General features: G+C 48.9%; 135 protein-coding genes and 3 non-coding genes across 138 annotated transcripts; 64 read left to right on the top strand and 74 right to left on the bottom strand.

Annotated features, from left to right (window-relative positions):
* Window positions 1–22,104: 22,104 nt before the first annotated feature.
* LRP88_04343 (uncharacterized protein) lies at window positions 22,105–27,648 on the bottom strand (the record flags this gene model as incomplete). Its single annotated transcript, XM_083240917.1, has 9 exons — window positions 22,105–22,526; window positions 22,578–23,129; window positions 23,579–24,541; window positions 24,951–25,252; window positions 25,319–26,544; window positions 26,604–26,789; window positions 27,007–27,342; window positions 27,392–27,446; window positions 27,497–27,648. 9 exons carry the CDS (start codon window positions 27,646–27,648, stop codon window positions 22,105–22,107), a joined length of 4,194 nt encoding a protein of 1,397 aa, XP_083103447.1.
* A 2,781-nt stretch (window positions 27,649–30,429) lies between these two features.
* On the bottom strand, window positions 30,430–31,745 carry LRP88_04342 (uncharacterized protein; the record flags this gene model as incomplete). The annotated part of the gene is made up of 2 exons (XM_083240916.1): window positions 30,430–31,213; window positions 31,264–31,745. The coding sequence occupies 2 exons, from the start codon at window positions 31,743–31,745 to the stop codon at window positions 30,430–30,432; spliced, it is 1,266 nt and encodes a 421-aa protein (XP_083103446.1).
* A 1,469-nt stretch (window positions 31,746–33,214) lies between these two features.
* LRP88_04341 (uncharacterized protein) lies at window positions 33,215–34,349 on the bottom strand (the record flags this gene model as incomplete). Its single annotated transcript, XM_083240915.1, has 4 exons — window positions 33,215–33,719; window positions 33,772–33,965; window positions 34,020–34,138; window positions 34,202–34,349. 4 exons carry the CDS (start codon window positions 34,347–34,349, stop codon window positions 33,215–33,217), a joined length of 966 nt encoding a protein of 321 aa, XP_083103445.1.
* A 1,908-nt stretch (window positions 34,350–36,257) lies between these two features.
* Window positions 36,258–37,691, top strand: LRP88_04340 (DUF1593 domain-containing protein; the record flags this gene model as incomplete). The annotated part of the gene is made up of 1 exon (XM_083240914.1): window positions 36,258–37,691. The coding sequence occupies one exon, from the start codon at window positions 36,258–36,260 to the stop codon at window positions 37,689–37,691; it is 1,434 nt and encodes a 477-aa protein (XP_083103444.1).
* A 913-nt stretch (window positions 37,692–38,604) lies between these two features.
* Window positions 38,605–39,402, top strand: LRP88_04339 (uncharacterized protein; the record flags this gene model as incomplete). The annotated part of the gene is made up of 1 exon (XM_083240913.1): window positions 38,605–39,402. The coding sequence occupies one exon, from the start codon at window positions 38,605–38,607 to the stop codon at window positions 39,400–39,402; it is 798 nt and encodes a 265-aa protein (XP_083103443.1).
* Window positions 39,403–42,357: 2,955 nt separating this feature from the next.
* LRP88_04338 (NAD(P)/FAD-dependent oxidoreductase) lies at window positions 42,358–44,492 on the bottom strand (the record flags this gene model as incomplete). Its single annotated transcript, XM_083240912.1, has 12 exons — window positions 42,358–42,398; window positions 42,455–42,599; window positions 42,651–42,687; window positions 42,747–42,805; window positions 42,937–43,072; window positions 43,121–43,158; window positions 43,226–43,295; window positions 43,350–43,515; window positions 43,565–43,739; window positions 43,807–43,944; window positions 43,998–44,229; window positions 44,281–44,492. The coding sequence occupies 12 exons, from the start codon at window positions 44,490–44,492 to the stop codon at window positions 42,358–42,360; spliced, it is 1,449 nt and encodes a 482-aa protein (XP_083103442.1).
* Window positions 44,493–45,072: 580 nt separating this feature from the next.
* On the top strand, window positions 45,073–46,711 carry LRP88_04337 (serine/threonine kinase 16; the record flags this gene model as incomplete). Its single annotated transcript, XM_083240911.1, has 2 exons — window positions 45,073–46,530; window positions 46,586–46,711. The coding sequence occupies 2 exons, from the start codon at window positions 45,073–45,075 to the stop codon at window positions 46,709–46,711; spliced, it is 1,584 nt and encodes a 527-aa protein (XP_083103441.1).
* A 639-nt stretch (window positions 46,712–47,350) lies between these two features.
* On the bottom strand, window positions 47,351–49,780 carry LRP88_04336 (beta-glucosidase; the record flags this gene model as incomplete). The annotated part of the gene is made up of 3 exons (XM_083240910.1): window positions 47,351–47,412; window positions 47,462–47,968; window positions 48,028–49,780. The coding sequence occupies 3 exons, from the start codon at window positions 49,778–49,780 to the stop codon at window positions 47,351–47,353; spliced, it is 2,322 nt and encodes a 773-aa protein (XP_083103440.1).
* A 568-nt stretch (window positions 49,781–50,348) lies between these two features.
* On the top strand, window positions 50,349–52,140 carry LRP88_04335 (uncharacterized protein; the record flags this gene model as incomplete). Its single annotated transcript, XM_083240909.1, has 4 exons — window positions 50,349–50,826; window positions 50,880–50,983; window positions 51,040–51,128; window positions 51,195–52,140. 4 exons carry the CDS (start codon window positions 50,349–50,351, stop codon window positions 52,138–52,140), a joined length of 1,617 nt encoding a protein of 538 aa, XP_083103439.1.
* A 27,020-nt stretch (window positions 52,141–79,160) lies between these two features.
* LRP88_04334 (flavin-containing monooxygenase) lies at window positions 79,161–81,145 on the bottom strand (the record flags this gene model as incomplete). Its single annotated transcript, XM_083240908.1, has 8 exons — window positions 79,161–79,450; window positions 79,499–79,537; window positions 79,599–79,667; window positions 79,756–79,852; window positions 79,917–80,087; window positions 80,147–80,250; window positions 80,309–80,329; window positions 80,407–81,145. The coding sequence occupies 8 exons, from the start codon at window positions 81,143–81,145 to the stop codon at window positions 79,161–79,163; spliced, it is 1,530 nt and encodes a 509-aa protein (XP_083103438.1).
* A 2,015-nt stretch (window positions 81,146–83,160) lies between these two features.
* On the bottom strand, window positions 83,161–88,348 carry LRP88_04333 (uncharacterized protein; the record flags this gene model as incomplete). The annotated part of the gene is made up of 10 exons (XM_083240907.1): window positions 83,161–84,195; window positions 84,266–84,544; window positions 84,607–84,768; window positions 84,819–85,380; window positions 86,576–86,878; window positions 86,954–87,035; window positions 87,089–87,800; window positions 87,863–87,959; window positions 88,026–88,118; window positions 88,170–88,348. The coding sequence occupies 10 exons, from the start codon at window positions 88,346–88,348 to the stop codon at window positions 83,161–83,163; spliced, it is 3,504 nt and encodes a 1,167-aa protein (XP_083103437.1).
* An 831-nt stretch (window positions 88,349–89,179) lies between these two features.
* Window positions 89,180–90,748, bottom strand: LRP88_04332 (FAD-binding oxidoreductase; the record flags this gene model as incomplete). The annotated part of the gene is made up of 3 exons (XM_083240906.1): window positions 89,180–89,301; window positions 89,360–90,506; window positions 90,620–90,748. The coding sequence occupies 3 exons, from the start codon at window positions 90,746–90,748 to the stop codon at window positions 89,180–89,182; spliced, it is 1,398 nt and encodes a 465-aa protein (XP_083103436.1).
* A 430-nt stretch (window positions 90,749–91,178) lies between these two features.
* Window positions 91,179–92,278, top strand: LRP88_04331 (uncharacterized protein; the record flags this gene model as incomplete). Its single annotated transcript, XM_083240905.1, has 3 exons — window positions 91,179–91,290; window positions 91,422–91,654; window positions 91,733–92,278. 3 exons carry the CDS (start codon window positions 91,179–91,181, stop codon window positions 92,276–92,278), a joined length of 891 nt encoding a protein of 296 aa, XP_083103435.1.
* A 692-nt stretch (window positions 92,279–92,970) lies between these two features.
* LRP88_04330 (uncharacterized protein) lies at window positions 92,971–94,706 on the top strand (the record flags this gene model as incomplete). The annotated part of the gene is made up of 4 exons (XM_083240904.1): window positions 92,971–93,237; window positions 93,298–93,617; window positions 93,678–94,399; window positions 94,471–94,706. The coding sequence occupies 4 exons, from the start codon at window positions 92,971–92,973 to the stop codon at window positions 94,704–94,706; spliced, it is 1,545 nt and encodes a 514-aa protein (XP_083103434.1).
* A 4,191-nt stretch (window positions 94,707–98,897) lies between these two features.
* Window positions 98,898–101,108, bottom strand: LRP88_04329 (ankyrin repeat domain-containing protein; the record flags this gene model as incomplete). The annotated part of the gene is made up of 1 exon (XM_083240903.1): window positions 98,898–101,108. The coding sequence occupies one exon, from the start codon at window positions 101,106–101,108 to the stop codon at window positions 98,898–98,900; it is 2,211 nt and encodes a 736-aa protein (XP_083103433.1).
* A 3,588-nt stretch (window positions 101,109–104,696) lies between these two features.
* LRP88_04328 (Alpha/Beta hydrolase protein) lies at window positions 104,697–106,383 on the top strand (the record flags this gene model as incomplete). The annotated part of the gene is made up of 4 exons (XM_083240902.1): window positions 104,697–104,811; window positions 104,861–105,004; window positions 105,114–105,210; window positions 105,258–106,383. 4 exons carry the CDS (start codon window positions 104,697–104,699, stop codon window positions 106,381–106,383), a joined length of 1,482 nt encoding a protein of 493 aa, XP_083103432.1.
* Window positions 106,384–110,811: 4,428 nt separating this feature from the next.
* LRP88_04327 (uncharacterized protein) lies at window positions 110,812–113,530 on the bottom strand (the record flags this gene model as incomplete). Its single annotated transcript, XM_083240901.1, has 4 exons — window positions 110,812–110,841; window positions 110,914–111,568; window positions 112,067–112,848; window positions 112,907–113,530. 4 exons carry the CDS (start codon window positions 113,528–113,530, stop codon window positions 110,812–110,814), a joined length of 2,091 nt encoding a protein of 696 aa, XP_083103431.1.
* A 996-nt stretch (window positions 113,531–114,526) lies between these two features.
* Window positions 114,527–115,441, bottom strand: LRP88_04326 (uncharacterized protein; the record flags this gene model as incomplete). The annotated part of the gene is made up of 2 exons (XM_083240900.1): window positions 114,527–115,020; window positions 115,078–115,441. 2 exons carry the CDS (start codon window positions 115,439–115,441, stop codon window positions 114,527–114,529), a joined length of 858 nt encoding a protein of 285 aa, XP_083103430.1.
* A 2,412-nt stretch (window positions 115,442–117,853) lies between these two features.
* LRP88_04325 (fungal specific transcription factor domain-containing protein) lies at window positions 117,854–119,404 on the top strand (the record flags this gene model as incomplete). Its single annotated transcript, XM_083240899.1, has 3 exons — window positions 117,854–119,018; window positions 119,172–119,301; window positions 119,359–119,404. The coding sequence occupies 3 exons, from the start codon at window positions 117,854–117,856 to the stop codon at window positions 119,402–119,404; spliced, it is 1,341 nt and encodes a 446-aa protein (XP_083103429.1).
* A 1,525-nt stretch (window positions 119,405–120,929) lies between these two features.
* On the bottom strand, window positions 120,930–122,049 carry LRP88_04324 (NAD(P)H-dependent flavin oxidoreductase; the record flags this gene model as incomplete). The annotated part of the gene is made up of 3 exons (XM_083240898.1): window positions 120,930–121,067; window positions 121,124–121,935; window positions 122,007–122,049. The coding sequence occupies 3 exons, from the start codon at window positions 122,047–122,049 to the stop codon at window positions 120,930–120,932; spliced, it is 993 nt and encodes a 330-aa protein (XP_083103428.1).
* A 3,862-nt stretch (window positions 122,050–125,911) lies between these two features.
* LRP88_04323 (fasciclin domain-containing protein) lies at window positions 125,912–128,305 on the top strand (the record flags this gene model as incomplete). Its single annotated transcript, XM_083240897.1, has 4 exons — window positions 125,912–126,345; window positions 126,863–127,415; window positions 127,466–127,926; window positions 127,981–128,305. The coding sequence occupies 4 exons, from the start codon at window positions 125,912–125,914 to the stop codon at window positions 128,303–128,305; spliced, it is 1,773 nt and encodes a 590-aa protein (XP_083103427.1).
* Window positions 128,306–129,335: 1,030 nt separating this feature from the next.
* On the top strand, window positions 129,336–129,419 carry LRP88_04322. Its single transcript has one exon. It is a non-coding gene; the product is annotated as a tRNA-Asn (tRNA).
* A 5,621-nt stretch (window positions 129,420–135,040) lies between these two features.
* On the top strand, window positions 135,041–136,015 carry LRP88_04321 (uncharacterized protein; the record flags this gene model as incomplete). Its single annotated transcript, XM_083240896.1, has 1 exon — window positions 135,041–136,015. The coding sequence occupies one exon, from the start codon at window positions 135,041–135,043 to the stop codon at window positions 136,013–136,015; it is 975 nt and encodes a 324-aa protein (XP_083103426.1).
* Window positions 136,016–137,139: 1,124 nt separating this feature from the next.
* LRP88_04320 (uncharacterized protein) lies at window positions 137,140–138,657 on the top strand (the record flags this gene model as incomplete). Its single annotated transcript, XM_083240895.1, has 1 exon — window positions 137,140–138,657. The coding sequence occupies one exon, from the start codon at window positions 137,140–137,142 to the stop codon at window positions 138,655–138,657; it is 1,518 nt and encodes a 505-aa protein (XP_083103425.1).
* A 2,122-nt stretch (window positions 138,658–140,779) lies between these two features.
* LRP88_04319 (uncharacterized protein) lies at window positions 140,780–141,714 on the top strand (the record flags this gene model as incomplete). Its single annotated transcript, XM_083240894.1, has 2 exons — window positions 140,780–141,121; window positions 141,196–141,714. The coding sequence occupies 2 exons, from the start codon at window positions 140,780–140,782 to the stop codon at window positions 141,712–141,714; spliced, it is 861 nt and encodes a 286-aa protein (XP_083103424.1).
* Window positions 141,715–147,721: 6,007 nt separating this feature from the next.
* On the bottom strand, window positions 147,722–149,113 carry LRP88_04318 (glutaminase; the record flags this gene model as incomplete). Its single annotated transcript, XM_083240893.1, has 1 exon — window positions 147,722–149,113. One exon carries the CDS (start codon window positions 149,111–149,113, stop codon window positions 147,722–147,724), a length of 1,392 nt encoding a protein of 463 aa, XP_083103423.1.
* Window positions 149,114–153,451: 4,338 nt separating this feature from the next.
* LRP88_04317 (phosphotransferase family protein) lies at window positions 153,452–154,759 on the top strand (the record flags this gene model as incomplete). Its single annotated transcript, XM_083240892.1, has 1 exon — window positions 153,452–154,759. The coding sequence occupies one exon, from the start codon at window positions 153,452–153,454 to the stop codon at window positions 154,757–154,759; it is 1,308 nt and encodes a 435-aa protein (XP_083103422.1).
* Window positions 154,760–157,950: 3,191 nt separating this feature from the next.
* On the bottom strand, window positions 157,951–159,420 carry LRP88_04316 (FAD-dependent oxidoreductase; the record flags this gene model as incomplete). The annotated part of the gene is made up of 2 exons (XM_083240891.1): window positions 157,951–159,220; window positions 159,269–159,420. 2 exons carry the CDS (start codon window positions 159,418–159,420, stop codon window positions 157,951–157,953), a joined length of 1,422 nt encoding a protein of 473 aa, XP_083103421.1.
* A 338-nt stretch (window positions 159,421–159,758) lies between these two features.
* LRP88_04315 (sugar phosphate isomerase/epimerase family protein) lies at window positions 159,759–160,868 on the top strand (the record flags this gene model as incomplete). The annotated part of the gene is made up of 1 exon (XM_083240890.1): window positions 159,759–160,868. The coding sequence occupies one exon, from the start codon at window positions 159,759–159,761 to the stop codon at window positions 160,866–160,868; it is 1,110 nt and encodes a 369-aa protein (XP_083103420.1).
* A 1,114-nt stretch (window positions 160,869–161,982) lies between these two features.
* On the top strand, window positions 161,983–162,494 carry LRP88_04314 (uncharacterized protein; the record flags this gene model as incomplete). The annotated part of the gene is made up of 2 exons (XM_083240889.1): window positions 161,983–162,383; window positions 162,455–162,494. The coding sequence occupies 2 exons, from the start codon at window positions 161,983–161,985 to the stop codon at window positions 162,492–162,494; spliced, it is 441 nt and encodes a 146-aa protein (XP_083103419.1).
* A 793-nt stretch (window positions 162,495–163,287) lies between these two features.
* On the bottom strand, window positions 163,288–165,177 carry LRP88_04313 (sulfuric ester hydrolase; the record flags this gene model as incomplete). Its single annotated transcript, XM_083240888.1, has 1 exon — window positions 163,288–165,177. One exon carries the CDS (start codon window positions 165,175–165,177, stop codon window positions 163,288–163,290), a length of 1,890 nt encoding a protein of 629 aa, XP_083103418.1.
* A 1,246-nt stretch (window positions 165,178–166,423) lies between these two features.
* On the bottom strand, window positions 166,424–168,050 carry LRP88_04312 (MFS transporter; the record flags this gene model as incomplete). The annotated part of the gene is made up of 4 exons (XM_083240887.1): window positions 166,424–166,509; window positions 166,571–167,294; window positions 167,356–167,812; window positions 167,863–168,050. 4 exons carry the CDS (start codon window positions 168,048–168,050, stop codon window positions 166,424–166,426), a joined length of 1,455 nt encoding a protein of 484 aa, XP_083103417.1.
* A 2,571-nt stretch (window positions 168,051–170,621) lies between these two features.
* LRP88_04311 (uncharacterized protein) lies at window positions 170,622–171,874 on the bottom strand (the record flags this gene model as incomplete). Its single annotated transcript, XM_083240886.1, has 2 exons — window positions 170,622–171,462; window positions 171,516–171,874. The coding sequence occupies 2 exons, from the start codon at window positions 171,872–171,874 to the stop codon at window positions 170,622–170,624; spliced, it is 1,200 nt and encodes a 399-aa protein (XP_083103416.1).
* Window positions 171,875–172,713: 839 nt separating this feature from the next.
* LRP88_04310 (uncharacterized protein) lies at window positions 172,714–173,452 on the bottom strand (the record flags this gene model as incomplete). Its single annotated transcript, XM_083240885.1, has 2 exons — window positions 172,714–173,034; window positions 173,090–173,452. The coding sequence occupies 2 exons, from the start codon at window positions 173,450–173,452 to the stop codon at window positions 172,714–172,716; spliced, it is 684 nt and encodes a 227-aa protein (XP_083103415.1).
* Window positions 173,453–176,523: 3,071 nt separating this feature from the next.
* On the top strand, window positions 176,524–177,055 carry LRP88_04309 (uncharacterized protein; the record flags this gene model as incomplete). The annotated part of the gene is made up of 4 exons (XM_083240884.1): window positions 176,524–176,732; window positions 176,787–176,854; window positions 176,917–176,964; window positions 177,033–177,055. The coding sequence occupies 4 exons, from the start codon at window positions 176,524–176,526 to the stop codon at window positions 177,053–177,055; spliced, it is 348 nt and encodes a 115-aa protein (XP_083103414.1).
* A 446-nt stretch (window positions 177,056–177,501) lies between these two features.
* On the bottom strand, window positions 177,502–177,993 carry LRP88_04308 (uncharacterized protein; the record flags this gene model as incomplete). The annotated part of the gene is made up of 1 exon (XM_083240883.1): window positions 177,502–177,993. The coding sequence occupies one exon, from the start codon at window positions 177,991–177,993 to the stop codon at window positions 177,502–177,504; it is 492 nt and encodes a 163-aa protein (XP_083103413.1).
* A 7,716-nt stretch (window positions 177,994–185,709) lies between these two features.
* On the bottom strand, window positions 185,710–186,528 carry LRP88_04307 (class I SAM-dependent methyltransferase; the record flags this gene model as incomplete). The annotated part of the gene is made up of 5 exons (XM_083240882.1): window positions 185,710–185,832; window positions 185,891–186,317; window positions 186,370–186,382; window positions 186,437–186,460; window positions 186,510–186,528. 5 exons carry the CDS (start codon window positions 186,526–186,528, stop codon window positions 185,710–185,712), a joined length of 606 nt encoding a protein of 201 aa, XP_083103412.1.
* A 2,439-nt stretch (window positions 186,529–188,967) lies between these two features.
* LRP88_04306 (uncharacterized protein) lies at window positions 188,968–189,656 on the bottom strand (the record flags this gene model as incomplete). Its single annotated transcript, XM_083240881.1, has 2 exons — window positions 188,968–189,294; window positions 189,345–189,656. The coding sequence occupies 2 exons, from the start codon at window positions 189,654–189,656 to the stop codon at window positions 188,968–188,970; spliced, it is 639 nt and encodes a 212-aa protein (XP_083103411.1).
* A 30-nt stretch (window positions 189,657–189,686) lies between these two features.
* On the bottom strand, window positions 189,687–190,793 carry LRP88_04305 (uncharacterized protein; the record flags this gene model as incomplete). The annotated part of the gene is made up of 3 exons (XM_083240880.1): window positions 189,687–190,112; window positions 190,160–190,427; window positions 190,480–190,793. The coding sequence occupies 3 exons, from the start codon at window positions 190,791–190,793 to the stop codon at window positions 189,687–189,689; spliced, it is 1,008 nt and encodes a 335-aa protein (XP_083103410.1).
* Window positions 190,794–191,267: 474 nt separating this feature from the next.
* On the bottom strand, window positions 191,268–192,527 carry LRP88_04304 (uncharacterized protein; the record flags this gene model as incomplete). Its single annotated transcript, XM_083240879.1, has 1 exon — window positions 191,268–192,527. One exon carries the CDS (start codon window positions 192,525–192,527, stop codon window positions 191,268–191,270), a length of 1,260 nt encoding a protein of 419 aa, XP_083103409.1.
* Window positions 192,528–194,555: 2,028 nt separating this feature from the next.
* Window positions 194,556–198,333, top strand: LRP88_04303 (uncharacterized protein; the record flags this gene model as incomplete). Its single annotated transcript, XM_083240878.1, has 2 exons — window positions 194,556–196,360; window positions 197,373–198,333. The coding sequence occupies 2 exons, from the start codon at window positions 194,556–194,558 to the stop codon at window positions 198,331–198,333; spliced, it is 2,766 nt and encodes a 921-aa protein (XP_083103408.1).
* Window positions 198,334–199,805: 1,472 nt separating this feature from the next.
* On the bottom strand, window positions 199,806–200,222 carry LRP88_04302 (bulb-type lectin domain-containing protein; the record flags this gene model as incomplete). Its single annotated transcript, XM_083240877.1, has 2 exons — window positions 199,806–199,959; window positions 200,017–200,222. 2 exons carry the CDS (start codon window positions 200,220–200,222, stop codon window positions 199,806–199,808), a joined length of 360 nt encoding a protein of 119 aa, XP_083103407.1.
* A 5,483-nt stretch (window positions 200,223–205,705) lies between these two features.
* On the top strand, window positions 205,706–206,186 carry LRP88_04301 (uncharacterized protein; the record flags this gene model as incomplete). Its single annotated transcript, XM_083240876.1, has 3 exons — window positions 205,706–205,772; window positions 205,821–205,967; window positions 206,020–206,186. 3 exons carry the CDS (start codon window positions 205,706–205,708, stop codon window positions 206,184–206,186), a joined length of 381 nt encoding a protein of 126 aa, XP_083103406.1.
* A 4,433-nt stretch (window positions 206,187–210,619) lies between these two features.
* LRP88_04300 (NAD(P)/FAD-dependent oxidoreductase) lies at window positions 210,620–211,759 on the top strand (the record flags this gene model as incomplete). The annotated part of the gene is made up of 1 exon (XM_083240875.1): window positions 210,620–211,759. The coding sequence occupies one exon, from the start codon at window positions 210,620–210,622 to the stop codon at window positions 211,757–211,759; it is 1,140 nt and encodes a 379-aa protein (XP_083103405.1).
* Window positions 211,760–224,199: 12,440 nt separating this feature from the next.
* On the top strand, window positions 224,200–224,925 carry LRP88_04299 (uncharacterized protein; the record flags this gene model as incomplete). Its single annotated transcript, XM_083240874.1, has 1 exon — window positions 224,200–224,925. One exon carries the CDS (start codon window positions 224,200–224,202, stop codon window positions 224,923–224,925), a length of 726 nt encoding a protein of 241 aa, XP_083103404.1.
* Window positions 224,926–225,495: 570 nt separating this feature from the next.
* LRP88_04298 (SGNH hydrolase-type esterase domain-containing protein) lies at window positions 225,496–226,626 on the bottom strand (the record flags this gene model as incomplete). The annotated part of the gene is made up of 2 exons (XM_083240873.1): window positions 225,496–226,482; window positions 226,543–226,626. 2 exons carry the CDS (start codon window positions 226,624–226,626, stop codon window positions 225,496–225,498), a joined length of 1,071 nt encoding a protein of 356 aa, XP_083103403.1.
* Window positions 226,627–228,187: 1,561 nt separating this feature from the next.
* On the bottom strand, window positions 228,188–230,956 carry LRP88_04297 (beta-glucosidase; the record flags this gene model as incomplete). Its single annotated transcript, XM_083240872.1, has 5 exons — window positions 228,188–229,581; window positions 229,634–230,061; window positions 230,117–230,326; window positions 230,380–230,762; window positions 230,819–230,956. The coding sequence occupies 5 exons, from the start codon at window positions 230,954–230,956 to the stop codon at window positions 228,188–228,190; spliced, it is 2,553 nt and encodes an 850-aa protein (XP_083103402.1).
* Window positions 230,957–231,530: 574 nt separating this feature from the next.
* Window positions 231,531–233,468, top strand: LRP88_04296 (sugar porter family MFS transporter; the record flags this gene model as incomplete). The annotated part of the gene is made up of 6 exons (XM_083240871.1): window positions 231,531–231,696; window positions 231,761–231,925; window positions 231,997–232,157; window positions 232,222–232,723; window positions 232,780–233,025; window positions 233,083–233,468. 6 exons carry the CDS (start codon window positions 231,531–231,533, stop codon window positions 233,466–233,468), a joined length of 1,626 nt encoding a protein of 541 aa, XP_083103401.1.
* Window positions 233,469–236,113: 2,645 nt separating this feature from the next.
* Window positions 236,114–238,228, bottom strand: LRP88_04295 (major facilitator superfamily domain-containing protein; the record flags this gene model as incomplete). Its single annotated transcript, XM_083240870.1, has 9 exons — window positions 236,114–236,144; window positions 236,264–236,475; window positions 236,527–236,631; window positions 236,685–237,395; window positions 237,451–237,522; window positions 237,571–237,862; window positions 237,912–237,982; window positions 238,077–238,105; window positions 238,159–238,228. 9 exons carry the CDS (start codon window positions 238,226–238,228, stop codon window positions 236,114–236,116), a joined length of 1,593 nt encoding a protein of 530 aa, XP_083103400.1.
* Window positions 238,229–239,095: 867 nt separating this feature from the next.
* Window positions 239,096–240,628, bottom strand: LRP88_04294 (uncharacterized protein; the record flags this gene model as incomplete). The annotated part of the gene is made up of 1 exon (XM_083240869.1): window positions 239,096–240,628. The coding sequence occupies one exon, from the start codon at window positions 240,626–240,628 to the stop codon at window positions 239,096–239,098; it is 1,533 nt and encodes a 510-aa protein (XP_083103399.1).
* Window positions 240,629–245,193: 4,565 nt separating this feature from the next.
* On the bottom strand, window positions 245,194–246,973 carry LRP88_04293 (Alpha/Beta hydrolase protein; the record flags this gene model as incomplete). Its single annotated transcript, XM_083240868.1, has 2 exons — window positions 245,194–246,724; window positions 246,780–246,973. 2 exons carry the CDS (start codon window positions 246,971–246,973, stop codon window positions 245,194–245,196), a joined length of 1,725 nt encoding a protein of 574 aa, XP_083103398.1.
* Window positions 246,974–247,783: 810 nt separating this feature from the next.
* Window positions 247,784–249,089, bottom strand: LRP88_04292 (NAD(P)/FAD-dependent oxidoreductase; the record flags this gene model as incomplete). Its single annotated transcript, XM_083240867.1, has 2 exons — window positions 247,784–248,683; window positions 248,742–249,089. 2 exons carry the CDS (start codon window positions 249,087–249,089, stop codon window positions 247,784–247,786), a joined length of 1,248 nt encoding a protein of 415 aa, XP_083103397.1.
* A 1,673-nt stretch (window positions 249,090–250,762) lies between these two features.
* On the top strand, window positions 250,763–251,307 carry LRP88_04291 (ester cyclase; the record flags this gene model as incomplete). The annotated part of the gene is made up of 2 exons (XM_083240866.1): window positions 250,763–250,948; window positions 251,002–251,307. The coding sequence occupies 2 exons, from the start codon at window positions 250,763–250,765 to the stop codon at window positions 251,305–251,307; spliced, it is 492 nt and encodes a 163-aa protein (XP_083103396.1).
* Window positions 251,308–252,228: 921 nt separating this feature from the next.
* On the bottom strand, window positions 252,229–253,233 carry LRP88_04290 (endonuclease/exonuclease/phosphatase family protein; the record flags this gene model as incomplete). The annotated part of the gene is made up of 3 exons (XM_083240865.1): window positions 252,229–252,367; window positions 252,422–252,700; window positions 252,758–253,233. 3 exons carry the CDS (start codon window positions 253,231–253,233, stop codon window positions 252,229–252,231), a joined length of 894 nt encoding a protein of 297 aa, XP_083103395.1.
* Window positions 253,234–255,564: 2,331 nt separating this feature from the next.
* Window positions 255,565–257,679, top strand: LRP88_04289 (HET domain-containing protein; the record flags this gene model as incomplete). Its single annotated transcript, XM_083240864.1, has 1 exon — window positions 255,565–257,679. The coding sequence occupies one exon, from the start codon at window positions 255,565–255,567 to the stop codon at window positions 257,677–257,679; it is 2,115 nt and encodes a 704-aa protein (XP_083103394.1).
* Window positions 257,680–262,359: 4,680 nt separating this feature from the next.
* LRP88_04288 (uncharacterized protein) lies at window positions 262,360–263,799 on the top strand (the record flags this gene model as incomplete). The annotated part of the gene is made up of 4 exons (XM_083240863.1): window positions 262,360–262,509; window positions 262,565–262,662; window positions 263,034–263,297; window positions 263,361–263,799. 4 exons carry the CDS (start codon window positions 262,360–262,362, stop codon window positions 263,797–263,799), a joined length of 951 nt encoding a protein of 316 aa, XP_083103393.1.
* A 3,106-nt stretch (window positions 263,800–266,905) lies between these two features.
* On the top strand, window positions 266,906–268,704 carry LRP88_04287 (general substrate transporter; the record flags this gene model as incomplete). Its single annotated transcript, XM_083240862.1, has 4 exons — window positions 266,906–267,442; window positions 267,505–267,906; window positions 267,974–268,282; window positions 268,345–268,704. The coding sequence occupies 4 exons, from the start codon at window positions 266,906–266,908 to the stop codon at window positions 268,702–268,704; spliced, it is 1,608 nt and encodes a 535-aa protein (XP_083103392.1).
* Window positions 268,705–271,250: 2,546 nt separating this feature from the next.
* LRP88_04286 (ATP-binding protein) lies at window positions 271,251–274,102 on the top strand (the record flags this gene model as incomplete). The annotated part of the gene is made up of 2 exons (XM_083240861.1): window positions 271,251–271,753; window positions 271,816–274,102. The coding sequence occupies 2 exons, from the start codon at window positions 271,251–271,253 to the stop codon at window positions 274,100–274,102; spliced, it is 2,790 nt and encodes a 929-aa protein (XP_083103391.1).
* A 2,866-nt stretch (window positions 274,103–276,968) lies between these two features.
* LRP88_04285 (uncharacterized protein) lies at window positions 276,969–280,274 on the top strand (the record flags this gene model as incomplete). Its single annotated transcript, XM_083240860.1, has 12 exons — window positions 276,969–277,067; window positions 277,128–277,186; window positions 277,249–277,436; window positions 277,631–277,900; window positions 277,950–277,978; window positions 278,039–278,143; window positions 278,193–278,935; window positions 278,996–279,087; window positions 279,138–279,524; window positions 279,587–279,697; window positions 279,771–280,166; window positions 280,258–280,274. 12 exons carry the CDS (start codon window positions 276,969–276,971, stop codon window positions 280,272–280,274), a joined length of 2,496 nt encoding a protein of 831 aa, XP_083103390.1.
* Window positions 280,275–280,385: 111 nt separating this feature from the next.
* On the bottom strand, window positions 280,386–283,113 carry LRP88_04284 (OPT oligopeptide transporter protein-domain-containing protein; the record flags this gene model as incomplete). Its single annotated transcript, XM_083240859.1, has 8 exons — window positions 280,386–280,724; window positions 280,773–281,062; window positions 281,113–281,290; window positions 281,351–281,614; window positions 281,666–281,947; window positions 282,000–282,116; window positions 282,173–282,733; window positions 282,796–283,113. The coding sequence occupies 8 exons, from the start codon at window positions 283,111–283,113 to the stop codon at window positions 280,386–280,388; spliced, it is 2,349 nt and encodes a 782-aa protein (XP_083103389.1).
* Window positions 283,114–284,563: 1,450 nt separating this feature from the next.
* Window positions 284,564–286,156, bottom strand: LRP88_04283 (LLM class flavin-dependent oxidoreductase; the record flags this gene model as incomplete). The annotated part of the gene is made up of 3 exons (XM_083240858.1): window positions 284,564–285,406; window positions 285,533–285,856; window positions 285,944–286,156. 3 exons carry the CDS (start codon window positions 286,154–286,156, stop codon window positions 284,564–284,566), a joined length of 1,380 nt encoding a protein of 459 aa, XP_083103388.1.
* Window positions 286,157–287,390: 1,234 nt separating this feature from the next.
* LRP88_04282 (uncharacterized protein) lies at window positions 287,391–288,634 on the top strand (the record flags this gene model as incomplete). Its single annotated transcript, XM_083240857.1, has 5 exons — window positions 287,391–287,513; window positions 287,572–287,644; window positions 287,705–288,323; window positions 288,383–288,578; window positions 288,626–288,634. The coding sequence occupies 5 exons, from the start codon at window positions 287,391–287,393 to the stop codon at window positions 288,632–288,634; spliced, it is 1,020 nt and encodes a 339-aa protein (XP_083103387.1).
* An 8,215-nt stretch (window positions 288,635–296,849) lies between these two features.
* LRP88_04281 (uncharacterized protein) lies at window positions 296,850–299,293 on the bottom strand (the record flags this gene model as incomplete). The annotated part of the gene is made up of 6 exons (XM_083240856.1): window positions 296,850–297,781; window positions 297,837–298,028; window positions 298,087–298,281; window positions 298,331–298,586; window positions 298,652–298,924; window positions 299,081–299,293. 6 exons carry the CDS (start codon window positions 299,291–299,293, stop codon window positions 296,850–296,852), a joined length of 2,061 nt encoding a protein of 686 aa, XP_083103386.1.
* Window positions 299,294–300,355: 1,062 nt separating this feature from the next.
* Window positions 300,356–302,244, top strand: LRP88_04280 (uncharacterized protein; the record flags this gene model as incomplete). The annotated part of the gene is made up of 5 exons (XM_083240855.1): window positions 300,356–300,507; window positions 300,574–300,999; window positions 301,055–301,803; window positions 301,854–301,967; window positions 302,027–302,244. 5 exons carry the CDS (start codon window positions 300,356–300,358, stop codon window positions 302,242–302,244), a joined length of 1,659 nt encoding a protein of 552 aa, XP_083103385.1.
* Window positions 302,245–302,680: 436 nt separating this feature from the next.
* LRP88_04279 (SDR family NAD(P)-dependent oxidoreductase) lies at window positions 302,681–303,487 on the bottom strand (the record flags this gene model as incomplete). The annotated part of the gene is made up of 1 exon (XM_083240854.1): window positions 302,681–303,487. The coding sequence occupies one exon, from the start codon at window positions 303,485–303,487 to the stop codon at window positions 302,681–302,683; it is 807 nt and encodes a 268-aa protein (XP_083103384.1).
* A 302-nt stretch (window positions 303,488–303,789) lies between these two features.
* LRP88_04278 (FAD-binding oxidoreductase) lies at window positions 303,790–305,437 on the top strand (the record flags this gene model as incomplete). The annotated part of the gene is made up of 5 exons (XM_083240853.1): window positions 303,790–303,851; window positions 303,933–304,326; window positions 304,379–304,502; window positions 304,563–304,684; window positions 304,739–305,437. 5 exons carry the CDS (start codon window positions 303,790–303,792, stop codon window positions 305,435–305,437), a joined length of 1,401 nt encoding a protein of 466 aa, XP_083103383.1.
* Window positions 305,438–306,657: 1,220 nt separating this feature from the next.
* On the top strand, window positions 306,658–308,739 carry LRP88_04277 (uncharacterized protein; the record flags this gene model as incomplete). The annotated part of the gene is made up of 2 exons (XM_083240852.1): window positions 306,658–307,533; window positions 307,591–308,739. 2 exons carry the CDS (start codon window positions 306,658–306,660, stop codon window positions 308,737–308,739), a joined length of 2,025 nt encoding a protein of 674 aa, XP_083103382.1.
* A 921-nt stretch (window positions 308,740–309,660) lies between these two features.
* Window positions 309,661–310,221, bottom strand: LRP88_04276 (cupin domain-containing protein; the record flags this gene model as incomplete). Its single annotated transcript, XM_083240851.1, has 1 exon — window positions 309,661–310,221. One exon carries the CDS (start codon window positions 310,219–310,221, stop codon window positions 309,661–309,663), a length of 561 nt encoding a protein of 186 aa, XP_083103381.1.
* Window positions 310,222–310,945: 724 nt separating this feature from the next.
* LRP88_04275 (histidinol dehydrogenase-domain-containing protein) lies at window positions 310,946–312,388 on the bottom strand (the record flags this gene model as incomplete). Its single annotated transcript, XM_083240850.1, has 3 exons — window positions 310,946–311,188; window positions 311,254–311,953; window positions 312,015–312,388. The coding sequence occupies 3 exons, from the start codon at window positions 312,386–312,388 to the stop codon at window positions 310,946–310,948; spliced, it is 1,317 nt and encodes a 438-aa protein (XP_083103380.1).
* A 3,207-nt stretch (window positions 312,389–315,595) lies between these two features.
* LRP88_04274 (uncharacterized protein) lies at window positions 315,596–316,651 on the top strand (the record flags this gene model as incomplete). Its single annotated transcript, XM_083240849.1, has 2 exons — window positions 315,596–315,957; window positions 316,156–316,651. 2 exons carry the CDS (start codon window positions 315,596–315,598, stop codon window positions 316,649–316,651), a joined length of 858 nt encoding a protein of 285 aa, XP_083103379.1.
* A 2,792-nt stretch (window positions 316,652–319,443) lies between these two features.
* Window positions 319,444–320,307, bottom strand: LRP88_04273 (uncharacterized protein; the record flags this gene model as incomplete). The annotated part of the gene is made up of 1 exon (XM_083240848.1): window positions 319,444–320,307. The coding sequence occupies one exon, from the start codon at window positions 320,305–320,307 to the stop codon at window positions 319,444–319,446; it is 864 nt and encodes a 287-aa protein (XP_083103378.1).
* A 4,653-nt stretch (window positions 320,308–324,960) lies between these two features.
* LRP88_04272 (uncharacterized protein) lies at window positions 324,961–326,433 on the bottom strand (the record flags this gene model as incomplete). Its single annotated transcript, XM_083240847.1, has 1 exon — window positions 324,961–326,433. One exon carries the CDS (start codon window positions 326,431–326,433, stop codon window positions 324,961–324,963), a length of 1,473 nt encoding a protein of 490 aa, XP_083103377.1.
* A 902-nt stretch (window positions 326,434–327,335) lies between these two features.
* Window positions 327,336–328,863, top strand: LRP88_04271 (Zn(II)2Cys6 transcription factor; the record flags this gene model as incomplete). The annotated part of the gene is made up of 4 exons (XM_083240846.1): window positions 327,336–327,389; window positions 327,447–327,545; window positions 327,599–327,708; window positions 327,762–328,863. The coding sequence occupies 4 exons, from the start codon at window positions 327,336–327,338 to the stop codon at window positions 328,861–328,863; spliced, it is 1,365 nt and encodes a 454-aa protein (XP_083103376.1).
* A 755-nt stretch (window positions 328,864–329,618) lies between these two features.
* Window positions 329,619–330,803, bottom strand: LRP88_04270 (NADP-dependent oxidoreductase domain-containing protein; the record flags this gene model as incomplete). The annotated part of the gene is made up of 4 exons (XM_083240845.1): window positions 329,619–329,980; window positions 330,037–330,285; window positions 330,336–330,730; window positions 330,790–330,803. 4 exons carry the CDS (start codon window positions 330,801–330,803, stop codon window positions 329,619–329,621), a joined length of 1,020 nt encoding a protein of 339 aa, XP_083103375.1.
* A 468-nt stretch (window positions 330,804–331,271) lies between these two features.
* LRP88_04269 (BNR repeat-like domain-containing protein) lies at window positions 331,272–332,411 on the top strand (the record flags this gene model as incomplete). Its single annotated transcript, XM_083240844.1, has 1 exon — window positions 331,272–332,411. One exon carries the CDS (start codon window positions 331,272–331,274, stop codon window positions 332,409–332,411), a length of 1,140 nt encoding a protein of 379 aa, XP_083103374.1.
* A 623-nt stretch (window positions 332,412–333,034) lies between these two features.
* On the top strand, window positions 333,035–333,994 carry LRP88_04268 (uncharacterized protein; the record flags this gene model as incomplete). Its single annotated transcript, XM_083240843.1, has 1 exon — window positions 333,035–333,994. The coding sequence occupies one exon, from the start codon at window positions 333,035–333,037 to the stop codon at window positions 333,992–333,994; it is 960 nt and encodes a 319-aa protein (XP_083103373.1).
* A 274-nt stretch (window positions 333,995–334,268) lies between these two features.
* On the bottom strand, window positions 334,269–335,999 carry LRP88_04267 (FMN-dependent dehydrogenase-domain-containing protein; the record flags this gene model as incomplete). The annotated part of the gene is made up of 5 exons (XM_083240842.1): window positions 334,269–334,420; window positions 334,475–334,683; window positions 334,736–335,199; window positions 335,266–335,804; window positions 335,855–335,999. 5 exons carry the CDS (start codon window positions 335,997–335,999, stop codon window positions 334,269–334,271), a joined length of 1,509 nt encoding a protein of 502 aa, XP_083103372.1.
* Window positions 336,000–336,464: 465 nt separating this feature from the next.
* On the top strand, window positions 336,465–337,445 carry LRP88_04266 (dihydrodipicolinate synthase family protein; the record flags this gene model as incomplete). The annotated part of the gene is made up of 1 exon (XM_083240841.1): window positions 336,465–337,445. The coding sequence occupies one exon, from the start codon at window positions 336,465–336,467 to the stop codon at window positions 337,443–337,445; it is 981 nt and encodes a 326-aa protein (XP_083103371.1).
* Window positions 337,446–337,980: 535 nt separating this feature from the next.
* LRP88_04265 (major facilitator superfamily domain-containing protein) lies at window positions 337,981–339,696 on the bottom strand (the record flags this gene model as incomplete). Its single annotated transcript, XM_083240840.1, has 4 exons — window positions 337,981–339,034; window positions 339,091–339,256; window positions 339,313–339,463; window positions 339,526–339,696. The coding sequence occupies 4 exons, from the start codon at window positions 339,694–339,696 to the stop codon at window positions 337,981–337,983; spliced, it is 1,542 nt and encodes a 513-aa protein (XP_083103370.1).
* A 2,667-nt stretch (window positions 339,697–342,363) lies between these two features.
* On the top strand, window positions 342,364–342,922 carry LRP88_04264 (uncharacterized protein; the record flags this gene model as incomplete). The annotated part of the gene is made up of 3 exons (XM_083240839.1): window positions 342,364–342,420; window positions 342,478–342,624; window positions 342,677–342,922. The coding sequence occupies 3 exons, from the start codon at window positions 342,364–342,366 to the stop codon at window positions 342,920–342,922; spliced, it is 450 nt and encodes a 149-aa protein (XP_083103369.1).
* Window positions 342,923–344,938: 2,016 nt separating this feature from the next.
* LRP88_04263 (flavin-containing monooxygenase) lies at window positions 344,939–346,503 on the top strand (the record flags this gene model as incomplete). Its single annotated transcript, XM_083240838.1, has 3 exons — window positions 344,939–345,158; window positions 345,211–345,431; window positions 345,484–346,503. The coding sequence occupies 3 exons, from the start codon at window positions 344,939–344,941 to the stop codon at window positions 346,501–346,503; spliced, it is 1,461 nt and encodes a 486-aa protein (XP_083103368.1).
* A 2,514-nt stretch (window positions 346,504–349,017) lies between these two features.
* LRP88_04262 (uncharacterized protein) lies at window positions 349,018–350,175 on the bottom strand (the record flags this gene model as incomplete). Its single annotated transcript, XM_083240837.1, has 1 exon — window positions 349,018–350,175. One exon carries the CDS (start codon window positions 350,173–350,175, stop codon window positions 349,018–349,020), a length of 1,158 nt encoding a protein of 385 aa, XP_083103367.1.
* A 5,176-nt stretch (window positions 350,176–355,351) lies between these two features.
* LRP88_04261 (uncharacterized protein) lies at window positions 355,352–357,644 on the top strand (the record flags this gene model as incomplete). Its single annotated transcript, XM_083240836.1, has 5 exons — window positions 355,352–355,361; window positions 355,422–355,547; window positions 355,595–355,821; window positions 356,205–357,265; window positions 357,620–357,644. 5 exons carry the CDS (start codon window positions 355,352–355,354, stop codon window positions 357,642–357,644), a joined length of 1,449 nt encoding a protein of 482 aa, XP_083103366.1.
* A 1,500-nt stretch (window positions 357,645–359,144) lies between these two features.
* LRP88_04260 (fungal specific transcription factor domain-containing protein) lies at window positions 359,145–360,143 on the top strand (the record flags this gene model as incomplete). The annotated part of the gene is made up of 1 exon (XM_083240835.1): window positions 359,145–360,143. One exon carries the CDS (start codon window positions 359,145–359,147, stop codon window positions 360,141–360,143), a length of 999 nt encoding a protein of 332 aa, XP_083103365.1.
* A 1,267-nt stretch (window positions 360,144–361,410) lies between these two features.
* Window positions 361,411–362,364, bottom strand: LRP88_04259 (uncharacterized protein; the record flags this gene model as incomplete). The annotated part of the gene is made up of 4 exons (XM_083240834.1): window positions 361,411–361,730; window positions 361,783–361,949; window positions 362,011–362,198; window positions 362,254–362,364. 4 exons carry the CDS (start codon window positions 362,362–362,364, stop codon window positions 361,411–361,413), a joined length of 786 nt encoding a protein of 261 aa, XP_083103364.1.
* Window positions 362,365–363,194: 830 nt separating this feature from the next.
* On the bottom strand, window positions 363,195–364,363 carry LRP88_04258 (2,4,5-trihydroxytoluene oxygenase; the record flags this gene model as incomplete). The annotated part of the gene is made up of 3 exons (XM_083240833.1): window positions 363,195–363,396; window positions 363,463–363,638; window positions 363,692–364,363. 3 exons carry the CDS (start codon window positions 364,361–364,363, stop codon window positions 363,195–363,197), a joined length of 1,050 nt encoding a protein of 349 aa, XP_083103363.1.
* Window positions 364,364–365,082: 719 nt separating this feature from the next.
* LRP88_04257 (fumarylacetoacetate hydrolase family protein) lies at window positions 365,083–365,676 on the top strand (the record flags this gene model as incomplete). Its single annotated transcript, XM_083240832.1, has 1 exon — window positions 365,083–365,676. The coding sequence occupies one exon, from the start codon at window positions 365,083–365,085 to the stop codon at window positions 365,674–365,676; it is 594 nt and encodes a 197-aa protein (XP_083103362.1).
* Window positions 365,677–366,407: 731 nt separating this feature from the next.
* On the top strand, window positions 366,408–368,927 carry LRP88_04256 (uncharacterized protein; the record flags this gene model as incomplete). The annotated part of the gene is made up of 9 exons (XM_083240831.1): window positions 366,408–366,891; window positions 366,956–367,241; window positions 367,304–367,393; window positions 367,471–367,496; window positions 367,562–367,662; window positions 367,723–367,847; window positions 367,904–368,113; window positions 368,168–368,475; window positions 368,536–368,927. 9 exons carry the CDS (start codon window positions 366,408–366,410, stop codon window positions 368,925–368,927), a joined length of 2,022 nt encoding a protein of 673 aa, XP_083103361.1.
* A 623-nt stretch (window positions 368,928–369,550) lies between these two features.
* On the bottom strand, window positions 369,551–370,256 carry LRP88_04255 (fungal specific transcription factor domain-containing protein; the record flags this gene model as incomplete). Its single annotated transcript, XM_083240830.1, has 2 exons — window positions 369,551–369,611; window positions 369,670–370,256. The coding sequence occupies 2 exons, from the start codon at window positions 370,254–370,256 to the stop codon at window positions 369,551–369,553; spliced, it is 648 nt and encodes a 215-aa protein (XP_083103360.1).
* Window positions 370,257–372,325: 2,069 nt separating this feature from the next.
* Window positions 372,326–374,381, top strand: LRP88_04254 (uncharacterized protein; the record flags this gene model as incomplete). Its single annotated transcript, XM_083240829.1, has 4 exons — window positions 372,326–372,569; window positions 372,637–372,713; window positions 372,783–373,105; window positions 373,175–374,381. The coding sequence occupies 4 exons, from the start codon at window positions 372,326–372,328 to the stop codon at window positions 374,379–374,381; spliced, it is 1,851 nt and encodes a 616-aa protein (XP_083103359.1).
* A 582-nt stretch (window positions 374,382–374,963) lies between these two features.
* LRP88_04253 (uncharacterized protein) lies at window positions 374,964–378,258 on the bottom strand (the record flags this gene model as incomplete). The annotated part of the gene is made up of 6 exons (XM_083240828.1): window positions 374,964–374,990; window positions 375,044–375,252; window positions 375,340–376,038; window positions 376,104–376,440; window positions 376,491–376,711; window positions 377,325–378,258. 6 exons carry the CDS (start codon window positions 378,256–378,258, stop codon window positions 374,964–374,966), a joined length of 2,427 nt encoding a protein of 808 aa, XP_083103358.1.
* Window positions 378,259–379,951: 1,693 nt separating this feature from the next.
* Window positions 379,952–381,407, top strand: LRP88_04252 (class I SAM-dependent methyltransferase; the record flags this gene model as incomplete). Its single annotated transcript, XM_083240827.1, has 6 exons — window positions 379,952–380,047; window positions 380,100–380,137; window positions 380,358–380,382; window positions 380,449–380,606; window positions 380,767–381,121; window positions 381,171–381,407. 6 exons carry the CDS (start codon window positions 379,952–379,954, stop codon window positions 381,405–381,407), a joined length of 909 nt encoding a protein of 302 aa, XP_083103357.1.
* Window positions 381,408–381,832: 425 nt separating this feature from the next.
* Window positions 381,833–383,489, bottom strand: LRP88_04251 (uncharacterized protein; the record flags this gene model as incomplete). Its single annotated transcript, XM_083240826.1, has 3 exons — window positions 381,833–383,124; window positions 383,175–383,302; window positions 383,359–383,489. The coding sequence occupies 3 exons, from the start codon at window positions 383,487–383,489 to the stop codon at window positions 381,833–381,835; spliced, it is 1,551 nt and encodes a 516-aa protein (XP_083103356.1).
* An 877-nt stretch (window positions 383,490–384,366) lies between these two features.
* LRP88_04250 (Alpha/Beta hydrolase protein) lies at window positions 384,367–385,401 on the bottom strand (the record flags this gene model as incomplete). The annotated part of the gene is made up of 1 exon (XM_083240825.1): window positions 384,367–385,401. One exon carries the CDS (start codon window positions 385,399–385,401, stop codon window positions 384,367–384,369), a length of 1,035 nt encoding a protein of 344 aa, XP_083103355.1.
* Window positions 385,402–387,674: 2,273 nt separating this feature from the next.
* LRP88_04249 (uncharacterized protein) lies at window positions 387,675–388,655 on the top strand (the record flags this gene model as incomplete). The annotated part of the gene is made up of 1 exon (XM_083240824.1): window positions 387,675–388,655. The coding sequence occupies one exon, from the start codon at window positions 387,675–387,677 to the stop codon at window positions 388,653–388,655; it is 981 nt and encodes a 326-aa protein (XP_083103354.1).
* A 1,123-nt stretch (window positions 388,656–389,778) lies between these two features.
* On the top strand, window positions 389,779–391,728 carry LRP88_04248 (HET domain-containing protein; the record flags this gene model as incomplete). Its single annotated transcript, XM_083240823.1, has 1 exon — window positions 389,779–391,728. One exon carries the CDS (start codon window positions 389,779–389,781, stop codon window positions 391,726–391,728), a length of 1,950 nt encoding a protein of 649 aa, XP_083103353.1.
* Window positions 391,729–394,031: 2,303 nt separating this feature from the next.
* On the bottom strand, window positions 394,032–395,945 carry LRP88_04247 (FAD binding domain-containing protein; the record flags this gene model as incomplete). The annotated part of the gene is made up of 4 exons (XM_083240822.1): window positions 394,032–394,225; window positions 394,281–394,446; window positions 394,497–395,378; window positions 395,433–395,945. 4 exons carry the CDS (start codon window positions 395,943–395,945, stop codon window positions 394,032–394,034), a joined length of 1,755 nt encoding a protein of 584 aa, XP_083103352.1.
* Window positions 395,946–396,549: 604 nt separating this feature from the next.
* On the top strand, window positions 396,550–398,033 carry LRP88_04246 (NAD(P)-binding protein; the record flags this gene model as incomplete). Its single annotated transcript, XM_083240821.1, has 2 exons — window positions 396,550–396,741; window positions 396,792–398,033. The coding sequence occupies 2 exons, from the start codon at window positions 396,550–396,552 to the stop codon at window positions 398,031–398,033; spliced, it is 1,434 nt and encodes a 477-aa protein (XP_083103351.1).
* A 631-nt stretch (window positions 398,034–398,664) lies between these two features.
* LRP88_04245 (protein kinase family protein) lies at window positions 398,665–401,738 on the bottom strand (the record flags this gene model as incomplete). The annotated part of the gene is made up of 6 exons (XM_083240820.1): window positions 398,665–398,906; window positions 398,958–399,235; window positions 399,293–399,924; window positions 399,974–400,765; window positions 400,818–400,930; window positions 400,988–401,738. 6 exons carry the CDS (start codon window positions 401,736–401,738, stop codon window positions 398,665–398,667), a joined length of 2,808 nt encoding a protein of 935 aa, XP_083103350.1.
* Window positions 401,739–403,773: 2,035 nt separating this feature from the next.
* On the top strand, window positions 403,774–405,848 carry LRP88_04244 (FAD-binding oxidoreductase; the record flags this gene model as incomplete). The annotated part of the gene is made up of 4 exons (XM_083240819.1): window positions 403,774–403,888; window positions 403,941–404,304; window positions 404,354–404,534; window positions 404,637–405,848. The coding sequence occupies 4 exons, from the start codon at window positions 403,774–403,776 to the stop codon at window positions 405,846–405,848; spliced, it is 1,872 nt and encodes a 623-aa protein (XP_083103349.1).
* Window positions 405,849–406,971: 1,123 nt separating this feature from the next.
* On the top strand, window positions 406,972–408,368 carry LRP88_04243 (uncharacterized protein; the record flags this gene model as incomplete). The annotated part of the gene is made up of 6 exons (XM_083240818.1): window positions 406,972–407,001; window positions 407,060–407,305; window positions 407,358–407,560; window positions 407,608–407,705; window positions 407,756–407,923; window positions 407,977–408,368. The coding sequence occupies 6 exons, from the start codon at window positions 406,972–406,974 to the stop codon at window positions 408,366–408,368; spliced, it is 1,137 nt and encodes a 378-aa protein (XP_083103348.1).
* A 527-nt stretch (window positions 408,369–408,895) lies between these two features.
* Window positions 408,896–410,854, bottom strand: LRP88_04242 (HET domain-containing protein; the record flags this gene model as incomplete). The annotated part of the gene is made up of 1 exon (XM_083240817.1): window positions 408,896–410,854. The coding sequence occupies one exon, from the start codon at window positions 410,852–410,854 to the stop codon at window positions 408,896–408,898; it is 1,959 nt and encodes a 652-aa protein (XP_083103347.1).
* Window positions 410,855–414,726: 3,872 nt separating this feature from the next.
* Window positions 414,727–415,676, bottom strand: LRP88_04241 (zinc metalloprotease; the record flags this gene model as incomplete). The annotated part of the gene is made up of 2 exons (XM_083240816.1): window positions 414,727–414,799; window positions 414,859–415,676. The coding sequence occupies 2 exons, from the start codon at window positions 415,674–415,676 to the stop codon at window positions 414,727–414,729; spliced, it is 891 nt and encodes a 296-aa protein (XP_083103346.1).
* Window positions 415,677–416,249: 573 nt separating this feature from the next.
* LRP88_04240 (uncharacterized protein) lies at window positions 416,250–416,756 on the bottom strand (the record flags this gene model as incomplete). Its single annotated transcript, XM_083240815.1, has 1 exon — window positions 416,250–416,756. The coding sequence occupies one exon, from the start codon at window positions 416,754–416,756 to the stop codon at window positions 416,250–416,252; it is 507 nt and encodes a 168-aa protein (XP_083103345.1).
* Window positions 416,757–417,012: 256 nt separating this feature from the next.
* On the bottom strand, window positions 417,013–417,396 carry LRP88_04239 (uncharacterized protein; the record flags this gene model as incomplete). The annotated part of the gene is made up of 1 exon (XM_083240814.1): window positions 417,013–417,396. One exon carries the CDS (start codon window positions 417,394–417,396, stop codon window positions 417,013–417,015), a length of 384 nt encoding a protein of 127 aa, XP_083103344.1.
* A 4,671-nt stretch (window positions 417,397–422,067) lies between these two features.
* LRP88_04238 (class I SAM-dependent methyltransferase) lies at window positions 422,068–423,386 on the bottom strand (the record flags this gene model as incomplete). The annotated part of the gene is made up of 5 exons (XM_083240813.1): window positions 422,068–422,692; window positions 422,760–423,027; window positions 423,076–423,155; window positions 423,208–423,233; window positions 423,294–423,386. The coding sequence occupies 5 exons, from the start codon at window positions 423,384–423,386 to the stop codon at window positions 422,068–422,070; spliced, it is 1,092 nt and encodes a 363-aa protein (XP_083103343.1).
* Window positions 423,387–424,293: 907 nt separating this feature from the next.
* LRP88_04237 (uncharacterized protein) lies at window positions 424,294–432,267 on the bottom strand (the record flags this gene model as incomplete). Its single annotated transcript, XM_083240812.1, has 9 exons — window positions 424,294–425,211; window positions 425,263–425,731; window positions 425,787–429,633; window positions 429,685–430,134; window positions 430,190–430,679; window positions 430,733–430,845; window positions 430,904–431,092; window positions 431,158–431,582; window positions 431,642–432,267. 9 exons carry the CDS (start codon window positions 432,265–432,267, stop codon window positions 424,294–424,296), a joined length of 7,527 nt encoding a protein of 2,508 aa, XP_083103342.1.
* A 1,326-nt stretch (window positions 432,268–433,593) lies between these two features.
* On the bottom strand, window positions 433,594–434,426 carry LRP88_04236 (class I SAM-dependent methyltransferase; the record flags this gene model as incomplete). Its single annotated transcript, XM_083240811.1, has 2 exons — window positions 433,594–433,619; window positions 433,727–434,426. The coding sequence occupies 2 exons, from the start codon at window positions 434,424–434,426 to the stop codon at window positions 433,594–433,596; spliced, it is 726 nt and encodes a 241-aa protein (XP_083103341.1).
* A 3,186-nt stretch (window positions 434,427–437,612) lies between these two features.
* LRP88_04235 (uncharacterized protein) lies at window positions 437,613–439,305 on the bottom strand (the record flags this gene model as incomplete). Its single annotated transcript, XM_083240810.1, has 3 exons — window positions 437,613–437,630; window positions 437,689–437,861; window positions 437,910–439,305. The coding sequence occupies 3 exons, from the start codon at window positions 439,303–439,305 to the stop codon at window positions 437,613–437,615; spliced, it is 1,587 nt and encodes a 528-aa protein (XP_083103340.1).
* A 2,191-nt stretch (window positions 439,306–441,496) lies between these two features.
* LRP88_04234 (proline racemase family) lies at window positions 441,497–442,507 on the top strand (the record flags this gene model as incomplete). Its single annotated transcript, XM_083240809.1, has 1 exon — window positions 441,497–442,507. The coding sequence occupies one exon, from the start codon at window positions 441,497–441,499 to the stop codon at window positions 442,505–442,507; it is 1,011 nt and encodes a 336-aa protein (XP_083103339.1).
* Window positions 442,508–442,910: 403 nt separating this feature from the next.
* On the bottom strand, window positions 442,911–444,163 carry LRP88_04233 (FAD dependent oxidoreductase; the record flags this gene model as incomplete). The annotated part of the gene is made up of 4 exons (XM_083240808.1): window positions 442,911–443,737; window positions 443,797–443,894; window positions 443,949–444,086; window positions 444,138–444,163. The coding sequence occupies 4 exons, from the start codon at window positions 444,161–444,163 to the stop codon at window positions 442,911–442,913; spliced, it is 1,089 nt and encodes a 362-aa protein (XP_083103338.1).
* Window positions 444,164–444,980: 817 nt separating this feature from the next.
* LRP88_04232 lies at window positions 444,981–445,078 on the bottom strand. Its single transcript, XR_014475172.1, has one exon. It is a non-coding gene; the product is annotated as a 5S ribosomal RNA (ribosomal RNA).
* Window positions 445,079–449,267: 4,189 nt separating this feature from the next.
* Window positions 449,268–453,431, bottom strand: LRP88_04231 (uncharacterized protein; the record flags this gene model as incomplete). Its single annotated transcript, XM_083240807.1, has 3 exons — window positions 449,268–451,509; window positions 451,567–452,398; window positions 452,447–453,431. 3 exons carry the CDS (start codon window positions 453,429–453,431, stop codon window positions 449,268–449,270), a joined length of 4,059 nt encoding a protein of 1,352 aa, XP_083103337.1.
* A 4,302-nt stretch (window positions 453,432–457,733) lies between these two features.
* On the bottom strand, window positions 457,734–458,437 carry LRP88_04230 (uncharacterized protein; the record flags this gene model as incomplete). The annotated part of the gene is made up of 2 exons (XM_083240806.1): window positions 457,734–457,833; window positions 457,887–458,437. The coding sequence occupies 2 exons, from the start codon at window positions 458,435–458,437 to the stop codon at window positions 457,734–457,736; spliced, it is 651 nt and encodes a 216-aa protein (XP_083103336.1).
* Window positions 458,438–469,386: 10,949 nt separating this feature from the next.
* Window positions 469,387–470,043, bottom strand: LRP88_04229 (uncharacterized protein; the record flags this gene model as incomplete). The annotated part of the gene is made up of 2 exons (XM_083240805.1): window positions 469,387–469,841; window positions 469,902–470,043. The coding sequence occupies 2 exons, from the start codon at window positions 470,041–470,043 to the stop codon at window positions 469,387–469,389; spliced, it is 597 nt and encodes a 198-aa protein (XP_083103335.1).
* Window positions 470,044–473,740: 3,697 nt separating this feature from the next.
* Window positions 473,741–474,412, top strand: LRP88_04228 (ankyrin repeat domain-containing protein; the record flags this gene model as incomplete). The annotated part of the gene is made up of 1 exon (XM_083240804.1): window positions 473,741–474,412. One exon carries the CDS (start codon window positions 473,741–473,743, stop codon window positions 474,410–474,412), a length of 672 nt encoding a protein of 223 aa, XP_083103334.1.
* A 10,646-nt stretch (window positions 474,413–485,058) lies between these two features.
* Window positions 485,059–486,405, bottom strand: LRP88_04227 (uncharacterized protein; the record flags this gene model as incomplete). The annotated part of the gene is made up of 1 exon (XM_083240803.1): window positions 485,059–486,405. The coding sequence occupies one exon, from the start codon at window positions 486,403–486,405 to the stop codon at window positions 485,059–485,061; it is 1,347 nt and encodes a 448-aa protein (XP_083103333.1).
* Window positions 486,406–487,511: 1,106 nt separating this feature from the next.
* Window positions 487,512–488,420, top strand: LRP88_04226 (uncharacterized protein; the record flags this gene model as incomplete). Its single annotated transcript, XM_083240802.1, has 1 exon — window positions 487,512–488,420. The coding sequence occupies one exon, from the start codon at window positions 487,512–487,514 to the stop codon at window positions 488,418–488,420; it is 909 nt and encodes a 302-aa protein (XP_083103332.1).
* A 197-nt stretch (window positions 488,421–488,617) lies between these two features.
* Window positions 488,618–494,076, bottom strand: LRP88_04225 (uncharacterized protein; the record flags this gene model as incomplete). The annotated part of the gene is made up of 5 exons (XM_083240801.1): window positions 488,618–489,103; window positions 489,160–489,497; window positions 489,571–492,122; window positions 492,179–492,483; window positions 492,550–494,076. 5 exons carry the CDS (start codon window positions 494,074–494,076, stop codon window positions 488,618–488,620), a joined length of 5,208 nt encoding a protein of 1,735 aa, XP_083103331.1.
* Window positions 494,077–494,966: 890 nt separating this feature from the next.
* On the top strand, window positions 494,967–497,801 carry LRP88_04224 (muramidase family protein; the record flags this gene model as incomplete). Its single annotated transcript, XM_083240800.1, has 5 exons — window positions 494,967–495,396; window positions 495,457–495,625; window positions 495,684–495,958; window positions 496,078–496,642; window positions 496,700–497,801. 5 exons carry the CDS (start codon window positions 494,967–494,969, stop codon window positions 497,799–497,801), a joined length of 2,541 nt encoding a protein of 846 aa, XP_083103330.1.
* Window positions 497,802–499,071: 1,270 nt separating this feature from the next.
* Window positions 499,072–500,313, bottom strand: LRP88_04223 (uncharacterized protein; the record flags this gene model as incomplete). Its single annotated transcript, XM_083240799.1, has 2 exons — window positions 499,072–500,069; window positions 500,124–500,313. 2 exons carry the CDS (start codon window positions 500,311–500,313, stop codon window positions 499,072–499,074), a joined length of 1,188 nt encoding a protein of 395 aa, XP_083103329.1.
* Window positions 500,314–503,005: 2,692 nt separating this feature from the next.
* On the top strand, window positions 503,006–503,458 carry LRP88_04222 (uncharacterized protein; the record flags this gene model as incomplete). Its single annotated transcript, XM_083240798.1, has 1 exon — window positions 503,006–503,458. The coding sequence occupies one exon, from the start codon at window positions 503,006–503,008 to the stop codon at window positions 503,456–503,458; it is 453 nt and encodes a 150-aa protein (XP_083103328.1).
* A 2,866-nt stretch (window positions 503,459–506,324) lies between these two features.
* On the top strand, window positions 506,325–506,424 carry LRP88_04221. The gene has a single exon. It is a non-coding gene; the product is annotated as a tRNA-Ile (tRNA).
* Window positions 506,425–507,277: 853 nt separating this feature from the next.
* On the bottom strand, window positions 507,278–508,288 carry LRP88_04220 (uncharacterized protein; the record flags this gene model as incomplete). Its single annotated transcript, XM_083240797.1, has 1 exon — window positions 507,278–508,288. One exon carries the CDS (start codon window positions 508,286–508,288, stop codon window positions 507,278–507,280), a length of 1,011 nt encoding a protein of 336 aa, XP_083103327.1.
* A 4,350-nt stretch (window positions 508,289–512,638) lies between these two features.
* On the top strand, window positions 512,639–513,010 carry LRP88_04219 (SAP domain-containing protein; the record flags this gene model as incomplete). Its single annotated transcript, XM_083240796.1, has 1 exon — window positions 512,639–513,010. The coding sequence occupies one exon, from the start codon at window positions 512,639–512,641 to the stop codon at window positions 513,008–513,010; it is 372 nt and encodes a 123-aa protein (XP_083103326.1).
* A 734-nt stretch (window positions 513,011–513,744) lies between these two features.
* On the top strand, window positions 513,745–519,969 carry LRP88_04218 (uncharacterized protein; the record flags this gene model as incomplete). Its single annotated transcript, XM_083240795.1, has 10 exons — window positions 513,745–514,094; window positions 514,535–515,073; window positions 515,667–515,713; window positions 515,778–516,560; window positions 516,614–516,931; window positions 516,985–517,151; window positions 517,203–517,331; window positions 518,109–518,534; window positions 518,595–519,492; window positions 519,550–519,969. 10 exons carry the CDS (start codon window positions 513,745–513,747, stop codon window positions 519,967–519,969), a joined length of 4,077 nt encoding a protein of 1,358 aa, XP_083103325.1.
* A 1,069-nt stretch (window positions 519,970–521,038) lies between these two features.
* On the bottom strand, window positions 521,039–522,188 carry LRP88_04217 (aromatic alcohol reductase; the record flags this gene model as incomplete). Its single annotated transcript, XM_083240794.1, has 4 exons — window positions 521,039–521,314; window positions 521,380–521,706; window positions 521,758–522,042; window positions 522,096–522,188. The coding sequence occupies 4 exons, from the start codon at window positions 522,186–522,188 to the stop codon at window positions 521,039–521,041; spliced, it is 981 nt and encodes a 326-aa protein (XP_083103324.1).
* Window positions 522,189–522,655: 467 nt separating this feature from the next.
* On the bottom strand, window positions 522,656–525,521 carry LRP88_04216 (uncharacterized protein; the record flags this gene model as incomplete). Its single annotated transcript, XM_083240793.1, has 4 exons — window positions 522,656–523,974; window positions 524,034–524,446; window positions 524,503–525,314; window positions 525,369–525,521. The coding sequence occupies 4 exons, from the start codon at window positions 525,519–525,521 to the stop codon at window positions 522,656–522,658; spliced, it is 2,697 nt and encodes an 898-aa protein (XP_083103323.1).
* A 536-nt stretch (window positions 525,522–526,057) lies between these two features.
* Window positions 526,058–527,488, top strand: LRP88_04215 (acyl-CoA dehydrogenase/oxidase; the record flags this gene model as incomplete). Its single annotated transcript, XM_083240792.1, has 3 exons — window positions 526,058–526,638; window positions 526,689–526,872; window positions 526,961–527,488. 3 exons carry the CDS (start codon window positions 526,058–526,060, stop codon window positions 527,486–527,488), a joined length of 1,293 nt encoding a protein of 430 aa, XP_083103322.1.
* A 554-nt stretch (window positions 527,489–528,042) lies between these two features.
* On the bottom strand, window positions 528,043–529,008 carry LRP88_04214 (Alpha/Beta hydrolase protein; the record flags this gene model as incomplete). Its single annotated transcript, XM_083240791.1, has 1 exon — window positions 528,043–529,008. One exon carries the CDS (start codon window positions 529,006–529,008, stop codon window positions 528,043–528,045), a length of 966 nt encoding a protein of 321 aa, XP_083103321.1.
* A 598-nt stretch (window positions 529,009–529,606) lies between these two features.
* Window positions 529,607–530,329, bottom strand: LRP88_04213 (Alpha/Beta hydrolase protein; the record flags this gene model as incomplete). Its single annotated transcript, XM_083240790.1, has 1 exon — window positions 529,607–530,329. One exon carries the CDS (start codon window positions 530,327–530,329, stop codon window positions 529,607–529,609), a length of 723 nt encoding a protein of 240 aa, XP_083103320.1.
* A 645-nt stretch (window positions 530,330–530,974) lies between these two features.
* Window positions 530,975–532,333, bottom strand: LRP88_04212 (acyl-CoA dehydrogenase/oxidase; the record flags this gene model as incomplete). Its single annotated transcript, XM_083240789.1, has 1 exon — window positions 530,975–532,333. One exon carries the CDS (start codon window positions 532,331–532,333, stop codon window positions 530,975–530,977), a length of 1,359 nt encoding a protein of 452 aa, XP_083103319.1.
* A 454-nt stretch (window positions 532,334–532,787) lies between these two features.
* LRP88_04211 (kinase-like domain-containing protein) lies at window positions 532,788–534,158 on the top strand (the record flags this gene model as incomplete). The annotated part of the gene is made up of 5 exons (XM_083240788.1): window positions 532,788–532,939; window positions 533,007–533,181; window positions 533,232–533,308; window positions 533,361–533,637; window positions 533,700–534,158. The coding sequence occupies 5 exons, from the start codon at window positions 532,788–532,790 to the stop codon at window positions 534,156–534,158; spliced, it is 1,140 nt and encodes a 379-aa protein (XP_083103318.1).
* Window positions 534,159–534,873: 715 nt separating this feature from the next.
* LRP88_04210 (thiolase-like protein) lies at window positions 534,874–536,310 on the top strand (the record flags this gene model as incomplete). The annotated part of the gene is made up of 2 exons (XM_083240787.1): window positions 534,874–535,373; window positions 535,428–536,310. The coding sequence occupies 2 exons, from the start codon at window positions 534,874–534,876 to the stop codon at window positions 536,308–536,310; spliced, it is 1,383 nt and encodes a 460-aa protein (XP_083103317.1).
* Window positions 536,311–536,944: 634 nt separating this feature from the next.
* Window positions 536,945–537,500, bottom strand: LRP88_04209 (uncharacterized protein; the record flags this gene model as incomplete). Its single annotated transcript, XM_083240786.1, has 3 exons — window positions 536,945–536,980; window positions 537,032–537,258; window positions 537,308–537,500. The coding sequence occupies 3 exons, from the start codon at window positions 537,498–537,500 to the stop codon at window positions 536,945–536,947; spliced, it is 456 nt and encodes a 151-aa protein (XP_083103316.1).
* A 644-nt stretch (window positions 537,501–538,144) lies between these two features.
* On the top strand, window positions 538,145–539,755 carry LRP88_04208 (FAD-dependent oxidoreductase; the record flags this gene model as incomplete). Its single annotated transcript, XM_083240785.1, has 1 exon — window positions 538,145–539,755. One exon carries the CDS (start codon window positions 538,145–538,147, stop codon window positions 539,753–539,755), a length of 1,611 nt encoding a protein of 536 aa, XP_083103315.1.
* A 681-nt stretch (window positions 539,756–540,436) lies between these two features.
* Window positions 540,437–540,982, top strand: LRP88_04207 (Gfo/Idh/MocA family protein; the record flags this gene model as incomplete). Its single annotated transcript, XM_083240784.1, has 3 exons — window positions 540,437–540,737; window positions 540,792–540,898; window positions 540,950–540,982. 3 exons carry the CDS (start codon window positions 540,437–540,439, stop codon window positions 540,980–540,982), a joined length of 441 nt encoding a protein of 146 aa, XP_083103314.1.
* A 31-nt stretch (window positions 540,983–541,013) lies between these two features.
* On the top strand, window positions 541,014–541,800 carry LRP88_04206 (uncharacterized protein; the record flags this gene model as incomplete). Its single annotated transcript, XM_083240783.1, has 3 exons — window positions 541,014–541,113; window positions 541,170–541,402; window positions 541,459–541,800. 3 exons carry the CDS (start codon window positions 541,014–541,016, stop codon window positions 541,798–541,800), a joined length of 675 nt encoding a protein of 224 aa, XP_083103313.1.
* Window positions 541,801–552,417: the final 10,617 nt, after the last annotated feature.

The following is a 552,417-nucleotide window of genomic DNA, read 5'->3' as shown; positions in this document are numbered from 1 at the left end:
CACTGGCAGAGATTGTTCAAATAACGCCGACTTGTTAGATTCAATGTATCATCAAGACTCAGGGCGATCCCTGCGACTGGTGCGGGAGCCAGGGCGTGGCCTGTACCTTTGACAGAGTCATTCAAAAAGACCCAAACAAGAGGTAAGCTTTCTTCGAATGGCTTTGGTGATTGCCGAGATAGCACAGTTTGGAAGCCTGACGCAAGACCTCAGAACCACATCCGATGTTGTCCAAGAACTCTCCCGACGAGTAGAAACGCTCGAAGAAGCCCTCCAGTCTGCACTATGTACGAATAGGCCCATTGGAGGCGCTTCGCCTTGGCCAGAAAGGCCATTTCCCGAGAGGCCATTTGCCGAACCATCGAACAACCGCCTGAGAGCATCTCCCGTCGCTACGATCCTCGGCCAACCGTCCCCCATAAGCCCTTCCGACCTTACTGCGAATACCGCACTGGCCCAGACAACTCTGCCCAAGCCTACCTCCAAATTGTCGCGATGTCAAATCGGTAACAATTGGTACTTCAAAGGGATAGGGATTCTGTCTGAGCGTGGTCGGCAGTGGATCTCAGATGGTGCAGGAGAGCGTGTGTTTCTAGAGAAGTTTGACTTATTCTGCAACCCGTTGGGGACTGCACCACCGCTTGGCCCTACTACATTTCCGGAACGGCCGAGAATGCTACCCTCAAAAGCTACCTGTAGGCATCTCGCTGAGGGCTTCTTCAAATCCAAGACCTCTATCGTCTTTGCTATCCTGGAGAGAAGCCTCTTTGAAGGAACAATTGCCAGAGCGTACGGTGATGAAGGGGCTGATCTGGGACGCCGGACATCAGCTGAGGCCTGTCTCTGGGCCATGATTGCACTCGTCGTACGCACTACAGATGCTCGGCAATTAGGTCTCACCGTCGAGCCAAACGATTGCGTTCATGAGGCCAACCGCTTGTTAACCATCATCAATGGCAATACGAACTTGGACAGCTTGCAGGGCACCCTTCTTCTGGTAAGAAAACGTAGAACCACCAAGTATTGTCACTGAGGCTTACGGCTGACTTCCAAATAGTGGGCATGTCAAAAAATGAGAGGACAATGCCGAGAGGCTTCCGTCACCTTCAGAGGCGCATGTCGCATGGTATGTGACCTTGGCGGCCATTTCCCGCTGCCACGACTGGCTATCCTTCCGCAACATATTCCCACATTCGACGACCAAACAAAGCTACACATCCGAAGGTTGTTCTGGATGTGCTACTGCTATGACAAGGATATCTCTCTGCGTACCGACGAGCCGCCACTACTTACTTCGGATCACTGCGATGTGACCGAGTCCGAGGAATTTAGCAACCAGTCACGGGATACAAACCTCGCAAAGATTAAAGAAAACGCAATTCGACTACTCTGCTCGCCCCGAGCTTTTAAATACGCCGAGAGTGAGCTTCTTGCGCACGTTCGACAACTTGACGACGAGCTTGAGGAATGGCGATTGTCAGTTGAACCACCCTATCGTCCTAGATTGTCCATTCTATCAGATTCGTCCTTCTCATTGCCCTCAGCCATGAGCCTAGAGAACCGCACGTATTTCATCAATCTGCAGCTCGACTACCTTTTTACTATCATCAATATTCACACGTTGGTCCGAAAGTGTGGAGACCTGGAAGAGAATCTGGCCGATGACCTACACAGCGTCGTGCACTCGAGCGCCGATCTATCGATAGAGGCCAGTCGCTCCATTTTCCGCATCTTGGACACTGTCGTCGACTTCTGGAAAGAGGATTCAGCATGGGTCGTGTCCCACTATGCGCCGATGGCTGCCATGCCACTCTTTATGAACATTCTTATACACCCTCTTGGCCATACAGCGGATAGCGACTTGCACATCTTGTCATCGATAAGCAGCATCACGCGCAGAATTCCAGCAGAGAGGCTTTCGATAGAGGAGATAGAGCATATCCGAGAGATAAGCGAGTTCGTGATGGAGCTCGTCCGACTTAGTCATAGTGCAGCCTGGAAAGTCAAAAGGGGAGAGAGGAAGGATGACCTTGATATTATCCATGAATAGGAAATGTGACGATCGTAGAAGGTTCCTAAGGGATAAACCGGTCGTGCTAGGTTTATATGAGCAGAAGTACGGTGTTTTATAGCATTGGGTTTTAATGCTGTTATGTGTTTAACAATGTGTTTTTTTATATTTGTGAAGGACTTCCATAAGAAAGGTCTTTTATAAATAATTCTAGGGAATTTAGCTTATAAAATATAAGTCTAATAACTTGCTACCCTATAGTATATTATTGGCGCTATTTAATAGTATGCTTACCTAAGCTATAACTGCTTAGATTAGCGAGATATTGCGGAGTTACATAAACTTTCCTCCTAAGTAATTCCAGACATATAGGGTAAGTCACGTGACCCGGACTTAGGGCTTTATTTAAAGCCCGATAACTCCATTAAAGCCGGTCTTCTTGTATGGGTATTTTCTATCTGGTTTCTAATACCTCGAATATAAAACCTTATAGGTTTTATCTTCCTTATGCAATAGCCCGGCTATTAGCTATCTGATTGATATATACTATATATGGTTAGAAGGCCTCGGAAAGGAGCTATCCGACGGTATAACCTTTATCCGAATCGGGCTAATAGATTCCGAGCTATTAGTTATAAAAAAATAGCTTTCTCTTAAAATAGTTTTACTTCCTTAGATCTTTACATAGTTATTTATAACTAGTTTCGCCTTGTGGGAAATATAATCGCAAAGTATAGCATCTAATTAGATAATCTCTATAACTTTGATGAGATTGGCTTTCTTATGGGCATAATTGCAAGCGGAATAGTTATTATAGGTTTAGAAAGGCATTTAAAGCTGAAATTAGTATAGCCTGGAAACCGGGAATGGATTATAGTTATCTAGGCGATTAATGCGGAAGGCCAGGCGATCTAGCTGTTTATTATTAGCGTAGGCGAATATTACCTCGCTAATTGGTACTAAGATAGTAACCTCCCGGGCGATTAGGCTATTGCAATGACCCAAAATGGCTGGACTGATAACGAGACTGGTCTCGAGTGGCTTAAGCACTTTGACCGGTGTATAGCTAAGCAATCAAATAGTCGCTATCGTCTCCTGATCCTCGATGGCCATGAAAGTCACTAGTCTATTGAATTCGAGAGATATTACGAGGAGAAAAAGATTATCCGGCTTTGTATGCCATCTTATTCCTCTCACCTGCTAGGGTCGGACCGGAGCTTATGCAGCTAAGGTGAACTGGTTGATTGAATATCTAAGACTAAGGAAGGGAGAGAAAAGGAAAAGAACTAGCTGTGACCTCGCAGCGGGATTTGTGCAGGGCTCGCAGCGGGGCTACAGAGAAGGATTTCTCCGGTCTTGGTTTTTCTAGGGGGAAACAACCTTCCTCACGGGTTCGCCCGTAACATCACCTACTTTAGCCACTTGATGTCGGGTGCTTTGGGCTACTAAAGAAGGCTTATAGTTTAGAAATAGAGCATCTAATTAGATACTCTATTACCTATGTTTTAAAGACCGAGTTCTTTCTGGCCTTCTATGTAGCACACGAGGCCATTATGACAGAAAGAAATATCAGGGGGGCTTTTAAAGGAGCCGGCCTTATTCCCCTTGACCCAGAAACTATGGTCTTAAAGCTTGATATGTAGCTATGGACTCCAACGCCTGCCGAGGAAGGGGTTGAACCCTTTACCCCTTGGGTCTTAAAGACCCCAAAGACCGTGCTTAAGGCTAGATCTTAGTCTAAATACCTTGAAAGATGAATTATAAGGCATTATAGTAGCTCCCTAGAGTTAATTATAGAGGCTATGAAGTCTCTTATGAAGGCAATAAAGGGAAATATATATGAGATTATATTATTAAGGGCTGAGGTTAAAGACCTTCGAGAGGCGAATAAGATACTAAGCCGGCGCCGGAGGGCAAAAAGAACTAGATTGTAGTAAAGAGGAGTAATAATAGTAGAGGAAGGAAGGCAGGTAATTGATTAAATGGATATAGATGCTTAGGTGGTGGCAGAATCGTCGAGGAGTAGTAGTTAAGGAAGGTTAGCGCGACCGGGCGTTCGGTGTTATAGTATCTATAATAAGCCCGGGCATAATATAAGGACCTATTAGGTAGTGATTAAGACGTCTAGGGAAGAGTATAGTTAATAGTTTTAATTAATTAAATAGTTTATAGTAACATATATAATAAGCATGCTAGATAAACAAGTATGCCAGATAAAAATCTTAACCTATAAGATAGAAATCGCTATAAAAACACTATAAACTATTTAATTAATTAAAACTACTTACTATACTCTTCCCCAGATATCTCAATCACTACCTAACATGTCACAACCTGACAAAACACCCGTCACGTGACTAGGAAGGCCCCACTAGGGAACCACTAATCAGAGCGTGATCACTTATAACACTATGAGTGATTACGGTGATCACCCCGTGGTTACTAGTGATCACCTTCGCGATTACTGTGATCATAGTATTAGATATAGTGATTACACGAGGAATAGCCTAAGTATATAGAACCCGCTTATTATACTTCCTTATATACTAGCTACCTTAGCTATTAATATAACTTGGTTATACTTAATACCTTTGAGTATATTACTAGACGTGACTTATTACCTATTGCTTAGACTACGCCTAGCACTCTCTGCTAATATAAACCCAGTATGACCGGTTTATCCCTTGGGAAATATATGATCGTCATATATTGATAGCTCTTATTTAGTAGTGCACTGTATACTCTGAGTAATATTATTACTATGGCACCTAATACTGGATCTCCTTTTACCCCTCGCAGTAAGCTGCCTATTACCCCCTAATAGGGATAGCCCGCGACCTAACCAGAGGAACCTAATATCCCGATGGATACTAATGACGATGGCGAAGAATATATCGCCCCGGCCTCATACGAGGATAAGGTCCATAAGCTTAGAAATAGGTATAACCACCTAAGCACCTAGCATAATAACCTCCTAAACGGCGCATATAATAACGCTAGGATCACTTAGGAGCAATTAGCCAGCATGGAGGCCTCTATGAGCGAGATGTAGGAACGTTTCTGATAAGCTATGGAATAGCAATAGCAGCAATACCAGCAGACAATCAACGAATAATAGAACCGGATCGACTGACTCATTACGCTCTAAGCTCAGTAAAATGACCTAGCATAACAGCAGGTTTACGATCTCGGCAACCTAACGTTCGAGCACATCGCCGCCGGTACCACCCATAAAGACATCGGCGAGATTATTAAACCTAAGGACCTAGAGCTATTTAATAGGTAGGCTACCTACGTTAGGATATTCCTTATGTCTCTTAGAGTATACTAATAGTATTTTCCTACTAGGATGGCTAGTGCTAAAAGTAAGGTCTTATATGCTAGTAGATACCTCATGGGTAATATACTTACTTGGTTTAAACCTAAGCTATATGACTTTCTCGGGAATAAACCCACCGAGGAAATATAACTCTTTTTCGCTAAGTATAAGAACTTTAAAGATATAATTAGATATAACGTACATGATAAGCGAGCGCCGCAGACAAGCGAGCGCCGCACTTTTCCCTCCTACACCTAACTTTTCATTTAATCAATTAATTATTAACCACCAAATATATCAGACCCAAATACTAAGGCTAGAACGCTTCTTGCCCTTCAAGCCCTTCAAAATAACCCAAAACTAAGCATCCAAAGCGCTGCAGGGATATATAAGATTGATGAGCGGCGGCTACGTCGCCGCCAGCAGGGCATTTAATCCCGACGCGATACTATCCCAAATTCACGCCGACTATCTGATCTAGAGGAACAGATCATAGTTCAATTCATTCTCGACCTAGATGCGCGAGGTTTTCCCCCGCGACTGCGTGCTATTAAAGTAATAGCTAATTGACTGCTTGCCGACCGCGACGCGCCACCCGTCGGCAAGCGCTGGGCTTCTAACTTCGTTAGGCGATAAGAAAAGCTAAAGACGCGTTTTTTTCATAAATATGACTACTAGAGGGCTAAGTGCGAAGATCTAGAGGAAATCCAGAAGTAGTTTCGGCTCGTAGCGAATATAATCGCGAAGTATGGCATCCGATCAGATGATATCTAGAACTTTGATGAGATTAGCTTCCTTATGGGTATGATTGCAAGCGGAATAGTTATTACTGGCGCAGAAAGGCGTGGTCGACCAAAATCAATACAGCCTAGAAGCCGGGAATAGATTACAGTGATTCAGGCGATCAATGCAGAGGGCCAAGCGATTCAGCCGTTCATCATAGGTACGGGCCAATATCACCTCGCCAACTAATACAGAGAAAGCAACCTCCCGGGCGATTAGACTATTGTAACCTCCCAAAATGGCTAGACCGATAACGAGACCGGTCTCGAGTGGCTAAAGCACTTTGACCGGTGTACAATCAAGCGATTAAATAGTCGCTATCGTCTTCTAGTCCTTAATGGCCACGAAAGTCACCACTCCGTCGACTTCGAGAGATATTGCGAGGAGAATAAGATTATTACGCTTTGTATGCCGCCTCATTCGTCTCATCTACTTTAGCCTCTTAACGTCGGGTACTTTAGCCTGCTTAAAAAGGCTTATGGTCGAGAAATAGAGCATCTGATCAGATGCTTTATTACCCATGTTTCTAAGACCGAGTTCTTCCCGGCCTTCTATGCCGCTTATCAAGCTACTATGACGGAACAAAATATCAGGTCTGCTTTTAGAGGGGCTGGACTTATCCCTCTTGACCCGGAAAGTGTGGTCTCAAAGCTTGATGTGCAGCTACGGACTCCAACGCCGGTTGAGGAGGAGGCCGGGCCCTTAACCCCTTGGGCTTCAAAGACCCCAAGGACAGTGCTTAAGGCCGAATCTCAGTCTAAATACCTTAAAAGATGAATCAGAAGACATCAAAGTAGCTCCCCAGAGTTAATTCTTAAGGCATTAAAGTATCTTTCTAAGGGAACAAAGGCAGTTATATATGAGATGACATTATTAAGGGCTAAGGTATAGGATCTTCGACAGGCGAATGAGATACTAAGCCGGCGCCGGAGGGCAAAAAGAACCCAGCTATAGAAGAGAGGGGTAATGACGGTAGAGGAAGGAAGGTAAGCAATTAATTAGATGGATATTAATGCGCAGGTAGTAGCTAAATCGTCGAGAAGTGGTGGTCAAGGAAGGTCGGCGCGACCGGGAGTTCGGCACTATAGAGTATGCGGCAAGCCCGGTTATAATGCTAGAACATGTCAAGTAGTGATTGAGACCTCCGGGGAAGAGTATAGCGAGTAGTTTCAATTAATTAATTAATTTATTATGTTTTTATTGTGATCTTACTAAAGAGGGTTAAGAAAAGTGCGGCGCTCGCTTGTCTGCGGCGCTCGCTTATTATGTACGTTAACTTTAGAACTATTAATAAAGAATAATAAGCTACGTAAAAACTTAAGAACCTATAATAGATAAAGGCCACTTTGACCTATATAGCTAAGTTTATATAAATTACTTTATTCCTTAATTAAGGGATAAGTACCTTTTAGATTACTTTCTATAAAGGACTTAAAGATAAGGTTAAGGATAAACTCTATAAAATAGAAAAACCTAATAACTTCTAGGACTATATTAATATAACTATTAAGATTAATAACTAATAGTTTAAATAATGCATAGAGAAATCTAATAAAGGATAAATTTAAGGCAATAAGAATAATACTAATTAATCTTAAAGGCGAGAATAAACTAGGGGTAATACCTCCTATAGGACCTATATAGGACCTATGGAACTTAGAGTAGCCTAAAAAGATAGTAAGGATATTAAATATTACTATTACTATAAGAAGGGCTATAAGGTAAATAAATATTAAAAGAAGTAGCGAGATATAAAGGAAGGGCGCTATTAACCTAAGCTATAATAGCCCCTCCTAGAAGGTAAGAAATAGGTAAGATCTACCTAGGTAGATATTAAACCTTAGATAGCTATTTATACCGTTAAAATACTTAGAATAGCTCGATAAGGATATAATAAAACCGGCATTTAACTAGATAAGCTAGATATGCTATATAGCTAAGTATACCTCTTAGAAAAATAGGCGGAAGGCAACTATATAATTAATAATATCATAAAGGAATGACTCTATAAACTAGTTAAACCTTAGAAAACTAGCCGCTCGCATATTATAGAACATATGGGATAGAAACCGCTCCTAGAACCTAATAAGGGAAGATAATAACTAGGCAACCTAATGCCATAGCGTATTATCGCCGTAACTAGACGCGCCGAACTTAAAACCGAAGAACCTATAATATCCCCTTTAGCATAATAACCCTTGAGTAAATAAACTGACTTCTAAGAGGCCGCCGCAGAAGGATTTAACTATAAGAAATGGATTATAAGATATAAAGAAAAGGAATAACTTTTAGTGCCCGCCATAGTCCACTAAAGGGACTGCTAATAAGATAACCCCGCGCGGTATAACCATACCTTATGCCCTTAATACTAGATTAAGGCATTATAGGAGTATAATAAAATCTATAAATAATAAAAAATAGACCGATATAGTAAATTACTATGTAATAATTAGATCGCTAAAATAAGTAGTAGTAATATTAATTAAACTAAGTTTAAGTATAAGGCTTAGAAATTATAGAAAGAACTATACTAGGAGCGCTCTAAGAAGCCCCGGAAAAGTAATAAAGAACTATAGGAAGAAAAAGATTATCCCTAACTATATAATAAAAATAATAATAAGTACTAGAATAGCCTAAGGGAAAGATATATCTAGACCGCATGAGAATATATAGAAATAGCGGATAAGTAAGAAATCTATATTTAAGCCTACCACTGGGAATTAGCTAAAAACCCTTAATATCTAGAAGTACCTTTTAATCCATAAGATAATATAAGGATATACCTAATATACTAAGAGTATACTAATATCTCTTAGATATTATATTAATATTACTAGTATAAAACCTACTAAGAGGAAAAGTAAGGATAAGATTACTTCTCTATCTTATTATTATATTAACTAAATAATAAACCTTACTTATAGTATAAAACGGAAGGGTATAAGGTAGTATATTAATATAAATCTATCGGCGTTATAAATGCGTGATACTCTTTAAAATTTTACTATGCTACTTAGGAGAAGAAATAAATCACTTATAAGATCGAGGATTAGTAAAAAATAGTTAGCTAGGGAAATAAAGAAGACCTAGGAGCTAAATAAGAATAGTAGTACTAGGACTAGCTATATAGCTAGGACGATATATATAACTATGATGCCTATGTAAATAGTAAGTATGAATTTAATTATATTAACTACGCTCTAGTAATATTAAAAAACTAGATACCCTATCTAATATAGGGCGATAGGTAGATAAATAAGGGAATATATTACCCTAAAAGGCTCTCTACTTTACTACTAGAGTATATAAGTAATAATACCTAGAACTAGAAGTATAAGTTAAAGGAGAATAGTTAAATACTTTAGTAGATAATAGAGCTAAGTAGAACTACTTTAACCTAATAACAGCGAATAGACTTAGGCTGCTATAGAGGTATAAATAGATGCCTTACTTGGTTATTAACCTAGAAGGAACCCCTTTTGACTATAATAATGGTATTATTAATAGCGAGATTAATTACCTTAAAGTTTTTATTAAAGGAAAGAACTAAGAGATATTATTTAATATTATACTAAATAAGTAATATAATCTTATACTTAGGTACCTATAGTTATAACGATTTAATTTATATTTTAATTAAAAGACTAGCTAAGTATTTTCTTTTAATAATAAGATACCTTTTATAATAAATAACGACTTAGAATATAATATAAGATCTTAAACTTTTACTAAAGGAACTAGAGAAGTTAGGTAGAGATAAATATAAGATACCTCTTTACCTATAGGGATAAAATATAAATATTAAAAAGGATAAAAGTAATAGCGATAAAGGATAATCACACGAGTTATATAATAGTTTTATAAACTTAAGAAAGACCTAGCTCTATAAAAGAAACTATAAGATAACCTAGAAGAAGAAGAGCGACTTAAGAATATCCTATAGTAATATTATATCTATAAGAAACTCTTCGCGGAAGAACTCAAAATAGGCCTACCTAAGTATATATACTATGACCTAGAAATTAAGTTTATTAATAAGAAGTAACCTAGCTTTAGTAAACTTTACTTATTTAATAAAGTATAATTATTAATATTAAAGGAATATATTAAAGATATAATATAGAAAGGATATATTAGGGAAAGTAAGTTATTTATTAGATACCCCGTTATGTTTATCTTAAAGAAGAATAAAAAGCTCTAACTTTATATCGACTTTAGAATACTTAATGCTATTATAGTCAAAGATCGCATACCGCTACCTCTTATTAGTAAGTTAAAGGACTGACTTTTTGGCATGAAGTACTTCATAGCACTTAACCTTAAAGGAGCCTATAACCTTATTTAGATTAAGGAAGGATATGAATAGAAAACCGCTTTTTATACTAAGTACGGGCTATTTAAGTACCTTATTATGCCCTTTGGACTCATTAATGCACCTACTATATTTTAATAAATAATTAATAATATACTATAAGAATACCTAGATATATTTATTATATATTACTTAGATAATATTTTTATCTTTTTTAAAATAGAAAAAGAATATATAGAATATGTCTATAAGGTACTATAAATACTATAAGACGCTAAGTTATTAATAGAACCTAAGAAAAGTAAATTCTATGCCTTAGAAGTAGAATTCCTTGGATATATTATCTCTTATAATAAGATATGCATAGATCTTAAGAAGGTCTTAGCGGTGAAAGACTAGAAAGAACCTATTAATATTAAGGAAGTATAAGCCTTCCTTAGATTTACTAATTACTACCATAAATTCCTTAAAGCTTTTAGGCAAATAGCTATATTATTAATAGAACTCACGAAGAAAGATAAAACCTTTATATTTAGGAATAAAGCTAAAGACGCCTTTAATAAAATCAAGGAACTCATCCTAAGCGAACCAGTGCTTAAGATATTTGACCTATCTCGACTAATTAAACTTAAAACCGATGCCTTAGACTTCGCCCTAGGCGCCTAAATTAGGCAACGAGATAATAAAGGACTCTTATACCCTATTGTATTCTATTCCTATAAGCTATATAGAGTAGAACTAAACTACCCTATCTATAATAAAGAATTCCTCGCAATTATTAATGCCTTTAAAGAATTTAAGTATTATTTTCTAAGAAGCTAATATTAGATTAAGGTATATATGGACTATAAGAATATTACTTACTTCGCAAAAATATAAGAACTTAGCGGATAATAACTCTAATATACTAAATACCTCTTAGAATTTAACTATATTATTATCCACGTTAAAGGAATAGAGAATAGCAAAGCCGATGCTATTAGCCGACGCCCCGACCTAGATATAAGAAGAACTAAGATAAAGAAACAACTCTTATAATTTATATAGAAAGGGAACCTTATATAATAAATTATTACAATAACCTATATAGTAAAATAAGGTAATTTACTACTTATGGAAATCCTAGAATATAATAAATACCTCCTAGATAGCGAGAAAATAGATAAATAATAAGTATTATAGGAATTATAATATGACCTTATATATGAAATATATAAATACCTATTATATAGGCACTAAGGAATTAATAAAACCTTAGAATAAGTTAAAATAATATTTACTTTTCTTAATATAAAGAAAATTATTTTAATTATCGCTAATTAATGCGACTTTTGCGTAAAAACTAAGGCACGACGCTATAAACTATATAGAAAACTATAACTACTCTTAGTTTTATAATAACTATAGGACTTAATTACTATAGACTTTATCACTAAACTACTACTATCTAAAGAACTAGCTACTAGAAACTTCTATAATAGTATTCTTATTATCATGGATAGACTTATGAAATTTTCCTATTTTATACCCTATAGAGAATTAATAATAGCTAAAGAATTCGCCTATCTCTTTTATTTTTATATTACTAAAACATATGGGCTACTACTTAAGATTATTATAGATAAAGGACCGCTATTTATATTAAAATTCTAGTAAAGCCTTATAGAATACTTAGGAATTAATTATAAACTCTCTACTATATACTATAAGGAGATAGATAGATAAACAGAACGAATAAACTAAATACTAGAATAATACCTTCGTTGCTATATTAATTATAAATAAACTAATTAGGTTAAAAAGCTACTAGCTGCTTAGCTAGCCTATAATATAGTAACTAATAAAAGCACTAAGGTTATACTAATATATACTAATTTTAGATTTATATTAGATATCTACTAATAATCCCGAGATGCTATTATTAACCCTAAGGCAATCCTTACTAGCGATTAATTATGGAATTTATATAAAGAAATAAAAATAAAACTTAAATTTATTAGAAATAGAATAATAATATAATATATATAATAAGCGAGTGCACTAGACAAGCGAGTGCACTAAAAATCCCTTATCTAATATTATTACTATTTAATTAATTAATTCCTCATAACTAGAGATATCTTAATTAAATAAAGAAGCTAGATTACTTCTTATACTTTAGGCCCTTTAAAATAACCTAGATTTAAAACTATGATAAACTATAAGGCTCTATTAGGTTAACTATTATGCCTTATGTCATCGGTATAATAGCATATAATCTTAACGCGATATTATCCTAAAATTACGTAAACTATTAGATCTAGAGGAATAGATTATTATTTAGTTTATTCTTAACTTAGATTTATGAGGATTTCCCCCCTAGCTATATAGTATGAAAGAAATAGCTAATTAATTGCTTATTAACCGCGACGCGTTATTAGTTAGCGTGCGCTAGGCTTTAAACTTTATTAAGCGATACCTAGACCTTAAGACGCGTTTTTTTCGCAAATATAACTACTAGAGAGCTAAGTGCGAAGATCTAACTATTATCCGCGATTAGTTTTAGCTTATAGCGAATATAATCGCGAAGTATGGTATCTAATTAGATGATATCTATAACGTTGACGAGACTGGCTTTCTTATGGGCATGATTATAAGCGGAATAGTCGTCATAGGCATAGAAAGGCGTGAAAAGCTAAAAGCAGTGCAGCCTGGAAACCGAGAATAGATTACGGTCATTCAGGCGATCAATGCGGAAGGCTGGCCGATCCCGCCGTTTATCATTAGTGCGGGCCAATATTATCTCGCTAACTAGTACCGAGAAAGCAACCTCCCGGGCGATTGGGCTATTGCGATGACCCAAAATGGCTAGACCGATAACGAGACCGGTCTCGAGTGGCTTAAGCACTTTAACCAGTGCATAACTAATCGATTAATTAGTATCTATTATCTCTTAATCCTCGATAGCCACGAAAGTCACTACTCTATTGAATTCAAGAGATATTATAAGGAGAATAAGATTATTAGGCTTTATATGCTACCTTATTCCTCTTATCTACTTTAGCCCCTTGACGTTAGGTACTTTAGCGTGCTTAAGAGTACTTATAGTTAAGAAATAAAGTATCTAATTAGATGCTTTATAACCTATGTTTCAAAGACCGAGTTCTTTCTAGCCTTCTACGCCGCATTTTAAGCTACTATAATAGAATGAAATATTAAGGGGGCTTTTAGAGGAGCTAGGCTTATTCCTCTTAATGCGGAAAATATAATCTCAAAGCTTGATATGCAGCTACGTACGCCAACGCCGGTTAAGGAGGCAGCTGAACCGTTGACCCCTTGGGCCTTAAGGACCCCAAAGACCGTGCTTAAGGCTGGATCTTAGTCTGAATACCTCGAAAGACGAATTAGAAGGCATTAAAGTAGCTCCCCAGAGTCAATTTTAGAAGCTCTATAGTCTCTTGTAAAGGGGATAAAGGTAGTTATGCATTGGGTAGCCTTATTGACCGCTAAGAATAAAGACCTTTAAGAGGCAAATGAGATACTAAGCTAGCGCCGGAGGGCAAAAAGAACCTAACTATAAAAAAGAGGGGTAATAATAATAGAGGAAGGAAGGTAAGTAATTAATTAGATAGATATTGATGCGTAGGTAGTGGCTAAATCGTTGAGAAGTGGTGGTTAAGGGAGGTTAGCGCGACCGGGTGTTCGGCGTTATAATATCTACGGTAAGCCCGGCTATAATATAAGGACCTATTAGGTAGTGATTAAGATATTAGGGGAAGAGTATAGCGAGTAGTTTTAATTAATTAAATAATTTATAGTATTTTTATAGTAATTTCTATCTTTAAGGTAGAGATTTTTAATGCACTTACTTATTTAGTATACTTGCTTATTATATATATTATACTAATAAGAAAAGAATTAAGGGACTAATCTTCTCGGAGGGAGATATAATTTACCTTATAATAAAAAATATTAAAATAAAATAATAAAATAAAAAACTTAATTATAAATATATTAAACTAATATATATAATAAGCAAGTATACTAGATAAGTAAGTGTATTAAAAATCTCTACCTTAAAGATAGAAATTACTATAAAAATACTATAAACTATTTAATTAATTAAAACTACTTACTATACTCTTCCCTTAATATCTTAATTACTACCTAATAGGTCTTTGCATTATAGCTAGGCTTACTATAGATATTATAACGCCGAATACCCGGTCGCATTGACCTCCCTTGACCACTACTTCTTAACGATTCGGCCACTACCTACGCATTAATATCTATCTAATTAATTACTTGCCTTCCTTCTTCTACTATTATTACCCCTCTTTTCTATAGTTAGGTTCTTTTTGCCCTCTGGCGCTGGCTTAGTATCTTATTTGCCTCTCGAAGGTCTTTATTCTTAGCGGTTAATAAGGCTACCTGATATATAACTGCCTTTATCCCCTTTATAAGAGACTATAGAGCTTCTAAAATTGACTCTAGGGAGCTACTCTGATGCCTTCTAATTCGTCTTTCGAGGTATTTAGACTGAGATCCAGCCTCAAGCACGGTCTTTGGGGTCCTTGAGGCCCAAGGGGTCGACGGTTTAGCTGCCTCCTCAACCGGCGTTGGCGTACATAGCTGCATATCAAGCTTTGAGATTATATTTTCTGCATTAAGAGGAATAAGCCTAGCTCCTCTAAAAGCCCCCTTAATATTTTATTTTATTATAGTGGCTTAAAATGCGGCATAGAAGGCTAGAAAGAACTTAGTCTTTAAAACGTGGGTTATAAAGTATTTAATTAGATGCTTTATTTCTTAATTATAAGCACTCTTAAGCACGCTAAAGCACCTAATATTAAGGGGCTAAAGTAAATAAGAGGAATAAAGTAGTATATAAAGCCTAATAATCTTATTCTCCTTATAATATCTCTTAAATTTAATAAAGTAGTGACTTTTATAGCCATTGAGGATTAAGAGACGATAGATACTAATTAATCGATTGGTTATGCACCGGTTAAAGTGCTTAAGCTACTCGAGACCGGTCTCGTTATCAGTCCAGCCATTTTAGGTCATCGCAATAGCCTAATCGCCCGGGAGGTTGCTTTCTCGGTACTAGTTGGCGAGATGATATTGGCCCGCACCGATGATAAACGGCGGGATTGGCTAGCCTTCCGCATTAATCGCCTAAATGACCGTAATCCATTCTTAGTTTCTAGGCTGCACTGCTTTTGGCTTTTTATGCCTTTCTATGCCTATGACGACCATTCCGCTTATAATCATGCCCATAAGAAAGCCAGTCTCGTTAACGTTATAGATATTATCTGATTAGATGCTATACTTCGCGATTATATTCGCCATAAGCCGAAACTAATCGCGGATAATAGTTAGATCTTCGCACTTAGCTCTCTAGTAGTTATATTTATGAAAAAAATATATCTTAAGGTCTAGGTATTACTTAATAAAGTTTAAAGCTTAGCGCATGCTAACTAGTAATATATCGCGGTCGGCAAGCAATTAATTAGCTATTTCTTTTATACCATATAGCCAGGGGGGAAATCCTTGTGAATCTAGGTTAAGAATAAACTAAATAATAATCTATTCTTCTAGATCTAATAGTTTGTGTGATTTCGGGATAGTATCGCGTTAAGATTATATGCTATTGTGCCGATGATATAAGGCATAGTAGTTAACCTAGTAGAGCCTTGTAGTTTATTGTAGTTTTAAATCTAGGTTATTTTAAAGGGCCTGAAGTGCAAGAAGTAATCTAGCTTCTTTATTTAATTGAGATATCTCTAGTTATGAGGAATTAATTAATTAAATGGTGATGATATTAGATAAGGGATTTTTGGTATACTCGCTTGTCTGGTGCACTCGCTTATTATGTATATTATATAAGATTAAGCAGAAAATCTTAAAATATAACTATGAACTAGACTTATTACTTAAGGTTAAGCTCTATTTAATTTTTTATATTTTATTACTTAAATTTATATAAGGCATTATTTAGGTAAAAATAAATAAAGAACTAGATATAGAAGTTAACGGACTAGAAGAATATATTATAGAAGCCATCCTTGATATAAATAAAACTAATAGTAAAATAATATATTTCATTAAATAGAAGGACTACCCCGATTTAGAAAACATATAGGAACCCCTAGAATACCTCACTGGTGCATAATGCCTCCTGCGGGATTTTTATTAATAATAGCGAAAGATAAACTAATATCTAAGTTAAGAATAATTAACTAGTTAATAATATTAATTGCCCTAAAAGACTAGGCCTTGACCATAGCCTTTGCCTCCCGGCGATCTAACTCCTCTAACTCGTCTAGAGAGTTTAGACCCCGTCGTATTATTTTAATACCCCGCTTATAAATCTGCTTCTTTTAACGACGGAGATATATTAATTAAGAAAGCCTTTTATTTATTTATTGCTATAAAGTAATTAGTTCCTTCTCGGCTTTTTCCTCCTTAAACTCTAGATAGTATTTCTTAGCTATGAGGTAAGATACTAATAGAAAGTTAGTAAAATAAGAAGGTAAGGACGAAAAACCATATAGACTAATAGAAACTAATACCCCTAAACTATTATAAGAATAACCCCGGTGAATATACTTAGAGTAATAAGATATACCCTTAAGTATTTTATATTATAATTACTTTTGAGTATAATGCGAATAAGGTATGACTTTAAAACCTATCTTTTTAATAAGTTTAAATAAATAATAATAATGTATAGCGGACTATGATTTTACTTTTGGTATATTATTAGCACTATGGGAATATTTAAGGAAGAAGGTTTAATAAACTACGAGAAATTTAGAAAGGCTAACTTTAAAGGCCTTGGGGATAAGACCAATAGAGGAGGGATATCGTGTTATAACCTGATAAAATACCCGTTATGTAACTAAGAAGGCCCCACTAGGGAACCACTAATCAGAGCGTGATTACTTATAATACCATAAGTAATCACGGTGATTACCCCGTGGTTACTAGTGATTACCTTCGTGATTACTATAATCATAGTATTAGACATAGTGATCATATAAGGAATAGCCTAAGTATATAGAACCCGCTTATTATACTTCCTTATATATTAGCTACCTTAGCTATTAATATAACTTAGTTATACTTAATACCTTTGAGTATATTACTAGACGTGACTTACCACTTATTGCTTAGACTATGCCTAGCACTCTCTGCTAATATAAACCCAGCATGACTGGTTTATCCCTTGGGAAACACACGATCGTCACATAACAGGTCCTTGCATTATGGCCGGGCTTGCCGCAGACACCACAATGCCGAACCCCCGGTCGCGCCGACCTCCCTTAACCACCACTCCGCGACGATTCGGCCACTACCTGCGCATCAACATCCATTTGATCAATTGCCTGCCTTCCTTCCTCTACCGTCATAACCCCTCTTTTCTATAGCCGGGTTCTTTTTGCCCTCCGGCGCCGACTAAGTATCTCATTTGCCTCCCGAAGGTCTTTATTCTCAGCAGCTAGTAAGGCAACCTAATGCATAACTGCCTTTGTCCCCTTCTCAAGAGACCTCAGGGCTTTAAGGATTAACTCTGGGGAGCTGCTTTGATGCCTTCTAATTCGTCTTTTAAGATATTTAGACTAAGATCCGGCCTTAAGCACGGTCTTTGGGGTCCTTAAGACCCAATGGGTAGAGGGTTCAGCCCCCTCCTTAACCGGCGTTAGCGTCCATAGCTATATATTAAGCTTCGAGATAATACTTTCTGGGTCAAGAGGAATAAGCCCGGCTCCTCTAAAGGCTACCTTAATATTCTTTTTTATTATTATGGCCTAAAATATAGCATAAAAGGCCAGAAAGAACTTAGTCTTTGAAACGTGGGTTATAGAGCATCTGATTAGATACTTTATTTCTTAACCGTAAGCGTTCTTAAGCAGCCTAAAGCACCTGACGTTAAGGGGCTAAAGTAGATAAGACGAATAAGGCGGCATATAAAGCCAGATGATCTTATTCTCCTCGCAATATCTCTTAAATTCGATAGAGTAGTGACTTTCGTGGCTATCAAGGATTAGAAGACGATAGCGACTATTTAATCGCTTGGCTATATACCGATCAAAGTACTTAAGCCACTCGAGACCGATCTCGTTATTGGTCCAGCCATTTTAGGTCATCGCAATAGCCTAATCACCCGGGAGGTTGCTTTCTCGGTACTAGTTAGCGAGGTAATATTAGCCCGCACCGATGATAAATAGCGGGATCGCTTAGCTATCCGCATTAATCGCCTAAATGACCATAATCCATTCTTAGTTTCTAGGCTACACTGATTTTAGCTTTCCACGCTTATCTATGCCTATGATAACCATTCTGCTCTAAATTATACCTATTATAAAGCTAGTCTTATTAATATTATAGATATTATCTAATTAGATACTATACTTTGCGATTATATTTGCCATAAGTATAAACTAGTTATATATAATAATTAGGTCTTCGCACTTAGCTCTCTAGTAATTATATCTCTAAAAAAAATACATCTTAAGCTCTAGGTATTGCTTAACGAAGTTTAAAGCCCAGCGCACGCCGACTAGTAGTGCGTCGCGGTCGGCAAGCAATTAATCAGCTATTTCTTTTATACCACGCAGCCGGGGGGGAAATCCTCGCGAATCTAGGTCGAGAATGAACTAAATAATGATCTATTCCTCTAGATCGGATAGCTTGCGTGACTTAGGGATCCAATCACAGCGCGCAGTAATGCCATTCTCTCAATCAAAGAGAGTACTATGATAGACTTTATAGAGCTCTACAGCACGTCGGAGACTTTTTTTGGGTTATTTCGATAGGCTTAAAGGGCAAGAAGGATTCTAGCCTTATTATTTGCCTATGACATACTGGGTAGTTAAGAATTAATTAATTAAATAGAGAGGATATAGGATAAGGGATTTTTATCTGGCATACTTGTCTGTCCGGCATGCTTATCATGTACGTTATTTTTATTATAATAACGTATATAATAAGCATGCGCCGCAGGCAAGTATGCGCCGCACTTTTACCCTATAGTATAAATCCTACTAAAATAGAAAATTCCTTTAAAAATTCTAAGAAATTTAAATTAAGCTTAAACTAGATATAATTTTAAAGTTAGGCTATTTTTTATAAAGAAATCTATTTTTATTTTTATAGATTTTTAAAAAAATTACTTACTATATAACGTATATAATAAGCTTATGTCCCAGATAAGTATATGTCCCAAAAATCCCTTAATCTCTCTCTCTTCTATTTAATCAATTAATTCTTAACCACTAAATATGTCTAAATTTAATAGCGAGGGTAATATACTTCTTGCCCTTTAAGCGCTTTAAAATAACCCAAAATTACGTATCCGATGCGCTGCATTAATCTATAATATCTACCCTAAAAAGCTAGGTCGCCGCCAGAAAGGCATGTAATCTCGACGCGATTGGATTCCTAAATCATATAAACTATCTGATCTAGAGGAATAGATTATTATTTAGTTTATTCTTAACCTAGATTCGCGAGGATTTCCCCTGCGACTATGTGGTATTAAAGAAATAGCTAATTGATTGCTCGCCGACCGCGATGCACTACCCGTCGGTAAGCGCTGGGCTTCTAACTTTATTAAGCGGCACTTAGACCTTAAGACGCGTTTTTTTCGGAAATATAACTACTAGAGAGCTAAGTGCGAAGATCTAGCTATTATCTATAATTAGTTTACGCTTATGGCGAATATAATCGCGAAGTATAATATCTAATTAGAAGATATCTATAACTTTGATAAGACTGGCTTTATAATGGGTATAATTCAAAGCGGAATGGTCGTCATAGGCATAGATAGGCATAGAAAGCCAAAATTAATGCAGCCTAGAAACCGGGAATGGATTATAGTTATCTAAGTGATTAATATAGAAGGCTAGGCAATCCCGCCGTTTATTATCGGTGCGGGCTAATATCACCTCGCTAACTAGTACCGAGAAAGTAACCTCCTGGGCGATTGGGCTATTACGACGACCCAAAATGGCTAGATAGATAATGAGACTAGTCTAAAGTGGCTAAAGCACTTTGACTAGTATATAACCAATCGATTAATTAGTTCTTATTATCTCTTAATCCTTGATGGCTATGAAAGTTATTATTTTATTAATTTTGAGAGATATTGCTAGGATAATAATATCATTACGCTCTATATGCCGCCTTATTTATCTTATCTACTTTAGCCCCTTGATGTCAGGTGCTTTAGCGTGCTTAAAAGCGCTTATGGTTAAGAAATAAAGCATCTAATTAGATGCTCTATAACCTATGTTTTAAAGACTAAGTTCTTTCTGGCCTTCTATGCCGCATTTTAGGCTACTATAACGGAAAAAAATATTAAGTTAGCCTTTAGAGGAGCTAGGCTTATTCCTCTTGACCCAGAAAGTGTGGTCTCGAAGCTTAATATATAGCTACGGACTCCAATGCCTACCGAGGAGGTGGCTGAACCCTTGACCCCTTGGGTCTTAAAGACCCCAAAGACCGTGCTTAAGGCTCAATCTCAGTTAGAATACCTCGAGACACAAGTTAAAAGGCATAAAAGTAGCTCCCTAGAGTCAATTCTAAAAGCTATACGGTCTTCTTCTAAGGGAACAAAGATAGTTATACATAAGGTTGCCTTACTCGAGGCCAGGGTCAAAGATCTTAAATAGGCAAATGAGATACTAAGCCGGCGCCGGAGGGCAAAAAGGACTAGACTATAGAAAAGAGGGGTAATAACAGTAGAGGAAGGAAGGCAGGCAATTGATCAAATGGATATTGATGCGCAGGTAGTGGCCGAATCGTCGCGGAGTGGTAGTCAAGGGAGGTTAGCGCGACCGGGGGTTTGGCATTATAGTGTCTGTGGTAAGCCTAGTCATAATATAAGAACCTGTCAGGTAGTGATTAAGACGTCTAGGGAAGAGTATAGTGAGTAGTTTTAATTAATTGAATGGTTTATGGTGTTTTTATAGCGATTTCTAATATAAAGGGTAAAGATTTTTGAGACACATACTTGTCTGGGACATAAGCTTATTATGTACGTTAAGTAAGAAAAAGTATATTTGCACTATGTATTTAGCTATTTCTCTATAAAGGGGATTTTTTTAAAAATTTAAAAAAATTATATATAATTTATTTATAAGTTAAATAGCTAAAAACTTACTTTTTAGATTTCTAGCTATTTTAATGCGGTTTTTATTAAGGTTAAAATTTTTAGATTTTAGTGCACAGTTTAGGTGCGGCGCTTACATGCCTGCGGCGCATGCTTATCATATACGTTATATTATAAAGAGGTAAGGAAAAATGCGACGCTCGCTTATCATGTACGTTATACCTATTTTGTAGCAGTTTTTAAAATTTGAGATTTAATGATTTTTAGTTACCCGTTGGCTCATGTGGGGCTATCGCCCCAGGCGAGCCAACCTAGCAAGCTAGGTTGGCCCGAAAACTGCGGGACAGGCTGAAAACCCCGGGACATCGGAGAAGCCCGATTTTAGCCGTGATTTGCGCCCTTTCCGATCTTTTGATGTTCACAAGGCGTCCAAAGTGATATTTGAAGCCCCAAGAGAAGCAGAAGTGATGCCTTTTGCGATGCTGAAGGGAATGACGTTCCTGAAGACTAAGATTGAGCTATAGAGGCCGCTGTTGCGGCACCCAGGCCCTGCCGCCTTGAGGGACGGCTCTTCACGTATTTTAAGGTGTATCAACGTCAATTGAACGCGGCAGACTGGCTGATTGAACCTCTCTTTCCCTCCTGATGATCTCAAGGATCTGATCCAATGCTGAAGTGTGTGGTTGAGGTCGTGAAGGGCACGGTGTTGAAGCCTCTTCCGGCGGGGGCGATGACTCGTATGAGGGGGTCATCGGCGGCGAAGATCGCTGCCAACGGGGGGTTGCTCGCTCTTCGTGAAGAGTAGTGATCTCGATCAAGGGAAGGTCTTCTTCTTCTTCTTCATCGTCTTCATCATCTTCTTCGGCCTGCCGTGGCGGCTCGAGGTTGAAGGTGACCGTATCGTCGCTGCCGGGGAGGGCGGTCCAGTCCATCGCGCTAAGGGGCTTCGCGGCGTGCGTTGCTTCACGGATCGAGTCTCTGACTTCTTGCGGCAACTCTGTATCTATCATAAACCCGTCAGTCTTTTCATTGAGAAGTTGAGTCATCTGAGAACGTTGTGTATCTATAGATAGATAGTCCTTATTCTTCCCTGTGTGTTTAAGCCACTTCTTGAACTGTAGCTTCTTCTTCACGCCGTCAACGACGACTTCCTTATTATCTCGCCACTCTTCCTTGAGCCTCTCGATCTCCCTGAGGAGTACGGAGCGCACAGAGCGAATCTGCCGCCGATTCTCCTTCTCACGGTCTGCGGCGATGACTTCTGCTTGCTGGTCACGGAGATCCTGCAGACTGACACTGTGAGTGAAGTCACCGACGGGCTTGGCCCTCTTTCCCCTCTTCATCTGGTTGTATCTCTTCTCGATGCGACTTCGCCGGTCATCCACATATATAGTTACTGTCTCCTCGAGAAGAACGGCTTCTATGACGACCTTGCGGACTTCCTGCAGCCCCGCACGCGTTGGGGAGGAAAAGATATCGAGATACTCCTCTGTGACGCGTTTTGCGGTATCAGAGGCGCGTTGGAAACATGTATCTAACGGAAGAAGGGAAGCAAAGGCAGGGTTAACTGCTTTCTTTGCCTTCATCTGCTGCCTAAGGAGGAAGGCTACCGCGGGGTCAGGGTTAGGGGGAAAGATGCCAGATTTCTCGAATCCTAATATAATATTCTTTCTAGTAAATCCTTCATCGATTATCTCCTAAAGTCACGCCTCAATTAGCAGGTCTTCCCGTCAGATACTAACTGACTTGCCTATAGTCCTTTCACGAAGTTAAGGCGCGAGAAGGTGATATTGCCTTTGCGCAAAGCTCGGCAGAGAATCTTCTGATATGTATTCTTCATCGGCTAGAAGACTCCTATATCTATTGGCTAAAGAAAATGCGTAGAATGAGGAGGCAAAGGAATCACGAGAATCTAGAATTTGAGGCAATACTCGCGGAAGGGAAAGAGGCCATATCCCATGAATCCATCAAGGATAAGAAGTCGCTAGATCTCTTCACCTAGATCATGAGAAGTAGGAGGAATATTATATTAAATATACTGCCTTATGGGATCACGAAGGAATTCATCGCAACCAAACCACTCTACGAAAGGCTTCCCGCGGCTCTGCACCCTCGTAGACTTCTCCCAGCTGTGTCGGTTGAACGCCTGCGCCCACTCGAAGGTAATCTCGCCGTTAGAGAAGGCAGTCTCTGACTTAGCAAAGCATATCTGCGGATCGGCATCGACATAGGCGTAATCTAGTGTAGGGAACGTCTTGAAGATAGCCCATGGTGGCACCGTGTCGCCCACCGCGTTTCCCGTACCGATAAGAGAGCAGGTCTCGCGGTTTGACGGGTCGAGCACCTGGGTACGTGTCTTCTTCCTTGTGCGGACGACGAGGCACTGTATCCGCTCACGCAAGCAGCCAACTCGGATCCCGGCCTGGTCGGCATTCCAGCATTCAGAGGCATGGATATTGAATCTCCTGATGGCCTCAGTAAGTCGTTTAAACCATTCCTTTAGGTCGGTGATGCCGCCTGCTTCCCAAGACTCACGAGACTTGTCGACGGCCTTTAGGAAGGTCTTCTGGAGCTCCGGATGATCCTCACGGAAGGTTACGTACCATGACTTGCCCATAGGCTTCGCTTCTGGGTCCCTACGGCGGCGAAGGGTATTGGCGGCGTCCTCAATCTCAGCCTTGGAGGCAGGAAAGCCGGCTTTTTCCATCCAGGTGACGAAGGCGACAATGGCATCTTCTTCCTCGCTCGTCAGGAGGCGCGGGCGGCCCGGCGGCCTCACAGAATCAGGGTTCTCGAGCTTCTTGATGAGGCGATCAACTGCAGAAGAAGAAGAAGCCTTATGCTTAGCCGTGGCGGCCCTGACAGAGATTGGCTTGGTGACGCCGGCAGCAACGCGATGTGGCCGGTTGGCGAATCTAGCACGTGATGCGATCACTTCCCTCGCAGCCTTGAGGTTATTTGCGGCACTCATAATGAAGATGGACGCGAATGCACTGGATTGCACTGTCTTGTGTTGCTCTTTTTGGTGTTTTCAGGTATGAAGTTCATATAAATTCGGATGCGTCACGGTGAGGGGCTGTCCCGGGGTTTTCGGCCTGTCCCGCAGTTTTCGGGCCAACCTAGCTTGCTAGGTTGGCTCGCCTGGGGCGATAGCCCCACATGAGCCAACGGGTACACAGTTTAGTGCGGCGCTTGCTTGACTGCGGCGCTTGCTTATCAAGTACGTTAAGTAAATGGCTCTGAAAATTATTAATAATATGCTTCCGGCCAGTGCGGATGACTGTTGCTTCCTTCACTTATTATTCTACTAATAACTACAAACCACTCCCAGCTGCTTCCGCAAACAAGATATCAACAAATGTCACAGTGTTAGACATGTTCCCATCCACCTTTCCAGTATCCTGCGACCCAATATGAGCATCCGTACCTATATTGGTCATCGGTTGTAGCTCGATGCTTGACATTGATGCTGTGTGAAGCCCATCTGACGTCTCAATAACCATCGTATCATGACTTTTTCCATCTTCACGGCCTCCTTCACTCTTGTCAATGTTGACTGTCACCTCCTTGAATACCAGGATACCTCCATAAGATGGTGGTGCCGTTCGCCAGTCATCCTGGGACTTGGGCTTGTTGAGTTCATCCACTGTGTCAACTGATCTCGGTCGGTTGGTGCCGTTAGGTGGGCATAGATTGACGGTTGAGCTAGATCGTGCCGACACTGGTAAGCTTGGGCTTTTCGTCAGTACCATCATCGGGTTTCTCTTCACATGTTTGTTTGAAGAAGTTTTCAACGATGCAAACGGCCAGAAGTTGAATGCCCGCGATCGACGGCCCTGTTCACTGGTATTCGCACGAGATTGGACCAGAGACCCGAACTCGCGGTGCACGCCTCGGGTAAACTCTTGATGCCAGCCATCGGAGGCCTGGTGCATCTTCAAGATGCTCAGAGGCACAAATTCGCAGTCGTGGCTCGATAGGACCGAGTGAATAGGAACCACCAGTCGCAAAGTTATCATGGCCGCCTCGGCCTGGCTTTCCTGGCCTGGTAGGTGCACGACTGTCGGGGAGAGCACTGCCTGCTCAAATAAGGGATCTTTGATGGACTTGCGTAGAGATTTAATGGTTTCCCCCATTTGTCTGGCAAAGGCCTTTTCATTCGAGGATGCAGGAGCCACGTCGTCGTCAAAGAGCCTGGGGACAAGACTTGAAACTGGCATCCCTTGAAATTGTCTCAAGAAATCCACTTGCCACTTGTCGATACTTCCCATGTGCAGACGCTCGGAGGGGAGGACATGCCTAGCCCCCTTGTGAACTAGCACCTGAAAGCCACGAGAATCCACCCGGGCGCGGATGGCAAACAACCCGATGTACGATCCAGAGGACTGTCGTTTGTCCTGGCCGGCGTACGTTGCCAGACCCCGTAGTGTTTTCTCAAAGTCCCTAGACTGGATCTGCATGCTGGCTTGGATCAAGTTGCTCACTTGATGCAGTTCGGCGAACCGGAAACCGGCCGATGTTAACCTGTCGGCGTCACGGCCTGTATGAACCTGACGCACCAAGAGCATCAGTGATCCGCGCCCACATTCTGTTTGGTAACCCTGAAACCCCTTTTCGGCCGCATCGACACCGGCCTGGTCTTCTTCCTTGGCCGTACTTTCGCTGTCTGAGATGGGACTCCGTGGTCGTCTGAGTCTTGGCATAACTCTCGCCCGGTATGCTCCAGTAGACAGGACGTCATCCCAGAGAACTCCCATTGACGTGATGTGCTCACCCAACTGCTCGGAGAGGGTCAGAGCAGCAACGCAGAAAAGTTCGCGGAAGATAGCGTCGTAATCTTTGATCATCTCGCCGTGCTCGTTGATCAATTGAATGCCACTCTTTTCACCACCAGAGTGCGGTAGCTGGAGAAGATGGTGCTTCATGCCGTCCAAGAGAGTGGAAATCCCGCTCCAGTTTCGTGAGGCCTGAAAAAGCCAGTGGAAAACGGGATGTGTGTTGCTGAAACCCTCCCTACTATTCTGTACCTCTCGTGTTAGACAAACTGCCGGTGGTGGAAATGATCCAAAGAGTCCCATACCTTCTCCAAGAACGAGTCTGTGATGGCCACACTAGGCATAATACCATCAGGATCAACCAGAATCCTCCCATGCTTATCAAAGATTGCAGTGCCCAATGTGATTTGCTGAGCTCGGAGGGCCGACTTCTTCATCTTCCGGGCACGAAGAACGGCGGAGCCGGCAAGGATGAGACAAGCACCAAGTGACTAAAGAGATTAGCCACATTTTGCCCTTGAGCTTGGACACACTTACCAGACAGATGACGACAATGACAGTTGCAATCCTCGAGGGTTCGTTATTCTTGGTCTGTATATTGACAAGCCGGTATCGGGTCCCGACGACGGCGCACCAATGCATTCCTGACACTGCTCCGGCGAGAATAAAGGCTGACAAGGATCGCTTCCACCACGAATGAGCCCATACTCCTCGGAATACGAAGAACAGAGACAGGGCAATAATGCTAGCGAACACGGCGATGATAGCCGCGCCAATGATGAATGCTGGCCGATATATACATGTGTAATTCTTGATGGACGAGTTCCCGAGGTAGTGCATGCCACAGATAGCAGCACCACAGAGAATACTCCCGATCGTGATTCTCCACCAGGAGATATAATTATTCGCGCCAATAGCGACAAAGGCGGTCAGGAGAACGATAATCGGGACGAAAAAGGAGACGGCAGTAAAGCCACTGGAGTATGCTACTTGCAAGTCGCGTTCGTGGTTCGCTAGGTCAATGGCCCGGTTGCCGATAAAATGCTACGGATTGTTAGTACATAGGAAGCCACAATAGTGATAAGTCACTCACCATGCACCAGATCGATATACCGCCCATGGTGATGGCTGAACTGGCCAAGAGCAAGCTAATCGCATCAGCATCCTAGCACCAAAGTATTCCCGCATGTTGACATACTGGTTGAAGAGCCCTCTCGATCCGGTCCGGCGGTTGATCAGCTCGAGTGTCGATGCCGCCCCGACAAGGCTGACCAGGTAACTGAGAGCTATGAATCCAGCATTGTAGCTCTGAGGGACAACATGCCCTAGGTATTGGTCAACGGATGACATCATGAAGGATGTCTCTTGGCCCAGCAAACAAAAGAGCTGTCCTTGATGTCATCAGGTCCAGAAAGCACGGTCGAGGTATGAGCGTCTCTTATTACTCCCGTTTACCCCTAGTGAGGAGGGTCCACGTGCCTTTTGGGGTACACGTCGTCGGTTTTTTGGTAATCAACAAGTGACCGATCTCGCACCCTCACCCACCCTCCGTGTAGACGCACGTGTAGACGGTTCACAGCAAGCCTTAGTTTGACGCAGGGAGCAGCGCCCTGGCATAACCGTGTTACTAGTCATATGTCAATCGCGATTGACAGGCTTTTGGCAAGCCACTAGCCGAGAAAAGCCAAGCGAGCTGATGAGGCTTGCGTACAATGAAGGTTTGGTGCTAAGGTGCGGAACTACCGCAACAAGGGTGGGCCCGAATCCATGGCCGGCTGAAACATCACGCAGTTGATCTGTTCTAGATCAAGGTGTTAGGATATAGCGAAGGGGTGAATCTCAGGTGTAATTCTTTCCATGTCATCCAAACAATAAGTGATCGTAGAGGGATATGCTCCAGTATCTACATAATCCAAACGAGTCACAGAGTGTCTGGGAAACCGTCTCCGGCGTTCCCGGTAGTTGAATCTCGGAGCCGAGGCCGCGGGGCATGGTTGCCAAGTCGTTCAGCTCGCGTACCCCAGCTAAATCTGATAAGCGAGGCTCATGAAAGGGAATCTTGACGCCACGAGGCCCCACGTTCGCGCTCTGACCTTCCGGCATTTGCTTTGGAGTTGCCTCGCTTATGATGGCCCCTGGCCGAGTGGAACACCGGGCGATTCATTTCATCGACGCCACCTTCTCGCTCGGCCACAGCGTGTTAGTTCCACTGTATTTCTCTTTCCCATGATTTGATCTTGCACACATTCATCTGTGTGAGAGGGGAAATTTAAATCATGGGAGGCAAACTCGATTTATCCATATGTGACGCAGCTAGTGTCTTTCCCTTCCTCACCAGCGACCAAGATTACCACAACAAAAGTCATTATGCTCTTCCAGTTGTACGGACCCCGCCCTGGGATTGCCGCCGACGCCTTGGTCGGGACGGTTCGGTGGTAGTGCCGACACCTGAACAACTTGGCGCACTATTTTCAACGTCTTGGAAACTTGGTGTTGGCCTGGGTAAGTGAAGAGTTGTTGGAGCTCATGCTTAGGTCAGAAAAGTCATTGCGAAGTGTGTTTGTGTACTCTTGAAATGTCTGAGCACCGTGATCCCGGTGCTAATGACATTTGATAGTGTAGCTACTCAGCCGCCTGAGGGTCGTGGGCTTTCAAACTTGATAAATGAGGGAGAGTTAGGACAAGTACCCACTTGCTCTCGCTAATCACAGCTATATTGTGCCGTTATGTGGTGACGATCTGGATCACACATCCGGAGAAGAGCAAGGGTGGTTGGGTGGGGGGGTGAAACAAGTTGTTGCCCTGCCTTGACGAGCGCTCTGTCCTTGTTTAACGTAACCCTTGGGACTTGAGTGGTCATCCCGGATGGCCGAGGTAAGAGATGTCCCAGTACTAGCGACCCATTCTAAAGGGAGGTTCATCAGGATCGCCCCACCAGCTCACCGGTCATATACACCGGCCGTGCTTATCTTGACCGTTGAAGGATGTAGATGAAGGATACGGAAGATGGGATCATCAGATATTCGAGACAGCCAAGTGCTTCCGCCGTATGGCCATCAAACGCCATGCTCCGTTTCGATCTGAAGCTCGGCTTCACGAGTTTACAGCCCCTAGCTGATCATATTCAACATAAGGCATTATAGGGGAAACAAGACTCTCAATGTTTTTGTTGAAAGAGGTCTGTATCGCGGCTGCGGCACCGCAACGAACCACCGTTTCTACTTTCCCCATTCAGCTCCAGTTGTCTCATGCTTTGGAGGGGCCGGCGTTACCGTTGAAACGTGGCCTTTGCTCTAGATGCTTGGCAAACAGAATTGCCTCCACGCGGCCATAGCCGATTAACTGGGCCTCTGCCCCATTAGTGGGCAACCCAGCCACGTGGGAAAGGAGATGCTCTAGCTTCAGGAAAGGGAAACTGGGTGTGCACGAATAATAATGCTGACTTTTCTTGAGTTAGCTTTTACCTTTAGAGGAGACCGTAAGTCTTATAATGAATACTGCTGAGATCCATTGACATCTTGTTGATGAGCAACATCGACTCGGGAGAATACTGTTATCAAGCAGAATTACGCCCCCGGCTCGCCGACAGTATCATGGTTGGCTAGGCTATCCCGAATAACCGGTACCGAACTTTGACAAATTCATCTAGGCCATCCTTGGCTTAGGCACCGCAGCCTTCCACATCGCGGCGTGCACGAAGCGTACCGAACCCAGACGAGGCGGCCCTGATTCCAAGGAAGGATAACCGCCGCCAAGCCCCACGACGGGCCGAGGACCATGTGCGATGCATGTCATCTTCTGACTGTCCGGCAACCACTCGACGAATGCAAGTTACTCCGTGTTTAACAACCGCGAGTATTTCCAAGACAAAGCCAAACCTCACGCAGTTGCGGCAAGAATCTGATGCCGAGATTACAAAACAGCATGATTGGTTTAGTGCAGTGATGGATGACCGAACATTTTGATCATCCATTGAAGCCAGCTTCGAAAGATGCTGGCCCTATTTTCCTAGCCTCTTGCCTCTTCATCCGAAAATAATCAAGATGTCTCACATTTATTAAGATTAATGCCCAGATAAATGCATAAGCGCAGTGGTAGTGTCATGGGAATCATTATACGTAATTTGCATTATTATACTTGCGCCGAAGCCAGGAGATTTTCCATTGCCCAGGGTCGAAACGTGGTCTGCACCCAAAGCCCCAATTGCCTCAACACCGACACCAACTTGTACGACCCAACCAGGGACTTGGTGTTTCCTACAGAAAGTGTCTCGATGACCTCAACACCGCTAATACCGTCTTTCACAAACAGCAAGGTCCAATCCCCGCCAGTAATAGACAGCGCAGGAAGCGTTATGCCGACAGCATGCGATGTGTTGGCCGAGGACTTGCCCGCCAGAGACCGCAACCTCTTGAGATGAGCGCTTGCCCAGATGGAGAGTTGTGCTTTGGCCTCTTGACTCGATCCTTCAAGCGTTTTGGTCTCGATGCTAATGGCAATGGGGCGATCGCGGATTGGCTGGTAAGACCTGTGGTTGATCGAGTTGGAATCGCTGGCGGTTTTGAGGCGGCGTTGGGATGCAGTGATAATGTCGTCTCCAGCAAGACAGATACAAAAGTCCACCATCTTGGACTGCATGTCTACCCCGGAGATATGACGTGATAGGTATGGCTTGTTGATTGGGGCGCGTGTGACATCGAAATGCCGTATCGATCCAGCAAAGCACTCAAGGACAAAGTCCAGAATTGGCTCATGTATGCGAGCGTTCCACGCTGCTTCAGACCAATTCTCCAACTCGCATTCCTGTGTGCGCGTGCCTGTCCTGCTCAACAACTCCAGCTCCTTAGATGCATCCATAGCTCCAATCCGTGCGAGCGCGCCCACTCTTTCGCGTCGTAGAAACTTGAATCCGAGACTAGATCATCGACTATGGTCATACGTGACTGTGATTGCTGCTCGACCTACCTAGGGATGATGTTGGAACCCTGACGGATGGCGCGCGCGAGTGTGACCAAGCCCACAACATCAGATGGGAGCTGATCGGGTCTTTGCAAGATGGTAAGCACAACTGGTCTGTCAGCGAGACGCAAGTCAGACATGTTCTTGACAGGGCTTCGCTTGCGCCTCAGTCTGCTACTCCCACCCGTCGTATCCGTCCGTGTCGACCCCGTAACAGAGCTCGCGCTGAGAGAAGGTGTGTCGTGGTCGGCAATCGACTCATGGTGAAAACTCGCTGACGGTGAGTCAATCCTTGGGCGCTCCGACGGTGATTTTGCCCTTGGAGTTGCTTCTACATCGCTACGCAGGTCTTCGGTCGGAGGAGGCGAGGACATGCCGATGGCTGCGGTGTCGTCGGCGAATTTGCGTTTGGGCGGTTGTAAGGCGATCTGGGGGCTGATGAGAGAGTTGGTATGTGCTATCCAATCCTCAATACGCTCGAAACCCATTGCGCACACATGGGAAGAAAGAGAAGCTGTCGGGATAGAGTTGTCGGCAGGTCAATTAACGATCAAGAGGCATCTAGGTAGGCAAATGGCTTGCGGTCGCGCGCGTTCTGACGTTATCGTAGTATTACATAAGCCGAGCCGGGCCGTTGGCCCAACAACGTTATTGTATTGCGATAAGCTCTAGGGTAATGACGCTGTCTGATCATCCCAAGTTGTTCTGGCGAAATGCAAAAGACATGGTATTTTCTAATCGATTTATTTTACAGCTTGCGATAGGTTGGTTACCTTTCCTCTTAATAATCCATATTTAATTGGGATTGATCAAAGCTGTGACGTGAAGAGAAGCCCGATACGGATAAAGCTCAGTCTCCCTAATGCCACTTGAGAACCAAAAAGCTTGCCCATGGAACAGTGAACTTGATAAGGCAAACACATGTTGTTGACAGCTTGTAATTTACGGGATGATCTTTGCGATGGGGTCTTCACAAATGGGCTATCACTCACTATGATACTGACAAGTATCTCCAACATTGCCAATTTCATCGGCTCTCTCAAGCTTGGGCAGAAGAGCCTGTGGAGGCATCTGCTGCTAAGGGGTACATGGATCTACGTGGTGGCTCCGTGCAAACTTTAGTACCCTTAAACTAGCGCGTACAGGATCCGGCCCCAATGCTCCTTGACTGCCCAGGGGATCTCCGATCCACTTTCCGGGCCAATGACAGACAGGGCAGTGCCAAGACGCGTTTCAGACATCTTCCAACGAGTGTGGGTGATTGTCAAGGGGCTAAGTTGAGGAACATCGGAAACATCGGCTGAGATACGTGATTCCGATGAAGCCGGCACGGAGGGAGTCAACCTGGTTTACTATGCAAATTCCGGTAAAGACCCTCTAGCTAGCTCACACACACCCTTTAAAGGGTGCCCCCACCAGGGCCTGATGTACCTAATGAAGTATCCTTCGTTCATCTACATGAGTTACACCATGGCCTCGTCAGTGATCTATTCTACAGCCGGTCTGGTGGGATTTGGCCCTGCAACCTGCCCATGTAAACTCAGCAGACCATCTGGGTATACCAGTTCTACTGTATAAAGCATCACACTTTTCGGAACGCGCCTGGTTGCGAGGGTTACCTACCATAGCCAACGCCCTCGACGCCAGCCTGCCCTCGCAGTTGAGGTGTTTATCTTGAACACCGCGTTTAAGATCTTCTTCTCTGAGCAAGTTAATTTATCCTCATTTAGAGTACTTTGAAAGTCCACATATCAGTCATCTCGAATGGGGAAATATGCACGCTTCGGAACGCAGTCTTTGAAGCCGATCGTCAAACCGGTTGCTATCGTCTCAGAGCACCAACATCCGGTGCTCCAGAATTCGAGCGCTCGATAGAAGTTCGGTTGACTATCTGCCTAATTCTAATACTAAGGAACGGTGGAAGAGCATCATACTAGCATGGACCCTCGGCCGTCACTCAAGCAGCCGATATCACGGACGCCACCCTCTTCATAATAGACTGTGTGTATGAAGTACTAGGGGCAGTGTGGTCAACGGTGTAAAGTGACACTGAGGCCCCACCATTCTCGACAATATAGGTCTCGCCCGGCAGCGAGCAGTTGCCGTTGATGCAAGCGTTCACACCGGCAGCATATGGTTTGATATTCGCCCAGGTGAAGGTTCCCTTTTTGGGATCAAGCACGGCCTCATTGACGTGCGCGTTTCCAGTAAACCTAGTTTGTACAAACTCTGGGTCATGGTCGTCGTCGGTTAAGAGGGGAAGATTGAGGTTGACACCATAACCAATGGGCAGCAGGGGGCCGCGTTTAGGTGCTGTGTCAATGAACTTTTCAACGAACTTTGCAGAGACTTCGGCAGCCCAGGTAGCGGGGTTCGTGCGGTTAGTTAGCTCGAAATATGGAATCTCCTGGTTGCTCGCGGATATGGCAATGGCAGGGATTCCGCGGTGGGTGGCAGCGTATCTATAAATGTCTTGTCAGAACTCTCGAATGAAATTGGACCAAGAATACTCACGCAGCACCAGCAGTGCCCGACAGGGTCCACACAAAACCACCCAGATTGGTTCCAAAGTTAGGGCCCGTGACGACTAGGTCAGGAACCTTGAAATCGGCATAACGTGGGAGTACATAGTCAAGCGCAACGAAAGTGCAGGCCGCAGGTGTACCGTTGTAGTACCAGATCTGGCTGTCCTTGGGATCACTTCCAACCTAACAAAAGCATGTTAGAAACTAATTCTCAAAACGGTTTCTGAGATAACGGACAGAGGGGGCTCCCGCAGGGATCAAGTCGTAATGTGATGGTCCAGTCAGGTTTCCCTCGGTCGTGAACTCAGAGGTTCCGCCCTTGCCACTTTGCTTTGTCGCGGGGGCAACAACCCAGACTGGAAGGTAGTCATGTTATTAGTCTTGATCTCAAGCAGGCATGGGACTGGGTTGTCAGTTACCGTTGTGATCCTGTTCCTTGAGGATCCGATAGAGCTCGCGCAAGTTTCCCGAGCCAAATCCATCATCATTGTTCAGCAGGATATTGAGCGCCTGTGACGAGGAGGCAAAGAGCAAAGCCGTTGCGGCGAGAACTGATGGAAGACGCATTGTGGACTTGTCACTGCCTGGTTGAAGGTTGAAGCCAAAAGGTCAAGCAAGACTGGACGAGCAAAGGGAGGGAAAAGCAACATCAATTATTTGCGCGATCATGGCCATCTTTTATGGACACCGAGGATTGGGATTCCCGTTATCTCCTTGCCAAGAAAACAAAAGTTCGAGCAATCGGCGGCTTATCGCCTTCTGCTCGCGTGCCCTCCTTCCGGAAGTAGACAAAGCCAGATCGAACCAATAAATCTGCGCATCTGATTTGTGGATTTCGCACTTGTACCCATGTTGACTCCTTTCATAGTCGCATTGCTGCTCAGCAAGGGACGGAGTTACTAGCTGCATTTAGCTAATTAACTAGATTCTTATCTAAAACCATGGGGACTGGTTTTGATTGATAGGCTAGTTTGCGGAATATAACTGCGACGGAACTTCACAGGGAAAAGAACCAATGTCAGAGCCCAGATTTTGGCAACACTGGCCATGACTTTATGGATACCTTCGTTGGGTTCAGGCTCTATCTCGTCAAACTGGTCCATCTTGTCGTATATTTTGATGACACTCAGGATGTGCTCAAGAACTCCAAGGAGCTCGTCAAGCTGCTAGCGATAGTTGATCAACTTCTCTTGTGTGTTGTTGACGTCACTGGTGGCGTTCTTAGTTTAACCACATCCCCACACAGCCACAGCAACCACAAGAGGTGCGGGCGGTGACAGTTAGACTTGGAAAAGACAAGCCTCATTATGCCCAAGCAAAACCACGTCCTTTTCAGTGCCGAACGGGATAGACAAGGCATTGAGGCATAGACTCCCCGGCCAGCCAAGGACCTGTCGTCCTTTGATGCACCTCAGTACCCTAATACAATTTTTCTTTTCTTTTTCGGTGGCCGATTGCTCCTTTTCCCCAGCTAGCGCTCGGTTTCTCTCCATCTCCCTGATACAGTCGTCCGTGGTCCTTGGAGGGCGAAGCTTGGCGTCCTTTCCGGTTTGTTCATCGAACCTTGCAGCAGCGGGATATGCATCTTCCAATCAGTCACAATAGGACGCAGCCAGGAAGCCTCACCATTGCCTCAAGATGTCAGCTAGACTCTCAGGAGACAGCATGTGTAGCCCCCACAATAGCGCGTGTCATCCAGATCTCGCGATCAACCTCGATGTGGCCTTCTTGGGGTGCTTAAATTATGTACGATGTCCCGGTAAGAATGGAGTATATTCCAAGACGTGCTTCAATTCGGGTTGGCAGAACCATCCGTTTACAATTTGTTGTGATGGAAGCCCGGCGGCGCCATAGGTAGAGATGTTGAGCAGTCTCTGTGGAGATAGGTAACTAGGTAGGTAGATGAAGATCAAGAGTACTACTACAACGCCAGGGCATCTTGATCTAGCTAGGTCACGACGCGTACCATCACCAGCATCAAGCATGAGGGTCAGCTGATCTCGTGATTCAAAACCCTGTAAGTATTAGCAATGAGGTCTGACACAACGCCTCTAACGGAGGTTGGCTCGGCGAATTCGGTAGCAATAAAATCTCTTCCATCTCTAATAGGAAGTTTTAAACACCGGCCCAATCCCCCACAATCGAGGTTACCCCGCCTTCTCTCCGCATTGAGCAGTGATATTCATGGCTCCTCTTTATAGTTGTAGTTTTGCGGGGGGAAACATGTCATAGTAATGAGAGCTTTTGGCGAACATGGTTCGTCTGGGCAGATCCATCCACCTGGCCCAGGCAATCCTGGTTTTCTGGAAATGCGGTCATGACAGTCAATTACTCTATCAGGAAGTCTCATCCACTGACCATGTCAAAGAGATGCTGAGATTGTTGTGAGTCGATCAAGTATAAAGGCAGGCAGGCCACTCAGCGGAAGCAATCGCGGTGCGCACTACCAAGTACCTCATTCACGACGCAAGCAAAATGTCGGTCAACTTCTTTTCGCGGGTTATCTGGTGCTTTGTTTTCGCCTTCGTCTTCCCCGCCTTGTCACGGTCTCCTAATGAGGACAAATGTCAAACCTCTCGGTACGAGCACAAGCATCGCCTGTTTGTGCTTACAGACATCAGCAATGAACCGGATGACCAAATGAGTCTCGTTCGTCTGTTGACCTATGCCAATGAGTTGGATATTCAAGGCATTGCTGCGACTACATCTACATGGCTGCCAAACAAGATTGACCACGAGACCATCATCGAAGTGCTTGATGCATATCGCAAGGTCGTCGATAACCTCAACGCCAATGTACCGTCCTCTGCCGCTTACCCCTCAGCCGACGACCTGGTCGACCGAGTTTTCAAGGGTCATGCTGTATACGGAAGGGCTTCCCTCAACCGGACCCTGAGCCAAGCAGCCAGGGAGCTGGTCAAGGCGGCCGATGGCTCCAGCGTGAACAACCCTCTCTGGGTTGCTGTCTGGGGTGGAGCGGCCGTCCTCGCTGAGGCTCTCCAACATGTCTCGCAGACTCGAGCTGATAACGCCGTAGCCTCATTCGTCGAGAAACTACGCGTGTACTCTATTTCGGATCAGGACGACACAGGGGTCTGGATTCGTCAACGTTATCCGCAGCTCTCCTTCGTCGTCTCACTCCATGGCTGGAATGAGTATACAGATGCAGCATGGAATGGTATCTCGGGAGAAGAGTACCGCCACTTCGACCAGGGTGGCCCTGACAGCAGCATCGTTTCCAATGAGTGGTTGCAGGAGCATATTCGAATAGGGCCCCTTGGCTCACACTACCTGAACTGGTCCTTCATCATGGAGGGAGATACCCCGTCATTTCTTCCACTGATCCAGAACGGACTGGGCCACATTGAGCACCCAGACTGGGGCTCCTGGGGTGGAAGATTCACCTTGCTTGATCAATCAAACCAGTCACGCGTCTATGCAGATGCCACGGATTATGTTCAAGGCTTGAACGGACAGGGTTTTATCAGCAAGTGGGCGACGATCTGGCGATGGCGCCAGGACTACCAGTACGACTTTGCTGCTCGGATGCAGTGGACCGTCGAGTCAAGCTTTTCCAAGAACAACCATGCGCCTGTCGCCATTGTCAACGGCTCTTGTGGTCCTGCGCCCCTGGAACTGCGATACAAGCCCGGAGACAAGGTCATATTGGATGCATCCCAGAGCTGGGACCCAGATGATGATCAGCTGAGTTTCGGTTGGTTTCATTATCGTGAAGCTGGGGGGAGAGGTCTCGAGGGATTCACCAATGGGAAAGAAGCTTTTCCGAGGTCCAAGCTGACGCTGGTGAGCCAATCTGTCAACATCACCAACGCCCAACCCGATGGGAGTGTTGTCCTACTGCAGACAAGCGATTCTGTCAACAATGTGAGTGTGTCAACCCCTTCCTGAAGGCGCCAAGAACTAATAACCGCAATAGACGATGCATATCATCTTGACAGTGCGTGATAGCCATACATTGCCGATAGCTACGTATAGGAGAGTGATCCTGCGCCCCCATGAAGCCTAGGGTAGTTTAAAGAATGTTCATATGAAGCAATAGACGACGGAATTGTCTCGTTCCTCTGGCGGTTATACCATTTCAATCTACCATTTACTCCCCCAAATAACTCTAAGACTTTCTTTGGAAGGAGATAGATGTTTCCGTGCCCGAGCATGACACTCTGGGGCCCTATTCCACTCTCAAAAATGGATTGGTGCTAAGATGGCGCCTCAACGATGCTGTTGTCTAGTCATGGCGTATTACTTCTTGTTTCGACAAGACAGGGATCACTGTACCTCAAAAGAACTGATTGTCATGGACGACCCGCAACTCGCCAATGAGACACCTAACACCAGAGGTATGTGAAGCTGGTGCATGAAATAGCTGCTGCGGGAATACCACTTGTCAAGGATACACCTAGGAAGGAAGGATTGCTGCTCGTCAAGCCTACCACAAATAATTTCCTTGTCTAATAAATACCCTATACAAAAAAAAGAAGCGCGGGGAACCCGGGCCGGTCTGGAAGCCCATCAAATCATGCGACTGATGGTATGCCAAGATCTTACCGAAGGCAACCGAGCGAATTGTGGATGAGGTTCCCTACAGAGTAAACGCCGAAATTACCAGGGGAGAACCCCTGCCGACTTAAATTTCCTTCCTTCGCTAGGCAGCCGTTCAGTTTTAAATTCTCATGCCATCCTTTCATTCCTCACATTATCTTGCACCCACCACACGCTTCCTTTCACAACAATCGTTACAACACATTGCCATTCATTAAGACCCTAATCACTAATACCACCACCCTCCTTCATCACCCACGCAATGCGTCCCTCATCATACCTCGCGGCCCTCGTCGCCCTGGCTGACTTCTCTTCGGCGAACCCCAACGGCTGGTCCAAGACCAAAGAGGCGGTGGACAGTCCCACGAAGCTCGATGACTGCGGGTGCTGGCCCATCTATCAGGCTATGCTGCGGTGCCAAAAGCTGAAAGGCCCCAATGCCGACACCAGGGAGTGCGTGTGCATCCCCAACCCGGACGGCTGGTATCCGTCGATGGATGGCTGCCGCATGTGCCTGTCGTCTGGGTCGGACCATGAATTCTTCGACAACATGGCTCGCCTCGTCACGCAGTTGTTTGTCTCGTGCACTAACGCGGGCGGTGGCGTCACCAGTGATGGTGTGAGCATCTGCGCCAGCAACTACTACCGCGAGGCGTGCGTATCTCTTGGCACGGGTGGCCGCGCCAGCTGGGCCAGCTTTGAGGAGTTTGAGTCAGACACCAAGGGAAATTCGTCGTATGTGCTGGATATTGACGAGTATGGCGCCGATGAGGACACGTCTACTTCGACAAAGAGTACGACTGCAAAGACAACGGCCGCAGAGACGGCTACTGATTCCGTCAGCAGTACGGAGACCTCGAGCACTGTGACGCGCACTCCCACGAGTGCTGGGGAGCCTTCTTCTACTGGCAGCTCCACGACGGAGGACGCCTCGGGAACAGAGTCAGGTGTTGCATCGGCTACGACGGCCCCGTCCTCAGCTATCAAGGTTGCGGATGCTAGGATAGTAGCAGTTATTGGGGGGATAATGGCTGTGGCATTCGGAACTGTGTTATTTTAATTAATGCCGTATAATATCTAGTTTATGGTACTTCCTCTTAGGCTGGCTTACGGTTCTCGGCTTTCAAGGCTTATGGCCTCTGGTAAGGGACATCAGGGAGAGCAATGATGATAAATCGTATAAGCCATACTCTAATTACCTAGTTGAAAGGGAGGACTAGGTATGGCGTTCCGCCTCGTCCTGAGGCTCGACATCCGTGATTAATTCAGTTAACAAATCATCCACCGCCTCAGACATTCCCAAGCTCGAGATGTTGGCCATCCATTCCGCAAACCTTTCCGTTTCAGCAGAGCTCGGCTCCATCGATGGCGGCAATGATGGCTGTTGGCTGCCCCGATTTGCCATCATCGAGGTCGTGCGGCTGCAGAAGGCCTCAAAAACGTCTCTGTAAGGGGCAGCCTTCTTCCACCGCTCGGCTATTACTACCAGAAGCATGGTGCAGCTCGTGAGAATAGCGCTCATATCAGTGATGCTGGTCTCTTGACGCAATTGAGCCGAGGCCCAAAGACAGTGTAGGTACGTCAGGCCAGCCGAGAAAATAACGTGTAGGGTGCTCCAGGTATAGTTAACTGCACGTCCGATATATTGTCGTCGATACCCAAGACATATGCTCGCGGCGGCTTTAGCACACTCTAGAAGCACTTCCTCATTTATGTCGCCGTCTTTCCCGGTAATCTGGCACCTGTAAAGCATGACAATTGTCTCGTTGTAGTTGAGGTCATACCAGTCTTGTGTTGCGAAGATGGACAAGGCGGGACCAGTACGGGTCGGGATTGGAGGAACAGAGCCAAGCCAATCATCGATTTGAGCACGAAACATGATGATTTTGTGGTCTCTGGTAGCCTGGTCAATTCCACCGTTGACGTCGGAATAGAGGGATCCATGCATTTGGGCCCAAATTTGACGAAGACGGAACACATGCAGTGCGGTTGACGTTGTTGTGCATGCCTCGCTTGAGGGATTCCGTGGACTGGCCAGAAGCCCAGTTTCGGTTACGTTGGCGTCATCGATGTCCATCGGCAACTGGAAAGTTAGCACACAAGCCTCAGCGTCCAGCACTTGTGGATAGGCGATCACTTACCTCAGCATCAACCTCTTGCAGAGGAATGCCCAAGGGACGTCCCAACGTCAGAGCAGCTACACAGTCGATGCCAAAGGCACACCAAAAGACCCTCTTTTGCAATTCAAGCCGGAGAGGGTCTGAGACTGAGCCAAACCGCTTGGAGCTGCGGTGATATCCAAGTTCAATACATTGGCGTAATGCGAGACCTGATAGTTTCCTACTTGACCTTAATTTGCGTCACATCTTATCTGCTGCATGACCTACCAGACAGAAGGGCCTACGGAGCTTCTCAAGGAGTACATGGTATAGGACAGAATGGCCTGTATTGTCTCAAGGTTATTGCGAGACAAGATGTTGTCGATATATACTTGAGCTGACGCATACAATTGCTAAAATTATTTTAGTCATTACTATCAACTTTTTGGCGTAACGGCTGCGTACTTACCTGCGATAGGGACTTCGAGTTCTCTAGAAGCAAAGCCCCGATGGCATATGTCTACGGTGATGGGTTATAGGACCGAAAAACAAGAGGAGATATGGGGGGGGTGGGGGGTAGCCTACCATGTAGACGAAAAACGTGGCCACGGGATCAAAGCTTAGGTCCTCCACGAGTCCAATAGGCCCTATGAGTGATCTTTCCCATCTCCTAAATGTGGGTTCATGCAAGAAAGGATATTGGGGGTGAGTGTTCTCAAAGTACGCATTGCTCAGAGACATGGCTACCTCATAGTCGGGGAGACAGCACGGAGACGGCTCCACTGTATCTCGTAGGTGGAAATCGAGGGGCTTTGGGTCGCCTTGCACCAAGGACTGGCGAAGAGAGGAATGTATAAGGCGTGAAAAGGAAAAGGCAGATGACGAGCCTAGATAATGAGGTTCTTCTCCATCCACTAACAGGCCAAGCCTTCCGACTTGGTTGGAGAGATCACTGGAGCGCTCGTCTGCCTCAACTGTCTGGTCCCTCGGCGTGCGGGAGCAAGTAGGCGAGTTCTCAATCCTCCGGGTTTCATCAAGGGGGGTATAAGCAGCCCCTACTGATCGTCGTAACTGTTCTTCGAGAAACCCAACCCTTGCTTCCAAAGTTTCGACGTAATTACGGGGCTGGTGCCGTCCCGTCACGGGATCTTCGACGAAGCAAGCTGGAAAGCCATGAGAAATGACAACAGATACTGGACCCAGCTGGCAGGGCTTACCGAGACTAAAGCGTTGGCAATTTGCGCATGACGGTACTTGATTATCACACTAAGGTTCTGTTAAAAGACAGGAATGCACGATATGTAACGGAGAACTCACCTTTTGCTTTCTTGTCTTGCAGTTAATACATGCTAGTTGTGCTCTTGGACCAACACGCACTTTTCGAGCCCCTCGAAGGGTAGACTTTTGCCCAGGGCTATGCATTCTGGGGGTCAAGAATCAAGGGAATGAAGGAAATTCTTGTCCAACCTTTTCCAACAAGGCTCAGGTTAATATCTCTGAGAGCGATGCAAGATGATTGCGGGGTACACGACTCGATCTCACCAGGGTTTCCTAGTGTTACCGAGTACATAGATAACCGTATTATGGGAGTGCGACGTTCAGTATCTTTCTAACAGACGCTTATCCAGCATTTCTCTATTTTCATTGGCTACCGCAATTTTCCGGGGACTAGTCAACTGTGCGTCGATCGCTCATCGGAAGAATGCGATGAGCTTTTGATTGGCTACGGATGGGCACGAAGTGCAAGCGTCAAATCTTGGGTGTTGAATGGTGTAAACAGATGGACATTTAATCTTGAACATGAGCCGTAATGTGTTCTATGTTACAGTTCAAGCCCAGCCTTCGATGGGATAACTGAGCCGGAAGACTGATCTCCCTTGGCATGCGTCTCTTCAGATTCCATCCGCCACACTAACCTAGAGTCTAGATGCCACCTTTTGCATGGCAAAATCGAGGGCTAGAGAATGACGGCTGTTAGCAGCTAGCTCGGAAGCGAGAAATAAGAAAACCCACGCGCAGCAAGTCGAAGACGAGACATCTCCCGCGGGCCGCTCTCGCCTTCAGAGAGGCCATTGTTATCCTTGCCGGCCTCGGCAACCCGCCATTTCCACAGGCTGGTGAACTGGTCTTGAACGCCTTCAAGCTGGTTTTTGATATGCTGAAATCCACACATTAGCCAGAAAATCAATCGAGAGACAGCGAGACTTACCCTGCCAAGAATCGGGAGAAACTTGAACGCGTGACCGCTGCATGTTCCCATGTCAGTGATTGTCAAGACTGTTGATGGCGAATGGGTGAAGCTTACCAGCCACCTGTACAGAGAAAAAGAGACTTGGAGTATCCAGGAACATAGTCAACCACATACTGTTCGTGTTAGTAGAAGCCGACAGAAAACCTGACCAACTCACGTCTTCATCAATGGTGTCGGTGTACCAACACAGCTTCCCGCGGTCAGCTGATCCATGTCTATCAGGGGGGAGCTTGGGCAAGCCTACTCGACTGTCGGTGAAACCAAACTCTACAAGTTCTGGAAACGCTTCCGAAACGACCTTTTTCATCTTTGACAAACCGTAGAGCGGGACTGTGTGGATGGGGTCCTTGGTATACTTGGTCCTGGGTATGGAGATTCGGCTATAACAGTGTCAGAAATCTCCAACCTTCTTTCTGTCATGAACCTACAGGTTTGGCTCCGTTGGATGATCCTGAAAGTTGGTGAACTGTGAAAAGAGAGGTTAGTACAACAGATGTGGTTGTTGCATCACACATTGATGAACCTGGACGTACCTTGAGTCCCCGAAAGCTGAACTTCAGGCGACCGCCCTTGGAGATGGGATATCCGCCCCCAGAATACGACCTGTCCAAGGTATGAGTACATAAAAGCTAGCTTTGCTTATCGCATTCAACTTACTCCTCACCTTCCCCAGCACGATAAGACCAGACCGGGTAGTTGTCGGGGTGAAACTTCGCCCTCAGATCTTGTCGATGCGGCGGAATATCAATGAACATGACTGTGCCTGCAGTGGCCTCGACGGTTCTGTGAGCCTCTGGAACGATTGAGGAGCTCCAACTGCCGGCTTCAAGGGCGTTAGTTAACAAGTCGACATGTGACAGGAACTAACTTACCAGCAACAATCACAAGATCTCCAAAGTGCCTCTTGCCGTCAGAGGTCCTGATGCCTGCGACCCTCTTGGCTCTGCCATTGTTCTCGATGATCAAAGTCTCAAATTTGCCTTGGGGTTCGCCAAGCACAAACTTGACACTAGCTTGGAGGCATAAGAATCGTGCATAGACGCACGCCTACATCCACGGATATTCAGAACTGAAACGAAAGAATGAAAGTCAATGCCTTTTTTCGATTGCTCACCTTGTCTGCAATTGTGATGCCAGCGTTGATATCCAGGAAACCATGGGTGTTGCCGCCGTTGATCCTGTCAATGATGTGGTATTTGCTCACCAACTTAGGGTCAATCTCCCGAAGACGCTCTTCATCACCAGGGTCGTTCTTTCAAATGTTAGGTATAGTAAGACACCACTAGTGAAGACATGTCATCTTACCTTGACAAATTGCATCTTTCGAAAGTCGGGTGCCGTTTTAGCCATTGTGTCGAGGCTGGCGGCATTCTCTCCTTGTAGTTCGCGTCCTTGACTGATAAAGTAGCACCCGCATACGTAGAGAAGTTGATCTTCTGGGCTAAGGCCTGGAGGAAGCTCAGAGGGAGTGCTCTCCTTGATAGCCTTGTTCCATGCAAGCCACATGTCTCGTGCCTCAATGGCCAAGGTTTGATAGCTGGACGGAAGTAAGCCATCGCTGCAATGAAAAGAAGGTTAGTGGCCATACTCATTCTTGTCTCCGTAAGCCATGCGGAAAATCTTGTTCAAATCGGAGGATGCCCCATCACAGCCATTTGCAGGATCGTAGTAGTTGGAATCGAAGGGACATCGATCAAAGACGGTGATGTCCTTGTAGCCGCCACGGCCCAGCCAAAGAGCGGTAGTGAGGCCGAACACACCAGCACCGACGATGATGATCTTGGAATCGGAAGAGGGCATCTTGAAAGCTTTCGCGTTTGTTTCTTATCGAGTTATGGCGTGACAGATTCTGAAGGGTCCCTGATTCTCTGCTTATATGTAGAAATGAAACAAGACTAGAAGGTAAATCCCGTCGGATATTACTCTCTGGTGCCATTCTTCCCCAGAATCCAGCGGACCCTGGAGTATGCGAGCGGACGGAAGAATCCGTCACAAAGACCGCCTCTTCATAGACTGGGAGGCTCGACAACGGCCTCGCCCTTGTTTTGATCCGTAACATTCAAACCTGGCACCAAGTGCGCCTATCCTCCCTTGCTCCGTTGCCGTGTTTCCGCCTATCTCAGGAGGTTGTTTCCGCGTATCATTATGGGGCGGATTCTTCCGCCTGGGTTTAGCGGATTCTACCGACTAGCGCAAGACAGCCACCAGTCGGCGCTCACCTCTTCAGATGTTCAATTACTTAATGGAAAGAGTATCATGATGTTCGAAACTCTTCTCGACATCCTTTCTCGTTATACACCCTCTCGAGTCTTTCTTTGACCATCGTCAACACACCTCCCTATCTGCATCTCCCCCTGCAGCCCCAGCCTGTTTCCTCGTCATGGGAAATCCACTTCAAGATTCCACCGACGTCAAGTCGGCATCTGGTCCTGCTACCGACATGGGCGTTGGTAGCACCGTCATGTTTCCCCCTGGCACTGTACGTCTGGAAAACGAAGGCGCCTCGGCTCATGACGGCATTATTCTCCAACCACGGCCTACTGAGGATCCAAACAACCCTTTGAACTGGCCCAACTGGCGCAAGTACCTCAACTTTGCTATTGTTGGCTCCTATGTGCTGTTGGTGTCTGAGTTTGTCAACTCTGCTACGCCAACCTGGGGTCCTATGCAGAGAGAGCTGGGCTTCAGTGATCAAGTCTTGACCGCCAGCTACGCCATTGGATGCGCTTTTCTCGCGATTGGAGCTGTCATCCTGGTTCCTTTTGCCCTCAAGTTCGGCCGTCGGCCGCTTTACATCTTCAGCTCTCTTGTTCAATGCGGCGTCAGCATCTGGTCCGCAAAGCTGCAGAATGTGGCGGACCTCTTCCTGGTTAACGTTCTCTGTACTGGGTTCGGAGCTCTGGCCGAGGTTATTGTCCAAATGACGATTGCAGACATGTTCTTCGTCCATCAGCGAGGAACATTCAACAGCATCTACATCTGGCTCTGGCAGGTCGCAGTTTCGCTTGGTCCTTTCATTGCTGGCTTCATCACTGTGGGCCAAGGCTGGAGATGGGTCTGGTGGTGGAATGCTGTCTTCTTTGGCGCCTTCTTCCTCGTGGCCTGCTTCTGTTATGAAGACACCAAGTTTTGCCCCGAGTCGAGCGCATCTCCCACCCAGGCCGAGTCGACAGGAGCCCCGAGACACGAAACCGAATCTATTCCCTCAAACCCGGCTACGGAGGGGAGAGAAAATACTCGGCCAGTTTCGGAACAAGGCTCACCACATGACCTATATGCTGTTAGAATCAACCATGACATACCGCCCAAGACTTATTGGCAACGCTTGGCTATCACTACCCCCTCATCTTCTGGTGGAGGTATCATGTCATTCTTTGGACACATGTACCAGCCTCTAGTTCTTCTTGGTACTGTTCCTGCCATCGCGTACACTGCGCTTGCATATGGCATCTTGATCGCGCTGCAGGATGTCATGTCAACCTCTTTTTCGCTCTATATGACTCGGCCTCCCTACGATTTCGCCCCGAACCAAATCGGACTCATGAACTTGTCCAAGCTGGTTGGGAGCACGATTGGGTCCCTGATTGTCGGACCCGTCAGTGACGCCCTGATTATCTGGCTCGCTCGTCGAAACAACGGTATCTATGAACCCGAGTCCAGGCTGTGGAGTCTCATCCCTTTCATCCCTTTCATTCCTGCTGGGGCGTTGATGGTGGGATTTGGTCTGCAGAACGGTCTGCCGTGGCCTGTCATCGCTGTTGGCCTTGCATTCTACAAGCTTGGCATCGCGCCAGTGAACAGCATAACCATCACCTATCTCACCGACTCCTACAAAGACGTAAGTTCAAGTTCATTGTTTTTGCTCCTGATGGACCCTTACTGACCCTCAGCAGATCATTGGTGACGCACTTGTTGGTGTCACTCTCGTTCGAAACACGTTTAGTACCATTTTCATCTTCGCCGTCGATCCATGGGTCCATGCTGTGGGAATCAATGGGTCATCATCACGATTGTTCTGATTACTACTGGAATTCTCTCTCTGACGGCTGTATTTATCAAATATGGCAAGACGTTCCGGGCAAGAACTGCTCAGAGATATCAGCGTTATGCCCTCCTTCAGTACAAGGAGAGATGAGTTATCCAACGCACGGATAGCGCATGACATCTCGGTACGTCAAGGCAGCTAGATCGGTGCCACTGACTCAATGGCACCGCTACATGGGGCACAGAGGATGCTGCTTTTTGCGAAAGTTCTCAAAGTTGTGGGGTCGAAGTTCCTGCGCCGTTCACACGAAAACTCCAAGGCCAGGAGTGGCGGTAGCATATGGGATTTGGGCAGCCCCGCCCTCACGAGCACCAAATTTAACAGTAATAGAATTGATATACGTGCAGGGAATGTTGCGTTTGTTTGACATCCATTTCCCCATATGTTGATGAACTTAACCTTTGGCTGAAACTCAATCAGGGAGTGAGAAGCAAGCGACGTGCTTCCTGAAGAACCTAGTAGACGATGTCTTTCTCAACACCCACTGTCTGCTGCCCGAAAATACTAATAGAAGAGTTTCCTGCAAGAAGCTGATAGTCCCCTTTGACTATTCTCCACATGGAGCAATCCTCATCCCAAGTGGCGGCGGAATCAAAGTTCACTTCTATGTCCACTATGACCACTTGATTCGGTTCCAGTCTGACTTTAGCGAAACCTCCCAAAGACTTTGGAGGCCTAGGTATCAAAGACTCTGGGGGAGCGATATAGACCTGCACAATCTCACTGCCCGTGACTTTTCCAATGTTCTTGAATTCCACTTGGATCACAGACTTTCTGCCATCTTGCAAGATTTGGCGTCTTGGGTTCTTGAGACTCAGTCCAAATTTCGTGTAGGAGAGCCCAAAGCCGAAGGGGAAGAGTGCTCTGTCTGGATGCTGGTCGTAGTATCGGTACCCAACAAACACACCCTCTTCGTACCTAACCTCGAGCTTCTCAAGGTCTCCCGGAAAGTTGCCGTAGCAAGGTGTATCCGCGAAGGACCTTGGCATTGTCACAGGTAGCTTGCCGCCGGGGTTCACCATACCAAATAAAACGTCGGCGATAGAATTTCCAGCTTCCATACCTGGATACCAGGCTTGGATCACAGCCGAAACGGACGACAGCCAGGGCATTTCTATGGGGACGCCAGTGCAGTTCACGACTACGACGTTAGGATTGACCTTTGCAACGGCAGAAATCAACCGGTCTTGGGATCCTCTGGCCGGAAGAGACATGCTGCTCAAGTCTTGGCCTACGGTGGTACAGAAAGAACGATTAATCTTGGCATGAGATAAAAGGGATGTGTCTTACCTTCAGTTTCCCACTCTGTCGTGTTCCCTACGAAGACAATGGCGACCTCGGATGACGAGGCTGCCTCAACCGCCTCAGGCAGTATGTCTTCCTCATAGACTGGCTGCGGCATGAACCCAACACGGGTAGTCAAGAGCCCGTCAAAGAAAGAATTTGGAGTCAGGCGGTGAGGATCCGTCAGGCGCGCAAGAGACTCCACACGAATACGGTAACTCTGCCCTTGGATAAAGTCGTACTGGCAGGTTTCCTCTTTGTCGGCACCAAGTATGCAGGCAACAGGATCAAAGCTGTTGCCACAGTCGAGCACGAGTTTATCATCAACAAAGAGCTTGGATTCCCCCATGGCTGAAAAGCTCAAGTAATGGCGACCCGTGGTTGAGGGCCTGTACGTCCCATCAAGCGTAACAGAAGCTTGAACTTGCCTGCTCTCTGAATGTTGAAGGTTGGGCAGGTAAATTGCCGCCGTGACATTTCTCTTCTCGGCAGGCTCGCCAGCCAAGTCACGGTTTCTGTATCGCGACAGGGTCATGCCGGGTTTCCCGTCCAAGTCAAACAAATCGTCCTTCATGGGTTGAAGGTTGCGGAAGGTTTGGGCGCCCTTGGCGTAGCGAATGTCAACACCCTGGTCGGAGAGAAGTCGCTCGATCGCCTCGTAAGGCGTGACCTTATAGTGACAGTTGACCTTGGCAGAGCCTCCCCCAAAGGCGAGGCATTCTTTTGCTAGCCCCAGCAAAGCCACCGACGTCATTCTATCTGGGTTGAGCGGTAGAAGGCTGTCTTCGTTTCGCAGTAAAACGATGCCTTCTGCCCCTGCCTCCCGAATCAGGTCTGAGTGACGGGGGTCCAGAATAGCCCGCTCAGGTGGTGTATCCGGGTTCTCAAACTTGCCAGTCTTCTTGACAAACTCGAGGACTCTCAGCGCGGACGAATCGATATCCTCGATAGGCAATTCGCCGTTGTCGATTGCTGCCCGGACGTCTTCGTACTTGCGCTTCGCAGTTGGGCCAGGCATTTCTAGGTCAACGCCGGCGTGAATAGACTCAACCGTAGAGTTGGTGCCGCCCCAATCGCTCACGACGAGGCCCTTATAACCCCACTGATCCCGTAGTACGTGACGAAGCAGATACTCGCTCATGTCTGCATGATGTCCGTTGACGAGATTGTAGCTTGTCATGAAAGCCCAGGGTTTTGCCGCCTTGGCCACAATCTCGAATGGCTTCAGGTAGATCTCTCGCAGAGCCTTCTCGCTGATGATGACGTTGATCATGCGCCTCATGGTTTCCTGTTCGTTTGCGGCAAAGTGTTTGACCACGGCTGCAACACCGTTGGTCTGCAGGCCGTCGACGTACCGAGAGGCCAGCGTTCCAGCCAAGTAAGGGTCTTCAGAGAAGGACTCAAAGTTTCGGCCCCCGAGTGGTGATCTGTGAGGGCAAATCGTCGGGCCAAGCACACCGACAGCGCTCTTCATCTTGGCATCGTCTGCAAGAGCGGACGCGACACGGTAGACGAGGTCCCTGTCCCAGGTAGCGGCCAGGGAGACCGATGCTGGGAAGCAGGCGGCCTTGGGTCCATCGGTCATAGTGGCTCCGCGAGCTCCATTGGGGCCATCGGTGAACTTGGCTGAAGGTATTCCCAGACGCGGAATTGAAGTCGTTTCGAAGAAGCTCTGTCCGGCGAGTAGCGAGATCTTTTCCCGCGTGGTGAGTTGCTCCAACAGCGTTTGGGGATCGGATTCGGTGCGAGAGGTAACCATTTTCGCTTCTAGCTCCTGTTCACATTAGCCAGACTGGACCTCAACTGTCTGTGGCAATACAGTGTTGCCTTGAAGTACTTACCGAATATGCCCCAACCGCAGAAGTCAAGGCACCAGGGAGAATAATACAGCTCAAGGTACCACGCTCTACCTTAGTTGGCTTTATAAACGTCTTCCAGGCTGCGAGACCCCCGCCCTCGGCCATTCATCAACATCCGCCAACATCCATCAACGTCCGCTAACATCCATCAGCGCCGTGTCGGATCCGCGATAACCCGTGGAATCCCATCATATCCCGTCACGCCGCTAATTACCGTGAGATCCCGATTTCGTCAAACATGGTTCGGTTCTCCGCAGCTCCCCCGGTAAGGTGGGTTCCCAATGCACTCCACACACTTCCCCAGATTCCCCCACACCCCGCTCCGCCCTGCTAGAATTGTATATATATATACTCAGTGAATCGAACCCATTTCCAAGCAAAGATCTAATCACCACTACCCTCAGTCATCACCTTTCACCTTCCACAACCATCCTATCTATCCCGCCCTTCCCAAGAATCTTGTAGACGATGGCTTCTCCAGCCACTGACGAAAAAAACCCAACTAATGCGGCGCACCAACTGGAAGAAGAGTTCGTGGAACACGCCCAAGACACCCACGATGTCGACCGCGACCTGAAGTTTCTCGACGCTATAAAGGCCTACCCGAAGGCGGTTGGTTGGAGCGTCTTGCTCTCCACGGCCATCGTCATGGAAGGCTATGACCTCAAGTTGATTCCTCAGATGTTTGCTCAGCCTGCGTTTACCAGATCGTACGGTCGTCAGCTTGAGGATGGAAAGTATGAGATCTCTGCCCAGTGGCAGGCCGGCTTGTCCAATGGCGCCATTGTTGGCTCGTTGTTTGGACTATTGTTGGGCGGTTGGGTCGTGGAACGTGTTGGGTTTCGCAAGACAATGTTAGGGGCTCTCAGTGCCGTTACGGGTTTAATTTTCCTCCAGTTCTTTGCCCAGAATCTGGAGATGCTACAGGCTGCTCAGATACTCATTGGTGGGTGTTGTCTTGGGAGTTATTGCCCACTGCTAATCTTTGCCGAAATTTAGGACTTCCGATGGGCATTTTCCAGTCCATCACGACACATTACGCGGTTGAGATTACGCCTACCTGCCTCAGAGCATACCTGACGACTTATGTTAACCTATGCTGGGTACCAAACCCTCCCTGACGATTCATTTCCACTGGCATTGACTTTCTCTCCGCTAGGTCCTGGGCCAAATGTGTTCTTCGGGTGTCATGCGCGGGTTTGTACAACGCAGTGACCAGTGGGCTTTCCGAATCCCCTTCGCCATACAGTGAGTCTCAACCATCTACACCATGTACCTAGATGAACAACGTGTTTACTAATACAATGAAAACAGATGGATGTGGCCCCTACTGCTTGTGGTTGGAATCTTCTTTGCCCCAGAATCGCCGTGGTGGCTGGTGCGTCATGGAAAAATCGACGAAGCAAAGGCAGTCCTCCATCAACTTCAGTCTAGAAAACGGACCGACTTTGACGTTGACAATCGCATTGCATTGATGATAGCAACAACACAACACGAGCACGAGGTCAACACTGGAACAACATACGCGGCCTGCTTCAGGGGCACCAACTGCAGGAGAACCATCATCGCCATGGGTTGCTCCTTGGCCCAGGGCTTGTGTGGCGCTGGGTTCCGCAACTATTCAACATACTTCTATCTCCAAGCCGGACTACCCGCCGTGCAAGCTTTTAACATGACAATTGTTCAGTATGCGCTGGCTGTCATTGGCGCTTTTGCGGCATGGTTTCTCCTCCCATTCTTGGGTCGCCGCCAGCTCTATATTTGGGGTCTCGTGTCGATCGTGCTCTGTCATACAGCTACAGGTGGTATTGGAATTGCCTACCACAAACGTCAATCAACTGGGCTAGCATGGGCTTCTGGGTCTATGTTGCTGCTCTTCACTCTGATCTACGATATCACTATTGGTCCTGTCGCCTACGCCCTAGTATCCGAGATTCCCTCGGTGCTCCTCCGAGGCAAGACCATTGTTATCGCACGCATGTCCTACGTCATGTTCAGCATTGTAAGCAACACCATCACGCCATACATGCTGAATCCCTCACAGTGGGATTGGGGAGCTCGAGCCGGCTTCTTCTGGGCGGGTACAGCCTTGGTCATGCTCACGTTCGCATACTTCATGATCCCAGAGACAAAGGATAGGACGTTCTATGAGCTGGATAAGTTGTTTGAACAGGGTGTTTCAGCGAGACAGTTCTCTAAGACTGAGGTTGAGCCTATGGACGCAGTTCCCGTTGCTAAGAATGATAATTTTGATGCCTAAGTGTTATATGCGAAACTAGTATAACGTACATGATAAGCGAGTTAGCCAGGCAAGCGAGTTGGCCAAAAATCCCTCACCTAACATCTTCTCGATTTGATCAATTGATTCTTAACCACCTAGCATATCATCTACGAATTATAAGGCTAGAATGCTTCTTACCCTTTAGGCTTATTAAAATTAACTAAAACTTAGCTTCCAATAAGCTACAAAGATCTATAAGGTTAATTATAATACTCTTATTAATCGCTATAAAGGGATCTAATCTCAATGCGATACTATTAATAAATCGCGTTAACTATCTAATCTAGAGGAATAAATTATTATTTAATTTATTCTTAACTTAGATTTATAAGGATTTCCCTCTTAGCTTTATAATATTAAAGAAATAATTAATTAATTACTTATTAACTGCGATGCGCTACTAATTAGCATATATTAAGCTTTAAACTTTATTAAGTAATACCTAGAGATTAAGATCTATTTTTTTTATAAATATAACTACTAAAGAGCTAAGTATAAAGATTTAATTATTATTTATAATTAATATAATATAATATATATAATAAGTATATATTATATATAAATATATATTATACTTTTTTTATACCTTTAAGATAGAAATTATAATAAAAATACTATAAATTATTTTATTAATTAAAATTACTTATTATACTCTTTCTTAGATATCTTAATTACTACCTAATATATTCTTAAATTATAACTAGGCTTACTATAGATACTATAATGCTAAACTCTCGGTCGCATTAACCTCCCTTAACTATTACTCCTCGATAATTTAGCCATTACCTACGCATTAATATCTATTTAATTAATTACTTACCTTCCTTCCTTTATTATTATTACCCCTCTTTTCTATAATTAGGTCCTTTTTACCCTCTAGCGCTAGCTTAGTATCTTATTTACCTATTTAAGTTCTTTAACCCTAGCCTTAAGTAAGGCAACCTTATATATAATTATCTTTATTCCCTTAGAAGAAAACTATATAACTTCTAGAATTAACTCTAGGGAGCTACTTTTATACCTTTTTATTTACCTCTTAAGGTAATTTAACTAAGATTAAGCCTTAAGCATAGTCTTTAGGGTCTTTAAGACCCAAGGGGTTAATAGTTTAGCTACCTCCTTAGGCGGCGTTAGAGTCTATAGCTATATATTAAGCTTTAAGACTATACTTTCTAGGTTAAGAGAAATAAGCCTAGCTCCTTTAAAGACTAACTTAATATTTTTTTCTATTATAATAGCCTAAAATATAGCATAAAAGGCTAAAAAGAACTTAGTCTTTAAAATATAAGTTATAAAATATCTAATTAGAAGCTTTATTTCTTAATTATAAGTATTCTTAAGTATATTAAAGTACTTAATATTAAGTAATTAAAGTAAATAAGATAAATAAAGTAATATATAAAGCCTAATAATCTTATTCTCCTTATAATATCTCTTAAATTTAATAAAGTAGTAACTTTTATAGCTATTAAGGATTAGAAGATAATAGTAACTATTTAATCGCTTAGCTATGCACCGATTAAAGTGCTTAAGCCACTTAAGACTAGTCTCGTTATCGGTCTAGCTATTTTAGGTTATCGCAATAGCCTAATCGCCCGGGAGGTTACTTTCTTAGTATTAGTTAGCGAGGTAATATTAGCCCGCACTAATAATAAATGGCGGGATCGCTTAGTTATCTGCATTAATCGCCTAGATAGCTATAATCTATTCTTAGTTTCTAGGCTATACCGATTTTAGCTTTCTATGCCTTTCTATGCCTATAATAACCATTCTGCTCTAAATTATACCTATTATAAAGCTAGTCTTATTAATATTATAAATATTATCTAATTAGATGCTATACTTCGTGATTATATTTGCTATAAGCATAAATTAGTTATAGATAATAGCTAGATCTTTGTATTTAGCTCTCTAGTAGTTATATTTCTAAAAAAAACGCATTTTAAGCTCTAGGTATTATTTAATAAAGTTATAAGCCTAATGCGTACTAATTAGTAATATATTATAGTTAGTAAGTAATTAATTAGTTATTTTTTTTATACTATGCAGTCTAGGGAGAAATCCTTATAAGTCTAGGTCGAGAATAAAGTAAATAATAATTTATTTCTTAAGATTAAATAGTTAATGCGATTAAGGGATCTAATTATATCGCGATTAAATGCTATTCTGCTAGTGATATAGCCTATGCTTAGAGATCTTATAGAGGTTTATAGCGCATTAAATGCTTAGTTTTAAGTTATTTTAAAGTGCTTAAAGAGTAAAAAGAGTTTTAGCCTTAGTATTTAAGTCTAATATATTTAATAGTTAAAAAATTAATTAATTAAATAAAAAGTTAAGTATAAAAAGAAAAAATATAATATATACTTATATATAATATATACTTATTATATATATTATATAATAAGTAAGTAAAATAAATAAATAAGTAAAATATTTTTTTTAATTTTTAAAATAAAAATTATTATAAAAATATAATAAATTATTTAATTAATTAGAACTTATTACTATACTCTTCCCTAGATATCTTAATTATTACCTAATAGGTCTTTATATTATAGCTAGGCTTACCGTAGATACTATAATGCTGAACCCCCGGTCGCGCCGACCTCCCTTAACCACCACTCCGCGACGATTTAGCCACTACCTACGCATTAATATCCATTTGATTAATTACCTGCCTTCCTTCATCTAGAGTTATTTTACCTCTTTTCTATAGGCGGGTCCTTTTTGCCCTCCGCCGCCGGCTTAATATCTCATTCGCCTATCAAAGGTCTTAGACCTTAGACCTTAATAAGGCATTCTTATATATTATTACCTTTATTCCTTTTAAAAGAGACTTTAGGGCTTTTAGAATTAACTCAGGGGAGCTACTTTAATGCCTTCTAATTTATCTTTTAAGGTATTTAGACTAAGACCTAGCCTTAAGGATAGTCTTTAGGGTCTTTAAGACCTAAGGGTTAAAGGGGCTAGCCCCCTCCTTAACTAGTATTAAAATCTATAGCTATATATTAAGCTTTAAGACTATACTTTCTGGGTTAAGAGGAATAAGCTTAGCTCCTTTAAAACCTCTCTTAATATTTCTTTTTATTATAATAACTTAATATATAATATAAAAAGCTAAAAAGAACTTAGTCTTTAAAATATAAGTTATAAAATATCTAATTAGATACTTTATTTCTTAATTATAAGCCTTTTTAAGTAGCCTAAAGTACTTAATATTAAGAGGCTAAAATAAATAAAATAAATAAAGTAATATATAAAGCATAATAATATTATTCTTCTTATAATATATCTTAAAGTTAGCTAAATAATAGCTTTTATGCCTATTAAGGATTAAAAGATAATAGGGACTAGTTAATTAGTTAGTTATATGCTAATTAAATTGCTTTAACTACTTAAGACCTATCTCGTTATCGGTCTAGCTATTTTTAGACGTCGCAATAGCCTAATCGCCTGGGAGGTTACTTTCTTAGTACTAATTAGCGAGGTAATATTAGCCCATAACTACGATAAATAGCTAGATAGCCTAGCCTTCTGCATTAATCGCCTAAATAACTATAACTCATTCCCGGTCTCTAGGCTATATTAATTTTAGTCTTTTATGCCTTTCTAAGCCTATAATAATTATTCTGCTCTGAATTAGGCTTATTATAAAGCTAGTCTTATTAAAGTTATAGATATTACCTAGGGTAATATTATATTTCGCGATTATATTCTCTATAAGCCTAAACTAATCGCAAATAATAATTAGATTTTTATATTTAGCTCTCTAATAGTTATATTTATAAAAAAAATATATCTTAAGCTCTTAATATTACTTAATAAAGTTAGAAGCTTAGCGCTTATTAATAGGTAGTATATTATAGTTAGTAAATAATTAATTAGCTATTTCTTTAATACTATATAGTTATAAGGGAAATCCTTATAAATCTAGGTTAAGAATAGATTAAATAATAATTTATTCCTCTAGATTAAATAATTTCTATAACTTTAATATAATATTATATAGAGAAAAAATACCTTATTACTAGCGCTATAGTATTATAAGACTAACTTTATAGATCTTTGCGGCGTATTAAAGAGATAATTTTAAGTTATTTTAAAGGGCTTAAAAAGTAAGAAGGATATTAGCTTTTTTATTTAATTATAATATATTAAGTAATTAGGAATTAATTAATTAAATAGAGATAATATTAATTAAGGGATTTTTATTTTACTTATTTATTTATTTTACTTACTTATTATATATATTATATTTATAATAAATATAATTATAAAATATAATATCTAATTAAATAATATCTATAATATTAATAAGACTAGCTTTATAATAAGTAATATATATAATAAGTAAGTAAAATAAATAAATAAATAAAATAAAAATTCCTTAATTTATATTATTTTTATTTAATTAATTAATTTCTAACTAATATATATAATAAGCTTATATCCTAGATAAGTATATATCTTAAAAATCTTTACCTTTTATATTAGAAATCGCTATAAAAACACTATAAACCATTTAATTAATTAAAACTACTTACTATACTCTTCCCTAGACGTCTTAATCACTACCTAATAGGTTCTTATATTATGACTAGGCTTACCATAGATACTATAATGCTGAACCCCTGGTCGCGCTGACCTCCCTTAATTACTACTCCGCGACGATTTGGCTACTACCTACGCATTAATATCTATTTAATTAATTGCCTGCCTTCCTTCCTCTACTATTATTACCCCTCTTTTCTATAGTCTAGTCCTTTTTGCCCTCCGGCGCCGGCTTAGTATCTTATTTGCCTGTTTAAGATCTTTGACCCTGGCCTCGAGTAAGGCAACCTTATATATAACTATCTTTGTTCCCTTAGAAGAAGACTATATAGCTTCTAGAATTAACTCTGGGGAGCTACTTTTATGCCTTTTAACTTATATCTCGAGGTATTCTAACTGAGATTGAGCCTTAAGCACGGTCTTTGGGGTCTTTAAGACCCAAGGGGTCAAGGGTTTAGCTACCTCCTCGGCAGGCATTGGAGTCCGTAGCTATATATCAAGCTTTAAGACTATACTTTCTAGATTAAGAGGAATAAGCCTAGCTCCTCTAAAGGCTAACTTAATATTTTTTTCTATTATAGTAGCCTAAAATATAGCATAAAAGGCCAGAAAGAACTCAGTCTTTAAAACATGGGTTATAGAGCATTTAATTAAATGCTTTATTTCTTAACCATAAGCGCTCTTAAGCACGCTAAAGCACCTAATGTCAAGGGGCTAAAGTAGATGAGATAAATGAGGCGGCATATAGAGCGTAATAATATTATTATCTTAGTAATATCTCTTAAAATTAATAAAATAATAACTTTTATAGCTATTAAGGATTAAGAGATAATAAGAACTAATTAATTAATTAGTTATATACCGGTCAAAGTACTTTAGCCACTCTAGATTAGTCTCGTTATTTATCTAGCCATTTTAGGTCATCGCAATAGCCTAATCGCCCGGGAGGTTACTTTCTCGGTACTAGTTAGCGAGGTGATATTAGCCCGCACCGATAATAAACGGCGGGATCGCCTAGCCTTCTATATTAATCGCTTAGATAACTATAATCTATTCCTAGTTTCTAGGCTATACTAATTTTAGCTTTCTATACCTATCTATGCCTATGATAACTATTCTGCTTTAAATTATACCTATTATAAAGCTAGTCTCATTAAAGTTATAGATATCTTCTAATTAGATACTATACTTCGCGATTATATTCGCTATAAGCATAAACTAGTTATAGATAATAGCTAGATCTTCGCACTTAGCTCTCTAGTAGTTATATTTCTAAAAAAAACGCGTCTTAAGGTCTAGGTGCCACTTAATAAAGTTAGAAGCCCAGCGCTTGCCGACGGGTAGCGCATCGCGGTCGGCAAGCAATTAGTTAGCTATTTCTTTAATACCACGTAGTCGCGGGGGAAATCCTCGCGAATCTAGGTCGAGAATAAACTAAATAATAATCTATTCCTCTAGATTAGATAGTTTACGTGATTTAGGAATCTAATCGCGTTAAGATTATATACCTTTTTAGCGGCGACCTAGCTTTTTAGGGCAGATATTATAGATTAATATAGCGCGTCGGATATGTAATTTTGGGTTATTTTAAAGTGCTTAAAGGGCAAGAAGTATATTACCCTCGCTATTAAATTTAGATATGTTTAGTAGTTAAGAATTAATTAATTAAATAGAAGAGAGAGAGATTAAGGGATTTTTAGGATATATACTTATCTAGGATATAAGCTTATTATATATGTTACCTAATATATTATAATTAAATAAAAAAGCTAATATTTTTTTTACTCTTTAAGCCCTTTAAAATAACTTAAAATTATCTCTTTAATATACTATAAAGATTTATAAAGTTAGTCTTATAATGCTATAGTGCTAGTAATAAGGTATTTTTTCTCTATATAATATTATATTAAAGTTATAAAAATTATTTAATCTAAAGAAATAAATTATTATTTAATTTATTTTTAACTTAAATTTATAAGAATTTCCCCCGCGATTATATAATATTAAAGAAATAACTAATTAATTACTTACTAGCCGCAATATATTACCTATTAATAAGTACTAGGCTTCTAACTTTATTAAGTAATATTAAAAGCTTAAGATATATTTTTTTTATAAATATAATTATTAAAGAGCTAAATATAAAAATCTAGCTATTATTTGCGATTAATTTAGGCTTATAGAGAATATAATTATAAAATATAATATTATTTTAAGTAATATTTATAACTTTAATAAAACTAGCTTTATAATAAGCTTAATTTAAATTAAAATAGTTATTATAAGTATAAAAAGATATAAAAGACTAAAATTAATATAGCCTAGAGACTAAGAATAGGTTATAGTTATTTAGGCGATTAATATAAAAGGCTAGGCTATCTAGCTATTTATTATAGTTATAAGCTAATATTACCTCGCTAATTAGTATTAAGAAAGTAACCTCCCGGGTAATTAGGCTATTATGATATCTAAAAATAGCTAGACTGATAATAAGATAGGTCTTAAGTAGCTAAAGCACTTTAATTAGCATATAACTAACCGATTAACTAGTCCCTATCATCTTTTAATCCTCGATAGGCATAAAAGCCACCACTCGGCCGACTTTGAGATATATTACGAGGAGAATAATATTATCACGCTTTATATACCGCCTTATTTGTCTTATTTGCTTTAGCCCCTTAATATTAAGTATTTTAACCTACTTAAGTAGGCTTATAGTTAGGAAATTAAGCATCTAATTAGATGCTCTATAACCCATGTTTTAAAGACTAAGTTCTTCTTAGCCTTTTATGCCATATATTAGGTTATTATATTAAAAATAAATATTAAATTAGTCTTTAAAAGGGCTAGGCTTATTTCTCTTAACCTAAAAAGTATAGTCTTTATAAAAGACTAAAAAATATAAATTATAAGGTCTAAATAAGGTATAGGGTAGGTAATAGAGATAGGAGGTAAATAAGTGGTAGAGTTAGTCCTTATAAAAAGCTAATTAGCTAGGTAAGGAATTATAGAGTAATAAAAGTAAAATAAATAAATAGTAGGGTTAAAATAAAGAAGACTAGCTTCTTATTAGTATTTTTATTATTTAAATTAGTTAAAGATCTAAGGAGTTATCTTAAAGAGAGAATCTATAGCTTATATATCTAATTGCTTGGAATTTATTAGCCCGAATCGGATAAAAGTTATACCGTTGGATAGCCCTAATTCCGGGCTTTAAAACCCTATTAGTTTTGCTAGTTGCGGATAACTAAAAGCCGAGTTATGGCATAATAAAAGTTAAAACCTATAGGATTTTAAACTAGGATATTTAAAACCAGATAGGAAATACCCTTTAAAAGGAAACAGCTTTAATAGAGTTATTAGGTTTATAATAAAGCCCTAAGTCCAAGGTCATATAACCTTCCTAAAAGGAAATAAGCCTAAAAGGGGCAGTATTAACACTCCCTTATATCTTGCTTATCTAAGTAGATATTACTTAGGTAAGCCTTTTATAAAAAAGCGCATAGGTTATAATATAAGGTAATAAAATCCTAAGCTTATATCTTATAAGCTTATTTTTTTAGAATTTTATTTTATAAAAGGCCTTCTTAAAAATAAGGTATTTTATAAAATACTAGCTTAGTAATAGTTTTATAAAAATCTAAAAAAATTTATATAATTTTTTTAAATTAATATAACATACTTAATAAGTATGCAAATTAGATAAGTATATAGATTAAAAATCTTAACCTCTAAGATATAAATCGCAATAAAAACATAATAAACTATTTAATTAATTAAAATTACTTATTATATTTTTCCCTAGATATCTTAATTACTACCTAATATATTCTTATATTATAACCGGGCTTACCGCATATACTATAGCACTAAACCCCCGGTCGCGCTGACCTTCCTTAACTACTACTTCTCGACGATTCGGCCACTACCTATGCATTAATATCTATCTGATTAATTGCTTACCTTCCTTTATCTAGAGTTATCTTCCCTTTTTTCTATAGGCGGGTCCTTTTTGCCCTCTGCCGCCGGCTTAATGCCTTATTTGCCTATCGAAGGTCTTAGATCTTAGCCCTTATTAATGCCATCTCATATATAACCGCCTTTGTTCCCTTAGAAAGAGACTTTAATGCTTCTAGAATTAATTTAGGAGAGCTACTTTTATGCCTTTTAATTCTTCTTTTAAGGTATTTAGACTAAGATTAGGCCTTAAGGATAGTCTTTGGGGTCTTTAAGACCTAAGGGTTAGAGGGGCCAGCCTCCTCCTCGGCAGGCGTTGGAGTCCATAGCTGCATATTAAGCTTCAAGACTATACTTTCTAGGTTAAAAGGAATAAGCCTAGCCCCTTTAAAGGCTGCCTTAATATTTTTCTTTATTATAGTAGCTTAAAATGCGGCGTAGAAGGCCGGGAAGAATTTAGTCTTTGAAACGTGGGTTATAGAGCATCTAATTAGATGCTTTATTTCTCGACTATAAGCCTTCTTAAGTAGCCCAAAGTAACCGACGTCAAGGGGCTAGAGTAGATAAGATGAATAAGGCGGCATATAGAGCGTGATAATATTATTTTCCTCGCAATATATCTCAAAGTCGGCCGAGTGGTGACTTTCGTGGCTATCGAGGATTAAAAGACGATAGGGACTAGTTGATCGGTTGGTTATATGCTGATTAAAGTGCTTTAGCCACTCGAGACCTATCTCGTTATCGGTCTAGCCATTTTGAGACGTCGCAATAGCCCAATCGCCCGGGAGGTTGCTTTCTTAGTACCAATTGGCGAGGTGATATTGGCCCGTAACCACGATAAACGGCTGGATAGCCCGGCCTTCCGCATTGATCGCCTGAATGACTGTAACCCATTCCCGGTCTCCAGGCTGCACTAATTTCGGTCTTCCACGCCTTTCTGCGCCTATGACGACTATCCCGCTTTGAATTAGGCCTATTATAAAGCTAGTCTCATCAAAGTTATAGATATCTTCTAATCAGATGCCATATTTCGCGATTATGTTCTCAACGAGCCTAAACTAATTGCGAATAATAGTTAGATCTTCGCATTTAGCCCTCTAATAGTTATATTTATGAAAAAAACGCGTCTTAAGCTCTAGGTATCACTTAATAAAGTTTCTAGCCTAGCGCTTGCCGATGGGTAGCGCGTTGCGGTCGGCGAGTAATTAGTTAGCTATTTCTTTAATACTACGCAGTCGCGGGGGAAATCCTCGTGAATCTAGGTCGAGAATAAATTAGATAATAATCTGTTCCTCTAGATCAGATAGTTTACGTGATTTAGGGATCTAATCGCAACGCGCAGATATGCCATGCTGTCGGCGATAGAGAGTAGTATAAGAGATTTCATAAACCTTTGCGGCGCATCGGAGACTTAATTTTAGGTCATTTTAATAGGCCTAGAGCGCAAGAAGGATATTAGCCTCTCTATTTAATTGTGGCATATTAGGTAGTTGAGAATTAATTAATTAAATAGAAATGTTATAGGATAAGGGATTTTTAATCTGCATTGTAACGGTCCAGCTGAGTATATTGACAACTAGCTGAACGACTCTAATAAGTATCCTAAAGCTAAGAAAGAAAGGAAAAGAAAGTAAAAAAGGAGAAGCGAAAAGAGCCCCTTTTAGCTGTTGAGCTTATGTGGGTCTTAGTCGAGAGTGCAAGCCGAGACCCCCACGGGCTCAGCCCGTTATAATACCCCCCTCCTCTCCTCTTCCAGGGGGAGGTTTAGATCCTATCCTGCTATGCTGAGCCTCATAGCGTGCTAAAGCTATTATATTAACCATTTGATTAAGTGGTTCCCACGTTGGCTTCACGTAGCCCGTCCATTTCACTAGGGCTTTCTATTACTTGCGTACCTTCTTAACTTATAAGATCTCCTTAACTTTATATTCCTCGCCATCATCCGTTAGTATGGCAGGCGGCTAATAGTCATCAGACCGCTGGGAAGGCAATGGGTCATCCGTAGCTAGCCGTAAGAGGGAAATATAGAACACGTTATGGATCCCTGGGGGGGTATTAAGGCGGCAAGCGTGTGATCTGATAGTCTCAAGGACGGTGTACTTAGCTGAGAGCCAGTCGAACTTCCTAGAGGGTCGGTCTGAATGTATATAACGGAGTCGTAGCCACACCTTATCTCCTGGTTTAAACTGATTAGATGGTTGCCGTCGGGTATTTGCGTTCTCCTCTTGTCGCTCTTGCGCTGAGGCCATCGCGGCCTGCGCCCATTCGGTAGCTTCTTTTAGTCTTTGGATGATAGACTCGGCCCGAGCTACCGGCGACTTCCCATCTGGTCGGAGCCGTTTATTGATCTCGATAGGTTCCAGGTTATAGCCGTGCGTGAGGAAGAATAGACTTAGTCCTGTAGATATTGCTAGACGGTTGTTGATAGCCACTGCTGCTGCAGGCAGGAGTTCGTCCCAGTCATCCTGTGCATAGGTAGCGAAGATATGGATATATCTCTTAACCTCCTGATTGGCCCTCTTTGTAGCTCCATCGGTCTCGGGGTGCCAGGCTATTGATAGCCTCTGTTGGATGCAGAGCAGCTTGCATAGCCTCTTCTACATTCGGCTTATGAATTAGGTCCCTTTATCTATTATAATTCCCCTAGGGATGCCGTGGTGTTAGACGAAGCACTATAATAGGGTCTTAGTAATAGCACTAGTCGTAATCTCCTTTATAGGTTTAAGGATAATGCTCTTTGAGAGACGGTTTATAATAACTATAAGGTTTATAGAATTATTTGATTAAGTAGGTGGGAGGTCTATAATGAAGTCGATAGATATCTCTGACCAGATCTGGTCTGGGATTAGGAGCGGCTTTAAGAGGCCACGGCGTTTCTCTCTCTAGATAGTACTCTAGCTACAAGTATTACAATTCCGTATGAATTGCTATATGTCTAAGTCAAGTCCTAGCTAATAGAACCGTCTGCTAATAAGGGACTTTAGTATATCCCGTCCTGGGTGACTAGTGAGCGCTGAATCGTGCGTGTCTTAGATGATCCTCGTATGGAGCGGCTCGTAGCTCGGGACCTATATCTGCTTACGCTAATAGAGCCGTTCTCCCTCGTCGATTAAGCATTCAGATAGCATAATAGGGAGTCCCTACTATAAAGGTAGCCGCCTTTCGCCTTATTACACGGCCTTATGGATTAGCTAGTATCGGTTATGTTGCTATAATCCTTGGTCCCATAGTTGTTGTAGTTGACTATCGGCAAAAGGGTTCTTAATTTATCTATCTCGGTCTACTTCTTGATCTCCGGGTTGGTCTATATCACCCTTCGAAATATAGCCTGCTTTTCCCCTTATGATTAGATGCTTCTTATCTTTCCTTTCGCTTAGCTATAAGAGCTGTAGGTACCGGCCTCTAATCCGGTCATCCTTGTGATCTTCTGGCATATCCTGCTCTCGTCGTGAGAGGGCATCTAGGACGATAGCCTCTTTGCTAGGTCGGAATTAGATTATAAAGTTAAACTGTGATAATATCTCTACCTAGCGGACCTGCCTTTCGCTAAGCTGCTGCTTCTTCATAAAGTATCGGAGGTTAAGGTAATCCGTGAGGATCAGGAAGGAGGCTATGCTCCTTAATTCCGCGTCTTAGTGTTCTAAATAGCGGATAATTATAAGTAGCTTTTTATCGTGGATTAGATAGTTGCATTTAATAGGTAGGTTCTTCTTTAAGAAGAAAGCTACTAGCCAGAGGACTTTATCCTCTCTTACTTATAAAAGGGCACCCCTAGTGATATATCTAGAAGAGTTAGTCTTAAGGATTGTCTCTCGGTCGGGGTCCTATTAGGCCAATATGGGTGCGCTAATGAGGAGCGCTTTAAGCTCCTTAAAGGCCATTTAGTAACTATTTGACCAAATGAATGTGGCCTCTTTCTTTGTTAGGGCTATGAGAGGTAATGCGATAGAGGAGAACCTCGGGATAAACTACTAATAATAGTTTGTAAAGCCTAAGAACCTTTTAACTTCCTTAACTGAATAGGGCCGCTCTTATAGTTAGATTGCCTTTACTTTCTCTGGGTTAACTTAAATTCCTCGCCTAGCTTTAATAATAAATCTAAGGTATTTAATACTTATGGTCTTAAATTCGCATTTATTAATATTAATCTATAGGCCTGCCTCTTATAACCTCTAGAGGACTAGCTTTACCTTCTTCCTATAGTCGGCTAGGGACCTATCTGAGTAGATAAGGATATTATTAATATAGGCTAAGCAGAACTTATCTAGGTAGTCCCATAGCGTGTAATTAATATATTATTAGAAGGTCGCTAGGGCGCCCATAAGGCTAAATAGTATAACTAGCTATTTATAAAGGCTATACCAGGTATGAAACGCTGTTTTCTACTTGTCTCCCTCTTGCACCCGCACCTTATGAAAGGCAGTGATTATATCTAGCTTAGTTAACCACTTTGCCTTAGATAGGGACCTTAAAGTCTCTTTAATAAGCGGTAGTGGGTATTGGTCCTTCTTAGTGATCGCATTAAGACCTCGGTAGTCTACGCAGAACTATAAGCTGCCCCTTGGCTTCTATATAAAGAGGACGGGGGCTAAGGCAAGGGAACTACTAGCACGTATGAATCCCTTATTAAGTAACTCCGTTAGGGTTCTTCTGAGAATAATTAATTCCTCGCGAGATATTCTATATAGGGGGCCCTAAGGGGGCTCTTTCTCCTTTCTATTAGGCCCTTATTCTAATGGGATCCTATGGTTAGTACCGGGTCGGTATAGTAGTAATTAATTAGTAAGCTTCTAATTAAATGCTCTTAAGAACTCATAGTAGTGCTTAGGGAGCTTTTCCCTTGGATTTAATCTCTTCTTTAGTGCGAGGGCCTTTTTAATATCTAGAAGGCTTATAGAAAATACTCTTAGGCTATTGTATTTTCCCTTTTATTTCTTAGTGTATTAAATTAGACCTATGAAGACTATGCTAGTTAGGCCTAGTAGATTAAGTTATTAGAAGCTCTTAGAGTCTTGCTTGTTTACCTAGTGGTTATATAAGCCTATATATAGTTGTCCTCTTATAGGCTAAATAATAATATCCTCTTCGTCTATCTAGGTTCGTCTAAGGATAACTTTGTCTCCCTGGCCTATTATAATATAGAGGAAGACTTATTTCTTGCGGTAGCTATTAATATCTATATCTATATATATTACGTGCCTAATAGCACCTGGCGAGGATATGTTTACCTGCTCGAGTGTTCGTGGGATGATAGGAATACGCGGCAGGCGTAGCTTGCGGGTAAGGGCATCGGCGATCGTTCTATAGCATAGATATCCACTGTTAATAAGGGCTATTAAGTAATATTCTCGATTGATCCCTATATTAATATAGAAAGGTTAATTATCTATTTAATCCTCTAGCTCCTCCCACTTAGCTTGAGCCTATTAGTGCTCTTAACGGCGATTTTAGTTAGGAGCTACTTATTTTCTAATTCCTCCGCCGAGGCTGCCTCGCTTAGGCTACTGGCTTTGTCTTTATCGCTCAGGTCTTAGTCCCTCTTCTTCCTTGGCTTGCTCCCTATAGCCCTGGTTTTACGCTTAGGCTTCCTTGCCTCTTCTGAGTCTTACCGGCTTCTTTGGTGTTGAGTGCAGTGAGCGATAATATAGCTAACCTCGCCGCATCGGTAGCATTTCCGCCTATCTGGGAGCTTCGATTTATATCTCCTGACCTTCGTGGGTTCCCAATCTATATGATCAGATGCCTCCTTTGACGGCGGTGACCTCTGTCTGGGTTATTCCTGGTTAGGGCTTGGGCCTCGTCGCTGCTCCTACTGGTTGCCTAGCTTCTGGTTATAGAAGCGGAGCTCTTCTAAGTTGGCCCCAAGGCTCTACAGCGCGTTGATAAAGGAGGGATATATCTTCGGCAAACTAAGCTGGCCTGTAAGGTGGGAACAGAGCTCTTGGTTGACTATATGCTTAAGGGCGTTAATCCGCACTGAGTCTACCTAGCTAGCTCCTCTGCTATCTGCGAGCTCCCTCTTGAACTTAGGGAGGAAGGATGCGAAGCTCTCCTTGTCTCCTTATCTTATTATCTCTAGCCGGCTAAGAGCTCGCTGCTTAATATTTAGGTCCCCATAGTAGCTAGCTAAGTATGTCATAAATTCGCTTGGCTTAAATTGCTGGTTTGAGCCTTTTTTTTTAAAGAAGGCTGCTGCTATCGCTTGTGGCGTTTTAGCTAGTCTAGAGTAGATATAGGCGAATTAATCCGATGGTTCGCTAAGGGCAGGGTTATTAACGCGTAGTTTGCTTTATATTTCGAGTTGCTAGGCCCGGAACTTCCGTCGAGTTCCGTTAAATCGTGGGGGGTCTAAGAGGATTGGTTTCCTCTTTATTGATGGTCGTTCCGGCGAGGAGCTTCGTTGAAGTTCGGGTCTGGCTGTATTCAGGGGCTCCAGCGGTTGCGGCGTTAGAGCTAGTGTTATAATCGCCGATTGGATGGCGCGAATCTGATTCCTTGTCTCCTCGCGGTCGGTTTCTCGTTCGGCGCGTAGGGCTCGTAGTTCCTCTGACATTTATGTCATCATTTGCATTATCATCTGGGAGGCTTGGCTGGGGGAGCCCCCGTCTTGGTTGAGAGCTTCCATCGTGGAAGCTGCTTATATCGATCGTTCGTGTCGGTTCGTCTCGTTGGGCAGGGTCGATTGATCAAATGCTTATCCCTTTGGGGGATCTTCCACTAATCGCTCTGGTAGCGAGGTCTTAGGGGGGGGAACTTCTGCTACTCGTGATTTGCACGAGGTCTTCGCAGGGATATACTCAGCTTGACCGCCACACAGGTAGGAGCCTTCTACTACTCGTGATTGGCACGAGGTCTTCGTAGAGGTACACACATAGCTCGACCGCCACATAGGCAGGAGCCTTCTGCTCTTCCGGGCTTAATCACATAGAAAGCCGAGCAGGGACTAGACCAATTAACCTAATTAATTGGTCTTCCTATTGAAGGACGTAGCTTTAGGATAATATAATGGTCCAGCTGAGTATATTAATAACTAGCTGAATGACTCTAACGAGTATCCTAAAGCTAAGAAAGAAAGGAAAAGAAAGTGAAAAAGGAGAAGCGAAAAGAGCCCCTTTTAGCTGTTGAGCTTATGTGGGTCTTGGTCGAGAGTGCAAGCCGAGACCCCCACGGGCTCAGCCCGTTACATGCATGCTTGTCTGATCCGCATGCTTATTAAGTACATTACTTAATAAGTAAGTAACGTACTTGATAAGCATGCGGATCAGACAAGCATGCGGATCAAAAATCCCTCATCTTATAACATTTCCATTTAATTAATTAATTCTCAACCACCCAATATGCCATAGTCAAATAAAGAGGCTAATATCCTTCTTGCGCTCTAGGCCTATTAAAATGACCTAAAATTAAGTCTCCGATGCGCCGCAAAGGTCTATGAAATCTCTTATATTACTCTCTATCGCTGATAGCATAGTATATCTGCGCGTTGCGATTAGATCCCTAAATCACGCAAACTATCTGATCTAGAGGAATAGATCATTATCTAATTTATTCTCGACCTAGATTCACGAGGATTTCCCCCGTGACTGCGTGGTATTGAAGAAATGGCTAACTGATTGCTTGCCGACCGCAACGCGCTACCCATCGGTAAGCGTTAGGCTAGAAACTTCATTAAGCGACACCCAGAGCTTAAGACGCGTTTTTTTCGTAAATATAACTATCAGAGGGCCAAATATAAAGATCTAACTATTATTCGCAATTGGTTTAGGCTCGTTGAGAACATAATCGCGAAATACGGCATCCGATTAGAAGATATCTATAACTTTGATGAGACTGGCTTTATGATAGGCCTGATTCAGAGCGGGATGGTCGTCATAGGCGCAGAAAGGCGTGGAAGACCGAAATTAGTGCAGCCTGGAGACCGGGAATGGGTTATAGTCATTCAGGCGATTAATGCGGAAGGCCGGGCTATCCAGCCGTTCATCGTGGTTACGGGCTAATATCACCTCGCTAATTGGTACCAAGAAAGCAACCTCCCGGGCGATTAGGCTATTGCGACGTCTTAAAATGGCTGGACCGATAACGAGATAGGTCTCGAGTGGCTAAAGCACTTTAATCAGCACATAACCAACCGATCAACTGGTCCCTATCGTCTTCTGATCCTCGATGGCCACGAAAGTCACCACTCGGCCGACTTTGAGATATATTGCGAGGAGAATAATATTATCACGCTCTATATGCCGCCTCATTCATCTCATCTACTCCAGCCCCTTGATATTGGTTGCTTTGGGCTATTTAAGAAGGCTTATGGTCGAGAAATAGAGCATCTAATTAGATGCTCTATAACCCACGTTTCAAAGACTAAATTCTTCCCGGCCTTCTACGCCGCATTTTAAGCTACTATAATAAAGAAAAATATTAAGGCAGCCTTTAAAGGGGCTAGGCTTATTCCTTTTAACCTAGAAAGTATAGTCTCAAAGCTTGATGTGTAGCTATGGACTCTAACGCCTACCGAGGAGGAGGCTGGCCCCTCTAACCCTTGGGTCTCAAAGACCCTAAAGACTATCCTTAAGGCCTAATCTTAGTCTAAATACCTTAAAAGAAGAATTAGAAGGCATAAAAGTAGCTCTCTTGAATTAATTCTGGAAGCATTAAAGTCTCTTTCTAAGGGAACAAAGGCGGTTATGTATGAGATGGCATTAATAAGGGCTAAGATCTAAGACCTTCGATAGGCAAATAAGGCATTAAGCCGGCGGCGGAGGGCAAAAAGGACCCGCTTATAGAAAAGAGGGAAGATAACTCTAGATGAAGGAAGGCAAGCAATTGATTAGATGGATGTTGATGCGTAGGTAGTGGCCGAATCGTCGAGAAGTGGTGGTTAAGGAAGGTCGGCGCGACCGGGGGTTTGGCGCTATGGTATATGCGGTAAGCCCGGTTATAATATAAGAATGTATTAGGTAGTGATTGAGATATCTAGGGAAGAATATAGTAAGTAGTTTTAATTAATTAAATAGTTTATTATGTTTTTATTGCGATTTATATCTTAGAGGTTAAGATTTTTAATTTACATACTTGTCTGATCCGCATGCTTATTAAGTATGTTACTTATTTATTTTACTTACTTATTATATATATTAATTAAAACTACTTATTATATTTTTCCTTAAATATTTTAATTACTACCTAATAAGTCCTTATATTATAATTAGACTTACTATAAATACTATAATATTAAACTCTTACTTATACTAACCTCTTTTAATTACTACTCCGCGATAATTAAGCTACTACCTATATATTAATATCTATTTAATTAATTACTTACCTTCCTTCCTCTATTATTATTATCCCTCTTTTTTATAATTAGGTTTTTTTTGCCCTCTAGCGCCGGCTTAGTATTTTATTTGCCTCTTAAAGGTCTTTATTCTTAGCGGTTAATAAGGCAACCCGATGCATAATTACCTTTATCCCCTTTGTAAGAGACTATAGAGCTTCTAAAATTAACTCTAGGGAGCTGCTTTAATGCCTTCTAATTTGTCTTTTAAGGTATTTAGACTAAGATCTAGCCTTAAGCATAGTCTTTAAGGTCCTTAAGGCCCAAGGGGTTAACGGTTTAGCTGCCTCCTTAACAGGCATTAGTATATATAGCTATATATTAAGCTTTAAGATTATATTTTCCATATTAAGAGGAATAAGCCTAGCTTCTCTAAAAGCCCCCTTAATATTTTATTTTATTATAATAGCTTAAAATATAATATAAAAGGCTAAAAAGAACTTAGTCTTTAAAATATAAGTTATAAAGTATCTAATTAGATACTTTATTTCTTAACTATAAGTACTCTTAAGCACGCTAAAGTACCTAATATTAAGGGGCTAAAATAAATAAGAGGAGTAAGGTAATATATAAAGCCTAATAATTTTATTTTCCTTATAATATCTCTTAAATTTAATAAAGTAATAACTTTTATAGCTATTAAGGATTAAGAGATAATAGATATTAATTAATTAATTAGTTATATACTAGTTAAAGTGCTTAAGCTACTCGAGACTAGTCTCGTTATTAGTCTAGCTATTTTAGGTCATCGTAATAGCCTAATCGCCCGGGAGGTTACTTTCTCGGTACTAGTTAGCGAGATAATATTAGCCCGCACTAATAATAAACGGCGGGATCGACTAGCCTTCCGCATTAATCGCCTAAATAACTATAATCTATTCCTAGTTTCTAGGCTATATTACTTTTAGCTTTTTATGCCTTTCTATGCCTATGATAACTATTTCACTTATAATTATGCCTATAAGAAAGCTAGTCTTATTAATATTATAGATATTATCTAATTAGATGCTATACTTCGTGATTATATTTACTATAAGCTAAAATTAATTATAGATAATAATTAGATCTTTGCACTTAGCTCTCTAATAGTTATATTTATAAAAAAAATATATCTTAAGGTCTAGGTATTACTTAATAAAGTTTAAAGCCTAGCATATATTAATTAGTAATACATCGCGGTTAATAAGTAATTAATTAGTTATTTCTTTTATACTATATAGCTAAGGGGGAAATCCTTATAAATCTAGGTTAAGAATAAACTAAATAATAATTTATTCCTCTAGATCTAATAGTTTATATAATTTTAGGATAATATCGCATTAAGATTATATGCTATTATGCTAATAACGTAAGGCATAGTAATTAACCTAGTAGAGCCTTATAGTTTATTATAGTTTTAAATCTAGGTTATTTTAAAGAGCCTAAAGTATAAGAAGTAATCTAGCTTCTTTATTTAATTAAGATATATCTAGTTATAAGGAATTAATTAATTAAATAGTAATAATATTAGATAAGGGAATTTTAGTATACTTACTTGTTTAGTGCACTCGCTTATTATATATATTATAAAATTTTTTTAGATTTTTATAAAACTATTACTAAGCTAGTATTTAAATAATTAATATTAAAAAAGCCTTTTTTTTAAGTTTATACCTATTTTATAGTAGTTTTTAAGATTTAAGATTTAATAATTTTTAGTTATATAGTTTAGTGCGGCGCTTACTTAACTGCGGCGCTTGCTTATTAAGTATATTATTATAAAATACCTTACTTCTAAGAAGGTTTTTTATAAATAAAATTCTAGAAAAATACGCTTATAATATATAAGCCTAGGATTTTATTACCCTATACTTTGGCTTATGCGCTTTCTTATAAAGTGCTTACCTAAGCAATAGCTGCTTAAGTAAGCAAGATATAAGGGAGTATTAATACTGCCCTTTCTAGGCTTATTTCCCTTTTAGGAAGGTCACGTAACTTCGGACTTAAACCTTTATCATAAGCCCGATAACGCCGTTAAAGCCGTAACCTTCCAAAGGATATTTCCTATCCGGTTTTAAATATCCTAGTTTAAAACCCTATAGGTTTTAGTTTCTATTATGCCATAACTCGGCTTCTAGTTATCCGTTACTAGCAAAACCAACATAGCCTCAAAGCCCGGAATCAGAGCTATCCGACGGTATAACTTTTATCCGAGTCGGGCTAATAGATTCCGAGCAGTTTGCTATATAAGCTAAAGGCCTTCTCTTAGAAATAGCTCCTGAGATTTTTAATCAATTCAGACAATAAGAACACTAATTAGAAGCTGGTCTTCTCTATTTTAACCCTATCTTCTATTTGCCCCACTCTTATTACTCTATGATTCCTTACCTAGCCAATCAGCTTTATATAAGGACTGATTCCACTGCCTATTTACCTCCTATCTCTATTACCTACCCTATAGTCTTTGAAGACTATATTTCCTCTATTTTTCAGTCTTTTATAATTATTTATTATAATTTAACCCTAATATATATGCATAGCTTGCATAACAAATAAGCATGCGTGATAGCATACTATATTACTAAAATCCCACTTACCCTAGACCTCTTAACTTTTTCTATAAAATAGCTAGAAACCTAAAAAGAGTATTTTAATAAACTTAATCTTTTAAAAAATCTTATAATAATTTTTTTAGATTTTTTAAAAAAAGCCCTTTATAGAGAAATAATTAAATATATAATATATATAATAAGCAAGCGCCACAGATAAGTAAGCGCCGCACTTTTCTTAACCCTCTTTAGTAAGATTATAATAAAAACATAATAAATTAATTAATTAATTAAAACTACTTGCTATACTCTTCCCCGGAGGTCTTAATTACTACTTAATATATTCTAGCATTATAACCAGGCTTACCGTATACTCTATAGTGCCAAACTCCCAGTCGCGCCGACCTTCCTTAACCACCACTTCTCGACGATTTAGCTACTACCTACGCATTAATATCCATCTAATTAATTACTTACCTTCCTTCCTCTACCATTATTACCCCTCTCTTCTATAGCTGGGTTCTTTTTGCCCTCTAGCGCCGGCTTAGTATCTTATTTGCCTATTAAAGATCCTATACCTTAGCCCTTAATAATATTATCTTATATATAATTGCCTTTATTCCCTTAGAAAAATACTTTAATGCCTTAAGAATTAACTCTAGGGAGCTACTTTAATATCTTCTAATTTATCTTTTAAGGTATTTAGACTAAGATTTAGCCTTAAGCACTATCCTTAGGGTCTTTAAAGCCTAAGGGGTTAAGGGCCTAGCCTCCTCCTTAACCAGCGTTAGAGTCCATAGCTATATATTAAGCTTTGAGACTATACTTTCCGGGTTAAGAGGGATAAGTCTAGCCCCTCTAAAAGCAGACCTAATATTTTATTCTATTATAATAGCTTAATAAGCGGCATAGAAGGCCAGGAAGAACTTAGTCTTAGAAACATAGGTAATAGAGCATCTAATTAGATGCTTTATTTCTCGACTATAAGTCTTTTTAAGTAGGCTAAAGTACCTGATGTTAAGAGGCTAAAGTAGATAAGACGAATAAGGCGGCATATAAAGCGTAATAATCTTATTCTCCTCGTAATATCTCTCGAAGTCGATGGAGTAGTAACTTTTATAGCTATTAAGGACTAGAAGACGATAGCGACTATTTGATCGCTTGATTATATACCGGTCAAAGTGCTTTAGCCACTCGAGACCGGTCTCGTTATTGGTCTAGCCATTTTGGGAGGTTGCAATAGTCTAATCGCCCGGGAGGTTGCTTTCTCTATACCAGTTGGCGAGGTAATATTGGCCCGCACCTATGATGAATGGCTGAATCGCTTGGCCCTCCGCATTGATCGCCTGAATCACTGTAATCCATTCCCGGCTTCTAGGCTATATTGATTTTAGTCGACTACGCCTTTCTGCGCCAGTAATAACCATTCCGCTTACAATTATACCCATAAGGAAGCCAATCTTATTAAAGTTCTAGATATCATCTGATCGGATGCTATACTTCGCGATTATATTCGCCACGAGCTAAAACTACTTCTAGATTTCCTTTGGATCTTCGCACTTAGCCCTCTAATAGTTATATTTACAAAAAAAACGCATCTTTAGCTTTTCTTATCGCCTAATAAAGTTAGAAGCCTAGCGCTTGCCGATGGGTGGCGCGTCGCGGTCGGTAAGTAGTTGATTAGCCATTGCTTTAATAGCACGCAATCGCGGGGGAAAACCTCGCGCATCTAGGTCGAGAATGAATTGAACTATGATCTGTTCCTCTAGATCAGATAGTCGGCGTGAATTTGGGATAGTATCGCGTCGGGATTAAATGCCCTGCTGGCGGCGACGTAGCCGCCGCTCATTAATCTTATATATCCCTATAGCGCTTCGGATGCTTAGTTTTAGGTTATTTTGAAGGGCTTGAAGGGCAAGAAGCGTTCTAGCCTCAGTATTTGGGTCTGACATATTTGGTGGTTAATAATCAATTGATCAAATGAAAAGTTAGGTGTAGGAGGGAAAAGTGCGGCGCTCGCTTATCTGCGGCGCTCGCTTATTATGTATGTTAATATAAATATATTTTTTTTAATACTACCTTATAAGGAGTATTATAAGATTTTTCTAAAAAATAGATAAAATAATATACTATATAATAAGTCTAATATTAAAACTTTATCTATTTTAAGCTTTACCTTAAATTTTGAGAGCTTTTTTAATTTCTCTTTATAAGGTATAAATACCTATGTCACGCATGCTTGTTTGTCACGCAAGCTATACATGTACGTTAGCCCTAACTTATTATCTTTTAAAATCTTAATTTTACCTTAGACTTTAGATCTTATTATCTCGGCTAGGGAAGCATGTTTGGATCCTCGTTTAGTAGGGTACTGAAGTCTCTCGATGTGCCCACACTGTAGCGCTTCGAACCCTCGGAACTGTTTCAACATGGATTGACCTCTAGGCATTCTCATGTCTAGGGCCTGAGTCAACTTGTACATCTTCTGCCTGTGATGTTAAGCGTCGAGGGTGAGACGGTTTAGTAGAATGATGTCGATCCTGTGCTGCCTGCAACATGACGTTACTGGCTGCCAGAAACGTACACCATCACTGTCAGCTACTGAGGCTTATTGGAGTATTGCTAAATCTGCATGCATCCCAAACCATGAAAATTCCAGGACTCTCTTGGACAGCCCGCCTTGCAGATGTCTCAGCTCAGCTTCTTAAGTCCGGAAGTGGCTTCCATACGCGCGTAGTGGAAAATCAGAAAGGCGCCACCTTCTCTTCGACTGCGTCCACGTACACTTCATCATTCTTGAGATCAGCATTGCCTGTAGCAAAGCACATGTCATAGTTATGCTCCAATCAATGTGATTCGCCGTATACCTTCAGACCCTCTCGAGTGATCAGCTGTTGTCTTGAGGAGCCGCTGATCCGCCCGGACTTACTTCTCCAACGCCCAGCGCTACCCATCACGACAGACTGCCGTCATCTGCGGTTACGAGGCGCTGCCGATAGGTAGTATTGAGGTGGAATGGTCAAACTGGGTACGTACTATCCCATACTTGCTAACAGATATTAAGTATAAAGTAATGCAACTCGCCGCTAGATCCTAGCAATCTGGTCAAGACTCGAGGTCATTCTGCATAGCCTCTACAGAACATTATAACAAATTCATCTTTACACACAAAACTCGGTAGGGACTTGTTAACTGCCAATCGCCCATCGAAAGGCGCTGATCTATTTTCCAGTGCGCCAACATGAAGCTTGCCTTAGAGTTCGCCTGCGTCCTTGCGATTGCATCCAGCGCAATTGCCGGTCCCTGATTCAAGCACGCTCAGGGCGCCCACAAACAGGATTGTGTCGACAAGAACGAGCTGAGGCTGTATGGGTCAGCCTACTGTTCTTCCAACTGGAACAAGATGATGGGTGATTGGATCCATTTTTCCGACTCCAGCGGACGTATGGCGAATGTTGGCAAAGTCCAAAAGTTCGGCTCTAAGTAGGCATGTGAGTAGGCATTTGCACAAATTGTAGATAACTGCTATGACGGATGGGATGGAGGTAGCTGGGCAGCCGACGGGGTCCTCCTGACCATCAACATTTGCAAGTGGGAATCCACATGGGAGCCGTTGTGATTCAGGGCGGAAACTTTCCCTGTGCAGAAAGTAGCTCTGAATGTCCTATATGCTTTAACTCACTTTTCTACTTGTGCTCGTGGAAGAAATACATGGGTATGGTCCAAGTGTCCGATGATACGGAATGGACTATCTTCTGGCGCGGTTATCCTATGGAGGGCAGGGCTTCAAATATAACAAAGAACACATTATCAAGTTATAGAATGAACATGCAAGGTATTTTACATAGCTATCCATGGAAGCTTTTGCTTGGGAAGAGGGTGGAGGCAGGAATAAGACATCTAAGTCAGACTTAATCAGGTAGAAATGATACTCGTTCTCACTGTTGAAACATTCGGGGGCAACTTGTGTCTTGGCCATGGACTGGAATGGGAAAAAGGAATGTCTTTGGATTTCAAACAGCTACGGCAATTCCCCATAGTAGCACAAGGGGAGATCCCCAATCTTATACTGAGGTTACTGTCTTTTGGCTCAGTTATCCCATCAAGGACCGGGCTTCAACTGTCTCAAAAACACAATTGTACTGAGGTTAGAGCCCTGTGATAAATGACTGATCCATCTCCATGTACCATTCAGTTTCCAGCCTCCGAACTGGGACCATGATCGATCTTGTACAGCCGATCTATCCAAGATTCAACCTCCAGAGGGATTGAGGCAAAGTCTACACTTCCTAAACATCATCATGAGTAAATCATATCCTTGTGTAATCATGTCGATGTTGGTCATGTCATACCTTGCCTAACACTCCAACCAATACCAGTTCTCACCATGATCCTGACACTTTTGCTTGAACTTGTCAATGTTATCACCCGAGGGATCGCAGAAGTATTCGACCCAGTGATAACAGTAGCAGTCGTCTTCCCCCAAGTCGTTGCAGATCTGATGGGTCACTCTCCACATCTCTTCGATGGAGGCATCAGGATTCTTGCACCTGTACGCATTGTTGCCGCAGGCGTGCACGATAGGGGCATCAAGTAGAAGAGTTGTGAGGAACTTCGTGATGAAGGCAAGAAAGGGTCGTATTAATGATAAGAAAAGTATTGGTAGTAGTTGATTTTGGTTCTGGTATCTGGGAGTACTGGATCTGAGATGATAAAGGTGGGAACCTACATGAAGTAAAGGCATTTATATAGCCGTTTCTGACAGTAGAGACAAACTATTTCAGATGATTTCAACAAACTACCCTGCTACGTCACTTTCACTTGCTTCTAAATGTGATGACGTGTCAGGAGGGTGAGCTCACAAGGTCGTAGGTACGCTGAGACATGTCGTTTGTGTTCGAGCCTAGTCTCTCGTCTCGGGTTGGATTTACAAGACGGCAAAGGTTGTAAGGAATGACAACATCAAACAGATAAATGACAACGATATCGCTTGTGTTGCTGCCAGAGTCGGGCCCAGGGTGCCAGTACCGTAGCTCTTGGGCAGCAAGCTCCGCGCAGCCCGACAAGTTAGACATGCAGGCTTCTACAGGGTTCAGGCTACATGCAGCTGTTGCTCAAATAAAAGACTTCGATGGCTTTTCAGTTTCAAGGGATAACAAAGCTATCAGAAATCAGGATTTAGCCCGTGACATTGAGACCAGCCACATGCAAGATTGATTGCAAAGAGTAAAGACACCGAGGATGGCGCGGATCGGGTAGAAGAGCTAGTACGTAGTAGCTAGCGGCCAGGCCAAATTATTAGACCCTACGGTAAGACAAGCTACACAACAGGGTACCTCTATTTTGAAATGGTAGTGTATGCTAGACTTGGATGGACAAGTGGCAGACACCGGCACGCTTACCCCTCGTTCTGGTGACAAGACAGTTTTATTTGAGACATGTAGTCCATAGGTAGTCAGGCAACGGCAAAAGACGGCCCGAGGTGCAGGAAACTTGCCGAATGTAGTACGCTTCCAGCCAGCCACCTTCAGAAATGGCTTCCCTGCCGTCGTCAGCAGCCCGACTCCCCAGCTCATCGTTCACTAATCTTGGCAAAAGATAGGCATGGGTTTGATCAACAATGCATTGGCTCGGTGACGGGATGTGATATTGGCTTTCTGACATGTACCATCAAAAAAAGCGCGTTTTCTCCGGATCTTCGGTGACGAGTAGATAGATGACGGGTAGGCTCACATCAAGAGCCAACCCTGTCTGCAACTAGCCTGTGTTTTGCCAAGCTTGTCACTCTGTAGCCGCAGATCTAGTCCCCCTTGAGCAGCAACATCTTTTCACCGACATCCGCGGGTTAATCAGTGCGATTACATGTATGAGTGTTGTGGATCAGTACGGCCAGGCGGTGAAGATCATCATGCGTCTTCTGGAGTGGACAGAAGAGACAGAAGATCGGGCGCTGCCTCTCGTAGCTGAAGCGAGTCTCTCTCACTCGTGATTGACGTGTCATTGTTGTGTGTCGGTCAGTACATCGTAGCATTGAGATGAGACCTTCAAAGTCATAACCCTCTAGTAATATAGAAATCTAAAGTTCTCTTAGAAGTGTTCTTGATTCTCTCTTTTGAGTTTATCACTGGGCATGCCATGATGAAAATGATGTCGGTTTTACATGGCACAATCCTCTGTGCATTATTTGATGCTCGTTGACTTAGTTAACGAGAATATCTCGATAAACCGGCAGCGGCTGGCCAACGTCATCTGCGTTAATGGACAATGCAATGAAACGCGAATAATATCTCGCGTGGCCAAGCGCACCACCTATATACCACATTCCAGGTTCTGTGAAATGGCAAGTCAGTCTCTGTGTACATGTATATGAGCAGGTTCTCCAAAACACTTACGTTCCAATGGCTTGAAAGCTCCGAGAACCTCCCCTTCGCTGTTCAGGCCGAAGCAGTCTCCAGCTCTGTCTGCGACTCTGGGGCCAAATATTTTCTCAACGTGACGGCGAAGATTTCCGACGAAGCCAGTCGCAAGGACGATGACGTCGGCTTTTACTTCGACTCCATCCGAGAACTCCAGTCCATGCTCCGTATATCGCGCTACAGCGGCGTCTGACTTGACCTTGATCTGCTGGGGAGTTAGTCTAGAGCTTTGATCTCAACCGACACATGACTTGCCAATCCTTTTCCAATCTTGGCCGATGTCCCGACATCAATGTAATGGCCACCAAGACGGATGTTGATTGCCTCTTGGATATCTCCAAATGGGTCAACCTTGAAGCCTGCGCGCTCCAGAGCCTCATATCTTTCAGGTTGCGCCCGAGCCATAGCATGGAATGCCTTGGCCGAGAGTAAACGGGCGATCGACACTGGATTGCTGAACATGGCTCGGTCGCTGATCTCAGTTGGGATTTTCTCATTATACACGACTGGACGCGTTAGCCATGTTACTGCTAATGCTATTTAGCTCAACGTACTGTCGTAGCGGTCTTTGATGAACTCGACTGGGAGCACAACTGTTTTCAAGTTAGTTAGACCTGTCTTTGATGGCGTTCTGATGCAGTACTCGAGACCTACAGGTGCGGCTTCTTTGGACCATGGTGACTTGCATGCCTGCCTTCTGCATGTCATCGGCGACGTCGTGTGCTGTTGAAGATGATCAGATATGTGCTTCTTCAGACGTAGAGAGGTAGCCGAGTCGAAAACTCGTAGAAAATCTGTGTCATTCACTCACCTGTGTTAGCAGTGCCAACTACAATACCAGACTTCCCAGCCCAAGCTTGCGCCGACGAGTAGTCGGAAGAGTGCAACAAGATGCCTTGAAAATGATCCTAACCAAGTTGGTCAATATAGTTTCCAGTTACGCGCGGCTTTCAACAGTTGCTTTCCACTCACCCTGTCCGAAATATTGGGCATCACTGGGCTCTGAGATCCTGCACCCGTAGCCATCACAACATGCCGGGCCGTAATCTGGACATGCTGTCCTTGTTTGGTGATATTCAGAGTGTAGAGTTTGGCAGTCTCATCCCAATGGCCGGATCCCACCGTCGTCGATAGCCAAACGTTCTGAGACAAGAACATCATGAGCAACAGTAACAGATATCAGCCGGCGACGGACAACTTACGATGCCATATTTCTCTGCCCACTGCCTATGGCCCTTGGCCAACTCATCTTTGCCCAAGTAATCACTGTATTCAGGCCCAAACGTTCTGTCAAAAGGCAAGTGGGCTATAAATACCCAATGTTAGTCTCGTAGCCTCGATGATATAAGGAAGTTGAGGCTTACAATACTCTCGGACAGTATGCACTACGGCATCATTAGCTCACAGAACTAACAAGAAAGCAGGACCCATCAGATGAAAGATGAGTAGGGGATGAACGTACAACGCGCTGACTCGTATCTCGATTTCCAGGCATCACCAACATTGGCGTTCCTCTCCAGCACAACATATGACACTCCGAGCGCCTGTAGCCGCCCACCAGTGCTAAGGCCGCTCTGTCCGCCGCCAATCACAACAGCCTGGAAATGATTCTGAGCATCGTTGGAGATCCCATTCGTCCCAGAATGACTGCTGGAAAGGTGACGTGAATTCGCATTATTTCGATTGGAGCCATTGGCAAGATCCTGGCAGGGGTAAAGTGAATCCACATTGCCGTAGCCGGTTAGTTGCTCAAGGATTGTCCGCAGAATCCAGATCTTCCACGAGCTATCCTCAGTTCTCACGATGGAGAGAATACCGGAGCATTCTGTTGCGGGTTTTGATGACGTGAAGAGAATTCTGCAATCAATCCACGAGCTTCCAGAGTCGGGACTGACCACTTTCACGGAGCCTGGTACAACAGTTGCAGATGATAGACCGTGGCTCCGGCTGAGGGCATTCCATTCCGCTGCTACCGAGGCCGCGAAATAAAACGTCCGGATAGTTCCAGTGAGTGCGTATGTATCCCTCCATAAAGCATCGTCTGCGAAGTGATGCTCCTGAAACTGCGGGAAATCCCTGAGCACCTTGTCTGCAACCGCGTCCAAGTCTGTGTCAGAGGGTACCTGGGTCGTGGGGAGGCTTCCGGGGAGGAGCTCCAGAAGGCTGGCTCCTACGCCTTTGGGTGTGGTGATTGAACACATCTGAGGAAGCTGATAGATAAAATGAAGATAGTCAAGGATTATGGAAATAGTGTTGGGCAGTTTGGCCTATTTCAACTAGCCTCAGGGAACAAACATGTCACTGTGCCGAGGATGAGGATCATCCGTCGTAGACACATTCATGAGAAGAGCCATGCAGATGATCCATTCGGCAAGACCCAACGGAAATCCATCGACCTTGTTCCCTTTCCATGCCCACCCATTTCGCGTATGGTCGTCGGAGAAGCGGGTGGTTGCAGGCCCACCTCTCCACGCGAACCACACGGAACTCCGGGGCATCCACACAGAACTCCGGCTCGATGTATTGCGCGCGGAGCAATTCAGCTTGGCCGTCAGGAGGCAGACCTACCCTGGTAAGCCATTTCTGGCAGGGGATATGTCAGCTGTGTCGACTCGGAAAAGCAAAGCCTCAACCACTAGCACAACACCCACAGATTTGATCCCGATCCAACCGTCTGGGGAATGCTTTCCCCACACACGGCACGGATACTCGGGTGGAAGGCAAAGCGGCAAGTGGAGCGAGTTTAGGTGCTTGCTCTTGTCCCCTTCCTTGTTTCTTTCATCACGTACCGCTCCAAGAGTCCCCCCCTCCATTATCATCGAAAGACATCCATGATGCCTTCACGCTCTGTCCTCCGCCACACGGGCCTGGGAACGGCCACTATTGAGCAATGTCCCCTGCCACAGCCTCTCTCGGGAGAGGTAAGGGTCAAGGTCGTAGCTGTAGCCTTGAACCCTATCGATTGGAAGATGTTGCACCGCCAGGCCCTTCCGGATCCAACCGTTTTGGGGTGTGACTTTGTGGGCGTTGTCGATTGTCTTGGGGAAGCTGTCGATAGAATCAGACTTGGAGACCGTGTAGCAGGCATGACGCAAGGAGGTAAGTCCTCATGTAACACCTTGATTCCCTCCACTGACATGCAGATGATAGGGAACACCCTGAGTCCAGATGACGGGGCCTTTGCCCAGTATGTAGTCGCGAAGGCCCATGCCTTGATTCACCTCCCCAAAAGCCTTTCGTCGGAGTTGGGTTCGACCCTGCCCACCGCGCTGTTCACAGCAGGGTTCTGTCTATATAGACACCTGTCGTTGCCATGCCCAGGAGAGGGCGAGACCATTCAGTCGACCCAGCCAGTGGTGTTTATATACGGTGGTGGCACTGCCATTGGGTCGATGCAAGTCCAACTAGCGAAGCTGTAAAGTTCCTCATCATCGCCCCTACCGCTAGATCAGTGGCTAACTGATCGTCATGATTAGATCAGGGCTTCGCGTTATATCTGCGTGCTCCTTGGAGAGTTTCGACTTTGTCAAGCAATGCGGCGCAGATGTTGTCGTTGACTATGTGAGCCGAGCCCTTGCGACGGCCCAACGCCGCAACACAGGCCCAAGCCAAGCTAATCCACCATTCCTCATCTTTAGCGCGACCCTTCCTGCGCAAAATCTGTTGTCGAGGCCTCCAAAGGTAGACAGCTAGCCACAGTAGACTGCATCTCCAACGACGCCTCGTCGGCCATCTGTGCCGCCGCCATGGAACCAGCAGGGGGAACCTACATAGCCTGCACCATGCGCGGTCCGGCTATCAACAACCCACAAGTCGTGACGACACGTATCGTGGCATTTACCGTCTTGGGGAAAGAATTCTCCCTGGATGCGCAGAGTCCACCATTCCCCGTCGTTCAGCGTGATGTCGACTTTCTAGAAGCCTTCGTCGTGAGAGCTGAGAGGCTTGTAGAAGAGGGCAAGATTCGGCCTATTCCAGCAGATATTAGAGAAGGAGGGCTGTCCGCCATTGTCGACGGGCTGGTTGATTTGAAGATGGGGAGAGTTAGCAGAGCTCGTCTGGTGTATTCCATATCTTGACACTAAGATGCTTGAAGTGTTCATCTCGAATGACTTGATTTCCTTTCTTCACTATACAGTTACTACTTATATTAGTTATCTGGTTCAACTGTATCTCACACAATCTCCATATTTCGTTCTCATACATTTCCATCTGCTCAATCCTTGGACTCAGCCAGCAACAGCTGTTGCATTACCCCGGAAAAGGCCTTGGACAGTTCCCACGTCCTCATTTTGTGCAATATGTCCAATGTTTCCTGAAGCACCTGAACACGACTCTCCTTGCTGCCCAGATTTGGCACACCGTATACTCGCAATCTAAGTGTGCCGCCTTCACAAATCCATTGCTGGATTTGCTCATTCACGTCCTTGTCCCCCGTATTTGGTTCATCGAGACATAGCGTGGGTAACTCCTCGTAATCGTCATCATCGTCGTTGTCGTCGTTATTGAACGTCTCTGTACAAGAGCTGTTGGAAGGCTCCAACAGAACCGCGGTGCACCACAGCGCAGCACCAGCATAAAAGACATAAAAGGACTCACTGGGTGAGTTGAATGGGAAAGATCGACTGAGGGCCAAGATCTGGGCGCTGTGATAAGCAACCTCGCGCAGTCTCGCCTCATCTTCTCCACCCCATCTGCTCATACGGGCCTTGGCCTCCTTGTGCTGGCCTACAGTGCGGAGCAAGGCTGGGAGCCAGTCCATGAGGTCACCAGCACCGTACAGATGGCATAGGTGGATCGTCAGGGACCTCTGAATAATACGTCGTAGGTTCCCATCATTCTTGATAGTCTTTCCCACATCCGGGCTGGCTCGGAACTGATCGAGTTTCTCGAGAAGGGTTCGTTTGTGTGCCACAAGAGGCCACTGTTCTGGCACGGCATCCATGAGAGGTGATGCCTGGAGTTCCTTAATGGACCACAAGAAGCGAGCCAAAGTGACGGCCACTATATGCAGGTGTTGGTCGTCTGTTGGCTGCGTGTTTTGTGCAACGCTCAGTTCAAAACATCCTCGAGCCATTTTTCGGAAGTCCAGCCTCTCTTCTTGTGGAGGATGCCACGGATGAAGTGCCATCCACGAGTAAGCAGTCGGGGCCTCCCAGCGAGCAGCCTCGTCAGGAAGAGAGAGTACCATATCGCCCATACTGAAAGTTGGTCTCTCGTTGTGAAGGATGCTAGCAGTTGCATCGAGATCCTGCGAGAAGGCCCACATTTAGTCGCTACGTAAACAGGCCGGGTTCTATGTGTGAGGCTTCAGAACTTACGTATATCGCCCAGCCCAGCCTCCTCCGCCTCTCCGCAGCAATCCAAGCCATCCACCTGCTCTCTGGGCTCGTGTCGTCGTCATCGTTGTCGATCGAAGGACAACGTTGTGTTGGCTCCTGAAAGAAACCAGCTTGTCTAGCATTCTGAACCAACATCGACCTCAGATCTCTGCTATGGTTGAACAACTGTCTGTGGCCACTAGCTCGACCACCTATGGCCTGCAGTAGCTGTGCAGTGAGGAAATGCTCTGAGCGCGTGACGCGTGGATCCTGTTCAGTCTGCGAAGGGACGGTTTAGCTCATTGGTACCGTCGTCGGTTTGAATCATCGTTTGCACATACCATGAGTAGGAGTATTCGGCGATTGATTTCAGTGATTGAGTTGGAAAACGACGCTGCCCCAGCCATGTTGCTGAACCGAGCCCCAATAGCGACGATTGCAAGGAGAACCACTTCTGGAACGTTGGCAGGGTTGAAGGTAGGTTGATGGATAAAGCTCACGGGCTGGGAAGCAAATTAGCTAGAGCTGACCGGTGAATGATGGGTCTTCTTACAGGCCGGAAATTAACAAAGAAGAGATCAATGCAGGTGTCCAGCTTTGCCTTGCTTGGAAAGTTGGCCAAAGAAACAGCTTTCCACAGAGGTCTCTCCAGAGCAATTTCGGCAGACCTCATGATACTAGATCTATACGACTCATCCATTCGGGGCACTTGGAAATGTAGCCCGAGCTGTGACGCATTGTCTTTGGTGCCACCAAGACGAGGGATCTTCAATGACTGGGCGTCTGTCGTCTCTGTAGCATCTAGGAGCCAACCATCCTGCTGAGGTCCCTCGTTGGTGTTGTATTTGGCCACGGGTTCTTGAGCATTTCCAGGCGTATGTTGATCACCTGGAGCGAAGGCATTGGCCGAGTTGGTCATACCCAGGAGTTCATAATCGATGGGTAAATCCAAAGTTTCAAGCTGAAAGCAAGGGTCAAACGACGAAAAGATCCAGTCGGGGTCTAGCGCGCCAATATTGACAAAGAAATCATTCTGGTCCGGGTCTGGTGCTAATGGGGGAGGACCGCTGTCGCTGTCGGCCTCGCCCTCCACAGGGGTAAAGGCCGATGGGTACCTCATAGGGTCAGTGGTAGTTATCAAGTCGGATGGCAATGAGGGTAGGTGCTGCGACTCCTGTTGAATGAAAGAGGCTGGTCTTTCTGAGTATTCATCAGGAGGGGTGAAACAATCAGCCCGTGGGCAAAATTCCGAGCCCTGACTGGAGTTATGACCTCGCGGGCTCTCTGGAGCTTTTGGATACTCGCAGGGTACTCCTCTTCGAATGCATGCAGAGCACTGGGGCCTAGTGCCGGAGCATTTGATCTTGGATCTTGGGCCGGAGGTGTTAGCAAGCGTTTGCAGGAGCAACGAAGAATGATTGAGTCCGAACCTCACGCAGTGGTCGCAGGATTTCCTGCGAAGCCTGGGGCTTTTCTCATGCATCTTGACATGTCGCCTCATGCTGTCTCTGTTTTTACTCACTGTTAATATGTATACTTGAGAAATATGATGGGCTGTCCAGAGGCAACGGATGATGGAATGGGGTTGGCAGAGGTGAGGCATGATTTAAAGCGGGGAAGTCATATTGCGTACTTGCGACTGAAGATTTTGCAACAAATAGGACAGGGATTCATAGCGGACGATAAGGCTGGGCTTTGTCTTTGTTTCCGCGAAATGGTCTGAGGGTTAAAATTGGAGAGTCCAGGGCAAGCATGGCATGTTTTGATGAGCCTTTTTAAAATGCTTGCTACGGAGAGCCGGTTAACTAGTCTCCTCCAAAATGCGGGGAAGCTGGCGCTAGTGGCGTTACTGTACTAACTACGGGTAGTTAGGGCGAAGATCAATCACGTCTTGGGAATAGCTTGATGGCTGGTTGCTAGGGCATGCGTCTTCCCCTGAGCCCCCATCGGCTGACAAGCACTTTTAATCCCGTGTCCGGGAGCGAAAACAGGTGTCAGTGGCTATTAAATGGCAAAGAAGTCAATTTGAATGTAGTTGCTTGCCTAAGAATAGCCATGTATAGGTGAAGTGAGTTATGCCCCAGAGTCCTATGTCAAAACACACACCTCCAGCCGGTTGGCGCTGATAGCTAGCATTCCAAATCCCCTCATGGCACTACCCTGTAGCTTGTATTCCGCAGAACCAGGCCTGCTCAGTCCAACCAACTTTCTCCTTGGTGTGCAACCTTTTCTGACCACTCCCGCTCCAGCAGTGTAGCTATTTTCCCACTCCTTGGTCTGAAATCTACTTTGAAATCGGCTCCTGGAGACATGATAAGACCTGTGCTGATGCCAACATCCTCCACTGTCAGTTTTCGCGGCACACCGGTTTCAGGGTCCATGGGCGGAAGAAAGTCAAATGTTTGAAGCATCCGGCTGGTCATGATGAACAGGCTTCGCTCAGCCAAATGAATGCCGGGACAGATGCGCTTGCCACCTCCGTAAGAGTAGTGGTCACGTTGTGTAGCGTCGGCCAGATTGGCAGAGGCTGCCGCCGAGAGCTTGTAATCGATGAAACGGTCTGGGTCAAACTGCTCGGGACTTGAATACTGCGCATCACTATGATGCATACTCCTGGGAACCTGTGAGTCGGGGATACTCAAATGAAGTGGCCCAGGGATAACTAAAGCCGAGGCAGCTTTGACTTACCAGTGATTAATGCGCACCACACAATTCTTAGGGATGTAATATCCGTTGTACACGTCTTCCTTGCTGGTATAGTGGGGGAAGCCTATGATAAAGTTAGGACTTTATTTGCTTGGTGATAGGTAGGAAATCACGTACTTAACGGCGAGATGGACCTCCACCTCTGGTTCTCCTTGATGATGGCTCTGATGTACGGCAAATTGGGCTCATCCTCCCATGTGGGAAAGCGGTCCTGTCCGACAACACGATCAAGCTCTTCGTGGGCCTTCTTGACCACCTCAGGATGCGTCACCAGGGCGAGAATGGTAAAGTGCAGAGTGGTGGCGGTCGTCTCTGAACCGGCGCCCAGGATTTCCATGCAGCTGGTAGAGGCTTGAATCTCGTCTTCCAACCCTGCTTTCTTCATCTCTGCACTTACATCACGCGCTATGCATGGCCTATCAGCATAAATCTCGGACTGACGAATGGCATCTCGGTAGCAACGCAGTGAAAACTCCGTCTCGAGATCTCTAAACTTTTCGAGCTCCGTGATCCACGGTTGCATACAGCGCGGTAGTTTGCGCAAAACCGGCATAACTTCAAAAAGGTACTTTCCCGGCGTCATAGATTGACTGAAGTTCTCCATGATATCTCGTAGTTGAGTGGCAAAGTCGCTCGACCGACTTGTCACACGTTTCCCAAACGCTACGGTTCGGGCCACAGACAGGGCGTATCTGTGAAGCTCATGGACGTAGGTATCGGGCTCATGCAGCATATTGTGTATGGTTGCAATCGATTCTAGTGCCTGAAAGTTGACGTATCCATCACATTTCTTGGAGGTGAGAACGTTTGTGAAGATGCGACGAACCATCTATGTGCCCAGTAAGCTGCCTACTCGTGATTCGTGATGGGTTATCTGTGGTGACTACTCACACGCCATCGAGTGCTATAGGGCATCAAGACACTGCGTCGGCCGCCACTGATCAACTCCCCTACCTCGGATGGTGGTCGAGATGAGTAGATGGATGACCTAGAGTAGACTGATTGTCAGTGCTATGTTTCGCCTGCGATACATCAGAGACAGCGGGAACTGTACCTCTGACCAACAAGTTCTCGATAGACTTTTGCATCACTGATGACTAGAACATGTTGTAGCCCCATCCGAAAGTACATCATGGGACCATACTGTCTGTATCTGTGGGTTAGCACCTAAAATACTCACAATTTTTCAAGGCCATACCTAGCCCACTCGTCAAACTTCTCCCATGGCCGTTCTTTTGGCATATCAAATGTCATGCCCATCAGAGGGTAACGTCCTGTTGGGCCCGGTGGGAGTGGTGGTCGACGCCACGCCCGTGTCCTTCCCCAGAGGACAAGCGATGCGACGAAGAGTCCAAAGAGGACGATTAGAGGAGCCATGCTGGTGAACGAGTATACCACAAGGGGATTGATGTTGTCTGTTGATCTCCAGAGGCAGTTGACTCTGGAATTTATCGATCATTAGCAGACTTAGCTATCTGTGTCAAGCATCCTGCGCTCCCTTGATGATAAGGCTGATCTCTCCGCATTGCACGCGTCTAACACCCCGCCACTTTTAATCCGAACAAGCGTACCCTGTCATAGGCCATCGGACTCGGGTGTGATGTGGTAGATTGTAGTGTGGCACTAGGTTAGCTCGTGTTATTGCCACCACCACCACCAATTCCACAAGGCTGATGCCGATGCTGTGACGGTTGAGATATTGGACATCGGCAATTGTACAATCAATGAAAGGATGGCCTCGGCACTGAGAACAACAGCACATGGCCCTCTCTCATCCACATGTTACATCGCTCTAGTCGTATGGTAAGCTGCATAGTGATGAACAAGTCTTGCTAAACTATTTCTCCTACTCGAAGTAGTACCAACGAGGTACCATGAAGAACCACGATTTAGTCGCAAGCTTTCTCAAGCCATACGTATAACTGGCGCAGTTTTCACACCCTTAATCGGTATAGATTGTGCCTTGAAATTGGGCTAGAATCATCACGACAGAGCATTGTGGGCATGTACCAGGAAAAGGCTGCTAATTCACCTCTCTGTTGAATGACACTCAAGTCTATCCACATGTACCGAACGGCAAAGGGGTTTTCTCGGGATGGCCTCGAGAGGCTGAAAGGCATAGTTGGGATGCAAAAGATCACTATTGTGAATTCCTCAGGCTCTCCTATAGATCTAGATGTTCATCCAATCCTTCTAATTCTTCCCGAGTCATAGAGCAAATTTTCCAGCACCCTTGTCGAAGAGGTTCTTCGGATCATATTGCTTCTTCAGCGCCAAGACCCTTTCGTAGTTCACCCCAAACAGCTCCTGGGCCCGAGACGTAGCAATTCCTGCAAGTTTCCCAAAAGTATTAGTTGATGAATGGTCCCAGATTTTAAAGCGACATACCGTCATAGTTTCCGTACTCCCCAACACCGTCCCCAATCATTTGCTCCTTCAATTCCGCGTTGACCTTGTTTCCCATGGCGCGCGTCCAGTCTCTAGCCGCTGTATCGTTATGAGCACCAACCCAACGAGTGCTGAAGAGGATGTTGTAGTGTTCGCCACGATTGGCAAATGACATGGCTGTCTGCGAGATCTTGTTCACTTCCCTCTGGGAGAAGAATTCCATGAGAACAATAGATTTGATCGCATCGGGTACATCAGTGATGAACTTGGTATAGTCATCTAGCAATGTTCTAGCTAGAGAGGTTGACAGAGGCACCGAGAAGGCTGAGCCCTTCTGCGTCTTCCGGTCGCCGTGGGTCGAGACGGTGTTGAGCATGGCATTGACGTCCCTATAGGGCATCTCCCGGGTCAAGTCGACAATAGGATCCAGGGAGAACAGTGGCGCAAAGTAGTCCCTAGCCTTGACCACATCGCCGTTGTAGAAGATGATGGCTAGGACGCTCACCTTGCGTGCTGGCGCCGGGGCACCGATGCCGACCACCATACCGCTCTGGCCCTCGGTTGTCTTTACCAGCCAGTTTGCAAAGTCCATGACCTTTTCCAAGGCATCGGGCTTAAAGACGAGTAAGCCTCCGTAGACAGCGTTAGCTTGCTCGTAGCCGCGAAACGTGAAGTTGGTAGCGACGCCAAAACTTTGGCCAGCACCTCGCAGCGCCCAGAACAAGTCGGGATTCTCAGTCTCGGATGTTTGCAAGATGCGACCATCAGCGAGCACCACCTCGGCCCCGAGGAGGTTGTCAATGGTCAGCCCGTACTTGCCAGTCAGCCAGCCGTAACCTCCACCGAGGGTGAGGCCGCCGACGCCTGTGTGGTTGACGGTGCCGCCGACCGTAGCCAGTCCGTACTTGGCAGCCGCGTAGTCGACGTCTTCCCAGATGCAGCCGCCGTCAGCCTTGATGGTCTTGTTGGCATAGTCGACTGTGACATTGCGCATCTTGGTAAGATCCACAACCAGTCCACCGTCAGTTGATGACGATCCAGAGGTGGAGTGGCCTCCACCAACCACGGCGACTTCAAGGTGATGCGCTTGAGCGAATAGCAAGGCTGTAGAAACATCCTTGGCAGTGGTGACTTGCACAACGACCCCCTATGTAGTAACCTGCCTTAGCTCCGAATTTCTTAACCGTAGTGTGGCCGAGACCGATAAGGGATAGGGGTAGGCCTGCCTTGGCTGGGCTAAGTGATGGGGAAAATACTTACAGCAGGCTTTTCCGCCGCCTCGGACCACCTCCTGAGACTGTTTTCATATCCGGCATCACCAGGGGTGAAGACTTGAGACGCCGTGAGAGAAGCCCGCAGTTGGCCAACGGGCAGCATTTGAGAAGCCATTATAATGTTTGTATGTGTAGGTATTGGTTTCGGTGTAATCGAAGTAAAGTGACGTTGATTTTGAGAGTATCTTCAACTGAGGGTTTCAGTCAAGCCTGGCGAGGACCAGCATGGCTTTAACATTTACTGGTCTAGCCTTGGCCTGAATGTCCCTTTCCAACCAATAGCTTTGCCCTCTACCCCAATCACGCAGCTCCGTCTCCTCCACCGATGTGCGGGATATTTGGTGGTGTCGGAGTCAGCGGCACACCATCTCCGCCTCCACCTCCACCTCCACCTCCGACTCCGATTCTAAGCCTAATCGCCCAATGCGCTTTGCCATTAGCCGAATGTCTAATCTACAAGTGCCAATCGATCAGACGTATCAAATATTGGCAAGAATCGTTGATTTCTCTTTCTCATTTCCTTTCTGGCGCACTAAAGCTTGACAATGGAAACCAAGGAGTACACATATGCCACCCTTGAAGAGGGCACTCCTCTCACCGCGGATGTCTACTACAAGTCTAGATCGGGCGATGATGGCAAAACTGCCCAGCCAATCGGTAAGCACACCTATAATATCTTTCTTGGTCCACTTGAGGGCGTAAGTGACAAAGCTCATCATGCTTCACTACAGTCATTTTAATTTACGGAGGCGGATTTGTGGCAGGCTCGAAAGCAGCCGTGTCTAAAGCTCGGCTCGAGTCCCTCATCTACGATTTTGGCTTTACTGTTGTTGTGCCAGACTATCGCCACTGTCCAACGGTATCCGTCTTTGACGGACCCGTCACTGACATTCATAATTGCTACTCGTGGACACGCGAGGAGCTTCCTGCACTGCTATCTGGCGACACGGGCGTCTTAATTGATGGCAGTAGAGTCGCAGTCATCGGCTCCTCCGCTGGAGGAACTCTGGCCCTGCATCTGGTAAGTTCTTCGAGGACGGGTTTCAGCTCGTCTTGACACGCTTCCAACATTTGAGAATCGAGCTTACTGTCGTTCTAGGCATCTGCTTCGCCGCCACCCAAGGCCATCGTCTCCTATTTCTCCGCCATGAACTTGAAGGATGAGTTCTGGCATTCGCCTATGGAAGTCTTATCCAAAGTCCCGTCTTTCCCACAGGGCTTCCTACAGGAGGTTATGAACGAGGGAGTTGTTACGGCTACTCCCTCATCATTCAAGAGAGTCCCGGGCAATCCGAAGCCAGTCCCGGACTTCTCAAGGTCCAGGACCGCTTGGCTCTTGAGCAACTTGCGAGGCGGCACTTGGCTTCGCAACGTGGTGCAAGACGATAACTATAAGCGTGTGGATCCAAGCGAGCTCTTCTCGGACAAGTTTCCCCCAACATGCTTTGTTCACGGAAGCGAAGATAAGATGTGCCTTCCGAGGTTCTCAAAAGAGGCACATGAGTTGTTGCTGTCGCTCAATGTAGATACCGAATTGCTGATTGCGGAGGGTGAAGGCCATGATTTTGAATCGGCCATGCCAGCAGACCATCCTAACTTCTCTGTTGTCCGCCAGTCTCACCGTTTTGCGGCAGAAAGAGTCTGATACGACACTTTCAACTACATAGCTAGGTATAAATGAGTTATGAAGAATCCAAGCTCTCTGTGCTGTTGTATTGTAAATTCTGTTTGAAGCAATCTGCTCTCAACTGCATTTAGAACCTTATCTGTTTGTTCAACGCTGCCCAGCAAACGAGATTTGTAAACTGTTCTCTAACGGAAAGATTTATAAAGTACGCTCTGCGTATTGTTGTCCATGTATGGTACCTTCGGCAAGTTAGGCTACTCGAAAGACATTATCCTTTCATGCCCAGTATTAGGGAGCACCACACGTCGCCCGAGCTCCGATGACCCCTCTCCACACAAGTTAGACCCTGCACCTGCATCACATGAGCAAGCTAAGCGTACGTTCTTACCCCAGATTCCACCACACCTTGAACAGCTTGGCGTGGTCGAGACCTTGATAGTGTGCCTCCGGGGATCTTGGCATCGAGGTGGTGTGCTTTAATTCAAGCCACCTCTCGGATATCATGTAAACCGCCCAACACATCAACATACTATGGACCACAACAAGCCCTCCTCTCTTGTCGAACTTGAGTGCTCTGAGGTATACCGCCATCTTTTTGTATGGCTTAGTATATATAACTACCAACATGCCCGTTTCTGCTCCAATCTCTGACCCATAACCAACAGCTTGTTCCTTTCGTTACCATCTAAGCAACATTTACCCTACTCTCCATGGATTCAAAGGAAAAGGCCGATAAGGCTAATCAGAGTCATGTGGAATTTGTGCCATCTCCCGTGACTGAGACCAACAAACTCGACAAAACTGATGTGCTTCATGACAACGAGGCACTCAAGGTCGTCCTCCAGTACCAGGGCGATGCAACGTGGACTCCCCAGGAAGAGGCTAAGCTAGTTAAGAAGATTGACAGGCGACTGCTCGTCATCCTTGTTCTCACCTTTGCCATTCAGTTCTACGACAAATTCTTGTTTTCTCATGCTGTAAGAAACCTCCCCCAACTGTGCATCTCTATAATAGGCCTAACGAATGAACTACTCCAGGCCATCTTTGGTATGAGGACTGACCTTGACCTCCTCATCGGGAACCGATATTCCATGGCCTCCTCCATCTTCTACTTGGGTTACATTGTCGGTACATATCCAGCTACCTTCCTGGCTCAGAGATACCCTATTCACATTGTGGTCTTCGGAATGGTCTTGCTCTGGGGAGTTTGCGTGTTGGCGGGTGGGTTCTGCTCCAACTTTCGTGGGCTCTACGTCCAGAGGTTCTTCCTCGGTCTTCTCGAATCTGGCGTCTCACCCGTCTGGATGATGGTTATCGGCGGTTGGTACAACAAGCTGGAACAGACCTTGCGCATGGGGTAAGCCCCTCCTCTCAATGGCAGTTTATCTCGTTATGCACTCTAACAGCGGCAATACAGAATCTGGTTTGCCGCGGCCCCCATGATGGCCATTCCCGCGCCCCTTATCAACTTTGGTATCGGCCACATTAAGGGATCTCTGTCTCCTTGGAGATACATGTTCATCTTTGCTGGTTGCATCACTATTGTATGGGCATTTATCATCCTACTTTGCATGGATCCAGATCCAATTACGGCCAAGCACCTCGACGAGCGAGAAAAGTTTATTGCTGTCTCTCGACTGCGCGTCAACAATTCTGCGGTCAGGAACACACATTTCAAAAAGGAACAGGTGCTAGATGCCCTCAGAAGTCCTCAATTCTGGCTCCTCTTCTTCATGTCAGCCACCCTGAACACTGTCAATGCAGTCAGCACCACCTTTACACCCCTAATCATCAATGTGTCCATGGGCTTCAGCGGCTTGAACTCGTTGCTCCTTACCGTTCCACTTGGAGCCGTGGGCGTCGTCGTCACGATTGGCTCCTCGTGGATGACGAAACTCTTTTCCAGATACAACCCGAGGATTTGGGCCTTCACTTTTAGCACATCGGTCTTGCTTCTATCTTGCCTCCTGATTTGGAACTGTCCCAACATGGCTGATGGGTTTAAGCTAACCTGCCTGTATCTCCTGGCCTTTCATCCACCGGCTTACGCTGTGCTGATGAACTTGTCAATTGCTAATGCTGCGGGATATACAAAGCAGTCGATGATGTCTGCAGGGCTATATGTTGGGTACTGCGTTGGTAAGTGTCCCAGTTTTAGCCCCTTGGGCGTTCTTTGTCTACTCAGTGTCGGCTTACCGGTTCGCACGCAGGAAACTTTGTAGGACCTCTCGCCTTTCTTCAGTCCGAGATCCCGCGATACACGACTGGGTGGACTACCATTACAGCTTGTCTTGCGTGTGCTATCGTCATGGGTCTCTTGTACCGTCTCATCTGTCAGAGAGCAAACAACAAACGAGATATGGCTGGTGTCGTGGAATCTTTCGACCACGCCTACGAGGATGAGCTGACAGACGTTACGAATCTACATTTCAGGTACATCTACTGAGATAGCTCCATAGATGTGGTGGGAGGACTAGAAGTTTCGACAGTCAAACTAAACATCTTTCGAACGGTGGAATTCTGTAGATATCGGTTGCTTGTAATCACAATAGCAAAGTATAGTCCGTTCAGAGGCCCAACCAATAACAAGGCATACTAGTCTCTTCATCATTTTTTCACGAGTGAAAAATAGTCCTTGGTGTCTTGTCAAAGACAATCGAGGAACGTTAAACTATATTGCTATTGCATTATCTCCAACCACCTCGTAATTCTCACATCCATCATGGCATCTCTTACAACTGCCAACCGGAGGTTGTATTTGTTCATGGATCGACGTATCCCTCGGCATTCAACACATGCTGGTATCGCTCGCGATGTGAATCTCTACACCTCTTAGATACTATCTCCTCATGCACATTTGCATGGGAATGGGATCAGGTCCACGGGTCGTCTCAATTGGTCATCATGCATCCCTCGGAGTTTGCAGTGGGAGTCCGCTACGCTGCATGTGGTTACGTATTCGGACGTTCGGGGTTCCGGTGTGTCCTTCACTCATGCCCCGGTAGCTTCTAGGCCCAAACATGTGCTACCAGGGCCGTTATTTCCTAATATCAGTGCCACTCCTTCACGTCTGAGAATCTCAAAGTGGATCGACGTCCAAATTTGTTTCTGTATCTTTTCTCGACACACGCAACAATTCCACTCACAACATGGACTCCAGTGACACTTCCACCTTCACTGAACTCATGTTCTTTCATCTTCCCGAGGAAGTGAAGCCTGAAGACCCCGATAACTTGAAAGGAAAGGAGTTGTTAGGCCTCTTCCAGCAAGCGAAGCAGCAGGATGGTCACTGTTGGTCTGCTTGGGGCAGAACGGAGGAGAACAAAAGCGCCCTTGTATGGGTTGTTGGTAAGTGCTCATGTTTTTCCCAGCGTCGAACAAATACCAGACAATAATGCAGAAGCTCACACGCTAACATGGTCTCAATTCTCAACTACAGAGTGGTCAGATGACAAGGCAACTGTTTCAACAAGCGGCCTTGAGAGTATGGCTTGTCCGAATCCTGCCATCGTGACGCTCAGGACCAAATTCACACCATCATTGTCCAGTGTCGGGGGCATCACATCGGCTCCTGTCGTGGACATCACCACAATGCCATTTGTGGCTGGAGTGACCGCAGAAGAAGACGCGGAGGTCAGGAAGGCGCTCGAAAATATGAGAGAGGGTGCTTTAACTAAGTTACCGGAGCACCTGACGCCATCGTACTGGATCATGAGTACATGGGATTCGCGCCCCGTTGTGGCCCATTCAGACAGCCGAACAGGGGAGAGTCTTTTGAGCATCCTGATGGTCGGATGGCAGAGCGCTGAGCAACACTACGAGATATGGAAGTGGTCCGATTTTCGGGCCGCGTACATCGGCCCGGTTAAGGCGCATATGTTATCGTATCCGGAGGGCATCGGCATGAAGCATGTCCCATTTACTTTAGTTTAGCGCACATAACGTTTGATGGCATTTCAATAGCCATGTGCATAGCTCTATTCTAAACTATTGAGTGTTTGTTTTAATAGGCTTTCAAACCATTGCGGAAACTAGTTGACTCATGTGCCTTTGTGAGGCAAGGTGAATTGACTAAACAACGAAGTCTACGTCACCCAGCCAACCTTGATCGGACCAAGCAGTGGTTGACCTACATACTGAACGCCGTCTCGGATCGGAGTAGAAGGTGGCTTCTCGGCTTACATTACGCCACTGTGACCAAGACTGGACGGTTCGTTACTTGGATTGCGCCGCCAAGTCTAGTTGAGCCCGCTACGGACTCCGTTGCGGCGATGCCAGCTTACTGACAGGCACTCACCGGTATTGGTTAAAGGTTGAGGTGGCGCTTCCGTAGTGAGAACCTTATAAGACGCCGCTGACAATGTAGACCGCAAACATTCTGATCTGTTGAATCAAGTCAATTCAGAGCCATCCCACAAGACAATCTCGACGCGAATTTCATCATGGCGGATCAAGTGATGCATGTTTTCCCACCCAAATCTCTCTGCTGTAGCACTTTTGTGCAGAACCTGGCTAACATCGTATTTTCAGAATCATAACGGGTGCTGGAAATGGCATTGGCCTTGCAATTGTCCGAAAATTGCTGCTTTCATCCAAAGTATCGCATGTCGTCGCGGTCGACCTCAATGATCAAAAGTTGAAGCCAATCCAAATGGAACATCCCAAACGACTTCATATCGTTATCGGAGACGTCTCTGAGGCAATCACCAACACCAGGGCGGTCGAGGCGGCGATTCGCCATGCAGGGAAGCTTACCACACTGATATTGAATGCGGCCACGTTCAAGCCGATTGGGGCTTTTCCGATACTGACCTTGGAAAGTTGGAAGAAAACTTTTGACATCAACTTCTTTTCCGTGGTTCACATGGTATGTTCTACTATTATTCCCCAGTGCTGGACTTGTGCCAACGCACTCTTCAACTTAGCTTCAAGTTGCCTGGCCGCATCTCCACGAAAGCGGGGGAACCGTTCTGGTGACCTCGACGAGACTGAGCCTGCAGCCCTGTGAGTCGTGGACATGCTATGGATGCACGAAATCACTTGTCAACTATCTTTGCGGCTGTATTCCCTTGGAGAACAGCCGCATTCGATGTGTCGCCATCACGCCAGGAGCTGTGGATACGGATATGCAGACGGAAATGCGTGAGCAAGGTAACAAGCCCCTTGAAGACACAAGATCGCATGTGAGGAGTAGAGAAAAAGAGAAAGAGTCGACATTGGGTTTGGTTAAAGTGCAGTATCTGACTCAGTCATAGGCGAGTTATCTCTGGCGACGCAAAAGTTCCTAAATGCGCTCAAGGATGAAGGCAAGTTATTAAAGCCAGAAGAGCCAGCAGCAGCATTTGTCAAGTTGGTAGAAGCAGGCGTCCCGGATACTTGGAATGGGAAAACTGTAAACTGGGATGTAATTATGAACGGTACAAAGAGTATCTAAGTCAAGTTATCTTAGAGTCAGTATTATACATCAGCCATTGGAGTCATTGGAGTCCCACGAGCTGACTACCTCGGCAACCCGACCTCACAATCATACACAGCGAGCTGCCCCATATACACTCGCTCAAGATTTTGATCTCTTTTTCCAGCAATGGGCTCGCTAATTCTCCATGAGTGCTATGATGTGTAATGATGAAAAAGGAATTCGAGGTGACTCTACAATAAAGCTCAGCGTTGTTGACCGAGAGTAGGTCGACGATAGCCTCATCTCCACGCTACACGGCCCAGGTCAAGGACTAAGACCTCCAAATTCTTCAATGTTGACGTCGGCATGGAGCATAGACAATAGCCGCTCAACTACAGACATATAGCCTATCTAAACCAGGTACGATAGCAGGGTGCGGCCGCGATGGTCTAGATAACCCGTTGAAGGGCGGTTCCGGTTGGGATGCTGATATTCTCTGTAGATTCAACCATAGAGGACTTTGGCAGCATGAACAATCAGCATCTTTGCATTGTCTAGAAATTCCTTCTCTACTGCCAATCCCACCGATCTATACGCATCATCAATCTCCCCATCCAACTCAGATCAGCTCCTTCAGTTAGATACTCGACCACCTCTCGATCTTCTGGCTCAGTTAGCCCATTAAGGGCCGGGTTTCAACTATAACAAATAACACATTGTCAACACGTCATAGCATCATATCCCAATGCTAACACAGTGGCATTTTTTTAACCTTCTGCCACCTGCAGTAGAAGACTTAGTCTAGTATACGTGCGGCTATGTTGGGGGCGCCCAAATCACCATCCGCATGCAAAGGATAGACCTGGGCTCACGATGTGCCTGGAAGGGCGCCGTGCTGGAGGGTGTCCCGAATGCCGCAATCATGATCAGTTGTACCAAGGCGTTGTGGATGCAGGGGGTGGGCGCCAAGACTGCAGTAATGATGTGAAGAATGAAACGTATGGATGCAAAGGGTGCTGAAGCCACTATGCTAACACCGAGCGAGTAGTTACGGGAGAGTCCAGCACTGAATTTGAATAGCATTTTCTTAAACAGAGTATAAAATAATCTCCCGAAGGCTGGTGATATGAAATGCGATAAGAAGCCATTAGGGCCGTTATGTTAAGTAACGTGCTGATTTGAATTATGAGCTAGGAGCTAGATAACTAAATACTATGAAAAATATATTACTCTAGATCCTTAGTCTTCCACTCCCGTCTCGCAACCTATGGGGTAGTCGGGACCGTGACTGGTACATAGGTTCGAGGGGGAGATGGCTCTCTTAGACTTGATCTCTACCTCTTTGTCCAAGTCTCTCAGCTCCTTCGGAATCCATTCCAATATCCGGTTATCCGTGATACCCTCGAAAGCCGTTTTGCCACCCCCATCCTGAGCATACAGATCGACGCCCTGTCTCATAAATAGCTCAACAATGAAGGCAATAATGCGAAGCCGACAGTTCATGTATCGGCCCAGGTGCTTCGGCTTGGGCACACGCGTCCAGCTGCGCGTCGTCGAGGTGAACCTGTCGCTCATCTTTGCGTGCAGCTGGTTGGCCCACTCTCTGGCCATGTCCGTCAGGTCTCCGCCAAAGTCGAGACGGTGTCCGAGGCTGAGTGCCTTTCCCAGAACTGCACGGTCGGGCATGCCTTGGTGGAGGCGGCACACCCGGTGGAGAATCGTCTCGTCTGCCTCGGTTTCCTTCGGAGATATACCCTGGTTGACCAGCTTCTCTGCGATGCGGAGCGTCTGATACAAAGTGCCAAAGGCAAGGTACTTCTCAACTCTTGTGACGCTAAAGAGCCTCCAAAAAGGGCATTCGTCGTCCGAAGGCCGTAGATTCGCGCGATAGGTTGGGAGAAGCATGTCTACCGCCCATTCTAGGTTCGTGTAGTAGAGGTTATCGATGGCCCAGTGGAGATAGTGCCGTCCGTCAGGTGTGTAAAACTCTGGAGGCTCTGTATTAACAAAAAGAGAGGTAAACTTGGCACAGCGTCGATCCCACCAGAATGAGTCGGTAGTAGCCTCAGCCTCGTGGTCATTATGCAGTGGTTGAAAAGTCGCCTGGAGAGAGTTGTTGTGCTCGATGCCATCCCAGTTGAAGTTTGTTGGGGGGGATCCCAGCAGCAGGCACTGAACAACTGAGGTTGGAGGGTACTCAGGAGAAAGTCGACGAACGGCTCCGCGGTCAGCCCCAAGGGCAAGGAGGTCCTGAAAGATCCTGTCCGAAACCATGTCGGAAGCTGCGAACATCAGGGGGGTGAAGCCGCCAGGGCGCAGAGAGGGTTGGTCGACATCAGCGCCGGCGCGCACAAGGGGAATGATGAACTCGTTTTCCAAGTCAGTTGGCCCCGCACATTGACACAGGACCTTCGTTATAGGGCTGACGGTCGAGGCACTGGTGAAGTTTGGATCGGCCCCTCTGTCCAGAAGCATTTGAGCTGCCCGATATCTACCGAGTTGGAGAGTGATGTGCAAGAGAGGCCCGTCATCATCAAGAGACGTGTTCGGGGAAGCGCCAGCATCGAGTAGTACACCAAAAAGCCTGTCACGGTCGATGGGACAGCGATCTCCATAGTCGAAAAGATCACTCGTGCTGACTACCAGGCTAAGGAACTGTCTGTGTTGTGCTGGGCCCATCACATCCGGGGAATGTTCGAGGATGAGCTTGACAATACTCAGATAACCGGTGGCAAGGGCGCCGGTCATACAGCCGGTGTTTCGGTTCACCCGAGCCGTATTGGCCCCATTCTGGAGAAACAGCTCTACGAGCGCATGAAGCTGGGTTTCCGTTAAACTGGGCCGGAGGCTGTTACTGTATATGCTGCAGGAGGAAAGAAGTGTCTCCAGTGGCGTATATCCATCTGCGCCTGTATAGTTGATATGCTTTGCTGCGCCAGCTCCCAGCAACGCCTCTGCCGCCTCAATAGATCGGACATGGCTTATGACGGCCTCGTGCGAGTAGTTTTCGCCTGCCCCCTGGAACCCATGCCACTCGGATAGATGGCGGGTGGGGAAGTCATATGGCTCGGTATCTAGGCGACGTCTCTCGATAACTTTGGCGCCGTAGCTAAGCAGGAGCTTGACCATCTCAACATGATCTCTCCTGGTCGCCAGGCTGAGGGCACTGCAGGATGAGCACTCGGACTGATAGAATAGCGGGATGCGGCCGAGCTTCCTAGTCGGATGAACTGTGACTTCGTAGGAGTAGCCGGTCAAGCCACGCTCGTATGTGTCAGGCCAATTTGGTTTTTTCTGGAAGGGAAGAAGACGCCGGTCCGGATCAAGGAGAAAGGCGGCGTCTGGGGAAGCACCCATCTCCAAACACCGTCTCCCAATGGCCACGTCGCCAAAGTAGCAGGCCAAGGACAAAGAGTTGTATATCCCGTCATCAATGTCTCGCCGCATCATTGTTGACGTCACAGTCGCGGCGAGGTTTCGGCATGTCTGGAGGAGGCATTTGATATCGGCTTGGTCGAGGTCATCAGCGATGAAATTGACAATTTCACAAGGTAAGGAGGTGATTGAACAGGTTGTTTGCTGGGATAGACCACGGAGTTGGTGTGTCATTGCTATTGATCTCTGGTAGACGTTGTTGAAGACTGAGAAAATTGAGCTGAGGTCTACGCCGTCAATAACTACTTCTTAGAGAGATACGGTCTTTTGGTTAATCCCGATTAGCTAAATCTCACGACGTACTTGGTGGATCCACTACTTGGTCCCTGATGACTGAATCTCACTGCATGCTTCGGGCATCTGCCTGATGGTGCCCGATGATATTCGCCGAACCTTGGTCGAATCATGTTTCAGCGCGTAAAATTGAGTCGATCCTATTTAGTGTAAGCATAACACGTTGATTCCACAAGTCAGAATTCTCGCTATTGCTGTGTTTTCCTGCATTGCAACTTGTAATTGGGTGTTCCTGTGTAGATGCGCCAAGAACTACAAGTTTTTTCAACCCCTTCCCAGTTATCTAGACCTCGTAAAGAGTTCTCCTATGAAAGACTAAGGCTGATATTCTTATTCTAATGATTTTAATGACGGTAACATAGAGTGGCGCTGAAATCCTGAGTTGCTGTAAACGCTTGGTGCATCGATTGTGCAGGCAGTTAGAGGGGCATCTGAAGTCAGGAAAACAAGCACGATCTTGTAATGAAAACGGATTCACACTCCAGATTAAATCAGACAGCCTTTAAATAGCAATTTAATGGTTCCCGTACTTGAATATGGATCCCTTGTGAAGATCCTGAGCTCCTTGTGATGGTAGAGGTGAGGCAACAACACCCATCTTTCCGACGAGAAGTCAGAAATCGAGTATCTGGGACTACAAAAACCATCAAAGGAAGACTAAAATAACTATGAAGACAGAGTTAATCACTTGGGGGGCGTGAATATTTAATAAAATAAATTCAACGCTGAAATTCTGGCTTGCAAGTCATGCACTTGTGACTGTAATGTTCGCGCATGACTCAGGACCCCTCCCCATAGGAACCCATGAAACCGCGCAGAACAGCTCTTGCACGGCGTAGGAACAAGTTAAAGAGTTTTCAATTATAGTACAATACTTTCAAGAATTAAATCGACTGGGAACGAAGCGCGCTCTTAATGATTTCATGAGATTATGATTTTCCTTCACCATGGCATAAAATCAGGTCAGGAGAAAGCCTTGGACACCTAAACTCGATCACCCCTAGAATCTTGCGGAATCAATCACCGCTCTGTATATAAACGGAAGGTTTTTGATGAGGTAATAGCGTAACGAGGCTACACAGGTCCATCACATGTAGCGATACCCTGGGCCATTTTGTTATCTTCAATGGCGAGTCCAGAAGAGGTCATCAGCCCCAACAACAAAAGACACAACTATTATTACATGATGAGGTTAAAACAAAATACCGCCACAAACCATAATCCGGACCCCTTCACTCAAACAACCGCCCTCTTGTTGCTAGGCTTTCTTTTATACTGATACGTTGACGACCCGTATAACCAAAAACTCACCCTGACCTACTGCCTGGCAATCCCATACTCAAACCATGTTTCTGTTATCCTGCCGTTGGACCACTTCCCCCATCCAAGGTCAGAGAGATGCTGAACCGATCTCCAATTAAAGTTTGGTTGAGTACATCTTGGCGCGAACATCCATGTGTGCTCAGAGCTGGTTGCTTCTTGCTGTGGTGGCGCTAAGGTACTTTACATGACCTTGTCTGGGTGTCTTGTTTTGTAGCCAGCAAAGACCTCGTTTTAGCGAATGCGACGTAATATCTGACCACCTGATTGTCGGGTCGGTAGTGCACCCGTAATTCGAGCCTCTCGGTTTCGTTCATCCTGATGACTGGTTGTGAAATTTTCTTCTCGCTTGTGGCATGTCTATTGAACCTATGATGTGTTGATACTATGTCCTTTATTATAGTTGAAGCCCGGCCCTTGATGGAATAACTAGGCCAGAAGACCAGACCATGATTATTGTTATACCACATTAGGTATTAGGGTATGCATGAGTGAAACGCCTCTCTCCACGTTAGATAGATCCATCTTGCTGTCAACGTGTCGTGTTTTGCATGATCCAGGCGAGGTAAGGACTCTGCCTGTTCGTTTGGTATAATCTTGATGTCACTTGAATCTGGATCCGCGCTGCTATTTTCATGGCAACAGACGATCTTATAAAATCATGATCAGTGGTTAAGATGGTGAGCTGCTTTGCCGATAGAAAGCATCAAAGGTACGGCAAAGCCTCTTTCACATGCGCATGCATGGAACAGCAGCGTCGTCTTGAATGTGAACAAAGGTCTGATGAGTTCTTCCACTTTTCAAGTCGGAAGCAGAGAAGCCAGTCCCATCACTACCCTTTAGAACTAATCGGTGATTCTCGTCCGGGGTAGTGCATAACAAAAGGCCTTAGGGATACTCGGGTATTGGCTTGTTTTCACCATTGAGGTTGTGAGATTTACGATATTGGGTTCCGATGCCATTTGCTAATAACTTCATATTGGGTGGCCATGGTTGAGGCGTCATTATTCCAGAGCGGATTAAGCGTTTAGCTTCCAAAGAGAGCTAGAGTTAGAGATGTCGAAGGCCCAAAATGATCGACAGGAGATTTAGAAAATCACGAGTATAGGGTGACGGTGAGGATAAGCCCAACCACTTTTTGCTAGTATCAACGTTGTTGCTACCAGCCTCTCAATTGATAACTACACTTCACTATATCGTACTTTTTAGTCCCTTGATTCTTATCCCTTACCTCTTATAGACTGGGCCGCATGTACACGCCGCATGTGCCTCGGGGGGGTTACAGTTCACGATCTATTGCTCAAGAGGATGCACTACCATCACAGGTCTTGAGTCTCTTTCGCGACTCCTCTCGGTGGTTACAGGCATTTCAAGCCTCCAGATAGCCAAGGGCGGGCGTTGATAGTCGATTCCAGGGGACGATCCCGAATAAGCCTCAAGAAATACTAAGGGTGCCAGCCCCAGACGTCCCGTTCGATGATTAATGAGTATTCAAGGGCTCTCTTCAAAACCTCAGGACAATATAGTCAGTCAGCCAATCACCAAGAAGACCATCTAACCCGAAATGATGTCATCCCCGAGCTGTCAAGTTAATCGTCCCGCTCTTTCTTGACCCCGCAACTACTCAATGAGGAAGGCCGCGAACCCTTGCAGATAAGCCCTGTGCCGAACATCCGGTATCAGCATGAGAGTTGTGATTTGCTGTCTTTTGTACGTAGTAGGTGATTGCCGTGTACTTTTGTAGCCTCGTCCGGAACTTGTGCATATCAAAAGTTCCCAGGAGCAAATTACAGGGGCATGTACGAGAAAGTAACGAGATCGCCCGGCTAAGTCGGACGGCCTCATCGTTCGACTTGCAAGAATTAGGAAGTTATGTACGGATATTGAAAGAATGAGGAATATTTTTACGAGCATTGACAACATATAATAGACTCATGGTCGTCCTGCATCTCCAGAGCTTATAGGTCATCGTCGCTTTCCGTTCCCAAGATGCACTGGAAGACAACCCTTTTTACTGTCTTCGGCCTGGCAAGCCTCTGCCAAGGTGCCTCTATTGATCAATACAAACCGGCTCATTCCCAGTACTATAACTCAAAGTCGGCTCGTAAGTTGCATCGCAGTCGATATCACAGTGCCTTGAGCTAATGTTTCAGCCTACTATGTATCTCCCAGCGGCATTCCTGAAGTCTCCTTCGATGTCGGCGAAAGCTACGCTGGCTTGATGCCCGCAAGCCCAAAACTAACAGGCATCAATGACCCAAAATTCTTCTTCTGGTTCTTCCCCACCGTCAATCCCAGTGGCAAGGATGATGTGGTCATTTGGTTCAACGGAGGACCCGGGTGCTCGTCTCTCGAAGGCAGGTCTGCAAGTCTTGTCTGCAACTTGGGTTGACTGACAGCTACCAGGCCTCACGCAAGAGAACGGACCCTTCTCCTGGAAGTATGGAACCTACAAGCCCATGCCCAATGCTTGGTCGTGGCACAAACTAGCCAACGTCATCTGGTACGCCTTCGCATTCACATCAGATCGGACTCTATTTAACTCTTCAGGGTGGAATATCCTATCGGCACAGGCTTTTCAAGTGGTCACGTCACCGCCAAGAACAACGCAGATACTGCAGCTCAATTCCTCACCTTCTGGAAGACGCTGGTTGACACGTTTGGCCTTCATAACAAGAAGATTTACGTCACAGGCGAAAGCTACGCTGGCGTTTACGTACCCTACGTAGGCGCGGCTATGCTGGACAAGAAGGACAAGACGTACTTTGACGTGCACGGCGCTCTGTACTACGACCCTGTAATGCCGTACTCTGACAAGCTGGCCTTCGACCATGCGTCGTTCCCAGGCTTCTTCCGCCATTGGGAAAGTGTCTTTGCCATTCCGGACAAGAATAAGAAGATTCTCGACAAAAACAACAAGGACTGTGGGCTTGATGCGTACTTGGACTCTCATCTAACCTACCCTCCGCCCAAGATGCCCTGGAAGCCCGCAAAAGTCCAGGGATGCGACATCATTGCCAACTTTGACGATATCAAAACCGTCATAAACCCATGTTTCAACGTCTACCATGTCTTGGATACATGCCCCGTACTATGGGATATTCTTGGATTTCCCTCTGTTGAATACAATCCCCCTGGCGCAACGCTATTCTTCAACATTCCTGGTGTCCGCAAGGCCATCCATGCCCCTTCAGCGCCCAAGGAGTGGGCGTCTTGTTCAGGCCCGGTATTTATCGACAACAACGATAACTACGACCCGGTCGAGCATGAGAAGAAGCTTCAGACACTTATAGAGAAGACAGGCAATGTCCTCATCGGATCTGGCGTTGCGGACTATATCATCCAGCCAAACGCGACGGCGCTGGCAGTCCAAGCACTCAAGTGGAACGGCAAACAAGGCTTCCAGAAGCCTCCCAAGGATGAGTTTGTGCTTCCGTCCATCACAAACGATGACAAGAACGTGCCCAATTGGTCAGGCGGTAGTGTTCAGGGCTCAGTTCATTCTGAGAGAGGCTTCACGCTTGCAACGGTCAAGACGAGTGGACACATGGTACCGCAATATGCTCCGGCAGCTGCTTTCAGGCAGTTGGAGTTTATCCTCGGGCGAGCAAAGTCGTTGTCGGAGCCAGAGCCGTTTTCTGTCAATATTTCCACGTCCTTCAACTGGCCGTATTGAGCAGTCAATGGCATTCATTTACAGCTTCTGGAGGATATAGAGAGCTCCAAATACACCATTATTGAACGCTAATCTTCATTTTGTCCATGCATTGCTGTTATGTTCACCCCGTGATGTCTGCTGCCTTGCCAAGCTACAAGGGTCGATGTACCGATTGGTTATAGTATTGTTCTGCGCAGTTCTAGTCCACCATTTGGGTCTAGACATGCCTGTGCTGCTCTTCAGGCCATGGCTCGAATATGACGGTCAGGGTCGCGGCTCAGCTTTATGCGGTTCTCACGTCCTCCCGACCCATCAGTTAGTTCATAGGTCAACTAGCAGAACACCTTTGATTTGGGACTTTCAAGGTTGGTTCTTTGAAGACGTCACCAAGTTCACAAAAAAGGCAAATATGCTGGGCCTTGAAGAGTTGATACAGCCATATCTTGAGACCCAGTCAACCCCGACATCGACAGGTACAGAAAAGACTGACCTAGTTACAATACCAACTATCTCCAGGCGGCGATCTGGAACTCACCGCCTGACGAAGCATCATCTTTGATCCGCAAAGAGCTGCAGGTCATCTTCTTCGAAGAAACGGCCCTCTACCTACACAGTGTCGAGCCTTATGGACTGGGATGGCGTCGAGGTGGACTGTTGACAACTATCAACGAGCCAGGCCTGTCTAAGCAATGGTTCGCGCCAGCAGACACAATCGAATACCTGAACAAACAAATCATGGTTTACTTCGAGCCAACATCAGTCACTAGCGTCGAAGGCGGTAGGCTTGGCCTCTACGTGTACCGCGAATGGCTTCGTTTACATGGCGGACGGCCGCCCTTCCAGCGGCATAGCTTCTTCGCCAAGGCCGTTCAAATTGACGAGAAAAGGTCTCGAAACCTGGAGGAACTCACGGCATTCCACAAGGCTCTCTGTGGAGTGATATTAGCTCACCTGGACGACATGGTCGATTTCTATCCCGAGTTTGGTCAAGAAATGGGAATTAACCCAGTGGCTGAGAGACCGGCACTCTTCGGTCCCAGGCCAAGCCAGCGGGTGCAGTCGTGGCGAAATCACGGCCATACCATGTGTCATCTTTTTCGGGCGCTATATATGGTCGTCGACGATCAGTCTCTGTCAGAGGGTAGAGGGCCATCACGTGCCCGACATGAGCGCGAGAATGTGGCTCGCTACCTTGAAAGGGAGCATGACCGGAGGCTGTCACAATACACAGTGCTTCTAGTCAAAATAAGAGATGAGGTACACCTGCACTCCCCCATTAGCTTCTTGCCTTTATTTGAGGCGGAGCTGGCCCTCGACGGGCGCCGCCACGATCACTACGGTGCTTCTCAGGACCCCCAGGGCTCAAGCCTGGGGGGAGCCCGATTCGCATGTCCTATGATTTTCAAAAGACCATACGCAGACGCCACCGGCGCCGGTAGTTACCTGCCAAGGGCCTCCCAGGCGAGCATGCTAGGCTGTACAAGACAGTGCTTTGTTTGGTGTTGAAGTCTCCTATCCCCCCCTCAGCAGCGATCAGGTAACTGTAGGCTATTGCAGTAGGATTTCTAGACTGTTATTGTCTCTTTTTATCACATGATGCTCCATCTTGATAATAAAATTACTTAGGCAGAACAGAAACTCGGCATTTGTATGGAGACGGACTAAGAAAGATGACACAAAGCAGTCTCACAACTTCTCGTATGGTGGGGTCTTGTTACACCCTGCCCGGATTGCCTTCAACGACAATGGCACATCTTTAGTATTTGCAGCACTGCCGTTCCAAACAGCCATGTACGTGAGCCCTAAATGGATTTTGTTAACACGAGATGCGCGATAATGGTACGTTTTCAGTGAAAGAATACGCACCTGACGGAACATCATGATCCCGACACCAGTCCAGAAAATTCTTGGTTCCTTGGATAGCGAGAGGGCTTTTGCTGGCAATATTTCCTGCCAGCTCGATGGCTTTCTGGATTGCCTCTGCCTTTCCGGGGAGGATCTCGTTAACGAACCCGACCCGCAGTGCTTCCTCAGCTCCAAACGCTCTGGCAGTGTAGCATACTTCCTTCACCCACGCATATGAACCAACAATCTTTGGCAGGCGGGCCAGCGTTGCAACATCGCTTGCCAGCCCAATGTCGACTTCTTTAACGCTGAATTTTGAGTCTGAAGTGCAAATCCTCAGGTCCGTGCAAGTCGCAATGTCGACGGCCAGACCAAAGCAGACTCCGTGCATAACGCAAATAACAGCTGTGGTAACGAAAGTAAGTAGTTGCATGGGAAATAAGTAATGCGGGCACTTGTGTCTAACTTACGCTTTTCGCATCGCTCGATACTCGTGAGACAGTCCTGGAATTGCAACGCCCACCTCCTCACTTTGAATGCACGTCTAGCAGGATCTCCGATGTCCTCTTGTCGAGGGTTGAAAACAGAGCCCTCTTGGGCTGCGTGTTGGAGATCGAGACCACTGCAAAAAGACATATCCCCAGCCCCTGAGAAGACGATGGTGCGTACACATGGGTCGTCGGCGAGGTGATCAAATACCTGCTTCAGTTCAAGCCACATGCTGTCGTCGAGAAATAATTCATGAGCTTTAGTCGTCCATTAATTGCACCAACACAAGAACGCCACTCACGGCTCAATGAAGGCATTGGCCTTTTCGGGTCGGTTGATTTCCACGTGAGCGACATAACCGCGCGGCGTTGTAATTTTGTAGTACTGAAAAGCTTCCTTAGCCATGCTAAATAAAGATGGAATGACAATGGGTTTTGAACAGAGAGTATGAAATTACTGAAAGTCTTGCTGGGAAAATTAGAGGAGTTGGCTGCCTATTAGGTATCTATATATCCCGATGATCTTTCATTGAAGCCGAACCAATCGGCGGCCATGTGGAGAACCGAGGGACCGAGGCTGCGGACTGGAAATGGCCGTCATGTATGCTGAATCGTTCAGCATTGGAGTTTCTTGTGAATAAATAGGACTCTTTCAGCAGTTGGTGGCTCCGAATAATGCTGTCCGAGGTATTTAGAACGGGACCGTGGCCGAGGTAGTCCGGACTTTAAAGGAAGTCTAGAGTTCATGCCCGAGAGCTCCGATGAGTGATGATTTGCTAGGAAACCCCGATTATAAACGCCGGTCGGGAATTGTGGATGCTAGCTGCTTTTGTAGCTGGGTCGAAGAGGCTCGGTTTGTGCCAGATTTGACATTCCGCATGCCAAATTGTTGAGACGCAAGAGTGAGTAAGTGAGTGAGTGTATTTAACGCCCAGGACCACAGCCTCCCAAGGAGCATGGGGCGTGCGAGAGTCTACCTAGCCATACTAGCACTAGATTATGCGAGGCAGATTTAATTCCGGGGGAATAGATCAACGGTTTCCTTTAACGGCATAACTAAGATAAACAGCATACCATTCTGCTGTTCTAGCAACCCCTTTAGACATGAAGGTTGGAAATGCTATATGCTCGTGATAAAAGACAACTCCTTCTATGTTAACATCCATTATAAGATCGACCCATCACAACATCCAAGCTATGCCACCGCAAGATCCATCTAAAGCACAACCTGCCCGTGATTCTGATACGGCATCCATGTCCTCCTCGTCGGAACAAGAGACTTCGCAATCGTCACAAGTCGTCCTCACAGACGATTTCACAGCCAACAACATTCGTCAGCATCCAAAGCCACCAAAATGAAGGGAAAAGCAGCACCACGGACTAGGAAGTTAAATGTCCAGCCCTTTCCCTGAGTCTGTTATACGTTGCCCGTAATGACAATAATCTCGGCTTTGATATACTAGCAGAGTTGAAGTTTGCGTTCCAGCCTATGGTGCCGGCGTTCGAAAATCGGCTCGGTTACAACAATTAGGGCATGATGAAGTTGACCTACCACTACTGGAACCTTTGGGTCAAATGAATTTCCAAGTCGGAACAGGACGGAGATAGCGAAGAAAGTCACAAGAGTGTGTTGGATCCGGAATAACCTTACTTATCCTGGCAGAGAAATATCGGGAGGACCAAACCCCAACCCTCAGAGCAAAACATTTGCTAACTTCAAAGACATCCTTTTTGCTCCCGAATCATTTAATTGAATAGTCCGGTTCAGAAAAGGATTAAATGAAGAACGGTGAACTCGGAGAGTTGGGGCATATCAAGCAAGCTACACAACACTCAACATCTAAAACGACCTCAACACGCAACGCGTTTGATATCGAAGGGGATTAGTTCCCGCTAGTTGGTTAGGTCCAACAAGTCAGACCTCACGCCCCTGAAATATTCCTGTAGCCATGTAGGAAACACCCGAAGTCCAGCTACAATGCCCAAATAACTCGGCAAGATTATCTGCTGGCTCTTCCCCCTCAGAACCAGCCGTGTAATCGCTTCGGCAACAACGTTGGGCTCAAGCAGTATGTCTTTGAGGCTGCCTCTCTTTAGAGCTTCGTCAAACATTTTAGTTCGAGTCCACGTCGGGTGCACCACACTAATGAGCTAATTAGCAGGTCAAGTTCAGTGACCGATAATAACGACCTGGGGTTATTGACCTTGTACGAACATGCTTGGCATTGTACTTGTACTTGAGTTCTTGGGCTAACCCCTCATGAAAGGCCAGCGCTGCGGCCTTGGAGGCGCAATAGTCGACGCCGCTAGCGACAGTGATGTAACTTGCCATGCTGGCAATGGTGATAATATGGCCGTGATCCTGCCGGATCATCCATGGCAGAAACTCCCTTGCGAGCAGAAAGTGGGCAACGACGTTGACATCGAATGTTCGACGGATCTCTTCCTCGGACTCGCCAAGGATAGTCTTCAACGAAGCCACACCAGCGTTATTGATCAGTACGGTTGGCTCGCCAACATCCTGGCGGATAGACTTGGCAATTTGACTAATATCTTGGGACGATGTGACGTCAAGTCGATAGTAGAAGATATTGTCCGGGAAAGGAACCCGGGGAGGTTGAAGGTCGACAGCAACAACCTTGATGCCGTGACTAGCAAGTTTCCGGCAGACAAGCTCCCCTATGCCATTGCAACCGCCCGTAACCATAACAATGTCCTCGCTCCAGTCCCATTGGTGGGTCTTGGAAAGGTTGTTCAGTGCCAGCTGGGTCAGGAGCCTGTTGGTGCCAATGACTAGTGTCAGGGCAGCACCGACGCGAAGGGCTTTTTGGAAGCGCGGTGAGGATGCGAGGCTCCTCGCAAAGTCCAAGCTGAGTGGTTTCGATGATGCATAGCTACTCAAAGCTGTAAAGGAATTCATGATGATGACGGTGATACGAGACAATAGAATAAGGGACACAAGGGTGGCATGTCTCCAAAATGGTAAACGGAAGTAGTAAGCTATATACTGCAGGGACCATACAATCGCAAGCCGATTTACCGAATTTCCCCGCATTTACATGGTAAAATCATGCCATAACGAGAGAGATACGCCTCGGCTCAATAATATGTGTGAAGCAAATCTACTACAATCCGGTCATCTCACCCACGTGGACTAAGAGTGAGTTTGGAGATGCGTCTTTGGCGCTCTCATTCCCAAGCTCCCCGAACATGAATTCATCTTGATCACGGCATAAAGTTCGGCTAATTCTCTCTTAGAATCTACATTAACAGCGAGATTCAATTGCATACTGTGTCTAACGCTACCTCAGATCCCGTCTCGTCGGCTGGTGAACTTTACAACATCTAGGCTAGGAAAAGCTACATACCCCATTGCACGCGCCTTCAGTGCGGCCAGCGCTATGGCAAAGGCTAGGAGGCTTCTCAACACGATCTTTCGCTGCCAGGAAGTCCATCGAGTATCTCTACCGTCCCGATCAAACCAGGCTTTGTCAACTGGTCGAAATGCCTTTGAGAGAGCAATTGCGCTCTTCTCGGTATACGGTGGGAATCTCGGCCTCAAAATGATGTCCATCCACTTTGGAATGTCCACTACCGTCCTCATATGGGTGAATTCCTTGAACCCGTACGGCCCATGATAGGCCCCCATGCCAGAGTACCCTGTACCACCAAAAGGAGCGCCCTCACTAAGTGTGTGCACAATTGCGTCGTTAATACACACACCCCCAGATATTGTTGACCCCAAGACCTTGTCTTTCTCTGCCTGAGAGGTTGTAAATGGGTATACGGCGAGAGGCCGTTCATTATTTGTCGTGTGCGAGATTGCCTGATCCAATGTTGCATCCAGGATGGGGAGAATTGGACCAAACAACTCTTCCGACATCAACGAGTCGGACGGTGAGACATCGACCACAACAGTGGGAGAGAAGCTAAGTGTTTCGGGGTTCCGTTCCCCGCCATAAACGATTTTGCCCGACGTCTGGTCAAGGAGTGCGCTCAAACGGTCAAAGTTGCGCTTGTTGATGATGTGCGAGTAGTAGTCTGGGATTTGAGAACCACCCAGGAACTGCTTGAAGTGTTTGATGAGGGAGGAGATAAATCGCTCCTTGACTATCGGGTCAACAAACACATGGTTCACGCTTAGGCAAACCTGTCCTATTTGTTAGTCTTTTATCAAGTGTCAAATCAAGTAAACCAAAGATTCATACCTGTCCAGCATTCATGAACTTCGCTGCTGCTATTCGCTTTGCAGCAAGGTCAATATCCGCCTTTGCAGACACAAATGCTGGGCCTTGTCCACCGAGCTCCAAAGTGACGCTGGTGAGGTGTCTAGCTGCATTCTCGTAGATGATTTTTCCAACCGTGGCTGAGCCGGTGAAGAAGATGTGATCCCACCTTTTCTGTAGGATATACTTCATTTCCGCCGGTCCTGCAGTCAAGACCTGTATGGCATCCTGATCTAGGTACTGCGGCACGATTTCTTGGATCAGAACTTCAGATGCGGTAGCGAGTTCACTCGGCTTGAGAATGACGCAGCACCCAGCAGCTAAAGCACTAATCATAGGCTCTAGCAGTTCCATGAATGGGTAGTTCCAAGCTGACAGGATGAGGACAACACCTTTTGGCTCTTTGCGGACCCTCGTCCCGCCGAAGAAGTTGAGTGGGTTGAATCGCGAGGGTTTGTCGTCTGAAGCCCATGATTTGAGGTGCTTGAGAGTGTAAACACTTGCAGTTTGTATGCCGCAGACGTCTACAGAGAGAGCCTCGAGCTTGTGCTTGTGGAGATCTTTATAAAGGGCGTCGACAATTCGTTCTTTATTGTCTTCGAGCATCCACCAGACTCTTTGTATCTGATGGATTCGCCACCGAAGTGATTTCGTTTTATGGGATAAGAATGTTGTAGAGACTCGAGCGTACGCCTGTCGGTATCTTGTGAGTAAAGAGGCTGCAGTTTTTCCGAGCGTGAACCGAAAAGGGAGAACTGAAGGGGAGGAGACGTTACCTCGTCAACTTGCGTATCTGTGCTGAAGCCCATGGCTGCGATATTGGAAATTCACTTCGAAAACTCGTGTGTGGGTGGAAAACTTGGTAATGGTCACGTCTGGCTACTGAAGTAGTGATGAATCGGCCAAGGCATTGGAACTCGCCTTCAAGGAAGAGAACTGAACAATTGGGTTCTTTTCTTTTTTAAAAACACTTGTCTTTATATTATGTAGATGTTTGCAAGGCAAATACGTCAATACGTCGGGCCGAGGCCCGATTTACCTCTTCAGCTAGCAATTCGTGTGGCAGACTCCCAAACGAACCATTCATGGAACGTTCGGGGTCCGCGGGACAATACCTATGCCTCGGTAAGGGTCGCTCTTTTCATCATCCAAGACTCTAATTGCAAGATGATCTACGTAATAATCCACCTGGCACGTAAACAGCTTGTTGCCTGAAGCTTATTTGCCAGGAACCTTTCTCTAACTTGGATTATAAGTTTTGGTAGGCTCGCTAGTCTTTTAGCGTACAGCGTCAGGATAGACGAGGCCACTGCAACGTTCTTCGCGTTGTAGCAGGCACCTACTCAAAATACCACCTTTATCGCAGAAATTGATGAGCTGGGGCTAACTGACAGGGTGCTGCAGAATGCTTGTGTTCCTTGAGGGCGTCCGTAACTTGCGGGTGGCACTCAAGCCGCTGGGTCTTTCTAGGACAATCCCTGGAATGGATTCTCTCGTTCTAGCTAAACAAACAAATTTCTCCCCAAAACACTATGTCTACAACTACTCAATCCACTCTCAAAGCAACTCATTCATAACAAGCTAAAAACCAATTCCATCCTCCTACAACTTCTCAAATCTGGGCTTGGTCTTCTCCAGGCCACTCATCAGAGCATGTGAAAAGTCTTCGCTCTGCAGCGCTGCCGCGTTCCACACTCTCGTGTATTGTAGACTGTCCGGGACTGCATGGTCTCGCCCATGGTTAAGCAGCTCCTTGGTTCCTTGAACCGCAACGGGGCTTTTCTCCGCCAGCTTTATGGCCATAGCCACTGCCGACTGCACCGCTTTATCCTTGCCCTCGTGCACCTGGCTCACGAATCCAACCGCCAGCGCCTCCTGCGCCGAGAAATCTCGCGCCGAGAGGCATACATCTTTCACCCACGACGTCGAGCCGACAATCTTAGGCAGACGTGCGAGCGTGCCAATATCAGCCGCTAGGCCAGTATCGACCTCCATGACAGAGAATCGTGTATTGGATGCGCAGATACGAATATCAGCACAACATGCGATGTCAATGGCGAGGCCGTAGGAGATGCCGTGAAGTACACAAATAGCGGCTAGAATTTTCCAGATTTTAGCACTCTAAGACACACTGTCACTAAAATAACACTCACGTTTCTCGCACTTCTCTGCGGAGCTCACACTCTCCTGAAACTCTTCGAGGTGGCTCCTGAGCCCCTTCGCCTTCCTCGCTACATCAATCTCCTGCGCTACCAACGCTGAATCTTGCCCCACGGCTTGCACATCTAGCCCTGCCGTAAAGGCCCTTTCACCAACGCCGCTCAATACCACAACGCGCACATCGTTATCAGCGCTGAGTTGTCTAAAGACACGCCCGAACTCAAGCCATACCGGTCGAGAGAAGGCGTTGAGCTTGCTCGGGCGGTTGATCTCGACGTGTGCTATGAGAGGAGATGGTGAGGTGACCAACAAGTGCCCGTAGGAGGAGTAAGCTGGTAGCGGGGCGGAAGTCGACATGGTGATGCTGTCTGGTTTAGTAGATCCGTCGTATGGTGTAGGGAGAACTTGACTGTACTTGAACAGATGAATCCTCTTGGCTTGGTACTGCTTTAGAAGATATGGCTCAGCTTTATAGGAATGCTAGAGACCGCGAAGTCCTTTATTTGACCCTCAAGTTCGGCCCGAACAGACGCAAGACACGCCTCGGCTTGTTATTTCAGTCACGCCTCGGTTTAGACCACCCGGTTGGCTGCACAAGGCAGCAGCTGATGAATTGATTCGGAGAAAGGATGAAAAGATGTGATTATCGTGACGAAGAGGTTTACTTGAATACCTCAATTGAGCAGCTGCATCACAGATGAATCTCGTGAATGCGGAAGTGTATATTGACAATGCCCATCGATTTCTATGGTCCCTGCTCCCGAAATCAAAAGGCTCCCTCTTTGTCAAATGAAGAAAGGCCCTTATAAATACTATGCACTAGCGGAGTGCTCATGCCCTTTTGCCGTAGCGATATATTAGTGTGGCAGCTTTCTGGATACGGCGTGTCTAAATCCCTACAAAGTCTTGTATACTAAGAATTGTTCATCGAACGAAGCATCTGTCCCAAATATCGCAAAGGCACAATTCTGGATGGATGAGAACTTCCCTAGTGTACTAATGATTTCTCGGATTTCTCATAGCCCCGCTAATCATGCGATTCATCCCGAGTGCTGAGAAATTGTCCGTCGGTAAGATTGACTCGTGCCTCCGCCTGATGTGGTCAAAGTCCGACGGGGATTTACGCCCGCATGACCTTTACCATGTCGAAACCTTGACGGTTACCTCCGTCGGATACCTGTTCCACCGACCTTGCCTCATGCCTCGACCCATGTCCCTCGAGGATCATCTCGGCCTCATAGCGTCTTCCTTCCAGCGCGACGGCCTTGCCCCCACACGACCCTGGTCTCCCCAGATCCTCCTTGCATCCCGTCCCCGCGCCTCCACAAGTTGGGTAGCTCAACCGCTTATCGCCGACGAGCCTCCTGCGTGATCTCGGAGCCGGGACCTGCGGAGCCGCCAGATGCGTATAGTGGAGCAACCTCGGAGAAACGGTGATTAGACTGATTAATGCAGTTTTCGCCATCATCCTATCCCTAGTAGGACACATGTAGAGGTATGGCAGACGCATAAGTACTCTGCTCGGACCGGCAGCGGTCTAGATGAATCTATAATTCCCTCCGAGACCCCGAGTTCCCCCTTGTTCTCAGATCCGCTTCAAAAGAAAAAATAAAAAAACAGCCGCATCGCCAAATGCTGCCAGACCCGAGGGCATTCTCGGGCTGACACGCAATACCATCTTGGTCGCAATCACAACTGCATTCTCTGACCCGGCAGCCGCAAGGGCAGCAACAACTGCCGACCTCCATCAGCCTCGGGCAACCCGCTTGCAGCATCACAACATTGACGTTGATGGGTCATGGCTTCTGCGAGGTAACTAAGGACCATTCACGCCGACTTGGTATTGAGTTAATAAGTGCTAATACTTGTCTTTGGCATCTAGACTAAGAGCGTCACGCGCATGCGAGGTATTTAGCCTCTCCATCATCGATCGCTATACGGCCTATATATATAACCTCATTCCCTGCAACATAATCTGAAGCATGTTTAGACACTCATGTCAAACTTCCATAGATAGAATCTCTATATCCCTGCACTCCTATCTGGACTCTCTTATTACCCCCCTGATTCAACACAAATTGTGAGCTAATATGTGCCCTTTAGACCTGCCACGGACGAAAGGTATCTTATTCAGCTTATACTTCACGTATATCGATCAAGGCTACACTATCTGCCTCTTGCACCCTACTGGACCTGTGTATTCCATGCCGCTTACTGACATTTCACCTTACGTAGGTTAGGTGTGACGCAACCCGTCTCGGGGTGCCTTGTACGAACTGTGCTGCCTTCAATATCGAATGTCGTATCCCAACTCCAAAACCAAAGAAGGCCAAGGGCGTCAGCAACCAGCCCAAGAACGCTAATGGGTATAAGCATGAACACATGCCACTCCTCTCATTGCCTCGTTTTGCACTTTACTAACTATGAACGTATTTACAGCGACCGAAGCAGTTGTGCCGAGAATCTCCCCTCACGCCCAGTAGCTCGATCGCTTTTCCACTCCAACTCGACCCCTTTACTGGTAGGTAGCTATGCCAAAAAAGAATGAGGGGAAAACAGTACCTATGTTGACCTTGTGTGGCGCTCAAGATTACCGACGCTCCAATCACTGCAGCCGGCCGAGTTGCCTATCTTGGCGAATCCTCCAACCTTGCCCTCCTTCGAGACGAACAGAGTTCCGCAAACTCCGGCCACTATCCGTTACCTGAAAACGATCGAATCTCCCAGGCCAGTCTTGACGGGCGCGACGATGCCGAAGTCTACACCATACTGCATCAATCAGGCGCATTTCTGTTGCCCCCTCGATCTCTTTGTGATGAGCTTATCGAGGCCTACTTTGAATGGGTCCATCCTATCATCCCCATTATCAACCGAACCCGCTTTATGCGCCAGTATCGAAATCCTGATGACTCCCCACCCGTACTCCTTCTCCAGTCTATTCTCCTAGCTGGCAGCCGTGCTTGTTGCAGTCCTGAGCTAGTGGATGCTAATGGCTCGACAACTCCCGCCGGATTTGCCTTCTTTAAGCGTGCAAAAGCTCTATATGACGCAAACTACGAGGCTGACCGGGTCACCATCGTACAGTCACTCCTCCTCATGGGCTGGTACTGGGAGGGCCCTGACGATGTAACTAAGAATATCTCTTACTGGAGTCACTTGGCTATTGCAGTCGCTCAGGGGTCGGGCATGCATCGCTCTGTTGAGCAATCACAGCTAAGCCTCTCCGATAAGAGGCTGTGGAAAAGAATCTGGTGGGCCCTGTTTGCCCGTGACCGTTCTGTTGCTCTAGCACTGGGTCGGCCCGTTTCTATCAATCTTGACGATTCCGACGTGGAAGCGTTGACGGAAGAAGACTTTTTAGACGAGGACGAGCAAGATAGAGTCGGTGAGTACCCGCCCGACCCTGTCCATATACAGTTCTTCCTGCAATACGTCAAGCTTTGCGAAATTACGGGACTTGTGCTGTCATTAAAGCATTCAGTCGCCTCTAAAGGCCAGCAACGAATCGCCGTCAACAATGCTCAAGTAGCCTTGGCTGATTGGCTCCATCACTGTCCCACGATCGTATACTGGGCAATACCCCGACACCACTTTTGGTCAGGACTTCTTCACTCTAACTATTACACAATGATTTGTCTCTTGTATCGAGCCCATATGGCAATCAGCGACCCCCCACCGCCCCTTGAGTACTTTCCCTGGCCCAATGTCGCCCTCCGAGCCGCTGCTATGATCACCATGATTATCGAGAACCTTGCGGCTCATGGCCAGCTCCGTTTCTGCCCGCCCTTTATAGTCTACAGCCTCTTCTTGGCCATAATCATGCATATACACGAAATCAAGTCGCCGGTGCCTTCTATCCAGCAGGACGTAACTGAGGAAAGGCTCAGGAGTTCTATGTCGGCCATGAAGGAATTGTCGCGGGTTTGGTGGGTAGGTAAGATGATTTATGCGCTCTTGGAGTCCGTCATTGGGGAAAAGGTGCTGGAGGAGAGATTGAAACAGGCCACCGACAAGCCACATGAGAAAATGTGTCAGCATCTTCCACAGCTGGAACAAAACAATCGACATTCTGATGCTCCGCCCATAGCGGTGTGCGTCGACTCATCGCCAACGGAGGCATACGTATGCCTTGAACACAATGCAAAAGGTTCAGTGTCGCCTGACGATGGCGAGGTGCACAACCAGACTAGCCCATTCACTGATATTGGCGAAGATTGGTAAGTTCTAAACGTAGCCAGAGTGCCATTGGTCGGGACTATAGTTGACAGTATTAGGTTTCAATTCTTTGGTCTCGACGAAATCATCAACTTTGGCGGATAGTCCCTGGAGCGGTTTGGTAGTTTGCAGAGCATGAGAAGGCCTTGGTTCTTAACAGGTCCGCCCCAATGGGAAATAGAGTATAACCATAACCTGTCCGTCTCAATTGAAGCAAAGCTTTGTCGTTTCCCTGACTGTGGGCAACCGAATCGCCCTACTTAGAATCTGGCGGTGGACTCTTCTGGGGTCTTCTACCGAAACGACCATAAGTTGCAGACTGCAGAGATGAGGATCACGCCTCTTTCGTCTAGAAAAAGGCGGGGGATAGCAGCTGGGGGGCAGAATTGTGACCCGAGTCGCTGACAGCGTGTATGCCAACCTTCTTTATCTATCGGCGTAGGAAATCCCGCTGATACCAGCAAGTTCTCTGCCTTTGCTTTGGACAGTATTTCTTTTTGCCCACCTCAGCTTGATCCAGATGGCCTACTTCTCTCTCCTTCATAGCTCTCCACCTCGAACATGGACGAAGTCAATACCGATAAACTGAAGGGCCCCCTCCAATCACTCAGCCCGGGGTTTCTCAAGTGGACGGAGTTAATGCCACTGCAAGAATGTGGAGCTTGTGTACCTCCTCTCAGCTCATACCGCCCCATAGACATTCGTAATGGAGCCTTCCCAAAGGTACCTTCACTATGGTACGAAGGACTAAGTCCGTGGCTCGGAGAGGTCGTATTACGGCCTCCCCACGCCGCCGTCTCGAACACAGCCCGATTTTTCCGTGTTCAGTGTTCAGCCGAAGATGATTAATTACCTCAGTCTTAAACCCCGTTGGACTTTTGAGGCGCCCCTAGCGTTCCTTCTTGCCACAGCGACGCGAGTCAGCAACAAAATGGTGATGCTGAGCTTTAGATAGTGAAGAACACAAACTCCGTCGGACATTTATCATCAACGACAGTAGGCTTATTCGCTAGTGGCAGGATGGAGGCTTGATTGACACGCCACATATCAACTCACGAAACCAATCGGAACCCTCCTCATCCGATCTTAGCAACGAAACGACCCCGCACAATTCCAAAGCACACTCTATCGGGACGAGGATGCCGAGTATGCGGGGAGCTGGCTCCATCAACTGTCCGACGGATCTTGAGTTCGTCCACGACATTTTCAGTGTGGAGACATGCCATTACGTCTAGGTGATAACGCCATCATGTAGCTCCTCGCATTTTATGACGGCCAGGGACGAGGGCTGGCCATGCTCAGCCCCCAAGTGTATGGATCTCAGCATGTCTGAGGAGGTGGGTACTTTGAGTTGTTATGAAACAAGATGCTCTCTCAAGGCTATATCCCTGCCAACAAATAAATCAAGCAAGTTTCACCGAGGGGCATTTAAAAGATTGAGCAACTCAATGAAAATGTTCACGGTCCGAATGCATACCCGGTGCTCTGATATCATAAGCATGTCCAAGTTTATCGTTTATTTGAATGGGGATCCAGTATTTCCAAAAATCAGCTTAGATATCGTACCCTGAGTCTTCTATCAACCAAGATATTCCTAGGTCATAAGAGCAAAATACACAGGGAGAGTGCTCTACATCTTTGACTCCGGCACAAGGAGGGTAAGCCTTTCCTTCAAAGCAATCTCCGCCTCCTTCTCAATCCTCCCGATCAGCTCATCACACGTCGGGATGTCGTGAATGAGTCCCATAACTTGTCCGGTTGTCCATACCTATTCAAAGTGGTCAGTAACTATTAAGGTCGGTTCATATAGATTCCTTGACTTACGCCATAGTCCACATCGCCAGTGACGAACACCTCCTTGCCCCGCTTGCCACTAACAAACGGCGCGATGGCTTCAAACTGACCGGAAGTAGTCGTCTGTTCCACCTTCAGCGCTTCGAGCGCGACCTTGTTCTTGAAGAGCCGGGTTGTGTTTCTCCATCGGCGCAGCAGCAGTGTCGTGTCCGTCTCCTCTGCCTTCACAATGGCATTCTTAACGTTCACATGGATAGGCGCCTCGACTGTGCACATGAAACGCGTACCCATGTTGATGCCAGAGGCGCCAAGGCATAGCGCTGCAGCTAAACCGTAGCCATCAGCAAAGCCACCGCTAGCAATGAACGGCACCTTGAGGGTCTGGCGGGCCTTGCTAAGAAGGATGAAATTGGTGATATCGCTTTCACCGACATGGCCGCCGCACTCGAATCCATCGATGCTAAGGAAGTCAACGCCCAGTTTAACAGCGCTGAGGGCATGTCGGATAGTCGTGCATTTGTGGAGGACCGTCACTCCAGCGTTTTTGAGCTGAGAAATAATAGGGCCAGGAGAATTGCCTGCTGTCTCGACGATGGTAACTCCTTCATCGACGATAGCCTGAGCATAAGCCCCATAGTCGGGTGGCGTAAGCGCAGGCAAGATGGTGATATTAACGCCAAAGGGTTTGCTGGTGAGAGACCGGCAGCGACGGATCTCTTCACGCAGGGCGTCTGGAGTTGGAAATATCAGGGCGGTGATAATGCCAAGCCCTCCAGCGTTAGAAACAGCAGAGGCGAGGTCAGCAGTTCCGACATGCATCATGCCACCCTGGACAACGGGCACTGAACGAAAAGTGAATAGTTAGTACTAGAGCCCAGGATCGCAAGATATAGTGAAAATGAATGGGGCAAACCTCTGATGCCAAGGCGGCGAGTTAGTTCAGTGGTAAACGGCATGGTGTTTGACGAGGACGGAAAGACAACGATTGATCAGTTAAGTTAAGCAAGAGAAGCTACTCTGGTTGGGAAATAGTAGATGAGATTTAACAGAGAAAACGACGTCTTTTATTAACAAAAATGTAACCAAACGGATCTTGTCACTAATGTAACCGAGCACGCCGCGGCACCGAGGCCAACTCGGGCCCGAATCTACACGGCAAGCCTTCAGCTGCATGTGAACTCGAAAGTCTCTGGACCGAGGAAGATGTCGGGCCGGAGGTTACAGAGCTGAGGTTTCAGGACCAACAACGATCTGGAAGGATTGGGTCGTTCCGATGGGTTGCTTATAAAAGATGGCATTTGCTTCATTCGTCTTTCAACTCCCAGACCTTCTTTCTGCATATCCGACCAAGCTGGGCTTTGGATTCCTTTTCCTACGTGAAATCATCTAAACGATATTCGAGCTCATCCCGCAAAATGGTGTTCATACCCCCAGGTTGGGTGCCTCAGCTGCCATTCGGTACGTTCACAGCCGACGATGCCCCTAAGGCCCAGCTCATAGGCCACCTAGATCCCCCCGACTCCATCTCAATCCCAGAATTCGTGAACAATGAAAAATACGGGCGATGTCCCATCGCCAGGTCAAGGAATCCGTTTACTTGCTCTGTAACGGGCAAGAGCTTCACGGCTTCTCAAATGATCGAGCGGGAGGAATATCTAGCGCGCGCGATCGCTCAAAACCTAGGTTATGATCCCCATGAGGGAACTGAATGGGACCGAGTTATCGCGGTGTTCTCGCTAAATACCGTCCGTAACTTGTTCATGTTCTCTCTTCTTCTGCCATTTACTTACGTCTCGTTTCATACTCTAGGTTGACTATATACCTTTGACTCACGCAGTACACCGCTTATCTGGCATTGTTACACCCGCTAGTGCTGCGTACTCGGTGTCAGAACTCGAACATCAGTTAAGGTCGTCCAGAGCTAATGCACTCGTTACGTGCATCCCTCTTCTTGATGTTGCACTCGCCGCGGCCAAGTCGGTTGGAATACTCCATGATCGTATTTTTATACTCTCGGTCCCTGGCTCCGATAAAAAGGCTCCCTTCAAGACGATTGACGACTTAGTGGAAGAGGGGAGGAATCTCCCCAAACTGCAGCCTCTGAACTGGGCTCCCGGCCAAGGCGCCAGGCAGGTTGCATTCCTAAGTTTCTCGAGTGGTACTTCCGGTTTACCAGTGAGTTGTCCTCCTTTCAAAATTTACTCCTTCACTGATGGAATATACAGAAAGCCGTCAAAATCAGTCACCTCAATGTTATATCAAACATCATTCAGATCAGCCAGTACAACTCGGTTGGCCGCCATGCCTCTGGTGTTAGTACCCTGGTTAGCCTGGGCCTCCTTCCGTTCTCGCATATTTATGGTCTTGTGGTGGTTGCTCATTGTGGTAAGCTGCCTTTCGCACCCAGATCATTGAAGGAGAAAGATGTAGTACATTTACATCTAGATCTGACTCCTAATCCTCTCTAGGCCTGTTTAGCGGGGATGAGGTCATTGTCCTCCCTTCCTTTGAGATTCAGTCCTTTCTGTCAGCAATCGAAAGATTCAAGATTGAGGTGATGTCTGTGGTACCTCCAATCCTGATTCAGCTGTTAAACAAACTTGATGATTGTGCAAAGTACGACCTCAGCTCTATCCGAATCGTCTACACTGGTGCTGCTCCATTAGCAAGCGAGACGGCGGAGGATGTCCTAAAGGCGTTCCCCAAGTGGCGCATTTGCCAAGCATATGGTGCATATATATTACTACTCTACACGACGACTTTTCTTTTGCTAATTCATCGTCATAGGTTTAACTGAGACGGCCACAGGCGTTGTAGCAACTAGCGAGCTGGATATCAGCTTTGGCTCTTCTGGCTCCCTTCTCCCAAGTGTTAGAGCTAAAATCGTCGATGCTGCTGGTAAAGAGATCACGGAATATGACACTCCTGGTGAATTACTCGTACAAAGCCCGTCTGTTGCCCTAGGTTATTTGAACAATGAGCAGGCTACAGCCGAAACATTTGTGTTTCATTCTGATGGCCGGTGGATGAAGACGGGTGATGAAGCACTGGTTCGCAAGTCTGCAGAAGGGAATGAGCATTTCGTGATTATAGACCGCATCAAGGAGCTCATCAAGGTGAAGGTACGTCTCCTAGTTTTATTGGTCTTCTTAAAAACTAACCCATCGATCCTCTAACAGGGCCACCAAGTTGCACCTGCGGAATTAGAGGCTCACCTACTCGCACATCCTTTTGTATCCGATTGCGCCGTCATCCAAGTCCCTGATGACCGTGCTGGTGAAGTTCCCAAAGCTTTTATTGTTAAAGCCTCAGAGACTAGCGGCAAACACGATGATGAGGTAGTTGCAAGCATTAATAAACATGTGGAGGAGCAGAAAGCGAAGTATAAGTGGCTAAAGGGCGGGATTGAATTCATTGACGTCATCCCGAAGAGCCCCAGCGGTAAAATTCTTCGGAGGCTATTACGGGATAAGGAAAAGAAGGCGAGAAGGGCTAAAGTAGCAAGACTGTAAAGCACGGAATTAGACATCTCGCACTCATATGTATGTATTCTTTTCCGCATCGCCATTTCACGCTTGCGGCCCACCACTTTCACCTCTCACACCAACAACTCGTAGCTGAGACTGCTCCTAAACCGACTCTCTAGCATCTCATCCGCAGAGCTGTCCATCAGACACTATAAATGGGGAAAAGGCTGCGTGCTTGCGAAGCTTGCCATAACCTCGAGGCCAAATGCGAGCCCTCGATCAACGATCCCAGCGTCTGTGAACGATGCACACGCTCCAGTCTCATTTGTGTCCCTGCGGCTAGACGATGGCAAAGAGATCGAATCGCGGAGCTGGAGGAACAAGTCAAGAACCTACAGGAGATACTGGAGACAGCCGAGTCTTCAACATACAGACTGCCTGGTCATGAAACTCGGTAGTGTCGACGCCTGTCCCATCTGGGCGCACTCGTCTCCCATTTTTAGATGCAAATCTTGATCACGAATCTCAGATTAGATCTCTTGAGGCGTGCTCAATCACTGTTCGATCATTTTGGCCCATCATTCCTACGCTCAGTGGCAGTTCGACAAGATCTTGGCTGGAGTCTTTGAGAACAGAAACGCCTACTAAACTCGCTGCAATGTTTGCTTTCACTCTATCGCCTACCGGCACCACCATCGATTCCCAAACTCAAGATGAATTGCGAACCAGAGTCCTGGAAATCCTCGGCTCAGCAGCAGTCGGTCTCGAGAAACCCTCACACGACTTGATCCAAGCAGCCCTGGTAGCCGGCTCATGGGCAAAACCTTCTCTGGATGGCAACCACGTGAATAGCATCCAGCTTGTTGCACTAGCACACGATCTCGCTGTGGATTTTGGCTTGGGGCGTCCATCCATACAGAGCTCTCCGGCAGCATGGTTCTTCCGTATTCAAGGTCATCCAACGTCAGAGATGCAGCAAACTTGGCTGACCTCCTGGATGGCTTCGACAATGGCAGCCATCGGGCTCAGAAGAGTACATGCCATGGACTGGGGCTTGTCTCACCAAGATGCATTACATGCATTGGAAGAGGATCATTCGGACCCTTTGTTCTTGGAGGTTCTCCATACTGTCAGGCTTCATGCGGAAGTTTCCAATACCCTGGAACTCTGCCATCCCCATTCGTTCTATGGCATAGAATCGGACATTGTGAGGGTTACCCAAGCTGATGTTCGTGGCAAACTGGACCAGCTGGACAGCAGGCCACTCGCACAGCACACGCAGCTTCGCTTTCTGCGCACGTTGGTGATCATTTATGTCAACGAGCCAGTACTACATACTGAAACCAACAAGATGCTCTTTGGAACGCCGTATCTTGCTGAGAGAATCGGTGTTGACGAGTTTGCCCGGCCCCCAGAAGTCACCAGGGCAGCTGAGGTAGCACTACGGTCACTTGTGGAGGCATGTCACGTTGCTATCGAGCTGGTTCTGGCTATGGAACCTGGATTAATCCTTACTCAGCCATCGCTATGGTTTGGGCCGGCAGTGAGCTACTCGCTCTCCATCCTCGTCAAGGCATTCGTTGCAGTGACAGCGCCAGGCAACACCTATGGACAGGTACTATCCCGGGACGCGATCCGCATTAGAGAGGCAGTGACCGATCTCATGGTTGTTAACTCGTCTCTCCTAAAGCTCGATCCCTACATGGGTAACTGGAACACGAGGATCATAGGATCTGTCGAATGGCTTGGAACCTGGCTGGACGATTACGAGGCCGTTATAGAGAGGTATGAGGCAAATCTAGAAAGGGAAGTCGCCGAGAGTCCGATTGGAAGTCTAAGCCACAATAGACATTTCTAATCTCCTCGCATGCGCTCCCAATTGAAGGGCTTGATAGAGTTACATCTATGGCCTCTCTAGCCCCGCGTGAGGGACAACCCTAGCTCTGAGCTATCTATGATGTAGACGACACCAAGATTTATGCTTTAGATGTCAATTCGTTAGTGGCTTCTACAGGGCTGTGCTAGAATTAGGCTTATTGACCCCTGGTCGGTTTTATGGGGACGGCCAATTTTCGCCGGCAGCTGTTTTACGGGGATGGACTCACTATGGGCTTAAGCAGTTGATGAGAATCTCTGCTTACGACGACGAGAGGAGGAATGAATGACGCCTTGACTTGGAACTGTCTCTTGGCGTTTCACGATGGGAACAATGAGCGCCGTAGCACTTTCGATGGAATATATATAGTTAGCAATAAACCTCGGACAAGACCGTCTCACAGCCTTTAGTTACCCAGCTCAATAGCATCAACAGCATCGACATCACCGACAGCCTCAGCAGCCCCTACAGCCTTATCAACTGCAGCAACACCGATACCCCCCTCAAAATGCATCTCCTCTCTCTCGCTACCCTGGCCACGGTCGTTGTCGCCAGGTCTGACCTGGCAGCCCTGATTTCATCCCAGGACGACCTCTCGACCCTAGCATCTCTCCTAGCCCTGGTTCCAGACATTGCCGAGACCCTCGCTTCCGCCAGTAACATAACCATCTTTGCACCCACCAACAAGGCCTTTGACTCTGTCCCCAGAGACATCCCTGAGGGTGAGGCCATCGAATTCAAAAACGACAGCATCGCCATTGGCGCTTTGCTGTCTAACCACGTCTTCCAGGGATACTATCCTGCCGAAGCCGTCACCAACAAGCCCCTGTTTGTGCAGACACTCCTCGACGCCACGTTTGTCAATCAACGCCAGCCTTTCGGTAACTTTACGGGTGGCCAATACAATGGCATCATCAAAGACGGTGACGACGTCGTTGTCATCTCAGGCGAGGAAACTCTTTCCTATGTGACTGAGGCAGTGAGTTCTGTTTCAACCCCCCAGCTGCGATGTATACTGATCATATTAAGGACATCAAACTTGGCGATACTGTCATCATACACAAGGTCGACAAGCTCCTCAGTTTTGGCGCCCCTCTCCAGCTATTCACCCGTCGCGACGGCCTCCTCAAGTTCAACGCCGCTCTCACCGCCGCCGACCTCCCATATAACTTTGGCAACATCGGCTATGACTCAGCCGACAAGTTGAACATATCTGATTTTACAGTCTTCGTGCCCAACGATGCTGCTTTTGAGTCGATTGGCTCTGTGCTGGAGGGTGTCGATTTGGAGACCTTGGGGGAGGTCTTGACCTACTACATCCTTGACGATGTCGTTTTCTCGACGGAACTGGCCAACGTGACCTTGCCAAGTCTTCACGGTGCCGACTTGATATTTACAGTGGCTGAGGATGGGACTGCATGGGTAAATGGTGCAAAGATTGTCTTTACCAATGTCCTTCTGTTCAACGGCGTCGCCCATGTTATTGATGGGTAAGTCATCTCCCCCGCTCTACGAACAACAGCTGATAAGGTTAGTGTTCTCAGCCCTGGCGACGCTCCCTTTGACAGGGCAGCCCTTGAACCAGCTGCTGATCCCACCGATCGTCTCGCCTTCCCGGATGCCTCACCTGTGTCTGTGTTTCCTTTCTCAACTGTGAGCTACGACACGGACGGTGTATCCTACACGACTCCTGAGTTGCTGCAAACCCTGTCTGCGGTGGACGTTAATGCCGCTGCGGCAGTCACAACGACAGAAGAGATCTCGACGCCTACTGGAAAAGCCACAACTGTGCCTACTGCCGGGGCTTCTAAGCTTCTAGCTGGAGGAGCAACCTTGATGGCTCTTTTTGCGTCTATTCTCATCATCTAACAGCATTGAGATACATGATGATGCAGTAGACAACAAAGCCTGACTTCGTCACATGGGGGTTGGGTTTGGATTGCCTGTTACACGAGGATATATTGAATGAGGTGGTCTAATCATCATAACTCTCACGTCACATGCTAGTCTAAAGGCTGCCTAAGCTCTCTCTTATGCCAAGGTCATCTATTATGCTATCTGTTTGAATGCTCCACTCGATGGTGGCTGGTGTTTTGAACCTTTCTATCCACGGCTCAGTTATCCGCGTCAAGGCCTAGGCTTGAACTATAACAAAGAACACAATATCAACACATTATATCATCATACCCCAATGCTAACACAGTGGTTGTCCCAGACATTGATGTCCCTAGAGTCCCCCCTGTAGTCCCTTGAGCCGTATGCGCGAATCTTGTAGGAGTAAACGCCGGCGCCGAGGCAAAGGAGGTTGATGGCACATCCGATATGCGTTTTTGCGGGTGGATGTTCAAATGGTAACAGAGATGACGGCTTGTTGAGATATATTGAAATGTGCTTTGGGATGTGGTTTTGTATGTTTATTGAGCCGTGTGATGCCGCGGACTTCGATCATTAGAGTGAACAGACTGAAATGACGAATGGTGCCTTTATGTAGCAAGCTAAATGAGTGAAATTAGCATAATTAGTCAAAATCTCATAACTCAGTTTCCTCTCCATTGAGCTGGTGGTCAATACTTCACGTCAAAAAGGCCTGTTCTGCGCTCGTGGATCTCCGCCGACTTGGGTTTGAGGCCGTGAATATGTCTGAAAAGCTGCGCCTACGGTGATGGACTTGTGGATACAGGATCTACAACACCCATCCCTCTCCACTCCACTGTCGATGCGCAGTGTTTGCTACGGGTGCGCGACAATATGCTCATTTGGGATATTCGCGCTTGTGCCGACACAGCATTGTAACCAGTACCTTTCCTCATCTTAGTCAAGTGGACACACCAACTCGTCCAGGGCATGTATTCCACTTGACGGTTGGATACCAACCAATGAGATCACAGTATAATCTCAATCCCCTGTGGCTTAGTTGGCTAAAGCGTCCGACTGTTATTAGCAGACAATCGGGAGATCGGAAGTTCGAGCCTTCCCGGGGGAGCACAAGTGCCCAATATATTTTTGCCAGGCATCGCCAGCATATTTTGCTCTCTTTCCTTCACTTCACTACTCTTGACTGTTTGTTGGTCAAGCTCCACGAGATCTTGCTGTATTGATCTTCATGATCACATCAGTCCTTCTTTTCCAGCTTTCAAGTGTACCAGTGGCAGGACTATACGTTTATCTGCAGATCGCCAGGTTATTATACCAAGGTCAGAATATATGTTACTTACAAAGCAATGCGAAGTAGATGGGACTTCAGGTAGCCTCCTTGCACGAAGTAACTCTGGCGACGGTCTTTTGGGCTGTGTCGCTGGGACTCCAATCCTGGCGGTTATCTGCTAGCTCTGTTATCCCATCGAGGGCCAAACCTAGTGTTCACATGCACGGTGATTTCCACACAATATTGACATCACCAGGCAGAGGCGCGAAGGACTTCTTGCACCAATCGCCAAAGTTGAGATTCAGGCACAGCGAGCAACGAGGTTGTCAGTTTGAGACTTCGGTGAGTTTTGACGGCATTATAGCACACGATGTCCGGGTGGGAAGGCCAATTCACTTCGCCGATGAGGGAAGAGATTTCGCAGACTCATTAGAACAAGCTTTTCGGATGTTCATGCAACTGCCCTCATTTTGTACTACAGCAGTAGTACTAGTGTATCGGGCTGGCTGCGCTTAATGAGCCCCTGCAGTCACACGCCGGCCGGTTTGACTTACGGGAAGATTTCTGAATTCATCTGTAGATGTGGTGCTTCTCTTTTTGCAAACTTCTCAAGACAGTCTGCCCAGTGCGGCCACAAAGAACCCGTTCATCCCGTCACACTGAGTGCGCGGACTTGGTGATGTCAGCTAGGAAGCCTAGCCTCCATTCCATAATTGCCATTCAATAGAAAACTCATATTTCTGTTACCAATTTCCTGGCCAGTAAGCCAAAGTGTACTTGCCAATTATCTTTCCTATCCTCGCAGGCGTCGCAACAGGAGGCCGTCAGCCGCAATGTCAAACAATAGGCACAGTTATTAACCCTAGCTTACGGTATTTTACAGCAATGGTATTTAATGCCGTTATATGTTAATTATAACCAAGTTTCTGCTATTGTGGACACTGGCCTCTTTTGAGGACGTGATGGATAAGAAGAACAAGGAGTACAGTTGTCCATAATCCCGGTACAGGTCATTACCCATAGACCCTCTCTTTGTCAAGAAATCCCTTCTTCTATCACTAGATACGGAAGCTCTCATGTTCATGGTCAATCTTGCCACCGAAGGATCCAGCTGTCGATCTCACGTAGGAAGGAGCATCAATGGGATTTCTGCCCAGTGCCAAAGCGGGTTCTAAAGTCAAATTCACGTGGATGCCTCGGCAAGGTTTGCAATTACAGTGGCTGAGTTATGTGTAATAACCAACGGCGTCCAAAGCGGGGATTGTTCCAGGATAAAACATAAGAGGCACTCAAGGCATCCGTGGATAAACGTCTAGGCTGCAGGTTAACCACCACCGCCGTCATTCTGCAACGGGCGACCCATACCTGCACCGGCCCCGGTGCAGGTATGGGTCGCCTCTGCAACGTGACTGCTGACTCAGCATCACTGGCAGGGGGGGTCTCATACATGTACGGGTAGCCGTACAAATAAGATCACGTGATCATCACACGGCTAGGCGTACAAATAAGATCTGTTATGTAAGAGGGTTATGTGGCCACATTGCAACGGGGCCACACACCGCCCTTTCGCCCTCTTGCAAGACGATTCATAGCTTCTATAGAATCAATTCCAGTTGCCTCGCCTTATCCCTGCTACAATGGTTACAATTGACGACTCTCACAGCTTTCCAGAGGATGCTCTCCCTCCTGAAGGCCAATTTCGCTCACGGGAGGAGCTGACGGCAGCGATCAACGCTTGGGCAGCGCCACGAGGCTATGCCTTTATCTCCCAGAGGTCTTCAAAGTCTGTCAGTGGGAGACTTACCGTTACCTTCACCTGTGATCGTGCAGGAACCCCTGTGGCCACAGGGAAAGGTGTACGGAAGTCTGCATCACGCCGTACAGGATGCCTCTTCTCTATCATCGCGAAAGAGAGTATATGCGGGACTCAATGGCATATACGGCATCGTCCTGATCCTCGCTTTCATTATCATAATCATGCCCCAAGCTCTACTCCAATGGCACACCCAGTACATCGCCAACTATCACGGTCAGATAAAGCAATAGTCCGCCAAATGGCCAACGCAGGCATTTAACCAAGGGAGATTAGGTCATATTTACATGAGACCTCTGATATACTTGCTATGTAGCAGGATATCTATAACTGTATTGCCCAGAGTAAGAGGGATCTTACTTAGGGCCAAAGCAGTATACATGCCCTTGCTGCCTAGCTCGACGATGATGGCTTCTGGAGTAAAATCCGGCTCGATGAGACTAGTAGGGTCGTGGTAGTAGTATTTGCATACCCAGAGTCACTAGAATACCTCAAATTATACCCTGAGGTACTTCTCTTAGACTGTACGTATAAGACCAACAAGTACAAGATGCCCCTTCTTGACATAGTGGGTGTTGATGCTTATCAATGATCCTTCTGTATTGCATTTGCCTTTCTCAGCGGCGAAGAAGAAGGTGACTTTGCCTGGGTTCTTAAACAGTTGCGGCATGTATATGAGCTTCATGGCATAGCTCTTCCTTCTGTGATACTCATGGATCGTTGCCTTGCTTGCATGAACGCCATCTCCTCTCCCTCTTGCTTCCCCGAGTCAGCCTTACACTTATGTATATGGCATATCAACAAGGCCATCTTGACTCATTGTCAGCCGGCATTTGCTCGAGATAAAAGCAATACTCAATGGCAGAAGGAGTAGGACCAGTTCATCGATATGTGGCGCAAGGTCACTAAATCAACCACTAAGGATATCTTCAATGAGAGGCTCGAGAAGTGGAGGAAATAGTACCTTCCCTAGTACCTCGCAGAGGTGGGCTATATCATGGAGACCTGGGTAGATCCTCATAGGGAGAGATTCGTTAAGGCCTGGGTTAACCGATACCTCCACTTAGAGCAGCATGTTACGTCACGGGCCGAGGGCATTCACAGGCTTATTAAGAGCCACCTGAAGCATAACCAGATTGATCTCTTCGCTGCCTAGAGGGCCATTAAGCTTGTTCTGGCGAATCAGCTTCATCAAATCAAGGGCAACCAGGCCAAGCAAGAGATTAATATACCTCTTGATATCTCTGGGGTATTATATAGTAATATCCACGGCTGGGTATCACACGAGGCGCTACGGAAGATTGATGCCCAACGGGCACGGTTACTTGAAGAGATTCCGGCATGTACAGGGGTCTTCACGACAAGCCTTGGGCTGCCTTGTGCTCATACCCTTCGGCCTCTATTGGTACAAGGTCAGCCCCTTCAGCTACATCATCTCGGGTCACATTGGCGCCTCCGGCGCTCAGGAACCCCCTAGCTTATTATCGAGCCTCGCAAGTTGTTTGACCGCCTAGCAGCTAGTTCGACACTGCCACCGTCAAGCACATGGCGTGAGCCCTCCGCGTTTAAGGCCATTGAGAGAGCATCACAGCCTAGGGCACCACCACAATGTTCAAGGTGTCATCAGTATGGCCATAGGATGAACGCTAAAGTATGCCCATTACGGTATAACCATCTATTAGATCCTCCTCCTCAGGAATTAGAGCCTGCCCTTCAACCCGCGTCGACAACACACACAGTGACATATACAGCAACTCGTTCTGTAAGCCGCTCATTGTCGCCGGGGTCCCTATCAGGAGCCTCTATTGTCTCAGAGACTATTACAACAACACATACAACCACATATACAACGATCCGGGTTATATCCCCCCCGGCAGTGGTGCCGCTAGCGGTTGTGGAAGCCCCTATGCTACGAGCTGGTGACCCCCGTGCTATCTACCAACGATATAAGGACTCACGAGCGGTCTGGTATGCTACGTTGCCCCGGGGAGCCCTAAGAACCAATCAGCTATATCGGAAGGCTATGGGACTGCCAATGCGCTATAGCAAAGCGGAATATAGCTGGTGCCTTGACTATAAGCAGATGGGGAGATATTGCAAGGAGGGAAGAAGTATTAGAGAGTGGACCAAGGAGGAGCAGATGAGTTATCTTGATTGGGATAAGGCTGAGAATGAGCGTGTTGAGCATAATGTAGGGAAAGAGATGGCACAGCGGCCTTTCTCGGGGCGGCGAGGTATGCAGGGAATATGGAATGCCGCCGAGGAAGATCTTCAGGTACAAGAGAGATTATATCCGACTAGGAACCCCCCCTATTAACATTTAAATAAGCAATACAGCATATAATTCATATATATTAATAGAGAGATAAAGAAAATACTAATCTCTGAGTATACTTATAGTGGCCTAATGGCTTAATTTGACGGAGTAATCGTTAAGTGTATACGTAGCATAAAGTGGACTTGGTTATCACGCATATTCATAAAAAGCAATAGAGAAACAACACTATAAGGCGGCCTTTTGAATTATCTACTGTGTGCCCTGCTAAGCCCACGTCACATAGCCACTCTGGTTAACACTCCGGATATAGATCCCTGTCCGTTCTGCCTCCCGGATAGTGGGCAAATACCTTGTCATCCCCGTGGCAGGCGTTGGCCATAGGATCCCGCTGACTGTGTACCAAGGGGGGCCGCGAAGCTCTAGATCCACCGTGGGTTTATATTAGGGTTCGGGCGGTCATAACGTTGATTGAGGGCATAGTCGACCCATGCAACGTGCTAATTTCCCGTAGCCAGCCATCCCCACGGCAATATATGAATAGCAATCGGCTCACCTCGAGGAGGGTAGCCGGTGAGAAGGGCTCTGTCCTTAGCCCCGGGGTTCGTATCGAAATAGACCGTGGCCGATCTCTCATCTATGGGCAAGGTATGCTGCGCATACCACTGCTGGACCGCGAAGGGAGGCAAGTCATCGGGGCCAAAACGCGCCGGTGCCTGAATCTGCTGGTTATTCGGGATAGGGGCCAGCACCCATTGATTGCTAGGTGCCCTCGTCGCTGGGGTTGCAGTGCTGTCAACGAAGATCGGGATATCAGGGGGGTTCTAACGCTGGCTCTGACGACGATTGAACATCTTGAAGATAGTGTTATATATGAGAATAGAGAGCATCTTTCAATAAAGAAGTCCCGGCCTTATATATCTCACACGTTGAGTCAATTCACTTACATCGTCGTCGTCACTTTGGTATGCTTCACGGCCTCGGGGGGCCTTATCCGCTGCGCATGACCAACGCCAACGGATGACATATGATTCATTGAATAGCTATACTCCTACTGAATCACTCACTATGTTCAATTGCACGCATCACGGCTGCTTCATTAGATGAAGAAGAGGATCTCTCACTTACACACATAACCCTCTTACATAATAGATCTTATTTGTACGCCTAGCTGTGTGATGATCACGTGATCTTATTTGTACGGCTACCCGTACACGTATGAGTCCCCACTGGCAGAGCTGCCAACTTGGAATTATTTATTCCCGGCCCTATCCGCACGGTGTTTATCACTCATGTCGGCAATCCTTCGTCCTACAAGCGAAGTACCATCGTTATCAATAACCAAGCAAACCCTACTATCAAGCTCAAGTCATGAGCCTGTCCCAACTCCCTCGCGAGACTCGCCAGAAGATCTTTGATCTGGCCATTTGCTCTCCAGCTACGCCACCAGCCTCTCCCTTAGCCACTCAGCATGAGCGAAGTCATGGGATTCGTGGCAGAGGAATCTGGTGCATCCAGCCAGAAAATCCCGCTCTCAGCCTCCTCCTAGTAAACAGACAGTTTAACGACGAGGTCCGGAAGGTCCTTGACCTCATACCCGCCGACTACTATGTTGACATCATGTTTGTCAAGGATTATGGTCTTTGGCCTACGTGGCATATTCCAGTTCTCCCACCAACGAAGTACATCAAGTCTATCAACGCCACATTCCGACTCTTTGATCCCACCGATGACCTAGATCCCCGCTTCAGAGGCAGCATGAGCTTCTCTGGCGGCGACGGTGGGCCAGAGGGAGCTACGTGGTCATTTTATTACTTGTTGACAGGAGTTCTTCAAAAGGGACCAGGAGACTTGGGACACTTTGATGAGTACTTTATCGAGGACATTACCGTCAACATTCTTGAACCAACAGATGGAGCTTCCCACAAGAGCATCGCCTGTGGAGACCGAGAGCTCGAGCTAGGCAATAAACCACGTCGGCGTTTTGCCAGGAGGCTCTTCTCCGATCAGACTATCAAACCTGAAGAGCGACTTGCTATGTATATGGCGAACAATCTGGGCATGATTCTAAGCCTTGACTACCACACTACGAATTACGGGATGATAATTTGGGAGCATGTCATGGTCAGCATCGTGCTCAATGTGAACGGTTCGGAGTATAGGCGGTTCGGAATGGAAGAGTTGATTGAGGGCCATAGAATCCGAGATTGGGGGATGACGCCCGAATACATTGCGGAACGCAAGGAGAAGTACGAACGTTGGAGGTATTGGCTTGATGAAAGGAGGCGACGAGTGAAGGGAGGTCTCGAGTTGAATGGCGAGCGTCCTGTATCATACATTATGTAGACTTGTGCCGATGAGAGATCTCTCTTGCCTTACTTCTTGATAGAAATTTTGGCCAAACTGGGCATGGGTAATGATTAAGTCTTGTTTGCTCCACTGTTCCCGTTATCGAAGGATCGGCGGGTTCTAGGTGATCGGCGATGACCTAGCATGGCATTATTCTTAGGTCTTATCAAGGAATGCGCGACGGTTGGCTAGGACTCGGGACAGATGATGGTCCGGGTGGCTGGGCCAGGCTCGCAAGTCCGAGGAAGCTTTGTTGTCCGAGCAAACTGCGTCATCTCTGGCTGCTATCTCAAGAAATGTGCTGGGAGTGTGGTGATCTCTCCGAGTATAGAGACTTCTTTCATGCGATGGGATCTTCTGCCAGTAATGGGCTTTCTCAATAAATTCAGTCTAACTCACCAAGCTACACTGCTTGAAGAAAAAGGTCTGAAAATCGCGGTTTAAGGGCATATCGTAGTTGAACTATGAGTGACCCAGAGGCAAGAAGTAAAGAATTTAATTTGCGGTAAAAACAAAAAAGGATGTGGTTTCCGATTCGCAAAGAATACAAGACGTGATGAATAGGCGACGATCAAAAGGCTGCCCTGGCCTACCCTGGAGAGTAAGTGAGAATTAAGGCTGTGGGGCTCCTGCTTGCACTGCCACGGTCTTCTGGCTCAGTTATCCTATCAAGGGCCGGGCTTCAACTTCGCACTGCCATAGTGCCGTGCAATCAAAGTTAAGCTCTTCTCCACTATGAGGCGCAGACAAGCCACTTGTGGAGAAAGCTGCATCATTGCTTCCAGGGTTCGACACAAGCCACGGTTTCTGGACCGGAAGTAGCGTAAGACCATAACTTTCATTAGGCAAATCCACTAGGGGGAGCACATAGTGCCCTATCAGTACCAGGAGTGCCCAATCGTCTCCCTGCGCGGCTCAGGAGATGACTGCTCTTTGCATCCCTGCAAGGCTGCCCAGCCTAGCATTTGTCAAATTGCGCCCCTTCAAGGCAGAGATGGGAAGGGGAGATGGCGTTGAGGATATTAATGCTGGTCCATCATCTTTCAAAATTCTGTGGAGTCGTCTTTCCTGGCGTGCTTATGGCCGACGTTTGCAATTTCTAGCCCCAAAGCTCTCACGACATGTCTCTATTCAATCGTCTCCGTGGAGCATTCTCTGGGAACCAAGCTGACGGGGACCCTCATTCTTGGAAGCTACCGTCGTCATACTCAAGCTGCAAGCCTGGCGGCAAGCAGACCGTCATCCCGGACCCCAGCATCTTTGTCAATGCCTTTCCCCCTACCGATGCAGAGGTGGGAAATACGGCCACCATCTTGGCCTGTCCTGATATTAGCCATGCCGCCGTGCATTTGGCGCTGCTTGAATGTTTTCGGACCTTGCGGCTTGAAGCGAGCGCACTCCAGGTTGACGTTCATGGCCTGCCAGCATATACCGAGAAGCCCAGAGATGACATCCCCTCGACTAGAACAACCAGACTTCCCGAGTCCCAAAGATGGGATCTCCTGATCAGATTAGCCGTCTCCCGGTTCGCAGTTTGGTGGACCAACATTGACCACGTCCTGGTCCACATTGCGGCGTATGGACACCACGCAGGCGACAAGGTCATGGTCCAGCTGACCAAAGAGTACCTACCTCCCTTGGACGTGTTACTCGTCTGGTACGCCTTCATGCTCGATTCGGATGCGTACAACGCCGCTTGCCGTGACCATGAGCGCCGGGTTGCTCGGTTAGAGCACCTCTGCTTTCCCTGGTTGGCGATCCGCGACGTTATTGACATGGACCGATTCCGCTTTGAACTGCCTCGCACTGCACAAAACCTCTTCTCGACTTTGTCAACCCAGCCTTCCGATATCCTGACCTACTTGGAGAGCCCTCCGGCCTATACTGAGGGTGAAATCCTGCCGCTCGAGACTGACCTCTTCGCCGAGGTTAAAAAGCAGGAGAAGTTTATCGACGACGCGCATAGCTTGCTCTGGATACGCGCTCCTGCTCTCGTTGGGTCGTTGAAGAGGGCGAGTGTAGAATACTCAGACTATCAACTAAGGGAAGCTTCGCTTGATAAAAATAGGACAGATGTGCCGTTTGGTATTGACCTATTCTGGCGTACACATCAACTGCATTCGAACCACTACCGTCTATTTCGCCAAGAGATTGAGAACTGCGGCCAGAGTAGCGGGTCTAAAGCCCCTATGTTTCAGGGCGTATCCTCCGGCTCAGTGATGAAGGATCTCCAGGTTGTCTCTGAGCTGTGCCAGTGTTGGACCTGCGAGCGCATCCGAGATGATGTCCCAACATTCACACATACACCAACTCCTCCGGCTGCACCGTCCTCTTCAGCTCCTCTCCCTTCTTCTACCAATCAACAACTTTCTTCTCTTTCATCGGAACAATTCCGCCAGATACAGGACGATCTGGGCTTCTACCTCACCGTTGAGAAAGCACGCGAGCGTGGCGGTCCTCTGCCGACAAGGCCGCCGACGGCAAGGGAGAGGGCAGCAGAGGCAACTGCTAGGGCGAAGCAAAAGGAGGTTGGGCATAGGCCGGGCTTGAATGAGTATTTGGAGATCCTACCTGATGGCACACCTAAGATCCGGAGGCAGAAGCACGTAAATGCTTGGGGAAATTGGACATCTATCTGATGTATGTCGCTCGCAGAACTGTCTTTTTTTTCACCTCTTAGAATAAAATAGCAAATCAATAGCGTTTCAGATATCACTATACCGTTCTTTGAAACCGCTGAGACCAAGATGCCTGGTTATGTAGTTTGGAGTCTTTCTGTCATAAGGCAATACACCTTTTGGCATCGGCTGTGATGTCGGTAGTATTGGTCTAAAATTCGCCATTAGAGAGTTCCTAGATCCTCTTATGCCAATCAATTTCTAGCAGTTTGAAAAATAGAACTAGTTATGGCCTAAAAGCCTCCAAATCTCCCACTTTTCCTATTTTTCTCTGAGAATTGCTAGTTTAGGTGGGATTAGGATATTCTGAAGTAGGTGGATGAAGCTAAGCTGCCGTCATGCAACCGCAACTCTTCTTTACTATGTAGCTTCGGGATCAACTGCCCTTGTGTATCACAGCAGCTGACTGGCAGACGACAACGCCTCATGTCAACAACAGTAAAGCAGCCCTCTTCTTCCGAGGCTTTGTATGCTGTGAGACATGCCTTTCCAGACTTTGAGTGGCACCGTAGCGAGGCTGCCATAAAAGCCCAGTGTCTTGTGATGCGGAGCGCGATTGGCCAGCTCAGCGCTTCCCATCTGCTGTGCGACGGTTTATAATATCGCAACTGTTTAGCTTTCAAGCAGGGGGATTTGCACTTTCACCACACAAAATTCCTTCACCCCACTTCTCAGCTTTCTCTTAGTTTTCATCCTGTACTCTTCCTTTACAAGCTGATATCTGCTCCTGAAGGTGTACAACCGACCATGGCGAAGTCTACTCCTTCCCCCCAGTACATGTCAGTCTCACCCGACGAGCCTCAGGCCTTAGAGAACACATCGGAGCCTGATATTCGGTCTGTCTCCTCATTGAGCCCCGGCGAGCCGCCCCCAACTGCTTCATCGTCGACTACGCCAGCTCCAGGCAACTACGAGCTTGAGGCGGATCACAGCATTATCAACTCTTGGTGGCTTGAGCTCTCTGCACTCTTTGTCTGCCTTGCGTCCTTCTCTGGGCTTCTCCACCTACTCTTCGCCTACGATGGGAAGCCAATATCAGAATGGACCCAATTCCCTCTCTCTCTGAATGCACTTGTATCTATCCTCTCTGGAATTTCTCGAGCTTCTGTCGCGTTCTTCATAAGCATGTGTCTATCTCAAGCAAAGTGGAACTGGGCTACAAGATACGTGGAACCTCTGATTGGCTTTGAACGGTTCGATGCCGCCAGTCGGGGGCCATGGGGATGTCTCCGCCTCCTGAGGTCATTTTTACGACGACCGTAAGTTTTGCGTTTGACTTGTTGCTTCAGTCATAGAGATCAAGTCAATTCTCAAGTTTCTGATGGATTTTACAGACACTAGGCTGCACTAAGAGCTTTCACCAGTATCGTCCTCCTTGTGTATGAGCCCCTTATTCAGGCTATCCTCACATTGGAAGATCAACCAACTGTGGTAAGTAGCGCCGACTCCGCGTCTCTCTACAACTCGAGCAATCCCCGAGCCCCAAACCCTCAGGCCGAAATTGCAAGGTCTTCGTTCTTAGACACGGGATTCTAGTCAGCCTATTCAGACGTTCGAGGGATTGGGCGAATCGCATTCCCAGGGCCCGATGGCAAAGAGGTCTTCTACTGGACTACCTTGGTTACAAATGCAATCCAGGGTGACATGGGAATAGCAGCTGCTATATGGAATGGGTTCTCTCCGCTGGTGAAGACGCAAAACCTTTGGCCGGCATTTACCTGTACGACTGGGAACTGTTCGTGGGACAACTATGCTTCACTCGCCGTTTGTTCTAGCTGTAATGACCTCTCTGGACGTGTCAAGAGAACGACTCGCCACATCACAGTCCCCGAGGTCGCCTTGCCAGGGAAATTTGGCGATGATGCACCAGATGTCAGCAACACGGCGATGGAAGCCAACCTAGGCATGGGCGGCCAGAGAATGTCTCACGAAACACAGGCTACCCGAAGTCGAGCTTAAGTTGTCAAATTATCACGGAAAATCACGCTGCCCTGGAATAAGAAACGGGTGTCCGGATACATACTTGACGGCGAGAGCCACAACGAACCCAGGGCATACAGTCTCGTTCGGTAAACTCGATACGATGCTGTTGGCAGTCCAATTCCTGCAGGCAAACGAAAGTTGGCAGAACAACCAGAGCACCTGGGAGGAGACTGCAGTGACGAGCCGCGAATGTAGTCTCTTCTTCTGTGTCAATGAGTACGAGGCTGCTGTCCAGGAGAGCATCCTGCACGAGAAAGTCGTGTCGTCCTGGAAGAAAAGGAATCGTCCATCATACGAAGGTCACCAGAGGCAAATCCAGCAATTCTTTGAGTACGCAAACCAAACGCTGGATATGGACGGAGCCTGGACTAATGGTCTTTCTGACCTCCAGATTGCCATCACTGCTGAAAACTACGCCTACCGCGCAAAGAAATTATCCCAAGTCTCTTTCAAACATCACGGAAGAGTCCATCGTTTCAGTACTCAAGAATCTCAAACGCGGATTCAATCTACAAGATTGCCTATCTGAGCCCAACTGCACTGCTACGTCCAGGAGGTACATTTACCCTGCGCTGGGAGGCCCAAGACCCCCCGGGCCTTCTCGCTGGACTGGGCGAGACAAACAATATCACCATGACGTTTGAGAACGTGGCTTTGAGCTTGACCAAGTGGATGCGGGATCGAGAGTTCTCTTCATCCTCAGCAGCTCGTGGCAACGCTACGATTACCATTGTCATCACACACGTTCAATGGGAGTTCCTAGGATTTCCGGCCGCAACGCTCGCTGCGGGCATCATATTTGCTGCGCTTTCTATTTGGGAGACTCAGCAGCTAAGAGGACGAGCTTTGAAAGACAGTGCACTTGCAACACTTGCCCATGCCCCAACAGGAGACTTCAAGGCCAAGCTACAAGTGGCTGCAGCTACTGGGAAGATTGCAGACATTGGAAAAGCATCAGGGGTAATGATGCAATACCGGGATGGCCTTGGGCAGTTGGAGTTGACGGGGGAAGAGAATGGGACAAGATTGGCCTGAATGGTAAGTTGTCGGCTCTGCCCGGTATGTAACAAAGGGTCTGGGAGTGAGATTTCACAAGCTGGCATTTGTATTGCCGACTTGAATATAGAGCCTGGTTGCTGTATCAGGCTAATGAATATCGGACATTCCATGGTGCGGCTGTTGGCCGGTATAGACCTGCCTACGTCGATGTGCCAATAGCTCGAATCCTAGTCTCATCGATGGAACATGAGAAGATTACGATGTGAACATTTAATCAGACAATGATTAAGCGGCAGCTCTAGGTGTTCGATGTGTGTATTGTGAACCGAGAAAGGATATCCAAGGATGAAACGAGGGACCTTGTCATTAGTTGCGGAATGACGACTTTCTCATCTGTGACAGTTGTGCGGCTATCTTTTCCACCTCATAAGCACAAATACACTTATGCTATCAAAGATAGCTCGACAGAATCAACCTTTAACCCCAGAGCCACCTGTTGAACTTCTCGTACCAAGTGACGGGTTCAGGCTCTACATAACCATCATCCATATGGGCATCAGTACGGCCAGCATGGAGCGGAACCTCGTGAAGAGGAACCATACCAGGTCTCTTAATCAGTTTGTAGCCCCCATACGTGACAATGAAGACAACAAAGGGGAAGTAGGCAAAGAGGAACTTGGAGATGGACCAATTACCAGTGGTGAATACAGCGAAGCCGTTTGTGAAGAAAATGATGATGTAGAAGAAAAGGGAGACGATGGAGAAGTAGTACTGGTTTCGACGGAACCAAGGCCGCTGATCATCGCTTATGGCCTGGGCATTTGGGCACGCCGAAACCGAATATATACGACGTGGAAAATGCAGTAAATAAGCAGGTTTGCAGACCCGACAATGCTTGTGATCCAGGTGAAGACAGTAAGAGAGTTATTCGAGGCCGACATGAAGGCGATCAAGGTGACGAGCCAGACGGCGACGACACAGAAGGTCGGGACGCCTCGCCAAGTAAAGAGCATAAACTTTGGAGTCTTTCCATCGACTGCCAGGGCGTACAAGGCTCGAGTGGTAGCGAAGTAGAGCTCCAGGGCACAAGACCAAGCAGAGGTGAGAAGGGCGCCGTTGATGATGTGAGGAAGGACAGGGATGTGAAGACGAGTGATGCCAATGACGAAAGGAGAAGCTCCAGCGCCGGGCTTGTTAGAGCCCAAGTTCGGATCATTATAAGGAACGAGGATCCCGACTGCAAGAACACCGAGGATATAGAAGACGGCGAGTCGGTAGATGACGCGGCGGAAGACTGAAGGGAGGACGCGACGAGGAGCTCGGGTCTCGCCAGCGGACATGGCGATATAATCTGGGCCACCAAAGGCAAAGGCGGCTTGTATGAAAACAGACCAAAAGCCGAGGAAATGTCCTATCAGAGTCCGTGTGTAAGAGTAAATTCTTTGGGTTGTGTTGGAATAATTAGGAGCTTCCCCCTCACTTCAGGGTTACATCACAAAGTCCTAGATTAAATATTGAAAGTCCTAGATGGAATCGCATGGGATATAAACCCTTAGGGAGCTCTCACCATGACAATAATAATAATAACCTTGATTTTATCAATCACACCTAGCATCACTGCGCAATTCAACAACAGGTTGAAGCAAACAAGTTGCCAGTCATCCACTTGCCCCAGCTACCATCGGCAATGTATTCGTTGAAAAGTCCTGGGTTCTTCCAGTATCGAAATCCGATCGCGTCTCCTTGAGGATTGCCTCCCACCATGATGACAACTGGTTCAAATGTGTCAGTCGGCGCTGGCTGGTACTCCCTTGTTCAGAGCGTTGGCACGGTTGGAATGTGGAAAACCTACAAGTCATGACAAGTAACCCCAGGATAAGAAGTATCTTGAATAGGGAGAAGTAGAATTCACCCTCTCCATAGATGCGGACGCCAAAGATGTTGAGAGCGAGGAGAGATGAGCTGATGACGGCAACATAGACGGCTAGAGCCGGGTCAGTCCTGGTTTCGTGCTGATGGCCATTCCGGGCAAGGAGGGCAGGATATGAAAGGAGGATGGCGAGTGAGAGCTTACCGTTATTTACCGCATCTGTCCAGAAGTTTACAATGGCAGCAACTGCAGCAACTGCAGCAACTGCAGCAACTTCTCCAGCCGCGGAGAGAGAGTTAGTGACGGTGTAGAGCCAGCCGAGGGAGAACCCCCAAGCATCATCTAGGAAGGTGTGGGCAAAGATGACAAAAGAGCCATCGATGGGAAGCCAAACACACATCTCTCCCATAGCGTTGAAGGTGGACCAGACCAGCAGCGAGTAGACCATGTAACCCAGGAGAAGACCCAGGGGTCCAGCTCTGGCGAGGGCAGATCCGGATCCGACAAAGAGGCCTGTGCCGATGGCACCTGAGAGAGCCATCAGTTGGATGTGACGAGGGCGGAGATGGCGCTGTGTCTGCTTGTCCCCCGCCAGACGGGCCATGCCAGCCTCGTTGTCGATGACTTCGCCATGGATCCGAGACTCTGTCGGACGAAGGTCATCTCCAACTTTTTCACTGTAACCGGGAGAAGTCTTTGAGACATCTACCGTGTTGACTGCGAGTGATTTTTGTTGAGAGTTGTTGGCGAGAAGGGGTTGCGAGCAGGTGTTGTTGGAAGGAAGAACGGTTCCTGTCGGTCGCTGCTCGGGGAGGGTGTCATGGATAGAGCATTGCTTCTTATATTGCCTTGTAGTCTGGTGACATGATATGAAGTACATGGCATTGCTAACAGTTTATTGCTATGATAGTACACTTCTAACTCGGGGCCAAGACTCAGCCTTGGACCCTGGCCAAGGTAGTCTCACACCACCCCAGATAAGCCCAGCGGGGTTAGACACGCGTTATCTGCTGAACAATCCAACTGCGCCAAAAAAACAAAAAAACAAAAAAAAACGGGGTGGGCCATTTAGTTAAGTAGCACGATTGCAATTGCTCCTCTTATTTAATACGCCCCTTTCCCGAGGCTCCTAGGAGGCACACTAATAGCTTAATATAGGTAGGTATTTACTCTTTATTTATTTAAGTTTCACTACTAGGCCTTTAAGGTAGCGAGTCCAGCTCTTTCTATAACTTATTGTTCCATATTATTATAAGCTAGATATACGTCTTAAGTATTAAAATTAGCTTTCCTAGCCCTTAATACTCAGCTACTATTAGTACCTTTCTTAGTAAAATAGCCTCTATTACTCCCCTGAGAATGTATCTATAGACCTCCACTTCCAGCTTCTAAACCTCTCAGCGGCTATTACGTCTGACCCGGGATAGTTAATAACATCTTCGACGCTCAATGTTCTCCACTCCTTCTCGAACTCCGGCGGCCTTGCAGCAGATGTGTCAACGCCGTCAGCCCAGTTACGCTTGTCCTTTGTCCACCACTCGCCCGTCGTTTTACATCCCTTGCTTCGCTTGCATCGCTTTCCGCATGACGGACATTTATAGTTCTTCCATTCTTGCTCATGGTCATACTTCCACCCCTCGCTTTTGCCATGGGGATAACAACACTCCCGCTGTGTGTGGCCCATTCTGCTCTTCAGTCTGTTTGCGTAGTAGGCGTTGCTCTTTTCCTCAGTGTTGTACTGCTGAGGGCAGCCGTGGCGCATTGAGTTGCGGAAAAGCGTGTCAAATGTCGTTGGGCAGCCTGAGCCTCGCACAAGGGATGTCTCGAGGACGTAGTCGCTCTTAGAAAGCATGACAGCGTCGCATGTGTCATCTGAGGTGTACTCGGTTGATTGAGGAAAAGAGACAACCTCTATTGCAATCTTCATACTTTTAAGACGATGAAGCAATGGCTTGTTTGCCGGGTCATTCATTTGTGGCCGCGATAGGTAGATGGTAAAATCGTCTCGAGACAGCCTCCAACCCCCTGGCTCAGAATTGCTCAGTAGCCAATCCAGCACGAAGGTATCTGCGGCATTGCTGTGACGCAAAATGTAATGGTGATGAATGTCCGGAGGTTGACTCTGTCTCCGATGCTCGTTGCCAAAGGGATCCTTCAGGACCTGCTGGCCAACCCAGAATCGAAGCCAGGTTGTCAGGTTGCTCCAGTCGGACTCATAGTACTTAACCTCGCTGTCCAGTATCGTGCGGAGGTAGGCGACTCTTATCGTTGTCGTGGAGGGTTCGGGTTGCATCTTTTGCAATGGCAATGATACCTGCATTTCTCATAGCCTTACTGAGTAATTGCGTGGAGATTCTTGTGTCCTTATCAATGCATCCTGCTCAACAAAAATAAACCCGGCCAGTGACTCATCGGCAAGACCAGGTTATATGATCAGCCCACCAGCCCTCGTATAAGTCATTCATTAGCGTGATACATGTAATCATTAGTCATTGCAGTGCACTTGCGCCTAGCTTAAACGTACATAGTCCATTAAAGGTACGACAACTCCCAGGAAGCCTGAGACTGATCATGCCACCTTGTAGGAAGGAAGACTTCTATGAGAACCATGACTTCAAAATGCACATTCGACCTAACGAATCCGTAGTTGGAAAGACTAGGGTAAAAATCCCACAGCCTGCCACATCTCTTACTTCATCACATCGTGCTTTTCGTCTTCAGCCCCGATCTCAAGCTCCGGATTTTCCTCTACACTCGCCGAGAGTCACTTCGCCTGTCCTGGTACAGAGAGGCATCTCACGCGAGTTAAACAATCTAGCATCAGTTGCCAGATCTGAAGACCAAATACGCATAAGCTGTTGCATGGCAATCCTCCCCAGATTCCATCGTCTTATCGCAGAGATGGAGTAATATTTCACACATCGTCCTCACCATCAAGACTCCATATTCTAGGCCCTGGAAGTGGTAAGAGTCAAATATAAAATATTGACTCAACGACAAGGTTGTTGATCACGTGTAATTTGAAGAACGATGCCGGTTCTAAATAAAGGAGATCAGCTATATGAACAACGAGAGTTTCTGCTCAAGTGTTTTTTGAAACGCAAGGCTCTTTCCAATGTCAACCTTGGTCCCTAGTTTTGTTTAACACATCTCCAATGGCGTGCAATACATATAATTCCGACTGCGAGCCCTTGCAACGGGCGAAACTGGCCGTTGTGTCTCATCACGATTACCTGAGAGCGATTGCTACCATAAATTAAGCAAGTTGCGATTCTATCTTATCATTTGCTGACCCGGTACTAGCCTCTCGAACTTCAACAAAAGAACACGGACAATACTCCGGTTACTGGCAGAGGTGTCAATCTCGTCGCGATGATTCGTTGCAGGTCACCGTGACACAGCTAGATAGTGTTGTGCTTAATACCGCCCAAGGGACGAGATGTATGATGAAAAGAAGCTTTTGATTGGGAAAAAGCCGAGGCGTCAGTGGAGCTCGTTCGGGTGTAACTGGATCTTGATCATGTGCCTGGGTATTGACCTTGGTGTCTGCCCGGATGGTTTCAACGAGGGTGCCCTCAACCTCATCGGCTGAGGAAGCGCATGATGGTTGACTAGACTGCAAGCAGTTTGCTGGCATGCATGCCTCATTCATCCCGAGGCTATTAAGCCTTTACCTGCCCTATTACTTTCTTGATACGCATAACGCTGGATCCTAGTGTCTGGAATCCGCAGTAACCGTTCTTATTCCTCTTTCGATTCTCAGACTGTCATTCCCTTGATCATCGGCATCCAATACTGCATAAACCTCTGTATTCTCAGACTCTTTTCCAGGCCCACTACTAGGCCCTGTGCTTGTTTATCTACACGTATTGGGATGAACACTCTTCAGGCGCCACGGGAGCTGCCACTGCGCACGATCATCAGAAGCGTTTCCCACGCGTGACTATCAGAATGTCATTGAGACCCGAATGCCACCCTCGGATCAACCACAACTCCAAACTTAGGATCGCTGGACTGGAAACAGTGATCCTTGAAAGCAGAATGACCTGTGTAGCAGCCAAGGTGTTCTCTTGACATCTTTCTAGGGTATCGACAAGATCTGTGGTGGCTGCCCGAACATGAGTGTTAGCCCTGACTCTCAAAGCACCACTGACCTGGGTCATACCCCTTGAATTACCATTCATCAGTCTTGGTTACTGTATGACAACCGATTCCCCCGATGAAATTCCTTGCTTCTGTCTCTGTCTCTACAATTCTCAACTTCTTCCCCGCGCGCACAGTGTCTATCCTCAAGACCCCCGAGGGATCAATGATCACCACACTCTTGCCATCAACCAGTAGTCTGTAGACATCTGCTTGAATGATCCGCTGGGCCACCGCATTGAATGAAAAGACATCCCGGAATGAAAATACAATGGCGCAGGCATGGCGGGAACGCCCAGAGCCGGGATCATCCGGATTGGGTTGACCAAGTTCGCGTGTGATAGCGCGGGTCAGGCGCTCCGAGCCTGCAAAACGAACGACGCCTCGTAGGCTGAAGATGATGACTTCTCTGTTGCAGTTTGCGTGATGGGGCTCGCTTTCACCAGCAACAATGGTTGCCACAGATGTCCGCAACGTCGCCTGTGCAATCTGGCTCACGTCCATCATGTGAAGACCCATGTCACGGGACAATTGCTCGCAAATGGCGACACCGCGAACACTGTTGCCGCGTCCATCAAGCTTGGGCGAGAAGACAGCAATGCCCATCTGACCTGGCAGGGCCCCAATGATGCCCCCAGCCACACCGCTTTTCGCTGGTATTCCAATTCTCGAGACCCAGTCTCCCGCGGCATCGTACATACCACACGTGGTCATGACGGAGAGAATCTGGCGGACGCTTGTCTGGGGAATGATGGCTTCGCCAGTCTCTGGGTGTATGCCGGCGTTGCAGAGAGTTGCCGCCATCATGGCTAGGTCACGCACATTGACATTGATGGCACATTGGCGAATGTATCCTTTGACGGCCTCTTGGGGGTCACAGGTGATGATACCTGCCGCCTTGAGCATGTAGCCGATTCCCATGTTGCGATCAGCATTTCTCATCTCGGCCTCGTAAACATCCTCGCATACATGCAGCTGTCGACCTGCTAATCTCGAGAGGGCTTTCAAGATGCGGTCTGTTCTCTGTTCAGCTGTGGCATTGGGTCCCACGATAAGAGAATGCGCAGTGATCGCCCCAGCGTTGATCATGGGATTCATGGGTCGATTGCTGCCACGCTCCAGGGACAGACTGTTGAAGGCATCACCCGAAGGCTCGACGCCAATCTTTTCCAGAACTTTATCCAGGCCCGCATCCTCAATTGCAAGTGCGTAGACAAAGGATTTGGAGATGGACTGAATGGAAAACTCGACTTGGTCATCTCCAGCTGAGTACAGTTGGCCATCTACCATAGCAAGAGCCACGGCGATTTTGGACGTGTCGGCCTTGGCCAGTGTCTCAATATAGCTGGCTGGTTTGCCATCTTCGATCGGGCGTGCGTTTTCAAGCACTTGGTTGAGGTAGTCGGGAATAGGGGACTTCATTGCGCCGAGAGATCGATCATGAGCTCGGTTTTGGTAGAATGATGCAAGGTCCAAAGCTTCTGAAGTCGAGAGAAATTCTGCCAGCGGGAGTGTCGTAAGCTAATAAGAGTGTTGGCAAAGTTTGTGAAATCGCTCGTCTAATGCCAATGCAGCCAAACAGCGGCCTGAGAAAAAAAGTTAAACACCATAGAGGGCAAAGTACCTACAGCTCCTTAAAAATACCTTGAGTTTACAGCACCATAACTATGAAAAAAAAAAAAAAAAACAAGAAAAAAAATATCACAATACCAAGATTGACTCTATTAATATTCCACAATATTTCATTATCTTGATTCCTATTATACTGTTCACTAAGGAGAGACTTAGAGGCCAATGTCCTTGTACTGGTGTCTTGTGTTTTTCTTTGACCTCGTTGACCGCGTGCTCATGCTGTTTTTTTTTTACGTTATATTTCACGTTGCGGGCGAGGTCACGTGCCTTGTTGCAAGGGTCACTACGTTACTGTACGTAATTCAGCCGGCTTTCGGCTTATACCGCCTCCAATTCTTAGTTGTTTTGCAGCTGTATTATTTCTGTTGAGTTGCTCCGAGACCCCCGCCCCTGACCTTGTGAAGCCTTTTGACTCAGCACTGCCTCCAATCGTAGGTCAGTATTCAGGTCTGTGGACCTACACTCCTCAGAGAAGACAGGAAGGTCCAGGGTGGCTCTGCTTGATGTCACAACGGCTGATGGGTTCTCTTGAAGATACTAGTGAATTAACAGCGTAGCTCCGTTCAACAGCTATTGTAGGGTTTTCTTTCTTTCTGTCAAAAACCAAAAAGCCAAACAAGTATTGCTACCTCTTGAATTTTGTTTGACACCTCCAATTGTGAAACATGCGGTTTATCCCTTGTGTTGTTCAATGAGTTAGTCGTCACCTATCACCGACATCTCCCCGTGTGCGTCTGATCTCTTCGCAACAACGCCTCCGCCTATCAAATCATTCTCCCTTGCTGCCCAATAGTGGCTAACAACTATTTACTCCCAGCCCTATCGTTCTGAGGATGGATAAGTGTTTTGCCCCTGTCAAATATCAGATCGCGGGGAAATTGTGGGGACGCAGGCACTTCCAAGCAATGCTGTTTTATTTTTCAGCTTTGCGACTCACCTTTTTACTCTATGATCCAGTGAGATCCTATTCAAGCTACCTTTCGCCGTAATTAATTCTGATTCGAATGATGAGTCATGTCGGGGTCGAATCAAGGTGACCCCCTGCGGCTACCTCCACCACCCGCATCCATTGCACGACAAAGGCCGACTATGGTATCGCCAATGAGCTGCCGTTCTTGCCGAAGGAGAAAAGTGACTCCTCCCACAGCTTTCTATGGCTTGAAAGAAATCTGTTGACATGATTGTAGTCCAAATGCTCCCGAGGTATCCCCTCTTGTGAAACATGCCAGAGGCACGGCTTTCAGTGCATCTACGGTAATGGACCTGAATTGAGAGTCTTTGTTTCAAGTTGCACTGATCAAATACTTAGACGCTACTCCAAAGAAGCGCGTCTCTCCCTCCCATTTGGTAAAGGATCTTCTGCGCCGCATGGATACGCTAGAGCGGCAATCCACGGATCCAGGTATGGAGAGCAACCAAGATGGAGCTCCTCGAGCCACGTCACTAGACAAAGTGCTGGATTCATCATGTTCTGCTCCGATGAGAAATAATCTCCAAGTCAGTATAGCCACTCGTAGGGCGGTCTTGACGGCATTCTTCTCTCGTGTTCATGGCAATCCCTATGTGTTCCTTGACGAGGAGACCACAAGAAGCCATGTGATGAACGGCCAAGTCTCAGATGAGTTCCTTCACGCTCTGGTAGCCGTAGCCTCGCGGTAGGAAAACTCCAAATAATCCTTCATCATCATGTCTAACGGTGAACAGGTATGTTCCTGATGCTGAGGGTGGAAGCAAGACAGACCAGGCCGCGCATCATTTGGGAGTTTCTGAGCAATGCGCCGATCTGAACGATATGTCCATGGAAACTGTGCAGACCCTAACTCTACAAGCCATGTGTCTAATATCTCTTGGCCGCGGGTCTGCAGCTTGGATGAAGATTGGCACGGCTATCCGCATGGCTCAAGGCATGGAGCTGCAAAGACAAGCCGTTTCTGACCATGCATCATCTCCTTTGAAAGTTAACCTAGCCCGACAGTGTACCCTTGCACTGTATGCGATGGACCGTTTCAGCGTTTGCGGGTCAAATCGGCCGATGATGATCAGCGACGACTGGGTTCAAGGGTCAAGACAATCGAGTGACCGGTCTGGCCTCAGCGCATTTACAAGGTTAGATCAGCCATCCTTTCGAAATACTGATCAAGGGCAAGTAATTCAAGACCTATTTGCGGATATCCTGAGACTCCTCGGTCAATCGACCCGATACCTTCAGAAGGGCGGCGTTCAGGGCGACAGTCATTTTCCGTGGCATCAACACTCAATCCTCTCAAAGCTAGTTGGAGAGTTGACCGAATGGAAGACCCAAGTCGATGAAGCTATTCCATTTCACGCTCTTGACTACTCCAATAGCATCAACGTCAACTGGCTCTGCCTAAGCTGGTTTTCGTATCATGCCATTCTGGTCCGCCTGTACCGACAGTTTCTGCCATTGATCATGGTGGAAAACGCATCGGATTATACATCAGACCCATGGCAGAAGGATACTTCGAGAAAATGCGTCAAACATGCGATTAAAATGGCCGAGTTATGCGATGAAGCCACAGGGCATGGCTACTCGTGGCCTTTCTTCACGTCGTATGCACATTTAGCGTGTTTAATATACCGTGACCTCAGTACTAACAGCCCAAAAGGTTTTGCCTCGCATCTGCAGCTACGGTACTCATACACGCCAAGTACTACGATTTCGTAACTGGAACCGTTGAGTATCTGGTCACTATTGTCGAGCGGCTCATAACAATGCTTGCCGAGAACCCACTGGTAGAGCTTCAGGTGAGCATCTATCAGACCCTTGCTGGGTTGATGACTGACTGAAAAGCTGGAAATGTTACGGAGAATGTACCAGTGCCACTCAGAGATGATTGTAGAATACTGCTCTGGCACTTTGATGACAACAAACTTGGATCTGACACAGTTTTATAAAAGGTATCCCAAGGGCGAGTTTGATCCCAGCCACATCCCTTTTGCGCAGCCAAATGACTGGATGGATGCAAGGTGAGATATACCATGATCCCCAATCTTATCCATACTCACAAAACAGTCTCGATGGGCCAGACGACCTCTTCTCATTGGGCTCCCTGCCCGAGAAGTTGAGCAGTTTACGAGGAAGTCCCTATACATTCCAAAGAGCTGGTGCATCCTTGTCTCAGACACCAAGAGTCTCGGAGGCTAGCGAAAGTTGGCCAAACCAGTGTCACGTTTCTAGAATGACGAGTTGTCTTGATGACTATCTTCGACTCGACGATGAGCATTACACTCCAATGCCGGTAGACGAAAATCAGATCACACAGGCTTACGAGCCAATGGATGAGGAGCTTCTAAAATCAGTAAGATAAACCAAAACCTCTCGTGTCGCTTATTAACAACCACAGCTTTTAGAGTATATAGAGGGTGATTGTGTAGTTTGAGAGTTTCGAGGTTAATATGCGCATTTTCATTTCTTCTTCATAGGTCTCACGGGACGAGAATACGTATACACTCATGGTGCTTATGCTTTGCTTCGCCCTAAATAAACCATCTTCTGCCCACCCGACGGCTACGCTAAGAAGCAAGATTAACCTCTTCTATACGGTAAAGCTAATAGAAGCCGCCGTAGAAAAAGATAATAGGGATACCTCTAAAGTCCTTTGTAGATCCTCGGAGCCTATATAGCTACCAGTTCACCATATATAACGTCCGCGCAGCGAGGATGCTAACCTCGTTGACAATCAGCAGATACATTTCCTACCAGTCCATCTATGACGGTCTGTTAATATAACAATCGGACGAGTTGGAGGGCCTAATCCCATCGGCACCTTTGTCTCTATTGGCACTCATGCGTGATGTGTCCTTAGAGAAGTTGCGAGCCGGCGATACCGTGCCTGGCATGCCGTTCCCTCCCTGCCTCTTTAAACCCAGCCAGCCCCTTGATGAGCACAGAGTAAGCAACCCTGATTGCCGCGCGGCGACCATCAGTTCATTGATACCCCCCACGCCGTATGAGTCACTCCGGCCGGCCCCGTCCCACTTTTCCTGCAACGTATCGGAACATTTTCAAAGTAGCGGAGGCAGATATAAGTTGAGGCGAGGGATACTGGCTGAACAGCAGCGGAAGCTTTAAATTACCAACCTTCAATACTGACACAAGCTTGTAAAATGGACATTGAAGAGCTTGACCACGGCCGGCCACCGACGCCTTCCCATCATCCTACCGCAGGTGTTCGCATGCTCCCTCAGGAAATCAAAGCCATTGTTTCCTTTGGGTTCCCAGACTATGACCTGGTATCGATCACGCAGATTCCATCTGGAAAGTCCTTCAATAATCGTATCTACTTCCTCAAGCTAAAACATTCTGCGAGCAAAGCCATGTTACTACCAGGAACCCTGTCGCAGCCAGAGCAAGTCGTCTTAAAGGTCAACGGCCGCTTCTTTGGGGCAAATAAGATCCAAAACGAAGTGTCCTGCTTCCAGCTTCTCCAGAGATACTGCCCTGATATCCCGTCACCGCGTGCCCTGGCCTGGTCCGAGGATGGACGTGTCGCGACTTATACGACCTCATGTCAGACAAGGACATGTTCCCTTGATATGCCGCCCGGCGTGGAAAAGCCTGAGCATGGCGGGTGGATATTAATGTCATACCTTCCTGGAAGCCCAATGCCAACTGCCGACCTGAGCGACGCCATTCTCACAGACCTGGCCAAGCAGCTCGGTGATATTATCGTGCGCTTGAGGCGAAACATTCCTCCTCAAAAGCACTGCGGAAACATTCTTCTCCCACCTAGAAAACTCGGAGAGCAATGTGTGCCCGTGGTAGATGGCACAGCTCTAACTATCCGTGACATCATCCAAGAGGGCATTGAGGTCAACGATCCTATCACCACTGCAAACGAGTACTACCGGCTTAGGCTGACGGATAAGCTACGAGAGCTCGAAACTTCCGATATCTACGCCCCAAATAGATCCCTCGTAGAGCCTCTCCGTGCTTTCATATCCGAGCAGCTCCCGCACCTCGAGCTTACCGACGGCGACGGCATCCCCTCCGGCGAGTTCGTTCTGACACACTACGACCTCTCTCCGCGCAACGTCCTCGTCTCGGGCCAGCCGCCCCGCATCACCGGCCTCGTCGACTTTGAGTTTGCGGGCTTCTTCCCGCCCGTCGACGAGTTCCTGAACGACGTCGTCAACAATGGTGGGGAGTGGCCGCGCGAATTTTACGAGGCGTACCTGGCGCGCCTCCACGAGAAGGGGGTCGCGACGCCGGTACGGGGGTTCGATCCAGATGTATGGAACCGCAATTGCTGGCTTGAGACGCTTGTAGGGAGCATTGCGCCGTGGTACTTGCCCGGCGACTGGAAGGGGGAGGAGTTGCAGGCCAAGCTGAGAGAGGTAGAGGCTAATGCGAGGGAGATGTTGAAGAGGCTTATTAGGGATCATGACAAATGTCGGGAGCGGACAGTTCAGTGACGTGACGATGAGACGCCGTAGAGGCCTTGAAAGACATTTCAGACTCAGTGCGTTCCCAGCCGCCCACAGGCGGCGCTACCTATTGGATGAAACGGAGGAAAAATACGATCAAATGATATAGATCATGAAGATGATGGTTAAGGGGTGCATGATGTCGGGTTGTTCTCGCTGTCTGCCTTATTTCTGCCTTTTATCGGTGACCTCACGCACTCAAGGGGGACAGAGTGTGTATGGTTTGGCTGCAACGAGTCACCTGTCGCTGCGGTCTTGTACGTAAACGCGTTAAACCGTAGCGTCAGAGGGCCACGTCCGCGACCCCCCTGTAGGGAGGCAAGTATACAGAGGAAAGTTGGGGGGAAAATCGAGTCTTGACTGTGGAAGGGGTGACGAGCTACTTGCAGAGGCGAGCAATTGACTCCCGTGAGGCACTTTCAGGAGGGAAGAACCCCTCAGTAAGCCCTCCGAGGCGGGGAAGCCTATTCTGCAGTATGGGCGTCACATGAGGCGATCCCAATAACAATACCCCTTTAGACCTCTTCTCTATTGTACGCATCCTCTTGTGTATGTGTAGCACCAACGTTCCATAACCCGTTGCAAAAGGCGTTTTGTCTCAGCAGTGTTCCAACGCAGGTGCAATACAGTTGCATCTGCATTTATCTAATAATAAGGTAATCATGCCGTCTTTACTTTTATCATGACGATGCAGGGCATTATGCCACCAGGACACCTTAGATACATTCACCATATAAGCCACTAAAGACCGCCCCACGCAAGCTTGCGAATAACACTTATGAAAATCTTCTTAGTAGGCTCTTGGAAATAAACGATGTAAATAAAAGCACCTTGAAACCCACCATAGCCATCCTCGTTTCTCAAGATTCTTTTGCGCAAACCGCGACCGGTTTGCCTCTCCTGTTGCGATTGTGGCTGGTGGCCTCTCCTTGATCACAATCAACCTCTTCCCATTGGCGGAAAGATTCGTTACGCTGATTCGCGGACTCTCGAAATGCCGACGTATTCGACAGCTCCACTGCGATTAGCGTTAAAAAGGCCTGGATATTCAAATAGGCAAAGCACGCTAAAATGTTTATCCACATACTTAAGACCCCATCCTCTTTGGCGCTGTATGACATCTCCAGTCATTGGTAGGGGGCTTCAACAAGCATGGAATGTTTGGTACTCGTTCACGACGCGTCTTTCAGCTTCGTCGTCGATCTAGCTGCCAGCATTACAGGATACCGCGTCCAGGCCAGTGATATCACAAAACATGAGGAGAAAGGCCCATTCATCTTTGCTGTCCAGCGAGAAAGGGTTGTACAATCAGATGAAAGGTCTCCTCGACTGCAGGGGCTTTGGCCAACCTCTCTCATCATCAATGTGGCGTCCCTCGACTCGGTCATAAGGACAGAACCCAATCTCCATCTGAAATATGATCATGAATATCTCTTCTGGCCCACAAAGTTCTCGTGCAAGGGCTTTTCCAGATTTCTTACGCTGGTCACTGGCCAGAGCAATCCTCTGGCACAAATCAAAAGCAAGCAACGCTCAGCATATATCGGTCTCACTTACCCCGACATCCGTGTTTCTTTGTCCAACATGCCCATTGTTTCGGTTGGTGCAGACGCACTGGAACTCCGAGTAGATCTGTTGAGGGAAGAAGACCAGCCGGGTGATATCCCAACGCTTGGATATATCGCTGAGCAGCTCGTGGCTCTTCGATTGCAGTCGGAGCTGCCCATCATCTTTACAATTAGACTTGAACCATCAGGAGGCCGGTAAGTCACCTTATCTCGAAGATATCTACATTAGACTAATGAGAATAGTTGGCCCCTAGAGCAAAAGGATCTGGCAATCGAGTATCTACGATATGGGTTGCTGTGGGGTGTTGACTTTATCGATGTTGAGGACTTGCTTGACAACGACCTCAGGAATTTGCTGGTTTCCCAGAGAGGCCATACCAAGGTCATTGCATCCCATCACGACTTCTCCGGCAGCCTTGACTGGTCGTCCTCAGACATCGACCAAGTATACAACACTTGCGCATCTTATGGCGATGTGGTGCTCATGGCCGGAATTTCCACTAACCTTAGTGATACTTCCAAGATTCGTCAGTTCCGAGACAGGATGAACAGCCTTGAGGGCAACAAACCTCTAGCTGCTTTCAATACGGGAACATCTGGAAAACTCTCTAGAATTTTGAATCCTTTCTTGCAAGCTACTACGCATCATCTACTTCCGAGCTCGAGTGCGCGAGACCAGCTTTCGCTGGTAGAGTCAAATGGGTATGACCTGAATCGCTTTCGGTGGGCAAATTCTAAGACTTGTATACAGTGTTCTTTCAGTGCTTGGAGAGCTCGCTCCAACGACTGCATACTTCTTTCAGGGGCAACACTCGGATGCTTCCTTGATGGACAAATGCTTCAAAGAGTTGAACCTCCCCCATCGAGTGGCTGTCATGGGCCAGAAACCGGACACATTGATACAAAGCCTCTTGAAGGAACCAGATACTGATAGTGTAGTATTCGGCCAGTTTTCTGACTTCTCGCATCTGGCTACTCAGGGTTTTGACCTCACAGATAGTGGCCTGGTGGATACGGTGGTTGTCGGAGATGGCCAAATGATTGGCCATAACTGCCAGGCAAATGGTCTGAACGCTGTTCTTCTTCAAGAGAATACTCCTTCGGCATTTTCAGACCGAGAATTTCTCGTTATGAGCAATTCGTGGGACGAGGCCAGAACTATCATCTCGGTCCTATTGTCTCTAAATTGCAGCAAAGTTTGGACCCTCGGATTCGCTGCCCCGAACATCAGCGACAAGTTATCGTCACTAAACATTAAGGTTCTAAGTGATTCCTTCAATCCTGCAGGAGTCTTTTGCATGTCACCAAGCCATGACAGGACCATTCTTGCTGCACTGGTTACAATGATAGCCGGGAGGCAGAATAAAAGAAGGGTCATCTACTTGGATACGTGGGGCTCCCCCAAAGATCCAGGCATGACTGCAGCAAAGGCCTCGGGGTGGCGCATCATTACGCAGGAGCATATATCTGCAGCTGTTTTGGTGGAAAGAATGAGAGTGTCGGTGGATCAATCTGTGCCATACAGCTTCGTTCAAATGGTTAAGAGACAGCAACTATCATGAGTGAAGCCTCTTACATATATTGATTTACTCAGTGTGCTAACATCAATGCTCATAGCTTCGCCTGACTTCTGTCCGTCACTTTCAGTGCGGCCTTTGCAGCCCATCGCCCTGTCACAAAAGCCTGAGCCAGCCCACCGCCATACCTCCAGTTCGAAAAGCCACCAGCGTCCATGCCACACGCAAAAAGCCCCGGAATGGCCCTCCCATCATTATCTGCAACTCGAGATGAAGTGTCGATCTTGAGCCCACCGTAAGTAAACGTAATGGATGGCTGGACCTCCAGCGCCCAGTATGGACCTTTCTCGCTCCCTTCAAACGTCACATGAGACTCGTGGTTACTGCCGACCGGGGCATCAAGAATCTCATCGATGTTGCCTCTTACCGCGCGGTTGTACTGACGGATTGTGTGTTGCAAAGCCTGTAGCGGAACGCCCCAGCTGGACACATGCTTTAGAAGCTCTTCAACTGTCTCGGCGCTGGCAACCCGTCCCCCAAAAGCCTTTGCCTTCTCGAGACGATCGATCTTTCCAGCATTTGGAAATACTTCTCCGAGTGCCCAACGCTTCCGGACTTCGTTGTTAAGTATCATGTACCCAACGCGACCTGGCTGATGAGCCAGCTCCTGATTGTTGACCTCGTCGCCATATGTCTCGTCACAGAACCTCCGGCCGTCACGGTTCACGAGGATGGAGTATCCGGACTGAAACTGAGCGAGATGAATAAAGTGCGAAGGATCGACATCTCGTCTCTTCAGCGGGGATGGAAGTAAATGGCCATAGAATGTCGAGAGACCACGGCTGGTCCCAGCTCCAGCTTGTGTGCCCAGCTTGAAGCCATCGCCAGTAGAGTACGGGTTTGACCGGGTGAATATGGTGTCCGCTCCTTGTCCAATGTGCTGCTCAACTAGTTGTGGGCTACCTTGGAAGCCACCAGTAGCAATGATGACGGCTTTGGCTGAACAAAACACAAGTGTGCCATCATTCTTGCGTAGAACAGCTCCCGTGATTCGATTTCCAGTAGCTCCCGGGGTCTCTTGAGTAAGGCCAACAGCTGACGTTTCGCGTAGGATCTTTGCCTTTGGGTTGGCTGTGATGATTGACTCGGCTTTGGCAAGCCATTGCGGAACGTTGATGGGAAAGCCAATGCCAATTGTCATGATGCCGTTGAATTGGTCGTGTGTCTCAACTCCGTTATCCCGCATCCACTGGACGGCATTAGGATATTCGGCGATGAACTTGTTCAAGAGCTCGGGGTCCGCAAACGGGATCGTTTCCTGGGCAATTTGGGCGTCCCTGGGCGCCCAGAACATGCCCGCCGACCTAGTCATCACGTCAGTGAACAAGCATAGAATAAGTTGGCCAACTTACAACTTCGAAGAACCACCAAGAACATGGCTCTTTTCAACCAGCACACATCTAACCTGGGAAGATTCACTCAGGGCGATGGCTGCAGAGAGGCCAGACATGCCTCCACCAATGATGACCACATCAGTCTCGATTCGCTCCGGCGTGGGTGCCATGGTCCCTAGTAAGAGTATTGTGTTTGTCAACGGTCTACTCTCATTTCATGGCGAACTTATAGCAGACATTTCAGGCATCTGAGAACTACATCCGATAGCGACCTCGGTAATAACATCGGGAAGATCGCCATCGGGGCCGACAGAGTCCGCCAATGACGGCGTCCCGTTTCAACCTTGTACCGCGTCATGTAATGTTCCCGCATTTCAATGTTCTTGTAAGGAAACAGAAAAAATTGTTTAAAAGGAAGGTTTTCTCTAGAAAATAAAGTCGTACAAGGATTACCACAACATTCTTTTCCAACGTAATTTGATCCCCTCATCCCATATCTGATCTCACGATGCCTCACCACCCACTTCCAAATCAGCTCGGCATTGCAACACTGTCGCTGGGCCACTGTACAAAGCACAAGCTCCGAGATCGCATCCGAGCAGCTGCAGAAGTTGGCTTCGATGTCATTGACCTCTTTGACGAGGACTGGGCGGCCTACCTTGCAGAAAATGGCCTTGATCCGACTGATCCTTGGGAGGCTACTGAGTCAAAGCTCCGTGTAGCGCAACAGCTGCGTGAGCTGATCAAGTCTCATGGCATGAGAATCGCCTGCACACAGCCACTGAGGGATATTGAAGGAAATCTGGACCCCAGAGAGAGGCAGGCAGCGATGCATCGGGCTACCGCTAGGTTCCCATTCATGCGCGCTTTTGATACCGATCTTGTCTTCATGTGCAGCAGTATGCGACCAGATGACGGGAAGATAGCGACCGCCGACTTTCAGACTGTTGTGAGGGACTTGGCAGAGCTAGGAGACCTTGCCGCTGAGTTCTCTAGGAAGGATGGTGGAAAGCAGATACGTATCGGCTATGAACCACTTTCCTGGGCACGCAGGAATACCTGGGCTTCCGCTTGGGAGGTTGTCCGTGCAGTGGACCGTCCAAACGTGGGAATCATCCTGGACACGTTCAACATTCTCGCCGTCGAGTTCGCAGATCCATACTCCACCGTTGGGGAGGGCAGCATGCTGTACGCTTCGCGAGATCAAGCCCTTCGGATCCTCGGCGAGTCGATGGCATCCATGGCAACGACTGTCAAACCAGAGAAAATTTTCTTCGTACAGGTAGCCGACGCCGAGAGGATGGCGGGTCGAGGCTTCAAACCAGCGGAGGATCAGAGCGTGCCCCGGTTACTACCGTGGTCACGCTCGCATCGACTGTTCCCCGAGGAACAGGGGCGGGGAGGATATTTGCCAGTTGAGATGGTGGTGTCTGCAATTTTAAAGATGGGATACACTGGGCCTTTATCCCTGGAGGTTTTCTCTCATTCACTGCACATTCCCGGGCGAGAGGTTCCCCCTGAACTGGCAACGCGAGGAATCACTGGGTTGAAGTCTCTTCTAGACAGGGTGGCCCAAAAGTCAAGCGAGCACCATGATGATTCCAGGGCGAAGCTTTGAGCAAAAAAGACTACCAACGACGTATTAAGCAGCGGTTTTAGTCAATATTGTTAATCGTATCTGGAATCTCTATGCCCATGCCCCAGGTCGAAGGTTTTGATATTGACCTTTGAGGATATACTTGTTGTTTCCTGAAGGAAGGTTGAAACGACTTTTGAGCTCTAGCCTAGGTGTTTCAAGAGGCAGCCCGGAGCAGAATGCTCGGCCCAAGTTCAACTGTAGACACCACATGAACCAAACCGTCGAGTGCACATGGCTAGAGGCATCCATTGATCTAAGCCACCCATATAGACATGAACGGTGTTGGTTACTTCGAGGCATCTGGGTATATGGGCTCCACGAGGAATCAAGAGACCACATGCATTACCGAATTCCCCTCGGGAACAAAGCATATTTACTTTCATCAACACTCATGCGAGAGACAATAACCTACATATCTAGCGAAGTCAAACACATCTCAGCAGAGAGCCAATCGCTAATTAATAGGATTTTGGCGCGTCCTTATTACGCTCGGCACAAGAATGGCGTGGTCCACAACACGAGGTGTCACGCGGGGGCACTAATCACCCAAATCATAAATGCCACGTTATCACCACGACGTCACTTATGCATCTAATGTACGGAGTATACCTACACTACGAGCAATAATTCTGCATTATGAATTTGCATACTGCTCGACCGTACGTTAAGAAAAAAAAGTTGCCTCTTAACCCCTTAGACATGAGACTGCATAGAGAATCAAGGAGGACCATCCCTTCACATGTGCTCGGCATTGACCATCGTGATTTTCCACAACAAACTTGACTGCCCTGTCACCTGGGAAAGAGATGGGTCTCGCGGGGCGTATTATGGGCTGGCATACTCGCCATGTGACGGACCAATGGATGCGTATGGGAGACGAGGCGGCTTGAACTCTAAGTGTAAACCTCGTGCTAGAGAGCAATCGCATGCCAGATGGAGGAACGGCGCTGAGGGCCTGCCAGGTTTCGGTTTTCTCTAAAACGCTCGACGCACCCTTACCATGTGATTGTGTTTCCTGATGCTGTGACCATCCGATCTGACCTTCTTTCCATCCAAAGCACACTTTCGAACTTGCAAAACCGCGGTCATCACAATGTTCGGGCGTCGACGGAGACCCATTCTCGGCGCCGCCGTCGTCGTCGGCGCATCCAGGGCAGCCGCCAGGCACGAAGTAGAAAGGCAGGCAGTTATGGACACCCAGCGCGAGTTGGAGATACAGCGCGAGGTCGAGCTGCGGAGACGCAATGAGGAAGAACAGGAACGACGAATGCAGCGCGCCGTCGATGAAGCGATACAGAAGGCGGCCGTTGAAAACCCAGCTCCTCAGCAGAGCGCCGCTGCACTTGCACCACCACCGCCACAGCAGTATTACAGCACCCCATCACCGATACCAGTTCAAACACAGGACGTGGGACTCCTGGCGGCAATGCCAGGGCAACCCTACACACCTGGTACAAACGTGTCGCCCAGCATCCAGCCGGAACAACTCATGCCGTCTCCGCCACAGCCGCCGGCATACTCGCCACGATCTCTATCACAGGATGGGGGGCTAAGGAGTGCCCAAGGTATCAGTCCTACTGTGCCCGCTACAGGGTCAACAACTAAATATTGCACTCAATGTGGCTTTGCTTGCCAAGTCGGGGATAGGTTCTGCCGTCAATGTGGCGCGAGGCAAATTGGCTCAGAGGGCAAAGTAGAGTGACTGGCTGGTATTGACTATCACTCCCTTTAGGATTATAGGTGAGTATCATATCATATGACTAAAGCTGCTCCTACCACAGGCTATGTAACTCAGAAGTGTCAGCAGGTCTTTGAGAGAACCTCGCAAGGAGAACCCCGTCACAGCACGCATACGACATACCACATACGACCCTACCCACAGAAGGATATAGCAGACCAACTCCAGTCACTCATGTAGTGAGAAATCAAGATCTTCGTTGCAGTAAATAATGCCCTGTTAAACGTGATAGTGGATTTGTCACTTTTTAATAGGTACTGTGGTATAGGAAGTGGAGAGGATAGGTTATTCATAGTAATTTCAGATCTTGTTTAGCTGGGGATTACAAGTGCGATTTGTATTACGGACTAAATCCACATATTATGCTAAGCCCACCCCTCACCACGTTCTTCTCAGAGTTTTTCATCTTTTATTAGACAGCCTGTTTTTCTCTGTGGATTGGATTTCTGCTAGAAAACCGTTGCTTGGTGTTAATGGTCCCAAAACTTGATGAAAAGCTGCCCCAAGAATGACCCGAAAGAGTTCCAACCAGCCACTGTTTTATGAAAGGAATATCCCAGACCACGAGCTTTCAACTTAGCGAGCTCAGAATGATTTTGACTGCGGAGACATAAAGATTCATGGGAGATGATGCATGAATTTCATCGCATCACATCCCGTTCATGGCGTGACGATGTTAAAGCTGGGGTCGCCTGGGTCGAGGAGGGCAGCGAGACGTTCCAGCGCTGTGCTGTCGCCAGTAATCTCTACGCCTGCCTTTACAAGTGCCTCAGGGTTGAGCCCAGACACCGCAATCACAGATAGGGTGCGAGTCGTCGTAGTGAGGGTCACATTGGCGCTGGTCGACGGGACAGCCCTGGTATAGATGAGGGCGCCGTTGGAGAGCCACAGGCGATAGCGGTAGGGCTGATCGCTGAGCACCACATCAATCGAACATTGCTCGTGCCAGGCCTTGGGGCCGTTGATCTGGATGGCGAGGGAATCGAAGAGCATCTCGGGTGTGAGCTGGGCAATCACGTCGGCTGAGGCAGCTTTCGTTGGCGTGCCAAAGTTGTGATGGCGCAACTCGGTGGTTCCCGACATGTAGAAATTCCTCCAGGTGCCGTTCTCGGCCCCATATCCCAGCTGCTCGTAGGTATCGGCCAGCAAACCTCGCGCGCCTGAGTGGTCCGGTTCGGCAAAGACGGCGTGGTTGAGGATCTCCGCTGCCCAACGGAGGTCGCCCTCATCAAACGCCTTTCGGGCCTTGATGACGATCTGGTCTACGCCACCAATAAGTTCGACGTAGCGTTTGGCCCTCTCCACGGGCACGTGCTGCCATAGATTGGCCGGGTTGCCGTCGAACCAGCCCATATAACGCTGATAGATGGCCTTTACGTTGTGATTGACCGAGCCATAGTAGCCGCGGGCATTCCAGGCCTTCTCGATGGCCGGCGGCAGAGTCATCTGTTCCGCAATCTCTGGACCGTTGAGGCCCATGTTCATCATGCGCAGTGTCTGGTCGTGCACGTACGCGTAGAGGTCGCGCTGGCAGGTGAGGAACTCGACAACCCGGTCAGCGCCCCAGGTAGGCCAGTGGTGAGAGGCGAATACGACCTCGGCCTTGCCGCCAAACATGTCAATCGTCTCGGTCAAGTAACCAGCCCATCCATGCGGGTCGCGGACCAGGGCTCCGCGCAAGGTCAACAGGTTATGAAATGTGTGGGTGGCGTCCTCAGCCGCACAAAGTGCTTTGGCCTCTGGGAAGTAGATGAGCATCTCAGAAGGTGCTTCGGTGTCTGGTGCCATCTGGAACACCATGCGGACGCCGTCAACAATTCTCTCCTCGCCCGTCTTAGTAATCTCGTCGGTGGGCGCAATGAGTGTGATGGTCCCGGTCGAGACCGTCTGCCCGAGTCCGGCTCCAATTTGGCCCTGCGGTCCGCGGTTGAGGGCAGCGCCGTACATGTAGGCGGCACGGCGGCTCATGGCGGTGCCTGCAAACACGTTCTCGGCTACTGCGTGTTTGAGGAAGCCCTCAGGCGCCAAAACCGGCACCGCTCCCGAGTCAACTTCTTCCTGGGAGATAAAACCCTTGACTCCGCCAAAATGATCGGCGTGGGAGTGCGTATAGATAATGGCCTTCACAGGCCTCGAGCCACGATGCTCCCGGTAGAGCGAAAGCGCGGCAGCCCCGGTCTCAGCCGAAGTGAGAGGATCGATGATGGTGACACCTTTGTCACCTTCGACGAAGGTAGTGTTGGAGAGGTCAAGGCCCCGTACCTGGTAGATGCCCTCGACAACTTTGAAAAGGCCGTGCAGGGCGCTCAGCCTTGACTGGCGCCACAGGCTCGGGTTGGCCGTGGTAGGTGACTCTTCGTTGAGGAACTTGTAGACATCGTTATTCCACACAACCCCACCATCTGCGTCAGTGACGATGTTGGACTCGCGGCGACCAACGAAGCCTCTTCTTGCCTCCTCAAAGTCTCGGGTGTCCTCAAAGGGGAGGCTATTCCGTATCTCTTCCTGGTGCTTAATAATCGGCTTGATCGCCAGCTTAGAAGAGGCCATATTGGAGTTCCGGTTGCTCACATCAAAGCTGAAAGGATAAAATAGTCACGTAGTCGGCGGATGATTTTTCAATGAAATGATGTCTGTGTTGTCAGATGCATGTTCAAGTGGAGCCGATTTTCAACCCAGGATGATGATATCCGAACATCGCTCTATCCGCTCCATCCGCCTTCATGGCAATCTCCATCCCCACACACGAGCTGACTACAAGTAGCCAAGCCCAACTGCGGGGGTGAACCTTCATACACGATGACGAGATCGTCTGCACCCTCCTTTGCTGCCTAGTGCAACATCTCGCTCTGGCGTTGATTGGTCAGGATCCAGTCATTGTTGTCCCGATAAGCCACCATCAGCAAGACTCACCAGTAAGAAAATCCAACTGAAAGGAAAGGAATAGTCTTGGTGTGGGAAATTTAGGCTCTCGGGAGTCCTGGACGCTTTCCAATCTGCATGCTTCAGACTTGAGCCCATCTCACTCTTTATCAGGATTGACAAAGATTTATCGACCTTGAACTAGCTCCCATCAATACACCAGTCCTTCGAAGGGGATGGATTGGGAAAATAATAGGCGATGGAGCACCTTTCTCTTTCCAGCAATACTCACACATTATAACCCTGGGTGGTGAGCCCGTACTCATACAAAGTTTGGCCGAGCTCAGTGTCATATGCGTTTGATCCAGCCGCTGTAGGTACTGCCCTTCTTGCGCCTAATTCGAGAACTTTGATAACGTTCCTAGTCAGTGAAGCCAGTTTGCTCAACAGTTTCGGTCCATGTTGCCATGTTTCAGCGCCCCCCAAACAAGGCTTTAATCGCAGACCAGTGCCTCCGCAACCCATTTTTGGTTCTGACAGTTGAGGGTTGAAGGGTGCCGTGTTTGGATCCTTAGAGGAAGAGGACGGATCTTTGGTAAGTGGAAAATAAACGATTGGTTCCCATATTTTACGCCTTCTGCGACAACTCGTCGTGTTTCCAATGACGAAACGAAGGGAGAGCAACACTCTAGTCAACCTACAGCAGACAACAGAGTTGTGAGATCCCGGTTTACTTGCCTCATCTGAAAGCTGTTGTTGCACGTTTAGCATGGACCACCAAACGTGTTCTTGAGGAATATAAATGCTTGATCTTGCTCTAGGGAAATAAGTATAAATACGGACTTGGTTGCATTGAGTGCTGTCTCAGCCATAATCCTGACAACTAAATAGCCTGACTCCTTACCATTGCCAATTCGCCAGCCACAATGCCTCTCTAGATGTTGACCCACCAGGATTCCAGCATACCATCATCAAAATTCTCGCCGAAATCTTGGGCTGTTTCGTATCCTTCCACCAAATCTGTTCAGCAGCCATGGTACAGGTGCCAGGGCAAGACAAATCGATCCAAGCAGTGTATTACCCCAACCAAGACCAAGTGCGTCGTAGAGCTTCAAGCCACAAAGGGGTAGAAGAGCTCCCAGCAAACTCCGTAAGACGGCATTCGCTGCGGTGACAGAGGCAGAATGTCTCGTCAAGGCGTCGACAAGGTACGTCTGCGAGATCATAAAGATGCCGATCATGCCGAAACCCATGATGCTTGTACCGACCATAGGCACGATCCAGTGCAGTTGCTTCTCCGCTGTCCAGCCGTACATGATCAGGCCGATGGGGAGAGTCAAAGCGGTGGGGATAGTGAGTCTCAGATCTAACCGCTGCTCTGGCTCAACAGCCTTGCCTTTAATCTGGCCATCTCTTATCAACTTATCCGACAGGTATCCCACAAACATTAGGCCAAGGAGATTTCCAATGCCTCCAGCGATAAATGACAATCCTGCACCCACCGCGCTGAACCCATACATGTCATGGTACACGAAGGTAAAGGTGGTGAATAACAGATATAGCATGCCGTAGAGGGTGGCGATATATAGGCAGACCATGGAGACAATGGGAGAGAAGAGAAGCATTCGTGTCGGTCGAGTGATGGCAGAGATAAAGACTTGCTTTGGAGTGCCTTTCGCTTGCATGGCTGAGCGATACTTATTGTTGCCGGTCGCCTTGCGTAGTTTCGAAGCTTTTCGCTCGAGAAGGACTGGTGCATACGTCTCTCGGAAAATGACAAAGGAAACCAAGATTACAGCTCCAGACTGAAGTCACCAATACGTTAGTCACTTATCCAGCAGGCATGGTAAAAGGAGTTGAACTCACCACAATAGTTATGACCCAAAACACCCATCTCCAACCCTTGGCCTCAACCAGAAAGCCAGCACAAACAGGTCCAACCACGGGTCCAAGGAGAGGCCCAATCGACCATATAGACATGGCGGCTCCTCGTTGCTCAGGAGGAATCATATCTGCTATCGTGCCACTGCCGCAGGTTACCGTAGCGACCCCAACAAACCCAGAGAGGAATCGAAATGCAATTAGCATCCCTATATTCTGAGACACGGCACATCCAATTGAGAAGATGATGAAAAGAGTGTTGCAGATGTGGTAAACTGGTGTTCGGCCGTAGAGCTCGCTCATAGGCGCCATCAGTAGCGGCCCGAATGCAAATCCCAGCACAAAGACAGAAACCATGAATGTCGCAATTTCGTCATTGGAGCTCTCAAACTCGGCCATAATAACTGGTACCCCAGGAGCCATCATTGCAGACGCCAAAGGCCTATAGAGCGTTTAGCACGTCGAGGTTATCGGGATGAACTGAAGTCATACGTAAGAAAGGTGATAAAAGAAAGGATTCCGATAATGCTCCATTTACGGCGCGTTGACCAATTGAGGGGATTCTCGGGGTCCTGATCAGATGGTTCTTCCCATCCAACTGTGAAATTGATGTGATTATCTTCGTCAGGAATCGTCACCGGCTTAGTCGCTTGACGCTCATCTGCCAGTGCTTCTGCCATTGTGGTTTTGTTAAGAGCTTTCTGTGAATCAAGCAGCCTGGAACATAAGAATTAAACATCAAAGGGGGAATAAATCAAGGTAATATTGCATTGATAAGTGCTACGTTAACAGGGAATTGAATGCGTCTTCCGCAGTTACCGGGTACCGACCCATCTCATGTCCAAGACCGAGACCGAAGTCGAGACCGAGCCCGAGACCGAGACCGATACCAGGTCAAGGTTAGCACTTGCGTTCACCCCAGCAGGCGAAACAACGCCACTTGCAATGACGATCGCCAGTCTTACTGTTGATCTGGCTTAATCTTGTATTATGAGGCATACCTATGGGCAACTGGTAATAAGTACTCAGCTGGCCGATAAAGGTTTGCCTATTCTCGCTGTAATAGGTCATTTGGTGGGGCTTACTCACTGATTCGCCCTAATTTCTTAAAGATGAGACGATAGCATCTGGCTGCCTACCCTCTATATCATCCAAGTAAACCAGAGACAAGTCAGCGTCCTGTGACCAACGGGAATTGGCCTTAGACTGAAGCTCACTGTTGATGGCACCTGAAGCAAGGATTCTGGATTCTAGACAAGGCAGGGACCTGGCGCAGTCCAACCTTGATCGACTCATGGATGGGCGCCACCCCGATGAGTACCTCATCTCTGCAGCGTCTGACTTCAAACCCCGGACAATTGCCCAGTGGGAGATACTTCTTCAACCTGGAATGGGCTCGATTAGCTCCGGGCAGTCTCGGGATATGAAAGCAGGTGTCTCGAATAAGGATGGAATCAAACATAAAATAGTTGGCTATTGAATTGGGAAGATCGTGGCTCAGAGTCGCATTCAAATCGCTCTTCTTTGGCCTGGAGATACTGTTCAGGGACCAGAATGCCTTTGGGTATTTCAGCAAAACATAGAGCTTTTTTTTTAACTATTATGTTTGGCTGAGTTGTGCATGATGAATATTGCTAATTGTCCTTGGGTCGATGTGTCAAACTTGACAAATAGCTGCGGAGGATGGCCTTGTGTATTGTGCTTGAGTGCCTGGCAATGATACTCTTCTCTTCCCAATTATCGTCTAACCCTTACCAATCCTTTGTAATCCCGAACACACGTGCTATCTCTGATTAAAACCTTATGTAGCCATAGGTCTAGGTCGAAGTTTGCAAACACCATGCCCACATCAAAGCAGGCATAAACCTGACTCCTAAACAGCGTTCCAGAAAGAATCCGACGACCACACCCTTCCAATACGCTCATAAACGTTCTCAGAGCCTCCCCTGTCCAACCTTGGGAGCAGCAGGCCACTGTGTTGCTCGATGTTCCCAAAGGCACAGCCGCCGCTTATCAGGTTCCACGTTGCATTGATGGAGCCGGGCTCGCAGATGTAATGACATTCTTCTAGTTTTGTCAATGTCCGTTCCTAATAGCTCGACTCTAGATCCCGCTGGATTATGCCTGCCGGGTTCGATTGGACCGACCACAGACGCCAATGACCAAGAAGGGACACCAACTATGTCCGAGAGTTTCGCTGGATACTTGGCAGGGTTCTAAAGAAGTCCAGAAGATAGATTTGGCTTCTAAATCCCCGAGAGATACTGCTAAGAGATTATCCGGCTCACACTATCAGCGACACCAGCAAGAGCGGGCAGTCTATCGCGTTCATATTTCAGAGGTAGCGTGGAGTACTCCTATACCAAGTCAGACCATGCCCTGAAAAACAGTCACTGGAACATGTCCTTCTGCTTTCTGGTCATTACGATAGATAAGTGAAACGCTCGGCGACAATTTATGAGAGCAGCCGACTCTATCCCATCAGAATGTTGCTGGCTATCTTCGGAGTATCTTGTCAGCCAGCATGTCCAGAACATTTGGTTGGAAGAAAAGCCAATCATGCGGCGAGAGAGAACCCGTTCTTACTTGACCCAAGCTCTCTTGAGTAAGGGGCATATTTTCTAAGCAGGCCTATCCGCTAGTAAGTTACCTATTCTTCTAGTAGTAACTACCCTAACTAAATTTTCTTTTTGCCGGAGAAGAGAATCAACCGTGGCCAAGCTGTCAGAGATAGCTTGAACCGGTATTTATCACTAGATCTATCCTATCGTCTAAGTTCCATAGGTCGCCTTTTTGTTGAACGAGTAACAGCTAGAGACTAAGACAATCACAAACCACGGCTCATCTCCCAAGTACCCTCGGTGCTGTCGAGGGCCGCCACACATCAAGTTTATCATCGAATACAGCAACATCAGCAAGACGTACGAGGATCACAAAGCTCATACCAAGATTGAAGGCGATTGTGGTGACGACGTGATAACATGATCGTCCTAGTAACCGCAATTCTTGTGGGGATCTTTATATACTCGCGACTCGGCGGCCGACTTTCGATCATGGCGATAAATGTACAAGGGGGTTGGTAGAGGTGGTAGGACGAAGGTTGGAGGACGAGTGTAGCAATAGGAGTTGCCCACCAATGGCCATGTCTCATAGTCTGACTTGATATTTATAATAATGAAATACGCTTGATTTCGCGAGTGTCAACCAAAGTATATATATATACACTAGAACTTGAAATTATGGCCACTGTACTATGCAGGACGGCAAGGTCTTCGAGATGTTGTCAGGGTTGTCATTGTGGAGTCGATGGTTGATACGGTAGTGGCCCGTGACGTTGTGGACAAAGTCTCGGTTGAAATAGTTGAGGAAAACTCAGAAGATGTGACCGTTGTGACAGAAGAATCGGTGCTCGATGTGGTTATTGTGGAATCCGTAGTTGATACTGTTGAGCTCTCGCTGGCAACGGTTGTGGTGGCGGACGACTCGGTTGATACTTCAGTGGATGTGGCAGAAGTCTCCTTAGAAGTGGTAGAAGCCTCGGTGTATGTAGTCGAACCCTCAGTTGATGAAGATGAATACTCAGTGGAGGTGGCCGTCGAAGCTTCGCTGGATGTAGCTGTTGTAGGCAGCTCACTGGAACTAGTCGGGACCTCGCTAGACGTAGCTGATGTGGTTGGGTCCGCCGTCACACCGATCAAGACAGTGCCAGCAGACATGCTGACTGGCTCGATGGTCGAAGTAAAAGTCGAAACGGTTGTGGTTGTCTGCGTGAGATAGTGGATCTTGACGTCTGCCACACAGTCCTTGCAACCTTTGGCCCTCACAAAGAGCGCCGAGTCATGCTGGGCGTCGACATTGTCACAGATGGCGAAGACCATGGTGTGTGCCCCAGGCTCTGCGGCAATACCCATGATCAGCGGCTTCGACGATGCTGCATAGGTGGACCAAGAGGGATATTGGAAGACTTGGTATGGGTTCTGGATGGCTCGTCCGGGGGATAGGTAGTACGATTTGGCCGTTATTCTGCTTCCGTCCGGGTCCAGGGCGTACTGCTCGCCGTCCAGATATATGCCAATCGGGTCCGCGTGTGTGCTTGTATGATCAGTAAAAGCGCCATAGTGAATGGACAACATATAGCGGCTCACTATGAGAACTCCTCCGACGCGAGAACGAATTCAACCTCGACTCCATTGAAACCCTGCTGGACTTCGATATCGACTGTCAAGACAGCAGCATCTTGGGAATCTGCTCCACAATAGGTCTGGGACGCGCCCGCGTTGTTGTCTATGTTGACAGAATATGGTTGCCATGCTGATGCGTCTATCGAACCGCCTGTCGTCAAGATGCCGCCAGACGTGAGACCCAAGGGGCCATTGGTGAAGGTGCCCACGGCGTTCTCGTCGAATCCAGTGTTCCAAGACGCGTCAGTGACGGTCACACCACTCGTGAAGATGGCGTTGGCGACTGTTTCGGGGTTGCTGACGACTGAGATGGAGGCTCCCATGGTGGCGGCTGAAGTACTAGACCCTTGAGTTGAGGAGGAAATAAAACGAATGTCAGTCCTGGAGAACAGAAGCATCGGAGCACAGAATTAGAAGTATTAGTAGGGCCTGTCAACCCGGGAAAGCCGCTGTTGAGCTAATGAGTGGCGTCTTCGCCACAAACGCTCCTTTCCAATCAAAGCCGTGAACCTGAGAATAACATCCACTAAAATATTGGTTCCTGCATTCATCTAACCCAAAGGTTACTAGTGAGGCACCATGGAATGGGCTATTGCGTGCACTATTGAGACGCTATCTTTGCGACATCACCCAGCAATCTTCCAGGACCCACGACAGGCAAATCTTACCAGGTGGTGTAGTCTAGAGGAGGGACAGAAAATATTGAACACATAGCTATAGCCCTATGGTTAGGCTAAGCTCGGTCTTTTTTGTCACCGGCTAGAGAATCCCGTTTATTTCGAACACCGCCTGCTTACCCGCCCAAGATGATTTCCCAGAAGGCCATCATCCTTTGATGCCACCGCACATGCTCGACACTCTTGAGCGCACATCTCAAATCTTTACATACCTAGGTATATCAGGAAGGTAAGTCTCAGAACATACGTAGTAATGTCAATGTGAACTACAACCCAGGCAGCCCAGGATAATCCTCCTCCCGGAACATGAGGGAGCCAATAATTCCTCCGGCTTCACCAAAGATGGTCTGAATGGGAACTGCAAACCGTCTCTTGTGTGTCCCAACGACGTTGTTGGCGAGAAACGCCAGTGCAGAGGGAATGGCACAGTTATTTCCCATAATGGCCAAGAACATGCCTGTGTACCTGGCATCCTGGCTATCGCCCTAGGAGATCATAGCGAGACCGACCATGTGCAAAATTGAGTAGCCGATGATGAACGGGGAGCGGAGCCGAACGCGGTCAGCCATGATGCCGGTGAGGATAGAAACGATGGCGCCAAAGATGTATGGCGGAGTCGTTAGAATCTGACTGGGGGCGACACTGAATCCGAAGCTCGCAAGGATAGAGGGCGAAAAGAAGGATGGGGCGTAGGTAGTTGCGGTAGGCAGCATAAGCAAGAGAGAGATGAGATAGACCTTCCAGTCTAGTGCAGCTTCGAGGAACGACTTGACGGTGCCTTTCCCCTCAGTCTCTTCTCGGTCTGACTAGAGACAACGTTGAATTATGGCGCGCTCCTCAGCACTGCCCGTACGTCTTGACAAAACCAAAGCACATGGCAATAGCACCCCAAGAAGCGACAAGTACGGCAAGGTGTGTTTGCGTCCCGACGGCCTTGATAACAATATTGCATGGAATCTCAGTCACGAGGTAGGTGATGAAGAAGACGAGAAGGGCCACGTTGAACTGGTTGCCGGTCAGTTTGAGATTAGCTTTCATGCCGATGATCTTGGCGGCTGCGATATTTGTGCGGTCGATTAGAAAAAGGGCGTATGTGATGCAGATCCAGGGCACAACGTGAAAGTCAATCCTTCGAACGAGCCTTTTGTCCTCGACAGGGTCACCGAGATCTTGGTTGAGGCCCTTTTCGACAGCATCATCGCGAGAATCCGCGGTTTCAATCATGTCGGTTGTGGGTTTGTTCTTCATCTCGCAAGCGATCATTGAGCTTCTTTCCATCATATAAAGGTATAATATATGTGAGGTCGTAAAGATTTGGGAACTAGGGAGAATTGAGGGGGAGTGAACAAGGTTGTCGAGGAATCTGGGGAGAATCCAGGGAAACGTCTGCCGTAGGGCTGAGCAAGCACGGTGCTAGAACCCACCCCTTTTGATCCAGCCCCAGGCTGCTTTGTTCTCCTATTGCCATTAAAACATCAGCAGGTCCGTGAACATGGACCCTAGTCCAAAGAGTCACAGCAGTCAGTTGGTATCAATGACGTCTTCGTCGACGGCAATATCCAAGAATAGAAAGACAGACACATGAAAGAGTTAAAAAGCAACAGCATGTCATATGTAGTTTTCGTTTAAATGTACCTATTTGACGACATCACTCTAGCTGAGTTTGGCACCCTCGGCTCTCTCGCTGGCTGCCTTCCTTTCTTCAAAATCCTCACTGGCAATTAGCAACGCGTCTCTACCAGCTGGAACCCCACAGTACACCATGGCATATCTGTAAGCCTCTGTAATCTGCTTCTCCTGCAAGCCGTTGTTGAGAGCTGCCCTAATGTGAATACGCAGTTCGGGGCCTCGGTTGAAAGCAATCAGCATGGCGATGTTCATCAGAGACCGTTGCTGAAAACTGAGGCCTGGTCAAGCGTACGACGAAAAGCACGTCTCGGCGATGTATTCAGCGCCGACCTTGCTTGGCAAGTCGTCACGCTGAGCTGTTGTTAGTACCAATGATTCACCCTCGGTTCATGCAAGACCTACCGAGTTTGCTTTGTGAGCATCGAACAACTCTGGACCAGAGAGCTCATGCATTATCTTGACCCCCAAGAGCTGTTTCTCGGTCAGGTTCTCCATGGCTGAATTGATTGAGGATTGATGTAGATGAGAAACCGGCTTAACGGTGGAGAGTGGATTAGCCAAAGGAAGAGGGGAGTTAAAACTGCATCATTTCATGCGAGCGAGGGCCTTTGGTTTGTAGACTCGGAGTAGGGAAAAGGGCTCCTTCGGTATCGAGCTTGCCATGCCAATTACTATGGGCCTCTCGGTTAGGTTTGGTATCTAATTGCAATTCTTTGACACACTAGCCATTGCATTAGGTCTAGGGGCCACAATCTTCATTAACATCTTCATCACAGGCATTAAGATATCGCGAAGTTGCTATTCCGCCGACTAGAACAAAGCAAGCCACCACCTGACGGTTCCGGGGTATTCATTTCCAAAAGGCCTCTTGTGGTATGGGCCCCGCAACTCTCTGAGACGTGCCTAGGCCCAAAAGATGTCCGGAATGTCAATCAGCCCTTGATCTGGCCAAGCCATTGTGACACAATGGGCTTCGTGAGCGTCATGTTTCTCCTGATGTGTTGTGCTACATGTACTTTTGCTTTGACCATCACTCTTGCCCAACCATCTGTCGTCTATCACCCCTGTGGAATGGTAGGTGTGCCTTCGCTAGTCAGGTATATAAGCCCCTATTCTCACTACCCAGTAACCACAAGTCTATGGCACACAAATTCTTGAACACGGACCTTTGTCTACAGCTCAGTGGGTACTTAAAATCAATGATAAACTTTGGTGGCATTACGCTTGCAGTAATAAGTGTGCACTTCTGGAATGCCGCCCCATTCCGCCGACCAGAGCTAGAGCCGCTGTCTGTGACACCAACTTGGCCTTCCTGTGTGCTTGTCTCTTCCCGCGCCATGCCTGTGAGTTGTGTTCTAGGGTGCAGATCTTTGGCGCTACCAGCCCCGGAACCGAGAGAAACAGAAGGATCGGGCCCCTCCACTAATGTCTGTTGCAGCTGGCCGGGCGTCTGAGAGAGCGCCATGTTCATGCCACCAGTGCCAAGGGAGTTTCTGGTCTGGTACTGATGGCGGGATAAGAAAGATTGCCTTCCCGTGAAGGCTTTGGTCTCTTGCGTACTTCAAAATTTGCTTCCTTTCCAGTCCGCTTGAATGGTGTTGTGTTGCAGGTAGACAGCTTAACTGTTGCGAATGCCCTCATGTACACCATATTGGATCATCAGGTCTCTCGCACACTAGCTTTCGCTATAGTATTCAATGTGCACCTTTCTGTGGCTCAAACTCCCACCTCCAGCCTAGGTTCCGTTGAAGAGGCACCGGCCTGCGCTGTCAGTGCTGGTTTCCCATCGTTCTTGTCCACGATTCTAACAAACACGCAGACAGAATGTTTAGTCCAGACGATAAATCAGACTGTCGATTTTCAACAAGAGGTACAACTATGTCAACACCAAAAGCTCCGCCGCACAGTTGAAATTTGTGTGACACACGATTGCAATGTCACCGAGATTTTCAGTCAGTTCCCAGGAATCATACGCGGGTGGAGAGATGGGTTTCTTTGTTTTGACATTGGATTCTAAAACGCTTCTTAGACTACAAGAAAATTACCCAAACAGCGTGTGGATTTCCAGCGACAGATCGCCGTCGTGAAATAAGTATCACCTGCCTAGTCATGGGCATATTAGCTGCAATCCTTTTTGCCATGAGAATTGTCTCCAAAGCCGTTGGGCACATTCCATGGGGACATGACGACAGCCTGATTTTGGCAGCGTTTGTATGTCACCCAAACTTAGGTGTACCGGCCGCCGACTGACCCAATGCAGCCAGTTGTCGTTGCATTCAACGTCTTTTGCCAAATAAGTAAGTTATCCTTGCCACGATTCCTGCTTTTGGGACGATCTACTAACAGGAGATCGTACCGTTGCAGTGCCTTCCAAAGGCCTAGGCCTCGACATCTGGACTGTGCGTGATGAAGACATAACAACTTTCCTAATAGTGAGTTATCTAGGCAATAATTTCGCTCCTTCTCTGTGCTAACTGCAATAATTACAGTACCTGCTTTCCTGTGAGTTCGCATACGCGATATCCCTAGAGTTGATCAAGTTATCAATTCTTCTCTTTTTTCTTCGGATATTTCCCAGCCACAAGCTTCAAACAGTGGTTCGATGGACCATGGGACTCACTGTCCTTATATGCTTGATCTACTTAATCCTTTTCCTCATCCAACGAATGCCGCTTTGGCTTTTCTGGGAGGGCTGGAAGGACAAGACTCCTCGCGGTGTAATTGTCGATGGCAATGCTATGGGGATCTCTCACGGTGCACTGAACGTCGCATTGGACATCTGGATGCTTATCCTCCCTTTGAGCCAACTCGTAAAATTGGGGGTCAAGTTCAAGAAGAAGGTTGGCGTTATTGCCATGTTCAGCGTTGGTATATTGTGAGCAGTCCAAGCTCTTTGCATGGTGGGATGGCAAACTAATGCTATGTCTAGTCTCACCACCGTTAGCACGATCCGTATTCCAAGTCTCGTTGTCTTTTCGACATCATGGAACGTGACCGGTATGTAATGGATTGGCTTTGACTCTCACATAGGCGTGGCAGATTGCTAACGCTTTGTGTAGTCGACTCTATAGGAATCGTCATATGGCCAAATGTTGAGGTTTGCGTGGGTATGATGGTGGCATGTATGCCACACGCGCGACAACTCGTCCGGGATGCTATATTACAACATGGGCAGAGCCGCCTAATCACTGGCTCTAGCGCTGAAGGAATATTTATAGATCGGTCCCTGAGGACAATTTAGCAAACTGGGACTAATAGTAATATTACTACTATCAGTCCTTGTATATACCTCATGTATTTGTTTAATATTAGTAACAGTTGAGAAAAGTTTTAATAATTTATAAAAAGCTGCATAGCTCTTATTCATAAGAGGTAGATATGCAAGATAAACATATTACTAAGGCTATTATCTGCGAGTCCTAGAGCGGCTTAGGATTATAAAAACCGAAACTCCAAGTTGAGTGATAGAGTGGCGGCGTAGCTTCATCTGTGTTGGCTGCTACAGTATCGTCTGGCCTTAGTTGGTAGCCACACGGTTAATAAGTAACCTTACACCTACACTGCGTGCCGACTATGTGTTGGAACGCAGCCAGCTGTCCCGCCTGGATTTAGATACTGCCAAGGCCATGGACCGTTGACACAGGCTAACCGCGGTGGAGCTTGAGTGGCTGCGTCTCTTCTTGCAGCCCAACTCCACTCCTCATTTGTCCCTCTGGGCTTTCTCGGACGAACCCATACCGGATCCGTAGGTCCCCCATCTTCCTCGAAACGTCGGCTCCCTCCATCCTACCCACCTCGTCCGGTGTGTCGATATACCTCGAGTCGCGGATGAGTGTGGAGGCGTATCCCAGGATGTCCGGTCCAGCTGATAGCCGCGTCAGGATCGCGCTCAGAACTCCACAGACCAGGAGCACCAGAGACGACAGAAGACAGAGTCCAATCCACAGTCGTGGAACCGAAAAGGTCTCGATCAAGGTACTGACTTGAGCCGGAGCGACCATGTTCCAATCTGTCGTACCAGCAGACTTGGCGCTGACGCCCGTTGCTTGAAGGAACATTTGGCTCAGGAGGATGTATGTGTTGATTACTTGGCTCAGTCGTCGGCTGAAGAGGCCGGCATCAACGTGCTCGAACATGCTCAGTTGCTGAACTATCGTGAAATTGTCAATGCTCGGATTGTCCAGGTACTGCAGAATAAACCCCGGGTGAGCAGAGTTTGGTGGCGCGGTCGTCAACGGTATCTCTCTTGAAATATAGCGAAAAACCCAAGGAATAGACAAATGTGATATCGAGTCAGGGGGGTGAGGCCGTTGTGACGGTCGTTGGGCGGTGACAGTGCAATTCTGCTGAGCCCCCCTATTTGACGGCCGACATGTGACTCGGGATTCAACATATCTCTGGTGAACATCACAATAGGCCGTGAGCCCGGCCGAGGAAAAAGCTGCAGAGGAACCGAGATTCGCCTGGAAGTAGAGCCTTGTGAGTCCAGCGTCGATATCAGTCTCGTTCTTGAATAAGGCCGGTCTGCAGTACATGTTCTGCTTGGATCTATGAGACTGGACGCCAAAGCCGCTCCAGAAGTCATCGACGAACCTATTCAATGCCATGGCCCAAGGCGCAGAAGAGCGCTCGAGAGTGCTAGAGGTATTGAAACCGTACCAGGTCCCATTTTCAAGTGGAAACGAGTTCCAGTTTTGCCAACCGAATGTGACATCCTGTGTAAAGGTCGCAGTTTTGCTAATGTTGCTGCAGCTAAGATCCACGTAACTTGATTCAAGATGAAACGTTTTATTGCCCACAGAGATACCTGTTATAGGTATCCCGACGAATGCAGAGTAATGTTCCAACTCGGCGCTCCAGGGGATACTCGCCCAGTCGTCGCTAGCTGACTTCAAGATGGGGACTTTGACATTTCCCCAGATATCCATCGAATCTAGCTTGGTAGTTGATGGTGAAAGTAATACGGCACCGAACATGGTCTTCACATAAGATACCATGGCAACCAAACCTGCTGAGCCGTCAGGGGAAGATGGCATCATGCATGATTGTTTGGTTGGAGCATCAGTGTCAAAGTGTATAATAGTTGAGTCCTGGATTCGCGGCTCAAGGCGTGATTCAAGCATTCGTAGCATAGACTGCGCACCCAGCGGCGAGAGGGCCCAGACTAAGACCAGGACAATGCTGAGGGGTTTTGAGGCTCGATGGTGGAGGAGTGTGACAATAGTAGATCCAAAGGTCCGACTGCCGATCAGTTGTTCGAGAGAGCCAAGCGTAGCTCCTTTTTCAAGCCTCCATCGAGCTATCTCATAGACGAGGCGGCCGACTATCAAGGCGAAGATGATGGGAAACGCTGTCGCCAACTATGCTTCGATGATCAGCACGCAGGCAACAAGTGACCATGTCGACAAAAATTTACCGCTGTAATTGCATTTTGCCATCTTTTAAGAGCGAGGCTCTCAATGGGTTTCCCATCCAGGAGCAACACCGAGATTGCAACGATAATGAAAGCAGTCGGCAAGGCGATGGCAGCAAAGTCGGCGAGCCAAACACTCCAACCGACAGTCTCTTTCATAAACGCCCATCGATTCGGGTTACAGCCTTCTCCAAAGCTGTGCGGCTCAGTATTCTTCGGCTGGCCTGTGGGCGAAGTACTAAAGCCATCTCCGTCTGTTTCGGGGGGTGAAGATGCAACTGAAAGGACATGATAGTGGACTGGGGGCCCAGGCGGTGACGGTTCTGAGTATACCATGTCTCAGGAGATGCGATTCCCTCTGGTCGCTGATACTTGGATGCGGAAACGTGAGCGGTGAATGAGGATCCGACGACAACATTGCCACGTTAAATAACGCAAAGACCAGAGTCTCACCATTCTTTGACCCCTCCCTGCAGATATATGACTCCACTGTCAGGGTGATGTTGGACTACAGCCAACAGGTTAACTGTTGAGCCCAGTCTCGCTCGTATTGGCTGTCTGCCTTGGCTTAGGCCCACTTGAAATCAATACCTTCCTTTCTTGAGTAACATGGCGAGTGTCGAGTTTGCCATGATCCTGGCTTTCATCTCCCCGAGCTCGGTCGACGACATCCGAACCTCGTCTGAGGTTAAGCGGGATGGAATTCGTCGCAACTACGAGCGGGGCCAAGGCCATGAAGATGTCGGGGGCGGAATCACCTCACTCTAAGGCCCGAAGATTACAGTTACATATACCAAGGCCTGCATACTTCTGGCTACGTTCTTTTGCATATTTATTGCAGACACTTTAGGGTTGATGAAGTCTAACGTCTCTGGCTTGTGGCTCCCATGGCTGGAGAGTACAGTTGCGTCGGTGTGGGTTCTCTTGCTTGTTGCTTCGCAGCCAACCCAAGCGTGTATGGATCTTTCCCCCCCGTTGTCCCGTGTATGATTGAGAACATGACACGTCTCCGAAACTTATAAACTTACATGTTAGGGGTGTGGTACCTTACCAAAGTCCATCATTGCCATGAGCAGCAAGCCACGGGCACGTGCCCTTGTGTGGGGCATAAGTGAGATTTGATAGGCCTGTGCGTATCTGAGCGCTGTGGATCAATTCCTCCGCTTGGATCCGTTTGGCCGGCTTTGACCCGAATCATTTTGTTGATAAATCTGGGGTATTCCGACCCCTTTCCTTTGGAGAAGAACAAGGCTCTTTCAACCCTATTTCCATAATGCGCATCGTAGCCGTTTGAGTCTCACAATGATCAGGCTTTTCAGAAAACGTTGGGTTTCCGGCTGGGTCAACACTATTGAGCAAGGTTAGCCTTGGAGACACAATTAAAACACAGATGGCTTTCATGCGTAAACTCTGGCCAAGGGATGGATCCCGTGATGTCGACTTCAATTGGGGCTGTGGGATCAACTTTGATGGGAGGAATGGGCCCATTGCTGAGGTTAACAATTATCTACAGGATGCAAAGGGTAAACGGGCTGCTCATACGGGGGATGAATTCCGGGGGGCACGATGATGCCCCAGCCCTCGATTGGAGCAATGGATCACCGGAACGAATGAAGAAGACCACACGGGCACAGAAGACGCCTTGTCCAACCCGGAGTCATACACATTGTATGCTCTCGCATGTCTTCTTGGAAAGAGAAACCCGACGCTTACCTTTGCCAGTGCGGAGGCTAAGAAGAGGGAGGATGTCAGTACCTGACGAGCCATGGGAAGGACAGAGCTGAGATGGCTTCGAGTACTGTACCGCATCGGGGCACCCAGTTAAGCCATGGAGGTCTGGAGTTACAGAAGTTTTATCTGTCAGATAAAAGAAACGTGTCGTCATGGCCTCTTAGAGTATTATTCCTGTTTCAGTCACGGGATATAACCAGTCTTCTGAAAGCTCACGTGATAGTCGTTCCATCCCAATGCGCCCAGATCTTTCAAGTCTTGTTCAAAGAGATCGACAGCGAGCGGCTTAGACAGTTTTCCATCCTTGAATCGAGCGAGCCATCCAGTAGTTTTAAACTTCTCTTCGGCTTTCTCGCTTTTCCATGTGTGAATCCACACACACGCCACAGCATCTTCCCCCTCCCATTTCTGAGTACCTTCGATCCAACCCAAGATAGGCCGTAATACGTAAGGACTCAGATGTTGCAGACTCGGGCCGTAAGCCGCCGTAGTCACCAAACCCTGAACGTTTGGTACCGCCTCGCGCATTTCCGGGGAGATCGAGGCCGGGAAATAAACAGTTCTGATCTCGGTGTGGGATGACAAGGCCCGTGAGGGATAATCTCTGTTGAAGTCAACGACCTGAATTACTGGCATATCATTTGCATGAGTCCCGAGATTGGCCAGCAACTCTTAGTAGTGACTTGATTCGGAAAATCTGACCCAGGCTTGGAAGGATTTCCAGGCCACCAGAAGCATACGTTCCTCGGGATACTCAAGAACTTGACCGTAGCGTATCTAGTTGATGTAAGAGGTGATACCCCAAAGGTCTGGTCAAAAAGCACAAACCTGAAGCCAGTCATCCTCCTGCGTCTTGAGTGGGCGAAATAAGGTGGCATCAATCGGAGTCTCTGGATATCCAAATCGAACCCATGTAGTTATTGATTTATCACGTGGTTTATCGTCCGCCATTGTTGAAAATGAATGCATGAAAGAAAAGTGAGGCAGGCACGGGGGCAAGAAGTGGCAGTGTTATACCGTAAGAACTCGGTAAATTCGCGCCTTTTTGAGTTCAACCGGCGTCTCTTGGCAAGCCACACAGAGGGCGGGGATGGGCGGCAGAACGGATCCCCCACCAAAAATAGGTAGGCGGCTTGTTCCCACTTCCAACCTCCGCCTTCTATTGAAGCTGCCCTCCGATATCGTGATAACGAAGATGGCCGCCGCCGCTGCCGGCTTCATAGTTATCATATGTGTGTTTTTTTGGTGTTGAAGACGGACTGGAGGCTAAGAAAGGAACGTAAATAGCAAGAGGGAATAGCCTTCTTTTGGCAAGATAATAAGGTCAATGAGACTTCTGAAGGCGCTGATTCTGATGGTCTAGTTAGCTAATGTATATTGTATCTCCTTCTCGACATTTCTGGGAGTTATTATCATCTCGTAGTCGTTGGATCAGATCTGCCTTCTTCCCTGATACCCTGAGGCCCCTCTTCCGCAGCCGCTCTTGCAGCTGCTTGATGACTTCTTCGTGATATTATGTATGCAGAAGAAGCTCGTCATCGTCGGCAACGAGGAATTCCTCGTCGTCACATAGGGGATCCATGGGGTCCTCGTCTTTGACGATGACTTCCTTGGCTTCTTCCTACCTAGTAAAGTTAATCTGATCAAAAGGTATATCCTTAATCCGGATTAGCTAGTCCTTAGCCCCGTCAGGGCATATGCTTATTCCGCAGTTTAAGAACGCTTTTTTAATTATCTCTAACTTTACGCTAAGACGCTTTAAAGTAGAAGCAACTATATAAGTAACTATAACTCTCTTATCACTAACTAACCACTTAAAATCATCTCCTTTCTCTCTTTCTATCTGCTTAATATACTCGTTAGTTGCCTCTTATAACCACCGCTTAAAAAGAGTATTAATAGCGGTATTAAGGGGTTATAAAAGACTTATATAGCCGGGAGGGATAAATGCAAGGGAAATATTATTATCCCTTAGTTTCTTCTTAATCCCTTTAGTCTTATAGAATATAGCTATATCCATCACGAGTAATATATCCTTTTCTTTATCCTTAATAAGGGGAAGAAGCTTATTATTAATCTAGGAAGAAAAAAGCTCCTTATTATTATATATTATCTTATTAAACTTTACGTCGATGTTAGGGGAATAAAGATATTACTCCTTCTCGTAAGTCTGGCCGCCTTTATCGGTAGGGGTACTATGAAATATAATAGTCGGTCGAAGCCTGAATTCGCTATCTACGAATATATAAAGAATCAAAGTGGCCTGCCGTTTATTCCACCCGCTGCGGTCGCTTTTCCCGGAGACTGATTTTACGCCGCGTATTTCCTAAGTGAAGCCATTAAGATACTCAAATGGGATTAGGGTCTCGTCTAAGTTAAGTATAAGGCGCCGATAAAACCAGCGTTTTAGCGAGTTTAAGATTATCGTGATGGCCCGAGATTAGAATTATAATGTAGAGATGCGCCTGATGAATTGTAAGAACCTATTCACGACGTCGATGTAATCCTCTGGCCTCTTAGTTGACTGCTTTGTCACTCGTCGCTTTATGATATTATGACGCCGAAGGAAGCCTCGCCACCAACCGGTGGAGAAAGGGAACCGGGAGCTTTGGTCCGGGTATAACTCCTCGTAAATAGCCTATGCCTTCCGGCGGAACCAAGAGGTCATAGCTACTTTCCCTTGGGCGCGGCGCTCTAAGAAAGAGAGGTATACTTAATCATCGAGGCCTGGCCACTTAGGGCAGAGTTTCCGATGATGTTCTTTGAGGAAAAACTCACGCTTTTGTCGCCATCCACGGATCGTTCCTTCTGGTATTTTGAAGTGCCTCGAGGCATCATAAATCGTAGGCTTCCTTTTCCAACCCTTCTTTATAACGTGGCCGTGGATCAGCCACACGAGGACTTCCGCCTTCTGCTCCGGTGAATAGCTTCTTTCCGGGCGTTGGATTAGCAGGATCCTCCTTGGTTTCCGCTCTGCAAGAGGCTTGGGCTTTGGGCCGGGCTTTTTCCTTGGTGTTGAGGCCACAGTCCAGCCGGCATTAGGATCAACCTCATCAAGCGGCGGCATTGTGTGAAAAACGCGGTGGCGATAGCTTCAGATCGGATGAAAGAGGGACTGCAAACATCCTGGCCGGGGGGAACATCTGATCTTCTGATATTACCCCTCGAATGATCACTTCCACATACTAACTGTATGAGGAAGTGATCATCCGGGAAGTAATGCGCCAAGACCGACGGTTGAACTCAAAAAAGCGCGAATTTACCGAGTTCTTACGGTATGTGTGGAAGAGTGATGATTAAGCACTGGGTCGGCTGGCGTAGGCATTGCACTTTGCGTAGTGCTATTTTTAATTATCAGAAATAAGTTTAGTTACTCAGGGAGCTTGAAATCGCCCACCCCCTAGCGTTATACTCCTCAGTGAGGGGGAGTAAAGACTATCAATTTATGAAAATTAGATATTTTAAGATATGGCTAACTAATATATAAAACCAGGTCAACTTACCTTATCAAGTAAGGCCAGTTAACACTTGGCAATTTCTTAATAGATTCCTCAAGCCCAAGGCCTCATCGCTCCTTCACAGATCCTCGCTGCCTCCGCAACATCCACTCTGATAGCCATATTCACTCGTCATCGTTCACCTCCCGCTCGCTGCTGAAAGCTAGCGGCAGGAGTCCAGAGAAGAGTTGAGCCGTATAATAGGAGAGTCTATTGTTGATGGAGGGGAACAGCCGAGCTCGGGAGGCGGATCACCATCTTGCTGGTAGCGGTTGGGTGATAGTGCTGGGGCCATCGGTTGTGATGATGCGAACTCGGCGTCGCATGGGGATCCGCCAGAGACACGAGCAGAGAGATCAGTGGGTGACGAGGGAAGAGTCACCAGCTCAAAGCCAGGTTCAGAACCAGATTCTGGGTCAGAAACAACTGGGCCATCGCGTATATCCAGTGCAGAAAACTCGGCTATAGGCGGCGAGTCTTGAAAATCTTCATCTTGCTGGACTGTCAGTTGCACCCTTGCATCTTTCTCTAGCGTCGCCGGCAGTATTGTCTCGGTAAATCTAGGGCTTAACATATGCGGTTTCCTATCTGAGGTTTCAGCTATTGTCGGTAGTCTTTGTGAAGAACAAGTTATGTCCACGACTGGTAGACCTAGTCCCCACGACCCCGAAATTCCTCATAGCTCATAGCCGACGGGACGGCAGCTAGCGGGATCCGGGGATTGCAGCATTAGTAGTCATCTATCGAGGCCCAGGGGCAGCCCATGTTACTCTTTGGCGGCGAGATATACGGAGCCCAGAACCAGGCCCGAAGAAATAATAGCTAATGCTCGTACCAGGTTCCCAATCTCCTTGCTTCGATCACCATTCAAGGTGGCTAGAATAAGTTTCCAACCATGCGACAAGATCGATTATCGAAACCGTGAATCGATTTCAAAGTTCCTTGAATTTCCGATGCAATCTCAAAAAGTTGAGGCCATTCTAAGCTAGCGGATCCAGGCGGTCAAAGAGGTGCCCACTAGACCTTCGTGTTTCTTAGTTACTCGGGCTTGCGCCCATAAACGTAACGCACAGTCATATAGCTATGGACCTTTGGGTTTTGTAACCCCTTTCGCAAGCCCATTAGAAACAACTGGTAATCATCCTTGGGCCACTGTAACAAATCGTGCCACATCATGAGAGTCAAGCCTAGAACAAAGCATACGTAAGACCTCAGAACGTCAATGCGATAGGGGAGCCCGCTTTCTTACCCTCGAGGTCATTTTCCAAGGCGGCTCTGACAAACTGACCAACCTGGGCCAGCTTGGGATCTTTGGGCCAGCCACCAACCGGAAGCTAAGAATAGCAACATCAGTTAGTTCCTTGGTTTATCCGAGGGCGTCAAATTGCATACCTTGTGATCGATGACTTGGACATCTACAAAGCCCGCCTTTCTGAATTCCGTTTCCTGCAGATGATCAACAAAAAAGGGGCGACCCAAAGCTTTGCCGCCCTCTTGAAAAAGCTTAGTGAACATATGAAGACTGGGCTCCTTGTCGACAGTTCCATCGTCACTTCGGAACTCGACATTAGCCTCGGTCGACTGCACCCAGCCCCCTGGGGCACAGCAGCGGTAGGCCTCCTTGAATAGACCACCCCAATCCTTGACAGCGCCAAACAGATAGCGTATATGGATAAAGTTGAACTGGTCTGGGTCCCAGGTCCATGTCAAGGTCGCATCATCAATTTCAAAGCGGGCGTTAGGGGGGATCCACTGGGGTTGGCATGGAGAGAGGTCAGTGCCTATAACCTCGGCACCAGGGTATCGATCAGCGAATTCGCTATAATAGATCAGCCGGTGAACTACAACTACAGAGTTCTTTACCATCGTACATGGCCCAGATACCTTATCAACTGATCAGTCGCGATCTTCTCCAATGTACATGATTCAGCAACTTACCGGTCCCAGTACCAACGTCAAGGACTCGCTGCACAATGTCGTGTAAATAGTAGTACAAGGGTCTATCACTGACTGCGGACGCCCACCTGCATGTTTTCCTCTTTCACGGGGGCGAGGAACAATTCTTCATCCAAGAGAATTGTCAGGTAATGATGACTGGAGGTGATCAGCAACTGGCTTCTCATTGAGCTTGGTGGAGTCTCAAGTCGCACGTCAAGTCTAGAGACTCCAGTAAGGGGTCATCGTTGGGAAGAAAATAATTCAACTCGAACTTCTCGCTGTGATAAGTGCGCCCCTGAAGCCGACGATACTCGAGGATACTGGAAGAGACAGAAGCTGTACTGCTCAAACTGCGATACGATATTAGAAATGTGGTAATATCCGCTGCTCAGAGTCACGAACGTATCTTGGCCCATTGAAGAGTCGCCACCATTGGAAGAGTCACTCTAAGACGATGTCAGCCGGTGTTTGAGGTAATTTCGAGCAGTCAAGGCACACTTCTGAGTCGCTTGCACGGATGGGCTCGTTTCCGGACGATGAGGTTACGGGCGCGGCATCCGCCGGTGTGGCGGACCCTACAGGTTGGTTTGACATGGTTGTCCAATCTCAGAAGCAAAAGCGTGAGGGTCTTGGAACATAAATGACTTTGATCAGTCTCGCAAGCTGTGGAAAGTTAATGAGGGGAACATCCCTGGCCACAGGTACATGTGACCCAATCGCAGCTCGGTTAGGGTTGTCAAAAAGTCGGACCAACACTCACGCCACGTACCCAGAATCAGACGAGATTTAACCGGGGCAAATCCTTGTCCAGAAGCTCGTTATTGTGCAGTTAGTATTTGTAGGGCAGGTGTTGGAGCCGAAGTAGGTGCTTGGCACTAGATCCTTGTCCAGAGTTTCGGCTTTACGCTTCTAGGGAACGAGTTGAAAAGAATCCTTAGTAAGTAAGCAAAGGGGGAGTGTTATTTATGATTTAATCCTACATAATTATATGTTCCTAAAGAGTAGTTATAGAGGCTGAACCTATTGTGACCACCGATAATTAGAAATACGGGAGCGGCACTCCAAACCTCTGGTAGCAAAACGCTTTCATCGTGACCCTCCTCCCCTGCATTCTCTGCACTTCTCCATGCGACTCAATGAAGGATGCGATGAAATCGCTTCTACTTATCAGGTTCTCAATTTGCTTTAGACGATTCGCCGCCCATCGTGTTTGCTCCTTGTCAAAACTTTCAATGGCGTATAGAAATAACGGCCGAAGATATCCTGCGTTCAGCACCCTTCCATTGGAGGCATTCCAATCACCATCAACAATATCTCTAATTCGCTGCATTGCGTCCTTGGCTTCGGGCGATGCAAAGGAAGGGTGCCCAAGAATGCGCCCCATGGCGACAACCTCAGTGAGGTATGTCGCAGAGCAGAGCCCAGCAAGTGTGATGAGGGGATCAGCAATCGTGGGGCAGAAATGTTGTTGTAGCTCGGATGGATCCAACCGCAGCGGCGCAGGTCGAGATTGCCACAGATTGCACATGTTGTCCTTGAGGCTAGTCAAGATGTCGGTTACTTCTCCTGATCTATGGCGATGATCCGGGATCGACGGTAATGTGTCACGTCCGCAACTTGGTTTGAGACATCCTGTACCTCCCAGTAAAACGTAAAGATAGGGGCACTGATGATGTCGTACAAAGAATTTGCTGCATGTGCGTCATGGTCAAGAGCGGTGAGGCTAGGGATGTCCTTGATGTGCTTGTGTAGAAGACCCAACGCTGATTTCGATAGTAAACCGGGATTTCCTACGCGTTTGATGGCAATGTGAAGGAGCTGTAGCCATACCCCTATTCGTAAACCAACAGGTGATTGATGACCACGCAGCAACCAGGCCTCCAATCTTGTCACGAAAGCCCCATCCAACACGCCAGAGGGAGGACCATCCTCATTGGGGAGAGTGGCCACTGTCATGCAGAGGAGGAACGCGACGACGAGGATGATGTCAAAGTCAACTGTCTCATTGCCAGATATAGATTCGAAAACAGAGATGGCAGCCTGGTTAACCGACATGGCGTGGGCCATTGGCAATCGATCAGCCTGGGCTCTGTACACAACTTGCACAGCCAGTATCGACGTAGCCACCGAAGTTTCTTGAGCTCCCAGTTGGGTGATATACGCTTTCAGTCTTCTCCAGTTTACATGGTCGAAGGGTGAAATGAGAGGGGAGTCAACCTCTCCTACAACTTGTCAGTGTCAACTCGGGGACGATCTTCTGGCTCAGTTAACCCATCAAGGGCCGGGCTTCAACTATAATAAAGAACACATTCCATTCCCACTACAGTATTGTGTTTTGATGTCGTCGCCTATTAATAACTGTGTCTTCTGCTGTTGTAACTGGCGGTCTCTCGCGGACTCATTATTGAAGACAATAATAATTTCATTCCCATCTCAATAAGTTTAACAACTCAATCTACCAGCTAATACGGAATTGGGGAGACAGTAGCATGTTCGTTTGGCCTGGGTTGCCCGTGGACTGTGAACCAAACTTATGATATCTCCAAGTCAAGTGTCAGGCTAGGTGTTCCGACAAATCCAGTAGGCATAGTATACGTAAAGTTCCAAAACTCGAAATCTCGGATCGGTGAATCAGACCCGCCATAGTGTCCACCGAAAGATAAGCCATACGTCGTGTTCACATTTCCAGAGACGGCGACCTTGAGGCCTACAACGTCTTCCCATCCGGAGATTGTACGCTTGCTCTTAAATGTGCCTACGAGAAGAGAGAATATCGAGCCGGAGTGGCCATTCGGATAGGATAGGGTGAGCTGGCCGGACCCAACCTTGGTCTCTAGAGCAGTCTCTGTTGGGTAGAGCTGGAGAGAAGGTCAGCAAGTGAACGGGGTCCCTTGAGAATGACACTTACTGAGATGAATGAGATTTCGTTGCCAGTATCCCATTGGACCACGGCGGGATTGAATGCCTCTTGGTTTTGAGAAGGGCCTCCGATAGCAATCTCATCAAACGACTCAGCGCCAATGGTAAGCTTGTCAGATAGCCACGTCGTGATATTGCGGGGAACCTTGTCAAAGGGAGGGTAGTACGCGCTAGCCTGGAAGGTATGCTCGCCGGAGAAGCTCTTCAGGCTTGATAGAACCTTCTTGGGGATCAAGCGCTTGTGGTGGTCTGCGAGGATGGCGAACAGAGGACCCCAGGCATAGTCGGCCATATGAGACATGATTTGAGGCTGGGTGTGGTCAGTACAGAGTCATGGGCTCAAGAATCCAGGACTTGCCTTGCTAATGAGGGACGAGTTCTCCTTTCCAATCAAAGTCCAGAACCAAAGCGCCATAAGGCTAAGGTAGCGGTTCATATCATACCCGTATGACCTATCCCACGGCCCAGCGATATTCTTCATGCCAGGGTGCCAAAGCTGTCCGATAGCCTCCCAGGTATGCTCAATCATAGATGGTGCTTCTTTAGTCATTACGGAGTCCTCAGGCAGGTACTTGCTCCAGAGAAGAAGACCGAACAGCGAAACGCCCGTATACGTGCCCGAGTTGAACTCGGAGAGTGTGTTGGCGCGGTTGAAGAGGTTGATGATGTCTTTTGCGTACTTTTCTCCACTGGTTGTCATGTTCTTTTCGTGGAGACGACGACCGGTCCATCCTGATACGAAAGCACGCATGATTGACTGGGAGGTATCAGCATTATTCTTCCCTTGACCACTCTCCCACTCACCGGGTTGCTGTACGCAGGGTACAGGTTATCCTTGGTGTTGTCGGTATTCCCAAAGCGGTATTCATCACCCTTGGTAGTATTATATAGCGATTGCAGGATCAGCTTCTGGGTTGACTTGCTGATAATGGCAGAGTACTCCTCCATAGCCATGATCAACGTTGTACCAACAAAGCCACGCCAGTTGGGATCCCAAGAGTTATAGATCTTGGCCGGGTAGTGTGGGCTGCCGACGTAGGGCTCTTCAGGCTCCTTCTGGTACGTCGCGTACCTATTCACTTTCTGTCAGTGGTCTACCTTCTTCAAGGGCTTTCCACAATTACCATTCATCCTTGGGATCCTCGTATTGCGCATGGATCACGTTTGTGATGATCTTTTCAGCCTCTGTGGCATCATCGCCCTTGTTCCGTGCTAATAAACCCAATGCGTACCAGACAGAGCTTCGAGTATCATGATTGAGTGCTGTTGTTGCACTGAAGTCGAAGAGGTATCCAGTTTCAGGGTCGTAATAGTCATCCATCCAATTCATACTTTCGGTAAAGAGGGAGCGGGCGTTTCGGGACATAGAATTGAGGGCCGAAGGGGCCGCTAAGGCCAAGGCAGCTAAGCCCAGCGGCGCCAAAGCTGTGACGCGCATGTTGAAGAGATTATTTGTGAGAACGTGGAGGCACCTGATCTTCCTCCATCAGGGCCGAGGACCAGCGGGCTCATTGACCTTATAGATGTGTAGGTCCGCTCGTACTGATGTAGCGGAGCCTCGGCATTCATTCAATCTCGGGTGACGATCGACCGAGAAGTTAATCCCCTCATCCATCCATCCCTGTTTCTGAGTTCATGCATCCAGCATCCCCGCACCATTACGGGGTAGTCTGCGGAGAAATAACCTCAAACATATGCCGGTTCTCGTCTGGGTCCCCACTTGAACCGGAGAAACAACTAGAAACATAGGATGATCAGCATGTCACCGCCAGTCTAGTATTCTCGGCTTGCAAGTGGCCAGAGCAAAGGTCGATTGAGCACGCGACCATTCAAGTGAGGAATTTGAATGCGAAGCTCAATATTCTCGTTGTTTAGGCAACTCTTCAAGGACAAGGTCACTGACTGTACAAGCTCACTTTCTCCAAGCACGCTTGCCTCCCCTCGAACGACCAATGCCCAATGCCAGCCGGGCTTCCTTGGACTCATTCGTCGCAAACCAATTCCACAGATCCAGCACTGCTTTCCTGACCTGTGTCACGTCGTTCTCAGAAACATTTGGCTCTTCCCCAGCAGTCAGAACACCCGCCTTCCGAAGCTGATCATCACGTCCTTGGAGTGACACGTTGCCAAGCGTGTCGGGCTCACAGGCATACGCCAGAATGCGACACAAGACCGACAACTTCTTCGTCTCTGTGCCCTTGAACCCTTCATCCAGGGCTTGGAGGGAGTAGGGCGACGAGAAAGGATCCTCGACTTGCTCATTCGTCTCGAAAAGGTAACCGACAACAGAATGCACAAGAGGGTACTTGGTCAGGTTCGTCGGATCACTCTTCCAGCTGTCAAGAACCGCCCCGAGAGCACGAGGATTGTCAATCTTGAGCTGCCGCAGCACGTAGAGCAACCATGACAGCGACCCGACGCGGTAATCTTCGTTGGCAGGGTCGTGGGGAGCATACTGCTGCAAGAAAGTGCCGACCTCAAAATGGGTTCCAAACGGCCTTGTCTGGTTCGCAATGCGTGTCTCCATGGACGCCTTGAGCTGGCCAAGCATGACCTCGCCAGTTCTCACAAGTCCGTTGATACCGTCCAGCATACGGACCTCTTCAACAGAGAGCGCGCCGTTGAGGGTCTTGTATGCGAGATCGTGCCCCACTTCGGACCAAGCATGCATGAGCAGCGAGGCAACTTGGATCTCAATCCTGGACCCGGCGTACTTCAATTGGTCCTCGGGCAATCGGTCAGTCCCAAGTTCGAGGCGGAGATGCGTCGCTCTGTATCCCGCAAACTCATTCCGGTACTGGCCATCCTCCTCCGTCAAAGTCGAGTCACACGTATGCCCCGCCAATCTCTTGACATCGACATTCGCGAACACCTTGAGCATCAATAGCTCGACCTCCCGCCGCTGGCTGGGAAAGTACAGGGCGATACGGACACCAGCGAGATCAACGAGATCTTTCTTGATGTCTTCTTGTGTCTGGTAGTTCTTCTCTTTGTCGCGGCCCTTGAGCTTTTCGAGGAGCCGGTCAGGACGCTTGGCGCGAGAAGTGATGATGGCGGGGATACCACCTTCGGTGAGAACTTTGCGGCAACGCTCTTCAGCAATCTCGGCTACTTGCGTGTAGAAGCCTTGGTCGTAGTTGTCGACAAAGTCGGTGAGCAACTTTCGAGCCATTGTTAATGAGGGTGTGTTTGGGTCGGGAAGGGTGAGAGTCTGTTGTATTGTGAAAAGAGATGCGTTCAACGTGCTTTCTACAACAACAACAACAAGGCGATTAACAACCCTTTAAATGCTGGGCAGCTTAGGAAATGGTTCTAACCAGGGTGAAAGAAAAGAGAAGCAAAGGTCTCTTGATCGAATGTGGAATTTCAGCTACGCCACGATATGCATCGGAATTTTAGACCAATGAGCAAGGGCCACAAAGGTGACCCCAAGCATGTTGTATGACTCTAAAGGTACTTCCGTCATCTATATATCAATATTTCTCCGCAATGGTGCCCATGCTAAGGGCACTTGGGCACGGGATGTGCTCCTACTGGCGACAACTCATGCAGCTGCGAGGTCCACCCAATACCCTTTGTTCTTTCAGGAGTTATCCCGGCGTCAAAAACAACCTGCAGATTCTTTGGAGGAGCAGATACATGCATTTTCAGGCATGTTAGATGTTTCTATCCGTCTCATTATTCATACAATGTGTCACCTACTACTAATTAAGGCATTGCCGCTTGGCCGTGGTTACCACAAGAAAAGTTCAATCTCGCTGGGCCAACATTCCACAGAGCAACACCTCACAAGATGTGGGTGAGCAGACGGAGGGTGCGAAGGGTTCAACAACAATGAGGTGCCTGTTGTACTTCAATTTCAGGTGTCCTTCTAAATTCTCGTGGCTGTCTGCCCACTTGAGGCGAGGACACGGTCCGCTCAAACTGGCTTAGGCTCTGAGACACGGCTGAGCTGTCATGCAAGTCCGACCAATTAAACTTCAAGCTCATCATGCAAACCCCTCACTATTGAGATTCGACCCTCAAGCAGGCCTGAGCGTCCACTCAGCACCATGTACTTTTGCACCACGACAAACGCCGCATGCCTTAACAAGGGGAATAAGCCAGGTGCTGCAATAGTCTCATTTGAGTAATAGTGGGGGTCTAATCATAGCATGAAGGATTTACTCGTGTCACGACAAGCGGATATCAGTACCACGAATATTGATTATGAATTACAAAGGAATACGTCCAGTTGTACCGATGCCAAGATGGGCTCCAACAACCGGCTTGCTTGGCATTTGAAAGTTAATCATCGGCCTGGGCTAGTTTGGGGATATGATGCTGGAGGATGAGGCAAGAAGTTATTGACCATGGTGTGATAGGGCGAGCCAAGAGTGCCGCGCGCTTCTCCGTGGACCAGAATGTTGATTCTTTTCTTGCGTAGATATCCAGCACTTTAAGTCAAAAGGGATGATACTTCGTTGCCTTGGGATACCTCTCATACCTTAGTCCTTGCCGTCGGAACGCTTTGTCCTGACCCAGCTCCACGATTGTGTTTGAAAGGTAACAGAGGAGAACCATGGGGAAATGTTGTCAACGTAATATATTGCCAACATCACTTTGAACCAAAGAACCCACTGCCATCAGCAAGCCTAAGCTTGTATTTTAGGTGTTCTGATAAGCGATAACCTGATGCGGTCACGCTCTATCACATCGCCTTCTGGTTGTGAAATTCTTGTGGAAGATTAGAACTTTGCTTCTAACCCGTCCCTGGGGTTTAGGGTAGTCGGGGTTGTTAGTCCTGAAGGGATTATCACATGCAAAAACTGGATCATTTCGACTTAGGTACATGGAAGAGCATGGGCTCAAATATTTTTCTTTGGAGGAAAAATGGGAAAATGTTGAAAAAATCCATATAATGGAGTCTACGTTATCAAAGATGCCTACCTACAACAAGATAATCCTGATTGCCTCGGACGCAATGAAAGAAGGTGCGGAGTCACGTGATACATAGCGGCGCATGTCAAGTCAAGGGAGCCCGCATCGCGTCGTCTCCGATCGCGCCGCAGTGACCTCATCTGTCCAACCATCTCGATTCAATTGACGGCCAAGCACCAACTCCAACTCCACATGTCATTGGAGGGGCCGTGCTTGTATTGTATCTCACGTCCAATAGTCTCCGCCCTCTCGCCGCTATTCACCACCGCCTCCAGTGGCCATGGCACAGCCAACCCCCAGCCCCAGTATCCCCTTATTGCCATTCGCCAAGGATGAAGTCCACTTCTCACCAAAAGCGCCCATCACACCTGCGACCCCCTCCCCCCGCTCAGGTATGGCTGGTACCAAGAGAAAGCGACCGGCCAGCATGACGCCGTCTTGTCCGCCGCCCGAGGCTATTATCGACATCTCATCCGACTCAGACTCAGACAGGGAGCCGACTCCTAAAGCTATTGCTCGACGTCAAGCCTTGCACGATCGGATTGAGCGTGATGACGATGGCTTCTTGTCAATCTCATCTCTAAGCGATGACGAAGATGATGAGCCACCACCTCAAGCAAAGCCTCGCATCCAAGGAATTTCGGCAAACGCCATGGACAAGGCGGATACCGAACCAACGCTGTGCAAGGAGCAGCAAGATGTCGTCGACCTGATCCTGCGCGGTCGTAATGTCTTCTACACCGGCTCTGCCGGCTGTGGCAAATCTACTATCCTCAAGGCCGTCGTTAAAAAGTTGGAAGGCATGGGCAAGATTGTCAACATCGTCGCCCCCACTGGAAAAGCCGCCCTGCAGGTCAACGGCATGTCGACTTGGTCGTACATGGGCTGGACACCCAATCACCTCAAGTACGACCTCGACAGTCTCATCAAGGAGGGCTTCCGCAAGCACATCAGGAAGCGCATCAGGGACACGGACGTGCTCATCATTGACGAGATCAGCATGGTTGAGAACCACTACCTCGAGCGCATGAACCACTGCATCACGGCTGTTAGGTGCTGGAATTACTACGAGAACAGGATGGAGAGAGACCCGCCCCCATTTGGAGGCCTGCAGTTGATCGTGACGGGAGACTTTTGCCAGCTGCCGCCAGTGAAGCCGTTCCAGTTTTGCTACTTGTGCGGAGGGGAGATGCTCGCCAACGACGACGAGACCGAGTTCAATTGCGACGAATGCCACGGCCCATTCGAAGAGAGGGACAAATGGGCGTTCAAGAGCATGGCCTGGAAGAAGGCCAATTTTGAGCATGTCCACCTCCGAGAGATCCATCGCCAAAAAGACCAGGCCTTCATTCAGATCCTTCAAAAATGCCGACTCGGCATTCCCTTTTCACGAGACGAGACCAAGACCCTCATCGACCATCCCTGCAAGGTAGGCGGGGCGGCCCAACTGCTTTGCATGAAGCATGAGGTCAACAAGGTGAACCGGGAGAACTTCAATAAACTCAAGACGCCAACAGTCAGCTACCACGCGATAGACGAGTTCAACTGGAACCCAGAACACGAGCACTTACGATACCACAACAAGCGGAACACGGACGGAACACTAGTCGCCTGCAAGGATCACCGGTTGGAGCCCGAGGTCATCCTGAGGGTGGGTATGTTGGTCGTACTGCAAGTCAACCTGAGCATCTCGGCAGGGCTGTGCAACGGCAGCCAGGGCATAATCTGCGGGTTTGAAGACTACGACGCCTCAGTTTTGCCGAGGGCCAAACGCAAGGATGACATGCTTCCGCCCTGGCAGGTCATTAACGGGGAGTACGCGACGCTTAGGGAAATGCAGATCGCCAAGTTCAGGGCGACGAAGTGGCCGGTGGTGAAGTTTCAAAACGGCAAGACACGCACCATCTTTGCCAACTGCATGGTCAACTCGTACGGCAAAGAACCGTATTCCTTGCTTCACCGGACGCAGATTCCGCTTCTGCCGGGATGGGCTATCAGCGTTCACATGAGTCAGGGCATGACTCTGAACCGTGTCATCGTCAACTTGTCTCGCGCTTTCGCCGAGGGTCAGGTCTACGTCGCTTTGTCCAGAGCTACGAGCCTTGAGGGCCTTAAAATCGATGGAGACTCGGAGGGGTTAGCTGTAGGGAATGGAGGAAATGAAGATGTGCAGGAGTTTCTGTTGGAAAAGTTTGGCAAGGGGCTCTTTGATGATCATTGCCCCGATTCTACATCATACCAGCCCAGCGTAGATGCACCATCACCGAGTAGTTGTTCAGTAGTTGAGTTAGATGATTGAGGCCTCGGGTGGTGAAATGTATATGAATCCAAACCCTCAATCCATGCGGTCGTGTCTGGCGTCTGGTGGCCGTGTTTCAAGGAATGATGGTCGAAAAAGGTGATTTATAGCGTGTAGTTTAATCCATGTCGGTGATTTGGGCACTTTATGCTTCTTAGAGGCGTTTCCAAATCCGAGTTCCAACGTTTGGTACATGACGCGTGTCACATGACAGGCACCAGCCCACGTCCCCCTCCCACTGTTGCTCCACAACAAGTCGCGACTTCAACTGTTCAACCCGCGACGTGCTACGCCCCGTAATGGCTACTACGCTCATTAAACTCCCCCCTGAAGTGCTGCGGCAGGTAGAAGTCAATTGTTCCGTTCCTATCAAGTCGTTGCTAAGTCCATCTAGATCGTGTTGCTTCTCCATGACGGTATTGTGAAACATCGCTTCGCAGCATACGAACCGCCACTGGGTCGATACGAATTGAAAGGAACAAACTTTCGCTACAATCTATCCTCTCTACGTCAAGTCAATCGTCTATTCCATGACATAGTCACACCAATCTTGTTCCAGCATGTCGTAATCTGCTATAGTAGTGGTACGCAGAGGCTTCAACAACTGTCAAAGAATGTTCCACTTCGCCAACTTGTCCGCCGTCTCGAGATATGCATCAAAGTGAGGCCGGTAGAGCACTTTCAAGACTACCTACAAGAGTTGAAGCAAAATAAGAAGGAAGTTCTGAGATATCTTTCGCAGCTGGCCGTCGTTATCCACACCACCCTACCGAGGTTCTCTAACGTCAAGGTCGTCAGGCTCGATCTTGAGGATATGGCGTATAATCTGAGCCTCGATCCGAAACCCTGGCCACGTCGATGCTGTTGGGAGGAGGATACTGCCAATCTATTTGAATCGTTAGCCACGGCCTTGCGCAGGGCTCAGTTGAAGAAGCTGGATGAACTTGATCTCTCATTTCCTCTGGCTTACGACTTTGGCTGCTTCCTTGAAGATGTCGACACAGATGCTTATTCAACCAAAGCTCTATTCAAGACGCTCAAGTACCTCGGAATTCATTCGAGCCGAGCTACCGACGATGGCGAGGGCATAGAGTTTCGCTATCTAACGCCGAATGAAGAGTTCGACAAGTACGTTCGACAACTACTGCACCTCGCACCAAATGTCCACTCCCTAGCTCTTAAAGGCTCTGACATTCTGGTCCTCGACGAGTCTGCTTTCCCTCCTCTACGTCTCCAGTCCTTGAGCCTGCAGAGTCTGTCAGCAGCCAGTGGTGCCCTGGCTTCACTCGTCCGACAGTCGCCAGCACTCGAACGAGTCCTCATGACAGGTGTCTATCTCGAATCTGGCACATGGAAGGAGATTCTTGTGCCCCTCGCCCAGTCTCAAATCATGTTCTTCTTCATTGAGACGTGCGGCTATGAGATGGAGGGCGTAAGCGCGCATTTCCGCCCACCTGATTTTGCAAATCACCCTGACGCTGCGTATATCGAGACTACCGAGGCCGGTGACCTCGATGCTTGTGAGGCTGTGTTTGAGCGAGTGCGTGAGAATAAGAAGCAGAAATACGGAAGTGACTACAACGAAGTTGCGGATATAAAACTCAAGGAAGACCAGAGAGATCTAATTGAGTTCAAGACAAGGGTCTTGTACCAGTATTTCAAAAGGCAGTCCAATGTTGGCGAGGCAGCTGATGCAGAGGAGAGTGGGGAGTCAGAGAGTATGACTGACAGCGAGTCAGAGGATTCTGACTTTGTGTGATGTGCACTGAGTTGTTACGCATATCGTCATGTACCATCATCATTGCGCTATTGTTTTGGAAAAGTATGTTGAGTGAAGTGCTATTTAGGGAATAATGTAGCGACGGAATACTTGAATATGATCATTCGTCAGAAGATGTTCTATTGTCGAGGGTCTAGGTCATCATTTCTAATCTGCAGCTTTTCTAACGTGGCAGCCTATGATTCACCCGCCTCCTATTCCTGCCTGGCGTGGGCGGCTTCTTACCAGCATCACTGGAACGTACACCGTAGTCTACCCATCCTTTCATGTTCGCAAGGGATGTGGCATCAGGAATTGCATCGCTGCCAGTCGAGCTCCTCCCGTCATCGCGTCGAAGACTGTCCTGCTGCCGTGGGAGGCCATACCGATGCTGGCTGCTGCAAGGCACATGGCAATGAATGGAGCTATGAGCGTGATGGCTTTGCTTCTAGAAGCGGGAGGAGGCATTGATAATTCCATCATTGGCGATCTCAAGGGCTTTGGGGTTTATCGCTTCGCAGCAACTCCTTGTCCTTCCGACTGCACTGTAACGCCATTGCTAACGTACTGTCTCGCCATCAAAATCAGTATCGGCATAAAACCCATTGAAATGACTCCCATTTAGTGAGCGAAATATATTTTGGGCCAGGGCGCCAAGATTGATCCACCGAGGTTCATTGGTGTTAGAGTGCGGCGAAGGGAATACCCGACACTCCTCGACCTACTCTGGAAAACATGGGGCGGGTTAAGCTGCCTATTGAATGACGAAGCATATACTATGCCCAAACTCATCATTGAGAATGGTGCAGCCCAAGGAGATGTGGCTGAGTTCATTCTCTGAAGCGCCGTCCAGGCCACCCTCAATGCCAGCACCGGATTGCCTGACCCGTGCCCAACCGAGATGCTGCGCCAACACATGGACGAGACACTTCCCAAGACGATTTGGAAGTTCGTCGAAAGGGTGCCATCATCAAGATGAAGATTAAAAGGCGTCATTTCTATGGGAGTCTTTTGGATAACATTTATCACCGCCACGCGTGAGGTGTCAAGCTGCTTCAAAGAAGGAGGCAACGATCGCTTGTGAGTATGCTGGTCGGTCTTGGCGCAGAGCCGTTCATTCCGGCCAGGGAGGGTGGTATGATACAGACACGCTTGCCGCTATTAGAGAGGAGGCGCGATAGAATGATAGAACTATATAGAATCCGTGATCCTGCCTGCTGTTTGAGGGCTCTTGTCGTTATGGCGGTTACTGATGCCGACTTTTGCGTTCAAAGTATTCGATCATGTGTGTGTCGTATAACTACCATCTATCATTTTAAGATGTCTACTGGGCAATTAACTAGTGGCACGTTAGATCGTAAGACTGGTATTTAAACGATTTGGTCACAGTTTGCAGACGGGAGGTCAGGAGACGGTCCATGTTCAATTCTTCCAGTACGTTGATTTGTACCTCGGTGTGCTTCAATCTTCGTTTACTTGTTGCTGTGAGTGGCCCAGATAGGCTCATCCCCGTTCTTGTAAAGCACGATGTTCCCGTCATCTTGGACAGCTACGTAAGTTGTATCATCGCCAGTAGGCCCAGCAGTATCAGTGTGCCAGGTAGCGGTGCCAGTGCCAGAGTTGTCACTATAGCGTGTTAGAAATGCTCGGATAAGCCGTGATTATATCATTAGAGGGACTTACTATATGACAAAATTACCGTCTTCCTGCATTTTTACGCCGTGGATATCATAGCGCTGCTCGGCAGTGTTTTGCCATTGGCACTGGTCGTCGTAGTACACACAAAGCTTGCCATCTGACTGCATTCGAAGCTCGACGGTTCCGTCGTCGGAGAAGATACTCTGACCGACGAGGAGCCATTCGCCGTTGTCTAGTCTTCCGTTGCCCATTGCGATGGTTGGTCTGTGTGAAGAAGAGATGATTTGAGGGATGATGGTGTTGTGTCTGTTCACTCGAGAAAGGAGACCTAGATTGATGCTTTATATACTTGAGTGAGTGTACTTGAAAGGTCAGAGCTCCGAGGCATTGGTTGCGTCTCCATTCGTGCAAGAGCATTGACCTCAACTGTTCTTGGTGGCCTATCATCCGAGTTTCCCCTTATGTCGACGATATAATTGGTGAATAGCTCGGCCTTTCTAGCACAAACACGTAGTCCTCTGTCTCATTACCCCGCCGATGCAGCGAGACACGAAGGAGAGACATTGGCTTGGCGGAAGTCGGCGCCAGGTCAGCGCTGATCATCACATGCTAAGCCTTCCGGGACTGTAGGCGAGACAAAGCCGACAGGGACTACAGGGACAAGAGAACTATCGAAAATCTACTCCTCGGAGCATCCAGATCATCACCTAAACGGACACTCAGCTACCCCGCTGGTTGGGCCTAATCAGGGGTATCAATGGACCGGCCCGGTCCTGGACGGACCTTGGGAGATCTTGCCGTTTGGGGCTGATGGGCCAAGCTCTTGGGTGGCTGCAGAATTCCCCTCATTTTATCATAAGCGAATTATCAGCTGTGCGTTTGAGACGTGGCTTCAGGTTGTTGGGCAGTGGGACGACAAAACATGGACAAGCTGCTTCACATTTTGATTATAAACTACAGGTTACGAGGTCGGGGGGCTCCAAGAGGTGATAGCACGGGCTATTCAGTCTTGTTCTTTGGTCCCTCATGTCTTGACAGATATGTTGGTACTATGTATGCTCCCACCTTCTAGCGGTATGCAACGACGTCAGCAAGGCACCAATTATGGTTCGCTGACGTATGCGACCTAGTCTCGAATATCAGTAGCGTATCGACACAGATAATGAAGAGCGTGCTAATATCTCTTTAGATTATCACCGCTCCTCTGTTCCCTGCCACCAAGTACCGAATGTCTCACTTGAGGCGTCAGCTCGAACCTTTCCCCGCCGGAGTCCACACTCAGCTCGCCACAGGACTATGCAAGTCTCAGGGTGTTGCGTCATTGATCTTCTGGGGTCCACTCTGGTCGTCCCCCGCTCAGCACAGCTTCGCGAATGCGTTGCAAAATGGATATGGCAACTCCCGATAGGACTTCCAGGAACACCATAAACACCGGAGCTCGTGTAGTGCCAGAAGTCAACACGGCCACATGCGGCAAGTGGCGGGTCGCTCTGCCATTCCGTGCCAAGGCGATAAGGTCCCATTGTACCTCATGGTCACCGTTACTTGGAGCTCGGGCATGGGCAGCTCCATAGTTTCCTCTTGGCATGTGTACGCTCGTGCCGACGCTTGTGGCATCTGCATCATTCGGGTCTTTTGTATGGCATGTGAAGGTACCCAGACTACAACCTCAGATTCAGAGGCCAATTTTGTCCATCAGAAGTAAGAATCAGAGTGAAGGACTGTAGTAGTAGTGATTCTTTGCATTCCAGTTAGTACCACGGCAAAAGATTCAAGAACGAGGATCCCATACGGATCATTAACAGGTACAGAGCAGAAACAGAGACAGAATCCATTTTTATTGCGCCGAGGTTGGAGACTGTGTCTCCGATCTATCCCCAAGTGCATAGATCTGGATAAATAAGGCGCCAGGGCTGCAGTGAAGCTGCTCGACCCTTTCCGTGGTCAACTCAGCCATGATTGCAACAAACACATCATGTATAATCGTCACCTTGCCTATGACTACCTCTTCAACTCTTGCTCCCTTAAGCTACCTTTCAGCCAGTTACTTATATGACCACCACACCGCTCTTGGTTACCATCATGCATTTGGTCACTATCTTTGCTGCCGTTGGAGCCGCTCTCTCTTCGGGCTTCCCGGCCAGCCCCGTCAAGCCTCGGGGGGCCAACGGAGCTGACTTCGACAGACGCCGACAATGGTTACCAGACCAAGAAGAACCTATTCATTGCCATCCCCAATCATTAACAAGCCCACTAACTTCAACAGCTTTCCCATCACCGAGCTGTGTGTTCATCGGACCTGAGTAGGTTGAGCTCCAAGTCATAGCCCGTCAATACTCGAAAGACTGGAAAAATTAACAACCATGTACTTAAATAGAGGCAGGCATCAAAATAAACGCGGCCCGTCATTTTCTTTTGGCACGACGGTTATTTCACAAGTTACGGGGAAGTCTGCCTTAGAGTGTGGTGGTAGCCAGAGGAAGAACGTTCCGTTCAATATGATTCAAATCAACTCACGACCCAAACCATAACAGGTGGCAGAGTGCTTTGAGACACATCCTGGGCAGTGATTATCCCTGCATCGGCGAGATAGTCTGTGGGTGGAACTCCAGAGGCGCACCGTCCTGGACTATACGACGCATTCAGAGAGCATCAAGCGCTGTGAAAACGCAACTTGTGACAGTCATGGGCTCCACACGGACATGCTATTCCGCGACATGAAGACACTTTTTTCGTGTATTCGAACGGATGATGATGTCATGGCTGCATCCAATGGTAGGTTGATGCAGATGTTCAGAGGCTTTACTCAAGAGGTAACTCTAACGAATACACGTGGTCAGCATAGCCTACGAGAATATAATTATATTTACCTGTTTTAGTAGTGAATCACTCGAAGGAACAGTCGTTCTAGCTCTTCCATGTCATTCAGCTGACATAATTCTTGTGAATTAAGGAGTCTAATATCTAATCAAAGTTTGGTAATTCACTGTTGTGAGAGCATCCCTGGGGTATAAAGGGCCTGTCTGTCCCTCCTGTCGCAAAGATCTTCTCGCTTGCTACAGTAACCACATCTATCATCGCACAAAGCTCGACTTTCACCACAGAAATCGCCTTCGAATCAATTACAAAAACATAATATCCGACAAATTTGCGGCCTCAGGACAAGATGTGCCGCATTACTGAGGTTACTTACATTTGTGAACGCTGCGGGGCGCCGGTTGGATCGGATTACGTGACTGAAAAATGCTCTCGGGCACTCAGACCACGTGCCCGGCGCTGCCCAATAGCCCGATGTATCGAAGATGAGGCTGATGTTATAGTGTCATGGGAGTACTGCTACCCGTGTGTTAGACGAGAGAACGGAGGTTGAGCCCCTGATATCCTGAAAAGGGGTTCTTGGGCCAACTTGAATGCAGAGCCTGGTCCAGATCTTTCCAAGCAGGACGGTTTCTGGAATTCTCACGGTAGTTAATAGAGCTATGATCTGACATCTCACCCTCCAAGGTGTTATATTTCCCTATTAGTGTGATTCTTTCCTTGAAGACTTAGCCCACCTCTTGGTTGCTGTTTAGGAGATGTAAAAGTAGGATTTTATGTTTCTCATCTCGGCTGTTCTTAATCACCATAGCTATCCGATGAGAGTTTAATCGATGGCTTTGTACCATTGTCTTTGTCCGTCTTAGAGCTAATCATCATGATGCTGGGTGGGAAGACTACCAGAGAAAGGTCATAATGCTAACGATTCTTTTTCGATCATTGAAAGCGCGCGTAAACCGCCACTTGGTGACAATAAGCTTTCAAGATTCCATACAAAGATCAGACTAGACAAACCGTCCGGGTTTTGGTGACACATAAGGGCAAGACATTATGATTTGACGAGCTTTTCAGTTACATCAAGATACGACAGTTCCGTAGCCCCTGAGTTGTCTTGGCGCGTAATGGTACTTCCACCTCACACCAAGGGTCGTTCATAGATACGAAATTGCGATCGACTACCCATGACTGAATATCTCGAGTCCGTCGCAGAAACGGCAGTGATGTCTTCTCAGGATGATTTCCATCTCGTAAAGGTGTCCCTTTGTTTACTCTGACACATTCCATGGGGCTTTGTCTGTACAGAAATACCCCATCGCGGCTCATTCGTCACCGGCACACTACTCACTGGCTCCAGAACAGCTAGACAAGGGGCCGGTATGAAGATGTGAAGCCAGTTCGATCAGGCCATATCTTCAGAATGCAATTGATACTGGTATTTTGATCGGCCAGATTGCAACTCCTAAGCCCCTTGTGCCCCTGGTCAAGCTCCAAGTTTGAGAAGACAAACCGCAACATTAGACCCGTGCTAAGCCTTGTAGCGGCAAAGATAGAGATAGTCCTATTTCGCGATATACTCGCGACAATGGCTTTAGATTCTATATGTCAACGAAAAGGCTATTCAGAGCTAATCAGTACGAGTCGTCTTGTGTAGCAACCCTGCAAAGGACTGATTACCCGGGACTCTCTCTCTCTCTCTTGGGTGCTCAATAAAAGGCCCGCAAAGCTCAACATATCTCTATTATCCGTTATACGTCGAGTGTTTGGGCAGGGTGAAAACAAGTTAGCTTGCATACAGACGACGTGTGCTGGGCCTTTTCGGTCCCGTCTGTCAGCTCAGCAGTACAACAGGCGAGATGACATCAATGCACATACAAATCCTGACTATCTAATGATCAAAAATGCTCCTAGTCCAGGGGGGGGTTTCAGCTGCGATCCTGATCCTAAATACTGGTAGAGTGATGCCGATTGGTGCACATACGATTTTAAATCAAGCATATTATTCCTTTGATCGCGTGTCACCTTGCCATTTCGAGAAGACTACTCGGATCCAGGCGAATCAGCGTTCAGCATAAACTTAACCGCTAGTATCCCCGAGGGATCAGCATCATTTGAGGATCGCTATGGCATTGATGAAATGATCCGCATTAGGCAGCCATTAATTGCTCATGCTGAAGCGGAAACTAAGTGCCATAGTTAATGATGAAACAGCCGATCAAACCGGAAATGGCCCCTAGCTAGGAAGAACCTTGGTGAAATCATGGACCAACTGGCGATTTTGGCAATGGGACCGAAGGTCGAGAATGCTCCATTGCTGCTATCAATGACGTCTCCGGTGGACACAATAACAAAGAACAGAAGGGAATATGCTCCACGACCATTGCATCTAAAACTAATCAGAGTACATTGATAAATTGAGAGTTTAGTTCTCTCTTCGACTCAGTCCTCTGAGACCGGCGGTGGCTTCGAAGCAATCCCCGGTCGCGCATTTCTGAATAACTGCGACAATATGGCTACCTTCTGCCACGACATGTGGGGACAAACACGAGTAATACTACCTTCTCATGTGGGTTTAATCCAGATCTGCGCTTCCGCAGAGACTTGTCCGACAATCCTTCTTCATCATCAGGGATGCACGAACTTGAGATCGACGGAAATGGTCGGGCTCAAGTCAACAATTAACTTCACCAAAGGATCCTGAAAGGATGAAGGATTCTAGAAAATCAGGATAGTGCTGAACATCACCCACGATAACCGTGACTGGGCCCCTTAACAATGCTTGGGATGAGGGATGAGTAGATCGCATGATGTATAAAAGGACCACCGAGCATCTTGACTGACTTCTATTCATCATTGATCATCACACTCCCCCAAGGCGACCAAACCAACTCAACAAATATCAAATTCATCCTCGATCGCAATGAAGTTCCAGGCTATCATCTTCTTCGCCGCCGCCCCTTTCATGGCTGCCGCCGCCCCTACCAAAGGTATGGAAAAATGAACATAGATTTTTAGACCAGGCCTTACTTTAGCAGACGCCTCTTCTCATCTAGAAAAGCGTTGTGCCGTTTTCCAGGAAGAAGAGAAGGTCTGGCACGAGTCCGGCCAGAGTCGCCGCCGTATCAAGTTCTGGAACGACGGCCAGACTGATATCAATCTGATGTGCACCATCTGGGTGAGAGGTAAGTACAATGCCGATCTAGAAGCCCAGTCAAACACTAACAATTTTTCAAGAAGCAAACAAGTCGAGGGGCATCTTGAACAACCCTCAGTGCTGGATCAGGGATGATGGCACCGGCCGGGTTGACATCAGCACCGCTCTCGGGCCTCTGGGTGACACTGCTTTTAGAGACGCTTATAACCGCCAGTTCAAGCTTTGGCGTCGTGAGTCTGGCTGTTAGATAGCTGATTCTTGGCTTGAGAAGGGTAGTATTAAGCACAATTGCACTGTGCGTGTCTACTTTGGCACACTGAGGATCTAACATTGCAATGTGATATTGGGATAACGTATATGTATAGCGAGCCGGACAGCAAGCGAACCGGACACTTTTTTTAACCTTTAAGATAGAAATTACTATAAAAACACAATAAACTATTTAATTAATTAAAATTACTCGCTATACTCTTCCCCAGATATCTCAATCACTACCTGACATATTCTTGCATTATAACCGGGCTTGCCGCAGACACCACAATGCCGATCCCCCGGTCGCGCTGACCTCCCTTGATTACCACTTCTCGACGATTCTGCCACTACCTGCGCATCCACATCCATCTGATCAATTGCTTGCCTTCCTTCCTCTACTATTATTACCCCTCTTTTTTATAGTCGGGTCCTTTTTGCCCTCCGGCGCCGGCTTAGTATCTCATTTGCCTATTCAAGTTCTTTAACCCTAGCCTCAAGTAAGGCAACCTTATGTATAACTATCTTTGTTCCCTTAGAAGAAGACTATATAGCTTCTAGAATTAACTCTAGGGAGCTACTTTTATGCCTTATAACTTGTCTTTTGAGGTAATCTGACTGAGATTGAGCCTTAAGCATGGTCTTTGGGGTCTTTGAAACCCAAGGGGTCGACGGTTTAGCTACCTCCTCAGCCGGTGTTAGAGTCCGTAGCTGCACATTAAGCTTCGAGACGATACTTTCTGGGTTAAGAGGAATAAGCCTGGCCCCTCTAAAGGCTAACTTAATATTCTTTTCCGTCATAGTGGCCTAAAATGTAGCGTAAAAGGCTAGAAAGAACTTAGTCTTTGAAACGTAGGTAATAAAGCATCTAATTATATGCTCTATTTCTTAACCATAAGCCTTCTTTAGCATACTAAAGCACCTAATATTAAGGGGCTAGAGTAGATAAGATAAATAAGGTAGCATATAAAGCTAGATAATCTTCTTCTCCTCGTAATATCTCTTAAATTTAATAAAGTGGTGACTTTTATGGCCATTAAGGATTAAAAGATAATAACGTACATAATAAGCGAGCGGCGCAGATAAGCGAGCGGCGCACTTTTCCCTCCTACACCTAACTTTCCACTTCATCAATCAAATCTTCACCACCAAGTATATCACAATCAAATACTAAGGCAAATACCCTTCTTACCCTTTAGGCCCTTTAAAATAACCCAAAATTAAGTCTCCGGCGGGCTTCTAGTATCTATAGGGTCAAGGAGCAAAGGCTATATCACCGGCAGAATAATATTTAATCTCGACGCGATACTATTCCTAACTCGCGGAAACTATCTAACCTAGAAAAAAAAATTATTATTTAGTTTATTCTTAACCTAGATTCGCGAGGATTCCCCCCGCGACTATGTGGTATAAAAGAAATAGCTAACCGATTACTCGCCGACCGCGACGCATCACCCATCGGCAAGCGCTAGGCTTCTAACTTTATTAAGCGATAACTAAACCTTAAGACGCATTTTAATTATAAATATAACTATTAGAGGGCCAAATGCGAAGATCTAACTATTATTCGCGATTAGTTTAGGCTCATAGAGAATATAATCACGAAATACAGTATTAACCTAGCTAATATCTATAACTTTGACGAGACTAGCTTTATAATAGGGGTTATTATAAGCGGAATGGTTATCACGGGCATAGAGAGATATAGAAAGGCGAAATTAGTGCAGCCTAGAAACCGGGAATGGGTTACAGCCATTCAGGCGATTAATTCCGAAGGCTAGGCGATCGCGCCGTTTATCATGGTTACGGGCCAATATTACCTTGCTAATTAGTACCGGGAAAGCAACCTCCCGGGGGACTAGGCTATTACGACGACCTAAAATAGCTAGACCGACAATGATATAGGTCTTAAGTGGCTCAAGCACTTCAATTAACATACTAAGGCCCGATCAACCAGTCGCCATCGTCTTCTCATCCTCGATGGGTATAATAGTCACCACTCGGTTAACTTTAAGAAATATTACAAAGACAACTATATCATCATGCTATATATGCCACCTCATTTATCTCACCTACTTCAGCCTCTTAATATCAGGTGCTTTAGGCCGCTCAAAAAGGCATATAGTCGAGAAATTAAGCAGTTAATCAGATACTCTATAACCCATATTTTAAAGACTAAGTTCTTTCTAGCTATTTATGCTACCCACTAAGCTACTATAATAAAAAGTAATATTCAGGGAGGTTTTAGAGGAGCCAGGCTTATTCCTTTAGACCCAGAAAGTATTATATCAAAGCTTAATATCTAGCTACAGACTCCAATACCTATCGGGGAGGCGGCCAGCCTCCCTAACCCTTGGGTCTCAAAGACCCCAAAGACCATGCTTAAGGCTAGCTCGCAGTCTAAATACCTCAAAAGATAAGTAAAACAGCATTAATTCTTAAGGCACTTAAGTTACTTTTAAAGAAAATAAAGGCAATAATGCATTAGAATGCCCTATTAAAGTCTAAGAACCAGATCCTTTAACAGATAAATAAGACTCTTAGTAAGCGACGTAGAGTAAAAAGAACCTAGCTACGAAATAGAGGGAAGATAACTATAGATAAAGGTAGGAAAGCAATTAATCAGATAGGCGTTAATACGCAGGTAGTGGCTAAATCATCGAGAAGTGGTGGTCAAGGAGAGTCGGCACGACTGAAGGAAAGGCATTATAGAACATGCGGCAAGACCAGGCATAACGCAAGAACATATCAGATAGTTATCGCGATATCTAGAGAGAAATATAGCGATTAGTTTCAATTAATTGAATGATATGTTGTAGTTTTATTGAACTTCTTATATTAAAGGTTAGGAAAAGTGCGCCGCTCGCTTGTCTGCGCCGCTCGCTTATCATGTACGTTAGCGGCTATTTGATCGCTTGGCTGTGCACCGGTCAAAGTGCTTGAGCCACTCGAGACCGGTCTCGTTATTAGTCTAGCTATTTTGGGTCGTTGTAATAGCCTAATCGCCCGGGAGGTTACTATCTTGGTACCAATTGGCAAGGTAATACTCGCCCGCGCCAATGATAAACGGCTAGATCGCCTGGCCTTCCGCATTGATCGCCTAGATGACTATAATCCATTCCCGGTTTCTAGGCTGCACTGATTTCGGCTTTGAACGCCTTTCTAAACCTATGACGACCATTCCGCTTGCAATCATACCCATAAGAAAGCCAGTCTTATCAAAGTTATAGAGATTATCTAATTAGATGCTATACTTCGCGATTATATTCCCTACAAGGCGAAACTAGTTATAGATAACTATTAGATCTTCGCATTTAGCTCTCTAGTAGTTATATTTCCTAAAAAAACGCGTCTTAAGCTCTAGGTATTACTTAATGAAGTTTAAAGCCTAGCGCATGCCGACTAGTAACGCGTCGTAGTCAGCAAGTAATTAATTAGCTATTTCTTTTATACCACGAAGCTAAGGGGGAAATCCTCGCGAATCTAGATTAAGAATAAAGTAAATAAGGATCTCTTCCTCTAGATCTAATAGCTTACGTGAATTCATGGTAGTATCATATCGAGATTAAATGCCATTTCGTCGCCGACGTAGCCTTAGCTCAGAGACCTAGTAGGTCTTTGCAGCCTTTCAGACGCTTAGATTTAGATTATTTTAAAGGGTCTAAAGGGCAAGAAGGGTTCTGGCCTCAATATTCGACTATGACATATTTTATGGTTGGGAATCAATTAATTAAATGAAAAGTTAGATATAAGAGGGAAAAGTGCGTCGCTCGCTTGACTGCGTCGCTCGCTTATCATATACGTTACCTCTTTGATCATGTCAGTTTGTTATCAGATAGAGACAATTACCATTCATAAAGCTTTCGCGGCACTCCATCAAACTCAAGATTTAGGTAACAGTTGTCTAGATAGCCTGATTCAAGTGTGAGCTGGAAATGTCCTGGACGTAGAGTGATGCACGTTGCGGGTTCCTCCAGCAGTAAGGGATTAAGTCCCGGATTAATGACTCTTCTTCGGACAACTAAATCAACTGTTTTCTTAGGACTGAGAATATTCCATCAGAGTTTGCTAAAAGTTAAAGCAAATATCAAAGCCAGGTTGCTTGCTCCAGGTGTTTTCACGCACTGATATTCCTTGTGTCAAACAAGTCGATTCGGGGAAATAAGCATTCCACCTCGGGGCCGAATCCCTCCGTGTGGGACCTCGCTTGACTTCGGGGCTCAGCTCGCACCGATTCCGCGTATCGCGTCGGGTTGAAATGTTCCCATCATATGTAAACTAATATTGCTGGTCTATCAGTTTATCAGGACAAGGGGGCGTTGCCCGACTGTCTCTATAACTTAAAAGCTTCCGGGTTTTATTGAATGTTCTCCCTCAAACACTCCTCCTGCAGTTCACCTGATACTCCGCCTCTGCATCACAAGTCGAACAATGTTGGAAACCATTCTCATAATAGGTGCAGGCTATGCAGGTATCGGACTTGCCCACAAGCTGCTCAAAGACACGAAACCCAAAGTCCCGGGCCTCAAAGTTGTCCTGATCTCACCAAGCACGCACCATCTCTGGAACATCGCCGTCGTACGAGGCATTGTGCCAGGTCAATTAGCTGATGACAAACTATTCCAGCCAATTGAACCTGGATTCAAAAAGTACCCCGTTGGCAGCTTTGAGTTCGTCCTGGGCACTGCCACACACGTCAGCCCGAACAAGAGCGTCGTGCGAGTCCAAACCTCTCAAGAAACTCTTGAACTCGAGTACACACATCTTGTCGTGGCGACCGGGTCCTCCTACCCAAGTCGTGTTCCATTCACATCCATCGGAACCTACCAAGAAACACTCGATGCCTTACACGAATGGCAGAGGAAAGTGGAAACCGCTAGCTCCATTGTGATCGCGGGCGCTGGACCGACGGGCATTGAAACAGCCGCTGAATTGGCCAGCATGTATGGCCAAACGAAAGACATCATTGTCATCGTCCCTGGCAGTGACCCTCTCCCTGGTCTTATTCCTGACGTCGGGAAAACGGCGGCAGACGACCTCGAGAAGTTAAACGTCAAAATCCGACGACACACGCGTGTTACCAACATTGAGGAAGCCGGTAGTCAACTTACAATTTACTTATCTGACGGAAGTGTTCTTCAAGCTGACATCTATCTTCCCTTGTTTGGAATGAAAGCAAACAGCAGCTTCTTGCCAACTACCCTATTGGACGACAAGGGGAATCTCAAACTCGATACCAGTCTACGTGTCACGGGCTTCGAAAACATATGGGCTGCAGGCGATGTCGGCAATTTGGAACCCAAGCAACTCATTTATGCCGAGAGACAGGCACTACACTTGGCCATGAACCTTGATGCTGTGCTCACCGGCGCCAAGGAACTTGTGTCAGATCTGAAGCCAACTGTGATGCCGCAATTGTTTGTCACAATCGGAAAGAAGAAGGGCACCGGCCAGTATAATCGATTCCGTGTACCGGGATTCATTGTGAGCACAGTGAAAGGGAAAACACTGTTCACCGAAAAGGCACCGGGGCTGGTTGCAGGGAAAAACATTATTCGGTCATCGATTTAAAGTTGATCAATGGACGGAAGAGGCATGACTTGTTGGGATAATGGTGATTTAACTGACCGCACGGTCATCTAGTAGTGGAACTCCTTAGAATCCCCTTTCATATGTATCATCGTGCTCTTTGGATAATGCAACATCTCCTTCGACGTGACGGCATGGTGAGGTAGAGAGGAAAGAAGTGAAACTAACTTCTACCACGTACGAAGTCTCGAATAAGTTGCAGCCAAGAGACTTACTTTGACGTGGAAGGCACAGTTCCAGACTTTCTACGGGTGAGCTATATAGCCTTCACTCAGTTCGAAGCCCTTCCAAAAACATCAGGCAATGAAGAGAAATCATTACTCAAGCCGAAATGAAGTCATTATTCTCTCGTGTACAAAGGCCATTGGTTGATATCCAATGCTCAAGGGTGTAGCACCTCGTTTGAAGACGTCAGAGTTTGATAGTCCTTGCAGATGGCGCTTCATGATCGGAGTTGGGGCATTTGCAGGCCGAATTGCACAAGGTATTGGTTAGTTAGGAAAAGGACATGTGTTGGTCAACGCTGTGAGCCCAGGCATCTGTGCTCCTCAACTATTCAGAAACCAATCCTTTTACTTCAGCGTGGTAATGAAGCTTTTTATGGCCGCGTTTCCACATACACTCGAAGTGGGATCCCGTACATTATTGGAAGCGGCATTTGCGGCAGAGAAGACTCATAGCAATGAGATGACTAACTGCCAACCACACAAGTGGCCATCTATTTTGGAGGGTGAAGAGAGATTCTTGGTGAGGGGGAGGATTTAGGATCAGCTCCTGGAGGCTATTGAGCAGATTGCACCAGGCGTTACGCACAAAATTTACAGGATTCAGCGTTCATCTACCTTCAGCCAGCCAAGGCCACTACAATAGCGATGCTAAAGCGGTAGCCCTCCCTTATTGTCATCAGAAACATTAACGCTTGATGAAAACCTGCAATCCATCGCCCATGGGCAACGTAAGGTGCGTCGGACTCGTCTTTTCCCCTTCAAAAGCTCGCTCAAAAGTAAACGACCGTGTTAAGGTCGCGATTACTTGAACCGCTATCAACTCGGCCATCTTCTTTCCCAAGCATAGTCTCGCACCCCCTTGAAAAACAGGAAACTCGCTGGCACTTCTTTGTTTGATTCTTCCACCTTCTAACCATCGTTCGGGCCTAAACATATCCGCATCCTCGCCCCATGTCCTGGCTGAACGGTTCATTGCCCACGTGCACCAAAGAACAACTGATCCCTTTGGAATAAATGTACCATCGGGGAGGGTAGTATCATCTTTTGCCTGCTTCATTTCGAATGGTATGGGTGGGTAAAGCCTCAAAGACTCATAGAAAACGGCGAGGATAAAGTGAGTCGCCTCTGGACTAAGATCCTGCTGTATCATCGAGCTCTGGCGGCTATTAACTTACGCACCCCGGCTTCCGGTGCCATTGACAAGGTGGAAGATTTTCCCTGCTACTCCTTGGTGTAGTATGAGAAGATAATATGTCCATGCCAAGGCTTGGGCGATGGTGTCTTTTCCCGCGGAGAGATAGTTGAGTGCCGAATCAGCTACAAGTTCTTGTCCCCCGAGAGAATCAAGCAAGGTGTCAATCAAGCTGGGTGCCGCTTTGCTCTCCACAAGACCGCTGGGGCCATCGTTGCCATTTCGCCGGGCAACAGCTTGAGCCACCAAGTCTTGGCCTTATCGTCTGATCACCCGCACAGACTTGGTGAGTTTCCCGCCGGTAATCAGCTCGGTCAATCTCCACAAAGGGTTCTGAAAACGTTTTGCAATCTCAGCAGAAGCATGGCAAAACGCTTTTGTAAACTCGTCGTGCGCATGCATCTCAACCCCGTAGGCTAGCCTGCCTATCAGCTGGGTAGTAAGCTCGTGGAGCACGGCCTCGAGGTCGATAGCTGTCCCGACATTCGCATATTGATTCAGTTGACACACAATCTGCTCCAAAGCTCTGGGGAGCTCCGTTTCTGTAAGGCGTTTCATCGTTGATCCATTGAAGAAATGTGTCCCTGCTGCGCGCTGCCGTCTCCTGAGGTCTCCATCAACGTTGACGATGCCATAGCCGAAAAGGTCCTGAAGTCGACTGCGGAAAAATTGACCTTTTTTGAATAATTCCTCATGCTTGAAAATGAAATCCAGGTTTCCTGGGTTGGCTATAATCACACCTGGTGAAAGAGTTGGGATCACAATGCCCAAGGTTTCTTGGCCATATTGTTGGATACACCTGGTGCTGGTATCAGACATGAACAAAGAACAGGAAACCGGGGTGTAATACTCAGTGAACCAGCCAAACACCTTCTGACGTGGGCGGAGAAATACCAGTCCATTGCCTAGGAAGGGCACTGCTCCGGGAGATTGTCTGTTGGCAGTCGATGCGAATATCAGGAGCACTCTTATTCTGGATAGACGAAAACAAACCTGATAGGGACACCGTTTCTTTTGATACGAGACGCCTTGGAACATTCGGCCATGAAAACACAAAGTGGGAGCATAAGTGCAAGAAAAAGCATGTATAAGGCCAGCATCGTCAAGTGTTTAGTGGATTGCGAGCTCTTGTGTCTTTCTGTTGTGTTCAATCATCGGCCTCCAACAAAAAGCTTAGTCTTATCACTGTAAATCTGCCTCCCGTGACGGCATCAATAAGAATTCCGTAATAAGTACTAACACGCCCAGTCAACTTTTCCTTCAACGACAGTGATTGCCGCATTTCAGCTATGGTCCGATGAAGTCAAATAGTTGCACCGATCGGTCAAACTCCTCGCCCGATGATAACTGAGGTCCTCGGTGCGCGTACTCGCACCGAGATGTATGGAGACTGACAGGGATCATGACCATGCTTGGACTAAGATAGCTCCAAACCAGGTTTGGAACGTACAAGTGTCAGTATCAGCACAGCCCACCTGGCGGCCGAACCCAGTCAAGACTTGATCATGAACGTGATGCAGGACGAAAGAGTCGCTTACGTATCCCCTGCACTGAATATCCGAGATTCGTTGTTCGGGAGCAATTGGTTGTGGCGATGCCGGTAATCGAGGCCTTGCGGTATTATTCAGCGTGCAAAGATGAACACATCATAGAGATAGGATCAATGTACCACCAACACACTATCATGCCCCGTCCTCTAATGCGGCTTCTCAAAACACATGATCAAGCACCGAGAGCTCTTATTCGCATAAGCATTGCTCATCGCCCGGAAAGACTGCAAGAACGCAATCTTATCATGGCCTTGGCTGAAAGCAAATGCCGACAATGACGGCCGTTGAACAAGAGACCAAGTGACATGCCTTTGGAGTTAGTCGCATCTTGTACGCTAATAACTCTCTTTTGCTTACAGAGTCTTCCTCACGTTGTCGTTTGTATTATATTGTCTGCAATGATGACAAGAAGCCATCAGCCACAACAGCAATACACGCAGTCATTAATACATGACGGTATCAAAACCCAATACCGTATAACACCGTAACCCAAGTTGTCGTTTGTATCTCGTATGTTGCTATCCAGCTTAAAGATCGCTTGCAGGGCGTGATCAACGTATTGCAGTTCCGTACTGCCAAACCCCATGTTATTCAGCCGCCATTGAGGGGACAAGACGGACGAATAAACTGTCCGTTCGGTCAAATTCTGCCGCCGATACTGAATAGAGCAGTCTTTATGCGTGGGCTGGAAAGCTCATACTTCTGTGAAAAGCATGCTTAATGAGTAAGTTGATGAGTGATGGGTAATTTCTCGTATGCCATCAGTTCTAAAGTACATACAACAACTATCATAGAGACCATGGTGTGCACTTCCCATGGTAGGGCTTCTGGATGTCATCCAGAAGCTGATCATTGATTCTCCATACTCCCTTAGTCTGGGCATCCGCCAGATTCCACTCCAAATCCTTGGTCAAATGATGAAAAACCTGATGGGAGTCTCCATGGAGGCTCCGAAAGAATAAAGGATTCCAATTCTCACCCCGAATCGCTTCTTCTTTACGCATATGTCTTTGCGCTTCCTCCAAAACATGCTTGGCAGTGGCAGCTGCTCGGATGTTTCCAAGTCTCAGGTTTTCGATGACATCTCTCCAAGCCCGACGAGACTCCCAAGGATCTTGGTCCTCTACTTGCTCAACCTGCATGGCAGCTGGCTCGTTCTCGGGAGCGTCCACCGTGTATGTCTTTAGCACTTGACCAGTTCGCCCATCTTTTGTCACCCATCCTCCACTCCAAACTCCTGATAGGGCATATATGCGTCTTTTTGGATCACTTTTGTGGTATACAAAGGCCTCAAATTGGTTTTTCTTTCCACGCATCAGGCCGACACCTGAGAACTTGATCTCAGATATATAACCACTGCTCGAGACAACGCGATAGCATCCAACAATCTCGGGGTAGAAGCAGGCTGATAGCAGCCCCCGAACTTGGACATCTGGCAGCGGTAGGATATACTCCTCGTTGAACTGAGAAATGTGTAATATGGTATGCCCAATTTGTCGAATGTTTACGGTCCCATTAAAGGTCATCTCGACGCGGGCATATCCATCAGCTCGGATACCATGGTCTCTGTCTGCTATATGGATAGCGGTAATCGGAGGATGATGACTGACTTGCTCTGACACTAGCCGAGTTGTGTAGTTACCGTCAGTCCACGAAGCAAGGAAAAGTTCGCCTAAGAAAGCGTTGAGAGGTTTCTTGATGCTGACACCAGGAGATCCGGCAATATACAGTTGGGTTCGTAGGCCGACAAGGAATAGCTGTAGCACCAATAGGCTTCGGATCGCAGGATTCGGCTCGAAGGACGGGGCGCAGAACACTTTTGGTCTTTCAGCCCAACATCGAGGGTTCTCAACGACGGAGGCGGAAGCGAGGAAGAAAGGTGGAGCTGTGATGTTGGCAAGGTCTCCCTTGACTGTTGAAAGAAACTAGAAGTGTCAGCAAATGTCACTAGTAGCACAATATTTTGCATCCCATTTTCTTCAGCCATGGGTATTTCGCGAAGGAGGGGGACATAGGCCAGTACCTTGAGAAGTTCAGTAAAGATGGAGTGGTTAGACTTGGCGTTCCCCCCGGCTGACCCTGCCGTGCCATTCTGACTTTCTTGGATAAATGACATTGTCGTGGATTTGAAGTACTGGTGTAGTTTGGAAGGATTCGCGGACGAGCCTCAACGAAGATGCCGACCAACGTGCCCAAAACACACGAACCAGTTGGGCTTTTCCAACGAGTAGGTGACCTCACTCTATACTTTGTAACCTCGTCGCCTGCAGACCATCGAGCTCGGGAGGAAGTAACCCCCGAGCCGACGGCATGAGTTTAGCCCGGAGGGAGCCACTCGGTTGATGCGTGATAAGTCCCCCGATTCACCCGACTAGATAAAGTTTTACCTCTGCCGACCTTGGTTAGTGCTTGAGCTAACAGCGCCAAGATATCGTTTACGGGGCGGTGGGCAATCTCGGGCATGTCAGGCCATGGGTCTCATAGCCCCGCAAAGAGGTTCAACGTCGACCCTTGCAATTCCTTTCCTTACTTCTGCCCAAGTACCTACCTATCCGATTTTCGACAGTACGGGCCGGACAGTAGTGACTGGTAGCCACATGGCGTCGGATAACATGCCCCGATTGTCGAGAAATGGCTGTTTGACCTGCAAGCGACGCAAAGTCAGGGTATCACCTCACCCTCGACCTTTTGATCGCCATTACACAGCGACCAGAGAGAGCCGTCCCTAACGCTATCAGTGTGACGAGAATCGCCCATCATGCCTCAACTGCGTGAAACGCCACCGGATTTGCAGCTTTTCTCCGCAAGGTGACCACACCGAGAACAGCCCCGTCACTCCAAAAGACCAATCCACATCTGCGAGCCCCCTCCTGGAGGCGGAACAATCGAGGCGGGCCAATGAGATATTGGTAACGACTTCCATTCCCAAGCTGAGGTCCCCTCAATGCCCAAACACCCTGGACGTGCCCCACGGATGTGACCTTTGGAACTACGACATGGAGCTCATCCATCATTACACAACGATAACAGCTGCCACCCTCTCAATCCGAAAAGATATGGCACACTTATGGCAAGTCACGATTCCCCGTGAGGGCTACCGCAGCCCCTTTGTCCTCCACGGTATTCTCGCGATGAGCGCCGTTCATCAGGCATACCTGCAGCCAGCGAACCAAAAGATGTACCTGCAGCTATATAGCTACCACTCCGCCTTGGGCTCTGAACAGTTTCGTTCCACATTGGAAGATCCTCGGCATGAGAACTGGATGGGACTATTCAGTTTCGCTGCTCTCATCACTCTACATGCCTTTACGCTTCCACTACGACTCAATGGTGAGAAGTTGCCTGACCCCTTGCTTAACCTTTTTGAAGTTGCGACCCTTCTTCGGGGGATGGAGACAATGCTGTCTCCTATGCTACCTCTGATATCCCGGTCAGAGTTTGCCCCGTTTATCTACGGCGTACGGCTTGCCGATGCTGATGACATATCTGCCAGGTAAGTGTTAACTTGATCAACACCAGTTTGCCGATTGAACTGACAGCGGCTTCCACGTAGCCATTGTTCCCTTGATAACAGCCACCTTCCCTCAGACACCTTGGTTGCGTTAGAGAGTCTTCGCCACTTCCTTAGTGGTCGAATATCCGAAAGCTGTCTCCCATTCTACCAGAGCGCTGTGGATCATATGGATCACCTTGCGAGGTTGATAGCACTCGCAGGGTTGAGTTCGGAAGCCGGAACAGTACTTGGATGGCTGTTCAGCTTACCTGAGAGTCTGCTACCAGATATCAGAGAAAGAAGACCTGAAGCTCTGATCCTAGTTGCTTACTTTTCCGTCTTCTTACTCAGTCTGGAAAAGAACTTTTGGTATTCTCAGGGGTGGGCAAAGCAGGTGTTTAAGCAAATCTTGGCGCAGCTCATTCATCGACCTCGGTTTCTCGAAGCATTACGTTGGCCGCGGAGAGTGTTCTCGGGTATCACTTAAAGACCGGACAGTTAGAATTGTGGAGTGGTATACTCCCTTCAGAATTAGGTTCTGATACAACTACAATGCTTTGATGGAATCTTTTATGCTCCCATCTGTTTTTCCTTCCCCTCTGAAACGGCTACAACATATAGCAGATACCTATGTCCGCATCAGCTAGGGACATAAGGAGAGACTCATGAGCATCCAGTCGAGGCTGATGTCGTCGATTCAGCTTGGATGTGACTCAGCCACTGAAAACGAACATCAACGTTTTCATACATACTCGAAGCACCACTTGGACTACTAATAGGCACATTCCAATGTATTGAAGCGAGCCGTATTGCAACTGGGCAATAATAGTCTATCCCAAATCTCAATATATGGAATCCCCATGCCAATTAAAGCTGGGACTTGACTTGATGCGTGATTCTTTGACTTCGCGGCTTCTGCTTCCATGGGACGAATCCACTTCTCTCTTCTAGAAAGGGAACGTCATCCAAGATTGGTCCATTTGCGACCAGGGACACGGTTCTCAATGATGGCGTCCTCGATACCGCAGCATGCCCCTGCACCTCTAACGGGATTCATCTAATGGATGTCAGAATATTCTAATCGCGAGAAGCAATCAGGGGGGGTACCTTGTGTGCTGCACCCCCAACTAAAACCATCCTGCCCCAATGCCACCATCGGAGTACCCCTTCATCGAAGTTTGCGCTCCCGCCAGCCGATTTGCTATTCCACAAATCACCAAAAGTGACGCCGTTGGCGACGGGAACCCGAAGCCAGGGCTCGGCAGCATCCTCTGCGTCATTTTGTCCAAAGTGTGTGCGCTCCCTCGAGACTGGTATGAGGCGATAGGCAGTGATATGTGCCTCTGTCTCTGACGTGAAAACTTGAACGTGAGTACCCCGTTGGTAAATATTGATATTACTGCCAGGGGCGAGTCCTTGAATGCAGTCTGTTCTGCCGAATACGCCTGCGTATGGTGCTTCGAATGGGTTCGAACTCTGGTCAAAGAGTCCTTCTGGGGCTTTGGCCATCATTTGATCTCTGACGGTGCTCCAAATACCATCAGCTCCAATGACCATGGACCCAATTTCTGAGCTCCCATCCGCGAATTCGACTCTGACGCCGTCTTCGTGGGAAACGATGTCGGTGAGTCTCTTGTTTGTCTTGACATTTTGTTTCCAGCTGTCAAGTGCTTCCACCAATGTTTTGGCAAAGCTTCCTCGATTGAATAGCATCATCGGATATCCGTAGCTAACAGCATTCAGCATGCCTTACCGTAGCTACTTTGAAGAGGAATTTGACTCACAGCATGACCAGCTCCTCGAAGCCTTGGCCGTGCAGGACCTCGCCTTGAGCTGACAAGTGCATAGAATGAAGCATGGGTTGGCCAACCGCCTCGACAGCATCCAGAAGGCCCATCTGATGAAAGACTCGCAATATGTGAGGCCATAAAAACAGACCGTAAGCCGGCTCCAGAGAAACCTGCGCTCGCTGCTCAACGATCACTAAGTCGATGCTAAACGCTTATAACGCATGTGCGAGCACTAAACCCACAAGCCCAGCACCAATGATGATAACCTTGAAAGTACTCATGCCGTCATGCATGCGTATAGCGATGTTTGAAAAATGAAAAGTTCACTGTAAAGCAGAAGATTGGAAAGCGTTTGAGCCGAGAGTCCCATCAAGTGATGGGCGTCAGCCCGCTGCGTCAGCAAATCAATTAGTTAGCCTGGCTCTCACCTACCATATCCAGATTAGTGCTGACGAGATTGAAACCGGTGATATCGCACGAGCTTACTGCACTTTCGTGTGACCTGTCATGATAATTACCTTCACCATCAATTGTTAGAAGTAAAAGTTCAAGACTTACCAACCATTAGGCACAGCTAAGCAACGAAAAATACTTTTGAGTTTATGAAATTCATTTCAGATCCATGAAAAGCTCTATAACCTTCAAAGCAAGTAAGCTCCGTTTCTATATGCTCCTACTCTAACCTAAACTAGTCTTTGCCTCTAAATCATATCCAGTGGATAGGATGGTCTGGCATTCAACCAGGCTCCATGGGACTGCCCTATGTTGACCCTCAGGAGGCCAGCATCTGGCGTCGAGTATCTTGGGTGTTCTGAGCCAACACTGTGTTAGCTTTGGGATATAATGCTATGATTTGTTGATAATATTTTCTTTGTTACAGTTGAAGTCAGGCCCTCGATGGGACAACTGAGCCAGAAGACCGTTCTGAGCCAAACCCAGGACGGCGAGCTACAAGACGGCTTTCAGGAAATCATGAACAAGTGCACCGAGAGGACCTTCCCACATGGACTGTAGTTCATGCATCTTTCCTATGCCGATACTCCCGAATATAGCACAGTTCACCCTTAAGCTATCAGTGTACTTTCACTGATCATAAAAGATGTACACTGCTGAGGATTGAAGCTATGTATTGGATTCAACTAAGCGATCACTCCACACCATAAAACTTGTTAAAAAGTGATATTCCCACTAATTTAACTGTTCAAGTTCTTTTGGACGGTTTAATGAAGATGATGGGATGTGGCAGCGTGGCGCGTTTACCACCTTCCAAGACGATATAAAACAGCAGATGCAGACATGACTGAGAGCTGTGGAAGCTGCATCGCGTGAAGATGGAACATGCGAAGTCGTTAAGAGATTGCCTCGAAGTGTCTTTCTTCTACAGCTGGGAAGATTCTTGGGTGACCTCGCCGTCAGAAGGTCAGGGCTCGGAGCCTGACATTCCCTGAAGTGCAGCGCGTTAGGGACACATGCAGTGGACGTGCGGAATAAATGTGTTTTCTGAATTTATCGTTTATAAATTACGAATAGCCTCGTCAATACCTTCCTATCCGACCTTGGAATAGCTCAGGTTTCCGAACCTGTGTTTCGCTACAACTTGGTGTGCCATGGGCGGGCAGCGACGCATCAAGTCTGAAAACTCGACTGATTATTTGGCATCCAGCTTCTTTGGCTGTCTTGTTCTGGCAGTCATCACGTGCTAGAGGCCCCGATGGTCTTGGGTCGGAGAAGTTCGAGTTACCGCCGCACGTCATGCTAAGGGAACGAGGGGAGAATGAGATGCGCGGGTGGAACAATGAGCCGACTAGCCGGCCCAGTCGGTCGGGTTGAGCCAGTTAGATAGCATAATTGCGCGATAGGCTACTATTAGGTCTCTTCAGGGTATCAGCAGGTTGCATTAGTGGCAGCAACCGGACAAGGCCTCCCCTGTTCTCTTTCTTCTGACCAGAGGTTTAAAAAGCCATCGATCAACATTGTTCAGGCGAACTTGACCCAAAAACCATTGTTGCCGATATGTATCGCTTGTTTTTCTCTTTACTTCCCATCGCTGCCCTCTTTTTCTGGCAAGCATTACGTGACACCCAGGCGTCGCTTCTCCGCCAAGTCTATCAATTTCCTCACGGTACCTGGGTCGAGAATATTGCTGTTCGACCAAATGGGAATCTCTTGGTGACACTAGTGAACCAACCCGAGTTGTGGGAAATTGTGTCACCCCATCAGCCTGAAAGCACCCGAGCGCATCTCATCTACCGTTTCGACGACGCTGGAATGGCAACAGGAATTACCGAGATAACTCCCGATGTTTATGTGGCTCTGACAACCAACCGTGTCTGGGAGATCGACTTGACAAAAGCAGCTACCCGCACGAGGCTGATTGCCAACATTGACAAGGCTGGATCCCTAAACGGAATAACGCTGCTAAACCAACAAGAGGGGACAGTCGCTATTGCCGATTGCCAACTGGGTGTTGTATGGCGCCTCAACACCAAGGATGGCAGCCATACTATCATACTGCAAGATGAATCAATGGCAGCAAATGATGATCTCGGCCCCTTGCTTGGAATTAATGGCCTGAGGAAGCATCAGGACTATATTTATTACGTCAACACCCCACGAGGACTATATGGCCGTGTGCGTGTAGACGCGATCAATGGCCACGCTCTAGGTCCCTATGAGATCATCAGCAAGGGAGTCATGGCAGATGACTTCGCTATCAGCCCTCGCGGCGTTGGTTATCTTGCAGGAGTTGCGGAGAATGCCATCTTTCGGGCTTTCCTCAATGGGACGCAAGAGATGGTTGCAGGAGGTCTCGGCCGCAAAGCTTTGACAAGGCCTACGTCGGCTGCTTTCGGACGAAACGGAGATTCGAATATTTTATACATCACCACTGGAGGAAACACGAGTGATCTGACTACTTATGACGGGAAGGGGGAAATTCTGGCCTTGAAATCCAATCCATTAGAAGAAGTGTGACATATCTACACGATGGGCATAATTCTGACTTGCAGGATGTTAGCCATCTCACCTTCAACAAGCAAGTGCCAGGCGTCTGCCCCAAGTCCCCAGAATTATCCCGCAAACATGCAACTCAGCCCTGTAGGTTCTTGTAGAGCACTATCCTTGAATCGACTTCTTCTCTTGCCCTCACATGCGCGATGGTTACTGCTCTTTGCCACGACATCGTACAAAGGTATATGCGGCTGGCATTGAACCCGATACCATGATTATGGAAGTATTTCTAGTCACCTGGCGGTTGGGAGGAAATCTACTGATAAATTGCTACTATCATGGCGAAGTCAAAGTCCCGAATAAAGGCCTAACATAACGGAGCCTATGGTGAAACTAGCGCATTCTTCTTTTTTTTTTTTTTTGGCTTCGGGAGATAACGGTTCCGATGTTTTAAAGCATCAGAGAGCTGGAAAGAGAGAAGGAAGGAGGCCACTGTGTTAGCCTTTGGATATGATGCTACTATGTGTTAATAATGTGTTTTTTGTTATAGTTGAAGCCCGGCCCTCGATAAGATAACTGAGCCAGAAGACCCAAGAGAAGTAGGATGTAGTTCGCGAGGTTTGTATGAGTCAAAGCCAAAGACCGGCCTTTTGGACATGTTCCTTCAATTACACAAGTCACGTCCTTGAAAGACCCAAGAAGACGATACAAATCCCATTTCATGCACGCATTAACCCTGTCAATGAGCTAGATGAGGGTCACTTCACCTGTGATTAGTTACATATGGCTCCTAGCGCCGCAAAAGTGTGCCGTCCTTTTCTACCAACGAGCTTGCATAGTCGTCTGTCGTCTGAGAAACAGAGAGGCAACATGTCTCCAGCTGTGATCCCTCTGGCCATCCTTGCTTGCGGCTGAGAGAGTCTAGACCCGTGATGTCGCCATTGTGTAGGGTAAGTTAACCAATTGAAGTGGGATAGCTTGCAGGGGTGCAAGAATCGACTTGTCTGGAACAAAGGTCACAATTCAATAGCGTCGAAATAAGCGAGAACATTAACGGATTTGGTACTAGAGTTGAAGAGCTGAGTCGCCACTTGCAGTGTAGGTGCTCCTTAGTTACCGAAAGCCCCAGAATACAAATATGCCCATTGTTCCGGAGCAACAACTCATATTCAGATCAAAGACTGCCCATACGTTTTCATTAGCAAGCAGTTAAGCTCAAGTATGAAATACTTATTCACCCTCGTCTCTCTGTTGGCTTATGCCTTGGGCTCACCCACCCCCTCCCATGCGCTCTCCATCTTTGACGACGATGCCATCCCTGTTGTGGACCAGCCAGACCTCGAGCTCTTCAACTTCACCAGGCTCTCTGGCCACTACATAGATACCAAGGGATCAAGAATCGAAAAGCGCGCACTCAAGCTCGATTACGTCTTGTACGACGTCGCGTTCAACGGCCGCAATGAGGGCAACTTGGTCCCGTTTCGGGTCACCGGGCAACTACTTGTCATTAAGCGCATTCCGGTTGTTAACAGTCCAAATGGCGCAAACCCCGTTGATGTTGTCATCAAGATCGGCAACCCGGCTGGCAATCCCGTCGCGGGAAGCATCCACTACGTGACCAACCGTTACCTAAATCCCTTCCTTGGCGGCATTCGAGACGGGTCACGGACCGATTTCGCGCGTGTTTCGGTCAAGTCAGACACGATCAAGGTCTCGGCCGACACAGCCTTCTCACTCATCAACGCGCTCTCAGTTTTCAATGCCAGGAGCGGTTTCTTCGCTGATGTGTACAATGCGTATAGCGGAGGTTTTACGCTGACGGTCAAGAATGGCAAGATGACAGGGAGGGTTGGCTTTGTGGGGAAGCAAGTCATTTCTGGGGCATCGCCGCCATATCGAGCTAGGATTGGGGGGAAGGCAAGACAGAAGGGCAGAATTACGCTCTAAGAGAGAAATATTATATGTCAGGTTTGCTATCGCTCCATCATAAACTCTAAGGATCGGTACAATCATGACGTTGTGGGGTTATGTTTAGTACTGACCAAGTTCAAAATAATGGAGATAATCGACGAACTGTGGGAAAACGGCATCTGACCAGTCTCAACGTGAAGGTAACAAATATTACCCGATAAGTGGATCAGAAACCAAGGGAAACATCCATAGACGGCGATCCGCTACACAGTCAGCATGGATCTTACCCTCGCTGCAGCCGACATCGATGCCAGGAGCTACGCGACTCACGAGATAAGGGGAGCTGCCAGGACTTCTAGAAGAATTATCTTTTGTTATTAGTTCACTATGGGAGCATCGCTCTTATATCGCTGTTACTTATATACCTTCTTCCTCTATCTTGTTTCTCATATATTTCAGACGATATGAGATAGCTTGTGATTCGGAACGGTATGTCCATGTCTAGTTCGGACCCCTTTACTGCAATCTCGGCGGCCGTGAAAGAATATATACAAGACAATCCTGGGTTGACGTTGCTGCCATGTGAACACCAGATAATCCAGAGCTCTACCATCCTAGGGCCAGCTTGATTGATGCCTCGAGCAATACACCGCCCTGAAGTTGAGTGGCTTCATTTGGATGGTAATCACAGCCAACTTCTGAGCCTTGCGAAGGCCAATCAACCAAATGGGTTTTCACCTCACGGAGTTGCCGCATCGCGTTCTTGAGCATCTGCACAGATGTGGATTTCTGCGCATCAGCCTCTGAGGGGTAATTGTCGCTAAGCATTGGGGAAGACACAAAGAAGAAGTGGGCTTTTGGGTAGTGAGAGTGTATGCTCCTCACAAACGCAACCAGCGCTTTCGTAAGGTCCGCTGGATCGACCGGATCACGCACACCTAGATAGCTGAAGTCGTTCGTGCCAAGGTTGATCACTACAGCATCTGGTCGCCACGACTTGGGAAACGAGAAACTGTTATCTTGATCGTTGGCGCCGTAGCGTGTGTAGAGGACTGGCATGGGCGGCAGAGGGTCAGGAGGCGTCGAGGCATAGTTACGGATCAAGCCCTTGCCGCTCCAGGCAATGACACTATGGTCTGCACCCAAAGCACGAGCTGCCACAGCACCGTACGTCTTTCCGTTGTTTTGCAGAATGGCCGAGTCCGTGCAAGGTAGAACACCATCGAGGCCGTATCCGACCGAGATGGAGTCACCAATAATCTCAATCTTTCGTTTTGGCACCGTAGTAGGTATCAGAATGCCATCGGTGTCGACATAAGTGATGCGAAAATTACCCAGGGAACTCTCGGATCGTTTACGTAACTCGACAGTGTGTGTTCCCTTTGGCAGAACCGGTGTCGAGATTGAGGTGCCGTTCACGTTTCCAATCACAATTGGGTCACCACCGTCGATTATTAGATCAATGCTGGAGGTCCCAGTCACAGTGTTAATACTGATAGTGGCCTTTGTCCCGTCGAACGTGAAAGACACGCCGGTGCTTGGCCATGTAAGCTCCTTAGTCGCCGGGTTGACTCTTCCGACAAAGTTATAGCTCTAGGCACATAGGTCAGATACGTTGGTTGCCAAACAAGCAAGGGTGATGACTAGGCTTACAGGTCGAGGAGCCTTGGCGGAGCTTCGAGGCAGCGTGGCGGCCGTAACGACGGTTGCAAACAAGACGAGTGTCGTCACCTTCATGTTCGGTAGCTAGAAGCCGTTGTCTGATGACGTAACCGAAGAATTTAGGAGTAACTGAGAGGGAACATCCATCTATACGGCCCTCCCCCTCCCACTTGAAGGAGCAGCAGTTCATACTATATACTTTAGCAGGTCTCCTGATTTCCCTTCCGGTACGGACAGCGAACGTCCGAATTACCCCATTAGCCCAGACCCCACACTGAAGGCTACCCACCCCGCGCAAAGACGAGGTTTGAACTATATTAGCCTATTCTCAATATGATCATGCTCACTTGATTAGAAGGCTGGTTAAATCACCATGTCCTCGAATTGAGCCATAGTTCCTGACTTTATAATAAGGACCACATGAGCAGTTGATGCAACTTTCATCTTACCTGTTGATCTCTCCTTGCTCTTTCTTCCAGTCAAACCCGCTGACCCAACAATCTTGCAGAGACTTCAAGACATCCAAAGTGATGCCGGATTCTGCTCCGGCTCCTGGAGTTTGGGTTTCCGGAAGACGAGTCTCTTTGATCAAGCGCAGCATGCGAGAAATTCGACTGAAAAGATCGACACTGAATGATTTCAGGTTAAAAGAGTCGATAGGTTTGCTCTGATCTTGAATGGTGGCCCAAAGGTAGATGAGACTCCATGTAGGCTCAAAAACCAGCAGAGAGCCGTAGAGTATCTCATCTTGGTGACGACCTGTGGCCAGGTACGATCGTGAAGAGAAGAATACTTGAGAGTCTTTGCCGCACCAGCGACGTGGAAAGGGCTCATGTAATGAAGTGGCCGGGGTGGCTTGATTTTAAATGCTGAAATTAACCCGCACAGTCAATAGGAGATCCTCTTCGGCATTTCTGAGATTTTCCGTTCACTTGTACGATGCCACATAAAATAGAGTCCGTTCGGATACCGTAACCATCGATACGAATAATTACGCTGATAAATCAGTAGGAATGGTCTTGAGAAGTCCGAAAGCCGAAGAGCCGGACGAACTTGAGGGATCTCAGGCTCTCAAGTCAAGCCCCGCAGATCGTGAGAGCAAGTGGCTTTGACGCGTCACGTTCTATCGCGTCGCGTCGCGTCGCGTCAGTTCTCCAGCCGTCCAAAGCGGCTGTCATCTCCATGACAAAATCAGCCGCAAAGGAGATTGGAGCCCGAGATATTCGAGTGAATGCAATCTGCCCGTGAGTAACCCTACAGTACACTGGATGTATAGGAATAGACGTATTAACAGAAACAATCAGGAGCGAAATCGACACCCCAATGTTCCGACAGCTTCTTGACCAAGGATACACGGATGAGATGGTCCTTGCGCCACATGCCAATAAGCGCTTCGGAAAGGTTGAGGAGGCCGCAGTGTTGATTGCTTTTCTTCTTGGAGATGAATCTAAGTATATTACTGGCCAGACTGTTAGGATTGACGGTGGCATGTGTGCCTGAGTTTGAGAATATGTTATGGCAATAGTATTGATGCTTCTTTTGCCGTCTGGGTTTGATGTCATGTATTGATAACTATGCTTTTACTATTGTGGCAGATGACCTCTTGCAGAGACGACATCAATATACAAACCACTGACTATGCGCCGAAGCTGAAAGTTTGTGGCACGTTGAGAGTGTGCGTAGACTTGACGTCTCGGGGACTAGAGCTGGTCGAGACATAGAGGTCATGATCACCCCACTCAACCTTCCATAGCTTGTCTTCCTCGGACCAAAACGCGGCACCATCTCGCTTGAATGAGAGTTGCAACTCTTTCTTCTCTCCTGCGCCCAGGTGAACCTTGTCAAAAGCAACAAGGGCCTTTGGCGGTCTTCCCTTATCTTCACCTCCTTTGGGGGGTGCCAGATATACCTGAACGACTTCGGAACCTGCTCTATCACCGGTGTTGTGAACTGAAGCTGTGATGGTCACTTCGGCATTTGCATCGCCTTCGCTCAAGGTTCCGGACAAGGCAGTCCCAGAAACCTCGAATGTGGAATAGCTTAGGCCAAAACCAAAGGGAAAAAGCACCTCCTTCTCAGTGCCATACTGAGAGTCAAAGTGCCTATAACCAACATTCACTCCCTCAACGTATTCTACCTCTCGAGATTCCCAGCTGTCAAGGCCAAAGTGTCCGTAGCAAGCCGTGTGCTCAATCTTCTTGGGCCAGGAAGCAGGCAGTCTTCCGCTCGGGTTCACCTCACCAAGAAGAACATCGAGTACGGCATTGCCAGTTTCCTGACCGCCATACCAGGTTTGAACAACGGCGGCGACCTCGTCAAGCCAGGGCAGCTCAACCGGCACACCAGTTCCAATGACAACGATGGTATTGGGGTTAACCTTGGCAACTTCGGCGATGAGCTTGTCCTGGGACCCGTCGGCAGGAAGTGACATGGTAGCCATGTCTTGGCCTTCGGTCTCCCACTGAGGTGTGTTTCCGACAAAGACGAGTACAACAGCGGCCTGCTTCGCCAGCTCCACGGCTTCCGATAGGAGATCAGCCTCCATCTCTGCTTGCTCGATGAATCCGAGATGAACTGCAAGCTTATCCTCCGCAAGGAACAGCTCGGCGTTTGGTACCGGAGAGATGGTTGACTCAACCAAAATCTCATAATTTTGGCCTTCGATGAAGTGGTACTGGACATGCTTCTCTTCTTGCGCACCCAGGAAGAACATCATTGCCTCTTCTGTCTCCTTGATCTCACCAAGAAAGACTCGGTTGATGAACAGCTTGGTAGGCCCCATGCCAGAAAAGCTCAGGTAATGGTTTCCGCTGACACTCGGAGTGTACGTAGTGGTCATACGAACAGCCTTGGCATCGTCGATCTCTGCGTTCATGATAGACATGAAGCTACCCCTTGGGTATTCACTCGTGTGGAAGGCCTCGTCAGACATGTCGAGAGTTTTGAAGAAGTCACAGATGAAGCCAGGGTTGCCGTTGCGGTTGACAGCACCAAGGGTAAAATCGGGGTACGTGCGAAAGACATGTGCGCCTATGCAGGGGTGATCAGTGGCCATACCAACAACAACAGTCATCATACGGACCTTTGGAGTATGAAACTTTGCTCTCGCCAAGTCTTGACGTGATGGCATCAAAGGGGCTGACCTTGTAGTGGCAGTTGAGAGATGCGCTGCCACCCCCATGGGCAGCCGTCTGCTTCGCTAGTGGACCAAGCACCGCAATGTTCTTGAGGGAAGACGGCTTGAGGGGTAGCGCTTTACCAGCATTCTTAAGAACAACCATGCCCTCTGCACCGGCTTCACGGATGAGTCTCTCATGCTCGGGTCGGCTGACAGAATACTCAGGAACCGGCTCCCGCCTGTCAGTGAATTTTCCAGTCTGGCGGAGGAGCTTGAGGATATTCAGAACGTGCTCGTCAATATCCATGAGATGAACCTTTCCATCATCGACCAGCTTTTGCACGACGTCTCCCTTTCTCCGGTGAGGAGGGCCAGGCATCTCGAGATCAAGCCTATGGCGTAATGTCAGTGATCAAAATATCCAGAAGTACCAGATCCAGCGCTCACCCGTTGCGAATACCGGCATCCACAGCAGCCGAGGCAGCGCCCCAGTCAGTCATGGTTAACCCTTTGTAGCCCCATTCATCTCGAAGTATGTCTTTGAGAAGCGTGGTTTGATCATCGACGTAGTGGCCATTGACTTTGGGGTAGCTTGTCATTATGCACCAGGGGTCAGACTTTTTGATGATGATCTCGAACGGGCGTAAGTAAATTTCTCTTGTATTCTGTGGTCAGTCTACTTCATGAAAGCATTTAAACCAATCACATACCTCATGGTCCGGTCTGAGACTGTCTCGTTGACCGTGAAACGACGGGTGTCTTGTTCATTGATGGCATAATGCTTCACTGTCGCCCCCACCCTCTCGCTCTGTAGGCCCAGAACGTATTCGGAAGCGAGCTCGCCAGCGAGGAGAGGGTCTTCGGAAAAAGACTCGAAATTGCGTCCGCCAAGCGGCGAGCGGTGTGGGCACACAGTGGGACCCAGAAGGACATAGGCCCCCTTGGTCTGGGTCTCTTGGCCCAGGGCAACGCCAACTCGCCGCGCAAGCTCGCGGTTGAAGGTAGCCGCCAGCGACACGGAGGCTGGGAAGCATGCCGCAGTCCTACCGTCGAGAAAATCGGCGCCCCTGGCTCCATTGGGGCCATCGCTGACCTAAGGAGAGCGTCAGCCAACCTAGGCGGGAATGGCCAGGGTTGGACCACACGTACCTTGAGAGAGGGAATGTTGAGACGGTCAATATTTTGAGTCTCCCAGGAGTTTTTTCCCGCAAGCAATGATATCTTTTCACTCGTTGTCAGTTGTGACAAGAGCTCAAGAAGCTCAGCATCCGTAGGTGGTTGTGTCATGATGTCGGTGCAGGATGGGTGATGGTAACAGGCGCAAACTCGCCCAGCAGAGAAGGTAGAAAGGGAATTGTTGACCAGTGTTAGATCTACTCATTGGAACAAGAAGAGTTGATGCGAGAATTGCTTTGTCTTCTATATCTTGCCATGTTCCAACATGCTCGTCCATGATGGGAGAATCCTCGGAGTTACCCTGGCCTCTACTTCAGGACCCGACTCCGACGCTAACCCCCGGACTCCATTTTCAGCTCCTCCCCACCAGCCACGTGAGCATTGGGATTCTCCTGAGGTTTCTCCGCTAGCGCCAAGTGTAGGCCTCTCATCCATGAGAGCGCCCTTGTCACTTGCATGGTGCCATTGATCAAGGTTTGCAGGGATGCTAGAAGATGCTTAGTGACCCCGTGGGGAAGAATACCATGTGGCGGACCGCAGTCCGGAGTTGGTTGGAAGGCCGGTGTTTAAAATATATAAATCTGGTCGTCTTCAGACTCAAGGAGTATCAACAGCCGATCTTTTCCATTTAGACCAACTGGGATCCAACAGTTCAGCTATTAATATCCAACTTGCATCCTCCAACATGTCAGACGACAAGGAATCATACCCTGCGCATGCTCAAAATGTGACAGAAGACGACCTTCCCGCTGTCCTTGAGACATCATCACCGGCCGCTCGTTTTGAGCACCGCCAGCACAGCTTGACGAAGATCCAGGCAATCAAAGAGAACAAATGGGGGTTGGTTTGGTGTAAGTTGGCGTACCGTTGTTGTGGCATAAGGATGTCGCCAGTGTCTAATATTGACGTGAACAGGCATGTACATGTTCTTCCTTTGCATCACATGGGGCTACGACGGCTTGGCTGGTGCCATTGTCGTCTCAATTGCCCAGTTCCGGAGGGATTACGGAACGCCATACAACGGAGATTGGGTCATTGATGCCAACTGGCAGCTTGGATTCCAAGCAGCTACATCATTCGGTATGCTCTATGATCTTCTGCCTGGTCTATCCCCCTCTCTGGTTCTCGGAGGCTGATCTTCCTAACTACAGGCTTGATCTTTGGCGCCTTTGCCTCGGGTCTCGCCATCAATCGCTATGGTCGCCAGCCTGTGATCCTGGTAGCATTCCTCTTGTCCATTGCCGGTGCATTTCTACAGTACTTTGCCAAGGACCTTGCCATGTTCTTTGGAGGGAAAATTCTGACTGGTATCGTATGTGCTACATTCAATTTCCCTTGTTTCGGATGTGTTCTCGCTAACTGGTGGAATCCTCCAGCCGATGGGTGCCTTCACAACCGCTGCGCCTCCTTATGCCTCGGAAATGGCTCCTCTCGTCATTCGCGGTTCGGTCTCTGCCGGAATGAACTTCTCCATCGTCCTCGGACAGTTGCTCGGCTATGCCGTCATGCGCGAATCAACCAGCACCTACACAGACGACCGAACTTACAAGGTCATGTTCGCGACGCAATGGGGCTTCGCAGGCGTCGCCCTCATTTTCCTGCCCTTCTTTCCCGAGTCCCCATACTGGCTGGTTGCCCATGGACGCGAGGACAAGGCGCGGCACAATCTGGCCAAGCTGCACGACTCTTCGTACGACTTGGATGGGCACTTGGCCGAGATCCACGACTCCCTAGGACGACAGAACCAGGACAACGAAGCTCAGGGCTCTTTTGCCGAATGTTTCAACAGTGATAACTGGAAGCGAACTCTAGTAGCGGCTGGCATGTTCTTCATCCAGAATGCCTCGGGCCCTGCATGGGTTGTTGGTTACATGAGCTGTAAGTCGACCCCTCTGCGCAGAACGAACAAGGTATGCTGACCCATCATCCCAAAGATTACTTTCAGTTGGCAGGTATGGCTCCGGATGTGTCTTTCGATACCACGGTTGGCCTCGCTGGCGTGATGGTTGTCGGCAATATTGTTGGTTGGTTCTTTGTCGACTATTTCGGACGTCGAGGAACAGCACTCTACGGCTCCATCATCCTGTCGATAACGCTGTTCCTTATCGCAATCCTCTCTCTGATCAAGGCCTCGGGTGCAATCTGGGCCCAGGTGGTATTCATGGCCGTCTGGTCATTCTGTAAGTGGGATCCGAGAGACGACAGGTTGAAGATGCTGACTGAACCGTGTGCTACAGGCTACCAGGCAACTCTCGGTGCCGTTGCTTGGCCCATTACGGCTGAGGCGGCTACAACCAGGCTCCGTGCTCCCACGCAAGCCATCGCCACCATGGTGAATGGCTTGAGCGGTTGCATCTGGTCCTTCAGCCTGCCCTACGCTATCAACCCTGACGAAGGCAATCTCGGAGGTAAGATTGCCTTCATCTTTGGTGGTGCTCTTGCAGCGTGTTGCATCTTCATCTTCTTCCTGGTTCCCGAGACCAAGAACCGAACCTACATTGAAATCGATGAGCTCTGGAGCCGGAACATCCCTGCAAGGAAGTTCAAGACAACTAGTCTAATTACGGTGACCAATGACAAGGCGAAAGAAGCCGGGAATACCGAGGTTGAGCACGTTCACTAATCAAACGCGGGGACAATACATAAATTCTCCACGCCAAGCTGCAGGGTGCAAGTTTGGCACATAATTGGGGCGCTGATTCGATGTTGTCTCAATGACAGATGCCTTAGATAGTCATCTTACTCTCTGCTTTGTATCGTGTCTATGTCAACTATGAGAATAGAAACTCTGGCCTCCTTGAATACCTAAGTTTAAATACCAAACCCCAAGTCTTTCGCAGTCGTCTCACAAGCCGAAGACGGAGCGGGGCCACCAAATGGCGCTTTTTTAGTCCTCGGCTACAGGGCTTGGCAGTTGGAGGAACTGATGACCCTGCTAACTGGGTTCACTCCGTTCTTCGTCTCCTCTTCTCTCACGCCATCTTCTACCATTGACCAGTTCCCTACAGAGAGTATAGATCAGTCTATCATGCCCAGAAAGGAGGTGCTAGAACGTCGAGCAGCGGGCAAGACCCGCAAGATTGCACGACGGGCCTGTGATGTGTGCCGCAGTCGGCGAATACAGGTAAGCAAGCCACACACTAACTTGGTTCCCTCTCAGGGGCTCTGAGAGACCTTGGGCATGGCCCTTCCTTGTCTTACATACTGACCTTCATCCTTGGTCTCGTACAGTGCTTGTTCCCTGCCGATTCTTCAGCTGCTTGTCTTAGATGCCTTCGACACGACGTGCCCTGTACCTTTTTGACAAGTCGTAAACCTCGAGGACCTCCGAGCCGGTATGTCCATCCAATCGCCCTGTCCGAGCTGAATTGATTGACTCATTAGACTCTACCTAGGCATATTGCAGAAGCAAAACAGCGCGCCGCTCTCTCTTCACCACCATTGTCACACCCTGACCAACAACCGTTGCCACTGCCACTACCACTACCGATTGGACCGATTGGTATAGCTCATTTTATCCCTGAGCCCGTATTTCTTACTGTCATCGATGACTTTCTTTTCCGGGTCTACCCTCTCGTCCCTTTCATACACCTGCCACGGTTCAGGGCTCAGCTTGCAAGTCGCGACTTCGAAACTGACCCGGCATTTTTTCGCCTCTGTGTGGCCCTTTGTGCCATCACCGTTGCCTCACTGCCTCGAAACCTTTCCAGTTATGGCATTGTGGGCTACCACGATGCGGCGCAGGTCGTCGAGCGGGCCTCTCATCTCATCACCTGCAGTTACATGGCAACATTGCCGTCGTGGCAAGACCAGCCTTCCTTCCAAAGGCTCAGGGTCACAGTCCTGACAGCTGTCGCCTTTCTCTACGCCGGAAGAAGCCACGCAGGCTATGTATGGTTTAATGAAGCGGTCCCGTGCTGCCGTGACCTTGAGCTATACAAGCGTGATGCATACAAAGGGTTGGACATTGTAGACACTGAGCTGCGCAAGCGTGTGTTCTGGCTGCTCTTTATTGCTCAGGTGTCAGTTCGCTCCATGAAGCTGTGTCTGTTACATACTGACTGACAGGAACCAGGCATAGCCGAGTCAACGATCTGATTCCCCCGTGCGGCCTTCATTTTTGTCCACGACAGACAGATTGGGAGTTTCTGTTACCCAAAGAGCTTAGCGATGAGGAGCTCTGCCGCGAGAGTGCCCACTCTGCTGGGGGCCCACCTCTGATCTCTGGGTATGTCGCACTTGTGAAGCTCTATCTTTCTGTCTTGGATCACTTGGATGAGTTCTTCCCAAGCACCTCAGCACCTCATATTCTCTCACATGGTGGGGTCGCCGCTCGCGTTTTACCCAGTGTTGAATCGTATTCGAATCAAGTAGAGATCCTATCAGCGTTTCCAATGCTTGATTCGCTTCTCCAAGTCATTCAGAGACTCAACACTGTCGTGGATCAACTCCCTGAACCCCTCAGCCTACCACTAGGTGGTAGAGAAGTACGACATTCAGATGACCACCCAGCATCGGTCTTCCAACAAAACCATCCATTCCATTCCATGTCGGCAAATCTCTACATGACTGCAATCTATCTGCAGTCCGTGATGCTAGAGGTCTGCTTGGATAGATGGCAAAATCGATCTCGGGAACTTGCAAGAGAGGGTGAGGGTTATTATGTACCGATTGATGAAGCAGTCAGTGCACATCTATGGTCCATCAAGGCATCAATAGGAGAAATGTTGGTAGGTGTCCTGACATGCCTCTCTGGTCCTGATTTGGAGTCAAATGGTCAATCTATGGTAAGAGTTTCTCTACACAGTTGAACCATTTTTAGACTTTAAACTGATAGGACGATAGATTGTTAAGCTAAGACAGGTGGCATCGACGTTCTTGTATCCCGATGGCAACTCTAAAGACCCTAACTTCAACTTTATCAACAGCTTCGTCAGTCGCCAATGTCTCGACAAAGCACTTAGTGTCTTGATTGAGATAGATTATTTAGTGGCCAAGAACTGATTCATGATTTTGTTAACCATTTATAATGAAACGGGTCCTTCTTGCAGCTTTGTGACTATGCAGCACTATATCCGGTTGCCATTCCCAAGACCAGCAGCCCTGTAGCTAAAAGGGACACTACCTAGCACACGAAAGCAGCCACGTTTTTTTAAACTGTCCACGGTCATTAAAACTCAAGATAAGGTTAGGCTTGTTCGTTATTTGCGAGAAAAGCAGCACACACTCTCTACCGAGGCACAGTCGTAATTCACAACCTCCCCCTTGTCAGGCAATCTGACGGGACTTGGATGTTTTCCTGATTCATCCTATGTTACAATCTATGGCAACATCGTTGAGTTGTTCCTCCTCGAGCTGTAGGCAGGCCGGATCCACAATGCCCTTCAAAGATGAGAACCTTCTCTTTCTTTGACCAACTTCTCGTAGCTTTCAGCCGTCCTCTCGCGAATCTTCTTCCCCCACATGAGCAAGGGGATGTGAAGAAAGCCCGTCACTGTAGCCAGAACACCCATTACAATACACATGTTCTGCAGGCCTTGGGCATCCAACCACGGAACCGTTGCAAAGGAGATGGCGATGCTGAAGCAGTTCCGAATGAAAGCCACTCCAATGAAAGCCTCACCAGTTACCTAAAGCGAATCAGCGCTGACACATGGCATCAGGAGATAAAGGACACTCACAGCTTGGTAGCTATCGATCAAGACGCAAAGAGCGACGTCACCGAGACCACCAATCCCGAAACCAAATATGGCACTTCCGATACTAGGAAAGATCCAATGCATGCCCTAATTCATTAGCACTGGTACAAGAGAGAAGCAATCGAGGGGGTATGATGTACCTTGGTCGCCGACACACCAAACATGATGAATCCACCACCCAGACAGAGAGCAGGGAGGTGATTGAGCTGAAGGCGCATCTCAGGCTCATAGTAGCCATGGTTTCTTCGCGCAAACCAAATCACAGTCCGATCAGAAAGCGCAGCATATATCGACCCCAGGATACAACCGACAAAGATGCCCAGGTTCATGTTGCCAACGCCAACGGTACCAAAGTTGTACGGCGGTTGCGTAAACACAATCGAGATGAGCGAAGCTTGGGCCGTGATCCAACCAACGGTGAAAGCGTACGTAAGGGCCGTGTACATGACTGCTGGGAATCGGCACATGATGACAACCGATTGCCATGCGATACTCAACAGGCGCTGATCCGATTTCGTGACGAGGCGCATTCGCTGTCGCCAAGTGAGCAGGGGGATGCTGGGGTCGATACGATGAGTCCCGGCGTCTGAGACCTGAGGCATGATAGGCGAGCCTTGGTCTGCCTCTTGGTTATCGGATGCTGACCCTTTGTCTTTGTTGCTGCTTGAAGCTGGTCTGACTTTTGCCGTCTCCAGGCGTCTAGCCTCAATACAAGGGATATACTTGGTTTCTTCGAAAAACAAGCAAAAGTAGATCAACAGTGCAGCCTCGAATGCAAAGAGGACCCAGTAGCATAGCCTCCAGTTACCGTCGGCCGACATGTATCCGGCGATGATTTGGCTTAGAAAACTCTGAGTCCACTTAGTTAGCTCAGGTCCCATTGCTGAATGAACAGTGAGTACGAACTCCTATCATCACCATGACCATGTAAAGACCATTGGCGGTTGCACGCTGGTGCACAAAGTACATATCCGCAACCTGGCAGTTGTTAGTCGAAGATATAGACAAGTCGGGCCAACTTATTACCGTCATTTCGACAATTGTCTCATTGGTAGCGTTGGCGAGACCAAACAACAGCTGTGAGACGAACAACTCAGGAAGGCTGCTTAAGCAGGCCGACCAAGCAGCCATGGCGAGAATGATGGTGGTGGAGAGGATGTACATGGACCGTCGACCGTACTTGACCGCTGGCGGGATAAACAGGATGCAACCCACGGCCGTTCCGACGTAGTTGACGGCCGAGGCAGCGTTGAGTTGTCCATAGGTCCACCCGAACTCAGGGATCCAGAGAACCCAGAAGAGGATGGGGAGGGACGTCCTCGAGGATGCTCAGTCAACATCACTCAAGGATGGGACGAGCCACTCACTGTGTAAAGATGATTGCTGTGATGGCAAGGGCAGGGACAAAGTTGGCTAGTTTACGGCCACGACTCCAGTTCTAGGGGTAGAGGTCAACGTATGATAGCATGTGTCGTACATGAGAGCAATACCAATGGATCGTTAGGGTCAGAGGACGGGGTCGGCTGCAGTACCAGCTCTGAGGTCTCGAAGCGGCCATCTTCTGTTCCGAGATATCAGTTGAGAACTCAATCCTTGGGGGCTCATGACAATAACCTCGAATCACACGAACGGTACCTGGAGGCGTGGTAAACTCGGGAGGCGGAGGTTGAACGGGCCAAGTCATCTTGAAGATGCGGCAAGGTTTGACGGTGCAGGTGATGATGGTATTCGCAAAGGAAGTATGAGTCGGAAAGTGCCCATGGCAGTATGAGTGATCAGAGCTCCCGGACTCTTATGTATGTGGCTGTCACAATGCTCGAGTCTTGATATCTCTGGAAAGGATGGCCGATAAGCGGCCAGCAAGGGGTTCATCAGGACGGCTCCGCCTACTTGATGAGGTTAGCGTTATCGCAACAGGCTTGAGCCTCCCGATCATTTGGAGTGCCAAAACGCGGGGAAAGCGGGGGGAGGATGGGCAATTCGGCAATCAGGGGAAACGGAACGGAGCCGAGGGTGAAGTTGGATCCAAAGGAGGTGTGCGGGACATGAGGTTAGATCACTTGACACTAATATTGCGTCCCGAAGGCATCTAATTGAGATCTGGCAAGCTTTTGAGGAGCAACTTGAAGGTGCTCTTCCTGTCCACGGAGACATCATCATCCACAGTGCACACCAAAAGTTAAATGACTATAACACCTTCAAAGCTCCATTCGCCACAAGACTAGCAATCCAATTATGCAACCCATTTGGCATTACCTAGGGCCTCTCGTGTCATATGGGTCAAGTATTCAAACTTGTCTCATCTACCCAGGGGGTTAGGTAAGCAAGTTACGTACCCCTCTGTTCATCACAGAGGGGGCATCACAACCTGTAACTGCGTCACTGCTGTAACCACCTTGAGCAACTTGATTGCCTCATTTCTCCACCAATTGAAGGCCAATTTTAATAAAAATATAATCATTAAAAAGCGCTTCATCTGATCAATTGATTCTGACAATTTGAACCTTCTGGAGGCTATTCCCACATTTTTGTGTATAAGTGAATGTGATGCCTAGTCTCGGGCCCGCGACTGCGGCACGGGAATTGTCATCCCGGCCACCACAATGCACGCCTCGACCCTCTCGTCATCCGAGTAGTTATTAGGCACGCGATCATAGCCGAATCCGCCCCAATCTTCTCGGCGTAATAGATCCTCTTCCTGATCGCTATTTTCAGGCGAATAATCCCCTCTTCCGGCCCTCAAAGAGGCTTGTGTGAATCCCTCGATCTGTGTGTTCATGATGATCTCAATATCGTCACGATCCTCCTCCTCGTTGCCGGGCAACAGCGGCGTCAAGTCTCCCGATGATACCGAGAGAACATCTTCAGGTATATTATCTAGCTGACCTCGCGAGGCTGCCACCTCTCGCAAGGCTGCAGCCTTGTCAAGGTCGGCCAAATAGTCGGCGGCCTCGGGAATAGCTTCAAGAACGTGCCGGCTCCAAATTCGATAGTAGAAGTGCCGGGTTTTCTCGTCAGCTTCGGTCCAAAGGCGCCGGCGATACTCTAGGACATCCCTTTCTGACTTATCTATTAATCTCTGGCGGTTGGCCTCTTGTGAAGCCATCGCGGCCGCTTCTGCCGCTGCCTTTTCCCGCTTTGCTTTCGCGGCCGCGCCGCCACGGAGACGAGGCCGGCCATCGTCACGAAGGCTCTGAAGGAGGTTATTCTGCTGCCGGGTCAGTCTCTTCTCTTCTAGTCTCTTATCCTCTTGCTCTCGTGCTTCAACCATACGCTTTAACTCATCTACACTAAAGGCACCATCTTTGACGCCCTTAATTTGCCGTCGACTTCGTGTGCGGCGTCCCTCAAGTCGTATATGTTCCTTGTGTAAAGCGAGGCTATTCTCATGTGACTTTTGAGTCACAATGGCGAAGTCAACGCACGCTTCAGCGTGCCGGATAACCTTCCTCGTTGGTGTATCAAGGAGGGATATAGACCTTTGAATAGACTGATCAGAGAGCTGCTTCTTGACCCTCCTCGGGGTCACCTTATCCCTATTTAATTTGACTGGGAATAGGGGCTTATCTCGCTCTTCAGCGTGCCGGCGGAGCGGACCTAGGATGACTTCTGGGTTGAAAGGGGATAACCCTGACTTCTCGAACCCGACATATATGTGACAGGCCTTAAAGGCGGCTGCATACATCCGATTCCACTGGTTCAGGAAGTCGAATCGAGAGATCTGGAGACCGCCGGCCATCATGAAGTCCCTGAGTGCGCACTTTTGCTCATTCTTAAGGTATTGATAGACCCCTACGTCAAGAGGTTGCAGACGGTGGCTCATGTGACTTGGGAGCCGGTACGGGATGATATCAAACATCCCACAATACCATAGGAATTCAGGATCCTCATGAGCGGAAAAGGAGTCCATCAGGAGGAGCCGGTACGAGGTCGGAGCCTTCTTGACTTGGTAGCGAGGTTTGAACGCATATTCCTCGTCAAATTGGGACTTTGTGATAGTCGTTGGGTAGCCAAACCACTCCTCAATAGAGGATCCGGCGAAGGTCTCGCTGGCGGCAAAGGAATAGCGGTTAAAGTGTTGCAGCCATTGGACAGCTCGATGAGAGTTATTAAAACCCGTATCAGTGAATGTGAGGACAACCCGGCCGTCAATATCAGCCCGGGTATATTCCTCTAATAATACCTTCGCCGTGAGTATCAGGAACGAAGGAATTGACTTCCCAGCTGCACTGACTGCATCAACAGAGGTCAAAGACTCCTTATTCCCGGGCTGAAAGACAGTCGTCCGTGTGTTCCGTTTCATCCGCGTAGAAAAGAGCTTGATACTACCATTTACCCACCCAATTTGTAAGGGGTCTCGTCAAAGTTCCAAAGATCGCACTTTTGGATACCAAGGGTGCGCATCAGGGCGTCGAATTCCTTGAACCAATTGTCGATGTGGTGTATGTCAGTCTCGGCGGCGGCACGGGTGACTTCTTGGACTTTTGGGGACTTATACTGAAGCTCTGGATGACGCTTTTTAAACCTCCGTACCCACGATACTGATACAGGAGGCTGTGGGTTATTAAATCGGTGTCCTCGAAGGAAACTGGCGTAGTTACGGATAGAGGCTTCTGATACCGCAAAAGCACTCCTTTCAACTGAACGGATAAAGGTCACTATAGCCCGTTCTTCCGGCCCAGTCAGCGCCGTCGGAGTCCCTCCTTTGGAGTCAGAAGGCAGCGGCTTTCCAGCTTTCAATAGATATATATATTTCTTAGTTAGGGCAACATTTGCGTGGTGGAGCGCGGCTGTCTCCTTGATGCTGTGTTTGCCTGGTGAGGGGTTCGCCCGAGTTGTCGGCGGGGTTGATGCCCCCGACAGATACGCATGCGCCGCACGCGCCGCAGCGGCGCTCTCTTTGCTTGAAAATCGAGGCATAGTTGGTTTCAATTGAGTATAAAGTCTAGCTTTAATTTGAAGCTATTCGGACCTCAATTGGTGGAGAAATGAGGCAATCAAGTTGCTCAAGGTGGTTACAGCAGTGACGCAGTTACAGGTTGTGATGCCCCCTCTGTGATGAACAGAGGGGTTGCGTAAATCGATTACCTAATCCCCCGAGTATAGATCATATCTTCAAATCTCAGACTCAACCTCCGCGCCTCGTCCAGTTCTGGAAAGACCCCTACCCTGCACGCGGACGCGGCGCCCATGTCGAATTCTGGTCAGTCGGACCTAACAAATACAGTGTATTGTCCTATACTGTAGTGTATCTTCTCAGCTTAGTCGACAATACTGGTGTTCGCGACGGCGAACTCCTTGACTCCGGGTACTCGAACAGTACCTGAAAGGACCTATCGTACTCCAGTCCATGCCACACCTGGGATATTCTCGAAAATCGCATCCGGTCGGTCGTGCGTTGCATTGGCCACCAGATGATAAGCAATTTCCAAGCATGGCTCTCTCATTACAGGCATATCTAAGGAAGTCTCGTTGCCCGGCACAGGGTGCGCCGGGGGATCAATTGGCCATTCACAACTGAATTTTGAACAACTCGAGGAGGCCCTGGTACTTGAGCGCCACTGACAACACCCACACGAGGCGCGCATCCCTGTCCTTTGGCGATAGCGTCCCCTTGGCATTCGCCTTTCCTCTTCCGGAAGCTGGTGCCGCGCTGATCAGGGGATGAAAACGCCGCGGACTGGCCCCATTTTTCTTTTCATCACGGGGCCGCCGTGAATGGGTCCGTCGTACACAGTCCGTTCTGATACCATGGCTCGGAATTCACGGGTTCCGCATCGATAAGCCATATTTAATCCAGCAGAGGAATAATGTACTCTGCGGTAGGTACTTCTTTCATAGTGCATCTTGGACCATCAGTAGCAGTTTCCGCCTTCAGCATGGCAACAGCGGTTCGACCCACGATTCACATGCGGCCGTTGAGCCTTGGTATGTCACGACACATGTGCAGTTTTTCTGCTCTCAAGTTATCCTTACTAACGTGGCCTACGGACTCGACATCCGTTTCAGCTGCGGCGCAAACACTCAGCCTTTCTTTTGCCGCTGACCCTCTGATTACTTGGCTCTATCGTTGTCCAACCGGCCCTGGCTGGGGGAGTCTTGAGCCTACCATACAGCGATGGCAGGAAGCCCGAGTTCGAGAATACACTGTCCGTGGGATTGGCATGGAAGCGGTCAACGAGGGGGAAACACCCTCTAGTGTTGGGGTTTGCTTCTTATTCCCTCCTCTGCCTCAACGCCGATGGCTGAATCCGTTGTGGTGGCCGGCCTATTTGAGGGTCTTGTGGGATCAATATTGGGTCAAACCGAAAGAACCATTCACAGACGAAGAGGTGAGATGACCGATCAAAGGCAATTGGCAGAGACTGACATTCTCTTCTTTATCTCTTAGAGAATCGGTATCATGATGGATGGCCACTATGCATCTGCAAAGAAGATTAAGAGTAGATATCCTCCAAACTCGCTCTACTATCTGGAGATCGCTGCGGTCAAACCAGACACTCAAGGAATGGGTGTCGGTGGTGCTATTATGAGTTGGGTTGTGGATCGGCTGGGAAAGTCCCCCTGTTTCTTGGAATGCACCAACGAGAAAAACATTGCCTTTTATGAGAAGTATGGGTTTAAACTGTTGGAGGAGAAGACACTGTCCCATGGCGCAATTCAGTCCTCAACCACCCTGTATTACATGGTGAGAGACAAGGCGAGTCTTGGGCTGTAAACAAGTAGACATTATCTTTTCCTCATTGGATCATAAATATGTCAATTCGAACCGTCTCAGGCTCTATCTGCTATTGTGACGGACCAAGGAATGGCACCTGAACCAGTCCGACAAACTTACCGGCGGTCGTGCCGGGGCCATCCCCGATAAGAGGGGGTGCCCCGTTAGTTACTTATAAATCGAGCTGCCGCATCAGGGATGGGCATCGACGGATCCCCGCTTTGTCTCAATTGGCATCATCACCAACCGAAGGAGTCATTGCGTTGTCTGCATGAGCGGATGAGAGGCAGCCTCCTTGTTCAGCAGGGCATCAATGATTCGACGATCGCGGCATGGGTAAGTGCACCATCTCAAGCCTTTTGAAATACCTCACTCATCATTCATTCGTCTCCCACAGCTGCTGGACTTGTAAGAGAAGACATAAGAAATGTGACGAGGTGCGGCCAGTGTGCAATAGGTGCGCCCAGGCTGGGATGGCCTGCGAAGGGTACCAGACGAGACTGACATGGGGCCCTTCGAACCCTAACACTGCATCACCAATGGCTGGGGTTGTGTTGAATCCTATCCGTAAACCACGCCTTCAGAAGAAGGCCAGACAGCGAGAAGAAGCAGAGGTCATTGCTGAGGCATCGCCTGACTCTGACTTGGAGATAGCCGATCCGGGCAGTGTTTCATCCCCTGATCAGTTGGATCTCCTGTTCCTCCAGTACCAACTCGATGATCCCTGCAGCAACGGCGCCTTACCAGATGATGAATTGTCTCAAAGACTGATGGAGGACTGTGAGTTTCTCTGTCGTTTCCCCCTGATATTGCTAACCCTGCTTGTTAGTCACTTCTAAAGGCTGGCAAACCCTCAGCGGGCGAGGTGGGCAGCACAACTTCATTCACTCTGACATCATACCTCTTTGCGATAGTAACATCTCTCTTCGCCATGTGTGTCTAGCTTATCAAGCGAGCCTGGATCCAGAAATGATACATGCGACCCCAGTTTACATGCAATCGGCCCTTTCACATTACTTCAACGACCTCAACACTCCCGAGAAGCTTGATCTGGATGAAACATTGGCTACAGGAGTCCTGCTTTGCAGTGTTAGCGTGAGTTTTGGAGTACCTCATAGACGAAAAACATGACTAATAGAAGCAGATAAATTCTCTGTACATCTGGACACCTCTGTTGGAAGGATTACACGGAGTTCTTCAACACAGAGACCTCCTACACAAAACTCAACGGCCTCCCCTCACAAATCACCTCATCGAGGTGGTTGGACTGCTCGACATTCCATGTTTTACATTAAACAGAATCACTGTGTCCCTCAATCTGTGGAAGTTACACGTCGGCCCGAGCAAGCAATCCGGCGTTGAACAGACATCTGGCCTACCGTACACACTCATGACCCTGTTCGCTGACCTGGGGTCCCCTGAGGCAGAGGATAGGCTGCTGATGTGGCCAGGTGAGTTGGGCGATGAACTTATCCAGATACACCTGTGGGAAGCCTTCCGGAATGCCGGGATACTTCACAACCGAGCTCTGATCGGGGAAGCGCAAGGTCCAAGTTCTTCATCAACGGGCAAGCCCAGAACAGAAGTCTTGCGGATGAAGGTGTTTGCGTCGATTCAGGCCATATTTGACTCGGGAACATTTACTTGCCGGCGGCCTCTTGCCAGAGCCGCCCTGTATCCCCTGTTCATCGCTGGTCTCTTGGCGAACAATGCCTGGGAGCGGAGGCTTTCCCGAACAGCATTCCAGCACCTGTGCGAGAATGGACAGGAGAGACCAGTTACAGAAACCCTGAATATTGTGACACAAATATGGGAAAAGGGCAGTGGAGGGGATGGGCAGTCAAAATTGAAGCTGGCCACAGAGATTGCGGCGGAGATGAATGCTGAAATACACTTGTACTAGTTGCCAACGAAACAGGAAGTAACCTAGTCTAAGCTGGAATGGCCTCCTGTCTTCCAATCTCACCACTTAATGTAGTCAAAGCCTCCATCTCTTTTGGCTTGCACTCAGTTCCATCATGATTCCGTGGGAACGTACCCATCTTGTCCCTCTCTCCCGCAATCCAGTCAACCGCCAGAGTAAATTCTTGATAGACACCCATGTCCATGATCTTCTGCATGCGTGAGTACTTGCGTACCTTGTCATCTTCGGTTTCAGTGACCGAACTGCAAGTCTCATCCGGCCCGTACCGCATCCAGCGTGCACCTTCACTCATCCGAGGCCAGGGGTCTTTACCATAAGCAAAGTCAATGAAATGATCCGCCATATTCCTTGCGAGTTTCCGTTGGCCTTCAGTCAGATGTTCATCGAAATTCAGGAACAAGTATAAGAGATCCAAGGCATGGTATGCCTGTCCCTTGAACATGCCCTCGTGTGTACACACTTGGTCGAAATGATAACCAAATGTTTGTGGAATTTTCGAACGATGAGCCGCGACCCAGTTGTGTGACTTGAATATCGCGTCGGCAGACATTTCTTCCATGCGCTTCACGAGCTCCTCTTGCTCAAGTTCAGGTGTAATGCCATACAACTCCAGTATCGTATCGGTTTCTTCTGTACTAAGCCAGCCCATCATTTGACTTCTGATGGAGCCAAAGTCTTCATCACAGAAGGCCTCAGTAAAGAGCATGCCTTCATCAGCTGTGTCTCCAATCATGTATGATTTGAGCCATGCAGGTGGTGAACTGATGGCGTTGAAAGACGGCTTGACCGCGTGGAAAACACTGTCATCACATGGGTTTCCGGTAGCATTCAAGTGTCCCTCTACCGGTATCGTCGCCTTGGCTACGACATGCTCAGGGACGCTTCGAAGTTGTTCGAGTGAAGAAGGAGAGTCCGGATCAATTCCCAAGTACTCAAGCAGCGCCCGGTAATGTTTCTCGTGATGACTCAGTGGCCAAGTGGGGATGGTGTTCAGATGGCCAGACATGGCAATGGCTCGATGGAATGGAGCTGGATCTCGCGCGACAATGTGATGAGACACACTTATGCCTCCAGCAGACTCGCCGTATATAGTAACGTTGTCTGGATCACCACCGAACGAGGCGATATAGCGGTTAACCCAGTGGAGCAAAACTTGTTGATCGTAGAGGCCGAAATTGCCGAAGCCTTGGTATCCATCGCGCTCTAGATCAGCTTTGATGGCAGATGAAGCGAGGAACCCTCCAAGACCGACGCGGTAGTTAAAGTTGACGGAAACGACGGGAGTGTTGCGAGCCACGGCGTGGGTGACAAAGTTGACGCTGTCGAAAACACCCTTGTTGGCGCCTCCAAAGAGTAAAGAGCCACCGTGAATGTATACCATGACGGGGAGTTTCGTGCCAGGGTCTGTGGACGGTGTGGTGATGTTCATGACGAGACAGTTGAGTTCGTCCTCGGGCGGCTCCTCAAAATGAGGTGCGATATCAACTGGTACAAGAGGGTCGTCTCCGTTGTACTCTGGAGGATTGGGTGCGCTACACCTGTGCAAGAGTCAGTGTTGGTTTTCGTATGAGACAATGGGTGGGATAGCAATACCCGAGCTGTGTTCCGTCATGGAAGTCATTGGGCCACGAGTCCTTGAGTTTGGAGCGCGTCCAACGTTTAGGTAGGGAAGCGTAAGGAATGCCACAGAACTGATGCACACCCTGGGTGAAACTGAGCCCTTCGACCACTCCAAGGCCATCTACAGGCAATCGAGTCTTGCCGGTAGGTGTTCTGCTGGCCGGCATGTCTGAGATTGAGGGGAGACTTGGATATAAGATAGAGCTAGGGATGTATCAGTACAGTGAATGAGTTGAGCTGAAGACTTGAAGGGCTTACACGTGTGTATTTATTCATCTCATGAAGTGCCTGACCATCTCGAGCCCCGGTAGGCTGCCATAGCTCACCTGGACCGAAATGCTGACTAGTCCAGAACTGGCATGTAGAAGAGCGCGCAATCAACTCACTCAACCCCGCATGCTGGATAACCACATCGAGTGGGGAATTGATAACGCCCCTAGTGATTCTCTCCTGGCGCCCGAGAGGTATCGGGGCGGTAGATGACCGTGAACCCAGGAGTTATTCATACTACGTAATACGGAAAAGGTCGATGTGGTGCATACATGCCGAGCCGAACCGCCATCTGCGGTCCCTCTCGGTGGCCGAGGATACCGGAGTGCCGATCAAGGGTCACCTGGATTAATCGAGTCATCATCTTGGATATGGGACAGCATGATGTTGTTTGTCAAGAAAGAGGGGCAACGTTCCATTCATTCTTCTACCCTGGCTAGCCTTGGCTATGATCTTTACGGACTTCTTGGTCAAAGGCTCCAAGAGTCCCGAAGGGGGGTTTTAAAGCAAGGCAAGCTTGAATAACACAGCCAGTCAAGAAGCTTTGAAACCGCTTGATGAGGCTGTGGTTGACGTTTGTAAGAACAGCATAATAACACATTGGTGATTATCACACAACAAGGGCTTTGCGGACTTCAAGTCCTTCGATGGTCTGGATTCAAACAAGGCAGGCTTTCAATTCCACGCGTCTACATTTAACAGGCCTACTAGAGATGGCTCGAGGGAGGGGCACCACCCAACATGATGTGATCCATCAACGTCTCGGCAGCCTTCTCAGGGGTCCAAGACTCAATCCTTCGATCACTTAGTAGATATGCCCTGGGAAATCCAGGCACCGCCTCTCCAAGAACCATTTTAGCGATTGCTTCTCCGCTAAGCCAGCACTTGTCCATGCCATGGCCGTTGAAACCTGCAGCCAACCACTCCCCATTTCCCATCCGGCCTGACAGACTTGGTGGCAGTTTACCGACAAGGGGCATGCCGTCTGTGGTAAACCCCATGATTCCAGACCATACCTCTAATGGCTGGGGAGAAGCGTCTTTCCAGATGCGTGGAGCGATCGAACATAGGGTTTCGCGTGCATCGTCGGCAACCATCGAGTCGTCGCTTGAAATCAAGGTGGCTAGTTTCTGTGACTCTCCACCAAGGAACATGACGCCTGATTTCGCGTTTTGCTGGGCATAGTATAAACCAAGATGAATATGCCCCGTCTCTGTGTCGTAAGAACCTTTGGAGATATGTGCCCATGAGACCTTTTCTCCACGGTTGGGAAATGAAGGTCCCATACTCTGAGTAGACATTGTGCCCTTCAGAGGATATAGCTTTCCAACGAGGTTGGGAATCAGGTTGGCGGAGTATCCGTTCGTACAGTGAATGATTTGCTTAGCCACAAGAGATCCCCGTGGAGTGTGAAGAGTGTAGGGGTGTGTCGTGGACGCATGATGTTGGTGATTTATCGACTGAACCGGAGTGTATGTCTCGAGATAAAAGCGATCAGGGAAATCTCTCTTTAAGGATGCAAGAATTGTTGTTAGGAGCCTATAGGGCCACAAAGCTGCGACTCCATGTTGCTCGATGACGCCAGCAACTTGCCTATAGCCAAAAGTCTAACGACGAAGGAGTCAGCAATGAAAAAAAACCCACGACATATGCCTCGTTGCGTACCTTGGTGGCGTTTTCCTGTTTAGATACCTTATACTCAAGGTCGCCGTTGGGGTAAGCCTTGATAAGCTGGCGAACAGCGTCAACAGCTTCGTCAAACGATTCTCGGTCTTCAAAAGCCGTGCTTGTCGTCACGTTGCGAAACTCGGTAGCTTGACGATCCTCTGGGTCGAGTTGGTCCACGAGCTCCCTCAGACGCCGAATGTTTGTCTCGCTGAAGCGTACCGTCTCCACGGCGAGTTCAAGGCCGACCGCCTTGACAAGAGCTGGAAATAGAGAATCGCTATCCGAGACGAGGTGGCCACCGTTTCGGCCTGTCGCGCCGCTAACGGACCCGCGTGCTTCCAACATGGTCACCTGAAGACCTGAAGCTTTTGGGTGGTTCAAGAGACAATGTGCCACCGCAATTCCGGTTATTCCAGACCCAATGATGACGATGTCAGATTCTCGAGGCAAGGTCTCGGATTGTGCGTTGGAGATTGTTGGATGCGGCGGTTGCTGCCACTTTGGGACGGTCGGATTTGCACTTGGCAGGCCTGGGCCGCAAGTGATGAGCTTGACAGCGTCGTGTATGAAGCCTTTGTTGTTAGCTTGGGGATTGACTCAAGAGGAGGACGGCGTTCCATTTACCTGCATGTGACATGATGGCGTTCTCAATGAGATGGTCTTGGTTAAGCGTTATTGAAGAAGCGACGACGATAATTCATCCTGGGTATTTAACTCTTCAGTACGAGATAGGAATGAACTCTCAGGGAAAGCGAACGAGCTGCCTCAAAGGCGCGGCTGCAGATGCCTAAATAGGCATAGGTGGAGTTGACCGGTCCGGCTGTGAAGATGATTGTCAGTGGGGCCGGGGCCGGGCGAGAGGAGCTTCAACCTGTACGTTGCACGGAGTGGGTAAGCTTGAATCTCAAGGCACTCTCCTGCAGGCGTACAGAAGAAAGGAGCTTCACCGAGAAGCTGCCAACAAGATCTCAACTTGTCCCACCACCGTCGAAGCGGATGATGAAATCACCGAGGTCGGGGAGGACTGGCGGCCTGCATGATACGTAACACGTTGATGGTGTTGACGAATGATGGCTTGGACTTGGATTGGAGTTCGAACCCCCGCAAAGTTCGTCAATACGGACCAGCGTTTGAGGATGGCACATTGGTCTCCTTCAGTATCTTCTCTTGAAGGAGTTATTGACCTTTCTGGAAGTACGTGGCGTGTATTGAGCCCAGCGGAACGCGACAAGGCCCAGACTGTGTTACTCGCATTTGAGGCAGATACCATGACAGTGCCCCTTGATGGGCGGTTGGAGGACCAGGCCAGGCATTCGTGCCTTCCTGAACCTTTCCACCTGGGGTACCACAATAAACGGTGAAGAAAGACATGAATGCTGGGCGTGACGGGTGAAAGAAGGGATATTATTGAAGATTGGCGTAACTATTGGCCCGATTCAGCCAGCTTGTACTTCATGGCTATTTATGGGAAGCGATGCATTTTAACAACGCTGTAAATGGCTTTCACTGAGACTAACTGGGATATGGAACTGTACGTGATATTTCTCATTGAGGTCTGTACTGACTGCCTGCTAAGACATTGCTTTCAGAATAACTAATTGCAGTGTATCGTTGCACCACTTCCTGGCAAACTTCTAGATAAATGTTGCTTTTGAAGTAGCCAATCATGCAGTACTGCACTTGTTGATCACGCCAGGCGTCTGCCGTAACCAGGAACGCCGAGTGCTACTGAAGTTAAATTTTGCTTCAGAAGTATCCAATCATGAAAGCAAGAGACATGGAGTTGGTCTAGCAATGCTTATCACCCATTGGACAGTTCCTTAGCAACCTATGTGATCAACAGGTTGAATTAAGATGACGTGTATATCTGCGAGGTGGACCTATTCCTCGCTAATAATGGTATAAGAACTAGAGAGTGCCTCTCCATACTAAACAGTCTTCTCCAACAACACTCGTAACACCTTATCATCGTTCCAAAGCAACGTTTTTACCTACAACTATCTTCGACTACCAACACAATGCCTACTCAAGAAGAGAGAAAGAATCTCGAGGTCATCGGGGAGTACTTCACCGAGTTCTGGGGCAAAGGTAACCCTAATATCGTCGATCAGCTTTGCGCTGATAACTTTGTCACCAACTACCCGATGCATGGTCCTCGATATGGAAAGGATAATGCTAAGAAGATGCTCTCAGAGTTCAAGGAGGTAAGAAGATGCATGCGGAATTGGCGACCCGGCCACTTACATGATCTCGATAGGCATTTCCTGACATCTCATTCCATGCCTATCAACATCCCTTGATCGCAAGCGGGCCTTATGTGGTCGGGCGTTGGATCGAAGGCGGCACTCACACTGGAGTTGCTTTTGACGACCTTGCGGTCGGCGCATTAGAGTGCCCGAATACGGGAAAGAAGATCTATTTCTCCGGCACAACCATATTCACCCTTAAGGATGGGCTTATTGTGGATGAGACTGGCGAAGAGGGAGCTCTGACTGCTCTTCAGCAGCTAAGCTTGGTTCAGCAACCAAATCCTGGAAAGGAGGTCAAGTATCTCCATGAGTAAAGAGGGCTAAAGAGGAGAAGGAGAGCTCTGGCCGCCTGGGTCGCTGAAGAACGTCATTGTGTCTGACTTCTGGCAAAATAGCATTAACGACTTTGCTGCACAGGTTTTGTTCAACTGTTTAATGCATTTACCTGTAACGAGTCGCGTTCGTATTGTCGATTTATTCGTTGGATCTCCTCCAGTTATAACGCACCCTAGAGATCCGGTTCATCTGTTTTAAAAGAAACTTAGTGCCCATTGGGTAGATATCCACTATTAATTAATCGTCAAAGACATGAGCCTGGCGTTTCAATTGCTAGGTGGCAGCTTCTAGTTGATGAGGATCCCAAGGTTGCCTGATATTATGTTGGGACATGATGTCAACTACTTGCAGTCGTAGTTGAGCTCTCAACTACAACCGGTCTTATGGAGCCCGAAGAAAGGATGCGAACCCCCGGGGTTATCGATGCGGTTGGCATGATGCAGTTTCACCGACATATCCGACTGCCAAACAGTCCTGTGATGACAAGATTCGGCGGCTTGGCGAGCGAGAACCCACCGCATAATCCTTTGACAGTTCTGAATCACAACATCCCCTTCTAATTGTTCGCCGACATAACCATAAGTTTATCGATGCCTTCATTGGACATGTTTGGAGACGTACTGACTCTACGCCTCAACAATGGGGGCACCGGTCATACCTCACTCAGAGTCTGATACTCGGGATTGCGGCCCTCAGTCAAGACTATGTACTTGATGATCAACTTGTACGTTGTGTAAATTACTTAAATCGTCAATCAGTGGCACTTTCTCACTGAAAAGTTCGGTTATTCTTGTAGCTCTGGTAGAATGTCCATTTCTCTTCCTTCTCCCTGCCATAGACAGACGTGCGACGAAAGTGGCAAAGGACTAGACCAAACACGAGAAGCCAACACCTCTATTCTAAGCACTGGATGACCAGGAGAACTCAACATGAATAGGGTTATGATCAGACAAGATGTTTCCATCAGGCTGAACAAAAACCTTGGATGCGTAGTTGAATGAAGTGGCTGTGAGCTTGACTGAGTCACCAGAACGGTAGCTGAGAGTCATCATCAGCACATATACTTGTCATGTTCAACGACCGACAACTTACAATACTTTGTCGACAATCTCGCACTTGTTGTCTGCTGCCGGCACCTTGCAAGGATCTGCAGGAGCACCAGCCTGGGGGTACGAGCCGCTCCGGATGAGCTGGACCCAGCTGTCGGTGAAACCGGCGTCGGTCAGCTTGTTAATGCTGCGCCCCGAGTTGGTCCACCTATCGTTGGTATCGCCAGCAATGATGACAGGCTTCCCCTTGGAGTTGGAGTTGACCCAGGCAAGAATTTGGTCAATGCCAGCAGAGCGGGCATCGATATCACCCTTGTCAGACCTAAACGACCCGAAGGTTAGTACAAGGACGGCACCAAATATTTCTCTGTAGACGTACCCGGCATCAGCGTGGAGGTTATACAGGTCAACCTCGATACCATCGATGGTCATGCGCATATATGTGAATCCCTTGGGGGTCAAGCAGTCACCAGAGTTCAAGTTGCACTTGTTCCACTTCTTCCGGGCAAAATTGGCCCAGTTATAGTTGGCGACAGTGTTCAAGCCATCGCCGAACGGAACACCCCCAGATGTCGGAGTGCGGTGGGGATGGTTATCGGTTTTGTAGATGTAGGCATGGTAGTTGAAGTCTTCCTGCATATGAACTACATCGTATGCCTGCTTGGCAAGAATCGAGCCGATAGTGTTGGCGTTGGTGCCCTTGTCCCCTGGGACCTCGTTGTTGTTGAAAATCGGGGGTAGTCCAGCCACGTTGTATGTCAAGAGGTCGAATTTGCCGGTCGTTTGACCAGATGACAGGCCGCTCAGGCACAGAGCGACAGTCAGGAGCTGCGAGGGAAGAGACCTGAGAGACATGATGAACTGGTGAGGACGATAGGTGTCTGAAATGGACAGGTTAAACTGGAATAGCACGGACAAAGCCAGCATAAATTAGTTCACTCTGACCGGCGGTGTCGCATTGGGATCAGCAGGGATCTTTCCGATTCGAGGCAATACGCCGTTCGAGTATAGGAGATGACAAGGATGCTAAGACGAGTTTCTTCTCCAAGCACCATGCATGCCGTGTCGTGTTGATGGAATCAGGCAAGACAGAAAGCTTAAAAATGGCTCTATTCGACTCAATCTATCTTTCTTTTAGGCACGGAGCGAGAATAGAGCATGTGACTGGGCGCAAAACACCCAACTAGCTTGTGCATTACCTACCCAATGCGGTAAACGTGTCCGTCGTCACCGAGGCCCAGGGCCAAGAAGACGCCGCGATTAATCCGGCCAGTCACGCGAGACTGTCCTATAATGCCGGTCGAATGAGTCTTTTTTGACACTACACGTGTTGTCCAAGAGGAGCCCAACTTTGGTGGTCGTGGCTCGTATTCAAGGGCCACGTTGACAAAAGTCCCACGATCAGGCTAACTTGCATTAGGGGCGTGCTTGCACATCTTGGCGCGAGCGGACGAACATACAAAGGGATAGCTCATCTCCGAGTCTGGCGACAGAGCAATATTATGTCATAAGCGGCAGCATATTGATACCCTCTACGTTGAAAGCTTTCATCCTAGTCAATAATCAACAGCAGCAGTATTAATGCCGTGTGCATGTCAAAGAGCAACTGTGTTTTCCTGTACATGAGCTTTGTTTCGTGTTGGCAGAGACACCATTGCTGTGCCAGAGCTCGTTTCACTTGCTCTCCACAACCTGGGCCCTCAGCGCAGGGCTCCGGATTGTAGGTGGTCAACACTTGCCCTCCTAGCTCTATATTGGCGATATCTCTACATGCAACAACATGGTCTTGTAACCTCTTCCATCGTGAATGCTTAGAAGTGGTAGCGACTTTAGAGGCCAAGTCAGCCACGCCCCCTCTGTTAATCTTCTAAACCGACTTAGCCAAGTACTAGAGCGCGCCATTCAACCTGCATGAATGCCAAAGGCTATCCAGGCTCATGTGGGACCGAGTTCTTGGATTACCGAGCGAAACATGCAACTATTTCGTAGCTTTTCTGCTCAGCACTCGTGTTGATACTAGAGCTACAGAAGTGTGCCTCTATTAACTGACCATTGAGTGACAACATGTCGTTTACTCATCTTCCACGGTGAAGCTCTTTGGCGACAATTGAATTCTTCTGGTCATGATATCTGTGCTCTGGAGTGTGTCGAATAACCTTCACAAGACGATATCACCTATCACTGGAGCACACTTTCTAGACCAGCCTGAGTACGAAGCCTGGCCATCTATTTGGAGATATACAAGCAACTCTTAAGACATTCCTCCATTTAGAGTAAACAACCGGGAACAGAAAACGCATTTGGGATACCCGCGTGTTGTTTGTAAGATAGATGCCATATTTATACAGAGTACATCAATTATAAAGGAAATACCAATACCCCAATCATAATCGTAAGGGTGATATTTACTGTCGAGCGTCCCAGATCTTGTTGTCGAAGGATTAAATGTGGCATCTTGCGGATGGTGTTACCTTGTTTAAAAAGATCAGAAAAGCTACTGTACTAAGCCTCCAAGCTTCCTTTTACCTTCCATAGTGTCTTGGATAGCTAGCAGCAAAGGGTCTGAAGATTATGACAACGTCTGTCCACACTCAGCAACGATGAGCATTACGGAGACTCCTTATATTCCCATTGCTTTCACGTAATTTCATTTCGTCGACATGTATTGAACCAGGGTGAACAGAACTGACTAGCACACTGTTCTCTACAAGGATAAGCCTTCCAAAGCAGCCAGGAATCTCCGAATGGTCCTCTCTCAACACACACAGGCCCTCCTGGATCTCCTTGTCGGTAACCGTAACCATGCAGCAACCGATCCTCGAGAGAGGGTGTATGTATATCGGGGGGCTCGCACGCGCTACTCCCGCGAATGCTGTACGACACACGATACCTCTGAAAGAGTACAGTGGATGTTTTAAAAAGCCAGAGACGCAATCATCCACAGCGCTGTTCCAGTGCGAGTCAATGCAACCTGTCAGCCACCTACATTAGAGGCAAGGTAGTGTGAAAGCAAATGCTGATGGAAACAATTTCGAGAAAAAGACCCCAAGGTGGATATTGGTCCACTGTCTTAGAGTGGCTGAGTAAGTGCTGCGCCCTCATCTCGTCTGAGGCTTTAAAATCTGACAGTCTGACTCAACAACTCACTCACCGTCTTGTCACACCTGCCGCTTCAAGTCAGAAAAGATGCACTCAGAAACCACCATCGGAGTTGACTGTGATGCCCGAGATAAGCCCAACTTAGGCTTCAACGACGATGTATCCCACTTGATCTATGAGCCTCTCAACCCTGCCATTGATGAGATCCGGCTGCTCACGCTGCATCCGGCTTCGCAGGCAGATTCAACACTTTTCTGCACCCTTTCCCATGCATCCCTTGCTGCAGAAACTCCAGAATATGAAGCCCTATCTTACGTGTGGGGAAAGCCCAATCTCTCAGCATCCATCTTGCTGAATGATGTCAACTTCCACATCACTCCAAGCCTGGCATCTATTTTATCCGCTTTGCGACTCGACAACGAGGCCAGGGTCCTCTGGATCGATGCCCTTTGTATCAACCAGTCGGATGTCCAGGAACGCAGTCAGCAAGTTGCCCTGATGCGCAAGATCTACTCTTGCTGCCGACAAGACATCGCATGGCTAGGCGAGCTGCCAGACAACGACCCAGAACCTGAACCCGCCTGCGATAACCGGTATACATTCCGTCCGCAAAGATCGACCGTCAGGGAAGCGATGGAATTTATGTATCAGTTAACGCAAAAAAACCCCGAAACCCTCAGGTCACTTCGAGATAAGTTCAACAACCTATTCTCGGGAGAAGACCACTCCCCCTCACGGCAAGATGGTTTCGAGCATGTCCCAGACCTCCTTCTCGGTCATAGTGACCAAGAAAAGCTCTCGGCTCTCTTTCGCGGCCCATCTTTCTGGGGGCGACTCTGGATTGTTCAGGAACTATCAATGGCACCCCGCGTGGTTCTGATGTGCGAGGGAGCTGAACTAAACTGGGATGCGTTGTCGACTTTGTTCAAGGATGAACCGTATTTTGACGCCTTCCATACCACGGACCATCACGGGGGCTATAGGAATTTCAGCAGCATATTCTTGAAGGTCAAGCTAGTCGAAGACCAGCGCCAATTGTCCAGCAGTGCTCTTCTAACGCGAGATGAGTCGAGCCTGATGGATGTCCTAGGCCGATTCCGAAACTTGCAATCGACAGATCCAAGAGACAAGATATATGGATTGCTTGGCTTGGTGACGCAAGACCACGGCATCATCGTCGACTACTCGAAGCCCTTGCGCGATTTGTATAAAGAGGCGACTCTATCGATTATCAACCTCTCCAAGAACTTGGATATCATCTGTCAAAACCCCTTCGAACGCGAGGGTGGGCCATTGGTGCTTGGAAAAGACGAGGGTGCAGCTCAGGCGCCAGAAATGTTTCCTTCCTGGACTGCCGAGTTTCATCTGGGACGGCCCGATTGTGTTACGATTCTTTTTGCGCAACGCGGCATCTTCAAGGCTGGGTCAGGACGACTGGAGACGCCATGTCGGCTGCTAGGGCCAAAGAAGGATGTGTTGATCCTGAAAGGGAGTGTGCTGGGCCATATCGGGCCTGTCCTCCAGGGAGTATCTCCCAACTTGAACGTACGGACCGAAGCGGCCGAAATCATGAGAATGTATCTTGGACAAGATGTTCTCGATAACCCTAGTCGACATCATTACGCGCCAATCATCGGCGGCAATCAAGTTTCTCCCAAGGAGACACTCATCCGGGCTTATTGGCGCACGCTGGTCAAAGATTGTACAACGCCCCCGAGAATGCGACGTCTACTAAAGTCGGAGATTGAGTCTCTCGACCCCATCAACCGAGACCATCTCCAGGCTGGAGAAGTACTTCAAACATTCCAAATCTCCTTGGACGAGAGCAAGTCCAGGTCAGCATTCTCTTATCACCCTGGAAAAGACTTCGACTTTACCGAAATCGAGGAATCAAAGAATTTGGTGTTGACATACTTGCCGTGGCTGTCCTACTCGCAATGGGACTGGATGTTCACCGTGGCTGACAACGGCCTTTTCCTTCTTGCCCGTCCAGGGGTGAAACAAGGCGATGTCATAGCAGTTTTGGATGGAGCGAAAATTCCCATGGTGCTTCGCAGGGCTGAGACAAATCACAAACACCAAGACATGGGAGAGGTCTATCAGGTTGTTTGTTCAACATACGTTCATGGGTTTATGGATGGGGAAGCGGAGAGAGGGGTTTCTGAAGGCTGGTTAGAGAAGAAGGATTTCCTGATCGCTTGATTCAGATTGGCTGGAAGCATGATGCTTATCTTCTAGCCACTGAAAAAGCGGTCCACCGCAGTGCAACGTTGCAACCCCTTTCAAAGAAACGATACAAACAGACGACGTCCAACTGAGGAGATAGAGACCAAAGAAATCAATTGGAGCCATCTATACCCAATAAATTAACGGCAAGACTGTGCCGTACATCTTACTGTATGTTGGATTTGCATTGCAAACAAGCTTGAGGCTGCTGATGCTCATCGCTCTTGACGGTCCTGCCTATCAAAAGAACTTGACGAACGAGCAGGCTGGTGAGTGGTGCTTTTGATGTTTCGTAAGAATTCTTGTGTGCAGCCGGCGACAGTACGTGATAAAGAAGAGGCACCGAGACTCACTGGAGTTGTAAGGTCAGCCGCCGCTTCGAATTATTCTCTACTTTTTTCTCAGACAAGCCTCACCAATGCCCACTACAAAACGTGCTTAATGAGTAACGGTAGGGGATTATCACCGTCTACCTACCGCATTAGGGATGGATCTGACAAGGTGCAGGGTTTGTGATTAGCGAGAACCCATCCGGCAGTCCTTGGCCTATCAGCTTCAATGCTGGCGATGGGGTTTCTGTGTGCTGAAGACGGTCTCTCGGCTAGAGGAGTTCTAGTCAAGGTTTCCTGCAAGCTAAAAACAAAATCATAACCAAGATAGGAGGATGTTGTCGACTACCACCGCTCACATATCATGGCCTACGTCTTCTTCACCGCATACGATGAACTATATTGTTCGTGACCAATTCGACCAATGATGAGTCTATGAAGTTACACACATGCGGAACCAACGGCGAACAGGAAGGATGATTGATGATCCGAAGGTGGCATCATGTGAACCGCCTTCTTCCCCGCACCTAGGACAACATTGATAGAGCCTCATTTCTCCCCGTAGCGACTGCTCCAGCGAAACAGAGACTAGCCTCTTACTGTCCGCAGGATGAAAGTATCTGGGGTATTTCACATGCTGTTGACCGCGGAGGTTTTCGGGGTAACTGCCACAGGTATAATATTGCCAGCTATCCCTGCCCCTTCTTGATGCTGACTGAATGAAGCCACAGGGCTTCTTCACGATGCCGGCGAGCATTTTGACAATGGCGACATTCTGGATATTCAGAAAAACTTCAACGGCTGGGTGAACCCTGAGGATCTGGTCCCCATGCCACAATGCATCGCTCAGCAGGATCAGTCAGCTTGGCTCAAGACCATGACAGCATGTACTCACCTGCGTTGCACCTCGCATTTCGGGATCATCTGCACACACCATCAATGGTTGACGGAGTTGAGCTGTCTCAGCACCGAGTTCTCTCCCAGTGTCCTCAAAAATTACCTTCCGTATTGCAGCAGATCTATACTCGCCAAGGCCCAGCTATATCACTGGATACGTAACACCACCGGTCGAACGTGGCTTGTGGATGTTGGCGACGCGAACAGGCTGCAAATCCTCCGGCCATCTAGCCTGGTTAGAGGATTCGCAAACTTTGATGTGACATACAAGGCGCCAGAATGTCTAGCAAACTCGCTTTCTGTTTCAGCAGCCGAGTCATTCGAGCACGTGTTGGCATCTTGCAGCTTCACAGATGCGACGCAGCACACAGGCAACGCCAATCGTCCGTGGGAATATAGCAAGGCCCTGCGATCCATGACCGCTCTGAGCTTCGACGCCGTCGGCTATGATCTTACCGGGGGGTATATCAGGCCTGGCGAGTACTTTGACAGAGAGTGCTTCTGCAGCACCTTCAACATCGACGTGGGACGAGAACCATGCTCAGCATCGGATTCTCTCGACTTGACCATGGAGCGGCTGTGGTTAAACGCCACTTGCGGATCGGCATCCCTACCTGGCAATTGGACGGCGCAGCTCAAGATTATGGGGTTCACATATATTCCCGTCCCAGACTGGCGCTGGCCAACATGCGTCTCAGATATGCCGAGGCGTGTAATGGACCTCACCAATCAGTGTGCAACCGATGCCTGCCGGCTCGATCCTGACGGCTACTGCCAAACCGCACGTGCCATAGACAGAACCTGCTTCTGCCGCAACATTGAATACGACTCTTGTCAAGGCTCTTGTCAGACTTCTAGGACCCGGATAGACTACATCGAGTGGCTCCACCATGTTTGTGGTGATGTGGAGGGATGGCACGGTCTGCCAACAAACTGGCGCGAACTGACCGACCTTCTACCCCGCGAGATGATCCCATGGCCATGGGCCGTCAAGCCAACAAATAGCTCAAACCTCGATCCTATCGCGGGGCCGGGGTCCGGAGAAGCGGAAGAAAAATGCGCGTCGAATGAGTGGAAACTAGGAAGCATTGTCCTCGTCAACGCGGCCACTCTCCTTGCTTCGTTCTTGGATCAAGGGCGAGTGAAGCGCCTCAACGCAGTCGACTCGGGATCACACTCGCAGCGGCTACATTGGCTGTTCAAGGGTATTCTCGTCGCTGGCTTACCACTCCTGGCGAACTGGTTCAATGCGCGCATCGTACAAAGCACCCCCGGCTATGGAGCCGTTCCTGTTTTCCAGCTAGCGCTCCTGTGGTGCTCACTTCCTCAGCCTAATCTGTCTGCCGTTTTGCCATCTCGAATCCGCTGGCATGGAACAAAACTCTGTTCCTCGACAGCGTCCTCTTTAGTCGCGGGAGTGATCCTTCAGGTTCCCGCATCCTATCACATGTTCCTGACTGTTGACTTTGCCAGACGACAGGTATTTGACCTCGATAGTATAATGAACGCGAAAAGGGGACATCTGGCTTTGCTCATGTATGCTGGGGCACTCATATGGCTGCTCACCATAGCTGCATCTTTCATCGAAGCGACTCGGTACATGTACAGGATCGGATCACTTTCCTACTCCGATGGAGCGGACTTGTCGGACCGGCATAGACACAAGTACGCAACCGCTAACAAGCAAGATATGGGTGTCTTTGAAAGCCTGCTGGGACAGCCCCAACCGAGAATGCCACCGAGTCGGAAAGAGAAACAGTACATAGAATATGGCACTTTCTCAAGTGGAGGAAAAGAAACCAAGCTTCCCCACAAAATGCCTGCGACGCTGTTCACTGTTGCGGCTAGAGGCATGCCCTTTGTTTGGATTGCACAATGGCTTTTCTGGGCCGGGTTTATCGGTCTTAGTTCCGAAGGGTTCGTATACGTTCGTTACGCGATTTTCAAATACACGACTAACCAGACGCAGGTTCTGTCTGCCCAAACTAGAAGTTCTCACTACCATTTGGGTGGCTGCATCAATAGGGGGTGCTGCTGTCAGATCGTACCTCTAGACATAGCACGGGGATTCAGGTACCCAGATCAGTGGTACCTTTTGGGTCAATATCGGTACTGGTTAACTGACTTTGGCGATTTTGGAGCTATCAAGGTAGAGTTGTTATTGTATCAATTGGCCACTATAAGCTGGGCAAAGTTGCTTATGGGAGACGGTAATGAAGCTGAGAACGTAGAAATCTGGGATGAATGATATTGGTAGCTTGATGGCCTATATTAGCTCATGTGTTTCATGGCTGTGAGGATGCATCTGTTTGTTGAATCAAGAGCATAAACTTGATCTTTGGTTCAAGGGTAATGACCCCAACACTGTTGATAATTGATAAGCTCTATGGTCAGAGTCACATAATGGAGCCACTCTCTTCACATATAACTAGTCAACCTAACTGGAACTTCTAAGTCTCCAGGAGGGGGAACGGCCACACTAAGTATCATAACACACGTCTATGGGGGAGCAGATGGTACATGGTGGGAGCGGCACGACACTGTGAGCCGGCAGCAGAGCGCTGAGCCATTCGACGGGTACAATGCATCGAAATTTGCATATACACACGCTTAAATACTCGCATGAAAAGCACGAAGGGTAGTTGAGAAAGAGCAGCCACAGTGCGTAAGATGCCGATGGTCTGTATCTTGATCAAGTGTGTTGGATAGGGACCGATGGGCTCGCCCTGAGCGACTCACCGTTTGCCTTGGTCGCTTGGAAGTCGACGACTCTGCTAACGGGAGTTTGCAGATGCCACCCAAAACCGGGTCGTGTTACCATATGAGCTCAAGCCTGCTACCCTTGCGTTCCATCGGCTTGTCCGTCCGTGTCCCCCACGGCCGTCGCTATTCCCGACCATCCATCCCGTGTTGGCCGTCTCCCTGCTGATTGGCGGTTTAATTGGCAACGACAAGGGTTCTGATGGTGTTGAAACTCGGTGTTCCCAGTAGGTATAGGAGACGGGAGATCTCCCCATTCCGTATCCGGCGTTAATCTATAATTGATCTCTTATGTATGTTGCACCCTGGTTAGAGTAGCGGCCAATGTGTGCCAAGAAGCGTGGCTGATGCTTCCTCTTGCCAAACTCATACTTGACTGATCGAGTCAGTACCTGAGGTATTTGCCACTGTACTAATTTGGAAGGTCCTTACCTTCTGTCGGCCCTTCGGTAATTCATCATAAACCCGGATCTCGACGCTGTTGCTGTAGAGATTACGTTTATTCGCATTCGTTCATTGTCAGCTCTTGCTTGTCCCGGTTTTCTCTTGTGCACTCAATGTCCCTACACCCAATATTCCATACATTCTATCGTTTTTCTGCTCCCACATCTAAGATCAGCCCTTTGGGTATTGTCGAACTTGCTGCCCCGTTGTCGAATACACGCACAGAATGAGCGGATTAGCAGGAGACCGCCGGATATACGACCTCAACATTGCCCTCATCGTACTCACGACTGTCATTGTGGCTATGCGCCTTTATTCACGTGGCGTATTAGTTAGAGCACTCGGCCTCGACGATCTGCTCGTTTGCTTTGCATACGTGAGATATCATCTAACCCTTACATGAACCGGCATTAAGACAAACATGATCTTAGGTGCTAGCTGTCGCTCTATCAGGGCTGGAGATTCGTTCCGCCTTCGCTGGCGCCGGGACGGACATGAAGTTTCTGACGGCCGAGCAACGCATCGGATTGTTTTCGGTAATCCGCTTTGGCTATTGGGCTTATGCGAGTATCTCTGACTGGTCTATAGCTGCGGCCTACAATGCTTCTCATCTTCTTTGCTGGCACCTGCTTCATGAGGTTATCTATCTTGGCCTTCCTGCCACGGCTGAATAAATCACGTAGGGTAGATTCTCGCTGATAAAACGGCATTTTCATCATATACTGTCTGCTAACTTGAGTGTAGGAACATACATCCGTTGCATATGGGTGACCGGATTTGTCATTGTCACCATCTCTATCATTGCCATCATATGGCTTCTTACGCAATGTAGCCCCGTGCAGTGCGCAACGACCTTCATGCTCAACCATCTAGTCGGATAGACTACTAACACAATCATAGAGATGTCTTTGACGCCGGAAAGCCCGACAGAAAGTGCCGGCCCATGAGCCAGGAGGGTGACATGGTCTGGGCTCACAGCATCGTGGGGGTGTTCACCGACATCGCTCTGTTCATTCTGCCTATTTGGATTATCCACAGAAATCTTATAAGGGTGACTGTCCATACTGCAAAGGTCTTTCTCGTCTTCGCGGTTGGTCTATTTGCTATTATCACGGGCATCCTTCGATTCGCTATCACCGTCACCGCCAACTTCGAGGTGAATACGTGAGTCTCTCTGGTAACGCTCTCGGCTTGATTCGTAGTCTCTAACCTGTTGTCTGTCAATAGTTCCCTTAAGATGGCCCGCGTCAGCTCCTGGACCGCCTTGGAGGTGCACGTCGGCATTTGGTGTGGCTGCTTCGCCGGACTTCAGCCTTTAGTACGACTGGTTTCGTACAAGCTCAAGCTCCGCAGTCGGCTTGACAGTACCAAGACACCAACGGCATCTCACACTCGACACAACGGTCCGGGAATCATGCTAAACGACCGTGACTTGCCTGTGTTCGGCGGATCCCTCAAGACTGCTCGAGTGTCGAATACGGAGACAGATGCGGCCAGCAGCAGAGACATGTTGAACGAAAGGAGATCGTCCGGGCAAGAGGTAGAGTTTGCCGATGTGGACAGTACCGGTCGTATTTTGAGACAGACATGCGTGGATGTTAGAGTGGAGGAAGGTCTCCCGGTCACGGATCGCCAAGAAGTCAGACACACCTGGAATGCCTTTTAGGACAAGGGCAGCCCACTTAATAATCCTTTGTAATAGCTGTTTAAGAAACGCCGGTTTGAACATGTAGGTGGACAGCAATCGAGTCAACACTTGTTCCCGCTCAGACATTGGCGATGCTTAATCTAGTGGCATTTTGATCATGGAGTAAATCCATGAACGGGACGGATTGTCAGCGTCTTGCCGATGGGATAGAGTTTGGACATGGGTCGAGATTAATGACATATGCTCGACGGTGACACAGTTCTCCCGGACAAGGGCGTGAAGTTTGCTAAGTAGTACTTCCAGGGGCCCTGAAGTTTAATAAGTGGGTGATCAGTGAGAGAAAAGTGATGCATCATTGTCAGCAAAAAGGCATAGCTCCTCGTATACACGTGCGTTCGGATGTTTTACCCTTTTTACTTGCCGCGCGGCTGTTATCTTATCTTGTTATGGCATGCCAGGGGTCTACGTAATGTCTGCCACCTCCGGCTTCGAAGTCAGTAGTTCGTAAACTATCCGTGAGGCTCAGATCTTGCCCGAGCTGACCATGCTACTTTCAGATCGCTAAACTCAGATGAGAAGCACCCGTTTAACTTGATAGGACTAGGATCAGCCCGGTCTATGGCTAGCCGCGAACCATCAACACCACAGCGAAGTATCGTGATATTTGGTAGTTTGGAGAGCAGCCACATCCCCTACAAACCCGACAATTGAGAGCACCAGAGACCACATGACGTGGGAGTATGAGTTTTAGGCTAGGTCCGGCTACTGCTTAATGGTAACAGAGGAAGTAAGCCCTAGGAAGTATGAAAGTACCCTGTATTGTAAATATGCCGTCCTGTCGTAGCCCAAGTTGTGAACTAAACATAGGAAAGATTCAGGATTTGCAGCTGCGGCTTGTAGGTAGAGGAACATGAAGTCGAAGATGTACACTCGCCACTCCTTACAGGATAGCTTGGAGCCATAGGTCTAGTTTTCATCATCTTCGTTCACTTGTCCCGCGTCCTGGATTAGTCGCCACTCAAGTCGACGTCTGAAGCAGATAAGAGGAAAGGATAATCGTGTTAGACCACAGGTAGTTTGTCCCTTTACTAATGTCATCTATAATACTATACTCTATGTCAGGAAAGCACTGATCGCTATTCCTGGCGGGATATGGGCTCTTAGTTAGTTTAACGACATTAGCATCATCACATTGGCCAAGATTATAGGTAATCTCGACCCTCAAATTCTAGGATCCACCTAGATTTTTGGGCTTTCAAGCGCCATTGATAGTTAGGGGACCCCATGACTAGAACAGAACGACGACTCGCGGTAGTGGCTTGGAGGATGAATACAGGATGCCACCAAAGCGAGCAGCCATCGAGACCACGCGGCAAGTGTGGCGTGGTAGAAGGACAGACCACAAAGAGGGATTGCGTTTTAGAATGGTTAGCCACACCTAGGGCTGGGCAAAAAAGCTGGTGCGTAGAGAGCCAGGCAGATGCATCTAACTGGCCGGAGAAAGATTCACGGTATGGGACCGAGCCGATCCACTGATACATCCGCTAGCTAGCAGAGTGACCTTTCCAGGCGCAGACCCCGTGGAATGAAAGGGGCTTGCGCAGTAGGATACCGTTCATTCCTACCATGAGAGCGTTAGCATTGCGTGACTGTTCGAGCATGCGTGTACATTGTACTCCTGCCTGCCCTCCTTACAAGCTCTCCATGGATGTTTGTAAATCACTCACCGTGGCAGAGTCCTGAATGTGCATGTGTATTCGTCATTGAGCGCAATTTCAAAGTCAAAGCGGCGGAAATGTTTCTTGTCAGGGAACATGTACGTTGGATAACCCTTCGCATCGATATTTGCTTTTCCATGGCAATCATCCGAACATCTGGGGTTAGTCTATATTAGCAGGCGTGTTCTTCACTAACGTAATACTCCTCGAGAGCCGCTCGCCTTTCGCGATAGCTCGAGAGAGCAAATTGAAATCTTTAGATTCGTTTAATTGGGTCAACAACGGATGGTCTTCCGACGATTGAACAGTTGTCTTTGACACATGACAGCTTGTTAATCATCGTGCGCTCTTAGGAGAAAGTCTTTGTGTCCTTAGCTCACATCAACCTGTAATTTAAAGAGGCTAATGGCGAGCATCTACGAGTATCCTGGGACTCATATACAGAATTAACGGGGTTCCTGTCATGAACCTGCACACGTCGGCTTCATCTGACGTGGGTTCAAGGCAGCTCGAATACAATCTCCAAGGGAGTTTTCATCATTGTAAAGGACTAGACTGGCGACAAGATCAACTTCACACTGGCTGCCGAAAGCTTTTGCCATGTAGAGGCTTATGTGTCCATCACTCCCGCCGATCTACCCCATCATTTGCGGTGTATTGAGGCCAAACCCGTGCAAACTTTTATCCTCCGCTGCCGACTTTCCGTGGTTAAAGGTTTTCCCGGCTGGAGGCTCCATCTGACGTCGTTGCTTTGAGGAATCGGGACCAATCCCGTTCTAGGTATTTCACCCTTTTATGGATCTGAGTTATTTCCGTCCAATACCCCTTTCCTGCGTCAGGGACATGTCAATCTAGAGAATATTGGTAGAGTTCTTGAATTCTTCAATAGTGGATGGGGGCAAGACTGATTTTTTTTCTCTTAGTCACATTATCTACAAAATTTGAATCATTACTCGTTTGGCATCCAATCTCGTCGTGACTGATAACATTCCAGCTTGTTGTCAAGATGACCTTTGATGGGTCATCAAGCGATGTAGGGTCGCTTGTTTTGGACTCACGACGGTGACTGTTAGCTCCTCTCCACCGTGGAAACGTTGCGGATTCCAACTCCACACGAACCGTAAATCCCTCCGAGCTCTCCGCGTCGTAGCTTCATGTTCAAATCACAGACCGCCCCAGAAGATAGAGTTCTTTGTAACGTAGATGATGGACAAGTCTTTACTCGTTAACCCACATGCCCACATTGACTGGGGCCTGGGGCAAAACTTGGGGCCCCAGCCTCGTCGTCTCCATCCCATATCTATCTTCTTTTCGCGCCGCTTTCATCTCACCAATTCATCTTGGCTCTTACCTTTCCTGCCGCCCAACTTGTTCTGTCTCTTTGTCCTACCCTTCACCCACCAGTCATGGGTCTTCTTACGCTTGTCGAAGACCGACCAACGCCCCCGGTCGTGTACAACTGGCGGGTTTATGTCCTCGCCCTCGTGGCATCATGCGGATCCAACATGATTGGTTACACCAGTGCCTTCATTGGTACCACAATCACACTCGATTCCTTTCAGAAGGAGTTTGGCATTGACCAAAAAACTACCGAGCAACGCAACCTGATCAGCGAAAACATTGTCTCGCTTTTCATTGCTGGTGCCTTCTTCGGTGCCCTTCTTACCTACATTCTTAGCCATTGGATTGGTCGCAAATGGTGTCTAGCCATCGCTTCAGCCACCTTCACTTTGGGAGCTGGCCTTCAATGCGGTGCTGATGGAGGCCGTGGCCTTGGTATCCTATATGCAGGACGTGTGCTGTCGGGTCTGGGCACCGGTATTGCCTCGAACATTATCCCCATTTACCTTTCCGAGCTTGCCCCCCCAGCTATCAGAGGACGGCTCGTGGGTTTGTACGAGCTTGGGTGGCAGATTGGTGGCTTGGTAGGCTTTTGGATCAACGTAAGTCATGCAATCTTTCCCTTTGTTCATTCTTCGGAGGCTAATCGTTGGATCGTATGTAGTACGGCGTCGAAAAACACATACCCGAAAGCAATAAGCAATGGATTATTCCTTTTGCCATCCAGATAATTCCGTCAGGATTACTCTTTGTTGGGTCCGTCTGGATCCGAGAATCTCCTCGCTGGCTTTTCCTCCATGACTTCCGCAAGCAAGCCATGGACAACCTCTGCTGGATCAGACAACTATCTCCTACCGACATTTACATCACCGAGGAAGTGGCAGCCATAGACCAGGCTCTCGAAGCCCAGAAGGCAGTCGGCGGTGTTGGCTTATGGAAGCCCTTCCAAGCCCTGGGCCAGCGCCCGAACATGATGTGGCGTCTCTTTTTGGGTTGCATGCTCTTCTTCTGGCAGAACGGCTCGGGTATCAACGCCATCAACTACTATTCGCCTACCATATTCTCTGTAAGTGTGCTATCTTTGTCCACCAAGCGCTCTGCTAGAGGGATAGCAATATGCTAATTAGTTATAGAGCATTGGCGTTCAGCACGACACTGTGAACGTCATGACTGGCATCTTCGGTGTCATCAAGGCAGTCATGACTTTTGTGTGGCTACTTTTCCTCGTTGACCAACTTGGAAGAAGGAAGCTGTTGCTCATTGGTGGTGTCACCGGTTCAATTTGCATGTGGGTTATTGGTGCTTACATCTACATTGTCGAACCTACCAAGCATCCTCAGGAGACCTTGACTGGAAGCGGTATTGCTGCCATCTTCTTTTTCTACATGTGGACCGCTGTGTACACCCCGACCTGGAATGGTACTCCCTGGGTCATCAACTCTGTACGTTTTGCTTGCATCCAGTTTCCAAGAACATCTACTGACAACGTATCCTTGATGAACAGGAATTCTTTGACCCGAGCTTCCGCTCACTGGCTCAGGCCTTCACGACTGCAAGCAACTGGCTGTTTAACTTCTTGGTATCAAGATTCACCGAACAGATGTTTGCTGCTATGGGGTATGGCGTCTACATGTTCTTTGCGTCGCTGTCGTTCCTTGCCTTCTTGTTTGCCTTCTTCCTCATTCCCGAAACGAGTGGCATTCCTCTTGAGAAGATCGACCGGCTGTTTGAGCTGAAGCCGGTATGGAAAGCGGACAAGATACTCAAGGCCCAGCTCAAAGAGGAGGAAGAACAATTTCGTCACAACGTCAAGGAGGACCTGGTCTACTATGAAAATCGGGATGACTCCTCCAATACGTGTTAGGTAGCATAAAGATGGGTAGTTTCTTGATAGACGCAAGTGTAAATCATCAAAGCAACCTCCACACGCGGTGCAGACCTAACCCGCGATCGATTCCTCTCCACACCGGATGAGAGATATGCATGGTGTCCGATGCCACTGGAAATAGAGATGAAGCAATAGACCTGTCGATTACGAGTCCCAGCTGAAAGATTGCCTTCCTCTGAGCTTGATATTTTTCGCCAACATTTGCCTCATCCTCTGCTTCGCCTGAAGTGGGCGTCGCGGTCGGCTTGGGTTCTATCAAGACATCGGTGCTTTCGGGGTTGGCAAATTGCCATGTATCCCATTCTTCAGCGATGCCTTTAATTTACGACAGCCATATTTTCCAGTCAAATGGTTTATTGAGCTTGATCGCCGGCTTGACCGCGGTTCGAGCCTGACGTGCCATGTCGATCAGTGCGTGAAGCGGAGGGAAATGAATTAAGGGGATGAAACTCCATACAGTAAGTGAGGAGAGACTCGGTTAAGCGAAGAATTTTTACCAAAGCAATCCTCATATGCATCTTCTGGTGGAGAATTAGCCTAAGACTTGGCTGTGCACCTAAATTCCGCAGCAGCAAGTGTCATCCCTTAACAGGTGGGAACCACAGAGCTTCGCGTCTTCGGAGCCCAGTCCCGGAAGGATTCAAGGCCAAGCCTTAAATGACATCACAAGGCTGAATCCAGATCCAGGGTTATCCATTTTCTGCCTGATATCTCAGACAAACAGACAATCAAGTGGACGAGCCAGACGAGTCAACCTGCCAAGCACGACTGTGACTTGGACTGGGCGTATGGATTGCTGACAGCTGGCGTGTAGATGATATTCCACCACGCTATGTCATTTTACACGAGAAGGCTAGTTTCTGAAGATACATAGACAGAGGGCAGAACCGCATTATTTTGTCCGAGTCAAGTCAGACACATACAAGTGTTTACATGATGAATCTGATGAGATGCCTTCTTATTGCAGTCACTGCAGTGCCAATTCTGGCTCAATACAGAAACAACACCTATGGCAAGTGTCAGGCGGTCATAAGACATGTCGCTGAGGACGAGATTCACTTGAACTCCAGGCTCAACGTCGTTCGATTTTCCCGGGCAAAAGGACCCGTGGCACCTTTCTATGGCTACGTTTTTCCACTTTGCAAGGAACACAAGCCAAGTGAGAGATGTTTCGTCGACTGGGGATCGAGTTGTCTTCCTAAGCGTCCCGCAGTCACTCATCGGGTCGACACGGGGCAACAACACCGAGATCTGTTATTATCAGATGGACCCAGTCAACGCTACTTCTAATGCGGACGACGACGGCGAAAGCTGCAATGGTATACTCAGCGAGAAATGCCAAGAAGCTTTGCGAAGTGCAGGAGGGCCAATAAACGGTCTTTGTCCAAGGCTCAACATTGATGACGATTGCGGAAAGGCCATGAGGCTATGGACATGTATGTTTCTTCAGATACTCCTCAGCTGTCTCCCCAGGCACAGATACCCACCATGTCTTTTATCACACACGTGGCACAAAACATGATACTAATTAAATTGCTTTAGCAAAACCCTTCAACTTTTCAAGCTCCGAGTGCTCAGTCGATGGACTACCACGAGTGGGACTTCCGACAGGATATCGGACCTTCAGTATCATGTCCACAGGACATGACCTTCCACGTGAAGAGGATGCCTTCCTCAATGCCTACGATTTGATGGTGCGGCAACCACTTCCCATTGTTTTGGCAGCAAGGGTCCCCGGCCAGACCAAGATCGCAGTTGAGGTTGCTTGCATGGCTCCAGACAATATCACGGCAGGCACCCGTGTTCCGGATAGTGAATTTCCGCCTAGTGGTGCTGGCGACTTAAATGTGCGTACAGCTGCAACGTTTGCAATGGGTGTAGCTTGTATCGTTGGTGATATTTGTATGATGGATTGGGGTCATTTTTGTATCAAGGATCGAATAGTGAATTAGTTCTTTTCTTAATAATCCTTGAAGGTAATGAGCCATCCAAAAAGCATGTTGGAGAGTGGGATGCACAGGCCGGAGCTTCCTTGCCGCAATCCTTGCTATCACGAGTGGCGTGATCCAGGATTATCGTATGCGGGCCTTGGCAATGGAGCCAATCAAATCATTGGAGGTGAGACATTAACCAACAAATGAATGAGATTCCCTGATCCTACAGACGCACGATTACAGATTGGAGAAAACAGGGTGGCTGGCTGTCTTGCCTATGTTTTGAATAATAGGGAGTTGCGCAGTATGCAATGGAAGAAAAAGCACTGAGGAGATCAGTTTTGCATCACGAAGGAGATTACCGGTCATACACAGGCCCCAAACACAAGCTAAATGATGGAGGATCTTATCCATCACCTAGCCGCAGGGAAGAGTTGCACTTTGTGAATGCCAGGGGGGTGTCAGGTGGGATGAGTGTGGGACCAGGGGTTGATTCAGCCGCAAATCACTCCCCCTCATCGTCCAGAACCGTCATCACTTTGGAGCATTGCGGGAATAGAGACCAACCGACTGCGGGGAGCTGTTCAGATGGATCCTCTATCCATATTGTCGGTAGTGGCCGCCACGATACAGTTTGTTGACTTTGGACAACGATTATTCTCGGAGACATGGCAAATCTACCGCTCTGCTTCAGGCCAGACCCTCCAGCTGCAGAATCTCTCGACTATCTCATCGGACCTCTCGCGGCTATCCACAGGCGTGAAAGATGCTTTCCAGTCTCGACAAAAGAACCACTCTGGCTTGCAAGATGCTGACAAAGAGTTGCTTCGCCTTTGTGGCGAGTGCGATGCCATCGCCTCCAAGATCCTCACGGTTCTGCCCAAGGTCAGCACCGCCTTCCAATCGGAACTAGCTCAAGACAAGCAAGCGGTTGAACGAGCTTGGCTCGGGTCGTTCGAGCCAAGATCAGCAGGGGAGTGCTTCCGAGCAGCGCTGAGGAGTTGGTGGCAGCGAGAGGAGATCGTGGAGATCAGTGATCGCCTCGAGAAAGTGCGCCAAGGAATGATGATGGCAGCGACCATGTCCATCTGGTACGTCCTTCTAATTAAGTTCAAGCTGCCTTTGCATCAGACATCTCGCTTACTCCTCTTAGGGCTAATGCACAGAGCACCAAAGACTGGGAGCATCAGTTCAGCAGGAAGCTAGACACCATGATAGGCATGCTGTCTCAAGCTCTGAAGACAAGCGAGAACGCTGGACCGGAACAGAAACGAACTGACAGCCAAAAGTCCGTTGAGAAAGGAGCTGTCAACTCCATACGACAAAACGATCTGACGGCTCAGATTATAAAACGTATTTGGAGTTCTCACTGGAAATTCGATCGGAACCTTCTGGCTTCCTTTCCGCGGCAGACTGACCTTTCAGCCGAGCAACTGAAGTCAATCATCTGCGAAAGCTTGAGGTTTGACTCAATGGACAATCGTGAAGAAGCCATCGCCAAGACGTTCGACTGTACCTTTCGATGGGTGTTTGATAGGAACCCGCAGGTTTCGCCGGAAGGAGTTCCTATGTGGTCCAGTCTCCCAGATTGGCTTGAGGGGGATTCCGGTCTCCCCTACTGGATCACAGGGAAGCCTGGCTCTGGAAAATCCACCATGATGAAGTTCATCCTACATCACGAAGCATTGGATGGTCACTTACAGAAGTGGTCTCGAGGATCTCCGCTATACAAGATCAAGTACTATGCGTGGAAACCAGGAGCGGAGATGGCAAGGTCAGTAGATGGGTTGCTACGCACGCTTCTTCACCAAGTGCTCGCCATGAGCCCTGGCATGACACCCTACATCTGCCCACGACGCTGGTCCCTGTTCCACGCAGTTCGCGACATGGAATCGTTCCCTCCCTGGACCACTTGGGAACTGGAAGAATCCTTTGCGCGCTTGCTGAATTTCAAGGAGGGGGGTCCTCGTCTCATCCTCTTCATCGATGGTCTGGATGAGTTTGATATCGCTCCTGTTGATTTATGCCAGAGGATACAGAGTATATCTGCTCATCGGACCGTCAAAGTCTGTGTTGCTAGTCGGCCTTGGCCACAGTTCAGCGACGCTTTTGCAAGTAGCCCGGGACTGCAGATGCATCTTCTGACGGATGCCGATATCCAGGCCTTTGTTCGAGGTCACTTTCTCGGAGTGGTTGCTTTTCAAGAGCTCAACGATCTTTACCGGGGCGGTGGTGATCAGCTGCTCGAAGACATAGTGAAGAAGGCCAAGGGTGTCTTCCTCTGGACCGCACTGGTGACCCAGACACTTCTAGAAAATCTTGTCGATGGGTCAAGCCTACCGCACCTCAAAGCGATTCTTGACACGATGCCAAGCGAGATTGAGAATCTATACGATGCCATCTACGCGGCAATTCCCAGGAGACTGTTGCCCGAAGTGTCTGCAACCCTGCAGCTCTACGTTCTGGCTTCCCAGCCACTCGACTGGATGACCTTCTGGCTCGCCGATGAGACCAGAGGTGGATCAACCGCCATCCACGTCCCGTCACTAGATATGGATAAGGTACAGGCTTCTGTCAAACGCAGACTTGGGGCTCGTACAAGGGGCATCCTGGAACTCGTACCTCGAACACAAACTATTGAGTACCTACACCGAACGGCGGCAGAGTGGGTAAACCAACCGCGTGTCTGGGAGAAACTCAAATCCGTGAGCCCCCCAGACCTCGACCCTCACTACTGCCTCCTTCAGGCAGAAGCCATTCAAGGGGAGAACTGGAAACCAACCGAGCGCTTCTTCCTCCCGGGCAGTACCGCCTACTGGAAGGATGTGACGAAAGGGTTGCATTACGCGTCTCACATTGATCCCGCGGTTATCTCAGATTCAACATTGACTATTGCTCTTGATAGATTTCATGATGCATGTGCAAAAAGGTTTACAACCTTCATTGGCCTGGAGACGGATTCTTCTTCCAAGCTATCTTGGGCATCATACCAGCCTATGAAAACCCAAGGCGTGAGAGCGAATACCTTTAATGGCTTGACGGCGCAATTTGCCATTGTCCCATACATTCGCCACAAGTTCAAAGACAAGACGACACCCTTTCACCCAGTACCTCAGAAGCGCTCCATAGCCTTGCTCGAGCAGGCCATCTTTGGACCTGGAGCTTATAGTGCTCCCGGAGCGCTAACGGTTCTTGACCAACCAAATTTGCCCAAGATATCGTATGTACAGAGGCTACAAGCCGTCAGTCTTCTTCTCGAGCGTGGAGTGCGACAACCTGGTATTGTATCCATGGTCAAGGAGCATGAATGTGATGCGAGAAGCAGGGGCGATGGCGATTATGGCCAGTATCTAAATGATGTTCTGCAGCTGCTAGTTCAGCATCGAGCAACAACCGGGGAGAAGAGGAGTTATATGAAGAGGTTATTCAGGCTGGATTGACTGAAATGAACAGATTATTTGATGCGTAGAAGCGGTGAGGGCATTACCTAGGTTTCTGTGAAGCTTGGGTGACAATGTGTTCTTTGAAAGTTGAAGCCCGGCCCTCGATGAGATAACTGAGCCAGAAGATCGAAGCTCGGGTGACGTTTCTATCTCACGATCCTAAACCACGCCACGGTAATAGCGGGGATCTTGCATGAGTACACGAGCTTGTGAGGATGCTTTGACTGACATGGTGCTTGGAGTCTCAGAAGCACCCTGGCGATTTACATTCTGAATAGATACTAGTTCAAGTATCTCATTCCCTCGGCTATCTTTGTGGCTTATCGTGCCGTTTCAGGTGCCTTCTTCGGCGTGGTGTGTCTCATACTTGCAACGACCAGTATTCTGAGACATGGTGAACCCCAGGACTTGTATGACAGAACCCTCGGCTCTACTGCATCTAAGATTTTTCCGGAAGAGTCCTGTCATTTTCCATTTGCCTACCGGCAAAGACTTAATGAACGATTGAGTATGACGAGGTGATCAACGTGAATACTAAGCTCTCAGCCCAGGGTGGGTGCCATAGTTGAAAACCCACTTCGTCACCCCCGAGATCAACCAACGCTGTCACTTTCCATGTTACCAGCAGAGAGGCTGAGCAATCCGTATGTTGATACTTTACTACTTTCAGCAATCGACTCAAACCCCCCAGGGTCAAAACCTGAGGCAGCGTCTGTAGAAAACCTCCCTGATCGACTAGAATCGTTCGACACTGAGTGTGATCCAACATCAATAAGCGTAAGCTTAATTTCAGCTCTTCACTCCTTCCCACAAGATCAGGCGGCAAGCCACCGAGCTATATGGCCATTGGCACACTAAACGATAGCAAAGAAGATGGCCCTTTTCCATAGAATAAGAATATTTCCTCGAATAAAGATATGCTGGCACCTGGATATCGTTCTTCAAGGTTGCTAAGAACAGCTTGTCATCAAGATACATACCAGTACTCTACATTTCCTTGTTCAGAGTGGTATGTGCGGCCGTGGATAGTTCGTTACCGCAAAATACTGGAGCTCAAGGACGCTGTCGAGTTGGGTATATGTGTCCCAAGAGCCGACTCCGTATCAGTACCATCGCCGCCATCTCCCTAGACACATCTCCTCCAGCACCCAGACATAGGTCAAGTTCCCCGTCGGTGTCTTCTCCTTCGCCTTCTGTTTTCCTCCTCAACGCAGTGCTCGCAGCTTGTCCAAAAAGCAAACTCCCGACGTTCACTCTCAGTGCATCTCTCGTTGGAACAGCGGTCTATTTCCAACAGTTCGGCCCTATCACATTGTATAACGTCCCACTCCCTTCCCACTTCGCGACCGCAACGGATGCAGATGTAGATGATTTCGACGAGGTGGCACATGTCGGCCTGGATTTAGCGTCTGAAACGGGACTGTGGGTGCGTGTGTGTGTTTGTGTTGTGCGTGTTGAGGAATTTGGTGATATCGGTGGCTGTTGGAGATCAGGTTTGTTTAGTGGTAGAAAAGACAAAGGGCGGTTGAGACAGGATACAAGTCTGCTTTATACACCTCGAATGCAGCACCGCACTGATTCAGTACGGTAGGACCAGCTGCTAACCACTAGAATTCATGTTGACTGTGAGTTAGAGCAGATAAACCTGCACTGATTACAAGTCCAGTCACCTGAAAGCAGACGTCTATCACTGAGTTGAGCCTAGTACAACGTTAATAGCTCTAGACTTAGGTTTCATCCGTGTGACCGCATCGCTGGATTCACAGTTGCGCTGGTTATGTTGGGCGATTTAGCAGTGCTGAGTAATGAGGCCCGAATTAATCATGTCGCGATGGATGGATGTTGACATTGTGAGAATGGACATTTGATAGGAAATATGGAGTGGAGCGATCCCGCAATAGAATTAATCCGAAGTGATTTAGTTGGTCAGTGTCCGATGGCAACGGTTGTGGTTGTCCCCGCAATGGACGTTGATGGAAGCGCTGTCTGAAGTGGTGGGAGAAGGGAGTTCTCATACGCGCTCTGATTTCCCAAGTTCTAGAAGCTCGGGACGCATCTAGTACATAAATAACAATCTAAAGGGCGTGGCGCCACATTTTGCGCAAGGTCATCCGCCATTTCCAGCCTATTGAAGATCCTCTCTACGCAAGGGATCATCTATGCTACTCCCCTTTAATGTTAGGCAACTGGTCTTCAGGATCCCGGCCTGCGTATGAGGCCTTTTTAGGATTACTACGCGGATCATCTTGTAGACCCTGAGTAACCCCGTTTTAAAAGTTCCTTAGCCCCGCTGCTAGACTATAGCTGATTGGTGGTATAAAAGCTCGGCCGAGTTTTCGGGAAGATAGCGGATACAATGCTGCAAGTCGGTACTCTCGGAATGCCCCTGCGCCTCTCCACAACTCATCTCAGCCAAGTTGAAACGGCCAAAACTGGTCTTTACGAGCCAATTGAAGTCCTCTCATAGATTGTGGAGTTCCATTTGCATCCGACCAGGGGATGCCCAAAAACTTGTCGGACATACTGAATCTGAGCAGATACGCTGATACCGTATGGTACGCGCTGGGATAATTGGAACTGATGGAGCCTAACTTCAATTCTAGAACCTCACCCTTACCATGAAGGATTTTAGCCACTCCCAAATTGCTAAGCGAGCATGGCCAGGTCTTTCTTTGAAAGAGGTTACGAGAGTAGTATTGTCGCTTGACCGCATGAAGTGTGCAGGGTCTGAGTCAAGATTTCCAATCAAGTGAGGGCAGTTGCACCGCCCCAAGACAGTATTATCTATCTGTATAAATGAGTAATTTCCCCGACGCTTTACCAAGTGCCCCTAAGGTGAAGCAACGCAATTGAACTTCACGCAATGCGTTTATCCATCCTCTCCGGGCTGATAGCTGGCCTCACGGCAGCTAACAGTATCCACGAGAGGGCTGCGTCAAAGACAGTATTGTCCCATTATATGGTATGTCAAAGCCATGACCGATCGCAACAGGTTTAAGTAAGCTGCTGACTTTCATGCTAGCTGGGTGACATCACTGAGGAACATGCTCACAAGGATATTGACGATGCTATTGCGATGGGGTATGTTGAACGATATGACGAAATTATGGTGATTTGGCTGACCAGTTAATGCGAACTCATAGTCTCGATGGATTTGTCCTCAACGTGGGATATCCTAAACTAGATTGGGTATCGAACACCCTTAGCCATCTGTACGGCTACGCCGACTACTTGGCTGGTCAAGGAAGCAAGTTCAGACTGGCCCTTTCTCTGGACCTTTACGCAACCGGCGCTTGGTGCTACGACAAGTCGCTTGGTTCCGACTGCGGAGGTGTATGTTTTGCTTCTATCCATCGGCCTTTTTGATGGTTTATCTAACTTAATTGTGAAGCCTAAAGAATACGAGGATATTCTGAGAAGCTTTCTCGGGCGGGATTCATACTTTCGTTATGGCCCAAACAACTTTCCATTTATCACCAGTGAGTTGAACTTGATATATAACAGACCAAGGCTAACAATACCTAGGCTTCAGCACCGGCAATCAAACTGACAAACAATTCGTCGCGTGGAAGAAAGACTTTGCCAACCAGATGTATTTTATGCCTGGTATTGACGATACTCCTGGCTTCTGGGAGAGCCATCCCGCCTGGTGGGATTATTGGGGAGATCTTATCGACGGAGCTAGTGCTTGGGAGTCCGCCTGGCCCGAAGTGCATGGTACTAACGAGGGCGATATGTCCAGAGATATCAAAGTCATGGGTCCATTGCAGAAGAAAGGCAAAGGCTATATGATTCGTATGTTGTCTTCGCAATGGTCCTCTTTGATGAAACTGACTTGTTCTAGCTATCAGCATGCTTCAGTATAAGAATGCGGTAAGTCATAGCACTTAAGAAAGTGTCACCGTGTGGATTGAAAACTGACCGAAAATCCAGTACGGAGCCAATCTGTACCGCCGTGGTGAGATGAACATGGTCAAGTGGATGCAAAATATCCTTAGCATGGACCCTCAGCCTGATATTGTTCAGCTTCTTACATGGGTATGTTTTGCACAGTCTGATCTGACATGTGGAAGCTAACATGCTCCAGAACGACGGACCAGAAAGCCATCACTTTGGCAACTTGTGGCCCGAACAAAACACCGACGCACAACCCAATCAATACGCCAGTCCCGAGGGTTCCGACCACACTGCCCTCCAGTCTCTATACTCTGCCTTCATTCATGCTTGGAAGAACGGTGGATCAATGATCCCTGCCTTTTCCAAGAGAGACGAATCTTTGCCACAGGGAGCTTTATGGCACAAGAGCATCTTCCAAGATACAATCTGTCCTGGAGGAGACTCGAATGTCAAATACTTCCAAGCACCAAACGGTACCGATGCCGGCCAAGATGCTTTGCATTGGGCTCTGGTTGTTCCAGCTAACGCGGCTGGCTGGACAGTCGACGTTGTAAGTAATGGCAAGAGTATCAGCTCCAAGGTTCTGGAGACGGGCCTCAACTATGGCACTGTCGAGGATGGTATTCAAGAGGGCACTCAGCGACTCGTTATCCAGAATGGCAAGACCATTGTTGCTGGAACAGATCGTGGAAGGTGTCTAGCCCAAACTTGCTACGATGGCATATACAACTTCAATCCTCAAGCCATGGCGGTCAAAGCCGACTACGATAATACGGACTGCTGGCAGGTCGAAGGCGAACCCTTCTTGGACTGGGCAAAGGGAGAAGTGTTGGGCGTTACACTGGGCCCCCGAGCTGCCAGTGCCGATCCTGGCCATGGCCATGACCATGACTCAATTTACCATAACCCTTTCGAGGAATACCGCAACTGCAGGTATGAACAGAAAGAAGCCATCCGCCAGGCATGGCGAGACATAGTCACGATCCTGAAAAGAATGCCACCCTTCGATTCAGATGGGCTGCTAGAGACGAGAAATTTCGGAGCCGACATGCCGGATAGGAAGGCTGATGAAGCGTTTATTAGAAGTACGGATCAACCCTCAATTTCTCATCCCATACTAACTCGGATCATGCAGATGTTTTCACGAATCTCAAAAGATTGTATCTGTATCCTTCGGAAAGGGATAAGAGAAAGATCCGCATATCTTGCAAGGAGGATATTCCACGTCATAACGGGGACTTGAATCAGACATGCGGAGATTTGACTTTGCAAAATGGCAAAACGCAGAAGATTGGCGGCTATGCCTTTGACGATGCAACAAGTTCCCCAGGCGGCACCATTGTTCTATGCGATACCTTCTTCCTACCAGGACAGGAGCACCTAGCGGCTGTCCAAGAACAGCTTGATAGGGACAAGTCGTTACGGAAGTCTTCAGTTGACATGAATGGTAAATACCGGTTGTTGCTCCACGAGATGGTTCATCTCCCATCTATATCCACTGGAACCATCGGATCGGGAAAAAGTAAGTCGGGAACATTTATCTGGAGGGACATGTGACCTGGATTTTGCTGACCTTTGCGCCAGAGGAGGATGTGGTTATCATAGATGAGTACTGGACTGAGGATCAACAGACGAACGAGTACAAAGCGTACATGCCCAAAGGGGTCGAGAAGCTTGCGGCGAAGAAAAGAGTCCGTAAAAGGACAATTTACAACGGCGAGGAAGCCCCTCCTAACTGATCCCTTTCTGCTAACACTTACCTCCATAGCCGACACTTACGCGTGGTACGCAGTCGAGAAATTCTTTACAGCAATTTACGGGGAGCCCCCAAACGGCGTCTTGACTAAAGACGACTTGGATGATGAGGAGCCTACCAGTACTACCAAAACCGAGCCCAAGCCAACACAATACCCAACAACGTACGACTGTGACGGTAGTGGCATATGTGATCTTCCATCCTGGAAAAACATTTACGCCAAGTATTGTGACTACGCTGTTAACTCGTTGATCCGTAACGATGACAAAAACTATGGCGACGGCAAAGGCATCGACGGTAACTGCTGGGGCGATTCAACTGGCAATGGGTGTGTTGTCTTTGTTACAGGCAAAAACTGTGTTCTCAGTGGTAACGAAATGTGGTGGAAGTACCAGGACTTGAGAGACAGTACGAAGGGAGATTGTAGTAAATGCGGCAGTGTTCATTATGGGGATGGCTGCCGATTTACTGTCAACTATAAGACTGGATGTGATAACAGGTAGAGGAAGTCCCTAGGACTATAGTCATTATCCCTGTTTTAGGTAGACCCTTGTCCCATTCAAGTAATTTAACCTCATAGCATACCCATATTCATAACAAGCAACTTCACCCATGCCTCCGCTAACCCTACTCAGGTACAGGACAGTGATCATAATTCCCATCGGCGTTATTTCCCCACCAGGTAGGGAAAGGATGTCCAGGGCCACCGGCGCCGAAGACAGCGAAGGAGAGGATGAAGAGAACAGTGAGACTGGCTCCATCAAAAGCACCAGTCACCAGGTACGAGTAGTCCTTGAAGATGCGTGGGCGATAGTTTCGGAGGTAGAACTGGACAAAGAAGCCTGCGATCAGTTGACTGAAGATAACACAGGTCTGGCTCTGGTTGTAAGGGATGTAACCAGCAAACTGGATAAACTGGGGCAAGTTGATGTCTGCGACATCGAAGTTCTTGATCTTGGGGTAGAACTAGGTCACGTCAGTTGTGGTTCGAGAGAATGGCTCGTGGTGACTGACCTTGTAGAAGATTCGGTGGAGGATGACCAAGCCACCACCAACAAGCAGACCGAAGGGCACAATCTGATAAGTTTTACCAAGCTTATACAAATAACCGGCGAGGGCCCAAGAGGTTGCATTGGTGTTGTACGACTGCATCGTAGCGCCACTCCAGGACGAGTTGCCATCGCCATCACGGAGGAGCTCTCGGTTACTGCCAACGATGCTGATCATGATGGCGTAGTTGATGAAGCCTCCCAGGATGGTTCCCCAGACTTGAGTGAGGAACATGATGCGAGGTGGGATTTTGACTGTGTTGGTATGTTAGTGCACGTTCCATCATTTTGTAACCGGCACTTACGGTATTCTCCCATCTTGAGATCACCAGACAGGTTGACAGCGTTAGAAATAACGTTGTGAGACCAAGCAGCGAAGTACATGTTGCCAACAGGCTTTCCTGGCAGCATAAGGCCAGCCAGCATTTTGGAGAGATTGTTTGTGGCAATTCCATTTCCATAACGAGAGTAAAGCAGAGTGCTCTGGAAATAAAACAGTCAACACAAGTTCACACAAAAGATAGTCGAGGAGAGCAAGCTTACCACTGGCGCAATAATAATACCCACAATGAGCGAGACCACATATGCCCAGGCTGGGAGAGTAATGTTCTCCTTGACGACGACGACGAGGCCAAGGATGAAACTACCAACCAGAATGGAGACGTACCACCACCAAGGGGTTTCTTTATAGTTCTTTGCCATGTGGGCATGGTGGAGATCATCATATCGGCCTTCCCTTGCGCTCTTGAAAGCCTTGACAACATCCTTGCCCCAAAACAAGATGCAGTGAAGCAGAAGGGCTCCGATCTTCCAAACGGTTAGACAAAGCAATACAATGGATCAAAGCTCGCCACTCACAGCAGCATTAGCCATAAACATGGCAAAGGCAAATGTTCCCGTCAACCTGGGAAGACCAAACTCAAACAAGCGCTGTTCGTTGAGAACGCCGCCTTCGAACACCTCGGCGATGGGGTATGTTGTACCATTCTCCAAGAGAAGTCGCGTGGACATGAAGGGAAGCGACTTGGCTCCCCATCCATTGCCATAATAGATACCGACCATGATAATGTAGCAACAGAAAAATCCAACTGCCATGTGGGCCTGGAGAGGGAGAGGAAGGGAGGTGTTGAATGATGTGATCTAGAGCTGTCAGGTTTTGCACGGCGCGAGAGTCACAGAACAGGCAACTCACGTATTGCCAGTCAAGAGAGATACTGAAGAGACCAAGGCCCTCGTTGTTGGTAGCACCACCAAAAACGCGAGTGAGAGTCGCAGCCTTGTCGCCAGTCGCCTTCATGGCGGCCAAACACTAAATTCCACACATGAGCAATAGCAAAATGATGTTCCGTCTAGGCTAGTACATACCGGAACTGAAATCGAATTGAGCCAAGGGAAGATGTAGGCGGGGAAGAATTCATAAAGCGACATGCCGGTGAAGCTGTACCAGAAATAACGCAGAGGCTTAGAGTTCTTGATTTCCTGCCAGTGAAGTCCCTGTAGAGTCTTGACAGTGGGCAGGTTACTCCAGAAGACAGCATCTACGTGCCAGACAGCAACTGGGCGCATGATACCGCAGATACCGTAGCCGAACAGACCAATGGAGATGGTACTCAGAATAACCGTAGTCGCGCTCAATGGCATGTCGTAGAAGAGATCCTGGGCAGCAAAGACCTGGACACTAGCGGCAGCATTGGAAGCCGAAGTAGCCGTGATAGAACAGATGGCATGCTCCTTTAGACCCCAGGGTCCAGGGTTAATGAACTTGATGACCTTAATCCAGAAGGGAAGCGAGCCTGTGTTGCCGTCGGCTCTCCATCGAGCTTCGATCTTGTCGCCACGGGGAAGAAAAAAGGCCCAAGCATTGCCGATGAAGTAGGAGATGAGGACGATAAAGGTTCCCTGGATGGTGATGTTGGTAGGTTTAAACTGTTTGTTGACGGGTCAGTTCAGTGATGGGTAGAGACAATTGAAGATCCTGGTCTACTAACAATGTAGATCTGATACATGACGGCTTGGAAGCAGGCAAGGCCAGAGGACAAGAGCATACTTCGAAACGTCAAGGCATTATCGTGGTCGTCCCTCATGGGTAGCAGGTGGCGAGCGGCATCGGCGCCGGTGACGATGATAACATCCTTGCTCTCGCGATCGCTTTCGTCACTGTGGTCTCCACTAGAAACATTATGGATCTTGGAGGAGTGAACGGTCTTCTCATCGACAGCATCCGGGGTGGAAACTGGGAAAACCGAGGTCTCAAAAGCCTCCTCGGGGCCCTGAGGCCCCTTGGGCTCAACGTTGGTGGACGACATGTTGGTAAAGAGGAGAAGCTGTTGCGCAGCAGACAACAGCTGTGTTGCGTCGTGTTGTTGAATTGATGCGCCTGGTGCTTGAGACTCATTCTATTCTCGAGGATTGACTTGCTTTTATCTATCTGAAACTCCATCGTCGGATTCGTGGTGGTTGATACCATCACCCTTGACAATGAGCCAATGCAACGTCTGTCGATTCTAGAACCTATGTCGGGTAAAGCGGCGATGGACGCTCCCAGTGACCCGGGGGATCTTTTGCAAAGACGGACTTCTCTCTCTTGGGAATTTACCTCCTGTGTGCTGTATCCGGTTGTTGGCTCCTGTCCCGTGGGCTCATTGCAACAGACCAAAGACTTGGCCTCCTGCCCCTTTGGTACTAGCCGCCCAAGATTGCAACCGGTTCAGCGATTGTTCTCGCCCACATCGAGGGGCGACAGTTCGGGCTGTGGGGGTTGAGTTCCCTTCAAGTTGTGGGGGTTTGGCCTTGCCTCATGTGGTAGCTTGCCCTCGTATTTGAGGGTCGGACTACGCATCGATTGCATCTCCGGTAGAGCCGTAGTTGAAACCGCCTCTACCGTTTTTGCCAGGAACTTGTGTTTGGATGAAGTAGCGTGGTAGACATTGCTCAATGTTAATTGGCTTTGGTAGCGGCCGACGTTGGACGGTGCTTGATTGCGACATGCCACTTTACCGCGGCCCATGAACAAATCGGGTCTCATATTCCGATAATCGCAGAGCGATTATTGGTTCGCGTTCCGGAACGCCGGCAGTTTGGGACTTTTTCCCTGACCGTGACAATTAGAGTGGGCCGTACTCTGTCCGTATATGGCTAATCCAGCATTCTAGAACATGGGTGTAAGCACCTAATGGATGATAAGCTTCAAGTGGTAGGTACTATACTAACTCAGGGGTTGAGTATGTACGTACTTTTCACGAGGACAGAGGAAGCATGAGAGCTGCCATGTCTGATATATTAATATCTGTCGGAATTAAAATACATCAACTAGCAGGCAATGTTCCTGTTTCTCCAACAAGACACTCATCGGTCGATATCTATCTCAGTGTAATGATGACCATCGGAACGGATTGAAGAAGTGGTGGCGCGATATGTTGGGGATAACCAACGTCGAGATAGCGGCGAACTTTTGCAGCCCTCTTCAGACCCAAACATTCGTTTGTTTCTTGGAACCTTTGAAGATCCAGAATCAATACTCGCCCGGACCCATCTGTAACCAGAAAGCTGGGAAAGAAAATGGGGAAGGTAGTCGAGCCATGCAATCGAGACGAGGGCGAAAGTCTGGTTATCAGAGCTTTGTTGGTGCCGCTTTATCCGGAATATGCATCACGTCATCCACTCGCGCACTCAATTGGTAGATATCTTTGAGGAACTTTTGCTCGGCGCGAATTGTTCATCCATCACTAATTAGTTACAAACGGGCGTTTATCAGATTCATTCCGCCTTCTTCCAGTGGTACTTAGCCGCAGAGTGGTCATAGGGAGGCCTTGCGGCCCCTTTTCTTGCCCATATGTTTTCGCGGTACGTGCCCCCGGGAACCTCATAACCCTCCCAGAAGAGCCCACGATTTCTTAAGACGGGGAGTAAAAAGTCGATGATCTTCTCAAAGGTTCTTGGCATTAGAGCATAGGCAAAGTTAAAGCCATCTACATCTGCTTCGCGAACCCATCTTTCTAGCTCATCTGCCACATGCTCCGGGGTTCCGACGATAGTGACCCCGAGGCCCCCGGTCTTCATCTCATCTGCGATAGCACCCTTAGTCCACCTGGGAACATGTGCAACGTACTTAGCCCATGTTTCCACAGATGTCCGGATGGCGTTGGACTCGACGTATTGTAGCTCCTGGTCATCGTCAAATTGCGACAGGTCGATGCCGGTATAGCCTCCGAAGAGAGCGAGTGCACCCTCCTTGGATCCATAGCTCATATATTCGTTATACTTGGCCTGGGCCTCTTCCTCGGTTGTGCCCAACACAGGAGTAACCATTGCGAGGAACTTGATGCCTTGCGGGTCACGGCCGAGCTCGCGGGCTTTCGCACGGATATCAGCAATATTTTGGGCCACAATGGCTGGGGCGAGGGTGGAAACAAACACGGCTTCAGCGTGCTTCGCTGAGAAGGCTTTCCCAGCAGAAGAGGTACCGGCCTGTAATATAACGGGCGTCCGCTGTGGTGAGGGTTGACAGGTATGAGGGCCAGGAACGTTGTAAAATTTGCCAACGTGGTCGATCGTGCGGATAAGTTCCGGGTCGGTATAGACCCCAGATTGGCGGTCGAGCTTAACAGCGTCATCCCTCCAAGAGGATTACCTGCGAGTTGACATTTATTGTTAGACTGAAATGTGCCTTGGGAGTCGCTGCTGGGGGGAGAGGCGACGAGATACTTGCCAGAGTTTGTATACCACATCCATGTATTCATCGGCCTTGGCATATCTCTGGTCGTAATCAGGAAGCCTGTCAAGCCCGAGGTTACGGGCAGCTGATTCTAGGTAGCCCGTTACTACGTTCCAGCCGACTCTTCCGCCAGTTAGATGGTCAAGCGTGCTGAGTCGCCGTGCAAGATAGTACGGCTCTTCAAAAGTCGTCGAGACGGTGAGTCCAAACCCGATGCTCTCTGTAGCCGCAGCCATGGCAGAAACTGGCCCAAACGGGTCGTTTACTGGAAACTGGGCTCCTGAGCTCGCAGCTGGTTCAACGTTCCTGGGGCCCTTGTATACATCGTATGCACCCTTTGGATGTGGGCGGTTAAGTCAGTTCCGGCCTCGATCCAATGCAGCTCAAAAAAAAAGTGATGAAATGAGCTTCATGTAACATACCAAAACATCTGCGATGAAGATTCCATGAAAGTCGGCTTTTTCCAGGAGCTTAGCGAGCTTGACCCAATGCTGGAGGGTGTTGAACTCGGACGAGTGGTCATCTGGATGTTGCCACAGGCCAGGTGACAGATGCCCACTACATGCCTCCACGAAGGCATTGAGGATGAGCTTCTTCCTGGTCTGAGATTTCTTTGCAGTCTCGGGTTCAGCCATTGCGAGTCGCGTCTTGCTGCCTCGTGTCCTTGACCGGCGTATTTGGGCCAGTAATTGCAAGTCAGAGTGATGCCATCAGGACAGAAAGCTGCCTTGTTTAAAAACAGCCTCCAAGGCGCAGTCGAGCACCCGACTGTCCGTCACTTACTGCCGAGAAAGAAGCTGCCTCCCCGCTCCCCAGACGATCGGACATGTTACCAATCTGCTCCGAACAGGCTAATAAATACCCAGGGTTCCTCATTCGCGTGCCATAGCGCGACGCACACGGAGTCAATGAAGCCAATCAAGCGTTCTACCCAAATTCATATCAGTGATATTCTCCGGTGGCGCGATGACGACTTATCGGCTTCCGCTGTCATTTGGTACATCTCCTCCTCAGATCATGATGGTGATGGCTTCAGTCGCCGATGTCGTGACGCGGGGAAATTACGAAATAGCCCGGATTCTGAGGTTGGCAAAAAGAAAAAAAAAAGAGAGAGATACAGGTGAGACTGTGAGGCGGGCTACTCCGTACTGCGCATCATACGACTTTGCTGGGCGACATTAGATGCGCTTGCGCGCGGCCTCAAGCCGGCGTACACGGTACCGCCATACAAGATGCATTGCCATGGCGTGGAAATTTTGGCGTCTGTCCCTATACAGTTTGTTGAGGCAGCAAATCTGCATCCATGACTGCACCTCGGGAGTACTCCATATAGCAACAAATTGAACTTCGTGGCATGGGCGTGTCGTGCCTTTTCGAAAAATTTCCTCTGCGCGGGGCACCCCACAGCAATCCCAGTCCCTCGGCTCGGGCTGTTTAACCCCCTTGAGCACTAAGCCCGTAAGGGATTGGCGCTATCTGTGACATCAGAATCCTTGTAAGTTACGCTATATGAGACCAGAATGGAGGACGAGCAAGTCTTGTCGAAAGGACAGCCGCTCAGTTACTCGGTGATGCTCGTGTTAGGATAAGAGGTATACAATGCCCCGATGGAGATGATAGAGGTTCTGAGAATTATCCACGCTGCCTTTGTTGTGCTCATTGACTATAATTGCAATAATACCATTTGTCACCATGGGGGCTATCGATACAAATAGCGATACCGCTTCGGCTGGTTGGCTCAGAAACCCTCCTCCCTGCCCCTGAGTCTCCGGGGTGGCACGACTTTGGACAAGCAAAATTGATAATATGACGGCAAGAATTATGTTTGCCTGCGCGCCTGTGTCCTCTGTGGTCGGCAACATAGTCGGCATGAAGTGGGTTGTCGTCTTTGGTACCCTGGGATATGCCCCACACTCAGCAGCGCTATACTGCAACAGCGTTTGGGGAACCCAATGGTTCCTCATGTTTGGCGCCGTAACCTGTGGTTTCTCGGTATGCCTGTCGTCCCTCCCCTGTTAGTGTCAGTGTATCCGAGTGTTAACCTCTGCAGGCGGCTGCTTTATGGCAAGGAGAAGGGACCATAGCCGTGGCGTACCCAGAGATGTCCCGTCGGGGTAGATGCAGTACGTTTCGTCTTCTTCTGTTAAAGCGCGTGGTAGTCATGGCTAACTCTAGTCACTCAGTTTCCATCTGGCTCACCCTCAACAAACTCGGCTCCATCATTGCCTCTTCCATCCAGCTTGGCATTAACAAGAACGCCAATAGCACCGGGTCCATCTCGCCCAGGACCTACCTCGTTCTCGTCGGTCTTCAGTGTCTCGGCCTGCCCCTCTCACTCCTGATCTCTTCCCCTCACAAGCTGGTCCGAACGGATGGCCAGAAGCCCAGATTTGCCAACCCAAACCGCACCTGGAGATCTGAGCTGCGCGGTTTTATCCACCAGTTCAGACGCAAGGAGGTGGTTCTCTTGGTCCCAGCCTTCATCGCGTCGCAATGGGGGTTGACATACCAAGGAAACTATCTTGCTACTTACTATACTGTCCGTGCCCGAACCCTTGCCAGTTTTACAATCTCCATAATTGGTTGCATTGCCAACCTGCTGACGGGATGGTGGCTGGATACAAAACGGGTGAGCCGATCTTTCCAGGGGCGAAGTCTCTGGTACTTCGTCCTGGGCTTGTTCACACTTGTCTGGATCTGGAACTGGGTGATCCAGGCCCGGTGGGACGACAAACCTCCGATGCCAATTGATTGGAGCGACAGAAAATACGACGAGGGAATTGTCGTCTTTGTCCTTTACCGGTATGGACCCACTGCACACCTTGCTCTTCATGGCTCAGACTGCTAACGCTCACAGACAGTGTCGCGTACGAGACATTGAGCACCTGGCTCTTCTGGGCTCTCGGAACTTTCGACTTAGAAGCCGATAGTGTATCCCTGTCCATGGGCCTGCTGCGTGCTGGCGAATCGCTTGGGTCGGCTCTTTCGTACGCTGTTGGCGCCACGCGGGACACCTCTCTCATGGCAAACCTCATTATCAGCGTCGCCATATTCTATGTTAGCGCCCCTTTCACGACTTGGTCATCTCATCTTATCCAAGATAGACTGCCTAACGAGTGCCAATCGGATCTGGCTGTAGAAGATATAGAGCAATGGCAGGAGACTAAAGCGAAGCAGGTGAACTTAGAGCCAAGTATAAAAAAGTAGTTAGAGATTATTATAATATTCATTATAAATATGTCCTACCATTTATATAGTATACTTATGTTTTTTTTATAACGTATATGCATAGCAAGTTGGCCAGTCAAGCAAGTTGGCCACTTTGAAATTTCTTAGTATTTGCACTTTATTTAATAAGTATTTAAAATAATTCTAGAAATTTTAATTAAGCTATAAATAGCTCTAATCTTAAAAATAGCTTAATAAGCTTATCTTAGTTTTTAAAAAACTTTATATAGACTCTAGGGTAGATACTTAGTAAGATATATAAAATATTCTTATTCGCACTGTATAAATAGTATTTCTCTATAAGGGAATTTTCTTAAAAATTTAAAAAAAAATTATAAATAGTGTATTTAAGAGTTAAATAGCTAAAATAGCCTTTTTAGGTCTCTAGCTATTTTACAGCGTTTTTTAGAAACTCAAGGTTTAGGATTTTTTAATGCACAGTATAGGTGGCCAACTTGCTTACTGCTAGGGTCGGACCGGAGCTTATGCAGCTAAGGTGAACCGGTTGATTGAATATCTAAGACTAAGGAAGGGAGAGAAAAGGAAAAGAACTAGCTGTGACCTCGCTGCGGGTTTTGCGCAGGGCTCGCAGCGGGGCTACGGAGAAGGATTTCTCCGGTCTTGGTTTTTCCAGGGGGAAACAACCTTCCTCACGGGTTCGCCCGTGTAAAATACCTTATCTTTAAGAAGGCCTTTTATAAAATAAAATTCTAGAAAAATAAGCTTATAAGATATAAGCCTAGGATTTTATTACCCTATATTATAGCCTATGCGCTTTTCTATGAAATGCTTACCTAAGCAATATCTACTTAGATAAGCAAGATATAGGGGAGTGTTAATACTGCCCCTTCTGGGCTTATTTCCCTTTTAGGAAGGTCACGTGACTTCGGACTTAGGGCTTTATTATAAACCCGATAACTCCATTAAAGCCGTTTCCTTCCAAAGGGTATTTCCTATCTGGTTTTAAATATCCTAGTTTAAAACCCTATAGGTTTTAACTTCTATTATGCCATAACTCGGCTTTTAGTTATCCGCAACTAGCAAAACTAATAGGGTTTTGAAGCCCGGAATTAGGGCTATCCGACGGTATAACTTTTATCCAAATCGGGCTAATAGATTCCGAGCAATTAGATATATAAGCTATAGATTCTCTCTTTAAGATAACTCCTTAGATCTTCAACCAATTCAGACAATAAGAACACTAATAAGAAGCTAGTCTTCTTTATTTTAACCCTACTATCTATTTGTTTCACTTTTATTACTCTATAATTCCTTACCTAGCTAATTAGCTTTTTATAAGGACTGACTTCACTGCTTATTCACCTCCTATCTCTATTACCTACCCTACACCTTATTCAGACCTTATAGTCTATATTTTTCAGTCTTTTACAGCCCGTAACACTTATATAGCTAACTTACTTATTATATATATTATCTTAATACCTTATTATAATTTAAGCTAGGCCTAACTTAAGCTAATATATATGATATGTATGCGCCGTATTTGTATTTTTACCTTAAAATTAAGTATTAAAAAAATTCTTTAAAATTTTATTCAAGCCCTAATAGACTAACGTATATATATAGCTTGCGTGACAAACAAGCATGCATAACAGCATACTATATTACTAAAATCCCACTTACCCTAGACCTCTTAACTTTTTCTATAAAATAGGTAAAAACCTAAAAAGAGTATTTTTATAAACCTAATCTTTTAAGAAACCTTATAATAATTTTTTTAAATTTTTTAAAAAAGCCCTTTATAAAGAAATAATTAAGTATATAATGCAAATATACTTTTTTTATACTACCTTATAAGGAGTATTATAAGATTTTTTTAAAAAATATATAAAATAATATATTATATAATAAGTCTAATATTAAAATTTTATTTATTTTAAGCTTTACCTTAAATTTTAAGAGCTTTTTAATTTCTCTTTATAAGGTATAAATACCTATATTATACATACTTATTTATTACGCAAGCTATATATATATATTAAAACTAAGGGATTAGGCTTATTATATAATATAAAAGCTATAATAATTTTCTTAGATTTTTTAAAAAAAAATAATTACTAAGCTAATATAAAAAAAGCCTATTTATACTATATAAATTACTATTTATAACGTATATGATAAGCATGCGACGCATCCAAGTATGCGACGCACCTATACTGTGCACTAAATCTTAACATTCTTAAGCTTAATAAAAGCCGCAATAAAATAGCTATAGGCTTAAAAAAGTATTTTAATAAACTTAACTCTTAAATAAACTATAGATAATTTTTTAGAATTTCTAAAAAAGTCTCTTAATAGAAAAAAAAGCTACTTATACAGTGCGAATAATTCTTTTTCTAAACTACCTTATAAGGGATTTTTTTAAAAAGTTTTAAAAAATTATAATAGGTTTTTTATAGCTTAGTTAGTCTAACTCTAAGTTATTAGCTAGTTAAACCTTAAGCTAAATTTCTTAGAATTTTTAAGGCTATTTTAAAATTTGGTATAAATCCCACTATAGGGTAAAATGCGTCGCATACTTGGATGCGTCGCATGCTTATTATGTATGTTATATAATATATATAATAAGCAAGCGTCGTAGACAAGTGAGCATTGCATTTTTCTTAATTTTCTCTTAAGAAATTATAATAAAAACACTAAAAATAATTTAATTAATTAAAACTACTCACTATACTCTTCCCCAGACGTCTTAATCACTACCTAATAGGTCCTTGCATTATGCCCGGGCTTACCGCAAATACTATAGCGCCGAACACCCGGTCTAACCGACCTCCCTTGACCACTACTCCTCGACGATTCCGCCACTACCTACGCATCCATATCCATTTAATCAATTGCTTGCCTTCCTTCCTCTACCGTTATTACTCCTCTTTTCTAAAGTTAAGTCCTTTTTGCCCTTTGGCGCCGGCTTAGTATCTCATTTGCCTATCAAAGGTCTTAGACCTTTGCCCTCACGAGAGCTATCTTATGCATAACTGCCTTTGTTCCCTTCGCAAGAGACTTTAATGCTTTAAGAATTAACTCTAGAGAGCTGCTTTAATGCCTTCTAATCCGTCTTTTAAGGTATTTAGACTAAGATTAGGCCTTAAGCATAGTCTTTAGGGTCTTTAAAGCCCATGGGGTCAATGGTTTAGCCCCCTCCTCGGCGGGCATTAGAGTCTATAGCTATATATTAAGCTTTAAGACCACAGCTTCTAGGTCAAGGGGAATAAGGCTAGCTCCTTTAAAAGCCCCCTTAATATTTCTTTCCGTTATAGTAGCCTCGTATGCGGCGTAGAAGGCTAGAAAGAACTCGGTCTTTAAAATATGTGTTATAGAGTATTTAATTAATCGCTTTATTTCTCGACTATAGGCCTTCTTAAGAAGCGCAAAGTACCTAACGTTAAGGGGCTAGAGTAGATGAGACGAATGAGGTGGCATATAAAGCCGGATGATCTTCTTCTCCTCGTAATATCTCTCGAATTCGATCGAGTAGTAACTTTCATAGCCATTAAGGATTAAGAGATAATAGGAACTAATTAATCGATTAGTTATGCACCGGTCAAAGTGCTTAAGCCACTCGAGACTAGTCTCGTTATCGGTCTAGCCATTTTAGGTCATCGCAATAGCCTAATCGCCCGGGAGGTTACTTTCTCGGTACTAGTTAGCGAGGTAATATTGGCCCGCACTGATAATAAACGGCTGGATCGCCTAGCCTTTCGCATTGATCGCTTAAATGACCGTAATCCATTCCCGGTTTCTAGGCTACACTGATTTTAGTTTTAAATGCCTTTCTGCACCTATGATAACCATTCCGCTTATAATCATACCCATAAGAAAGCCAGTCTCATCAAAGTTATAGATATTATTTAATTAAATGCCATACTTCGCGATTATATTCGCCACAAGCTAAAACTAATCGCGGATAATAATTAGATCTTCGCACTTAGCTCTCTAGTAGTCGTATTTACAAAAGAAACGGGTCTTAAGGTCTAGGTGCCGCTTAACGAAGTTATGAGCCCAACGCGTGCCAACTAGTAGCGCGTCGCGGTCGGCAAGTAATTAATTAGCTATATCTTTAATACCACGTAGCTAGGGGGGAAATCCTCGTGAATCTAGGTTAAGAATGAAATAAATAAGGATCTCTTCTTCTAGATCTAATAGCTTACGTGAATTCGGGATAGTATTAAGTCGAGCTTAAATGCCATTCTATCACCGACGTAGCCTATGCTTAGAGACCCGGTAGGTCCCTATAGCGCATTAGATGCTTAGCTTAGGGTTATTTTAAAGAGCCTAAAGGGCAAGAAGGGTTCTAGCTTTAATATTTAAGTCTAATATATTTAGTGGTTAGGAATTAACTAATTATATAGTGTAAAATACCTTACTTCTAAGAAGGTTTTTTATAAATAAAATTCTAGAAAAATACGCTTATAATATATAAGCCTAGGATTTTATTACCCTATACTTTGGCTTATGCGCTTTCTTATAAAGTGCTTACCTAAGCAATAGCTGCTTAAGTAAGCAAGATATAAGGGAGTATTAATACTGCCCTTTCTAGGCTTATTTCCCTTTTAGGAAGGTCACGTAACTTCGGACTTAAACCTTTATCATAAGCCTGATAACGCCGTTAAAGCCGTAACCTTCCAAAGGATATTTCCTATCCGGTTTTAAATATCCTAGTTTAAAACCCTATAGGTTTTAGTTTCTATTATGCCATAACTCGGCTTCTAGTTATCCGTTACTAGCAAAACCAACATAGCCTCAAAGCCCGGAATCAGAGCTATCCGACGGTATAACTTTTATCCGAGTCGGGCTAATAGATTCCGAGCAGTTTGCTATATAAGCTAAAGGCCTTCTCTTAGAAATAGCTCCTGAGATTTTTAATTAATTCAGACAATAAGAACACTAATTAGAAGCTGGTCTTCTCTATTTTAACCCTATCTTCTATTTGCCCCACTCTTATTACTCTATGATTCCTTACCTAGCCAATCAGCTTTATATAAGGACTGATTCCACTGCCTATTCACCTCCTATCTCTATTACCTACCCTATAGTCTTTGAAGACTATATTTCCTCTATTTTTCAGTCTTTTACACTTTTATAGCTATTAAGAATTAAAAGATAATAGGGACTAGTTAATCAGTTAGTTATATGCTAATTAAAGTGCTTTAGCCACTCGAGACCTATCTCATTATCAGTCTAGCTATTTTAAGACATCGCAATAGCCTAATCGCCCGGGAGGTTGCTTTCTTAGTACTAATTAGCGAGGTAATATTAGCCTATAACCACGATAAATAGCTAGATAGCCTGGCCTTCCGTATTAATCGCCTAAATAATTATAACCTATTCCCGGTCTCTAGGCTACACTAATTTTAGTCTTCTACGCCTTTCTATACTTATAATAACTATCCCGCTCTAAATTAGGCCTATTATAAAGCTAGTCTTATTAAAGTTATAGATATTTTCTAATTAAATATTATACTTCGCGATTATATTTTTAATAAGCCTAAACTAATTATAAATAATAATTAAATCTTTATATTTAGCCCTCTAATAGTTATATTTATAAAAAAAACATATCTTAAGCTCTAGGTATTACTTAATAAAGTTTCTAGCCTAGCACTTACTAATAAGTAGCGCATTGCGGTCAACGAGTAATTAGTTAGCTATTTCTTTAATACCACGTAGTCACGGGGGAAATCCTTGTGAATCTAGGTCGAGAATAAATTAGATAATAATCTATTCCTCTAGATTAAATAGTTTACGTGATTTAGGGATCTAATCGCAACGCGCAGATATGCCATGCTATCGGCGATAGAGAGTAATATAAGAGATTTCATAGACCTTTGCGGCGCATTAGAGACTTAATTTTAGGTCATTTTAATAGGCCTAGAGCGCAAGAAGGATATTAGCCTCTCTATTTAATTATAGCATATTAGGTAACGTACATGTATAGCGAGCCGGACAGCAAGCGAACCGGACACTTTTACTTTATAGTATAAATCTCACCTAATTATAAAAATAATTAAAAAAATGCTTAAAAATCCCATTTTAGGCTTTATAAGCTAGCAAGCTTAGATAAAATTTAAAAAAAATCTAAAACTTATTAGTAATTTTTTTTAGATTTTTAAAAAAATTAATAAGTAAGTTATTTAAGAATTTCTTATTCGCACTGTTTATATTAGTTTTTTATTTTTTTTAAATTAAAGGAATTTTTTAAAAATATAAAAAAATTATAAACTTATAACTCTTTTAATTAGATTTAAGAAAATACTTTTTTTAAGCTCTTAGCTATTTTATAACAGTTTTTAGAAATTTAAGGTTAGCTATTTTTAAGTGCACAGTATTGCTGTCCGGTTCGCTTGCTGTCCGGCTCGCTATACATGTACGTTAGTTAAGAATTAATTAATTAAATAGAAATGTTATAGGATGAGGGATTTTTAATCCGCATGCTTGTCTGATCCGCATGCTTATTAAGTACGTTAGCTAGTTTTATAAATTAAAGGTTTTGCTATTTTTGCCTATACAGTATAGTGCGGCGCATACTTGGATGCGGCGCATGCTTATCATGCACGTTATATAACCTTCAGTTATGTGACGGCTATGATATTTCCGTTAGGCAGCAGCTAAGGAGCCACCCCCCCCCCCCCCCCCCTTCTTCGTCAAGCCCTTTAACAGCGCTAATTTACACCTTATCTTATACATAGGGACAGGAATGGAAGTCTACCATGCAATCTGGCATTGCGAGCAAGGAAACCAGCGAAATTTTGTCACAGACCCTTGTCTTATTGGTTGCCTATATGATGTGGCTTGCTTACTTGCATGCCTTTGAGAAGCCTCCCACTCTTGGTTAAGACAGCATCACTGAGATCAGCGCTTCTTTCAGCATGATGATATCATGTGTCTTGCTACGTCATAACGTAGCAACGAACAACGTGCAGAGCCTCATGCTGGTTTTAACTGAGCATTCTCCTGCCAGTTCCCAAGGATGAGAGTAATGCGGCCGAAAATATTCTCACTACTAAACTTATGCTCACCTGATTTGAGGTAGGTGTCTGTTGTATCCTTGACACTTCAGCGATAAGACTCAACAGAATCAATGCCAGGCCTTTCAGACTGCTCGTTCCAAGTCCACAAAGCCTTATTCAGACAAGAAGCAACTCGAAATAAATACCACCTCAACCCAACCGCGCACGATGCCCTTTTCCATGGCCGATCTAAACAAAAGAGATGAAACAGCATCGAAAATCCCCGCCCCCGCAAAGGGATTCGGCGCCCTGTTCGGCGGAGGAGGCTACGCAGAGGTTATCTGCTGCCCATTAAGCGTCATCTTCTGGTCTGGATACGCTATTACTAAGAAGATACAAAAGAAGAGGCAAGAGAAGAAGGCCACGACGACAGCAGCGGAGGAGGAGGCAGCAGTTGGAAACTCTGACCGAACCGACAGCAACATGGATGCGGAGAAAATGACTGAAGGGAATCGAGCAAGCTGTGTGTCCCCGATGCCTGGTTCGAACGAGGTACCTGCGTCCGCTCCACTTGATCCGGCGCTTCAGAAACATCCGAACAACCCACGTGTGTGCGACCCCGAGTGTCCGGGTTATGGAAAAGACTTTTGTCTCGCACATCAAAGGAAGCGACCCTCACGCCCTACGAGCCCTGGTCTATTAGCGGTCTAAGCCTTCATTGATAGTTTAGGGTCACGCGTGTGCATGGCAATTAGAGGAGCCTTGTGAAGCTTACCAAGTTGATCAATACATGGAAAAATGTCTGCTTACATCTAGCATGATATGCTGAACGAGCATATGAATAGCCAGGAAAGACTGCAAGGTGATGCTAAGGGATCAGGTTGTGAAAATCATGGGAAACGAAGCTCTATCCATCTATATAGGGAACCTGATCTCAACTATTGCATCCCAAGCAGGGCAGAGTGTGGCATTAGAGTGGGTTGGCCAACATCGTCTAGCAGCTAGTTGTGTTTAGTTGGGATGCTACAATTTCGTACGTAGACTATCCCCCAGCATCGGGAGTCCAATCTTTTCCTCATACAATATCATCTTGTCTTAGCATAAGATAACTGCAAAACACTAGACCTATCAATCAATTAATCCTCCGAGCACTGGACACATCCGGTACACCAACGCCTTCCACTACCTTTCCACCGACCACCTCGTAGATCGGGATTTCAGCCAGTCTGGATATTACGTGGTGTAGGGTTGGCAAAGCTTCCCAATCATGTGGATCAAACTCGACGCTCGCCTTGTCCGCGGTGAAGATTCTCTGTACCTTGCTTGGTACGACCTTGGACTCTTCGGCGTGGGGCACAAAGGTGGCGTATTCCGCATCTGCCTGACCGCGTTCTTCCACCTTGGGAATATATTTGTAGGCGAAGATTCCATCATCGTCCTCTCCACCGATGGTACCCTTAGAGGAGCTCGGGTCAGCCTCCCTCAAACCATCCAGTGTAAGAGACCCGAATTGGACGCCTTGCCATCCAGTCTGAACTCTGTAACTATTTGTTCGGCGCCAGATGTCGACGGAACAATACAGCTTTGGCATGCCAAGTTCTTCCCGGCCACTGACGATGGGATCGGTAAGGCTTTCGAATAAAAGAGGCAAAAAGGTACCATTCAGCACTGTTCCATCCTTCTGAACATACTGAACACCATGGATGTACAGTCCGATGTGGCGATACCCCGAGCCGCCAAGCCACTCCATCTTGTTCAGCGTCGTCTGCGAAACGCTCGCGTACGCAACTGTGCCGGGACTCTTGAAGCGGAAAGAGAACGACGGAAACAGGTTTTGCAGAACGGTGCGTGATGTCTTGAATTTGACGGACGCAGTAGTGAACGTTGAATGAGTGGCAACTCGCGGCTTGCCTTCGAAGGTCTGACGTGGGCCTGGGAAGGGGCCGAACGAGATGGGCATTCGCCAGTATAGATGAGGCTTTTGGGCCCAATCCCATTTTCGGAAGCGGTCGGTGGAGTGATCCCACTCGTCGTGGCCCATGTTGTAGTTGCTGTACTCCATCACTGAGAGAAGTAGGGTTAGTCCTTGTTCGAAGAAGCCTGATCTGGAAAATCTCACTGTCAAAATCCTTATCCACTGAATCACGCCCAGCTCGGCGAGAAAACTGTTGTATCTTGTGCGCTCGTTCTAGGCGAAACTCCTGATAAAGCCGTACCCTCTCAGGCACCTGCTCTGGCAATGTACCACGTGGGAGTACAACCGCCAAAGACGCAGCGTCTTCAATCGCAACGCCAGCACCTTGGCCTTGGTCTGGGAAACAAGCTCAGTTAGTCTTCAAGCATTTATGCGGGTATGCTTGTCTACTTACGGGGCAGAAATGGATGAGCAGCGTCGCCGAGGAGTGCCAGCCTATCCTTTGTCCACGATGGGAGGACCTCCATGTCCAGCAACTCCCACACCTTGAGCGAGCTTGCGTCTGCCTTGCCTAGAAGATTGACCAGAGCAGGGTCAAATTTCTCGTAGACTTTAAGGAGCATAGACCTGTTGGCGTCGGTGCTCCAATCTAGTTATTCGTCAGTCGCAGTTCGCCACCCAGGAGACAGGAAACCTACCCTCTACACTTCCCGGGTCGCTCTCCTCCCGAGGGTGAATGCAGACGAAATTGAACTGTTTATTGTCCTCACAAGGATACATGACAACTCGCCTGTCTGAGCCATACCAAATAATCAGCTGCCCATTGATCTTTGCGAACCGTTCCGTCTCTGGATCATCAAGGACAGCCTGGCGAGGAACGAGGAAGCGGAATGCACTCTTGCCTGAGCTATGAGGCTTCACTTCTCTGCCCACAACCTTGGAGCGGGACTTGGACTATTTTGAAGGAGAGGCACCATGGATTAGTGTTGAAAAGGGCATAGTAGGAGGTCATCACTTACGTGAACACCGTCTGCGCCGATTACGAGGTCCCCTTGGATCTTATCTCCGCTCTCTAGCCAGACTGTCGCCGATTCAGGGTCAACGTCCACGACACGGCTACAAGTCCGTAGCTGTGCTGGCACACCAGGGCCGTCGTGAGAAGTAGCCCGACGCTTCAACTCTTCATGAAGGCGTACTCGATGCACCAAATGCCAGGGATGCTGCCATTGCTTGTTTGATTCTGTAAGGTCAACATCGCGCAGTTGCTCGTTATTTGCATTAAACTCGGTTATCTGCGCGAAGAAATCTCTAGTTAGCTTCTGTCAAGTTTCAACTCCAGCAAGACGACTTGCCCGTTCAAATAGATTCGCGCCAATGTCCTCTGCATATAGGCCAACGCGACGCAACAATCCATTGGCATTGGGCGCGAGGTGCATGGCTGCCCCTACGTCGTTGGCGAAGCGGGACTGTTCTAGGAGAGTGACATGATGGCCTTGCTTTCGGAGGTATATGGCAGCAGTGAGGCCTCCTATGCCGGCTCCGACAATGATGATATGCAGTCCATCGGAGCTGGTAATTGATGAAGAGCCGTTGGCCGTGCTTCTAGATGCGCCGTTGACGCCGTTTGTGCCATTGGTGACTTGAGATTGGGTAGTGGCCATCTTGAGGTCGGTGGTGGATTCTCTTGGGTGCAAGATAAACACTTTAGCTGTGAGTGTTGCCGAGCTTTCCCTTCTTCCACTTGTTCGCCTTTTAGCTAATTTAATCCATGCTTGGCGCAACAAGCCAATACCCCAGAAATGCTGGGTTCAACCAAGTTCATTGCCGGTAGCATTAATGCTACCGGTGGTGGCAATCGATAGTTGCTATGGCCCCGGCCCACCATCTTCCTGTCACCTCTTGTTGTGGGGGCCCAAATGGGGGGCCGGCAATGAGGGGTTTCGGTAATGAGGGGGATTGAGTCTCCGTCAACTCGGTATGTGGTCCATTGCTTTCGGGGGGACCAGCCCCGAAACTGTTATCCCCCGAAAGGTGAAGAAGGAGTGTCTCTTGCTTGCATTCGGTGTATCATAGTACTCCTTGTTGCAGATGAGGTGTACGAACAGTGGAGACAGCCTTGGTGTCTTTTCTGGTGGTTCTGATACTTGACCGCAAGAGACTTGGGGGTATAACGAGTGAGCGGTCTCATGAGGCCTAGTTATTCGCCCATAGAGACCCGTTTATTAAGAAAGAAATCGAAAAAAAAAAAAAAAAAAAAAAGAGTGATGCTTCACTGCTAATTGCTCTCTTCTGTTCCTATTTCGATCCTTGTGACTGTGACCAGCCGCTGGTAGAATCCCTATTGCCGCACCTCTGTAACAATTCAGGAGTCTATTAGGGTTTCTCGGCTTTCAGAACGGCCTAGACCGCTCTGGGCAACCCCATGGGGCTCACGCTCGGGGCCAAGCCACGACCCCAGGATCTGATCCTCCCCTCATCCGCGCGTACCGAGCATGGTCAGGGTCACCGGTTGTTCACCCTTCTTTCATTCGTCGCAGAGGCAAATCTCAGACTGTCTCGACCTCACCACCATCTCTGCAAGGTGATAAATACATCCATCCGTTACGCTCCCCAGCCATCTTAACCTTCACCGATGGTCCTCCCGATTCGATCAATTAATCACATCTTTCTGATTTATTGTCAATCATCATCCAACTACGTCTGTCTTGGTGACACCTGACACTATGTCAACAATCACTGCTGAAGGCGGCAAGGTCGCCGAAACCACGACGCGACAGGAGAATACTCTTGGAGAGCTCCGTCTTCGTCATGAAGAAACCAACGACATCATCCTCATTCCAACACCAACAGACGACCCCAATGACCCTTTGAATTGGTTCGTATCCCCAATGAATATGTCTTCACCTGAAGTTACACCGCTAACCTCGTGGATCGTACACAGGTCGAAGCCGTACCGCGTCTACCTTGCCGTCCTCGTCTCGTTCGCCATCTTCTTCAGCAACTTCCTGGCGGCTGGCCCATCCGTCGCTCTCATAAGCATCACCACAGACTTCTTCGGTCCTCCAGGTCCCGACCTCAGCGGCAACATCGCCAAGGTTGCGTACTTTTTTACCAGCACTGCGCTCCTTCAAGGCATGTCGAACTTGATGTGGATGCCCTTCATCGCAAAGTTCGGCCGACGACCGATATATGTTACCTCGTTCGCTCTCTACACTGCCTTCTCGGCATGGGCTGGCGGTGCTACTTCATATAACAGTTCATTGGGAGCGCGTATCATGATGGGATTTGCTTCGGGCGCTGCCGAGTGTCTGGCACCATTGACAATCTCCGATCTCTTCTTTCTTCATGAGAGAGGCACCATTATGGCGTAAGTCTTTGGCCCAGTAACCTGATTAGAATCATTCATCCAACAATTGTTCCAGTATCTACACTACCGCACTGTCTGCGGGAGTTGGCTGTGGTATCATCATCGCCGGACTCATCACCAAGGACCTGCACTGGAGATACATCTACTGGGTGTCCGTCGCCTTGATTGGGTCCTGCACCACCCTGATCATCTTTGCCTTTCCAGAAACGAGATATAATCGTGTGGGGGATACAGAAGAACCTCGAACGGTCACTCAGCACAAGAGCATCATGAACCAAAGCTCCAAAGCCGAGGACATTGATCCCGAGGTCGTCCAAACCGAAGTTGCATCAACAAGCCAGCCATCTCATAGATTTCCGCCAAAGCGCACATATTGGCAAAGTCTGGCTCTTTTCAGTGGCATCCACACTCAAGAGTCGATTCTCAAGCTCTTCTTCCGTCCGATCATCCTCCTAACCCTTCCTCCGGTTCTTTGGGCTACGCTGATGATGTCTGTCACGATTGGATTCCTCGTTGCCATTACTTCCAACTTTGCTGTCGCTTTCAATACCCTGTATGGCTTTGAGGCATGGCAGTCTGGTCTCTGCTTCATCGCTTGCCCTGTGGGAGCCGGTATTGGCGCTTTCTTTGGTGGCCGGTTCAGCGACATGGTGGCTGACTGGCTAACTCGGCGCAATGATGGCATACGACATCCGGAAATGCGACTACCTGCTGTATCAATCTCTCTCATTACTGCTCCACTTGCTCTTGTGCTGTATGGAGTGGGCATCGATAAGGGATTACACTGGATCGTGCCTACCATTGGCTTGGGTCTTTGTGAGTTAACTCATGATCAGGAAGAAAAGCGCTAACAGGCTCGATAGTGAACTTCTCAATCGTGCAGGCCACCAACATCAGCCTGGTCTATACTATCGATGGCTACCGCCCAGTGGCAGGAGAACTTGCTGTGACACAGCATGCATTCAAGTGTGAGTCTCATAGGCGTTGCGTAAGAAGTAGGTGTTTAGTACTGACTACCGTTACTCAGCTGCTTTCGGCTTCCTTCTTTCATTCTATACAAACCCATGGATTGCAAAGTCCGGGTATTCCAATGCATTTGGAGCCATGGCGGGAATTTCGGGGAGTGTTATCTTGATGTGGATTCCCATGTACATATGGGGTGGTCGAATTCGTCATGCTACCTGGAGCTGGCCCTTTGTTAAGCGCTTGGCACATTGGCACCAGGATCGTGAGGTTGGCGAATAAGGGACTCCTCAGGCCTCCAACTCTGAGCTCGGCTACAAAGTGCAAAGGGTTTTGATACCTTGACAGGGGCGTAAGGTGACGAAGCCAGGGGAAGTAGTGCGATTCAATATCAGCTCGGCTCGAAAGAAATTGCAGTATTATTTCTTAGCTTCGCACCAACTTGACAAGGCTCGAAGAGTGGTCTTTACACTAAACCTGGCCGAGCGAACACCAGATTAGTACCAAGGCCATTTTTCCTCTGGACTCGGTTGCGTATACCCTTAGAAAGTCTTTACGCGGTTGCGGCAGAAGATTTCTTTCAATGCGAGTTATCTGGGTAAGTCAATTTCAGCTTGAACTGGTGAGAGTTCGTAGTAACTACATACATGCTGGAGGACCAAATTAAACATTCAAAGGCATCGTTGAACCATAGTCGAGGCAATTCAATTTAACAGGGCTAATCAATATGGAGACCCCCGTTGACAGCTAAATGAACACCATTGACCCAGCTTGCACGCTCCTCGCAGAGAAACCCAACAGCAAAGGCAATCTCATGCGGCTTTCCCATTCGCTTGGCCGCAGGCGTGGCATCAATTGTTGGCTGCAAAACACGCATAGCCTCGTCCCCAGCCGCCAGAAAGCCTTCTGTCTCAGTCGGCCCAGGAGACACGGCATTCACTGTGCAGCCGTACTTTGGAGGCAATTCCTTGGCCCAGCATTTTGTGAAAGAGTCCACCATGCCCTTTGTACCTGCGTAGATAGTCTGTAACGGGGGAGGACCTCGTGAGCTCGCCGAGCAGATGTTGACGATTCGTCCGCTTCCTTTGGTGAGATGGGGGAGACTTTGTTGTGTAAGCAGAAAGGTTGCTCGCCCGTTGATGTTGACCAGCAGATCCCAGTCGTCCAAGGTCTGCTCTTCAAATGGCTTGTTGACTGCTATAGCCACATTGTTGACGACAATATCCAGTCGTCCAAACTCTTGGACGGCTGACTCTACCAAGGTTTTGGGACCGTCGACTGTACTCATGTCGGCACAAACAGCAATAGACTTGGTTGGCAGTCTCGCGGCTGCTTCATTGGCCTTGTCCACAAGAGATGAGAAAGGATAATTGATGGCGACATGTGCTCCGCGGGACGCGAGCTCTCTCGCAATAGCGTAGCCAATGCCGCTGTCACTGCCTGAAACGATGGCTACTTTTCCTGGCAGAGTTTGTGATGCCAGCTCTGTGGAGTTTGGTGTAGCGTATCTGGTCGTGAGAGACATTGTTGAAATGGATGCCTCGTTACCACGATTGTCATCAGTCTCAATTATTAACCCCCGTGCATTCTTTTAGACCGGTCATCGTCCTTCTTAGCCGTTTCTGGATGTGGGGGAGGACGCGATGCGACGCCTCTCCCCGCGTTCTCGGGATGTGGGAGAGTGGTCCCGAGCTGCCCAAATGAGTGTGCGCCCTTTGCCGCGTCTAGGTAACCATCCCTTTCCGGGGGGGCACGGATTGAAGTTTAAGCTAACCAGTTTTTTGTTAGTCTTGTGGAAATTAATGCGAGTATTTAGCTACCAGAATCTTGATCGACATACAGCACTTCCAGCCAGACACATGCCATCAACAAGCAACCTTTCCATTCTCGTTCATCATGGTCAACCACAAAGAAATCGCGATTGCCCGCTCGCAGCTACCCTCCTCCTTCCCTATCATTTGGCAAGACAGCATCCTTTGGGAAAAAGCCAGGGTCGGCCGTGTCTTCAATCACCGGCGGCCGTCGAGGCAGCCGCTCGCAGTTGTCGAAGCTACTAGAGAGGAACATATTGTAGATGCTGTTCGTCTCGCTCGTACTTTAGGGACACGAGTATCAGTACGGTCCGGTGGGCACAGCTGGGCAGCCTGGAGTGTGAGAGAGGGAGCCATTCTGATTGACCTGGGCAAGTATCATGATTTTCTCTTGGATGAGAACACTGGAGTGGCGCAAGTGTCACCCAGCATGACAGGAAGAATGGTCAACAAGTTGCTGGGACAACGTGGGCGCATGTTTCCCGGCGGTCACTGCCCGGAGGTTGCTCTAGGAGGTTTTCTGCTACAAGGGGGTATGGGGTGGAATTGCAAGGTAATTACGCAAGATTGATCACCGGGATGCTGCTAACGCGTGGGACATCAAGAATTGGGGCTTCGCATGCGAAAGGCTTCTGGCTGTCGATGTGGTTACTGCCAACGGAGAAAAGAAGCACTGCGATAGAAACGACAATAGTGATCTGTATTGGGCAGCACGGGGAGCAGGTCCAGGTAACTCAGCCGATGCAATGCCACTATGACTAAAAGTCTGGAGTTCTGACTTTCTATCAGGATTTCCAGCTGTCGTAACCCGCTTTCATTTGCAGACAATTCCTGCCTTCACCCACATGCGATCCTCCATCTACATCTACGAGAAGCAGGATTACGAAAGAGCATTTTCATGGGTACTCGGGGTATGTTGAACGCCCATTGATTATCCTTGGCACGTTACTCACCAGCAAGCGCAGCTCGCATCTGATTTCGATGAGAGCACAGAAATTGTTGCAGTGGGCAACCACATACAAGGACGAGAGGGAGAGCATATCACGATCCTCTTCGTGACATTCAAAAACAGCGAAGAGGAAGCTCGGGCCGCGCTGCAACCCGCGCAAGACTCGGCACCGCCAGGACATGTGATTTCATGGTATTGCAAGCCGACGTCACTTGCTGAACAATACGACGACCAGCACGCCGCCAACCCAGATGGCCACAGGTATGCGGTCGACAACTGTTACGTCAATAATGATGCAGATGTCGTCTCCCTACTCAAAGAGTCTTTCACTTCGTTACCTACCAAAAAGTCTTTCTCGTTATGGTACTCGATGGCACCGGGCTCAGGGCGAAGTGTTGAGGATGGCACCATGGAAGACATGGCTCTCTCCATGCAGACCGATCACTACTTTGCCACTTACGTTATTTGGGAAGACGAATCCAAAGACCTCGAGTGTCAATCCTGGCTTACGAAGATCATGGACCAGGTCAAGAGTAAATCTGATGGAGCGTATCTGGGAGACTCTGACTTCCAGAAGCGTTTGACAAGGTTCTGGGGGCAGGAGCAGGGAAAACGATTGATGGATATCAGGAAGAAGTGGGATTCTCGTGGAGTAATTGCTGGTTATCTAGATGAAGGAGACAAGAGCGGTGTCGATGGTCTGCAAAATGTATAGGTAGTTACTCGAACCCTGTCAAGATTATTACCCTATAGCCAGCAAATTTCAGCAAGAAATCATCATGGGGAATATTCACACTACCGAGATATTTCTTTTGCAGTATGAGAAGTCCATATTAAATAGCACGTCGATTTTATAGGTTGTTGTAGATAAGTGGCAGTTGATCATAAAAAAAAAATTAGTTTTCAGATGTTGGTGAGTGGTGTCGTCTTCCGCTTCCGACTTCATTCACTCGAGTCGCTTTTCACAGGCGATGTAAGCTAGTACAAGTCAGGAACCTTGCGGATCAGTTTCCGGTCTAACGATTGGATAGAAACCCCTGCCAATTGGCGAGATGAGGATGCTTCTAAGAGAAGATGATTGGTTGTCAAACCTCCATACTTGTGTGGACTCCCGACGCGATCTGGGGTTTTGCGGGGTACCCTCCTCCTTCAGTCACACTCGGCATTCCAGACGGCAAGGGTCCGGATGCCTCAGGACCATATCAAATGGCATCTTCTTCCCTGTCGAGGCACAGACCTCATATGTGTCCTTCGACATGCCAGGGACCATGGACGCTTCACAGGAAAAGCAACCTTCCTCAGTGACTCAACGCAACCACTTTCAGTGTTCCTATTGCCAGCGAACCTTTGGACGTGTCGATCATCTCACACGTCACATTCGATCTCGTTAGTCGCCCCTCTTCCCGCGAACCTCCAGCTGAAACCTCAAAGACTTGCAGGATAGACCGTTTCGATGCGAGGTGTGCGACAAGGCATTTGGACGACAGTCGGTGCTAGCCGCTCCCTAAAATCAAGCAACACGCTGATTCGACGCAAACAGAGATCTACTCAAACGCCATGCAACATGTCACGACCCCAGTGAGCCTGGAAGCAAGCGACAGAAGCGTGCCTCGGCTCTCGCACCTCGAGTCTCCCAAGCATGCAAAGCATGTGCAGCATCAAAACTCAAGTGCGACGAGGACGCATCTTGCAAGCGCTGTGTCTCTAAAGGCATCCACTGTGAACGGGAAGCGCGGAGTATCGTTGTTGGAGAGAAGCGTATAACACAAGCCAGATCAGAAACGACGGACGGTGAGTATAAATAATTTTTGTTTTATCCGCCTCACATGCTGATTAGGGGATCAAGTAGACCAAATGCAGCCGTTATCCATACTTGAGCAGTCCAATCGCTTGCCTTTTCTTGACCATGACTTTTCAACCTTCTTACGAGGCGTCATGACACCGACACATGGAGACCCTGGCCGTTCGATCGAGCAAATCGATTGGACTAGCATCGACCCTGCATATGATCCGCTTCAATCTCACGGTCTGTTAGACTTCAGGGCTGACAGTGACATGAGGTTTGACGATGTTGCCATGGGCCTCGGTGATTTACCGTGCAGCCCTTCATTCTATTATAATGGAATCTCGCTAGAACCCAAATCTTCTGTCGTTGTTCCCACACAACTCCAGAAACTTGACTCTGATGGTCGACCTCTTGCACTAGGCCATGCAGCCTACAAGGAATCTGCATTGGGCATGTGGGAGCCTACTCAGCGGGATCATATCAATTCGAACACCAAGGCTCTCTCCGTCCTTGGGGAGAGTCCACATGATCCTATAATCTTGTCGAGTCTCGATGAAAACCCCTCTCAACAATTCAGCCCGCTTCATAGCAGCCTCAGAGACCAGATGCTGCTGCTGACGCTGAATGCTTGCAAACCCGAGAGCAAGCTCGCCATAATCCGAGCATTTCCCACTCCCGAGATATTATCCAAGCTCATCCAGAGCTTCTTCACTCATCATCGGAACCAACCCGACTCTTTCATTCATGGTCCCTCGTTCGAACCCAATGAGCAAGGCCCTGAGTTTATCTTGGCTCTCGCCAACATTGCAACTACATTTGCCGACTCTAAGGTCCTGCATTCACTAGGATTCTCTCTTCATGAGGTGGTGCGCGTATCGCTGCCCAAGATGTTTGAGCAAGCCAACTCATTGACGAGAGCTCTGGACGCTTTACAGGCTTTTGTCCTTGATATTGAGATGGGGCTGTGGAGCGGTCTTAAGAGGAAGATGGAGATTGCAGAGAGCCAGCGCCAGATGCCATACACGGTATTTCTTCTTTCAATATCTCGAGTGGTAGGTTTTTGCATACTAAATGAGTTGTAGATGCTACGACGAGGTGGTAAATTTGGCAGAGCTGATCGATCCGCTTCCCCTCCGTTACCGGAGGATGTGGGTGATGTTTTGCAAAAGAAGTGGCTAGTTTGGATTGAACAAGAGAGCTCCAACCGACTAGTATACCACACATTCATCATGGACACCCAAGTCAGTATCGGCATGTCAACCCAGCCTTTGTTATCCTTTTCCGAGTTTAAGACGCCAATGCCTGAGTCAAGAGACTTGTGGCTTGCCCCGAATGCGGAAGCGTGGAAGGCTCAGTACCTGAGAAAAGAACGTGACGAAAACAGGCTGAGCCTGCTGGTATACCTTCGAGAGTCTGCCGAGATTGACGACACGTATGACGTCTCCTTCTGTCGGCTGATCATACTCTGCGGGATCTGGGGCATGGTTTGGCAAGGCCTCCAGACGGATGCCATGCTGGGCAAGCCAAAACACTCTGATGCAGCATCCAAGCTTCGGCACCAAGAGATATTGCAGACTCTCAAATGCTTTGTCTTGAACATGCCGGAAGAGGAAACACCCTCACATGATGCGTCATCTACACTACTGTACGAACTAGTCCAGATGCACCTGCACATGCCATTCGAGGAGGTCGAACTCTTCGCAGGCAAGGGAGACCAGAATGATGCACGCCACGCATTACCCTTACTCTCGGACTGGGCTAGCAGCGAGGAGGCGAGGAAGGCCATCTGGCATGCTGGCCAGGTCCTGCGAGCAGCAGAGCAATTCGCACCAGCACAGCTTCGAGGATTCTATACTATTGCCCTCTACCAAGCAAACCTTACCCTATGGGCTTACGCGGTAGTATCGCAAGTCAATGGTGTTGACAGGGAGCAATCGTTACAGCCAACAGGCACAGCCGTCTGTCTGAATGGGCCCGACTCGCCGACCATACAGAGGTTTATTGGTCGCGGAAAACCAGCCATGGTTTCAATCAGACCGCATTCTTCGCAAAGCGACGACGTGTCTATCTCACTGATGGACCAAGAAGCGGTTGTTGACAATGTTGTTGGGATTTTGGGGGCCAACTTTGCACACTGCGAGGCTCTTCCGCCTCTGGTTGAGAATCTTCAACAGCTGCTCGGCAATCTCGGGCGGGCCGCTACAAGCATCCGAGACTACCGCGCAGCTTGATACAACCAGTATCTGGATAGAGCACGTCGCGTATTGTCTCTCCACCTCGGCCCCGTCCGGGTGGACATGCCCGGGGATACGGGGGAGGGGCCGAGCGGACCTCCTCGAGTTTGTAGCACGAGACGTAGAGAGAGACCTAGAGACTGAGAGATAATACACCATATCGATTGACACAGTCACTGAGTATTGACAATCATAGCTTCAAGCTCCGCGCTGTAGACGCTTTGCTCCAAGGTTCAACAAACATGCCGACAGAAATCTGTCACGATCTACACACGGTGGAAGCTGATTCATTCCCCTATGTGTATGAGCAGAATGCGACAATAACGCTCCAGTCAAACGAGGGACTCGTGAGGTGCAATGTCTATCGCCCGAAATCTACAGAGCAGGTTGAAAAAGTGCCAGTGTCGGTGACTTACGGCCCTTATCGAAAAGATACATTCTATGGAGGGTATGTTTTAGCTCAGTCCGTTGTTTCCTCGCCTCACCAGTCTAACTACGAGCAAGGATTTATGAACTTCAAGTTCCTCAGGCTCCGCATCATAAACGTATGCTTATCCATATGAACCCGTTTGGTAAAGTAACATGGTGATGAAATACTTTTGGTCGTAGGTCGCCTGTAGGCTTTGGAAACACACCGTAGGCAGGTAGAGAGACGACATGTTCGTTTATGAGTTTGGAGGTGAACATTGATGGTCACAGTGTCTGTTGACTGCAGACAACTTTACTGTCGCTGGAGACAACAAATGGTCTTTTACGCAGTTGACTCAAATACAGCTGTCTATTTCCAAAGACTTGATTGTAAGCCAAGTTTATTAGGAATTTTCGCCAGCAGCAAAGCCTCTATTATGACCAGAAGAGGCAGCTTGAGATTGAGAAACAAATTCTGTCTATCTAGCTATGATAGCCTTCGTCTGCGTTTCAATCCTCGCCATACCCCGGAATTGTGTCCGTCGAGTTGTCCGTCATTTCCTTGCCCCCAACTACTAGACGCTCAGCCGGTTGTAAAACATACAACATTCTTGCCCATGACGTGTTACTCCTATTCTTCCAAGCGTGGTTTGTTCCTCTCTGGACGGAAATATCGCCCCTCTTCATGGTCCGCTTTTCCCCGGAGTCCAGGATCAAGTCGACTTCGCCTTCGAGGACGGTTCCAAAATCCAGGCTGATAGTGCGATGCATCGGAGATAATGCACCTGAGGGCATGTCTACTACTCTCAAGACAGTGCCCGATGGGATGGTTATACCAGGTAGGTTCTGGGTATAATGTTGGTAGGTGTCAATGTCTCGGCCATCTTCTAGCGCGACGGGAAACTGGTCCGTGGCGTAGCAGAGGGCAAAGTCGACGTTGTCAGGAAGAGTCTGAAAGGGGGCCTCCTCTGATATGGCATCAGAAAAGGTAGTTTTGCCATCGGATGTGTGCGTGGTGATGAACCGCTGGATTGATCTGATATCCTTGCGCGTGCTGTCTGATGAGGCCATTGCGTTTGAAGACTTTGATCCAAAAGGGGTAACTAATGTGCATGGCCAGAATGTTTCCAACCCAGATCCAGATGCCACTGAAATACCCCCAAAATAGTACGGGAAAGCGGCAATTGCGGGTGGTTTCAGGGGGCCGATGGGCTGTTGAGGCTTGCCCACACTCGGCCATCGTTCTGACCCCCCACCGGAACGAGTCCACATTCCGAGGCGGGCGAGGCATGGTTCCGAACGCAGGAATTTCGAGTAGCGGAAGAAGACTCGCTCAACACCTCGCCCGTGCTTCCAGGCAAGCTACAATTGTTAGGCAAGCTTCGTGGGGGTGCATGAGAGACTGTCAGCCAACATTCTTTCCCCTACAATAATTATCTGGAATATTGAGGGAAGTATCGAAGCCACAATGCACACTTGGCGTGCACTCCTCAACATAGATATGAGACAGTTGAATTACATGTTGCACTTTTAGTAAAGGTCTAGGAGTAGTTGATTCAAAATATGTTCTTTGTTATAGCTTAAGCCCGGCCCTTGATGGGATAACTGAGCCAGAAAGCTTTGGTTGATTCAAGTACAGATCTTTAACGGCATGGAAACTTTAGGAAAGGCTCAGGTCACTGGCATTTTATGGCAATTTAATCATAGGCAACCCGAGATAAAACAGCTAGAGATTGATGTATACAAAATGCTTCTTCTGAATGGAAACCCCTATTACTTATTGAGCCCGATCTTCCTATGGTTTGACCCAGTCAAACTTATCCTTTAGGTACAGGCTTGCGCGGATGTCCCCCGATCTCGCATGACCCTCGAAAAGCTCTACTCTAGCAGCTCTGCCACAAAGGCGACCAAGCTTGCCGCTCTCTTCAGCAGATGTGACCTCCTGATAGGTGACGGTACGGAGAAACTTTCCCACCCATAGCCCTCCAGTGTACCTAGCTGCATGCTTGGTAGGCAGAACATGGTTGGTTCCGATGCACTATGCGAAAGATATTAGTATCCATGATGGGAGAGTAGTTGAAAGGCGTCGGGGTGTCTGCCCACCTTGTCACCGAACGAGACGCAAGTCATAGACCCGAGAAAAAGAGCGCCATAATGCTGCATCTTGGTGAGGGCGTCTCTGGGGTTTGCTGTGAGGATCTGAACATGCTCTGACGCGAACCCATCGGCAACTTGATAAGCCTCATCGATGGTGTCAGTGACAATCACCTCACCAAAGTTCTGCCATGAAACACTGGCCACCGCTGCCGTCTTCAAAGTGGCCAATTGTTGATCGCAGTACTCTATAGTACGCTTGGCTAGATCCTCCGAAGTGGTTATCAGAACAGCTGGCGTGTCCGGCCCGTGCTCAGCTTGACTAAGGAGATCTGTGGCGACGGTGTACGGATCAGCCGTCTCATCAGCGACAATCAACACCTCGGTCGGCCCAGCGAAGAGGTCGATGCCAATCTCGCCAAACAACTGCCTCTTGGCTTCAGCAACAAAGGCATTCCCTGGGCCAGCGATAAAGTCCACTTTTGGGATTGTCTCGGTTCCGACGGCCATGGCTGCGATAGCCTGGATGCCGCCGAGAATGAATATCTGGTCTGCTCCTGCGAGATGCATGGCAGCGACTGTTGCCAGAGGAAGCTTGCCTGCGGCTGGGGGCGTACAGGCTACGACGTTCCTCACACCAGCTACCTTGGCGGTGAGGATAGTCATGTGAGCCGATGCTAGCAATGGATAGCGCCCGCCCGGGATATATCTGTGTCAACAGTCAGCCCCAATATATCTTGATAAGCGAGTGGGCGGCCAAGAGAACTCACGCGCCGACCGAGTCAATTGGGTTGTTTTTTTGGCCCAGCAAGACGCCAGGTGCCATTTCGAGTTCAAACTCCTTCAGTGAGTCCTTCTGGGCCTCGGCAAATTTTCGCACATTTGCCTGAACCGTTTTGATGTCTTGGATCACCTGCTCCGGGAGCTCGGCTATGACTTGCTCGATATCCTCCCTGGATAACTCGAAGCTGACAGGGGACCATTTGTCGAACTGCTCGCTGTATCGACGAACAGCGCCGTCGCCCTGCTGACGAACGGTGTCGATCACTCCTTTCACTATTCCCGCTACATCAACCGGTGATCCGTTTGTTTTGGTCCTAGATGCACCAGAAGCAGCGGGTCGCTTAACGTATGTACGGGTCATGATTGCTTTGGCGTGATAAGAGGGTAACTAGCCAGATCAGGGAGTGCTTGTGAATTTTCACGATGTTATTATGTAGACAAGGATACAGGATCTTCGTCTTTTATTGTTATTGCCTATTCTCATCAACTTCAGGCATGTCTGTATCTCGTCGTTGTGTCGCCTAGGTCTATCAGAGCTCTGTGCGGCCTGGTCGGCTTTGAGGGGGAGGGGATCGGAAATGTGGGCGGCCCTCCCCCATTGCACCAGCATCTGGGGGCTAATTCGCCAGCCCACTTTCATCCCGCAACTTCACCGATTCGGCAATGGCTGTAAGCAACAGTCACTCCGAGTATCATAGAGTAGGAACTACACACATCCCAACCTGTATGAGATGACCCTGCCTTGGAGTGAGAAGGCGAACATCAAGAAACCGCGTGAAGGTGTGGTTTTACGTGTGTCTCGATACTAGATAGCTATTAGGCAGCTATTGAGCAAACCCTTTTGATTCAGATCATAATCCAGTAGTCTTCAATGACAGCCAAATCTAATGAAGCCAGCTTCTCTCCTCTTGAAGAGGGTAGAAATGGCAGCCTGTCCCCCAGACTCTCGCTATCTACTTCAACTCTTGCATCTACACTTATACTGCCTTCAATCTCGACTGCGCCTTCAACACCCTTCGATCAAAGACCTCCCTCCACCCATAACCGTATTTGTATACTTGTCAAAGGGTGAAGCCTGCATCAATAATGGCATTCTGACCAGTCACCGACTTGGACACCACAAAGACTTTAACTTGCTGCACAACATCCTCTACTGTAGCGAATCGATTCAGCTTGTTGGATTTCCGAGCAAGTTCAAGCCGCTGAGGTGGGAACGAAAGGCCCCATTCCTGGATAGGTGAGTAATTGTGCGTATCACCTGCAACAGGACCGGACTGACCGTGAGTAGAATTCCAGGAGATATGGTGTTGACTCTTATAGATGGAGCTGCCAGAGTAGCGAGACACATGCCAAGGTGAATCTGCGCCGACTTCGTGACTGCGTAAGGCTACGAGAGCGTACCAGGAGCAATCAGCCATTGATGATACCTGTTAAGAAATAGGACAAATTACCACACTGCTCCCGCTGGGTTTGACTCCTGCCAAGCTCGCTGTGCTTACAAACGCTGCAGCTCCAGCGTCTCGCAAGTTGCTTTCTTCGAGATACTTCTTTGCCGCATGGAAGAGCCATAGATGACTTTTCACGTTGGCAGTGAAGCAGCGGTCCCAATCGTCTTCATCAATATTGTCGTCCAAGTCTGAGAAGTTACGCATGCGAGTCCATCCGACGTTGGAGATGACGATGTCCAGGCGACCTCCAAATCTGGCGGCTGCATCTGTGACAAGAGATTTGACTTGGGACTTGTCGCACATGTCCGCTTGTATGGATTGAATCGATACTTGACCTTTGGTGTGCGTCGTATTGAATTCGTCTTGTATACTTTTCGCAAGGTGTTCTGCACGCGATGCGTTGCTGTTGAAGTTGATAACCACATTCATGCAGAGATCAACGGCTAACATGCGGGCAATGGCGGCGCCGAGCCCACTGCTGGCGGCTGTGACGAGTGCAACTTTCGCTTGAGACATCATAGTGCGTTGAAGACTCTCATGGAAGTTCTATACAGTGGAAAGAGATTGATCTAGTTATGGACTGTGATTTGCCATCCGGCTGATTTTATAGTCCAGTTGCCTCTGACTAAAGTTCCCTCCACTCCCGTTCCGAGTATTTACCAAGTTCCCAACATGTCCCCTCACAGGTGGGCCCGAAGAGTGGAAATTGCTTCCCACGTCGCACAGTCGACGAGAGTGTCTGTCACCCTAGGGGCTATTGTATAGTGTCTAGTCTAAGATCCCCCCGTTGAGATTCACATGTCCTGCCGTCTAACTACGGAAAGCAGCCATGAAAGCGACCAATATTAGATGGGGTTGGCTCTCCCCTCTTTGCCCGCTCGGTATAAGTTGGTTCCACTGCCGTTCTGCCAGTTAAATTTAGGTTCACTCATTGGTGAGGTATTTTCCGACGAAGCCTCTTTCTGTGTTAGCTAAAGTGAAGAAATCCGGCGCCTTTTATGCCAACTAGAAGCTCCCTAGGCTAGCAAGGCTGAAGGACGGACATGAATTGCCCTTGTTCCCAGACTTGAATACCCGTCTGACTTAACTCTTCTGTCTATCCATATCTCATCAAATCAGGCGATTTCCTGCCGCCTTGCTTTGACAAACGGTTCGACAAAGTTCATCTACTCAGGTAGCACCTACCAGCCAAGCACAAGATGGCGCCTCATCTGCTGCCTCACTTGTGCAAGTCTAAGTATGTGGTCCAGGCAGCCCATCGTTAGAGGGGAACTATTTTTGATCCTAGTCGGTAAGCTCTGTGAGCTACCATACCGGACCACCTGATAAATAAGATACCAGAGTCAATGCATAGGTAAGTCAAGTTGTGATTTTCCTGTATAGGTATATTATAGTTTGTAAATATATGATTAGTAGCCTTGCTCCAGGATTTAAAAACAAACATAAACTTTGAAATATCTTGATAGGGATTTATTTAAGTTTTACCCTTAACGTGTTATTTTAACCTTCTGCCCGCTGCGTATACGCTGCTGCTAGTTTGTTCCCATCTCGGAATTGTCCCTTTCTCCTCCTCTCCGACACCCACCTCAATCACTAACTCGACCTCTTCATCCACATCAACCCCTCTTTTTCTATCATTTAAACTAAGAATAGATTTTCCAGTAATTAGAGGCTCAGCTAGAGTATGGATCGTCGGTTCGGATTCGATTCCGCATACCTGTCCGGCCGGAATCGCGGCACGGCTGTTATGGGGCCCAATATCAACACGGGACTAAAACGCATTAGTGTCCTGCACCTTCAGTTCTAACGAGGCAGATTTCGGATATCTCGGCCCCGGACTTTTCAAAACGACAACTCCGGGCTTCATTCGCGACTCTGGAACCAGTAGGGATAATTGCCGGCCGTATTTGACGGAATGAGGTGCGGTAAAGGTAACCGAATCTGGTGAAGCTTCGAGCCTGCTGATATGCTTGATCCTTGGACCTCCATCGTCAGCTCGGTTGGCTGCCAAAGCTCAGCCGCACCGTTTAGTTAAGTATATTAATAAGAACAGAGCCCATGCTCAACCGTGAGCCTCGATCTCCATTTCATCGCCCCTCCCCCGATTCGAGTCCGCCAACATGGTACAAGCACATCGCCTTTTGCTCCTCGGCTTCGCTGTGGTAGCCACGGCTGCAGACGTGAGCCTAAAGAGCACGGGTTGTGCCGACGCAGCAGGATTCGAGAGTTGCCAAAGTGATGCGGACAAGAAGACAACAAGTTGCATCAATCAGGCCCATCGGGACGACAGCCAAAAGGAGATCCTCGCGTGTGGCTGTCAAGACTACGTCAACAACTACAACTGCTACGCCGCTTTCTGTTGGAATAAAGTCTGGGAATGCGACTATCAGGAGTACATCGTCTCTTACCTCCAGAACTGTCCAATCGCGAAACTCCCCGTCCCATACTTTCCCGCTCCCAAGCAGGCCCCCAGCTCCTGTTCGTGCAATCTTGGCAAGGTTTATCTCGCCATTCACGATGCCATTCAACAGACGGAAACGTGTTCGGACAACTCCGATTCTGCCGATGCGGGAAGCAACCTGCAGCGAATGCAAGGCTGCTCCTGTTGTGAAATCAGTGGAGCTCTTTCAAGGCAAGCACGAATTCACTCCGAGTTTCAAACACTACTAACACCCGCTAGTATTGTCGAGATCTGTCCTGACACCGATCCCAAGTTTGCCGGACTCGCCGAGATTTCCCAGCTCGAGTCACAATTGAACGTCCAATTCGATACGTGCGGAAAGTACATGGATACCTATGATTGTCGTTCCGATCTCTCGTTCTCGCTGGATGGCGTTAGCACCTTTTTCAAGCCTGATGATTCGCTCAAGACCGGTACAGCTACCTTGAGTAATGGTCCAGGCACGGTCACAGCTCCAGCAAGCGGCCATATATTCACATACACTAATGGAGGCGATGGCGTTGTCTATACCATCACAGCCGCTGCTGATAAAGCCAGTTCTGGAAGCAAGGGAGATTCTAGTGGGAGCAAGTCTACGTCAATCCCCACCGAAAGCTCTTCAGAGAGTAAGAGCAAGGCTACGGAGTCTAGCTCTAAGAATGCAGGAGCGATGTTGGAGACTGGAAATGGCTTGGTGCTGGGGGCAATCCTTGTGTCATTGCTTGCTGTCTGGTGACCTCATGATGGTGTAGAAAGCTGGTCAGCTCGATCAAGTAGTGTTTGATCATCTCCGTACACTCCATGTTAGAAAAGGCGATCCTACTACTGCTGGTAGCCTATCAAGGCCCATACACTATATCTAGTCTCTTTACCACCGCCTCATGTCTCTAATTCTAGCAAGCCAGCTCACGTTTTCAAAATGCTGATAACCTGAAGGGGATGTGCCTAGTTGTGTAACTGACTTTATGACTTTATCCTTGCTTCTTTTTGTAATCGCCAGCCTTCGTTTACATGCACGATATTGATAACTTGAACAGGCCCCTGAGCAATAAGGTCGACAATTACCACCGGGGGTTCTGAAAGACTTTTAATATGAACCCTGGTAAACTCCTGCCATCTGCTGCCACATCACTCAATTTGGTTGTTGGTATTCTAGGGACAAACGAACTAATGGCCTACGAAACCACTCTCCGTTTTCTTCTTTGTGCAGTTGCCTTACCGGAATGCTGTTATCTCTCACCTTTCTAAGTAAGTCGCGATAACTCATGCGTAACAATCCCAGTCTCGCCAACTGCCCTAGACAGCGGCAGCTGATCTGTCTTCAACAAGGCTCCAAGGCGCGACGATGAGCGTCATATGGGGCGGCCCGCGATGCGATCACGAGCCTCGTAGCCAACTTACACTCCGACTACAGGTGTTGGTGCATGAATCATGACTATTGCGTATCATGGTGTGCTTGCACTGCTTACACTTGAACTAGGGTGTTAATATTCAGTGCATGGAGCGCGTGACGACCCAGAAGCTTCGACGCAGCTCTCTCTCAGCAGCCGTCAGGTGTCGTACGACGAATGAGCATGGATGCCCAGCCGGTATGATGCCTTGACAGCCAGGCTAGTTCTCGGTTGAGGGCTGGCTGTTTTGCTGGAAAGTACTTAGAAACAGGAGTGTTTGATCTAATGAGTCGTGATCAGCTTCTTCAAGGCATAATAGACAGTCAGGATCATGCGTTGCTCAAGACTGGGCGCGTACAATGCCCATATGTCCAACAGACTAGAGTTTGGCGGCAAACCGGCTCCACAGCAGTAGCACGTTGTGTGGAAGATGCATGAGCAATGACGATGCTTAGCAAAGCTTGAGTGGCATGATTAGATGCCCGCTCGGCAGCTGTCTTCATGCCCTATATCTTATCAAATGCTCTCTAAAAGAATTAGTCGGTTGATGTAGGGAAGACGGCACCAACAGTGCCAAAGAAGCACGATATCAATATCGTTCCCTCCTCTCTCCCAGCTATAATCCATATATCAATATTCCTGGCACCTGCAGGGCCGGTGCTGGGTTGAACAGATCGTCAAGGCTCCAAATGCATGTGGCTACCTACTGTGACCGAGATTCGCTATACTTGTGGTGAGAAACAAAAGCAGAGCATGGTTACAGTTTGAACCCAAGGTTGATTGATTTTGTACGTGAAACTATGGCGGAGGTAGAAGAGCAAATATGTCACCAAAATAGCAGATGGTACTACCTGATGACGGCTGATCAAAGACTCCTGCTGCTCGCACATCGATCGGAGGCTCAGACTTGCCTCAAATTCCGGTAGTGGTAGTTTCGTCTCGTGTTTCTGCGTCTTGGTTGATCTACTACCTTGGTGGAGAAGCATCGGACAAGTCCATGTGTCGGCCTGCGCTCCGCTTGACGATTGAGGCTCTTGTCCCGGACGTTGATCGAAGATGTGCAGTCCAGATGAAGCCTCAAACAGAATTCACACACCAGATTGACCCCGTTGCGCTAGGTCTTTCTGTCAGTTGGTCAAGTTCGACGGCTTGTAGACCGACTACCTCGCCCGCTTTACGAGAGAGCCACTGAGCGAGTCCATTGCTGATGATATCCATCAAAAATGCTACTAACGATAACACCTGAACGTAGACGGAGAATGAGGCATATTGTGGATATTGGGGCGCAAAGTTGCGGAGATTATTCTCTGAGGCGCCGCCTCCAAAACGAACTAAACAAGCCATTAACGTCAGCGGCCGACCCCAGCCACCCACCCCCCACGATCCTCCAGTGCTGACGACGGGCTAACACCTGGACATGGCGTCGCCCTGTAATTCACCATATTTCCAACGCATTTGCCCTAATAATTCATCAGGCATGAGTCTCAGATAGAGCCGTGGTAGTGTGCCATCGAGGTTCTTCCAACGTGTGGGCATCGGTACCTCATCGACTCAGCAAATACCCTGGTCAAGCCCCGATCGTGACGTCTCGTTTCCCGAGCCAGCCACTGTTGCCACTGCCGCTTAGCGAGCTGCCATGCAGAGGCGCCTAAATTAGAGGCGAGCCCAGCGAGGGATAGACCCACTACCTTTTACTGACCTTGGTCAAAAAGCTGCATAAGGCCAGGGGGCGGGGGCCTCAGAGTAACTCAACAGAAAGAACAGTCAAGTGCAAAAGAAACTTAGCACGGGGGACCGGGCCGGTTTCCAAACCTCCTGTTATCTACGGAGTACCAACAGCTGTTGTTGGGGGTTTCACGTCTCAGAGAAAGCATCAGCTGCAACATCAGACAGCACAGTGTAAATATTGTGAACCAGATGTTTTGGAACATTTCAATTGCGGGCCAAAGTCAACTTTTATTGATATACTACGGAGTACAAAAGAATGAAATCCAACCAGGGAGTTATCAAAAGAATGGACTCCAGTACCCAGCACTATCACAAAAAGAGCTGTAGCTCGCATCACAAGCAATTATGCCAAGACCGACACTCATCCAACAGACAAGACCTGACCTCCGGCGAATTTCCCTCCGTTCGTTTAGGCCTTGCGGGCGGGTTCGGGGGCGGCAGTGCACTTGTAGCAATCCTCGTCGTACCACAAGCTGGTCCCCTCCGCGGCCAGGCTGACACCAGTATCCGTGACCGCGACGTCGTACTTGTAGCACTTCTTGTCGCTCGGGCTATAGCTGACAGACTCGCAGCTGGCATCGCTGTGGCAGTACGCGAGACACTCATCCTTGACACCGGAGGAGATGACCTTGGAATCGTAAGGCTCCGGGGCGGACTCGCCGACCGAGCCGCGCTGGCCGCAGACGGTGTGGTCAACGTTCTCAAACTTGCAGGCTCGGTCAAAGTAGTGGAAGCTAGACTTTCCGTAGAGCTTCATCTTGGTGACCTCGGAAAAGTAGAAGTAGCAGGTCTTGTACTGAGTGTCGAAGCTGACAGCCTTGCATCCGTTCGTGCAGGCCTCGAGGCACTTGCCCATGGTACCCTCGGCCTGGGACTTCTTGTACCACGGGGTATTCGTGGCGGCGACGTAGCCATTGCCACCACAGATGCTCTCGGGGGTCGTCTCAAAAGTGCAAGCGCGATCGAAGTAGTTGAAGGTAGACTTTCCGTAGAGCTTCATCTTGGTGACCTCGGAAAAGTAGAAGTAGCAAGTGTTGTACTGGGTGTCGAAGCTGACGGCCTTGCATCCGCCCGTGCAGGCATCAATGCACTTCTCGACGGTGCCCTCGGCCTGGGACTTCTTGTACCACGGGGTGTCGGTAGCGGCCACATAGCCGTTGCCGCCGCAGACAACGGTAGAAGGGATCTCGTTGAGCTGGCAGGACTCAGCGGCACAGGGGAGGGCACTGGAGACGGTAGCCAGAGCGGCGGCGAGGGGGATGAAGGAACGCATCGTGATGAGCTGGGCTTGGAGGATAGATTGTATTGAAGCTCGTGTCTTGCCGGAGGAAGATGTTGCTGTGTGAGTGATGATGTCTGATTAAACACGACATTTACCTTGATTTATATACTCTTCCTCCATCGCTCCATGATGTTGGCTTCGAAGCATCCAGACTCTCCATGCTTGGCGAATAGAGGCATGACCGAACAACATCAACTGTCCAAGCCAGGTGAGGCGTAAACTATTGATATATTAATTCAATAGTTTCAATCAAAACCCCGACACGTCAGCGCATGTTTCCGCAGTCTGGTTCCGCAGTCGACCTCGTTGTGTGTACCGTTAAAGCCGCCGGAAGAGCCGGAGGGAATCGATTGAGTTTGATGACCCCTTGGCTGGCCTTGGCATCCTGATAAGAAACCACGCGTCAGGGATGAAACCACAAAGGTAAGTGGATCGCTTAGCGAAGTCAGACCTCTTGCAGCATCTAACGCCCCCGTGGGCCCTGTGATTGGGAGCTGCGCCTTCAGCCAGCCTTGACAGATCACTCTACAGTGAGCTTGGCAGGCAATAAGCGTATTCAGCCGCAGGGGCTAAGGCGATGCCCCCCGGCCGACCACCGACGTCCCGGCCGATACCCCGCTTGATTCATGGCGGTGGCCCAACAAGCGTTGAGAGCATGGAAGCGAAGAGAGCTAATTATGCATGCCCTGTGAGCTAGTGCCGTCAAGACATGGCCTAAAGAGTCGCCTGATGTTAAGCAGACGGCAAAGCGCCCTTGTAAGAATGAGCCCAGGAAAGAGCTGAAAGGTTGCCTTCATCACGGTTCTCGCTCAGATCCGCTCAATCGGAAATAAAGACCCGAAGAGTGACCCGACTCGACTAGCCTGCTGTGCTGGTAAAAGGGGTGCTGACCCTGATAGGTTGCCAGTGCGAGATGTCTGCCTTGTCTCACCAGGGTGCCTGAATGAGGTTAGCCGATGCAGATCTTCAAATATTTTCACAATGACTGACCGACCAACCGACTCGCTGCCAACAATACCAAGACACTATTCCTAGGTAGAGCAAACAGCTCAATGTTTGGGAGTCTGGACCATGGTAGAGGAGCAGCCAAGAAGTGGACGATGTGATGGCACCACTGAAGCTGACCCAAGTGATATACCAGCCAGCCACGGATCGATAATTAAGCTTATTCTGTATGGCAGTAAAATGCCATTGTTCTCTATAGGAGTAGCATTCGCCTTAGGGGGCTAGAAGCACTATTAGTCTGTGGATGTTGCTGGCTGAAAGGAACGGCTGGGGTGTCGCCTTGCTGTAACCCCTGAACTCCAAGACGACCTGTTTTCTGGTTGCGTTATCTCCAGTATCCCTCAAAGATTTTTTGAAGTTCCTAGCGCTCTGTTCAATTTTCCGTTTCAACAAATCTCTTGATAATATGCCATGCCATTACTTAGATATTGAGAGAAGCTGTTCATCATGCCTGAACGTCATCCACATGCATGTGTGTGCTTCAAGACCAGGGGCTGATTCGTAGGCCAACCACCGATTTTCAGAGGGCAACCACGATGGCAGAGTGGAGACTGCGTTGGCTTGTCTTCATGCAGCGCTGTGCCAGCCAAACGCTTCTCTTCTCCATCACTTGACTGCCAGCGCCACCATGGCGCGAGTCTGTCTCACCCATCTGCTACCAACACGTATTTGAGGCTACGGGTGTTGTTTTCCGACGGAGCCTAAGCTTACCTTGCAGTGTCCTGACGACGACTATTGAAAAAATTTGCGACCGCTTTGACTTGGTATGGCTCACAGTTGGCTGGCTTTGTGGTGATGGTTGGTCGAGGTGCAAAAGGTTTGATGCTCGTAAGGGAATGGCTCAAGTTTAATGTGATGGAAGACTCTTTCTTGCGCGCTTTGTACAGGCCCCCAGTGAGGGGTACTCCATAGCCAGAGTAGTGAGGGCATCTGTAGATGTTGCGGATGTCGGGCATATGAACATGCATCAGTTCCTGGTTGGTAACGCCCTCTTTGGTGGATGGGTTTGTAACATTGCACCGCCCAAGGACGAAACAGCCCGTACCTCTGATTCTGGGCTCGAGCACTTCGGTTGCTTCGGCTTGGAACTTATCCCAACACCCAAGGCGGCTAAGAGTGCGTACCAAGTTGGGGCATTCTAACTTGGACTCACCTAACCACCATGTCGCGAAGTGTCATCCTAAGAGCGTGAGGGATCTTGTGGGTCTAAACCAGAATGAGTAAGTAAATTGTGTCGATCAGCTACAGCAGGTATGCTCAAGCCTACTCATGGTTGTCTCCTTGACTGCGCCAAGGCTCCCACACCACTCTCCACCACTAGGTCACTATCTAAGTCGCTCACTAGCTGGGTGGCAACATGATAGCCCTATATCTCGATTTGGCTGAGACCCTTGCAAGATACCCAATAGGAGCCATCGCATAATCAAGGAGATTCACATTGCTGACGGCGATTATGTTGCATGCCAGTTGGAGAAGGTAAGTATAACTGGAGGACCATTCACTCCGATAATGCCCAGCACCACCGATAGTACTGCAACAATCGGCTCAGCATCCCTAAGTACTTGAATATTCTGCAGTCTTCAGTCATCAATCACTTAATTCCTCATGATGTTTATCTTCTTTCAAGTGACAGAACGGGATTCGCCCAACTTCAGGGTAAGCTGCCTGTCTAGGCTGGTGGTTTTTGATTGGCGGACTCGTGACACACCAAAGCGATGATAAGATAATCTGATCAGATAAGATAAGCGGATCGGAAGAACCCCATGCCGATCCACCTTCTCACCTTGACCGGTCATCACAATGCGCGACGCGCAACCAAGCGCGGAACTCCGACGTTGACGAACTCTCAGTATTGGGGACAAGGAGGAGAAAATGTCACTTCAGCTTGATGAATTCATCGAGAACTGGCTCAATCAAATCGTTCCTTCCTTGTCTTTTACCCCATCTGTTGCTACGCCCTCGCGTGACGAGCAAGGGAGATTAACAAGAAGACGCAAGATCAGCCATCTCATCTCGCCGTCGCATTCTTCCAACGGCTCAAAGGCCCGAACACATGTTTTAATAGATCCAAACAATCCACGTACATCAGAGAACTCACCGAAGCGAAATGAGCTTCACCCCGATGACCAACGAGACGGTGTGCCTTTCGATGCCAACGAGACGCCACCAGTACCATCTTCAAGAACACGCCCAGTTTATCATCGCAAAGTAGTGCCAGCCAAACTTCGGGACGTAGCTCGCCGACGAGGTGCTTTTCAGTCCAAGGATACAACAATAGCCACCGTCTTGATCTTGTGACGATGGACCCAGATAATCGGGATATGCCTTCCGACCTGGCAAATCTCTTGGATGACATGTACGATTTCTCGACAGCGAGGTGCATGATCCCTGATATCCTCAAGGGAGTGCTCGGACCCTGTTACTTTTTGGTATGTCCTCACACCAGCTAGAGCGAGATCGGGAAGCAATCTGCAGGTGACCGGTCCCTTCGACGGCTTCGTAACGATGCCTACTATAGCTTGGCCACGGATGGCACACTGCCTATGGACAGGGCATCGGCCTCGAGACTCATTCTCACAGCCAGGAAGCTGACTAAACGAGCTGGGCAATGCCATCACTTGCAATACGATGAAGCAGGGTGGAACAACTTGGTGCATACCCCCTTGCTTGACGCCGTATTCAACGATGGAGACCCAAATGAGAACCGGCTAGTTGAATTTTCTCCATGGTGCGTATCCCAGCATACGAGACTTGGCCTCTCGCAATCACTAACACAAACAGCGTGACGGCATCAGTCAGCTCACGGTTCCACTACTTTCCCATCCCAGCTACCAAGGTAGACTACGTTCTCTATCTAGACGCAGACGCGGAAGACGCCTGTACAAGTAATGCGATTGCGAAGCTCGAAGAAACGGCAAGGTCCGTCAACCACATGGCCTTCACATCCCTGGCGTCGCACCCCATCTCCCTCAGCATTGAGACTAAGATGCATGGCGGGGACGGGAGAAGGGCCGACGTCCAAATGGCAGCCTGGCAGGCCGCTCAATGGTCGTTCCTTGAGGCGCATGCCGGAGGGGCGGTCAAAAACCTGGCGTTTCTACCAGGAGTTATTGTACAGGGGCATGAGTGGAAGTTTGTCGCGACCACGCGCAAGGATAACAAGATGGTAAGTGCACCTACATCTAACGGCAGCGTCTGTTAACTGGTTTCTATAGACACTGTGGTCGAGCCACCAGTTTGGAACCACAATGACTTTGGTCGGTGTCTTCCAGATCATGGCCGGGCTGCGGAGGCTTCGGAGGTGGTCAGTTGAGGTCTTTTGGGCCCTGGTATAAGAAGCATGTTCTTCACTTGCATCAAGTAACGCAAGTTGAGTCTAATAGCCGTTGATGAACAAACTTCCAGTCCTGGAACGCCGGAGTACTTCACGTTTTCAACTTGACAACGGTCATGGATACGACAAAAGGGAGCATCCAAGAAGACAGAAACTTCGCAAGACTTGGCTGCCTCACAAAGCTCACAATCATGAGTTTGCAGGCACAAGCACGCGTGAAGCCAGGCTCATTTGCCGAGCAGAGGGGGGATCATCTTATCTTGTTGTCACCGTAAGCACAACGCGGCTACTTCAGGGCATGCATATTAATTCTCCTTCTCATTGCTCCTCCACTGGCTAACAACCTCATACAGCCCATCATTGGAACCCACGTTACCTGGGAACACAACATAAGTCAGTCCTGGCCATTTTGACGTGGCCTCATCGCATCGCCAGATGGGAACGCCTGGTGCTGCTTGGCCGAGAATCATTGCCCGTTTCATCCTCAAGCCCTTCGTCGCCATGTCGGACGATGTTATGCCTCCCTTCGCGATGATGTACCGGGGTTTTTGATCGAGCTGCTGAAGGAATGACACCAACGCTTTGGCAACTGTCGACCCGATATCCAAGCTCTCAACCGCATCTTGGCCAACAATGAGCTTTCTACTCGTCATTACCAGGACATCCTGACCACGCCGGATCTCCTCGGAGGCGAGCCCAATGGCGCGTTGGATATCTGCGTCGCCTTCTTTAGGGGATTTTAGCAGCCGTTGCACATCCAATGTGATGGTGGTGATGGTATCGCCAGCCTTCTCGACGAGCGCCTCCAGCTGCGCCGTCGTCTTGGGCACGTACGATCCAGCAATGACTAATCCTCCGAGCTTCCCGGATAAGCCCAGTTGCTGGGCAGATAGGGGAGGGATCGATGAGATGCCCAGCCGAGACGACACGAAGGCTGCGCCTGTGCGGAAGAGGAATCGCTTCCCTAGCTGCGACGCCTGAAGAAGGGCAGCGACGACGACATCCATGTCCTCATCTGCAGCGGCATTGATAACAAAGACCACTCGAGACTTCGAGTTGTTGAGCCTTTGCATGATTTGATCGAGGACTGCATCTGGTCCGCCAGTACGAATGGTGTCCAGATCAACCGATGCTATGTCCTGATGTGGAATCTGCCCTTGACTCTTCTCGACGACGTAGTCTCTCAGGTTAGAGCTCTGGTAGCCGAACGTGGCATCTTTTGCGAACGGCGTCTCTGCAGCCGGAATCAACTTGTTGTTCTCGCCCACGTAGTGAATATCGCCGATAGTATATCTTCCCCCCTGGAGGAAGAAGGGACATAGGATCCAAGCATCGGCAGGTCCAAGCACCTCTTCCACGGCCTCGGGCTCGAGAGGGAAGTGGCCTCTCAAGATGGAGTCGCCACGAAGCACGATTTCATACGGAAGGCCGGTCTGTTGAGATGCAGATTGGAGATTGGTGCAGATTTCTATCATGAGCTCCCGAGCCTGTGGCGGGTGAAGCGCTCGCGAATTGGTCAGGATAAAGAAGCCGCCGCCGGGACCAACAGCTTCCAAGGTGGAACTGATACTTTGTACATCCCAGACTGTAAGGATGACGACATCGTGGCAGGTCTGAGTTCCTGTGGGATCGTCGTCGAGGATAACCAGTCGAGGGGTCTTGGCTGTAGGGTTACGAATGTCTGATCGGATCTTATGGCGGAGTTTCAGGCTCTCAGGCTTGACTGGAGGCAGTGATGAGAGGGTTGCATCCAGGTCGAGCACCCCTGAAACGGCCATTGTGTCTGAGGGGAATGTCGGTGGCGGAGCAGGGATTGTGAATGGTAGGGATGAGATTGGGCTGAAGAGATGTCTTGCAACAACTTTTGAGCTGAAATAGACTAAAGGTTGCAGATTGACTGATATTGCTTGTGAATTTCGTAGCACCTCAAGTACATTTGCGTTGTCATGCCAGGCCAGACTGCAAGGCCGGCCCCAGAGGCGCGTTGTTGCGATTTCGCCAAGGATGGCGGGCTCGGTCATGGTTCCGACTTGGAGTATGTTGCCCTTTTTGATTGGTTGGCAAGTCGTCAAGACGGTCTTCGTGCCGATTGGTTGAATCTACCACCACAAGCCAGGCCTTACCTAGAGACAATTCTAGGCCAAGCTTCAATGAGTTGCGAGGTCATTTAGTGTGACATATCGCTTATCAATTCGAAGAGGCAAGCGTATACCATGTCTGCCGAATGTAGTTTAGTAAAGTCATCGAATATTGTGCCGATGTAATCATGGTTGATCAAAAAAAGATGGGATGTTACATTCCTGTGTTGGAAATGTCCCACCTTCACACAAACGCGTTAGCTGTTGAAAACAGTTCAAAGGCAGTCAATAATAGCTCAAACAAATCACTCCTATAACTTCAAGATAGAATTAGATGCTCTCTATCGCCCTTCGAGACCTAGTTGAGGGTCAGCAACCTGGTGAAATGCATCTCGTAGGGTAGGTTGAGCCGAAATGACGGTAGGGATGCTGGCTGAGGCAAGGCAAGAAATCGCCCAATCAGATTCCCTAAATTCAACCTGACTAATACACACTCTCCCCCATCCCCCGTACCCCATACCCCGCATGGGTCTCCTGTGCGGCTGGTCATGCGGCTCATCCAGACTTTGTCGTCACACGTTCAAGTCTGTCTCGCATCACCAATGTCGAAGCGCTCCAGAGGCAACAGCAACCATGAAGTGTCCGAGGCCTCCTTTGTACGTCTCTACAAACTGCTCTGTTCGTGGCCATGAGCCGATTGCTGACCTGGGTAGAACGCCCCAAAGAGGGTGGCGATAGGGGCACACAATGACCAGCCGGTGGCGCATATCTCGAGGAATATCAGGGCATGCACGACGTGCCGCAAGCACAAGGTACGAGCATGTCAGTTTTTCATAGAGAAGGTTTCCATTAACGTTGAATACAGATCAAATGCCTGATGGACGATACTGGACCACCATGTCGAAGGTGTACTGACAAGAAGCTCAGCTGCGTCGTCAGCAAGAATCTCCAGACCATTATTGACGAAAAGACAGAGTGAGACTTTACTTGTTAAGCGATGGAAATTGTCCCTGACTTGATCAACCTAGACTATCAGAGGCGGTGCTGGCGGACCTAGAGTCCCTCCACTCGGCCGTCAAAGAAATGAGAAGCGCCGCAGGAATGCCTGACCTTCCACCGCTTCGGATCTCACTTCTCTCAGAAGGCCGCGATTCATCAACTTCACAACCACCCATCACTAACTTCCAGTACTCTTTGGATGAAGTCAACGGTCCTTCCTGCGACAACTCGCCTAAGCTCACGCCAGAGGACGACCGGCTGCCGCACGCCCCTATACATTCCCTGTACGCGTTGACCAAAATGAGGGCGTTGCGTTCGCCCGAGGATCCCAAGGACGGGCAAAGCAAGCCAATCGACGATTTCATCTCGCGAGGGTTGATCCAACAAGCCGATGCAGAGCGTCTCTTTGCCCTGTATCGCGATCGACTTGATGGCTTCATCTACTCCATCGGGTGCAGATACAAATCTCTGGACGAACTACGCCGGAAAAGCTCCATTCTTTCCGCTGCAACCTTGACGGTCGCCGCCTTGCATGATCCAGACGCCGACAAGGTCTATGGAATTTGCAGCTCCGAGCTGCGCAGGCTGACCGAAAAGTCAATGCTTCAACGGTCAGGGGATCGGGACTACTTTAGAGCCCTTAGCATTGCTTCATACTGGCTAAGCGATCTATCGTGGACTCTGTCGGGACACGCTATCCGGCGAGCTACAGAATGCAACGTGCACAACAGTTTTAGCCGGGCCATCAAGGAACAGACGGAAGATGCCATCGACTACGCCCGAATTTGGTCCATTCTCTTTATATGTGACCAGCATCTCGCCATACTCTATGACCGGCCCGCCATCATCCAAGATGAATGGTCGACGCAGGACTGGGAAGGTTTTCTACAGGCTCCGTTCGCCACAGCCCAGGATGAAAGGCTCATGAGCCAGGTTGAGTTGATGGGGGTCGTGAGGAGTGTCAGGCAACTGTTTGGTCCAGACAAAGGCGAGACGATACCACGGGTCTATGTCAGCCAGATAGGCCATTATAACCGGCAACTGGACCAATGGATCGCAAAGTGGACTACACGGCTGCCAGGTAAGTGTCTAGGCTGCCGGATCTTGTGTAGGGAGACTGACCAGGTTTAGAGCAACACCCTGCAATTGGAGGGTTTCCTCGGAAGGGGGCTCTTCTTCACTTTCACTTCGCACAGCTATACCTCTTCTCCCACGTCTTTCGTGGCCAATCAGACGCCATTCCCGGTCATTTTCTTGACTCAGCATCGATGGCTGTCACCGCTGCATCGGCTATAATAGACATGCTGGTGACTGACCCTGACATCTCATCTGGCATCGTCGGCATGCCATCCTATCTCATCTCGATGACAGCCTTCTGCTGCATGTTCCTGGCAAAGGTGGCCCACAAGTACGGCGACAACCTGATAAGACGCGACCAGGCTCGGGATAAGATTACCCAACTGATAGAGCACCTCCGTTCGCTGTCAATGGGGAAGTGGCACTTGGCCAGCCTGATGATTGGTGGGCTCGAGAAGGTGTTGACGTTGCTTGCACCTACAAATGGAGTAGATGATGCCATCCTTGATGTGATCCTCAACGGCGACAGCAACCATGGGTTTGGAGACGCAGTGGGCGTAGAGCATATGCTCCCGCGTGTGGATGGAAATCCATGTCCGACTTGGGACACAACTTTCGGGCTCTCGCCAATCTTTGGCTTTGATCCAGCATATCTTGATGTCGATGGGTATTTGCAGTCAATAGCTATGTTTCCCAACGGCGAAACGCAGTAATGGTTCTGTAACTTCTGTACAAAGATCAATGTTGCATCAAAAGTGGGAATCTCTATTTACACTTTCTATCCATATGTTTCAGTCTGACCAAACAATCTACATGCCTTGAATGTTCCTCGGTCGGTACTCGCTCTCAAGATACTCCAGCTCCTCGGCGGTGAACTGAATCTTCAGCGCATCTACAGCCTCCTTGACTCGTTTCTCCGAGTTCAGCCCCAAAATGGGCCAGCAACCCTTCTGCAGCACCCAGGCCGTCGCGACGAGGGCCATGCTGACTCCTTTGTCAGCTGCCACCTTTTGCACACGATTCACGATCTCCAAGTTGGCATCGGCGAACCACGCGTCCTTCTTTTTGTCCATCTGGCTCCGCAAGGATTGGCCTTCGGTGTTGCCTTCTGAGGGAAGGGGCTTGGCGAGGAGGCCTCTTGCGATGGGGCTCCAGGGAATGACACCAACTCCTGAGAGGCGATGGTCAGCATGAGTTACGTTATCATTGAAACTGAGTCGCACGTACCGGTGGCTTGGCAGAAGGGGAGCATCTCGCGCTCTTCTTCGCGGTAGAGGAGGTTATAGAAGGGCTGCATGGAGACAAACTCGGTCCAGCCGTTGGATCGGGCGATGTACTGCAGGCGTGCAAATTCCCACGTGTACATAGATGAGGCGCCGATGTAGCGGACCTTGCCGGACTGGACCACGTCGTGCAGGGCTCTCATGATCTCTTCAGGCGGGGTCTCACGGTCCAGACGATGGATCTGGAGTACGTCTACGAAACGTAAGCTTAAAAGGGCCTGCATATGACCGGTGTGCTCATACCGATATAGTCTGTGCCAAGCCTCTCCAGGCACTTGTCCACAGCGTGGAAGACGTGCTTCCGGCTCAAGCCCATCTGGTTAACCAAAGGCCCATCGTTGACGCTGGGCGGCCTGGAGTCGTCGTCCATGACAGGGTTGAAGATCTTGGACAAGATGACCACCTTTTGCCGGGGAATGTTGAACTTCTTGAGTGCCTTGCCCACGATGACTTCTGACTTGCCGTTCGAGTAGGTGTCGGCCGTGTCCCATGTGTTGATGCCGCTGTCATACGCGGTCTTGAGCAGTTCGAGTCCTTGCTCCTCGTCCAGCGTCCATGGTGAGCTCTCCCAGTTGCTCGAGCCAAAGGTCATGCACCCAAGAATGATCTTGGAGATCTTGAGACCGGTGTTGCCAAGGCTAGAGGAGATCGGGTTAGTGAGGCTGCATGGGGAGGTGCTGGATGGAAATATGCTCACCGTGTGTACTCCATTTTAGTCTGTCAGCTGGATGTGATGTGATGATGACTACTCCAAATCTCTCTGCCTGGCACTATTTACTGCTTTTTATCTTGTCAATCCTCCCCGCTCGCCATGTCTCGTCGTCGATGTGGCCGAGCAGCGTCGAGTGGGTACCTCCGCATCAACTCCTCAATGAGGCCATCCCAGGGAGTTGTGGAGGGTCGGCCTACTCTCCGGTTGGTTGCGGCTTGTGAGGAGAACCATGTCGCCCCTCCCGAGATTCGGAAACATGTACGCGGCCGAGGAAGTGGGGTATTCGGAAAGCGAAACGGAGACGACCACGGGTCGAGTTTCTCAAAGGATCAAGCTTTTAAAGTAGTCAAGGCCATGCGACTCTGATACTAGTCACGGTAAAGACGGTCAACACACGAGGCCAAGTTGATTAGATCTCATAGCACGACACTTGTTCAACCATAAACCTTCATCAGCACTCACACACCATGGCACCCAACATCCAGGGCACCCCGATTCCCGCAGCGACAGTCCAGTCCCATGCATCAAACTTGCTTCAACTGCCAGACAAGACGCTACTCTGCACCTGGTTTGGTGGCTCACAGGAGGGTCTTCCAGACATCAGCATCTGGCTCTCTCGTCTAGAGCCGGGCTCATCGTCCTGGACATCTCCCAAGAAAATCTCCTACGACGAGAATAGAAGCTGCCAGAACCCAGTTCTATTCAGAGTGCCAGACAGCGGCGAGATATGGCTACTTCATACCTCACAAGATGCTGGAAATCAAGACGGGGCCTACATCTTGGTTCGCAAGTCATCTGATCAGGGTATTACTTGGTCTGAGGCCAATCAGCTTCTCCCGGGCAAGACGGGCATCTTCACCCGCCAACCTATCGTCATACTAAAGGATGGTACTTGGGTCTTACCAGTCTTCTACTGCAGAGGCACGCCTGGTCACCGATGGATCGGAAACGACGACATCTCGGGAGTGTTTTACTCAAAAGACAGCGGTAAAACTTGGAACGAGAAGCAGTTGTCGGACAGTTCTGGCGCCGTTCACATGAACATAGTGCCTCCAGCTTCTGAGCAGTCTCCTTGGGTTGCTTTCTACCGCAGCCGCTGGGCAGACAATGTCTACCGCTCAACCTCCACCAACGGCCTCGACTGGGCAAAGCCAGAGGCTCTCACTCTACCGAATCCCAACAGCGGCATCTGCGCCGCCCGCCTTCGCTCCGGCAAGTTGGCCATTGTGTTCAACCGATCTGCTGCTTCCCCCGACTCGTTGAGAAGGGAAGGGCTGTATGACGATATCACTCCTGAAGATGATAAGCGACCAAACCAGGCTGCCGTTGGCCAGAAGAGTGCCATATGGGGAACTCCTCGGAAAGCACTCACAGTCGGCGTGTCGGATGATGATGGTCTGACTTGGACTGAGCGTGTGCTGGAGGATGGTGATGGGTTCTGTGGGACGAACAGCTCCACGGGGAAGGAAAATAGGGAACTGAGCTACCCGAGTATTCTCGTACAAGACGGGGACGGCCCGGAGGTCACGCACATTGCGTTTACCTTCCACCGGCAGTTTATCAAGCATGTCAGGATAGAGGATATTGAGGGGTGGGTTAAGGGTTAGAGCTGGATTTCCGATGAGGTTATTGCGTACGGGATGGGCCAATGCACAAAGTTGATCAGCGAGAACTTAGCATCACTGCCTGTCATTTCATAATGCCATCATTCACACTCTTTTCAAGTCTTGAATGCTGTGGGTTTTGTCTGTTATGCGCTTGCTTCTAACTGCATGGCATGGCAAGTGAAGTCAAATGCTCTAACGAGATTGGCTCCTCTCCCACTAATGACCAGTGCCAATGTGCCATTGCCCAAATTTACATGCCCCGGATGTTATTGTAGGATCTGAATCTTAGAACTGTAAGCCGTAGACAATTCATTCATGGACTGAGAGCAAAACATGCCGGTTGAGGTGAAGGTAACATGAAGTTGACGTGCTAATTGGATCAACCCAAGTCGTTGAGCGGAGAGTTGTGAAATCCAGCCAATCGGCCACAAGACCGCAACCCATGACATGGGGTCCAAGCCGTCGGCCGAGATGAATGACCAGGGCCGTCCACATCCCTAGGCCACTGGTAACAGAACGTCCTAGTTAAAAACGCGAGAATCGTATACAACGATCCTTGAATAACCACCACCCCTCATCAAGCACCCAATCACGTTTACATCATCTCATCAGCTTCCCCAGATATGGCACAGAACATCCTCATCACCGGCGCCGGTGGCTTCATTGGCCAAGAGCTGATCGCATCCCTCGTTGCCAGCTCAAGCTCCAGCGACAAATTCACGCTCACCGACATTGCCCCTCCAGCCATCCCATCCAAGATAGCACAAGATGCCCATCGTATCACATCCCTCGCTGCGGATCTCACCGACCCGTCAGCCGTCTCAAAACTCCTCTCTCAATCGTACACTCATGTCTATCTACTCCACGGACTGATGTCTGGCGGTGCCGAGGCAAATCTCGACCTTGGAATGAAGGTCAACTTCGACTCCATCAGAAGCATTCTAGATGAGCTGAGGCGTCGGTATCCTGGAACGGCAGTCGTGTTTGCTAGCTCGTGCGCTATCTACGGCAAGGCAGAGATTGTGCGCGAGTTTGAGACGCTGCCGCAGCCCAAGAGCTCGTATGGCATGGAAAAGATCATGATCGAACTGCTTTTGAATGACCTTTCCCGTCGTGGTCTTCTGGATGGTCGGATTGTGAGACTTCCGACTGTTGTCGTTCGACCTGGAGCTCCGTCTGCTGCTGCCTCAAGTTTCGCCTCGGGCATTATCCGCGAATCACTAAAGGGTATTCGAAATGCCTTGCCTGTGAGCCGAGATCTTGAGCTTTGGGTATGCAGCCCGGCAACGGTGGTTAAGAACCTTGTAAAGGTGAAAGACATCCCAGCTGGGAAGTTTGGTGATTCACGGGTCGTCAATCTGCCTGGAATCACAGTCAGCGTTCAAGAGATGCTAGACGCTCTCAAGGCGGTTGGTGGTGACGAAGCAATCTCTCAAATTGAAGAACAGAGGGATCCAGCTATCGAAGCAATTGTAGGAAGCTGGCCCGCCAGGTTTGACGTTTCAAGGGCTTATGGACTTGGCTTGGCGGAGCCGGAGGGGATCTTAGAGACTGTCCAGGCGTTTCATGCGGCGCTGAACTAAGCTACGAGATTATTCTATAGAACCGATATTAGTTGAATGAAAAGACGTCCACAGTATAACCTGGCTGATGTTTATTACTAGCAAGTTCGTTGAGCAAGGAAGGTTGCGGTACATGAGTTGTAGAAAAAGATTCACAACTTTATTTTACAATAAGTTCCAATATACTAGCAATTTGAAGATGCTATTTACTAATACCGGCATCTCTCAGTAGCTTGTCTAAAATTTACGATGTGCTGCTTCAAAAAATGCAACCCAATAAAACCGGCTCCATAATCTACAACTTGGATACTCGTCGTCTCGGGCTTTCCTCCTCATCAGAAACAACGAGATGGTTCACGTCTAACGTGTTGACCAGGCGAGGTCTTGCTTCCTCGAAGCTGGTGATACCGCACAACCTCATTGACGTTTCAAGTTCATCTTTCAAAACTGTTAGGCGTTAGCATCATTCTGTTCAATGGTTTTGAGCGAGGTTAAACATACTGCGCGACAAGTGCTCGGCTCCATCTTGGCCGAAGAGAAGCGAGTATAAGAATGGTCGACCGATACCGACGGCCGTTGCTCCAAGGGCAATGGCTTTGAGAATATCAGATCCCCGTTCAAAACCGCCGTCGATGTAAACCTCGAGTTGGTCAAAGACCTCAGGGCAGTTCTTCCGCAGCTCGAGGAGAACTAAAATGCTGGCCTGGGATCTAAACGAGTACGTTAGCGCATTGCCAATTCTATGGATTGGAATTGACTTACCCATCAAGGGACCGACCGCCGTGGTTGCTAAGTAATACACCCTCCACGCCGTACTCGACAGCCTTTTTGACATCCTCTGCGGTCTGAACGCCTTTTAGAATAATAGGCACGCCGCCACTTGCCTCGCGGATCCATGCCAGATCCTCCCAAGAGAGGGACTTATCGATGTATTGGGCCATGAGACGGCCGAACCCGCTCCCCTTCTTATCCTTGCTGCTTTCGCCTCCACTGATAGCTGACTTGACTGTGCCCTCCTGGGCGGCGCGCTCATCAGCTTCACGCTTACCGGGCACAGGGGCGTCGACTGTCACGAAGATGACTTTGACACCGAGTTCGCGGACAGTTTCGAGAAGCTCCACTGTCTTTCGGTGATCTGAGTTGACGTAGAGTTGGAAGAAGAAGGGCTGTGAGGGTGGAGCTGCTTTGACGATTGAACGGAGTGAGTAGGACGCGTTGCTTGAAATCTACCACATGTTAGAACATCGACCCGAGTATTGAAGCGAGTTGCAGCAAGAGTCACGGGGGCTTACACATTGGATGATCCCTTCGTTGGCTGCAGCCCGAGAGAGGGCAAGTTCTCCATCCGGGTGAGCAAGTCTGCCCATAGCAGCGGGGGCAATGAAGAATGGGGCAGAGCATTTGAAACCCAGAATGCTCCTCTCGAGGTTGATGTTGGTGACATTCCTCAAGATCCTGGGCCTGATCATGATTCTTCGGACTAGTTCCTTGTTGTTCTTGAGCGTCACTAGGTCTGTTGCTGCCGAGGAGTAAAATGCCCATGTCTTGGCCGTGAGTCCCCTCTTGGCGGCCTGTTCAAAGTCGGGGGCACTGAGGATGGAGTCAAGTGAGTCAAAGGAACTTTCTGTCTCGGGTGCAGATAATGCCTTGCTGGTAGTGTCTGGAGATGTGGGTTCCTGTTGAGTAATTTGAGATGCGGTTACAACTGCATCTGCCGTCGGAGTCTCAAGGTAGCCAATTAGCTTGTCATCCGAAAGCTCCTCAATAATATCCGGGGCATGCACGCCATCATAGAGTCCCGTGGCATCAGACCCGGCATGTTCAAGAAGAACTGGCAGATTATGTCAGAATAACAGTAATTTTTGTGGAAAAAACACTCACTCTCTGGCCCACCGGGATGCTCCTCGATGAAGTCGGTAATGTCCCAGACCTTGGAGTGGATAGCGATCCAACAGTCTGTTGATGTGTTGTGCTTTCTGAGGTCATTCAGTGAGATTGTCACTTTAGACCCAGTTGGCACATCCATTGTTGTTGACGAGTCGTACTGCTTGAAGGTACACAAATGAACAAGAACGTGTGAGGAGAAAGTCTCAGCTGACTGATCTGGCGAGAAAACGGAGTGAGCCTCCCAAAAAAGAGGAGCAAAAACAACTAAGAATTGTCATCCAGTTCAAAGGTGGCCAGAGGGCGCCGGGATCAGCGTTCCATTTGCCCCCATCCCTGGACACACCAAAGTCACGGTCATGTTTCCTATTGGACGATGAGCTTCGTCGGTCTTGGTTCCGAAACCACCCCAGACTTTCCCCGCTGATCTCATGGACTAATTATTTCGGTCCACGCGACTCGCCGTGGACAAACCCTTGCTTCAGACTCGTATTTTATTCGCGCCAGAACAAAACAAGAAGACCATTCATCACTGGGACCTCACTGACCACATTCCAATATCTCTACTACCCTAGTCTCTATCCACTCTTCACCAGCATTCACAACAATGAACAGAAGTACCATCCAGCCCAAGGCCAAGCCCCTCCCCGCTGGAGTGTACACTCCGGTGGTTACACTCTACAAGGCCGGAGATGCGAACCAATCCGTGGACCACGAGGCCATGTTCACACAATGCCAGGCGCTGATCAAGGCAGGCATGCACGGCCTGGTGTACCTGGGCACCAACGGTGAGCTCGCCCTTCTCACGCGCGACGAGCGCAAGGCCATTCTCGAGAACGTTTCTCGTGCGGCCTCTGAGACCGGCGGCTCTGACTATCCTATCGTGGCCGGCATCTCAGCACAATCCACATACGAGACTATCCTCAACGCCAAGGACGCTGCCAGCGCCGGTGCCAACTTTGCCCTTCTCCTGCCGCCTAGCTACTGGGCCAAGGCTCTCCCTTCTCCCGCCCTTCTCGCCTACTTCCGCGAGGTTGCAGACCAGTCCCCAATTCCTATCGTGATATACAACTTCCCCAATGTCACGTCGGGTATTGATCTGGACTCGGATCAGTTGGCTGCGTTGGCCACCCATCCAAATATTTCAGCAGTGAAGCTGACCTGCGGAAACGTGGGTAAGCTTACACGCTTGACGAGTCTCTTCTCGCACGAGCAATTTGGCGTCTTTGGTGGTAGCAGCGATTATCTATTGCCCACGCTGCAGGCTGGTGGAAGTGGCTGCGTGACGGGAATGGGTAACGTCTTCCCTTGGTCTACTTCAGCAGTCTACGACTTGTGGAAGGCTGGGAAGGTGGACGAGGCCAAGAAGCTTCAAGATGTGGTAGCCCACGCAGAATGGGCTTGCAAGAAGGGTATTGCCTGTACCAAGTATGGCGCGTGGCATTTCTTGGGTCGCAAGATTGGCGTGGATCAAGAGTCGTCTTGGGAGATGCGACGGCCGTATCAGCCGTTGGATGAAAAGATGAAGACTTGGAGTCTTGATACCCTTGGAGTTTTGGCGAATATTGAGGAGAAGCGGTCTATATAGATAAGCCGACTTAAGTAGAAATGGCACCTTTTGACACTCGACTCTTGCTAGGAACCTTATTTTCCATCTCATCGTCCAATTATGATGTTGCTTCTCTTAATGTGCCAACCTTTGTATTTTATGTCGCTCCTTGGCTGGCTATAGTCACCACAATCAAGCTTAGATTCGGTTGGCATAGAAGACGGTAATAGCTCTGCACACAGATTAAACCTAATGTTCACTGATGGGGTTAGAGAGCCAGGTTCCGTATAAAATCATGATCTTCTGGCTCAGTTATCCCATGGAGGGCCGGGTTTCAACTATAGCGAAGAATGTATTACCGTATAAAGTCACGGGTTATTCAAGAGTATGTTTGTGAAAATGGACTCATGTATGGTGTATTCATTACTCGAAACATATTTAACTTGCTAGTTGTCTGCACCTAAACTGCATTCTGCGTATCCTTAAAAGCCGCGCTGTCTTTCCTTGAATGTGAATCAGAACGAGCAATCAACTCGAGAGCCACCGTAGAACTCCTCTAACGCTTCTCAGCTTCTCACAGACTGTACTTAAAGAGCGGGCTGCGATCACCCATGGCCTCAAGCTCCTCCTCCGTGTACTTCTCCCGAATCTCAGCCTCAGTGAGCTTGGCTCGCTTCTTGTTCAAGGACATCAGGGCCGTCTCGAGAATGACGGCGCTCAAGATACCACCAACAGCAAAGCCCAAGGATGCGCCATAGCCAGTGGTGTACTTGGGCTTCTCATTGTCCTTGTAGATGTAACTGCCATAGATACCGCCAATGGTGCCGGCGCAGTTGAGGTACGCAATGCTGATAGCCCGCCTGGTGGGGAGGGGGTTGTTGTCGATATTCCACGCGCTGACGCCGGGGAGAATGGGGTACATGCCAGCACAGGCGAGACACACGGCAAAGTAGCAGGCGCCCAGGTTCTCCTTGATGAACTCGGCCTTGGCCATCAAGATGGAGAAGGCGATGAGAACACAAGTCTGGGGACCGATGAGGAAGGGCATTCTCCACTTGAACTTGTCGGCGCAGCGGGCCAAGAGGTACGAGGAGATTGCGCCGCAGAAGTAAGGCGGAATGGTCATGAGCTGGGCGTTGCTGGAGGTGAAGCCCATGCCCTGGGTGATGGAGGGCATGGAGAATTTGAGGCCGTAGTTGGGTGCAGCGTTGGACCAGGAGCAGATAGTGAGGAGGTAGACCTTCCAGTCCTTTACAACAGCCCACAAGGCGCCCTTGTCCGTCTTCTCGCGGTACTCGCTCGAGTTTGTGACGCGTCGAGTGGCCTGGCGCAGCACAAGGTATCGCTTCTCCTCGTCGGTGAGCCAGCTGGAGAGCTCAGGGGAGTCGACGAGCAGGAACCAGGTAGCAAAGGCGCCGAGGACGGTGAAGATTCCCTCAATGATGAAGATCCACCGCCATCCTTCGATACCGCCGGCGCCGTCGAGCTTCGCGATAGCATATGCGAAGAGGCCAGAAAAGGCGCCACCTGTGGCTGCCGAGGTATAGAGGATAGCGACTCGGGTCTGCGTCTCGTTGGGGAGGAACCACTTGGAGATGATCAAGATGGCACCAGGGAAGAAGCCGGACCTGGAAGGCTGGTTAGTGTTTGATCTTTCAGTGGCATCAGTGATGGCAAAACTCACTCGAATAGGCCTAGAAGAGTGCGGACTGCGAGTAACTGGCCAAAGTTCTCAATGAAGCCTGTAGAAATAACGATTCCACCCCAGATGAGCATGATGACTGCCATGTACTGAGATGGCTTGCGGAACTTGTCGAGAATCATGTTGCTGGGAACCTCGCCGAGAATGTCTTTGTTATCAGTCAGTCATGTTTGATCCAACATGGAATTACGTGGTCAACCCTACAAGGAATAAAGTAAATCGATAGGGCAATGTTGTACTGGTCGCCCGTCATGCCGAGGTCGGGAAGCATTCCCTCGATCTTTGCGTTTCCGATGTTGGCTTTGTCGATGTACGCGACGAGGTAGAGGATGACGAGGATGGGCATGAGGCGCCACTACTCCACAGTTAGTATCGATCAGGTTCATTTCCAAGCCAGGAGGATTAGAATAGACTCACGTCAATCTTGGCCAGCAGCTTCTTTCTCTTGTCCTCGGGGAAGTTCTGCACAAAGGCGAGTTCCTCGTCAGTGAGGCCACCTCGGTTGGTGACTTCATGATGGGCAACGTCGGCCTTGGAGCCAATCGCCTCCAAGTCCTTCTCGCCGGAGATGTCACTTCTGCGAGACATTTTTGGATGAATCCTGAACGCAGAGCTGTGAGGTTGTGTGTAGTGGACGGCGTGATGGAGAAGAGTGGAGGGTTGTATTGGAGAAGACCTCTGCTGATAAAGTTCTGGAGAAGTCTGTATGGGGGAGCCATCAACATATATGTATCAGGTTGTGCTCGAATCAAGGTCAGAGAAGGTGGCGTTTGACGGTGATGGATGGCCAGTCTGGGGAAATGGCGGGGGCACTAATTGCCGTCGAACGACGGGGTCTGGGGAAGGCGACGAGTGCGGGGAACCCTGGATCATGGCTCGACTGAATGTCACTAGACTCCCCTGATCCTGAGAAGTCATACACCCGGAAGTCAGTCTAGCCAAGTCAGGAACAGGGTATGATGGTCTCCACTACCAGAGTTCACCAGTGGGAACGATCGCCGACGAACTGGATGCCGGGGCCTTCCCCTGGAGTATGCCTGGAAAGATGGCCAGTTGGCGGCTCGGAAACAAGACCGAGCGAGCTAACACCGAAGCCTACCGTCAAGAACGGGCTAGGATGAGAACAAGATTCAAAGCCACGAGTCATGTCTAATTTGGCAACAAGGGTAATCTCTGCTGAGTCAACGAGGCGTGTACTACTAAAAGGACCACTCAAGCAATGCGATATATATTACCTTGTTATTGATTAGCTTTCTGTTGTTTCTTGCAACGTTTTGGTAAGCGAGGACCCAGTTATTGTTGTTATCATCGACGACGACTCCAAAAGAGGCCGTCAGCCACAACAGCAAAAGCCGCAGTTTGGTGACGACTCGGAACACCTGCGTCAATCAGGCGCACTTGGCTGAGCAAAAGTGAGGAGATGAGGGGGAACAAATCTTTTTGAGTAGTAGCTAGTCGCGCTTTATCTTGTTTGATAAGATTAGTACATACCTATACGTGTATTGTGTTTTTTGATCTAGTTGAAGCCCGGCCCTTGATGGGATAACTGAGCCAGACGACCGTACATACCTATACGGAGAAATAGAGCTTCTAATCAGATGCTCTATAACCCACGTTTCAAAGAATAAGTTCTTCCTAGCCTTCTACGCCGCATTTTAGGCCACCATAACGGAAAAGAATATTAAGTCAGCCTTCAGAGGGGCCAGGCTTATTCCTCTTGACCCGGAAAGTGTAGTCTCGAAGTGTGTAATAACAATTGGGGAACCTGGAATATTGATACAAATACAAATCATCACCAAAAATCACCACTACCTTGACACAAAGTTGGAATAACAATCTTACGCGCCTCTCAGAGCTAGAAAATACCAGATCAAGAGAAATCCCCATCCGAAAGCTTTCTCTCAAGTTCATAGTAGACTTGAAACTCGGCGTAACACACCTCTGGGTCACTTTCTGCTTCGAAATTGAACTTCGCTTCCTCATCATCAATCAACAGAATCTTTGATCCGTTTGCAGCAGCTGCTTCAGCTAGTAGCTGGGCCTTGCAACTATGCTCGAGAGAGGTAAACAGCCAAGCCGCCTCGTCGACAGTAGATCCCACTGTCAAGATGCCGTGGTTTCGAAGGATCACAGCCTTTGCATTTCCAAGCGCAGCTGCTATTCTTTCGCCCTCCTCTGCTCCGAGAACGACACCGCCATGGTTCTGATACACTGTATGCGCATTGCCGAAGAACTTGCAGGCATCTTGGTTGATCATCTCAATCCGTCGCCCGAAGGATGACCATGCTTTTCCGTGGATGCTATGACAATGACAGACAGCGTGAACATCTGGCCGGGCCTTATGGATTTCGGAATGTATCAAGAAGCCGGCTCTGTTTATGGGCAAGGATTGATTGCCGCCAATGATTTGGCCCTCGTAGTTGACGAGGACCATATCATCAACCCTGAGAAGGCCAAAATGAACCCCCAAAGGGTTTGTCCAAAAAGCATGAGGATATTCCGGGTCTCGCACCGAAATGTGCCCACTCATGCCTTCAACATAGCCTTCGCGGGACCAATGTCGGAAAACAGCCGTCATGTGTTGCAGGAGCCACCTGCGCTGGGAAGATAGATCGAGAAACTTTGGGACCCCTCCGAGCATTGGACCATGGCTCAATGCCCTCAGCGGTGTAAGGGATTCACCCTTGTCAAGAAATCTCGGAGCGGACTCTGTACTATGATTGCGCCATGATAAACTTGAAGATGTCTCTTCAAGCTCAGTTATCTTGGACGGCGCCATTTGAGAATTAAAGAAGAGCTTTGGCTTCAAAAAAGGACAGGAAGGAAGAATGAAAGAGAGACCAGTGTACCACTGAAGTTTTCTCCGACCTGTAACTGGGAGTATAAACAAGAAGAAACGAGGATTTTAATATTAGACGAAGATCTCTTGCTATATGCTGAACACGGCCCGAGGCATTTGACTCTCTCCCAGTGCCGGCATTCGGAAAGTTCTGCGGGCTGAATGATGAACCGACGGCCTAACATACGGCCCGAGATTTCAGCTCGGTATCTCTTGTTTTCATTATCTGAATGGCTGTAACCAATTGAGTGGCTTAGGATTGACGAATCTAAACACTAGTCGTGGGTTAGCAGTCCATCACGGAGCCCGCGGCGAGCGAGGCAACCCCCCCACGTTTACTCAGCCTGGTGGAGATAAGTCACCAAACCCGTAACTCGAGGCAATTACCTTTCTGTCTGCACTTCATTCATTTGACCATGTCTGGACACTGGGAAGTTAGCATCAACGCTCCTGCTGAAGTGGTGAGGAGTGTCGTAAGTCATTATCACGAGGCACGGCTGGAAGCGATATCCCGTTGACTTCCTCCTTAGTTTTTCGACTGGGCGAAATACCCCGAGTGGGCTCAAGGACTAGTTAGAGGTGTTGATCGAAATCCTGAAGCATTCGGACCGCTATATGTTGGGGAAGTCTTGGTTGCCCACCTCACTGGTGGCATTCGAACGCCTGTCACCATCACGGTACAGTATAGCCTCCTTCAATCCATGGCCGCTAATCTAATGAGGCCAAAAGACAGTTTCCGAAAACAGGCTTGAGTGGACTGGTGATGCGTACTACGTCTTCTCTGGCGAGATGACGTTCGAGATCAAGCCTGACGATGAAAATCCCCTTCGCACCACTTTTGTCATGCTGGAGGACTTTAGACGCCTTAGCTGGGTCATGATGAAGCTGCCAGTCATCAGCAATCTCATGTCCGCTGACTACATGAAGTTCCCCGTGTCTCTCAAAAGTCGCTGTGAGACCTTGAGCAGGACCTGAGACTGTGACTAGGATTAGTGTTTCGTGGGCGCCTCGACCGCCGGGGGTTGGATGTGAATTTCATAGGAATGATAGACAGATGAGTCTTTATTGATCTACACGTTGCCACAGCACAATAAATTATGAGTTTAACATCACTGGCTTTCCGCGTGCTGGGCGCCTGCTTGTCTCCTCGATCATGTTGTGTGGTACTACAGCTCCTGCATGTGCCTTGGTTTCGAATATCAATCAAGTCTGACCGGAATATAGACAAGCCCCATAAGACATATATGATATTCAAAACTATAACTTGCTCCTAGAGTAAGTATCCAGCCGATCATTCAACCATAGTTTGACAGTAGACCCTTGTTCTGTCTCCATATCCACACCAAACATAGGCCAGACAAACATGGCATCATGAACCTCATTTCTTCCAACCACGAACGTCATATCAGGATTGTGAATCTGCAAGCCTCAGTTAGTTCCAATGTGCTCAGTATTAGAGAAAGGGATACAGATTCAACCTGAAACGTTTCAACCCAAGATACAATTGAATCCAGCTCGAGCTCATCCGAAGCTGCCACAGCAAGTGTCTGCTTGACCATGGCATTCTTCCACCACGATGATGGATATCGACAAGGTTCAAAAGCTTCCGATACTGGCGTACCAGAAAGCCAGGCCTCGTTCCAATTCTGAATCAGGTCGGGAACTAGGTAATCTCGATTGGAGTTTCTTCTGACGCTTGGCCATTTATCAAGATCAAACGAGACTGCCGGGCTGATCAAAGCCATGGCTTTAAGCGGCTGTTCTATCGTGAGTTTCGGACAGCATGGCAATTCGTGCCCGGAAACATGAGATAAGACGGCGAGGGCGAGATTGCCGCCAGATGAGTCTCCCGCCAGGATAACGTCTGAAGGAGATCTCTTGAGATCGTTGATGACATATCGCAGAGCTTCGACGGCGTCCTGGTATTGTGCAGGATGAGGATTCTCTGGCGCTAGTCGATAGCATGGAAAGAAGAATGCGGCATCCACACGTCGATCAGATGAATGGTGCTGGATCGAGGACCAAAAAGTGAGGTAAGAAACGGATCCATCCATAACGAAGCCGCCGCCTTGTTTGAGTTAGACCAGCCAACAATCATAGCTTTGACCATGACTGACCATGATAATTGATGATGATGTTCCTCGATGATCGATCACCTACCCAAAAGCCCTTTAAGCCGGCTGATGTAGTAACTAAGTCTGGAGTCAAGCCGTTCGCCTTACACCACTTGACGTATTCTTCCTCAAAACGAGTCTCCAGATAACGATGCTGTCTTAGGCTAAATCGAATTAAGAACTGAGTTGGAACAAACATTAGCATACTAGGCAATGATTGACATGTAAGAAAGCCTTACTGCTCGTGTTACTCGGTTTATGAGATGATGCCTGTAGCGTGAGGGCGCATTCTCTCCCCGTAACCCTCCACTGAGAGCAGACCAGGCTCCAGACGACACTATGAAACGTGAGAATGGTCTCTTCTCATCCAAAGGTCAGATTGTACCAACAGACAGAAGCAAAACCAAGAACAAGGTCGAACTTTTCCCATAAAGTAAGCGGCGAGTCCATCTTGAGACGCATAGATCTCAAAAATCTGCATAGATGACTTGGCCTTGACTTTTTTGCTTGCGATGGAACACGGCGAAGGAAAAATGAGGGAGGGCAGAGGGAATGGGAAACTATTCCATACGCTGCCTGTCCCTCTTAGGTTGGTCGTGCGGGATCCGCGGCCGGCCGATGATAAGACTCGGGGGTTTGAATCTGTCCGGATATCTCGATGCCCACTTCCCCGCGTTTTGGAGCTACAAGGAATCGGAATATCGGTCAGTAGTAAAGTGGGCTGCCTCGGTTCAGTTCCTTGATACCAGATAATGATGCTGCATAAAAACCGTCACTCGTAACAGATCCAATAGCCAAGACACAATTAGCCATCATTATTATCATTATTTTGCAACTCTAGCACGTTTGACAAATACGACCAATCACTTTGCTAGCAATGGCAGCCCAGGAGCACTATGACTGTATCATTGTGGGGGGAGGAATTGCTGGCATCAACGCTGCTTTCCGCTTTCAACAAGCCTTCCCAAAGCTGTCTTACGCTATCCTAGAGGGACGTGACGACATCGGGGGCACATGGTCGCTTTTCCAGTACCCAGGAATTCGCTCAGATTCGGACCTCTACACTCTCAGTTTTCCCTGGGACCCGTGGTCCGAAGGTTAGACTCTCCATTGCCACCAATCATCTAGCTTACTAACACAAGACTTTAGATGAATCTATTGCTAAAGGAGAGTCTATCATGGAATATCTGCGAGATATCACCAAGAAACATGACCTCGATAGCAAGATTAGGTTGGGCCACAAGGTTACCAGCGCAAATTGGGACTCTGGCACTCAGCAGTGGCGGTTAAAGGTACAAGTCCAAGGGCAGGAAATATCCATCGTTACCAAGTACCTCATGATGGGAACTGGCTACTATGACGCTGAACATGTAAGAGGTCTATGATCCGGTCAGTGAATAGCAATCTAACATTCCTTTCCAGCCTTACCAAGCACACATTGAAGGCTTAAGCAGGTTCAAGGGTGACGTGCTGCATCCTCAGTTCTGGCCCAAGGATTACAACTATCAAGGCCGGAAAGTCGTCATCATCGGCAGCGGCGCGACTGCCATCACCATGCTTCCCGCCATGCATCAAGAAGCTGGCCACGTCACCATGCTTCAGCGCAGTCCTGGGTACATAATCAGCTTGCCACAGACAGACTGGATGCGTCGAGTGCTCCGCACAACATTACCCAAATCATGGGCCATCTCCCTCATTCGAGTACGCTACATCTTGTCAGCATATCTAATCTTTCTCTTCTGCAAGATTTTCCCTATCCTGTCTCGCCGATATATACAGTATTTGGCTCAAAGCCAACTGCCGAAAGAGTTCTCCATTGACCCTCACTTCGAACCAAAGTACCATCCATGGGATCAGAGGCTCTGCATTGCCCCGGATGGGGACTTTTACAGGTGTCTGAGCACCGGGAAGGCGTCCATAGTGACTGGTGAAATCAGCACTGTGACTGAAGATGGTGTTGTTCTGACATCGGGAGAGTCACTTCCTGCCGACGTCATTGTTACAGCCACGGGACTGCGGCTGAAGCTCTTGGGGCATGTTGATGTTACGGTTGATAATGGCCCGCCTGTCACGGTGGGCGATTACTTCACCTGGAGAGGCTGCATGTTGCAGAATATTCCTAATCTGTTTGCCCTCAACGGATATTTCCTCGCGTCTTACACGCTCGGCATCGACAACGCCTGTATTCTTATCATGCGAATCCTGGCAGAGGCTGAGCGTCAAGGTAACAGAGTCATCACTCCAACGGCAAAGGGCACGGCCTCCATCACCCCAAGAGCAGCTGTTCCGTTGACTTCTGGCTACGTGCAACGTGGGCTGAAGGACAAAGCCACGCCGAAGCTTGGAAACTCGAGGCCTTGGTCGTCGGAGTGGTTTTGGTTCACGGACTGGTTTAGATCCCGTTTTTTCCAGTATACGGAAGGCCTGACTTTTGAGGGCTAAGAGATGGGGAGCAGCTGTATCAGATGTGGAAGTGCCCCGTGATGATGAAAACTGAATAAGGAACAGCAAGTAATCAGGCGCTGCGCCGGCTTTCGGAGTAAAATGTCCTCGACATCATCGGCTGGTTGGACACGGACAGACTAGTGCAAGCGTCTTGCGGCTAAGAAACCTAGCGGTGAGATATGATGGAAAGGGGAAAGATTCAGGGGGATAACGAGATACCGAGGATAGCTAGAATCTTCTCGGGGTCCGCGGAGGCCGGGTCGGATAGTTTAGAAGTATTTGATGGTATGGGCTGTCTATTTAATTTGGCGCTCATTTCGATCTTCTTTCCTCTCGAAAGAACCCATCCGCCACAACAGTTTATATACATCCCATCTTCATTTTTTTCATCGTCTCTTTTTTACTGTCGTCAAATCATCGCCGATACCCATCAACCGACCCGTCAAATTTGGTAGAGATGGAGAGAATCTTGACCAGAGATAAAGTCCGAGAGCACGCCGCCGAGGATGACGGTTGGCTTATTATCGATAACGTCGTGTGGGACATGACGGGGTTCGCCGAAGAACACCCTGGGGGACCTGAAATTATCGTGAATTCTCTCGGGAGGGACGCCAGCAAGGCCTACAATGCTGTTCATAGTCCCAAGACCGTGCTGGGTTATTTTGGACCGTCACGGATCGTCGGGAGGTTGGATGAAGCACTGGACCTTGCAGACTCGTCAAGCAGCCGCAGCCAACCAACCACGGAGAACAAGCCCATGATCGATCTACACAGCCTTGTCGGCCTGCACGATATTGAACGGGCCGCGTTGGAATACCTGCCTCCTCTGGCTAGAGCTCAGATCTCGGCTGGAGCAAACGATAATCGTACCACCAAAGCAAACGCCTCCTCGTTCCAGAGCATTTACTTCCGTCCTCGGGTCCTCTCTTCATCTCGAAACGTGGACTGCAAGACTCGAATTCTGGGAAGAGAGTATTCCATTCCAGTTTTCAACGCTCCGGCATCCCTGGCCAAACTGGTGCATCCAGATGGAGAACTTGCAATAGCCCGAGGATTGGCTGCCAAGGGATCCACCATCATCATCCCTACGATGGGCTCGTTTTTACCCGAGGAAATTGTCGCTGCTCTCCCCCCAGGCCACCCATTTTTCTTTCAACTCTACGTGGGAACTAACCGTGAATCGACAAAAAGACTTCTCGAATCAGTTGTTACGCTAAAAGCCGAAGCCATAATTGTCACCGTCGACCTGCCAGTTATCGGCAAGCGAGACGATGTAAGGCGCCTTCAAATTCAAGCCTCACCACCAAATAACAACAAAGAAACGAGCAAATCGGCTTCAAACTTGGCCATCGACCCAGACCTATCATGGCCAGACATCCACTGGATTCGGAAGATCACAGGCTTGCCGGTATTTGTGAAAGGCATTCAATCAGCCGAAGATGCAAAAAGAGCGTTGTCCGAAGGCTGTGCGGGCATTTACATTTCCAACCACGGGGGGAGGGCAGTTGACACGGCCCAGCCCGCAATTTTAACCCTGTTGGAAATTAACATCCATTGCCCCGAGGTCTTGGAGCGGATGGATGTGTTTATAGATGGTGGCATCAGGCGTGGGACTGACATATTGAAAGCCATCTGCCTCGGAGCTAGCGCTGTCTGTCTCGGCCGGCCGATCCTACATGCGTTGACCTACGGTCAAAATGGGATTGACCATGCTCTCAATAGTACGTTACCCGAGATCTACCCGGAGAGCTCCCAGCTAACACTGTGCAGTCTTGAAAGAAGAACTAGAGGCGGCAATGCAACTATGTGGTATCAAGTCGCTTGATGAGGCACATCCAGGGCTGCTGAATACTGCTGCACTGGAGCGTTCCGTATATGAACTAGAGGGACAGAGAACAAGGCATATAGTGAGGGGAAGGCTATAGTAGAGTAAAGCATGCCCTAGAGCAAGTTTCTCTAACGAGTTACGAGTTGGGAATTTGAACACAAGGCTACTTGAGACTGTAGGGTAATTGTTTATATAGATAGATCAACCGCTCTTAAAGGCATTTACCACCACTCATCCTCTATAGTCTCTACACTCTGCAAGAATTCCCTGCCAGCTTTGATCTTACTCCGGAACCTGTTGTTAAGATGGGCGTTGCGGAAGCGGCCAGAGAATATTTGCGTTTTAATAAAGCTATCTTAATAGAGACACTATACTAGGCCCCTCCGCATTTGCGTAATAGCATTGGGAAAACCCTGTGGGAAAACCAGTGCTGAGGGAGAGAGATTAAGGAAACCATAACTCCATCCACGATCTCGCTACGAGTTAGCAAATGAAACAGTCCAACCTTTTATGAATAAAACAGAAAAAATGCCAATGACAGGGAATGGTAAACTCTCTGGGGCTATTCAGAAAGTGGACAAAAAGATATATGTGAAATCGATCGATAAAACGCGAGACATAGATAATCTTGAATCGGCAACAAACAGCAAAAGAACATTGGAACAGGACGGGAAGCCGTCGTCTCAAGAGTTGCCACAACGCCAAGGTCCCCACGGGCCCGTCATTTTCTTCCGATAGCACGACTTCCTGGTGTCTAACTGCATGACGCCCCTCTGAAAACTGAGTTGTCGTAGATCCTTGCCCACGTTGTGATATGATGTCTGAACCGGGTAGCCGAGGTCGTGCCTGAGCAGGTCCCGCTGCCAGAAGCGGAAAAAGCGCGTCTCCGTCTTTAACAGAGGCAGCAGCTTGTCGGCGGCCTTGTTGGCCGATATCTCCATCGGGTTCTTAGAGTACTTCTTACCCGCCATGCACCACCCGTAAATGTACTTGTACGCAAACTTGCCGATGTCCCAGCCGACTTCCCGGTACTGCTTTACGTGCTGGTACTCGTGTGCCAACAACCACGTCTGGTCGAAGAAGGCCTTCTGCGATGCCGCGCTGTCATGCCGGCGGAATGGGGCGTACTTGGCTCGCACGTAGACGCGCTTGAGGAAAGTTACCCCTGCCGACTTCAAGAATCTCGGGGCCACCCATCTGGCGTTGAACCACACCCGTGGGTGGATGTTAGCGTCGAAGAGCGACCGGTGCAGCGGGTACAAGAAGAACATGTGCGTGTGGTGCGGCCGCATGCCGCTGCCGGGGTTCTTCTTGCGGAACCGGCGCGCCGCCCACCTAAGGAAGGCCCTGATCACTCGGGCGAGGATGCGGCAGCGGCGGCGGCGGCAGCGTGGGGGGCAAAAGAGGGAACGGGAGTCGAGCTCGTTGCGCTCCTTGAGGTCGTTAACATTGCGCTCTTCGAGATCGCCAAGGTCCATGAGGCCCCGCTTGCCGGTCCCATCATCCTCGAAAAGGGCCACGGTATCCTCGACCTCAGCCTCAATCTCTTTCTTCTCCTCGTTGACGATGGGGTCCTGCTTAGCCTCCTCGATGATGATGTCCTCAGTTATCTCGGTGGTATTGGCTTTGCCGCTGTCGTCGGGCTCAATCTCCGCTGTCTCGGTCGGTATGCTCTCGTCGATGCCGGAGGTTGATTCTCCGCCGCCCTCTGCCACGACATCGTCAGGCTCGGTGGATGACGTCGCCTGGGGAGCAGCATGGGCGAAGGTGAAGAGCGTCAACCCGAAGAGCAGGACGATAAGACCGAAGAGGGACAGGCGTCCCTGCGTGCGTCCCTGCATGGTGGGTTTGGAGGAGTGTTATCAAAGATGCTCTGAAGGGTCGGTTTCTGGTGCTAAAGTGCTTGGTGTCTGAGTGATGAACAGGCTGCATCTCCCCTCTTTATACGTCTTGCTGTCCCTCGACGCCGCGGTGAAGAGAGCGTCTTTACCACCCGAGCTAGTCGCCATGACGAGAAAGCTTAGCAGTCCAGAGTTGAGAGGGCATGAGGTTCGATGAATCCGTCAACCAGAAGGTACTCCCATCAGTCCTCGGCCAATTCTCGATGAATGCTATTTTTATTCAGCTAAGGAAATGGTCTGCTATTCTGCTCAACCAGACCCCCTCAACTCGTTAGTTTGCAGCCTGCCACGCCATAGACTTTTCCATTGTGTTGCCCAATAGTTCTCCTTCATGGAGTAGTAGTTTTTAGAACCACCTTATTCCGCTTTATTGGAGGCTGCCTAAGCTACCTCGATAGCTGCTTGACAAGGGCAATCTTCCGGATACGAGCGGCTGCTTAAACTTATCCTCATCCACATTTCAAAACATGAGTATTCGGCCACGTGGGTCTAGCCATGACCAGAATTTTCTCACCTGGTCCTTTAATAGCCAGAATCAACCGTGGCATCTGACATCTACCAATAAAGAGGCCACACTTTCCTTTCCCCCGCAGACTCATCCATCACAACTAGAGGCTCTAAATTTAGCAGGACAAAGCCTCTACCCTGAGAACCTTACTGGTGCATTACGAGCTTTACGAATATCTAATAAAAACTAACCCACCCATGCGTCGTCGGACTGAGAATGACCCGAGAAAACAAGCCCAGTTGAACACTTCCACAGGCTAACGAGTGCCGCAACATCTCGACGTATCTATTGGACAATACTGGGTTGAGCGGTGCCTATCTGTGGTTGTCTGTGATTCTAATTTCGGCTCCTAAACAAGGACAGCCTTTACAACAGCGACGCTCCCTTTCATAGAAGCAACTCCAAGAGCAGCCCTTCCTCAGCTGGTTTCGTCGTTTAAATTACACCCATGTCTTGGATGTGATTGAGCGCCATGTAACTCGCTTCCAGCTCGATTGCGTAGTACAGAGGTCTGAGTGGTTGCCCTTTCTGCCACACTTCATTTTTTAAGCCAAACCATCTTCTCCGAGCAGCCCCGGCGGGTTTATTCCGGTTGACGAGCCTATTAGTAAGGCTGATTACACCGGCATCATGGTTTACTTCTGGCCGAATATGGTGAAGCTACGAAGCTGCTGCATGGTCTCCGAAGAACAAGCCAACAGCATTCGTTTGTTCGAGCAGTGGGCCTTACCGGACTCATAAAAAACTAATATAGCGGAAACGCTACTTGGTGAAAACGGTTTGTTTGAAGCCCGCAAGCACCAAGTTGTTGTTCTGCCTCACAGATACGCAGATGATCTCGGACAGGAAATTTGTTGGTGGTCGTGTAACTTTTCCGGGTCGTTTCCTCTGTTCAGCACAAGAAGATCCCAAGAGATAGTCCTTATGTTCGTTTACCGCAAGATGTTGAGATGACATGCAGATGGAGAGTACTCGGAGCTGGAGCTAGAGGAAAGGCTAGAGCAGGCGCGGTGTGACGGCGCGGCCCTTCCCTACAGCATAAGGTTGAAAGATTGGCATGGAAATCTTGTCGTACATTCAATGCAAGAGATTCTTGATCGATGGATGTCTTGTGTTCAAGAGTTCCCATTTAAGAGATTGCATAGGTCAAAGCCTGACCGTCATATCCCCAATGGTTGACTAGGTTGGGTTCTCTTTGGACGCCCATTGAGCGTTTCCCAGTTTCGGTCATAAAGACTTGCAAGGCCGACCGGTGTCTCTTCGATAGCGCGCTGAAATTGTCTTTTATTCAATCCTCCGCTCGGAGTCTCCTTGCATTGTCAACCGAAGAAATTGACCTTCGCATCGGTCGGTCATCCTCTCAGAGATGTCAGTCCTGATATCCTAGCTCTTGTTGGACAGCTGCCTGTCAACAATGCTTCTCGAATACGACACCATGTTGGCGCGGACTTCTTTGGGGAAAGTCCTCTAGTTGACGAACTCTACAGCTAGTTTAGGGGATAAGGATATATGTAGGAATGGGAGTACAGCTTACTCGTATCGTTCCTGGGGTCGGTGTCCATGGATTTCCAGTTGACAAGCCCTCCATCAGTATACAACTTGCGATCCACCACTGCTATTTGGTGTCCAAATCTTCGACAAAAATCATTGACAGGATCTCGTTGCTGGACGGAGGGATGGGCCAGAGTCGCCAAAACAGCTATCCACGAAAGCCACGATCGGCCTAGTAGGCTTATTCTTGCTGTTGTCATAGCGGAAAAGCATATCACTACTTTGCTTCGATCCACTGTATCATAGAGCGAGGGCGGGTTTCTTTCTTGCTTAGGGCTCTTTCTAGAATCAATAGACCTTGGGCAAAGCACCGAAAGCCAAGCTCGACAAAGGCGCAAGGGGCAGGTGACTGGATGGCGTGTCGCTCAGAACGGGTGTATGAGAAGCTGGCCACCGGGCAGAAGATCCCCAGTAATCAGAACCAGGCAACGAATGACTCTTCCTTTCTCTATCTAAGGAGGGTCTAGGAGACTGACCATTTATAGTTAGAGTCGGTTACTCCTAGCGAGTGTGCTTTAGCAGCTGCCGCCAGAGCTGAGACTGCTATGTTTTTGATTCTTCGGAGAGTCTCTGTCCGGCTTGGATAGCCCGTATCCATGCGACGCTATTGAATGATTGACCTGATCTTGATATAGCCCATGTTATACACCTCGTATTCATCGCGAGAATGACGCGGTGATGACTGTCCTTCATCATGGCCATCAGCCGCCTTAGTGCCCGAGCAGGAAGAGAAACATTCAAGTTAGATTTGCGGCTGCTGGACCTGTACGACACTGTACGAGCGCCGATGTGGCGCGGCCAGCTATAGAAGTTCACACAACTCCGACAGCCGCACATCTAAACTTGGCCGTTGGGTACGTCGAATCAGGCTGCACAAGTGCTATCCATATTTACGGAGGCTGAAAGCGCCGGTTCGACGATGCCATATTGAGTTCCCCGACCGTCATCTGGATCTTGAGCCACAAATATCGTAGAACGAGGGGGCTGAGGCGACGCGGTATGGGAGGGACAAAACTCAAAAATGTCGAATCTTGACGCGTTGCATGACCTTGTGACCTTTATTGACTCCCTCAGGTAAGCAGACTGGTTACACTTGTTCGGGAGAAGCTGCGACTGCAGCGGCGGCTTGTGACTCCCGTTGCCGCCGTTGGTTTGGTATCACGAGCAAGGGGGTCAAGTCACGGGAAGCCAAGGGGTTGTCGTCTGGCCCAGTGACAGATTGTGAATGATGGTTACGATAACTGCTATTTTTAGGTTTATAGTAGCTTATTCTACAGCAGGTGTATGGAAGCGGTGGCTGAAACGGAGGGTAAGCCTTCCCGAGCAATGGCGGATGGCATCTGAGTCTTAGAAGCCAGTGCGGGGCCTATCCAGCTCTAACGGGGACTGGAGTGTCAACAAAACGTTCAACACCATGGACGAGAACCCAAAACTAAACTCTGATTTCCCAGGGGTCAAGTGGGACAACGACAAAAGCCCCGCAGATGGGATCCTAGTCGAGATTGACCATGGGCCTGGCTGAGATACTGCTATTTACAATGTGGATTGGTCCTGGGCTGAGCTAGAGCGGAAGCATGCTGCTCCACTTTACAAGAGTGGTGGCGGTTTAGGATATTAACGTTTAGTGCGAACTCGGGTGGAAGGGATGGACGCTAACGGTGGCCATAGCCAATTTGAAAGGGAGGGGGACCGTTAACGATGCGGAGCATAAGCATAAGGCGAGGTGGCGCTTGAGGCGCCAGACCTGGAGCTAGTTTGTAGGTATTACGTCGTAATGCTCGGAGTAATTATTGGAGTAGGAGCTTAGGACAGAGGATTTGTCCTGCTATATTTAGGACCGCTATTGGTGATGAGCCTTCCAAGGAGAGGAGATTGTGCCCGCTTTATTGGGATATCTAATTTTAGACGCCACAGCTGATTCTCGTATGCGGAGGGTTGACCTTTGTTAGATTTTACGAGGGGTTTTGACTATGCGTTGAAGCTCTTGATTTCTAACTGAAATAAGTGGCTGAAGTTGGTCTGTTTTATCCTTCCTTGGATCCCTCGTATTTGTGAATTCATCCCGAATCCACGCAAGACTGGCTCTTGTAATACCTCACGCGTTGGAGTATTGCTTGATTATCCTTAATCTCTGTGTCGTCATCGGAAACCTAGTCAAAATGATCTCAGCCGTTTTACAGGAAGAGCTGAGGAAATAACAAAATTCTCTTCCCCTCGAAAGTCCCTCATGGCTTCGATAAAGTGGACTCGGCTTCCTCGGAAGGCAAGCGGCAGCCTTAATGGAATCCAGATCAAACCCAAGCTCAACCACTATCCTGCTTTGTGGGATGGTCGGTAAGGCCTACTGGGCTTCGTAACCTTCCACAAAGAATCGTTTTAGTTCGCAAAAAGAACCCTATTTAGCCTCTTATTTAAGTATGCTACGTGGCCATGACCGGCCTCCTTGGTTGACTCCATAGCCAAGAGCTGCTCCTAAGCCATCTTCTTCCACAGCACCTACCTGAAACCTGATGGTATTCATCCTTTTGCTTACCATGTTGAGTAGGAACTCGATCAAGATCTCATTTATCAAGGGTGTAGGTCCCTCTTTTCCATGTCAGCCTTCCAAACCAGGTAGAGGGCAGTTAGCCAACGGACAACAAGGCCACGGAGTCCACTAATTGGGGCATCCGGGAATGACACAGGCCAAAAAAATTGGTCAGGCTTTGCTAATTAGTCGTATCCTTGCACCACTGCGTCGAACGGACTCACGTCAGTTGCAGACCACCTGTCCCAGGGATTTTCACTTCGAGAAATATCCAGGGAGAATGACACGTTTGAGGTGTCATTTTATCTGGCCTCGGCGAGTCACAGAGGGTTGGGAGGTCTAGAGTTTCCCGGGCCCGGCATTGCACGGAATTACCGGGAATGGACCAAAATCCCCTTTAAAAGACTTCGTTGCTATGTGGCATCATCCCGACTGGCAAACCCCGTTCAAATCTTAAGCCCTGAAACATAATCTAAATATTATTCCCTTTTCTTGCAGTGTGGCTCCCACTCCTCTTCGCCCACGCCAATATGTCACTCGGTGCGATATAAACCTTCCCTAGCCATGACTTGTACAACATTGACTGATTACCATTTCTAGAAGCGGCGGGCTTGGCCGCTGCCATCTACGCTGGGGGGGTGTACTTGAACGCCAAGTTCAACATACGTGATGACCTGAGCGCCCTTTCTGGCATGCGGAAGGCCAGCCGCTACTTTGCGCGAGCAGGTATGGTATGCTTCCATGTAGTGGGACTCTAGCTCACTCCGATGTAGAGAAGGAAAATCGCCTCTCGGTGTGGTATATTGCCGATGCCGCTTTCAAGAGACACGCCCAGCAAAGAGCCATCTGGACCCGCCAGGAATCCCTCTCCTTTCAAGAATGCCACTTGCGAATCGTCCAGTTCGCAAATTGGCTCTTGATGAAGGGCATCGGCCCAGACGATTGTTTCGCGATGTACATGAACAACAGCGTCGACTTCATTCTCTTGTGGTTTGCAGCAGTCTGTATAGGAGCCTACCCGGCGTTTCTCAACTACAACCTTGAGGGTGACTCTCTGCTGCATTGTTTGAAGATTTGTGAACCCAAGCTCCTCCTTGTGAGCCCCCATGAGGACTGTTTGGAACGGACACAACGGGGTGGAGACGCAATTAGAGACATCGGGCTTGAGACCATCGTGATGGATGCGGTAATCAAAAATCAAGTCTCTTCCATGCCCCCCGTCGTTCCTGATGACTCTTTTCGGGACCATGTAACTGGAGAAACACCCGTCGTCTTGATGTACACCAGGTAAGACTTCCTTGCCTCGCACCGACCCGTCGGAGCTGATAGACGCATAGTGGAACCACAGGAATGCCAAAAGCATGCCCTCTTACGCATCGTCAGATTCTGATGTCAGGAGCTCACCTTGAACCACCGCACGGAAGCATTCCCGGGCAACATTACTGGTACAACCCCATGCCAATGTACCACGGCACAGGTGGTATCACTTCTTTTGGAGTTCTTCTTTCCGGTGTCGGCATTGCTCTGGCTCCCAAGTTCTCCGTCTCACAATTCTGGACAGACATCCATGAATCCGGTGCCACTCACTTCATTTACGTGGGCGAGACAGCACGGTATCTCGTCAACTCTCCGCCACATCCCCTAGAGAGGGAGCATAAGCTAATGTGCGCTTACGGAAACGGTTTGAGGCCAGACGTCTGGACACGATTCCAGGAGAGGTTCAACATACCAGAAGTTGTCGAATTCTTTAGTTCCACTGAGGGTATGTTTAGACTTGTCAACTCGTCCCGTGGGCCGTTTAACATCGGTTCCGTGGGCCGTCATGGGCTGCTAAGAAGGATGCTCTTTCGCAACACCTTCGTCTTGGTCAAGGTGGACTACGAAACGGGAGACATTTGGAGGGACGCAACCACCGGATTTGCGCGAAGAATGCCTTATGAGGAGGGCGGAGAGTTATTGATGGCTCTCCCGAATAAAGAGGCATTCCAGGGATACTGGAAATCGCCAGAAGCAACTGAGAAGAAGCTTTGCCTTGATGTCTTCCGGAAAGGAGACGTGTATTACCGAACTGGGGATGCGTTGAGGAGGAGCTCGGAAGGTCTTTGGTACTTCCTCGACCGGCTTGGAGACACGTATCGCTGGAAATCCGAAAACGTGTCTACTGCAGAGGTTGCAGAAGTCCTGGGCCGTTTCCCAGGAGTCCTGGAGGCCACCGTGTACGGCGTTGAGTTGCCCAACCACGATGGCCGCGCTGGATGCGCTGCGGTGCGGTTCAGCCCCAAGTTTTCAGCTACCCCAGACTACGAAGCACTGGCAGAGTATTTGTCCAAAAGCCTACCGAGCTACGCTGTGCCCGTCTTCTTGCGTGTAATGCGGATGGGCTCTTATACGGACAATCACAAGCAGAACAAAGTCCCTCTCAAGAAGGAAGGGGTGAACCCGAAGTTGGCTGGGACTGTTGTTCCGGGAGGCGATCAAGATGGCTTTTTGTGGCTGTTGAATAAGAGTAGGACATATGTTTCGTTTACCCAGGCGGACTGGGATAAATTGGAAACATGTAGAGCACGACTGTAGTTTAAGATTGTACCTAGACCATTCACTTTTCACACTCGGGTCTGCATTCTCAGAATACCGCATTGGAGGTGACCCAGTCAGGTGCGGGCGTGTTATGTCTAATCCATGGCATCATTGCTACTGCTAATCTCCGGTTGCGTTTATATCCAAGATCGATTGGATTCTCAGGGGTAGAATTTGCTGCAGGATTACTTCAACATGCTGTGCCGACTGATGTCTGTCAGCTTCTACAGTGAATATCCCGACTAGGGGCAATCTTCGCACAGGTTCTAACGGTAGGAGTCTTGGGCGGTTCTAGGGGCTAGCTGCCTCCTGTAATTGGGTCGATCGTCTATGCCCGGCTTTGCCGCGAATACCGTCCCCACTCGTCTGATTCCCACGTAACTGGGGCTGCAAAAGCGGCACTTCCGTGGGCCGAAAATTTGTCAGAAGCTCTGATTTCAACCAAGCCTGTGACCACTGTACAAGCTCATCAGATGAGAATAGCGCACGGTAATGACGGTTGGTTTGTTGTCTCCCAAGATCGGTAGTACAATGTCTGAGGCGTTCTCTGTTGGTGGTGTCGATCCCGGTCTAGTCTTGATTCATTCGGTGGCATCTCGGCCAGGGCTCCAATATGAATAAACCCATCTCGTACGCTCTGAAAATCAGTAGTAGTTTTCCACAATCACCCAGCCGACTATGATGGACGGCTTCATAGACAAAGATTGTGACCATTCTAACCCGATCAAGCACACCAGGAGTAGAAGAAGGGCAGCTCGGGCATGCATGTCATGTAGAGCCCGCAAGGTCAGGTGCGACGTCAGCGAGAAGTGGCCATGCGGAAATTGTACATGGGACCACAGGGATTGTGTTGTCCTCGGCCGCCGTACACGAAGGTTTGCGCTTCCGTCCTTTGCTGCTCGGTACGGATCATTGCTATAAACCATCTCCCTTATCGGCATGCAGGCGATGAAACGATCACAGCTAACGACAAGTAGGACGATTAAATCTGAGCTCAAACCCGTCAGAGAAGCCTGCGAACCTCTGGAGTCGCCGGCGAGAACGTCGGTATCCACCGCTCACTCCTCACCACAGCGGGAACATCTCGATATTGAGCCCAGAATACAGCTCCAAGCGTTTATCAAGCCTCTTCCGGCACAGATAGAACCAAGAGACGTCGCCTATCTCATCAGTATGGGAGCCTTGTCTTTGCCAGGCGTAGAGTCCCAAAATGCCCTCCTTCGAGCCTACTTCGAGTTCACCCACCCTTACATGCCAATCCTGGATATCAGCGCTTTCCTTGGCGCATTGACTGGTCAGAATGGAAGCTTAGGGCAAGTTAGCTTGTTTCTTTTTCAGGCCATCTTATTCTCTGGGGCTGCCCATGTACAATTGGACTGCTTGAAAGCGGCTGGGTTTGCCACGCGTGAACAAGCGCGAGAGGAGCTCTTTCGGCGAGTTCGTGTAAGTTTTCTATCGCCTGCGACGATGGATCGGCTAACTCTGATAAATCAGTTACTTTACGACTTCAGTTACGAGTCGGACCCCTTTGTACTAGTCCAAGGACTCCTGCTAATGTCGCTCCGGTACGACAACCAAGACGATCATCGGAACACTTGGCATTGGATCGACGTGGCTTTCTCCCAGGCCTTCATGTGCCAGCTTCATCGGGACTCAGAGCATAGCCTATTGAGTGTGAGGGCTAGGAAGTTGCGGCGACGAGTTTGGTGGTCGTGCTTCATTCGTGACCAACTCACGTCCGTCGAGATGAAACGTCTCCCCCGGATTAGAGACGGCGAGTACGACGTCCCGACGCTAGACGACGACGATTTCGAGTTTGAAGACGTACATCCTGAGTTTGCCACCTTATGGAGAGTAATGTGTCCTTATATTGGCGACGAGCCAAGACAAAAAGACATGGCAACACTCTTCATCGCAAAAGCCAGCCTCTGCCATATCCTAGCTGAATATTCATTCATCTGCCACTCCATCAACTCGTACGCTACCACGAGGACACTCTCAGATCAGCTGATAGAATCCCACTCGAGCAAGAAGAACTCTGGCAATGACCGGCTTTCATCACTGAAGCGTAAACTTGAGGCATGGAACGAGGCCCTTCCAGACTTCTGCCGATATCGGCTCCGCAAGAAGATAAACGTCTCTGAAAATACTGGTATCGAATGGAACGCAATGATCCTGCAGGTCATGTACCGCTCACTCGTTCTGGCCGTCGAGCGCAACTCAACATCTTCCTCGTCACAGGAGCAGCTCGATCAGGAGACAGCTGGGATCGACGTGTCAGCACAAAACCACACGGTGCTTGAGGGTTTCTGCCAGGGCACACAGTTCATTAAAACACTTGATAATACCGACGAACCTACCAACCTTGCGTGGGTTTCCCCTGAGTTGGTTATGTCATCGTCCACAGATTGCGATGCGCCCCAGTTCCCGAGTGCGGGCGGCTGGGAGAAACGACTTCAAAGGAAAGAGCATGTTCCCGGGCAAGAACCTTTTTCCAGTTTCATCGAGAAATATTACGAAATCGAGACAACGGAAAATGAAGACACGCAGGACCCATCGCTGACAAGTGAGTCCCTCAACGGCACATCACCTTCGGAAGTGCCGGCGGTAGCCGAGTTTGGGTTTGAGGCGTTGGGTTACGGTGACATTGCAGAAGCCATGTTTTTCGATAGGAACTTTCGATTCTGCTCTGATGAGCTTGATGCGCTTTTTTCATCTGACAGGGAAGTCTTGGCGGTTAAGTAGTGAGAGAACATAGCAGCAACAGTTTCACGGACTTTTTATCACGAACCAGATCGAAAGAAGCTCTTCTGACTTTGTGACTTGATGTGAAGTACAACTACGAACGTTTCGAAGCGTTTGAAACAGGGTACTCCCAGTTGGGAGACGTCAAGTAACACAAACCAGTAAACGGTAAAAGTTAGAACGCCAAAACGGATAGGGGCCTGAAAGAAATTGATAGGTGCAAAACACTGGCAATCTGGAATCGTATCAAAGTACTAATAGCAGATGGCACAAGGATTAATAGGGTGCTGGAGGGAGAAGAGGTGGCCTTGTCAGATATTTTGCATGTTGAATAATGTTCTCAATGTGTTCATTGTAATAGCTGAGGCCCGGCCCTCAATGGGATAACTGAGCCAGAAGACCGAATAATGTTCCATTATAATTGTGGCAAGATTTTGGCAAAAGACAGAGAGCCAGGATAGTCATGACAAGAGAATGAGGCAAAGTTCGACCACACCACAGTTCGAGTGAGGTCGCCAGGGGTCACAGGCACACATGTGCCAAACGTCAATCTGCAAAAATAAGAGTATGACCAATTGTTTCATAGCAAGTCCAGCTTTAGTGAGGTGCCTCGTTTTTCGCGGTCACACCCCTTACAACTTGACCGAGGCTACCTTTTTAGCCGAGCTGCCTGTCTGAGACGCCTGCCACCTTTCAAACGCCTGAATCGCCTCTCCAACAGCATCGAAAGCCAGCAAAGAACGCAGATATTCCAAATCAGCAAAATGAGTCCTCACGCCGGTAAGGCTCCTAACCCCTCTGGAAAGGCTAGTATCTCTTTCTTGTTGAAGTGGCCCGTCTGGGAGATGATATGAGACACGATTTGAGTTTGCCCCCTGAACGTTGGTGGTGGTTCTCGTCTTACGGAGAGACTCATAAAGTTTCAGGATCTCCGGGATATGATTCTTCTCGTCGCCATGGAGCTGAGACTTGTCCAAGAGACCGAGAAGCTTGCCCAAGACAGCTCCATCTTCCACAGCCATCGCTGCACCCTGGGCTTGATAAGGCAAAGTTGGGTGGCACGCATCTCCGAGTAGCGCTACGGAACCCTGTGAGCAGAGTAAGTACGGGTCCTGTCAGCTACTCACTGGCGCAAAGATCTCACCTTAGTCCAGGTCACAAGCTCCTCATGATGGCAAAGCTTCCATTTCAGTACGGTTGAGATGCAAGATATCATCTTAGTGAGCCTATCAAGTGTTAAAAGAGTCTCGGGTTTGAAACGCACTTCTCACCTCTGATCCCAGCCCTCGAAACAGGCCCTCATCTCCTCGATATCGCCGGGAGCTTGTCGAACATCCTTGTCGAGGTTATCAGGCCGGAGGAGCACCAGATTGAACAGGTCACCCCCTGCCAGTGGGTAGAAGACGCAGTGTCTACCAGGACCCATCCAGCACTTGGCAGACTTCTCTTGTATGAGTTTATTGATTGAAGGATCATCCAGTGCTAGCAGCTGCTCGCGGCTAATGGTAGCCCGGTAGGCAAGATCACCTGATTCGGCTGGCGGAGATGCGTGACCCAGTAATTGGTCTCGAGAGCTAGACCAGAGACCTTGGAAAAGGTTAGCACTTCTTTAGAGAGGGTCATTGGCATTTGAGCCCACCATCAGCACCGACAATCACATCCGCCTCGAACGTCTCCCCTCGCTTGGTCCGAATGTTTGTCTTGTTGAAATCAATGGTGGCAGCCTCGGAATCCAGGTTGATGTCCACTCCAGCCTCTCTTGCTGCGTTGACCAAGACATCATGATAGTCAGGGCGAGCGATTACCCTTGTGCGAAGTACCTAGTCAGCCAACACCGTCCACTTCGCTGTGGGCAGGGCTGACTCACGTCCAGATGTCCCCAAACCTGTCCAAGATGGTGTTTGCTCCATCAATGTTGAAGAGTGCTTGGCCGTTTTCGTATCGCAGGTAATCGATGGAATCGAGAAGCACGCTCTTTGCCCTAAGCTTTTTTAGAATCCCGAGATGTCTGGCAACCCTTGCGGCGTTGGGCGGAATCTGAATGCCAGCTCCGACCTGTCATTTCGTGCCCAGTCAACAGCTGTCAATCTGACGGATTCAACGGACTCACAGGAGCTAACGCAGGAGTGCGCTCAAGAACAGTGACAGACAGGCCCTCCCGCCGACAGGCAATGGCACAAACCAGTCCGCCAATACCCGCCCCAATAATGATGACCTTCATGGTTGCCTCTCACACTGGATGATCCGTCAGTCGATGATTTTACTGCAAGGGGGTCAGAGTTGCGTCGGGTTGAATATCAAGCTCGTGGGGGTGTCTTGCTGGCTTGGCCAATCTCACTGATGCCATGATGGCTCTCAAATATGCAGGTACTCTTCTCGGGGTTTCTTGAGCGTCACAATATTTGTTAGTGACCGGCAAACGCCGGTGATTAGCGGAAATGCCGTCGCGTCTTCACACCAAACCAGCGGCAAAACCGGCTCCCAAGGGAGACGTAAAATGGGGCTACGATGGAATTTCTACGCCTCTGAATGCCAGGAACACTTGCATGCGGATAAAATGAAACTGAAACTAAGGCGCCATGAAAACCATGACAGAGTTGAGTTCGTTGCTTTTTCCTCAAGACGTTGATTTCTTCGTGTCCTTTTACCCAAACTACCTCTTCTTGAACTATGAATAACAATGGTACTCTGTAACATATAGTTGAAGGGATTTACTACGTATTTGTGTGAAAATATGTTGGCATATAACAAAGTGATGGTAATGCTTTATTGTTGATGTTACTGTTTAAGAGAACTTCCTGATCACTCTGGGCCTCCGCAGAAGAATCTTTCACTTGCAGCTTTCAGTCAAGCTCTTCTAATTCGAGGACGCCCTGGGCGGTCTAACCGACAACAATTTCATACCTCCTAGAGCGTCTTAAGATATCGGTCTTAAGCCCCGCCCTATGTTCAGCTGCACCGAAGAAACCATGTCAACATTGCCCTACCGGGACCATACAAGAGCTAGAAAACCATGCCTTAAACTCTTCCGACGTGCAATCCCCACTCCGCTCATGCGGCCACCGGCGCTGGCGGAGGAGGCCCAGCTTCCTTGTTCGCATCGTCAGGATTTCCGGTCACGAAGCCAAGCGGAAGATTTGGACCCCAAATGTACAGCGAGTCGGGGGCCTCGGGAGACCGTGTGTAGGGTGTGTCTTTGTTAACTACGTCACCATCTGAATAGTGCTCGAGGATGTTGCCAGAAGTGTCGAACCTTTTAAAAGACGAGTTGTCAGCGCAGGGTCCAGCCAAGGTACAGGGAAAAGCGTATAGCACTCACCAGTAGTCAAAGATTTGGCTTCCCAGAACATGCCTGCCAATGCCCCAGCAGTTGGTGTAGCCTTTCTCAGACAACCACTTGTGACCAAGGGCCTGAGTGTCCATGTCATTGACCTCAAAGCTAGAGTGGTGGACAAAAGCTGGCTTTCCGGTAGGATTAGAGCCCAGAAAGAAGCTCTGTACCGCAGTGAGCAAGGGATTCTTGATCAGCAGCGGGAGAAGACACTTACATGATGATCGGTGTAGGTTGCGCCTAGGTCGATGTGCATGAAACAGGTTGCATCATCTCCCGTCTTTGGATCAAACACGGCGTCCGTGGTTACAACATTGATCAAGCTCGTGTACCAGTCAAAGGTTTTCTGGAAGACGGTCTGGGGAACAATGTAGCCGTAGTGCCCAAGCTTATGGACAGGGCTCGGGCCAACATTAAACCTGCGAAAGGCCCCCTGCCTGGGTTTCTCGAGCGCCAGATTGAGAACCGGGGGCTCATCTCCAACGATCCGATCCGTCTCTTCTACGGCAGGGTCGCTTCTGAGCTTCTGGCCGTACACAAAGCTGATGCGGTAGCCGTTCGGATCAGTGATGCTCACAATCTTGCCGCCTCCGGGACCTTCGTCATCCCGGATCTCGGACGCGTCAGGGTGGGCCGCCGCAGCTTGGAGGTCCTTCTCTGAGTCAACGACCCATGCGCCTCCGATAAAGGCGCGGCGAGACCCAGGAGCTTGCTCAGCGATGTAGATGTATGGGTCGACCCCAAATCCAGCAAAATAAACGCGTGAACCCACTCTTTTAACCTCGAAGAGGCCAAAGTCCTTCAGGAATTGAACGGCTTTGTCCAACTGCGGGTGCTGGTAGTGCACATGGGCAAGGCGAATGACGTTGATCTTTGGTGAAGGGGGCATGTTGAGCAGAGACTGAAGAAATGACAATCAGCCAAAATACCTAAGCAATTAATGATGTTAAGGGCGACATTCGTTATTTCGCATCAAAAATCCCTTTTCTCATCTACTCCATTTAACAAAGCTGTTCAACAAATTTATCTCGGAAACTCCGGCCATCTCTGAAGCATCCGGCCGTCCCCCGGCATTGCCGCTTGCACCGACTTTCAAATGCCGAGGTGCGGGGGGCAGTCGGTAGTTGGCATCTGTAGACTATTAGGGACGCCCTTGTCCCTGCTCGGTCACGGCTTGTCTTTGACCTTGAGGCGAATCCAACGCAGTCCTTTCTACACTTATTTCCATCATCATGAGCTTCAATCACCTTGTCCGCTTCGAGGAGAACGGTCAGCCCCACTACGGTGACCTCGTCAAGTCCGATGACAGCCAAGGTCACACAGTGTCGCTGTTGGCGGGCGATCCTTGGAGCGGTTTCACTCAGACCGGACAGACAAAGACTGTTTCCAAGGTCTGAACCCGCTGACCGGGGTGATTAATGATCCAAGTCGAGTGCACATTGCTGACCGCTTCATACTAGTTACTCTGTCCACTTGAGAGCACACCACAAATTATCTGCGTTGGATTGAATTACCAGCAGCACGCATCCGAGGCAAATGTGAGTAAGAAAGGAAAGAAGCATAGAACCGGGCAAAACACGCATCAAGATTTCTGATCAGCGAATCACAATGCAACAGTTGACAGTTCCAACCTACCCCGTCATCTTCACCAAGCCGAGCGACGCTCTGGCCGGACCCTATGACCCTGTTCATGTGCACCCCGAAGCCCAAGTTCAGCTAGACTATGAGGGAGAGCTCTGTGTCATAATCGGCCGCGACGTGAAGAATATCTCGGAGAAGGACGCGCTCGATTGTGTCTTGGGCTACGCCGCTGGGAATGATGTCTCGGCGAGGAACTTCCAGCTTCCGGCTGCCTCTGGAGGACAATACTGCTATGCCAAGTCTTTTGACGGGTTTGCTCCTATCGGCCCTGCCATCTGGTCTCCGAGCGTGGTACCTGACCCGCAGAGCCTACACTACAAGACCAGGGTCAATGGGGAGGTTGTCCAGGAGACGTCGACGGGCGACATGATCTGGTCGGTGCGCCAGCTCATCGCGCACCTTGCTAGGGGAACGACCCTTCGCCGGGGAACCGTCATCATGACTGGCACGCCTTCTGGCGTTGGATTTTTCCGAAACTCGTTTCTCAAGGATGGAGACATTGTCGAGGTTGAGGTGGATGGATTGGGTAAAGTATCCAACCGCATGCACTTTGATTCTTGAGTAGGCAGCCCAAAGACAGCTTTACTCGCAAGAGTGTGATGGGTCAGGATGAGAGAGTATAGAGGGTACATCAGTTGAGCGCTCTGCAATAAGAACTCTGCAATAAGAAAAGCAGCTCCAAAATGTCTTGAACTGTCACCGTGCATTAAAACCACGCCCGTGAGCACAAAGTTGTGCCTTTGTGTAAGGCATATCGTGGAAGGCAAAGCAAAAACATCAGATAAATCTGGGCGGCTGACTTGCATAGGATTGGTTGGTATTGAAGCGGTGTTTAACTACCTCCATAATAAGGATTGCCAGAGCAACATTGAAAGCGATTAACTGATCTTTAAGCATACCTCGGCTGTGTATCTTGCCGGCTCTCGATGCCGTCCTTTGAACAGTCACACAAATCTCTGCTTGACTTTACTTGGCAGTCGCTGGTCCTCATTCGTCATAAAGTTGGCCTGGCGGGGACGGTCAAACGCGGCGCTGTCGTGATCGCCGTGCCTGGAAAACCTCAGGCTAGCCGTTGCGACGGTGGCTCGGTAAACCACCTCCCGCTCAGAGATATGTCGGTTGATGGATGGCTTGGCGGGATCCTTCCTTGATAATTATTGACGCTCGGCATATTTCCGGTCGTCTTTGCAAAGCAAGCTTCCTTGGCTACGTAACCTCGTCGGCACTGCCAGTCAGCAAGCAAAGATCCAACAAGCCACCTTGCTTGATCGATTTGTTAGCATTCTCTCGAAATGACAATGATGCCCGAAACAATCTCCCCTCGAGCCCAAGACGTAGCTGCTGGCGCGTGGAGGCACCCGTTCCCTGGCGCCACGAGGCTCGACGCCTTTCGACGATACGTCAACAGAGCTTACAGGGTCAGTCTGCAGTCCTACGAAGATGTTCACAAGTGGTCTGTGAAAAATCTCGAGGATTTTGCAAAGGCAGTGTGGATTTTCTGTGGTGTTGTTTATAGTCACCCCCCGGACAAGGTGGCCAACGGCATAAACAATGTGTGGCCTCGACCTGAGTGGTTCCCCGGGGCACGAATCAACTTCACAGAGAACATTTTCGCTGTGGGGTTGAGTACTCATCCCGACAGCGTCGCTGTGTCTGCTTGCCGTGAGGCTGGGACGCATTGGCGGCATCTCACCTGGCGGCAGCTGCATAGCCAGGTGGCCCTGTACACGACCGCCTTGAGGGCAGCCGGGGTAGGAAGAGGCGACCGCGTTGCTGGTGAGTAACTCCCAGGTGTGCTACTGTATGAGGCACACTGACCAGAGACTGGGGCGTTATGCAGGCGTCCTGTCCAACTCTGTCGAGGCCGTCGTCGTCCTTCTCGCCTCAGGCGCGGTTGGGGCCATATTCTCCTCCATGGCGCCGGATATGGGAGCTGCAGGTATTGTCAGCAGATACGCCCAGATTCAACCAAAGATTATTTTCGTCGATACAGAGGTGCTATACGCCGGGAAACGGCGCATTTTGCATGAGAAGCTCACCACGGCCCTCGCGCACTTGCGAAAGCGTGTTCCTGAGCTGGGAAAGGTTGTCGTCATTACGGGCTCGCTTCTGCCTGATCCTGGCTGGTGAGCCTTCCTCTAACTCTTGAAAACCCTGTATTGAACGAGACTGACAGTACGGTCGACAGCATCACACTTAATCAGTTTCTCGACGTGCAGTCGTCTCCGCTGCGGTACGAGCAAGTGCCATTTGATCATCCCATTTACATCTTGTATTCGTGAGTTGCCCCGAGAAGAAAAGGGGGGAGGATAAAGAGACCACTCCAGGGGTGTCTCCTTTCTGACCATTTCATAGGTCTGGCACCACGGGAGTCCCGAAATGTTCGTGTCATCAGGCAGCTTTCTCCTAAGTCATCTGCATTACCAACTGACCGAGACTATTCTAGGCATCTGTCACTCGGGCGGCGGTGCTCTTCTTCAACAAAAGAAAGAGCTCATTCTCACCAACGACATAAACAGCGAGTCGACATACTACCAGTACACGACGGTGAGTATACTCTTCGAGTCCAAAGGTGACCGACACCAAGAAATCTGACTCCCTTTCCAGACAGGCTGGATGATGTGGAACTACTTGATAGGTTCTCTAAGCGTGGGCTCCCGTATCGTTCTTTACGATGGAAGCCCGCTGTATCCAAACGCGGCATTTCAGATCCACCTCTTGGAGAAGCAAGGGTAAGTTTGCACCTTGCTGCCAACTCTAACTCACCGTGCTGATGCATGGAAATCAGGGTGACTCATTGGGGAACCAGTCCCAAGCTTCTCAACGCCCTGAAACAGTCCGGCTTCAAGAGGACCGAGGCCCTCCAGAACCTCCGCCTCGTCGTTTCCTCCGGGTCTCCTTTATCGGCAGAAACGTCCCGTTGGTTCAGAGACATGATGCCCAGTTACGTGGGGCTATTCAGCGGCTCCGGTGGAACAGACCTCGTCGGCGGAAGCAGGTTTGCCCCTAGTCCGATATGGCGGAGAAACTAACACCACCCCATAGTTCTCAGTGGCAATCTCTTGTCGACCATCCACGACGGAGAGCTCGCTTCGCCTCAGCTGGGCATGGACGTCCAAGTGTGGGACTATCAAGGCCACAATGCTGACGAGGCTGGAGACAAGGGCGACTTGGTCATCACAACCCCTTTCTTTAGCATGCCCGTATGCTTCTGGGGCGACAAAGACGGCGAAAAGTACCGCAAGGCCTATTTTGACAGGTTCCCAGGCGTGTGGTGCCATGGTGACTTCGTGCAGAGAAACCCTGCGACTGGCGGCTACGCCATTCTTGGCCGGAGCGACGGCGTTCTCAACCCTGGAGGTTTGGCTTCCCCTTCCACCCCCAGGAATCCGTCATCGCGTACTGATGTTGGTTGTAAAGGTATACGCTTCGGTACAGCCGAGATCTACGCCGTGGTAGATCATTTCCCCCAGGTCCAGGACTGCATCGCAGTTGGACAGCGACGCCCTGGCGAAAGCGACGAGCAGGTCTTGCTGTTCCTCAAGACCAGCGCCGCTGATTTCAACCAGGTCCATGGGCAGATTCAAGAGGCAATCAGAGAGCAACTCTCCCCTAGGCACGTCCCCGCACATATCCTTCACGTCAATGATATTCCCTGCACGTCCAATGGCAAGGTCATCGAGATGGTGGTCAAGGCCATTGTGTGCAAGTCCAAGGTGGCCAATATTGACTCGGTAGCGAACCCTGAATGTCTCGCAGAGTACAGGAAGTTTGCAGACCTTCCGTCGTCTTCTGGAGAGGCCAAGCTGTAAGTGTTTAGGCACAGGGCTAGTGACTGTGAAGCAGGCGTATGGCACTCCAGAGCGTATGTTTTAGATCAAGATATCAGTTAAGGTTCCTTTACTATCCTTTGCTCCACGACTTCAGAGTTGCAAATAATTAAAATGCTGGTCGTCACCGCGGATGTACTCAAGTTCCAGACGTGAACTCCAATCGTCCATCATGTCCAAGGTTATCTCCCCCACATCATTACTAATGCCGTTCACATTCACGGGCCCAGACAAGGCATTCTCTGGTCTGCACAAATTCGCGGATAAGTCACTCAGCCCCATATTTTCGTGTCTGAACTCGCCAGTCTCAAGCCAGTTGCTTCCATCAACAAGCTCATCCAAAACCGTGCGTTGTGCTCTATGTGCGCTTCCCAGGCTCTTTGACGCGAGCGGGTGCGGGAAGTAAATAGCAAAGTATTTTACCAAAGAAAGCTCCTGATCTGACAATTCGGTTGGTCGACCGAACATGGCAGCAACGTCTGGGCCTGTTTCAGCTGATGATACTTGCTGGCAATGCTGGGGAGCAGGGGAGGGGGGGCGGCTCTCACCTATTAATATCGACCCCAGCTTCCAAACAGAAGCAAACCGTGTCAATACCAGTTGAATCAGATCTCGATGAGCGTCCCAGTTCTCACTAGGCAGCTGATTTGATTCTTGAGCAGGTTGCTGCATCGAGGCTGGGAGCAAGGCACATGCAAGAAAAGGATGGCTCAGGGAAACATACTCAGGATGCCAGTGCAGTACGACACGGGAAAGCTCACGCATATTGACCACGGCACTGGATTCCTGCATCATAGAAACGAAGTTGCGGCAAGTGATGAGCATTAAATGCATGCCGATGATCCAGTTAGACTTGGCGAATTGCTCAGAGTTGAATAGAATGGGGTGGATTTCCAGACCAAAGCGTTGCGTTATGGCGAGATTCAGGCACGTAACCGAGTCGGCGAGTTCCTTTTGCTCCTGTGGATAGGCATGCCGGCTAGAGTAGGTGTCGTAGCATATGGCCATGAAGAAGTTTGCCAAAAGGAACCATGCGCGCTCGTCTTGGTTGGGCGAGTCGAAGAGGATCTTCCAAGCCTCCCCTGGCCTCGAGTCGAGTATCGGGGAGTCAACAGGCTGCTCAGCAAACCAGGCCTCGTCACTGACAGGGAGGCGCACTGCCATTCTGTTGCGATTTATGGCACTTGGCCGCCTCGCCATCGTTGACCCAAATGTGTCCAGCTCCCAGACAATCCAGAATGCTCGTCGTCGTTCCTCAAGGTCAGTCCACTCTGCCGCCGCAGTCTGGGAGGCATCAAGGCACTCGTCCATGTTGCAGAGGTCCAGATCGTATGCGAGCCGAGCGCAGACGCCATTGAGAATCCAGGCTGTGTGACTGGGACCAGACGTGTATTGGTAGCAAGCGAGTAGGATACAGCCTTGGAGATACAGCAAGCTCGGATCGGCCTCTTCAGCTCGGAGGCGTTTGTAACACTGAACGGCACTGGCTGCAAATTGTGCACCGCATTCCCACGTTGAAAGGCTGCAAAGACAAGGATGGCTAGAGTAGCGCGCAGCCAGGGCAAATACGCCTTGCAACAAGAGCGCCTCCTCGGTGGAATAACTCGCAGCCCTGGTCACGCCTGACTCGGCATCTGGCATGAAGCGCGCCAGAAACCTTGGTTTGTGAAGTAACGGTAGCCAGGGTTGAATCTTGTCGAAGAAAATACGGACGAGTTCGATTGATAGCTCTGTCGGGATGTCGAGGCCGTGATTAGCTTGATCGAAGGTTTCTGGTGTTTTTGGTCGATGAGAAGACCCCGAGAGCGGGCTTCTCCCGGACGATCTGCTGCAGGTTTGATTGTCTGCCGAATACCGGTCGGCGGTGTCGGCGGCAGAGTCAGGCGTAGCTGAAGCATTCTGGTCGGCGTCGCCTGGGGATGAGGTGGAGGGCCTCAGGCCATCAGAATGCTGGGATGACGGCTTATCCAAGGCTGTCCCGTCGGCTACTCTAGATTCAAGCAGGTCAAAAAGACGCTCTGGTGCAAGTTGTCAGCAGTTAGAGTGTGAATTGGACAATTCTGAGCGGTGGTCATGGTACCGAGTCTGTCGGAATCAATCTTCTGCTTCTTGTTGTTCTTGGAGGGCGGACGACGGAACTCTGGTGTTTTCCTCTTGGTGGGAAACGTACAGGAACCGCCGGTTCTTTGGCAGAGCCCACAGATGGGTTGTCGCATGTCACCTAAGCCCAAGGTCAATGATACTTGGCAAGCCTAAGACGACACGGTGTTGGTGTACATTTTGTCTTTTTCCTGTGATGAGCGAACCCGGAGACGCGTTAGCAGGATGCAGCCAACCTGCCGACGCACGGAGGAACAAAGAATATTACCTCCTGCACTCAAGGCAAGCTCGGTGGCCCTTGAGCATTACCCATGGCCAATCCTGGCTGCCTTTGGGCGTCTGTTGCACCGCTTCGATGACCGCGGCGGATTCATTCGGATCCATCGGCGCGAGCGGGAGAGGCGAGGCAGCAACAGGGACAAGAAGAACAAATGGCAAAGAGCAAACAAAGTGGGACAGGCAGGGCAGGGTCTGGTTCTGGGTTCAGATGATGCCAGGCAATTGAGCCTCAAGACGCAGAGGATGTTGATGATGGGGAAGGGGGGAAAGTTCGCACGCTCTGGCTTGGACGCCAACAGCGCAGTCCAACCAAGGCGCGTTCCCCCTTCCCCAGACGTATTATGGGTCCAGAATGCGGGGGTAGATTCCGCTAAAACGAAGTTGGTTTAGTCTAGTCGCGACCAGAGGAAGAAGCTGGACAAGCACGACAAGGCAGTTTGCCCTGTCCCTACCCTACATCTGCTCCACCACCAAGATGAGATGAACGCTCGTCACCATGTTTACAAAGGAGGAAGTGTCTCTTGGAAAGTGAGCTTTTTGGTTTTTCAATTAATTAATTAAATTAACCCCGATCTCTTACATATACTTACCCGCGTTGATGAGCGTCGAGACGTATCAATGTAATGCCGCGTAGCACGCTCTGTTCCTCCTCGGTGCCCTGTTTATTGCAGCGACACCCTTGTCAAGACCCGGAATCTTAGTCCGAAACCAAGTGCCGTGATTGGCCCCTCAACTCCAGATGTGGGCACGGTGAAGAACGGTCATACCGCTCCCGGCCTGTCATCTGGAGGCACCCGGCAGCAACATGTACAGTATGCGTGCATATGTCTGCGTTTCAGGTTCCAGAAAAGATGTGGATGGTCTTATCTAGGTATATACAAGATAGTTTCAAAACACTCTTTTTTTAAACCAAGACATACATACCACTGGTATTATTGTCAAGACCGACCAATTCAGCCAACAAAACACCAAAACCCTGCACTTACTTGCAGCCTGTCATCATGCCTTCTGCAGGCATCTCTGAATCCCCAGTCAAGTCGGAGAGGTATGATGCCCCCGTTTTGATCGCTGGCGCTGGCCCGTCGGGGCTTCTCCTTTCCCTTCAACTTGCTCAGCAGGGCGTTCGGAGCATGCTCATCGAGCGCAACTTGGACACAACCAAGTGGCCAAAGATGGACGTCACCAACTGTAGGAGCATGGAATTGTTCAATAGATTGGGCATTTCTCAGGACCTCAGAGATCTTGGTGAGTCAAACGAAACAAGGGCACTTCCTTCAAACATACCCTACTAACTAACCGTGCCATGACGCAGGCGTCGGCCAGGACTACTCATTCGATGTCATCTTCAGCTCTGGGCTCTCAGACGATGGACAGGTTATCTCAAAGTGGGTCAGTACTAGCACCGCCATATGAGTTGCAGGTGAGATATCCTGGACTGACTGACGCGCGGGTGCCCAGGATCTTTCTTCACCAAACGAATGGAGAAAGCAGATCGCCTCACGAAATGACGGATCCATGCCCCGAACCCCGTATCAGCGTTGCAGCCAGGCCGTCTTTGAAGCTTGGCTCAAGACCAAGATCCAGGCTGAGCCGCTCATCGACTCGTGCTTTGGCTGGAAACTTGAAACCTTTACCGAGACTGATGGCGGTGTCCAGTCCACCATCGTCAACCCCGAGAGCGGCGAGACCAGGCTCGTGCAGACCCAATATCTCGCAGGCTGTGATGGCGCTGGGAGCCGGGTACGAAAGACCCTTAAGAGTGAGCTGGTCGGTGGTCCAGCGTAAGTTGACACCTCCATCCTTAGTGGCTGGTTCGCGATAGCTGACCGACATGCTCCATCCACATCTAGACCGATGGCCATGTTTCTCGTTCACTTCAAGTCTCGCGACGTCACCAAGCTTCAAAAGCAAGGCCAGTTCTGGCACATCTTCTTCACCAGCGGAGGCGTTCTCATATCTCAAGACGAAGTCGACACGTGGACCGCCCACTTGCCTATTTCTCTCGACACAGACTGGAAGTCATTAGACCCCAAGGAGTCTGTCTACAAGGTGCTGGGTGGCTCGAAAGGCCCGTTCCCCGTCAAGATTGACAGGGTCCTCGTGTGCAGCGCTTGGCGCCCAAGTATTGCCATCGCGCAACGCTTCGCCTCGGATAGCCTACGTGTCTTTCTCGTGGGTGACGCCGCACACCAGAATATCCCAACTGGAGGATACGGCATGAACACAGCTGTGGGTGATAGCTTTGATCTAGGATGGAAGCTGGCGGCCGTGATCAAGGGCTGGGGCGGGAGTGGCCTGCTACAGTCTTACGAGGCGGAACGCAAGCCAGTGGCCGTCCGAAACATCGAACGCTCCGGTGTGCACCACAAAGTCCACCAGGACTACGTTGGCTGGGTCTTGGAGGCTGGTCCTGGGACACTGTCGGCCAGCACCAAGGACGGCTTGGCCCTCCGAGAACGAATCAAGGCCCACGTGCTTGCGCATAATGGAGAGAACCTGGACCATGGTATTGAGATGGGGTACAGATACAACGGCTCTCCTATTATTCTAAAGGACCAGGACCAGGACAAAGACGAACCAGAGTGGGATAATCGCTGCTACATCCCTTCAACCTGGCCCGGTGCGCGGGCACCGCATGTTTTTCTACGCGACGGCAAAACGAGTATTTTTGACCTCTTTGGCCCAGGATTTACAATCGTCGACTTCACACTGGATAGAAGGTGGGCCACCAAGTTCGAAACAGCTGCATCGAGACTCGGCGTCCCACTCACCCCCGTGCATCTACCGCAAGAGTATCATGCGAGGGCGGTTTGGGAGAGTGACGCCGTCCTGGTACGCCCCGATGACCATGTTGCATGGCGACCTCCGGTCGGCAGTGTTGACCAGGTAAACTTTGATCATATCCTGAATGTGGCGACAGGTTGGGCCTTGTCGGACACTGATGACAACGAGACTTTAAACACCACGCTCGAGTCCGTCAGGAAGGATGGGTTCACTGGAACAGTAGGAAATATCTCACAGGCTCATGTGAAGCAACTGGCCGAGTTTCAAGTGTAGACAGGTAGTAAGACATGACAGAGCATCGTCACTTACACGCAAAGGCCACTGTGTTAGCATTGGGACATGATGATATGATGTGTTGATAATGTGTTCTTTGTTATAGTTGAAGCCCGGCACGTCATGGGATAACCGATCCAGAGGACCGTCACTTACACATCATTCAAGGCGCTATAGTCGTTAGTTTCTTTGTGATGAAATAACTGTGCCATGGCAATAGAAAGCACTGTACGTACATTATTTCAGTCGTTTTTAAATACATTATATTATGGATATGTGGAAATTCCTATTAGATTCATCGCAAGGGCCATCAGAACGGAACTGAAATGTCACGCGCAGTAATCATGATGCCAGGGTCAACAAAAGTGCCATAACAGACAGCTCTACTATGAACTACGTAGCTGATCAGATGGGGCGATCTGGGCCATGGCATGGGGTAATGCAATCGTCCAACTTTGAGGTGACATGGGTTCATCGATTGATCTGAACGAAATCCTCATACCACAAGTCCTCAAGTGATGTTCAGCCAACCGCCTCTGCGCAAAGGCCAATCACATCCTCAGCCATGTCCACGGCAAGCCCTTAGATAGAATACCTGAATTGGGGGTTCTATGGAGAGTCAGTTTAGTCAATGTGCCCGGGGCGCAATTGCTGCAACACACCTTCATGTCTGTGACGTCGTCATCGTAAGCATGCTCATATCCTTCAGGCTCACCAATTCGGTCGCGCCGAGCATTTTCCCAGATACACAAATATCGGTAGCAGATAGCCAGAGCCCCTGCAATTATCGATGTGATTAGAACAACAGTGAAGCCTGGGCCATAGGCAGGGGCGTCGGAAGATTTGAAGACAACGGGTCCGATGATGTTTCCTTGAACTGGTCAGTCATCTCGCTCCAAACGGAACCGCTAAGAATTGGATAGACGGCGAGATAAAAAAGGAGGCGTCGGCAACATACCGATACAGTATCCGAGAAACAACCCGGAAGCAGTGAGCGACTTCTTCGTGTAGCCAGCCGTGTTCGCGGTTTGAAGACCCATGAGCACTGAGTATGGGGCGGCAAACCCACCCAGCATATAAACTCCAACCAAAAGCCCACCTTTGGAGGATCTTGGCAGCTGCCAGAGTAGGGCCGAAGCTGTGATGGTGGGAAGCAGAGTTACGACGATCAACCAAGTCCTCCACCTCGGAAACTTGTAGGCACAGTAACACACAGCGAGGCCTTCAATACCAGCTACGAACCCAGCAGGCATGACAAGCAGCAAGCTCTGGAAGGGGGTGAACCCAAACCCGCCAATTACGATGGCGATGAAGGTCGAGATTGGTCCATTGGCAATCATGATCAACACCGCCATGGCGAAGGAGAGCCAGAAACGGGGATCAACCAGAATCTCGAGTGCTTGCTTGTATTTGAAGTGCGTATTGCGCACTCCGGCATTGTTGACTCGCAATCTGGAGACAGCAATGTATCGCTCCCTCTCAGACAAGTTCTTTGCTCGGATCGGGTCGGGTGGCATGAAGAAGAGGATGATGAATGCCCAAACAACGGTCAAGCAGCCGGCGACGAGATACATGTACTGCCAGGGGCTGAGAGGGCCGCTGGAGATGTGTCCCACGCCCCAGTTGACCAACGGGCTGACGATGGAGATGAACCCGTCTAGCAAAGATCAGTACGGTTTCATCGGTCGGGTAGAAGAGAAGAGAAGAGTCAGAACCACTCACTCGCGCTGAACCAAAATCCAATCCTCATGGCTTGCTCATCCTTCTTGTAAAATCCCGCGACAATTAGCATGAACATGGGGGATATTCCAGATTCAAGAAATCCCAGAAAGAATCTCTGTGCGTAGAGGCCACGGTAGTCCTGGCATCCCGTGGTTGCCAGCAGACAAACGCCCCAGATGCCGACGACCGTGGCGGCAACACGTTCGATGCGATAGCGCTGAGCCATCAGGATTGCCGGCATGACCCCAGCAATGAAGCCGAGGTAGAAGATGGATGATGAGAAGCTGAATCTGTCCCTGGTTTCGAGATGTAGGTCTTGACGCAACCCAAAGACGGCCTACCCCCTGTCAGACGGTCATATGCAGATCGAGCTGTTTGTAGACCTACTGCTTGAGACAACATGGACTTGTCGTAGTACTGGAGCCCGTAGGTGAGGAACATCAAAGGCATCAGCTTCCTGTCAATCTTTCGTACAAGACGTTTCTCCTCAACATCACTCCACTCTAGATTCCCAGTGTACTGCTCCAAGATGTTGACGGCCGCGTCATTGCGAATGTTGTCGATGCTGGCTTTCGGTTTCTCCTCAAAACCCGGGTTTTGCGCCTCCTCTACATGATGAGTGGTGTGTGAACCATCGAGAGCTTCTTTGGGAGACATTATCGGGCAGGAAGGATACAAAGCAGTTGTTGCGTTGGACGTCGATTGTCTATTCGAGCTGTGCCGTAGACTTGAGGTCTGTCCATGACATACGGCGAACACCCTGTCTTTTGACCTTTCTAAGCCCAACGCAGATCTCAAGTTGCCAAGACGGGTACTCCAGATTCAGCGTGACAACCAAGGCACAACCCGGAAAATCCGGTCCAGGCCGGCATTCCGGTGGCTTCAAGCCACGTCTACCCCGCAACTCTGAATAGCCGTTGATCTTGGATCTGAGGAAGGCATTGGCCACTCAATTGCTGTACATCTGGATCGGATCTAGACCCTTCTCTTCGTTTGTGGACATGATGGCACTCATTGCTTCTTTGCCGCGCTTTGGCCGGCCCTGGTTCTACTCGATCCGATTATCCTGGACGTCACGCAATAGGCACTTGTTCAGTATTGTGGCTGCGACCAAGTGTTATCTTTCGGCTCATTACTACACTCTGCAACACGTGTTCAACACTAGATGACATATTGAATCTGTCTACTCTCAACTCTCCAGCTTATCGACTGGTCACTTACCAAGGAGGGCAGACTGATTCTCGACCAACCACTGCTCCAAGGTAACCGGTTTCCTCCCGAGCAGTCTTTCAGCACAATCATTCAACGCCCAGCAGAGTTCATTGTCCTTTTCAAACTGGAAAAATCGCCACAGGTACTCTTTTCTCCCTTCTGGGATAGCAGAGTACTCCTTGAAGAACCCCTCCTTGGTTATGTCAGAGGAAATGGGCGTTTTCCACACACGACTCATAGTCTCAGCGGCGTCTTCAACACGGAGGAGATCCTTCCCATTGTTGATGGTGTGGAATAGTCCAATGTGCCTCTCATCCGACGATAACAATAGCTGTGCGGCAATCTCTCCGATGTCCGCAATGGACATGTAGGGCACCGCCCTGCTCGGCCAGATCAACTTATGCTCTTCCCTGAGTGATCTCTGCATCCAGGAAAAGTTCTCCATGAAGGTAGTGCCAGTATTGAGAAAGGTAACCGGGAGAAGACTGTCTTGAAGGATCTTTCTGGCGATGGGCGACTGGGTGGGCAAGTTGAGAGGGTGGTGATCTATAAGCCACTGGGGAATACGTCGAGTATCAAATTCAGGGAACATGGCGACCATACGAAGGATATGGATAAGCTTATTTCCACTCTCTTTCAGAGCCTTGACCAAATTAGACATGGCCGTCTGCTCGTCGATGGATCCGGGCGTGACCACAAAGACAGCCTCTATATCCGTTACAGCCTTGTGGAGCGACGGCTCGTCAAAAAAGTCGGCTATGACCACTTCTGACGACGGCCAGGACTTTTCGAGTCGGTCTCTCTTAGATTCATTTGACGACACAAGCCGTAAGCGAATATTGGGGTGCTGTTTTTGGAGGAATCTGGTCACTTGGTAGCCGACTCTGCCAGTGGCGCCGAATACTAGGACGCTCTCCGGTATTTTCTTTAGGTTTCCAGCCATGGCGTTTATGTTGGTAAAACGAGTAAAGAATGGCTTGCTGGTTCAGGGTATTGGGTGTGTATGGAAGAGAAGAATAATGTTTGTTGTGGACAGCGAGGAAGGACTGAAGACGGCCCTCCTTTTTTACTCGGCAAGTTTCTTGTAGAGGCTAGTGCGCTACCATGAGGTAAGGCGGACCCGGACCGGCAAACCACGGTGGTTGAGAAATTGCCGGTCCCTGAGCTGCGTCGGTTGGCGGACAACCGTAGTTAATACCATCGACTTAATGCATAGGGACTGATACCCCGGTCAAAGCCGCGTTATCAAATACTCCGATGCCTTTAATGGGTGATAGCAGCGGAATCACCAAACGGGCATTGCAGAGGAGAGGCAAGCAAGGGTGTCAAAACTCACCGTCAAGTCCCAAGTTCCCAATGGGTTGAGTCGATACGTTGGCTGTTAGATTAGTGACCACGCTCGGCCTTATTGACGAGTTGTGAGTGATCTAGGGTAATTTACAGTGTGGCAGACGCTGTAAAAAACGGCGCTCAAGGATGGGTAAGCCCAAGACAGCCTGGTAAGCTGGTGTCCCCTCTGAAAGATGTAGAGTGATGACCTGTCTGCTGTAGAAGCACCTTGTGGTACCCACCATTGGATTTAATCGTTTTCCATACACTCGCTTATTAATTCCAAGACCTGGCTATAACTTCGAACTGTACTGCTTTCACATTCACAAGCGATGTCGGGTCATCTTGCAGGCTTCAACGGCAAAGATGTCTTGTTTACTTGGTGTTTACTATGAATTCAACAAGAAAGAACAAATGCTAAAAAAAGAAAAGATGATCTCAAAGCTGCGCCGCTTGCTCACTTAGTCCGCAGGCTGGGCGAGCGTCTTGAAAGACGAGTACCCCAGATCACCATCGACGTGGAGGGCACCAAGGATAATCGCATAGGGACTGTGAAGATGTATCTTCCTCATCCCTCTAATTGCATCGGATGATAATTGGAAGACCAGGACCGTCTCGCCAAGTATCAGAAATAGTGTTTCGTCCCTTTGGCATCCACCAAGCTCAATACCAACAGCTACATATTCCGCAAGGACCGTTGAGAGGCTAATAGATAGCAGATGTCTACACGATATTCATCATGCGCGAGCCGAGCCTAAATCTCTTGAGTCCTGTACTCCGTAGGCGTATCACACAAATTGAATCCGCATTATCGATGGGACAGCGAAGCATCATGATCTGTTAGCTGGGCTCGCGCAGACTCCCGAGCACGGGCTGAGTGCAAACTCAGCTCGAGGAATGGCAAGGACATCGGGTTTCTCGAATTTCGCCTCTAAGTGGAGGAGTATCTATCGCTCAACTAAGCTACCAGGCACACATGTAGGTTTCCGAGGGTGCCGGTCTGCAGGCTGGACCTCGACCAGCAAGTGGAAGAATTTCGAGCTGCCAAATACGGATCAGGTGGGCTGGTTGATCTTCTGTTGCATTGCACTGACCAGGGTGCAACCAACGGCTCGTGCTCAACTCACGGGCCATATGTGGTTGGCTCCGTCATATACCTTGTTAGTGGGCAAGGTTTCCAATGCGAGGATCTCTTTCGGGAACCGCATGGTGTGATGGGATGATGAAGTGAGGGGTTCGGCCGCGCAATTGATAAACAGCTCAGGCAACCCGCCCAAGCTGCGCTGCTCTCACCGTCATCAGCGACCATGGGTGATCATCAGTCCCAAGAACCCGTTGAGGAAGCACAGCCTCGTGCTACACAGGCTGAGACTCAGGCTCCCGATCGTCCTCTCGAAGTTGACGTCAGTGACGACCACAGGCCAAGCTGCGTGCATTTGCTGATACTGACTGAAGGATAATCCTCACGAGGAAGACTCGAGCTACGGTGACTCGTGAGTACAGGTTGACAGCCTGAAGAATCATTGCTTATTGATTTCAGTGAGGCTTCCAGCAGCTACTTATCATCATTGAAGTCTAGCGTTTTCAACTACAAGTGAGCCAGTGCTTTGCCCTTTGCTTCTACCTTCATTTCAGTCTCACTGACGCAATCTAGATATGAAGTAATTCAAGTCGCAACAGCCTTTATAACTGTTGACGTTAACAAACCTGTAGAACGGACGCCGTTACCATGCATTCCGTGAGGGAGCATACCTAGTGGTAAGGGCATCAAACTCTAGGATCTATCCAGTGCTGACATTGTAAGCCTAATGATGACGAAGAACAGGATCGCATGGATCTAGCACATCACATTTATCGACTTCTCATCGGTGGGAAGCTCCATCTTGCACCAATCGGCGACAGCCCTCAGCGGGTTCTGGATCTTGGTACTGGGACAGGCATTTGGGCCATGGACTTTGCAGAGTGAGTGGGACTGGCAAGGCTATTAAAATACCTCTCCCAAGTCTGACATTTCCAGTGAATATCCCTCGGCAGATGTTCGAGGCACGGATCTGAGCCCTATTCAACCCAAATGGTCCGAGAAACCAGCCTAGAGATAGACTAATACTAACGCCGAGCATAGGACTCCTCCAAATTGCTCTTTTGAAGTTGATGACTTCGAAGCAGATTGGCTTTACCGCCATCCCTTCGATTTCATCCATGGCCGCGAGCTCGAGGGATGTCTTTCTAACGACAAGAAGCTCTTTCAGCAAGCCTTCAAACACCTGAGCCCTGGAGGATACATCGAGCTACAAGCTGCCTATCCACCGCTCAAATCTGACGATGACACAGGAGATAAAGCTACTGATTTTCACAAGTGGGTAAATACCATCTGCGATGCTTCTGCCAAATTTGGCAAACCTTTGACCTGTGCACCGGAGTGGAAGACCAAACTAGAAGAGGTCGGATTCGTCGACGTTCAACAAGAGATTCGCAAGGTCGGGCGTTCTTGAGTCTCAAGGAAAAGAGATGCGCTGATAACCATAGGTTCCCATGGGTCCGTGGCCAAAGGATCCGAAACTCAAGGAAATCGGCAAGTTCCAGGCGGTTCAGGAAGCCCAGGTCATCGACTCGTACACTCCCGGGCTCTTTGGTCGGGTGCTCGGTTGGAGTGAGGAGGAGATCCAGGTCTTTATTGCGAAAGTCAAGCGTGACTTGAAGGACCCGACAATCCACTTGTACCAGCAGCTTTACTTTATCTGGGGAAGGAAGCCAGAAGTTTAGGCTCTGAGTTTGTCCGCCACTTGATTGCGGGACTGGAGTCACGACCGGGTGACCTAGTCACCATCACTGAATCAGACATTCCTTCGGTCTTTTTGCTTTGAGATTGTGTCCCCAACTCAGCTTGCCGATCGTTCAGTTGTTAATCATGGGCCACGTGAAACGGGCGTGCAGATTACTAATCTTGAAGAAATTCGTGGTCTTCAGGGAGGCTGCCTGGTCGTTTGGGTTAGCTATCAGGCGTAGCCAATACTCCCTTAGCCTCTGGGGTTCTCTTGAAGGATATTTCAGCAATAATAACTATATATTGCAATAGCTAAGAGATATACTTGGGTGTAAGCTAGAAATCAAAAATCTATCTTTGATTTCTCCTAAGAACAATACAGCTTGATATCTGTGGATGGCTAGCCCTGGCGAGCAATCGCCAACTACAAGTTCCATCTAAATCCAGGATGCTTCCAGTCGAGGTTTGCAATCTGGGTAGAGTCTAACCCATCAAGCTGTGCAGTTTCGTCCCGACGGTCTCTCTTGCGGTTGTCTGACGTCGCCCAGAGCTGAAGAAGTATGGTCGTAAATAGCATAATCGAAGAGGTCGCCAAGTTGAGCCCGTTGCCGATGGGATAGTTGGGGGCATCAGTGGGAAGAAATGCCCAACTGGCTATCAAACCACCAATATTACCGAACATGACATTTGTTCCAATTGCCGATGAACGTGCCGTGTCCGAGACGACATTTGCCGAGACCTGCGCGTTGCAGAGCGCACCAGAGTTGAACGCGCCCGTCACGATGATGAAAGTTGCTGCGTACCTCGCGTGAGGGTTTGTGGTTGCAAGAAAGATGATGTAGCCTGTTATTATGGGCAGGGCGCTGACGAGCAGGAATATGTTTCGACGGCCAGTCTTGTAACTCAGATAGTTGACGGCAAGGATGAAAAGTCCACCGACGATGTATGGCGGGACTGTGTAGAGCTGGACCGTGACAATTGCCTTGTCTGGATAGATTGTGCGGACGATGGTCGGGGCAAAGAACGCCAGGCACTGAACCGTAATGTTGCCAAGGAGAAAGACGAATGCAGACGCAAGAGTGACAGGACTCAATATTCCAGCCATAATCTTCTTTGTATTGAGTCGATCGAGGACTTCGGTTGCGCCTACGCGCTCGGACTTGACGCGGGCGATTGCTAGCTCCTTTTCTTCTTGGGTTAACCAGCGGGCAGTCTCGGGTCGGTCGGTAAGGGTAAAGAATGCCATGATGGCGAGGCCGATTGTGATGATGCCCTCGATGGCAAAAATCATTCGCCAACGTTTCGTGCTACCGAAGCTATCCAAGGTTAGAATAGCAGAAGCGAGGAGGCCACCGAACGCGCCAGCAAGTGACGACATGACGATATACATGGATAGTCGAAATGCTAGTTCATTGCGCCTATACCACCGTGACAAGTAATAAGCAATGCCAGGTAGCATTCCAGCCTCGAAGACGCCAAGCAGGAATCGGACACCGCAGGCAGACTCGAGTGACGATACAAAGGCGAAAGCCACCGTCATGAGACCGAAAGCGAGGGTGAGAGCGGGAAGAAACCAGCCGGGGCCGATCCACTTGCAAGCGATGTTGGATGGGATCTCGAAAACGATGTAGGAGATGTAAAAGATGGAAAGGATCTGGTTGTAGTCATAGCCGCTGAGGTTCAGGTCGGCCTCAAATCCCGCAAGCCTTGCATTGCCTGATATCATGTTTAGAGAACGAATGCTGATGGGAGAGCAGGGTACCCACCGATATTGGCTCTGTCTATGAAGCAGAAGAGATAGATGATGGCAACGGTTGGTACAATGTAAAGATCTATCTTGCGTCGAAGACGGGCTTCGGCCTTGGGGTCGAAGAAAACCAACGGATTGCCATGCCTTGCATCTGCATTAGAACCGCGAGCATGGAATGAAGCCTGCATCAGGATGCTTACTCGTCAGTCGCGGCGCGTCCGCGCTCAGTAGCTTCATATGTGGTTTCCGAAATGTGTTCTTTGTGTTCGGTGTCAGGGGTCATCTGCTGGAGCCTAGGGCTAGCCGATTTCTCATTCTCCGACGTAGCCATGATAGCCAAGATCTTTACCTGAATGATAAGTTACGAGAGAAGTGTTGAAAATGCGAGTTTGGCAAGAAAGAGCACAACTGCCCCTTAAGTAAAGAATGGCCAAGGCCGTATCACACATCCCTGAACTGGGTTCCCCAACGTTGTGGCACCCCCCCGCACGTTTCCACCCCGCGCTCTCTACGCCAGATCTGTGCCAGCTGATTTCCGATTACTCGGTAAGCTTAAGTTTAGCTCTGGGGTAATTGAATCCTAGTCTTCACTACCGCGCTTTTGCCTTCCTTTCCGCTTCCGTTTCCGAGTCGCCCTCCGCTTCCGCTTCCATTGTGCTTCCGCTTCCGCTGTAGCTAATCAGGAGGTTAATTTTAACAACCCTTGGACGGGGGAACGGTGGAAAGTCCTGGGCAGCCTCTCAGCTGAACTTGGAGCTTAGGATCTGATGTGGCTTAACGCCGGGCGATTAATAGGAAGTTCTTGAGTCCAATCTCAGGGTTAGTCTCCATCCTGAACAACGTGAGGAGTGCCCTGTGTGTTTTATATAGTCAGAAGACTCTGTGGAAGAATCCAGCGGTGTGTTTAAATGCTACTTCATGCGACTGCGTTGTTGAACTGGCCTTCCAGATTTCGAGGCTCTCTTGTTGGGCTAGTGGTTGAAAAGTCGGTGGAAGTGCTTGCTGCAAGGTTTAATCAATGGATGGCAATCAACCAGCGTCACGGTTTCGGGCTTTGGTGCCAATATCGAGTAACAAATTTATCTATCATATTGTGGTGGTGGCCTCTCCGAGAGACGCCATTGATGAAAAGAAGAATATGCTGTAATAACTAGGCTTATCTACAAGATAACAGCCATCTCTTGCGAAGCACACCTTGCCCTGCTACTTCACAAGTTGTCCTCAAAGAAGCGGGTAAGGCTATCGAAGGGAATAAGCTCCACTCGATCGTACAGATCGACATGGCCAGCACCGGGGACCCAGATCAGCTCCTTGGGCTCGGCAGCACGCCCGTAGGCATTTTCGCTAAACTCGCGCGAGTGAGCCTGGTCACCGCTGATAAAGAGCAGGGGGCGGGGCGAGATGGTTTCGATGTCGTTGAAAGGGTAGAAGTTGAAGAACTTGACTTGGCTCGAGAGTGTTGGGTGAGTCGTGGTATTGGGCAGAGCACCGGGGGGTGTAACCTCACCGCGAGTGGTGCGGTAGAAGTCGTAGAACTCTTGCTGAATAGGGTCAATAGCGTCCTCGCGCCTGTCTGCAGTGCCTCCAATCAACGCGGTCTCTGCGCCCTCGGACTCGTTCCAGCGCTGGGCTGCGGCGGCGACAATCATCTCCTTGCGCTGGGCTAGGGTCTGTGACTTTCGGATGCCATTGCGAGCGGCGGCGCCCATGTCGTACATGCTAACAGTGGCGATGGCTTTGAAACGGGAGTCGATCTTTGCGGCGCTGATGATGAAAGAACCGCTGCCGCAGATACCAACACCACCGATGCGCTCGCGGTCGACAAAGTCCTGGAGGCCGAGGTAGTCGACGGCGGCGCTGAATGCCTCTGCGTAGTATTCGACTGAGACGGCGTTGCGAGGCTCGCCGTCGCTGCCGCCCCAATGGGGAAGGTCAATAGAGACGGTGATGAAACCCTGTTCAGCGAGCTTGGTGGCGTAGAGGTTTGCGCTCTGCTCCTTGACGGCGCCCATGGGGTGGCCGACGACGATGGCGGCGGTCTCGACGTTGCGGCTTAGGTTGCGTGGGTAGAAGAGGTTGGCCGAGATGGTGGTGTGGTACTGGGTTGGGAACGTGATGGGCTGGATTTGGACGTCTGGGCTGCGGTAGAAGTTGTCGGCTCCAAATGATAGGTTCTGAGCCGTGGCAGTCATGACATTGACGAGTGCCATGAGGCCAACTGCGACAGGGCGGCCTCCGAACATCTTGGCGGTGCTATATGGTCAGTGGTTGTATTGGTTGAGCACAAGGAGGTGATTGGGTTGTTAGACCTGATACTGTGAGTCTGGTGATATGCTGCTGTCTGAGCGGCATGTAGGTGCTTTAATAGCTGCTGGAGTTCTGCTCATCTATGTTATTGCGAATAGGAGATATGATGTATAGGCCCGAGGCCGCGCGTCATTCCATACTTTTGGACATGAAGTCGTCGTCATGCCAAGATACACGATCATGAACGGTTGAACCGAAACTGGGTCGCTCCGTGATCATCAAGGCATGAGCGGCAACATTACAGCAAGGGCTCCCAGTTCGGAGGTGAGTGAAGTGTTAATGAAGGAACTGCCAGTGCTTGACTCGAATCGGCCCGAGATATCTCCGCGTCTTGTGGCAGTGTCATGCAAGTTGCTGATAGGAAGCACTTCAAGTCAAGACTGTGTGGCCTGGATGAGGCTTTGACGTGACTACGTATATGATTGGTTCATCTCCCTCGCATGACTTGGCCGGCCCACCCATGTCCTCTGGTCCACATGGCTCTGACGCTAATGCAGCCTGCTGATATGTATCCACTATCCGATGGCTCCTAAAGCTTAACCTTCATCGGCAAAGGTCTCACGTGGCATGTGGTGATGTCAACACAAGAATGTCTGCCTCCAACCAGTCAATCTCACCCCTTTGCATATGCACACAGTCGCTCTCCCGGTCACGTCAATCAATTTGTCCACGGCGACACAAGCTCCAGCTATGGAAGCTCCACTCGGTATCGTCCTCCAGCGCATGCCCCAGCAATTACTGGCCCAAACCCCTGCAGAAGACTGGACCGGTGTCACGAGCACGGCCGAGCGGAGGAAGCGGCAAAACCGGCTTAACAAAAGATCACAATGTCAGTTCCTCTCATACATCATCTGGCTTACTTTCTAAGATTTGAGGAAGATCAAAAGGCTCGACTTCGGGGCCAGCAGAACCGAGCTGCATCCAGAATTGCGATGCAAGCTGGGATACCAGATCCAGGTGATTTAACATCGTCAACCGAAATGGCACCCCAGACCTCAACAGATGTTGTTTTGGACGCTCTTCTGCATGCGTGTGAGATATTTGAGAGCTCCGACATCAGAGAGAGGATTTTTGCGCTCGCACATGATGCTTACCTGCACCACATAATGAACACGCCCCGTCTCTCTCAACTCCCATTCCTCATCACATTGAACATTAACATCGCCATGGCTAAGAACGCTGTTCAAATGGGTTTCAGGCCTGAAATCCTGTGCCTCGAGGAGAGTATATCGCCATTTAATCAGCTCGGGCCCTCACAGTATGCGCCCACCTACCCCCAGAATCTGGAACCTACCTCTGTGCAGCATCAGGTCATGCACCATCCTTGGCTTGACGTATTTCCATTCCCAAGGTTCAGAGACAATGTCATACAAGCAGTCGCCGCGAATTTCATGGACGACGATGAACTGTGCGCCGACATCGCCGAGATGAACTACGAGGGCACGGCGAGGCCAAGTCTGATCGTCTGGGGGGACCCTTGTGATCCCAGCGGCTGGGAAGCGTCCGTTTCATTTCTTCACAAATGGGGGTGGTTACTTCAAGGCTGTCCGGAAGTATTGGAAGCGACAAACAAATGGCGAGAGTGTAGAGGAGAAAAACGCCTTTACTGGCATGATCACTAGATGTAAGGAGGAGGTGAACCCACGATAGCATTCTGACGATTCACGTTGATTTGACAAAAGCAAATAACAATGCCAACATCACACCAAGATAGGCTATCTTGCTGCATTCATGTGATGACGCCATCTTAAACCCATGCTCCCTCCATCGAATTAGAATCATGGTTCCCACCTTATGCAAATGGATGATAACAATGAGGGTCCACGGCTCTAAGCCTGTGCGTAACAGTGCGCCCTCAACATTCCCGGTTACTAGAGGGGCGGTATGATTCTCACACAGAGCACACCCGGAAGCACAGTTGCGGGTTTAATGACGCGGAAAACCGCAAATACGCCAGCCATACCTGGATCCCGAGAACCGGGATCCATCACGTAATGACTGCCAGGGTTGATGCAACCTGCTGATGGATAAGAAGTCAAAATCTCTTTCAAAAGTGCGTCTCAGTGGCAGAAAGACCACCAACGAACTTTCTTATAGACAAAGTCCAACGTTACCCGGGCTCGCAGAAAATCCAGCTGCATTTCGTCTATTCCCTCGACTTTTTTTTACGGCCTTTGTACCAACTCTTTATCTTTCCTCCACCGACAGTATGACTTCAAAGTACGTTGCCGCGCACGACAACCCTAACGGCCCTGGCGATGCGCGCCCTACTGCTTCTCAAATCATTACCGACTATGATTTGGAAGGGAAATTAACCGGAAAGGTTGTCCTTATCACTGGCTGCTCGTCAGGAGTCGGGGTTGAGACGGCACGTGCAATCCATCGTACAGGTGCAACTATCTATGCGACAGCTCGTGACGTCGACAAGGCTAAGGGGGCACTGCATGATTTGGTGGACAGTCCCCGTCTTCATTTCCTGCAGCTTGACTTGAGCTCTCTGGACTCTGTGCGTACTTGTGCAGAGAGCTTCAAGTCCAAGAGCACCCAATTGGATATCCTCATCGAAAATGCTGGCGTCATGGCGAGTCCCGAAGGCCACACCGCGGATGGATTTGAGACACAGTTCGGCACCAATCATCTAGGGCATTTCCTCCTCTTCTACCTGCTCAAAGATACCTTACTTCGCTCATCGACACCCAATTTCAACTCCCGAGCTATCATTCTTTCATCCTGTGCGCACCAGGCTGGTTCGGTTCATTTCGACAATCTCAATCTCGAGGATGAATACGAGCCATGGAAGGCGTACGGCCAGAGCAAGACAGCCAACTTGTGGACGGCACGGGAAATTGAGAAACGATTCGGGGCCCATGGTCTGCACGCGTGGGCTGTCCACCCTGGCAGCATCCCCACTGAGCTGCAACGTCATGTTTCCGAGGAGGTCAAGCAAGGTTGGGCGGCTGATCCAGAACTGGCCAAGACTCGGAAGAATATTGAGCAGGGAGCTGCAACAACCGTCCTCGCGGCTGTTGCCCCTGAACTTGAGGGCAAGGGTGGCTTGTATTTAGAGGATACCCAGGTAGCTAAGCCTCCAGGTACAGGCCGCGCAGGCTATGCCGACTGGGCTTACGATGAAGAGGGACCGGGCAGATTATGGGAAAAGAGTATCAAGATCTTGAAGCTAGAAGGTTAGGAATTCTTTTCTAACAGGACAGTTTGGCATTTTGAGCCCTTGGTATATATCACTAAAATTCCTTAGGTAGTAAGGACGTATTTGCTACTATATTACTCGTTTAGTAAATATACATATGAAACGCTCGCTGTAGGGTGATGCTCAGACACGATCTTCTGGCTCAGTTAACCCATCAAGGGCCGGGCTTCAACTATAATAAAGAACACATAATCAACACATCATAGCATCATATCCCAATGCTAACACAGTGATTGCTTAAACACAAAACCTGACTACTGAAATAAAGTCTCTCGTGAGGTCCAAGGAGCGCTGTGGCTCTACCTTTATGTGACCTGTGTCCAAAACATTGGACGAGTTACTGCTTGACTCGACGTGGTAATCATTGTCGCTGTATAATGCTGAGCTCTCAAACTGGGCCAAGTTACAGGAAATAGGACTCTGTGAGAGATCTATTTGAGCATTATCCCACTTTTATAAACTTTGTGACGAGCCAGTGCAGTCATTCCAGGTAGGGTAAGTTATGCCTAGGTGGCTCATTTAGAAATAGCCAAACACGCAACTCTCTCACTGCTACAAACCTCTCAGTCAACCGGACTACCGCAAGATACGACGGCTGACAACTTCCATTCCTTTAGAGCGTGCCGACCTTGGCACCTAGCCATACCATATGGAGTATTTTGGGATTACATCCCGATGCTTCTATAGCCTATGGCTTTTCCCCAAACTCTGATCTTGCCTTACCCACGAGGATCTTGGTAGGGCATCAATCCCGAAACCCTTCATAATCTTACGGCAGGTGATCAGGCTGAAATTGTGGCGTTTGCTGGCCTGAGAATTCTTATCTGGTTACCGTACCCCTCATTTCTCAATCCAGCCTTCAACCTAACATCACCATCATATTACCTCCACCTGTACACACCATTTACCAACCATGACCCAGAGAACTATCGACTATTTCGTCTTTAAGCCGCTTTGCATCACGTGCGAAGGGATAGACTTTCCACGGCTTTGTAGGCAAGCCAGGTCGGACCAGCATCGCCCTTCCTTGGGCACGGTACAAGATGTACTAGCAAGATTCGAGTCTCGCCAGTGCCTCCTTTGTACGCTCATCACCAGAGCCATCATGCGACGTTGTGGAGGGCGCGACGTACAAGGACTACAATGCTACATTGACACGGATTGCTACGCAGAGCTTCCTGGCCGCCTAGAGGATGTTATCAACTTCAACAAGCTCAGTGTGCGTGTGGCCAATCAGAGCGCCTATTTCCCTAGGACTGTGTTGGTACTCCAGCCATGCAGCAACCCGGTCCCTCATGTATCCAACACTCGCGACTTCACCCCGGAGCCTACGTATCCTACGCAGCCTTCTGGTCGGTTGATGGCTCCGCACTATCAGCCACATCTCCTCCGTCAATGGATGTCCTGCTGCTACGAGCGTCATGGGAATGCGTGCCACATGCCGGCATGGCGATCGATCAAGGACGGTCAGTCTCCACGGCTCAGGTTCGTCGATACCGAACAATTTTGTATCGTCGATGGTCCAGAAGATTGTCAGTATGCTGCACTGAGCTACGTATGGGGACCAGCAGCTCGCAACGGCTTGACGAACACACGGAGGACAGCTGAATGGCTACGCAGCCCTGGCTGCCTGCTACACGATGTTGTCCCCAAGACCCTCTTCGATGCCATCAAAGTGGCTCAATCTATTGGATTCAAGTATCTCTGGGTCGACTCTCTATGCATCATCCAGGACGACGACGATGACAAGCGGCAGCAGCTTTCTTTCATGGATTGTGTGTATGCCAATGCATATTGCACAATTGCTGCTGTCAGCGCTTTGCATGCGGACATGGGCATCGCTGGCGTGCGAGAATCTCTGATGCGGCATCCTCAACAGGCGATGGTCCCAGTTTCGTCCTCTCTACGTCTGATTCGCAGCACACATCTTTATACTGGTACAGCATACGAGAAGTCGCCTTGGAAACGCCGTGCCTGGACCATGCAAGAATCACTCCTTTCCCGCCGTCTGATAATGTTCACCGATGACGAGGTTTTTTGGCGATGCCAAAAGGCGACCTGGTGCGAGAGCCTCGCGCTCGAACTTTGCTCGACGCAGCGAAGGGAGCCCAGAATCACCTCTTACGAGTCGTTAGGATGCTATGACCTGATGGAGATAGGGCCAAGCCGAGCCTTCAGACCTGAGTACGCTTACTGGGTAATCTCACAGTATGCAAAGCGCAGCATAACGAATCAATCCGACTCCCTAAAAGCCATCCAGGGCTATCTTCGTCGGCTCTACAAGAAGGACAAACTCGCTAAAAGCGCCTGGGGTCATCTTCTTTTCCTTCGTTTCGAGGAGTCGCTGGCTTGGGTGGGCGGCGACTGTGCTCGTCGCGTGGCAGAAGAATGTGTCTATAACCGTGACGGATCGTCTCATCATGTGAGATTTCCAAGCTGGTCCTGGCTGGGCTGGGACTTTGAGCATGCCGGTTTGGGGAGGCTTTTCAAGCTTCCAATTGCCACGGATATGGTCATGCCCGAGCTAGAGTTTTACAGACTCGACATTTACGGCCGAGTTCATGCTCAAAAGCCTCGAAAATCATTCGCTCCGCGCGTCAAGCCACTCGATCTGAGCGCTCTCAATGAGGAGTTGGCCAGAGACTGGAAACACTCTACATCAATCGACGAGGACGATTTCAGCGGCATGGACTTTCATGATTCTGGACGTTTGCTCTTCTGGACGAGCGCAAATACCCTTCGACTGAACAAAGTGTCACAAGAACGCGATCTAGATTATGAGTGGGAGATGACTGATCAACGGGGAAGAAAAGTAGGAGGCATGTCGGAGTATGCACTCCCGAGTACCACCAACGAAGGGGACCATTGCATGATTGTTGTCTCTCGCGTTCATGATGAAATTCGAGTGGAAAAGGTGCTACCGAAGTTACATGTCCTCGTCGTCGAGTGGGATGATGTGGAACAGCGGGTTGCGCACCGTGTTGGAGCAGGGTCTGTAGATGAAGCTGCTTGGGTAAGAAGTAAACCTGAGTGGATCAAGGTGACTTTGGCTTGAGGGCCCTCAAGGCGAGGGTGTACAGCAACAGTGTAATGTGTTCTTTGTTATAGTTGAAGCCCGGCCCTCGATGGGATAACTAAGCCAGAAGACCGCCAGTAGATAGTTCATAAAACCCAGAGAGACCGATACCCCTGATCAAGTTCCTACCCGGCCTCATCGTGCAAGACCACCAGTGAGGTGCCGTCATCGAGACCTTGGAAGGTCAGAAAGCCAAGTTGCGGCACAAGTTTCTGATAAGTAATACGCTTGAGACAGAGGGAAAACACAGGCTGCTGTCCAGTCTTCGTAGTTTGCGGATATGGGCAGGAACATCTTATAAGACTACGCTGAAGAACCCAATTCTTGATGGTAGAAATTAAGGAAGACAAGATCCAGGCCAAGTCTATTTACGCCATGAGTCGGTGAGAAGGATTTATACAAGATGAGACTTAGGTTTACGGTATTTTGCAGCATTGGGTTTTGATGTTGCTGTGTGTCTCTTTGTGTGTTCTTTGATCATGTGTATGTCCAGTGCGTCATTGAGAAAGTAGAATGTAATGAGTCTGAAGTATGGCACCATCTTGTGTTTGGTTATAGTACGTGGAGTAAAGTATGACCTGTTGAATGTAGTTACCGTTCGTTGCGTCGTGAATGCGTGCTTGCGGAGGTTGCTCGACGATCAGAAAAGTGATATCCCGGCCGCTGACCCATCACACCAGACAAGCTGAGACCCATAGCAATCACCGAACCGAATCTCCACCATCCACATCAACAGCCACAGCGTGATACCCCCTTGTCGCCCACGATGCTCGACACTGCACGCGGCAACAAACATGTCACTCCGTAGTCTGGGTCTGGAGCACCCCTGGCTTCTCACACATCCCATCTTCTGGACCGCGCAGCACCTTGACCTGGTTAAGTGTTGTTTTCAATCAGCTGATGGCGATGGAGCCGAGCACAGCTCAAATTATGTAAGGGTCGAGACAGGACTACATGCTGCCAGTAAATGTGATGAAGCGTCTACGGAGACGGCCGAAATTTTCGCAAAAACCCTCGCGCTAAGGCATAAGACCTACTCCCTTGTGAGCCTACTCGAATACAACGGTAGTCCCTTCGAATGGGCTAGGTAAGATATCACCACGAAGCCTGCACAAACACCCTACTGATCCACCGGTTTTTGTCTTTGCGAAACGACCCATAGACGGGTCAGACTGCACCGTTTTCCACATCGCCAAGCATTCCATCAAGGAACGTTATCAAGACGCGTTGCCTATAATAGGATACTTCGACTACCACAGTATCATTTCGAAACGACGCCAGAAGCTGACGCCTTGTCCACATCCTTGTAAAGGGTACAACGGTCCTGTCCAACGTCTATGCTAACGAAAACTGTCCAAGGTCACTCCCCAGACGTGGTCTCAACACCCCTACTTAGTCTGTACCTTGCTGTCTATGGCTGAGTATGTGGCTCTCAAGTCTCACTCTGCACAGCCTAATGTTCACATGGTACGTTTTTCTGTATGGCCTCTGATGAACTCAGCTCACCTATCCAAGACACGTCTCCTCGTAACGATTAAGTCAGACCAGGAGTATGTTCACCTTTTCGAAGCTGAAATCCAGTCTAAGCTACTGGATATACTTGATGACCCGGCCTTGAGCATGAAGCACATCTGCTGGCCAACCATTCGACATTCAAAACTTCCTTTCCAGCCATATTCAACTTTCCAGACGCGACTCACGGCTCGTCTCGTCGAGGGCCACGGGGTCCAGGAGTCTTTGAGCACGGAGTCTGCCAATTTTCATGGTTCAAGGGTCATTTCTACCAAGCGGAAGCTTACAGAAGAGAATGAATTTTCTCGGAGAGTAAAGTTGAAGGGGTAGATTATGAAGTTTGCCGAGTGCTAATAGGACATACTTGGTGTTCATAGATCACTGCATAGCTGGCTTGGATGGGCTGGCCCTGAGTAGAGAACATGGCCAGATGTAGAGCTTTATTTTCATTACAGTGATGGGTTCGATGGATACGAGAGACACATCATGCTGCCGGTTATCTACTCTACCGGCCTTTGCGTCTTCTGTGCCGAAGAAAATGTTTACAACTGACACCATGAGGCGAAGATGAGAATAAGAGCATTGCGAGGAAGAAATCACCGCAATTTTCATGGCTGTCATAGGAGCTCTAACCTAGGTAAGGTGCTTGCAAACTTATAGTTGATGAGGCCTTGAAGGATGAGAAACTGAACCTAGTTATCCAGTACAGTTCAAGCAGCCTTTGAAGAACGAAACGGTCGAAGTAACTTCCTCTAGGCCACTTATCTTGGCTACATCTGTAAAATGCAGTTAGTACAACGGGGTTTGAAATATAAGGCTGAGATAGCGGGCATGGAGAGCTTACATAGATCAGGTCGAACAATGATGATTGCACCTCGATCCGTATCGATACCAAATGTTGAAAACACCCGTCCGCAGTCTAGCATGTACGGATTCTGTTCGTCAACAAACACTCTGTGGACATCTAGACATGATAGAATTAGTACGGTGCAAATGAATGGGACATTGCCATGCTATACTTCTCAACATATACCTTCCGGTCTTAGGAAAGAAGAATCTTGGTAGTTTTTCGATCTCGAGACTCGTCCGCTCACCCCTTATTACGAGGGTTGGGTTGATGATTTCATCCACTGGCGCCCCGAATGGAGTAAACATCTGGACCAGGTTTTCCAGCTGCGAAGCGACCTATAATAGTTAGTAAATGGTGTCATGTGACTCAATCCTCACATAAGTACCTGTGTCAACTTGTTGGCTGCCTCATCACCACTACAGAAGACCAAGACATGCCATCGTCCGTCCGCCGGCAGAGCCTTATTCAGATGCATAGGTTTTGCATCAGAAAGCCTCACAGCGGGAGTGCTGGGAAGCCTCATTCCAACACTGAGCCCTGACGCGATGGTGCCGTCGTCACCACTCGGACAAGTCAGGACTGAGGAGCTGTACTTGGTAGCCATGCCGGCAGTATACTGTCCGGCCTGCACGAACTTGTCGCGGAAATGAGCGGCCGTGATTCCATTCTTCTTCTGATGTTCGGTGGAGAACAGCTTGCTGAACGAACGGTCAAAGTCGATGAGCTGTTGTGCTGTCTGCTGACGCTCGAGGACATACGTCTCCAGCACTGAAGGCGGGGCTCGGCCCGTCAGGACGTGGGCCATCTTCCATCCGATGTTAAAGCCGTCCTGGAGACTAACGTTCATGCCCTGGCCGGCTTTGGGGGAGTGTGTGTGGCAGGCATCGCCTGTGAGGAAGATGCGGAAGTCCTTTGTGAAGTTGTCTGCGATACGCTGGCCAATGACGTATGCTGACCACCACACGACACAGGAGGCATCTAGCGTGTAGGGGTAGAAAATGCGCTTAACCTTGTCGATTAGGTCTTGCTCGGTCACTTCTCGAGCTGTTTTGCCTGGTAGCTCGATGTAGAAGCGGACAAGTTCATCGCCTTCTCTGGGGATGATCATGAGGTTTCCAGCGTTGCTGTTGAGCATGGCCTTCTTGCGAATATCAGGGAAGTTTGTGTCTGGAAAGACATCCATGACGCCCCAGACGGAGTCGCTCGAGTCGCCGACCATGTTGAAACCAAGTGATTTGCGGACCGTGCTATGAGCACCGTCACAGCCCTGACGATAGACTAATTAGCACTAAACCGAATATTGAAGCGCTAAGAGTCTTACGATTGCGTATTTCGCTCGGTATCGAAATGGTACCCCATTTTGCAACGCCACCACCTCGACAGGGTAGTCGCAAGCATTATCCAGAATGCGCACGCTCTCAACCTGAGAGTTGTACACGACGCCGCTTGATCCATTCCCTCGCAGACGAATCATCTCCTGAAGCATCATCTCGTTGATCCGTGCCTGATTGAGAATGACGTGGGGCTGATGACTCAAGCCCACTTTGGTATCAGGCGCAACATGTTTCCTCTTTAGTTGGCCCTGGTCGTCCGGGGACCAGAATGCCACTTCCATGACGTGATAGGCCTCTTTCAGAAGAGCATCAGAAATGCCGAGATTTTCGAAGATTTCAACGGTGCGGCACTGAACGCCGTCGGCTTGGCCGATCTCAAGAGGTCCTGGGCGTCGCTCCAGGATCTTGAAGTCGATGCCGAAACGGGCCAGCCAGATGGCAGCCGTGAGGCCGGCAGATCCGCCGCCACAGATGACAACTTGGACGGTTTCGGGGTCCATGGTTGGGCAATACAAGAAAGGCGAGTGTCGCTAACTAAAAATCAACGAGGCCTGGTATGTTATGTCTTGTATCCTGTTGCGCAGTACCTACCGCTCTATATCTAGGTGACCTATACAACCCATCCCAAGATCCGAGAGCGGGGTTAGATTCCGGCCTCCGACGGCAGATCGAATCGGCACCGGCTTCCGCGGAGACGGCATCGGATCTTAACGACGGTACTTAAACAAAGTTTCAACCAATCAAATAGAGAACTCCGACTAGTAGGACTCTAAAGACTACCTATTAAATTGTTCAAGATAAACAGTAGCTCCCCAATGGCGACTTTATGGCAGTAAAACGTACGTTCGCGGATTAGTACCTATGTACGGAGTAGAGCTTGGAGATGTTCTCTGGGGTTCACACACACCCTGGTCCTTGTCCAAGCTGACTGCATCTTCAATCCCCGTCTCGACGCATCTCTGACTGAGTGTTTCACCTCGCCGATATGCAGATATCGGCTGATTTGTTTCGTATGCAGGGGGCTGAGGATTGATAAAACGGCGGCCCAGAGACTTTCTTCAGCCATTTCTCTACGCTTTTATCCATTCTTCCATGCTTAGAATCATGGCCTCGCTTGCTCGATCATTCGTAAGCCTTCTCGCAACGGCCTCTGTCGCCAGCGCTGGCGCGCACAACCCGGTCATTGAAAAGGATGTCGTCATCATCGGCGGTGGCGGTTCTGGTGCTCACGCTGCCTTCCGTCTGCGAGAAGACTTTGGGAAAAGTATCATCTTGATTGAGAAGGAAGCCATCTTGGTGAGACATTCATCACTGAAAATTCATCCATCATTGTTTAACAGCCCTAGGGAGGTCATGTCGACTCATACGTTGACTCCAGCTCAGGCAGGGCCTATGACTATGGCGTCCAGTCCTTCATTGATGTCAACGGTGCTTCCGACTTTGTGACGAAGCGCCTTGGAGTCGAGATCAAGGCCCCCAGTCGGGTATCGCGATTAACCCGCTATGTGGACTTTAAAACGGGCAAAGAAGTCGACTATACCGGCCCTGCCCCAGCTGCTTTATCAGCAGCCCTGGTAAAGTACGCTGAACTCTGCGCCCTGTATGAGAACATGATTCTTCCAAGCTTCCGGGACTTTCCGGCCCCCGACGATATCCCCGAGGATCTACTCATTCCCTTTGGCGACTTTGCCAAGAAGCACGGCATCGAAGCCATTGTTCCCATCTTGTTCCAGACCACTGGGCTTGGCGTTGGCGACGTGACTCGTCGAATGACGCTGGTCGTGATGCAAGCGTTTGGCGGGCCTATGGCACGATCGTTTCTCGGCCAAATGGCTTCCTTTGCCCCGGCCTCTGAACGCAACCAGGATATCTACGATGCATTTGCGAAGAAGCTAGGAAAAGACGTGCTGTACTCTTCCACGGTTGTCAAGACTAAGAGAACTAAAAACGGTGTTCACCTCACTGTCAAGACATCGTCGGGCAGGCTCGTCAAGATCAAGGCCAAGCGCTTGCTGCTGTCCATTGAGCCAACTAAGAGCAACCTCGCTCCATTCGACCTTGACAAGGCGGAAAACAGCGTCTTCTCTAAGTTGGACTACACCCGCCTTTACGCCGGTATCGTCTCCAATCCATCGTTGCCCAAGAACTACTCTCTCACCAACTTGCCCGAGACTGCCGCTCCCAGCAACTTCCTCGCCTTCCCCGACCTTCCTTTCCTCGCGCGCTTCGAGTGGATTGGAACCGGCGCATCCGAGGAACTCTTCCGGATCATGGTCATTGGCGATCGAAACTTCGATGGCAAGGACGCGAAGAAGCTGGTCCAGAAAAGCTTTGACACTCTTGTTAAAAGCGGCGCAGTCGAGGCGTCTGGTTCAGCCAAGATCAAGTTTGTTGTTTATGCGCAGCATGGTCCCATGCATATGCACACCTCAGCCGAAGAAATGAGAAAGGGCTTTATCCAGGATCTGTATGCCCTGCAGGGTCTGCGGTCAACCTGGTGGACTGGCGGAGCCTGGGTTGCCAACTTCCAAACTCATCTTTGGTGGTTTAACGACCTTTTGCTGCCCAGGGTGATTGAGGGACTGTAAAAGAAAAGATTTGGAATTAGCTTATTCTATGGTACGGCACTATGGAATATCCAACATGGTTGCTTATCAATGTCTCTTATACTTTAGGTAGCATGCTGGTTGACGTGTCTTATACCCCCAACCATAACTGTTGTGGCCAATGATTACACCTAGTCGACGTTGCTATGCATATCAAGCGTAAATCCCAGCCTCGCTTATGCTGCTCCCATTACTGACTGGCTGGACACCCTACCCCAGACACTTAACGCAGCTTGTATTCATCAGTTGGTATGCCTTTTTCCTAGCGCCTACGTCTATGCCCGATGACTCAAGCTGCTCTGGCAGTAATCAAACCACTAGCGCCATGGAAAATAAGCCAATGATAGTAGAAGATGATGGTGCAATTTTGCAAACTTGATCTGGGTCTTGTTGGAGGCTCCGGGATGCCAGTCGTGCGGTACACGCCGCGGAAGATGGATTAAAGACGGTGAAAAGCTGCAGGCGGACTTGAGCGAACCAATGCCATGAATCGTCCTAGCAGGCTTGGGTCGACCTCTGAAGCGCGGCGGTTCGGATCCCAGGGTACAGTGCAGTGATAGGTATTTAAAGGTCCAAATAGCAATCCTCTTTTATTGTAGCTTAGCTCCACCGGTTAACCCTGTGATAGTCCTCCTTTATAGTTCTGGAACGACTGCAGCAGCGTTTGCTGCAACATCGGGATTATGTCCACAATCTTCCTCCCGTCAACCTCACTAACCCCTAGCTCTCTGCTTATCGTAGCCTGCAGCTCAGTCTGCACGTGGGACGGGATGCCCCCATCGAGGAACTTGCTATAGTCATCGATGGTCTCGGAGTATTCTACCGTCGTCGATGATGGAAGACTATAGTCATTGTCTGTCCGGACATGGTCAGCCCAAGTCACACGCCAACGGCCATCGTACTTACATGGAGAAATGTCCCCTTGGTCGGTATCCGGAAACAAAATGCTGAATATCTTTCGCCAACGCTCACAATCCGCGTCGTGCGACATTGTCTCTCTCCGAGGTCGTTTCCTCAGAAGTCGCTCCTGTTCGGGAGTGATGTTGTCAGAATCCGAAGGCCCTCTTAACGCGCAGGGCGTGACGGAGCGAGTGTGCGCTTCAAGCTCGGCATTGTCTTTGAAGTGAGATAGGCAACGGGTGCATCGGTGGTCTGGAAGAGTGTGCTTCCGAAATAGATGCTCTCTATAATGAAACGTCAGCAGCCTGTTCTTAGTAACCCCGTGGATGTTGCCAACTTACTTCAACCTATGAATGTGCTCCCATCCCCGCGAACAAGTCTTGCCATGCTTGTGAGGATTCATCTTGAAGAAGGGGCAAGCGAACCGACGGACATGTGCCAGTCCCGTCTCCTGAATCGTCTGTGTCGTGCTGATGTTCTGCTTGTTCAGGTCACTCGTGGAAGCTGACGTTTCACTTATGACTACATCACTCAGATAGACCGGGTTAGTATGGCGTCTCATAAGTGGTGATGAAATGCCATCCTTTCCGTCGCCAGTGTTGCTGCTCAAATGCCTCCGCTTTGTCTTCGAGTTAGGCCAGCTCCTTGCTAATTCCCAAGAGGCAGGCGTGTCAGTTGTGTTTGCCTTGGCTTGAGCGGCCCACCTCCGAGCCTCTTCAGAATGGCAATTCCCCAGGTGATGCATCGTCGAAACCGGGATGTCATTCAGCGGGTTCGCCCCAGACAAGTACGCCGCCTCAGAGCCCGAGCGGTTGTAGAAGCTAACCATCTTCTGCTTGACATCTGCCGCGGTGATTCTACGGACGGGTCTTTGGCCGTTCGTCTCAACCACGAGCATGCTGCTCTCGATGAGACCGAGAAAGTCGTGGAAGAAGGGTGAGCAAGCCCAGTGCTGATGCAGAAATGCCATCCACTGAGGATAAATGTTAGAACAAGGCCTTGTTTGCAGCTCATGGACTCACCCTCATAACAGCAGGCTTGACTTTGCTGCAAATATTGCCCGTATCTCTGGAGCTGCTCAACTCAAAGTAGCAGTCATCAGCTGACAGGTCATTTCTCTTGGTCTCCCTACTCGCTGAAAACTGTGTCACACCATTCCATCCCAGGAAATACCACGTAATAAACTCGAGATACAGGCACCCCAATGCCCATATATCATATGACCGCGACAGCAACCCATCCGGCATGTCAAACTCGGGCGCCCGATACGTCGGCGAGTTGCCCATCCCCACAGGCGATATATTGCTCCTTGACTGCCTGTGATGGAACCTCGTCAGACCAAAGTCCGCAATTTCCAGTACGCCAATGTCCGTGTTGGGCCCGTTTCGAAACCAGAGGATGTTTTCCGGCTTGATGTCCCCGTGACGGCCGTACGCGGGTTTGCTGCCACGCTGCAGGTGGCTGTGGTTTGGCTGCAGGACGCTCTCGTAGGCGTAGTCGTCACCCTGGTCGGCGGGGGGCTCATGGATGATGCTCAGCCCCTCTGCCATGCCCTTGCACTGCTTGGCCACCCAGAGGCCGTAACGTTTGTCTGCGGACGGGTTGGGGAACATGGCCCAGTAGCGGCGTAGATTGGCGTTGGCCCAGGGGAAGAGCAGGTGGTAGCTGTTCTTGTACTCGAATGTGGCGAGCAGGGGGACGATATGCTTCTGACCGCTTAGCCTTTTGAGGGCGTCGACTTCTCGAGAGAACATCTCGCGGTTGCGGGAGTGGAGGCGTTTCACTGCGAAGGTGGACTCAGCCTCGTATGTTTCCTAACAGCGTCAGTGGACAAGCTTTGTTAAAACATGGACAATATTTACATACCGAGATATCATGAAAGTCATAATGTGACGGGTGAATCTTGACCCTAGAGATGGACCCATGGCCCCCCTGAAAGTCCTCGTCATCCTCAATACTCGCATCTCTCGACGAGTCTTCTACAAAAGGCAGTATAGTCTGGTCATCAAGAGGATAGAACCTCACCGTGCCCTTACTCCCCCTCGAAAAGAAAGGCGAAAGCAACGTCCACTGATACTCCTCGAAAGAATTCACCAGAAACGGCGACCACCCCAACAGACACTCCAATGTCTTATGCGGCTGTGTCTTTCGCCGAAGCTCGTGCACCCCCTTCGTGCTACTCCGAGCTTTGACGAGCGGCAAGTCGTGGTCTGCAATGTTGTGTCTGACAAAGGTGAGGATCTCCTGCGGCTGCTGGATCATGACGAGGATTGCAAACATCCGGCGGAAAGATGGCTGCAGGGGATCACGCAAGGATCTGGGGCAAATTTCCTGGGCGTGGCTTCTCGCATCGTCGAGGGAGAGGCCCGGAATGTAGGTGGTGAGGGCTTCTGCCACCGAGTCTTCGACGACTAGCTCGTGCAGCTTCTCTAGGGGGAGAAATCCCTTGGATTCTTTGTGTGCGTGCTGGCACAGGGCGCGGGTCAGCTGCTGCTCTAAAGACTCGCTTTTTCGTAGCACTGGTGGGGACTCTTGCCACCAGATAGGTTGGGGGTTGGCTAGGGGAGGCTCGTGGTCCTGGAAGCTGGGATCGGACTGCCAGTTTAACCCGCAGTGGCTCTGCTCCTGGGTGCAAGACTCGTCGAGCAAGCCCGCAGACTCCAGATAGGAGGCATCGAGTTGCAGGGGGCTACTTGGACGACTGGGGATGATAAGATTGAAAGTCGGTAGGAGAATGGTGTTGTTGACCTCGCTGCCCTCTTGGGCGGGTGAAGCTGAGTGCTCCATGGGATAGTCAATTCCAGGGAGAGGAAACAAGGCCAAGAGAGCGGGGTTTGTGTGTATATATATAGACGTCGTAATTGGTTCGCTGAGAGGTTTTACGCTGAAGGATGTTGTTCGCGACGGCGCATTACGCAAGCCAGATGGTTCGCCCGGTGTGAGACAAGGCAGACATGTTTGCCTCTGCCTCCTCAGCCACCTCGAGGCGGGGTTATGGCGTACCAGGTGGAAGTAATGGGCAATCGAGAAACTGGGTTGAAAAGAACTGGGATTCGCTGCAGCATCATCCGCATTCTTTTTTTGCTGTGGCTGACGGTTTCTCGCGGACCTGTCATTGAAGACAATAATTATCCTTTTAGCCCAATGGATGGGTCTCGAGTGATAACAGACGACGTGTCGCCCAACTAACACCTGGCCGGTAAATTGGCCAGTTTTTACAATGATTGTGTGAGGAGAAGGTAGAGATTGATTGTGTTAAGGCGTCGCCACTACCGCGACAGTCCAAGAAGAGTCCTAGCCACGTTAGAGCTTGGCCATTTTGGCAATCTTCCCTATAGAATTTGGAGCCTGCCTATAGGTCCCCTTTCCCTCCGTGAAATACCCACCAGGAAGATGGTGGATCGTAACTATGATGCCGCAAACTGACACGGCGGCGTGGAAAACGAGGTGAAGCAAGCCTCCGATTCCCAAGAGCATCTCCAGGACAAAGGCTGGCACACTCTAAAGAAAGATCTGAGCGTGCTGTTCAACTTGACAATTGCCATAGAGAAGGATCTGAAGGCTCTATAATGGGAACCGAGAGTTTTACGCAAACTTGAAGGGGAATGAGCCTTTATGGTCGTCTACATAATGTGTCGTCAGTCTCATAAGCTGCGGGCATGATGACATTGCTCAGCGTCGCCTCTACCTGAACCAATGCCCTACCTCAAATGAAATAGATGGTTAGCTTGATCTACTTAAGATACCGAAATCCATGGAACTTGATGGCGTAATCCCCGGATTTTGAGTGTTCACTTAGCCGTTGAACCGACAATGTCCTTGACTTCAGGCCTTGGGACAACGCAAGAAAAGACCATGCGGAACTAGTCATGCCCTCTGTCGCTGAAACATATGTTTTTCCTTGTCGCAAATAATCACCTCTTACGACGCCTCGGTATACGGGGATCCCGACATAAAGAATACAGATATGGATTCCCGACATAGCCATGGAAAAGACCTAGGGAGAGCGATGCCTGCTTCGAGATATCTTATTCTTTTGGCTGGGGTAGTAAAAGGTCTTGTTGAAACCTCTGTATGACACTCCTTAAACCCTAAAGGTATTAATGCCGTATTAATGGGCAGAAGAAAAGCAACGTCTGGCCATATCAGAGCCTTCAGTGTCATCACAGGCACCGTCATCGCCACTAACCCTCCAGTCACTTAGGCCATGGTCGGCATTTTGGTAAGAAATACAGCCGCATGCAACGATAAAATCTACCCTTCGCCAATCATTCAAGTCTAACAGCGTGAATGAGCATAACCAGCCGCTTGGAGAGAGGGCAGTACGAACAGACAACCTTATGTTGCAAATGTTCACTAGGTACTCAAACATGACGAGAATGGTCCATCGCTTAGCGAGCTAATTTTATGTACCAACTACCATTGCCCTGCATGGAAGAGAGACTGTCCATGTCAAGGGAATCCCCTAAAAAGACAATCAGCCATAACAGCAGGAATACAGTGATCCAGGCAAGCTGGCACTAAAGCCCAATGCCGTTAAACACAGCGAGTGAATTCTTATTCCCTTAGGAAGATTAAATCCCTAAAACAGGCAATACAGCCGCCTCCCCTGGGGGCTTATTTCTCGTGCATGGGGGCCTTGTCAGGCTGGGGCCTTCAGGGCGCAATTCCACGCGAGGGCTCCACCACACCGCAATGAGGATCCCAAGCTGGTTCTCATGCCCTGCGGCTCAAGTAGACTGGTCTCTTAGAGAAGACTATAAGTAATGGGAATATGTACCCTTTTGCGGTTGATTGTTGCACATCATCGACCTTTCACATCTTGCTCGTGGCCGTGTTGGGAAGAATGACCAAATTGCATGCTCTTCTTCTCGCCTCTCTGGCCTTGGTTCACTCGGTCACAGGCCAGACCATAATTGTAGATGGCGTTGAAGTCGGTACGTAACATGCGTGTATAAATAGCCCACGACCCGACTAACATCCCGCCAGATGCCACAGAAGATAATGTTTCTCCAGCTGTTGAGCAGGTCCAAGGTGATCTTCTCCCAGAAGAGACCAAGCAGTTGACCGACGATGTCCTCTTCAATCTGACTGATCTTGGCCTGACAAACATCTCGTACTTTTACTATGACGAGGCCTCATCTGTCCAGCGTCGGTCTCTTGGGCGGTGCAAGACGTACCCTGGCGATCTCTTCTGGCCGCATAAGATCGCCTGGCAGGTCTTTGACCTTCTTGTCGGAGGAGCTCTGATCAAGACGACGCCTCTGGCTTCTCCATGCTATGACGACTTTGGCAATCAGGATACCGCCAAGTGCGAGGCCATCAACTCAAAGTGGACTGATTCCATGATGCAGTACGTCTCTCCCCTATCCCGTGAAAGACCAACATGCTGACTTGGACAGCATCGCTGACCCCACCTCGGCCATGAGTCCCCTTTACCAGGGACTTACCTGTCTCCCCTCTGGTAACTACACCGACGATTGTACGCTGGGAGGCTACCCAGAATACGTTGTCAAGGCCACCAGCGTTGCCCAGATCCAGCTCGCCGTCAACTTTGCTCGCACCTTGAACATCCGCCTCGTGGTAAAGAATACCGGCCACGACTTTATTGGACGATCACTCGGCTCAGGCTCCCTTTCCATCTGGACGAACAAACTCAAGAGCGTCAAATTCTACTCCAACTAGAAGAGCGGCTCCTACTCTGGACCTGCCATGAGAGTCGGCGCCGGCGTTATTGGCCAGGAGCTCTACGAAGCAGCCGACAAATATGGCGTTATCGTTGTCGGAGGCGAAGGCAAGACAGTCGGCTTTGCAGGAGGCTACATTTCGGGCGGCGGTCACTCTCCACTATCACCTTTGTACGGCCTCGCCGCCGACCAAGTTCTCAGCGTCGAGGTGGTCACAGCCGATGGCCGATTCGTCACGGCGGACTCGAAGCAGAATTCCGATCTCTTCTGGGCCCTACGCGGGGGTGGTGGCAGTACCTTTGGCGTCGTAACTTCGTGGACCGTCAAAGCACACCCTAAACTCTCCGTCACATCTGTCGCCAGCTTCGCCTTCGGCATCGACGATGACACCATCACGTACGAGGCTTTCTGGGAGGCTCTGCGTGCGTACTGGGAGATGATCCCTGTCTTCAACGCTCGTGGTAACTACCAGTACTGGTTCGTCTGGCCGACGGGACCTCGTAAGGCTACCTTTGTCATGTCACCCTGGTTCGCACCCAACATGACCATCTTGGAGGCTGAGGAGCTTACTGCACCGTTGTTCAAGAAATGGGCTTCCCTGGGCATCAAGGTCGAGCCAAACTGGTCTCAGCACTCGAGTTTCCTCTCTGCTTGGTCTACTGGCTTTCCTGTCGAGCCCGTTGGCTCATACGGTAACAAGATGGCTTCGCGCCTCTTCCCAGACGAGAACCTTCAAGACCCTGCCAAATTCAATGCCACCTTTGAAGCTCTCAAGGGCCTCTCGGATCGTGGCGGCACACTCATTGGCTTCGGTATCACAGGCGGTCCCGGCCCTCACCCTGACAACGCCGTGAACCCAGCATGGCGCGACGCAGCCATGTTTGTCATCTCGTGGGTGACGTGGGCAGCCGACACCCCACTACAGCGCATCGCAGAGCTGAGCAGGGAGCTGACCGAGGTGTGGATGCAGCCTTGGCGCGACGCGGCACCAGACTCGGGTGCGTACGCGAGTGAAGGCGATGTCACGGAGCCAGACTTCCAGAAGTCTTTCTACGGTAACAAGTATGCGCGTCTGTACCAGATTAAGCAAAAGTACGATCCCCGGGGCCTGTTCTACGCTCAGGTTGGCGTCGGTAGCGAGGATTGGAACGTGGAGGGGCAGATCAAGGGACTCCCTACGCAGAATGGTCGATTATGCAGTGTTAAATGATAGGGGGTTGTGTGATGGAGCCGAGATGCAGGAGTATCTTGGCACCGAGGATTTAATAGCCTAAATAGAGTAGACAGAACCAACAGCTTTACCAGGCCACAGCATGTACCGGGTTCTCGGGATGTCGTCTAGAGCCCAATCCTTGCCCCCCAAGGCCCAACCCCCGCATCATCCGCATGGACGCCTAATCAGAACTGTTTTTTACATTCATTATGGAAATTTTGTGCGTTTTTATAACTTGCCCTACTCTGTACGACGCCATTAACCTAGACCTCGCGTTTTGTTGCTGATTATCATGACATTTTTCGGCAAAAACACTGCCTCGTAACTGGTACAGCTTCCCCCTCCATGCCCGGCTTTGGTTCCTGTTCAGCTTATCCAACATCCTGGTATAAAATAAAGTTTATAGGAATTAATGATGTGTGATCAGTCACATCAAGTCAGCAAGCTTAACAATGGAAGAACTTTATTGACAGTCTCTCGTCCTCGTCCTTCAAGTCTCGGTTAGCAGATCCCTCGCCGTATTCCCCTCCGGCACAGATTGCTCTCCAGCTTCACCGTCGAGATGATGCAGTTGCCCTGAAGCTATTCCATTAAAGGCCGCAAGCCGCCATGGATCTAAATCCTCGTTACATCGTATCTTCCCCAGTCTCCGGATGCACAAGGACCAACGGTTTGTCGCTAAGATCATCTCCTGCCACCATCTGCATAGCCCCAGACGGATCCAAGACCCCGAAGAATCCATCGTTTAAGCGAAGGTACCATTACGGTCAAGATCGACAGTCTGGTATGGGATACCCTTGGCCGGATGAGATTCAGGATTCCCGGACCTGATCCCTACATTAGTTCCCTGCCAGGGCCAACAACGAATCTTGGTTCGAGTAATTGATGGGCGAGAAATTTTCAGAGGTCGTCCCGAAGGATCTTTCAGGAGGCCAGCGAGGCCGGTCTCGCGTGCATTACTATGTGGATAACAGTACAGCTTGGTTCGTAGAATTTCTCTGCCTGAGAGTAAACAAAATTCTGTTCATCTGCGTTCCGTTCTTGTCTTGTTCAGTAACTTGGTGATCAGCGCTGTCACTGATACGCGAGATCGTCAAAGTCCACTGATCATCCGGAAACCATGGCAGCTCCATCAACAGCTGGAGTCCTCGTGCGCTGATCAATCTTCCCTCCGTTGACGATCACTGACTGACATTGACCAACTTCAGGCCTGCTTCTGGATCCTTCTCTGCGTCTCCGCCATCCTCATCGCCGCCCGCCTCTGGCTCCGCCTCAAGATCCAGCACCAAGCCCTCCTCCTCAGCGATGCCCTGCTACTCATTGCGTGGTGTAGTTCCTTTACTCATGCCGTTTTCGTCATTATCTTCGCCGTCAAAGGCGCGCTGCACCCCGATATCGATTACACCTTGATCAATTGGAAGGTCGACGTCACCAAGGTGGAATTCATAACCAGGGTAACATCCAGAGCGTCTCTTGGAGTGCCTTCGCTGACACTTGTCAACGTAGATGATCTGGTCGAGCGTGTTCCCGTTCTTCACGTCGCTGCACTTTTGCAAGTTCGCGCTCCTAGCAACATATCTACAGCTGTTCCCGAGATTCATGAAGAAGTTGCGCGTGGCTCTCTATGTTGCCATCGCCTACTGTGTCTCTGGTTATCTTGTTTCCATGTCTGTGCAGCTATTCCTCTGCTGGCCGATCGAGGGTAATTGGTATGGGACATGCCTGATTCCATTCCGGGCTTCAACTGACTTGCCAGGTCTTTCGCATCGAATCCAGCCGTCGTCTGCGAACCCAAGATCATCGGAACTATTTTTTACATTGCATGGTCACTTCACTTTACAGCAAATCTTTCCAGTACGATGCACAGATACCTCCTAAAGCCCACCTACTTACCCCTTGAACAGTAATCATTCTGCCCTTTTTCATCCTCAAGAATCTGCAGGTGAAGAGAAAGACAATGGTGGGAATATACGCAATCTTTAGTCTCGGGATCATCGATATAGCATTCAGCCTGACGAGGTTTCTTACCATTCATCTTGGATCCGGCGGGTTCAAGCCTCTGACCCTGATCCGTGAGTTTCGGCCTCCTTAATAACCCGCATTGTTACTAACAGAGCTGGGACAGAAATCTGGTCCATCCTCGACGAGAACATGGCATTGATCATCGCCTGCCTTCCTTCATTACGCCCGTACCTCCAACATGGTTTCAAAAGCTCCTCGGCCGAAGCATCCTACGGTTACGGCAACCGTTCTACAGGGCACATCACCAGCACTCGCAAAACACAAGCCACGTCGGGATTCGAGGTTATCGACGACCCAGTCCCAGTGTTTGATGGCGGTCTACATAGAAATACGCGACGGGGAAATGACTCGGAGGACGACGCATGGTCAGATGGAAAAAAGAGCAATAGGAGTGATATTGAGCTAGTGACGATACAGGCGCAACGAGGAGACAGAACATCGACGGTCCACCAAGGGCAGATTCGGGTGGAGCAGGAGTTTATCGTCACGAGATAGTGTAGTATTGGTAGCTGCTTTCTGCCTCTTGTGACTACTTATTGATAGATCTGGTTGTCAGTTGACACAGCTACCTACAGGGCACGAATCCCTAGCTAGTTACGGACAGAACCTTCTCCGTATACCCTGGAGGGAGCTCTGAAAGGAAGCTCCAGCGTCCATCAACCCCTAGAGTTTGGCATCTTGGATATAACAAAAGATGAAAAGTCCAGTAAAACTCCTCATCCAGATGGCCTTTAATGCTGTTTCAATGGGTTAGGGTCAGAGACTGGCAGGGTAGATGGAGACCTCTGTGAGTCTTAGTCTGAAAAAAGTGATGTTCCTCAGCCCCTGAAAAAGCTCATTGTCTACCAGCCCATTGCTGCGGGGAAGGAATTTCGTGCGCTAAGTGATGTGCGTTTGCACTGAATTCCCAGCTGCCATTTCTAATTCCTTAATTTCCATTTTCCTCCACACTCCTTTCCCCTCCAGAAACCGCTCACTCCTGGCTTAATCTCCAGAATTACAAGACAGCCTAAAACACCATGCTATCGCAGTTCAAACCTTTGGGGTGAATACCTACCAAGGCTGGCAAGGCTAGCCGACTCTCCAATCATGAGGCCCAATACTTGTGCCGTGCCCACGACGATGAAGTGTGCATCTTTTGCTTTGCGCAATACCACAGGGAAATTCGAACCCTGAAGAGCACAGAGGCGGTCTCCCGGCATCGATCCCGAGGGCGCTATGCCAAGATATCCTCCTGTCGTCTCTATGAACCCCCAAGTATCCCACTGCCAAACAATGTCCGCTGCTATTAAGCGCGCTATCTTGCTACCCTGTCTCGAAAAAGTCGAAAGTAGGTTGCCTTCAAAACCCAGTTTAGGCAAATCAGTATTCGGGAACAGAAGCTCGGCAAATCGACTCTCAAAGTCGGCATGTCGAAGGAAATCATACCGCTTCTCTATATCCAGCTCGTCAAGGATTGCAAGCAAGCCAAAACCGCTTAGAATCATGGACTTGGTTACAGGTCCATCGAAATCCCTGGTTAATAGTCGAAGTATTGCCTGCAGCGGCGGGATTCCTTCCGTGTACTGCCGGTGTCGGGACATGAAGTTAGTGGCGAAGGCGAAAAACCTCTGATCGAACTCCTTAAGGACTGGAGAAACAGAAAATAGAGAGTCGATTTCAAGTCCCCAAGCCCACAGACTCTTGGTCTTCCTGGCCAGGACAGGGATCTTGCTTGAATCGTTGGGGAAAATGTCTTGTTGAGGACCACCGATAGAAATCCGAGCGATTGGAGCCTGGTATTGATTGTTTTGGGGATAGTTAGGGGCCCAGGTGGGGAAATCAGAGGAATATCCGAAGTGACCGACGCCAGCAACGACCAAGAAGCCGAGTGAGCTCAAGTCAAGGCCAGCAAACTCGGCGCGAGAAGCTTCCATCCAGTGATAAGCATAATCAGTGTAGAGGTCTGACAGAGTTCTCCTATAGTCGGGGACTATCGGGATACCTGAGACGCTCAGCAGACCATAGATGTAGTCTCTATGGTCTGTAGCCTTGAGATCGGCTGCAATAGTTGAAAGGTCCCAGCGAGCGGTCCGGTGTCCAACCGGCGAGACTCTCGTCTTGGCCACTTCGATACGTGCCAGGGTTAAGTTTTGAATTCTCTCCCATCTAATCTTTCGCTTAGTCAAAGCAGACCAGATTCCATCGTGCAAGAAGTCAGGCTTTACGGTGTTGGCTTCGGCGATTTCCTGTTTCCATCTTGTAAGGGTCACCCATACAAACTCGAGATCGTTCCAATCCAAGATGCTGTCTCCCATGCTCAACAGTCTCAGTCTGCAAGCCAGAGCAACTTCCTGGAATATCCACACACGATCCCAGTACTGATCGCTTAGGAGATCAGAAATGGCCTCCCAAGCAGCGTTATGGAAAGGAGTTCGGGTTTTATCAAGATCCTGTCGACAAAGTCTCGGAATGTGTCGCAGCCACTCAGGACGGAATGTAGTCTGGGTGGGAGGGGCCTGTTTAGGGTTGTTGCGCTTCATCGTATAAGCAAGAGCATGGATAGCCTGGAAGGCAAGCGAGTGATCCTTGGGGCCGAGCCACGACACAACATGGTCCGCAGATGTGTAAATGCGTGCCATGAGCTGGACCTGATGGCCGCGCTCGACTTCATCTTGTTGGTTAATACAAATGGCATCCGCCCATACGTAGAAATTTTGGTGAGGTCGATCCGGAGCCAGTCTTGCAAGTTGATCGCGAAGCCGAGTGAGGGCCAGTTTGAGGTTCTTGGTGACAGAAACAGCTCGACCATGGACTGTGATGCGTATCCTGTCGTTCATGTCCCCCCAGACGTACGACAGAGCAACAAAAGGCAGTCCCTCATCAAGAGATACTTTGATCAGCTCAAAGTTCTCGCCATTCTCGGGTGGAACCTTGAGCACGCGAATCTCAGATCTGGACGAGTCCAGTGGTTCATAGAGGGATGAAAGCGTTGAATCCATCTCTATGAACAGGGAATCATGAAATGACTTTTCTTTTACTTGTGCCAAAGAACTGTCGCGAAGGAATGAAGAGCAGAAACTGTCTTCTGCCGATGTCGAAGGGAGATGCGGGGTACAGCTTCAGCGCCAAGACGATGGAAAGCAGAGTGAGGCGAAAGTGCAAGAATCGAGGCAGTGTTTTCAACTGTGAAGCACCGAAGCTCACGAATCATATCAATGGGCTTCGGCGCCACATGGGAATCAACTCTACATATGGGGCTATGCCCAGGGTGTCAAGTACATCCGATCAGACGACCCGGTCATGGCTGACCTAAAGCGAGATATCGTCGCCTTGGATGACCACCTGGGTCTTAATTTTAATGCAGATATGAGGACTGGCTTCATGGATTCCATGGCTCCTGGCCATGAGGACGATGAAGAGCAGGCAGATAAAGACGCGTCAGACCAGAGCTTGTGGAGGACGAGAAGGAGGATGACGGGGAGGACGAAGACAAGCGAGGGACGATGACGTTTTCTCCTTAGTATCTGGTCTTATTTCGTCCTTTTTCCGAACAATAACCATAGGATTAATACTCCTTTCAGGCAACGGCGTCTTAAGAGAGATAAAGTTAAGGTGAGAAGACGATTTGCATGGTTATTTTGGATAGTTAGCTAGTTTCGGTGATCCAGATCGCTGGATCCTCATAACATTATTCTGCCCTGTTGACGCATTGCCTGTTCTGCATTGCCCTTCCTTTGGTTTCGAGACAAGGCCCTCTCTGAATAGTGGCATTCCTTGACTCTTGAAGCACTGACCCCAGCACGGTATTGGCACGTGACCTCATCTAGCGGTTAGTAATCTCACGACATTGCTGCGCCACGCGCGTCCCAGTCAAGCCTCAGCAGCCTCATCTCAGCCCCTAGCCGCCCCTACCCTTGAGTTGGCTAGGTCAGTTTTGAACAAACAAATGATGCCAATCTCTAGACGCAGATAAGAGAATATCGTGGCTAGATGACCAAGACATGAAGACTTAGGATAGTGGCTGTTCGTTGAGATAGAACATGATGACAAGTGAGTGCTTAAGAACATGGGATTGCTCTTTGTGGGAGTTTCCCCACCAAACCAGAACAGGCCTAATATGAACCGACTGGCACGGGCTCGGTCACCTACGGATACCTAACTGCCAGCTTCATATAACTAAACCTAATTCACAATCACCTATTTATATGTTCTACCTGCCTGTTTTAAACTTTCTAGCCCGAGTGGCGATATATGGAACCGTGTATGGACCGAGTGTGTACGAACTTGTGATAAAAAGAGAGCGGCTGGCACCATGGTAACGAGGGTTGTAAACGAAGGAATAAATGATTCGTGACGGTATTTCTCAAAAAAGGAGATGGTGATGGCATCGGGTTGATAGAACAAAAGCTATCTCACGGAGTGTAATTATGGGTGGAATGAAGCGAGTCGCGAATAGCTTCATCCTAGCTCAAGGTGGCCCTTGAGTCTGTGCTGTTAGTGGCTCTCACCCCAACAGCCAGAACCCCGCCAGGTGAGGGAGGCTCTACAGTGTGAAATTAGAGGATGGAACAGAACCACACTCTGCCGTCACGTGGAGAAAATGGAGCAGCCATAACAAACCAACTGTACCGTGACACCCTGGTTCGACACGCGACGCGGCACGACACAACACAACGCGACATGACGCGACGCGACACAAGTCAAATAACACGCACGCACAGTACGAAGGGCACAGGCCAGTTCACTCTCACATTCCTGGGGTACTTCCTCCGCCTCTTCATTTGTTACCCCATCTCTCACCCTGCTCCCAGTTCCGTCCTCTTGAAACCATCCCTGCTGACCAGGCTACATATGATTCGCTTCCGGACCACTCCGGCACCTCCGTTTCCTTACGTTGCCGCCGAGCCTGACCTGATGGCCTGTTGGAACAAAGAAGCACTGCCTGATTCCCTTGGAGAGCCTCCTTGACTAACCCAACGAGAAGAGGATGAAAACAACTCGCTTCGTTCATGACTTTTCCTCGACCGCTGCAATGCACAAGAAGAACACTCTTCGTCCTGTTCTCAAACTCGACAACAGCTGATTAGGCTGCCCATCACTGCTTCAGGCGCCCCAGTAGTGAGCTCAAGCACCACGGTGATCTCTCCTTGCCTGCTCAACGCAAGTGGTAATGCTGCCTAGGAGTGTGTTGCGATTTCTTGTACTAGCTGAACAAGCGTTGGCTTTTTCTTGTTGGTGTTTCATACTTCAGCTGAACACACATGTCGACGTCTTCATATGGGATGAACAAGTGTCGGTTCAGTCAAGACACGATATCGACACTAAGTGATATGGGTGGTTGGCATCGCATACAGTATTGTGATGGTGGTGATGGAAACTAGTGGCATGCGTCGACTTCTGAGACGGCCAGGTGAAGCCATCCCCAACCCTTGGATTGAGGTCAAGGGATAATGTTATGGCAGGCTCTTGATACATGCCTCCGACTGTCTTCCTCAACACCCCAGGAGATATCTTCCCACCACTTCGTCCGATTCTCGCACAATCTCCTGTCCGACCTGTTCCGTCCGTAAATCTACCTCGCTCTGACATACGTACGCCCTGACTATGAGCACCCCATACGATTCACCTCCGGCTTGCATAGTCACAAACGAGGTCTCCGCTTACTCGCGTGTCAAAGTCGCTGGCCATGAGGACCATATGGGAGTAAGAAACCAGCGCATGGATCTAGGTTGTGAATGAAGCTCGATGAAATATACCCATTGTTGGCCTTGGTGACGCGTCTAAAGAAGCCATCAGCTATCGTGACAAATAACAGCCATTGACATATGCTCCATAATCCGGACCATACTTGTATGGTTTCACCCACGCCGACACTTTCCCTCACATCAAACACAACAATACACAATATTGGTGACCCTCTCGTAGATCCTGCACGTCAGCGACACCCCCTTGTTCATGCGCCACCATCAGTTTGTTCGTCCAGTAACATAACGCCGGTTCATTTGCTCACACTCCTAGCCTTGCCCCTAGAAAAGCCAAGGCAACCAGTATGTGCCAGTCCTCCACTGCCCTACACGAACTGCTTTCCAGCCCAGCTTGGGCCCCCAGCTTCACTGTTGGGGAGGACCTGCCTCCAACACTCCCGCACTTGGGCGGAACCCAGCCCCAGTTCATGCAGATTTGAAGAGTTCTTAAGTTCACCAAGCATGCCTGGAGCTTATGTTTGGTGGTACTACATTGGGGCCTATGTAGCCCAGTTATAGGTTTCTGTCGCACTCCTTGTTTCCACGTCGCTCACCATTTGTGTACGGTTTACCTGGTAGCATGCCTTGGTGCAAATCCAGATACCCATACCCTTTAGATAATGTTAACATATCCGTTTGGATGACCAGGATGGATGTTAAGGGTTCAGCAGCCAATAAGCAGTGAACTGATGCAAGTAAGAGGATTATATGGAAGTAAGAACTGATGCACTTGGCCGGCCGTATCATGATACGAGGCGTGCCGTTAGAGAATACCTGCTCATCACTCGCGGTTGCATGCCTGGAGCTGTCTTTGGAGAGTCTCGAGCTTAGTCTGCTGCAGCAAGGCCACTTGGGGGAGGAATGCCGAATGTTGATCTGGGCGGGAGTATTCTATAAGAGAATATCATCTGCGATATTACCAAGAGTTATTAACCAGAGCCAAGTTTAGTAGATGCAGGGTTTGTCAAGGAAGGTGCGACCGTAATCGTGAAATTTGACTATCAACGATATGCAGTAAAACATTCATGGAGGCGCATCCCCTTAGCCCGGATATCTCGATGTTCATGAGATGACACGTGTATTCTTTCTCCTGTCGCTCGAGTGGTAATGTTCGGAGGATTTACAAGTTACAACTTCCGTCTATAGTTGAAGAAGACCTCAAACATGCGATCCTTTTGCCCGGCCGTAAACTCATTTGTGCTAGAGATGTAAGACTCGATGTTTTTGACACCACGCACGGTTTGGATAGGAGAACGCACCAGTTATCATTCGTGTATCCCATGAAGTTGTGGATAGGATCCAAACCCGGCTGGTCCGGACAACTATCCGACCCAGCAGGACATCCATATATCTGTGTCCTTTGTGCAGGCGTGTCACCTACAAAGTCACCCGGCTCCAAGCAACCACCGGTAAACGTGTGGTTCAGTCCAAACCAGTGTCCAGCCTCATGAACCGTAAGATGTCCCAGGTTCCAGTCCTCGAATGCACCTTGTTCGACAGTGAATCCCGGCATCGTCATGGCACTGAGTTGGCACAAGTCTAACCCCAGGGTCAAGTCGTCGCCCTCGGTCAGGACTGTAGGCCAAGTACAGTATCCTGTGGCCCCAGGCGAATATTTGCTGAAGAAGTAAATGTTCAGAGCGTCATAGCCGCCCTTTCGAGTGCTCTTGAAGTATTCCCGTTCCTCTTTCTCATAATTGACCCAGCCTTTGTCTGGCCCCTCATAGACGAGGAACGAGTGGCCTGCAAGATCGTCGACAACCCGCTCTGTCGACTTCAGCACCAGGTTGATGCCGTACTTGGAGAAGGATTCGCTCAGGATCTTCCATTGGGCGTCGACTATTTCTTCGGTAATGAGATCCTCGTCTTCCTCGGTGCTGGCGATATGAAAGTGAACATCTACGATGAAGCTGCTTGGGATGGAATCCCGGCGGCTGGGATCAAGCAACTTGGAATGAGTACCGATATGCCTGTCTAGGCCGTTGTCGGAAACCAGGCATCCATAACCACGAGGGGCTGTTTGCTCAGCAGTGGTGACAGCACCAAGGAGGAGGCCAAACAATGCCACACCAAGCATCGTGGAGTCAGCCCGTTGTGAAATAAAATAATAATGACAACGATGGGAATGAATGAAATAGCAAAGGCACGGGTCTTCAGCTTATAAAACCCGATTGACAAGGTCAAGCCCCGCTTCCTTATCGATGACCTCGTATTGCGGGCGAATCTGCTCCATTGGACACTGAATACGACCTTGTCACGAACTTGCCCTCTTGGCGAGTGGGGTCTGTCAACTAATAGCTTCCATTCTTGGAGCATTGCCGATGCTTAGGTCGCTCTATAGGCACATTGCATAGACAGGGACGATTCCTCGATCCCCATGTGAGGTAGCATTACCGCGACGATCTACACCTCTTGTGGAAGCTGGGGGATCAAGGAATATCTAAATTTGGTGGGGTTGGACAAGTACTGATATGGAGGTAAACACACCGTCCAGCATGCTGATACAAATCATCAGAAGCCAACTAAGATGGCCTGGAAAATAGAGAGGTGAGTCCAGTTGAAAACTACGGACTATCCTGTAGTCTCAGTCGTGGAATCCCGACCTCACGTTAAGACCTGGGAACTTTTAAGTGGCTAGTAGTGAGATATGCTAAACAAAGTTGATTCGTCGTTTCCCAAACGTATCCAGAATGCGCGTGTAGTCTCCAATCCCCAACGTCCTCCACGCTTCGCCGTTATTCCGCTTCGAATCCCGCAATATCCTCTCCTGTTGCTCATCCGTCGGATCAGCCTTGCAGTCAAGCTCTAACACGATGCACGGAGCCTCATTGGCCATCATTCCGTGGACGTACGCGTCTCCAAGGAGCTCGAAGTACTCGTTAGCCTGCCAAGGGCGGAGCGCGATGGTGGTCATGTACCCCGTCAGAACGGCGACTCGGCCTTTGGCCTGTGTAATGCTGGGGACGAGGCAGAAGTACCCATGTTTTGTAACGGCAAAGCGAAAGTCCCGGAAGATACCAGAGTTTTGGATTGCTCTGTTCAGTACGGGCGTGCCTTGGCTGAGACCTCGCGAGGTCGCTGTCGTCTTAGTCAAGCCAGCTGAGCCAAGAGTCCCAGTTGTCAAGGGTATACGTGGTGCCGGCCAGTCCTTGGTCATGGTCGGTGGCGGAGATGATGGTGACCTTGTAAGACTCTGTAGCTGGATCACCATTCACGTATGTGTGTGAACGGTTGGCACAGATATAGTTCAGGTCTTCCTGAACAAATTGTCCATACATTTCTTCTGTCCACCGTCTCCCCTCTCACATGAAGATATGGTGCTTCCCACGTAAGAAATCTCGTCCATCATTAAGCCAGCGAGACTTATGGATGTTTGGAGGATATTCCTGACTCCACGTTTTGACCGGCGCAGCTCAAGGGGCACGCGAATAGCTCATGTGCATCATCTGCACTTGTTCCGACCGTTCGGAGAGGTCGCCTTGGTTGATGCAGATGGCGTCAATCCAGATGGTCCGCGACAGGCCTGGGAGGCGAAGGTCTGTCAAGACGTCGAAGGCGTTTCTTTGGACCGTCATGGTGCAGCCGTTGCATTGGATCTGTTGTGGGTCTTCAAGAGAACCCCATGTGTAGGACGTCGCAATGAAGACATTGTCGGTGGCGTCGAGATGCGTCGAGATGAGCTGACAGTTGATGGGCGAAGAGCGTGCACCTGGTTCGAGGCGGAGAACTCTGAGGGGATTATTGCCAAGGAGAGGGGTGTAAAGTGAGGATAGGATATCACTGTTCCAAGTGTCCATGATGTTGTCTAGGTAGTAGATCTCGATGTGTCTAAGATGAGAGTGAGATTAAGTTCTGCCTTGGCTATTGTATCTACGCAAATAACAGAATTACTATTTTCGGCAGAATTGTCAGCTCAAGAATTGCCGCCGACGCTCGTCTTACAGTCCTTTCCCGGGGTTGGTAACCAATCAGCTCAGGTTGTTGAGCCAATCGGAACTCCAGACAGTAGCTGCTGAAGTTGTTGGTTCAGCAGCTGAGGGACCAAACATGCACTGTCATTAGAAAACGTCTGCCATCTTCCACTTCACTTCAAGGTATCTTTGGTTTGTTAGGTTGTCTTGGGGTAATTCCCGGACATAACCCTCAACACAATAGCGGTATCTCACGACTTGAATATTGCTCGTTTCTGTGCTCTTGTAAACAATAATCATGATAGCCTTTCGAGCCCCTACTAGGATCTTGATGGAGCATCAAAGAAGGAGCGATCCTGTCTTTGATCCGACCAAAGTCACTGAGAACAAAACATGGCGATAGTGTGAGTTACAGCAATATGTATCACAAGCTGAAAAAATGCACTCTTTTTTTTTTTTTTTTTTTTCTTTAAAAAAAAAAAAAAAGCTCTCCGGGCCTACGGCCTCCAGCTTACCTTATTGCTGTATATACCTCGGCATCTGTGACGGCGTGCCTTCAGGGCCGTGCATGTGTCACAGGCTTCGTAAGCTGGGAGTTCCGAAAGGCCGGGACACAGATCTTGCTGGAGTCCATCTCACCGGAACAGGGGCATTTCCGCTAAAATAAACTCCGCGTCAGGTAGGTTTCAGCTTCACAAAGGCTATCAAGCTTTCTTCCAACTCTCTGATGGAAAACATGGGAGGAGCCTCAATGCTGATTGGTCATGGTGCATTTCTTTGGGAATAGGCAACTAATTAGGTTTCGGTGTCTACTCTCTCCAAAGGGTAGGTGGTAAAGCAGCGTAGCAGGATCTACCGGGACAATAGTTATACCGTCTGTGTTATAGTAGGCATGAAACTTTACACGTTTAAGCAACAGGTGAAGACAAACCTTATATTGTGGTTTAGACCCGCTCAAAGTGACGTGTAATCCTGGACCCCTTGGCCCCCACGCCTTCATTCAAGCACTTGGCCTTCCCACCTCTGATAGTATTATATGGAATATTCCCTGTTTTGGCATCGCCTTCGGGGGTGTTCAGCGTACCGCGCGGCTTAATAATCATTTTTAATGCCCTCTAATTTCTCAAATAGCACATAGCCTACGTACCGCCCTGTAGCCGGGCGTCTCGCTCTTCACCTTCCATCACAATGGCCAACCTCCCAGTAAATCTATCCATCTCGGTGCCTACTTTGGTTGGGTCATTACTCTCTTGTACAACTAGCTTCCTCGCTCTTTGCCTCCACATAATTGTTCCCCCGCAACGGCGGCATTTCCGACATGCACTAATAGTAAATCTGCTTGTTGCAGGTAGGTCGCCCAACAATAGTTAAGCGAAGTGTTACTGATGTAAAGTCTTCAAGATTTTATAAACAGTTTAAATAATACTGTATCTGGCATCCTTGTACTCAAAAATGGCTATGCGGACCCAGGGGCGTCCCCCAGCACTGCATGCCTCGCCAATGCGTGGATCGGCCAGTTCTCTGTACAAGCCATCGACTTCAATATTCTCATCATCTCAATATCGGTGTTTCTGGTGGTTCAAAGGCAACAGTTTCTTAGCGATTCATCAAGAGCCATGACCGCAATTGTGTGTATCTTGCCATGGATTCCCGGTACAATCACCAGTAAGCGTTACTGAGGCCTTGATCACTGAACTCTTACTGAACAAGCAGGTTTTGTTGGCCTTGGTCTCGGTACATATGGGCCTGTAAGCGGCAACTGGTGTTGGATCCAATCGCAGCATCTTGGCCTTCGCTACGGCCTCACGCACGCTTGGCGCATCGCTATTTTCCTGGCCACGATATCAATCTACACTTTTATCTACATCAAGCTCCGACGACTGTTCAGCAGACTCAAGGTTGACCTTAGTTCGTCTGCAGCTGGCCAAGACATAGCTGGTAGCCGGTCTCGGAATGAACCGGATACCACAGAGCCGTCCGATAGCCGTCGGATCTGGATCACTACAACAGTTGAAGCCTCGTATGAGTTGCAATCTCAGCCAATATCCAAAGGAGACCAGCGCAACGAAGGTTCAGACATTGGGAAATCCCAGTGGTCCGCTTCTCCAAGAGACCAGCCTCCTCCAACAGAGATCCCCTACACAGATACAACCCAGCAATCTTCGAACAACGTGGAGCCATCTAGGAATGCGCCGGCATCACCTAACCTAAAGAGAATGCTTCTGTTGAATGGATATCCGATTGCGTACATTATCCTCTGGATTCCTGGCATGGCGAACCGCTTGGCTGAGTCGGTGGGCACCTCGCCACAATGGCTCACATCGTTGCAGGCCTGTACTCAGTTCATTGGGATGGTTAACGCCCTGACATATGGCTTCACCGAGCAGATGCAGCGCGCGGTGCAGATGTGGATGAAGAGGCGCAGTTTCCGAACATTAGATATTGAATAAATGGCTGTTTTGCTGTTGAATGAGATTAGTGGTCCATCCTGTCTTGCTGTACTGTCAGTGTTAGGAGTCGTGTTTCGATTCTTATGACTAGCAGTCTCAGCAATGCTAAATACATAGGATGAGCACTGGCGGGAGAACTCCCATCTCAGGTTACCGAGGTCCCTATGCGAGTGTAAACCGGAGTTCCGAGCATCATGGCTCTTTAGGCAATGGCGATCCCTATAGAACGCAGTGTTCTCGATGAATTAAGGTTCGCTGAGGCAGAGTGTTGAGCACGGAAGCATTTGCAGAGCTTATTTGATGTTGAATCTTGCGTTGAAAGGCGTTGGGCATGATGACCTGATTGTGTTAGTAACTATATTTCTCTTGCTGGATTGCCTGGATCCGCCCGCTGGGTTTGCAATGAGGCTGAATAACTTAGATGACTCGTTGGTCCTCTCCCAGCAAAACAAAGCCGGTTGCAAGGGTTCACTTCTTGCAGGCTGTCCATATAAAATACGTATGAAAGCAGTCATACCACGTTTCCATCATGAAGCGAGATGGGAAGGCAAACAAATTATGGCACTGACACAAGAGTGTACTCGCTCGGGGTACGTGACCATCGGCGATGCTTTGGATGATGCCGTACCATTCTACCTTGGCCGCTGCTCTAGTAAATGATGTCAAAGAGGAAGAATATCGAGTTAAATTAATAGGGATCTCCAGCTCACGCTGCGAAGCCCGTTAGTGTCATCTTTGCCGTGTCACTGTACGCTGTTTTACGGTATTGGGTTTTAATACCGTCATGTATTAATGGCTATATTTTTTGCTGTTGTGGCTGACGGTCTCGTATGGGCTCGTCATTGCGCATAATATTAAAACACCTTACATGCAAAGAGGTCTGGGAACTTGGCCCATAGTTATACAAACCAGAGTATTTCAGGATTATATGAATTGACTATAGTTTGATGCTGATTCAAAGGACTTGTGTTGTAAGGCCGACTTGGGTGGGAATATAGGGCTTGCGCCCAAGGGTCAAGGTTATTCTTTTTCCACGTCTATCTGTTCTGGCTCCCGCTACTTCAGGCAGAATTACTGGCACAATTAGAGAGGACTCGCATTCTTGCACGATCTCTAGCGGGTTAGCTATCTGTTGTGCAAATGACACGACCGGGTGTTTTCGGTATATTTGGCCGGTTGAGTTCAGTGTCTCGGCTTGATCTCACGATTTACGGCATTCTTACCGACTGACCTGTGCCCCAGTGGGGACGATACAATGGCATCATCACGGCATCTTTGTAACTTGTTTTCTCGCACGAGTTGTCGTCCTTGTTGTGGATCTCTGCCTTGTCGTCCTCATTATTCTCCATCTCCTCCCTCGCCTCGGGTATGGGTGTGCTCGTCGCCTCCAGATCCCAGCTTGTGCAGTCAACCGGTTTCAGCAAGCAGATGAGACTATGATTTCCATCCTGGCAATCTCGCATGTGGTACTCTCTGGGAAAACATGTCGTGAACAATCACCCTCGCGATCCGATGGCGTCCTCTCCGCGACAATCCCACTTATGCCAATTCCGCTACTGCGTTGGAGTTTGAAATCAAATTTCCACTTTACCTGTGTTACAGGCACGGGAGACAGCGCCCAACGGGGTATACGTGATGGGGGCGTATGTTCTCGACGACATCAGGAGTGCTCAGCTCCACGAAACAGTCCTTTTTAAAGGGCCAAGACAGCTGTTGGCGCGGCTAGTTACTAGGAATTTAAGGTTAAACCATTCTCTACTGATACACCTAGCATTATCATAGGCGGCTGGTACGCGATCATACCTCTAAGAAACTCTGGCTCTGGAAATTGCAACCGTACCAACGCTACTCTACCTACTCCAGGCCGTTGGTGGCCGGGGCATCGAGGGTTACGGCAGCATCAGCACAAGCAGCAAACTAGCTCGACATGTTTTGGAAACATATTCTCGATCCAAGGAACATGAGAGGGACCACGTTATGGTGAAGCGTGCAGCCAATTGCCACCACGGAACGTTGTAACAATCGCAGCAATTATCTAAGACCTGAATACCAACAAACATACTCCAGTGCGCAGACGTTAATAGGGATTAATTGAGGCAAAATGCATCTAGCGCATGTCAACATCCTCTGGCTTGCGGCCCCATACGACATAGAACTTCTGATAACCATGCATCCTGTGATCTGCTAAAGCTCTCCTCACGTCGATGAGGTTGACCTGGCACCTGTTAGTTGAGCGCAGGATGAATTGGTCGAAACTCACCTCGATCTCCTCCTTGGTCATGCCCTTGACGCGATGCAACAAGCCATAGCTGAGCGCCTGTAATCCTTCCGCGACATTCGCATGCCATAACTCCCCAAACCTCTTAAGCCTGCGGTTTTTGGGCCAGCCGTTGATAGGAATCTTGTAGATCTTTTCATGGATGTCGACAAATCCAGTCTCCTTGAGGGCTTGCTTTATGCTCGCGGCACCTGGCAAGGGTCGATCGGCGGCTATGCTGGCGTCGACAATGTCATCACACCACTTTTTGAAGGGGTTGTTTTCCGTAACTGAGTCGTCGTCGCACTCCAAAAGACCCTCCAGTTCTTGACATTCTATCCATCCACCAGGCCTTAGTCGCTCAAAGGCCGGCTGAATGATTTGTGTAGTCATGTCAGACCAGCAGCCAAGAGTTACCCTGGTGTGTATCAGGTCAAAGTTGCACCAGTCCCTGCCCTGGGGCCACTCGTCGGTTCTAGGGCGGTCAGTTCATGTGTCCAAGGTGAGCGCGCAATGGCTGGGGGCAGTGGGAAGTTACGCACGCATCGTCAATTATGAATTCAACATTAGGAGGAACCAGCTCGCTCTGGATAGGAGACAAGTCCGTACCAATGATTCGAGCCTCTGGGAACTCATCCCCAAGATCGATAGCCCAGTGGCCAGAGCCTGTGGCTATATCAAGGACCTTGCGCGGAGGGTTTTCGTCATCAAAGGGTGCAAGGCAACTTCTGCCGTCCAAGAGGATTTTGAGAGTCTCATGTTGAGTATTCAACCGTTCGATCTCGATCAAGTCATTGGGATAGTAGTAGGCTGCAAGGTTAGCTTCTATTGGGCTTGAGATCTCAGGGTAGAACGTACAGCCGGCGCGATAAGCGTGGTATGTCCTCCCGTTCTCCTTGTGGAACTCGTAGATACTCTCCGCCACGGATGCGGTATCTCTGTGATGGATTAGCGCTGAAATATGGCGGCGATCAAGGGCTGTAGGCTGACAGTGTGGGACGACTCCAAGGATTTGACTATTGAATGTGAGCATCGGTGGAATGAAGGCCCATGCTAGGCAGCCCGATGAGACTCACGTCGACTTCAATTCCAGTCGTATAGTCGAGGTACGCCTCAAAACTGAATTCATAGTCGGAAAGACTGTCTCTCGGCGCAATTGTGCTCGACATTGGGAGGCTCCGAGTTAGCCGAGTTGTGGATCGCTGGTGTGAAAACCTGAGGAGTCGGGCGGACGTGGAGGCCCAACCAGGATTTCAAGAGTGGAGAGCGGGGGCCATAGGCAGGCGATGATCTGTGCTGGGGAGAGGAGAGAGAACTGTAGCGTCAAGTAGTGGTGCTGTGGTGGGTGGGCGTTTGTTTCTGTCTGTGAAGAGGGGAGGGGAAGAGGGGTTTCAGCGAGACAGACACCGACAGACTGGGTCCTCCTGGCTGAATAAGACTCAGAGTCGACCCGAGGGGCTGGTAGTCGGGAAAATGGTGACCCGGAGGATCGGGACGGGGATGGAGATGTGTGCGTGATCCAAGACAGGGGAGCCAGTTTTTATTGGGCAATTTCTTGTGATGTTTTAGGGCAAGGCGTCCGTGCCAGATCCGGCGGTTGGGCGGGGAGCACAGTGTGGCCTGAGGCAGCGCAGGCACTATCTTGGTTATCAGCAGTGACTTTGTGGTGGGTGTTTTGCTCTTTGTGAGCCGAGCCATAGTCCGCCGCTCACTTTGTCTATCTGAGATAACACGGGCACAAAAGTAACCTTGCTGTACCAAAGACCATGCTCCTCACATCACCCCTTGCGTCGGAGCTGTTGCTCCTCCTCATACTCACATCCCTGTCATTCACGATCAGAAACACAGTGGCGAGTCCGGGTATGGCGTGTTCTAGGCCCAGGATCTACAATTGGTTTAGGTCTAGACTCATTTCACGTCGTCAGACTCCACACACTATGCCAGAACCTTGACCGACAATCACAAATTGTATGTAGCCAACTACCCTATTCTCGAAACATTCCAGAAACAAACAAGGAAATATACTTTCGAAATCGGCATATTCCATCCTAGATAATGACATTCTGGATCCATCTATCACGCCAAGCCTGCTGCCACCTTCTCTCCAAGCCTCGCCGCCACCGTTTCTCCAAGCTGCCTCAATGATGCGGCACCCATCATTTCCAATACGCTAACCTGAAGCCCTGATGCCTGGCGGAACCATCTTCGCAATTCGATCGCCGTCAGAGAATCCAGACCCATTTCGGAAAGTCGAAGGCTTGTGTCGATGGTAGTGTCTGGCTTGAGCAAGAAATCGTTGATCTTTCTTCCAATCTCCACAGCCAAGAAATCGACTGTTGACTCCTTGGCAAGGATACCCGCGCCGTCGCTATCCGTTAAGCTCTGCAGAAATTCCTTGAGGCTGTGGCTTTCGCCTCGTGCATCAGATGCTTCTCCAATAGCTAGGTTGTGGTAGATTCCCATTCGTCGATCTCGACGCCAGTTGGTTGGATTTTTGGGATTATCAAGGTGAAGCTCTGATCTCAGACCCATGATGATGTGCCCCTTACTCTCCCATGCAGAGAGGGAGTCTGATGAGACATCCGTAAAGTTGCTCGTGTCCTGACTTGTCTGTGCCATAGAATTGACAAGTGAAGCTTCCACGCTGTCCAGGAACTCTTTCTCCCCCAGCGTGTAGAGGCCCTGCAGCTTGATGCTTCGAAGTGCCGCCGGGTTCTCGGCCACAAAGCCGACATCTTCAATGGGGCAAATGGAGAGGACGGAAGCTGGGAGGCCAAGGGAATGCCGGTACTGACAGAATGACTCGATAAAAGTACATCCCGCTTTGTAGTTCCCCTGCCCAGGCTGATCAACGACCGTGACGGTAGAGCTGGCTAGCCAGAAGTAGTCTAAAGGTTGCCCAAGGAACGCTTCATGAAGATTCCATGTACCGTGGACTTTTGGTTCATTAGCATCTCTCCAATCCGTCCACTCCATGTCAAGGAATGGAGAATCCTATCATACATTAGTCGAATGTTATTTGATGCTTGCATGGGGGTAGCCTACTCTTTGCACCATTGCAAGATGGAAAACGCCCTTGATCTGAGCTGGTGACTTTTCAATCACTTCCTTGACATCTTCAAGGTTGTTGACACTCCCCCTGATCATGGTAACGGTGCATCCCATGGATTCAAGTTCGGCTGAAACTGGGTTGTTTGTTGTGACACTTCTTGACAAGAAGACGAGGTGTCTGGCACCGTGTTCAGCCATCCAGATAGCCAGGGATCGTCCAAGACCCCCCGAGCCACCGACGAGTAAGTAGGCCGCAGCAGGATTGAACTTGATGCTTTCGGCAGTGGCTCTTGCTTCAAGAGTCGACGAGTCCTCAGGTAGTTTCAGAATCACTTTGCCAATATGATTGCCACTCTGAAGATAGCGGAAGGCTTGCTTGATGTCAGATGCGTCGAACGACGTGATGGGTTCCAGTGGATGGAGCTTTCCCTGCTCAAAGAAAGCTAGAGTTCTTTGCAAGACGCTAGAAAGGATATCAGTAACCACGAAAACAAGGTAAAGAAGAATAGGTGGCTTACTCGCGGAGAACAATGCCTTGCTCCTTCATCATGTACATGACATCGATGCCACAGTACGATCGGTTGTCCAGGAAACGACTCATATCGAGCTGACCAAATCCAGCAAGGTCACGCTTCCCGAGCTCAAGCAATGATCCGTTCTTTGCAACACACTTCCATGAAGCGTGTAAGAGCTCGCCGGGGAGCGAATTCAGAACAAGGTCCACTCCTTTTCCTGCTGTTTGCTGCATCACCCCATCGAGGAATGAGGCATCTCGCGAGTTGAAGATTCGTTCTCGTGGGATGTTGTAGGTCTCAACCAGATAGTCCTTCTTTTTCTCACTGCCGACGGTAGCATATATCTCTGCACCCATCATTTGACTGACTTGGATAGCAGATAATCCAACACCACCACAAGCCGAGTGTATCAGTACGCTCATTCCCTTGCGCAGCCTTCCAACATCAAGAAGTGCGTAGACCACAGTTGCAAAGCAGCCCTGGATCGTCGCTGCCTCCTCAAAGCTGATGGAATCTGGAAGTTTATGCACGAAGTGGTCCGCGACAATCACGTGCGTGGAGAAGCCACCCATGTAGGTGAAGGACATGACCCGATCGCCGATGTTGAGGCCCGTCACGGCACTTCCAAGTCTCCTGACTGTGCCGGATACTTCCATCCCCAGGGAAAGATTTGAGGATTGGGATGAGATGAGACCCATAGCGTAAACAACGTCTCGAAAGTTGAGGCCAGCAGCACGAACATCGATCTCAACGTGATCCTCCGGAATCATGTCTGGGATCGGGAGAATTCTCCAGTCCATCGTCTCCAACATACCCGGTTTGTCGATATCCACCTTTTTCATCACCTCCCCTTGAACTTGGTCAGATCTGGGGGAAGCTTCCTCCAACAATGGGAAGGGTTGATAACGCCCAACACAGATGACCCCGTGATTGATGACGAATTCCCTATCCGGCTCAAGGTTCTCGTTGTCTTCATCCTGGACGATCTTTTCGAACAGCTGAGAGACCAGAGTAGAGAATTGGTTCTCCATGCTGTCAACCTCGAGCGTGTAGAAGTTGAGCCCAAGTTCTGAGCGCAGAGTACGAGCTACACCCAGCGTCTGTGCAGACCGTGGATTTGAACACTCGACCTGGATTGGGCCTGTCAACCAAAGAATCCTGCTTGAGCCGACAGTCCTAGCGAACTGCTGAAAGGTGGCAAACGCTTCCTCTGGGATATCTTGGAAGAAGTTGGCCTCAAGATCAAGACAGGAAATGATGTCCTGGCCCTGGGGAATATCTTCTCCGATACGACGCTTTGCAATGGCCCAACCTCTTTCTTCTAATGTAGTAGCCAATTTGCCAGCAACCTCTCCCTCGGGGTTCCCGCATAGCAGAGTGATGCCAGATGGGTTGGAGACCCGAGCAGGCTGTTTCTTGGCCACTATGACGGCGGAACGCCGATGTGGTTCTTCGGCATCGAATGTAACAGCGTCAGCTCCGCTGAACCCGGCGGCTCTTAGCTCCTGATCCCATCGTGATACTGGGACATAGGGTTGGTCGAAACGATTGTCCTTTTCTCCCAGCCACCACCCTGAAAAGTTGCCGAAGATGTAATTGAGTGACCGAGTTACGCTGCACAACTCTGTCATCACGAGCATTCCATCCGACTTGAGCAAAGGGTGTATATTGCTCAACGTCTCTTGCAAACGAGGTGTTGCATGCAGAACATTTGCTGCGATGACGAGATCATAACTCGCCTCTTGGAAGCCTTGCTGAAGCGGGTCATGAGACACATCCAGTACTTTGAACTCGAGGTTAGAAGCATATGCAAAACGCTCTTTGGCAGCCGGGAAGAACCCTGCAGATATATCGGTAAAGGTATAGGTAGAATACGCCGGTACTCCATGGACATCGACAATGTTCCGCAGGATGGTCTCTGTAGTACCACCAGTCCCTGCTCCGAGCTCAAGGACTCGCAGATTCGGCCTGGTATGAACCAAAAGGCGCAGGAACTTGGAGTAGTCGAATGTCATGACATCGTAAATCTCGGCAAGGATATTGTCTTGGAGAAGGATATCGAGTGTGTCGGCTTCACTCGTAAAGATCTTGTCAATGTTATCGAAGAGACGCCTCATGCCGATGATAATGGCTCTTTGTGGTAGTTCCAGTAGAAGGGTGGTAAGTTCCTCAATCTTGGCTAGTCTCTCGGCTCTTGAGAGTGAAACATGCTTCTCAGGATTCTCGACCAGCTTGTAGCTTCCAGCTGCCGCAAATCCAATCTGTTGATTGACCCAGTCTCGAAACCTCGCGAAGTGAGGCTGGCAGGGCTTAAGGTACCTGACCCTCTCTGCCGTTTCGAGAATGAGGAGCAACCCTAGCTCTTCATACAGTCGAGCGTCAGGCTCGGAAGATGTTGGTGGTGTGAAAAGAGTTGATACATCGACAAAGTCAAAGTGTGGGAGCCACTTCAACCTTGCTGCAGCGTGAACGTCGAGTGTCTCAGGGGTCTCGTCGTCTGCTAGGGCATGGAATTGAATTCCGGAAGCCCGAAATGTCAAATCCTCACCCGATGTGAACTCGACGCATGGCTCGACTCCATACATGTTCCATGCTTTGGCTTCCATGACATCTGCACCTGGGCCAATCTCGAGCTCCTCAATGGCAGTCGGTACGCAAAGTTGGGCCAGGTTTCGCCCTAGACCTTTCGCCTGTGCGACCAAGAGTAACTGAAGGCCGGCATCAATCGTTGCTGGGTGAAGCGTAAAGGGGGAATGGCTCTGTTGGTCTCGGTTGATGATCTGGGCGAAGGCAAGCTCTTCGGAGACTGCTGATGTAACATTTGACAGTCCTCGGAATGAGGGCCCATAAATGAAACCAACGCTGGCCAACCGACTGTAGATGCGGGAGACATCAACCTTGCGAGGAAGGACTTCTGGCACCCAGTCGCGGGTCCTGGCGTTGTCGAGGAGGCTCACTTGGCCAGTGCAATGCCTCACCCAGGTTGACCCGCTGTACGATGAGACAGAAAACTCAAACCATTCTGAGAATTCGGTGTCGTTAAGCTTGCGTCTTTGTAGACTTGTCATCAGCTCTGTTGGAGCCGACTCGGACAATAAAAGGGCTGTCTGTGCCACGACATGTCGAAGACGGTATGCAGCACCACGAGGCGAGTGAGTAAGCTGCCTGACAGCTTCGCCAGCGATAGCGACGTATCCGGCGAATGGGAACACGATATCATCGTGAAGCTTGTGATCAACCAACCAGGGCTCATCTTCAACATGGAGAATGTTCCGCCATTGCGGTTCAGCGTCAGTGCATTCAAGGATACGAGATCCCAGGAGACAATGGTCAGGATACTGCCGACTCCTCCATGCCTTGGATATGCGACTCTCGAACCAGTATGATTCTTTGTGATCCCATGGGTACGTAGGCAACCCCGAAATTGCTTTCCCAATGGAGAACATGGGCGCCAGGTCCATTTCGAGTCCTCCTTGGTACAGCTTCCCTATTGCGGAAAGAAATGCAGCAACAGAGTCCTTGCCGCGAGATTGGGTTGTCACATAGTGACACGGCTGAGACACCTGAGAACAGGCCTGGCGTAAGGGGCCAGCGAGTGTAGAATGAGGACCGATCTCAATGAAGATGGATTCACCTTTGACTGCCAGCAAGTTCAAGACCGCTGGGGAGAACCTAACTGGAGACGTGAGGTTCTTCACCCAGTACGAGGGGTCGCGAATGGAATCATCCATCAGCTTAGTTGTCACCGAAGAGAACATCTCGGCTTTCGCTGGTGGTAAATCTTGCAACAGCCCCGGCAAGTCAGACTTGAGGAGATCGTGATATTCGGTGCTGAGGGGAACCATATGGTCTGATTAATTAGTTTAGGACATGAAAAGCGACTGAAGGGGGAGATACGCACGGGAGTGATACGCCATATTAACCTTGAGCTTGCGGGCAAACATGTCAGGCATCTTCTGTTTGATGGCCTCAACAACTTGGTCGACCTTGTCCGCATCACCCGAGATGGTAGAGCTGTTGGGGCTGTTCTCGCAAGCCAAGACGACTCCATCACACAAGTGTTCGGACACTTCAACGGCGCCCATTCCAATGGCTGCCATGCCTCCGATCAGGCTCTGCTTGGTTGTGACATAGCCGCGGTAATAGGCAATGGTTGTTGCTTCCTCCATTGAAATGAAACCAGCGGCGTACGCAGCAGCGATTTCGCCGCTTGAATGGCCAACAACAACAGTAGGTGTGAGTCCTAGGGCGGCAAATTTGTTGAACAAGGCCACCTGCACTGCTGTGCACAGAGGCTGAGAGAGTTCTGCCTTGTGGACTTGGCTAGTCTCGGGCGACTTAAGAAGCTCATCTTGACTAGAGTTAACAAAACGCACACTCAATGCTGAAAGATTCACTCTTCTCACCTATAAGGTTCCACGTTGGTGGAAAACTTAGCCGTTTCAATACTGCATTCATATTGAGCAGGTCTGCGCGAAATGCACCATCGCTCTCGATCAACTCCTTGGCCATTTCAGGCCATTGTGCACCTTGACCACTGAAAACCATTACCAATGGTAGCGGGTCTGACAGTGCTTTCATGGGCCCGGAAGTTTCAGTGACGGTAGCACCGTCTAAAATGGCATATGCTCTGTGAGGTAAGTGTTCTCTGTGCATGGCGCGAGTGTACGCGAGGTCCGATATCGACTCTGGGTGCTGCAAGAACCACTCTTGATGATTCTTGATCTGCTGCTGGAGGGAGACCTCTGTGTTGGCTGACAAGAGAAGCAGTTCTTGCTTTGGCGGTTGGCCCATGGATAGACCAGGATCTTGGAGCACTTCATGCCCATTCTCACGAGCAGTGCCGTTGGGCTGAACTGTGCCGTTTGAATAAGGGGCGTAGCCCTCGAGGATGACCTGAAGATAATGTAAGCACTCGAGGCTAGTAAAGGTAGAAACAGAGCTCGTACATGTGCGTTGCTCCCGCCAATGCCAAATGAATCGATGCTGACCCTCTGTTTACGGTCTGATGGAAATGGAGTTGGCTTGACAGGAACAGTCAAGTTGTACTCTGCAAAGGGAACTTGACGATGAGTTAGCTTAGTCAATCTCTCTCGAGCTTCGAAGAGTTGGATGCCTACTCTTTGGGTTGGGGTTGATGAACTTGATGTTAGGTGGAATGATCTTGTGCTCGAGGGCGAGAACACATTTGATCACAGAAGACAGGCCGGCGGAGCCTTCAGAATGTCCCAGGTTGGGTTTGACCGAAGTAATGTAGATTCCATTTTCGCCGAAAACCTTACCCACAGCCGTGGTTTCAATGGGATCGCCTGTGGGTGTACCAGTACCGTGACACTGCGTTTGTTAGCATCATATGTGTTGATTGGTGGCTTACTGACCTCGACGAATGCTGTCTCTCGAGGATCCAAGCCAGCATCGCGGTAAGCCTTCCTCATGAGAGCCTCTTGTGCAACTCCATTGGGAGTGACAAGGCTAACACTCTTCCCGTCGCAATTTGTGGAAGTACCCTTGATGATAGCCCTCACCGGGTTACCATCGCGAAGGGCATCGGCGAGAGGCTTGATATAAATGGCTGTGATGGCTTCAGCTCTGGCATATCCGTCTGCTGAAGCATCGAATGTCTTGCAGGAGCCATCTGGAGCAAGCAGCTCGCCTGCAGACATGGTAGCCGTGAGAGCGGGAGTAGTGATCATGCTGGCACCCCCAACAACCGCACCCGATGCATCGCCCCTCTGGATGGCCCGACATGCTTCATGAAGAGCGATTGTTGAGGCTGAGCATCCAGTTTTGATCACCATACTAGATGGTGATAGATCAGTATTGCGAGAGAATGGGGGTCAGGTATCGTGTCATCTCACCTGGGACCTCGAAAGTCATACTCGAACGAAATACGGTTGGCCATCATAAGGTCGCCATGTCCAGTAACAGCGTGTACACCGCCTTGCTGGGGCGCCTTGGTGCTCATCCACAACCAATCATCCCCAAATGTCCCTATGTAACAGCCCAGTTGCTGCCCACGATAGTTTACCTCTCCTGCATCTTCAAGACACTCTCGAGTGACTTCAAGGAGCAATCGTTGTTGTGGGTCAGCCTTTTCAAGCTCAGCTTTGGTGAATGTGAAAAACGATGTATCTAGACATGATAGATCTTCGTCGAGGAAATATCCGTGCTTAACCTTGACCGAGTCCTTGCCGCCGAGGCTGTCGTCAAAGCCCTCGAGGTTGTAACGGCTGGTAGGAACGGGGATACGAGCATCTACCCCATGGTAAAGGAGATCCCAGTAATCGTCACAATTGCGAATGCCTCCGGGAAGACGCAGTCCAATACCGCAAATTGCGATATCAGACGATACCGGTTGTTGGGTGTGTCCATTTTGCTGATGCTCATTGAGGAAGTGTCCATTGGACATGGACACACCAGAGTCAGCTGTGCCTGGCCTTTGGACTTTCCCCGATGCGGAGACATCAACGGAATCGTTACTCATGATGACGAGACGTGAGAAATGGAAGATAGTAGATGAAAGGTCCAAGTTTGAAAGAATGGGCCCGAAGGTCATCGAAGCCGAGCACTACCCCATTATCTAACAGTAAACTAGCTGCCCAATGTCCGGTATCAAGAGCGAACCTCACGCCATGTCAAAGAACATGTCATCCCGGACTCCGCCATAATGCCGCATTGGCCGCTTGAGCTAGCAAGCTGCAAGGAGCCTGTTGTCGGGCTGGTCATGGTCGGATGATGCAAGCTGGTGGCACCAAATTCCCTCAGTCTCGTAGATGCTGTTAGTGGAGACTAGGTAAGCAACCTCCTCTTTGACAACCCCGATTGAAAGATACGACCCGGTGCTCTGGGTTCGGCGGACGGTTGCAGATACTGTGGCGGGAGTCTGTGCGGTCAGTTCGAACCAAGACCAGAGATGATGGCACCAGAGCCAAGGCAACCCCCGGTCAACACCTGATATGGTGTCTATGTGTCCCGCACCACCTCCAAGGTTAAATCTTGCAGTGGTTCTGGGTGACATTGCAGGGGGGCTGACGTGGTCACTTGGGGAGGGCATGCCCTGTAGACGCATAACCGGGAGATAACAGCCAGTGGTTGTCCGCATGCCGCTCCTCGTTGGTGGGGATGAACGGAACTGCCAAGGTGTCTCCCCTCGGAATCCCCGGACCTGCTGCGAGGAACCTGTCACTCATAAGCCGCAATGGTTTATGCAGCCGTTGTGCAGTGGTGAACGCATGTCGTGTCACCTGCTCATTGGCCTCAGCTCACCGCCTCTAGAACTACGCATCCATAAGCACCGGCATCTATCAAGTGATGAAATGGATGGTACGCGAACGACAACTCGCAAACATCATGATCAAGACGTTTTTTATTTAGAGCCATTATTCTTTCCCCTCCCGACATTTTGACGCTTTGACATGCTCACATGCATGCAATGGTGGAGTTGACGGGTGACCGACTGCAACAGCAACGGGCCTTCAATGTCCCACGGCGCCGCAAGCGCGGTCCGTCATCTGCGGCCCGGGCCTTCCAGTTCGTGCCACGTCGATGCTCTCTCTCGGAGTTGAACTATTGACTTTAGCGTAAATACTAAGGCCGAATGGGACGCGGCCAGGTCCTAATCGGGTGGCCCGAGGTAATGATGAGTGTTCGCCGAACCGCATTCTCGTGCATAATTCCTTGTGATGATTTAGTTGAACCAAAAGCTTGGTCGGTTAATTCATGTTCAATCTGAAGAGCCAAGTGTGATTTGCACTCGAAAATCAGACCATGAAAAGCAAGACGAGCCGAGATAAAGCAAACGTAACGTAAGTCAACAATTTGACCTCACAGTCGTTTCTATTCAATCCCAGAGGCAAGAATGCACAAGCACTCCGTACGTAGTTGCTAACGTACATCAAATCACTGTTTTCGGGGCTTTGCAGCCCTGAATATAAATATCATACCCACAATTCGCGTCTCGACCTCCTCAAATTCCTCCTTCAATACTTTCTCAAATACGTTGGGGTCTTCCTCGTAGTTGTCGAAAATCCCTCTCTTGTTGTAGAAACCCAAAGCAAAGGTGGCAACCCGGCCCGGCTTCTGCTCAGCCTTGACCTGATACCCCTTTTCCGTCTTCTCCCAAACCTTGCCCAGGATTGTAGATCCAACCAGTACGCCATCCTTTGCCAGAATGCTCTTGGCGTTCCTGATTGCTTTGGACTTGGACAAAGTTGGCCCGGGCATGTGGTGCATGATGAGGGAGAGAGAAGCAGAGTCAAACTTCTCATTTGCAAGAGAAGCAGGAAGCGGTGCTCCCGCGTCGGCATGAACAGTGCGAATATCAATCTCTGGATGACGAGATAGAATTCCCTGTTTTGCCGCGCTGAGAGAGGCTTGACTCAAGTCGACCAGAGTCAGATGCTGGTCCTTGGCCTCTCGACCCAGGTCTTGGATGGCTTTGATTGGAAAGTAACCATTGCCAACACCAATATCCACATGTCTTTGAGAGAAGTTCTTTGAGAACAAGGGACGTAGGTGTTTCTGCACTGAGCACCGCCAGATGAGGGGAGCTGAGACTCGTATGACGTAAAGGTCATATATGAACAAGACGATAGGAGTAAAGCGTATCGATCCGGCATTGTGAGCCGGTGTTGCGACTGTCATTTTGAATTGAGAGGGCAAGTGTACTGTAGGGAAACAGGCTTGGGTAAAATGGCCAATGTCCGATCTCTCAGGTTGGTTCCCTCTTGGGGGAGAAATACGAGCGTTTAAAACAGTGTGGCTTAGTTGGAATATCTATGCCCATATTGCCATGGGTTCATATGCCTCTAAACAGAAATCATGGATTGTAACAAGAGGGGTTACTCGCCTGATGGTAAACGGCCGTCTTGGGTGAATGGGTCGACAACACATCCGTGCATTAGCACACACCGTCAGTCGGGCTCATGGCTGCATACGGCGGAACCGGGCTCTTGCAGCCTGCCGAAAATAGAAAAACGTACGTTATTAGTCTGGCGGAGATAATGCAGCTGCTATGCCTATTACAGAGTCGCCGGACCCTTCAGATGTAGAGTGGGGATTGGGATGGATGACATCTGGAGCCGAGATACGAGACAGTTCGGAAAGAGAAGCGCAAGGCGTCATGGAAAGCCGGGAACTGGAGGTCCTTACTCGATGCATCACCCGGCTACATTTTCATCTCTTACCCAACTACATCATAGAGCAAGGCAGTAAGGACAGCCAAATGACGGCCATGAGGTCTGCGCCTCATACGCAACGTGCTCACACGCCAAGACGGCGTGACGAGATCAAGAGCTAGGCAACAAGCTAACGCAGAACAGAGCAGATACACGACCCGAGACAACGCTAACGAGCGCCAAAGCTTTCAACAGCCACTCTACTGCACACACCGGTGCCTCCACGAGTTGGACTTCGGTGGTGCACATGATCCAAACCGTGACCACTTTAACGACCATGGCAGTGAGCGCTAGGACCGAGGAGAGCTCCTTCGCCTGGCGCGATAGCAGCTGTTCATAGACAGCGGAGACCATGCTGAATGCGCATCACTGTACTTATCAGCACATCGTGGTACTTTCTCAAAGCCGTGCTTGTCACAGCATGGCTATGCATTGTAGCCAAGGGCGTCGAGATCATCAATGGCAAGCTTTTCAGTGCCAGAATAGCATACATGACAGCCTTGAGGGTCTCTAGCGATTATTCATTGTGGCGCTACCTTGCGCCACGAAACTCACTTAGCGGTATCTTAACTGCGACCTATCTAAGCACTTTTAATCCTTTGCCGTGGTGACCGGTCGGTCCAGTTGCTGTCCTTTCTTTGCATTCAATGGTATTGGATTCTCTGTCGTGATCAGTAGGTCCATCATCCCTAAAGTGTGATACCTCTGGAACCTTTGTATCAACAGTGGACGAAGAGCAGATCGGAGAGGGGTCGCTCATGAATTTTGACGAGGAAATGCCTCGCAACCAGCTTGGCGTTTAGAGTCTTTCATCCCTTCCTAACTGCTTGTTGTAAGTTGCAGCATGAGTGATGAGTAGTCTACTACAGGCAGCAGAAAGACTAAAAAAAGGCCACTATGTTATCGTTGGGATATGATGCTATGGTGTGTTGATAATATATTCTTTATTATAGTTGAAGCCCGGCCCTCGATGGGATATATGAGCCAAAAGACTGAGTGATAAGTAGTTGCAAGAAAAAGACTTGAGAACCCTTATATCTCTGAACATAGCTGAGCCCTTTAGTCCAGTCAATGTGGCTTAGCCAAAATCCTATATTTGCTAAGGAACTACGTATTCTCTCTTTCCCAAAGAAAGGATTCTTCGTTGAATGGCCTTGGTCTTTGCTTTGCGATTGTTCCTGACGTCGAAGAATTATCCTAAATTCGCCAAGTTTAAGGCGTATTCCTTCTTTGCCATGGGATATTGAGTAGGATATGTAACTATCTGATTTATTCCTGTATCAAGACCGCCTTCTCAGGAGATGTGGATCTGGAGGTGGTCTACGAGGCTTCGCGGGAATACAGAGAATACATGTTCAATACCGATTGCATACAGTTAGGAGTTATATAATAGAGATATTTGGATAACTGCTATGATGATGATAGTGGTTTCTAGACGTAATACCGAGTAGTACGTCCGATAAACACACAATATGATGCATTGGCCAAGGCGTGATTACAAAAACGAAGGCAATGCACCATCGTTTCGCTCCCCTTTATTCCCATCACATTGCGCTTAAATATTTTCACCATTCTAATAAACAAGAGTCGTGAAACAATCGTGAGGTGGGCTGTCGAATAGCGACTGATAAAGCGGTTCGCGTTCTGAGCAAATACGCCGGATGTCGACGCGACACAAGACTGGGACGTCACAGGCTGCGATGGGCGGCGGTGCAAAGGAGGCATTAAATTCAGTACCCAGAAGTATACTAGCTAGGTACTATGCCTTGAATCATATCTTTGAGAGTGAGGTAGCTCACTTTGACGAGGCTTGTTGTTGTGTTGATGCCCCATAGCATTTTGCTAGAGGTATAGGGTAAGTGGTCTCCCCAACGCGCGTTGGAGATATTCAGCCAATGCAGCCAATTAAGTAGCTGCTTTAGACACTTGTGGTCAGTGGTGGAGCATTCCACGGCCTTGACCTCAAAGCCCAACAAGGGAGCAAAATATAAAGAGTGAACTGTATAGAAAAGGGTTGAAGTATTGATAAATTGATAATACGCCACTAGCTCACCATACTGCACCGTCTCGCTCGTCTGTATCACATTGAAAAATGCGTGGGGTGTTAGCTTGGCCGGAGCTATCAAACAGTAGAAAGCTAGAGAAGCCTGGCTTGTCGACGTCGCTTAAGGAGTAGCAGGCGACATGGCTGCCGCGTGAAACGAGGTTTCTAGGGGACTTTCCACTCTAGGTCACTGATGAATGAAGAGCTAGAGGAGACTCGTAAGAACCCCGAATGTCGGAGGATCTAGTCAATCATACTACTCCCTGGAACACCACTTCACTTGCTTAATTTGATGGTGGAACTACTGCGGAACAAGAGGGTTGTTCACACTTTGTCTACAGAACTGGGGAGGTAAGTTCATACAAAAACTGGAGTTATGACATGATGTGCCAATGCTCTGAGTCTAGGGTCTTGATTTTGTAGCCGAAAAAAGCGAATTATCACTAGCAGGGAACCGGGATGGTCCTAATAACGATCTTGGCTAGGTATGCTCACAATGATTTTATAAAGCTTTGTGATGATTGGTAGAATCTGTAAAATTGGATCATATACCGTAGGAAGTGCTAAAGCCCCTTGGCCAGCTTAACTCATCCTATCCAATTTGCCCTTCTAACTGTCTTGGGGGACCTAGAAGTCTCCTGTTAGCGAATATGTAACTCAATACGAAGGCTTTGGATGCACTCACCTCCACCATACCAGGGTCCTTATCAGCAAAGTCTTTAACACAGTACCGTAGTCTGTTCGGGTAGTATCCCTTCTGACAGCATCCGACCTGTCTCCATTGCTTCGTCCAAAGATTCCAATCTGAATTTGCGCACCTCATATTGCCAGGAATGATCTCATCAAGGCAGTTCACCCCTATTTCAATTAGCCACCCTTCCAAGGCTTTGAACAGTCGCAACTTACCTGGGGGGCAGCAAATGCTCACTTCGCTGGCCACCTCCTCGTCCAATTCCAATCCATCGGGACAACACCAGATTGCCGTTTTGGAGATGTGAGTGCCTTCGGGACAGTATCCACCGCTTGTTTTCGGGTTGAAGAGCGGGTAATGGACAAACCCAGTCCTCCCACCACACTGCTTGGGCCGGCTATATTTCACGGTGATCTTGACCTGGTCAGTCTTGACATTTCTTGAAGATATGAACAAAACGATGAAGGTGGCTGGAGTGTCCCCTTTCTTGCATGGCAGGTCATGAGGCTTCCCTGATGTCGCATCAGTTGGCATCTCCACCCAGTCTTTGACACCAGGTTTCCGATATGCTACCCGCTGATAGCTATTGGCAGATGAATAGATGCTAACAGTTTGGCCCGTCTTGACAGTTATCTTGAAGACAGAAATGGTAAATGGGGTAGTTGTGAGTGTTGTGGTGCCGGTAGTGCTCGCCGCGCCAGTGCCCATCTTGATAGAAACCGATTTAGGAGGGATTTCCGGTATGGTAGGGATCATGACTCCGCTCGTATCCTCAATAGACTGGAGTGCGAACTCTTGAGCGAAAGTAAAAAATGTCTCAACAAAGTCACCCAGCTCCGAGAGACGTTGCCTCTCCGCGACACCAGAGAATCCTACGGGTGTCCCCAAAACCCACTCGTTCATAGACTTCAAGTTCCGGTGATTCCCCATGGACTGGAAAAACACACTCGCTGCATAAGCAGCTTGTCCATCATGCGCGTATAGAGGTACAGCCGGGTCGTACTCAGCGCCGCTGAACTTCTTCCCAGGCCATTCAGTATTCGAATTCGGAAAGACGACATTGGCGAAATAGTTTGCGGTTCCATCCCGGATATATTCGGGATCACGAGCATTTCCCATCTTCATGTCCTGCACGCAATGGTACAGTTCGTGGGCCACTGCAAATAAGGCTCGAGGAACGTTGGTAGTCGCCTCCGTCGTCCACCGTTGATACATCTGGATTTGGAAGGGGGACTTTTTCTCGTATGGATTGCTCGTCGCTGCTGTAGTGAGGCCGTCAACCGCGGTGGTGAGAATGATGACGATTACGGCCGGAAGCTTTGCGAACTTGTCGTAGGTTTTGAAAGTCTCTTCGAGGGACTTTTCAAGCACTGGCTTTACGGCGTTCTTGGTCTTGGTAGATAGCTGGCTCCATTTGCGAGTGTAGGTCACAATGATCTTTGTGCCCCCAAACTGCTTGGGATAACCGGCGAGGGGGTGGCAGTCAGTCTTGACTGTCCACTTGCGACCGACATCTCCAGACTTGAGATTCCAATATTTATCACACCTACTCCATTGCGCCTGTGCCGTGGAAAGGAAGAAGAAAAGAAAGGTGAGAAAATAGAAGCGCATTTTGAAGAGTGGTGCTCGAATATGCTAAGGGCTCCGTGAGTCTGTCAGCCGCAGCCTGGATTGGCAAACTGGTTAGTTTCGGGAGACGACCAGCGTCGTTACAGCTAGGAACAGAGCGATATATTTATCGCGCGTAGTCTATTGTTGCGACCGATTGAACTTGGTCGGTGACGGCAGACGCCGCGTTCACACGGAGGTGTGACATTTCTTGGCATTTAAGTAGCGCCACATCAACGCCTCATCAACGCCTCGAGCGTTCGCTGATGTGAAGACGCTGCTTCTCCGTCCGTACTATGCCCAGCCACGAAATTAGCTATCAATAGCCAATGAATAGTTTACTTCGTTATCCCCAGTCGAGCGTTCGGGGCCCCGCCACAGCTCCTAGTAAGCAGGGTTTAGTCACTACTGCATTTCTTCGGCATGTAATTGCCGGTCTAGCCTTTCGGTGGTCACTTGAGGGGCAAGACTAACTAGACTGCTGCAGGGATATCGCGCAAGTGTGACCGCGGGTCTTGGTGACATTTTGGAATGAGAAAGGGCTGGGAAAAGAAAGAAACTACACAGAATTTTTAATTAGGATGCCAGGTGTGCTTATTGAACGGGTCTTTATATGAGTTGGAAAGGCATAGTTTAATAACTGAATATGATCCATTGGCCTGTTACGTTATGGAGTAAAATAAGGTTTGTTGCCTCCCTAATGTAACTAAGATGATAAAGACGGTCAGGGTTGGCTGGCCCAACTCGAGTACATCTAATCAATCGCGTTATTAACCCGTACATCAGTGCAAAATAAAGAAGAACAAGTAGAGACACTGTGAGTTAATCAAGGAATCGAAAGATACTGCAGGCACTGTTTCACGTGTCAAGCGGACCACTTGATGAACATCATTGGTTGCCGACAAAGGAGTTGCCCTGAAGGATAGGCCTCATCCGATAATGGATCAATACGAGGCATTGCAGCACAGGCGGCAGCACCAACTGGAGATCTAGGCTGGGCAACGGAAATTATTGTATTGAATACCATAACCGCGCTCATCTTGAGCAATAGAGGCCCATTTCACATGGGACATGAGTGTCGCCTTTGAGAAGCAAGTTTAGCTAGACAACTCCATACACAGTCGGTCCTCGGTATTAAACAATGATAGCCGTAACATTGAACTCTAGCCGTGAAGATAGCGGCGAAGAGGTGCCTGCAGACCTAACCAAGGGTCAAGCTGAGACTCATGGAGATAAATCGGTCGGGGGTGAGCCATGACGTCTCCAGCGGTGGAGGCATATCTGCTTCTCCAGTTATGGTGGTTACTTCGTAGAGAAGTCGGTTGATATCGTTAGGTAGAAAGAGTCGGGCCCGATCCAGTACCGACGAAGAAACATTGCCAAAAAAAAATGTCTCCAAGGGCCATACCTTATTGTAGCATGAGTTGAGACTACCTTCGATGTCTGCCTGGTGACCAGTCTCGCCAGGGACGAGTGTCAAGATCTTGCTTCACAATTTCTTCCCTACCCCACTCTTGGGCGATAGGTCTCACGAGTTGAGCTACGGAAATTTGGCTTGGTGGAGAGTTGAGAAAGGAAAAGCATAAGAAGGACAAGCATAAAAAGAAGAAACAATTAGTGGTGTTGTGGCGCGATAATAAGTCCTTTGGAACGCGGTAGTCTAGTGAGGAGCGGGAAGGGACTCTTTCCGGGGTTTTACCAATAAAAAAGTCGGGGAATGACGCTGATACTAGCACGGTGTGAGAGGTCACTCTATCAACTCGGAGATAGCATGGCCTTTTTGGTGAGAGGACACTTGAGATAAAGATATGGGTTTGGCTTTGTCTGTTGCCCCGGACGCCAAAGGACTAGAGTACTTCATGGGGACTGCGGCCGCAAGTTTCTTAGGCGCTATGAACTTATCATATCTCGAGCTCGGTTTTACTGACTGATTTTGCAGTGAGGGGCGGGATGGGGTCCAGGCCATTAGCTGACCCAAAATGAGGCAAGTTTCCGCGAAGGGCATGCAATCCCGATATCCCGTTCAATGATAAGAGGCTTGTAAGGCGTGGCACCCTTCAACAAGCACACAGACGAGCATTCGACGAGCCTTGGTCACCTTTCTTCTTGATCCCAGCGCTGGCATTAGATTGTCCCTTCCCTTGCAACCAGTACAAGCCGCTCCCTTCTCTCACCCTCTTCTCACACACTCGCCATGAGGTCAAAACGGGTCATATCCATCGTCTGCTGTCACGCTGAAGGTGAAGTAGGCGATGTGGTCATCGGAGGTGTGATTGATGTCCCCGCAAAGACGATGCACGACAAGCTCGTCCGCTACATGGCCGAGAAGGACGACCTTCGCCAGCTGCTTCTCCAAGAGCCACGAGGACGTCTGGAAATGAGCGTAAATCTGGTCGTGCCGCCATGTCGTCCCGACGCCGATGCCGGCTTTCTCATCATGGCCCCTGGCGACTGGGTGCCCATGTCTGGCTCCAACACTGTGTGCACCACGACGGTTCTTCTCGAGACAGGCATCGTGCCGATGAAGGAGCCTGTCACGGAAGTCAGACTTGACACCGCGGCGGGTTTGGTTGTGGCAACTGCGGAATGTCAGGATGGCAAATGCAAGTCTGTGTCTTTTGACAACGTCCCCGCCTTTGTTTACGCCCTCGATAAAGAGATCAGCGTTCCTGGGCTTGGAAAGGTCGTCGTAGACATTGCATACGGGGGCCAATGGTATGTCCTCGTCCAAGCAGACGCACTGGGTGTTATGGTGGATACTGTCAACGCGGATCGCCTCATCGACCTCGGTAAACGGCTGAAGAGCGCCGTTCTAGCTGAATGCATGCCAACGCATCCCGAGAACCCGGCGATCTGTGGCATCAACAATGTCATCATCACGGAGCCGCTGGTCGACGGGCCTGAGGGGAAGACAGTCAAACATACGGTCATTGTCACGCCAGGGAGACTAGATAGAAGCCCATGTGGTACGGGCAGCTCTTCTCGCCTCGCCATTTTCCATGCCAGGGGGCTTGTCAAGGTTGGTGAGCCGGTCAGGTTTAGGAGCATTATCAACACTCAGTTCATCGGTCACATTAGAGGCACGGCAAAGGTTGGGGACCTGGATGCAGTGCTTCCGACAATCAAGGGAAGGGCTTGGATCACTGGTGAGAAGAATGTGCATCTTGATCCAGAAGATCCATTTCCGACAGGGTTTTTACTTTGAGTAGAAGGTAGAAAAGAATACAAGAAAGGGTCATGAAATTGTTCTTGATATCAATGACCATCTCCGTCAGGCACAATAACAAAGAACACAATGATAAACAGAGGACAAGATTAAGACCCAGTGCTGTGAAACACCGTAACCTAGAAAACATTAAGCTTCTATGGTGGTAACGATAGAAGAAGCCTCATCAAAGAAGAGTCAACTGTTCGGTTATGCGATTATCATCAGCCTTGCCATGAAACGCATTGGAGGAAACTGAGCGCTTCTCTAGGCAAGCGTGATGAACTCGAGGCTGACATAAATTAAAATCTAATTTCCCACCTCAGAAAGAATAACGAGGACCGAGGATAAGGGTTCATACGATTAAGTAGATATAGAATACCAAAACTATAACACATGCATCTTACAACTTTGCTCGAGTCTTGGTCACCTTTTCAACCAACTCAACAACTCCTTCGGCACAGCCAAATGACCCCATGTAGCCCCAACCTGAGTGTCCGTAGTTATGGATAATCCACGTCTCGTCATCCAACTTCTCCTCCTCGAGCCTCAGACCATCCTTCCTCCATGGACGGAAACCAACACCATGCCGCACGACACTCAACCCCGAAATACCCTTGCCGTCAGCAATCTCCGGGCAGAGAGTCACAATTCGTTCCATGATCCGGTTCGCGGTGTTAGGATCGGGCTGAGAGTCCCAGTTGCCGATCTGATACGTGCCTCCAATGACTGTGCCACCGCCAGCTGCTCTTTGCATGGCGTAAATCTCCTCACCGCTCCCATCGAGGGTGCTCGAGCACATGAAGAGAGGGAAATTCTTGGGAGTCTCGTTTCGCACAACCACGATCTGGCCGCGAGAGGGAGCCACTGTTGTATCCTCAACCCCACCAAGCTTCAGAGAGCCGAGACCAGTGGCATTAACAATGATATTGGCTGTTCGGCCTGTGTGACTCAGGTGCTTGGCTTCTTTGATGTGAGAGATGATGCCACGTTTTACTACAACGCCATGCTTGAGGCACTGGCCGAGAATCCACGGGAGAAAAATTGCCGTGTTCATACAGATACCCTGATACTGGAACCCCGAGTCGTAGCCAGGAGCCACTTCTGACGGGAGGTTTTCGCGGAAATTGTTGAACATCTCTTTGAACCATGGGTTATCCTGGTAGAAGTGAGATGAGAAGCCAGACGTGTCGGCCTCCATGTCCTTGTTTTGGCGGATGACATGGGTCGCTACAGATGCAGTGTCAGTCATGCTAACCAGGCTGGAGGTTGAGAGGCCAGTAACGCACTCTGGAAATGAATCCCTGCTTCAGGGGTTTCTTCAGTCAACTTCTTGAGAGCGACCCAAGTTCTTCGTTCCCAGCGGCTTCCCTCCTTAGGGGCCAATCTGTAGAGGTGTCAGAACAGATACAACTTGACTACCACAACTTAGGTTACTCACGGAATTACGTTGGCTCCCGCCCAAGGTGAGGCATATTCAGCATCATAGTCACCGGGCATGTGTTTAGCAACCACGGTCACGACATTGCCTTCCTCTTTGGCCAGCAGCAAAGCTGATGTGAGACCAATCACACCGGCACTGATACTGTTAGCAAAGCTATCTCTAGTTCCCAGAGATCAAGTCACTTACCCGATAACAACGACGGTATTGGTCATTTTGGACGTACTAACCAAGAAGAAACTTAAAGCAGTATGCGCACCGAAGTCTGCCAGTCGAGCTACTGTAAGGAGCCAGAGAGACTTAAATGCTGGCTACTCACCTAGTGGGTTATGACAACTCACAGCCCCTGATTAGCCACACCGCAATGGCATGCTCTTTCAAGAAGGACTGAGTGAGCTAGCTGACGACTTTCAAGGCCAGCCTAGTTCGTCTGTTGCTTTTTGTGGCCCACGATGACCTACACGAAACCGAGGTGTGCCCATTTTGATCAGATGTGACCCACATGGCATCTCGGCACCAAACTTATCTTGAGGATTCACGCTTATCAGCGCGGTTGCTTTCCTAGTTAACTCGAAGGTTGGGGTCACGCGGGGGACACCACCACTACCCCACGACCCTCAACCAAAACTAAGAGGGTGGCTGTTCCGGTTGTTAGTTGCCGAAATGGCAAGGCTTTCCGTTTGAACGCGGAAACGTGCCTGTTTTGAGGAGTGAGTTTATATCCGAAAAGAGTCTAGTGCTCTTAAGTCTTGGCGTGGGGTAAAGAGACTGCCGTTCATGAATGAGAGGAAGAAGAAACATGGCATGAAGACTGAAGAATGTCAATAGGTAGGCTTCAACCTTCTCTGCAAGGAATGATGTTTTTATGCAATTAGTCAAATCTCATGAATAGCGCTGAATGCTTGAACATCACGAGATTTCAACAGCCATTGCGCGTCATTGAATGTGCTATGCACAAGTTCCGCATCTGTTCTCTATAAATCATAAAGCTGTTTAGCAAAAAAGGAACAAAGAGCAAAAAGAAAGATGTACATACAACAGCGGGGATTCGCTGGTCGTCACCGACCCAACTACTAATCCGCCCCTCACTGGCTTATCTATGGGAGAGCGGACGGGACTCCGGACATTCTGGGCATTTTTGCCCCGGTGTTTAGCCGGCAACCGTCGCATGGCTGCCTCACGGTTCAGGCTGCACGGTCTTTCTCCGGCCCCATCTCCACTTTCGGCTCTCCGGGGCGTTTTGGCCCCCGCCGATACCGGTCCCCGCCTCCGCACCGTTTCCGGGTGGAGACGCGCGCCGGCCGTCGAGGATGCCGACCGTTTTCAAGCTCCGTCTTCCCGTCACGGACGGCCTCAGCGCCCACCCCTCCGCCCCGCCACCTTAAGCGCTCCCGGGGGAGGAGGAAGGGATGAAAGGCACCCCCCCTCCTCTTCAGCAAAGCCTTCCTAGGATGTTATGAAAGGAGGTGTTCTAATTCTAGGTTCTGGCCCCGTGGTGCTAAAATTAAGAGGATCGAGCTGCGCTCCTTTGCCTACCTTGCCATCCTGTATTTCTCCCCTACTCTCTACACCTTTTGCACCTTCTATGTTCTCTTTCTCGATAATAGCAATAGCCGCCCACAGTTGATCCCCAGTCTCAAGTCATGGCCCAGCCGACGGACTTACTAGCTTAGAAGCCTCGGAAAAGGGGTACACCCCGGATCCGGGCAGACTCCAGCAAGGCCGTCTAGGCGATCTTAGAGAGAAACCGTAGCAAGCCGCCGCCGGAGAAAGGCGCGGGCTTGCATAAGAAGACCCTGGCGCTCCAGAATAGAGTCTGGAAGGAGTGGACTCAGTGAGTTTGTCCCGACCGAGCCAGCTCGGAGCCTTTGGCTGATTAATACCCTCAGGTTTGTCGAAGCTGGCGCGCTCGACAGTGATAAGACGTGGCTGGACCTGTGTGACGGCTCGCACGACGCCGTTAAGATATTCGAGAGCTTCCTCGAGCTATACATCCTGAACTCCGTAATACATGTGCCCTGCTTAGGCCCTGACGAGTATAAGACTAAGAGAGACGTGAATAATGCGGCGATGGTGTAGGACGTGTGGTCTGCGTTGGTTTGTGTCGCGAATGATGACGTGCTGAAGCAGTTCTGTTACTAACCGAATGCAAACGCGCAGCATTTCATACTACGCTACTCAACCCATGGCGGCGTCGAGTCTAGCCCTGCTAGACTGGTTGGAAAGGTGAGACTCACCCAGTGCAATTACCATTGATCTTGGACCTTGGACTAACTGAGATTTGAGTTGATTCCCGGGCTAGCTGATAGGCTCGGCCTGACTTGGCGCCAGCAATTCGTGAAAAAGGAGACGACGGAAGAGGATCTGCTGCTTGTCCTCTGAACCGCCTGGGAGAGGGCATCCGACATCCTCTGCAAACCCTCCCAGCGAGTCTCGTTCTCAGGTAATGTCATCCTCGGCGGTATCGGCGGCTGGCGGTACGAGAGCTTGAGGCGTGTCGAGTATAAGGACATCGAGGTTGGCTGGTTGAGAGATCCTGCCGATTCGGCGAAAGTCCGGCCCGTTGTAAGCATTCATGTTCGACATGTGAAGCGGCACGAGCATGAGATCGAAAGGGACCAGAGCGCAAGGTACTTCGTATCGACTCGCGGTAGTGGAATGCCGTGCTAACCTCTGTAGTTTGACCTTCGGCATCACCTAGGTCCCGGTTAAGTCTATTTGCCTTCTCTCTCATATCGTCGCGATGGCTATCTATAATGGTGATTTTTGCAATAGGGTTCACATCCTATGAAGAGGTGTTGTACCCCAAGGGCTTGGGTGAGGATCACATTGACTACGTATTACTTAAGTAGAAAGACGATATTATAGATTAACCCGTCTTTCCGCTAGACTATAAGCTATACTAGAGAATATGGCAATGAGTTCTCGAGGTGGCCGGGCTCCGCGAGGGGCTGCGGCCTTACTTAATAAGAGTAGGGGCCGGCGGTCGCCTTAATGGTGAGCATGATCCTTCCGTAGCTTAATATAACTCTAACTATTATAAGGTGCGCTTAAGCCTGCTCTTTAAAGTTATATTATAGGTAATACAGAAGAGGTCTTTTAGAAGAGCTATAACCTAGTTAATTAGAGACATAGTTTAATAGTGGTGGCCTATAAAGAATTAACTAAAGGTTACGATGAGGTAATCGCTAAATTATATTAGTTATTTATAAAATAGGACTACTATGCGCCGATTTACATCTCTAATGAGGACTAGAAAGGATTTAAGTCATAGAATGATATTACTTAATAACGCAAAGAATTAAATAGCCTTCTAAACCGCAATAGCAAAGAGGCAAAGAAGATCCAATTAAAGATCCAGTATATCAAGAAGATATTAGAGAAGGAGCTTATAAAGCGACGACGCGATGAATACTTTAAGACTACTAACCGCCTAAGAAGTAAAAGATAATCTATAACCTATCTATAAGAACGCAGACCAAGGAGACCTGGCCCGAAGCAGAATGAACATAGCAGCAGGATAGTAGAAGAATTATCGCCTTTTTTTCTCGCAGAGGACTTAACGAAGAGGTTTGCTAACTAACTTATTAGGTACTTAAGGGAGGCTCTAGATCGAGATCCTTTATATGATGCCAGGGATGCAGAAGTGACAAGACCAGAAGCAGATTTAATGATACCTAGGTATTTGATCTATAATAGGAATTTCGCACGAAAGAATGGCCTAACCAGATATGTTACCTTGGAGCATAGCAAAGACTTTTAGAAACCTTTCTATTATCGCGAATGCGAGCTTTCAGGATAGAAATAGCTAGTTATAGCCGGCCTTTTTGCCTAGAGCAACCATATTGAATAATACCATGGCAAACTCTATGCACCTAACCCCATAAAACTAGCTCACTGCTTTCTTTATGATAAGACCTTTTCAACTGGAGGGTTTAGCTTGCATCTCAAACGATCTCACGCTCAGCTTGGCCACTTTGACACGAGCTTCCCCTGCCCAGAATGCCGGCGGTTGGGCACTGACAATCTCATCACAAATTTGGACCAGTGGATAATCTACGTCCGGGATACATATGATGGCGGCGCAGTACCAGGGGCCATTGTTACTGGCAGTACCGACCAGAGACCAAGGAAGAGGAAGACAGAGGAGCTAAACCAGTATCAAACTAGGATGAAACAGGTATGTATCGAGGCGATTGTGAAGGACGAGCGGGGAGAGCATAGTTGTGGCATCACAAGAGGTGACTTTCATGGCAGCAAAGATTTCTGGGATAGAGATGAGCAGGCAGATTGGGATCAGAGCACCGTAGGCGGCACCTGCCATGCCAGTGAAGAGTTCTGGGTAACTGGGAGAGATGAAGATTATTGATTTAAAGGATAAAGGTGAAGAGCTCATGTGGTTATCACTATACCTATCCTTGAATCTAGATTTGCGTGAATATATTAGACTGGCACTATCTCTAGTACTGTTTAGATGTGACACCCCCGACCAGGCCAAGCACCTGACTCTCATGAGATATCTGCAAATAGTAAAGTCCAAGACGAAAAGACGAGTGTCCTTTGCAGCAAGCACTTCCCTCATGTGCCTGCCAAGATCAAGCCTTTGCTTTGAAGCGTTTTTGGCGGGCGGGCGGCTCTTGAGCTCCCCTGGCATCCCCTTAATACGGCGCTGCGGCCTCTTAGATAACCATTTCTAGTACTTGGTGGGGCAGCCATCTCCCGCGCCTTTAAGGGCGCCTCCCCCGCATTTTGTCCGATAGCCGCCGGTCAGGCTCCACTGAAGTACCCACGGTTCCTCGCTGCTAAGCACCTAATGTCGCTTGGAGCCTCACAGAGCACGTTTCTGACTTGTTGCAGACCTCCCCCGTTTCGAGGGCGATTTGAGCAGCATTTGACAGACATAAGGAGGCTAGCCTCCCTCCCCTTAGGGGAATAACTTAGCACATGTATTTCTGTGACCCACTCTACCGCCTAAGACACTGGCATCTCCCCACAATCATTTAATTAACGATCGCTGAAAATCGGGCAATAGCAACGTCAAAGGTCTCAATTGACGTGGGCAGGGCCCAAAAGCCTAGGTCGCTTCACTAGGTCCGTTGCGCTCGCCGAGCGGGTCGTTTTGCAGACGCACAATTAGCGCTCATTTGATTGAGTAGGCGCACAATATCGAGGTGGCCTTTTGTCGCACTGAGCGCGTGCTGAAAGGACCAAGGATCAGGTAAAGAATAATGGGCAGCAGCAGTGTGTTGATTGATTGTTGTCTATTATGCGGGGGGGTACTCTATCCTGCAGAGCTACTTATAGCATACGGCTAGATTACTAACGTAGTTGCTCCCTTTCCACCAGCAGCCGCACAATGTCGAGATAGCCTTCGGATGAGGCAGCCTGGAGAGCGTTGCCATACTCGCCGCCCTGTGCATTGATATCCGCTCCCCTTTCCACCAGCAGCCGCACAATGTCGAGATGGCCTCTCAATGAGGCAGCGTAGAGAGCGTTGCCATAGAAGACGCCCTGTGCATTAACATCCGCTCCCCTTTCCACTAGTAGCCGCACAATGTCGAGATGGCCTTCGGATGAGGCAGCCTGGAGAGCGTTGCCATCCTCGCCGCCCTGTGCATTGATATCCGCTCCCCTTTCCACCAGCAGCCGCACAATGTCGAGATGGCCTTTGGATGAGGCAGCCTGGAGAGCGTTGCTATACTCGCCGCCCTGTGCATTGATATCCGCTCCCTTTTCCACCAGCAGCCGCACAATGTCGAGATGGCCTCCCAATGAGGCAGCCTGGAGAGCGTTGCTATACTTGCCGCCCTGTGCATTAATATCCGCTCCCTTTTCCACCAGCAGCCGCATAATTTCGAGATGGCCTCTCAATGAGGCAGCGTAGAGAGCGTTGCCATAAAAGACGCCCTGTGCATTAACATCCGCTCCCCTTTCTACTAGTAGCCGCACAATGTCGAGATGGCCTCCCAATGAGGCAGCCTGGAGAGCGTTGCCATAGAAGCCGCCCTGTGCATTGACATCCGCTCCCCTTTCCACCAGCAGCCGCACAATGTCGAGATGGCCTTCGGATGAGGCAGCCTGGAGAGCGTTGCCATCCTCGCCGCCCTGTGCATTGATATCCGCTCCCCTTTCCACCAGCAGCCGCACAATGTCGAGATAGCCTTCGGATGAGGCAGCCTGGAGAGCGTTGCCATACTCGCCGCCCTGTGCATTGAAATCTGCTCCCTTTTCCACCAGCAGCCGCACAATGCCGAGATGGCCTCCCAATGAGGCAGCCTGGAGAGCGTTGCCATAGAAGCCGCCCTGTGCATTGACATCCGCTCCCTTTTCTACTAGCAGCCGCACAATATCAAGATGGCCTTCCCATAAGGCAGCCTGGAGAGCGTTGCCATACTTGCCGCCCTGTGCATTGACATCCGCTCCCCTTTCCACCAGCAGCCGCACAATGTCGAGATGGCCTTCGGATGAGGCAGCCTGGAGAGCGTTGCCATACTCGCCGCCCTGTGCATTGAAATCTGCTCCCTTTTCCACCAGCAGCCGCACAATGTCGAGATGGCCTCCCAATGAGGCAGCCTGGAGAGCGTTGCCATCCTCGCCGCCCTGTGCATTGATATCCGCTCCCCTTTCCACCAGCAGCCGCACAATGTCGAGATAGCCTTCGGATGAGGCAGCCTGGAGAGCGTTGCCATACTCGCCGCCCTGTGCATTGACATCCGCTCCCTTTTCTACTAGCAGCCGCACAATATCAAGATGGCCTTCCCATAAGGCAGCCTGGAGAGCGTTGCCATACTTGCCGCCCTGTGCATTGACATCCGCTCCTTCCTCCATCAGTTCTCTCGCCGTCAATCTGAGTCCACACAGACAAGCATAATATAGAGCACATGCTTGAGGAAGTCCTGGGTTTTCATCCCAAGGCCTGTCGGCCTGATACAATCGACCCCAACGCTGAAATGTCGACTCATCTTGCAAAAAGTCGGCTGCCATGCGAATAATGTCCCCCGAAGTCTCTGCTGAAATAGCGTGGTCCATCCAGGACTCTGCTGCAAAACGTGCCATCGGGAAATCACGCCTGATTCCGTTCTGATCACCTTTGATGTCTATAAGATATGTCAAGCAGGTCTTGGTGATAGTAACGCTAGCACTCTCCATGTCAAATGGGCGTTCCTTGATTAGATACTCTTTAACTGAGAAGTGGGCGAGGTGGAGCTCCTGCATAGTTCCGGAATATGTTCTGACTTGCGCGACTGATACTAAGCTAGGGCAGTATTTTTGAACATCAGCTTCATTGAATAGTCGGTTCTGGACATGAAAATGTCCGGGCTCCGGATCTATTTTCGTGGCAATCACCTCTACAGCTTCGGACAGCTTCAGGGGCCTCTTGGCGTAGACGAGAAACTGCAGGAGACGAGTCGCATCACTCCTAAGCTCTCCGGGTATCTCTTTTAGCATACGGTAGTAAGTCTCATCTAGATCACGAGGCAAGCCTTTGAGAGCTGCTTCGATGGCGTTGGGACTTAGACATTTAGCAAGGCTGACTAATTGGCAAGCTGCCCATCTGAACCTGCAACAAACATCAGATAATCATTCAACAGTTGGGGTGATTTGAGTAGAATCTCACATGCCATCGGCTCCGTCACCGACTTTGTCGCGAATCTTCCTTAGGAGATCCTGAGATAACTTCTTGTCAACAAAATTGCGGTCCTGCTCAAGCGTTGCCATGACGTAGGAGCGTATATCGGCGTTAACAGCCCGCTTGTCGAGCAAGATGCAGTTGCGCTTCTCGAAAAAGTTAGGGATATCGCGTTCCAAGTCTGCTTCTGGCCGGCCCGTCACAAGAAGCTGGGCATTTCCAGAGCCAAAGCCTTGTATCCATGCCAGGAGTTCTTTTCTCATCGTACACTCATCCAAAGCATCGAGGAGAACGGTAACGTTCCCGGTCGTTCGAACCATCTCGTCAACACAGGCTGACAGATCACTCACGTCAGGTTGCCTACGTCCATCGTCGCAACGGGCGAAAAGACCATCAAGTCTCCTCGCGGCTTCGCCGCCAGAATGATAAAGTTGAAACGACAGCGAGCGTAGGAGGTTCTCCAGAGTCTGCTTTCTGGTATCATTGAAGTCGAAGAAGAATGCAAGGGTGGTGCGGGTCTCTTTTTGCAAAAGATAGTCAAGAATCGTCGTGCTCAGAACAGTCTTGCCACATCCTGCCAGACCGTAGAGCCACAGGTGCTGTCGTGACCCAAGCTTCCACTCCTGGAAGGTGGTGCTTTCAAGAAGCCATGTTCCAGTGCCGGCATGGCGGCGTTCCCTCGCCAGGTTGGCGTTAGTCGAATAGTCTGGCGGAGACAACCAGTGCTCAACCTTGGCGCGGTGACTGTCAGATCTCACAGTGACCATGGCATCCTTGGTTTTATTTGCCGTTAAGCGCACGGAGTCTAATGTTTCCTGGACTGCTGAAAGTTAGAAAAGATTGCATCAACTGGAATTGCGACACTAACTGCAACCAAGAACCTCGCCGATTGGCCTTTCGGCCTCGACCTTGCTGGGCGGGATCTGACGCAGAAGATCCTTCGCATACGCCGCCGCCATCATTGCTGCAAAGCCCTGCCACTCCTTGTTCTTGTGGGAGTCGGAATAATCGCATATACCGCGGATTACCAGACATGGGAAATGGTTCATCAAGCCAGCCGCCTCCATCTCAAAGCATAGGACGCCATGATCAGCCGCCAACTTGTCCCGGGCAAGTGCATCCTTCATCAAAGTGTTCGCAGAGGCGATCAGTCCGCAGTGGATTGCCGGGTTATCTTCGTCTTCGTCACGTTCGGATCGGGTTACCAAGTGGGAGTGATCGTCACCGCACACAAGGGTGCATTGTTCTGACGAGTCCTCTGGATGTTTAAAAGAGGATCGGTACAGCAGGTCGGTAGCAGATGGACGGCAGTACTTCTTTCGCTTCTTGATTTTCTTCAATGCCATGTCCACCTCGTCGTTAAGTCGATGGCCGGCCATCTCATATCTAGCCTCGAGTGCGCCCACCGCTGTCAATAGCAGCTGTGGCGGCTGATTTAACGACCCTGTTGTCACAAAGGCCTTGTCCTGGATCGCCTTTCCATAGTCGTATTGGAACACGCCGCCTTTCCCGTTATCACGGGTGCTCACCACAACATCCCCGAGTCGTATGTCGTGCTTTGCGCTTGGGGCGCCGCCGCCGATACCGACCATCAGCCCGATGCGGACATTTGGAAAGCTGCGCAACATATCTCTTGCGACTGCGGCGGCGGAGGTTGTGCCGTACTCCGACTTGGGTAAGGCGGCCATGACAACATTATGCTTTCCGATCCTTCCCAGGGCATAATTGTTGTTGTCGCCAGGGTCAACTGTCTCTAGATCTTCATGTTTTTCATCAAATAAGGCTTGTGCAGCAACAAATTCGGTAGTAATAGCGCAGATCCAGCCGACTGTGTACTTCTGGGGGTCTGACATGGCCGGCGTTCGATGTAGGACGAGGGAAGGATGTGGCGTCGTATGCGTAAGCGATCAGACCAAAGGTGGGATGCTAGGGTGAGGATATACAAGACTTCAGAAAAAAAAAATGCAGCAGGCAAGAGGGCGACCATGTCGGGGTTTAGATGCTCTTAAGTCTCTGGTCAGGGGGCACAGACCAGGCTCTCCGTAGATGCGCAAAGATGAGGCGGCATGGTCCACGGCGCTTACTTGCAGCAGGTTGCGGCAGGCTGAGCGTTCAGAGCAAATGATTGGCGAAGGAATCTGAGCCAAGGAGGACAAGTGGACGAAACACAAAGGCCAACTCTTCGCTGCGTCCATAAGTAGTGGTGTGGCAGACCAAAAAAAAAAAAAGCCGAGGTGCCAATGATGGCTCATCATAACAGTGGCCCATGTTTATCACGTCAAGTGATCCGTACGGCTAAGGGTATCCGATAAGACACAAAACCGGTTACAGAGGGTCAAAGTACCGGACTGTAGACACTCAGTAAGCGACACGGGTAGGACCTTCTAACCCAAGGGAGTATGCGTCGAATTAGGTTTCCCCGCAATGCTATCCGGCTAGAATTCGTGGTCGCATAACGAGACATAACCATGCGCTTCTCCACAAGGGAACCCAACACGACCCGATGCATCTAGCGATCTGGCCCGCGGAGCTCTGGAACTAGCTCGGCGATTGTTAGAAGCCACGTCCCGGGAAAGCATCTCGGGCAGCGAAGTCTCCAGGAAGACAGACTAGGGTCGCGGGTGTCAGGGGGTTGAGCTACGGGTTTCCTAGGGTCTAGGGATGGTCAGGAGGGCACATCAGAGCGATGCTGAGCTGACTGCCCTACCTTCTTGACCAAGCGCTCCAAGCGCCTCTGGAGTACTCGCGTATCGATTTGAAAGAAGCGCAAAATTCATCAAGGTCATTCCGATAGGATTATCCTTGATGATCTTTGGCTGCGGCTGATCCCCTATAGCGGATTGGACAGATGTGGCTAGAAGTGGTAGTAATGGGTTACGGTCGGGAACGTCCTAACCCCTCGGCCGAACCTCATGCTGGACGAGACACAACGTAGCCCAAACGTCATGAGAATATGCCGCGTTGGGAACACCGTTTTCCCTTGCCGTCCATGGAGGATGGCGTGCTGGTCAAAGCGTCAGCCGACTCACGTGTGATGTGATGAGGGAGCTGTCTTCACGCAACCCCATGTACCGATACCCACTCTTCACCCTCAACTCACCATCTCAGATTGAGGATCAAGGGTGCTTGTGTGGGTCAAGGAGAGGTTCAAATTGATCTGCTTTTCCCCGCCTCCAGAAGGGTGGCACACAACTAGGGCTTATGTACCACCGCAGTCTTCTAATTACATACTAATTTAGCTGTCGGCTGATCCCGCTGCTGGAGTGCATCCAGACACTCACTCTCAAGCCCTGAAATTTTAGCAGAGCCTCACTCTGACATACCCAAAGGAAATGCGGCGCAGCCTGGCTGCAGGTAACACCCCACCACGCTAGAGTCATTGCAGTGCCCATTGCATCACGAGCCCTGCGGCTGCATGGGAAGAGACATGCACGAGTTGCTCGTATGCGGCTGAGGCTTGCGAATTATAAAGAGGGAACTCCTGGCCACTGAATCAGTTCTCAGCTGGTCGATACGAGCGCGTCATCCTACATGAGAGTGGAAACTCAGCTCCGTTTCAACGACCTCAAGAACTCGACAGGTAAATGGTTTCATTGAACCTCTTTCAGTCTTCACAATTCATAAACTCAACCAGATGTCATGTCAGCGAGGTCGGGATTGCGCGGCGATTGCAGTGTTTGTACACACATGTACAACGAACACAACTGATCCCGATGCACTGGGAGAGACAGAAAGAAGGTCGGCAAAGGAAAGCACGAGTAGGTCAAATGTAAGACATAGTGGTATCTATGCCAGAAGGGAGGCCATGATTTTATGGGAGACCGTAGAGACACCTACTTAGTTTGTCATGATTGTACTTCTCATCCGGGCGGGGGGCTCCTGGGACTGGCCCGGATGGCACCTACCCGACAGCCCACGATGCCCAGCCTTACGATGATGGTGGTGAAGAACAGTGGTTGTGGGACTCTACATATCAACGTTACTACTACATAGATGAGTATAGAAACATCACCTGGGCCGATGACCAGGGACAGTCGTCATCCTCGCGGCAATGAAACAGTGTGGCCATACTATGATTATGAGGATTCTCAAGTACCCTAGGGTGCACCACGACGCAGTTCTCCCACTCCACTGGCCTCCATCCCCACAGTTCGACGGTTCCCGTAAATCGTCGCGAACCGCATTTCTCTGGGGATAACGACTGAGAACTCGGCACCACACCGATAGCCGCCGGCTTGAGCATCATAAGAAAATGAGCCATGACACTTGCCCCTAGCCCTCGAAACAAGGAGCGACCAGACTTCTGGCCCACACAGCCTACTCTCAGACCCCGATATGTTTACCAGAGGAATCGTGTGCTGCAGAGCAGTCCACAGACGATGTCGTCTACCTCGGGACATCTCCGCTGCAGTCAGACCGCACGACGGATGAGAATTCAACAGCAGACATTACCACAGCCACCGGTAGAGCCCATAAGCCCAAGGGAAAAAGACCCAGCCGGCTCCACCACAAGGGTCCTTGCCGAGGACTAAAATCAGCCAGGGGAGGCAAAGGCCCATGCCACACGATGGTACCAGTGTCGATAGGGAACCAGAAAGTTAGGATAGGACACGCAAGAGGCTCCAACGGACAGGTGTATGGCTTTTTTGACGAGGCAGGCCGTTTCTGCCGTCGGGTTGAAGTCGACCGCTCTCGTCCAGACGCAGATCCCGGCCCGTTCATAGTCTTAGAGCCAATATCGCATGAACAGGTGGTATACCGGCGGCGGTATCAGAACATGTCAAATCGACGGGTGAGAAGCGAAGTTTATCAACGGTTGATGAAAGGGCCCATTGGTTCAATGCCCCAGGGGGAGATATAGTTGGTTTGGCCAGCGAGCTCCATTCATGCTTACGATCCCTTGTATCGTCTTGACATAGTAATGCAATTCAAGGCTTACAAGTGAAAGCTAAGTGTGATGAGGCCGCGACCTTGGATACACCCGTTCGTATCGAACTAGAATCTCGTCTACTTATTGAAGTAGCTTCCTGTCACATATCCCAGCCAACCCCAGAGCCATTTCCGGCCTAATAGCCAGCTCCATGCCCCCCTCCCAAGTCGCCGCTTCCTGCGCGCTTCTAACCTTCAACAGGTTTACCATATAACACACATCGCTTAATGCGGATCCATTGAATTGCTTCCCCATAACACCCCTCACTCTTTGCCGCTGGCCTTCTTCTGCCTCTTGCCCTTTCTCCCCTGACTATCCTACTCTCGCACCCTGGCTTTCCGTTTCCGCCTTAGTGCCGCAACCAACCTGCCGCTCTTCCATGCCGAGCTCAAGAGCCGCACCGCCTTAGCCCTTAATTCCCCTGCATCATATGTATCGTTACCTTTGGAGATGACAGGCCGGCCCAGCATCTGATACTAGGCATGTCGAATGACAAGCGGACCATAACTATGTCCGTCGTCTTGGCGGAATGCTCTTTGTTTGCTCGGTGTTAGCTAAATTAAATTTCTAAAATACTGGCATGCAGGGCATACACCTTCTCGATATATCGAAGACCAGGGAGCTCTTTCTTATATATCTCCTATCAAACAATTAGCATCATGCTCCTCCTTAGCAGGCCACTTACTCTGCGAACCTTGATATCACTGTTTTCTGTTTTACCCATCGAGTCATAGTAGAAGATAGACTCTTCCCTCTTATTGATTTCGAGGAGGCTAAAGTGGCTCTAGTTCTAGAAGAGAGGAAAGAAGCACACTAGGCGAGTTCTTGCCCCCACCTAACGGTGCCATTTTGCTATTTACTCTATTACCCTCTTAAACAGGCGCTATATTAAGCTATAGGCTTATATCTACTAATAGATTAAAATAGAAAAGCCAACATAAATAAACGCAAGTTTATTAGATAAGTATAGGCATATAAGTATAACCTCGTCGTTAAGCTATATCTTCCCACTTAGCCTTTAAAGCAAGTCTACGCTAAAAAGGAAGTTAGTGCCCTCGATAAGGAGCATATCGCTAGTGGTAGAGTCTTAGACCTACTTAGATAAGGTGCTAAGCTTAATATATCTAGTAGATAGCGCTGGGCTTAAGGATAATAGGTTTGCGCTTCTTAAGTTATGGCAGAAATTTTCTGGGCTTATCCTACCTATCTCTAAGAGCAATGCCACCTAGGCCTCTAGGAGCCCCAAGACGGCCATCTTCTTCGGGCTGCCTAGCAGCCCTCTGACCAGAGTATCTAATGTCGCTTCTGGGGAATGGACGAGTTGCCTACCACAGGTTAGTCAATCAGCCTCTCTTGAACACTCCAAGGGTGAGCATACCATGCATCCTTGAGCAGGATACCGAAGCCGAGGTCCTTCACCAGCCGCGACCACTTCCGTCCACGTTTCAGGTGCGTGCTGAGCCTCCTGCGGCGTCGTTCCCATCCCTCCTTACTGGTCTCGTCATTGGGCTTGGGGCCAAGGACTCTCGCCAACACTTCTTGCGTAGCCTTCTCGGGTGCCACAGAACTGCCGGCTAGCTTCTCTTGAGATGCGTACCATCTAGCCAAGGCAATCGCCGCCAGCGCATAGCAGATGGCCGCTTTTTTGCGCTCTCCATCAGCTGCCTCTAGCAGGGAAACCCACGCCGAACCGTACGACCACTGGGCCGTAGCCTCCGCCTCGCTTCCGAGAGAGTCGCGCAAGTCCTTATAGGTTGCTCGCGAGTTCCCCGGAAAACTGGAAAGGCGGACCTGCTCGTGGCTGCCATGGACGAAGTCATCGATGGTTTCATCCACAAGACGAAGGCAGCCTTGATCGATATTGTCTGTCTGCCTTGAAGAAGTTTCTCTTATGGGGTCGGTTGGAGAGGGTGTCTTTTCAGGAGGCATGGCTTCAATTCTCGGTTCCATGTCGATAGGCATGAAGACCGCGTTACAGAAAGGTTCTAAAGCCAGTGTGTCTTCCTCGTCCACCTTCTCAACGTGGATTAGCAGCGAATTCTTACCGCCGGTTGGCTAAAAGGCTGACTGCTTGTGGGCTGTGCGTGGCTTTGTGTCGCTGCTCGACGCCCTGTTGCGTCTATTGAGCACGATGCTGTTATTCTTATTCTCGGAAATGTGTGCTGGTTGGATAGAGTTCGGAGGCCACGTGGCAGGTTCAAACGCAACATCACCTTGGACTCTGACATCACTGCCGTCTTGGATCACCGGGCTCGGAGCGTTCCCGCACAGGCTGTCGAAATGATGGCAGAGGCTGCGAGCGAAGGATCGTATGCGGTGTTGTTCTCGGGCAGACCGCTGGCTCAGGGCCAACCTCAATCCTTGGTCGAGTTGCTCCCATTCGTCTCCAACATGGAGGATAGCATCGAGAACGAGAGGGAGGCAAGAACGGAGGGCAAGAGGCTCGAGGGAAGGGGGCTCAGGCCCAGCATGACCTTTCTCTGTCTGGTGGCTGGTGGGAGGCATTATAGCAAGAGCTGTTGAGGAAAAATGACGAGACGCAGAGGCAAGAAGGGAAGAAGATAATGGAAAAGAGAAAAAAGCGTCGCCTTCAACTCGGGGGAGGGCGTGGCCTTTATACCCGAGTCTCCCATCCCACCCTCTTTCAGGCCATGGTATCATGGCTTAGATCTGGGGCATAAGTGGCCAGACAGACCAACGACAGAAGTTTGCCCCCATGCCTCTCGTCACTTTCTCTGCCGCCGTGACCAGGGCTTACAGCATCTTAATACCAAGTAGCACTGCAGCTCTCCAGTGCAAGGCCATAAAGCAGACCATAGATGCCAGGCCCGCTTAGCCCCAGCGGCGCAGTTTCCCTCAGCCAACGATATTTAAAGAGAGCCCATCCTATAGGCTTAGAGTACCTAAGCTAGCAGCATCGGCAGGGGGATCATAGCTTTAACACAGAGAGTAATAAGGTGCAGGATATATGCCCGAGGATATTGGCCGAGATATGCTATGAGTAAGAGATAATATCGAGTTCAGTAGAGTATTAAGAGCTAGCGGAATCTCTAGATAGGCATCCAGGGGTAGGCGACTTAGCTTCGCCTGCTTTGCAAATAGCAAGGCTATAATTAGTTCTCTAGCATAGAGGATGCTATGAATTATAGGAGCACTTTAGTAGAGTCTAGTAACTAAAAGCATAACCGCGACTATTAAAATAATAATTATAGCTAAACTAACCTATATAAAACCTAAGACCTATAGCCTAGGTATAGTTTACCTAGGTATATTATAAAAGGTATAATATATATAATAAGCGAGTGCACTAAATAAGCGAGTGCATTAAAAATCCCTTATCTAATATTATCACTATTTAATTAATTAATTCCTCACAACTAGAGATATCTTAATTAAATAAAGAAGCTAGATTACTTCTTACACTTTAGGCCCTTTAAAATAACCTAGATTTAAAACTATAATAAACTATAAGGCTCTACTAGGTTAACTACTATGCCTTACGTCATCGGCATAATAGCATATAATCTCAACGCGATATTATCCCGAAATCACGCAAACTATCAGATCTAGAGGAATAGATTATTATTTAGTTTATTCTTAACCTAGATTCACGAGGATTTCCCCCCCGGCTATATAGTATAAAAGAAATAGCTGATTAATTGCTTGCCGACCGCGACGCGTCACTAGTTAGCGTGCGCTAGGCTTCAAACTTCGTCAAGCGATACCTAGACCTTAAGACGCGTTTTTTTCATAAATACGACTACCAGAGAGCTAAGTGCGAAGATCTAACTATTATCCGCGATTGGTTTCGGCTTATGGCGAATATAATCGCGAAGTACGGCATCCGATCAGATGATATCTATAACGTTGACGAGACTGGCTTTCTTATGGGCATGATTGCAAGCGGAATGGTCGTCATAGGCACAGAAAGGCGTGAAAAGCCAAAAGCAGTGCAGCCTGGAAACCGAGAATGGATTACGGTCATTCAGGCGATCAATGCGGAAGGCTGGCCGATCCCGCCGTTTATCATCGGTGCGGGCCAATATCATCTCGCTAACTGGTACCGAGAAAGCAACCTCCCGGGCGATTGGGCTATTGCGACGACCTAAAATAGCTGGACCGATAACGAGACCGGTCTCGAGTGGCTTAAGCACTTTAACCGGTGCACAACCAATCGATCAATTAGTGTCTATCGTCTCTTAATCCTTGATGGCCATGAAAGTCACCACTCTATCGAATTCGAGAGATATTATAAGGAGAATAAGATCATTAGGCTTTATATGCCACCTTATTCCTCTTATCTACTTTAGCCCCTTGACGTTAGGTGCTTTAGCGTGCTTAAGAGTGCTTATGGTTAAGAAATAGAGCGTCTAATTAGATGCTCTATAACCCACGTTTCAAAGACTGAGTTCTTTCCGGCCTTCTACGCCGCATTTTAAGCCACTATGACGGAACGAAATATCAAGGGGGCTTTCACAGGAGCTAGGCTTGTTCCTCTTAATGCGGAAAATGTGATCTCAAAGCTTGATGTGCAGCTACATACGCCAACGCCGGTTGAGGAGGCAGCTGAACCGTCGACCCCTTGGGCCTCAAGGACCCCAAAGACCGTGCTTGAGGCTGGATCTCAGTCTGAATACCTCGAAAGACGAATTAGAAGGCATCAGAGCAGCTCCCCAGAGTCAATTTTAGAAGCTCTACAGTCTCTTGCAAAGGGGACAAAGGCAGTTATGCATCGGGTAGCCTTATTGACCGCTGAGAACAAAGACCTTCGAGAGGCAAATGAGATACTAAGCCGGCGCCGGAGGGCAAAAAGAACCCGACTACAGAAAAGAGGGGTAATGACGGTAGAGGAAGGAAGGCAAGCAATTGATCAGATGGATATTAATGCGCAGGTAGTAGCCGAATCGTCGAGAAGTGGTGGTCAAGGGAGGTCGGCGCGACCGGGTATTCGGCGTTGTGGTGTCTGCGGCAAGCCCGGCCATAATGCAAGGACCTATCAGGTAGTGATTAAGACATCAGGGGAAGAGTATAGCGAGTAGTTTTAATTGATCAAATGGTTTATGGTGTTTTTATAGCGATTTCTATCTTTAAGGTAGAGATTTTTAGTGCACTTACTTATCTAGTGCACTCGCTTATCATGTACGTTACCTAGTAATTATTATATATCTTATAAATTTACTTAAGGGAGTAAAAGACCTAAGTTAATAAATAATAATAATAACCTAGATTAATTACTTATTTAAAATAAATATATTCGCGGGGAATAGATTCTTAACTTACTTATAATATAAAAATCCCCTATAAGGATAATATTATAAAGATCCCATATATAAATCTCATAGGGGGCCATGGTATCTTAGTCTTCTCTCTGGTTTAGATAACAAAAATAGCTAAGCTAGAGAGCTCCAGGATTACCCATGCCGCCATCAGGCACCGCCAGCGCCACTTCCTCTACCAGGCAGCTCTGCGCACGGCGTATACGACGACAAAGATAGGGACCCCGAATATTGACAGTGAGAATATTAAGTAGGCTTTAGTAATCTAATATCGAGAAAGGGACTCTATATTGATCCAAATAAATAAGAGGAGTTGCAGTTAGTGTGACAATATAATGATGAGGGGATTTAAGGTCTTATTTATGCCAGCGACCCGATCAGCGACCTAAGACTATAGAGTAATGGCTCTACTACGTCAGTCAGCGTGTGATTGATGAAACAAAAGGACCAACACGAAGATGGTGGTCTGCCTCCACTCCCTCGCGACTTGCTAAACTCAGGGGTAGGGGATCTTGGCCGACTGCATACGCATGCCGCGGTCTCGCGCAGACGTGTGGCTCATGGCCCGCTTCCGCCAGTAACAAGCAAAGCAGATTTAAGCTTTCTACCATAGTTATCCCCTCCGGCAACGCTAATGTCGTCCGTGCCAGAGGGCCGACGGTGGGTGGCCTGGTCGGCGCACTAGAATCTCCAAAGGGGAAGCAAGAGGCGGGGGAGAGGATGGTTCAGGGAGTGAAAGGAAGGACCTAGACAAGGGAGCAACTGACACATGCTCGATGTTTGGATCTCTCAGCGGGAGTATTTGAGGCCGGTTCCTCTCTGAACCTCGTCTTGCTTAGTTTGCTTGCTACCTCTATATCCCCCTATTTATACGCCGATATATCTATCTCGTAGTGAGACCCCATTGACTCCTACTTTACCATGCTTATACTAATGCCCCTTCTGACCCAGATTCAAGGAAGATGGCCAACGCTTGTGCCCACTCGTTCCGGATGATCAAGTCAGACAGCACTCTGATCCAGTGGGTTTGCCAGCACTGTCGCTCGGGGCCTCACTGGATGATTTTTGAGTGCACGTACTGCAAGCTTCACTTGTGCCGGCCTTGCACCCAGGCTTGAGAGGGCTACACCCAGACAGCTCCTCTCGGCTCAGAGCCACAGCTTGCTGAACTGCGAATGGCTTGCTGTCACAGTCACTATCTCAGCGGCTTCTTAGATCTGTGTCCCGTGTCGGAATGAAGATTTCCGTTGCGTGGGAAGCCTCCGCCACATACATACATGATGCCGGGCGAGTTTTTCTTTCGTGAATACTTGGCTATTACCCCTAGTTCAATAGACACACTACTCACTACTGCCACCGCCTTGCGTTCCCATCACTTAATAGTCATCTTCTACAACTGAATGCAATGCTATTCTAGAACCAGACTTTGCCTTGAAGTTGCTTGATTTCGTCGTCGAGGATTTCCTTCAGTCCTTCCTGGAGTTGTTGAAGACCTTTTCGTCTCAAAAGGGCATGACCTTGAGGTCATTGTAGGACCTAGTGGGTGGCATTTGCTGCATGTAGGTTGTGCTCTCGGCCGTGTTGCTGCCTCAACTGCTTCGAATGCGCTAGGCTCCCACTGAGTGCTTGATTGTGGCCTAATTGAGTTGGCAGCTATTCGATCAATATATTGACGAGGTTCAAGTAGTAATTGAGGACTCCCATTGCGGCTAAGATGCCAGTGTGTATGGAAGTGCTCTAGGCGAAGGGTTTGATCCTGCTCCTGTAGGGCCTTAAGTATATGAGCACAAGGGAGACCATGAGATCGAGAAAATGCGCCGGTGCAGCTCGGCAGGTCTTCTTTTGAGAGCAACGAAAGCTGCTCTTCAAAACTTGAATTACTAATGAATATCTCTAACATTCGAAATGACTTTAATTAAGCAGATTCCAGTAGGCTCTACTAGCTAGAGATAACAGGGTATATAAACGAGGCTCAGAAGCAGGTGTTGGGGTGGGGTGGAGGTCAAGGCAACGTAGTCGATGAAGGTTGAGCAATATGGTCTTGGAGCAGCCGCACGACTGCCGCGTGTCCGTTCGCGGCGGCCCCCCAGCCATCCTTGTCCGCCGCCTCGGCGTGGGCGCCCCGGTCGAGGAGCAGCCGCACGATGGCCTCGTGCCCATGCGCGGCGGCCCACCACAGCGGCGTCCGGCCATGCGAATCTTTAGCGTCGATATTAATGCTAACTTGGTCCGCCTTTTTCAAAATGGTTAATAACGCTCCTGCCAATCCATACCTCGACATAACGTGTACTAGACTAGTCCCTTCTGGCGGATAGTCATCAGAATATATATCCAATATTCTATAAATACGCACCCATCGTTCTATAAGAGTGTTTAATAGCCCTGCGAAATATTCCAGAAGATCCTCTTGAGGGACACTTCTAGCATCACTTTGCTTCGTATGCGCCACCCACGACGTCGTCGCGTAATGAAGGAAAGGAAACTTGGCCATTAGCTCCTCACGCTCGTAGTTGGTTGACTGACCAATCTCCTCCATCGCCAGGTAGCGTATACAACTCCTCGATAGACGGAAGTGTGCCATTCCGACTACGGTGTCGGGGTTGGCGGACTCATCTAGAGCCCATAGGCCCTTCTCGACGAAAAAGTCCTTGACGGTCTGGTGGATGAACTGGACTCGTCCAGAGCCGATAGACCCTTCTCGACGAAAAAGTCCTCGATGGACTGGAGACGTGACCTCGGCAAGACCGCAGCTGAGCGTCTGAACTCGCCTCTTCATCCCGTCGTCATCGGATGGGTAATCTCCTGCGCTCTGGCATTCAAACAGTGACCAGTATGGGCAATCGGCGTCGGCAACCATAGCCCATCGCAATTCGTCTAGTGATAAAGGCCGCGTGGCAAAGCAGATCCAATGGATGAGTTTCAGCGAGTCCGGGCTCATGCTTTGGATGAGTTGGCGGTATAAGGCATCGAGCTCTTGGGGGACTGAAAGGATGACGGCCTCAATCTTCTTCAATCCGGCACCTTTCCGCTCAAGGTCTAGAACTTGCTTCGCCACAAGCCACGCCCATAAGAAAAGTCCGTCGGCGCGTTTCGTGATCAAGTCCGGAATCGTGGATGATGTTCGCCCACGGAACGAAGAGAGCTTGCCTTGCACGAAAGTCGATATGTCCTTCCGGTTCTCTCTCTCTACGCATATTTGGAGCGCACAATCCACTTCCAGAATCGGGTAGTGACGGCACGTGAAGCAGATATGGAAATGTTTCAAGCCGATGGTCGGGAGCGTCTGTATCAAGGACTTGAACCCGTCGACTAACTCGACCGCACTCTCTTCACCACATTCGTCTAACGCGTCGATGAATAACCAGACTGGGCGAGTCTTCAAGACCTTCAGAAGCGTTGACTCCAAAAAGCGCTGCAGCTCGCGCGGATGCCACTGCCACTTTTCGCCCGGCTTGCCAACGGTTTCGCACCGTTGCTGGAAAGTATCCACAATATCTGACAGTGCGTCAGAGGCCTCTCTGAGCTGGTGAAGGAGCGAGCGAAAAAGGCCCAACGGAGTTCTTTGAAGGTTAGCACCGCGGTCGTGGAAGAAGAACGATAGGATTAAGTCGCTCTTCGTGATTGTGGGCGTTGCCACGACATCGCGTAGAACGTGCCCTAGCAATGTCGACTTCCCAGAGCCTGGCTTCCCTTTGATCCAGAGCAGGCCTCGATCACAAGAGGCCCAACGTGTATACATTTGGTGTCGAAATAGCCAGTCGCATGTTGCCTGTGCGGCGGTGTCGATGTCGTGGAACCGACTCTCTATATCTGGAAAAGCCAGCGATCTTAAGCATTCTCGTGATGGATCGAAGTGTTCATTTGTGCCTGAACGATATGGTGAGTTAAGAATCTCTATACTGTCGACGAAAAATGGCAAATCTCACCAAAATACACAGGCCCATTGATGGTGGGCCCATTGAGGTGGTTTCCAGGGCCTATGCTGTTGTTGATAGTACCGTCAGGAGCGTTGGATTGGTTCGCAGAGCCGTGACTGTTGAAGGATGAGCCCTGGGAAGACGGCCAAGCGTGTTCCGTCTCCTCCTCTAACCCACCAACCCGAGGCCTTTTGGCTCTCTGCATTGTCTGAGGCACGTTAGATCAATTGAAAACGACTGAGGAAGACGGAAATATGAGCGGAGTTGTATCAGGAATATGATCTATCCGAGGGCTTACTACGGCCTGTAGTTCCGGCTGAAGGAGGAAACGCAGGGTGAGAACCGGACTACTAAAATCTCTTTGTCTCAGTTGCGGAGCCAGATGCGCCAGCAGACACGAAGTCAGCTAGAAACGAGGACGACGAGGTCAGGCTGAGTCGTTGGCGGTCACTCGGGGCTGAGGGGGTGGGAGCGGCTGGCTGTCACCAATAGCCAATAGGGCTTCGCGAGAATGCGACGGCACCATCAGACGGGAGATACAAATGAAACTCGTGTCTTGAGAAGATCAAAACGCGCGCAAACTTCTGAGGGTTCGCTCGCGAGCCGAAAAATAGTTGGGCACTATTAGAAAGCAGGAAACCACCTCTGGTGTCAGATTGGGGTTCTAGGTCCAGACGAACCGCTTGAGGGAGCAGAGCCTCTATAATACTCTCGGGGCCACGACAGACACCAGCTGGTTCAACGGCTGGGTGGCGTCCGTTTAGGGGCAGCCAACCTAAAGCCGAAATTACACATAGCGAATTATCAAAGGCCAGTAGCCGCCGAGAACGGATTGGTGGCTGCGGGTAGAGGGTCCTTTCGCAAGTGGCCTGAACATTTTTGAGACGCCAAGCCACGACCACACATACCCAGCAAATGAGATGACGAGCGCTCTAAACGCTCTGCAAAGCTTCCAGATTCTCCGGCCAAGCGCTCAATCGCATCTATTGAATGACCTCCATGACATTCTTCGTCCCTCCAACTAATCAGAGAGCGCAGCGAGCCCTCCAGCAACTAGACCCTCCCTTTTTCTCTCATACCTCTCCCTCAGAATGCCTTTGATCTTTCCTCCGGTCTCCATACGCGGACTCTTCAGAGCACCTGCCGACACAGGATGAGCACTCTGGTCGTCGCCCGTCGCACCTGGACTTCTTGCGGCGACATGGCTCGCATACCATTCTGGTATTCTAACATCCAGTCGGGAAGGATAGTGTGGCGGTTGTGAACCATTTTCTCGACGCAGCCCGGGCTGGAAGAGTCGGGCGGTATTTGGCCATGCTGGTCCGGGGGTCATAGTTCGTCTCGCCACGATGCCGTCATAGGTCTCTCATAGCAAACTGCGCTCGACGGTAGCTCGGAGTATAAACGATGACTTCGGCGCCCAGGTGCGCTTCTTGGTCCAGGGTATTTGGAGATGGTGCTGCTATGGCTTTGATAGCCAGTTTAGCTCCGCTGGGCGATTGACCACCCCTTTTGATCATCACTTGTGTAGGCAAATGGGACCGGGCCGTGCCTAGTGCGGACCGGTAGTGAGCTGCTGCGGCCTAATGGTGGAAACAGCCAGCGTCGGCCGCGGAGCATCGTCTGGCCTGAGCTAATAATGCTTACTTGGACTTCGCGGCCAGCACGGAGACGGCCGGGCTTCTGGGAAACCTGGGCATAGTCACTCTAAATTATCTCCCCGCCTAGGCAAAGGGTACGCAGACGGTATAAGATAGATGCCAGGGATTGATGCCTTGTCGCGGGGCAAGGAGTCATCGCGCAGGCTTGTCTTCTAAGCGAAATGCCTGATTCGCGTCCTGCTACCCTGGGGCCATCGAACTTCACTAATCCCGGAGCGCATGGACGGCAAGATCGGGGCTCGGGCGTTATGCCATACTGCTAATAAAGGCTTAAAGAGTTGCCTGGACATTGTCGTTCTACCTTCCACTTATCTTACAACAACTGAAAACGACCACACATCGCAGACCAAAAACCAGGGTGAAGAGGAGGCTGCAGGGCGATAGCCACAACAAGGGGAGTTGGTTGCGCCGCAGCAGCCGCCACAGCCCGCGGGCATCCAGCTAGCATACCCGCTTTCCTCCCTCGCAACTTCAGAACTGCCACATTTCTTTGGACAATGCGTCATGCACATGATGACCTCCACCGACCCGACCTCCCTTTCCTATCGATTCTACAACGCATCGCTGATGAGGAGATTGCGAGCGAAATTTCCGTGGCGGAAATAGCATTAGACTAGCGATAATTCGCCAGAAATTCATCAACAACAGGAGATAAGTAGCGGCCACGGCCCGCCTGGTCCTCTATCGCACCACGACATAGACCTCCCGCCACCCTCCGAGAGCACTCTAGTTCCCTCCTTCCCGGACGGAGTTAAAGTTCTGCACGACTGCCGCGACGCTATAATCGATATTTGCTTTGTCCACGGTCTAACTGGCAATCGGGATAGCACCTGGACCGCCCATGGGCAGCCTAAACCTTGGCCCGAGACGCTCTTGCTGCCTAAGCTCAGTAGGGCTCGCATACTTACGTATGGCTATGACGCGTATATCGTGCGGAAATCGGTCGCATCGACAAATGGGCTGATCGATTATGCCGCGAACCTCTTGAACGACCTGTCGACCGATAGAGCCTGTTCTAATGCGTCCTCTCGACCGCCAGTCTTTGTTGCCCATAGCCTCGGCGGCCTCGTCTGCAAGGAAGCCATTCTTCTCTCCCGAAACAACCCCGAACCATATCTCCGGGGTATATTCGACTGCACTAAGGGCATCGTATTCCTAGGCACGCCTCACAGGGGATCCTGGATGGCCGACTGGGCTAGGATACCGGCTTCGGCCCTTGGGATCGTTAAGTCTACCAACAAGTCGTTGTTGAAGATCTTGGAGATAGACGATAAGTACCTCCAGTCCGTTCAAGATTGGTTCTGGTCTATGGTACGGGAATAGCAGAAGGCTGGCCGGGATCTCGAGGTTACGTGCTTCTTTAAAGAACTGCCCTTATCTGGGGTCGGAAAAGTCGTCTCTAAGGACTCGGCTACCCTTGAGAGTTATAACGCGATCAGCATCTACGCTAACCATAGCAATATAGTCAAGTTTAGCTCCGTGGACGACAATAGATTCAAAAGGCTACTTGGCGAGCTGATTAGATGGGAATCGCAAATCAGGAACTCAGCTGCCAGGCAACTAAGACGACCGATAGAAGAAGCCCCGATAAAAAAGTCGGCTAACTCGTCCTTTAACAACTATGGCTCCGGTGACCAACTCAACGCTCCTGGCGGTACCGTGAACAAGAGCACAGGCAGTGGCCCCCAATTCCCTGGCGCTGTTTTCCATGAGAGTGTCTCTTTTGGATCGCCCTCGCCACAAAATCCGCCCTCCGAACATTCGAAGTAACCCTTCACGCTATCGCAACGCTAGCTAGAGGCCAAGGATCAAGTTCTCGATAGCATGTCGTTCGTTGTTGACTGGGCCTTGATGTCTGGGTAGTGGGAGCAGGCGTTATTGTGCGTTTGGCACCATGGCTCGAAGACTATTAGTTCCTCGACCGCGTTAGGATTAAATAAATGAATCACGGCAAGAATCGCAAAACAATGTGAAAAATTAAGCTTATGTCGGATTTGATTCGCAGCCACCTTGATCGGCTCTGCCTAGGTATCTTGAGGTATATGCTCTCGAGAGCCCTCCTTGCCAAATTGGACTGACCCAGAGAAAGTAGCCCCAGGAAATTGGTTGCCACTGCCTGTGCTCTTGTTCACGGTACCGCCAGGAGCGTTGAGTTGGTCGCCGGAGCCATAGTGATTGAAGACGTCGTCAGTCTTTGCCTTCGGCAGGGACGGCTCCATGTTGCTGAGGCGGTCGATGGCACCACGTAGTCCCTCAACATGCTTCTGGATGGCGGGTATCTCGCCCAGTCCGCAAACATCAGTTGCAATCCCGATTACCAACTGTTCAACTGTCCTTCCTTTGCTTCTCTTTTGAACGGCCTCCTTGTAGGCTTCCTGCCTTTTCTCAGGCTGCGCATCAGCGACAGCCAGGAAGATAGTCTTGCAGATATCGGCTTTGGCATAGCACTCTTGCAGCGACTCCAGAGTCTTCTGGGTCACTCCCTGGAGTTCGGCTCAGGATTCTTCAAGTGCTTGCTGAATAAGAGGAAGAGTTCGACCAGCTTCGTGAAACGCTTCCTGCAGAGTGGTGTCTTCCTTCACCTCACCGTGCTCGTCGGCAGCCGAGCTGAGGGCCTCGATAGTGCGCTTAATACAGCGTGTCACAGCGTTTGACAGAGTTGAATCCACGGAGGCAGTCATCTTGGAGATGTACTTGGGTGGTGGGTGTTTTCCTGAGTGTTGATACGGGAAGTTGATGATTTGGCTGTGGATTTAGGTAGGGCTTGGTGAGCGCTGAGCTGCACTGTCTCGTTGAGTGTTGGTCAGAAGCTCGTAAGGGCACGACGGTGGACTATTGTAAATATGCTGTTGGCATAAGTGACTTGGCAGCTGAAAAAGCCGGCGCTTGTAGCCGCCAGCCTGATGATGCAGATGGGGGTTGTGGGTAACGAGGGCCAATTACCTCACTGCGAAGGATTTGCACTGCCACCGGCAAGATATGCACGTAATCAAATATGGGGATGGGTGAGTGCTACTCCGTATAGCTGGATGTTCTCAACGCCATCTGCTTTGAGTACCTTACTGCCCTGTCGCCCATTGTCGGGATGTTTTATAACTTTAGGGATCCCCTATTTTAAATAGTTGGCTCGCAAGTTGTCAGAGAATTTCCTAGAAAGAAGTATATAGAGCTGAAGGCTCACCGTACCAGCCTCTCGTGACTTCGGGACAAAACCAGCAGACTCGTATCTCACCATAATAGCCTACCGCTCATCAGTGGCATTATTGAATAACCAACACCAATCTGTATCAGCAACTTATTAGTCAAATCATAAAAGCCTCGTTTCACCTGCGCACCTCGATTCTTTCCTCTTCCCCCATTAAGTTCTCAGGTTCCCTGGTGGGTGACAATGAAGGAAGTGAGTTCGTCAACGACTCGGCAGACCGCAACAGCATCTTCAGATGCCATCAACTTCAGTGACTAGCACGAAGGATTGGAGAAGCCTGGAGGTCCCCAATACCAAGTCTTTGAACTGCACCCGGTTGCGTCATCTCTCTCAGCAGGACACAAGAGCCCTCGCTTGAAAGTACAACTTTTGCCGCCATAATGCGAAACTAGCATCGCATTGCAGTGTGCTACTTGGGTCCCAACCCTCAATTTTCAACCCCCCGTGCTCTCCAGTCAGGAATCAGGAGCATCCACATGACCATATCTCCCAGTGTCGCTGGATACATGTGATGTGGCTGCAGCTTAGCAGCACAGAATTGGCTAAGGACATGCCCGATGCTCGAAAATGGTAACTAATTGGCTCATGGTGTGATATTAGAAAAAAGAGGTCAATGGCTACAACATCAAACTCGGGCGATGCGACGAATGGGCGCAGGCCGGTGTCTAAGCCACCCTGCACATCTTTCAGCTGGAACGGGCCCGTCCACCTGTTGTCTCGGTTAGTACATTTGCCGTGGCCTCGATCAACTCGTTTTCTTCTGACGCCCCAATCTAACGTCAGAGGTTCTTTCCTATTTCCCAAACATATTAAACTATTCTTTGGCGAGCAAGCGAAGTCTCTACATGCTGTGCGTGTTTTGATCTTAAGAAGACTAAGTCTCATCTGTATACTATCACGTTTTCGTGAAGCACTATTGGTGACAGCCGCCCGCTCCCAGCCCCCTCAACCCGCCCGACCTCGTCCTCGTTTCCAGCTGACTTCGCGTCCGCTTGCATATCTAGCTCCGCAGCCGATACCAAGATATTTCGGTAGTCTGGTTCCCACCACGCATCCCCTCAATCAGCTGGAAATATAGGCCATAATAAGCCATCAGGCAGATCAAATTTCTGGTACAAGCCCCCGCATCTTCCCGTTTTCGACCTTCTTCAATTGATCTATCGTGCCTTAGACAATGGAGAGATCCTCAGGCGAGATAATTCCGCCACAGGAACGGCCTCGGACTGGTGGGTTACAAGGGGAGACGGAACACACTGGGCCGTCTTCCCAGGGCTCGTCCTTTAATAGCTACAGCACCGGGGACCAATTCAACGCTCCCGAGGGCAACCAGAACATCAGCAAAGGCCCCGGCAATCAATTCCCTAGAGCCACTTTCCACGCTCCTATGTATTTTGGTAAGAGCAGGCGTTATTATTGATAGTTTAGAGATTATTAACTCACTATATCGTTTAGGCACAAAGGAATACTTCGACTCATTACGAGAATACTTATGATCGCTGGCTTTCCTAGAAATAGATAGTCGGTCCTATGATATCGATGCTGCTGCTGAGGGGACGTGCGAGTGGTTGCTTCGACATAAAACATATAAAAGCTGGTCCTCTTGTGATCGAGGCCTGCTCTGGATCAAAGGGAAGCCCGGCTCTGGGAAATCGACGTTGCTACGATACGTTCTGGACCATGTCATGGAAATACCCAACACCGGAGAGGGAGCCTTAATCCTCTCGTTCTTCTCCCACGGCCGTGGTACTGAACTCCAAAGGACGCCGTTAGGCCTCTTCCAGTCTCTCCTTTACTAGCTCCTCAAGGAGGTCCCTGACGCACTATCAGACCTCGTGGCTACTTTCCAACAACGGTGCGAAACCATTGGCAAGCCAGGCGAAAAGTGGCAGTGGCATCAGCACCAGCTTCAACGCCTCTTCGAGTCATCACTTCCAAGGGTCTTGGAGACTCGCCCACTCTTGTTGTTTATTGATGCGTTAGACGAATGTGGCGAAGAGAACGCGGTGAACCTAGCCGAGAATTTTAAGTCCTTGCTCCATAGTCTCCCGCCTAGCGGCTTAAAACAATCTCACATCTGCTTCACTTGTCGTCACTACCCGATCCTAGACTTGGATGGCGTGTTTGAAGTATGCGTAGAGAAAGAGAATAGGAAGGATATATCGACTTTCGTGCAAGATAAGCTCTCTTCGTTCCACGGACGAACAGCATCAACGATTCCGAAATTAATCACGAACCGCGCTGACGGCGTTTTTATGTGGGCGTGGCTTGTGGTGAAGCAAGTTCTGAGCCTAGAGCGGGAGGGTGCTAGGTTAAAGAAGATTGAAGCCGCCACCCTTTCAGTCCCCCAAGAACTCGACGCTTTATACCGCGACCTTATCCGAAACATGGGCCCGGACTCACTGAAGCTCATCCAGTGGATCTGCTTTGCCACGCGGCCTTTGTCGCTGGATGAATTGCGATGGGCTATGCTTGTCGACGCCGATTGCCCACACCGATCATTGTTTGAATGCCAGAACGCAGGAGATTACCCGTCCGATGACGACGGGATGAAGAGGCGAGTTCAGACGCTTAGCCGCGGTCTTGCCGAGGTCACACTATCACCGGACAGCAGCTCAACGTCTATTGGCTCGTTATTCAGAACGGTCGTGCCGTCATCCCATGCGCAGGTTGTCCAGTTCATCCACCAGTCTGTCAAGGACTTCTTCATTGGGAAAGGCCTGCCAGATCTAGACAACAGCGTGACATCGACCGATGCGACAATCGGAATGGCACACTTCCGCCTATCTAGAATTTGTATACGCTACCTAGCGATGGAGGAGATTGATCGATCAACAAACGACGGGTTTCCTAAGCTAACAATCGACTTTCCTTTCCTGCATTACGCCACGATCTCGTGGGTTACGCATACGAAGCAAAGTGATGCTAGAAGCGTCCCTTAAGAGGACCTTCTGGAGTATTTCACAGGGCCATTAAACACTCTTATGGAACAATGGGTGCGTATTTATAGAATATTAGATATATATTCTGATGACTATCCGCTAGAAGGGACTAGTCTAGTACACGTTATGTTGAGGTATGGAGTGGCAGGAGCGTTATGGGCCATTTTGGAAAGGGCAGAGCAAGTTGGTATTAATATCGATGGCAAAGATTCGCATGGCCAGACGCCGCTATGGATGGCCACCGAGCGTGGGGACGAGGCCGTCGTGCGACTGCTCCTCGATCGGGGCGCCTACATTGACGCGGCGGACGGGGAGGGCCGGACGCCGCTTTCAAGGGCCGCCGCGAACGGGCACGAGGCCGTCGTGGGGCTGCTCCTTGACCGGGGCGTCTATATTGACGCGGCGGACGAGGATGGCTGGACGCCGCTATTATTGGCCGTCGCCAATGGGCATGAGGGCGTCGCGTGGATGCTCCTCGACCGGGGCGCCCACATTGACGCGGAGGACAAGTGGGGCCAGACGCCGCTATCAAGGGCCGCCGCGAACGGGCACAATGCGGTCGTGGGGCTACTCGACCGGGGCGCCTACATTGATGCGGCGGACAAGGAGGGCCGGACGCCGTTGTGGTGGGCCGCCGCGAGAGGGCACGAGGCCGTCGTGCGACTGCTCCTCGATCGGGGCGCCTACATTAACGCGGCGGACGGGGAGGGCCGGACAACGCTATCAAGGGCTGCCGCGAACGGGCACGAGGCGGTCGTGCGACTGCTCCTCGACTGGGGTGCCCACACCGAGGCGGTGGACAGGGGCCGGACGCCGCTATGGAGGGCCGCTGCGAGAGGGCACGAGGCGGTCGTGCGGTTGCTGCAGGTCCATATTGCTCAACCTTTGTCGACTATGTTGCGCTGACCTCCACCCCATCCCACCACCCGCTTCTGAGCCTCGCTTATATATCCTGGTATCTCTAGCTGCTGGGGCCTACCACCGCTTAAGTAAAGTCATTTTGAATGTTGGAGATACCCATTAGTAATTCAAGTCGATTAGTTTTCCTCCATGTTGGTCCCATTTTGCCATTTACATATGCAATTACCCAGTGTCACGAAGAGTGCTTCAGGATATTCGATCAGTGCTTGCGCCGAAATTTGCTGGCAACATCCGGGTCTCCGCTAAGCATTGACATCTTAAGCTTCCTGGTTGATTAAGAATCGCTTCGTCTTCTCAAAATGGTCTGCTATGACACCGTCTTCGTCCCTTAACACCTCAGCCCCAGCGTTTCCACACGTGAGCCTGATCATCTCTCATCCTGTCTACACCGTAATCCGGCGTAAGTGCCATCGTTCTGGTAGAATGGTTTACTCTAACCTTGAGCCAGGCTTACTCTGTTGGATTCTTCCAGTGTGTCACATAGCCACACGGCAACGGGTGTGCGAGAGGCGGTATAGTCTCGGGTAGAAGTCGATCACTCTCGTGGAGTTGCAGACCCCGGCCCGTTCATAATCCTGAAGCCAATATCGCATGAACAGGTGCTATACCCTCGACGGTATCAAAATATCTCGAGTCGACAGGCGCGAAGCAAGGTCCATCAACAATTGATGGAAGGGTATATTAGTTCAATGTCCCAGAGAGACATGTAGCTGGCTTAGTTGACGAGTACCATTCACACTCGCTGGCGCTGCATAGGCTCACGCCTCACACCTATCTCGGCGTCGGAGTTGCTAGATTTCATAGGAAATTGACAATTCTAAATTCGTCTTTGTCTCCATCTGGGACAGTAACGGAGTCAAGTTCAATTTAGACATGCTAGGGAGATCCAAGCTATTCAAAGTCCATTGTGCGACTATAAGCATCGCCTAGCACCTCCTCTAACTTATTTGCCAGCCAATCCTTCCCCATACTCCTTGCAAGCTCAGCTTATATACACAAACCATCCCCAACCGTGAGATCCTTTGCCGCTCCTAGGTAGAAAAGGAAACAAATAGTCTGGCACGACTCCTTTTCTGGCTGCTGTAGGGCGTACACGATCGGCGTCGCTCCATCCTTATCTTCAATATCGGGATCAACCTTTGACCCTTTCATGAACTGTTCCATCTCCTCCTTAAAGCCTCGTCTCGCTGTGGCATGGGGGCTGCTAATGTTTAGTGAGCAGTTCCGCAGAGCTCCATTTCCCAGAAACATTCGAGCCAGACGACGGCGTCCGCAGTAGAGAGCGAGGGAAAGGGCGGTGACGTCTTGATCCTTCTTGTTGAGATCAGAGGCGTGCATGGGTATGGTGATAATGTCTTCTTTCCCATAAGCGTTGGCGAGATGCATTGGAGTGGCGGAGAGGCGCGTACCATCTCGCTGATCGTCGAGAGGAAAGATGGTGAAGGGAAGGGTTACTTGCTCATACACATTGCTGGCACATTGAAGGTCATTGATGAACTTCTGAGCCAAGTCAACGAACAACACCACTCGTCCAGATGGCTGATGGTTGATGAGCTCGTCTCTGGCGGCGGCGGTGGTGGTGAAGGAGGAAGAAACTGGCGATGGAACTTGGGGGGGTGCGAGCTGTTGTCACAAGCTGGAAACTAAGACCTTAACCCAGAGACTTGTTTATTTATTGGTAAAGTACGGTGATATTAGACTCATGAGTACGTTGGCCGTATGCGAGTTATGTGATGATTTATAAAAAGGAGACTTTGATTCAGAGAAGGCTTTACTAGCGTCAACTGCCACATCCAGCATACCCGTAGGGGCATGACCATTGGACATGGGCTACAGCAAGGGGGCCATGTATTGGCCGGATAGGTTCAGGTTGTTGTCACACCCCAGACAGCAAGATGTTGACCATGAGACTGGGTTCACTGATTGGTCTCCGATGAAAAATCGCATTCATGTACAGCCTCTAACTAAGTATATGTTGTCTAATATGGTTCTCAACCTCGTCCATCCACGAGTCATCACAAGGCAGACCAGATCTAATCCTATCCTCAACAGTCGTAGAGAGATGAACACACACCCTCAGGAGGCTTGCAGGGACGCAGCCGAGGGCTGTAGAAGCCAACACTTTGAATGTAGAGTTGTCTGTCTTGCTGTGGTCTTTTCTGTTCAGTTGATTAGCCCTGAACCAACTAGAACATACGATACTATATACACAAATGTCTCGGCCACGTTTGAGTAGATTGCTAATAGGAATACTGACGGTCCTATAAGCTCTTCCCAGCGCCCACCGATCCGCTTACACTCCGATATCTTGCTCCTTGTTGATAGAGCTACTGGACCCGCACCTTGAGCTCCGAGATAGATATCGATTGCTAGGCTAGAGTTGACACGGCCACTGATCGACGGGATTAGCCCGACTTTTCTATCGGCTTTGACTCTGCCTTCCAGTGCCCCGAGGAATCTCGACAGCTGCACATAGCCGAATCCGGACGGTAAGAATTCGCCTTCTCTGCCGGATATTACGTTGTTTAGAGCGTTAGCCGCCGTAGACACGTTGAGGTTTATGACCGGCACTTTGGGTGAAATCATTATCTTACGGAGAAGGGACTCCCAAGCACTAAGGGTTTATCTCCAGGTTTAGCCAAAGTATTCCATCGCATCATCCCTAATAAATTTAGGAGAAAACGATATAGTTTGCGTCAATGACCTCTTTCTTTCGGCTCTTTTCCTAATGGTAGTGCGACTACCTAGATGAGTGTTAAACAAATGGGCCAGAGACGACGACGTTGACAAAGTTGGCATAGTCTTCAGAATTGACTTATACGAGTTGCCATCGTTCTTGCGTCTAGCTCCCTGTAGTCTCGTTGCTGCATTCCGAGGATGTCCACGCGCCATGGTGTGCGCTTTGGCGGTCATCTGTACGAGACCAGAAAAACTCAGACCTCAACGACGACCGACCCGAAGGAATGACTTTTACAAATGGTAGCCATGAATATATAGTGATATCGTTCCTACTTTTCGTTCAAAGCAAGCATTTAATTTCAGCGTTTTATTTTAGCATCGCCTGCAAAATATAGTTACACGCCGGAATCTTTCAATGCTAATAATAATAGTAAAGGCAATATTAAATTTGATCCCGGGAGCTGGAGTGTGTGAGTGGGGGGCCCGAGTGAGGTGAACAGGTACTCAAGCAAGCGACGAGGTACTGGACTGAGGTGCGGGTGGGGGGCTCCAGCGGTGGTTGAGGAAGTGCTCCAAAGTGGTGCGGGTGGGGTGCTGCAGGAAGGTTAATGGTGAATGCTCCAGAGAGGCCTCAGTGGATGCTCCAACGAGACCTCAGTGAAGGCTCCAGCGAGGTATCAGGCGCGTCAATGGGTGTTCAGTAGGGCGCTCTAGGGAGGGTCAGCGGGGCTTCCAGAGAGGTGTCAGTGGGTGCCCCAGCCAGGGCCCCAGTGAGAGTACTCTACTAAAAGTAGCAGGTCATAGTTAACACGAGCGAATTTTAACGCCCATCGTATAAGGCGAGTGATCTTAGACCGGAACATCGAAGAACCTATCTAGACCAGGGCTGGGTTACCAGACTACATAGATAACTTTGATCGAAAATAACTCGATCAAGCCAGTATTTTTTCTAAATCAACGCCGTCCACTTGACATGGAAACTCAACCGCTTGAGTCGAGGATGTCTCTGACCTGGAAAGCTGGTCGTCGTTGAATGGGGCGTGTAGATTTGCGGCAGATATAGTCGGGGAGACGATGAAGCGATTTGGTTGAGGAGCTAGCAAATTTTAATATGAAAAGCTTCTGATACTGCCAGGGTTGAGCATTTTCAGTCGGACTTGACCACAAGTGATCGGGTCCAACGGGGCTCCAGATCGGGCGTAGACCTCTGGGTGTGGACCTCGACGCCTGGGTGGATACCTCCGCTTCCGTGACCCATCTGATAGCCTTGCACCCCGACAGCTCCGGAGTAGCCTGCGAAGGCTTCCTTGATCCTAGCTTCAAATCTAGTATGAGCAGCTCGTTTGGAGTCTAGCACCTTGCAGGAGTGGGAACCAAAGCGCAGAGGAATTATACGAGGTTCTCGTCCAGACAAACTTTAAAGTCATTCGAGGGTTGCCGAGCTTCGTGAACACAGCGCGGGAACATCGCGGCCCGTGCCTTGCCCGCTTATCTAGGGATAGTAGCAACTATGAGAGGCTTGGCAGGAATCCAACTCCGCCCCGCCACAGCCTTGTTAGGCATCTACTACAGTACCTATCGGCAGATCTCCCTCCCTCTTTAATACCTTCGCCTTGGGCTACTAATCCGAAAGCTCGATCGCGTCAAAAACACTTCTCAACCGTTAGAATATCATCGCTTGCCATGGCCGAGGCGGTAGGCCTTGCCGCAAGCGTCATCGCTATCATCGACATGTCCACGAAGGTCGCGAAGCTCTGTTCCGACTACTCCGCCGCCGTCGGAAACGCTAGGGCCGACATCACACGCCTCCAGAGTCAGCTGGGCAACCTAGACGAATGCCTCTAAGGAGCGCAGCGTCTTCTCAATGACCCGAATAGTTAATCGCTTATAACGTCGCAAAAATTGAAAGACTCTGTCGATGGCTGCACGTCAGCGTTGGTCTAAGTGCAGACCAGGCTGGATCTAGGCAAGGCCCGCAAGGCGATGCGCCGTTTCGGACTTCGTGCTCTTAGGTGGCCGTTCGATAGCAAGGAGGTTAGCGGGATCATCTCTAACTTGGAGCGCTACAGTCAAACCATCATATGGTGTCTGCAAATCGACCAGACGTGAGTAGACGCGCCATCCAGAGGCCTCGGCAGAACCGGCTGATACCATCGCAGTACAATCTTGCTCGACATATAGCAGAAATTCGAAGGCATCTCGCTCCGACCGCGCAGAGATGAATCAATTGCTCGTAAACCCTGCTTTAGCGTCCCGTTCGACCGAGACCTAGACTTCGTCGATCGGCCGGATATTCTTACATAGCTAAGGGAGCAATACACAGGCTCCGCCGGTCGTATGGCCCTTATGGGCATGGGCGGGTTTAGGTACGGGCCACTGCATGAACACCCTTCGAGGACCGCCTTTGCGCTGGCCGACCAAAGTAAATCATAGGTTATTATTTAATTCGCGCATTATACCCACGACGAATTACCATAAACTAGCATCTTCTAGGTTCACGTGAGTTCGAAGCCGAGATTTAAAGAGGCCTACCGGTCTATTGCATAGAGGCTAGAGTTACCGAGGCGAAATGATCCCGACGTCGATATGCTCGGGCTCGTCCGTGACTAGCTATAGACCGAGGAAGCTGGCTCGTGGTTGATGGTCTTAGACAATGTTGATGATGCCAACCTCTTTCATCCCAGTACCAATGCCAGCGGGAATAGGGCAGCAAACCAACCAATAGGCGAGAATACTGTTGCAAAGAGCGATCAGCGGCCACTCGCGACATACCTGCCAAAGTGCCGCAGTGGAACCATCCTCGTCATATCACGCAGCATAGACGCTGCTGAAAGGCTAATAAGTAGCCATAAGGCTATCTACCAGATCTCAACCATAGATGACACCTAAGGCCTTCACCTTTTCCGGAATAAGCTTAACGAAGACTTTAATAAGGATGCCGCTGCTGATCTTCTCCGGGCTCTGGACTATATCCCGCTGGCCATCACCTAAGCGGCGCCATATATTAACCATCGCACCCCCCGCGAATCAGTAAAAATATATCTAGATGCCTTCTAGGAGAGCAATAAGAAGAAGAGCAATCTCCTCAATAGAGACGCCGGGGATCTTTGACGAGATAAGACTATCTCTAACTCGGTGGTTATAACATAGCAAGTTACCTTTAAATAGATACGCCACGAGAGACCATCTATAATAAAACTACTTTTATTTATAAGCTTCTTTAATCCACAGGGCATTCCTAAGTTTATGCTTTATAACTATAATACTAATCTAATAGATAATATAGATAGAGATATAGATAGTAATAACTTTAAGGATAATCTTAATATCCTCCGTGGCTACTCGCTCATATCTATAATAGCAGCATAAGATATATATAAGGTTTATTCCTTAGTATAATTTTATATACGAGCTTAGATAGCCATAGTAGATAATGCAGAATAATAGAGATAGGTATTCTTGCGGTCTATGTCTAGACATTTCCCAAGTGGTGCATTCGAGATATAGCTAACCTGCCAGTTATTACTTCCTTACATCAAGTCTACATTAGAGGAGAAGCCGCCAGATAAGGACCTATAGAACTAGGCCCGTTTACTAACAAATTATGCATTATATACGTTGACTATCGGCAACTACACGGTGGCAGAAAAATTAGGCGGGAAAGCAGTTTAAGCAAAGACTGAGGTATTAGGAGAGAAGCATCCCTCGACGCTGACGAGTATGGCTAACCTGGCGTCGACATTCAGGAACCAAGGTCGATGGAAGGAGGCGGAAGAGCTACAAATGAGAGTGATGGAGACGAGGAAGAGAGAGAGAGAGAGAGAGAGAGATTTATTTAACGCCAAGGGAGCGCAGGGCGCTCCAGCCTCCCGAGGGGCATATGGCGTGCAGAAGGCTATCTAATAGCTAAGGTAAGTCATAGGATATCCTACACATCTGGCCTAGTAGCTAGGAAATGTTGCGATCCGCACCCGTGGGCTCCTTCATTCGAGCTCGTGCTCGGTCTAGGAGAGGTGTTATAGGGTCTTGAAGTCAAGGTCGGAGGTCGTTGAGAAAGCTCTCAAAGGGCTGCTAGGGTTACTAGCAGAGAAAGAAAGGGGGGGTCTGCCGGCTTAGGTCTTGAGAGACGGTGGGCAGATGAACAGCGGTTACTATCTTTGTGTTGGAACCGGCGATGGTACCAGTCGAAATCGCCGTGCCCTGACCTTGCGGCCAGCAGGTTATGTAGTGTCGGGCGAGGGAGGTCTAGTTCCTTCGGGCAGGCTAGGGAGGCTGTGAGACCTAGGTCTCGATAGCCTCGGCAGGTCGGGGCTGTTACTTTCCACCAGTCTGAGAATTGGGCCCTGATCTTTGCCTTTCTCAGGCCGCCGATTCCGGCTATCGTAGGCGGCGCCTATTTATCTTCCGGTAGCGCAGCTCCTGCCTTCGCTAGCTGATCAGCCTTCTCATTTCCTTCGATGCCCTGATGTCCTGGAACCCAATGGACCTGGACCCGGGTTGCGGCAGCCAGCTGCTGGAAGTCTAAGAAGGCCTCTTGCGAGCTTGCTGGGGCTTATCCTAATAGTCCTTGGATAACCGATGTGTTGTCAATGCATACGTGGATCTGTGTGTCTTGGTTGATCTGCCGGGCTCGTCGGAGTCCATAGCGGGCTCCTTCTGCCTCTCCGTCGAAGACTTCTGCTAGGCCGAGCCGGCCTTTTCCTTCTCCAACTTTCCAGCCTGATCGATAGATGACATAGCCCCAGCCGACAGCCCCAGCGGGGCCCTTCGACCCGTCTGAATAGACTATCAGGTGATCGCCTGGGACCGTCTCAAGCCAGGATCGGAAGGTCTTGGCCCTTTCCTCCTTGGTCTCTTTCTCTGCCAGTGTTGCCGGAGGCGGCAGGTATCTCTTAGGCAGCAGCTTTAGGCGCGGGGGTCTGGGAAGTAGTCTAGCTGCTCGCTGTATCCTTGTTCGCGCTGGCTGAAGCTCTCCGTAGCCCCTGCCGCGGGGAAAAGGTCGTCTCGCTACCCTATGTGTCAGAGGGTGGTCTTCATCAATGGACCTGAGCCGCTGGCTCAGTCTTAGCTGAACGCCTTCTAAGGCGATCCTTGCTGTAGGGATTCCGGCTTCCTTGTAGAGTGCCGGGGTTAGAGCCGTCCGCCAGACTGGGAGGATGGCTTTGATCGAGGTGTTGATGACGCTCGTGACCTCGTCTAGCAGGTGTTCCTGCCGGGTTGCGATGACCGGATCCAAGGTCAGGCTGGCGTTCCGTCTAGTCTTCGAGGTTCCTTCGTACTAGAACTCTGCCCCGTATAGCAGGCTCGGCAGTACGCAGGTTAGGGCTGCCTTTCTGAGGGAGCTTGCTGGAGGGCCGCGTTGGGTGTTGGCTAGGCTTCGTAGATGGCTAGCAACTATTCTTGCCTTGGCTGCCCATTTCTTTACGTAATCCGTAAACTTCAGCTTCCGGTCAAACCAAACGCCCAGCCATCGGACTGCTTGGTCCTTGCTGGGGCAGATAGTAAAGTCATATTCTGGCGCCGATACCTCTAGAGCCTCGTCTGATCTAGCCCTTGTGAAGAAGATCAGGTCTGCCTTATCCGGGTCAAAGGTGACCTTATTATCCGTTCCCCAGTTGAGGATCTAGCGGAGGTCTTGGCCTAGCAGGTCGGCGTTTCCTTGGAGGGTCTTTTCCGTTCGAACTATGCAGATGTCATCTGCATAACCAAAGCGGTGTACTTGATCTTCTATATAGATATCTGCAATATAGAGTAGGAAGAGGATTAGAGATAGCGGCGATCCTTGAGGCAACCCGCATTTGATAGGGCCGGCTGGTGTTACCGTGTCGTCTAGCCGGATACTAGCCTGCCTGTCATCCATAAAGGAGCCGATAAGCCTGACGAGGCTCCGCGGCCAGCCCTGCTGGATCAGCCGTAGCATGAGCCTCCGTTTGAGGGTAGCATCAAAGGCGCCTTGTACATCCAATGTTATTATCGCAGCCGTGCCGTGATTCTCTAAGGCATGTTCGATCTCGTGTGTCACGCAGGCCAGTAAGTCAGTTGCCGACCTGCCCGGCAGGGCTCCGGCTTGCTAGGCGCTGACAACCTTCTGCAAGAGGGTTATCATAGCGATCCGCCTTATAGTCAGTCTCTCGAGCCCCTTGCCGAGGCAGGAGAGTAAGGCGATCGGCCTCCAGGACCGGACGTTCATATAGTCCTTCTTTCCCGGTTTCTTTATTATTACAACCTCGGCTATGCAGAAGGCTCTCGGGAAATATCCGACCTTGAGGCAGGCTTGGAATAGCTATTGCACTGGGTCTCGGATTACGCTCCAACAGGCCTTAAGCAGCCGGACTGAGATGCCATCTATGCCTAGGGACGTGCTTTTGACCTGGATGGTGGCTGCGGCTATCTCTTCGTGTGAGACGTGGTACTGCCACGGCAGCTGTCTCTGCGGCACGCTGGGGATCGTAAGAGGGTCTGTTTCTAGGTCTTCGTTGCTCTCTCGTCTCTCGAGCAGAGCTTGCTTGAGTGTATTGGCCTTCTCTATAGCGTTCATAATGACCCTTCCGTCTTAGACTAGAGGCGGGGAGCTAATGGCCGGACCGAGCTTGTGCCATTGAATGATCTCATAGAGCTCCTTATCTGACCTGATCCCATCGATCCGGCCCTGCTAATAGCTGGCTTTTTCCTCCCATACGACCCGGAGGAAGTCCTTGCGTTCTTCTAGCAGGATATCCCCTGGGTTCTCCCTGCGGGCCTTATGGTAGGTCTTCCGGGCCTTGCGGCTCTTCTCTGACCACCACGGCGCGCTGTGGTTATTCCGGCCCGGCTGGTTCTAAACAGCCTATGCAGCATCTGCCAGGGCGACTAATATCGCAGCTGTGGCTATATCTAGGTCTGATGTGTCTAGGGCCCTCGGCATTCGAGGCAGGCTACCGATGCCTAGTTCGACGAGGTTAGCAAAGGTATCTAGCTTGCTGTCCGGGATAGCCGGTCTTCTCCGTTCGACATAGATGCCTCGTGGCTGCGGCATTATTATTAGGATGCCCTCGTGATCCCTCCCTGGGTAGAGCCGGCCTATTATTCTAGCTATTGCGTGTGGGATGTTTAAGAAGGCTAGGTCGATCGTATAACCCCCATCTTGCGTTGGTACGCCCGCTTCGCCGATATAGTTAAGCTATTGGTCTGAGGCCCAAGCCGCTATCTCCAGACCGTCGTTCCTCGTCTGTTCAGCCGTTGGGTCCCAAGACCTATGCCAGCTATTGAAATCCCCGGCGATAAGATATCGCGGCGGCGCTAAGAGGTCTAGTAGTAGCCTTGTTGCTTGGTTCAACGGGCTATGTGGTTGTTTATAGATATTAATAATTATATAGCCGCTAACGTCTAGCCATAGGAGGTCTCGGCAGCTATTCCAGGGTCTCATCTGTTCTGTCTTCAAGCGGCTAGACTTTCTGACGTATGATATGACCCTCGGTTGCGTCTCTTGATCGGCCTAGTTGTCGATCGGAAGATAGGCTCTATAGCTTGGGTGGGAGGTAAAGAAATTCCTCCCGCCTCTCTCTGCCCAAGGCTCCTGAACTAAGATAATGTCGATCTGGTCTTCCCAGCAGAGCTGGAGGAAGGCTGAGTTCGCTGCAGCTGTCTTGCCGACATTGCCTTGAGCTATCCGTAGAGGGGTCTGCTGGGCAGAGCGATTTCTTCTATGCCTCTTTATTCACGAGGGAGGAAAAGGCGTTTGCGATATTGTAGTTCTTCCGCGGAAGGTCTCGGCCGCGGCGTTGGCCGCGAGCCGGCTGTGTGTTGCTGGCTTGCTGGCTGGGCTGCTGGTCTAGTTGCTGGTCCGTCTGCTGTACGTTATCCTCGATCTCCATCTCGTCTTGTGATGAGGCAGAGGTCGAGGAGCTATCAGTTGAGGCCCTGCGGCCTGTCCTAGCTAGATTGGATATTGCAAAGGTGCTCTGGGTGTTTGTTTATTGGGCCCGGAGGTAGCTCTTCTGGCCGATCTTGCGGATAGCCGTGAGTTCCTTCTTTGTCAGAGGGATCATCTCGCCATTCTTTCGGATCGGCCTTGCCGGGCAGTTCTCGTGGCTAGCGGGGAAGGGTCCGTAGCAGTTAGAGCATTTCGGAGAGAGGCTGCAAGGCTGCTGATGCCCTTCTTCCAAAGGGTCACTGCAAGTCTCGCAGCGTTGTTGCCGGTGGCAGTAGCGGCTTATATGGTAGCCCTGACATCCTGGGTTATGTCGTTGGATTGAAGCTTTCTTTTTGATCCGTCTGGCCAATGCACTAACGCCGAATAGCCGAAAGGGCTCTACCGGCTGGAGGAAGGAGGCTATCCAGGTCTTCCTTTCTGCTTTGATATTCTGGGATGTGTGCCTTGATGGCTGTAGTCGTATAGGTCGTTGGCCCGTCTGTGCGATGACTTCATCCTCTATCGTTGCTTCTGTATCAACGAGGTCTCCGAGGATGTTAGGTAGCTTGTTCGGGCAGCTAGGGATAGCGTAGTTGAACCACTTGACCGGCAGTTCGACCTTCGAGGCCCTGAGGCAGTGCTGCAGTTGCTCTTGGCTGGCGATTATCTTATCGCGGATTGCTGTATTGATCGGGCGGATAGAGAATCCTGTTGCTGTATTATGAATGTCTGGTATCTCGGCTAGCGATAGGCCTAGGGCCCTACAGGTGGCCTCTCGCAGGGCAAAGTTCTTTAGACTCCGGGCCCATTCGTGATGCTCCTGAGGGACCCTTACGAGGACCTGTAGGGGCTCTGCCTTTAGCTGTGGGCTTGCTTTTGCTGCTGTGGGCTTGTCTCGGCTCTGTGTGCTTGACTGTCCTGGGTTGCTAGAGCTGCCAGTGATAGCTGCCCAGGTCTTCGAGCTGTCTGTAGTCTCGGCTCCCTGGCCTCTGTAAATACGGCTCGTCAGGTAGGTTGGGATGTCCTGGAATAGCTTTCCTAAGGTCTGTTTCTCTTGCTGGCTGGCGTTGTCAATGATGTCATCTATAGCCTGTGCTAGCTGTTTGATTCCTTTGACGAAGATGCCGAGTTCGGAGATGAGGGGGGCCAGGGGCCCCTGTCCTAGGGGCCCCTTTTCCCTTTCCTGGGACCTACCCGGGGCAGCCAGAGCCGGCTGCTTGGGGTATTCGGGCTGCGCCGTACGTCTTCGCTTTGCAGGCGAGGAGGGCGTCTGTTCTTCAAAGAAGGTCTGGGGGCTGCTATCCAGTATCATCTGGTATGCTAGATTGTTCCTATGTGGCGTGCCTGGCAGGGCGGCCGGCGCAGCGGCCGGCGCAGCGGCCGGCGGAGGGGCCAGCGCGGCGGCCATCGCGGGCCCGGGCGTTAGGAGATCGGCCGGGTCTCTCGGGGGCCTCTGTTAGGGAAATTGCAGTAAATTACGTGTAGGCACTAACACTAGGTGCTAAGAAAAAATTAAATCAAGGGGAAGGTGAGACGACGAAGAGAGTGCTAGGAGAGGAGCATCCCTGGACGCTGACGAGCATGGCCAACCTGGCTATTACCTGGAAAGACCAAGAACGCACTAGAGATGCTTTAGCCCTGATGCGAAGCTGCGTTCTCCTACGACAGCGAGTGCTTGGTATAGACCATCCTCATACAGCGTCATCGGTGGCAGTTCTCGCTCAGTGAGATAGCATAAGCGACTTATCTAGAGAGGAATAATTTTGAATTGATAATATGAACGGACGTATACGAATAGTAATGTACGTGCAGGCCTAGCCCGCCTCGGTGGGGATTGGGATCGGTCTGTGGCCCAGCACCGCTCAAGGACACATGTAAGCCGGGACGATTCGTGGAACCCCGTACCCACGAATAGCTGCGTTGATGCTGGCCAAAATTCCTCCGCCGTGCTGAGCTTAGCAGTATCGTAGCCCAAGTCTCAAGACAACATGTAGCCAGATGTGTAACATGAGTCGATGAATCCGGTCACAATCTAGCGGCTTAATGAAGCTTCCCTCTTGCCTTTTCGCCACTTATTATCTCGCCCCTTGCTATCTTTCCCCTCAATCTTTAGCATGATGGTCCAGTGTTGTTTGACCTTGTCCACTGAGCGTTTTAATCTCTCGGCAATAGCGTGGTCTAATGGCATGCCGTCGATAGCGGAGACAGACGAGAGAGGCAGGGCGGGCTGGAAGCTGACAACCATCACCACGAAGTGGGATGCACCACGGCAAACAGGCTGGCCGTTGTGCCCCAGTGAGAGTACATACAATTCTGGCTTGACCCCCCAAAAGTAGAACTCGCAGGTTAAATTTTGCCCTTCCTGACCGCTTGCTGTGCACATAGTGGAGAATAACAATTCCTCCTCAACTCACCTCCTCTCATCCTGCCCTCCATCCTTTTAACTCGGCTACGTCTACACCATCCAATTTACAGAATCTCGACCAAGCCTTGACATCATCTCTCGAGCCCAGCATGGTCCGAACAAAGACGCGGCCCAGGACCCTGGAGGAGAGGTACCCCAAGGACAAGTACCCCAACGGCCCACCCCAGATTCGCTTGGGACCTGCGCGCCCAGTAGTATCCAACAACCGCATCTTCAACGATCACACCGGCAAACCAGCCTTGATGTCATGGGAGAGCTCGGGGGTCAAGAATCCCTTGCCTCCCCTCGCCTCATGGGTCTTCTATATGGTCCATCCAGATGTGCCGCGTGACTTTGACGGGTGCGTATTCCAGAATGGACTTGAGGATGGTAATACCCTGGGAAAAGGTGGCAGGTTTCGGTACGAGTTCTTCTTCCTTCCAGGCGCCACGACTGAAGAATGCCATGCGCACTACCTCGGGGAGCTAAAGGCTCGAGGCACCATATGGCGCCATATCCGCAAGGTCAAGAGAGCCATGGACCTCGAGAATCAGAAAAACCCCCCACAGTTGGAGGATGATCCGGCAGAGGAGTCCGGTTCTGGTCTGGGCTCCACGACATCGGAGTCCTCTTCTGATGAAGAAGCCACTACCAACAATCAACAACTTCCTGGCTTTGTCTGGCCCAAACACGAACACGATTGCCCTTCTAGGATGTACCGCGGCTGGTTTTTCGTGTATCCACATGCAAATATAGATTGCCGAGGTGCTGATGGTGCGGAGCGTGAGATAGATGTCGTCACGTTTAACCCCATCGAGCAGGAATGGGAAGAAGATGAGGTTCGTAGGTTTGATCCGATGGAACACCCTGTTTATGTAACACGGAGGAAGGCCAGGCACGACGAATATTATGACGCAGGGCTTTTGGGTTGGATGGAGATGAGAAAGTTTTCACACTGGCAGGAAAAGGCTGATGAAGCTACGGATGACGCGCTGAAGCTAGGCTGGAAGTCTTGGTAATGTTAGACAGAAACAATAGGCCGGACTTGTTCCCATGATAAACTTGATAGCACCCGTGAGGGGATCTAAGTAGCTCAAGTTCAACAAGGTTATATATATATCCTGAATCACGATGGTGTCCATCAACGCTATTCCTTGCCGCCCTCAATCAACTCTAGTCAAACCAAACTCGCTTTCTTGCTCCCCAGACACGTTCCCTAAAACGGCCCTACCGGACCCAACTCAGACTTCCACAAGCCTTGATAGTTACTCTGTGTCCAAATGTCCGGGTTCGCTCGGTTCGGGCTTCTGTGTTTAACCGTCGCTTGGGGGAACTTGAGTTTTGACGCTGAGATGTACCCATTCGGGGTCAGCACATTGGCCAGCCATTTCTTACCATCCGCACTGTCCCCGAAATCTGCTTTAAAGTTGGCTGTTGCCGCCGTCAGCCAAGCGACAGCTGTAGCCTCCATGTCGGCCAAGGTCACGTCAAGCCAGTAGCAGTAGAGGTCACGCAAGCCGGGCATGGGCTGCCCCTGAACTCGATCAGTAGGTCTTTTCAGCTGACCATCATTCATGGGATCGTTCTCGTCCCATTCGAACTCAATATCAAAGTCGTCGAATATCTCCTCGATAGCCTGAGACGTCTCGACGAATTTGGACCAAATTTCAGGCCGGCGCATATAGTAAAAGACGCCAGCAGTCTGTGGAAAGGGTCAGTAAGGTTAGCCCTGAAGGGATTGAGGGGGTGAGTACTTACATTGCGATGCGCTCTGCGTGTTTCCGTGTTCTTCTCTTCGTTCCTGGGGTCCGTGTTCTTCCCCTGGAAAAAGGTTGATTTCCTTCCATTCACGTCCTTGTGAGCCAGTGCCAATCGTCCGGGCTCTCGATCATTACCCATGCAAATGGCCAATTCGTTCCACATATTCTCCTGTAGGGTCCATCCAGGGCCTATGTATATTCTGGTTGATCCGCCGAGGCCAAGAAGAACTTCGTCTATCCACTTTTTATCGGGGTTTTCATATCCAACCGGAAGGTTCCCATCCCGCAACCATTTGAAGAAGCGAACGAGGTACTGTCCTTCGTAAACATGCTCAGCTGTATATTCATACTGGTTAGTGGGTGCACCGTTCAATCGTGATGTGTGTGGGTTTCAATGTGGCAGACTTACTCGCATACTCGCTGGGCTCGATATCCGTCTTGGTGTATTTTTCCAGCGCCACTTTGCATTCTCGGTTTTTCTCTGGCGGATACCCAAACCAACGGATAACTGAACTGGGGGCAACTCCGCAAGATGGATAAGAGGGCAACGGCAAATCCTTTTTGTTACCGTTTTGGTCGGTCCATTGGACGCTTTTATCTGAGCGTCGCTGGAGAGAACTGGATTCATCACCATCATCAGGGCAACTCTGCTCCCTAGAGCGATATGGGTCCAGCCAGCATGTCTCGTCCCTTTTCTGCAGAGTGTCGTCACCACCTGAGCATGCCGCGCAGGAAGGAATCTCCCCTACGTCGACGTCGCCAGGGCACACGAGGCCGTCGATCCGCGGTACCAGAGGCCCATATCTCGTGGCACGTTTCGATAGTGCGGACGTGGTGTTGATGTGGCCTTGGCCGAAGCTGGCATCTCGGCGGCGTTGCTTCGTGCTACTGGGAGTAGTGCAAGCTTCTTTGGAGCCACTCGGGAAGATGGTCACGTCTTGGGCCGGCATGATCATGAAGGGAGACTCGGGAAGTGCCCACGAGAACATCTTGGGCGCCTCGAGGGTAGCATACAGATCTGCACCGACGTCGATACCGTAACAAAAGCTGTTCCCACTGCTGCCCGCCTCGGCTTCAGCATGAAAGGTGACGTGCCCATCGGCAACGAGGTTCACGGCGCAGGGTTCGAGTGAGGTGAACTTCTTATTCCAGTCAATGCCAAAGGTGATGGTGGGCTTCACGTGGGCGGATATGTGACCGCTCACCGAGACGCCGTACTCGAATTCAGGCTCGAGCGTCTGCTTGCCAGACTTATCGGAAGGGTCGAAGACATCGGGCTCCCAGTCTTTGTTAACGACAGGGAAGGTCTGGTAGACGTCCCACTCGGCGAGCTTGACCTTGGTCTCAAAGTTGACGCCCAGCGTTGCCTTGCCTTCCAACTGTCCATAAAGCTTGAAGTTGGGGCCAATCGTCACAATACCTGGGACCGTGAAGGCCGCACCAAAGGTATCAGCGCTGAACATGAGCACATCGCCAGTGTCAAAGTGAGCCGTGACAGCGGCGTCGATGACGAACTTGGAGTCGACGTTACCGCCAGTGCGGTAGTAGAGGTACGAGTCGGAGATGTCGATGCCATATGAGCCGCCAAGCTTGCCGATCAGGGTGAAGCCGTAGTTGACGTTGGCCTCGACCGACATCTCGGCGTAGACCTCGAGCTTGCCGTCCACATTGGGACATGTAAAGTCCTGGTCGATGATGCTGAGAATAAAGTCCTCCTTGTAGGAGTGTTGGAGCTCCATCTTGTTTGTGACGCCCGTGAAGATGGCCTTCAGCCAGTCGAGGGCGGTCTCACCAAACCAACGCTTGTGAAGATCGCCCTTGGAAAGGGCTCCTTCGTGCAAGTCTTCTCGCCACTCTTCTTCGAGCCAACGCTTGTGGCTGCCGCCAACATCCTTGAGACTTCTCTTGACAGATCTCTTTAAAGACCGCTTCTTGCTGTCAGCTGCCTTGTCGACGATGGTGTTCCAGTACGTGTTCTCGTTGCTATAGTCGATACGGATCTGAGTATCGCCAAGGTCGCGCGGCACGCGTCTGAAGTCGTAGTCGAAGGTCAAGTCAAACACAGGCTCAGTCTCTTCAATGCCGCGTTTGTAGAGATGCTGTGGAAGACTCTGGTTCTTGCTAGGCGACAGCTCCTTGACGACGGCGTACCTGCCTGGACCGCATCCCTCGGGCATCTCGACGATCGTACCGGGAGCTCCGTGGCCGAGATAGATCTTGTCGCAGTTGGAGTTCTCACTGCGATCGGTACACACCATACGAACAGTCTGCTCTTCCTGTGAAACGGAATCATGGCAGTCAAAGACTTCCCAGTGAGATCCGTCACGCTTGTCGAGGGTGGTCTGAAGCTCATCGGGACTCGTCATGATGATGAAGCCAAAAGCAGAGTGCTCGGGTGTTTCAGCAAAGGGAAGATCCTCAGCACCACCCCAGGTGTTGTCTACCTTGAGTTGGTAGTCTGACTCTGCCTCTTCCTTATTGGGAGGATCGGGGAACAGGTACTCGAGAGGAACAGGGAGGAAGGGCGATTCGCCCTTGGGGGGATCACAGCAATAGGTCCTATGCCGCTTCGAGGCCCAACCGCAGTCATGGCCCTCTCCTCCGTGGGATGTAGTCAAGGCCACCTGCCAACCGGTATCGCAATGGTTGTCAAAGCAGTTGCCTGGCTTTCCGTGCCACTTGCAGTTCCTCCACTCCTGCTCCTTGTTGCAGCAGAACTTCTTCTCGTCTTTGCCCTTGCAGTTTCCATTCTTCCACGTCAACTCCTTCTCGGTGGAAGAATCGCACTTCTCGTTACAGCCCGTCCATCGACAGTCTGGCACTTGAGCTTCTGCTTCACAGCACAGGAATCTGCGGCCGTCGGTGCATACATCGCCGCCTCCAGCGTGCTGACTGGACGCGAGCGCGACCTCTCCCGCGTGACACTGGCCGTTGCAGAGAACGCCGTTACCTCTCCAGGTACTATAGCATAGTCAGTCAGTAATGTAGCCACTTGATCACAGGTCAGGGACACTCACCACTTCTCGGGATCAGGAGCCGAGGCAAAAGGACAACAGACACTTGTCTTCTTGCCAGCTAGACGGTCGCAAAGGGACTGATCAACCTCAATCCATCCAGACTTGCAGCCAGTCGTGCCACAATCGTTGACAGTGCAATGGCCTGTCCCAAGGTCCACCCACGGGGTCTTTTTCGAGCGATCCTTGTAGGCGTTGAAGCTCTTGGGAGCCAAGACAGCTGCCAGAGCGTCGAGACGGGTGTTGTCGAGGTCGATAGCCCAGATGAGCAGACCTCCCAAGCCGAGTGCATTGGCAAACTCGATCTTCTACGCGATGGTGTCCTTGTCGTCGTAGGATACCCACTGATCACCGCCCCAGGTGATATACTTGACGGCGTCCTTCTTGTCCCAGTATGGTGTCAGGTCGTATTTCTCGATGATATCCATAATCTCAAAGTATGACAAGGTACCCGAGTTATCAGTACAAGGTCCCGGTTTGGCACCACCCAGGAAGAGACAACCAGGCTTGTGACAAGAGGGATCAGCCAGCTGGAATGACCGTCCATAAAAGCCGATGCCCATGTTAATCTTGGACGGGTCGACTTTGTTTCTCCAGAAGAGGTCCAGGGCGAGGTCGATCTCGGTCAGGTTGGTATGTGCCAAAACCTGGGAACCGATTGGGTTATCAGCGTCCCAGATTCCGTGAAGATCATAAGACATGACATTGATATAGTCAACAGCCTTTGCCGATGCGGTAAGATCGAAGTGACGCATGTACCAGTAACTTGTCGGAGCAGTAAAGGAAATCTCCTTGTGTTTTCCAGACATTTTGTCGAATCCTGCGCGGATGTCCTTGAACAGCTTGGTCAGGTTCTCGCCATCATCTGACTTACCACCTCGGTCGCCAGCGCCAGGATACTCCCAGTCAATATCGACGCCATCAAAGCCATAGCGATCCATGAACTTGACAAGTTCGCTGACAAAGGTGGCTCGCTTGGCACTGGTGGAAGCGAGGTCGCTGAAGACAGGCTGCCAGACGGTGTGGTTGTCATTGAACGTCCAACCACCGAGAGCAACGACAGCCCTGAGCGAAGGGTTCTTGCGCTTGAGGGCAGTGAACTGGGTGAAGGTTTCAGTAGTGAGAGTCCCATCCTTTTCGTCCTGCATGGGAACGATCTTGTACGTGTTGGGCTGGATGTAGGCAAAGGAGTAGTAGATGTGTGTGAGGCCGTCAACAGGAATGTCTTCCATGCTCATGCCGATGCACTTCTTTTTCCAGTTCCATGCCTCATAGTATCCAATGACACGCTTCTGGACGTTACCGCCAGAGCCCCCTGAGCCGGGCTGGGCGCAGTTGCTCTGGCAGCTCTCTTCCTTCTTGTCGGTGACCTTGCAGTAGTCCTTGGTCATGCCGCAGAAGCCATATCGACTACAGCAAACATTGAGAGGGCATTTCTGGCCTGCAGTCTTGGCATAGCGACCGCACTCAGCATGGGCATCGCAATTGCTCCAGCACTTGTCGTTGGGCGACTTGCCATTTGTACCACAGGCCTCGGGGCCATAGTTACAAACACCAGTCTTGGAACAACAAGCACCGTTGCTGCAGGGCTTCTCCTCAGAGCACGAGTATGGATCGTTGGGGTCCGCAACAATGACAGGGTCTGCTCTTGTGGTCAGGGTTGATCTGGCCTCGAGCTTGGCGGAACATGTATTGCGGTCCGTGTACCTCACCTTTGCGAGGAGGTCTGCGCTCGTGGTGAGCTTGTCGGGAATGGGAGGGCAGACGAGTTGTCCGCCGCCATCTCGGGCGTTGAGATGGGCTTCATGGAGGTGATGGTGCTTGTGACTGTGGTGGGGGTGGCCCCGGCCTGGCACGGCCTGAATCGCCAGTAGGGAAAGAAGAAGGGTCTTGAGTCCCATGGCTAACTGGCCGCAGCCCTGGGGTACTCAAATTGGTGTAAAGAGAGTCTGTCTCTGGACCAGGTGCTGTCCCGGGTCTGAGGGCACAGTTTATAAGGCATATGGATGGCATGGTCAAGAGTCGAGAGACAACATAAACGAGACTAGTCCAGTTGCTAAGGGTACCTCCGCGGCTGAGAAGAAGACCGGGGACATCGGATATCGTGGATCACGGTTCCAGCCGATGCAAGGGCGCCTGCATCCCGGGAGCGGGCCGCAATAAAAAACAAAATTGCATTTCACACTTAAACAAGTGGGTCTAGAAAATCACTTTTTTAACCCGTGGTATACCTGCCTTACCTTGTAGCAGAAATAGTTTATCTTTAACCATAAATCTCACCATAGATCTTACTGTTAATATAAAATAACAACACTATAACGTTTACACCAAGAGCTATAGATAATAGATAAATGATCTGAATCCACGCAATGCCTACACCGCTACGGAGAGGTTAACCCTTTGTTGATCAGCAACCGAGGTTCGTTCCCACAAACTAACAGGGTTTACAAAAAGACCCTTCAACCAACAACCGCCAAGACAGACTTCAACCGGCAGCACCGTCAATCAGACCATGCACTTGCACTACAGAGTCGTACCTGCGTGAATTTTAACTCTGTGAGAACTCTACTCCATCCTGCAATTTCCAAGTGCCGACGCTAAAGTCCCAAAATCACCTTGTCGAGCTGAACGGATGGAAATGCTCCGCTTAGGTTCTCACCACCGTCCGTATCTTAACCATCTCTCCATTTCCCTATGATATTTTGCCTGAAGAGCGTTCCCTCCCCTCTCCCTCTTTCTCTCTTCCCTAACTTCTTGTCATTCTCGTCTCTCGTCTTACTGACTTCAAGTCATGAATTGGCTACTCTTTCTTTCAAATCTGGCCATCATAGCCAGGCCAGCTGGCGCCTGGCAGTATATTTCTCCAGATGCACTCCCTTCTTACGATCTCTCGGATAGCTGCAAAGCTGCTTTGGTGGTCGACCTTGCCTGTCCTTCACAAGTAGCTAGCTTCTTTGAGAGGGAGCCTGTTCCGCTTGCCTCTTTGGAGGAGGCATGTACTGATGCTTGCCGCACTTCGCTAGCCAATTTTGAGGCCAAGTTGAAGACAGAGTGCGGCGAGGAAGATGTTATTGAATATGAGCTTGGCAGTGATCCTGTTCATGTCTCGGTCATAGCGACGGATATCTACTATCACTTCACCAGGACTTGTATCAAGGATGGGAACAGATGGTGCAATGTCTGGGCTTTTGAGAACTCTCCTGATAAGACCTCTGGTCAAGGTAAGAAGACAACTCCCGTGATCAGATGCGGTTGTGTCATTGTTCTGACATGCAACACAGCTAGCGTCACAGCCTCCGTCAACAAGTGTGACAACTGCGTTATCAAGCCCTTTCAGCTCCAGGCCGGCACCTCTTATTCAAATGGTTATGATTTGCAAGGGGCTTACGCCAGCCTAACCAAGAGCTGCTCTAAATCCGGCTTCCCATTAGCAACTACGGTAACCGAAAAGTAAGCTCATCTCGCCGAAATATTACCAGAACTTGTGCTGAGTCAACCTGATCAATAGGACACCAACCACCACAGTCCCAACGGCGCCTTGCTCGGGTGTTGTGTACACTGTCAAGGCCGGGGATGATTGTCGCTCCATCTCCAAGGCTAATGGTGTTTCCACGTCCTGGATGCTGTACGACAACGGGTTGAAGGCTTTCTGCAAGGACTTCCCAGTGGCAGGTGGGAGTATCTGCATTGTGAACAAGTGCAAGACGTACACTGTTCAAGCCAAAGACACATGTCAGAGTATCGCCGCCGCTGCTAATATCACTCAGGTGCAGCTGTACACATGTGAGTAGTATTTTCCCTTCCTGCTCGCGTTAAGAGGACAAAATGGCTGACCTTTCATGTCCTTCTGCAAGGGAATCCTGTGCTCGGAGAGTCCTGTAGCCGCTTGTCCTTATCTGTAGGCCATACCATCTGTCTTGAGCCTCATGACGACGAAGACTACGCCGCAATCACTCGCCCAGCCACTACCAAGGTACCAGTGGCCACACCGGCTCCGGTGCCCTCCAACATCGCCAGCGGTACAAACAAGAACTGTGCTCAGTTCTACTCTGTCGAGATTGGCGACTACTGCAACCAGATCATCATGAAGTTCAGCATCTTACTCGAAGACTTTCTCTTCCTGAACCAAGGAGTCAACAAAGACTGTACTAATCTCTACGCCAAAGAATCCTACTGTGTTTCTCCTGTGGGGCCCATCAACATGTATCCTGGCCATCCAGACTACGTTGATCCCACCACCGTTGTTGCTGATATAAACTTCAACGACTTGCCCAACGCGACCTTCTCCGCGCCCGCTATCACTGATGTGATCACTTACCTCCCTAGAGCTAGTGGTACGCGAAGTGACTGTCACATCTTCATGGACGGCAAGGATTTACAGTACGACATGAGCTGGAGCTTTTCATTCTCGGCGTGCGTAGCACTGGCCAAGGTGTGGGGTATTTCCCTCGAGGAGTTGGGAAACTGGTAAGAGCCTGTTAATTATTGACGTCTAATATAGCCCAGCTACTGACACATCTTTAGGAACCCTTCTCTTGACACAAGCTCCCCCGACTGTGCTTTCGCAGAGGAGAAGAGCTACTGCATGGCTGCGTATAAACTTGTGCCCACTTACAAGACTGAATCCGATGAGCCTGAACCAGGGACGACAACTAAAACAGCCACCACTACTGGCAATGGAGTTTCTACACCTACCCCTATTCAGTCTGGTATGGTATCCAACTGCAACAAGTTCCATATCATAGGCAAGACGACAACCTGTCAAGGCATTGCGGACTACAACAAGATTTCTATCTCCGATTTTTACAAGTGGAACGCCGGGATCAAATCCGACTGTTCTAACTTGGAGCTAGGTTCTTATGCCTGTGCTGGTATCATCGCATCGACCTCTCAGCCTACAACAACAGCAAAGCCAACGACTACTGGTAATGGAGTTTCTACACCTACCCCTATTCAGTCTGGTATGGTGTCCAACTGCAACAAGTTCCATATCATAGGCAAGACGACAACCTGTCAAGGCATTGCGGACTACAACAAGATTTCTATCTCCGATTTTTACAAGTGGAACGCCGGGATCAAATCCGATTGTTCCAACTTGGAGCTAGGCGCTTATGCCTGTGCTGGTGTCATCGCATCGATATCACAACCTGTAACAACGCCGAAGCCAACGACTACTGACAATGGCATCTCCACGCCCACGCCTACTCAGCCCGGCATGGTATCTAACTGCAACAAGTTCCATGTCGTGGGCAAGACAACGACATGCCAAGGAATTGTTGACTATAACAAAATCACAATGGCCAACCTCCTCAAGTGGAATACCGGCATTAACTCAGGGTGCACCAACATTGTGCTGGGCAACTACATCTGTGTGGGGGTCATCATAACCACCCCAGAACCGACGACTACCAAGACTAATGGCGGCGTGGTGACGCCAACGCCCACACAGGCAGGTATGATTCAGGGATGCACCAAGTTCCATCCGGTCAGGTCTACAACAACTTGCCAGGGTATCTTGGACTATAACAAGATTACACTGGCGCAGTTTTACAAGTGGAACCCTGCGGTGAAGAGTGATTGTAGCAACCTTTGGACTGACACGTATGCATGTGTTGCTGGACCTTAAGTAGTTAATAGTAATGCATAATGCCTGCTGCATTGAAGTAAATACTATTGGAGAGTAGGGATATCTTTATAGATGACTTTAATATATTACGATCTTCGGGCTCAGTTATCCCATTGAGGGCCGGGCTTCAACTATAACAATGAACACATTTCCAACACATCATAGCATCATATCCCAATACTGACACAGCGGTTAATATATTACTTTATATTCAACGTCTCGCTCGCTATTTCGGAGTCCAATCTCGCTGCTAACCGGGCGAAGCAAGGACCTCACATAGTCCAACTGATATCGAGATGGAAAGGCGGCTTGGGAAGAAAAGGAGGCACTGAAGGAAAGCTTATCCCAGACTTTTTCTTGTTCCCTTGCGAATGTGGCCCATGGAATGATTCGTCGAGGGACGATGGTTTGACCGAACCCCTCCTCTACCTGGGTGCAACGCCACCAGAACACAGCCTTAGTGGCCGTCTCCGAGATTTTGCGGATAGCTTCGTGCCTCTTGATCTTAACGTTATGTACCGGAGCAGAGCTAAGCAAGGTTTCTTTGGATAGTCGGCAAGTATCCCTGGCATCAACTGAGAACCAGCGTCACTCAAAGACCAAGTCCAGTGTGAATAGATCCAGTTGTGGGAACAGGTAAGGTGGTCTCGGATTTCGAGCTCAACCTCTGTCACTCTCATTTGCCCGAATGGGGGCCACCGGTATCAGCCTGATAGGGATTGGGATGATAACCCAGGTCCTCCACGAGGTTCCAGGCTCTACTATGCTTGCTTCGTTGGGCTTGTAGCGCCTGTGCGAGATCTTATCGGCGAGGGGGCAGACGTCAACGCGCAGGGCGGCGGCTACGGCAACGCTCTCCAGGCTGCCGCATTTAGAGGCTATCAAGAGATTGTCACACTGCTCCAAAGAAATGGAAAGATCAGTCAGGTGCGCAAGATAGTTGACAGACGGGCTTTTTTTTTTTGTTTTTGTATATAGAAAGACATCTACTGCGTAAACATAGTTCTTCTATAACACGAGGGGGTTTACTCTGACCCAGAGATATGTGCCAAGCAATCAAGCCGTGAAAGGCACGGAATCGTCGTTGAAGGCCTGCTGGGCGATGTCGTATCGCTAGACGGCGACCGTAGTAGACGCGATGGTAGGTATAACAGCAAGAAGGAATAGCTCGAAGGCATCGCTACTAAGCCTGTCGCTGCCGCAGACTGACGGGGAGCAGCGCCAGTCACTCCCAGAGCGTAACGGTGCCGCCCGCTGAACAAGGCCACATCTAGAGGCCTGACCGAGCCTTCCTCCTGTTTCGTCGCGCCTTTTCCTTGTGTCCCTTGCCGCTCCGCCTCCCTGTCTTTTGCATGATGGTCCAATGTTGTTTTACCGCATCCACTGAGCGCTTCAGTTTCTCAGCAATGACTTGTTCAGATGGCAAGCCGTTATGGTTGCTCTGGGCGAGTTTGAGTCGGCCAAGAAGTGCCTCATCAGATGCTGTCCACTTGCGGCGTGGAGCGCTTTTGAGCTCTGTGCTGTCGTCCTCGCCGTCGCTGTCGCCATCGGTGTTGTCGCTGTCGCCGTCGTCATCGTTGTCGACGCTGGGCCACTCGCCAACCTGCGAGTTAGAGCTCGCCTTGCGCTTGAGAGACTCCACCTCAGCGGTCAGGAGGCTGATCTGCTTGCTCTGACTGTCAAGAAGCTGCCTGGTCAAGCTTTCGAGCAGCTGCTTGGCCTGATCGTCAAGGAGCTGCCTGATATCGGCGAGGGAAATGCCGCCGCCTGTAAGGGCTGGGGATGAGATGGCTCGGGAGGCAGGAATTCGTGGGAACTGTAGGCTAGCTTCCTCTGGGACTCGGCCCGGTCGGCTGGCACTCCTGTAGGCAGTGGTAGAGTAGGTGCCATCGGATATAAGTCGTGGACAGCACGGCGTATTAAAGCCAGATCGCTTTAGTCGCTTTGGTGATGGATCGTTCTCTGAATCGCGCCCCTCGGACCTGCCGGATGCGTCTCTTTCAGGAAGTGGCCGCTTTGGCCGAAAGGTTCCCGTGTTTGGCACCTGAGCACTCTCGGCCGAGTTGGTCCCCCCCATGCCCTCCAGCTCGGCGGTTGCAGTGGATGCTAGGAAGCGTAGGTCTCCGGTACTCTGAGCGAGGGGTGTAGGGTTTAACTCAGAGGTTGAGGCCTCCTGAGCACGAGCATTATCAGATAGCAAGTCCGGTGGCGAGCAACTCTGGCTGGGGCCACCATGCGGTATAGGGTCTTCAATGGCCAGGGCGGAGTCTATAAGTAATTTTTAGCTCCTGCTCAGGATATAGAGCGTGGAAGTGTTCTTACCTTGACTGTTCCATCTCTGAGTGGTAGGGTTCGTCTGAAAACCGAGCGAATTGGCAGAAGCTGGCGTAGAGGCGCTTGACCCATCCGCGGCAGCGAGGCAGTGGCTCAAGCATTCCTCTTGAGAAGGCAGGACTGCAATGGTAGTCACCAACGGGGTGCTGAGGCACGGAGGGGTCGAGACGCGCGTCATCAGGAGGGCCGGGCAGAAAGTGCTTCACCGTCAACTCCTAGGTTTTGACATGCCGTCTCTGTTTGGGCTGTTGTTTCGGCCGGGAAGGATCGTATTTCTTGGAGATCAGATCCATCTTGTTGGATAGTGAGAAAAGGGGCTTGGAAACACAGAAAGGCTCTGGGGTCGGTTTGCGAAAAAAGTTCAATGTTGAAGGTTTGACCCATGGGTGTCTCGGGCAGCGACCTCATTTATGTTCTCTGGCTCGGCCACGTTCCGCCTGGGAGGCCAAGCTGATCGGTATGCCTTGAGATACACCATAACGCCGGCTCGGAACGGAATGCGACCTCTGTCGGATATTATGAGCCGTTTGATTGGCGTCCCTGCCCTGCTCGCCGCTGGCGGATTGCTCCGGAGGACTTCCTAAGCAAGGATCCTGCAACTCTGTGGCCCTCTGTCGCCATAAGCGCGCATGAAATAAGGTCAGACGCGATTCAAAGAACCTCATGAACCGATCTTATTGGCGATACTAACCGGAAGCGAGGCCATCCGAGCGCCTATGTAGCGTGACGATTAGAAAGCAGATCATAACTCGCTCATCCCCTCGCCTCGAGGATGCAAAGGCGGCGCCTCGTATTGCTAAGTCGCCGATTTGCCCTGCCCCTTTCTCCTCCGTGCATAATACGAGGTCAGGCGCTATTCAGAGACCTCCTAAACCGATCCTCATTGGCGATACTAGCCGGATGTGAGTCCATCCGAGCGCCTATGCAGCGTGATAACCAAAAAGTAGGCCGTGACTTGCCCGTGGCCCCTTCCTAAAGGGGTAAAGATAGCGCCAGCGCATACTCGAGTTGCCAACTCAAGTGAGGCATCATCCGCTCGTCAATATGCCTCGGGCACGCTAATATATCCAGCACACCCTCACGTCCCTCTTGCAGTAAGCCTAGGTCTCCTCAACTGAGACATATACCATCGGTGTCTTGTCCCAAGGCAGACTCGGCGGTATCCTAGAGATAGTAGGTCAGGCGACCGTCGAGCCGTGGAAATAACCGGGACGCCATTTCCACAACAGGCAAGTTGGGCATCACCAACACGTACACTTCCGAGCCAGCGAGGCAGATCATGAGGCCGTCTGCGGCGCCCAGGAGACAAGCTAAGACGGTTGCGCCTCCACCATGCCTATCGAGATGACCACCTGACCAATGCAAGTCGTCCACCGATGCCTCTCACAGAGTCCGCCGCAACCCTTTGGCCTCCTGGGCCCGGCTGCTCCTCAGGCCGTTCACATGCGCCTCCTATCGTTGGTCCCACAGCATGATCTGACGTGGTAATTCTGCCGGGTAAGAGGAGTGCGCCAAGCAGTAGTATACCAACACGATCCATGCAGGACTCATCCAAGTCAGTCTATTGGGTGATTTGAGCCTCTCTAGCGGGCGCAAGGAAGGTAAGGTCCGCAGGGGCGACGGTGTGGTTCGGAGGCAGCCAACTTGCGACGTGGCCAAGAGAGCTTAAGGAAATAATATGCCAGGTCTTATAGCAGAGGAGAAGCAAAGGTAAGAGAGACGATGCGAGATAGCCGTGGTCCTAAGAGAATAGAACAGACCGAGAAACAAGGAGTAAGGAGAGATATCATTATGTGGATAGCACGTGACGCAGGTAAAAAGGCAGGTACATCACAGAGACAGCAAAGGCGGCGCCAGGGGCCGAGAACAGGAATCTTTCGACGCAACAGTATTCTAATCTTACAAAAGTCATGAGCCTAGATATATACCCCATACCCCGCTCTTCTCTGATTAGCCCTGTTACGTCCCAGGCAATAGATATAATTGACCCCCCCTGCTAGCATATTCGGTTGGTCCTTCCCCGAGGCCTTGGTTGTTTAGGATCACGGGTAGCGGATATATCGAGCTTTATCTACAGTTAGAATTATTCTTTAATATGAGACTTGGTACAGTGGGTCTCAAAAAGTAACGACACATTTTCCCGTACCCCGCTCTCACTTCGACCTCCACCAAATTCATCACCAACTTCAATTGTTCATCACGCAGTCAATTTACGTCCAAATGGCGCCAACCCAGCATCATTCTCCTCATACGAGAACGAGGATTGTTTGGAGGTACAACTCGGGCATGTCGGCCGCCCAGATCGCGCGGGAAGAGGGCGTCTCTCGGCATGCAATTTATGGTGTGGTCCGAAGATATCGCGACCAAGAGAGTGCCGCGGACCGACCCAAGTGCGGCCGGCCGCGCATCATTAGAGAGAGGGAAAGAAGAAGAATCTTGAGGGTTATTGCCCAAGACCCTCATCTTCAGATACGTGAATTGATTGAGGAAGCCGGGTTAAGCTGCTGCAGGGCAACTTTAGTCTCATACCTTCGGAAGGAAGGGATTATGCATTACAAGTCCCTTCTTCGACCTTTCCTCAGTGAGGCTAACGCTAGGAAGCGTCTACGGTTCGCCCGGAGGTATGTTCATATGGCTGAGGACTTTTGGGAGAAATGGACCTTCTCTGATGAGGTTATCGTCGCTCGAGGAGAGGGCCAGAGGCGTACATGGGTCTTCTGTAAACCGGTATTTCTTCTTCTCACGAGTATGACTCTTCTGACTATCCCTAGCACGAGAGACTGTTCAGACAGAATATTCAGACTCGAGTCACGCCGACACGTCACTCACAGATGTTCTTCAGTGCCTTCAACCTTCGCAGACGTCTCCCGATGGTCCCCCTGGCCGGCGATCCAGAAAGCCCTCGCGGCGGAGTAACTGCGAGGATTATTCTCGAGTGCTTGCAGCAATTCCTTCCCCGGATCGTGACAAGGAACAGTTACTTCCAGCACGACAACGCCAGCACCTTTACAGCCCATATCGTCAGAGACTGGATCTATGAGTGGTGTGAGAATCGGAGGGCCCAGGTTGTGGACTGGCCGCCTTGCAGCCCGGACCTCAACCCCATAGAAAACCTATGGGCAATCCTCAAAGAGAGGATCTGCAAGCGATATCCGGAGCTCACATACATGCCCAAGACCGACGAAGCAAAGCAGGCTCTTATTGCAGCTGCGATCGAGCTATGGCAAGAGATTGAACCGGAAGTCATCGATAACCTAGTCCACTCAATGAAGCAAAGGATGCAGGCTGTTGTGCGGGCCCACGGCTGGTATACTAAATATTAGATACACAAAAAAATGCAGCTCTCAATTATCTACAGATTGATATATAATACGATGCAATTGGCCTTCATTTGGTTGCGCAATAAGGCGCTGAAGATGTAGTCTCATTTGGTGGCGGTACTGATACGGCGGGGAAACCCGGAATGTGTCGTTACTTTTTGAGACCCACTGTAGCTTTACTATCTCTGACGGTATAGGCGGTATATATCCGTTTGAGTACTGCTAGATTTTGTTGCTTCGACGGTCACGCATAATAAAAAAGATATTAATATTATCGCAGTCTTTATGAAGATCATATACCTTCTTGAGGAGTATTATTCGTCGTTTTAAAAATATTCTTATCCTTCTCTTGCGCTCCTGCCGTAATGCTAAGATAACTGTAGTAGCACTATGTTGGCAATCTGAGTTGTGTGGCGTAGGCCTAGGTTGTGTAGTGATACTTGCGTTGAGGCCCGGGATTGGACTCTGATCTTTTAGGTAGTTAGGTAAGCAATTCATAATTCTAAGAGATATAGTGTTCCGTGTTTTAATGAACTATCTCATAACGCCAGAATAGGACTCGGCCAGTGCGAGGCCGTTTAGGACATAAAGAGAGGTTTAAATTAAAGTCGGAACTAAATCTAGACTCAGCCCGGAGCTGAGTGGCCGTAGCCGCCGGCGTCCAATTGCGTTTTTCGGCAGTCAAGCGCGCAGTGGCGCCGGGTCGGGGTTGGCTGTGCACGGTGGGAGACCCCGGATCAAGGGTTACAGACTCAGACCCTCCGTACCTAGGCGGCACCACGTCCATCCGGCCAGTCGCAACCGCATCTTGTATATAGGGCAGGTTAGTCAGGAAAAAATACCGCGTGTCACCAAAATTGTATGGGGAGATGGAGAGAATTGTTCAGGGAGAATTTTATTGGCAGGGGAAACCCATTTGACGCCGGCTCGGGCAGGCAAGCGCGGAGTGTTCAAATTGCGCCATTTACAGAAGCCAATAAAAGCTGGCCGTGAGCGCGATTATGTCTAATCCGCCTTGAGGCGTGGGTCAGGTTAGCCCATAGACGAATTATAACACTTCGGCTCTTAAAATAAGGGCTTGGCTTGCCGCAGCACGCGACCTAGAATATCCCTGCTGAGAGCCATGGTGTGTCGATAGCATCGAGACGGTCCGAAAAAAAGAACTGTTGAACCGTTTGAGATGTCCGTCTAGAGCTATAAAACGGTGGAAACGGTATGATATACGCGTAGAACGGTTAGTGCAGGCGCCTCTGACGACCGGAGTAGTGCGCCTCTCCCCTGCATTTGAGTGCTTACTTTCTTTTGACTTTGGAGAAAGCCTGAATAGCGCAAATATATCTTAAATAGATTAGAAAAAATTATAGCAATAGTCTCAGAGTATCTCAAGAGGTGCGCAGTGCCAAAGATCTAGGTTTTACTGCTATGTTTACCAATTTAAATGTTATTGTAGGTGAAGCTACTATTAATGCTGCGATAACGGCGCTTGATTAGTCGACGGCTTGGTCGCGAGACTCTAAGAATGGAGGCTCTGGTCTCCGATTCCAGAGGCCATGATCCCTGAAAAAAGCGATACTTAACCAGAAGACAAGAACTTGATGGGATCCCGAGTTCTCCAGTGGGTATGGTCGTATGTGACTACTCTAACTTCTGCCGGAACCTAAGGAGTAATGGAAACATGATTATGCACCTAAAAAAGACGAGTGACACTGGATACGGCATGGGAGCAAATAATCTCGGTCGGGTACGGTCATTTAACTTCCCTTTCGGGGTGAGCATACCCGACACGGCGTCTAGGTACCTTCAAAACCATGACCAGCAAGTGACCCATCTGATTTCTGCCGCCTGGAAGGTCCTGGTTGGCGGTTAGCGAGGCCGCAGCTATAGGAAGTCAATAATTAGGTAACGGTGTTTTGCGGTATTGGGTTTGATGCCGCCATGTGTTAATAGCTGTTTTTTTTCCTGTTGAGACTGACGGTCTCTCGCGGAGTCATATAGGTCTAGAAAATACCAAGGGCTAACGCTTTCAACTATTAGTTAACGCTTAAAAATTTCCTATCAAAAAGGAGTTCCTGGTGAAATCATCGTCTGACATTGGGACATCTGTGAATGCTTAACCCACAATATTTATTCGAAATTAATGTATGTTCACGCTGCTGATGGTCCAAATATAAGTAATAAAACTATAGCAGTACCTTGAGCCTGTATACCGAGAAACATACAGAATTTTTATAACCTTTAATGTGACGATCGTGTTATTTCTCAAGGGATAAACCGGTCGTGCTGGGTTTATGTTGGCAGAAGGTGCTGGGCGTAGTCTGAGCAATAAGGTGGTAGTCACGTCTGGTAATGTGCTCAAGGTATTGAGTGTAACCAAGTTGTATTGATAGCTGAGGTAGCTGGTACATAAGGAAGTGCAATGGGTGCGTTCTATATACTTGATAATGTTTGTCTGGACCGACCGTGAACTGGGCCGACGTCGTTCCTAGACCGCGTCAGTCCTCGACCGCAGTCGTTCCTGCTTGTCGTAGGTCCTCCTCTGATAGGTCCGTGGGCCCTTTGCGATGTGGGGACCATGTGATGTAACCGCGAGGGTCGTAACATTTAATATTTTCTTTGAAACACGAATCATAGCCTTCCCTACCCTATGGGGCGTGGGAGACGGCTAACTCGGTACTTAATATAGGATAATAGAAAACTACATAGTTAACCAATGCCGGATCTAAGTGTGCGTCACTATTAACCGCTTGTTAGTCCCTTGGCTCACAATAGGTATGTCTCTCATTGGCATCGGGGTGCTAGTGGCGACCAAGTTCCCCGTTCGTGTCCACTCAATGGTGGATGCCAACGGCTGCCTTCAACAAATTGGATGGCTTCCGTAGCTCAGTTGGTTAGAGCGTCGTACTAATACTTCAGTATCTGCTGTAATATCGGTAATGCGAAGGTCTCAGGTTCAAGCCCTGGCGGGAGCAGTTCCCACATGCCCTCCAATTCCTTTCTTTTTGCCTGGGAAAAGAGTTCAACATCTCTGGAACCGCCCAGCCGGAAGGGATGATTAGAACCAGTCGGTGCCACTGAATCTGCTCGATGGGTGGGTGTGAATTGAAAGCTCTGCGTTCTGTAAGAATGAGAACAAAGTGAACACAGAAGTGAGTGTGCCATCGAGGATACTGCCCACGACAGCAACCTCCACTAAGTATTCATCAACATCAACTGAGGATTCGACTAGATCCACAGATGCTTCCACCACGTCCACTGAAGTGTCAACGGAGTCATTCGCCGCGACAACCGCTGCTAGCGAGAGCTCAACAGCCCCGACCACTGTGGCTACAGATTCTACAACCACGATTAGCCCCAACTCTTCTGTCACAACGGCTACATTTTCTAGATAGTTATATACAGACATTGGAGCCGTGTGGCACTAGAAAGAACCTGACGTATTTCAGTGTCAAAAGAAAACAAGGCCGGCAGGGAATGCTTGTCGTGTTCTATCAACTGCCATGAAATCGGTTTACGCGGTTCTCCAGAATCCCCTTAACGGGAAGGGCTATCAGGTCATGGATTTTAGATTTGCCAGATTCTAAACAAAGAATTAGGATTTCAGCTGCGACCACCATGCAATGGATATGGAAGGGTCTCAGGCACTCCTACTTGAGGCCCCCTTACTTCAATGTTCATGCAACCGTATATTTCGTCTCCAGAGGCAGTGACCTATGTAGAGGTATCTTTGGGTGCAAAATGTATGGGATTGTCACTCTTGCGCCCCCGACTAAAACAGTTGGGTCCTGATAGTTACAAGAATTCTTAGGGCACCGGTCATCTCCACTAGCACTTGATCTCAAGGGAAAAGAGCTGACCCCCAGTTGACGTTGCGTTGTTACCCAAGTACGATCCTGCGGTTGCAAAGTACAACGTACTCCTTTCTTTGATCGTTTGACCAAATACGGCCGAAACCGGTTGGCTAATGACCGGGGAGCCATACTCCCAGGAAGCCAACATTTCACCCTCACCTGCATCGGTAATCTTCTCAATACCATTGAGGTTCCCCAACCCTGTGGCGAGGAATGCAACACCGTCTCGTCTCAGGGCAAAATCATCGAATGTTGACCCGTTGAGTCCCCGTGCGATGACCTCAACCGGCGTCCCAACTGCTAGACCCTCGGGAGTGATGGCTAGGCGGCCGTACAAGCCCTGATTTGTGTTGGTAAAGTACAGCCATCCGCCTCGAGCGTGAACTCCGTTGATGCCTAGCAGGAGGTTCGACTCAGGCTCGGGTATAGGGGCAAAGAGGGGATCCGAGCTGACGGTTTCGACGCATCCTGTTCGTGTGTCGAGCCGGAGTAGAGAGCCAGCAGCACAATCCGCAACAAGTAGGTAATGCGGTGAGTGAGGTACAGGTGTCAGGCCGTTCAGCCATGCTGCCGACGGAATGGGGAATGCCTTGGTCTTGGCCCCAGACTCAGTGAGCGTGACATGATGGACAACGTTGGAACCCGGCTCTACCAGTCCTTCGTCCCACGAGAAGTTACTGGCAGTAGCAACGATTGTGTCTGGCAACGGGGATGTGAGCCCGAAGATGGCCGAGGAATATGGCGCGAGAGAAGTGAATAGGTAGGGGTTCCTTTTTGACAAGCGGCTGAGAGGGTTGATGCTGTAGAGATCTCCGGTGTAGGCGTTGCACACCACAATAGTGCCATTTGGAAGAATAGTGAGGTTTTCGATGCGAACTGAAGGCGGGAACTGAGTGAGGAGTCTCGGTTCTGACATAGCCCGGGCTACGTGTGCCAGAAAGTACAGCCATGTGACTATAATAGACAAGCTAAACGTGAAGTGCATGGTGATGAAGAACGAGGAAAATAGATTGCCAGTATGCCAAGTTTGATGTGGTGCAAGTCCCGATGACTCGGAGGGCGATGGCTTATTTAAATAGTTGCATGATCAATAACAGGAAGACATGCCGACAACAGAGCTCACAGTCGAGGCAGAGATGCGAAGAGGCCTCAAGAGCCTTGTGCATGAGGTGCTATGGTTCTCTGGAGTTGGAAGCAGAGACTGTACAAGCTGAGGTGATTGGCCATGTCGTTCAGATTTCCTAAACCGGTCTAGCCGTGAACGGTTGAGGTAGGGGTCAAAGAACTGGGTTACATTGCGGCATATAGGGCTGTTTCGTATGGCCAGGGATGTCGCGTTTTTCTCTGGGCACGCTGGCTTGTCTAACCGTATAAATCACTCCAATGACACCTTTCCTCTGTCGGTAAAATGCCAGCTGCAAAAATGATTCGTTCAAAGCTCGCCGATGACAGTCTTCTTCTAACAAAACGCCGAAGTAGCTGGCCTATCTTTACTCTATACATAGGTAGGGATCATCCAGCAAACCAAGTGGGGGTTTCGTTCCCATTTCCTATTTAAGGGCAGCAGTGTCGAGTGTTGCTCCAAGAGGGCTGTTCAAGGAAGACGACAAATCGATCGACCCATGTGCGGGGCCGGAGCACTGAAAACATGTCGTTCTTAGCTCGCCAAGAAGAGCAACAGTTACTGGAGCCCTTCAAGCCACCGTTCAAGCGGAAATTCAAGCCAAAGGCCAAGACAGGCTGCCACACTTGCAGGTGAGGCGACGGAGAGACTAGGAACCCGCTTGCTGTCAGGTTGATACTGATACTGAGCCGACTTGGCTCCCAAACAGGATCCGAAGAGTCAAATGTGATGAAACACGGCCAGCATGTCGTCGTTGCATGTCCACTGATCGGGTGTGTGATGGGTATCCGTCCATGTTCCGAATCTTGACCCTCGGGAGCCCCATATCATCAACTTCAGCGACCACCCCTGGTTCTCAGCCAACACTCTCTCTATACCAGCCAAAGTCTTCCACAGTTACGACTGATCAAGTCGACAAGCTGGCCCTTTACTTCCACCGCAAGCGCCAAGCCAATGTTTGCTACCGCAACGAGGCCCAGGCAATACTGGCAAATCTCTCAGATCCCACCATCCGCCACGGACTCGATTCTCTGATCGCTCTGCACGACGGGCTCGGGACGACAAGACAAACTGCTAATGTCGGCACTCACGGCATATTTATCAATCAACGCAGCTTGGATGCGTACAACGCGGCAGTCTCAAGCCTCGCGTCTCGGCTGAGAGAGGAGCCCAGCCGAACGTCTGCTCAGGTCGCGGTCGTGTGCTGCCAGATGTTTATGAGCATAGAAGTCATGATGGGCGACTACACTACTGCCTTCCAACATTTCCTTCTAGGACTTCGTATCATGTACCAATACCGGAACCGCCCAGGTGTGAGCGACAGCGGCCGGGTAGTTCCTTGTTACAATCTTGGTTTTCCTCATCTGGACGAGTTTGCTATCAAGCTCTTCGCCTCAGGCTATCCTGGGCCCAAGTACCTGTCTTCCTGCGAAACAGAGCACAGTAGCTCCGCAACAAGCAATATCGACATAAGTTTGTGTGATCAGGCGCGCAGTGATTTGAGCGTTCTTTCCGTGGAAGTGCTGGAGTTTCTGAATCGGGTGACAGATCTGCGGAGTCAGTACCAAGTGGCCGAGTTGAAGGCGACGAGGACACAGATCCTCGGTTGCCTGCAGTCCTGGGAGCAGACGTACTCTCAAACTACCAACAAGATGATGGCGAGAACAACTGCCAAGAGAGTGCGTTTCGGAGCAGCATTCTCCCTTCTCCTCCATGGTGTCTTGGAAGTTGTAGTCAACCTGGCAATTGGGGCCACTACTGATGATGTACACGCACTGGGAAAACAGGTCGCTACGATTAAAGCGACCGCGCATATGGCTACGGAAATAGGGAAAGCAGTCTAATAGCTAGGGGTCCCAGGTTTGATGTCAAAGTGATTAATGATACATAATTGATGTTTCCTTCTATGATACTGTTTGTCATTGCAATTAAAGAGCGATACCCCTTGATGAAATCAATATCAGGCATGGCAAACGCGGAACTCAATAAAACACTATGCTATCAGCGAAGGTGAACAATGCCTTTCTTCAGGCATCGAGGCAATCGGGCCACAAAGGTTGCACGATACAACTATTCAGTACCCCAAGTTCTCACAGCGTGGTTGCGCATATGACTTGACGTAGGTAGAAGCAATCCCACGAGACGACCGAGACACACGACCGAGACACCGTTTGCACGCTATTACTCGGGTTATCGCCACGATCACCGACACTCCTGCTAATTTTGTACCGAGTCCCGAGACACGCACTGATCCCCTAGCTACATGCGTCATCGTGACCCATTGTGGCCATGGGGCCAACAATTGCCTCGGTGACCCATGCATCGTGTCATCTTTCCTAGGTGTCGGATCATAACAAACGGGAATACTGGAGCTATAGTTTGAAGTTGGTAGTTCGGCTCCGCGGCTACCAAATCCCGTGTTATGTTCTTGCGGGGTCTAAGCCGCTTAGAGAATTTCGGCGCCGAGAGCTCATGACTAGCGTTCCCGGGTATCATTCAGTCCGGGCTATCATACCGACGCTTCCGTAGCCAGAGCCCAGTTTTACAGCCCCTTTATCATCATGGTACTAGAACCTTTTAAAAATCTCCCTCTGATTCTTGTGTACAAACAATAAACATCTTCTAACAGGACTGATTAACTTATCACGGCAACCATGGCAACTATCGACTACCGTAAGAACTCGGTAAATTCGCGCTTTTTTGAGTTCAACCGTCGGTCTTGGCGCATTACTTCCCGGATGATCACTTCCTCATACAGTTAGTATGTGGAAGTGATCATTCGAGGGGTAATATCAGAAGATCAGATGTTCCCCCCGGCCAGGATTTTTGCAGTCCCTCTTTCATCCGATCTGAAGCTATCGCCACCGCGTTTTTCACACAATGCCGCCGCTTGATGAGGTTGATCCTAATGCCGGCTGGACTGTGGCCTCAACACCAAGGAAAAAGCCCGGCCCAAAGCCCAAGCCTCTTGCAGAGCGGAAACCAAGGAGGATCCTGCCAATCCAACGCCCGGAAAGAAGCTATTCACCGGAGCAGAAGGCGGAAGTCCTCGTGTGGCTGATCCACGGCCACGTTATAAAGAAGGGTTATAAAAGGAAGCCTACGATTTATGATGCCTCGAGGCACTTCAAAATACCAGAAGGAACGATCCGTGGATGGCGACAAAAGCGTGAGTTTTTCCTCAAAGAACATCATCGGAAACTCTGCCCCAAGTGGCCAGGCCTCCAAGATCAAGTGTACCTCTCTTTCTTAGAGCGCCGCGCCCAAGGGAAAGTAGCTACGACCTCTTGGTTCCGCCGGAAGGCACAGGCTATTTACAAGGAGTTATACCCGGACCAAAGCTCCCGGTTCCCTTTCTCCACCGGTTGGTGGCGAGGCTTCCTTCGGCGTCACAACATCGTAAAGCGACGAGTGATAAAGCAGTCAACCAAGAGGCCAGAGGATTACATCGACGTCGTGAATAGGTTCTTACGATTCATCAGGTGCATCTCTACATTACGATTCCAATCTCGGGCCATCACGATGATCTTGAACTCGCCAAAACGCCGGTTTTATCGGCGCCTTATACTCAACCTAGACGAGACCCCAATCCCATTTAAGTATCTTGATGGCTTCACTTGGGAAATACGCGGCGCAAAATCAGTCTCCGGGAAAAGCGACCGCAGCGGGTGGAATAAACGGCAGGCCACCTTGATTCTTTATATATTCGCAGATGGCGAATTCAGGCTTCGACCGACTATTATATTTCATGGTACCCCTACCGATGAAGGCGGCCAGACTTACGAGAAGGAGCAGCATCTTTATTCCCCTGACGTCGACGTAGAGTTCAATAAGACAGCATACAATAACGAGGAGCTTTTTTCTTCCTGGATTGACAATAAGCTTCTTCCCCTTATTAAGGATGAAGAAGAGGATATATTACTCGTGATGGATGCAGCCACATTCCACAAGACTGAAGGGATCAAGAAGAAACTAAGGGATAACGGTATTTCCCTTGCACTTATCCCTCCCGGCTGTACAAGTCTTTTGCAACCCCTTGACACCGCTATCAATGCTCCTTTTAAGCGGTGGTTATAGGAGGCAACTGACGAGTATATTGAGCAGATAGAAAGAGAGAAAGGAGATGATTTCAAGTGGTCAGTTAGTGATAAGAGAGTTATGGTTACTCATGTAGTTGCTTCTGCTTTAAAGCGTCTTAGCGCAAAGTCAGAGATGGTCAAAAAAGCGTTCTTGAACTGCGGAATAAGCATACGCCCTGACGGGGCTGAGGACTGGCTGATCCGGATCAAGGATATACCTTCTGATCAGATTGACTTTACTGGGTGGGAAGAAGCCGAGGAAGTCATCGTCAAAGACGAGGACCCCGTGGATCCCCTATGTGACGACGAGGAATTCCTCGTTGCCGACGATGACGAGCTTCTTCTGCATACACAATATCACGAAGAAGTCATCAAGCAGCTGCAAGAGCGGCTGCGGAAGAGGGGCCTCAGGGTATCAGGGAAGAAGGCAGATCTGATCCAACGACTGCGAGATGATGATGACTCCCAGAAATGTCGAGAAGGAGATACAATATACATTAGCTAACTAGACCATCAGAATCAGCGCCTTCAGAAGTCTCATTGACCTTATTATCTTGCCAAAAGAAGGCTATTCCCTCTTGCTATTTACGTTCCTTTCTTAACCTCCAGTCCGTCTTCAACACCAAAAAAACACACATATGATAACTATGAAGCCGGCAGCGGCGGCGGCCATCTTCGTTATCACGATATCGGAGGGCAGCTTCAATAGAAGGCGGAGGTTGGAAGTGGGAACAAGCCGCCTACCTATTTTTGGTGGGGGATCCGTTCTGCCGCCCATCCCCGCCCTCTGTGTGGCTTGCCAAGAGACGCCGGTTGAACTCAAAAAAGCGCGAATTTACCGAGTTCTTACGGTATTACCAGAGACTCACTGAAGAGTACAACCTTAACAACACACCTCTTATTGTCGCTTCAGGGGTCAGCTTCGCTGTGGGGTACATGCAATATGTCTACGCCATCAGAGTTTTACTGCGTGAAGGCAATGGGCCCATTCCTTTCTGGATGCATTCCTTCTACCTCGCCCATGACTCTACGTGGTCTTTTATCCTTGGAAGAGCTGCATCGAGATATGACGAGCATTGGTTTCTACGAGGAACGTCAACGGCTTTGTTTGTATGGACTACCCTCGAGATTTTCTGCATCCATCGTTCCATCACCAAGACCCGCAATGCGTGCTTCGCTTCCGTTTTTGGACCGAACCCTTCCCTGGCCGCTGTTCTTCCCTATGCCGCGTTTCTCCAGATGGCCATGTACTCCGTTGTTTGGTTCGGAATCATCTTGATGGGCGAAGGTTGCGTTATGCAGTGGTTCTGCTTGACAAACGTCCTCATTATAGTCGGCCCAACACACGAGTACCTCCGACGTGGCTCGCGAGACGGTCTCGCGCTGGGATTCTGCCTCGTCAACATCATTTGCGCTATCTGGACCTTCACACCATTCAGCATGTGGGCTCTCACCCTTCCTGAGATCTTTGCCCAGCCCATGTACTACTGCGGTGGCTGTTTCATGTTCCTGTACTCTCTCTGGGCATTCTACATTGTCTACAGTTACCCAGCCAAGAAGCCCTCAAAGAAGGATCCATCCCCCATTTGGTAACTTGAGAGACCCATCGCAATCTAGGAGCCAACGGACCATTGAGACCAAAGAGCACCGTTGACCCCAACGTCGTCTCTAGGAGAGGTGTCCTTGAGATAAACAACAACAACAAAAAGAGGAATGGGCAATCAGGGGGGAAAGCACACAAGTCATTGCGAATGGAAATGTTATTGAGGGCATGTATACAAGACATCTAAATTAGAAACTCACATTTCTTTGTGGAAGTTTCATCCTCGGTGATTCCATAGCCACCGCTAGGTGAACGTCAGCTTTCTGATGTCTTACACAGTTCTTGTCTGGTTTGGACGAGTTTGCATAGGGTGCACTTAACTGTTGATCGGGACCACGCTTCGTTTGCCTAGATGATCAGAGAAACGAGGCCTCGGGAGGCCCTAATCACTAGCCACCGCAAGTTAGTTGCCCATCTAGCCAAAAGGGCTGGCTGCCACGCCATCATCATCGACTACAGGCTGGCACCAGAACACCAGTTCCCAGCACAGATTCAAGATGTTGTTGCTACATACAAGTGGCTGATCAACGAGCGGGGCTTCTCCAGCAAGAACATTGCCTTTGTGGGGGACTCTGCCGGGGGAAACCTGACTGTGTCGGCTACCCTTGCAGCCAGGAACCTCGAGCTTGATGTCCCAGGAGCCATTGTCGGCTTTTCGCCTTGGATTGATATGAAGCTTACCAGGAAGAGTTTCTCTACCAACTTGGGCACAGATGCCTTGGTCTACGAGGGAGCCATGAACAGTGCGGTTGCCGTGTATATTGGTGGGGCTTCCTTGGACAATCCGCTTCTAGACTTGGTTCATGCCGAGTTCAAAGGCTTTCCTCCAATGTACTTGACTTCTGGAACCGCTGAGGTGTTTCAAGACGATGCGATTGAACTGGCAAAGAGGGCAAGGGCAGCTGGTGTTGACGTGCGGCTGGAATCGTCCGAGGGCATGCAACATGTTTGGGTCTACATGGCAGGTAAAGCACCCGAGGCAGACAAGACTTTGTCCGAAGCTGCCGAGTTTATTCGTAGCAAGATAGTCAACTAAAATCTCAGCCTGAAATGACACCCTATTGGTTCCTGTCTCTCATATCCGTCTCGGTCGAGTCTCCACCCATTGTCATGGTTCCCCGGATTCCCCCGCATTCCCCAGATTCCAATGTATCAGTGCACTGGATGCCAAGAAGGGCTATCAAGCAGCATGGCTTGTCGGTCAGGGTAAAGGAACCGCCATGCATGGTCAATGATGTGAAGCTGCTGCACTACCCCTACGTCATCGGCAATCTAGTCAACATGAACGTGTACCCGAGGCTACCACGACAAGCCCTCGGCCTTCAAAGCCATCGCAACTAAAGACCGTGTTGACGGTGATGTCAAGCAAAGTGTCCGGCCTTGGATCACCGTCTTCCAAGGCACTTAGGTATTAAACCTACCACCAGCAGCTCGAGGGAGCAAGAAGGTTTCTCACCTCTTATGCCAAGAGTCCACGACGGAAAGAAAGCCCCCGTCGACGACAGAACGGCATTTTTTCAACCCACTGTAGCAATGACGCTGCTTGTCAATGGTTTAGCCCGCCTTCCCCAATGGGGCGTGTATCTTGCGGCGCTATCTATCTTTGTAAGTCGCCCAGTGTGTGTTTAAACCAAATCACCAAGGGCTAAGAGTTAACCCTGTCTTCCAGGTGGTAATCTACATCATCAGCAGCATATTCTACAATATTTTCCTACACCCACTACGCAAGTACCCGGGCCCGAAGCTTTGGGCCATTTCACGGATTCCCTACTCTTTGGCATGGCTATCCGGTCAGGGACACAAGAAGATCCTGGATCTTCACCTACGATACGGAGATATTGTTCGGGTCGCTCCCGACGCCCTCGTGTTCAGCTACCCCGACGCCTGGACCGACCTGATGGGGCACCGGAGTCGCGGTCAGGCGGAAAATGGCAAGGACCCTGACTTCTGGAAAGATCACTCCCATGCCATGATTGCAGCCAATCGCGAAGACCACGGCCGCATGCGCAAGGTACTTTCCCATGGCTTCTCTGCGCAGGCTATGCTGGCACAGCAGCCACTCATCCAGAACTATGTTACCCTGTTGATAGAGAAGCTCAAAGCGGCCAGCAAGACGGACGAAGCCCAGGAGATGACTGCTTGGTACAACTGGACGACGTTTGACATCATTGGCGACTTGTCTTTCGGGGAGCCTTTTGGCTGTCTCGAAAAGACCTACTATCACCCCTGGGTGGCGCTCATTTTTGACCACATCAAAGGCACGGCTCTTCTTGCGGCTATACGAAAATTTCCATTCAACGACATGATCGTGAAAATGATGATGACAAAGGAGGACAAAGAAAAGTATCATGCGCACTTGGAAATGAGTAAGGCAAGCGTCTCCAAGCGCCTGGCCCTCAAGGTGCCCAGGCTCGACTTCTTGGAGTCGATTGCAAGGGCCCACGAAAAAGGGGTAAGCTTTCTCGAAGGCGATCACCCGTTTCTGAGACTAATACCTTGGACTAGCAACTATCTCAGGCAGAAATCATGGACAACGTCGACACCATGATTGTCGGCGGCTCAGAGACCACCGCCACTGGGTTGTCAGGCGCCACATACCTGTTGGCCACTCACAAGGAAGTGTTTGCAAAGCTGGCTGAGGAAGTGCGCACTAGGTTCAAAAGCGAGGACGAGATTGATCTTCTCAGCGTCCAGAAGTTGGACTACATGATGGCTGTCATCAAGGAGAGCATGCGAGTCTATCCGCCTGTTCCAGCTGCAATGCCTCGCAAGGCACCACCTGAGGGCTACGTCCTTCGTGATGGGCGAATGATACCCCCGAACGTGAGTCCAACATTATTTCAGTGTTTAAACTCGTCCTGACTGTTCGTCATTAGACAATCCTTGGAGTTTGGCAGTGGCCACTGTTCCATAACCCAAACTTCTTCAAGGACCCGGAGTCCTTTATTCCTGAAAGGTGGCTTGATGACCCAAGCTTCTCTGGCGACCAGAAAGCAGCATTCGAGCCTTTCTCTACTGGTCCTCGGAATTGTATTGGCAAAAAGTCAGTGTATGAATCCCAAACCGTGCAGCATCCTGCTAACCCGACCTACAGTCTTGCCTACGCTGAGATGCGCCTGATCCTGGCGAGGATAATCTGGAACTTTGATCTGGAGCTTGACCCTCGTAGTGATGGTTGGATTGATAGGAATGAGATTTATCTACTTTGGGAGAAGCCAGACCTGTACGTTCGGCTTGTTGATAGTGGGAAATAGGAGGATGAGCAACCAAAGAGGACCTTGACAGTATGACTTTGTTATGAATGGCTTGAGATTTTACTTGGCTTTCAATTCATCAACAGATTCTTTGAGATTCTTGTCTTTCTTGCTTGCTTGCTTGCTTGCTTGTTATACGATGAGGCTTCATCGAAGGCTAAGCGGTGAGCTATGGTATGTTGTCTTGATATCATCACCAGTTCTTATGCGAGTGACGATTAAAATGGGAGGTTTTCAATCAACAGTCTATGCTGTCACCTCCATCAATTTGATGCTGGCTATTGCCACCCACTGGAGGTCTGAAGTCCACTTAGGCCAGGGCGTCCACCTGCTGAGAAAATGCATGGCATCGGGATGAAATGCGGGGGGTTATTCCCCGCCAAGATCCCCTTGGCTATGCACCTGCTCGTGCAGCAAGTGCTCCACGTGATGCACACCACCGTCTCTAAGGGGCTGCGTGCTTTGACCGAGTAGATACCTATGTACCCGAGGTCTCCACATTCTCCGCGGCTACTACATTCTCTACATGTATTTAACTTGAGTCTTGCCCTTCATGATTAGGCTACTAAGCCCCAATTTGAAAGCTCGTTAATACAAGTCCCCAATCGATTCGCCATGTCCAGCCTCCTGCTTTTATCACAACGTTCGTCTGGACTTTCAATTGGCCGGGCTGCCCCTGGCCGACAAACTCACAGTCGGTTGTCTGTTAGCCCAAGACCACTTGTACGCCACTTCTCAACGCCCAGTCGAGGCAACAATGTCCGGATTCTGGAAGTAGGCCCAAGGGATGGCTTGCAAAACATTAAACAGGCAGTGCCTACAGCGATCAAAATCGAGTTAGTTGAACGCCTGCTGGACGCAGGCCTACGCTCTGTTGAGGCAACGTCCTTCGTCTCGCCAAAGTGGGTACCGCAGCTAGCAGACGGTGCGCAGGTGATGAAGGAGATCCTTCGCACGTCTCAGCATCGAGGTCATGTCGAACTTCCGGTCCTAGCACCGAACCTCAAGGGGCTTGAGAACGCCAGAGCAGCAGGTGTAACAGAAGTCGTGGTTTTCGCATCCGCGACAGAACCGTTTAGTAAAGCCAACCAGAACTGCACAGTCGATGAGGCCATTCTACAAGCCGAAAAGGTGGCCAAGAAGGCGCTTGAGCTTGGTATGAAAGTTCGTGGGTAAGTACCTACCTGCCAACTATCCGAAAGGAGTGGCAATGACTGAATGAATCCTTTCAGAGTGACTTCTTGTATCTTCTCGGACCCCTTTTCGTCCGAACCAACATCCCCGAAAGAAGTTTTACACCTCGTTCGGAGATTTCTTGACATGGGATGCTACGAGGTCGGTCTCGGAGACACTCTGGGGGTTGGAACACCCAAAGATACTCAAATTCTCCTGGACTTCCTGCTCCAGGATATTCCCGCTCACAAGCTTGCCGGTCATTTCCACGATACCTACGGTCAAGGCATAGCCAATATCGTTGGCGCATACGACATGGGCATACGCAAGTTTGACAGTAGCGTTGCTGGCCTCGGTGGATGTCCCTATGCTCCCGGGGCCAGTGGCAACGTAGCTACTGAAGACGTCGTCTACACCTTGGAGAAGTCTGGTATCAATACTGGCGTGGACCTCGAAAAGCTGGCTGCCACCGGGAAATGGATCTCTGACCAGATTGGCATACCCTACGGAAGTAGAGCTGGTGCGGCACTGACTTCAAAGAGGTCCACAGCCTCCGAAAAAGAGAAACCTGGCATCTCAATCCCGAGCAGATGTTGGGATGTGTTAGAGGATACTGGCGAGTACCGCGTCTCCCGTTCTGGTACTGCGATGAGGGTTACCCTCACTCGGTCAAAGAACGGAAATGCTCTAACCGATGCGATGCTGGAGGGGCTCACGAAATTATTCAAGAGTCTTGCCAACGATTCTTCCGTCTACCACGTTGTGATAGAGTCCGAGGGCAGGTTCTTCTGTACTGGGATGGACCTCAGCGGTGGCACCAACACGTCCGACATGTCTGGCGAATCCGATTACTATTCCAAAGTCACGGTTTTGTACGACGCTATCGACCACGCTCCGCAGACGACGATAGCTCTTGTCAATGGGCCATGCTTCGGTGGTGGTGTCGGGCTCGCCTTCGTATGTGACGTCCGCTTGGTATCATCGCGGGCCCGTTGGAGCTTAACCGAGGTAAAGATCGGCGTCAGCCCTGCCATCATCTCCAAGTATCTCGTCAGGGAATGGGGCGTCTCTATGGCACGGGAGGCAATGATTTCCGGAAGAGAGATAGTGCCTGACGAGCTATTGCGCTCGGGAGCAATTCATGGCATCGCCATCGACGGGCAGTCATTGAATGCCAAGCTCGATGGATACCTACGCCAACTTGAAAAGTGTGCTCCACGATCAGCAGCTACTAATAAAGAGCTGGTCAGGGTCGGTTGGTGCGCCCCAGAAAGCAAAGCGCAAGCCAGCTTGGTTAAGAAGACCTTTGGGGAGATGATGGCTCCCGGGTCAGAGGGTGAGCATGGGATTCGGAATTTCCAGAACAAGGTGAAAGAGTTCAGTTGGAGGGATTTCTGGGGAGGTCGGAATCTGTGGGGCAAAAGCGATATTTGATAGGCTCGTGTGTCGCGGATTAACTCCTCCGGCTGTCTCCCATTTGACCTCAGACCTCTTTGTATGGGTCTTCTATTGTTGACGTCATCTCGACCCCCTTGTCAAAGAAAATCCCGATGCTTGCTCCTGTGAAACGCGCTCTGTTTACACAGTGACTTTGGTGTCGTACAGAGGGCCGACATCAGCCAAGGAGCACACCGGGTTGGAAGCGCCTAGACCACTCTCCATTGATTAAAAGAGAACTTGTCAGCAGTGGAAGATGGGTGCGCATCAGGGCCCTGTGCATTTTAGTTCTTACCAACTATTTATAGGCTAACTCCATTCTGTTAGCAGAGAAAGAGATTCGCCAATCGGATCGAAGAGGCGGGGTTGGCCCGCTACACTCGGCCAATCATATCATTCTTCCATCCCACAACCGCAATGAGAGGTACGGCGGGCGGAAATGTTACAGGATGATGAAGCAGACAAAGGCCAAAAAGATCATTACATTTACTACTGGTATCTCAACAATAAGTATGTGTCTTTATCGCAAGACTGAGATCAAAACGTGTCTAGGCAAGGAAACTATCCAGGGCTCTATTTGCCGTCTTGTTTGCCTGGATCTTTGATAATGCTTGACAACTGTGAGAGACCTGTGCTGGTATAGGGTAATCTCAAGCTGAACGCAGCTCTTGTCACGTGATGATAAGATAATTATCCCGTGTGCCCATCGCCTCAGCTAGCTAACCTTCCCCTTTGTCATCTCACACACCTAGAAACCAGCTCGCGATAGCCTCACTCCATTCCCACCACCACCTCCACTCAAACTAAGCCCTAATAAACAGTACTGATTATTTCAAAATGCAGGCCATGGTCGCGCCCTATAGAGGCCACTTTTTCTCAATAAATACCGCTACAATTGGCCCTCACTTGGTGCTGTAGTCATTGTTGAAATGAAGCCAACAAAGCAGTAATGGAAAAGGGGGAAGAAAGCGTTTGATAGTGATCTCGGTAGTATCATATAGGCGTGCCCGCCAATTTCGCGCGATGGGCTATGCCTGTAGCCATTATGGGCTGTGCAAATACAATTCTAGTCGGTAAAGCTCATCCCTTTATAGACAGCATGTGACTTGCCCTCCAGAGTCTCCTCGCAGTACTTCTCGTAAGGCTTCCCCTCCAAGCCTGGGTAAAGGTCCTTCGCAATGAGATAGCCAAGATACCGGGCATACTCGGGAGTATTGTCCCCGCGAATGCCCCAGGTGTTCCAGTATTGGAAAATGGCCAGTCTGAAGAAGTCTGGGCGTCCTGGCTCGATGTCCTTGGCCTCGGCTTCTGCTACTCCTTCCTGGATCTTTTCAACAGGAATCTTTGGTTCGGTGTTAGTCAGTGAGGCCAGACATCCAAAGGGCTGATGGGAAGTTCGGGACATACATGGTTGCGTTCCACCTTCTCACCACTAAGCTTCTCGATGAGATCGTACACCTGGTTCTGTGTTTTGATCTCGTTGTAGGCAAAGACCATCCGGTTCAAGGTCCGCGGGTCCGCGATGATGCGAGCCGTGTACATTCCGATATCTCCAATGTCAGTCAACGCGTATGGAGTATTGCCATCTCCTGCGATAAACTGCTCGTTTGGAGGCATAGCATAGTCGATACGGCCTGATGGAAGACGAGGCAGTGTGGTCTGATACCACCAGCCAACATCGATGGCTGTGTACGGGAGGCGAATCTTCTTGATGTGGTTGAGGACATCTTCTTTCTGACCTTCTTAGTCAATGGCTCGATTGCATCGTCAATTGCTCAAACTCACGATATCTCTGAGAACCAGAACACCCTTCGGCGGAGCGACAGTGGCAAAGCAACAAGGGACGAACCGCCCAACCCCTGCAATCTTGCAAGCGTTTGCCAATGGAATCTGATCCCGAAGGTGAGCTGCGTCAATAGCCGATATGACAACGTCCAGTCCTTGTAGTTGCTCGGCAAGCTTAGCCTCGGGATTGCCAAGGTCAATAGCGACAGCATTGACGCCCTGCTGCTGGAGCTCTTGGACCGCGGGTTTCTGGAGGGAGGAAAGCCGAGTCAATGCCATTATTTCCTTGGTTTCAAAGATTAGAAGTCAAGCTGTTGAAAGACAAGAGACAATCTCACATATCGTGGCTCGGTCGAGTTGAGAAGGCCTTTGACGATCGACGAGCCTGTCTCACCAGTCGCACCGAGAATGGCCACCTTGAGAGTTGTCATGATGTTGACTGAATCTTGTAATATGGAGTTAGCTCTTGCTGTGGCCCAGAGATCGATGATATTCCAGAAACGGTAGGCTCAAGGCCGCCGGAGGCCAACCCTTAAGAGAACATATGATGATGCCTGAGATGTTCAGGCCGAGAAGGGGCAAATGATGTACTCTTGGATGGCGGCTTCCCCGCTTTCCCGGCCTTTTTCTCGGCCTCGGGGTCTTGTCTGCCCCCGAGAACCGAGGGCCACCTTTGTTTGGGTGGCAAATGTTGAATGAGTTTTGATGTTCACGCATTTCGTCTGATATCAAAGACCTCGGACTGATGCTAGAGGGAGGGAACTTGCCGTCAGACGCTCTTGGCTGTCTTCTGCCACAAGAGAACATTATTTGTAACATATCAAGTCAGGTTTCACCGAGGTTTGTGATTGAGAAATACTAAAAGAAACATGAGATACAGGGACATAAATGTGAATATCTACAGATGAGCCTTGGAGTCATCCATCAACTGAGCCCCCCCGCCAGCCATGCAGAGCTTTCCGGTCTCCTTAACTCTAGTCTGGAACAAGACGAGCGATCCTTCCTTCCACATTTCGGTGACCAATGTCTCTCCGGGAGTTACCGTCCCTACAAATCTAGTCTTGATGCTTCTGATGCCGCCAAACCTGAGGAGAATATGCTTGCCGCTGATGCCGAAGCTACACAGGCCATGGAGGATCGGAACCTTGAAGCCTCCCGCTCCGCTGGCGATGGGGTCAATGTGAAGTGGGTTTCTGTCGCCATTCAATCTATAGATCATGGCTTGACCTGGTGAAGTGGCTTCCTCTTCAACCACGTCAGGTTGTCGTGAGGGGGGAGAGTACGATGCTGTCGCCGCTCCGGCCTCAGGTCTTGTGCTTGGCCCTCCAAATCCGCCAGAGCCGCGCATGAAGAGGGAAAACTCGTTGTAGAAGACATCCTCTCCCGTGTCGGCATCTTTGGTCGTTGTGCCTATCACAGCGATGCTCGCCTTGCCTTTGTCTACGATCTCAATGAGGCGGGGATAGGAAACGAGATTGCCAGCCGTCGGGAGAGGATGCCTCCGAATCTCGAGGAAATGCTCGCCGTGTAAAACCATGTTGGCCGAGAAGTTTGGAATCAGCTCATTCCAGTTGAACGGCCTCGAGGCGGTTGTTCCCGGGATGACGCCAAAGGTTGGCAGGAGTTGAAAGTCGGGATGTCGCTCGAACACCAGCTCGAGCTGATCTTGGGTGGCCCCTAGAGAGATGTTGTACAAGATAGTCTCCCGGTCTGTGAATGACAGTTTGGAACCTTCCGATTGGAGAATCTTGGCCTTTGCATTGGCGGCAAGAAAGCCTGATGACTGATTTGTTGCTTGCCGAGCCTCCACAGCCTGCTCAACGTTGGCCATGATGATTTTTCGAGAGTCCGCAGTAGACTCGGGGTGGTCTGCTCTACCGTCTTCAAAATCCACAATGGACTTCCAGTGCTCGGAGACTTTTTCAGGGGTCAGTGAGGTGTCGAGTGGAAAGTCGTGGCCTCCTGTTCGCTGCCACCGGATCCTGCCCTGCCAACCGCATCCAGACTCAAATATCTGCCCGACTGCCGTGCTTGGGGCCTTGTCGGAGCAGAGTAGCACAACGAGAGGTGCCACGTACTCGGGCTTGCGGGATCGGACGACCTCCTCAGGCAAAACACCCTGAGTGAGCTGAGTGCCAGCTGAAGGTGAAATGACGTTCACCATGATGTTGTTCTTCCTGCCTTCAATGGCAAGCGCCCGAGAAAACCCAATGACTGCTGTTTTCTGCGACCAAGTTAGCTCGATGGGTTGCTAGTTCTAGGATTGGCCGATTGACTTGCCGCTGCCGCATAGTTTGCCTGACCGTAGTTACCATAGATGCCGCTGGTGCTGGTTGTGTTCACAATTCTGCCGTACTTCTGCTTCAGCATGTACGGGTACGCAGCTTTGGTGCACTTGTAGGTGCCCCGAAGGTGAACGTTCATGATATCGTCCCACATCTTGTCCGTCATGTTCTGGAACGACTTGTCTCTCAGGATTCCGGCGTTATTAATCAGGATATCGATTCTCCCAAAGGCGTCGATGGCGGCTTGGATCACTGCATCGCCGTCCTCAACTGAGGCCCTGTTTGGGACTGCAACACCCCCGTGGGCTCGGATCTCGTTCACAACAGTGTCTGGATTGACTAGATCGTTGACGACAACTGAAGCGCCCAGCTTGGCCAGAAGGACAGAGTACGCCCGACCGAGCCTATATTGTTTGGTCAGCTCATCACAAGTCTTGTGAGGATAGGGGTTCCAACTCACCCGGCACCTCCACCTGTTACTACAGCCACTCTGCCGTCAAATCGAACTACCTCTCCAGAAGAGTTGCTCGGAAGCCCCTGAGAGAGTCGCAGATTCTCGACCATGTCTGCCGTTGTTGTTGGGTGGGCAGGGTTGCTGAAGTCTTGAACCTGATCCCACTTGGCCAGGACAGCTCCAGGAGTCAAGCTCTCATCGCACCTCAGTAACGCCCCAGTTGCGCGTTCCCATCGTAGCTTAGCCGCATGGCCTGCCCCAATCTCAAAGATGGAGCCATTCTCAATGTTGCTGGGATGGACCAGTACAGCGATAACAGGCGCCACCCACTCAGGGGAGAGGTAGTGCAGGACATCTGGTGGCATCACTGTGGCCGTCATGCGACTCGCTGCGACTGGAGCGACGATGTTGGTCAAGATGTTATACTTGGCGCCCTCCTTAGCCAGCGTCTCGCCAAAGCCAATCATGGCTGACTTGGCGGCGGAGTAGTTGCACTGCCCGAAATTGCCGTACAGTCCTGCTGCTGATGAGGTTACAATGACGCGGCCATACTTCTGCTTCTTGAAATAGGGCCATGCTGCATGAGTGGTTTTATACGCTCCGCGCACATGCACAGCATTAACCAAATCCCAGTCCTGGTCTGTCATGTTCTTGAAGCTGACATCTCTGAGAATCCCGGCATTGTTGATGAGGATGTCGATGCGACCAAATACACGAATCGCCGTTTCCACTATTTTTGCTCCATCCTCGACGCTACTGTAGTCGGCGACAGCCTTTCCACCAGCGGCGATGATCTCGGTAACAACAGTGTCGGCAGCCTGGAGTATCGTCAGCCATCCATCGTTCGTGATCACAACTCGGAAACAACAAACCTTGGAAGTAATTCCATCACCTCCGAGAGATACTCCGAGATCGTTCACCATAACGCTAGCTCCTCTTGATGCGAGGAGCTTGGCGTACGCTTTTCCCAGTCCGGATCCTGCACCCGTGACCACAGCGGCCTGACTGTCGAACCGCAAGTCCATGATTGTTGCAGCAGGTGTCTAAGCGCGTTTCCAAAATCGAGTCAGTTGTGAACAAAATTCTGTCTTGGTTTGGATGAAATAGATGAAGAATTGCATTATAATGAAGTGAGAACCAGCGACTATCCGAGCTTATGAGCTTGCAACTGCGCAACGAAGCTGCTTGCTATGTCGAAACCCTCTTCGTATTGGAGGATGCCTGGGGATGATGGCCCACTGATCAAGAGTATTCCCGAGGTACTGGCCTGCCGGCAATTGATGCAGATGAATTACTCCAATGGGACAAGATTAGGGTGTTGATTGGGTGGCTTGGTGATGACTTCGGCTTCCACCCGGTCGGCCCTCGGTAACTGTAGATGGAACCACCAGCCCCATTAAAGCCTTCTAGACGAGTCAATGGAGCCGTAGATCCAAAGAACTAGCCCAGGAGAGAGGTTTTACCATCTCAAGCAGACCACCTGCCTAGCCTTCTATTGAGCTCTCATATACTGTGAGCCCAAAACAACGTCTGCGTCCAGGATATCCGAGATTCCAACAACATGTCATCCAATGTCCCCGTTCCATTCTCGGAGCCACCATGGCTGACGGGTCTCCCATCGCCGTATTACAATGAGTCTCATATTCGTTGGCAAAAGGCATGCCGTGCTTTTGTCGACGAGCACCTTGCACCATATGCGCTAGAATGGGAGACTGCGGGCGACGTCCCGTCACACGTGTTTACCACCTTTTCCAATTACAACATGCTGATCCCGAACTTGCCCGCCCCTTTGCCAGTCGAGATGTTGCGGAGCTTGGGGATCCATGAGCTCATTGGCGGACTCAAAGTCGAGGAGTTTGACTATTTCCACTTTGCCATCTATATCAATGAGATGCGGAGGGTAGGAGTCGGCGGTCCCACATCCTCGTTGTCCACGGGCATGGCTTACGGGATGCCGCCCATCATCAGCTACGGGAGTAAGGACCTCCAAGAACGACTCCTCCCGGAGTTGATTCGGGGGCAGAAGAGAATATGCATCGCCATTACGGAACCAGATGCTGGTAGTGACGTTGCAAATCTCAACACGACCGCCGTCAAAAGCGACTGCGGGAGATTTTACGTCGTCAATGGCGAGAAGAAATGGTACGTGATCTCTGAAGCGAGAGACATAGTTGAGGCTAATAACGCGGCAGGATAACTAATGGAATATGGTCACACTATGCAACTATGGCTGTTCGCACTGGAGGTCCAGGAGCAAAGGGACTGTCCCTGCTAGTCGTTCCACTGTTGGGGCAACAGGGCGTGACTATGCGTCGGATGAAGACAACTGGAGGGACGGCAAGTGGCACAACATTCATTGACCTTGAAGACGTCAAGGTACCTGTGGGGAACCTGATTGGAAAGGCACGTATTCCTTGACTCATTGGTCCCGGCTACTAATTATACTAACACTTCCGACATTCAGGAGGGGGAGGGTATGAAGATGATCACAAGAAACTTCAACCATGAGAGACTTGGAATCGTCATCGGAGTTACTCGAACAGCTCGCGTGGCTTTATCAGCGGCATTTGCTTATGTCTTGAAGCGTGAAGCCTTTGGACAGACACTCATGGACCAAGCAGTAGTCCGAAATCGCCTTGCCCGATGCGGAGGCGAACTGGAAGCCCTCTCAGCCTGGGTAGATCAGTTGGTCTACCAGATGTCACAAATGAGCAAGCCGGAAGCCGACAGAGAACTTGGAGGTCTCATGGCACTTGTCAAGGCCACGGCAGGCAATGTGCTTGATGAGTGTTCCCGTTGTGCTGTGCTGCTCTTCGGGGGCAATGGGTATACGAGGACGGGGCAAGGTGAGCTAGTGGAGAAGATTTACCGTGAGATCCCTGCTGCCAGAATTCCTGGCGGCAGTGAAGATGTCATGTTTGACCTTGCTGTGCGACAGATGGTCAAGAATTACCAGGCTAAGACCAGAGCTATCAAGAAGGAGAAGCTGTAGATTGGAAGGCAGATTTGCACATTCAAGGCCCCCGTTACCACTTTGTTGATTACCGTGGCTGGGAATGGACTGCATATTGATTACTACGGCGTCCGTTAACCAAGCCAAGGATTGCGTTAGCTGATTTGGAACTATCCTCAAAGTCGATGTTGTGTTGAGAACTCTATTCTTTGCCGCTGCCCCTACCTGTCTCCCTGTCTCTATTGTAATCGAAGGTTCCGCATTAAAGCCAAGTGCATGGCCCGGCAGTGGCATGTGAAAAATTCTTTGTAGTTCAGGCGAGAAAGTCCCTTCTGGCATCACTGTCAATTGTCTAACCTGAATCGCAGGGTGATCAGAACCAAGATCTCAGTGTTTCGAGAAGGAGCTGAGAACTTTTCAACGTTTCGGGCGCTTAGGAAAATTGTTAAAAAATTCGTATATAGAGAGACATGAGCATGAAAGCTATCCCCGGCCTTAAAGAATTGCTAAGTGAGTTGGCACCTCATGGGTGGTCGATACAGGCCCCGATGCATTCTGCCGCCCTTGATGCTAAAACAAATATTCCGACTCACTCACAACTTCAATAGCGCTTGGATTCTGTTTTCGTGCGCCCTCTTAGTCGCTGAAATATCCTTGCCAATCAGTTCAAACCCATGTGGCAACCCGGAATAAACGTGAAGCTCGGTGGAGACGTTCTCCGCCATCAGCCGCGTTGCGTAGGCAATTGTCTCGTCACGGAAGATATCCAATTCACCAACATCAAGATACGTGGGCGGCAAGCCTTCCATACTCTTTGCTCTAGCAGGAGCCAAGTACAGCGAGACGTCCGCGTTAGGATTTCCCGCCTCGTCTCCGAGGAGTGCAGTCCAAGCCGTAACATTGTCCTCTGTTTTCCAAGCTGCGAAAGGCTCGATAGCCTCGTTTACGGCCGAGTTCCTATCGTCGAGCATCGGATAGATGAGAATTTGCTTGGCGAGGGGCGGTTGTAAATTCTTATCCCGAGCCATCAATGCAACACCAGCAGATAAACCACCGCCTGCACTCTCTCCATAGACTGCGATCCGTGCCGGGTCAATGTTGTGTTCGCCGGCGTGTTGGCTGAGCCAGAGTAGAGCCGCATAGCAGTCTTGCACAAGAGTAAAGCCGTTGTGTTCAGGGGCCAGACGATAGTCCACGCTAAAGAAGGGGATGAACGTCTCGCTCACTAGACGGGCCACGGGTTTCGAATAGAGCTCGGCAGATCCAGTTATCATGCCACCGCCGTGGCAAAAAAGGACAGCTGGCCCTGGTTCCGGTCGAGACTTTTTCTTGGTAAAGCCGTATACCGGGACATGATGGCCATCAGGGGCCACGGCATGGTAAACTGTGCAGGTCACATCCTCTTGCGCAGGTAGCTTACTCAAAAGCAGGGATATGGCAGCTTCTCGGCTTTTCCGACTAGATGGTATATCCTGTAGGACGAGCTTTGGTCGATTTGACATGAGGGGGATGAAAGGCTCTAGGGCCTGCAAGTATTCAGGGTCAAATTGAAAAGGCATCTTGGCTACTCAATAAAGATTCAAAATCAATTGGCCATTGATACCTCTTCAGTTCGATGTTATCTTTGGTCCTTTTTACTGAAAAACCCGCCGTTCTCTAGGTTGTCGGCTGCTTGCCCGAGGCACTCATGAGCATTCCGAGGTGTGGGCCAGCCATTTTCTACAGGCTTCCTCCAAAAGGAACGGATTGATGCAAGCACTTCTCATCAATGTTCAGATGAATGATGATTGTGCTTTTGGATGTGGACTTGAGCTGTTAAGCCAATGGTCTTTAGCATTGCTGGGATAAAGTGTATGTTGAACAATATAGGCGCTCTGTACGAGAGAGCAGGCAGGCAACTTGGAGTACCTAGCTCCCACAACCTTTCCCGCCTATACTGCCAACCCCAATACCGCCGGCTGGTCAAGTACGGCTGTCGGCATTGCCCTGGATATCTAGGTACTGGGAATCCCGATGTGATATCTTCGGAACCTGGGTTTTGCACTGGAAGAAGAAGGACCATTCGTCTCAGGACAACCAGTAAAGGGCAGTGTTTCAAGTCATATATTTAATAAAATTTAAGGAAACATGCATATGATTTGTGTCTGTGTGCTGTTCCTAGAGCGTTGAGATGGCTCTCATCCTATTGACCCAGGCCTGCTTGACGACATGCGAGTCGGGGCTCCACCTCTGAAAGGCATGTATGACGCCTGGATACACATGTAGTTCCGTCTGAATACCGGCTGCCAGAAACCTCTGCGCATAAGCCACATCCTCGGGGAGGAATACGTCAAGTTGACCAACGTCCATATACAGTGGGGGAAGTCCCGCCACGCTTTCAGCACGAGCGGCTGAGGCGAACGGGGAGACCTGATCGGTCCTGTAGGTCTCGCCAAGGTAGGCAGACCAGCCCGTCACAATATCGTTGACGTGGAATACAGCGAGGCCATCCGTGTGATCTGTCTCTGTTCGATCATCGAGCATCGGGTACAGCAAGATCTGCTTCGCCAGCGGGGGCGATAACTGCCTGTCCCGTGCAAGCAGCGCCAGAGAAGCAGCGAGACCTCCTCCAGCACTCTCCCCCATAATGGCGATGCGGCTCGTGTCGACCCCAAAGCTCTCTGCTCTGGAGTGAATGAACTGCAACCCCGACCAGCAATCCTCAACCGGCGTCGGGAAGGGGTTTTCAGGCGCCCAGCGGTAGTCGACGGAGAATATTGGAATGCTGGAGTGCGATACGAAAGGAACCAGAGTCGGTAGAACATCGCCCGCGTGAACAGATATGAATCCGCCGCCGTGGATGTGTAGAACAGCCGGTGTTGCCTCCGAAGAGGACAACATCCCCTTTTTCGATAGATGGTAGATTGAAACCTGGTAACCATCCGAAGCCGTGACTTTGTGAACTTGAAGCTCTATGCCTTCAGGCAACGTAAAGGAATAGCCGGCGAAGAGCTGCGCGTATCTGGACCTCCTAGTTTCCACGTCGCCAACTGGCAGAATCTCTCCCTGGAGCTTCAGTTTTGGGCCTGCTAGAGAGAGCCACTCAGGGTCGTATTCCAACGGCATAGTTGATTGTATTTTGAAGTCAAATAGAGGAGGTAATCTCGTCCAGATTTGAGATGACTTCTCGGGTTGACACGCTACACTATTATCCTCTTTTTATAGGTTATTTATGCATACACCAGTCGCGCTGTTCCCCAACGCAACGACAGCCGAGGCAGGATGTCCCGGGCATGAGAGCCCTCGGTTTGCATATCCAGCATATTCAGTGATTTTCCCTCACATTATTATGACCAGTTTGAAGTCGTATGTTGAGCAGCCGTTAATAAGTCTCTACGAAGTTAAGAGGTGACTCAAAGGTGGTAAGGGGAAGAAGTCTCAATCACGATGCTGCATGATAATCCAGACCGAGGCAATGATGAGAATAGTAGCACTGAGCTAACAGCAAGTTTTGAACATAGAAGACCGGCCCTAGCAATCACCATTCTACAGCTTTGCTGCCTCCTTGTCTGTTTCCCCTTTTCCCGTTGTTTTATAGCCAAACAAATAAGCGGCAACTTTTCGAATCTGTACCTCCTCACTACCCTCGGTAATTCGGTACCGTCTAAAGTGTCGCCAGATATGCTCGAAAGGATAATTCCGCGAGTATCCATCTCCACCATGGACCTGAATAGCCCGGTCGGCTGCCTCACACGCAAGTCGGTTTGCGTAGTAGTTGCACATGCCGATCTTGTGTCCAAGTTCCTTCTCGATGGCAATCCAAGGGGCTTTCCCGGATGCCTTGGCATGAGCTGTCACCTGGTCCATCTCTACGGCTGTGCGGAGAATCAGCAGCCTCAGCATCTCGGCTTGGGTAGATAGCTCAACGAGAGGCCACTGAATAGCTTGGTTGATGGACAGAGGTTTTCCGAATGGCTTCCTCTTGTTGGCGTACTCGACACTCCGTTCGATACAGAATTGTGCAGCACCGCAACTAGAAGCCGCTTGGCGAATTCGATTTTCGTGGGTAAACGTCTGGGCAATGGCAAGTCCATTGGTAGGTGGCCCTAGGATAGCCGAGGCTGGAACACAGACCCTTTCAAGTTTGATGGTCGCGTGGTCGGTAGGCATGTTGAGTGTCCATTCGTACGAAGTTACCGTCAAACCAGCGGCCTCTCGAGGCACAAGAAATGCCGTGATGCCCTTTGCATCGCCATCTTTACCGGAAGTCCGAGCAAAGATGATGCAGTAATTCGCAGCATGCATGCCCGTCTGCCACTTCTTGTTGCCGTTGATCTCGTAGCCAGGCTCGCCCGAGGGAAGAGTGATGGGTCGCGCCGTTGTGCTCATGTGCGTAGCATCAGAGCCGTGCTCGATCTCAGTCAGCCCAAATGTGGCTCTGAGCTCGCCACGGATGCTAGCCGGGATGAATCTGTCTCGCTGATCCTGCGTGCCATAGTGTGAGATCAAGATGACAAAGGGATTGTTGCCGACGACGCTATGTTCGTTCTGCAGGTCGTTCGCGAGACTCACCCCCCCACCGTACACGGGATGAGCGGCGAGATGATATCGTATGGCGCACATGTACAGATTTAGAGAGGGGTTTCCTGAGCCGCCGTATTCCTTGGGGACCGGGAACCGGTAAAAGCCTGCCTGGTCGGCAAGGTCCTTAGCCTTTTGCAGCAGACTCTCCCAGTCCGCGGTGGGAAGCCCTTGGTTGTCCCATTGCGTTCTAGAGGCCTCACGACGATGGTCAAAGAAGCGGTTGTTGTCGTCCTTGTGCTGTAGGGGTAAAATTGTATCGTTGATAAACTTGTCCAGACGAGCGAGGTAGTCTTGGACCTCGGCGGGGAGCTCAAAGTTCATGGCTTCTGTGACGCAACGAAATCGGATCTGTTAAACTTCCCATAGTGGAAATAAAGCTAGCTTTCTAGCATAAACTTTTAAATACCATGAATTTCCAGTTCTTTAAGTTGTTTTGAATCGTGCGGCTTCAGCTCCGAGGGCCGAGGGCCATTCGGCAACTGACAAGATCTCTGTGAAGCCGTGCACTTCTTTTGTCGTTTGTTTTGGGTTTGATTTGATCCTCCACGTGTTCTCAATTCGGTCAGATGTCCCCTCCTGCGCTTGATAAGCTTTGTCTTTCAGCTCAGTGGACAGCGAACCTTGCTTGAACATCCACGCGTTTGTTTTTGTACTTCGCCATTGTCACCGCGCTGATCGCCCAACCCTGCGTTTGTATTTTGCCAAATCTCTCAGGAGCCATATCTCCAAATCAGTTGGGCAGGTTCTCCACCAGGTCCATCCTTGACTTTTGACAATGAGTCCAACCTCGTCACACGATCTTGACGACCGGGCTTTGGGAAGATACCTTGGCCAATCGGGGAGAATTGCTGGGTTGCAATTGCCAGTGACAACTACCAAGATCGGATACGGTCAGAGCAATCCAACTTATTTTCTTGATGATGCAGAGTGAGTGGCGGCTTCATGATCATGATTGTCTGTAGGCATTGACACTAAACTGACCTGACGATGGTAGGGGAACCAGATTTATTCTGAGAAAGAAGCCTATTGGGCAAGCCATCAGCCCTGTGGCGCATCAGGTCGACCGAGAATACAGGGTCCTCCGTGCACTGGGCTCTGTGGAAGGGTTTCCGGTACCCAAAGTCTTTGACCTGTGCATGGATATGTCCGTGATTGGCACTCCATTTTACGTCAGTGCATGATACTGTGTTGCCTTGCAGTGCTAACCACAGTGAACTAGATTATGGAGTTTGTCCAAGGTAGAATCATGGCCGACATGGACCTACCAGAGCTATCCCCGGCAGATAGACGAAAAGCGTATGTCGAGACATGACCTGTCAAGTCGCATATGTGTAACATTGCGATATAGTTGGTTTTCCGCCATTGAGACACTCGCGTGGCTTCATTCCCTTGGCCCAGACACTATTGGCCTGGATGGCTACGGTAAGAAGAGCGGCTTTTACGCCCGCCAGTGTAACACATGGAGTCGCATCGAAGCGCAACAGGCCGCCATCAAAGATGCTACTACGGGCAAGCCTCTTGGCCGCGCTCACGAAAAGTACGACGACATTATCAACTATGTTGGGAAACACTTGCCTGGCGATCGATATTGCATTGTGCATGGAGACTTCAAGTTCGACAACTTGGTACGTCGCCAGCATTCCCGGATCGTATCGGCGAAGTCTGACTGACCACGGTTCACTGTTAGATCCTTCATCCTACCGAGCCGAGAGTCATTGCTATCCTTGATTGGGAGCTATCTACCATCGGACATCCTCTAGTGGACCTCGCTTTCTCCACAAGCCCCTTCTTCGACCACGTTACCAAGATCGGAAAGCCGTCGTCATCATCAGAGTCGCCCTACAAGCCTGAGAATCGGAAGGCGTATGGTTTACCCGAGCCGCAAGAGCTGTTGGACCGCTACACCGAGATTGTTGGATATGATCTTCGCAACGATGGAGGTGGTAAGGACTGGGAGATTGCGACCATCTTTCACAACATCAGGGGAGGTACGATAGCGCATGGAATCCAGGCAAGAACCATAAGTGGTCAGGCGAGCAGTGAGTTTAGCCACCTCTTCTTCTCTAAGCGTAAGAGGTTTTTGGACACGGCTTGGCAGCAGGTGAAGAAGCTCAAGGAGCAGGAGGTTGTGTGCGCGAACCTTTGACGTTGGCTGTCATTGTCACAATAGATCGCCTCCCATTTAAACATCACCAAGCTCCCAAACTAGATCAAAACTAGATAAATTGAGAATCCACGTAGATATATACATAGGGAATACATTAATTGCTGGGGTCCGATCCTATTCGGGGTCATGAAAAGGGGCCATATCATCAAATCAATCTTTACAGTCACACTCTCGTCGTACCAGCCATGGCATGAAGACATGTTTCAGAATTTAGATGAATAAAGAACTTGTAATATCGATATCGCCCCTTCAACTGGTGCTTGAGACGATTAACAGTTGTCGTTGCCCTGACCCGCATCACATGTGGTTCTCAATCTGTCATGAATTAGGGCTCTCTGTTACCCTATTGTCTGTTGTTGGTACTGTCAAGCCGCGGGCCGGAAAACCAAGAACAAGTGGCTACATGTAGGATTTCCGAGGCCGAGGCTTTGATCCCCGGCTTTCCGTGGCCTTGCCTCGGGGGTCTGGAAGAAGCCGACTGCTAGCGAGCGATTACTCGATAGCGGCATCATGACGCCAGCGCATGCTGGGCAACAGCTTAAATCCAGAAATTGCTGGTGAATTCTTTTCGAATTTGTTTTCCTAGGTCTCAATTGAGCAAAGAACGAGCGGCAACTACGGCGAGAAGCATAAGTGACGTCTACTCTCCCCCGTGACAGTCGGCTTATCGTGTAACATTTCACCAACTCCCATAATGGCAAACCACTCATCAGAAAATCAAGCGTACGTGTTCGGAGTGGGCATGACCAAGTTCATCAAACCCCGCGGCCTACGTGACTACCCAGATATGGGATACGAAGCCGGCGTCAAGGCGATGCTGGACGCCCAGATCAACTACGACGACGTCGAGCATGGAGTTGCCTGTTTTGCCTACGGTGACTCTACGTCTGGCCAGCGAATCTTTTACCAGTTTGGCATGACGAGCATCCCTATCGTCAATACAGCCAACGCCTGCGCCACCGGCTCTGTCGGCTTGTACTTGGCCCGGACCCTTGTGAGGAGCGGCAATGCCGACTGTGTCCTGGTGGTGGGTGTTGAAAAGATGAAGCCGGGAAGCCTCAAGAGTGCTTGGGATGACAGAGCTAGCTCCAGTGGACGTTTCGCTGCCAAGATGAAGCAGTTGGTTGGCATCGAGAAGAATGCGCCGCTGACAGCGCAGTATTTTGGAAATGCAGGTCGGGAATACATGCAAAAGTATGGCCTCGATGGATTCCCTACATCACACCCCTTGGCTAACAGAGCAATTAGATATGGTGCAAAGGCAGAAGACTTTGCCGAGATTGGGCGCATCTCTCATGAACACTCCCAGCGAAACCCTTACGCGCAGTTCCGACAGAGCTATACTCTCCAGGAGATCAAGGACTCACCCGTCATATTTGAACCCTTGACTAAACTCCAGTGTAGCCCAACCAGCGACGGCGCAGCGGCGGCCGTTATCGTGTCGCAAAAGTTTCTCGACGCCCGTCCACATCTTAGGGGCCAGGCAATCCTGATGGCGGGACAGGCCTTCAAGACGGATTCCTCAGAGACCTTCAAGACAAGTTCGATTGAACTTGTAGGATACGACATGACCCAGCGGGCAGCTCGAGCTGCTATGAGCGAAGCTGGGGTAAAGCCAAGCGATGTCCGAGTGTGCGAACTTCATGACTGCTTCTCCACCAATGAGCTGGTCCTACTGGATGCGTTGGAGTTTTCTGCACCAGGAAAGGCGCATGAGATGGTCCGCAGCGGAGACATCACTTACGGCGGCAAGATGGTTATCAACCCATCCGGAGGCTTGATCTCCAAGGGCCACCCCATCGGCGCGACGGGTCTAGCCCAATGCGCTGAGCTTACCTGGCAGCTGCGCGGATGGGCTAACAATAGACTCGTCGAGGACACTTCAGTCGCGGTGCAGCACAACCTGGGCCTGGGAGGTGCTGTTGTGGTCAACGTCTACAAGCGTGCCGACGGGTGCAAGACCAACTCCAAGGTCAGCGACGAGGACATTGCGAGGACGAGCTGGCTGGGGTATAATCCTGCTGTAGAGGCTCGGGGGATCTCGGATAGGGATGCTGATAGAGTCAGGAGTAAGAAGAACCGCAACGACTTTGCTCTGGGTGATGAACTTCGCCCACGGTCTGGTTTGTAGAATAGTTGAGTAAGATAGTCGGTGCGTTGGTACTCGCCACCAGTATGAATACAGTTGCTCCATGGGCGATATTTCTTTATTTATTTCTTGCCAAAACGTCTAGTTTTGTCTCCTTCTCTGCGGCCAAAAATGCCCAATTATGCCAGAGACGGCTGCTTCGCGCACTATGGTGACGTTTCTGGGACCTGCGAAAGAGCTCATCACGACTCGTCGCCGGCACTTCCTGAATTGAGAAGATGAACGATTCTGATTTCATAGTGGAGATTATCAGTTGGCCAGGGCGAAATTGTGTGAATCGAGATGGATGAATGACTGGTGATCCATCTCGTCTGGGAAAGGCTTATGGGGAGGAGAGATTGAGAAGACTGGAGTTGGTCACGACTGACATGCAGACCGTATTTGAGGCCTTTCATAAACTAAAAAGGTTTGATGCAGCATTCATTTATGATTCATCGCCGTTCGGCCTAGCGCCATGAACGATCCCCAACTTTCATGATCTACGCCCCTTAGAGCATGCTACAGACGCAAATGACTTTCTTCCAAGATGAAGGGACCAATACCATGGTTAAATCATCAGTTCAACAAGAATCATAGTTGCTATCTCATGACTCAGTCATGGCTCTGCAGCAGCTCATCATTGAGAAAGGGCATTGACAAATGCCGACATGTCCTGAAAGAGATGATTAGACGATTCGGAAACAGCCAAGACAGCAATACATACCGCCCAAACCTGATAAAGACTGATTCTTGGACTGTCACCTTGGGAACCAGTGACGTGAACGCGGCCTGCATACTCTGATGCGACACGCTGGCCATTCTTGAACTCCATTTCGGCCCGACCGGTGAACAGAAGATCGTCCGCGTCTGGCCCGCAGACATATACTTTCAAGACCCTATGCGTCCTCGACGCGATCTTATCCCATGCACGCTTGCGGGAAAGTCGAATCTCTATCTTCTGTAAGATATGCTGCGGAGACTCATGTCAGGTTCAACTCACCCTCCGATCCACGAGATGGGACAGGGCCAAAGTGAGCCACACCATCATTAGCAAATATCTCATTGGCGAGGATGTCACCGGAACTGGGACTACTGTCGTCGAGAAGTAGGTAAAAACGCTCAATGAGGTTCTTGACCGCTTGAGAAACCTCGATGCCCGTATGCCATTCAGTAGAGTCGATGCCGTAGCCCATTACTTGCGAGAGTTATTTGAGTCGAAACCAAAAAAAAAACCTGTGTCCCCATTCGCCAAATGACCTTCTGTGTTTAGGTATCTACTTATTTCATTTCACGGGGGGGAACCCGGTAAGTTCCAATCCATGCCCGCTACAGCCCGCGGTGAGTAGCGGCTGGACGAGCCAATTCCTGATTGCCGAGACTTGTACTTTCCGAGGATTCATATTCTTCTAAAATTACCTAGGGCACTTTATGGTCATTGCCAGGGACTGACCGGCGTAAGGTCACCTCTTAGTACAGACACCTCGGGCCTCGGCCACCCTGTCTGGCAACCACAGCACCCATTTCGAGGAGCCTGCACAATTGGATCGTCTGGACCAATTATGCAACAGTTATGTTACCCCGCAAAATCCGGGGTCTGTAATCGATGTATAAGTCAGAGATCTGAGTCTGTTGCTAGATCCACCTGTCCAAGTTTCCAACCTCTTGTTCATGATTAATCACAATTCAACCATCTAAACTGATCAAGTCATTCATCGGGATCCGTTTTCCTTATAGCATGTCTCTTTGCTGCCTTAGAGCGCCCTCGGTGGGCTTTGCCAGGCCAACTCAACGACGATGGCGGGCTCTTGCTGACACCACATTACCCAAGTACCGTTCTATGGCTTCCCTTCAGGTCAAGCAAAAGCCAGATGTCATAGTTGTCGGTAGCGGTATTGCTGGACTTTCCGCAAGTATCGCAGCAGCGGAAAAAGGGGCTTCGGTCCTTCTCCTTGAACGCTTCCACGGCGGAGGCACCACGGCCCTCTCAGGCGGTATTGTCTACGCTGGTGGGGGGACACAGCAACAGAAAGAAGCCGGATACGATGATACCCCGGAAAACATGTTTGCCTATCTACGCCAGGAGATTGGAGACGTGGTTCAGGAGAAGACGCTAAAGCGATTCTGTGACGAAAGTCCTGGAATGATTCAATGGCTGGAGAAGCACGGTGCTCGCTTCAAGGGAGCTTTGAGTCCATACAAGACGAGCTATCCCAACACTCAGCATTACCTCTACTTTTCGGGTTCGGAAAAGGCATACCCGTACTCATCACTCGCGAAGCCTGCACCGCGAGGGCATCGCATGGTGCACGATGGATTCTCCGGAGCCGGCATCGCCAAAGCCTTACTTGATGCGGCCAGACGACTTGGTGTTCAGATTGTGCCAGCCAGCAAAGTCGAGAAGATTCTTTTGGCCAAAGATGGCTCCGTCCGAGGAGTCGAGTACCTCACACTAGCCAACTCAGCCTCAAAGCTTGCTAAGCATGAGAAGCTGACCAGTCGAGCTCTCAACTACCAAATCACGCTGCCCCCCATTGCAGGATGGCTTCATAACCGTGCCAGCAAAATATTCGAGCGCAACGCTCAGTTTGCGGCGGCCGAGGCACCCGCTGTCATCTTGGCAGCTGGAGGCTTCTCCTATAGTCCTGAAATGAGAAGGACATATCTTCCCGACTTCCAGGGCGTCACTCCTCTTGGGACACCAGCTGACGATGGCTCTGGTATCATGCTAGGAGTAGCCGTTGGAGGCTCCACATCCCACATGGGCTGTATGTCGACCTGGAGGTTCTTATACCCCCCGAGCGCTCTTCTCGAGGGCGTTGTCGTGGCCAACCAAGGGGAACGCGTTGGTGCTGAGGATGTGTACGGTGCCTTGTTGACAGAGAAGATGATGCGTAATCACCAGTCCCAAGGTTTTGCCATCTATGACTCGACGCAGTGGGCCAAGGCGAAGAAGCAACTGCCCGCGCAAGTACCTCCTGTCTTGAAGTTACAGAGGTACCATTGGCTATACTGGGACCATAAGAAGGCCAGGTCTCTTGAGAAACTAGCCAAGAAGTTCGGAATTTCGCCTCAGGGCTTGAGGCAGACTGTCGATGCCTATAACGACGCCATCAAAAACGACAAGCCTGATCCGGCGAACAAGATGCCCGACACGCGATCTCCTATCCTGAAACCACCATTTTACGGCATCGATATATCTATCAAATTGACAAAGGGTCTTCAGCAAGTCATTGGGCTGTCGCTTGGTGGCCTACGAGTCGAGGAGGAGTCAGGGTTGGTTCTTAATGAGGCTGGAAAGCCAATCAAAGGTTTATATGCCGCGGGAAGGAATGCTGTGGGTATTTGTTCAAGCACGTATGTGAGCGGCCTCTCTCTTGGTGACGGTGTATTCTCAGGCAGACGGGCTGGTGTTCACGCTGCTGGAAACGTGAAGACGACGTCATCATAGTAAAGTGGGTCTTGTGCTTGTCCAGCTATGGACTCCATAATAGGAATCTTTTGCCGCTTGCTCGAAGCTTGGCAGCGGTCCTGTGGGAAAGAAGGGTTGAGCTAAAAGATCTTGTTGATCCTCTCTACCGTGAATTGCCTCAATCGCAAGAAGGGGCTTACTCTAGCCGAGCCTTCGCCGAAATTTCGGCGGGCTTTTACCGTGTATCCCGTGGGAGGCGTGGGAGGATTGCTTGGTTATCTTATCTCACCTGGAACATCCCAACCTCGTCCAATGGCGCGTCCTGTTTGAGCGGCCAATCAACAATTAAGTGTCTAGGCGGCTCCTAGCCATCCTAGTTGTTGACCAGTCCCGATACTCCGCGACCAATGACCGACACTCCCCGATGATGCCTTCAACAGGCTAAATGGGTCAACGTCGTATGCTTTGAATGAGGGGTCAAGATGTGGAACAGATCACATTAGTCATGTCGAAACAGACAACATTCCAATGATCTTCTTACACTTTGTTCGCCCTGTGCTTTTGTCCTGTGCTTTTGTCCTCTACATAAGCATTCTACTGAACCAACGCTTCTGTTTACGGACGTCGGGTGAATACCTCGTCGAAGAGTTATCACAGCAAATCCTTGGTACTAACGAAAAAGCTTCTTTATATACAACCCCTTACACTCGATAAGACAAAATGGCGCCTATCAAAGTGGGAATCGTCGGGTACGGCTTCGCTGCAAAGAACTTCCATATCCCATTCATCTCAGCGAACCCAGATTATCAGATCGTCGCGATTCTTCAGAGAGCAGAGGCTCCGGCTGATCCCTCATCAGCAACACCGGGATCCCACTGCACGGTTGACTTGCCTGGCATTAAGCACCATCGCACGGCTGAGGATTTCTTTGCTGATTCCGAGATTGCATTTGTTGTCGTTGCAACTCACACGGACACCCACGCTTCATTTGCTGAGAAAGCTTTGCAATCGGGAAAACATGGTATGGATTCAATGATAGAGGAGACGTCCATTGACTGACCTGTCAATATTACAGTGATTGTCGATAAGCCTTTTGCTCGATCAGCCGAAGAGGCAGATCAAGTCATCAAACTTGCAGATGAGAAGGGGTTGATCTTGACCTGCTTTCAAAACAGACGATGGGTAAGTTCGTCCAACCTCACCCTGAATGACGATTCAACAAGCTGAAGATAGTTTCAAGGATGGCGACTTCCAGACACTGCGTAGCCTTGTGTCGAAGAACGCTCTGGGGAAGATCATGGAGGCTGAAATTCATTACGACTTCGAATCCCCGCCGTGGCTGTCACACATGACCGAGAAGAAGTATACTCCGGGATCAGGAATGGCATTTGGCCTAGGTTAGTGATTCACATCTCAACTCAATCACAAAAGCATTTGGCTGACCACGGCTCAGGAACCCATAGCATTGATCAAGCCGTTGTGCTCTTTGGGCGTCCCAAGTCGGTGACTGGCTTTCTCCGTGCCCAGCGTGGAATCGAGAGCGAAGTTGAAGATTCGTTCACCATCATTCTGCAGTATGAGGGCAAACAGAAGGATCTATTGGTCACTGTGAAAACGAGTGTGACAACACCACTAGCGCAGCAACTGAAGTTTCTTGTGAGGGGAACAGAGGGGTCATACATCAAGGTGAGTCATGCCAACTAGTTTCGCGAGGCTGTTCAAGGCTGATTTTACAACCACAGTGGCAACAACGTAGCACATGTCCACAGGAAGAACAGATTCAGAAGGGCGTCAAGCCGCTGGACCCAGACTTCGGAAAAGAGCCTGAGGCTTTACAAGGGACATTGACCACGTACAAGGTGTTTGATGAACGCTACCAGAAGCTTGACCCAGAGACAAACAAGTATACTGGGAGGTATCCCACGATTACCGGTCGATGGATTGGTATTTATGAGAATGTGGCCAACGCTATCAATGGGAAGGACGAGCTTGCCGTCAAGGCAACTCAATCTCGGGATGCCATCAGGGTTATTGAGCTGGCTCGAGAGTCCCATGAGAAGGGAGCCACCATCCCTTGGAGATGAACGATTCAAATGCACGATGAAGACATTAGCTATCTAACCTGCAAAGCTAATCGGCTCTAGTTATTGTAGTGGTTTACTAGTTTCTTGCTACAGTCATCTCAGATACAGACATTGCTTAACACAGTTCGCCATCTGCTAGTCTGTCATTTCGTCATGCTTAGTGCAGTAACCATATACCCTCCACTGTTCATCGTCCAAAGATACCGTCACTCTTTGGCTCAAACTCAACGTGCCGTCGGTCAACGACTTCCTCAGGGATCTCAATCGGGTTTTCGGCCGTGATTCCCTCCAAGATAGGAACTGTCATACCGAGCTAAAAGTGTTAGCACTTGCAAGATGGTGGATGGACGATGTGGCATACCAGAAAGTATCTCAGTTTAGCTGAGTGAAGCATATTTGCGGCCTTAGAAGATCGTGTACAGTGACAAGCGCTGGATTATGCAGATTGAGAGACATGTGAGAGCTGCCGGTGGCAATAATAGCATCTTCCACGGATTCTCCCGGAAAAGGCTGTCCAGAACTGGAACCAAGAAGCCAGGCTGGGTCTCCGTGCTTATAACACGGGATAGTATCGTTGATCTGATTCTCTATAATGAGATCGACCACAGACCCAACCGGCAGTTCACTAATGATATGCTTGTTCAACATCTCATTAGGGTCAAGTCTATGAAAGAGAAGAGGGGTCATGGAACCGTGGAATAGTTGCCAGGGCTTTTCATTCAGGTAGAACTCGGGAACTTTCGGCACCGTCAATGACGGCTGTGAACCAGCTGACAATCGGAATGTAAAATCAGCACGTTCCGGGTGCTCCTTGTTGGTGGTGGGGGGAGGCCTTCAAGGATAGGGAGCAATGAATTGACCATCTGTCATCTTGCAGTGGGGATTGGTGGAAGCATCAGCAAGGAGACAGACATCCTTGGGCGATGGGGGTGCAGGAAGCACTATTGGCTCCCCATATCTAGGTAAGCGCTCGGCGTTTATACGGATTGAGTCAGACTTTCACTGTTGATTGTAGTTTGGAGATGGACAAACCGGATATCTTAGAATCTAGTAACCCTGGAGGTTTTGCAACTGGCTCGTTGATGAAATTCGGATGGCATAATCGCCTGGTTCGGCATCGAGCTTGACTAATATTGTAATCCGGGCAGCACTCGGCATGTATACGACCTGTTACACGCGGTTAGCTACAAGTTTCACTCCTTACGATTGCACGTAATCGGTTTGTTCAGGAACGACAAAGTCACCATTTTTCGCAACGACGGTCATCTTGTGGCCGTCAATGGAAACTTTGACTGAGTGTTCGAAGCCGCTGTTCATGAGGTTAATCATGATGTATCTCTGGCGGCCTGTCTCAAAGACCTGAGAGGGTTAATACCTAACTTACTAACCAAAAGCTTTTCAGCTCAACTCATAGTCGGCACTAGTTGCCGAACAACCCTCATCTGGGAGGCCCGCAGGTTGTATGCACCCTTTACCATCAAGGGCGTTACCATTCAGGTGCTCGAAATCGGGCTGACGGCAGTGTACACGGCCCTTGCCTACCCCCGGAACATTTCATCAGTTCATACTCAAACATGCGTCTGGGGTGAGCTGTACGTACCGTTGACCAGAACGGAGTCATAGCAGTAGTACTCGGACCCTTCAGCCTTCATGCGAAGCAGTTTTCACACAGTGTCGCGGTGCTGATGGTTCTGGATTGCGGCATGTTGTATGGCACGCTCTGCCTCTTCGATCCGATGTAGTTCGAGGGTAGGATTTGTAATCAGATGATAGGGGCGCGGTCGTGTTGGGCTTGGTGCTACGTAGACAAGGCCGTAGAGTCCCTAAAAATGTCATTAACGGTATTCGAGAAAGGAGGGATAATGAGCACATACATCCACTGAAGCCGATGAAGTATGGTCAATGTACCAATTTAGGCCCCAGCTGCGTGTGGTATCATACACGGTCGAGCAATTACTTCTCGGCAGGGTGGGAAACTAGGTCCATTGGTGTTAGATGTAGCTCATGAAGCCTCTCTTGGTCAAAGACAGGTTAGACAACTCACCTGTGATAGACCAGCAGTGCCATCATTCCATGGACCAGTCCTAATGGAGCCTTATCAGTAATCAAGACGATGAACGGCGACAAAAGCAGATCTGCCGTCGAGAACTTTTTGTAACTCACTTGGGGTGTCCAAAGCCAGACCTAGGTACAGTCATATCCTAGCATACCAAAACGCACAATAAGAGAGCATATTCCATACAAGTGAATGGAAGACTGCACATATATGTCACTCCGGACATATATCTCAAGCATGTCTCCTTCTTCAGCGTGCAATGTTGGGCATGGGCTCTGGACATTGCAGACGAACATCACCCTCCACCGGCCGCCATCTTGTCTATACGTCAGCGTATTATAGATAGGCTTAGCCTGGGGTCGCTTACCCGGGTTCATCCATCTAACGCCCGTCCCAAGCTCATAAGGTCGAGTTAAACGTCCCTGCCGTGACGGGTCATCGTCAGTCCCAGCCCAGGGGACGAATTGAGATGGAAATCGTAGGTAACCGAGACAAAGCGTTATGAACACGCAAAAAGCAGCGATAAATGACATCCAGGCTTTCTTTGAGTGGTGATAGTGGAGCCTTGCCATTGAGAGCAAGCCAGCGCTGCTCTGAGCCGTAGATTCAACCTTCTCCATTCTCGACAGCACGAAAGTCTTGCAAGAAGATAAGCTGAGATGGAAGGAGAAAGTTGAGGGCGTGCTCTCTCCCCCCAGAGTCGTCAGGACGAGAAGATAAATACATCGGCAGTTCTTAGCCTGGACGCTGGGTCCATGTTGCTAGTAGGGGGCCACGATAATCCATGCTCAGCTCGGCCAAGCCGAACCCACGATGTCACTAGCTAGAGTTTACCTAGCATCCACAGAGGTCAATGACAACTCGAGAATGGTGAAATAAGACCCATCACGAAACCCCGGAAAGGGGGAGCAGGTCTATCACTTCGTTGATCAAGCGGCACATGGCATTATAAGACATGGGAAGAGCCTGTCATTCTGCCTAAACCCAACCTAACTCCTCAGCAGTCACCTCGAGGACCTTATTTACCACCATGCGTCTCTCTGTCTTGAACCCTGGCTTGATATTGCTGCTTGGGGATGCGGCATTGGCGGCGAGAAAGTACAACTTGACCATGGTCACTTTGGTCCAGCATTTGCTGATGGTCAAAGGGGTCCGATATGGATCTCTCCAGCATCATGGAGGCCACGGCCGTACTCGCTTGTGTGATCTTCGCCTGAAGACATCAAGAGTATGGAACGAGCTAAAAAAAAGTCCCCGACATGTAGTCATCAGCGATTGGAACGCCGAGCCTATGGACATCCTGCTGATTATGTATCGTGACACGGGTATTGTGCCATGGTGCAGCAACTCTGTCGTGTTGAATGTAAAAGGAAGGACATACTGCCACCCCAAGGAGCTCTTGGAGGAGGTACGCGGTTCAGGAAGAAACGGCCTTGGGTGTTTGCTCCAGGCAAGACAGGACATGTACACCAACGAACAGGTGTGCGAACCAACAGAAGGCCAGCGCGAAGTCATCACTGCTCAAAATGACGAGGAATGAATTTGGATCAACTTCATTCACTCGGGAGCACATCACGAGCTGCAGATAAGCGTCGACGAGCACGAGGTGTATGCGATTGCAGCGGATGGGGAGGTTGTGTATCGGCAAAAAGCCCACGCTGCAAACTGCAACTTAGGGGCACGTATTAGGAATGTACATCATCTGTTCCTTGAGTCTACCATCTAAATGCCAGCGTTGTAATGGACTTATTGGACCCGTAGTATTCTAGTTCACTTGAACAAGAAGCCTGGGGACTACGCCATTCGAGCCACATCATTGAGGACAGAACAGATCATCCAAGGCCTCGGCCTTCTTCGATACCCATCGCAGCTAAAGGGGAATGCTGCCAATGTCCCTGACACCAAGCCATGGGGGCACCTCAACGGTTCGCTTGTCTCACCCGCCCTCACAGCAATAGATGAAATGAAGCTAGCCCCTTACCCTCATCAACCACCCCCCGCCAAGTCGGACAACACAATCAAGTTCCTGGTTAACATGACGAGGTCTAGGGCTTGGGCTTTGGGCGTCGGCTACCATCAGGCAATCCGCCAGCAACTACCCCAACTGCTTTGGGATGGATCATCTCGCGGCCAGACGACCTATGGCGACAATCGGCTCCGGAACGAGTCCGTTGTGGACATAATTTACGAAAATGGAGCAAATGTGACGTCGCAGCATCCATTGCATAAGCACAACAACAAGGCTTGGATCATCGGCACAGGCGAAGGTGGCTTTCCCTGGCATATAGTTGCTGATGGCATTGAAGGAGGCGCCGCAAAGAACTTTAACTTCGAAAATCCGCCGATCCGAGACGACTATGGGCTTGGAAACGGGACTGGCGACTGGATAGTTATTCGCTATGAGATTATATTCCCTGCTATTAACGTATTTGATAAGCGAGTGAAACAGACAAGCGAGTGAAACAAAAATCCCTCAACCTACACCTTATCCATTTGATCAATTGATTCTTAACCACCAGCATGTCACAATCTAATTATGAGGCTAGAATGCTTCTTGCCCTTCAGGCCCTTCAAAATGACCCAAAATTAAAGCTCCGACGCGCTGCAACGATCTATATAGTCAATCTAACAACGCTCTGGCGTCGGCAGCAGGGTATTCTTTCTAGGCGAGATACCATCACGAAATCACGCAGGCTATCTGATCTAGAGGAAGAGGTCCTTATTTACTTCATTCTTAACCTAGATTCGCGAGGATTTCCCCCCCGGCTACGTAGTATTAAAGATATAGCTGATCAATTGCTTGCCGACCGCGACGCGCCACCAGTTGGCACGCGTTGGGCTCATAACTTCATTAAGCGATACCTAGACCTTAAGATGCGTTTTTTCCATAAATACGACTACCAGAGAGCCAAGTGTGAAGATCCAACCATTATCCGCGATTAGTTTCGGCTTATAGCGAATATAATCGCGAAGTATGGTATCTAATTAAATAATATCTATAACTTTAACGGGACTGGCTTTCTTATGGGTATGATTATAAGCGGAATGGTTATCATAGGCTTAGAAAGGCGTTCAAAGCCGAAATCAGTGCAGCCTAGAAACCGGGAATGGATTACGGTCATTTAAGCGATCAATGCGGAAGGCTAGGCGATCTAGCCGTTTATCATCGGTGCAGGCCAATATCACCTTGCCAACTGGTACCGAGAAAGCAACCTCCCGGGCGATTGGGCTATTGCGATGACCCAAAATGGCTAGACCGATAATGAGACTAGTCTCAAGTGGCTTAAGCACTTTGACCGGTGCATAACCAATCGATCAATTGGTTCCTATCGTCTTTTAATCCTCGATGGCCATAAAAGTCACTAGTCTATCGACTTTGAGAGATATTATGAGGAAAAGAAGATCATCTGGCTTTATATGCCGCCTCATTCCTCTCATCTACTCTAGCCCCTTAACGTCAGCTGCTTTAGCGTGCTAAAGCGAGCTTATAGTCGAGAAATAGAGCGATTAATTAGATGCTCTATAACCCACGTTTCAATAACTAAGTTCTTTCCGGCCTTCCACGTAGCACACGAGGCCACTATGACGGAAAGAAATATCAGGGGGGCTTTTAAAGGAGCTAGTCTTATTCCTCTTGACCCAGAAACTATGGTCTCAAAGCTTGATGTGCAGCTACGGACTCCAACGCCTACCGAGGAGGGGGCTAAACCCTCTACCCCTTAGGTCTCAAGGACCCCAAAGACTATGCTTAAGGCTAGATCTCAGTCTAAATACCTCGAAAGGCGGATCAGAAGGCATAAGAGTAGCTCCCCAGAGTCAATTATAAAGGCTATGAAGTCTCTTACGAAGGCAGTAAAGGGAAATATGCATCAGACGGCATTATTGCGGGCTAAGGTTAATAACCTTCGAGAGGCAAATAAGATACTAAGCCAGCGCCAGAGGGCAAAAAGGACCAGACTATAGAAAAGAGGGGTAATGACGGTAGAGGAAGGTCATCAGGCAATTGATCAGATGGATATAGATACGTAGGTAGTGGGCGAATCGTCGAGGAGTGGTGGTCGAGGAAGGTTAGTCAGACTAGGTATTCGGCGCTATAGTGTCTGCGGTAAGCCCGGCTATAATATAAGGACCTATTAGGTAGTAATTAAGATATCTAGAGAAGAGTATAGCGATTAGTTTTAATTAATTAAATAGTCTATAGTGTTTTTATTATAATTTCTAATAAGAAGGTTAGGATTTTTTTATTTTACTTACTTATTTATTTTACTCGCTTATTAAGTATATTATTATACTTAGATTAATTATAGATATTATAGTATTAAATACTTAATTTAATTAACTTTTTTTAATTATTATTTTTTAATAATTTTATTATTACTTAAGTATCTAACATATATGCATAGCTTACGTGATAAATAAGTATGTATAATAGTATATTATATTACTAAAATCCCACTTACCCTAGACCTCTTAACTTTTTTTATAAAATAATTAGAAACCTAAAAAGAGTATTTTTATAAACCTAACCTTTTAAGAAACCTTATAATAATTTTTTTAGATTTTTTAAAAAGCCCTTTATAAAGAAATAATTAAATATATAATATAAATATATTTTTTTTATACTACCCTATAAGGAGTATTATAAGATTTTTCTAAAAAAAATATATAAAATAATATATTATATAATAAGTCTAATATTAAAACTTTATTTATTTTAAGCTTTATCTTAAATTTTAAGAGCTTTTTTAATTTCTTTTTATAAGATATAAATACCTATATTATACATACTTATTTATTATACAAGCTAATATATATAATAAGCATGCGACGCATCTAAGTATACAACATACTTTTCCCTCCTATACCTAACTTTTTAATTAATTAATTAATTTTTTTACCACTAAATATATTAGACCTAAATACTAAGGCTAAAACCCTTCTTGCCCTTTAAGCCCTTTAAAATAACCTAAAACTAAGCGTCTGATGCGCTGCAAAGATCTATAAGGTCTCCGAGCCAAGGCTGCGTCGTCGCAGACAGGGAATCCAATCGCGATGCGATTGGATTCCAAAATCACGCCGACTATCTGATCTAGAGGAACAGATCATAGTTCAGTTCATTCTCGACCTAGATTCGCGAGGATTCCCCCCCCGACTGCGTGTTATTAAAGAAATAGCTAATTAATTACTCGCTAACCGCGATGCATTACCCATCGGTAAGCGCTGGGCTTATAACTTCGTTAGGCGATACGAAGAGGTTAAGACGTGTTTTTTTCGTAAATATAACTACTAAAGAGCTAAATGCGAAGATCTAATTATTATTCGCGATTAATTTAGGCTTATAGAGAGCATAATCGCGAAATATAATATTAACCTTACTAATATCTATAATATTAATAAGACTAGCTTTATAATAGGTCTAATTATAAGCGGAATAGTTATTATAGGCATAGATAGGCATAGAAAGCTAAAATTAATATAGCCTAGAAACTAGGAATAGATTATAATAATCTAAGTAATTAATATGGAAGGCTAGGTAATCTCGCTATTTATTATTAGTGCGGGCTAATATTACCTCGCTAATTAGTACTAAGAAAGTAACCTCCTAGGTGATTAGGCTATTGCGATGACTTAAAATAGCTAGACTAATAATAAGATTAGTCTTAAATAGCTAAAATACTTTAACTAGTATATAAGTAATTAATTAATTAGTTTTTATTATCTTTTAATCTTAGATAGCTATGAAAGTTATTACTTTATTAACTTTAAGAGATATTATAAGAAAAATAAGATTATTATACTTTATATACTACCTTATTTATCTTATTTACTTTAGCCTCTTAATATTAAGTACTTTAACCTACTTAAGTAAGCTTATAGTTAAGAAATAAAGTATTTAATTAGATGCTTTATAACCTATATTTTAAAGACTAAGTTCTTTCTAGCCTTCTACGCCATATATTAGGCTACTATAATAGAAAGAAATATTAAGGCGGCTTTTAGAGGAGCTAGGCTTATTCCTCTTAACTCAGAAAGTATAGTCTCGAAGCTTAATATATAGCTATAGACTCTAATGCCTGCCGAGGAGGTAGCTAGCCCTATGACCCCTTAGGCATTAAAGACTTTAAAGACTATCCTTAAGGCCTAATCTTAGTCTAAATACCTTAATAAATAAATTAAAAGGTATTAAAGTAGCTCCTTAGAGTTAATTTTAAGAGCTCTTAAGTTACTTACTAAGGGGACTAAGGTAATAATATATAAAAATGCCTTATTAAGGTCTAAGAATAAAGACCTTTAAGAGGCAAATAAGATACTAAGCCGGCGCTAGAGGGCAAAAAGGATTAGATTATAGAAAAGAGGGGTAATAATAATAGAGGAGGGAAGGCAAGTAATTAATTAGATAGATATTAATGCGTAGGTAGTGGCAGAATTATTAAGAAGTAGTAGTTAAAGAAGGTCGGCGCGACCGGGGGTTTAGTATTATAGTATCTATAGTAAGCCCGGTTATAATATAAGGACTTATTAGGTAATAATTAAGATATCTAGGGAAGAGTATAATAAGTAGTTTTAATTAATTAATTAATTTTTTATATTTTTATTTTAGTTTATAATAATAAGGTTTAAGAAAAGTATATTATATACTTAGATGCGTTATATACTTATTATATATATTATATAATATATATAATAAGCGAGTGGGACAGACAAGCGAGCGGGATAGCTAGATTATATATTAAAACTAGGATTTTTAAATAATTCTAGAAAATTTATATTAAGCTAAGGAAAGCTAAAAATTAGAAGTTAGCTTAATTATATAATATATTATTAATCCTGATTTTTATAGATTATTAGAAAAATACCCTATAGGGTAGTTTAGAAAAAGTATATTCATACTATATAAATAGCTATTTCTCTATAAAGGAGATTTTTTAAAAATCTATAAAAATTAGATATACTTTATTTATGAGTTAAATAGCTAGAAATACTCTTTATAAGTTTCTAGCTATTTTATTAAAGTTTTTATTAAAGTTTAAAAATCCTAGTTTTAGTGCACAGTCTAGCTGTCCCGCTCACTTGTCTGTCCCACTTGCTTATTATATATATTAAGTAATTAATTAGATAGGTATTAGTGCGTAGGTAGTAGCTAAATTATTGAGAAGTAATAATTAAGGAAGGAGAGCGTGACTAAGGGTTTAGCGCTATAGTATATATAATAAGCCTAGTTATAATATAAGAATATATTAAGTAGTAATTAAGATATCTAGGGAAGAATATAATAAGTAATTTTAATTAATTAAATAATTTATTATATTTTTATTATAATTTATATCTTAAAAGTTAAGATTTTTAATTTATATATTTATTTAATTTATATACTTATTAAGTATATTATATAAAAGTTATATTTTATGATTTTTTTATATAATAATATATTTAATAAAACTTAGTATTTTATTAATAAAAATTATATTTAAATAGATTTTTATAAATTTATATATTAATAAGTAATTAATAAATTATTATAATTAATAAATATATTTTATTTTAATTTTAAAGTATATAAAGATATTATTTATATATAAGATATAATTTATATTTAATATACTTATAAATACTAAATAAATATATTTAAAATAAATATATTAAATAATTTAATTAATTTAAATATTATAATAATATACTTAAAATAGCTTTATTTTATTTAATAATTAATCTTTTAATAATTCTTTATATTAAGCTTAATTAAATATTAAATAATATAAATATTAATCTTAGATATATATTTTATTTTATAAAGCTCATTTTATAAATTATTAATAAATAATAAATTATTATATAATATATATAATAAGTATATATTATATATAAGTATATATTATACTTTTTTTATACCTTTAAAATAAAAATTATAATAAAAATACTATAAATTATTTTATTAATTAAAATTACTCGCTATACTCTTCCCTAGATATCTTAATTACTACCTAATATATTCTTATATTATAACTAGGCTTACTATAGATACTATAATGCTAAACTCCCGGTCGCGCCGACCTCCTTTAATTACTATTCCTTAACGATTTAGCTATTACCTACGTATTAATATCTATTTAATTAATTACTTACCTTCCTTCCTCTATTATTATTACCCCTTTTTTTTATAATTAAGTCCTTTTTGCCCTCTAGCGCTAGCTTAATATCTTATTTACCTATTTAAGTTCTTTAACCCTAGCCTTAAGTGAGGCAACCTTATATATAACTATCTTTATTCCCTTAGAAAAAGACTATATAGCTTCTAGAATTAACTCTAGGGAGCTACTTTTATGCCTTTTTACTTGCTTCTTAAGGTAATCTAACTAAGATTAAGCCTTAAGCATAGTCTTTAGGGTCTTTAAGACCTAAGGGGTTAACGGTTTAATCACCTCCTTAGGCGGCATTAGAGTCTATAGCTATATATTAAGCTTTAAGACTATACTTTCCGGGTTAAGAGGAATAAGCTTAGCTCCTCTAAAGGCTAACTTAATATTTTTTTCTATTATAGTGGCTTAAAATGCGGCGTAGAA

This window comes from Fusarium phalaenopsidis (assembly GCF_050370095.1).
Source record: "Fusarium phalaenopsidis strain FUZ10S chromosome Unknown contig_32290, whole genome shotgun sequence".
Classification (NCBI taxonomy): Eukaryota; Fungi; Ascomycota; class Sordariomycetes; order Hypocreales; family Nectriaceae; genus Fusarium; species Fusarium phalaenopsidis.
This window is presented reverse-complemented; position numbering and strand designations above follow the sequence as displayed.